Source organism: Pectinophora gossypiella, chromosome 15, assembly GCF_024362695.1.
Source record: "Pectinophora gossypiella chromosome 15, ilPecGoss1.1, whole genome shotgun sequence".
NCBI classification, from domain to species: Eukaryota; Metazoa; Arthropoda; class Insecta; order Lepidoptera; family Gelechiidae; genus Pectinophora; species Pectinophora gossypiella.
Window position 1 is genome coordinate 5816751 of NC_065418.1, and position 576716 is coordinate 6393466.

General features: G+C 37.6%; 15 protein-coding genes, 3 long non-coding RNA genes and 1 other non-coding gene across 35 annotated transcripts; 10 read left to right on the top strand and 9 right to left on the bottom strand.

The window, feature by feature from the left end:
- Positions 1–33500: 33500 nt before the first annotated feature.
- LOC126373263 (uncharacterized) lies at positions 33501–34530 on the bottom strand. Its single transcript, XR_007567298.1, has 3 exons — positions 34295–34530; positions 34105–34148; positions 33501–33926 (listed from the first exon to the last, which is right to left on the bottom strand). It is a non-coding gene; the product is annotated as an uncharacterized LOC126373263 (long non-coding RNA).
- Positions 34531–149078: 114548 nt separating this feature from the next.
- On the top strand, positions 149079–297865 carry LOC126373061 (uncharacterized). Its single transcript, XM_050019022.1, has 18 exons — positions 149079–149116; positions 151433–151641; positions 151884–153293; positions 173165–173253; positions 181032–181218; positions 222128–222277; positions 263738–263996; positions 276273–276453; positions 288206–288350; positions 289786–290043; positions 291196–291325; positions 293268–293431; positions 294120–294351; positions 294905–295063; positions 295389–295540; positions 295970–296082; positions 296413–296595; positions 296724–297865. Exons 1-18 carry the CDS (start codon positions 149079–149081, stop codon positions 297237–297239), a joined length of 4575 nt encoding a protein of 1524 aa, XP_049874979.1. The 3' UTR covers positions 297240–297865.
- On the top strand, positions 255812–258196 carry LOC126373258 (uncharacterized). The gene is made up of 3 exons (XR_007567291.1): positions 255812–256012; positions 256475–256769; positions 256860–258196. It is a non-coding gene; the product is annotated as an uncharacterized LOC126373258 (long non-coding RNA).
- Positions 293656–303452, bottom strand: LOC126373260 (uncharacterized). 3 transcript variants are annotated; one of them, XR_007567295.1, is made up of 5 exons: positions 303244–303452; positions 294884–295105; positions 294105–294229; positions 293916–293983; positions 293656–293799 (listed from the first exon to the last, which is right to left on the bottom strand). It is a non-coding gene; the product is annotated as an uncharacterized LOC126373260 (long non-coding RNA). The 3 variants fall into 3 exon arrangements; XR_007567294.1 differs by having other exon boundaries at positions 294105–294279; XR_007567293.1 differs by having other exon boundaries at positions 294105–294279; positions 294880–295105.
- On the top strand, positions 302985–337012 carry LOC126373082 (alpha-actinin, sarcomeric). Of its 3 annotated transcripts, none has more exons than XM_050019069.1 (18): positions 302985–303228; positions 326703–326907; positions 327282–327416; positions 327666–327896; positions 328135–328220; positions 329144–329236; positions 329763–329993; positions 330390–330537; positions 331123–331273; positions 331616–331801; positions 332028–332250; positions 332478–332666; positions 333082–333209; positions 333462–333640; positions 334107–334229; positions 334622–334728; positions 335361–335519; positions 336048–337012. In XM_050019069.1, the coding sequence occupies exons 1-17, from the start codon at positions 303106–303108 to the stop codon at positions 335517–335519; spliced, it is 2697 nt and encodes an 898-aa protein (XP_049875026.1). In that variant the 5' UTR covers positions 302985–303105; the 3' UTR covers positions 336048–337012. The 3 variants fall into 3 exon arrangements, with proteins under 3 accessions (XP_049875026.1, XP_049875025.1, XP_049875024.1); XM_050019068.1 differs by lacking the exon at positions 328135–328220 and adding an exon at positions 328756–328841 and having other exon boundaries at positions 336042–337012; XM_050019067.1 differs by having other exon boundaries at positions 302986–303228; positions 336042–337012.
- On the bottom strand, positions 337004–338286 carry LOC126373230 (uncharacterized monothiol glutaredoxin ycf64-like). Its single transcript, XM_050019288.1, has 2 exons — positions 337914–338286; positions 337004–337505 (listed from the first exon to the last, which is right to left on the bottom strand). The coding sequence occupies exons 1-2, from the start codon at positions 338167–338169 to the stop codon at positions 337315–337317; spliced, it is 447 nt and encodes a 148-aa protein (XP_049875245.1). The 5' UTR covers positions 338170–338286; the 3' UTR covers positions 337004–337314.
- Positions 338287–340781: 2495 nt separating this feature from the next.
- Positions 340782–342705, top strand: LOC126373135 (serine/threonine-protein phosphatase 4 regulatory subunit 2). Its single transcript, XM_050019156.1, has one exon. It carries the CDS (start codon positions 340848–340850, stop codon positions 342366–342368), a length of 1521 nt encoding a protein of 506 aa, XP_049875113.1. The 5' UTR covers positions 340782–340847; the 3' UTR covers positions 342369–342705.
- A 31-nt stretch (positions 342706–342736) lies between these two features.
- On the bottom strand, positions 342737–354939 carry LOC126373111 (probable 4-coumarate--CoA ligase 1). Its single transcript, XM_050019114.1, has 9 exons — positions 354633–354939; positions 350078–350288; positions 346750–346896; positions 346039–346239; positions 345574–345682; positions 344686–344912; positions 344196–344374; positions 343453–343608; positions 342737–343190 (listed from the first exon to the last, which is right to left on the bottom strand). Exons 1-9 carry the CDS (start codon positions 354876–354878, stop codon positions 342903–342905), a joined length of 1764 nt encoding a protein of 587 aa, XP_049875071.1. The 5' UTR covers positions 354879–354939; the 3' UTR covers positions 342737–342902.
- Positions 354940–355394: 455 nt separating this feature from the next.
- On the bottom strand, positions 355395–374949 carry LOC126373097 (ATP-binding cassette sub-family B member 10, mitochondrial). 2 transcript variants are annotated; one of them, XM_050019097.1, is made up of 10 exons: positions 374837–374949; positions 367020–367226; positions 366106–366308; positions 365671–365805; positions 364359–364505; positions 363434–363665; positions 361544–361821; positions 360299–360382; positions 359355–359522; positions 355395–356766 (listed from the first exon to the last, which is right to left on the bottom strand). In XM_050019097.1, exons 2-10 carry the CDS (start codon positions 367186–367188, stop codon positions 356428–356430), a joined length of 1755 nt encoding a protein of 584 aa, XP_049875054.1. In that variant the 5' UTR covers positions 367189–367226; positions 374837–374949; the 3' UTR covers positions 355395–356427. The 2 variants fall into 2 exon arrangements, with proteins under 2 accessions (XP_049875054.1, XP_049875053.1); XM_050019096.1 differs by lacking the exon at positions 374837–374949 and adding an exon at positions 374099–374548.
- A 2788-nt stretch (positions 374950–377737) lies between these two features.
- LOC126373085 (vam6/Vps39-like protein) lies at positions 377738–393666 on the top strand. Its single transcript, XM_050019073.1, has 13 exons — positions 377738–378054; positions 378155–378304; positions 378997–379124; positions 380386–380589; positions 380870–381056; positions 381382–381499; positions 382044–382170; positions 387408–387794; positions 388330–388552; positions 389211–389666; positions 390161–390387; positions 391190–391324; positions 391981–393666. Exons 1-13 carry the CDS (start codon positions 377985–377987, stop codon positions 392137–392139), a joined length of 2571 nt encoding a protein of 856 aa, XP_049875030.1. The 5' UTR covers positions 377738–377984; the 3' UTR covers positions 392140–393666.
- Positions 393667–397061: 3395 nt separating this feature from the next.
- Positions 397062–397134, top strand: Trnar-ccu (transfer RNA arginine (anticodon CCU)). The gene has a single exon. It is a non-coding gene; the product is annotated as a tRNA-Arg (tRNA).
- Positions 397135–398088: 954 nt separating this feature from the next.
- LOC126373179 (homeobox protein Nkx-2.2) lies at positions 398089–419791 on the top strand. Of its 2 annotated transcripts, none has more exons than XM_050019221.1 (3): positions 398089–398459; positions 411900–412090; positions 417989–419791. In XM_050019221.1, the coding sequence occupies exons 1-3, from the start codon at positions 398311–398313 to the stop codon at positions 418588–418590; spliced, it is 942 nt and encodes a 313-aa protein (XP_049875178.1). In that variant the 5' UTR covers positions 398089–398310; the 3' UTR covers positions 418591–419791. The 2 variants fall into 2 exon arrangements, with proteins under 2 accessions (XP_049875178.1, XP_049875179.1); XM_050019222.1 differs by having other exon boundaries at positions 417992–419791.
- Positions 419792–423210: 3419 nt separating this feature from the next.
- On the bottom strand, positions 423211–436109 carry LOC126373452 (elongation of very long chain fatty acids protein AAEL008004-like). The gene is made up of 6 exons (XM_050019611.1): positions 436046–436109; positions 434142–434332; positions 433580–433654; positions 432348–432510; positions 430972–431108; positions 423211–423440 (listed from the first exon to the last, which is right to left on the bottom strand). Exons 1-6 carry the CDS (start codon positions 436107–436109, stop codon positions 423249–423251), a joined length of 822 nt encoding a protein of 273 aa, XP_049875568.1. The 3' UTR covers positions 423211–423248.
- On the bottom strand, positions 426043–429100 carry LOC126373107 (uncharacterized). The gene is made up of 3 exons (XM_050019109.1): positions 428923–429100; positions 428716–428817; positions 426043–428180 (listed from the first exon to the last, which is right to left on the bottom strand). The coding sequence occupies exons 1-3, from the start codon at positions 429079–429081 to the stop codon at positions 426606–426608; spliced, it is 1836 nt and encodes a 611-aa protein (XP_049875066.1). The 5' UTR covers positions 429082–429100; the 3' UTR covers positions 426043–426605.
- Positions 436110–483725: 47616 nt separating the features above from the next.
- Positions 483726–493469, top strand: LOC126372944 (uncharacterized). 7 transcript variants are annotated; one of them, XM_050018854.1, is made up of 8 exons: positions 483726–483865; positions 486657–486773; positions 486995–487231; positions 489319–489561; positions 490762–490953; positions 491701–491928; positions 492210–492291; positions 493120–493469. In XM_050018854.1, exons 2-7 carry the CDS (start codon positions 486683–486685, stop codon positions 492278–492280), a joined length of 1062 nt encoding a protein of 353 aa, XP_049874811.1. In that variant the 5' UTR covers positions 483726–483865; positions 486657–486682; the 3' UTR covers positions 492281–492291; positions 493120–493469. The 7 variants fall into 7 exon arrangements, with proteins under 7 accessions (XP_049874811.1, XP_049874813.1, XP_049874814.1 ...); XM_050018855.1 differs by lacking the exon at positions 483726–483865 and adding an exon at positions 483951–484093; XM_050018856.1 differs by lacking the exon at positions 492210–492291.
- Positions 493470–497573: 4104 nt separating this feature from the next.
- On the top strand, positions 497574–499759 carry LOC126372951 (uncharacterized). The gene is made up of 3 exons (XM_050018868.1): positions 497574–497781; positions 497922–498128; positions 498246–499759. The coding sequence occupies exons 1-3, from the start codon at positions 497669–497671 to the stop codon at positions 498568–498570; spliced, it is 645 nt and encodes a 214-aa protein (XP_049874825.1). The 5' UTR covers positions 497574–497668; the 3' UTR covers positions 498571–499759.
- LOC126372947 (serine/threonine-protein phosphatase PP1-beta catalytic subunit) lies at positions 498969–504105 on the bottom strand. Its single transcript, XM_050018862.1, has 7 exons — positions 503843–504105; positions 502481–502612; positions 502021–502236; positions 501698–501889; positions 501398–501549; positions 500966–501100; positions 498969–500144 (listed from the first exon to the last, which is right to left on the bottom strand). Exons 1-7 carry the CDS (start codon positions 503889–503891, stop codon positions 500046–500048), a joined length of 975 nt encoding a protein of 324 aa, XP_049874819.1. The 5' UTR covers positions 503892–504105; the 3' UTR covers positions 498969–500045.
- A 276-nt stretch (positions 504106–504381) lies between these two features.
- Positions 504382–523536, top strand: LOC126372934 (nuclear factor related to kappa-B-binding protein). Of its 4 annotated transcripts, none has more exons than XM_050018840.1 (23): positions 504382–505118; positions 505200–505493; positions 505580–505702; positions 505779–506158; positions 506392–506513; positions 506941–507189; positions 507843–507955; positions 508907–509022; positions 509721–509837; positions 510841–511014; positions 511540–511686; positions 512763–512904; positions 513675–514430; positions 514538–514630; positions 514736–514822; positions 514922–515021; positions 515104–515168; positions 515256–516089; positions 516549–516683; positions 517529–517607; positions 517907–517962; positions 518613–518675; positions 521223–523536. In XM_050018840.1, exons 1-23 carry the CDS (start codon positions 504684–504686, stop codon positions 521370–521372), a joined length of 4830 nt encoding a protein of 1609 aa, XP_049874797.1. In that variant the 5' UTR covers positions 504382–504683; the 3' UTR covers positions 521373–523536. The 4 variants fall into 4 exon arrangements, with proteins under 4 accessions (XP_049874797.1, XP_049874799.1, XP_049874798.1 ...); XM_050018842.1 differs by having other exon boundaries at positions 518613–518663; XM_050018841.1 differs by having other exon boundaries at positions 513678–514430.
- A 775-nt stretch (positions 523537–524311) lies between these two features.
- Positions 524312–533962, bottom strand: LOC126372941 (uncharacterized). Of its 2 annotated transcripts, none has more exons than XM_050018850.1 (3): positions 532804–533962; positions 530603–530734; positions 524312–526348 (listed from the first exon to the last, which is right to left on the bottom strand). In XM_050018850.1, the coding sequence occupies exons 1-3, from the start codon at positions 533833–533835 to the stop codon at positions 526274–526276; spliced, it is 1239 nt and encodes a 412-aa protein (XP_049874807.1). In that variant the 5' UTR covers positions 533836–533962; the 3' UTR covers positions 524312–526273. The 2 variants fall into 2 exon arrangements, with proteins under 2 accessions (XP_049874807.1, XP_049874806.1); XM_050018849.1 differs by having other exon boundaries at positions 524312–526351.
- Positions 533963–576716: the final 42754 nt, after the last annotated feature.

A 576716-nucleotide genomic window follows, 5' to 3' on the forward strand; every position in this document is an offset into this window, starting at 1 on the left:
TCTCGAGGCAAACCTATAATATTCTTCTTCTTATCATGTGGGTTGTGAGGTGGAATACTAACCTTATCAACCCTGGTGTCAGGGTTATTACTGAGCAGTCAAAGGCCCCTGATATGGCTCATGTAACGACTACATCAGTAAGTAGTAACCGGGACCAATGACTTAACGTGCCTTCCGAAGCACGGATCATCTTACTTTCGGACAATCAGGTGATCAGCCTGTAATGTCCTAATCAAACTAGGGATCACAAAGTGATATAATATGTACTAGCTACTTGCTCAGCCTGTATCCACCCACTGCTGGGTATAGGCCTCCTTTCTTTCACACCATCCTTTCCAGTCCTATGCAAGTCTCATCCATTGCTTTCCGGCATACTTTACAATGTCCGATCTTCGGGCTGGTGGTCCACCTCGATATCGTATGCTACTCTTTGGTTACCATTTTATAACTGCCTTTGGATATATAACATATCTATGTCTTAATATTTATAGAGTTTTAAAATAAATCACTAGTCATCACCAAAAAATAATAAAAATGTCTGTCCATGGTCCATTCAATGTCCAAGGGTGTTAACAAAGCCACATCGAAGCAATTCATCGGGTGAGAGCCTTCAGCGCTCCCCATTTTTCCGGCCAAGTAGTTAATGCCATCTGCGGCAAATCTACAATAAGTCACGTCAAAAAAAAGCAATTCATCTAAGGAAGAAATATTGCAATATGACGTTTGCGCATATAAAAATAAGTGCGCAATGCCAATAAATGTTAAATACCATAAAATTGCTTTTTTAGATGAATTGCTTTGATGTGGTCTTTTCAACCCCCAGTTCGGGTTAATCTTAAAAACTGTTGAAGGGGGTAAGGTTTTCTATTATGATCTGCATTTCTTCGAAAAGACTGTTGGTATAATTTGTGCTCAGGTGACATACATACCTAGATACATAAACAGACAATTTATACCTAAAGCTGGGGACAGGCCTTCCCTTAATTGCACAAAGGCGTACCCAGAAAATCTCAGCCAGGTGAAGTCGGTTCAAATCGTTAGTTCTCAAGAAATCTACGGCTGAGTATTTTTTTTATTAACTTCATAATATAAGCCGACGACTATATCCCAAAAGGGTAGTCACAGGTGCAACCATCGTAAGATAAGTAACCACACCTCACCAAGCTTTCTGGTTGACCAACGATTATTTTGATTATTTATATTTATTATTGTTCTCGTTAGATACTATTCGTTCAAGATATTAATAATACAAGGTATTTTATGCTACCCTTAGAGACAATACAAAAAGATAACAGTCGATATCCTTGCCACGGTACAAAAGGGAATTAATAAAACCTATGTGGGTGAAACCTTTTAAATTCTTATATTATCTCATCACCAGCCCATTAACGTCCCCACTGCTGGGGCACGGGCCTTCCCTATAGATGGATAGGGAGATCGGGCCTTAAACCACCACGCGGGCCCAGTGCGGATTGGTGGTTATTAACGACTGCTAATGCAGCCAGGACCAACGACTTAACGTGCCTTCCGAAGCACGGAGGAGCTCGAGATGAAAACTTTTTTTTTCTGTCGTCACCCATCCTATGACCGGCCTTTGCGAAAGTCTCTTAACTTCAACAATCGCAGACCGAGCGCGTTTACCGCTGCGCCACCGAGCTCCTCACATAGCAACATTAATATTCTTCACTAAGAATTTTTTACAGTTTCATTAACTGAGCTACAAATAACCTATAAAGATCCTTGACACAAGGTTTCTTTGAGGTTAAGATTATAAATAACTCGTTTATATTCTCAATATCCTTCTTACTAATATAAAGCAAAATTGAAAATTATTACAAATGTACCAGCAACTCGCAATGGTGGAGTATGCTCCATACCCTTTCCGCTTGATTCAGAGTATTATGTGTATGTGTATAATTTTATACATTTTTATGTATGTGACAAAATAATATTGGCATGTTGGACACGGCAATACTAGAAAAAGAAGGCATTTGCAACAGTGTTGAATTATCGGGAGTCTCATATTCCTGAGTAACGCGGTAAGAACCCGGACTGAAAAAGAAACAAAAAAATGACACAATAATATATAAAAAATAACCACTTTACATGAATGTGTGGAGAGCGTTAAATATAAAAGGCCACACTCAGAATAATACCGCAGCACAGGTCACGACGCTGGGTATTATGTGAAACCTATAAGATCTTAAGGCTCCAAGTCCTTTTAACAACCAAACCCCATTGTTTATATGAGGTCTTTAAATATGGCCAGCAGGACACTTTTTGTACCTCCAAAGTAAAACAAAGCGCTGAAAGGCTATAAACGTTTAACAGTATTTAAATGTTCAATCAGAATCCAATAACAATTTAAACTTTGATCGCCTAAGAAAAGCACTGGTTTTATTTTAACGTTTAATTTTGTTACCGTGGTTTTTACGGCTTCCATTTTCAATAATGAATTACTTTGAAGAAAAACGGAGCAATTAAATTACCCTTTGATCGGGGGTGCAACGTCGTATCTATCATTAGCAAAAAAAAAAATGTTTTTGCATTGTTTTCGTTAGAGTGCAAACTTAATACCGTTTCTTGGAAAATAATTATTAAAATATGAGGATGTAGTGATGAACATCTTCGCGTAGACACTTCGTGGGTCGTGAGGTGGATTACCAACCTCATCCATCCTGGTGTCCGGGTTGTTATCAAGCAGCTTGGCCCATGACATGGCTCATGTAAATACATCAGTAAAGTAGTAACCGGGGACACGTATTTAGAAATGCTAGTTCAATAATAGTGGAGGAAGGGAAAAACCAAGAAGAGCTTCCATGGAACAGATCAAAGAGAAGGTAAACCTATATACCTAATACACAAACTCACGCCCGTATTCCCCGAAGAGGTGGGCAGAACTACAAATAATCAAGAAACTATTTGCAGCCACTTTTTATACATAGTCCTAAGGTGGATAATGATAAACCGTATGATGATAGGGGATCAGCCTATCGCTCTTACAGATGATCCATCATGTTCGACAGGACGCTGTCCCTTTGTCGCCTTTTACGACATGCACGGGAAGATAGGCAGCAGGTGAAAGTCGTGTCTTATAAGGAAGTGAAGAAATCGTCCTTTGATAGACAAGAAAGGAGAATGCTACACCGACAAGAGCGTGGCTCTTTAATTAGTGATGTGATGAGTTCAATACGTCTCCGCTGGTCGTGACAAACTGGAGTAGGATTTCCAAGAGATAAACGCCCGTAAACCATACTCTAGTACGTCCCAGACGGTGACGAGCTATAGTATGTTTTCTAGGGTAAAAAGGGTAGAGGGGAGGAGGGGGAGGGTAGGGTAAAGGGGTTTCTAGGGTTTTCTAGGGTAGGGTAGGGTGCGTTAAAATGTGGTAGAAACCCTTACTCGACTCGTCAACCTCGCGTGACATATTAGTGTGGGAATGGAAAGGAAAGATGATGCATGAAAAGGAACGTTTAGAGCGAGAAAGTATGAGAGAGAGAGACGGAAATAGGAAGCGAATTGGATTTGATAGTGACTATTTAATAATTAAGACAGTGTATTTATTGAAGATGAAGAAGTTCCTTTCTACATTAGTATAGGTTGTCAAAGCGCAAAGTAGAGGTTATCCTAATTCTGTTTGTCATCACATCGTGAAACTTTGAAAGTGTGTGCGTGAAGCATGACTTGCCTTCCGAAGCAATCATCTTATTTTTCGGTCAATCAGGAGATTTCAATCTGCAATGATCTGACCAAACCACAGACATTCTTACCTACATAAATGTCTCTATGCCGAGAATCGAACCTAGGACCTCGGGATCGTGAGCCCAACTTTCAACCACGGAGAAGCCCGTTACCGGAGGCGTAGTTTCGGTCGGTTATAGATTTAGCCATTTAGTTCTAATTTAGTAGATTCTTTAATTATCACCCATTGCATAACTGTTACGTATTCCTAATAAAATAAAATATATTTGTAAACATAAAGTTCCACAGTTACAGTTAAATCACTTTGTGATCTTAGTTTGACATTACAGGCTGATCACCTGATTGTCCAAAAAAGTAAAAAGATTCGGAAGGCACGTTAAGGCGTTGGTCCCGGTTATTACTTACTGATGTAAGTACGAAGTCGTTACGAGAGTCATGTCAGGGGCCTATGGCGGCTCATTAATAACCCTGACACCAGGGTTGATGGGGTTGGTAATTCACCTCACAATCCACACGATAGAGAAAGAACAAAAAGTTGTCACTAGCAACTACTCGCTCCATGTAGGAAGAACTTTAATTTAGTAGATACTTTGATTTATTAACCCCCACTGCCTAATTGTTACTTATCCTTCATAAATATAAGATATTATAAACATAAAGTTGTCATTAGCAACTCCTCAGTCCATGTAGGAAGAATGAATTGAAACTTGTTCCACATGCAGCGATCTATCGCAGCAACCTGACGTAAGCAGGATTTCATCCCTTTGTAGTGAATACCTATTCCACAGATTTGCACAAATCGCTTTGCTTTCACCTTTTGATCCGGCAAACAGCAAAATGCTGAAATATCTTTTCACGTTAAATCAGTAAGGTAAATAAGTACTTACTGAAAACTTTTCACCGACGGCTGTAGAAGTACATAAAAATAGCCATACAAGTAGTAAGGGTGTTAGTGACATCGTAACAAATACTGAGGGAGATGATTCAAATCATGATTCTGAGTTGATATCAAGTGGATTGTCCTGTGGGATTTTTGTGTTTTTTAAATTATTTTCCGATCCATACTTTTGCGACGGAAAATTCCACTTGATATCAACTCAGAGTTATAGCTTGAATCATCCCTCAAAGTTTTCGTCACGATGTCATAACACCCTGTATGTAAATTAAATTCGCCCTGTAAAATATATGCTCGTTTGTAAATGAAGCAATTTAGCAAATTTATAACTGCACTCACAACTTCATTTCCATTTGCTTGATTGCACGTGTAATTCAATTAATTCATTTATCACGAAAGTGTGTGTTTCTGTTTGTATGCACAAACCGCAGAAAACGAACGGCATAGAACACGTCAATTATAATTGAAATCCAAAATTAATAAGCTTTTCACTGATGGACGGGATATATCTGTCTCTTTCACTCTTACACGTTTTTCAGTTTATCTTATTATATACATAAGTACCTTGATGCTTGATTCTGGATTTATATCAAGCGAAATTTTCCGTCGCAAAAGTATAGAATTGAAAATAATTAAAAAAAAATACAAAAATTTTTAGGAATTTTCCGACAGGAACGACTTGTTATCAATTCTCAGTTTTCGTTACGGTGTCACTAACATCCAAATGTACTTGTATGGCTACCAGTATGTATTTGTACAGGGTGTAAGTGACATCGCAACGAATACTTAGGGGGATGATTCAACTCATTATTCTGAGTTAATATCAAGTGGAATTTTCCATTGCGAAAGTATAGAATGAAAATCACTCAAAAATACCCATAAAAAAACTTTAATTTTGCGACGGAAAATTCCACTTGATATCAACTCAGAATCATGGTCTGAATCATACCCCTGAGTATTCGTTACGATGTCACTAACACCATGTATATAATTGTCTTGTTTACTCCGTTACTTTAGATGTTATCTTAGCCAATCCCGTACTGATTGCAAACACTTCTACTTTCAAATGAATACTAGTACTTTGAGAGCCACATTAAGCAGTTGCTTTCAGCTACGATTTATCTCAGTAAGTATGTAGTTACATGAGCCATGACAGACTCTTATGGCAGCTCAGCTAACCCTGGCTCCAGGTTTGGTGAGGTCGGTCATAAGTCATTGGAATTGGCTTCTTGACAGTTTTCGAATAAGTATTTTAAAAATTACAAACGCTTATTTTATACCTGTTAAAATATTTTAATTTGTCGAAAAAGCTTTTATATAGGTACTTAATAGAAAAAAGAAAACATTTTTTTTCAATTATTTTAAATTTCGCGCTAAAATGGTTGGTCACATGACATTTTGCCCAGTGACGTTCTGGGTTGTGGCAAATTAGAAGTTAGTTAGGAAGCCCCAGCTTTATTGACTCCATTATCTGGGGAACGCTTATAGTTGTTCAGAATAAGATAACAATTATTGTAGATGAGCGCAGCATTATGATACTTGTATACAAAATGTTACTTTCTATGAGGGACTTTCCAGATTACGTTCCTAAAAATCAATATAGATGGCGCTGTACAGTTTGTTCTGCGTCTTACTTTCTAATTTCATGGATAACAGACATAATATGCATCTTTCATCTTTGTTTTTGGGTACAAATGATTACTCTTTTTATTACACCTAGGCACAATTACGTCTCCCACCCATTATTATTCTGATCAAAATAAAGAGAAGCAATTAAGGTAGCAACATAATTATATACATAACTAGTTATAAACTGGGAGTCTTCAAGGCCACATCGCATCAGGTGGAATTGCGATCAAACGCGAGCCTATATTATTTAAAAAAATATTAGATTCAAATATATTAGCTTCAGATGTTTAGACAATACATGTTTCGGATGGCTCTAATAGTCTCCAAACCCTTTGTGTATCGATTTTAAAAGTTTCCAGCACCCGTAGCATGCTTCCCGCGGCGCGATTTAAGCTTTAGAAAATTTGTCATGCGTTAGTCTCGCAAAACCTTGAAAATGGCTTATCTGATTGTGATATTTTTTTGTGTGTAATTTGAAAACTCTGGATGATTTAAAATCTTAGGTAATTGAACCAGGTAGATGGCACTGAAGTCAGGCGGATCAACGTCTGCCGAATCCACAGCAGACAGTTAGCATATTACACTATATATATATTTATATATAAATGTGATCCAAATATCGAGTAACAATTATCTTTAAATATGCTTTCGCCATTACATTGTAATAATTATGTACCGGAGTAATGAGAAAATAGGTAAATTCCGCATTTAAACTGAACAACGCCATCTATAATTATTGTTTTAGGCGATCGTAGCCTGGAAAGTCTCTAATTTGTGACATATTTCGTGAAAATTTATTGTATTTTACACAATGTGTAAGCAACTGTACCTCTAGTATAGCAAGACATCAGACTGATTAGATGGTATAGTAGTCAGACGTACTTAAATGTAAAATGTAGAACGTATTTTTACATCGAACTTTAACCTTAGAGAGCTTTCAGATCGCAACAAAAGCAATGCTAAGTACGGTTTATTCCAGACGTAATTTAATAAAACAAGAAAATATTCCAGAGAGTATGAAAAAGCTGTCATGCGCCACATCCAATGTAATCCAAAGCAAAGTAAGAGAGGAATTTAATTTTGCAATGCAAATGCCTTCCATAATAAAGACATTGATGTTAAAGGTGAAAAAGTTTATTAAAGAAAATAATATCTGTAATTAAGTAAGTTATTACTTATTATCCGTTCTTTTTCTCTCGTGTGGATTGAGAGGTGAATTACCAACCTCATCAATTCAGAGCTATTATTGAACCGCCAAAGGCCTCTGACATGACTCATGTAACATTAGTAAGTAGCAACCGGGACCAAATAATTTCCAATGGGGTTTCGTTACGTATCAATAAATCCGTCAGGTTGATGAAAAAAAACACCTGGGGCGAATAATCCTTTCAGAGTCATCATTAAGAGGAATAAAAAAACCTGCCATTTTTGTTTAAAACCCGTCGCCATTAGCGTTGTTTTTATGCAGCGCGTGAACAAAGGTATAATGGGTAAATCTGTACATACGAAAATAGAATTGGCCATTTTACGCCCGTTTACCCCGGTCACGTATCGATGGACCCTGAGCGCCGGTTCCCGATTATACATTCTGAGTTTCACCTATATTTGGCCGCGTTTGTCAATATTTGACCAAGAGAAATGTAAGTGGTTTAAAAATCCATGGTTCTTAAGTGGTATTGCAGATAAGCTTCCAAGTTTGAAACAAAATTCATGAAAAGTTTACGTTGTCGAAAAAGTATTTCGGATATCGATGTCTTAAGTTGTGTTCAAGGATCAAGTAAACTTTGTTCAACAGTGCGATCATAACAAAATAGATTAGATAACAACTCACTGTTTTCAACCGATTTCTATTCTTGTTATTAGGTAGCCAACTATTGATGCTGGCCCAATATCGCTAAACACTTAATCAGTAGCCAACATCTGTGTTTACACACATTGGTCTTTATTGGTTTCACAATCTTATTCTTCTCCATTATCCGGCGTGGCTATAGCGATAAACTGTATTTTGTATGTTCATTGATGGACCAGCGCTGGGACAAATAAAATCAGTATCTCAATCCCGTGTTTACCTATGTTGGTCTTTATTGGTCTAGCCATTACCAGCGCGTTAAATCTAGAACTTCTCCATTATTGTGCGTTATTATAATGACTAACTTTGTCGGTTGTTGGCCCAATGTTGGCGCACAAAATCAGTAGCCTACTCCCTATCTATCCACAATGGTCTTTATTGGTCGAGCCATTACAATCCGCGGTAAATCTTGTCCTTCTCCATTATTCGGCATGATTATGGCGGTAAACTGTGTTAGTACCTCTATTAACAATGGTGATTCGAGACACTAATTAATTTAGTTCGCCATTATGGTGATGTGAAACAATGTAACGTAAATGTATTGTCATTAGTTGGGCTGTGCAGAGATATATCATTTGTAATTGCGGTAAACTTGTTACTACTTTGAAGTAGGTATACTTACTTAAGTGTGGAAGCTTAGGGCGTTCCTTGGCCATGATTTATTTAATATAATCAAAAGGTACTTCGTAGTTAAAATGTTTGTTTGTAGCAAGAAATGCGCATCTTACGCGATAGAGTAACCCACGCAGCTTGGACTTAACGCTAAGGGAAAATTCTTAGCAAGACTTAGCAATTTGTACATTAAAGATCACTAGAAAGTTTGAGTTACCCAGTCGCGTTTGGAAGACATTTGCAAAGTACTTATAGAATAATTATATCCACTTACTAAGACTTTCTGAGCCCTCACGAGCTACGAATGTGATATAGAGTTACCTACCTAATTGCGTCTTGAAAACAAGTTGATCCGCTCGTATTAATTATATCTAATTATTAAGTTGCGTGGGCTGGTGTACCTTACCTTCTCAATAATGTTATAACATACACACTGATAGTCAGGTTGCGGCGGTAAATTAATTACAAATTGTTCCGTGTTTTACAAGCTTCCAGCTATTAGCATAAACTTGCAAATACAGAGCTACTCACATATATACGCATAGTTTACACACAGGTACATAATTATCTACCTATAGAGACAACTCCAGACGAAGGTTATCGGGCGAGGAGAAAAAGCTTTTGCGAAGCAACGTCGCGTCGTCGTCTATTGGGGATTATATCGAGACAATCACAGAATAATAATGTCATTTCTAAGTCAAATAGCAAGAAAAATATTAGTGAATATTGATCTCGAGTAAAATACGGTCTTTCTACCATAAATATAAGAACTTAAGTGTTTGGAAATAGAAAATAAGTCACTGTATTTATTTATTATATATTTGTTTTGTTATTTTGTTACACTCTTTATTTTACATACATAAAACTATAATTCCAATTGAGCTAGTCAGAGATATACTGCCACACGCCTAACCTAACCTACCTCATCATATCCCTCGCGTTTATCATATCAAGATTATTCCGAACTTCCTTTATTGAATCTAAAGTTATTGACAGGTTCACGTTTTTGCAGAAGCAACTGCCATCTGACCTTTTAATCCGAAGGGAAATACTCCGAAAATACTCAGGGCAAAGCTCCAAGATTAGAATCAGGAAATAAGTTGCAATCACTTTTGACACGAGGCTTCTTCCCAAGATGGATATGATGAACGATATCTGACAGGTGTTCAACCCACTACCCCGAATTAATAATGGTTCACGAATTAAAAGTATTGTAACAATTGCCGTGCAGAGATCGCTGATGGCTGTATAGCTGTGGTATGCTGTGCCGATGCTAAGCTGAGCTGTGTTGTGCTGATATAGTTTAAGCTGAGCGGAGCTGTTATTTATTATTACGAAATTATTTTACTTAAAATCAGAATAATCTTATTGGTGTATTATAGTTGGAATAATCTAGCAAAGAGGCTCAATATTAAACTGATACAGGCATAATTTAAACTTGTTACGTTCTATACATTTTTAATTTGTGGTTTTATAAAGAAAACATTTTCAGTCATAACGGCAATTGTGAAAAGTTGTTAAATAAATAATAATGCAATTATACACCATAAAAACTATTTCGTATTTAATTCAGCGTCTTCTTTTACAATATTACAATATTCTATTCAATCTTTTACAATATTAACTCTAATCCAATCTTTTACAATATTAACCACACAACCACAAATTAAAAATGTCTAGAACGTAACAAGTTTAAATTATGCCTGTATCAGTTTAATATTGAGCCTCCTTGCTAAATAAGAAAGGATTCTTTGGGTATCTTTACTTCACAAATGTTATAATATCTTCACTTTGAACAAGACTAGTGGCACCACACGTCTGGTTACAATCCATCACTCCAGTCCATTTTATGTTTGCAAAAGCTAATACACGCGAATACGCTATTACCTAGTACGAGTACACCTGCGAGTATACGGCAACAGTGTTTCTACAGTGTTTTGTTTTGTCTGGTTGCAACACTGTGAGGTACACACATTTTACAAGCGTTCGATCATTCTAGGTAAAAATATTTTCCTGCGTTGCTCAAAAAATGTTTTTTTAAAGAGCAGAAACTGAAATTCGTCACTTATATTCAGTTTAAGTTTTTATACCCTTCCTATGTGACTCTACTACACAAACACTACTGAAAGTACTCTGACAAAGTTACCAAAAACATTTGGAAAATAAGTACTAGGTATCTTAAACTTGGGAAGCACTAAGCTATATTAAATGTGTATTATTATTTATGTATTTTTGTGTATGCTTGTACACGCTATCTGCCCTATCCTCGTTAATCTTTGACTCTCACAGGCCTACTGGAAGAAATTTCTGTTAGAAATAAGTTGTGCCTTTTGTCTCACCTCATGCATTGTGTTTCTGTGTTATCCTGTATACAAAAAAAAGGTAAGGATAAAGCTATTCGAACTTAAACCCAGCAGTTTGTCCAGGATAAACTCTAGGTTTAAACATCGCGTGTTGAGTAGGGTCTACTGTAAACAATTTCGTATTTGCTTATTTCCTTTGTAAAATTGATAAATGGTTCGAATGACTCTGCTGGTATTTGTGCACAACAGAACAATAACCAATTATTCATCAACAAATTGTATTTTACGTTCATACTATTCATTTTTCATATCTGACGGGTATGTTTTTGGTATATTTTTATAAGTAATATAAGTAAACCATGCATCCATCCAGTCCATTTTGAAATATATTACTGTAAGTGGTTACCAGTTAGTTCAGTATAATTAGCGACTATAATATAACATAACAAATACTTTATATTATTATCATCATCATTGGCCACAGCATCTATCGTAGATGATTCTTGCAGCACTTGTGAGTCTACGGGTTCCCGCAGCGCCGCCGATGGCTATAGATGACTGGCTGGAAAACCTGAAGCAAAAAAGTCTTCGTCGTGTTTTACCACCTCCTGAGGAGTCGCGTTTTGTGTGCGAGCGATGTGGCAAGAAATAGCGCGCTGCTGTAGGGCTCTATATTATTATAGGAGATACAAAAATACCAAACAAAAGAGAAATAGAAAAGTATATTTTATATTTGTTATATTTCAAATGCAGATATAGTTTTACAATAGCATCGAGTTAGATCTGTCAAAGTGCAGACGCAAGTGTTGTCACGTTCATTAGCATAGTGATATATCAATCGAGGTTAGGCCGATAGATTCTGTTCTGTCTAACGATAGGTGAGTGGCTTGAGAACGATCAATGATAATGCATAAGTTTAGTAGGGCCAGTCTGTACCTAACGAAGACGCCATACATAAGTACGATACAGAACACGGAATGGAAGAAAGAGGTTGGAATTGTAATACGGTACGGTTTCACGCGAACGAAGTCGCGGGTAACACCTAGTTACATAATAACCTTGCTATAACATAACCTTGCCTTATATCCAGTTTTACCACTACTTACACTAAAATTCCCTTCAAGGTCGTAGTTCAACTAAAACCAGTCGTAAAACTGCCAAGTCGCCATTTCCACCACTTCCATACGTGCTTAATCCCACTCTTGGCGATCCGAGAAATCTTAACTGAACAATGCATAGCTTCCGCTGTATAGAAGACGGCAAACATGGTAATCCTCGGTTTTATACCAGCTAAATAGGTATTGTGAGGGGTGGGATTAATATATTATTGAACGGTGTTTCGATATTGCTGGTTCATGAAAGGTTTTGTACGAAGTAGAACCTGGACCAGCGTTATTATTCATGCTTCACTTGGTCAGGTCAGGGCGCTTACTAAACTAATACATTATGTTCATCATCATCCCCTTGCCCTAATCCCGCTGTAAGTAGGGTTGACACAACACGTGTCCTCTTCCATTCATCTCTTTCAATCGTCATCTCAGTACTCACAATCCATCCACACTTTCTTGGCTCGTCCCTTACTTCATACCTGTACCGTCCCGTCTCGTCCCGTCCCGTACCGTTCTCATCCCTTCTCATTACATGCCCGTAAAACAATGCTAATCTGCTGTTCCTCAATTTTTCAGTTGTGGAGATTTGTTCTTCTAGTTTGTAATTTATCGGTACCTATATCTGTGTGTCACCGGCTTGTTTCTCAAACGGGGATCGTCGGTTTGATATCCGGTACTCGACTTGTACTAATGAGAATATTAAGACGACTCGGCTCACCACATTAGTCTAACAGATAGCTCGGAGAATCGTGGTTACCTTGGTCATCTTGCGATGGATGTACCTTTGACTAGACCAATTGGGATATAGTAGTGAACTTATTTTACAGTACTACAATGAGAACTTAATAATATCTTGGTTTGGGGTCAGTCCCTCATATCTGAGGATCGTGATCAGCATCAAGGTTGCATTTGGGGCGGATGGTCTGTCTCCCGTTACCGTCTCCATTCTTGTCCAGCACGTATTTAAACGTCCTAGTAGAATTTAAAGGACGACGTATCTTTCAATTGATCAGGGGGTTTAAAGCACATCCGAGCATTGCGCACTTAGTTTTATATGCGCAAATGTCAAATTGCAATATAGCTTTTTTAGATGAAATGCTTCGATATAGCCTTTATGATACTCCCCCCCTCCACCCATATACACCAGTCCATCTGGTTGGTGAACGTCCGCGCGATCTTTTCTTCAGTGTTTTCCAAACACAACTAGTTTTTCTTTTTCGTCACCTCTGCATACCGTGTCATAATAAATAATAGCAAAATATTAAGAAATCTAAAATTGGGTTTTTATTACTGTATAAGATTTGAGCAAAAGCTCGAGACTTATTTGCAAAGTTAACGAAATTATTTCTTGCTCCCAATTACTGCATACTTCAGATTTGGAAGTTTATGAATCTATTCTTGTTCAAAACAGAAAATGTTCGAACATAATTATTTTATTATGCTCCGTCGACAAAAATAACGAGTGTAGGTATATAAGTATAATACCTACAGATTATAAGTATTCTTAATTTAATATCAAATGTAATTGTAATAGATTTCGTTACGTGTTTTGATTGTGAGTTATGTGTTATTCCGTGTTTTGTTTTATATTTGTTAATGAAAAACAAATTGTGCCGAATTTGTTTTCGAAATCATGAAATGAAATGAAATTTATTCTGTGCATGGTATTTAGGTTACAAACAGCTGTTATTTTTCATTGATTGATTGTTTTTTTTTTTTGTTTTTTTTTTTTTGTTTGGGTAATAAATGATTATCACGTGAAGCAATGAAGGAAAACATCGTGAGGAAACCCACATTTCCGAGAAATGCTTTTACAGAGGTATGTGATAGGTATGTGTATTGGCCTGGTTTTCCCTTCGCAGGCTGAAATGTCGAACAGGTTGTCGCTTCTGTAAAAACCGGACCTGTCAAATCTTCAGGTTAGGTAAGCGGACTCTGTGAGAAACGGGATAATGCGAGGGGCATGATTATTGTGGTGTCCCTATATAATAAACACTTCTTTCTTTCTTCAATTATTTTCATTTATCCACTGCAGTAATTACTTCTCATCGTAGTGACACACCGACTCACTGAATTCTTTATGAATTTGAATTCATATTTGGATCGTAGATTTATATATTTGATATAAGTTTCCAGTATTTATGCCCGGTTAACGGGCAAAGTCGGCCCCCTATTACATGGAACTTAAACATAGCCGAGGAGAAGACTAAGTGTGGGTAATATTACTATACTATGATGTATAACGGATTTCCGAGCTCCTTGACCGTTATTTCATGGTTATGGCACTTCTTGGTCTGATATAATTAATTTTAATATTAAAACTTAGCTAATTTCGTAAAGAATATCGTAATAAAGTTTGGAGCAAATGGTTTTGCAGCGTGCCGCCATATCATGCACTGTGAACTCTTTTGACAGCTACACCAGCGCCACCAACTACTCCATTCGGGATGACCCGGGTCAAATCGATATTAAATACGAGATCAACTCGATTTGCATTCCAAACTCAAAATTTTGAACGCAAACAATCGGAAGTAGTCAACAATTAGTAGTCCATTTGATAATTTGATTTAGACTACATAAAACAGAAATAAAATATATAGGTAGATTAGGCATTCAAAAACGTACCTAAGTATTTCAAAAAGTGTTGTACAACTAGATTGCCGATAGAGTTAGCATTTTGTTTTTTCTATTCAAATAACTATTTTGTACCTTGTACCTATGTATCAAGGAAAAAGCCATCCTATGTTACCTACGCCCAGGGCTAAGCTAACATGGCTGGAAATCCATTGAAATCCCACTTTGTTGTTTTCAATCTATATGAGTAAACAAGACCAACTTCAGTCAAACAGACGGGTAATTCACTGCTTTAACACAACTAAATGTATAAGTGAAATCGTTATAAAAACTATACCTACCTAATGTTATCTACAACATTTTATTAATTTCTTTCACTGTTGCTATATTCTTAACATAACAAATACTTTAATGCACAAACAGTACGGCGCACAAATAGGCGGCCTTATTGTTAAGTAGCAATCTCTTCCAGGCAACCTTTAAGTATAGTTCTTTAAGTGTAGTTTATCCTTCCTAGGCTCCATCGATCTCATGGGACTTACAATATAACAAGCGAGGAGTGGCTGTATATGCGATACACCTCTGCCTACCCCTCCGTGGAAACAGGCGTGTTGCTACGTTACGTTTATTTTACTAAATATTAATAAATAAATAAAATCTTTATTCCAAGTAACCATTGACTCATATGTGTTAGTAAATGATTTCTAGTGTTAGTATAAAATAAAAAGAACAGAACAATATCAAAAGCTTATAATGCATTTGGGCGCGTGTAGCCGACTGCTGTGATGCAAAGGGATTATAAAATTTACTTTATAATTCCTTTTAGAAAACATCTGAAAAGAAACAAACGCAATGAAATGAAGGAAATCGTATTACGTTTTTAGATATTACGTCGTTTTGTTCTTAGCAGCACGAGGTAGGTATTACGAAATACTCCAATTTGTGTAAGTTGTTAACGGTTTTACCTTAACGGTATAAGCTGTGTTGGCAACACCAACACGCGCGCGCATGCGCGATACAAAGGACCAGAGGACAGGAGCGCCGCGCGCGCGGGACCGCCCACTTCTCGACCGACTCCGCCGCCGCCGCACGCGCGCTTGTTTATTAATTCGTCATATAATTATTTCGCTGTAATCTAAAGTAATTAAATACATTTTTATACTTGTATTTAGCGTCGTTTAATTTAACTTCAATACACAGTCTACTTAACATTTTGGTCCTTCTCTAATTTGTATTTACTTCTCTTGTTTCCTAGACTTATAGTATAGAACAAACAGCAAGCGCTCAGTAAAGGAATAAATAAAGATTTTTTTTTATTTATTGACTAATAGGTATTTACTTATAGAACGGACAGTGTCCTCCCCGTACTAAATCTTATCGAACGCCGAGTTGGGTTTACCTCACTTTCTCTATTTTGCCGTAAGTCTCTAATACAAAGGGCGGCGCTTACGTAATATGTTACTAGTATGAAGTGTCAGGGTGAGAATGAGATACATACTCCTTGGATGTAAAAAACTAAATACTGGCAGGTAAAGTTAAGACATGTACTAAATATATTTAAAGAAGACCTAACGAGTCGATATTCAATTGTTCTTTAAAATAGCACTCATTTGTTTCAAATTTATAATACGGAAGACGCATTAAAATATAATTACTTACATAGTTTTATCATAGTCATTCTCATTATTTATTGAACACGCCTCGTACAGACTTATACCACAACCAAAAACAAAATCTTGCGTGCTTGCTCCGTTTTTATTGGTTCTATGTGTAGAAGATATTAATTTAGGTAGGTGTTAAGACACACGACAGCTTTGTGCATAATAAAAAATATATTTTGTTTATAAGAACGGATGCTGATACTTGACACTAAGTTCCCTATGAATATAGGTCTAGCCCATATGCGACGACCAAAAAAAGTTTTAAAAGTTTTTAAACCCATAATGCATGACACCAAGCCCCCAGAGATTACTATAATGACTTCGGCAAATGGAGTAAGTTTAATAACCCTCTTCATTCTTTCAAACTTGTTCCACGGTATTAGGAAAAAAAGTAGCGAAACTGCTTAATTTTCATGTTGGTCTAACAGTAGGCTCGGTGAGGTGTGGGTACATGGTTCATCAAACTCAAAATTCAAATTCAAAAATATATTTATTCATAGGTAACATAGCTATACTTTCAAAGTATAGCTATCGAACGTCTCATCCGCCTAAAACTACTGCAACTTCTCACAACCTGTATAGCCGGGGAAAAGAAGCTGCAAGAAAAATCTCGGCAAAGGAACCTAGACGTTCTTTTAAAAAAAAATACTTGCGATTATCTTGCGATGGATGTGTCTGACTACCTCAATTGGTATAAAGTCGTGAGCTTATTATGTTATGTCATGTTAATTAATTTTCCCTAAGCACGCGTGAATGCTTCAGAAACAAAAAATATAATTTAATAGAATGCAAATTGTTTATTATAAGGACGCCATACACAAAAACAAGACAATAACGTCACCTAAATTTTTCACATAACAATCAAAAAATAGCAAAAATGATGTTCGTCGAAATAATCGTAAGGTGTGGACGTCCTGAAATAAATGACCTCACTTAGCACAAGTCGCGGCGTGAACCACGCTGGTATTATGCGGACTCCAATAGTTTTCAATAATATTCCTAAGTAGCACGTAGTTAAAGCCGCACAAACACAGACTTCAAGGGCAAGAACAGGGGTACATTTAAGCGATTCATCCAAAAGCAATATTGCTATTTGACATTTCTTAATATTGCGCACTTACTTTTATATGCTCAAATGTCAAATTGCAATATTGCTTTTTAGATGGATTGCATCTATGTGGCCTTTTTAACCGCCAGGAAAGACTTAAAACAATTTCTATGGTCCTTTCATCGTATATATGTAACTTATAGAGGTTGTTTGAAGTTGCTCAGCTTAAAAACTTAGTTGCACCGTTGGTTTGTGGAACGAGAATGGCATACACAAGTTTACAACGTAAAGCATTTACTCTTCTATTCCTTTAGTTTTGACTATATCGTACTAAGTAATACTTTCGAATTGAAGTTTGTTATTTAGTTCTCTTTGATGTGATGTCTACAATCTAAAGCTTTATGAAACGACTTTATTTTTAGTCGACTGCGACAGTGAAAGACAGGATTTTTTCGCTTTTTAATGTTCGTCATTTGACCACACCCCGGACCCTTCATACAAACAACCTGGCTTTACACAGACACTACACATTGACATTATCGTACACGAGAATCTGTGTGTGTGACGTCTGACATCATACGATTCAAAATGAGGTAAACCTAGTTCAGACACTGGTCGAGAGTAGAGGTGCCGTTCTATACGTAGTATTATTCCTTATTCTATGGTTTGGCCTCAATATGAGATTTTAGTGAGACAATTATTATTATTAGCCTGTATGATCCCACTGCTGAGCAAAGGCCTCCCCCATGTCTTTCCAAATATCCCGGTTCTGTGTGAGACAATATTAAACTTAAATCCATAAACAATGTTTGAGTTATTTGTTTAGGTAAATGGTTAATGTAAATACTGTAAAGCACACTGTACATATGTATAATATACTATTGAGTATAGTTTCATATTTTTCAACCTCCTCGTAATTTCTAGCCTTTCCTATTAGATGTGACCGGACCTCTAATAAATAATAACCATGAAAGGCAATTTATTAATAATAACCTAATATATATTAGGTTATTTTGCCTCATCTTATAAAAAAAGTATTTCTACTTATCATTTGGAAACATAAATACGATCGTGTGGTATATGCTTTACCTACAGATTCTAAAGAAATGTACTTAACAAAGCTTTCAATATGTTATGTTCCCGAACACCCACATGCACTTGTAAGAGAATAACAGAGTGAAACATTCATCCGCTACTGTATAACTTGGCAACTTCACAGTGAAGAAAATTCCAATAATAAAATTAAAGCTTAAAAAGAAATTATAGAACATATTTTACACACACCTCTGCAAAAAACATCGAGTGCATTCATAAAAATGTTTCCACATTTACAATATTCATTTTGAAACAAACTAAAGTATAAATTAATGAAGTTATATGACAAGATCGAAGATGCTCGTTATGTTTTGAATTTGAATTCTGGTCAACGATGAAAACAATATTTAAAAAAGTTCAAACTCCGTAGAAACACGTAGGAATTGTGTCTACACGGGACTGTAGAGCTCAATAAAGTTTATATTTAAGTTTTTATTTTATTTCTGTCATCATCATCATCTCCCTAGCATTATCCTGTTTTACACAAGGTCCGCTTACCTAACCTGAAGATTTCACAGGTCCGGTTTTTTACAGACGCGACTGCCTGTCTGACCTTCCAACCCGCGAAGGGAAAACCAGCCCAATACAGGTTAGGTCACATACCTCCGAAAATGCATTTCTCGGGAATGTGGGTTTCCTCACGATATTTTCCTTCACCGCTGAGCACGTAATAATAATTTATGATCCAAACATGAACTCGAAAACAAATTCGACAAATTCAAAAATATCTTTATTCAATAGGTAACATAGGTACACTTTGAATCGTAAATTTTTACATGACGAACGTCTTATCCGCCTAAAACTACTGCAGCTTCTCACGACCTGTATAGCCGGGGAAAAGAAGCTGCAAGAAAACCCTCAGCACAGGGCCCTAGACGTTCTTTAAAAAAAAACATAAAATATTGTTATACAATTGAATAATTTAGCTGCCTAATATCAGTTCTCAGACAGTTAATCCCATACATTCATATCTTCTAAATAATCACTTAACTTATAATAACCTTTTTTGCAAAGTTCAAGTATAAATATTTAAAGAGTAGGGAAAGGTTTGCTTTTCTACGACTTGTTGCTCTGCAACCCTTTTTTATTGGCTTGATCTTGATTTATTGTTTAACTTTAGTCGGCATACACAAATTGGCTGGATAGAAATGACCCGTAAACCCTCATTCACTACCCCATCACCACACTTCAGCTCATTTTGTGTATATACGTACGATCATTATCTCCACAGCATTATCCCGTTTTCACGGGGTCCGCTTACCTAACCTGAATTTGTCAGATCCGTTTTTTTACAGAGGCGACCTGACTGACCTTCCAACGAGATGGGTGAACCAGCCCAATACATATTAGGTCATATAGGTAGGGTGTGGGATATCGTCATCTTAACTATACGATGATATAGATTAATTTATTTTTTCGTTTGACGTCAAACAAAAATCTATTCTTCCAGCCCTATTCGGCCATGGTGACATGTTTCCAATCTATGAGCGCCTAAGATGCGCTCTTATATGGCTAACGTAACCGATCTTAACAGTGAATGTACGGCCACATTAACTATTGTACATTTTACTATTTCAATATATACAGGGTGTTATTGACATCGTAACGAAAACTTTGAGGGTTGATTCAGGCCATGATTCTGAGTTGATATCAAGTGGAATTTTCCGTCGTCAAAGTATAAAATGGATTGTTTTTTAAAATACAAAAATTTTCATGAATTTTCCGACAGGAAATTCCACTTAATATCTACTCAGAATTATGGTCTGAATCATCCACCTCAGTATTCGTTACAGTGTCACTAACACCCATACCTACTTGTATGGCTACCTGTATATACTGGTACGGGGTGTAAGTGACATCGTAACGAATACTGAAGAGGGCTGATTTAGCTCATTATTATGAGTTAATATCAAGTGGAATTTTCGATCGCAAAAGTATAGAATTGAAAATAATTAAAAAAATAATAAAAAAGTCATGAATTTTGCGACGGAATATTCCACTTAATTTTAACTCAGAATCATGGTCTGAATCATTCCCCTCAGTAGTCGTTACGATGTCACTAACGCCCAGTATAACGTTACAGTCAAATCCCGCTTTTTGTTGAAGCTTGTTTACCCTAGTTACAACTAGCTTTTGCTAAAGGCCTTTTCTAACAGGAGTAGAACAGTAAAACCGACTGTCGTTAATACAATTTAGCGCCCCTCGTGATTAGCACGCCGTACTCATTGAGTTGGAAAATTAAGGCACATGTGTGTAAACCGTTTTATAAATAAACGCGTCTCGTTAAACTCTAGGATTCTTACAATGATATTACGTTTCAGGGGACTTTATAATTCGATAAATGACGTTAATAAAATAGGAATGTAAATTTTGATTTTTCTAGAAACTGAAATCTCGTACGAGTACATAAAACTGGAAGTTCTGACAGCACGTACAATGCGGCAGAATATTGATTTGCTTTTAGCAATAAAACTTTCAATAATTAATCGAAAAACCCAGACGTGCACGGATATACTTCTTTTAAGCTACAAAAATCTTGTTTTCATTTATCATGCTGAAAACTTTTACTGTAGATACAGAAAGGTTTACCTTAAATAGTCTGTAAATAAATTATTCAAGATACCTAACAAGAAAAAAAAACTAAAAGAGAATGGGCAAGTTGGTCTATGTACTTAATACTTGATGCTAGTTATTAATATCATCATCACCAGCCCATTAACGTCCCCACTGCTGGGGCGCGGGTCTTCCCTATGGATGGATAGGGAGATTGGGCCTTAAACCACCACTCGGGCCCAGTGCGGATTGGTGGTTATTAACGACTGCTAATGCAGCTGGGACCAACGGCTTAACGTGCCATCCGAAGCACGGAGGAGCTTGAGTTGAAAACTTTTTTTTGTGGTCACCCATCCTATGACCCGCCTTTGCGAAAGTTGCTTAACTTCAACAATAACAGACCGAGCGCGTTTACCGCTGCGCCACCGAGCTGCTTCGACCGAGTTATTAATATCGTCACTGGAAAGGCAAAATTACGTAAGCGCCAAAAGGCCATTTCGAGAAAAAGCCGTTTAAAGTTTCATTTTTTCGTTTTTTTATCATAACTTTTTACCCAATTATCCAATTTAGATGATGTCAAAGTAAGGTTACATTGTTTTTTAATTTTCTATGTCCAGCAATACATATTATAACTGTTGGATTGCTATTTTAGGATATAGTGGCGCTTACGTAAAAATGACTTCAGTTTACAGTAAAGCAAATTTACTTAACCGCCATCTGGTTAAAATATTATTTGGAAGCAAAATTACTTACAGCTCTTACGACAATGCATACGAGAACGATAATATTTCTTTAAATATAATAATACTGTAATGTTAGCGGAGTAAAAGTTACTGTAACGACTTTTACACATCTGCTCTCATTATGTAAAAATTGCCTACAAAGTGATCGATTGATTATGTCAGTTCACCAAAAATTCTTTAAAGTAAGTTTTTGTAATATCTTACATGGGTAAAAAGACGTAAGAGACAAATAATTATTCTTAATACCTCTTTAAACTACTTATTACTTCAATTGATTTATAAAAATGGCTATTAAAATACTGAAGTGCCAGAAATAAAGTTTCATAAAATATAAATAATAGCGTACAACCCGTTATCTGTTTGTAAAAGTTTCTTTTTAACACTTTCAAAGACAGAACGTATACGGACGTTCCGATTCCAAGGTGCCATACTACCTATTATGAACCACCAATGACCCATGGTCTCTGTCCGTGAAAGGGTTAAACGGTTTTATTTAGCTAAACCCGTACGGTATATTTGTATCAAAATTAGATATTGCAATTTAAGTACCTTCCTGTTGTCAGGTTGATCTGAAATTTGGTACGCACCTTTAATTCCGATGTCAATACAATATAATAAAATCAATAACATTATAAATCTAAGATGGCAGCCGGTACATAATGGGGGATTACATATTTTTCCACAACCCCCTCAATATGGGTATCAAAGATAGGACTACACTAGTAGAATACTGTCATTATGTCAAAATTTCAAATCCAAGATGGACGATATTACAAAATGCCTGAAAGAAGGATGTTGCCCTTAATTTTGTCATTGTCATCCACCGTCCATATTATGCAGGGCAGCACAGTGGATCGCTGGGTGGGGTCGCTCCGCGAAGCCTGTGAAATCCCCAGGAGGCTTCTGAGCTTCTGGAAGGAGATAGGTTGGCTTACGTAGTCAACAATTACACGCATAATGGGCCACCTTAGAGTCTAAATGCGGAAAACAGAGCCCACTAACATAACATAACATATGCAGGGCAGCACAGTCGACCATGCAGTAGTATATTTGGGCTCAAAATTGTTTGAATTAGGACAAGCATACGTGGCTCTAAGTCGAGTCAAGTCTCTGGAAGGGTCAAGTCTTTTTAATTCCTCAATAATTCCCCTTATTGTTTTTAAGAGTATTTACCACGAAGTTTAATACACTTTTCCATTCGCTCGAACCAGGTATTATTTAACATTTATTCCACTCCAAAGTAGAAGTGTTCAAAATGGCTGACTTGAAAGCGTTGGCCGCTTCTTCACCGCACTGGAACCTTTGACCGCGAAGAGTTTCTTTTTTAATTTTAGGAAATGTAAAGAAATCATTGGAGCTTAGGTCAGGACTGTATGGAGGATGGTCAAGAATTTCTACGTTTTCCTGCTTCAAATAATCGTTTGACGAGCGGTGTGTGAGCTTGCGTTGTCATGGTGCAGCATCCTGCACTCCTGCGCATCATCATGCGTCGCTTTGGGTTACATTTTCGAAGTTCGGCGATGACTTGTGGTAAACAAATTGTGGTATACCAATCTGCATTAACCGTCCTACGATCTTCAAGTGCAATTGTCGCAACATGACCGATTTTCTCCACGAAGGTAGCCACCATCTTCTTTGAAGTGCTTCGAGAGCGAACAACTTTAGTCGGCTTTGACTCGTTTTGGAAGACCCAAACTGTGGATTGTTGTTTGGAATCAGGATAATAGCATAAATCCAAGATTCGTCACCACTGATGATGTCGTACACGTGATTTGACTCTCCTCGGTTGAACCTCTGAAGAGTTTTCTTACACCATCTGACGCGGGCTACCTTATGATCGTCAGAAAATGCGGGATGCAACGGCAAACTAGTTTTCTCACACCAAGTGCCTCATTCAATATCGTTTAAATGGTTGTCCCTGAAATGCCTAATAACGCCTCTATTCTCGGTATGTCACATGACGATTTTTGAGGATTAGTTGTCTCACAGCAACGATATTATCTTCAGTGAAGGCGGATATCCACGCTCGAATTCTAAATACCAGCGTTCGATGGCTCGCAGACATGGCACTTCATCGTGGAATAGAGATTTTAACTGTTTGAAACACTGAAGTCGCAGTAGGCCTCTTCGAAAGTTATAGAAAATTTTTCTTTGTAAGATTCATTTTCGGACATGATCTGACAGATTCAAACCAACGCTGTGACTAAACAATTGCATTAATCCTAATGCTTTCAATTGTTTTGATATTCGAAATTCCAACAAATTTTAATTTAGAGTTCTCAATTCAAAATTGGCGCTAAATATGCAAACGACAGAACTTAAAAAGTATAACAAAGTCGCTTTTTCTGTCCCTATATCCCTATGTACGCTTAAATCTTTAAAATTGCGCAACGGATTTTGATGCAATTTTCTTTAGTAGATAGAGTGATTCAAGAGGAAAGTTTATAGGTATGTATAATAACATCCAATAAATAGTGTAGAAATACTGTTATTTTTGAGGATTTTAATTTGATGTCGTAAATAATTTCATTTTTCCTCAGCATTGCATCCGAGCGAAGCCGGGTCGCTAATAAATTATAAAATCAATTCTAAAATAGTTTTACTTTTAGATCTATTGTTAAAAAATAACTTCCTGGGACACTTACTGCTAGCCCACAAACTTGCTTAATAACAGCATAAAAATGCGAAGGACGTACACGCCTTACTTATTCTAAATACTGTAAGTCAAAATTACTTATTCGCCATTCACTGCATAAACATGCTAGGACATTTTTTTCTTATACGCCTTACTTATTTTAAAAGCTGTAAATAAAAATGACTTATACATAGTCTATTTTTTATTTTCAGTAGTCCAAAATTACTAATAAAATGATACTTTTCAAACTATAGAATGCCAAATTTACTTAAAGTTAATATGTAGTTATTATATAGGACCACAATATTACTTATACACCAGTCACGAAAAAAACACCAAAATCTTGTCGTTTAAGAAACTGGAATTGAAAAAAGTCAACTATTTTCAAATTTACGTAAGCGCCAAAAAAGTGCTCGTATCGCAATGCTACCCAGACAGATCGACGCAGAATGAAACGCTGATTCCGAATATATAAAAAACCCAAAATACCTATTTTGGCGCTTACGTAATTTTGCCTTTCCAGTGACGATATGTAACACCGCAATTCTAAGAGTATTTGTGTGGACATTAAATCAGATTTCTTTTTCTTTTTTTATTCTGACAGCCTTTTCTACCATTCGTTATTCCTTTATTAACATATAAGTTCAGAAGGCGTAAGTATTGAGTACGTAGACCAATCGCTTCACATCGATGCATATTCTCCTTTATTTCAAATACCGTATCAAAGAACACCGATGAATGTAGTGGAAGAAAACTTGATTTGACTCATTGAGTTGGACGTAGTCAACAAGCACTTAGTAGGAGATTAGGATGGAATGACCAGTAAAACTGCCTCGGTGCAAGAACAGCGGGAACATGACCGCAAATCCCTTTAAGAGCATGTCAGCAGGGTTCCCGCGTTCACCCACTTGTACATCATGGCTTAGGGTTGCCATCCTTGTGTTATATTTTTTTACAAAATCTTAGAAATTGCTATAGCTCTTCCCATTTTTTCGGCCAAGTAGTCAGTTAAGGCCATCTCTGGCGCATCTAGGGTTCCCCTTTTTTGACAAATTTTATGCAAAACGGCTCAGCAGAGACAGAGTTACATTCATAATTATTTTGTAGCCGCTAGTCAATACTTTTTTTAATATGATAGCTAATAATTATCTCATAACGATAATAATTATAAAATAAGTATCAAATCCTTGCGATGTTGTTAAATTCCATTATAGTTACCTATATTATTTCGGTAGATGCCGCTTATCAACATTCCATATTTTAGGCAACCCTAGTATAATGTAAAAGGTTCATCGGCCCACCCCACGCAGGCAAAGACCACAATAATTCTGTTAATTTCTGTAATCCTCGCTTTACGAACTTGGTGAATATTCGCCTTTTGAAGCTTTTAGCCCGTCCGCTTACTTAGGCGTAGTGGAAAGCCTATTCACCCTACAGTAATGTCCAGAGTAAGTGACCATTGTTGACAGAGAAATGACGGGATTTTCTAGTAAATTCTGAACTATGTAGATGCGGTCTTCGTCGCGTTTAAACAGTAAGAAGATTTTTTTTTTCAGAAGAATCATTATCTCTATAAAAAGGAGAATAGAGTGCACTACCTAACATACCTTACTATAAAGCTGCAGTGATCTGGATTTACAACTGAGGATAAACATTCTACCATAGTATGTACTATATGTATTATCTACGTTATGGTTAATGTAACAAAATAGGTACGGTTAGTCCTTGAACGGTGAGTCTACACGGAATATTACTTATATATAACCTATTTTCTACTTTCGGTAACTTGTTTTATTATATTTTAATCAACAATTTTTTGAAATACTTATTAATAAAAGTGCCGACAGTCCCGGCTCAACAGATTTAATATCCGACCTACCCACAAGTCGAGTTAATTAAATGCAGCAAATATTAACTTTGAATAAAACAAGCCAGTAAATAATGGTGTAATTATTTTCAACACGGCCGGAACTAATATGGAAAAACCCAGCAAAAATAAAAAATACATTCGCATTATCATGTTTCTTTTAAAGTATCTCTGAATTCGATTTGTGTCCAATTCGACCCCTTCTGGTTGATTATTGAGGCTTTTAGGTGACGGATGGAAGATGTATTTGTTTTATACTTATGGACAACGAATTTGAAATTACAAATGGTTGAAATATTCTGACTTGGACGGTTGTAAACATTATCATTCTTTGTGAGTTTTCTCAGGGAAACTCAAGCACGACAGGTAAGTGATATATGGCTAAATCGTTAATATTGCGTTCCAATTTGATTTTGACATGATTTTTATATCTTTTCCTCGTAATTAAACGTTCAAGAACACCTAGGCTACCGTTGTCTAACTTAATATTGTTTCTAACACAGTTCTGTGATGTGTTTGTGTTCCATTCGGGCTCGGGTTGTTTGCAGAAGTGCCACGCTGCGAAGGGCGAGTATTAGTGGCGGCAACTCAAATGTTGTGGGAGCCGTGTTTGTACAGCCGCGAGATTGACGGAGTATTCCATTTTTTTTTTTTTTTTTTTTTTTTTTTTTTTTTTTTTTTTTTTTTGACGTGACTTATTGTAGATTTGCCGCAGATGGCATTAACTACTTGGCCGAACAAATGGGGAGCGCTGAAGGCTCTCACCCGGTACAACGTTTAAGACAACAGGCCTGAGGGTGCCCAGTTGGGCGCGAACCTCGGCTCAGGGCGTCGTCTGAGAGGAAAAATATTTGAAAGAATTAATCGACCCTAGTGGCTCGATAGCGATAAGCGCTGAATGAAGGAAATCGTCGACCACGCCGGCGGGGTCGGTATCGGGGACCTGAAGTGTTTGGTGTCGCGAGCTGATTGGCTGCCTCTATGGCTAGAGTAATCGGGTCGTCGGGATCGTATATTACGTCCTTCGGACGCCGATACTTTTCAGTACCGTCCCTAAGCGGAATGTACTCGGAAGCCGCAACTACCAGGGGATTTGGGTGGTGCGGAGCAGAATCGAAAAAACGTTTGGAAGCTAATTTGAGCCATTGGGCAATGGTTGGCAGACCTAGGTCAATGTGCAGATTTTCATTGCGAAGGAACCACGGAGCTCCCGTGGCTTTCCGCATGAAACGATTTTGTATTACTTGTAGACGGTGAATTTGAGAGGGGCTCGCGTGAGCGAAAACTACCCCTGCATAGGTCATGATCGGACGGATGCAAGTCGTGTAGATTTTCACCTTATTCCTAAGGGACAATTTACTTCGCTTGTTAAGGAGACAATGAAGACGGCCCATTACAAACGCGGCGCGATCGCGCACTCGTTTGATATGGGCCTTGAAAGTAAGACGTCTATCTAAGACTACGCCGAGATATTTGACTTGCTCCTCCCAAGGGATCGGCTTGCCAAACATCGTGATGACTTTAAGTTGACGGCGTGACCGTGGCGTGTTATAATAGCCCTTTGAAAAGTACACCGCTGCACTTTTCTCCGGGTTTACCTCGATTCTCCATTTGCGAAACCACTTGCCCAAGGCATTGGCCGCGCGTTGGAGGATTCCGGTCATCATAACTCGACCACGGCACGAAGAATAGATGGCTGTATCATCCGCAAATAAAGCTAATTCGGTATTAGGGGATTTGGGAATGTCACTAGTATATAATGAAAATAGTAAAGGGGAGAGGACGGAGCCTTGTGGGACTCCGGCATGTATCGGGTGCGGTGACGAGAGCGTCCCCTCCACGCGGTAGCGAAAGGTTCGATTTGAGAGGAAGTCTCGTATGATGTGCACGAGACGGTCTGGCACTCCCAGTGAATAAAGCTTGTAGATCAAGCCGTTGTGCCAGACTTTGTCGAACGCTTTCGCCACATCGAAGAAGAGCGCTCCCGTAGCGACAGGTTTTTTTAAGTTTAATCTACTAGAGATATGTTCAACAATACGGTGCACTTGTTGAACGCAGGAGTGTTTGGTTCTAAAACCAAACTGCTCTGGTGGAATAAGACTATTGGATTCGGCGTAGTCCCGTAATCTAGCAAATATGAGCCGCTCATAAACCTTCCCCATGGAATTGAGGAGACTTATGGGGCGGTAACTCGAAGGTTCGTTTTTAGGTTTCCCAGGCTTTGGTATACCAATTACAATTGCTTCTTTCCACTGCTGTGGAAAGACGCAGTTGCTCATGGCGACGTTGAATATTGCCGTTAGTAAGCAGATGAGGGGAGCACCGAAGTTTTTAAGGACACGATTCGTGATACCGTCTGAGCCAGGGGCTTTTCGGGTATGAAATCTTTTGATGATACCTAGTACCTCTTCCTCAGTAACCTGTGGAAGAGGAGGATCGGTGGGAGGTACAGAAGCCCTACGCTGAACTTCAGAGTTCACCGTCGAGAGGTGCCTACGATCGATAGGGAGAGTACTGGGCGAACATTGGGCTTCGAGACTGTCGGCAAGGCATTCGGCTTTTTCGTCATCGTCAAAAGCGGGGGGTTGGTTAGGCCTATTGAGAGGGGGAGTAGGAACAACCGTATCCTTTTGAAGAGACCTAGACAGCTGCCAGATGGCCTGGTGGTGGGGCTCAATGCCGCTCAAAAGATTATCCCACCGATTCTGTCGCATATCATTAATACGTTTTCTTACAGTATGCTGCAAGAGACGCAAATGACGGCGACATTCCTCGGTGCGATTGGAATCATATGCGCGGGTGGCTGCGTTTTTCTCCGTTAGCAGATCACGGATGTCGGTAGGCAGTTTCCAGCGATGGTCTTCCATCTCCGGAACCTGTTTTGAACTTTCGTTCAAAACCGACCTCACGTGATCCGTGAGGGAGTTAATAGCTGTCGAGGCCTCCTCTAAGGAGGTTATTTCTACTGGGATACTATCTAAGTACACTGAACTGGAAGACTGGAGGCCTTCGGCCACCTTCTCCCAGTCCAGCACTGTCTTAGGGGGTGCTGGATTATCAGGGGCGTCTAAACGGGAGCCTAGTTTTAATATAACAGGTCGGTGGTCGGATTGTAACTCGTGTAGTACTTCTATAGAACATAAACGTAAGTTTATGTTCTTTAGAAGCGCCAAGTCGAGTATTTCTGGTCTGTGGTTCAAGTCAGGGGGATATCTAGTGGGCTGCAATGGTGTTATTATATCATAATAGAGGGGCTCGGCTAGAGTTTCTAATACCCTGCCTCTTGTGTTTGTTGTTAAGCAACTCCAAGAAAGATGTTTAGCGTTAAGATCGCCTGCAATTATGACTGAATTACTGAGATTAAAGAGGGCTTCGAGGTCACTTCTAAGTAACCTCTTAGAGTTATTAGGAGATAGATAAGCCGACACTAATGTGATCGGCTGATGTCCTGTCATGCCTACTCGACAGATCGAAGCCTCAATGTCAGTGAGGTCAGGTGGGTCTATGGGGATACAGTGAAGTGACTTTTTATAATAAATGAGAGTGCCCCCTTTGGGCGCACAGGTCCTGTCGTTTCGCACTAGATTATAATTTGCCATCTTGGGGTCGCGGTTAGAGGGTTTGAGGAAAGATTCCTGCACTAATAAAATATCTACCTGATGATGTTTTACAAACTCGTGAATCTCTGCACGTTGACCTAAGATGCCATCAGCATTGAAAAAACCTATTGTAAGGGAACGCGGTTTGACTCTACTTTTATTCGTACAATCCATTATTAGGCTTTAAATTGGGACAGGGAGTCTAATAAACTGTCAAGTTGACTAAGGGCCGACTTAAAGAGAATACTAAATTCCCTAAACTGGTTGACAGGAAATGCAGAGGCCTGAGGGGCCATCGCAGGAACCGGACGAGGCGCGAGAGAGGCTGCAGGAATACCTAAATTGCTACTAGGTTGGGCGCGGGGCGGATTTGTGGGTCGGACGATTGCCGGGGGACGAGTCCATGCGGATGGACGCTGCGGCGCGAGTTTGGTCTGCGTGAGTGGCAGAGCCGGGAAATCGCGAGTAGAGTGCGAGGAAGGGGCCATATGGGCTTTAGTGGGACCGGGTTGGGAAGCTGCAGCGCGGGCTGCCCTTCGTTGGGCTACCTTGTGGTGGGTGCGTGGAGCCTTGGTGCATCCGCGATAGTTCGCAGGATGACCTTGCTGACCACACAGCACACAGCTAGGGGGTTCTACCTCGTTTTTGCCTCTAAGGCAATCCGAGGTAGCGTGATCCCCTAGGCACTTTACGCACCTAGGCTTGGCATGGCAATGCCTACTAGAATGCCCGTAAAGTTGGCATCTATGACACTGCGTTGGGGGGCCTCCCTTATGGGGAGTTTCGACTTTAAGGCCAGATAGACCGCAACAAGTCTTCAGGTTGAAGATCTTCTTGCCCTCATCCGTCCTTTCTAATATGACTGTGACCATGTCATACGGGACCTGGCCACGACCGCGATGCATACGGTGCACCTCAAGCACCGGAAAACCGTTGTTAACAAGGTCCTCCTTAACAAGAGTGGTTTCCCACTCCTTAGGGATTCCCTTTATGATGATACGGAGGATACGTTCCTCCGGGAGGGCGTAGGTATGGAATTGTATTCCTCTACCTTTCAGAATTGTAGTGAGCTTTCTATGCTCAGAAGATGACGGGACTTGAATTTTGATCCCATCTTGGGTCGTGCGGGCGCTGGTGATTACGATGTTCTCCTCTTTCGCCCGAAGGGAGACTTCGTTCCACCTATTTTTGTCCCTCATATACAAGGGCGGAGGGGTGGGACCTTTTTGTACTTGAGTGCCGCTGATGGCACTCTTACAATTGAGAGCCTTAGAAGGGCTGGAAGGGGCCTTACGGGCCTCGGGGATGGAAGAGGGAATCGACGTTCCCGAGGACGTCTTCTGGACCTTAGCAGGCTCAGATTCGCGGTGACGGCGGGCTCGTTTTCCCTTACGGCCCTCCACGAGCGTGAATATGTCCTCCGAAGAGGACGACTCCACACACTCCGACGACGAATCGGAATCGGCAACGTCCATAAGAACATCGCACGATTCCTCATCGTCACCGGCGAGGAGGGTAGCAGGGGAAGGGGAAGACGCGCGCGATTGGGACAATGCAAGAGACGCGGCGGGGTGGGCAGACGCAGTAGGCCGGGCTGTGCCGGGAAGCGACGCGAGAGACGCGGCGGGGCCGGGGGTCGCGGGGAGACAGGGTGACGACGCGCGGTCGGCACGAGCACTATCAACGCGGGGCGCGGAAGGCAAGGTTAACTCCGCAACTTGCGGTACTAATCGGCATATCTCAGCGTAAAGCGCGCTGCTTTTATCCGCTAGGATATGCGTCAAAATGATTTTACCGATTTCGGCCCACAGCTCGGAGCTGTCGGCCATTTTTAAGGGACGGCCAATCTGCTATATAATAATTACTACCGCTTCGCAAAAGCGTTCCTCAGAGAATAAGCGGCGCAAGAAACTCTGAGGCGATCGCTCGCTAACTTTCGCAACTCGAGTGGGATTGCTCGAGGGTGTGTAAGAGTGAGTTTTGCCTCTTTGCTTGGGGTTAACAAAGAAGATGTGTGCTTATGGTGTGCCCTAAGCTGGTATCCCTTTGCCGATCTTATTGTGCAAGAGGGTTCCTATGCTCTAAGTGCGGAGGGTTTTTACACCCCGAAACACGAAGAGAAAAATATAAGGGGTAGAGATTGGTCACTCTACCCCGGGTGACAGCTAGGGTCGACTAGGGTAGACCCCAAGGCCGGTGGTTCTAGCCCCGTCCGGGTAATGTGCCTGCCTCAAAGTGAGGCAAGCGGACGCCCCAGGGCCACGTCCCACTCAGCTTAGTTAACACCGCAAGGTATCCACTGAGGACCACGAAACTGTGGTTTTAAAATTAAAATCGATGCAACTGTAAAATAACAGTCGTTATTTTATCCTTGAAACTTAGATAAGCCAGCAAGTTCTGAGAAGAACTATTGTTGACTCAATGAATGGCGGCAGGGTCACGCCAGCAGGTAGCCGGCAGACAATGGCGGCACGGGGCGCGGGGCGCGCGGCGGGGGGCTGCGAGGCGCAGCGCGGGGGGCTGCGGGGCGCAGCGCGGGGAGCTGCGGGGCGCAGCTCGGGACCTCTGAACAAACGACCGTTCGGGACGGCCGCTCGACGCAGAGTGACGGAGTATTCCACAATGTGTGAAAAGGCTACCGGATTTAAAATGATACTTACAAATAAAGCTAGATTAATTTGACAACTGTCAAAACAGTTCATTTTAACCGACATCGTCGCCTTATAGTCTCTTCTTCTATCGTGTGGATTGTGAGGTGGAGTACCAACCTCTTCACCCCTAGTGTCAGGGTTACTATTGAGCCGCCAAAGGCCCCTGATATTGCTCATGGTAACGACTACTTATTTACAACAGTAAGTAGTAACCGGGACCAACGGCTTATAGTGAAACCTCGTTAGCGATCACTGTGAATATTCACAATAGGCTAGTTTTCAACTAGTCGAATCAATCACTTTTTACTAAACGACGAAACACGAAATCACTATGGAATTTGTATGAAAAAGCAACCTGTGACATCATAAACGCAAGCCGCGCGCATTGTTAGTTTTTTTTTTCTTCTTTTGTCGTCATAACATAATTATAACTTGTCGTTATAAAGAAAACCACTTTATTATCTACATTTTTGTATTTTACTTTTGAAATTCCGTAAGAAAAATAATATCCGTAACCGAAATTATGCAAAACGGATAATCCGAAATAATTCATTATCCGTATCCGTAACCGTATCCGGTATAATAATCATTCTTAAATCCGTATCCAATCCGTATCCAAAATTTCATATCTATAACATCCTTGCTGAATACTCTGACGGACACGAAATCGAAAGTTCATTGAAGAATAATGGACGTAAACCGCTAAGGAATAAGGGAGCGCTTACGGACTGTCTGCCTCGATCGCAATTAGGTATTCTGTAAGAATCGCAGTAAGAAAATAGGCATACGGTACGAATTATATTTTTTTTAATAGGTAGTGTCTCGGGACTCTCCGAGTGTGGTATAAAGGTACCCTTCACTATACGTATACCTTGTACCTAGTTTATTTAACAGTTTGTTGTACACATAACAAAATATAAAAACAAAATACACAAACAAAAACAAAATATAAAAACAATAATTAAACTTACACAATACAGATAAACAATTCAACTTATTTCTAGTAGAAATGTCTTCTAGCAAACCGGGAAAGAGATAAACTTAAAACTAAAAGAGGGCAGATAGGCGTACACATCAATAACAAGATTTTAGGTAAAAAAATAAAATAGAATAGGTAGAATATAATTATCGTTACTAGAATAACTAAGTTCATAAAAATACACACGTACACTGCAGGAATATGTTTATGTTTGTAGGTAAAACAATAAAGGTGACGTCTATTTCTGTACCATATACGTTACCTCATATTTTCCTCCCGGGGTGTCACCTTGATCGGAGCTTTACCTCGTCCTCTGCAGACGTCCTGTTTTTACTCCGAAGTCGTTCCCCGGACAAAAACTTCGATCATTTATTAAAGTTTGTAGAGCACAAAGAGTAGATCAAAGCTTTCGTTCTTTGACGCTGGAATACCCAAGGTTTCGATGAGATCTCATTATTTGATTAAGTATTGACCAATTTTATCGTACCCACTTTATAACCCTGTCACATTAACATATTTCACTTTTAGTGAGATTTACAGTTCAATTTATCAATAAAATTAATGTGACATTGTACTAAAGTATTAAAGACTAATACTTACTCGTTATCGTACATTAGTAGGAGTAGGATTCGTAGAAGTTTACTCTGAAAATAATATTAGAGGCTGCATTTTAATGAATGGGACACACTTGCTTTATATTTAATAGACAGACTATATACATATAATATATATAGCAATTAATAATAATAAATTAATATATTTCTTTGTTGAGAAGAAAAATATACAATACCTTCTTAAGGTGTTATTAAGTGTCATCACTAATTAAGTGTGGCTTCAACATAATGGACCAAATACATCTTATACTTATATTGAGATATTTGAATTTAATTAACGGTTAGATTTAGAACAGGACGTTTCATAATCAAATTAGTCAGAAATGATATTAACTACACGCTTTTAACGGGAGTAGGTCGACTTAACCTGTAACCTTCTGTAGAATTCAAAAACAAATTCGACTATCATTGGTTTGGGCCTGTACTAGAATCGAACCTGCGACCTCAAAGTGAGAGACAAGCGTTCTGCCAACTGGGCTACCACGGCTGTGGCTTTTAATACTCATGTACTTATCATAAGTAGAGCGTCATTTTTGTTTTATGGCCAATAAAAAATGACACCTCAGGTGGTCGTAATGTTATAGACCCGACTATAAATCAAACAGTTTCCACGTGGTAACCATTATTGTTCTTATCAACAAGATGGTAGCTGAGTTGGTAACGGAATTGCTTTTCTTTCAAGAGGCCAAAAGTTCGATTCTCGTCTTGTTTTCATGAGTCCTATAAGGAAGGTCAGAATAATAATTGCCGATACATTTGTGATGAAGGAAAATATCGTAAAGAAATATTTTTATTTACGAAAAGGATCTACCCGTATACAATACCAAAGACCACTCAAATTATTCCTCCTTATATACAATCTAACAAGCAATATAATCAATATTTGCTAGGTTTTTCTACCATTTTTTTTTATATGGCGATACAACAACACATTCGTGGGTTGTAACTGCGTCAAATATTATTTTCCATTACGTTACTGCGCTTCGGTGCGTTGTAGCCTTTAGATTCTCTATTAAAATCTGTATATTAACAGGAATATTCTCAAGTTTTAGCTTTTGTTACAATTTGTTTAACGAATAACCTTATTTATGGAACAAATTCCGTAGCATTATTTACTGATCAGTTATTACTGGCCAGTAATAGGCCGTTTATAATCCGTTACTTTACTTTTGCGTACCTACCATCGTAAGAAGATCCATGTTATTTTTACTTTCTTTGAAGTTCTTTCAGAGCTGAACTTGAGTCAAAGGATTTACAGGCTCACGATAAATTGGTCTTATCCTCTGACACAGGTAGGTAGCTAAATTAAGGCTTAATTAATATCGCCTATAATTTAATGGTAAAGTTTCCCGATAAAGATTTAAGTTCGACGTTCGTTCTTATTTGAAAAATGAGTTCGTTTTTTACGGTTAAGCAGCTTTTAGGTTCTAACAGGTAATTAAGTCCGGTGGTTATTGGAAAATGTTTTATTAATGTATTATCAACTTATTTAAAAAAATATAAAAACATTATAAAATTATAAGCCTACCCCTTCGGATATAAACGTGATGTTATGTTAGTCGTGTTATGTTTTTCTAGTATCGTGTGGGTTGTGAGGTGGATTACCAACCTCATCAACCCTGGTGTCAGGGTTATTACTGAGCCACCGTAGGCCCCTAGCATGACTCATGTAACCACTACGTACTTACATCAGTAAGTAATAACCGGGACCAACGGCTTAACGTGCCTTCCGAAGCACGGATCATCTTACTTTTGGACAATCAGGTGATCAGCCTGTAATGTCTTAAACAAACTAGGGTAGGATTTGTCCCCACCAGGATTCGAACCCGGGACTAGCGAGCACAATGATGCAGTAGTTGTACTTGCAGTAGTTTTAGGCGGATGAGACGTTCTTTATGTAAAAATTTACGATTCAAAGTGTAACTATGTTACCTACTGAATAAAGGTATTTTTGAATTTGAATTTTAATGCTCAACCACTGGATCACGGATGCCGTTGTGTTAAGTATTACTGTTTACTGTTGTGTGTGTACTGTTGTTATGTTTTGCAGGGCATTGCTGAAATATATTTTTAGTCATAAAAGTTCTGTCTTAAATAAATAACATCAATAAAGTGTAAAGCAATTAGATACCTACACGTGACATTTTAGATTAACAAAGATGATATACGATTTCGGTCCGTATTAAAACCCTGTAGATCCCCTATGATTAAGGAGGGATATAACTTATGTTAAGAGTACCTGCGTCAAAGTTCTTAACAATGATTGATGAAACTTTATGAATTATTACAAAATATTTTATAACGTAAATAGATAGCCGTGGTAACTCAAAAGACTGACTCTCACTGTGACGTCGCAAGTTTGAGCCTAAACAAATGATTTTCGAATTTGTTTTCGAATTCATGTTTGATTCCTAAAAGTTTAATCACGTGCGGCGAAGGAAAACACCTTGAAGAAAATCACATTCCTAAGAAATGCGTTGTGGAGGAATGTTATCTAACCTGTATTGGGCTGGTTTTCCTTCGTGGGTTGGAAGGTCAAACAGGCAGTCATTTTTGTACAAAATTCTGTGTTTTCATGACTTCGTGAAAACAGGATTAGAACTTTGCAAGTGTGAAAATAGAGAACCCTTTTTTACTTTACAGTCAGTTAAGATTACCATATTAAAAGTTTTAATTACTTTTAATCATAACCTACTCCCAGATTCAATTAAGAAACTTGAGTTTATTTTTTTTCTAAGCCTGAAACCTAATTAAACAACAAGCCAGACAGCATTTTCATTAAAAACTAAATTAGTATTAAAGAAAATGCAAAAGAAGGTTTGGTCTACAAATTCATTGTTAGGTAGATGAGAAAGGAAAGGGTTATAATCTACAGGGTGTAACGGAACGGGGGTATCAACCCGAAGTGTGCCTACTCTGTCACTATCTACAAATCACATGCGAGAGTATTGGCCGCCTAAATTCATATTTGCATTAGTTATGAGCAATTGAATTCCAGGTCTTCATGTAATAAATTCAAATTTGCACAACACTACGTAGCAATCAGCTGTTCAAGGTATTTAACTTTTGAGTGAACAGCTACCACCTCTTTTATTTATGCCTGCCCTAGTAAAGGGTAAACGTGCCAGTGATGGCCATATTAATCAATATTTTTTAAATTGTTTTGTTTCATCCTTGTGAGGCCAAGATTTCCAGACACAATAGTTAAAAAAACAATGGGCATTGGTCCCGGTTACTGCTTACTGATGTAATAAGTAGTCGTTACATGAGCCATGTCAGGGGCATTTGGCGGCTCAATAATAACCCTCGCACCAGGATTGACGAGGTTGGTTATCCACCTCACAACCAATAGGATAGAACAAGATGTGAACATACATAAATCACGGCTTTATCCCTAATGGACCAGACAGAGCTACAAGTAATTACACATATCTAATATCACACTTACTGCGCTACTGAGGTGGGCAGAGTCACTTTGTTGTACAAGTTTTGTCCAAAAATGTAGTCGATTACCTACATTAATAGTTGATAAAGAAATGTACTTTACAATGCATCTCGTCTCCTTGTGTAGTATGCTTTATTTTATGATTACGTAATATCAGGCTCCCTTAACACCGTCATCCAGGTCAAATGGGCATCACACTAGCGGCGAATGCGTTCATGGCTAGCTAGGTACGGGACAGTTTCATTAGAATACTTTCAGAGTTTTGCAGGCCCTAAACAACTACTACTACTCATACACAGTTACCACCAATCACTGACTAAGGTGTGCAAATACTAACACCTCACTTTACAATGGATCAAAGGACACAGTGATTCAAGAGGTAACGACGCGGCGGACGAGTTGGCCAGAAGGGGAACGGGAGGTAACAGCCATCGGTCCGGAACCGATATTGCCGATCTCATTCGGACAGGTCCGCTCGCTGCTACGAACGAGAGCAGCCAACAAACACACCTTTTTTTGACGTGACTTATCGAAGTTTTGCCGCAAATGACATTAACTACTTTGCCGGACAAATGGGGAGCGCTGAAGGCTCTCACCCGGTACAACGTTTAAGACAACAGGCCTGAGGGTGCCCAGTTGGGCGCGAACTCAGGGCGTCGTCTGAGAGGAAAAATATTTGAAAGAATTAAACGACCCTAGTAAGTCGATAGCGATAAGCGCTGATTGAGGGAAGTCGTCGACCACGCCGGCGGTGTCGGTATCGGGGTCCTGAAATGTTTGTTGTCGCGAGCTGATTGGCTGATTCTATGGCTAGAGTAATCGGGTCGTCGGGATCGTATTACATACTTCGGACGCCGATGCTATTCAGTACCGTTCCTAAGCGGGATGTATTCGGAAGCCGCAACTACCAGGGGATTTGGTTGGTGCGGAGCAGAATCGAAAAAACTAATTTGAGCCATTGGGCAATGGTTGGCAGACTTAGGTCAATGTGCAGATTTTCATTGCGATGGAACCACGAACGATTTTGTATTTCCTGTAGACGGTGGATTTGAGAGAGACTCGCGTGAGCGAAAACTACCCCTGCATAGGTCATGATCGGACGGATGCAAGTCGTGTAGATTCCAAAGGGATAATTTACTACGCTTGTTAAGGAGACAATGAACACGGCCCATTACAAACGTGGCGCGATCGCGCACACGTTTGATATGGGCCTTGAAAGTAAGACGTCTATCTAAGACTACGCCGAGATATTTGACTTGCTCCTCCCAAGGGATCGGCTTGCCAGACATCTTGATGACTTAAGTTGACAGCGTGACCGTGACGTATTATAATAGCCCTTTGAAAAGTACACCGCTGCACTTTTCTCCGGGTTTACCTTGATTCTCCATTTGCGAAACTACTTGCCCAAGGCATTGGCGCGTTGGAGAATTCCGGTCATCATAACTCGACCACGGCACGAAGAATAGATGGCTGTATCATCCGCAAATAAAGCTAGTTCGGTATTAGGGTATTTGGGAATGAACAAACACACCAGACTATGAACCACCGTAAATAAATGCAGGCAGGCTAAGATGGCACTACCCGACATCAATAGTTGTCTCTCCAAAAGAATTCTAAATGTGAAGAGGTCTCCACTAATACAGGTAACAGCTGCAGGTAGCAGGTGTAGCTGTGTGGTCACGGTGATATCAACAAACATCTGTTTACACTAGGTGTCACCGACAAGCCCCTGTGCAGAACCTGCATGGACGAGACAGCGGCCCATGTGCTACTGGAGTGTGAAGGAGCCGCCAACTACCGGGTCCGGCACCTTGGCCAGACGGGGTGCCTCCCTGAGGCGACCGGCAACGTCAGAGGCTTCTTAGAATCCCTTGGGGATTTACAACATAGTAAAAGCAAAATAAATTTCTCAAGTACCGTTGTGACTGCCTACCCCTTAGTGATACGGGCGTGATATTATGTTAGTATGTTCTGATTACTTATGGCTCTGCCCACCCCATTAGGGATACGAGCAGCTGCAGGTGATTGTGTATCTTATTAACGAGACATTAATGTTACGTTTACAACATAGTAAAGACAAAATCAATTTCTCAAGTAAAGTACCTACCTAACATAACTTTACTTTTACTATGACATGGTAAAAGTAATCTTAAAATAAGTACTTTCGTACAATACAATAATACTTTATTGCGTACAAGGAATTAAAAACACATAACAGTATTTTTTTAAATCTTTCTATCGTGTGGGTTGTGAGGTGGATTACCAACCTCATCAACCCTGGTGTCAGGGTAACTATTGAGCCGCCAGAGGCCCCTGACATGACTCATGTAATAACTACTTTCTTACATGAGTAAGTAGTCACCGGGACCAACCGTGCCTTCCGAAGCACGGAATTGCAAATTGCATTGGGACAGTTAATGGGATTTATACCCTGTACCAGGATGCCAGGGCTCGCGAATAGAAAAAGGCACGCTAGTGTTTCAAACTATCGATAGTTCAGTATCGATTATCGATCATAATCATTTTCAACTACGATTTTGATTGGTAGAAATAAAAAAATAGCTTTTCAAAAAATCTAAATCCATGGACTTTTGAGTTATTGAAATTCAGTTTAGACAATCAGCCCACTCAAAATAACCATACTATCGGAGTGTAGCAATACTACTGACTGAGGGCAAAATTATCGATAGTTTGTTATTAATCCGCAACGATACTATCGATTGTATTGCACTTAGGTAATAAAATCGAAAATGTTCCCACTTTCCGAGTTATCAATAGTCTTGCTATCGATCGACTCTCGGTCGGGATAGATTATCGATAGACATTTTTTGATCGGCAAGCCCTAGTGCACCCGAAATTCAAAATGGCGGTGCTGTTAAGGGGAAGTTATCATTAACCATGATAAAAAATATTTTTTTTTTTTTGTATTTTTTTTCCTTCCTAAATTGTAGTCGTGTATTATCCAACAGTGAACAATAACATCACGCCTTTTTCCCATTGGAGTAGGCAGAGACTGCGGAATTTCACTTACCACTACACGCTCGTATCGCTACATGCCCGTACCAAACATACATACATAATATCACGCCTTTATCTCTTATGGGGCAGACAGAGCCACAAGTAATCATAACATAGGTACATAAATAATTATCATGCTCGTACCGCTAATGGGATGTTCTTGTGACTCTGCCCACCCCATTAGGGATACGGGCAGAGTGATAGTATGTCTTATTATTGACAGATTAATTTCGCCTTCTGCTATTGCGCGGGATATTTGCGAAGAAACGTGGCAATTCTGTGTTAGTGCCAGAGTGTGAGCGCGGGTGATCCTTATTAGATAAACGACTTTTTTACTTTTCTAGGTTCAAAGTAAAATACGTACCTACTTTCATAAAATACAATACATTCATTCATTCATTCAAACAATACCATAAAAATATTTTATTGCGCACAAAGAAATAACACACCCTTAAGTACCAGGATACTAGCATTCCAAAAGAGATAGAAACATGCACACGAAAGTAAACTGTCAAATTATTTGTCAGTGCTTGTTTACTATCTGTGGAGTGAAGTTCGAAATTTGGATTTGTTGTGATAACTGTGATCAGTGATAGTTCGAGGTGTCTTTGAGTAATGTAGGTTATTATGAAATGATGATGTGTGTGGGTGCCGGCGATGGCAACTTAAGTGAAGCACGGAACTTGTATCAGCGATTCATAGAAGGTAGACCAGCTGATGAAGCCAGGCAACTGCCTTCACTGCATTGCTTCAGGAAAATGGTCAATCGCCTACTGCATTTAACGGGCTCTTTCCACGCGTCATCCGAGACTGGCCGCTCGGCGACCCGTGATCCGGAGTTTGAAGAAGCCGTACTAGCCGTGCAGCCAACCCAAGGACTACCACGCGAACCTTACCACATGCAACGTACGCCCGAGCTAATTCCTGCTGATTATTTACCTCGTGTGGCATTCTGAGAATGGTACCGAGTTCAAGTGGAAAGCTCACCAGACTTTGCTTCGAAAGTGTTGTGGACAGATGAAGCGGCAGGTCTGTGCATCGAACGGGGATGACGACATTTCGAACCTTTCTTGTAAAACGTAAGTCTAATTATTAATTACCTACCTACTTACCCACACTTTCACACTTTTTTTTCCTATTTACTATTAAATTAAATACCTTACCTAAACAAGTAGGTAATTTTAACTTATTTTACACGTCATAAAATAATGTGAGAATAGTTGTCAAAGCAAAATGACTCCAATTATTAGATGCTTTAGTGTCATTCTTGTTTGTTACAGTCGCCGACGTGCCGCCGACTCGGATTGTTCCAATCGACCGCCGACTCCTTTTGACGTTGCCGCCAAAGCCGCCGCCCGCTCGAATTTCGTACCTATCGCGGCCGTGCGAGCGCCGCGAGTACCAGGCGACCAGGACGCGCTAGGAGATTTGTGTAGTGCCAATATTTGAGTGGATTAAGAACAGTGACCTCAATAGTGCTGTGCCGTGTTTTTTACATGCTGGAAATATTAAAATATTTTTTTAACTGAAATTGAAAAAAATATCAAAAGTGTTTTTTTTTAATTGAAATTTTGCAGATAAGATCTACATAAGGTATAGTTTTGTCCCCTTTCGGCTTGATACCCCCCTTCCGTTACACCCTGTATAAGTAACCGACACCTCACAGAGCTTTCTGTTAGAATAGCGTGATAGGTGGTGAACCGTATCGCTGTATTTAATGGTCGAGCCAACTGTGTTACTAAAAAAAAACATTCATTCGCAATACTAACAAGGATGCACTCTACATTTCCGTAGTCAACTACGAAGCTAGTTGAACGCAAATACTCTAACTGAATTGCCGCAGAGCTAACCAGATTAAACGATTGGTTTAGCTAACTTGCTCCTAGTTTGATATTAAGCTGAGTATGAAAATTGGGGCTGATGGCTAGTCAACGAGAGTTTGAGGTGTTGAATGCAAACTATAGGGGTTTTTTGAAAGTTTAGTCGAATCGAAATTCGCGCTCGTCATCACAGGAAAGTATTGTAGAATTCGGAACGCACGTCAAGCCGTTCGGTTACTTCTTACTTATGTAAGAATGTAGTCGTTACATGAGCCATGTTAGGGGCCTTTGGCAGGTCAATAGTAACCATGACACCAGGGTTGATGAGGTTGGTACTACACTATAAGAACGAGATTTTTGTACGGAATGTTCCAGCTGTCGTAGAATTACAGATTAGAAGACTACAGCCACACTTTCTGTTGACGTTCTAAGGGCCATAACTCACCTATACGCCTTAGCCACGTCGCCGGTGACAGTCACGAAACAATTCATATTGCTTTGGCGACGCAGACATTTCAAAATTTTTCTTTGCGCCTCAGTAAATTATGGCCCTAAGATAAATATGATTAGGTTTGCTTTGAAGAAATTTCTATTAAAAATAATCTTTGCCGTCTTCCTATCAACAGTGGCTGCAAGTTGTCTTTGATTACTTGTGGCTCTGCCCACCCCATTTGGGATTACGGGCGTGAGTTTATGTATGTATGTATGTTTGCCGTTGGCACATCCCGGACACTTCATACAGACTTCGTCGTTTTACACAGAGACTACACATTGACATTATTCTACACGCGCATGTGTGTGTGTGTGATGTCTGACACCATACGATTTAAGTCTAAACTATTTTCGAGGGGGGGGTGAGGTGAACCTAGCTCAGATGTTGGTGGAGATCGGAGAGTTGCCTAGTATTATTCCTTATTCAATGCCGTCTTTCTTGTCTGTAATGCATTCATAAACTCACGCCCGTAATACTTAAAGGGGTGGACTATGTAATCAGAAGACAACTTGCAGTCACTTTGGATACGAAGTGATATTGTGGACCGCAAGTTATGAGGTGATCAGTCCAATGCCATACAAAGATCCGTCGTATTAGAAAGGACACAATCCCTCTGCTGGATTTCACGGCATTTATACGCTCCCGGACAAAATATAATAATCATCATCATTTCACAAGCATTATCCCGTTTTGTACAAGGTCCGCTTACCTAATCTGAAGATTTAATAGGTCCGGTTTTTTACAGAAGCGACTGTCTGGAAAACCAGCCTAATACAGTTTAGGTCACATACCTCCGAAAATGTATTTCTCGGGAATGTGGGTTTCCTCACGATGTTTTCCTTCACCGCTGAGCACGTGGTAATCATTTATGATCCCAATATGAATTCGTAAACAAATTTGACAATCATTGTTCTGTGCTGGATTTTGACCCTGTGACCTCAAAGTGAGAGGCAAGCGTTCTACCACGGCTTCCAAAATAGATTCCCAATTAGTAAATAACTACCGTATAGTAGTTATGGGAACGGTGAATTTACAATGAAACCGTGTTAAATTATAACCTATAGTTGTTCTAGGCGATGGAATAGTTTAGCTAGATCGGCAACTATACCACCCTAGGGGCTATTTCTGAACTACCACAGCAAGTAACTGATACAAACTATTGCGGCAATACGGACAACTAATAATTGATAAAGGCAGGAATAATAATATTACTTAGCTTCAATTATAAACTATTATTTCATTGATTTAAGTATTTTATTTTTTAACGGCCTCGGCCAGTGGTTGAGAGTTTTGTTCACGATCCGGAGGTCCCGGGTTCGAATCCCGGTGGGGACAAATCACTTTGTGATCCCTAATTTGGTAAGGACAATCCAGATCACCTGATTGTCCAAAAAGTAAGATGATCCGTGCTTCGGAAGGCACGTTAAGCCGTTGGTCCTGGTTATTATTTACTGATGTAAGTACGTAGTCGTTACATGAGTCATGCCAGGGGCCTACGGTGGCTCAGTAATAACTCTGACACCAGGGTTGATGGGGTTGGTAATGCACCTCACAACCCACACGATAGAAGAGTAAACTACTATTTAATTGATTTAAGTATTTTATCAAAACAGGCTAGTTTTTGACTAGTCAAATCAGTTACTTTTTACTAAACGTCAAAACACGAAATTACTATGGAATTCGTATGAAAAAGCAACCTGTGGCGTCATAGAAACACGCGTCAAAATGTCGCAGTTATTACATTTTCTTTTAAACAGAAAAAGGAAAACGTTTTGTCAGCTTTAGATCTGTCTTTATTTAGTAATCACAATTTCATAATTTATTTTTGATCCAACTGTCATTTCTGGATGATCTACTTCTCGAACCAACGAGTACGAAAAAAACGCTATTTTCTCACATCACTATTATTAAGTCCTTATAATAATAAAATGTCGTGAGCAACGCCGTGTTGTATAATATTCATTCAATCATTCACGACAATAATTATAGGTCCAAACACCAAAACTGAGGGGCAAAGGCAAAACCCAGCCAAACCCTTGACCTAAAAACATGGAAGTCGTGGGACCTACTTACATCTTACTTGAGTATCTACAACAATGCTTCGTCATCAAGAGTCAGATGTTTACCTATAAGAATAATGCTACCTTCAAAGGACGGAAAAGCAATGGAGTCTTCTGAAAAAAAAAAGGTATTGCATTCTAATGATTACTCAAATATGTATAACCATAGAATAAGGTATAATACTACGCATAGAACGGCAACTATCCGCTCCCCACCAGCGACTAATCTAGTTTTACCTCACCCCCTCGGTCGTACTTTAGTCTTGAATCATGGGCGTCAGACGTCACATACGCGAATGCGCGTGAATGGGGAAATGATGACTGAAGTATTACCACGAATTTCATGATAAAGGTCTCAAATATCCATATTCTACTGTCAATTACTTAGGTTCTTATTGTCAAATAAATATTTTTATTATTATTTTTTATTAATTCCGCTACCAAATGTTACAAAAAGCTGTTAATTTTTGCAATGCGGACTGCAATTTTGAAAATTCATAAATAAGTTACTTAAATAGAAAAAAGAAAACGTGTTCAGTAATTCACTTCACAACCCACACGATAGAAGATGTAAGTATATTTTGTTCATATTATCTCCGTTCACTGCGGGTTGGTGCAGCGTGGTGGAGTATGCTCCATACCCCCTCCGGTTGATTGAGGGGAGGCCTGTGCCCAGCAGTGGGACGTATATAGGCTGTTTATGTTATGTTATTATCCCCGTTCATATCATTATTGGCTTTGAAAGTTGTTTGTTATCGTAATGAAAAGAGTCACTGGGATTATAATTAATAACCCAAATAATTTCCGGTTTGATACTCTTCATTATTGTATCAGATAACCAGACTCAATTATAATGAACGAGGAAAACACATGTAAAGTATAAATGCTCTGAAACCGTGACCCAATTCCGTTTATTTCGGGAATACCTCCAATAAGCCTCGTCAAGGATGCAAGGTTATATTTGATCATGATATTATGATACTTGGTAACTGGTAATACCATTTACTTGCGTGTAATTTTAACTTCATCTTATAAACATGCGCCAATGAGTTATTAATTTATCTAAAGTACAGTTTTCACTAACGGTTACTCGACGGCGGCAATACGGCTCACCGCCAATCCTGTTATCTGTCATAATATAAATGTTAAAATATAGTATCATATTAATAAGGTTATATAGAATAGAATAGAATAGAAATAGTTTCTTATAAAAGGGCACCACACGCAAAAAAGACAATAACATCATTTATCAAATTTCCACTAAACAATTACAAAAAAAGCAAGACGATGTTTGTCGAAATGATCATAAAGTGGTGGTGGACGTCCTGAGATAAAAGGGAATAAATAAATAAAATAAAATGAATAAATAAATAAAATGAATAAATAAATCACTAATTGAATAAATAAATAAAATGTCCCACATAGACACGTACGCTCACGACTACATCCCAATTAGGGTAGTCAGAATTACATCCATCGCAAGTTGTACTAAGTACCCCACGATTCAACGAGCTTTCTGTTAGCCCAATGTGATTGGTGTCTTTTTAATATTTTATTTAATAAAGGACTTGGTACCAGAGTAAAGACTCACTCAGTACAGGTCGCGGCGTGAACCACGACTTTGTTATTATGCGGACCCAAAAGTACATCTATAGTATATATACGTATAGAGAAACCGCGAGTTAACCGTGCAGCATACTGCAATGGCCTATGAACATTATGAACTTAACTATTTCTTGGCTACTTAGTAAACTAATTAGAAAACTAATGAGGAAAATCTCAACTTCATGTTGCTTGCATTCATACTACAGCAAAATTAATTTTCTTACAGAACAACGTTTCTCTTTTGTATCTTTATCGCACCTACTAATAAAATGTGTGCAGGTTTTTGTTTAAATTTTAGGACGCATATCAAAATGAACTACAATGTACAGTCATGAGTCATGAGCAATATAATGTACCCACTTTAGGACTCTGTCGCACTAACATATTTGATATTTAGTGAGACTTACAGTTCAATTTGTCAAAAAAGTTAATGTGACATGGTACTAAAGCGTATACATATTAATGCACGTGATCGTACGACGTCCATGTTTTCCCTAAATATTCGAACCGACCGACATGAAAAAACTGTGCAAAGATGAATGGGTATGGGTATGGTAAGGACAGTCGGGTTGCTTTACAAGTACACAATGTTTTTGACATGGGTCTGAATGGACGCTGAAGAGCTTTTAAGACATTTGATTGACTTTTTCATGAAATTACGAGAGAACCCTTTGGAACCAACCACAAGGGTGAGAAAATGATGGTCTCATTTCTTGGCCTTTTGCTACGAACACAAACAAAATAATAAAAGTAAACCTAATAAGAGAATTGCGTAGGAGAAGTATATTTATTCATACACTAAGTTTTCTGCGTATCTACTTCGACGAGGAAAATGAATTTATATACCTTTAATGTCTTAGTACTTAAATTTATACCAACCAACTGATACCAACTGTTAGTTGGGAGGATCGTGCTCGTCTTAGACCGGAATGGCGCCGCATCGTTCACAATAGCGTGAATTTATTTGAAGAAAAGCGTTTACAAGATCTCGACACAAAGCGCCAAATACGGAAGACTCGGCCGAAACCCTCCTATAACTACACACAAAATTCGTTAGGCCAGCTTTATTGTGTGCCGTGTGACCGGACCTTCAAGTCGAAGTTCGGTTTCGTCAGCCACATCAGAGCCCACCACAACAACGACCCGGGATAGATATTTAGGAGTCGCCGTCGCCGGATACGGTTTGGATGACATGATGATGATGATGACTTAAATTTATACATACCTATCATCGACTTGTAGTAAAAACCTCGTAAACAAGCACCTTTTTAAATACCTAATTACATGTTAAAGCGGACAGACCACTTTCATTCCAGGTAATAACTGAGACTACAATCATCCTCCTGCGCCTCTAGGCGGCGTCGGCAGAACATGTATTCCTCTTCCATTTATTTCTATCAGTCGTCATCTCAGTACTCACACCTTTCACACACACATCCTTCTTTACACAATCCATCCACACATTCTTGTATCGACCCCTACCCCATCCATCCACTATAATCTGAGACTACAATATTGTGCTTAAATTTTAATATCGTGTCTGTTGCGAGATTTTGTTAACAAAAATCAGATTAGTAATATTTATTGTTTTGCAAAACGGCCCCTACCATGTTTTCACTCTAAGGCGACGACATATAACACTGTGTGTTCTAAAACCTCGTATGTGGAGACACGGGGCTTTGAGCAGCGGCGGTGCCGGGACTCTATGTAGGTACCCCAAGAACGCTTCGGGGTGAACGATTTCATACATCACCGTATGATTGAATTCACCGCAAAACGCTCCGTGTAACTCGTATTGTACTTAGAACATAATATTCATGTTATTCTTGTAATTGTTTCAGATATTTAACCTATCATAAGAAAATCGTGTTACTACGCTCTTACATATAACATTGGTAAGTGTAGAAGTTATTTTATAATTTACTTTTTTATAGAAGTATCATTTTTAAAAGGAGGTTTATTTCAAACATCCGAGGAATTCTTTTGTAACTCTTCAAAACAACAACAAAATAAGTACTTCAGTAGCTACTTAGTACCATGTTTTTTTCAGAATTTTGACACAATATTGTTGAATAAGCTTTTCTCATAACAGAACCAACTAAGAAAACTTTTTATTTAAGAAACTATCTAAAGTTGTGTTAATATTGGACACTGAAAAGCAAAACTTAGGGCGAGAAGTAAACTTTGGAAAGTGCTCTAAATAAAATAGTAAATTAGTGCTCTACACTGAAATAAAACTTTGGTTATATTTTATAAATCAGAGTGACTACTGAACTTTGTAAGTACTTACTAATGAATATTTCTAAAAAGGTATTCACTGAGTAATACAAAATAATACCATATTTATTATATGTAGTGACTCTGTTTTTTAAGCAATATCCGGTATTTTTTAGCATTTTCTTACTGTCTCATGCTGTTTTTAAATCCTTAATTTCTTACCGAAATCCAAATTATTTTGAATTTCGAATAAGTACTAACTTCTGAGCACGGCAGGGGTAATCCCTTTAGGAGTATTCCTGCATTTATTCGCGGTTAATAGCGTTCAATGTTCATAATAACCAACGAAGATTTCGCCGTCCCTTCAGAACTCTCATTAAGTACCGGAACTGTATTTAGAGCAGTATTAATAATAAATATTATTTATACTAGCCACTTAAGGACGTCGTAGTGACTTTGTCTGAAAACTAAGAAGATTTATATACGTATAAACATACCTAATTGAGTTCCTAGCGTTAAAGTGAAGGACGTAATATACGACCCCGATGACCCGATTATTCTAGCCATAGAGGCGGCCAATCAGCTCGCGACACCAAACACTTCAGAACCCCGATACCGACCTCGCCGGCGTGGTCGACGATTTCTCTCATTCAGCGCTTATTGCTATCGACCCACTAGGGTCGATTAATTATTTCAAATATTCTTCCTCTCAGACGACGCCCTGACTCGAGGTTTGCACCCGACTGGGCACCCTCAGACCTGTTGTCTTAAATTTTATACCGGGTGAGAGTCCTCAGTGCTCCCTATTTTTGCGGCCATGTAGTTAATGCCATCTGCGGCAAATGTACAAAAAGTCACGTCAAAAAAGAAAATTCTTTATAAAAATTAGAAATAGGTTTATAAAGTTTGGTAAAGTACCTTAGGTGAATTACCCAGAAGCCGCAAAGAGTGGTGCGAGGAGGGGTCGACCTAAAACATATTAACTACAACGTACAAAATTCATTCCGAACCACGACACGGCCTTTACCAGTGAAAGACATGAAGGTACCTACTTCAATACAGACCTATGTGTTGGTAATTTGGTATGCTGAATATCAGTAAGTAGTTAGACTCCAGTAACTTTTCATTACCTTCGTGACTTCTATGATCCAGTAGTTGAGCGTTGAGCTCACGATTCGGGGTCTCGAGTTCCAATTCCGGTGGGGACATATCACAAAATCACTTTTTGAGCCTTGGTTTGGTTAGGACACAGGCTGGTCATCCTATTGTTCGAAAGTAAGATAATTCGTGCGGAAGACACGTTAAACCGTTGGTCCCTGTTACTGCTTACTGATGTAAGTAAGTAGTCGTTACGTGAGCCGTGGTCAGAGGCATTTGGCGGCTCAGTAATAACCCTGACACCATTGTTGATGAGGTTGGTAATCCATCTCACGACCCACACGTTAGAAGCTGATTGTTTTCGTACCAAAATTTCCGGCCAAGTAGTCACTAAAAATAAAACTGTACCTTATGACGTTACGTTCGTTCGTTTATGTGATTCAAGTGCAATAAAGAGTTTTTGTATTGTATTGTATTGAATTGTATTGTATTGTTGGTAAAAAAAACGTGAATGTGATCCTTAGATTATCCTTAAGTCGCCGTGTTTAATATTCAGTCTGAATGTATGAAATCGCCAGTCTGAAAAATCCCTTCGAAGTATTGTCGATAATCCCTTTCCACTCCTTAAAGTACCCTCAACTTCGGTATTTCAAAGTCTTCGTGGGATAATACAACTGTTCTCAGTTAATCTTTATTGTAAGTATTTCATATCATTGAAGGTAAAATACTTACCTAATTTACGTTGGCATCTGTATCATGTGAACCTATTTTCTATTTGTTCTGATATACGAAAAATACTTTAATTTAGTTTGACCAAAAACTAACATGAAATTGACGATCACTATCATATTATCAAATTAAAGCAACAACGTTAACAAAATGTACGAAAAAAGACGCTGAAATTGCAAAAAATTACTGATATATTTTATATTTACTATGTGAATATTGGAAAGGGGAAGAAAGTGCGAAATCGGCGGAATAATTTATATTCAAGACAATTCTCGCCTGTTTTATGGCCCCACATAACGAGTTTCAGAGTAGGATGTGATTTACACGACGAAATTTCTTTTATACACGTTTTGAGTTCTAACAAGGTGAGTTTTGTTAGCTAAGTAAATTAACTATAGAAAGAAGGAAGGGAACATTTTTATTTTAGGATGCCAGCAGCGATTTAATAACGTACCTAATGTTTACATTGAAAAATACAGTCATAAATAACGGATTTCATTGTAATTTGGATCTTAAATAGTAGGATCTTACTCAGCATGGGTGATTATACTGATTACCTAACACTCCTGAGACGATGCGGCTCATAATTTTCACTTTATAACTTCATAATTATAAAAATGTCTATACTACCCACGTGTCACTGCACTGCCTGCCTCGGTGTATAGTATAGTATATATGTCGTGGCCAGATCTTAGAATTGATCATTTCATGATGTGCTCGATAATTTCATGAAATAGTCATATTTCATGAAATAGAAAATCATACGTTGGCCACATCATGATATAGTTTAGCCAAATCAATAAATACAAAACGTTTAACGATATGAGCAACTAAATGCATGATTACTCCATGATATGGCCAAACGTTGGCAATCATATCGTAAAATTAGTAACATTACCCACGGTAGTGGCGCTGGTGTCAATTTTATTTAAAACTTGATTGATATTATAATCGATGAAAAATGCATTTGTACAATTTTCCATATCGAATAGGTACACAATTTTGAGCCCGAGGATAATTCCTCGAGTCGATTAATATCGACTATTTGCATTTTTATTACACGACATAGCATGGACACCGCCTACATTAACGATATGGCCAAACGTTGATTGACATCAAACGTTGACGTTTCAACGATATGGTCAACTTAAGTTGGCTATTTCACGAAATATGACCATTTCATAAAATGGTCGAACACATCATGGAATGATCAATTCTACGATCTGGCCACGACATATACACCCATTGCTCGCCAGCTATGTTTAAGTCCCAAGTAATAGGAGTATATTGCCATTATCCGGGCACAAATCCTGAAAACCACGTGATTTCAATGATTTTTGTCTAATGTGTGTGACCCCATTTAGTCAGTGTGTATAATGCATTACAATAAAAAAAGTATAAATAATTTCTTCGTAAATGTAAATATTATGCTCCCTATTCGTTCATAATCGTAGCTTGTGTCTTTCCACGTAATATTTGTCGCATAATTTCCCCTGCCTTTCATAAGTCACACCGTTAAAGAACGTATTCATCTGGTAGCCAATCAAGGACCATTCACTGGAAATATAGTTATAAGTAAGTACCTGCCATTTGTCGAGATTACATGCAGTGAGGCTCGTTAAGACTTGGTTCATATACGTATATTTGCAAAAGCAATTTCGTTTCATAGTAAATACAATGGATTTTGGTACCTGTTACTTGTTATTAATACATTATTATATGAACCTTTATAAAGTCAATAAACTTTATTATTATTAATAATAACATTCACACTAACCTAACAGAAGCACTTTTGGATTTTGAATGATTTAATGAAGACCAGACACTTAAAAAAAAAAGAAAAAATAAAATTACTTACTCCAGGCGTCTTTCACGAAAAGCAAATTAAAAACGTCCACCGATTTACGTTCCACTTCTCTTTAGAGCAAAAACTTGAAGTTTTAAAAATAAATATCAACAAAAACCCTTTGAGTTTTCTTCGTTGCGACGAGAACGGGAGAAGTTTAAAAAATATAATTGCTCATGATATAAATGTAATGACACAGTACATTACAATACAAATACACTTTATTGCACCAAAATAAAAAGAAATAATTACAAAAAGACTCTTAACTAAGACAAACAAAAAAAAACAGATTATAGAGATGGAAAAGCAGTTTCTTACGGACACACGTCATAATAGTCGCCCGTGATTGGTCGGAATCTATCGGAATACGATTTCTCAAAGTGGCTAATATAGACAGAGAATGTAGAACCTGACAAGGCTTGCGAAGAATTTTCCGCATTACGGTGAAAACGTGTCGTGAATAAACGATTTCAGTGAAGATTGTAAGGATCATAGTTCATGTTTAATGGAACACGCTTATACCAATAGGGAAGGAACAAATTGGAGAACAAGAAGGAACTTTGGCCAAAAGTTTGTGCAATTTAGAGACAATTGTTGCTTAATTCTTAGACATGGTACAAGTTTTCGATTTAAATGGAGGGCGTCCCGTAAATAATGGATCAAACAGAAGTGAAAGATAGCTCACCTTATACACCTTTATCAGACACAATTATATAACATTAATTTGATTAGAAACCTTAAACCTTCTTTAGAGTTGCCATTTTTTTTCTAGCACATTTAGTTTTAACAATTGATGAATTGTTTTTGCGTTGTTTTTTTTTTAATTTTCTAGAATAGTGTACGAGCGCATTAAATAAAGAATTTTTTTGCAGTTATAATTTTAACTAACTTTTGAAACGTCAGTTTGTATATAATATTCATTTTTGTCTGTTTATGTAGTCATACATAATGCACAAAATGTGTCTGCAACATGTTTTATGGCTAGTAAGATTAATGTATGTTTGAAACAATGTATAGTATACTACCAAAGTGTATACGATTCGTAATTTGCCGTAAAAGTTAACTGCAAGTAGTTTTCTTACTGTGTGTAGATTATGCCTTACGAGCCTTGCTTTATTTGTAAGGTTCCATTAATTTAGATTTAGATCTGAAATAAAAATAATTCATTCATTCATTCATTCATTAATAATCCTTTATCTATCGAACACAATATGTTTTTTTGCAAATGTCAAAACCGTCACAATGGCGGGATCGCCATTATATGTTAATGTATCTGTTATTTCCTGATGTAATAAATCCCAATCAATCAAATATAATCTGATGGCAGTTTCAGAAGGTACTGTAGAGATATTAAATATGTGTGTAGTAATTATCTAGCTCTGGTTTGCCGTTTTGTCTCGTCTGTGGTCCCGCCATCCATCCAGCCATCTTGACGTCACCGGAACCGCACTTTAACGTGCATATCTTTTCAATGATTAAGATACGATTTTTTTTTTCTTTAGATACCAAATAGTACTGAATTAGTACTATATCTAAAGGAATTTCAACATTAAGGCGTTTGTCCCGTCATTTTGACGCTAATATTTGACCTGCCATTGAAGTGCAAAGGCTGCGTGCAAATGACAGTATTAATTTCCAATACAGCATTAATTATGGTGCACTACAGGTAAATTCGATTAGTTGCTCTATACGTAAGGGCTTTAACTGGTGCAACCTATACTTGCTAGGTATGTTATTCTAATTTGAGTTCTAGGTACAATTACGGTAAGCACACGACAAGATACGCGGGGTTTACATTTTGCTGATTTTTTTGTTGTTTTATTTAAAATCAAAATTTATTTATTCGTACGCGTACGTAATAATGCTTGATTACAACCGTTATTAAAGTAGTATCCATGCAATTCGGCAAAAATAGGCAGTATGTTTTAGTGAAGAATTTAATTTGTTTTGTTTTTGTCTTGTTTGTGTTTTATGTACATTTAATATATTCGATCTAGATAAACATAAGTGGAAAAGTTACTATTCGTCAGGTTGAGTGTTCTATTTCTAGAAGCAATTAAACTTTACATTAGTTCTAGGTAATATAACGTGTTTGTGGACTGAAACTTATCTACTTACCAACATTAATCGAGAAACTCATTACCTCTCAAGTAAAATATTTAACAGTGAGTGCTCTTAGAACTATTTACGCTATCTTTTGGGTATTTCGTTCAGTTCATGAAAAGAAAATCTAGCCACGTCCTATGTTGTTTTTTAACCCATTCGGCGAAGAAAAAATAGGCGAAATAATTCATGTCAAAGCGAATTTTGGCAAAAGACGAGGTGTTTTAACCGTTTACATCAGACTATCTTTAGACTTTTACTTTCAGAAGATATTATGTTTAAAGCACCATACTTCCTAAAACTATGCCAAAATTAGCCACGAGTTATTTCTTCTATTTATTTGTCAGTTTTTGGTCTTCGTTATGTGGGCTATTTCATCCTGGAAGTGTCATAGCAAGTAATACTAATTATTATTTCACAAAACCCAGTTTTAAAGTAAACTGAAGGATGAATGTTAATGTTGTTGTTGTTGATTGGTGGGGTTGATAATCCACCTCACAACCCACATGATAGAAGGAGAGAAGAATTAATATTCAACTTTCACTAGCGCGTGTATATGGGACGCGGTGTGTCGTTCTGATGTATTAATTTGCAGCATTCCGTCCTACATAGCTTCCACTAGACACCGAGCAAAGCGTAATTGAAATGTGTTATAGATTTCATACAACATAAGACTCGTAACAAATGGAATTCCATATTCTCTGCTTACCCTGGTGCTATATACACGGTGTTAGTGACATCGTAACGAATACTGAGGGGGATGATTCAAACAATGATTCTGAGTTAATATTAAGTGGAATTTTCCGTCGCAAAATTCACGAATTTTTGGGTTTTTTTAATTATTTTCAATTTTATACTTTTGCGATGGAAAATTCCACTTGATATTAACTCAGAATAAACAGCTGAATCATCCCCCTCAGTATTCGTTACGATGTCACTTTCACTTACACCCCTTAAAAGTACATACAAGTATGTAAAATGAAGTCGCAAGTAAAAGACGATATCTTGGTGTATTTTATATTAATTTCTGCAAGTATGTTATTCGTACAAGTTCACAACCGACAATCAATCCGAAATACGCAGTAACAGACTTTTATAGCCATCGCAGATGGCGCCACCTACCCTTAACGTAGCAAGATAACTGTTACAAATAATAGTTACAAATAATGGTTATGAATAATAGTTATAAGTAATGACTTAACGTACTATTAATAATTAACGGTTACAGCTCGGCCATCCTTAATCACAACGAGTCCTCTCGTTATGGGAAAAATGCAAAGATACAATTACTGATATAATAAATTTTAAACTTAACATTGCTTTATAAATAAGGTACTTTACATTACATATTATAAGTATTATAAATCTCTTTTGACCAGAGTCATACACGTATTCTTTCACATTTGAATAACTGTGTAAATTATTCACTGACTCTTGCAACTGACTGAATTTTGTAAACGTGTACAACTTAAATGCCATATACACACTTATACATATTGTTACATGGATGTACACCCTGAATCACGTGCACACACAAATGTACCGATACATTATTTATGTGTAACGACTGAGTATACACACCCTGAATTTCATGTGTACACAAACATTACATTAGAAACCAATATAGATATAACGTATTGCCATAATATGCACAACCTGAATCACATGTGCATATAAACATACACAATACATAACTTCGTATGTATGTACATCCTGAATCTTATGTACCCACACACGTACATCATAATGGAACAAGTACAACATCTTGACATCTTATCGTAGTTTCAGAAAGAGTCATACATATAATCATACATAATGTGTAAATAATATTATTGGTATGTATCAATGCTTGCTAGTTTCTATAATTAACCGTAATATTGACAATCTGACAATACTTAAATTTTGTAGTAGTTGCCATTTATCTTATTAACTATTCAGAACTTTCATCATCAGTTTTACCATCATTTTGATTGGAATGATTTGAGTCACTACTGCTGGAGGAATCATCGCAGATATTAGTGTAGTTTAACCAGGGATAAATTTTATCGATAGCGACAATGGCTTCGTAGGTCTTGCCCTTTTTAGTCAATGGGGTATCTTCGATTACATATCTATCATTAGGGAGAACTTGTTTAATTCTATACGGTCCTTTAAGCTTGGCTTCCAGTTTCCTAGATTGGCCATCTTGGCTAGGAATGGCTCTAATTGCCCTTACAAGATCACCTACAGCAAATTGTTTACGACGTATCTTCTGAATGTCATTATTTTCCTTGTCTTTAGCCTGACGTTCATCAATTCTACTTTTAGCCTGTTGCCTAGCTTCATCTAAGTTCGTGATATTAGTCCCGTTACTAATATCGTCAATAACTTCGTTCATTATACTTTCAGTAGGGTTTGTTATTTTGCGTCCAAAAAGCAATTCAGTCGGTGTTTTCTGTGTTGTCGCGTGAACACTGGTATTTATTCCCAACTGAACGTCTGGCAAGTAGTCATCCCAGGCACCTTTGGGTTTGTTGTGCATCAAAGCTCCAAGTGAAGCTAATATTGTGCGGTTATACCGCTCAACTTGCCCATTGGCGCGTGGAGTGGCTACTGCGTTGTAAATATGCTTAATACCCGTGGTTTTGATAAACTCTCTGAATTTCCTGCCAGTAAAACTAGTTCCTTGATCAGTAATAAGCCTGTTGGGAGTACCAAAGTAACTAAAATGCTCTTTAAGTACTCGTATACTCGTTGTTGATTTGGTGTTACGAACCGCCGTGAGGTTAACATATTTGGTAAAAGCGTCAACTATTACCAATATGTAAGTGTTACCTCTGCGGCTCTTGTTAAATGGTCCCAAATGGTCGGCGTGGATAGTATGAAACGGGATCTCAATTTTTGGTATAGGATGTAACGGTACCGTTTTTGCACCACCAGGCATCTTATGATGGGCACACTCCAGGCATGCGCTTACATACTTTTTTATAAAACGACGCATTTTAGGAAACCAGTACGTGGCTCGTATACGATCTAGGGTCTTATCGAATCCGAAGTGTCCCACATTATCGTGATTATTGCGCAAAATCTGCCAGCGGGCAGCTTTTGGTACTACCCATCTTATTTCATCTAAACCGAGAATACGATACACTCTTCCGTTTTTTAGTTTGTAGTTTTTAAGTATATCACAGATTTTCTCAGAATCTGGATCAGCTAGAACACTTTTTATATGGCGGATTTCTTCGTCGTTGTCTTGCACAGTAGAGATCCAGTCTTCTGAACCTATCAACAAAACGTCAAGTACACGACACTCGTTTTCTGGTTCAAAAACGGGGCACCTACTTAGTGCATCGACGTGACTCATTTTCTCACCAGGCCTATATTCGACAGAGCAATCGTATTCTTGGAATTGAATCCACCATCTTGCAATTCTAGGTATTAGATCTCGTTTGGTCAATGTCGTACGTAAAGCATTGCAGTCTGTAAATATTTTAAAATTCAGGCCTAGTAAGTACACTCTAAATTTGTTTAGTGATGCAATGACGGCTAATGTCTCCAATTCGTAAGAATGAAGCCTCTGCTCATCTTTAGTGGTTTGGCGACTATAATAAGCTACTGGTTGAAAGACGCCCACTTCATTCTTTTGAAGAAGAATACCAGCCACTCCCACTTTACTTGCGTCAGTGTGCAATTGAGTTTCAGCATTTGGGTTATACAGAGCAAGAACGGGCCGTTGAATCAGATTAGTTTTAAGGGTATCGAATGAACTCTGTTCTTCACTTGTCCAGCGCCAATGTACGTCCTTTTTCAAAAGTGCCGTCAAGGGCCTAGCGGTTAACGCAAAGTCCTTGACAAAACGTCTGAAAAAGCTAGCTAGGCCTATAAATCGCCGCAGATCATGCACATTCTGAGGTGTAGGAAATTTAGAAACCGCGTTAGTTTTCAATAATCCTGGTCTCACACCATCAGAGCTTATTTCAAATCCAAGGTAGTCAATTTTGTCATAACAAAATTTGCATTTATTTAATTTTAATGTTAGGCCTCCATCCTTTAATAACTTTAATACTTCTTCAAGACGAAAAAGTGCTTCTTCAAAAGATCGCGCTGGAATCAGGACATCATCCATATATACTAGGGCGTATTTGATTCTGGCCTCATTTAGAATTTTGTTCATTGTTCTCTGGAATACTGACGGGGCATTGACTAAACCGAAGGGCATACGGTTGTATTCGTACTGCCCATCAGGAGTAACAAACGCGGTTTTGTCGCGGGACTCCTCGGCTATCGGTATTTGGTAATACCCGGAGGCTAGGTCCAACGTTATAAATATGGTATTACCTGAAAGTAAGTCCAGTTGGTCCTCTATACGCGGTAGAGGGAAGTGCTCTTTGATAGTTTTACAATTTAATGCTCTGTAATCTACGCAGAGCCTTTTCTCTCCGGTTTTTTTTTGGACCAACACGATGGGGCTGGCGTAAGGGGAACTAGATTCTCGTACAATTTTACAATCAAGCATCTCTTGCACCATCCCTTGTACTAATTGTCTATCAGGAAAAGACAATCGGTACGGTCTGTATACCACAGGCACATTGTCATTGAGACGGATTTCCATCTCCGCAGCAGTCGTAAAGCCAAGATCATGCAGTCCTGTTGAAAAACAATGCTGATACTTGGACAACAGGTTTAATAATTCATGCTTTTGACCCGGATTCATATCACCGCAGTTGATCTGCGATTCATCTGTTGATGAATTTTCGAATATAGACATAACACTTTGACTTATGTTGCCACACACATCATCCATTCCATAAGCACGCGTTACTAAAGTGTTTGCTGTTATTGTAATATCTGTATTACACAAATTCTGCACGAGTAATGTTCCCTTCCCATGGGTCAATTCGTATTCACCGGGTAGCAAAAAATGCTCTTGTCCTGCACATCCTCGTATCGTGCCATTGACATATATTTTACCGGTATAGTTTTCCGTAGTGCTTACTGCAACTAGAGTGGTTCCTACTGGTTTGAGGACAGTTTCCTTAAAAGACATTAAAGGATATTTCATTGAAGTAGTCGCTATATGTCTACTAATCATCAAGTCACTGGCAGTTTTTACTATTCTGATAGTAGGTCGTTCGGTGTAAGTATGACCAATAAGAACAGGGTAATTAATCATGTAGTCATCAACGATTAACACCTCAACTTTGTCTTCAGCAACGCCTTGTATATCAATAGAAACGAAGGCAACACCAATCGGGTGATAAGGAATGTTTCCTAATCCCTTAAGTACAGGCGTTTTGTGCGCTTCCCATTTAATATTTAGGCATCGAGCATCCCTCAGACGCATTAAGGTACACTCACTACCTAGATCTATAAGGGATGTTACGGTTTGACCGTTGACCTTTATTGGCATTCTGTATTTCATATTGGTTCTATCAGGGCCTGAATCAGATGCTACCGTGCAACCACCCGGCGTGGTTGGTATCTCATGTTCCATTTTTGTAACGTCGCTTCGATTAACCCTCATAATAGATTGACCCTTATCGGCGGTTTTATTTTTGTTGGGACAATTATCGGCTTCATGACCCCTCCAGTTACAACTTTTACATTTTATAACCGGTTTGGAACATTGGTAAAAAGTGTGGCCAGTCTCTTTACAATTGTAACATGTAACTTTACTAAATGATTTATCTCTTTTGTTCGCATCAACTTGATTTTTGGATATTTTGTCTCTATCGCGAGTCCTAAGTTCGCTTTCTTTATTTTGACCAACCTTAATGGTCTTGAAAAATGTGAGAACCTGTTCGGGTTCCGTAAATTGAGCTGCTTGAGCTCCTAGACGGATACTACGATCATCAATGCCAGAGACAATACAATCTACCGCCTTTTTACCAAATATCTCACACCGGTTAAGAAAGTTAACTTTCGAGTAGTAATACATCTCCAGCGACTCGCCGAAACGAGCCCTTTTATTTAACATTTCGGTCAGTAAATCAGAATAATTTACCCGTGTTGGAAAAGAGTCGATTAATTTAATTTTCCATTCAGACCAGTTATAAAGAACAGATGGTAGACCCCGATACCAGGTATTAGCAACTCCACTAAGTTTAGGTAGAGCGTAATGAGTAATTTGTTTGTCACTCCATCCATATATGTGCGCGCATTCTTCTACCTTGTGTATCCAAGAGTCTATCGTCTGTTCCTTTTTCATCGGGTCGAACTCGGGAACTACATTCATTATCGGAAATTTGTCTTGGTCAGTAAGCTGTTTTTCCTTATCCTTCATAAAATCTAAAAATTTGTCTACTATTGTTGAAAAACTAGCCCTTTTTGACGGCACACGTTCGTCAGAGGACGAACTGCTAGAAGATGCAACTCTCTTACGTTTACGCGAAGAATGTTTATCACGTGACATATGTTGTTCAAAAGACTCACTTGACCCTTGATTGATTCGACGGCGGAATGACCGACCTGTCGACCCCTCTGTTGTACTGCTTCTATCACGTACCGGTGGTGTCATGTCAGTTTGACGCGACGGACTTCGCTTACGCCGATGGCAATCACGCCGACGGCAATCACGCCGACGTCGACTTCGACTGCGCCTTGATCTTGAAGGCGGCTCGTCTTTCTTTTTATTAGGCATCTGAAACTTCCATTGGTGTTAACAAAATATTCTAAGATTAAAACATAATGCGAAGAAATAGGAAAACATCTAGAAAAAAAAAACCTAGCAATGTGTAGTCGTTGCAGAACCTCCAGAGGGTAGCCCTGGCTAGGTTCGGTATATTCAGTAATAGTCACGATCTCCAGAGAGTAGCCCTGGCAAGATCTAGTCATAGTAGAACCTCCAGAGAGTAGCCCTGGCGAGGTTTGGTATATTCGGTAATAGTCATGATCTCCAGAGGGTAGCCCTGGCAAGATCTAGTCATAGTAGAACCTCCAGAGAGTAGCCCTGGCGAAGTTCGGTATATTCGATAATAGTCACGATCTCCAGAGAGTAGCCCTGGCAAGATCTAGTCGTAGTAGAACCTCCAGAGAGTAGCCCTGGCGAGGTTCGGTATATTCGGTAATAGTCATGATCTCCAGAGGGTAGCCCTGGCAAGATCTAGTCGTAGTAGAACCTCCAGAGAGTAGCCCTGGCGAGGTTCGGTATATTCGGTAATAGTCATGATCTCCAGAGGGTAGCCCTGGCAAGATCTAGTCGTAGTAGAACCTCGAGAGAGTAGCCCTGGCGAGGTTTGGTATATTCGGTAACAGTCATAGTCAGTAGTCAGTTGTATAATGTGGGTAGAAAAATTAAACGGAAAATTATTTAAAAAAAAACAAAAACGTTTCGAATAGCAAATTAGTTATTAATCGAGAAAAAAAATAAGTAAAGTACGGCATTAAGAAGATGGTATACTAGTTGTGTAGTCGATTTAACGTACCAAATAATATTAGAACTTATAAATCACTAAGTATTTTCCATTTGTTTGTTTTAAAACAAACAAAACAGAAACATAAGTAAAGTGATTTAAACTACGCATAGAACATGTAAATTATGTGTAATGCCATTGCAACAAAATGGAGACCATAAATCAGTGGTAATCAAATGGATAACTCATATAAAGATATTACATTGAGAATTAGATAAGAAGTATTATAATTCAAAATATATTAAATTTTACTTACGTTTTTTCTGTTGCGTGCGTGCGGAACAAGTTTAACACAATTCGTTCCGTATCCCACTTCTGAGATGTAAAATGAAGTCGCAAGTAAAAGACGATATCTTGGTGTATTTTATATTAATTTCTGCAAGTATGTTATTCGTACAAGTTCACAACCGACAATCAATCCGAAATACGCAGTAACAGACTTTTATAGCCATCGCAGATGGCGCCACCTACCCTTAACGTAGCAAGATAACTGTTACAAATAATAGTTACAAATAATGGTTATGAATAATAGTTATAAGTAATGACTTAACGTACTATTAATAATTAACGGTTACAAGTAGGTATGGGTGTTAGTGACACCGTAACGAATACTGAGGGGGATGATTCAGTCCATGATTCTGAGTTGATATCAAGTGGAATTTCCCGTCGGAAAATTCATGAAAATTTTAGTTTTCTTAATTATTTTCCGTTCCATACTTTTGCGACGGAAAATTCCACTTGATATCAACTCAGGATCATGGTCTGAATCATCCCTCAAAGTTTCCGTTACGATGTCACTAACACCCTGTATGTAAAACTGTTGTTACATACATAAACCGACCGTTTCCCGCAAAACGCATCCTGTAGTTTTCTTATCGTGTGGGTTGTGAGGTGGATTACCAGCCTCATCGATCTTGGCATCAGGGTTATTATTGAGCCGTCAAAGGCCCCTGACGTGACTCATGTAACGAGTACATCAGTAAGTAGTAACTAGATCTAATGGCTTAACGATCGTCTTACTTTCGGACAATTTAGGTGATCAGCCTCTAATGTCATCAAACTAGGGATCACAAAGTGATTTATGTTGTATGTCCCCACCGGGATTAAGTACCTTCGGCCAAAGACAAACCTTCTCTTGACACTTTTGTAATTGTTTTTAGTGTTGTGTTTTAGATGTTCAATAAAGCGTTTAAGCGTTTTTGTATTGTATTGTATTATATTGTAAGTGAAGTCAAAACAAAAAATAATCATCTTAATATACTAAAACTCCTTTGTATGAAAAATGTTCCACCATTATAAATCGCACGTTCAACCATCGATCATGCGCGCGTCGTTTTCTTTCTTTGTGACTGTTATGTCTGTAAAGTGATGAGCGATGAGTAAGTATTTCATTTCTAAAATGCATCGAGGCGCCCGTTTATTGTTTCGCTGGTTATATATACGAAGGCAATAAATTGCCAACGATTCGAATCCAGCACAGGCCTGAACCAATGAATTTGTTTTCGAATTCATGTTTGGATTCATAAATTATTATCACGTGCTCAGCGGTGAAGGAAAACATAGCGAAGAAACCCACTTTCCCGAGAAATGAATTTACGGAGGTATGTGACATAACCTGTTTTGGGCTGGTTTTCCCTTCGCGGATTGGAAGGTCAAACAGGCAGTCGCTTTTGTGAAATACCGGACCTGTCAACTCTTCAGGTAAGCGGACCCTGTGAAAAACGAGATAATGTTAGGGAGATGGTGATGAATTGCCAACGACAATAAAGGACATGATGTTGTAATAAACTGGCGAATCCTGGTTGAAGTCACTTAACAACGCACTCGTGACCCCTCTATGTTGCGGATGTCAATGGCCGAAGGTACTTGCTCACCATCGGGAGATCCATCTACTCGTTTGTTCCGTATATTATAAAAAAAGTAGATACGCAGTAGCGTAATATTACTTCGCAAGACTAATCGTATTTATAACATTATTTCATTCGCAATAGCTTCCCTAAGCCTTTTTACTTTAAAAACAATTTGCCGTTCAATATTGAAGCTGAAACGATTGGAGTTTGTAAATAAGTGAAAGAATTATTTCATATTTCTCTTTCTATACAAAAGGAATATCAACATCTCGAATAGTATTTCCTTTATAAATGATTCAACCGACTTCGACCGTCATATTTTCGAGGAAACAATGGAACTGGTTGTTGTCTGAGAGAGGCCAATTATTTCCGTAGTACTTTGTCAAATTATATTTAACATTGAAGATGTAGGTATTGAAGTATACATACAAGATAATAACAGATATTTCTGCCTTCTTTACGAGTATCTATCTCATCGCTAATTTTAAGGTCCACCCTCTTGTCGGTGAGCATTCTCCATTCTTGTCTATCAAAGACCAATTCCTTCCATATAAGCTCTTTTCGGTCTTCTCCTTCCCCTCTTTCCTTGTAGCTTCCCTTCTATAATGTTTTTAATAAATTCGTCTTCTTTATCTATCTAGTCCATTCAAAAAAGTTTAGAAAGAATTACATTCTAATAAAACGTGATGAAAGTCTAACATAACATACTCGTACATAACGTAAGCTCACGACTACCTCTGTACCTACATACATCGCATAATGAACTAAGTACCCCTCACGGAGTCTATACTAATATACTTATCTAAAAATATTCTCTGTTAGATGTTACCTGTATTTTTTTTCGCAAGCACCGATTCAGTTGTACGAGCGAGTTAAACCGAAAAAAGGTGTTTTCTTCGAGTGTGGCTCGCGTCTAATCTGTGAGAAGGAAGAAGATTTAAAAGCTTAAGCGTTTATGTGGTCTTAATACTAAACGTACTGCGAGAAATCCTTTTAGGAAAAATACACATTTACTCTGTTTATTTATTGTTAGCTACTTATATTCTTTTATTTGTTACCTGAGTTCCAGTTAAGCGGATTTAGCCCTTTGTGCAAATTTATAAGTGACTTATTTACGCAGGTACACACGATTAGGTATTTTATGCCGTCCTAACAGCTAAAAAATTGCATTTCGGCGGATGCTGGAGTCTTAAACAATCTCAACAAAAAATATATTAAATCACTATACCTAAACAGTTTCACTGTAACAGTCAACCAAAAAAAGTGTTTATTTTCTTCGTTTTCGTCACTTGTCACCTTCAACAAGGAAAAAAATCCTTGACTTTTGAAAATAATAAAGGCTTACTCATAAAAAGGACACGTGACAAGTAAAACGTCTTTCTGTACGTATGGACAAAGGCAAGTGTCTAAACGAAGTATTTAGTACAACATCGTAAATAATATATCTATTACACAAGTTAGAAATAAAGACGAGAAAATTGAGAAAATAAAATAGCAAAACGAGAGAAACAAAACGTCTTGTTTTATAAAGTAGTCAAAATGCTACAGCGACAAAAATGCGCAACGTGATGAAAATTTTCCACGGTAACTTTATTGATCCTGACGACATAATTATGTCGTTTTACCATCATCATCATCATTATTGGCCTTATACATCTGTTTCAGACGATTTATGACGTCACTGCCTCGAAGAAATGCACTTTCTTTCATGGCTGTGCAAGCCAATCCTAGAGCGGCAAACTCTACCGCACACTCTGCAGGAGAAGTCTCCAACTGGTGGATTGTTGTCGGTTTGATGGCGTTTCATTCTCCTGCTCGCCAGTGTGTCAAACCAGTATGTCGTTTTACCAACTAGTGCTAATATAATATGAATTAATGTAAATAAGTACGTAATTTTATTACGTTTCAATCAATCAATCAATAATACTTTATTGCACAACGACATATAGAAAGGACATAAACATGCGAATAAAAACATAAGTACAATAGGCGGCCTTATTGCTAAACAGCAATTTCTGCCAGGCAACCTTAGGGTGAAAGAAGTTAATGCATTGGAGCACGGACTGGTGCAATAAATAATATAATATATATAATAATATGCAATAGATACGAACAAAAATAAGAAATAAAAAAATAGTAATAATAAATAATATATTATACATACATACACACACATACATAAACATACATACAACTAGCCTATACAATATAATAATACATATAAGGAGAATAAGAAAAACACTTCCACGTTATGCCTGCAGGAAAAGCGCCTTCTACGTTTCACATGTTAGCCCTGATGGTCTTGGAAAGAAGAAGACGCAGGATCTTTTGTATTTTACTTGTGGCTCTGCCCACCCAATTCTGGATCACGGGTGTGAGAATATGCATGTACACCCATTTGTGGAAAAAATGTGCTTAATCCAGATCGGTATGGTAAACAAGCCATTAGCTAGGCGCGTGGAATGTTCATTTGATGTGAGTTTTCCCGGTCACGTCCAGCAGCTCAATCTTGTTTCACTGTCGCTTTGAGGAGAATAAATAATAATGTAAAATGTATTGCAGCGAATATATTACGTAATGTTTACGCGAGCTTTTCATTTATTTTTAAAATGTGAAATTCTATTATTACGCTATTATATTTTTTACTTTTTTTTCTTTTTTTTTGCCGCTGGATGCGGGCAGCGCAGGACCGATCGTCGTGGAGATCCTTGGGGGAGGCCTATGCCCAGCAGTGGGCGTCATACGGCTGATGATGATAATATACTTTCTCGGATTTCCTATTTCCTCGTGAAGTTTTTCTTAACCGCTGAGCATACAATAATTAGGCATAAGATCGAAACATATATTCAAAAATCATTGGATTAGGCTTATGCTGGATTTAAACCTGCGATTTCACATTGAGAGTCTTGCGTTCTTCCAATTAGTCTACCACAGCTCCATACGCAGTCACATGTAATATGAAATTAATCGTAAAGATCTTTTCCTGATTCTGAGTTTTAAACCTGTGTTCTTCAGCTACAAGGTCTCACTTAGGTATATATTATTATTATTGGAAATAAAGTTTATCTCTTTTATTTGAATATTTCCAATATAAAGTGAAGACCTCGTACTTATTTATAGAATGAGGTCTGTGATAAATCTGCGGAAGGTTATGAGAAAAGGCCAATCTTGTATCAAGGCTGGAAGAAAAATCCTTTGAAATATTAATATCGGTAGTAGGTTCTATGCACTAGAAATATTGTTAACTAGTAGATGCCTCATAGGCGTACATAGGTTATAGTGCATTAGAAGATGATATGAATACTGGGACAAGGGCTATTAAAAACGGCACAAAATCAGAGTAAATTTGATAAATGTATATAGAGAAAATATTATAGTTTATTATTTAGGCAAGTCACTATACTTTATAGTTATTATAATAAAGTGTCTTACTGATTATTTATTATTGATATACTTAGCATTATTTTTCCAAGAAGTGTTGTGTATAATTCTGTTCGCCTTCAAGCGCAGGTGTCCATGCGAATTGCTGGAAAATACAACCTTCATGTTGATAAGCTTTCTGCAACATTGACTTTAGGAATATGCGTTCTATTGCATCCTCAGCTGTTTCCAATAAGCATTTCCAGATACAAAACTATAATAATAAAGCTTAAGCCATATTTTAACACATTTAAGTATTATTCTTAAATATATTCAAAAATACCATTATAGTATGCAAATAAAGAATATTGAATATTGAAATTGCCTGGATTCTCAAAAGGTAAACGGAACTTTACTACAAAAAATAAAAACAATAAACAGACCAATGAGACCGGCAATGAACAGTCAAAAAAAATGTTGTCCGTGGTGATGGCATGAAATAGTTTTTTCACCTTACGCTTATGTGTGGGTAGCGAAATGGTCAAGCTACATATTATTTTACTTAACATTTACAATTTGTAAACTTAGGGTTTCAAGGAAATTAGGGGTAGTTCCGTATATTAGATATTAAAAGTAATAAAGATAACATTTTACAATAGCGGAAATGCGCGGTAAAAATTATACCTGTACATACATACATAAACTCACGCCCGTAATCCCTAATGGGGTGGGCAGAGCCACAAGTAATCAAAGACAACTTGCAGCCACTGTTGATACGAAGTGTTGATGGATATGATGAACCTTATGGTGATAAGGGATCAGCCTATCGCCCATAACATTAGACCATCATGTTAGAGGAGACAATCCCTCTGTCGGTTTTTACGACATGCCCGGGAAGAGAAGCAGCTGAACGTGTTCTATGTTTTTTATTTGCTCCCAGAACAGCATAGAAGAAAACCTATACCTGTAAAAGTACGGAAATTTAGTGTTGTGACGTTCACTAGCATAGTGATGTATCAGTCGGGATTAGGCCGATCTATTCTGTCCTATCTAACAGTAATTATTTCCAAAAGATTTCAAAGGCCATTTCTTGCTTACATTTATAACCGTGGCCCGGGGCCCTGCTCAACCTTGACGGTCATACAAAATTCTACTTAAGCACCAGATTACAGGAGAGGCATTTCTAAATTAAATTTTGTTGCGGAAATAAGAAGATCAATTTACGAAATCCGGTGGGATTAAATCCCGTACAACAATAATTATGTCCTTCCGTTCCGACCCTTTGCGTCACTAATGAATTCCTTGGAATAAAATACTTTGTTGATATTTCTTGATCATGGTCGAAGGAAAAGTCCTATTAGAAAAGTCTCCGTTGAGACGCTTCGTTACTTTGTTTCGATTTGTTTTTATTTCAATCCGTTTGTATTCTTTTAAACCAATAAGTGTATTTAACTAGTCTATTTTGTGAAGATCTGACGGTGATATGGAAACGATAATAATTGTTTACATGTAAGTTACAGTAGTCATTTATTGATTTAGCTTGTACCATGTATTGCGTTTACATGTACCTATATTAATAGTAAACTGTTGATTGTCTGAAGATAAAAAGTGAAAAAGTTTACCTATTTAAGTACTACAAAAAAATAAAAAAAGCAACACCAATCTAACTTACTACATACCTACTAAGTTAGTTTCCAACCAGTTGAATCTGTTTCCAGATACAAAAACAAAAAAAAATCGTTTTTTCTATTTAACTTATCTTTGAATTTTCATCAAGAAAAATGAAATTGTATAACATTTTTCTATGACGTCACGGTTTTTTATAATTTAATATTATAAATTCTATACTTATTTCATGTTTTGACGTTTCGTAATAAGTATCACATTTGACTACGTTGTTAAGTAGCCTATTTAAGTATTCTATACAAAACCAGCCTTGAATCTGTGAGGTAGTTATGAAACCAGAGGCAAATATCTTGTTTGTGTGACAACAGAGCAAGCCCTTAGTAGGTCAAGGTGGATTGCCTGGCGTTCATAAATCAATTATTGTCACTAATGCACAAATGCACTTTCAGTTAGGGCAAACATTGTACACTCGGCGAGGGCCTTTAATAGGCCACGGCCAAGGCAATTACATTTAATTAGAATACCTTGTATGACCACAGCACATATTGGCCCTTTAGATACTAATATCGAGAAACCGCTTTACGAGCGAAATAAAGGGTCAAAGTTAGAACCTACACGAGGCAGCCATGTTTTATTTTATACGTAAATATATAAGATTACGCCTATTTCCCTTTGGGGTAGACAGAGATTACGGAATTGGGTAGTTTCCTATGTCAAAGATAAATTATGAAATTCTGATTTTTACTAAATAAAGACGTAAAGGCGACAAGAAACCTTTTCTTTTTTTCTATTATGAATTTTAATAAAGAAAAATGTAGTAATTAGTGCGACATTTTGTCACGTTTTTCTATGATGTCTGGTTGCTTTTTCATATAAATTCCATAGTAATTTCGTGTTTTTGACGTTTAGTAAAAAGTGACTGATTTGACTAGTTGAAATGTAGTTTGTTCCCTTTACTACTATCCTGACACATCACTTTCGATTCTTCCACTCTTGACATAGAATTCATGTATGCTCGCCGGTTTAGATCTGATTGACTCACGATCTGACTTCCTGGGGCTGGTCGCGGTATGTACACCTTTTTTACGTTTGGAAATGCATTACGTATCCGCCCGGGAGGACGACGTGGTCTTTTGAGACTCTCCGAGTGCCACCCACCCGGTATACGAGTATCAAAAACGGTGGTCCTCCTTGACGCCATATGACGAGAACACGGGGACGCAGTTACAGACTACCGCGACCCCGCCGGCGGTATATACGCCTAGGTATCATAAATCTTTTTCATAAGTCTACCTTCATTAATTCTCATTTATTTCCATATTGTATAGCTAAATTATTACGGGCGAAGATCTCATTTTGTATAAAGTTACTTATTAATATGTACCTACTCAATTCAAATTTTGACTTGAATATTTTGTCACTTTTTTGTCGTCATTTCTTGTAGAGTAGCTTTCCGCCCACAACTCCGCCCGCGTGGATTTCCGTTAAGTTGACTGAAATTTTTCTGTTTTTTTGCGCAATTTTCTTATTATTCTTTTCGTAGAAAACTTCTACAAAGTATTAGATAAAACCTAAAAAAAGATGAATGAAATCGTGTAATTTCCATACCCCCTCCGGTTGATTGAAGGGAGGCCTGTGCACGGCAGCTGGACGTATTTTAAAGGAAACATCGAGAACTAGTATACACTTAGTTTATTTCGAATAACTTGAGAATTCACACAAAACATCAATAGGTCGCAAGGTAGCATCGCTCGGCGTTGCGGAACTGAACACTGTAGGCTGAACCCTGCCGCCCGCGCACCGGGAAGAGACGTACACGCAGGGAAGCAAGGACCTCGTAGGTTAGGACGTACTGTAGTCGCTCTTATAGTATATAAACTGTTTACGTTATGTTATGAAAACGGTAAAGCCGTTCTCAAGTTATAGCATGTGTTGTTCAAATTCAAAAAGTCTCTATTCAGTTGCTAACAAAGTTACGATTTTAATCATCAATTTTTACAATACAATCGTCTCATCCGCCTAAAACTACAGCAGCTTCTCACAACCTATATAGCTCAGGAAAAGTAGCTGCAAGGGAATAGGCGTATAGGTACTTAGGCGTAATAACTTGAGCATACGTAATGTATAATGTAGAACATAATATCTTAAGGTATAATAATAAGTATTTTGATTGTTGAAAATCTAAAATCACGAAAAATCAACCAAACATTTTCACTTTACATCTTCAATTTTGGAAATCATTTTGTTGCGAGAACCATTTTGAAGCTACCTACAAATGCGAACGCATATGCGATATCTGAAACTTGGTTTAACTTCGGTTACACGTGGCGGCTTAAAATTTGATTTTAGCATTCGTACGCGATTCGATACCGTGTATTTTCGGAATATCACTGTGGCCTGTCAAACTCAAATAACCACTAGAGTTTGTGTGTTCTATGGCTTTATCAAGATTGAGGTGGAGAATGTTTGTATTCATCTTATGTCGTGTGGGTTATGACGTGGATTAAACCACTAACCTCAGCAACCCTAGCGTCAGGGTTATAATATTATTGAGCTGCCAAATGTAATTGACATGGCTCATGTAACTATTACTTATTTACATCAATAACCTATTAATAAACAACCATTGAAGTTCAGCTATTTAAAAAAAAATCGGATCATGACATGCTGATAATAGGACCACTTGGGAACCATACTCTTTAGAATAAAAAAAATGGCCTCTGTGGTCCAGAGGTTGAGCGTTCTGCTCACGATCCGGAGGTCCCGGGTTCGAATCCCGTTCCAGTTAGGATATTGCAGGCTGATCACCTGATTGTCCAAAAGTAAGGTGACAAGTGCTTCGGAAGGCACGTTAAGCCGTTGGTCCCGGTTACTACTTACTACATGTAAGTACGTAGTCGTTATTTGGGTCACGTCAGGGGCCTTTGGCGGCTCAATAATAACCCTGACTCCAGGCTTGATGAGGTTGGTCATCCACCTCATTACCCACACGATAGAAGAAGAATAAAAAAAGAATTTTCCAAAGTAATTTCTACGCCGGTTCAGCTAAATAGCTTGATTCAGTCTACTGCGCAGGCCGACTGCAACTAGTTTTTATAGAACTACCTGAACTGAACTACCTCGGGACATTTAGGTATGCAGAGGGGAACGTCTGCGTATGTCTACCCCCATTCCATGTTGCTCTTTGATTTAAACAATACTATTGCACTTACATACTTATCTACCTACACAATATTTAATCAATTCACATGAAAATGCTCTAACGTAGAGTTTAACAAAAATATTCTATTAAAAACGATCGAAATTTCGCTATAACAATAGCTTGAACCCTTTCGGTTTTCAATTAAAAGTTCCTGGAATTTTAATCACGCGGTTATGAACTTATAACATACTGTTATGAGGAGTAGTCTATTTATAATGTTCGGAGAATTTATATATATAAATACATACATAAACAGACTATGGAACTAAACCAAAGAGACTATGGAATTCCATTTGCTTCGATCCTGACACACTTCTCTTGCTTCCTCCACATTCATCAATCGTTTCATACACGCACGCCGGTTCAGAGTAGATCGTACTGAATCTTTAACTTTTTTTCAAACCTATAGATAGTTATTGTAATTTTTACACAATACAATACGATTACGTAAAAAAACTGAAACAAAAAACATCTTTAAAATCGAATTCCGCTTATAAATAATGGTAAAACACATATTACAAACACAAGACTGTAACAGAAAGCTCGATGAAGCGTGGGTTCATCTTGTGATGGAAGTAGGTATACCTTCCTACTCGTTTCTCTATCTCTAGCCCGATTGGGAATCTAGTCGTATAATTAATATAATATTTATACATACTGCATACATAACTCACGGCCGTAATCTCTAACAGGGTGGGCAGAGCCACAAAAAAACAGAAGATAAGTTACAGCCACTTTGGAAATTGATGCGTAGTCTTAAGATATTATATTCAAATTCAAATTCAAAAATATCTTTATTCAATAGGTAACATAGTTACACTTTGCATCGTCAATTATACATAACTAACGTCTCATCCGCCTAAAACTACTGCTACTGCAGCTTGTCACAACCTGTAATATAAAAGTTGGACGATTTGGTGACAGGTGATCACCGATCAATCGCCCATAACAAGGGTCTGACGTGTTAGCAATAACCCCTCTGTCGGTTTTTACGACACGTCCGTTTTATGTTTCGCAGAATATTTACTGAAGTAAAACTAAAAATCGCCCGTGAGTTTGTTCAAAATCCGTTGCAGGTATTCCAAATATTTCAGCAATTCGGGCCGAACCGAGTTTGTCAGATATTCGATCGCTGTTTTACCTTCGCATAACACAACTGCCAAAACAAACTCAAAGGATTCTTCGATTTGTTTTAGGGCCTACGCATGGCGAGCTTTTACTGAAATACCGATCGAGCTGCAGTAGCTATAAAACCTTTTTTTGTACTCTGTCTATCTAGCCTGCTAGGCTAACAGCGGAAAACTGGCTTTACCATAAACAGTTTCCGAACAATGACTTTGCCTTCATTTCTCCACTGCTACTTGAAAATAATCAATTTATTAACTTTAAGATTATAATTCGGTAGTGGTTTTGTTCGACAATTATGTTATACAGTCATGACTTTCAGAAAAAACACATTTCTTACGTTATTAGTCCGTGAAGTTACATAAGTACGGATGAAAATAAAACGTAAATAAAGCATCTTAAAAAAATCGGTAACTTAACATTTTCCCATTTCATTTCCGTTTTATTTTCAACTTGCAAATGTTTCATCGAATTGTAATTTGGTTTGACTCGAGGACGACTGGAGTAGGATTTCTCATAAAAATATTGGAAAACGGTTTCTTAAGAGTAAGAAGGGCTGGAGCCATAAAATAGGGCTTAATATCTAAGGCGGTTTCAAATTAGTTTAATTAATACATACATCCATACATTTTACCATCATTTGTACTTATTACGGTCATATAAGATCAGATAGTAAGTAGGTAGGTAATTAGATACATTTTTTGTTTTTATTTATTTAGTTCCGCATAAATGTTTCTTTTTTATAAACCACCAAACAACAACACAGCATTACACCTGTATCCCCAAAGGGGTAGGCAGAGGTGTATGGTAAAATACAGTCTTTCCTACCTGCCAGCTACCTGTTTTAAGTTCTAATAAAGAGCGAACCTAGCAAACATGAATTCAAACTCATTAATTCATTCATTTTCTTTATTTTATCTAAATCGTAATATATTGTATAGGTACGCATACAAATTATATCGTCGAATATACAGGCTGTTAGTGACATCGTAACGAAAACTTTGAGGGATAATTCTGGCTATAATTCAGAATTGATATCAAGTGTAATTTTCCGTCGCAAAAGTATGGAATATAAAATAATTAAAAAAAAAAACAAAAAAAATCAAGAATTTTCCGACAGAAAATTCCACTTAATATCTACTCTTGAGGAGCTCGGTGGTGCAGCGGTTAACGCAGTCGGTCTGCGATTGTTGAAGTTAAGCAACTTTCGCAAAGGCCGGTCACAGGATGGGTGACCACAAAAACAAAGTTTTCATTTCGAGCTCCTCCATGCTTCGGAAGGCACGTTAAGTCGTTGGTCTCGGTTGCATTAGCAGTCGTTAATAACCATCAATCCGTACTGGGCCCGTGTGATGGTTTAAGGCCCGTTCTCCCTATCCATCCACAGGGAAGGCCCGTGCCCCAGCAGTGGGGACGTTAATGGGCTGATGATGATGATGATGATCTACTCAGAATCATGGTCTGAATCATACCCCTCACTATTCGTTACGATGTCACTAACACCCAGTATAAAGTTTCTATCTACAAAGCTTAGTAACTAAGACGTCCAGTATATCTTACGCACTAAATTCAAATTAACGTGAAACCTACCATATGAGGTCTAAGTTCTCGTAATCGTCAAACACACTCACGGTCCTTCGGAGACTAATCTTGGCGCAAACAATGAGCAGTATACGACCCAAAGCTATGAATTTATAACAGTCGAGAACAACAAATTATTTCATAACACAAGGTCCTTATAAATAATTTGTACACAACATTCCGTAAGTCGAGCGACCCTCATCACATTCACATAAAATAATGCTACGGGTATATTGTGTACAGAATTTCTGAAGACAGTATGCTGGGCTGGGGGTATTATAATTTAAAATAAAACATTATTACGCTTAAGGAGCTCGGTAGCGCAGCGGTAAACGCGCTCGGTCTGCGATTGTTGAAGTTAAGCAACTTTCGCAAAGGCCGGTCACAGGATGGGTGACCACAAAAAAAAGTTTTCATCTCGAGCTCCTCCGTGCTTCGGAAGGCACGTTAAGCCGTTGGTCCCGGCTGCGTTAGCAGTCGTTAATAACCATCAATCCGCACTGGGCCTGCGTGATGGTTAAAGGCCCGTTCTCCCTATCCATCCATAGGGAAGGCCCGTGGCCCAGCAGTGGGGACGTTAATGGGCTGATGATGATGATGATGACGCTTAAGGGAAAACCTTCATACATGATAATGTATGAAGGTTTTCCCTTTTTTTTTGACGATAGTCAAAAAGAAAGTAAAACAGAATATTAATTTTATTACATTATTGAACACTGTCCATCGCTCATCATTTGCACACACATATTTAGTCAGATACATTACACTCCCCGTCACCTGTATGTTATGTCGTTGGCTACGATTTTAATGAACTGAGTCGTCGTAGTCGAAAGTAAGATGATTTCGTGCTTCGGAGCGCACGTAAATCAGTTGGTCCCGGCTATTAGCCGTAAAAACACCTCTACCAACCCGCAATGGAGCAGCGTGGTGGAATATGCTCCATGACCCCTCCGGTTGATTGAGGGGACGCCTGTGTTGTATTGATTACCAACCCCATCAACCCTGGTGTCAGGGTTACTATTGAACCGCCAAAGGCCCCTGACATGGCTTATGTAACGACTACTAACTTGCCTCAGAAAGTATTAACCGGTACCAACGGCTTAACGTGCCTTCCTAAACACGGATCATTTTACTTTCGGACAATCAGGCGATCAGCCTGTAATGTCCAAACCTAACTAGGGATAACAAAGTGATTTTTGTGATATGTCCCCACCGGGATTTGTACCCGGGACCTCCAGATCGCGAGCCGAACGCACAAACCACTGGACCACGGAGGCCGTCCATGTTATGAGTGTCACGGAACGATTCGTAACGCATAGTGGCCTCACTTCACTAGATATTTAATCTACGAACGAAAAAGTGGTCTGATTTTTAAAGTAAGTACAGTTAGAATGTTGCCTGTCTATTTTGTAAAGGATGCAATGACGTGACATGAGTATTTTCCGCTAAGCGCAAAAGCAGAAAATAATAATAATAATCGCAGGTTGGTGTACCATCACCTTTAGATTAAAATGTTTTATACGGCTCTACGTGTTGGCACCGCCCCACGCGCTACTTACAAAAGTCCGGGACTCCATAGTCCCGAGATATGGAGAGAACATTACAAGTAATTATAAAAGATAAAAAATGCGGAAAATTCGCTGCCACTAAGTAATATTGTACACTTTACATGCTATAACTTTACTGAGAAATAAATGGAATGAAGTTTTCTCCACGCCGTTGTAGCGGTAGCTAGATAAATAGGAGAGGATATCGATAAATAATCAATACGTATTGAGAAATATTTTTTCTTTGACCAGGGTGGATATTAGCTGTTCATTAATGTAAAACGAACAAAGGTAGATGTAAAATTATAGTTAGTGTAGAAGCAGATTTTACGTCTAATTTTATGTGCATCTCGTGTTGTTTACGTTATTATTACTTAATTATTTTTTTTTTCTACTAAACTTTTCTGTTGTCAGAAAGAATATTTCAGAATTTTAATTCAGTAGGTAACTAAGTACACTAAGTACACTTTATTTTTTTTTATAACACATATTTTATTCCAATTTAACATCTAAATAGGGTTTTAATATTTTCGTATTTTCTCTCATAATGGAGAAGTTAAAATCAGACCGTCTCCACAGAGGCTTTGTGCCCTGAAAATATTAGGTGGCGGTCATCACAGGGGAGCGTAGCGGTGGTGAGAGCGGAAAAATGACAATAAACATTGATTTCTAAGATAGGCTAACAATTAGGTCTGTTTAACTTATCTGAAATTTGACAGCTCTGGTTTTTTAGGGAAGGCCTGTGCCCAAAAATTGGACGTATAGACGTAAAACTTACGTATTATAGCATAAACGGCCTCTCATTTTCTAACTCAAACTTTATTAAATATAGTAATCGGATATATTTCGAGGAGCTCGGTGGCGCAGCTGTAAACGCGCTCGGTCTGTAACTTTCGCAAAGGCCGGTCATAGGATGGGTGACCAAACAAAAAAAGTTTTCATCTCGAGTTCCTCCGTGCTTCGGAAGGCACGTTAAGCCGTTGGTCCCGGCTGCATTAGCAGTCGTTAATAACCATCAATCCGCACTAGGCCCACGTGATGGTTTAAGGCCCGATCTCTCTATCCATCCATAGGCAAGGCCCGTACCCCAGCAGTGGGGACGTTAATAGGCTGATGATGATGATGATGATATTTCAACAGTACTGGGGACAGCTCACGATTGTTTCATAGTCGTCACTATCTGCTGTCCTGTCGCCCCTAGCAGCCTGTCGCCGAGCCCACTGCCTTACCCCAACGGAAGTACTTGTCAGATTCTTTTTACCTGAAAAGCGTGCCGTTCTCTTGAAATTTCGTCCGTGTAATGTTTTTGAGAAAAAATTTAAGCAAAGAAATGTCATAAACAGCGGGGAGTCGTTTGTACCTTTTCGAATCTCTGAAGGGTTTATGATGTGTCCTGGATTACGAAAGTGATTGTGAATCCTATACTGATTGAAATAAAATTGTAAACAGATGTCATGCAGAATTTCTTAGCCCGATTACCTACGCCTACTATGAAAAAGTCATCTGACAAACACGAATTGCCCGCTGATAAAGGTGCCGAAGAAAATAGATATCATGCCTTTAAATGAGTAGGCAGTTAAATACATTTAAAGCTACGTATATTCTCTCCAGTGAGTGCATAACTCCGAGGTCAACTTTTACAAAATGATTGGGAAAGGTAATAAGTAGTTAAGTATAATTTTTCTTTCGTCAGAACTGAGAAGCTTAGATAGCCGTGGTAGCCCAGTTGGATGAACACTTACTCTCACTGTGAGGTCGCAGGTTCAAATCCCAACATGGGCCTAAACCAATGAATCGAATTCATATTTGGATCACGTGTTCAGTGGTGAAGGAAAACATCGCGTGGAAACCCACGTCCCTGAAAAATGGGTTTCGAAGGTCTGTGACCTAACCTCTATTGGGCTGGTTTTCCCATCGCAGATTGAAAGGTCAGATAGGGAATCGCTTCTGTAAAAAAAAACCGGACCTGTGAATTTAGAACGCTGGGGAGATGAGAACAGAGAGAAGTTTAGTACAAAACGTCTTCATAATGCAAGCCTACAATCGTTTGAAACACGAGTGGGGAAAAGCTGCGCGCATGACGCCACAATGCGTGAAATGCTTATTACAGTAATGACAAAGATAAACGATGACATTTTAATACTCGCCACACAACAGAGATTAAACGTACCCTGTTAGAAGACGGCGAACGAGTTACCAAGTTAATCTGTAAATGGATGCCTGTTCATTTTCTTATGAAATTGACGAGTAGTATAATATATCGATGCGTATTAGTGAAAAGCACGTAAGCGCCTTTTTAGAAAAAAATCAAATGCTGATAGGATTTTCCTCAACAAAACCTCGATTTCTTTCAATTACTTAATTTAATTTAGAATAAAAATAGAGACCACATTTTTTTACCTGTTTTTTTACCTTTGATGGGTTTGCTCTTGGGCCCAGACTTACCCGAAGGCATTGAAACTAGTTTGTCTACTGCGTGGTACTGTTAACAAAAATCACATCTGAATGTGTTTTGTTTTTAAAAGCGCCTACGTGGTTTTCTTAAGGCCGAATATTTGAAGGAATCGAACTTCTAATGTAAAAAAGAAACATTATTTCTTATAAAGGTACTTACATAACACGGTAGCAGGAAAAAAAACTTTCAGAGAAACCGGAACAAATGAAATGAAAATTGACGGAGGCCTACAAACTATGTGTACCTAAGTATTTTACGTATATGCGCGGGAATAATAAGCTACCGAAATAATAATATAATAATGACACTTTCAGGGCTATAGTTAATATGGAGATTCTAATCTATACTTCACTTGCATAAAATGTACTTTTGATGGAGTTACTAACTTCGATTTCTGACGTAATTTAGGGTGATGGCTTTTTGGTCAGGTCAGGAACTCCATTTGAAACAAATCTACAATGAGGGTGGTATTAATAAACTAATCTCAGCTTTCAGACTGCTCTCAAGATCATGTAAATATGAAAGTTCTAACATAAAAACAGATACTTGAGCATGGTCTTGAGGGCAGTCTCAGCTGAGATTAGTTTATTATTACCACCCTTATTGTAGATTTATTTCAAATGGAGTTTCTACTCTGACCAAAAAGCCAAACTACCTACCTATTTATATTTTATTATAAAAAATACCTACATCGTAATAGTAAACGTTAGGTACTCGAAAACACTCACTAATTACTTTTCAGTGGACACATCTGAAACATGACTTCAAAAAGTTTTTTTTCCTGATGGATCGCTAAGGAAGTCGCTTCAAAGTTCATCGAGTCATCTTCGTTAAGGTCGTGTCAATGTCAAGTAACCCGAACGACTAGCTCTGGAGTGGTGAGACAGGCGATCATACAGAACTTGTCAGCGAGAATCCAGCCGATTTCCAACTGCAAAATTCATAGACGCTAATAGGAAAGTCTTTGCCCCTAAATACCCTACGACCTCAGTTTGAAAAGAACAATAAAATATATGTACTTAATTCAGAACTCCAACTCTGGTGCACGATAAATCTTGAACTTGATTGAATTGATGAACCATGGAATTAGAATTCGTTGTGTTTGAATTCGACTTCAAGAGTAAATAAATAAAAAATTATTAATAGAATAAAAGTACTTATATTTTACAAGCAAATCTTCACCAAATGAGAAAATATAAGACTACTTATGAATTTATTCTTCGAAATGGAATTCATTAAAGTAAATAAGAATGACAATTTCGTAAATCTTAAAATGACAGGGCGCCATAAGATAATGAGCAGAAATTTTCGAATAAATAAACAATTTATTTTGTCAAGAACAAACAACCTTCTTCACGAAACAAACAATTTCACTTGAATAAGTAAACGAGTTGTGAGATTATTTAGGACTGATTGAAAAGATCGAATTTCTGCATTTAAAGCTTATACTAAGAAACATTAATCAGCGGTAGTTATTCATAGGTACATAATGATTACAGGGGCCTGTTGTTGTTGTTGTTGTCGTTGTGTTGTAAAGATTACAATTGTAAAATACTACACAGGAATTTAAGCATTATCGTAGAGTGCGCTTAAATACCAACAAAAACCTAATAGTGTGACGTTTAAAACGGTATTTTATACACCCCGGAGAGTTCCTTTTTCTTTTTTTGAAAAGGGGCTGAAAGTGCGTAACTGCTGTCATATAAATAGGCGGGAAGGAAAAGTGTATAAAAAATATAACAATCCAATCCACGCCAATTTTTAAATAATAAAAAATACATGTGACAGACTCGTAGCAAAATGTTACTCTTCTTCTTATCGTGTGGGTTGTGAGGTGGATTACCAACCCCATCAACCCTGGTGTCAGGGTTACTATTGAGCCGCCAAAGGCTCCTGACATGGCTTATGTAACGACTCCTAACTTGCATCAGTAAGTAAAAAACTGTTAATAGAAAAAAATAAAAAAAGTTAATAGAAATGTTACTAGTTGTGTAGTAATCTAGTGTTGTAGTAGTTAGGGGGTCGTGACGTAACGTCGTAAAAAAGAAAAGAACAATAAATATTGCAACTTTGATACGAAATTTTCTATATGAAAATGATGAGGTATAAAACAATTTTATCTACGGGTATTTTTCTTATAGATGTAGGTGCAGGTCAACGTACAAATCCCCTTCATATACTTACTATTCAACGACTATTTATAAAAAAATAATAATACAGAAATGAACTCAATCAGGACAAAATTCGGTTTGAAAGTGGCCAGTTCCATAAACTAACATGGACGTCGTTCAAGCACTCCATGAAGCAATTTAAAAACAGAACGGTGCAAAAAGTGATCCGTTTCTTTGATGTATCGGAGGGCGTGTGCGCTTGTCCTGTCACAGGGCTTCGCATACAAATTTACACTGTCGGCCATTGACATAAAGGTGTAGTGCAAAGCAGGGCAAGAGGCGTTGTTTCAAACTTGGAACACCGTGAAATCGCGAGTGACAGGTCAGTGCTCGCTTTCATTAACATACGGAGCAAACCGCTCTTTTAAAAAAATAATTTTTCAACATTATTACTTTATAATAGGTTACTTTATAAAAGAATATTAAGATACTATAAGATGTAAGAGACTAAAACGTGGGCAAAGTAGTTCATTAAGTAGGGATTATCCAGGTTACGTTCGTCAAAAATAAAATATATGTCGCTGTACAGATTTTCCTTTGTTTAACCTTCTAATTTCATGGATAACAGACATATGCATCTTTTATCTTTGTTTTTGGATATAAACGATGACCCTTTTTATTACAACCAGGCACAATTACATCTTCCATCCATTATTAGTCTGGTCAAAATAAAGACAAGCAATATAGGTAGGTAGCAACATGATTTTATACATAATGATCCAAATATAAAGCAACAATTATTGTTATACATAAATGTTTCTGCCATTACATTGTATTTTGGAAGAACAATGTACCCGAATAATGAGAAAGTAGGTAATACAACGCCATCTATATTGTTTTTGGTGAACGTAGCCTGGAAAGTTCCTCATTAAAACGGTGAGTTTTTCTAGGTAATAGGGTTGGCTGCTTCCTGATAATAGTATAACTTTTCACATATCGTATCGTAAGTTGTTTATCTAAACAGCAGTTACTTTCTCGTATTAATTTATTTAACAGCGGTAGTATTAATTTTATTATTTTTTCTACTCCTCTACTTTAATCTGGCATTTAAATAACCAAAAAGTCTAATATAAGTACATACATAATTAAACTCTTTGAAAAAGTGTACGCTCTATGGCCTATAAAAGCATTGTTTACAAAGTGTAACTGTACTATAATGTCGCCAAAAAAGCATTGTTGTTTTTTTTTTTTTGACCTGGAAACTGGCACCTTTACTTTGTTTGGTGCCATAGATATACTATAAAAAAAAGTATACATTTGCCGCCATTTTCCCGCGCGTTGGAAAATAATTTTTATAAATAAAATTTTTCTTTGTATAATTTTTGTTTCATTTAAAATTACGTCGTCGTAGAAAAAGTATTGTATGCAACGTTGTATAACTAGGTCAAAAAATGCTCGTGGCGTCTCTTATTGCGATGTTCGCCAAGGCTCATATCGCAACTCACGCCACTCGCATTTTTTGACCCTTCTTATACAACTGTTGCATAAAATACTATTATTTTAGTTTATTTGGGACACAAACAGTTGTGTTTTATAACCGCTATGGAATTATACAATTTGTAATATAAAAAAACTAAAAAGAGTTATTTTAAATTTTATCCGTATCGTAATTTTTTTTATTAAATATTAAATAAATACTAAATATAAAATACCACTTAATTTAATGTCATCATCAAATTATTTGAGCTTCCACAGATATATTTCCGGAAGAGGCGTAAATAACAAAACGAATAAAACATAATTTCTTAGTATCGTTTCTTTTTCAAGCGATTAAATTTCAGATTGTTTTAGGAAATTTATATTTTTAATGATTTAATATAAATAAATTATTCAATTTCAAACATTCGAATGGTAGCGCTTGAAATACTTCAATCAAAATGTTTCAAATAGTTAACTATGCAGCCTAAATAAAATGTTATTTGGGAATTCGAAGCTGGAATTCAATTTTGCTGCGATCCTGCGAAACACTCGATCATATTATGTAAAATAGATATTTGTGCCTCAGCCCTTCCCAACCTGCTGTTTGTTATGCAAATTCATCTTTCGGCTTTCTGTTGCGTGTTTTTTATAATGTTTTCCTGAGAAATAACATCTTTGGGAGAGCTTATATAACTTTTTACCGGGCAGTGATTGGAAATATAAGAAAGGGAAAATAAGGTAATCATGTTTATTTGAATAGGATAATAAATTGCTTTTATTTATTATCCAATGTATTACATAGCTTAAAGTTTTGATAAAATAATGAATAAAATTGATTGTAGTGTTGAAATACTATAATGTAAGATATATCATGACAAACAGTTTGGAGACTATAACTAGCCAATCAACTTGTACATATAGGTATGCAGATGACCCATTAATCTAATACAATATAAGTCTAAGTCTTGTATTAATAAGATTAAGACCTATCACATTCTATCTATTCTGTACTTACTCCACATTTTGTGTAGGTATTTACTTCAATTTGGTCAGTATACAGAAAACATTTGAATAAACAAAATATTCTGTTTTCAAAACGTGCAGATAAGTTTTCTATTTGCTATTTCGCGGCATATCTGATTTACTGGAAATATCCTAAAGAGATGTAAATCGTAGGACGTAAATGATAAAATATTTGCGCCGGCAGAAATATGTTTATATTTTCTACTTGTTTAAGGATAAAGCTATGTCTGTAAACGAAGTTATTAATTGGAAATAGATAAATATCATACCTTATTTTGTGGAGAGGTAACAAACATGCAGTCGTATCTGTAATAACCAGGGGTGTTAAAATAGCCTCATCGAAGCAATTCATCTAAGAAAGCAATATTGCAATTTGACATTTGGGCATATAAAAGTAAGTGCGCAATGGAAATAAATGTCAAATAGCAATATTGCTTTCTTAGATGAATTGCTTCGATATGGCCATTTTAACACCCCTGGTCCAAATCTTCAGGTTAGGTAAGCGGACGCAGAGAAAATGGGATAAAGCCAATGAGTTGATAATGAGGACTTCGTATATGTTACGTACTCTTAAAAACGTACTATGCTGGTTTAAGACGGTTTATCATGAATGTCGACTAAGAGTGAGGTTACATGATACCTTGTGAGTGCGTTACGACGTCGTGGCATTTAGTACGTTGAAATCATAAATCCATGACGACGCGAGGGAATAGCAACGTCCATGTACCCGACGGATGGCGGACGGACGGTATGTGTGTGTGCGTGAGTTTGTGTGTGTGTGCGTGTGTATGTGTGTGTCGATGTGTGCGTGTACGTGTGTGTGTGTGTGTCCGAGATTGCTACCCTATCAATAAGGCCGCCTGTTGCATTGTATTGTGTTGTGTGGCTTTTGTCTTAGGATACGACACAATCTCTCTACTCTCTCTCGACTCAACGAGTTCTTTTTTTATTCACTCCCATTAAGCATAGAATAATATTTAGTTGAGTGGTACAGATGTTAGTGGCAGTGATTTGGATTGCATCGCGAATCCTTTTAGCGTCAAATATTATGTTTCAGAGCTTTCCCGGGTACGAATCTGAGTTTCAGTCATACAGTTTCCATTTCATCAAAGTATGATTAACATTAATTTCCGTATCGGGAATGATAGGGAATATCAATTTCTGGAATCTCCCGTCAGATTCCAGTAAGCGATTGGAATATCAGTTTATTAATCACTTTGTTAACTTCCATCAAACGCACGGAATATTGAAAATCCCTTCATATTGCTTCGTTTGGGTTAAACGAGTACCTAATAATTTTATTGCACAAAAAAAATATTTACGTTAAATCACTTACAACTCGAATTATGTGCTCTTACAAACTTATAATATAAAAAAATGGACAGGGGTCCCTAAACTAGGCGGGTGCCTGTATGCTTAGGAACGTAATAAGTAGGTACGTGTTTGAGCGTATGCGAGTAGCACCCCGATACTAACCCCGCCGGCGTGGTCGACGTTTTCCCTCAATCAGCGCTTATCGCTATCGACCCACTAGTCGATTAATTCTTTCAAATATTTTTTCCTCTCAGACGACGCCCTGAGCCGAAGTTCGCGCCCAACTGGGCACGCTCAGGCCAGTTGTCTTAACGTTGTACCGGGTGAGAGCCTTCAGTGCTCCCGATCTGTCCGGCCAAGCAGTAAATGCCATCTGCGGCAAATCTACAATAAGTCACGTCAAAAAATAAAGCGTATGCGAGTACCTATTAATAAGCAATAATGAAGAATTAGTCTTATTTTATAAGGTACGCTTATTTTATGCCGCTTAATATTATTTTATTTTCCCGAACAAACAATATAATATTATAAAAAAATGTATATTTTCTTCATTAATATCAAATTTCGCGCGAAAACGCGCGAAAACGGTTAGTCATGTGACATTTTGCCCAGGGATGTGACATTCAATAAACAAAGAAACTGTCAAACAATATAACTTAACCTGACAGATAGTTTTTGTTTATTTCAAGTTTATTTTGTGAAATGTGACGTCACACGAAGCTCAATCATGGCCGCCTATGTTTCGGGTCTTGTAATACACAGATGAAAAATTTTTATCACATTTTTATTTTGTAAAAATAAAATAATTAAAAATGATTTTAATAAAAAGAAACTATTGGATAATTATCGTTAAATAATAAACTACCATATCCGACATATTTTATTCTTACATATGTCAAGTAACCAATTTCAAACCTGTCCTAACCGACCGTAATAACGCATGACGGAATTAACGTTTGAATTTTGCCGTGTAACAAGTATCGATATCGTCGCACTCGATGGGAAGGGCTCTTAATAGCGTTACTCACAGTGGTAGTGGAGCTATAGTACTTGTGCCGTAGATAAGACGACTAATTACGGTAGGTACTCTGTAACTACAAATTGCAACACGCAGACCGCATCCTCATTTTCTACATACATTTCACGCCTATTTCCCACCGAGGAGGTAAAGAAAGACTCATCATCATCTGACACACTTATCTTGCTTTAACATCATTCATCATTTCCAACATGATGAACTAACTATACTTAACGACTTCAGCACACCAAAAGCAGGTCAAAAGCAGCGCGTTTTGAGTGCAGGTCCATACATGTTGTAATACAAGAAAGTATGCCGGAAGACAAACTGAAGTTTTGTCCCTTCTATGTAAAGCCTTAGACTGCGCCTGGAATCACCTTTTTTAAGTCACTTTGATCGTGTAGTTCAACGACATGCACTAATGAATTCTTATATAATTATATCTTAAGTGTAGTTTTCTATCCATCCATAGGGAAGGTCCGTGCCCCAACAGTGGGGACGTTAATGGGCTGGTGATGATGAAGTGTAGTTTTCACTAACTAGTTGGCTCGACCATCAAATAAGGCGATACGGCTCATCATTTATCACGATGGTCTAACAGAAGACACATTGAAGTATGGATACTATTTCATCTTATGGATGTACCTTTGACTACCCCAATTAGGATTTTTAGTCGTAAGCTTATGTTATGTTATCTATTACTTATTTTATAACGGAGCTACGGAACTTTTTACTAATGATATTAAATGATTTTTCTGACGTCATTACCAATGTTGCTTCTGACAATTTCGATAAATGGCACTTTCTTTTTTATGTTAATTTGACGTGATTATCTTCATACACTCCATCATGTTACGTCAACGAATTTATTTTTTACGTAACATTTTTCCATTTTCATCCCTATCGTGGTAACATGAGACCCATTGTGAACACAGCTTTTGTTATCAGTTGGGTATCGAGTGCCCAGACCGAAAGCTGTCGAAACTTTTCAAAGAGTTTAGAGCTCACACACAACCTGCACATGCTTTACAATGTTGGAAATCTATTCATGTTTGGATTCAAGGGACTGTGTTTTGATTGTTTTGTTCTGCACTAGGATCTCGACCTCGCTTAGTATGGTAATGCTTTAATAGTAAAAAACCGCATTGAAATCCATTCAGCGGTTCTCAAGATTAGCCAGAACTATGACATACTTCCTTTTATAATACACACCTACCTTGTGGCACAGCTCGGACACTTCGTACAAAAATTTCCTTCTTGTCGTGTACCACATAACGTCTGCTTAGCGGCTAACGGCCATTTAAGACTAAAGCATAGAATAAGAATAATAATACTACGTATAGAACGGCAATTCTTCGCTCCCCACCAGCGTTTGAACTAGGTTTACCTCACCCCTCGAATATAGTTTAGACTTGAATCGTAAAGCAGCGCGCGGACCGTTGTTTTTATTTTTTATCAGTTTAGTTTATATGTTCGAATTTTGAAATTGGACGCCGACGTTCCTTCGTCTGATTCGAATATTTCATCTCACAGTAATTGTTTGCGCTGGTACCCCTGCGCGGCGCTTATAAATATTTATTTTTCACGGTGATTGTTCATCAAAACATGCTAATAATTTCCAATAAAATTGAACCCAGGCTTGCTTAAAGTAAAAATATTTAATGTGAATGCAATTAATTAGTTCAGTGATTTTGTAAGTCAATGGAAAGCCTTATTTATATTCCGAACCTTTATTGTTCACAGTTTCTTGTTTGTAAGGTAAATATTGTGTGTCTTCTTTCTTCTTCATATCGTGTCAATGGCAAACTAAATAGTGTGGTATTGCTTTTTATTCTATGCTACTGGTTGATGATGAATTATAACGAACTTGCTAAGAAAGTTTAGCATGTACTTAATCAAAAATATTTAAATTATCTTCCTTTTTCCGCAAGATCAGGTGATTCAACACAAGTCGTAATCAAATAAATAACAGTTTCAAAAAGTGATTAATGACAGTGTCCCATCGGTGATTGAACCCAGGGTAACATTCTGTCTACTAAACCACAGATACTGTTATTTATTCAACAGCTATGCTACTTCCGACCAATATAGATAAAAAATAATCCACGGTTATTCGCGAACATAATACAAAGCCAGTGCATCGCCGAAATAGCCGAGTACATAATCTCGTAGTTCAAATATCAGATTTCCAATTATACGTATATTCGTAGCGCTTCGAAACAAGTTTAAAAATGTTGGAATTTCAGCCCGCCTATTTACGTACTCCACTAAACCGAAGCCTGAAACCTAAATTAAACCCTGTCTGGATTTTATTCTCGGCATTGCTGTGGTGAAGCTCACATAAAGTGGATTAAAATTATAAAACTGTTGTGACCATTATTAAATCCGTTTTAGAATGTGAATAAAAAATGCACAGAGATTGATGTTGTTCAAGAGATTTTTTCTTTCTTCTTCTTATCGTGTGGGTTGTGAGGTGGAATATCAGGGTTATCATTGAGCCGCCAAAGGCCCCTGACATGGCTCATGTAACGACTACATACTTACATCAGTAAGTAGTAACCGGGACCAACGGCTTAACGTGCCTTCCGAAGCACGGATCATCTTACTTTCAGACAATCAGGTGATCAGCCTGTAATGTCCTGACCAAACTAGGGATCACAAAGTGATTTTTGTGATATGTGCCCACCGGTATTCCAACCCGGGGCCTCCGGAGCCCAACGCTCAACCAATGGACCACGGAGGCCGTTTTCTTTCTTGATTTCCCAGATTTCAAACATAAGTTCAGGAGTATAATATTCCCAATTAAGCGAATCAGAGGTACATCCATCGCAAGATGAACTTAGTACCAACGCATCGCAGCTTTCCTTTGAAATATTAACTATCACCGTGGTGAAAAGATTAATGTAAAGATCTGATCCGAAAGTCAGCACGAAGACTGCGTCCGTTGAAATATTTCAATTATTCTTTACATTTTATTTGATGGGGTTTAGAAATGCACCATGCTTCAAATACATTTCAATTAAAACTTATAATACTTATATACATATATACCTCAATCAATATACAAGTCGTAATTTCAAACAAATTTGTTTTCATGCTAATAACATATCTGTTGTAAAGCTATTGTATATTTGCGTTATTAGAATATTTTGTTTAAATCAAACATAATAATGAAAATACGTTGAATAAAACACAATATATAGATATATCTTCTTTAAAAATGCGAAACAAAATTCGAACATAATATTTCAAGCATAAATTCAATATGTATGCAAGCCTTTGGTACCTTTGTTCAGTGTATTCGGTTAAACTGAACTTTGAAATCCGAAGCCAAGTTAAGAAGCGTTCTATTCACAGACAAGCTTAGTGAAGTCGCTTCCACGAATACCGTGTTCGTCCCAGAATGAACGACATAATTCCTACTGCAGATTGAGGCAACGCAACGGTAGAAATAAATCGGGACCATTACAGCCCGGACACTCCGTACAGAAATCCTTATTCCGTGCGACTGAGACAAACAGTTCCGCGCGCTCCCTTATTCCTCAACGACTTAAATACTTTTTACACAACGACAGATCATAAAGCCTCGTCCCCATTAGTCCCCATTATTACTCGTTAACATTTTGTCGAGCGATATCGAACGACGTTGTCAGACATTGCCAGACAACTATTTCTCTCTCCAATCTCCGAGTGGTGAAATCTGGCAATGTCATCAGATATCGCCCAATATCTTCAGGGATATTGCGCCTAATGGCGACGAAGCTTAACAGTAAAAACCTCAGTTTAAATCCATTCGATAGTTGTCGGGATTAATCCAAACGTAGGTGGAAGAGATTTTCTTTTATAGATTCTAACATAATATAGCATCGCACGTATATCCTTAAAGGAGCAGAAAGAGGCATATTAGTGTACAAAATCAGAAATCAGAATCATTTATTCAACGTAATTATCATAGATAAACATTTTTGAACTTACGTCATTTCGCAAGGTGTTATGGCGGAGGAGAAGAAATGACAAGAAACTGCAACAGCAACACATCTTTTAAATCAATGAGGGTATATATTACAAGTTACTTAATAACTAGAGGAACACATTCGATACTGTGGCATGTTATAGGGGGCGAGCCCAAAAGCGGGTGTTGTTGGTGCTATAACGGATCATATTACTCGCTTTATCGTATAGATAGTCTACAGCATCTGTACATATACAGTAAGGCAGCATAATATTCTCTAATTACCATGAAATACGCAGCTGCTGCATATTTCGCTGTATTTTCGCCGAATATTATAGAGGTAATGTGCTCCTTCAGCTGTTCACACTGACTGACTATACAAAGTACATTACGTAAGAGTACTTTACCCAAGCGACTATTCTATTCTGAAAAGAAAGTTATATATTGGCCAAAGGAATAATGATAATAGAATAGTTTCCAATTACTCAAATCAGTTACTTTTTGCTAAACATCAAAACGCGAAATTACAATGGAATTTGTATGAAAAAGTAACCTGTGACGTCATAGGAAAATGTGACAAAATGTCGCTCTTATTATTACATTTCTCTTTATTAAAATTCATAAATAAGTTATATAGAAAAAAGAAAATGTTTTTTGTTAGATCTGTCTTTATTTAGTACTCATAACTTCATAATTTATCTCTGACCAAGGAAACTACCCAATTATTTATGTTATCACATTGGAACTACATTTTATCGAGCAATAAAATGCATTTACTTACTTGGAGAAGTTAGTATAAAGGAATGTAATAATTCTATCGAAAATTACTTAGATTAAATTGCGTGTGGTCATATTTGGATTCTTTTATTCAATGTAACATAATATAACATCACACCTGTATACCCAAAGGGGTAGGCAGAGGTATTTAGTATATAAACACACGGGCTCCTCGCGACCTATGTTTAAGTCCCATGTTATAGGAGGCGAGCCTGTTGCCATTAAGCGAGCACAAATCCTGATTTCCATTATCTATGATCCAAACATGAATTCAAAGTCGAATCCAGTGGTTTAGAGCTCGAGCTAGGATTCAAACCACTGACACTACTACATAACTCACGAGTGCTCCGAACAGAGCTATCACAGATTTTAATGTAATATTTAATGTACAAAAACCTGTCACCGGTACGCCGTTCATCAAATTCAGCTCGATAACACGACAAAGCGAAGCACATGTCAAACAAGCTTTGCGAACAAAGTGAGCTTTATATATCCTCAAATAATGGATATCGACCGTCACCTGCTCCGTAAATGGAAACCTAGACGAGAGTTAATGGGACTGAATTAAACCCGATAGTTAATTAATTCTCTGTAAAGTCCACATTTTGACCTTTGCCGTTAATAACGTTGCCTCTGCGTAGGCCGTAAAATACGTTGATGCAGCTGAATATTCCATATAATAGGTATTATGTAGAGCCGTGGTAGCCCAGTTGGAAGTACTCTTGACTCGTGACTTTAAGGTCGCAGGTTCCTAAGTCAATGATCTTTTGTTTTCGAATTCATGTTTGGATTATAAATTACTATCACATGCTCAGCGGTGAAGGAAAACATCGTGAAGAAATACACACATGTAAGATGCATGCTTTTCGAAAGTATGTAATAGGTTACAGGTTAGGACCTGTATTGGGCTGGGTGTTCCTTCGCGAGTCGGAAGGTCAGACAGGCAGTCGCTTCTGTAAAATCCGGACCTGTCAAATCTTCAGGTTTAGTAAGTGGACCCTGTGAAAACAGGATAACGCAAGGGAGATTATGATAGTTATCTATACTTATAATAAATCTGTAGAGAGGTCAATTCTGTACATTAAATATTTTTTCAAAATAACTATCAGGGGGTGATAAGTGATCGATACTGATGCCAAAAATGCAATCAGTAAAATTTTTGTCTGTCTGTCTGTCTGTCTGTCTGTCTGTCTGTCTGTATGTCTGTCTGTATGTTCCTTATAGAAACAAAAACTACTGGACGGATTTTAATGAAACTTGGTACAATTATTCTTCACACTCCTGGACAGGCTATAGTATACTTTTCATCACGCTGCAATCAATAGGAGCAGAGTAGTGAAGGGAAATCCTTTTGTATGAAAAATCTAAACCACTCAAGTTAGACGTTTGAAATTTGGCATGCAGGTACCATAGGTACCGTAGAGGTGCACTAAGAAAGGAATTCCCAAAATTCTCACGGGAACGGGAATAAGCGGGAAAATCCTTTTGTATGAAAAATCTAAACCACTCAAGTTAGACGTTTGAAATTTGGCATGCAGATACCTTAGGTACCGTGGAGGTGCACTAAGAAAGGAATTCCCGAAATTCCCACGAGAACGGGAATTAGCGGGAAAATCCTTTTGTATGAAAAATCTAAACCACTCAAGTTAGACGTTTGAAATTTGTCATGCAGGTACCTTAGGTACCGTGGAGGTGCACTAAGAAAGGAATTCCCGAAATTCCCACGGGAATGGGAATTAGCGGAAAAATCCTTTTGTATGAAAAATCTAAACCACTCAAGTTAGACGTTTGAAATTTGTCATGCAGGTACCTTAGGTACCGTGGAGGTGCACTAAGAAAGGAATTCCCGAAATTCCCACGGGAATGGGAATTAACGGGAAAATCCTTTTGTATGAAAAATCTAAACCATTCAAGTTAGACGTTTGAAATTTAGCATGCAGGTACTTTAGTAAACTTAAAGCTTAGTTGCAACAGGATATTACAAAATTCCCACGGGATCGGTAGTTAGCGGGAAAAAACATTTGTATGAAAAAATCAAATCTAAATAAAAGGAGAAACTGATTGACTCAGTGACTGACATATCAACGCATAGCCTGAACGGCTAAACGTAGGCATTTGAAATTTGGAAGGGACATAGCTTAAGTACCGTAGAGGTGCACTAAGAAAGGAATTCCCGAAATTCCCACGGGAACGGAAATTAGCGGGAAAATCCTTTTGTATGAAAAATCTAAACCGCTTAAGTTAGATGCTTGAAATTTGGCATGCAGGTACCTTAGTTAACTTAAAGCTTAGTTGCAACAGGATATTGCAAAATTCCCACGGAAACGGGAGTTAGCGGGAAAAAAACATTTGTATGAAAAAATCGAAACCGCGTAAGATAGATGTTTTCAATTCAATTCAATTAAATTATTTATTGCATTCCATGTAGTACAATGGGGTGTTACATAGGCATAGGAACTAAAACATGGACCCTGTAGGGCACAGCAACATTGAAGGGAAGAGAGGAAGTGTGTATTAAAATTAAAACTCAATGAACAATCAATTAAAAAAAATCTATTCAATCAATTGATTCAATTTAGCATGCATGCATACCTTAGTAAATATAAAGTTTATTTTTGGCTGTATTTTGAAAAATGGGAGTTATTGGGAAAAAAATTGTATGAAAAAATCTAAACTGCATAAGTTAGATGCTTGAAATTTGATATGCACCACACACACAAAGATCTCTCTCTTATATAACACACCACGCGGACGAAGTCGCGGGCAAAAGCTAGTATAAAATATATTAAACCCTATTTCACTATGAGGGTAGTTTGTGCCTTTGACAAATTCTGACGACGTCATCAGAAGAATTCGGCACATAATATACATACTGCGGAACGGCATCCGAATTCTTCAAATTAACAAAACAAATATCGACCTTAATGTTCTGTGATGGTGCTTATATTTCAGTACAAAGCTAAAAATTCTGACAGCGCGTACGATGCGGAAGAATTTTGATTTGATTGCACCTTATGAAACTCAATAAATCACTTCGATAGCAATTGAAACGTTGGTAGGAAAGCAATGTTATGTAGGTATACATAGCGTATCTGTGGGCTGACCAGTTTGCAGCAGTACCAAAGTATCGATCCCTGCAACAGGTATCGCTTTACCTTTACAACGCTGTAATATTGTATGTTGGCGAATGAAAGTCCATTTACGAGAGCTACCCTCAATTTATTTTAAAATATTTGAACTATTTACTAGCTGGTATTACGTTTCACAAGTAATGTTTTGTTCTTGCGAATATTAACCCACTCCCGGTCAGCTATGTTTAAATCCCATGTAATAGGGCACAATAATTGGGCACAAACCCGGAAACTACGTGATATCAATATTTATGATCCAAACATAAATCTAAACTCACAAAGTCAAACAGTGGTACCTAATGATGGCTTTTAAAGCATTATAATTTTATTAACAAATATGTTTTTCTTATTACAGATTCTTCCAAAATCAACAATATTTAATATTGGTGAGTTATTTTACTTAAATATTACGATTTATTTACTAAATAAACATAGAACACGTTCAGCTGCTTGTCTGGAAGACAAGCCATATTGTAAAATCGGACAGGAAGGTGAATCCAACATGAAGGATAATTTGTTGACTGTACTCGCCCCAATAGGGATTACGGACATGAGAGTTTATGTGTTTATGTATGTCTTTTTTATTTGACGTTATTATAAATGGTAATTGTTCTACTTTTATTATTATATCTACTTGGTAAATACACGCGTACCCACGAGCGCGCGCGTGTTCGAAGGTCAGACAGGCAGTCGCTTCTGTAAAAAACCGAACCTGTCAAATCTTCAGGTTAGGTAGGTGGACTCTGTGAAAAACGAGATAATGTTTGGGAGATAAAAATAAAATAAAAAAATAAGTTTATTTTTCTCCTGTATTTTACAATATCGAAATTGTGGACCTCCCAGTAAGCAATTTAATATGCTCGTGTCGGGAGTGACTACGCTACTTCCGAGGGTTACAATATATAAATACTTAAACTTTAAATAAAGTGAAAAGAAAAACAAAAAGTGAAATGAAAACAAAAATGTGGATGCATTATCAGCTATTACAAACAGCAGCCTTTTTTATTTCAGCCATTTTACTTTTTGTAAAATTTGGGAGATGATGATCTAAATTAAAACACATAATAACTGATTCTAACCGCGTTTAAATCAGGGATATGAGACTCCCGATATTTCGACACTGTTGCAAGTGCCATGATCACGGGATGACTGATGACATTGGAGTGGAGTAGGTAGACCCATAATGGTGATGATGATGATCTACTTGGTAAATAAGGGTAATTTATAGAGTGGGCGTCGTACGGCTGATGATGATGATAGAGTACATAACATAAGCTCACAACTATATGCCAATGGGGTAGTCAGAGGTATATACATCGTAAGATGAACTAAGTGACCACACCTCACCGAGCTTTTTGTATGATGTGTATGTACAGTGATGTGTATTGTGTGTGTTTATGGAGTAAGCTTTTTCTTAATAAAATTACGAATACTAAATCAAAAAGTTATGGCAGAAGATGTTAATATAATTGTCATAGAAACCTCTGCGCAGTGGGACCGCAGCTTAAATATCTATCGAGATGAACGCACAGGTGTGTCTTCTTACAAATTGGACCCACGATGAGCGGCGCAATATTGTAGCACTACATCAAAATTATTGTTGTATCCTCAAGATTTATACCCTATCTTCTCACCGCTGTTGTTCTCCCACTTAAATTGAAATGAAATGAGGAGTTCTCTTAGGGATTTAGGTAATGTATTTAAAAAGATATAGCTACAAATTAATAATTTCTGAAGTAAGGTAGAAAATCTTGACAAAATGAGTCATTTAAACCGTAAATAATTGCTGAACATAGATCAAATTTTTCGTTTTGAACGTCAACTTTTGGGCCATCGAATATATCAAGAAAAAGATATATTGATATCATGTGGAATTTTCCGTCGTAACGCTACGCAACTGATAATAATTTAAAAAGACACTAAAATTTTCATGAATTTTCTGACAGGAAAATGGTAAATGTGATGAAGATATAGAAAGGAGAGTGAGATTGGGTAATTCAGTGAATGGGGCAATGCACGCAGTTGTTAGTAGCCAATGTATCTCGCAAGATGCGAGGATGGCTGTTCACAATGCAGTGCTTGTCCCTACGCTGAAGTACGGTAGTGAATGTTGGGTATGGCAGAAGAAGCATGAAAGTAGGATCAATGCCGTAGAAATGAGGTCTTTGCGTAGCATCTGCGGTGTGAAGTTGAGTGATAGAGTGAGAAACAGTGTGATAAGACAGAGATGTGGTGTAAAAGACGATATAGTGACTAGGATTGAGAAGGGAATGTTAGGTTGGTTTGGACACGTAGAGCGGATGAAGGATAATAGGATTGCAAAAGCGGTATATAAAGCGAAAGTTGATGGTAGGGCTGGCAGAGGAAGACCGAGAAGGACTTATGATGACCAAATTGGAGATGTCCTTAGAAAAGGTTCAATACGATCTACTCTGAACCGGTGTGCGTGTATGAAGCGATTGATGAATGTGGAGGAAGCAAGAGAAGTGTGTCAGGATCGAAGCAAATGGAATTCTATAGTCTCTGCTTACCCCGGTGGGAAATAGGCGTGAGTTTATGTATGTATGTATGTATGAAAATACACTTGATATCAACTCAGAATCGTGGTCTCAATCATCATCCTCAGCATTAGTTACGATGTCACTCACACCCTATCTACTTGTATGTACGTGTACAGGGTGTAAGTGACATCGTAACAAATACTTAGGGGGATGATTCAACTCATTATGCTGAGTTAATACCAAGTGGAATTTTCCATCGCAAAAGTATAAAAATACATGAATTTCCCGACGGAAAATTCCACTAACTCAGAAGCAATAATCCTCCCCCCCTCAGTATTAGTTACGAGTATGATTAGATTACGAGTGTGTTTTAGCAAAAATGCGTTTGCATTATAATTATGATGATTAAATCATTCCACGCATGTCGTAAATACATATAAAAGTTTGAATGTTAAACTATAGAGTTTACATTCGTATGCGATGCGTACGCAAATGTGGTACTTAAGCCAAAGAATGCTTATGTAAATTTCAAAAAGAAACAGAGGTTTTATTGCGGTAATTACTGTGGTCCTGTAATTAAGATTAGATATTTATTGCACCGGCTTGCTGCTCGGGGGAGTGGCGGTTTGATCCTCAGTACCAGACCTGCATCCATTAGTTATTAATTTATTAAAGTGTAAATTACACTGGCTTAGCTGACTGTAGACCTTTGTAGGTGAAGATATGGTATCACGTTGGTCTAACAAAAATCTTGGTAATGAGTATAATAATATGTTTGTACCTATGACTACTCCACTTAGGAATATAATCGTGAGCTTATTTTTTATTATTAATAAATTAAAGTCCAGTAAAATTTTGTCACGGTTATTTTATCGATTCTGACGATATAATTATGTCGTTTTGTCGATTGGTCTTTTTTCCCTAAAAATGTATTCAAATTCAAAATTCAAATTCAAATTCAAAAATATCTTTATTCAATAGGTAACATAGTTACACTTTGAATCGTCAATTTTACATAACGAACGTCTCATCCGCCTAAAACTACTGCAGCTTCTCACAACCTGTATAGCCGTACTCTCACAACCTGTAGCATGGAAAATGCTGCACCGACAAGAGCGTGGCTCTTAAATTGATGATGATGATGATGTCGATTGGTGCTAACATGTCAATCCAAATAAGTCATGTTGTTCTGTCAAAATACGTTCAAAATCACGTGACACGCATGTTACGGAAAAAAACAAACCTATCGATATCGACAAATCGATAATTTTATCACGTTGCGCATGTTAGCCCTGCTAACCAACTTACCATTTTAAATAATTACAGCCCAACAACAAGCACCTATTATACCTTCAGATTAAAGAAAACTCCTGAGTGATTACGCTACCAAATTGAGTTAGCTCACTTGCTCGTTCCGGCAAAACAAACGGAAGGCAACTTAAATTGTTTGGCTATTTACCAGCATTTCTCTCAGTACGTTGAAATATGGCCTGTAATTATTCCTATTCTTTTCTCAAACAAAATAGACCCAGTAGATTAAAGCAGCCGAAAGTCTTTTAAATTATAATGACGCGATATTTTTTGTACGCCACTTTCATTTATGTTGTCAACTTTGATGTATGCTGAACAACTTTGTTTGTAAACGCGTTCTATTATAAAAAAAATATGGTGTAGTGACTAATTATTATATTATAAATTTTGTTTAAAAGGGTTACCTTCTGAGGTTGCAATTTATATAACATAATGAAAGAAAAAAGATTTATTAACATGTTTGACAAACACACACGAAGATAAAGAAACAAAAAAATAACACAACATTACAAAAAAAAGTAACATGAATTTGTAATGTGTTTATCTTAGTTAGAAGTGCCTGCAGGTTATCTTATTAATGACTTAAATTGTAGCTCTGCTCTCCCCGGGAGTGACTATATGTATGTATGCATGATTACAGTAAGTACCAATATAAAAACCACTTTATGTACACTTTGACTGATAAAGGTCTTAAAGAAGAGTGAAGATTGATCAGATATATCCATCATATAAGTACCTTTTTTTTTGACGTTGGAAAATGCGTTACGCATACCACGCCGCCCGGGGGGACGACGTGGTTATGTGGGACTCCCCGGGTGTCGCCATCCGGTGTTCCTCTTTGCCGCCGGTGTTAAAACCCAACGGTGTTCCTCTTTGCCGCCGTGTGGTGGGGATACGGGAACGCAATTGCACACAACCGCGTCCCCGCCGGCGGATGCCCTTTAGGGCCCAGCGCCCATGGGAGCGCGTCAAGCGCTGCCCACACAATGGTGGCACTCCGCAGTTGGTTCCCTTCTGACCACCCTAAACAGGTACTCACCAAAGCACCCATGCCCGGTGAGGACCTGTGTGAGGTGGTAGGTGGGAGCGCCAGGGCACTCGATCCAGTCCCGAAGGACTGGTCGAATTGCCGCCACCAACTCCCGGCTTGAGTTCGGGGACTCAAGCACCTCGTCCCAATTGCGGAAGAGAGTATTGCGAGCCTCGTTTCGCCACTGACCCACTTCCAGAGGGTGCGGGATCTGTCCGCTCTCTCTGGCCTCCACGCGCCGTCTATAGACCGCCGCGAGAACTCGCGCCTCAAGTTCCCACGGCGGAGTGCCCGCTATTAGACAGGCCTCTGTGTACGACACTGTACGGTACGCCCGGGCCACCCTAAGCGCCATGACCCGCTGCGGTCGTCGCAGCAGGGTCCGATTCCGGACGCTTAGGGACTCCGCCCATATGGGCGCACCGTACAGTGCCATAGAGCGCACCACCCCCATGTACAGATGGCGGCAATCATATAAGTACCTATACTAAGAGATAAATTGCAACGTTCGCTGTTAAAAAAAATAAACAAAGAAATTCACGCAATAGAAAAAGTATAAAGACAGAAATGCGATAACTTGAGGGTAATCAAACTTTTCTGAATAAATTGCTACGCGATTGCTACGGCGTAGGCGTTGCGTAACTAACGCTACGTGTGTGACAATAAAATTGTTGTTAGAAAGTAGCATTATCGATTATGAACCAATTTTATTTTTATTATTCATGTTTTTTTACCTGAATCTAAAATCTGCTAATTAGCAATGAATCAGTAGAACATTATTTTTTATGTGTTCACTACCTTTTTGGTTTAAATACAAATAAATATATTTATTGCGCCTAAACAAGAAAACAGTTATAATAAAATATTGCGACGGGAAATTCCACTTGATATCAACTCAGAATCATGGCCTGAATCATTCCTCAAAGTTTTCGTTACGATGTCACTAACACTCTGTATATATAATGGGCAGACTTATCGCAAATATTTTCAACTTTTGTAAGTTGGTTTTGATACTGATGAACTGGAAACTCGTTACAGAAATGACCGCAAGCTTTTCAATAAAGTTACTTTATATTTGCATTTATACTCGAACCAATATTCTGTCCACTTCAAAGAGAGTATTTTATAATTGTAGCTTGATAAATATTTTATTATTCCACAGTCGCCCTTTTTTTTAATAAAAATAATAATTTTATAATATCCTTATCATATTATGTTGTCTATATATGTCTGTTTTGGGCAAGTACCATTCCTTCCTCTAACCACAAGTGCATGTTATTACATCTATTGCTTATATCAATATAAGCAACTTAAGCTCACAATTGTATTCTCAATTGGAGTAGTTGTTAGTAGAGGTACATTCATCACCCGATGAACTAAGTACCCAACCCTCACTGAGCTTTCTGTTAGACCCACGTGATAGGTGAGCTGTATCACCGTCTAAAATGGTCGAGCCATCGAATGGTGAAAATTGCACGTAAGATAAATTGATAACTCAAATCAGCCTATGATAAAAAAGAACTTGATCGAAAATTCCTTGATATTAAAGATAGAAATCAATTTATGAAATTCAATTCACTTCTTCTTCTATCGTGTTGGTTGTGAGGTAAATTACCAACCTCATCAACCCTAGTGTCAGGGTTATTATTGAGCCGCCAAAGGCCCCTAACATGGCTCATGTAAAGATTATGTACTTACATCAGTAATTACGGCTTAACGTGCTTTCTTTAGCACGGATCATCTTACTTTTTGGACAATCAGGTGATCATCCTGTAATGTCTTAACCAAACTAGGGATCACAAAGTGATTTTTGTCCCCATTCGAATCCGGGACTTCCGGATCGTGAGCCCAACGCTCAACCACTGGACCACGGAGGCCGTTCAATTCACTGTTGCAATGGGTATTGAAACAAAGCTCGTTTAACACAATGTACTGCAATTGTAATACTGAGAGTCGAAGCAAAGGCACGTCGTAGGTTACAACCTTACTGCAACACAATAATCACTTCTTACGCCTCAGAAAATGATATAATAGGCAATGTACTTGGAGCAGGTGCGTACACTCGAATACATAAAACGAGGTTTCCGTACAACCACATCTATACTTATAATAAATCTGTAGAGAGGTCAATTCTGTACATTAAATATATTTTCAAAATAACTATCAGGGGGTGATTAGTGATCGATACTGATGCCAAAAATGCAATCAGTAAAATTTTTGTCTGTCTGTCTGTCTGTCTGTCTGTCTGTCTGTCTGTCTGTATGTTCCTTATAGAAACAAAAACTACTGGACGGATTTTAATGAAACTTGGTACAATTATTCTTCATACTCCTGGGCAGGTTATAGTATACTTTTCATCACGCTACAATCAATAGGAGCAGAGTAGTGAAGGGAAATTTTGGGAAAACGGGAGAAGTTACTCCATTTTTTAAGCTTCCGTCGCGTGAGCAGTCTTAATGGTTAAAGTTACATAGAAATCATGTATGACGGAAATATCTTCTAAATATATAAAAGGAGAAACTGACTGACTGAATGACTGACATATCAACGCATAGCCTAAACGGCTAAACGTAGGCACTTGAAATTAGGAAGGGACGTAGCTTAGATACCGTAGAGGTGCACTAAGAAAGGAATTCTCGAAATTCCCACGGGAACAGGAATTAGCGGGAAAATCCTTTTGTATAAAAATTCTAAACCGCTTAAGTTAGACGCTTGAAATTTGGCATGCAGGTACCATAGTTAACTTAAAGCTTAGTTGCAACTGGATATTGCAAAATTCCCACGGGAACGGGAGTTAGCGGGAAAAAACATTTGTATGATAAAATCTAAACCGCGTAAGATAGATGTTTTCAATCTAGCATATATGCTACGAATAAAAGCATGCATTCATATCTTAGTAAATATAAATTTTAGTTATGGCTGTATTTTGAAAAATGGGAATTGGCGGGTAAAAAAAATTGTATGAAAAAATCTAAACTGCATAAGTTAGATGCTTGAAATTTGACATGCATATATTATATACCTTAGTGAATGCAAAGTTAAAAATTTCCCTGGGAACGGGAAGCAAGTTAGAGGCTTGAAATTTATAGCTCGCGGTAGTGGCAACCAAGAAACGTCGCGGCCGCGGCGATGTTTGTGGGGCGGCGACAGCGGTGGCGAGGCGCGGAGGGGGGGCAGATACCCGAGTGAGCATCCGGAACGCGGCAGACGCGTGAGGGCAGACGTCGTTGATGGTCGTGTCAAATATTGAATTTTGCGGGCGAACTTTTCACTATTCTTGGATGGTTCAAATCTTTCGTAGGTAGTTTTCTGTTGAATTTTCCAGGCGGACGTTTCACGGCGTATTTCTGTTGTAATTTTTAAATTTTGTTTAAGTTTTCGAAACTGATCGTATTTTCCTAAAATATCAAACCAAATCATAAACTTATAATCTAGAAATTAATAACAATTCATTATTTAACTGAGCTACTTATACTGTAACCTCATTTAAAAATAATAAAATTAAGCATTTTTTAACCTTTCTCCCACACACACAAAGATCTTTCTTTTATAACACGCCACGCGGACGGAGTCGCGGGCAAAAGCTAGTTGTGAATATAGTTTTAATTGAAATTGTGTGTCAAGACTCATAAGAAATGAATATAGCCAAAGTTTCATTAAGAAATGAAGATTTTGGGCCAAGCGTAATGATTATTTACCTGTGTAAAAAGTCTAAATGGCATGCAGGGTGTTAGTGACATCGTAACGGAGACTTTGAGGGATGATTCGGGCCATGATTCTGAGTTGATATCAAATATAATTTTCCATCGCAAAAGTATGGAACTGAAATTAATCAAAAAAAAAACGCTAAAATTTTCATGAAGTTTTCGACAGGAAATTCCACTTGATATCAACTCAGAATCACGGTCTGAATCATCCCCCTCAGTATAATACCTACTCGTATGGCTACCTGTATGTACTTGTACGGGGTGTAAGTGACATCGTAACGAATACTGAGAGGGATGATTCACCTCATTATTCTGAATTAATATCGAGTGGAATTTTCCATCGCAAAAGTATAGAATTGAAATTATTGATTGAACTCAGAACTAAATATTTTATTGTTTATTGTATTGAGTTCTGAATTCAAAATATGATACACGAATCTAAATCTAATAATTGATTATCATAAAAATTAGCAATCGTTTGAATATGGAAACTATGAAAACATAAAAGCACTGAACGTGACTTTATTATTTAATAATACATCGAGTAAACAAAGCCTTTGATATAATGTTTCTGTCTATTTTCTGATGAAAATAAATAATGATGATGATGACCTCTTTGATAGGGTTGCCAAAATTGTTAACTTCTACGATGTGATTACATTATCAATTTCATAAAATCGAAAAAAGCCGTTAATATTGTGTTGTGTAAGAGAAGTGTGTCAGGATCGAAGCAAATGGAATTCTATAGTCTCTGCTTACCCCGGTGGGAAATAGGCGTGAGTTTATGTATGTATGTATTGTGTTCCTTTCCATATGGGTCAATTACGAGTATTAGCTGCATACACTCGTAGCAGTTGCGAACTTTGTAGTTTATCTTGAGTTGAAGACGACTTGAAGTAGAAGATATCCGAAAGTTGAAGTCGACTTTAAGTGAAGTTACAAAAAATATTATATATGACATTTTTTTAGTAGTGTTTATTAAGACATTTTGTGACGAAATCTACCTACTTATTAAATATTATGTATTTTAAAACTACTTGTAAACATCACACAGTCGATAGTAAGCCGCCGTCTACTTAAGTAATAACTAGAGTTAATTATGTAGGATATCGTTGTATTGTACACTTTCGTTAATTTAATTGAGTGAGTAAATAGACCTTAGAATTTATACAAGTCAAATAGACTAAGAAAATTAAGTACTGAGAATTTATTTTAAGTTTAAACTAAATAAATAATCTTCAAGCCTGCGAATCATTGTATTTATTTAAAGGGTAAATTAATTTGGGTTAACATCTCAGCTTTAACACATTTTAAATATTAATTAATTAAATTAAATAAAGGTTATTTTTTTATATTTCTCAATTCATTTCACAGAAACGAATAAATTAAAAGTCTGACATCTAGTCGTAGAACGACGTTTCATAAAATATATTTCATAACATAAACTCACGACCACACCTCATCAGGTTCTGACTCCCCGAATTGGGAAGTGAAAGTTCACTTCCCCGGTTCGGTTAAGTAACCGATCTATCTAAAAAAATAAATAAGATGTGCAATGTGAAAAACTAATCATCACGACTGTATCTTCAAAGGGAGAGGAAAAGGTGTATACACACCCACTCCTTGCTATGTAAGCCCCATATTATAGACAGCGAGCCTATATTGCCATTAGCCGGGCACAAAGTGAACAAAATCTATTCTAGTAGCTAGTTAGCTCAGTTCCATTTGTGCATTTAAAAATTGATGAAGATCATAACACATAAGCTCACGACCCCAATAGGGGTAGTCAGAGGTACATCCATCGCAAGATGAACTAAGTACCCACACCTCACCGAGGTTTCTGTTAGACCAACGTGATAGCCGAGCCGTATCGTGATCGAGCCAACTTGTTATTGAAAACTGAACTTAAGATAAATGGTGGAAGTCCGGTACCTACCGAAGTTCGAACCGGCGGTCCCCGTCTGAGAAGCCTGCCGCTCAACCAGTGACCTCAGTGATTGATGATTGATCCTATAATTATATCTCTTCAACCAATCTCTTCTCCTATTCTCCTGGTGTCCCCCCTAAAGGCCCCCCTCACGTGACTCAAGTTTTTTTTTTACTTGACTTATTGTAGATTTGCCGCAGATGGCATTATCTACTTGGCCGGACAAAAGTGACTCAAGTAACGACTACGTACTTATACGAAAACCAATAATACCATCCCTGTTATGAAAACACAATTTACTTACCTACATTTCGAGCGCAGAAATTCGTACATGGAATGTGCGGTGTAAACTTACCCGTTCAGTTAATTAGTTCTACGAGTATCTTGAACGAGCTGCGAACGATATGTTCAATGAATTTGACGTGTATTGTACAGGCTTCAATGTAACAAATGACATGCCGAGATATCCTGAGTTGGTTTGCTTCAAAATGTATCGTAGTATAATATTTTGTTATGTGCGTGTGTAAAAGTGGACACTTAAAAGTTATAGTCAGATTATGATGGGCCCTCAATCGAGCGTGGTATTGCTATTGCTGGTATTGATTTTTTTACAAATTCTTACTAAGATTAGTCGAGGCTTGGTAGCCCACGCTTGCCTCTCACTTTCAGGTCACAGGCTCAAATCCAGCACAGGCCTGAACCAATAATTGTTGAATTTTTTTAATAGAAAATATAGAAACAGACTTTTGATCATCATCAATCTTTGACATAGTCAGTCGAGTACTCTATTGCAAACAATTCCGCGCTTCACAAATGGCGTAGGTGAAACATCATAACAACACTGAAACCAATATTAGCGAATTTATTACAAAAGCAATGAATACTGAATACGGTATTGTTTTTTTACAAATTCTTACTAAGATTAGTCGAGGCTTGGTAGCCCACGCTTGCCTCTCACTTTCAGGTCACAGGCTCAGCACAGGCCTGAACCAATAATTGTCGATTTTTTTTTCGAATTCATGTTTGGATCATAAATGATTATCACGTGCTCAACAGTGAAGGAAAATATCGTGAGGAAACCCACATTCCCGAGAAATGCATTTTCGGAGGTATGTGACCTAACCTGTATTGGGCTGGTTTTTCCTTCGCAGGTTGGAAGGTCACACAGGCAGTCGCTTTGGACCTGTCAAATCTTCATGTTAGGTAAGCAAACCCTGTGAAAAACGGGATAATGCTAGGGGGATGATGATGATGAGTAATCAAGATCGAAAATTATGTTTTTTTTTTAAAGAATTGGTGATCATTATTAGCTGACCTTTTATGATATATTTTTCCTAACTTTTTTTTGTTTCATAACAAAAGCTCATTAATGAAAACCGTTGTGACGAAATGGCTATCGATTTGTGACTTACGTAATAGGCTACTTGACAAGATACTCAAATGAGATATTTTTTAGAAAATTTCAAAACGAAAGGTTTCTTTGGAGTTTATATGAAAATACTGGGCAGTATTTTCGACAACGTCATCAATAAAAGTGGTCAAACGTCGTAAATAAAATTAAATTTATAATAAAATACGAAAATAAGTCGAAAAGTAAAATGAAATTGATTTTTGAACATCTTACACTGAATTTAGTTCCAGGTTTTATAATTCATACCCTATTTTATTAGGGAAGATGGGTACTTATGGTACGTCAGCGTGACTTTCGCTTTGCGGTGCAGTATCGTTGAGATCCGGACAGACGTTTAAATACGTACGTAAATCAATAGTATGCCATCGTTAAATAATATATTTTTTTTAAGAACGTCGAGGGCCCTGTGCCGAGGTTTTTCTTGCAGCTTCTTTTCCCCGGCCATACAGATTGTGAGAAACTGCAGTAGTTTTAGGCGGATGAGACGTAAAAATTGACGATTCAAAGTGTAACTATGTTACCTACTGAATAAAGATATTTTTGAATTTGAATTTGAATAGGTATATGTAACGATGGCATACTAAGGCAAACCCTAGATGATTTATAATGGTGTATTTAAAACGTAGTTTAGAATTTCTTTAATGAATACAATTTAAAATAATAATAAAAAACCTTGTGAAATGAGATACTATTTACGAAATGTCAAAATGAAACTTCTTTACCATTTTATGTTAATTTATTTTATTTTTATTATAACATAACATAAACTGCCTATATACGTCCCACTGCTGGGCACAGGCCTCCCCTCAATCAACCGGAGGGGGTATGGAGCATACTCCACCACGCTGCTCCACTGCGGGTTGGTGAAGGTGTTTTTACGGCTAATAGCCGGGACCGACGGCTTAACGTGCCCTCCGAAGCACGGAATCATCTTACTTTTTCGGACAATCAGGTGATTCAAGCCTGAAAAGTCCTTACCAAACAAAGGACAGTCTCACAAAGTGATTTCGACAATGTCCCCATCGGGAATCGAACCCGGACCTCCAGATCGTGAGCCTAACGCTCTAACCACTAGACCATGGAGGCTGTATTATTATTGGCTGTGTGTGTGGATTATATTTTATTTAATGTAATATAATGCAATGTGTGGACCTAGTTGCCTGAATAAAGAATTTGGTTTGATTTGATTTTGATTTTACCCTCTTATCTGCCGAGATACCAGACACAATATTTTTTTATTGCGTCTGGTTGAGATGTACGTTCCGGCATTCGAAAGGTTAATGAAGTTTATAAAGCGTGTGACGTCATTGTCTAGTTCAAAAACAGACAGAAAAGATTGTTACAGACTTTTGATCTCTCTATTTCGAACAATTCCGCGCTTCACAAATGGCGTATGTGAAACATCATAACAACACTGAAACCAATATTAGCGAATTCATTACAAAAGCAATGAATACTGAATACGATATTGTAACTCAAACAATAAAAGTGTGTAAACAAGAGTCTGTCAATAGTACGTCATAAAACAAACAAACTGATATTGATTGGTAACCTCAACGAGCCCGCACTTATTTGATTACAGTAGCCATTATTCAAGTATTTAGCTGTTACTTACGTATAAACATTATATAACATCATCATCATCATCACCAGCCCATTAACGTCCCCACTGCAGGGGCACGGGCCTTCCCTATGGATGGATAGGGAGATCGAGCCTTAAACCACCACGCGGGCCCAGTGCGGATTGGTGGTTATTAACGACTGCTAATGCAACCGGGACCAACGGCTTAACGTGCCTTCCGAAGCACGGAGGAGCTCGAGATGAAAACTTTTTTTTTGTGGTCACCCATCCTATGACCGGCCTTTGCGAAAGTTGCTTAACTTAAACAGTCGCAGACCGAGCGCGATTACCGCTGCGCCACCGAGCTTAACATAATGTTTATTAATAGCCTATATTATAAGTCCCACTGCTGAGCACAGGTCTCCCCCCCAATCAACCGGAAAGGGTATGGAGCTTACTCCACTGCGGGTTGTTAGAGGTGTTTTTATGGCCAATAGCCGGGACCAACTATCATCTTACTTCTTCAGACAATCAGGTAATTGAAGTCCTTACTAAACAAAGGACAGTCTCACAAAATGATTTCGACAATATCCCCATCTAACCACTAGGCCACGGAGGTTGTTACTTGTATCAGAGTACAAAGTTACAATATATGTCATTTGTATGATCCTTCTTAAAGTTTTTGTAGCTCTATAAAAGAAGACCCCGGTACCGGAGTTCTACCACGACCCCGATATCGACCCCGCCGGCGTGGTCGACGATTTCCTTCATTCAGCGCTTATCGCTATCGACACTAGGGTCGATTAATTCTTTCAAATATTTTTCCTCTCAGACGACGCCCCGAGCCGAGGTTCGCGCCCAACTGGGCACCCTCGGGCCTGTTGTCTTAAACGTTGTACCGGGTGAGAGCCTTCAGCGCTCCCAATTTGTCCGGCCAAGTAGTTAATGCCATCTGCGGCAAATCTACAATAAGTCACGTCAAAAAAAAAGGAGAAAGGACCCATAAGTGCAGTTTCACAGTTAGCTCGACCATTATAGATGGGGATGCAGTTCACTACCGATCACGTAGCTCTAACAGAAGGCTCGGTGAGATGCGGGGACTCAATTAATCTTGCGACTGATGTATCTCTGACTACCCCAATTGGGATATAAACGTGAGCTTATAATATGTTTTCGTCACAATAAAGTTGTAAAAGTAACGACATCCATCATTCGGATGATCCTTCTTATATTTTAGCTCTATAAAAGTAGGAATTGTATTTTTAAATTAATAATAATATAATGATGGATTTATTATCAATTCAAGCAAAATAACTTGACTATATTACACATAGGGAATTAGAAAAAAATGTCTTTATCTAAATAGGTACAATTCCTTTATACCTCTTAGGACGATGGTACCGTTAGTGGCTGCAAGTTGACGTTAAACCTGTCAATACTTCTTCCCAAAAATTGTGAATGCTTATCCCAATCGGACTTTGGGACTTTGTCGCATTAACGTATGTAACAAATTGAAATTAAGTTTCACTAAAATGTCAACTATCTTTATGTGACAAGGTTACAATTCAAAGTGACCAATATTATTAGACGCAAAGTAACATAATTATTTTTCATGATGATAAATGCTACATTTTACAACTAAATATTGGTGCACAAAAGAGTGCGTCGGAGCACAATATTTGTTACCAAAACCTATTGACCTGTAGTGCGTAATAGCTCTCCAACTTGTCCGATTGCCAGTGATTCATCAGGTAATTACTACAGTTTTCCTCTTTTCCCTCTCGGGGCCTCGAGAGGGAAGGAAAACGTTTACGCACTAATGACTCCCTTTATAGGTGACATCTTGGGAATAACACTTACAAGGTATCCGCATTTTTGCACCAGAGGCTATAAATACATTCCTGTTTTGTGTTTATTTCGTTCCTTTTGTTGCTTGCTTGTATTATAACGATATGGTGTTCCAATTAAGAATATTATTACAATAGAATCACTACTTATTTCGCAGCATTATGTGCAGAGGAATAAATATGTTGTACAGGTTGTTAGTGATATCGCATCGCGCAAAATTTAATGCATGTTCCCTTTTGTGTCTTGAAATTATTTGTAATTCTATAATTTTGCAATGGAAAATTCCACTTGATATTAACTCAGGATTATAATTATCCACCTTAGTATTTGTTACAATGTCACACCTCGCACATATGAGTGTAAGTGACATCGTAACGAAAACTTTGAGGGACGATTCAGACCACGATTCTGAGTTGATATCAAGTGGAATTTCCTGTCGGAAAATTGATGTTAATTTTAGTGTTTCTTTTACTTATGCGATGGAAAAATTAATTAATATCAGAATAATATCATCTCAGAATATAATTATGGTCGGAATCATCCCTCAAACCAATTTATTTTATTTAAAGTAAGTAATTTATATAATTACAATGAATTGGTTTTCGTTTTTCATAAGAGGATGTTTACACCAAACTCTTTATGGATTTGGTTCTTACTAGATTGATCTGACCAGAACAATGAATTGATACAATATTGAAATTTAATTTTCATTCTAATAAGGTTTAAGCAATAAGAATATTACCGTAATTGCACGCAGCTCCTAGTAATTAATTAGGAAAAAAGAATAAAATAGAAAAGCCAAGTTCTCATCAATCGTTAAAAGACACTTTATATGCAACGGTGGTTATGTCTATCTGTCTCTATCTCTCTCCCTATTGGTCTAAATGGAAAATCATTTTGTCCTTTATTTTTGTCTTTTGAGGCAACAGGAGGAATTCCGAAATAGAACGACGTTGATTGATTTGAATTCAGACAAAAAAACTGAATACTTACGAGTATTTTTACGGACATTTCTTGACTCGCCAAGTCATTCTTATTATTTCCACATAAGTAAGTGTTTTCAGTACAAGTAGGTTTATTTGATAACTATTTTTAAACTTAACGACCTCAGAGGTCCAGTGATTGAGCGTTGGGCTCACGATCCGGAGACATATCACTGGACGTCTAATTTCATGGATAACTGACATATGCATCTTGTATCTTTGTTTTTGAGTATAAATGATGATCCTTGTAATTACACCCAGGCACAACACACCTCATCACAAAATAAAAAGAAGCAATATAGGTAAAAACATAATTCTTATCTGATCCAGATATGAAACGACAACTATTTTTATATAATTCATCATCATCAGCCCATTAACGTCCCCACTGCTGGGGCACGGGCCTTCCCTAAGGATGGATAGGGAGATCGGGCCATAAACCATCACGCGGGCTCAGTGCGGATTGATGGTTATTAACGACTGCTAATGCAGCCGGGACCAACGGCTTAACGTGCCATCCGAAGCACGGAAGAGCTCGAGATGAAAACTATTTTGTTTTTTGTGGTCACCCATCCTATGACCGGTCTTTGCCTTTTATATAATTCTCTGCTTTTTATATAATTATGCCTCTTACTTTTGAATAAGTAATTATGTTTGGATTTTTATTGTATCTAGGTTGTAAACTACGATACGATAAATAAACATATTCAATTCTATTCTTTATCGACAATAAGGTCGATATCACAATTGCGTCGTAATGTAAAAAAGGTCACTGGTGTGCATGTTGCTTTCTGGTGATGTTCCTCTGCTCGATCCGATGGGAATTACTGCAGTCAAAAGACGCAAACGTTATGATAAAGAGATCTTTATTACCTGACCTTTAGGCAGATAGTATAACAGTGAAAAATGGAACAATTAAAAAAAAACAGGGATTCTTTTAAAATGCAGAAATGGTTTTGTCATAATTTTAATTATCATAATCCTTTTCGCATAACGTTTTAAGCATAATAGTACTTTCCCATAATAACATCTAAGAATACTGGTTTGTTACGTACTTATAACTTATTTTTGGACTAATATTTGTAGGTATAAATTTGATTCGCATATAAATAGGTATCCATATTTTTTTTTTAGAATAATAGTGTTTTGTCATAATTTTTACAAGGCATAACAGTAGGTTAGGGTGCGGCGGGGGTGGTCCTCGGGCCACCCCTACGCCGCCAGTATGTTTATCTTACACACGAAAAGTATACTGAATGATCACCAACAGCATAAAATAGAGTCAAAAAATATAAAAAGTCACAATCATGAACCAAATGCAACCAAGGAAAAAGTAAGTTTCGGAAATGTTCAAAGTTGTGCCAAAACTTTTCTTATTCAGAGTATAGTTTTTATGCTTATAATACTTATGCTTATATCTCATTATTGTCATTAATTATTATGCTTATGGTAGTTATGAGTTTCAAAATTATGCTTAAAAAGTTATGACAAATTAATACTATGCGTAACTAATAATAGGACAAGTAACATTATGCCATGGTAAATTATTACATAAAATATTGTGCGTAAAAATAGAGAACCAAAAAAACAGCCAGTGCCCTTATTAATAAAGAGTTTTTATAACAATCACGACGGTGAGTTATTATTATCCGACTGTTATAATAATAACAATTACTTATAAATTTCCCGCGGATTACGTCCAATTAATTTTACGCCAATGAATGGTAAAATTCAGTTGAATAATAATTCCATTTAAATATCTTGTTGTATTCACTTCACTTCTATGTTCCCCGATGCTCTGTGAAAATGGAACAAAATTAATACTTACATCAATTCGATGAATAAGATTATTTTACGGAAATGGAAACTGTATTCATTAAAATTACAATAGCTTTCCACAGTGAGTGTTTTGGAATCAATAAAATTTCTGGTTATTACTTGTTCAGTTATAATAACACGTTATAATGACAATAAAATTATTTTGTTATTCTTTTAATTAAAAGAATTGATGAATGAATAATGATGGTAGCACAACCTCGGAAGGTTACCAACAAAATGTATGCAATTGACATATGGGGGTTAAAAAGGCCACATCAAAACAATTCATGTTAAAAAGCAATATTGCTGTTTGGCATTTGTGGACATTGCGCACTTAATTTTATATGCACAAATAACAAATTACAATATTGCTTTTTAGATGAATTGCTTCGACATGTGTGTGCGAAGAAGAGCTTACGTGGAACAGGTTAAAGAGAAGGTGAACGTCGTGTTTTATAAGGAAGTGAAAGAATTGGCAATTTGATAGCCTTTTATAGGCAATAATGGAGAATGATACACCGAATAAAGCGGGGCTCTTAAATTAATGATGATAATGCTTCGATGGGGCCTTTTTAACCCCCCTGGTGTATAGTTGGTTGTTAATGACATAGGGCTCTTAAACAGCAAATAAAGGTCCCGCAATTTAGGCAACGAAATGGAATTGACTGGAATCAGGGTATATTTTGTCGCCAGTTCGCATTAATTAACTTTTATCGATCATCAAGAAACATATACATACATACATAAACTCACGCCTTTGCTTCGACCCTGATACACTCTTCCTCCACATTACACAGTCAAAGAACATTATTTTAGTTCTCAAAAGGTTTACAGAGACAGCCCGAGTTACATTTGCATTTATAATATAAATACCGTAAAATAAAGTATTAGTTACTTTCGTGTTTTTCTTAAAGAGCTTCTGCGGCACGTAGAGAAATTTTACTGCGCAAATCGCCTCATTCAAAATACTTACTGGAAAACAAAAGTTATTAACAAACTGCCGACACCATTTCCATTATAATCAAAAGTTTTACAAATATAATTTGCAAGTGCCGTATCACTTCGATATTGCGTGGGTTTACTTCAATCGAACTTTTGTGAGTCCATCAGACGTTTTGTTGCGAATCTCGACTAGTTGCGAACGTTTGCATCATAAAGTCCAATCAATCATTATTAAATAAACTTTGCATATTTACCTTATGGTTGTTTAAAAAAGTACCATGGAGAATGCCTTGCCGACAAGAGCGTGGCTCTTAAATTCATGATGATGATGATATTGATTGACTGGAAAAATCGCTTTAAGCGATAAGGCGGCCATTTGCCAGTTATATGTCTTTTTTAACTAATTTCTTTTATTTTGGTGCAGTAAAGTATAATTGAATTTAATCGATATTTGTCTCGTAAGGTTGATGAAAGAGAAACTAAAAATATATTACCGTCTCGGCATTTAATACCATGGCATTGTTATCTGCCTACCCAGGAAGAGCTTAGGGCGTGATCACGGATAAAATATTCTCTCTAACTGGGAATATTTTGTTAAGCAGAAAATATTTCCAATAATCCATTAAAAGCTTACGATTCAAATTTGAAAATTATTTTCCACTTCCATTAACACAATCCGACTTTATGGCTTTGAACGCCAATTTTGCCACATGCACTTTTATAATAATGATCCTAAGAACCTTATACACTGCTATTTTTTGAAGCGAAGCAAGCGTGCGTTTGACAGCAAATAGACGATGCAGCATGATATTCAAGCGAATAACTAATTTTAACAATATTTTTTTCTCTATTTTTAATTGCTTGAAAATGAATGTTGTTTTGTTTCATTTGTTTTTGCTTTTAAGTGTACTTCTGGTGAGTAGTGAATCTGGTTAGTTGAGAATCTGGTGAGTTGCGAAACTGGTGAATTGAGAATCTGGTAAACTGCTCCGAAAGGTTGTATCACGTTTGCATCGATACAGGTCATATACAAAAATCCATGGACGCGGAGATGATGTGATCGAACACGCATGGGATAAAGCAGCGCGATCCTGTATCGCTATTGCGACAACATCGCTGCTTTTATCATCACGGGTGTGTAAAAGATAACGCTCTGCTACTTGCATCCATGCTGCAACGCAACTGAATCGCAACAGTATAGCTGCAAGAAGGGGCAGTGTGTAAAAGTCCTAAGACGGTAATAGTCTCGTACCCACCATTCTTCATATAAATGCAAGCCATCCATAAACACAGCTCATGAACTTATAGTAAAACTAAATAAACCCTCTATTCCTATTGAGAAAAGATGGTGGAAATACTTTACCTATATGCTGTACAGAGTGTTAGTGACATCGTAACGAAAACTTCTTCAAATTAACAAAACGAAAATTCTATGTTCTAGTTGATGTTTATAATTTCGTAAAAAACAAAAATTTTTGACAGCGCGTACGATACGAAAGAATTTTGATTTGATTGCAAGGTCAGTCAGGCTTACGTAAAAAACCGGTCAAATCTTTAGGTTAGGTAAGCGGACCTTGTAAAAACGGGATAACGTTAGCGGAGACAATGATGACAGACGAAACATTACAGTAATCCGCATACACGGTGCATTTGTTGATGAATTTGTCTTTGTCTGCCATTCGCCTCGGGCGGCCAGCCCAACCAAATTACAATGCTGCACTCAGCTAAATAATTCCCTGCATTTTGGTGATCAAAACGAAACTTTTCATTACGATGCCTTTGTAGGGAACTTAATTAAATTCAGTGTTTGGAAAATGCTCTTTTCGTTGAAGAGATGTTCAAGCAACGATGTTCAGGTTATTTTAGTTATGATTCTCTTTGTGGTTGGATGATTTTTTTGGAATTACTGAGTACATATTTTGCATGTTTTTTCTAAAGTGTTGGCTACAAATAAGGCTCCTCATAGACCTTTCGATTCAATTGAAAAGAAGATATTCTAATGCACAATTACTCTGGCTTTATCGTTAAAAAGTTGAATTACTAGAAACTTAAAATAATAGGTAAGTATAGGAAAAGCTTATTTAGATGATTTACAAACACAATAGCGTCTCACGGCACGATGGTTTGCCACTTCGCAACGGCCGATGATCAAACTACCGTTAGTAATAATAACAGTAAAAAAAGGTAAAGTTCCATTTTATAAACTTTTTTGATCCCTATTAGGTAATTGGGTGTCAAAACTCAAGAGGCGACCGCGAAAATAAAGATGGTATGAGGAGTTGGATCCATACTTGTCATCTTGGAAAGAGAAATCCCAAAAACGGAAGGAGTGGAAGAAAGGGAGAAAATATGTGCCCTGTAGTATGTAGGTAATACCTTAAACCAAAAAGAAAAATAAATAAACATGTTCATGTGTGTAATAAAGGAACATGTTCCATCCACGTGTAATTTTGTGCAAAACAAATTGAGTAATTCAAAACATCCAATGACGTAAAAACGAGACGTCACACGCGACATCTACGAGTATCAAGGTACGTGCAAAAAGCTTCCACGACACAGTTTAAAAGGAAATTGAAAACCGTTCCGATTGTTCCGTCAGCTATGCGCGTGTCACTCGACGACATTCGCGACAGGGGCGACACATGGACGACACGGACAACGTACGGGCGACAAGTAGCGACACTCACGGTGAAAAGGTGCTTAAAAATAGGTAATTTATTAATTAGAACATTTTGGAAATGTTACTAAAATTATATCACACAAAATTATTAATTTAATCATGTAAGCAATGATTATTCAACCCCGTAAGTTGACATTAGCTAACTTATCGATGGACATCCATAATATCATATATTTATTCTTAATTAGGTACACAATTTATTCTTAAAATGTTAAAGGATATCTATTACTAGCGCTTCTCTTGTAATCACAGATCAATCGTAACACTTCGTACATTGACGATTCACCTCTAGCTACAAAAAGAGAACTCGCTTATTTTAAATTTTAGGTCTTCTTCTATTTTGTTGATTGAGAGGTGAATTTACCAACTCCATCAATCCTGGTGTCAGGGTTATTACTGAGCCGCCATAGGCCAACCGGGACCAACAGCTTAATGTGTCTTCCGAAGCACGGATCTTTTTACTTTTTGGACAATCAGGTGATCAGCCTGTAATGTCCTAACCAAACTAGGGATCACAAGGGAATTTTAGGTTTAATAGCGCGTGACGTTTTATTTGCCAGATTAATATAACTACTGATGATAATTTCTTATAACAATAAAAACGTTTATTTCTGACGAACCACGACACGATCAACGATATTATCAGCATCGTCTTCGCGTGAGGATAAAAACTTAATATTTCTCCCATCACGTGTCGCTACTGCTGAATGTTCTTAAATTTTGACAGTTCCCGCACTATTTAAGTAAACAAACATATTTTTTATTATATTTTTACACTATAAGCATTTGCGCAGCGTTTAACTACAAAATCATAATGTTATAGACGATCTTATTTTTCAATCAAAACTGCCTTTTTCCAACTGGCTGCTTTTCTTTTTTGTAACTCATCCTTCAGAAGGGATACACTCCACGTTGCTCCACATTTTATAGCAGATTATCACGATTTTTAGCTGGACAGTATGGAGAACTGACAGAATTTAGGACCACTCAACAGTGCTGCCGCCCACACGAGCTTCTAGTTTTTATCCTCAAATTAGCAGCTTAAGGATATCTATACGTACACTTAGTTGTGTGAGAAAACGAACAGGAAAATTAATGTTTAAAAAGTATAAGAATGCAGATTTTTTAAATTCGAACTGAAAACTAGAGCCGCATAATAGCATCAATGCTGCAATAGCATAAAATACTCTCAATACTCATAAAAAACGCATTTCGATTTTCAAATTTAATTAGAAAATTCTTCCAATTTTAAAATTTTTACCCACTGGAACAAATATTCAATTCCCTTTTGACAATAAATAATTCGAATATTTTGCAATTTCCATTCAGAGGGAGTTTCACGTCGAAACAAGGAGTTTCGTGTGTCCTTTGTTCTTTTAGTTCCCGTTAGGCAAAATCCCATTTCACGGATTTTCCTACGTCAGATCTTTTGGGATTTTTATGAGTTATAGCAATGTGATAAAATTAATCGTACTTTCTCCCAATTTAAGGGGCCATTCGCTGGCCTATTATATTTCTGTTCCAGGAAAGTACATAGGAGAGTAGTGGGATACTTATAAAAAGACAAAGTGAATTCCTTCGGAATGTTCCATCATCAAGTTTGATGTGAGTCCACAAGCACACCCCAACACACACACATAAAAACACACACGCGCACACACACCATATAAAAGCCTCATTTCTACCGTGTGTCACCTAAGTACGAGCGAAACACACTCCGCATTCTGAGACCCTTACTCCTTAGCGGCTTCTTCTTCTTCTTCTTCTTCTTCTATCGTGTGGGTTGTGAGGTGGAGTACCAGCCTCATCAACCCTGGTCTCAGTGTTACTACTGACCCGCCAAGGGCCCCTAACATGACTCATGTAACGACTACGTACTTACATCAGTAAGTAGTAACCGGGACCAACGGCTTAACGTGCCTTCCGAAGCACGGATCATCTTACTGTCGGATAATCTGGTGATCAGCTAGTAATGTCCTAACCAAACTAGGGAACACAAAGTAACTTTTGTGATATGTCCCCACCGGGAATCGAACCCTCCGGATCGTGAACCCAACACTCAACCACTGGACCACGGAGGTCGTTGCCTTAGCGGCTTACGTCCTTAGACCCAGAGTGGGCGAAGTCAGCGCCCGTTATAAATAGGTGCGGTGCGGCGAATTAGGTACCGTTGATTTTTTAATCTATGCTACAAGCTTCACTGCGCCGTCGTCCTATCGTTGTGGCTGAGAAGCTCAAAATCTTATTATCTGCAACAAGTTATATAATTATATTTATCACATCCCTAACCTTCCTACACGTTTGTAAATATTTTATTTCCAGACATCGTATTTGTACAGTTGTAGATTAATCGACTCTTAGAACTAAACAATGTTTGCTTTGAAACTTTCCATTAGAGTCAACCTTTTCATTTTTATTGACATAAACAAAAATAAACATTAATTACATTTACAATTTGTCGTCGAGTTCGTATCAAAGTAAGTTACTCAGGCGAGGAATGATATTAAAGTTCGTAATACAGCTTTGAGTGCGCCTTGTACTTTACAGTGTACACGGAGGATAGAGAGTAACTTGGTTGGTACTTCAATTTCCGTCTTTCATTCAACATATACCAAACAACGGTGCATTTCTCGCATATATATTTACATATGTATTTATTTATATCATCATCATCAATTTAAGAGCTACGCTCTTGTCGGTGCAGCATTTTCCATGCTACTTTTTAGGGAAAAATAGGGCAGTGGTTTTCCTCTTGCTTTCCGCCCCGCAGTACTCTTTCTGAAGTGGGATGGCGCCCAGAGTAGTCTATTACAAAACTATACTAGGACTCCTGTCCTCCGCCTCTGAATAGTACTGACAGTTACTGCTGCTCTCTGTCAGGTTCCAAGTTACAGTCTCTGTGATTTGCCCCTTCCGTCCTGCAATTATATTATATACATTATATGCATATTACACACATTTACATTACATGCTTATTGTATGCATTTATTTATATATACATTATATTTTCTCCTTGCTTGCTCGTTTAAGATATAGTTAAGTATATAAAAAAAGGCTTAAAACATAGAATTTACTTAGAACTACGTACAGAAGGGTCTCTCATCACCCCGTACTGCTACGGTCTCTTTAACTTTTGGATGTCTTGCGAATATTTATAAATAATTATTTTAATTTTGTTTAAGTACCTATTATTGAGTGTTTAAACTTTATTTAAGTAAGATGAGATATATTTTTGGGGGACTTTGCCAGAGTACGCACAGGACCGTGAAAAATGGAAAGAGGAAGGGGAGGCCTTTGCCCAGCACTGGGATCTTGTAGGCTATACTAGACTAGAAATATATTTTTATTGTGTTACGTTATACAAAAAGTAGTAATTATATCTCAATATGAACATTATAAAGACATAACTAGACAAAAAATTTAAAAAAACGCAGCAGACGATTTTTTGATATTCCTGCTTTCTTTGACATTATTTATTGACTACATAGATAAATATAGATACACATTTTGCGTCGAACCTGGTTAGGTCACACACGCGCGTGTAAAACACAAGTGGAAACGATTATATGGAGTGGACTTATACCTTAATTGTTAAAGTCAAAAGACCGTTTTTTTGAATAATAGAGCTGCAACAGCATGGATGTCTCAGTCTCGAGTAGGTGCAGGTTACCTTATAACATCATAATCTTATTTAACGGTGCACTCAACGGTAACAAGATGTATATTTCTCAGGAAGCTCATATTTATATTATGTCCATAATTAGGTTTTCAATATTTTCTTGTTGGGTCTCTCTCTTATCGGTGTAGCATTATCCGTCTATCCTGATCTTCTTTATAAGTAACGACCATCGTCTTCTCTTTATTTTTTTCATAAAAATAATAAAGACTTTATTGCTCATACAAACAGAACATATTCAAGGAAAGACTAAAAGTCGACAAAGGCTGTCTTTTCTATAAAAGCGATTTCTTTTGGACTTCTCTGTACCAACGGCGTTTCATCCTATTTTTAGAATATTCACGGGAGATACCTTGGTGAATAACTATAACCTAATGAAGCGACAACCGAAAAGAAAATTCAAACAAAATGTTTCTTAATTATCCTGTGTTTTTACTGGCTCCTAATCCACCATAAAAGCTCAAAAGAAGGTAATATGTAACGAACCTAACACGGATTTATTTCTATAGGTAATTCAGTAAGGTTTAAAATTACCTTAAGCCGTACAACTTTTTAGAACTTTATCGAAATACAGTGGTAATATAATATAATTGAAACGGGGACGATATTTTCTTTGACTTTTGCATGGAACTGTGCATCTACCAATATACAGGGTGTTAGCGACATCGTAACGAAAACTTTGAGCAAGTGGAATTTTAGTTTTTATGAATTATTTTCAATTCTATACTTTTGCGACAGAAAATTCCACTTGATACTAACTCAGAATCATCCCCCTTAGTATTCGTTACGATGTCACTAACACCCTGTATGTATGATGAAGCTCTTTTAGTTACCAAGAAATTGTCGGTGGTACCTAAAGGCTTTAGCTCAACTTTACTCGTAAGCTCATACGTACATTCATGCTGCATTACTTACTTAGTGGTACTCTGCAAGCAAAGGTCTTTGACATATGTGAGCCGTGTAAGTTATAGTAAATGTTTGACTTACTTCAAAGAATATTTGTTCATTCATTTCTATGCTATTTGTATAAGTGGTAACTGAATATAATTACTTACGTGTACTTAGTTCTTCTTATTGCTGACTAGTGGCTGAACCCGTTAGATGGGTTCATATAAGATTTCCAGGGAAGAAAGCACTCCTGTAATAAATGCCCGCCCTTAATTCCTAATTGAGTAGGTAAAAAAACTCCCTTTACTGGTATTGCCTTGGTGCTTTCAAGGCCAGAGTGAACAGGCACCTTCTGGGCGAGCTCCATCTTAAGCCTCATCAATGCCTTCGGGCAAGTCTGGGGCCGAGAGCAAACCCATCAAAGGTAAAAAAAAAAATATTACTTATGGCTCTGCCTACTCAATTAGGAATTACGGGCGTAAATTTATGTTAGAAAAATGGGATGAAATCATACAACACGTTCAGCTGCTTGTCTTCTCAGGCATGTCGTAAAATCCGACAGAGGGATTGTGTCCTTTCTAACGTAATTAACATTGTTATGGATGATAGGCTGATTCCTTGTTACCATAAGGTTCGTCAATCTATTATTTTCGGTGTCATCATTAATTTAAGAACCGCGCTCTTGTCGGTGTAGCATTCTCCATGCTACTTTATTTAGGGGAAAATAGAGTAGTGGTTTCCCTCTTGCCTTCCTTTCGGAGTAAGTAGTAGCTAGATTATCTTGTAGTCAATTCAATACAATGTTTTCAGAATCAGTTGTCTTTAGATGGTGATGCGTTCCAGTCAGCTAGGTAACGTTACGTCAACTGTAGTATTGCATCAACTTTTGTATCAAAAGCGGATCACCTTAATCAAAACTCATCATCATCACTAATTTAAGAGCCGCGCTCTTCTCGGTGTAGCATTCCTCTCCGTGCTACTTTTGAGGGAAAACTAGGGCAGTGGTTTCCCTCTTGCCTTCTTGCCCAATCTTTTCCCTTCTGTAAAATCAAAACTACTCTAAAAATTTTCTATCTTCTCTCTGATATTTTCAGTCTCAATTCAATTGACTTAGCGAACCACAGTCTACGTTTATGTACGTCTCGGATCGTATTCGGCCAATTTGGTATCAGAGCAGCTTCTGCAAATTGTATAGGTAGGTAGCTACGAAGGTAAATCTGTTTAGGTATCAAGCTTCAAGGCAAACGTCTGGAGCTATCTAAAGAAGATTAACAGACTGATAGATATACGATAAGATATATGTGTATGTACACACTGATAAAAGCTATTGCAGTCCGTGTTTAATATTATTTTTGTAATTGTAATATATTTTTGGAGACTGGAATATTATGTTTTTGGTTATTTTTTAAGAACGTCTAGGGTGCTGTGCCGAGGTTTTTCTTGGTACTATCTTTCCTTAGCTATACAGGTTGTTATTTTTTTTTAAATTTGACGTGATTTATTGTAGGTTTGCCGCAAATGGCACTAACTACTTGACCGCAGTAATAGGCTGAGTTTATATAAAGTATGTATGTATGTACAGGTTGTGAGAAGCTGTAGTAGTTTTAGGCAGATGAGATGTTCGACAATAAATATACAGGGTGTTAGTGACATCGTAACGAATACTGAGGGGGATGATTTAGACCATGATTCTGAGTTAATATCAGGTCGAATTTTTCGTCGCAAAATTCATGATTCTTTTTAGTTTTTTTAAAATTATTTTCAATTCTATACTTTTGCGATGGAAAACTCCACTTGATATTAACTCAGAATAATCAGCTGATTCATCCCCCTCAGTATTCGTTACGATGTCACTTACACCCCACACAAGTACATACAGTAGCCATACAAGTAGGTATGGGTATTAGTGACAACGTAACGAATACTGAGGGGGATGGTTCAGACCATGATTCTGAGTTGATATCAAGTGAATTACACATACATTGGTATATTCTCTGGTATACATTCACTCCCCCCCTCCCTCCCATTTTCCAGCATAAAAGCAAACAACACATTTATTATTCTATCTTTTGTTATTTACTGGCTTATAGGTACAGACGTCTGCAACATTGCGACGCCATCTGACGGGTCCAATCGTGAATCTTAACCGTTCACACAAAAAATTTACATATCGCGATTTTTATAATTCAACGCACGGCAAGTGATTTTAATTGGAATTACAAAGAAAAAAGTATATAAAAGGCCTAAAATCTAAACGAATCTTCAGGCTACAGAGAGTTCTAATTTTGAAATTCCCTAAAAGATTTGATAAAGGCCTAGATGAATTTTGCAGGGTTGTTGTAATTTCGCCGGAGGAGCCCTCAAATTATTGCAGATCTTATTTTGTAAGACGACCCGCCTTCAAACAGACTGCGACGACCGAGAACCAATTTAACCGACACTCAAATAACTTTCAAAGTAATTTGTATTTGTAAATGTTAATTCGATGCTCGGGAGTTTTAGTTTTATAAATATGCCTGATACTATTCAGGCCTGATACTGCTCACTGATTGTTTTTTAAAGACACGATTGGGCATGACAAAAAATTGAAGTCATTCGTAATTTAAAAGATTAAGTTCTATGCTTTTTTATGTAACTTAATACGTTTTCTGTATATGAACCACATATGAGGCACAACATATGTGGGGCACATTTTTGCTTGCCACAGTGTGTCTATGTACATAAATTTCAATGTGTTTATCAAAAAATAATATTGTAAGTACGTGAAGGGTTGATATCGAATTTTCACCCCACGCTTCTCCAAGCATTCTATTGTTTTGGGAGGGTGTGTGCGTGTGAAATATACCTGGGTAGAATATGTTATAATATTAGAAATTATTTTAAAATTACAACGAGAAATACACATATTTTTTAATATTAAAACCTTATTCTAGTACATGGTCTGAATGATGCCGTTAAACCACAGAGGTTTGCAACGACACCCATGCATTTAAAATAATTAGTACCTCATCATCTCCCTTGCATTATCCCGTTTTTCACAGGGTCCGTTTACCTAACCTGAAGGTTTGACAGGTTAGGTTTCTTACAGAAGCGACTGCCTGTCTGACCTTCCAACCCGCGAAGGGAAAACCAACTCAATACAGGCTAGGCCACATACCTCCGGAAATGCATTTCTCGGGAATTAGGGTTTCCGCACAATACTTGTTGTTTGTTTGATGTTGTTTTCTTATGTTTATAAATAATGAGTACTTACCGTAAATTCAGGCTAGCGTTACATCCCTCATAAAATTCATAAGCGTTACAGAATTTCCAAACGCTTCAGGGAAACCAGAAAACAAAGAACATTTTCTCCCACACCAAGAAATAAATAACCTACTTTACTGTTAATTGATCCTAAGCAAAACAAAGCTGATTGCTGCCATTAGTATCACTCCCAGCCTATTACATGGAGGAAACAATCTCACTAACTAACAACAAGTTCTGTGTTGAGGTAAATATATCGTTGCTCCACGCTAGCCAAGTTTGGGACATGAAATGATTACCAATAAAATATATAACTAATCATTTATTATTAATAACTTGTAATAATAATTTATTTTTACTCGTAAGCCTATGTCATGAGTTATGTTAATTTTTACCTAAGGAGTATTTAATCATAATTTTATGGACTTAATATTGTACGCCCCGATCTTGTAGGTTTAAGTAATAAAGTTAACGGATGCAGACAATGTAAAACCGCAAATTCAGTTCGACTTTAGTGAGGACAAAGGAACTGCAAAACCTTATTTTTTATTTTCTTATTATTACATCACTGGTTTCACGGCAGGATTCCATCCTTTTGTTGTCAGCATTTACCGATTCGAATAAAGCGCTTTCATTCACAACACACACATCAAGAATTCCGAATCTGTATCTGCATTTTCTAAAAACTAACAATAGGAACTCATATTTACTTATGTGTTCTTGTTGTTTTTTTTTTCCATTTTATTTTAGGATTTGATTACAAAATTCTCGCTTCAGATTTATGTTATTCTGAACTCTTGAGGTCCCCGTTTATTGAAAAGTAACGGAAGAACGAACTACATATAAGTAGGTGAACATTATAATTAAACCTTACCTCAAAAACGGATCAGCTCAGCAAAATGTTGTGAAATACTAAAACAACTGCACGATCAAAGTAACTAACGGCAGTCCTTAGCTAATAAACATTACTTACCAAGACACGAGTAAGTCAGCTTGATTGAAATAGAAGTAAATAAAACCACGAGAATATTTCTACGTTTCGAATGAAGGTACCAAACACATTTCTTTTGATCTCGCCAATTTGTTCACGGTAAAAGACGACTAGGAATCAACTTGCTTTTTCTGCGGAATACGTTTGGTGATGTTATTTTTTTTTATTTCCTTTACGTAAGTATGCATTTATATCGTTCTATGTTTCGTCAAAGATGAAAAAGTTACGGTAACCACTCAACTCGACTGCTCATCATCTCCCTAGCATTAACCCGTTTTTCACAGGGTCTGTTTACCTAACCTGAAGATTTGACAAGTTCTGTTTTTACAGAAGCCACTGCCTGTCTGACCTTTCAACCTGCGAAGGGAAAAGCAGCCCAATAAGGGTTAGGTCACATACCTCCGAAAATGCATTTCTTCGGAATATGGGTTTCCTCACGGTGTTTTCGTTCACCGCTGAGCACGTGATAATCATTTATGATCCAAAAATGAATTTGAAAAATAAATTCGACAATCAAAGGTTTAGGCCTGTGCTGGATTCGAACCTGCATCTCGAGTCAACTCGACTGTTAACTAAATAAAAAATAAATATTAATACTATTAATAAGTAATTAATATTATTTACTTATTTATTATTTGATGGATCACTTACGTTACAGCTAAGCACATTATAACATTAGTTAAAGACAATTACAGTAAGTAGAGACAGACTAATGTGTAAAACAATTATTATTATTAGTAAATTTTATCATAAAAAGCAACAAATAACAACAAAATTCAAACAGAAATGAAACAGAAATTGTATATAAAAAAAAATATAATATATATATTTTAATATTATGTCAAGACTTTCGCATGGACAGGAGGACCCGATGGTATTGTAGTTAACACGCACGTCCCGGGTTCAAGTCCCGTACGAGTGAATGTTTTTTTCGATTTAAATTTTCTCTTTGTAAAAAATAATCTATTCTAAGAGAAATACTCTCAGCATTTATAACAGAAATATTACAGGACTTACTATTTTTGCATCGTTAGCATACAACACTATAGAGTTCTTAAAGAAAGTAAGGTTATATTTCAGTTTTATTTGGGAAGCTCTGTCATGATCATGACATTTAAGAACTGAAAGACATGTTACGAGTATTCTCTGGCGATGCGTTTTTTTATTCCGAGAAACACACACTACACACACACACACATACACGTACACTTAAACTTGCTTAAAGTACGAACTGCAGAATGTGATACTTTTGCTTGTATGCAATGTACAAAATTAACTTAGGTAAAGCTATCTAAAGTCGGTCAAGGACCTAACATGCGTAGGTACCTCTGACAACAACTGACAAACTATTAAAAGTTTCCATACATTTATTACCGTCTGTCAGAGGCAATACTTACTAAACTCTGGGACTTATGTTTGTTTAGCGTTCTTGGGAGCGAAATACTTTGTAAGTCGTGAAACGCATTCATAATTTTCAATATTCATAACTTTTTCTCCTCGTTTTGTTACAGATGCTGTTTCAGACAATACACTCGAAGAAAGGAGGGATCGTAGTGGTATTTTATAAGAAAAATGTAAGTAGAAACTCCTTTTTATATTTCTTTTATTAATATAAAACTTCCCCAATTTATACCTAGGATTTAAAGATGTGGAACCTCTTAAGCAATTAGTTTGAAATTAAATTATCTACAGCCTACTTCTTGAGAAGTTTGAATGTAAGATTAAAGTCGTTAAAAAAATAATCTCTCAAGCAAAAGATTATTTTTAATTATGATAATGTCTATAGCTATTTAAAACCCTTTAGCTATAATACTTACATCCATTATGCATTACACAGACAGTTTCAAATTCCGCCAATACCTACTCAGCTAATACTATTTACTTTGAGTACATACTTCACTACTCTCATTACACTATACATACATGAATAGAGTAGCTATGATTTTAAACACTTAATTATAAGCCCTTTAATAATTTAACCTTTAGTAACATAATTCGCGTCGCAAAATTCACGTTTTTTTTTTTTGTATTTGAGTAATAACTCTAACAAAAGGGTTGGTTTAATCGGTCATCGACCTTCAACCCACACAATAGAAGAATTTTCTTTCGCGAGCTATATTTTAAACCTATTTATCTTTTGTCTTTGTTTTGTAATGCCGCGGAATTCCGCGGTAACCGTAATAAAATATTAAACTTGTGTAATTACTAACATTTCAATTAGTGTTTAGTACCTACAAACGGTTATAAACTTACCGTACCTACCCTCAAGTGAAAGCAAACAAAGGCTCAAGAAGGTAGTTGTGGGGGGCTCTAATTAAGTAGATCGTAAGTAAACATAATATCCTTTAACTACTAACAGCTAAGATATTTGAGATGACTCACCTTAGTGGTACTAGAGTGGTATATGTCAGTATTAGTTTGAATTTTATGTCAAATAAGCTACATTATACTTAATGTATCTTCACTTTACTGTGAGGTCGTAAGTTCGAAGTCAGCACAGGCCTAGAGCTATGATTGTCGAAATTGTTTTCGAATTCATGGTTGGATTGTAAGTAATGATTATGAAAGCGGTGAAGGAATTTTCCGTCGCAAAAGTATGGAACGGAAAATAATTTAAAAGAACATAAAATATATTTTCCGTTCCATAGTGTGTTAGTGACATCGTAACGAAAACTTTTTGATTATATGTGTGTGTATATATATAATGCGCGCGTATCCCCCCGCCGCCCGCTCGTGGGACTGCTTTCACTTGAAGTTAGGTTCAGTAAGTTTAAAACCCTTTATATATAATTATACATTTAGCTAGTTCATAGTTAGCTATACAGAATAAAAGCGATGCCACACTATGCGCCATGGGCCATGGCTCCTTTGCGATAAATTAATAACTCATTTGTGCAAGTCCAATACCGAGGATCGAACCGGCGCTTCTCGTTTGAGATGCAATTATGTGACATACAGGACCATTTTGACTATGACGTCATAATATCGAGTAAAATACGATCCCGTTGGGGAAGTGGAATAGGAAACCGAAACTTAAGTTTATATCGGATAAGTTTTAACAAGGGAGTGTTTGCCTAACTCAAATTGGAAACTATCCACAATCCACATTATTATAGAGAAGGCGCAATAACTCATACATACATCTTCTTCTTATCGTGTGGGTTGTGAGGTGGAATTGCAAGCTCATCAACCCTGGTACCAGGGTTATTATTGAGACGCGAAAGGCCACTGACATGGCTCATGTAACGACTACATACTTACGTCAGTAAGAAGTAACCGGGACCAACGGCTTAACATTCCTTCCGAAGCACGGATCATCTTAATACACATATATAAACAGCCCATATACAGCTCACAGGGAGTATGGAGCATACTCCACAACGCTGCTCCACTGCGGGTTGGTGGAGATATTTTACGGTTTGCCGGGACCAACAGCTTAATGTGCCCTCCGAAGCATGGAATCATCTTATTTTTTTCAGACAATCAGGTGATTCAAACCTGTAAAGTCTTTACCAAACAAAGGACAGTCTCACAAAGTGATTTCGACAATGTCCCCATCGGGAATCGAACGCGGACCTAAGCCTAACGCTCTAACCACTAGTGGTTAGGTTAGGTTAGTGGTCTAGACCACGGAGGCTGTAAATACCTCATTGTTTATAATGTTTCAGGCATTTTACTACGGGACCTAATCTTGGAGACCCACCCAAAACGTTTTCTGGGAGCCATGAGAACTATAAGATAAGGTTGATAAACCAACTTATTTTCCCGAATGGGCAGATTTTTTTGTTTTATTCGCAGCCATTGCCTACTCTATATAAAGAAGTTACAACAAATATACGTTTTGTACGCAAGTATTCCTCTAACTGTAGCGCGAGGAACGGAACATACTACCGGACGACGCGAGCGCCGCCTATCGGCCCGCTTCCATAGTTATGTCACAGATCATAATTATAATACGTTACGTTCTCGAGTAAAGTCAGTTGATGCGGAATTCCCACCCCGCGCGCCGCGAAAAACTTGTGTTTTCTAATTATAAATAACCTACACTGTGATTAAAACGTTAATTTCTCTAGGACTGGTTTAATTACGAAAACTAAATAACATTTAATCATAAGTATATTAGAGCAATATGGACCAACTTAAGGAAATAAACTACGTTTTTGCTTACGCGGCTGTACGGTCACGAGCTTTAATATGAATACACTTTGGTACCATGTCACATTAACTTTTTTGACAAATTGAACTGTGAGTCTCACTAAATGTCAAATATGTTAGTGCGACAGAGTCCTAAAGTGAGTACTTTATATTGCTCATGACTGTACTCGTTTAGAAATCATAATGCCACAATACCTTAGTACGTTGAAGTCACAGCGTTGCGACGACGCAGCCGGGTAGCAACGCCATTGTGGCCTCTCTATTACTGGTATAAGAGCCAATATTTTTCGCATTAAATAAACGGTAACGTACCTATCAATATTTATAAAACGTTCGAAAGGTAAAATACAAAAACGGCCACGTCATCTAAGCATCCGTTTTCCCTGAGCCGAATTATTTAGAAATATGACTGGCGAATTCGAACAAAGGAAATAATGTTGGGCCATTATTCAATTCGATGTTGACCTTGCCGGCCCGTCCTAACCAACGCTCAATCTTGGATTAGAATATAAACCGACCAACGCCGAGTCGAATCCAGGATTTTTTATTTATAATGTACTTTATGTATTTTCTATTTAAGTACCTATGTAACACATCATTTAGTCAATGTACAAAGTGATATACGAGTCTTTTTTTATTAAATATTGAGTGCGTTTGACCACGATTCAGACGTCTGGTCTTAAGCAGCCTTAAGGTCTGCACGCAAACTAAAATATAATAATAGCTTTTGACTGCGTTGACTTCGAAGTTTGATGGTTTTATACATACAACCACATCTTTCGTGTCATTGTAGATTAAACAGAAAACCAAGTGACTGGAAAAAAACATTTTCATGTAAAATTATCTTCTTCTATCGTGGGGGTTGTGAGGAGGAGTACCAACCTCATACACCGTGGTGTTATGTAACGACTGCGTACTTACATCACTAAGTAGTAACCGGGACCAACGGCTTAACGTGCCTTCCGAAGCTAGGCTCATCTTACTTTCGGACAATCTGGTGATCAGTCAATAATGTTCTAACCAAACTAGGGACCACAAAGTAATTTTTGTGAAATGTCCCCACCGGGAATCGAACCCGAGACCTCCAGATCGTGAGCCGACCGCTCAACCGCTGGACCACGGAGGTCGTTATGTGAGGTGAAATGATGCCAAGACGAGGTCATATCCATCACAGTTAGTTATCAGATCTCATGTAGAGCCAAGCTTATAATTCTATACGCTCTAACTGTACAAACCCTAAGTTCTCAAACTCTACATACCTACACGTTAGGCAAAATATGTGGCTTGGCCGTTTTGCTACCTTTTTTTTTTTTGACGTGACTTATTGTAGATTTGCCGCAGATGGCATTAACTACTTGGCCGGACAAATGGGGAGCGCTGAAGGCTCTCACCCGGTACAACGTTTAAGACAACAGGCCTGAGGGTGCCCAGTTGGGCGCGAACCTCGGGTCAGGGCGTCGTCTGAGAGGAAAAATATTTGAAAGAATTAATCGACCTTAGTGGGTCGATAGCGATAAGCGCTGAATGAGGGAAATCGTCGACCACGCCGGCGGGGTCGGTATCGGGGACCTCGTTTTGCTACCATCACATGAGCATAAGGTGAAAAAATATCCTATGTGGGTTCCAGTTTTTCCATTTGAAGTTCGGAACCCTAAATACTGTATTAAAATACTGTTTACTCTAAGGATTTGTTTGCTCATCGCCTTTACTGTACTAGAACTAAAGCTTTTAATCTTATTGCTCTTTGTGTCCTAATTAGAAAGAATGCCTCTAATGAAACGTATAAAAGTAAAGTATCTTTCAGGTATTTTTTGATGTGGAAAGATAATTTTCTGTTATTTTTAAACAACAATGTTTCCACTAATACGGCGATACGGCTACCTATCACGTTAGTCTAACAGAAAGCTCAGTAAGTTGTGCGTACTTAGTTCATCTTGCAATGGATGTACCTCTGACTACCCCGATTGGGATTTAGTCGTGAGCTTATGTTATGATACTTTTAAACAAAAGCGACGTAGATCAGATTTAAATTATATGTTGTTTGTTTCATACAAAACACCTTGCTTTACACAGACACTGCGTTATCGTACATGCGCATCTGTGTGTGCGTGTGTGTGTGTGTGTGTGTGTGTGTGCGTGTGTGACGTCTAACGCCATACTTTTGAAGACTAAAGTAAGACCGAGAGGGGTAAGGTAAACCTAGCTCAACCGCTGGTGAGGAGCGGAGAGTTACCGTTCTATACGCAGTATTCCTTATGCTATGCCTTTGTGCTATGCCTTTATATATTAAGTTTTAATAGTGTAATAAGTTCAATCAATATAATTGTAACTTATTTATACTAAAGCATAATATAAACAAATACTTATAAGTTCACAGGAGTAATAGACATCGTTTCTTTCAAAAGCAACAGTTGTTACGTCGCTATTTGTCCAAAGTTATAATACCGTTACTGGCACGCTGCCTTCTTATTGTCACATAAATAAGTTGTGCATGAAAAAAGGCCATTGTAACGTTCCTCATTTGTCTGAGGGTTACAAGACCCCTGATCCTAGGGTCGTTGAGGTCGGTCGTTGATCTCATAACCCACACTAGAGAAGAGAGAGAAGAATATAATTTTACAGGCCTCCTTATCCTAATAAGCCTGTAAAATTATATTCTTCTCTCTCATGCTTTGCCCTAGCAAAGCATGTTAGGGTATCGACGACCGCCTCCTAGCTATACGTTAATTCCTGTTTGCAAACCTTTATATCATTAGCAAAACATTAAGCTGTCTAAACCTAATGTAATTTGCTCAACAAAACCTTTTATCTCGTACTCCAATTACTCACTAATTCTTTTTCTAATTACACAAGGATTAACGGAGACATTTCTTTCTTAACAAGTAGGTATTAATTAGATAATGTAGAACTAATGTTGAACGATAGATTAGATTAGAAAAAGTTTAGTACGTCGTACTCTGAACCGGCGTGCGTGTAAGAACCGATCGATGAATGTGGAGGAAGCAAGAGAAGTGTGTCAGGATAGAATCAAATGGAATTCCAGTCTCTGCTTCGGGTGGTCGGAAAAACGGGCGAGTTTATCTATATATTTATTTATTTACTTATTTTTTACATGTCACATGGTAAGTATTATAGTTCTTAAATGTAAATATGCATAAATATACACCATATAAGGGCACCGCAAAAGTATGCATTAGGTGGGATAGCGCTATCTCGGTATACAAACAATACTTAACAATAACTTAAAACTAAATTATATTAATGTATAGATAAGATTTGCATTTGATCAGAATTTTGTCTATTAATATCTGAAAATATACAGGTGTTAGTAACATCGTAACGAAATCTTTGAGGGATGGTTTAGACCATGATTCTGAGTTGATTTCTAAACTAGCGGCTCGCTATGATGGCCATCATTTGTCCCACTCATCAAGTTTCGTATTAATTAATGACTACGTTAAAGGAGCAAATATCCGTACTAATACACTAAGGACATACATATTACTTATTAAGACCATTGTACTGTGTTCATGCAAATAAACGATCTATCTATCTATCTTAATTATGTTCGTTTCGTATTAATTTATAACTATACAGTATTTTTTGACGTGACTTATTGTAGATTTGCCGCAGATGGCATTAACTACAATACAATACAATACAATACAAATACACTTTATTGCACCAAAATAAAAAGAAATAATTACAAAAAGTCTCTTAACTAAGTACATGGCAAATGGCGGCCTTATCGCTTAAAGCGATTTCTTCCAGACAACTATAAGGGAGGAAAAATCTAAAAAAAATATTGAAAGATTGCGGGTACAACTTACCAATAAATACATGCAAATAACTAGCATACATACATGTAAATAACTACTTGGCCGGACAAATGGGGAGCGCTGAAGGCTCTCACCCGGTCGACTATACAGGGTGTTAGTGACACCGTACCGAACACCGAGGGAGATGATTCTTCGTGATTCTTAGTTAATATCTATTCGTTATCTATTGTCATTAACTTTTCGAGCGCCGGAACACAGATCGCATCTAGACACAACTTAAAGTCTATTGTTTCTGGTATCTCGGCAGATAAGAGGTGAACCTGGCACAAATACTGGAAACTTGATAATATCAATTATCTATGAATCAAACATGAACACATACTCAGAAAGGGAGCCACTATTAGGATCACTTATCGACGGCGAGGTAACTATAGCTTGAGTCGTAACTAGCCACAATCGAAGCCTATCAGCGGTGAAAGTGCCCCTCGATAATATACCAAAGTGCCGTCAGATACTACAGTAAAGTGCCAATTTCAGAGTTCGGCACCAAATCGTATGAGAGCCCGATTGTTATCTTTCGAATTCAAATATCAGAAATACCTTTACACCACCGTATCAGTTTCAAAGAATTCAATGAGACCAAAAAAGTGTAATTTACTTATTTAGTACCTAAAGTTTTTTCTGTACTATCAAATTATATATAAACGTCCCACTGCACTGTGCCCAATAGTGTAGTGGGACGTTTATAGGCTATTTATGTTGTGTTAGAAAAAGACATAATAACAAAGACATGTAAATAAGAGACAGAAATGAGTATTATCATTTGTCGCGCATTTTTCCTGTTCCTATTTATGAGAATTACATAAATACTTTAGCTTTTACATTTGCGGGAAATTGAAATGGGTACAAAGGTTAAACAAATGCTAAATGCTAAACGTTTATATTGGAGCGACCAAGTTGAATTGCATTCGGTTGCTAATCGAGTGTTTTAGACAGAATGTTGAACATCAAATAGCACTGGAAAGTTGGAAATTGAAATCCCTGCTATTGTAGTTTCAGAATATCTAAATTAAACATAGCAACGCTAATACTCGTTGTAGCGTTCAGCAGATTTCTAGCGAACTTCCAATTAGTGCATCGTTCTCAAGTGGATTTTCTACGTACAACGTTAGTATTATTTTGTTTTCCAGTTACATCGTAAGCTGCTTTGCTTTGTCTCCGTATATTACTGGGTTTTAACGTATCGTATTAATAAGCATACATTAAACCTCATTTCTAACCACATAAGTACTAAATACAATGTTACCAATATTTATATCCTAAAATGTAATAATCACAAATGTTTCATTGTTCCATTTTTATTTATTGTTTACCTATTGAACCAATTATGCAAATAGGACAACATCATCATCCTCCTTCCCTTATCCTACTCAAGGTAGGTATCTGCCTTCATTATCACTCAGGACAGGAGGCGGCACTCCGCCAATTATTCAAGAAGGCGATGGTGTGATTATCTGCGACCATAATCTGCCTCGGGGTTCGTGGCCGAAAGGTCGTATTACTAAGCTGTACCCAGGCAGAGATGGTATTGTTCGCGTTGCAGATGTCTGCACCGGAGCTGGAAACTTGCGATGTGCTATCTTGCACAGTAGGGTCGGCTTAACAAGTATTCCTTTTTCATTCATTTCTGTCAGTCGTCATCTCAGTACTCACACCTTTCACACGCATATACTTCTTTACACAATCCTTCCACACTTTCTTGGGTTGTCCCCTACCTCTATATCCATCCACATTCATACTCATAACTTTCTTCGTCATATGCCCATACCATGCTAACCTGTTGATCCCCAATATCTCACTAACCGGCGCTTCTTTCAACAAATAGGAAAACACAAGAAGAGAGAACAACTTATTTCTAACATACATCTTCTGTCTGATAGACTACTGATTATTTTGGAATGAACGAACAGATTTTAGATAGTTTTTTCTATAATTTAACATAGTCCAACAGCATTTTAAGGTCATTGACAGAAACAATACGTTTATAATATTCCAATAAATATTAACAAATTCAATTTATTAAAGGGCCTTATTCCTTTGAAAATTTTGAATCAAATTAACAAAGGCTCAATGAAGTTGACAGGTGACAGGCAATATTATCGGAAAGCAAAGCAAATCAACTGTCAATAATGTACTGTAGCTAATAAATCCGCGAGTTCATTTTTTCCAAGTCCACGAACAAACTGGAGTGTTCAATTTAGATTGGTTTTTGATTGATGGGCATGGGTAAAGTTTTAAATGAAATTCGGGGAGTTTGGACGTAACCCTCGCTGTCCCTTTGCTGAGTCTACAGTTGGTAGCTCGGTGCGCTCAGCCCGTAGAGTTCTGTTCACATTAAATTAAACACATTGTTTATTTTATGTATAATTTGTCCTTTGTCTAATTCTTTGGGGATACAGGCTGTTACTCAATGTTACACTATATGCAATACTATTGGACTATTGTTTTATACTAGTAACAGTTGATCACATTATGCCGCTGCTTTTTTCTGCCGCGCGGCGAAAAACTCGTAATGCGCGCCTGGCCTAAGACTTCGTATCAAAATGTAATCAAATAAAGTTAGAGGAAGTGAAAGTGGTGTGTAACGATCGTAGTAAGTGGAATTCCGTGGTGTTTGCCTATCTCAACAGGAAGTAGGCGTCATATTATATATGTGTAATTAAATTGCGACTCCGCACATCAAATTAGGGATTGCTAAGTACGTGAGTTTATGTATTCATGCATTATGTCCCACTGTCGGTACTCTTTCGTAATATACGATCCCGACAACGTGATTACTATAGCCATGGAGACGGCCAATCAGCTCGCAACAACAGAACCCCGATACTGACCCAGCCGACGTGGTCGACGATTTCCCTCATTCAGCGCTTATCGCTATTGACCCACTAGGCTCGATTAAATCTCTCAAATATAATCTTCTCAGACGACGCCCTGAGCCGAAGTTCGCGCCCAACTGTGCACCCTAGGCCTGTACAGCCTCTGTGGTCTAGTGATTAGAGCGTTAGACTCACGATCTGAAGGTCCGTGTTCGAATCCCGATGGAGACATTGTCGAAACCACTTTGTGAGACTGTCATATGTTTGGTAAGGACTTTGAAGACTTGAATCAGTTGCTTGTCTGAAAAAAAAATAAGTTGAATTTTGTACCGGGTGAGAGAGCTCAGCGCTCCCCATTTGTCCGGCCATGTAAGTAGTTAATGCCATTTGCGGTAAATCTAAGTCACGTCAAAAAAAAATATCGGTGCACAGCAATATAGCCTCTTTCCGAAACCACCACGACTCTACGTATACCAAGTGCATATTCCTTTTCAGAATGCAGATTTCATTGCATCATCTCCGAATCAGAATTATTTATTCAACCTAATTATCATTGATAAACTCGTTGAAGGTCAATTTAACAGTTTTGAATCTATGTCGTTTCGCAAAGTGTTATTTATGGCTGAGAAGAAGAAATGACAAGAAATTCCAACAGCATTACATGTTTTAAATTAATGTGGGTATACATTACAGATTGTTTAATAAGTAGAACATTTAATACTTGTAAATCACTCCCTCGCTCAATCTTAATAAGATATCTAATCTGCCCACAAAAAGCCAGAGTTTTAAGAAAATTAAAGAAATGGGCATAAAAAGTCCTTTCCAAATAATTTTAAGGAAATCGGTGCAGCTAAATAGAAAGACATTATGCGTTGGCGTATTCCAATTCAAAAGAAAGATAGAAAATAAAACCGTTTGTACGCTTGACTCCATTTTTTAAAACCTTTTTAATATTTGTTCTTTACACCATAACATAAGCTCACGACTATACCAATAGGGGTAGTCAGAAGTACATCCATCGCTAAATGAACTAAGTACCCACACCACAACGAGTTTTCTGTTAGACCAAGCTGTCTATTATGGTCGAGCCAACTGTGTTAGTGAAAACTGCACTTAAGATAAATTATTAACTCATTGTACGGTTCATCATTATCCATCTTAGGACTATGTATCAAAAGTGGCTGCAAATAGTCTTCTGATTATTTGTGGCTCTGCCCACCCCTTCGGGGAACATGGGCGTGAGTTTATGTATGTGTATATTATGTATTAACTCATTGTCTGGAACAGGGATACGAACCGCGCGCTCCTCGTTTGAGAAGCAAGCCCGTGTACTATATTGACTTCAGTCGCTGTTACCGTAAGGTTCATCTTATTCATATTAGGATTTCGTATCAACAGTGGCTGCAAGTTGTCTTTAATTACTTTACTTATGAGCGTGATTTTGTGTATGTATATGTACATTATTTCACAAAACACAACACACACCTTTTACCCGTATACCTAAATAAAAAGTGTATTGAAGATTTTTTATTTCTGAATGTCAACGGTATCAATTTGATTATCTAGAAGTACCTTATATGATGATGATATTAGGCCATATATTTAAAGTAATGGATATTACACAGCCATGATTTTGAGTTTAGTCAGGTTAATGTACGTAGGTATACAACTATTATCGCTTTTCATCCCTTCAGCGTTATCTCGTTTTTTATGTAAGCGGTTACGTAACCCGAAGATTTGACAGGTCCGATTTTTTACAAAAGCGAATGCCTATTTGAACTTCTAATCTATGTCGGAAAACCAGCCCAATACATGTTCAGTCATACTTCCGAAACGTATTTCGCGAGAATGTGGCTTTCCTTACGACGTTTTCCGTTATCGATGATCATTTGCACGTGATAATAATTTATGATCCAAACATGATTTCGAAAATAAGACTAGGCTACCAAAGCTCTTGATTTAACTATAGTTATACATATAACTATTATCTTTATTACTATCTCATCTGTGATTATTTGTGAGATTTTTATAATACCTATAGGTATTACAGTTTATATAATATTGAAATAATTAGCTTACACAAAATAATTTAGTCGGTGTCTCAAATTCTCTAAGGTTGTACCAATTATTCCAATCCGGAATTCGACCTCCAATATGAAATCGGAGAATATTGAATTTACCGGATATACAGAGCAAAGCATATTGTAAGCAGATAGGTAATTAAAATACATATATAGGTCGGTCGTTTTTCTTTATACACTTACACCCGGGATTCCTAAAGGTGTTCCCCCACCGCGAGCATAATCCTGTAATATAACAGATTTGTGTTATTATAGCACTCACACGCGCTTAAGGGTTTGTGAGTTTTCACAAAGTGAAAATTATATCGTAAAATATTCTGACTCGGACGGCACAAAAAGGAACGTCGGCTTAATGACGATACATAGATCGAAAGAATTTCGCATGGACAGGAGGAGGACCCGGTGGTGTGATGGTTAACACGCTCGTTCCGGCTTGACAAGAGCTGCGGGTTCAAGTCCCATCGGAGTCAGTATTTTTTTTTTTCGATTTAATTTTCTCTCTATCTATAACGTTACATTACAACGTTATAGATCCACCCTTTCCTATATCAGTGGGGGAGAAGAATCCCTTCTAAATATCTAACTAGTTTTGTACCATAATGCTGATTATTTTAGTTAAACATTGCAGTCTCACCCGATTGGCCGAAAGTAAGATCAGTGTTTCGAAAGGCACGATAATCCGTTAGTCCTGGTTACTACTTTCTGATATATGTACTTAGTCGTTATTGACTGAAACTAAGATCTGTGCTTCGGAAGGCACGTTAAGTCGTTAGTCCCGGTTACTACTTACTGGGGGGTTAAAATGGCCACATCGAAGCAGTTCATCTAAGAAAGCAATATTGCTCTCCTTCCTGATATATGTACGTAGGGGCCAGATTAAGGGCCTTTGGCGACTCAATAACAACCCTGACACCAAGATTTATGAGGTTGGTAATCCACCTGACCACCCACATGGTGGGAAAAAAAAGACGAAGAAAACATATTGTGTACTTAGTAAGATTATCACCATTGGCCTTATACGTCTGTTTCAGACGATTTATGACGTCATTGCCTCGAAGAATTCATATCATATTCATTTATTTCTTATAACAACTTTAAATTGTTTTGGAAATTGTAAGATACGCTAAGTAATATATATTGTACATATATTTTTTTGACTACGAAATTCCATTTACTTCCTGACACACTTTTGAAACAAATATTTCCTTTATATAAAAATTAAAACATACGAGGCAAAAACCATACAATCACTCTTACTATGCGGACTAATTTCTTTAGATTCCCCCATACTTCCTCCTTCTTTCCTTCAAACAAGCTCGTCGCTTTAGAGGACCCTTGACTTAACCTTTCCTTAAAATATCCTCAATGTGATTAAGGTATGTACACTCAGGCCTTCCTTTTCCAACTTTCCTATTTAGATCTGTTTCGTTGAACAACCTCCGTGACCTAGTGGTTAAGAGCGCTGGGCTTATCATTTTATTCCAGGTTAATTTCCCGTTAGGGATATTGCTGAAATCACTTTATATGGCTGTCCTTTGTTTCGAGACATTGCAGGCTGAATAACCTGATTGACCGAATAATAAAGATGATTAAGTGCTTCGGACAGCACGTTAAGCCCCGCCTAATACCTCTACCAACCCTCACTGAAGCAGTGTGATGAAGTATGCTCCTTCCGCTCCGGTTGATTGAGGAGAAAAAAATATGTACAGTAAAGGGACGTAGGTATACAAAGTGTAGGTATGCAGGTATTTCTATTTTAAAATCATTTAAAATACTAAAACTAAAAGACTAGTTAGTCTATGAAACAGAAACTAAAATGAAAACGTAATTTTATTCTAAAAATACTTCCTAACTTCACACTTAATCCATTGATTAACTTTTCATTGTACTCCACAAACTAGTTTTCGCTTTATATGCGACGAACAAAGGATTTACCCGATCAATAGGATCACTTCGCTTTTACTATTAATATAGTAATAAACTCATTAGGTTTAAACTTATTATAATCAACTTTTTATAGTGAGAATAAGTTCTACTATTTATAATTAATTTATACAATAACTTTCCTATAAAGCAATTAAAATCAAAGTCCACATTGCCTTTCTAGAATTCTACAAGAAACAGAAATATCAATCCAAATTAATTGCTACGACGTAGCCCGTAGCACGACTACGCTGATCCGTTTAGGCAAGAAACTTATAAAATAATAAAATTATTTGTGATAAAATTATCGATCGATTCAATAATTTTTGTCAAAAGCGATAAGCTTGTTTTTTCTCCAACTATTTTGACAGAACGACTTGACTTATTTGAGTTCACACATTAGCACCAATCGACAAAACGATATAATTATATCGTCAGATTCATTAGCCCTTCTGGTCTGTCTCCCCAAATAGCTATTACGGGTGTGATTTACGGTATCTGTTACATATGTTTCAAAACATATAGTAAATATATTCACCAAATATACACAAAAAGCTTTCATACAGTTGCCCGGAGCGCACAATCCAAACGTTTTTATTTGATCTGGTTTCATTTTTATTGAGCCTTTTTACACCTTTCACGTGATAAAAGACACATCTAACACCAAATAAATGTATAAAAGGTAATGTCACGCAATGCATTACAAACCGTTTTTTAAAAGCTTGTACATAAAAATAACAGGTATATCGTTTTACGTTAAATTCAGTTGGGAAACATGTTTTTAACATAACATCTCAATTAAAATACATAATAGCGGGTTCTTACCGCGTTTAAATCAGGGAAATATGAGACTCCCGATATAGCGTGATCATGGCACTTGCAACAGTGTCGAAATATCGTGAGTCTCATATTTCCCTGATTTAAACGCGGTCAGAACCCGTTATTATGTGTTTTAATTATGATGATAACCGCATAAACTTAAAACAATGTATAATACATCTCATCTCACCAAGGTACTGGAGTCAGACTGGATATCCACGCCGCGTAAAAGATTATAAACGTGTTAAATATAAAACTTTCCTAGTTGAATCCAAAGTAGTCGAACTATTGCTTTATTTTCCTTCGGCTAAAACTGGGGAAATGCCCTGCGAAGTCCTATTTTTAACTTTCTTCGTAAACCAGTTATTGTTAGGTGAAAGGTTATGTTGGAATATAAAAGAAAAATCTTTGCTTGGAAGTAAAGAAAAAGTTAGAATGTAACAAATTCAGCTACCTCTACACTCCACCACGCTGCTCCACTGCGGGCTATTAAACAACTCGTTTCTAAAGAAAGAAAAAAAGAAAGAAACATTTATTATTTAGCACACCACAGACACGGATCCGGGACGACGGAGACACGGAGACGGGTTTTCTATACTATAAACACAAATATCGTTTTTGTTTTTGACGTGATTTATTGTAGATTTGACGCTGATGGCATTAACTACTTGGCCGGACAAATGGGAAGCGTTGCAGGCTTTCACCCGGTACAACGTTTAAGACAACAGAACTTTGAAAGAATTAGTCGACCCTAGTGGGTCGATAGCGATAAGCGCTGATTGAGGGAAATCGTCGACCACGCCGGCGGGATCGGTATCGGGCTCCTGAAGTGTTCGCGAGCAATCGGGTGGTCGGGAGCAAATATCGTTGCCTATAAAGCAAGAACCCGTTTTTATACTGTAAACAAAAATATATTTGCCTATAAGGGAACAACCCGTTTTTATACTATAAACACAAAATATCGTTCTTATTTATATTGATTTTTTACATTTATTTATATTTCACGACTATCGTTGCCTTATAGTGAAAACTTTGTAAGCGCCATTTTGAAATTCACACTGATGTATTTTTTGTTAACTAAACCTGGCAACAGGCTCGCTAGTTTCAATACAGGTAAAAAATTGTAGGCTCAGTTTTTACCTGGAATGAAAATAGCACGTCCGTTTCGAGGTTTTGTGGACAATGACATCCCTCAATCAAAATGTGATTTTTCAAAAAACTGCTAGCAATTTTTTTCCGCGACGATATTTTGTATTCTACTTTCTCGAGATTAGGCACTTAGGCACTCATTCTGTAAGGTAGGTAGGTATATAATCTGTACTTACCCTTTGTCCAACTTCAGTCCTACATAAGTACCTATATACAAAGGTAGAATCAAAGACTTGCACTGTATAAAAAAAAACATGGTAAAATTTGCAACAAGTAACCAACAAGCGACGTCCCCGAATACAAAATACAGATTGCGCTGTACAGTTTTGCCTTCGTTTAACTTTCTAATTTCATGGATAACAGACATTATACATCTTTTATCCTTGTTTTTGGGTATTAATGGCGACCCCTTGTGATTATACCCAGGCACAACACATCTACTCACCCATTATTATTGTGACCAAAATAAAAAGAAGTAAGTACCTAATATAGGTAGGAACATAATTCTATACGTATCTGATCCAAATATCACGACAATTATTTTCATACTGGGTGTTAGTGACATCGTAACGAATACTGAGGGGAATGATTCAGACCATGATTCTGAGTTAAAATCCAGTGGAATTTTCCGTCACAAAATTTATGATTTTTATTATTATTTTTTTATTATTATCAATTCTATACTTTTGCGATCGAAAATTCCACTTGATATTAACTCAGAATAATGAGCTAAATGAGCCCCCTCAGTATTCGTTACGATGTCACTTACACCCCGTACCAGTACATACAGGTAGCCATACAGGTATGGTTGTTAGTGACACAGTAACGAATACTGAGGGGGATGTTTCAGACCATGATTCTGAGTTGATATTAAGTGGAATTTCCTGTCGGAAAATTCATGTTTTTTTTGTGTTTTTTTAAATTAGTTACCATTCCATGCTATTGCGACGGAAAATTCCGCTTGATATCAACTCAGAATCATTGCCTGAATCATACCTCAAAGTTTTCACCAACACTCTGTATACAGGGTGTAACGGAAGGGGGGTATCAAGCCGAAAGGGGACAAAACTATACCTTATGTAGATCTTATCTGCAAAATTTCAATTAAAAAAAAACACTTTTGATATTTTTTTCAATTTCAGTTAAAAAAATATTTTAATATTTCCAGCATGTAAAAAACACGGCACAGCACTATTGAGGTCACTGTTCTTAATCCACTCAAATATTGGCACTACACAAATCTCCTAGCGCGTCCTGGTCGCCTGGTACTCGCGGCGCTCGCACGGCCGCGATAGGTACGAAATTCGAGCGGGCGGCGGCTTTGGCGGCAACGTCAAAAGGAGTCGGCGGTCGATTGGAACAATCCGAGTCGGCGGCACGTCGGCGACTGTAACAAACAAGAATGACACTAAAGCATCTAATAATTGGAGTCATTTTGCTTTGACAACTATTCTCACATTATTTTATGACGTGTAAAATAAGTTAAAATTACCTACTTGTTTAGGTAAGGTATTTAATTTAATAGTAAATAGGAAAAAAAGTGTGAAAGTGTGGGTAAGTAGGTAGGTAATTAATAATTAGACTTACGTTTTACAAGAAAGGTTCGAAATGTCGTCATCCCCGTTCGATGCACAGACCTGCCGCTTCATCTGTCCACAACACTTTCGAAGCAAAGTCTGGTGAGCTTTCCACTTGAACTCGGTACCATTCTCAGAATGCCACACGAGGTAAATAATCAGCAGGAATTAGCTCGGGCGTACGTTGCATGTGGTAAGGTTCGCGTGGTAGTCCTTGGGTTGGCTGCACGGCTAGTACGGCTTCTTCAAACTCCGGATCACGGGTCGCCGAGCGGCCAGTCTCGGATGACGCGTGGAAAGAGCCCGTTAAATGCAGTAGGCGATTGACCATTTTCCTGAAGCAATGCAGTGAAGGCAGTTGCCTGGCTTCATCAGCTGGTCTACCTTCTATGAATCGCTGATACAAGTTCCGTGCTTCACTTAAGTTGCCATCGCCGGCACCCACACACATCATCATTTCATAATAACCTACATTACTCAAAGACACCTCGAACTATCACTGATCACAGTTATCACAACAAATCCAAATTTCGAACTTCACTCCACAGATAGTAAACAAGCACTGACAAATAATTTGACAGTTTACTTTCGTGTGCATGTTTCTATCTCTTTCGAATGCTAGTATCCTGGTACTTAAGGGTGTGTTATTTCTTTGTGCGCAATAAAATATTTTTATGGTATTGTTTGAATGAATGAATGTATTGTATTTTATGAAAGTAGGTACGTATTTTACTTTGAACCTAGAAAAGTAAAAAAGTCGTTTATCTAATAAGGATCACCCGCGCTCACACTCTGGCACTAACACAGAATTGCCACGTTTCTTCGCAAATATCCCGCGCAATAGCAGAAGGCGAAATTAATCTGTCAATAATAAGACATACTATCACTCTGCCCGTATCCCTAATGGGGTGGGCAGAGTCACAAGAACATCCCATTAGCGGTACGAGCATGATAATTATTTATGTACCTATGTTATGATTACTTGTGGCTCTGTCTGCCCCATAAGAGATAAAGGCGTGATATTATGTATGTATGTTTGGTACGGGCATGTAGCGATACGAGCGTGTAGTGGTAAGTGAAATTCCGCAGTCTCTGCCTACTCCAATGGGAAAAAGGCGTGATGTTATTGTTCACTGTTGGATAATACACGACTACAATTTAGGAAGGAAAAAAAATACAAAAAAAAAAAATATTTTTTATCATGGTTAATGATAACTTTCCCTTAACAGCACCGCCATTTTGAATTTCGGGTGCACTAGGGCTTGCCGATCAAAAAATGTCTATCGATAATCTATCCCGACCGAGAGTCGATCGATAGCAAGACTATTGATAACTCGGAAAGTGGGAACATTTTCGATTTTATTACCTAAGTGCAATACAATCGATAGTATCGTTGCGGATTAATAACAAACTATCGATAATTTTGCCCTCAGTCAGTAGTATTGCTACACTCCGATAGTATGGTTATTTTGAGTGGGCTGATTGTCTAAACTGAATTTCAATAACTCAAAAGTCCATGGATTTAGATTTTTTGAAAAGCTATTTTTTTATTTCTACCAATCAAAATCGTAGTTGAAAATGATTATGATCGATAATCGATACTGAACTATCGATAGTTTGAAACACTAGCGTGCCTTTTTCTATTCGCGAGCCCTGGCATCCTGGTACAGGGTATAAATCCCATTAACTGTCCCAATGCAATTTGCAATTCCGTGCTTCGGAAGGCACGGTTGGTCCCGGTGACTACTTACTCATGTAAGAAAGTAGTTATTACATGAGTCATGTCAGGGGCCTCTGGCGGCTCAATAGTTACCCTGACACCAGGGTTGATGAGGTTGGTAATCCACCTCACAACCCACACGATAGAAAGATTTAAAAAAATACTGTTATGTGTTTTTAATTCCTTGTACGCAATAAAGTATTATTGTATTGTACGAAAGTACTTATTTTAAGATTACTTTTACCATGTCATAGTAAAAGTAAAGTTATGTTAGGTAGGTACTTTACTTGAGAAATTGATTTTGTCTTTACTATGTTGTAAACGTAACATTAATGTCTCGTTAATAAGATACACAATCACTTGCAGCTGCTCGTATCCCTAATGGGGTGGGCAGAGCCATAAGTAATCAGAACATACTAACATATCACGCCCGTATCACTAAGGGGTAGGCAGTCACAACGGTACTTGAGAAATTTATTTTGCTTTTACTATGTTGTAAATCCCCAAGGAATTCTAAGAAGCCTCTGACGTTGCCGGTCGCCTCAGGGAGGCACCCCGTCTGGCCAAGGTGCCGGACCCGGTAGTTGGCGGCTCCTTCACACTCCAGTAGCACATGGGCCGCTGTCTCGTCCATGCAGGTTCTGCACAGGGGCTTGTCGGTGACAGCTAGTGTAAACAGATGTTTGTTGATATCACCGTGACCACACAGCTACACCTGCTACCTGCAGCTGTTACCTGTATTAGTGGAGACCTCTTCACATTTAGAATTCTTTTGGAGAGACAACTATTGATGTTGGGTAGTGCCATCTTAGCCTGCCTGCATTTATTTACGGTGGTTCATAGTCTGGTGTGTTTGTTCATTCCCAAATACCCTAATACCGAACTAGCTTTATTTGCGGATGATACAGCCATCTATTCTTCGTGCCGTGGTCGAGTTATGATGACCGGAATTCTCCAACGCGCCAATGCCTTGGGCAAGTAGTTTCGCAAATGGAGAATCAAGGTAAACCCGGAGAAAAGTGCAGCGGTGTACTTTTCAAAGGGCTATTATAATACGTCACGGTCACGCTGTCAACTTAAGTCATCAAGATGTCTGGCAAGCCGATCCCTTGGGAGGAGCAAGTCAAATATCTCGGCGTAGTCTTAGATAGACGTCTTACTTTCAAGGCCCATATCAAACGTGTGCGCGATCGCGCCACGTTTGTAATGGGCCGTGTTCATTGTCTCCTTAACAAGCGTAGTAAATTATCCCTTTGGAATCCACACGACTTGCATCCGTCCGATCATGACCTATGCAGGGGTAGTTTTCGCTCACGCGAGTCTCTCTCAAATCCACCGTCTACAGGAAATACAAAATCGTTCGTGGTTCCATCGCAATGAAAATCTGCACATTGACCTAAGTCTGCCAACCATTGCCCAATGGCTCAAATTAGTTTTTTTGATTCTGCTCCGCACCAACCAAATCCCCTGGTAGTTGCGGCTTCCGAATACATCCCGCTTAGGAACGGTACTGAATAACATCGGCGTCCGAAGTATGTAATACGATCCCGACGACCCGATTACTCTAGCCATAGAATCAGCCAATCAGCTCGCGACAACAAACATTTCAGGACCCCGATACCGACACCGCCGGCGTGGTCGACGACTTCCCTCAATCAGCGCTTATCGCTATCGACTTACTAGGGTCGTTTAATTCTTTCAAATATTTTTCCTCTCAGACGACGCCCTGAGCCGAGGTTCGCGCCCAACTGGGCACCCTCAGGCCTGTTGTCTTAAACGTTGTACCGGGTGAGAGCCTTCAGCGCTCCCCATTTGTCCGGCCAAGTAGTTAATGTCATTTGCGGCAAAACTTCGATAAGTCACGTCAAAAAAAGGTGTGTTTGTTGGCTGCTCTCGTTCGTAGCAGCGAGCGGACCTGTCCGAATGAGATCGGCAATATCGGTTCCGGACCGATGGCTGTTACCTCCCGTTCCCCTTCTGGCCAACTCGTCCGCCGCGTCGTTACCTCTTGAATCACTGTGTCCTTTGATCCATTGTAAAGTGAGGTGTTAGTATTTGCACACCTTAGTCAGTGATTGGTGGTAACTGTGTATGAGTAGTAGTAGTTGTTTAGGGCCTGCAAAACTCTGAAAGTATTCTAATGAAACTGTCCCGTACCTAGCTAGCCATGAACGCATTCGCCGCTAGTGTGATGCCCATTTGACCTGGATGACGGTGTTAAGGGAGCCTGATATTACGTAATCATAAAATAAAGCATACTACACAAGGAGACGAGATGCATTGTAAAGTACATTTCTTTATCAACTATTAATGTAGGTAATCGACTACATTTTTGGACAAAACTTGTACAACAAAGTGACTCTGCCCATCTCAGTAGCGCAGTAAGTGTGATATTAGATATGTGTAATTACTTGTAGCTCTGTCTGGTCCATTAGGGATAAAGCCGTGATTTATGTATGTTCACATCTTGTTCTATCCTATTGGTTGTGAGGTGGATAACCAACCTCGTCAATCCTGGTGCGAGGGTTATTATTGAGCCGCCAAATGCCCCTGACATGGCTCATGTAACGACTACTTATTACATCAGTAAGCAGTAACCGGGACCAATGCCCATTGTTTTTTTAACTATTGTGTCTGGAAATCTTGGCCTCACAAGGATGAAACAAAACAATTTAAAAAATATTGATTAATATGGCCATCACTGGCACGTTTACCCTTTACTAGGGCAGGCATAAATAAAAGAGGTGGTAGCTGTTCACTCAAAAGTTAAATACCTTGAACAGCTGATTGCTACGTAGTGTTGTGCAAATTTGAATTTATTACATGAAGACCTGGAATTCAATTGCTCATAACTAATGCAAATATGAATTTAGGCGGCCAATACTCTCGCATGTGATTTGTAGATAGTGACAGAGTAGGCACACTTCGGGTTGATACCCCCGTTCCGTTACACCCTGTATATGCCTCTGACATTAGATTATATTTTTGAATAATTACTTACCCCGAGCAATGAGAAAATAGGAAATTATCATGTTAAATCTGGACAGCGCCATCTATATAGTTTTTTGGGGAACGTAGCCTAGAAAGTCCCTCATTAAAATGTAACTAACAGCGCCCTCTGTACGCCGAACAAGTAACTGAGTAAACCACTGATAAACGACGGGCTTCAAGTTTGTGCTGCCATCTACCGTACTACAGCGGAACCTATTGGTGGCGAGGGCAAGTTTCAGTTGAAATATGAAAATAATACGCTGCGTGTCGCTAGGGGTAACTTTTCAGGGTAACTTCAGCACAACTTGCGAGATTGAATGGAAACTTTTATTTATGACATATCATAGATTTTTTTCTAAAACACGAATATGACGAAAGATGTTATAGATAAATTTAAATTACGTGGTTTCTAGGATTAGTGCGCGATCGACGACAATAGACCTGCCCCTGTCACATAGGGCTTAATAAACATAGCTGGCAAAGAGTGATAAACTATATGGGCGATATATATTTTATCTGCCTTGGACTTTATTAGTACGTAATCTCATGCTCACCCATATAGAAATTAACGACGTGAGTAGAGACAGAATAAACAGTCCTTCCGTAGGTAAGCACATTCTTCTTCTACTTCCGTGAGGTTCGTAAGTTCGATGACCTATTCCACAAACCGCCGCCAAAGGCCCCGAAGATCAATCAGTTTAGCAACTAAACCACAAAAGTCACTTACTTTCCACTTTATGAATTGGTAATCACCAACCATTACAATATCCCAAAGGTCATTTACCCCGGGTCAATTTAAATTCCATCTCGGACATAATATCACGTCCGACGAAGTCAATAACCTTAGGGGGTGAACACCCCAGACTTAACACCTGGGATAAGATAGCACTGCACTTTATTCCCTTGTTTGTTTTATTTAAACAGAGCTAAAATATTTAGAACGTGAAAAACGTTTGTTCTCGTTTTATTAAAGTACAAAGGTACGGTGCACAATGGCCTTTATAAGACTTCAGGCGTACATCACGATATGTCTAGTATTTTTAATTATTGTTCTTTTAAAAATGGAACTAACTAAGTACAAGTTGGAAATAAAAGCTTGGATGTAAACTTCAAAGTGTCCCTGTTAGAGAACAAACATAAATGACACGTAGTTCCTGAAGGACTGCGCCAAGCGTATTTTATTTTTCAAACTAGCCTTTTGTAAATGCAAGAAAAAAGAACTCAATAACGAATTGTAACTATCGTAACACCGGGTGAGAGCCTACAGCGCTCCCCATTTGTCCGGCCAAGTAGTTAATGCCATCTGCGGCAAATTTACAATAAGTCACGTCAAATAAAAAAAAAATAAAAAAACTAACTACAACTAACTAACTACTACTAAAATCGAAAGCCTTAACAATGTATATTAATAGAGGTTTTAGTGACATCGTAACGAATACTGAGCGGGATGATTCAGACCATGATTCTTAGTTGATATCAAGTGGAATTTTCCTGTTTATGAAAATTTTAGTGATTTTTTTTATATAATTTTATCCTCCATACTTTTGCGACGGAAAATCCCACTCGATATGCACTCAGAATCATGGCCTGAATCATCCCTCAAAGTTTTCCTGTATACAATATACAGCTATGATAAGGTAATACTGAAAAAACTGTCTGATAGCTATCAGATAAGCTTATATGCCGGATAAGTTCTGGACGCTATCAAATAGTTATCAGCAAGTGGTGAAAGGACCTCAGTAATACAATGTACACATTGACACTACACAAAATATACACACCATAATTATATGACACAATGACACAATACCAACGACAACAAAGATACACAACAACTTATTTACAACTTATTAAACAACTTATTTACAACTTTTTTTCACGATAAATTCTTACGAGTATCTCCCCGTTGTTTCAGATGTACAAAATATTTGATGTGATATTCTGTGGATCCCTGAGTTAGCGTTACCCAAATGACCCGCCATGGGCAACATTTCGACATGCCCCAGTCCCCTTCACCTCGTCTCCGCCACTACAGGTCCCTGACAATTCCAAGCATGCTGCATGACACCTAAGAAACCTACAAGTATACCCTGGCTTCTAAAAGCATTTCCGCCTTGTCACAACTGATAAAACATCAAATCAGAAAATCTAATTTGATGCTAAAATTTTTCTAGATTTAGTCTACGGTCAGAAGAAAAGCAACTTTTATAAAATAGGCACATTTGAATTGTTGGTATGAAACCATAACATAGAATAAAGTTTTTAATGGTATTTGGTAATAATTTCTCTCTTATTGTAGACAAAATCTCTCCTGTTCCGTCGATTTATGAGACAGGGTATAACATTTAATAATGCTTTGGTAACTTCTTTTCAAATCTTAGTTATTAGCCCCATTTGCATCCCTCTTATGTTTCAATTTTTTAAACTGTACCTGCAAATATAACCCAATCTGGCATGAGCACGTTATTTTCATTTTTTATAACACTAACACTATCTCTCTTCTAAATTTATTTTTAAAAAAGAACATACTTACGTAAATAATTCATCAACATGTCACAAATTCACACATAGAAAGTCACAACTATTCAATTATGCAGTAAAAGTAGTAAGTATTAAGTAGGTACTTAGCCTAAGTGATAAGTTGTTTTAGAATCAAAATTATCTCATAAAACTGAACTTATTATATTTCATAACTTTTTAATGTTCACAAGACTGTCTTCATAATATAATAAATAAGTGAAGTTCAGTTTTATGAGGGTACCCAAAGTAATAGGTACTTTTAAAACACAAATTAAATTAGTTATATACTTATTATATTGGCACATGATATGATTGGCACTGTAAACGTAAAATTAAATACATAAAATAGTTATTTAAGTAGGTCCATTAATTACAGAGCACAAAACTAAAGTAGTATTGCATCAAAATTGATCATATTAAAAAAGCATTTGCATATTTTAAAAGTTGATTCCGTCTTTAGAGGATACGAATGTGGACTCCCATAAATCTCCAAAATTTCATTAGACGAGAATGGACCAAGTCAATGTTTCCGTATAATGCTGAAAGCATTATAGGGATTCTTCAGAATCATACGCGCTGCAAGTATTTTTAATTTTATATGGAATGAATATATGTATAATCACTATTGCAGAATAGAGTCGGTCGATTTTTGTTTATTTTGAATAATTCGGATGCCATCCATGACATGGTGGCATTACGTGACAAAGGCAATTGACAGCGAGTATGATGCGGAAGAGTTTCGATCTGCTTTCAGGTTAATTCTCAAGTCAAATTTCATATCCTCTACAGACGAGTAGAATATTATAAATTCAGATTGGCAATAAATTTCTTCCATTTCCATTATGATACGGAACAGTTGGTTAATACATATTATGTTGCTAGAAGATGATTCAATTGAGCACATCCTTGGATTCTATTCCGGCGGATAACAGACGTCTTTGTATGTGAAATCGTCCTCGCATGGAACAAGGGTGTTAGAAGCGTTCATCCGCGCATCCTCCCGATATGAGCTATCTACGAAACACACGCTGACTGACAGCACAATGCCATCGGCTTTGTAACAAAATTATTCACCAATTGTACATGGAATGTTGCTTTCAAAGCAATAAGCCCTTTTGTATAATTCAAAAGTAAACAGGACTTCTTCAAGGAGATCAATTATTAGTTAGAAAACTGAAAAATACAACGTTTGTCAATTTCTAGATTATATTTATTATTATCAAATTTATTCTCAGAACCATACGAAATATTCATATTCAAATAATAATTATTAATGATGTTTCGTATTACAATTAAATTTTCTCGTATTTTTTGATGACAGAAATACAACCGACATTCGGTCCCACAACTTCTTTATATCTGTCGATATCAATCACCATAATGTGTACTTATATGAACATTATTACCATGCCAATTGAATAAAGATAATGTGTTACATATTGGCTTCAAGTGTGGGAGCGGTTATTAGGTAATATCATGGTTATCAGCCCAGTGATGCGAACACAAGAGGGCGATATGAAGGTTTCAGTCATTCAGTGTTTGACGGGTATACTGCTACAATGTACGAATACACGCGTTTTCGAAATAACAAAGCGTGAGTTAATGTGTATCTACTTGAAACCCGATAGCTCCAGTAATTTGAGCTTTAGAAATGTGAACTGGGTATTGTTTAAACCGTAGTTAAGTTATACTGAACCAAGGATGTTGTTTTCTATATAAATTTATATGACAGGCGTTCATATTTATGAATCACTCCGCTACGCCATAAATACCATTAAACTGAAATTAAACATTTATAACCAAAAGTCTAATTTAATATTTTTCTCGGCAGGACTATGACGGCAATATGTTTCGTTTGCAATTTGCCGATACTGTCACATCAAGTGGGGTTGGTGTGGGCGGGGGGGAATGGCTGGGACGAATTGACGAGGTCGACACTCGAGGAAAACACCTTGAGACAGCGGCTCGGCAGCAGACGAGACTCGGCTGCTCAGGTGTCTTGCCTCTCTCCACCAGAACCCGACCCAAGCGAACAAAGAGGTACACAATTTTATGACATATCCTATAGTTTTGATAGCTCGTAAATTTAGAGGTCCATCATCATAAAAGCCCGTTCGTCTGATAAATTTAAGGTCTTATCTAGTAACAACAAAGTTTTCCAATAATGATTTAATTATTCTAATTGTGTTGAATCACAATCCAGACATTAAATTCGACAGGTAGGTAAACTGATCGTAAACTGGGTTAATTGATCGTAAAATGTTGTTTCCACTGTTGTTTAGGGGCTCCTCGCCGGCGCCGCTCGTCTTTGGCTCAGCTGACAGACATCCTGCGCGAGTGGGGGGGCGGTGGCAGCAGTGCGCCACGCCGCCAGCGCGCTCCGCTCTCTCGCCGCGAGACCCTCGCAGACCTGGCCCGATCATTGCCCTGGGCGCGTCACGACACCGCTCCACGAAGACGCCGCGACTCCTCCGCTGACTCCGGCATTAAATCAATGGCCTCCAAGCGACGCGACTCCAAAGCCGCTCCTCAAGATTTCCGCGCAGATTTTCCCAATTACTGGGATCGGCGAGACTCAACCACCGTTATGACAGCAAAAGAACGGCGCGTTAAAAGGCGTGCCTCCAGAGAAGACACTAAAGACCGTAGAGATTCAGTTGACGGACACCGTCATCGACGCGATTCAGTCGCAACACCGGCCCCGAGGATAGTCGGAACGCAAAGGAAACGTCGCGCTTCTCCACCAGCGCCTGCTGCACCATCATTTGTTGATGCATCTTCAGATCCTGGACCTTCGACACACGCACCATCGGTGACTATAGTGACAGTACATGAACCAAGTCGTTCGGATGGTGAATGTCAGCCAATGACGATGCCTACCATCATAACATCTGCAGTCACACCTTCACCGACGTCTCCAACAATACCGGATACAATAACTAGTAGTGGGGGAACTCAAACTGCTCAAGCATGCCAAGCGTCTCCGGCCACACAAGGTACCCAAGCTACTCCAAGTGGTCGAACACCTCCTAATTTAGGTGGTCGTCGAGATTCAACAACGCAGTGTGGCCGAACAAGACGAGATTCTCGAGCCGCTGCAAGTCCTGAAAGGCGATTAGGCCGGTTGCAGCGACAGGCTACCGCTTACGATGATCCAAATGGTCCTCCAGGAACGCGACGCAGAGATTCTGGACCTTCCTTAGGCCCCGATGATGAGGGACGAGCGAGGAGGGATTCTCTGAGCCCTGACTCTGCAGCACGACCAAGAAGAGATCGGTCACAGTTAAGCCCCGATAGAGCTGGTGGTGGTGAGCTAAGTCCTTCAGCTGCTAGACGGAGGAGTAGACTGAGGAGACAGGCATCATGTGCGAGAATGGGCCGTGCTCGCAGTCCGGAATCAAGTTCCTGTTCAAGCCGAGATCCCAGCCCGTGTGCTCGACCACCGGAGAGAACAATGATACGACGACAATCTACAACAGAAGAAATTCTGATAGCACGAGGCTTTCGCAGGCAATCCACCACCGAAGAAATGATACGCTGCCGGAACTTCAGGCGGCAAAGCTCGCAAAGTGATGACGCGTGCATGCGTGCGCGCGGACGTCGAGATTCCTCAACTCAAATCCTAGATGGTACTATTGGTACCATGACTGTCGAGACTACGAGCACATTTTTCGATTCAAGCACACAGACAGGTGAGCAAAATTTTTTATTATACTTGTCTTTAATATTATTATTACACCCAACGTGTAATTCAGGCAGTGCCTGCGCTGAAACAAAAATAATTTCAGTAAACAAACAAAACATTTATTATATTACGCGCCTTCAACCTCCCAAGGATTTGCTAACGAATATTTAAAAGATTGAAAGTTACGGCGGCGATGAACTTTCAGCCGAACGCGTCGCAGAGCTTTTCGCGGAACGTGAGCTGCATATCGCGAGCCCTAGCTGTTCCGCCACTACGAGACAAAAGCCTGCCACGTGCTTGGCCCCCGCCCCTTTTGAACAACCAATCGATTGTCGCGCAGCTTTTTCGTCTCTCTCTAATCGTGCAAGTTCGATGCTGTTTTACCGACGGAAGGGAGATGTCGCGATGGAAAGGATAGTGAGGCCGCTACAGTAGCGCCTCCGGTGGCAGGTTAGGGAGGCCACTGGTGGGAGGCAGTGCTCGGGCTAGACATGAGATGAACCGAGCGCCCGGCCACCGGCGCACCTCGCGCTCGCACCTCATCTGTTACGAACGCTGCCATGTTTACCCCCCGAACGTGTCGCGCAGTACACAACGAATAACCTCCACCTGTCATCCTTGAATTGCGAATCAAACAACCATTGTGACTGTTATATCGAAGACAATTATAATTACAACGAATGTTTTGAAAATTGAGTTTCGAATCGAAATCCGCCGCGCTTTTTATTGTTTAAATTGGACGTTGTATTTATTTTTAAAATAATATTATTGACATTAGTTTGGTTTTAGGTTACAACAGAAGTGTGATATTTTTTTAAGGCAGTGAACAAGTGATATTTAAAAACAAACGAACGAAAACGCTTTAACCGTCTTATCGTAGATAACCTGTAATAAGAAGTAAACAAAACACCAATTTACAGAACAGTTTAAGTAATATTAATATTGTTTTGTAAGATATTTTTTTGTAAATAAATACGTGAAGAAGGAATAAACGGACTGTCGCGAAAATTTTGAAGTGAATTTAATAAAATAATATATCATTGATATAGATACGATATGGTGAGTTTTAGATGTAGTTTATATATTTTTATTTAGATATTAGGCATTGTTGGCAAATACTAAATTTAATGTGATTCATTGCAATCAAAGAGACGACAAATATACTTTATTACAACAAAGAAATAAGAGATTACAACTGAACTTTATGAAGTAATTTAAAAATACTTCTACCAGACATTTAACTTAAAGAAATGATTGTTTTAACTGAACTAATTAAATTATAAGTAAATTAAAACAATAAGTACTCCTATTCCATTTGAAAAAGTTTTTAATTTAGTAGAGAAAATCTGAAAAGAACGTACCTAACTCCGCTAAAACGTTTACCTACACTGTAAGGTAATAAATTTAGAAAACACGAACAGTAGCTTAGTGCTTTTTTCTCAAATTATTCTTTTAATTCTCATATTATCTGTTTTAAAATTGTGTGCTATTTAAAATGGAAAATTGTGTCTATAAAACTGAAATTGGCATAATTTGCTTCGATCATATTATCAATAGTATAAAATGTAAACACAGAGTTCATCTCCTATCCGTTGGTAAGTGGGGTTTCCAGATTTATGTCCATCCTATTCTAGTGTACCAATCTATTCGACCAAAGAACACAAGATACTAACTGAACGGTCTCTATGATCCAGTGGTTGAGCGTTGGGCTCACAATCTGGAGGCCACTGGTGTGAATCCCGGTAAAAGAGAATCCCGGTAGTTGGGTAAGCACATTACAGGCTGACCACCTAAATTGTCCGAAAGTAAGACCATAGTAAAGCCATAGGTTCCGATTACTACTTACTAATATAAGTAAGTAGTCGTTACATGACACACATCAGGGGCTGTGACGGCTCAATAATAACCCGACACCAGGGTTAAGAAGGTTGAAAAGGTGGATTACCACTTCACAACCCACATGATAATAAGAAGAAGACTTACTTACGATCCCGGCAACCTAATCACTCTACTCGTAGCTCGCCAGTACCGACCTTGTCGCCAAGGTAGACAATTTCATTTCTTCAGCGCTTATCACTATCAATCGATCAATCAATCTATTCAGTACCACAGTTTGCTCGACCATTATAGACGGCGATACGGCTCACCACCTATCACGTTGGTCTAACAGAAAGCTCGGTGAGGTGTGGGTACTTAGTTCACATTGCGATACATATGCCTATTACCCCAATTAGGATATATTATCACTATAATTAAAACACACAATAACGGGTTCTTACCGCGTTTAAGGCAGGGATATGAGACATGACATGTGTCATGACCATGGGATGACTGATGATCACGATCATGGCACATGCAACAGTGTCGAAATATCAGGAGTCTTATATCCCGGTAAGAACCCGTTATTGGTGCTAATTCCTGTAAATACCATCTAATTTTATTTTAAGTTATATCTGTCATTTTCTTATCCGCTGAAAAGGAAAGGGACGGGTAATCGACAAGCATAAAATTTATGGAACACACGTCAATTTTAAGCACAAATCTAAACCAACCGTCTAAAAATTTTACATCCGTCAATAACCCGACACAGTTAAGTAGACAGCACGTCAAACGGATTGCATACCAGCGACGTACCTTTTGAATCGCCCGGGTTATTCATTAATTTACTCATTCTTCCTAAAATTAAGAGCTGTGAATCATCCGTCCCTTTCCTTTTCGACGGATATGAAAATGACGGATATAACTTAAAATAAAATTAGGCGGTGTCTGCAAGAATCGGGGCCATTATGTGTTTTAATTATGATAATAACCGCGGTAACTTAAAACAATGTATATTATCACTATCAGAATACCTACATCGGACCACGTTTCTCTTGTTTTATTCAAATAAATATGTTTTTTGTGTATATGTACAAAATTACATATTTGTCGAATCCAAACCGGACCCTATGTCAAACTCTACCTATGCGCCAGAGCTCGCGGCTTAGGTCACAATCAGACATGTTTTCAATGAGGGACTTTTCAGGCTACATTCCTCAAAAACAATATTGATGGCGCTGCCAAGGTTTTTTTTTTTAAATTAAAATGGATTTGCTCTTGACTTCGTTCTTCCACGAGGAGAAGAAGAGATCGATCCTTCGTTTAACCTCTAATTTTATGGATAACAGATATATCATGCATCTTTTAATTTTGTTTTTGAGTATAAATGATGACCCTTTTTATTACACACAGGTACAATTTCATCAACTGCCCATTATTATTCTGGTCAAAATGAAAAGAAGCATTATAGGTAGCAACATAATTCTGTACATAATGTGATCCAAATATCAATTAACAATTTTTTATTGTATATGCTTCTGCCATTACTTACATTGTATTTTTGAATAATTATGTACTCGAGTAATGAGAAAATAGGTAATTATCACGTTAAATCTCGACAACGCCATCTGTATAATTTTTAGGGAAGGTACCATGGAAAGTCCCTCATTGCTTTCATTGTCCTACGAACTAGGACGCACTTCCCGTAAAATATTGGATCCAGGTGAAGCCCTAAGCGCCCGGCATTTGTCCTGTCAAGTTGGTAGTATACGGTGAATCAAAAATATGTCACTTGATAAATTTAATAAAAGTAAAACAAAAACATAAGAAATAATTCAAATTCAAAAGGAGCCAAGTCACTAACCGTCAATACTCTACAAATTATTTCATCTAACCATTTATTGCACCTCGGCAAACCTCAACCTTCTTACCCCCTAACCCCAAGTTTTCGAACTGAATGGCGAAGATGACATTCCTTTCATATTCATTCCAGCAGAAAAACGAATAAGACATCCCTTTGATAATTTAAGACTGACGGAAGCCCAACAGAAATTTTACTTCTCGATTTCAATTTTGATGAGGTCACGACGGGTCAAGTGAATTGCCAGATTATATTTGAGGCGCCATCAATTTATTGTAAGTACTGTGCTGTCTTTGATATTTTTGCTGTCGATCGTGGATTTAGTTCTTCCTTATAATGTCTTATTATACTAACCATGAGATACTTTCTGACTCATCAAAATATATAATGATCCGCAACCGCAACTAATATGGACAGTATTCTGACAGTATACTGTTCTGGACATAAGCATGAATAGAGTTCCAGGCTTAAGAAAACAAATGAAAATCTGTTTGACTATTTGGAAGTCACTTTTCTCCTGTGGTACATCGGCTTACTTTCAAACGAAAACAAATGAAAATCTATTTGAGTATTTGGAAGTCACTTTGCTCCTGTGGTACATCGGCTTACTTTCAAACGAAAACAAATGAAAATCTATTTGACTATTTGGAAGTCACTTTGCTCCTGTGGTACATCGGCTTTCTTTCAAACGAAAAATAAACAAATGAAAATCTATTTGACTATTTGGAAGTCACTTTGCTCCTGTGGTACATCGGCTTACTTTCAAACGAAAACAAAATGAAAATCTTTTTGATTATTTGGAAGTCACTTTGCTCCTGTGGTACATCGGCTTTCTTTCAAACGAAAAAAAAAAAAACAAATGAAAATCTATTTGACTATTTGGAAGTCACTTTGTTCCTGTGGTACATCGGCTTACTTTTCAAACGGGGAGCGCCACTTGCACCAATGAGTTATTAATTTAATTTAAGTGCAGTTTTCACTAACACAGTTGGCTCGGCCATTGTTAAAAGGCTACGTGATAACAGAACGCTCTGTGAGGCGTTGATACTTAGTTCATCTTTCGATGAATGTACCTCTGACTACTCGTGAGCTGATGTTGTATTATATTTTTCTACTATTGTATAAATTTTCAAGGGCTTGACCAATGAGTTGATTTCTCTTGAGTGTAGTTTGCACTAATACAGTTGTCTCGACCCTTAATAAACGGCAATGGCTCACCACCTATCACGTTGGTCTAGAGAAAGCTCGGTGAAGCGTGCATACTCAGTTCATCTTGCGATAGTCATACATAGTTTTTAGAGTCTATTAGCAATGGATATGCTGAACTGGATGGTAACACGTCCAACCCGTTGTTGATAGGCAAACCATGCAGTATTGTATTGATACAGTCATACATTAAGTCCCATTGCTAGACACAGGTCTTTAATCAATCAACAAGGGTAGTGATATAATGATGTTTTATTTTTAATGATGTTTAATGATGTTTTATAATGATGTTTTATTTTTTAAAGTAAAGAGACGACAAGATTCCTTTGACGATGTAAACAACGCCATTTCAGAGGTAGTGGATTGGTTTACTGTAAACAACCTGCTACTTAATGAAAATAAAACAAAATATGTTTATTTTACGTTATCGAATACGTTATCGAATAGGCCCCTCGATTCTATTATTGTAAAAAATAAGGAATTGGACCCCACGGATACTGCTGTATTTTTGGGAATTACTTTGGACGCTAAGTTGCAATGGAGTCCTCATATTGATAAGTTGTCCAAAAGGCTCAGCTCAGCAGCATTCGCGGTCAAAAAAATTCGTTTAATAACCGATGTAGAAACCGCGCGATTAGTTTATTTTGCCTACTTCCACAGTCTAATGTCGTACGGCATCTTGCTGTGGGGTCATGCTGCAGATGTCAACAGCATTTTTGTTCTGCAAAAGCGAGCCATTCGGGCGATTTACAAATTGGGACCCAAGATGTCACTTAGAAATAAATTTAAAGAAATTAATATTTTAACTTTGGCATCACAATATATCTTTGAAAACTTAATATATGTAAAAAAACATATAGGATTATTTGCAAAAAATAGCGATCGGCACATTGTTAATACCAGGAATAAAAATAAACTTGCTTTACAAGTCAGTCGATTACATAAGATTACTAAATCTTTTAAGGGGCAATGTATACGTTTTTACAATAAAATTCCCATTGACATTCAGAATTTGCCTTTCAACTGTTTTAAGACAGTAGTTAAACAAAAACTTTACAAAAAAGCTTATTATAAAGTTAGTGATTATTTAGAAGATATGAATGCATGGGATTAACTGTCTGAGAACTGATATTAGGCAGCTAAATTACTCAATTGTATACCAATATTTTATGTTTATTTTTATTTTTTTAAAGAACGTCTAGGGCCCTGTGCCGAGGTTTTTCTTGCAGCTTCTTTTCCCCGGCTATACAGGTTGTGAGAAGCTGCAGTAGTTTTAGGCGGATGAGACGTTCGTTATGTAAAATTGACGATTCAAAGTGTAACTATGTTACCTACTGAATAAAGATATTTTTGAATTTGAATTTGAATTTTAATAGGCTGCATGACAACCTCGTGAAATGAAATGTTTTTTTACGAAACGTCAAAATGAAAGTTTTCTTTGGAGCTTGTATGGGAATACTATTCATTGACGTCATCAATAGTTACTTAATTCATAAATACAATTCTTATTAAGCCAAAATCTAAAACGAGAATGATTTTTGATCATCTTAGACTGGCTTCTATTTTTAAATTAGCATTTTCTGTCAGTCAAATAGCATATTATTCTAAATGTAATCTTGTGTAATACAATACTTTCTTGTTTTATAAACATGGCGGACAAAAGGTAGCGTAAAATAAATAGATTATACCTTCGTGCGTTCACCTACATTTTTAGTACAACGCTCACGTTTCTTTAGGACGTTGTTTCGGCGCTAGCGTAGTAGCCTAATACTACTAAAATCCTTCTCTCTCTCTATTTAAAAGCTGCGCTCTAGTCGGTGGAGTAATCGCCATTCCTCTCTTCTTCCCGCCAAAACCTTCACCTCCCGATACGACACGACCTGCACCTTCTCTTTTATTTGTTTCATAAATGTTATCCTAGGTCTACCCCTTCCTCTCTTTGTCGTATCAGGTGGCCAATCATATTTCCTCATTCATTCGTTTTTTCATTTACTTTTTATTTTTTTTACTAAAATCCTTATTGGAAGGAAATAAAATCATCACGCCTGTACCCCGCAAGAGGTAGGCAGAGGTGTACACAACCACTCCTCGCCAGCTATGTTTAAGACTCATGTAATAGGAGACACCGGGCGACCCTATTGCCATTAACCGGGCACAAATCCCGGAAATTACGTGATAGCAATCGATGATGATGATCTCCGACCGATTTCGGCCATGGCGACCACTTCGACTCCTAGTCGGCACGACGCTGATGCGCCCGAAGATGGCATATGTAGCTTATCTTTACAGTGAACTCCCGCGCACAGTGAGGGCACTTGAACACACCGTTATATATCAATTATCTATAATCCAAACATTAATTCAAACTCGTAAAGTCAAATTCAGTAAGAAAAAATGATTTATTATTATGAAAGTTCCACTCTAATAGTATAAACATAAACAGCAAACACATACATACATACATAAACTCACACCTATTTCCCACCGGGGTAAGCAGAGACTATAGAATTCCATTTGCTTCGATCCTGACACACTTCTCACACAAACAGCAAAACTTTTTGAAATCGAGAACTCACTTTGCTGTAAGGAGCTGTTAAACAACCAAAAATATATTAAGAAGAATCGTAAAATGCGGTGCAAAGCAATAAGGTTTTTGGTTACGACGTCATCTTTACGAAAAATTTCATTTCCATCGTAAAGGAGGCGTAAACATCATTACCGCTATCTGAAAATGAATTCTGTGTAAATTGATATTTTGTTAGGGTATGGTGTTCAGCTATAGAAGTGAGGATTCAATGCCCATTTTAATGACTCAGTTAATTTAGTTTTGTTCCCAAAACAGATTTAATGAAATAGTAATATTTTACTTTTTGTAATGTACTTCCAATCCATAAAAAAAATAATTACATCATTTTGTTAGAACACTATTTTAATGCAGATATAAAGGAAAGGATTGTACAAAAGAAATGGACCAGATCTGTCGATATGAATAAGTTAAGGGTACCTCGTTACCTTAATTTTTACGGACAACGTACTAGTAAATACATTATATCGAAGATTTGGAATTGTTTACCACTGCTTTTAAATAATCTGAAAAAAAATAGCTCCGTTAAAACTAAAATAAAAAAGTTTTATATGAAAAACATAAAACATGAGGTATAAGTTTTGCTCATCAGTCGAGTTGTGTACTCCAACATACTTGAACTGTTTTCTCCTAGAGGTATATTAGGTATGCGATGTTGCAGATACCCGTTTGCAAGTTTGAATTGTATTGTATTGTAGGTTATTGTAAGTTATATCGGTGTGTGTGTGTGTGTGTGACGAGATGTGCTCACGCTGCGTACCTACACTCAACTAATTGTTTATTTTGGTTAATAATACTTCTTTGTACGTCACGCCAGTGATGATGGCTAGTCCACGTTCAAATGGCCCTCCATTTTGGTGGTCAGTAAATTGTATTAGATTTAAGGTTGTTATTTTTATTTAATAAAAAAAAAAGTCACTATCATCCTGTGGTACATCATCATCATCATCTGTGTGAATTTGTTTTGTATGTTGTGTGCAATAAAGTATATTTGATTTGATTTGATTTTGGTACACCGGCTTGTTTCTCAAGCACGTAATTTCCAGGATTTGTGTCCGGTTAATGGCAATATGGTCGCCTGGTGCTGGACTTGCACCAATGAGTTATTAATTTATCTTAAGTTCACTAACCCAGTTAGCTCGATCATTATAGATGGCGATACGCAAAAAGCTCGGTGAGATGTGGGTACTTAGTTCATTTTACCATGAATGTACCTCTGGATACCCCAATTGGGACGTTGCCGTGAACTTATATTTAATGGTGATGTTGGATTTTTAAACGCTGATATTTTTATTTTCACAGACGATTTTCTCTGATTTGACGAAAGAAAAAACCTACGATAATGACTCAATTAACACCACATGATTTATGTTTGAAGCCTAATTCAAATTCAAATCAAATATACTTACTTTATTACATCAAAATAAGATAATTTAATTTTAAATTTGCAATATCTAGCGACCCGCCCCGGCTTCGCTCGGGTGCAATGGATGTTATAATTCATATAAACCTTCCTCTTGAATCACTCTATGTATTAAAAAAACCGCATCTAAATCCGTTGCGCAGTTTTAAAGATTTAAGCGTACGAGTACATTGGGATATAGGGACAGAAAAAGCGACTTTATTTTATACTATGTAGTGATAACACAGTCGTACGTAATAACTAAGTTTATAAAAATTTCACTCTATAATTTGTTCTTCATCACATAAGCTCAAAGGCCTGAATACGACAACTCGTGACCGGAATTTGTAATTATTTTCCATATAAGCCTCGAGCCTGCATAAGCCGTGTTTCACGGAATATTATATTGCTGTGGGTGTTACTAAACACAAACCGCCCGGTTCGTTTGACAAATTTTCGCACCGCTGCATCCAATAGTTGGGAATGGTGACGAATATCGAAACGCATCAATTGGTGTCACGGTCGTCTGCTTTGACAACATTGCTTACATAGCCAATATCCGGATATATGTGTAGCAGAGTACAAACTCTGCACATACTGGCCTTTTGTTCGGACCGTCATCATTTTAAATTACGAAATTCTCATTCCATTCCATTCGCATTTCCTTTCATTTTACTCACTTTTGACTCACTGCATCCCTGACCTTCACATAAACAACAAGTGTATTATACTGTTTAGGGCCGTGCCCTCTGAAACCCTCCTTAGTGCCCTCCTTTTGTGAAATGTGTATATTGTGAACTATTATTTTTGTGACTATGTTACTAAGTTTGTGAAGTGTTTTTAATAAACTATACTACTACTGCTTGCTGTTGCTTCTACTTTATCACCAATCATTCCCCTACTCTGCCGGCACGTCGGGATACCATATCCTCACCTCTCAGCGTGCCGCATATGTTTTTATACAACTAAACAAAATGTTCACATATTAAACAAAAAGATTCGATACAAACAGCAAATCAGCAGAGATTTGAGCTGCAGCAGCAGCGAAAACAATCACAGATCGGCGCAATTTTTTGCTCTCACTAACAAAACACCAATAAACAAAACACGTACATCAATAAGATCTTTTTTTGACGTGACTTATTGTAGATTTGCCGCAGATGGCATTAACTACTTGGCCGGACAAATGGGGAGCGCTGAAGGCTCTCACCCGGTACACCGTTTAAGACAACAGGCCTGAGGGTGCCCAGTTGGGCTCGAACCTCGGCTCAGGGCGTCGTCTGAGAGGAAAAATATTTGAAAGAGTTAATCGACCCTAGTGGGTCGATAGCGATAAGCGCTGATTGAGGGAAGTCGTCGACCACGCTGGCGGGGTCGGTATCCTGAAGTGTTTGGTATCGCGAGCTGATTGACTGCCTCTATGGCTAAAATCAATAAGATCACGGCTATTTCCCGTTGGGGTAGGCAGAGACCACGGAGTTCCACTTACTAGGATACTGACACCACTTCAGTTTCTTCCACTCTCATCAAAGACTTCATGCATCGCAGGCTTACGGTAAACAACAAAAACACAACTAGTAGAGTATACTGAAGAGTAACAGATACGCGTTACACACAGGCACGATTGAATATAATTATAAACTGAATCCTTAACCTTTGCTAAAACAGTACTGAAATATAACAATGATGACAAAATGCAAATCAACTTCATTACGTCTAACAGTAAACAGAGCAATTCCTTTAGAAATAGTATTATACGGATTGATAATATTCAAACCTTTACAAGGGCGACAAGGGCGACTACGGAACAGCGGACCTTGTCCTGACTGGAATCACAGGTGGATTATTTGTCTTCAATCTTTGCCTAACCTACGTGTATAACGGTACAAAGTAGACACATCGAAAGGGCAGGGAGTGCGCTGTGACGGGACGCTTGCTCAAAGACAATCAAAACGAACGCGCATGATCCGATAAATACCATAAACTCCCATCAATCTCTTTCATTTCACTTCGTCCAAATAAAATCGACATCTAAAAATACCTCAAGCGAAAGAATGAACGCGTTTCACCCAATATCGGAATAAAAATCGACTTTATTTAAGTTCAACCAGACCCACGATTCAAGAAAGTTACCCCAACGCGGCAGTTAGCAGACAAAATTATTACTCACTTATAAATTCATAATCAATATTAACTTTAAGTACTTACCGCTAAAGTTCTAAACTTTTTGCATTTATTAGGATCCGAATAGAGTTCTTTGTGTAACAATCAAGAACAACAATTAACGGGTACCTTAGTTATTGTTTGGTTTTCAATTTCTAAGGTTTATTTTTAGTGGTTCTGAGTATATTACCATGTCTTTCAACTACTTATATGTAGTATTAAATTCAAATTAGCCCACAAATATTATGCTAGAATAAAATAAACCAGCACAGAGCACAATAACAACAAATAAATATCAGTTTTCCGATACGTACGATTTCGATCAAACCCAAGGCCTTAAGCGCGAACTCCATTAAAGCGTGGATGTGCTATGTGGAAATGATGTGTTTTAAATAACCAATTATTAGAATTTAGTTATTGACACTTGTTACGTAAATAAAGAAATTCTATTAGTACCCATCATACGTTCGCATTGGTGAAGTTCAGACCTAGAAACTAATAAGATACTTAACTTAGTATCTACTTAAGTACCCAACAGACGGGACGAGAGTGATCTTAAAAGGGTTCCGATTTTCCTTTTAAAGTACGCCAGGTACCGTAACCAGCAGAATTGACACAATGAGAAATTCCTAATGAAACTAAGGTTCCGAAGGTATATTGGCAACTTTCCACTATCCCCTCTGGCGTAATGCCAAAAGAAATTTGAACATTCACTCTTTTTAACAAATGGGCATTGGGAATGCACAGTCGGGCAATAATGTTCCAATGTTTACGAACGTATTCTGAATGAATTTTTTACACTTGACTTTAAGTATAACTGATACGCATTTTCGTTCTCTTTCGTAAATGTTATTTTTGCATAATATTGGGTAGAGGTATCATTTGGAAACGCTCGTTGCTTATCAATTCGAAACGATCAACAAACAAATCAACTTTCGATGCGATAGTACAACAGAATAGGGTAAATAAAAAATTTTTCTTGTTCTTCTTTTGTCGAGAAATCGAACCTTCTTTGCGCGAAATATGTACAGTCATGCATGAGCAATAATTATTATGTACCTAGTTCAGAACCGTGTCACGTCAAAGTGAACCTTTGGGTTCAATTTGTCAAAAATATGTCTATTCATTTAGTAACAAAGTTATATTGAATCGATAGTTTTTTTTTTGCCGAACGTCTCACCGGCCTAATACTACTGCAGTTTCTCAAGAAAAGAGGCTGCAAGAAAAACGTTCTTAAAAAAGTTGTTACATTAGGTAATTTGGCTGCCTAATACTGGTTCCTAGACGGTTATTCCCTTATTCAGACAGGAATTCTCAATACCAAATAAGACAAGTTCTGGTAAATTGTCTTCTGGAGATTCGCGGTTTTGTCTGTGTCTATCTGTATTGATTCACGTGATATTGAAACATGATGGCAATACTTGAAAACACCCGTAACTTAATGTCCTCCAGCACTTACATTCCAGCTCCAGAAATTACATAGTGTTCATTGCGTCGTCATAAATATATTCCTACTCGTATATGTCTTAAAATAAATGCCTGCCAAAGAAAAATGGTTGCCTGGAAGAGATTGCTACTTAGCAATAAGGCCGCCTATTGTACTCATTCTATTTTATTTTTTTTTGTTTTTTTTTTCCCTGTTTGTGAAATAAAGTATTTGTTATTTTATAAATGGTGATAACTTTCAACTCGTAAAATAGACCAGGAAAGAAGATTATTTCCATTTCGTCATTATTCTGCATATTAGGTCTTGTACTATAAGTACCTAATAATGCCTATTTTCACGATAAAGAATATTTTCGCAAAAAATATCTAAATAGGGATGATACATATTATTATAATACTGCGTATAGAATGGCTTGTACAGTCATGAGCACTATCATGTACCCACTTTAGAACCCTGTCGCACTATCATATTTGACATTTAATGAAACTTACGGTTTAATTTGCCAAATAAGTTAATGTGACGTGGTTTCAAAGTGTATACATATTAGTACTCGTGACCGTATATTGGTCTAAATCGCCGTAAGTCGTTAAGGAGTAAGGGAGCGCGTTCGAATTGTCTGTCTCGCTCACACTTTCGCGGTAAGACGGCATTGGGTACGAACGAGATTGTGAGCTACGGTGGTAGCTGATGAATATGAAGTGGACTGTATAACTAAATGAAATGAAGGAATAACAGATACTTAGCTTTGAGAATTTTTTAATATATTTTCACCAGTCTCCAAAAAAGCAAACGACACGAAGAAAAACAAAATCAACATACAAAATGTCAAAAGAGAATAAATATAAAAAACATAATAATATAAAAAGATTACAAAACCTACGAAGAGTTTGCAACATCCTCCCCCTCGTGCAGCATTGCACCAATTTTCACAATCTTTCTGAGGGGGCGGCGCAGCGTGCCCGCAGCTGTGTCCACGTCCACCACCCTGCAGACTCCGTCTCGCCCGGGGTGAAGCCGAGTGATCCGTCCAAGTGGACACAATCCTCTGGGCAGTGTCTCGTCGCAGATTATGACTGTATCGCCAACTCGAACCGTTGCGTGACTCCTGGTAGACTGTCTAGGCTGTAATGTCGGGAGCACCTCGCGCACCTAGCGTTTCCAGTACAGGTCGGCGAGGCGTAAAGCTTTCCTCCACTCTGCTCGGCCAAAAAGGTTGCAGTCTGCGGCGTAGACGCCGGAAACCGCAAAGTATCTATACTTGAGCTGGCAACCCTCCAAGTAAAACATGAAACGGCGTGATGGTCGTCGGGTCATCAGGCTCCACGGAGACGTGCGTGAGAGGTCGCGAATTGGCGATCGCCTCAGCCTCCGCCAAAAGCGTCGCTAAGGTCTCCTCTTTGGGCGACCTTTCCTTCAGAGTCGCTCCCAGGGCCACCTTCACGGTTTTCACCATCCTCTCCCACGCACCTCCAAAAGTGGGAGCCGCCGGGGGTATAAACTTCCAGCGGATCGCCTTGGTAGCCACGAAGTCTCGTACATTTTCGTTGAAAAATTCTCGAAGAATCCGATTTGCTCCCACAAACGCCGTGCCATTATCGGAGAAAATGGTATCTGGTTGTCCTCTTCTGGCTATGAAGCGGCGAAGACTCATAATCGCCGAATCAGCGGACAGGCTATGCACCAATTCCAGATGTAGAGCCCTCGTCGTGAGACATGTGTAGAGCGCTACGTATCGTTTCTCGTGGCGGCGGCCGACAGTCACGTTTACGGGGCCAAAATAATCGAGGCCAGTGTAAGTGAACGGCCGCTGATGGTGTGCCAATCTCTGTGGCGGCAGGTCTCCTGTCGGTGGATTCAACGGTGCGGCTTTTCGTATTCTGCATTGTAGGCATCGGTTCGCGACGGTTCTGACGGTGTTTCTGAGTCTGAGAAGCCAAAACCTTTGTCTAATTTCATTGATGACTGCTTCATGGTTGGCATGGCCAGCTCGCCGATGGTAATGTTCGACCAATAATCGGGCAGCTGGGTGACGACCATCGAGTAAGATCGGAGAGCGTACGTTGGGGTCCACGTTTTCGACTGCTTTAATTCGCCCAGCCAAGTGCAGGAGCTTGTCTTCTCCCAGTGAGGGCGACAGTTTGGAAATGCGGCTGCTCGAGGGGATTGGCTTCGAGTTGACGATAAGATGGATTTCGTTCTGCAATGACTCGAGTTGGATCCGTCGTAAAACATGCCTTTCTGCGGCTTTCATGAGATCGGCATCGAGTGGCGGCAGCGTGGCGGGCGTGGACAAGCGGCGGAGACGTTGATGAGCGGTAGCCAAACAGTTTTTAAACAAAGCCGCGGCTTGATGCGTTCGTGCTGTGGCACGCAACAAGCGCACCCAGTCACTAAAACGGTCCAAAGGAGGTGTGACTGGGTCGGGAATGACCGCGCCTATCGTGAGTAATCCCACCAATTCGTTTCGCGGACATTTCAACTCGTCTCGAACTGGTGGGACATTCAAAAGGCTCTGAGGGCCAGTCCTCCGGAGATTTCAAAAGAAATGAGGGACCGCTAAACCACCTATGGGTAGCGTCCAAATTTATAGGGCGCAACCTCGTTGCATCATCGGCCACGTTCAAATCTGTCGGTACCCATCGCCAATTTTCGACTGACGAATTTTCTAATATCTCTCCAAGCCGATGGGCAACGAAAGGTTTAAAGGCTCGTGTGTCGTTACGTAACCACTGAAGGACAGTCATCGAGTCAGTCCAAAAATAAGTACGGATAGATTTTTTGCGATGACTGTCCTTGATGGTGACCCCAAGCCGTGAGGCTATCAAAGCGGCCTGCAGTTCCAAGCGTGGAATCGAAATCGGTCTTAATGGGGAAACTCTGGCTTTGCTCGCTATGAGAGCGACCTTGATGCTTCCGTCGGGGTAAAGTAAGCGCCAGTAAGCAACACAGGCATAGGCGAGCGAGCTCGCGTCGGAAAAAACATGCAGCTCTCTAAAAGAGGGTTCAGATCCCTTCGCTCCCGAGTACCACCGCGGAATCTTTAACGCCGTAACTTTAGACAGGTCTCGGAACCAATCGGACCACTTTGATGCCTCAGTTTGTGGAAGGTCGGTGTCCCAACCGACGTTAGTCCGCCAAGTTTGTTGAAAAAGTATTCGCCCTTGTACAACAATGGGCCCTAACAAACCTAAAGGGTCATAAACGCGCATTATGTGAGACAAAACCTTCCTCTTAGTCAATTTGACTGGCGCCGTTTCAGTCAAACCCGTGCGAAACCCTATAAAATCTGTGCTGGGGTACCACACTATGCCTAAAGCTCGTATGAAAGTAGCTGACTCACCAAGATCAACCTCCACTTGTTGGACAGCTCTCAAGTCCTCGGGGACAAGCTTAAGTGCCTCTGACTTATTGGAGATCCATCCCCGCATCTCGAAACAGGCTGCACCATGCACCTTGACTATGTCCGCAGCTAAATGGGCGGCCTCGTTTACGTCATCTTGAGAATCGATGTAATCGTCCATATAATGACTGAACAAGATGGCGTCTACGGCTTTAGGGAACTGGTGAGCATGTTCGCGAGCATTTTTGTTTTTTATAAACTGTACTACAAAGGGGCTACAGCACGCACCGAATATGACCGATGTCATCCTAAACTCTTTAAGGGGTTGTGATTTGTCTGACCTCCACAAGTATCGAAGAGCGTCTCTGTCCTGTTCCCTTATCCGAACTTGAGGAAACATTTCCTTAATGTCGGCTGTCATCGCGATGAGACCCTCCCGAAACCGAAATAAAATTTTGAGAAGAGGTTGTAGTAGATCAGGACCAGGGATCAGCAGGGAATTTAAACTTATACCCTCGTTTCTAGCTGCTGCGTCGTGCACAACCCTAACCTTTTGTTTTTGAGGATGGTATACGCCAAAATGTGGGAGATAAAGCCGCAAGTTGTCACAGTCTTTTTTATGAAAAACGTGGTAAGACTCTGGAGAACACTCCTCTGCGTAACCCTTGTCAATCATGTTATTCATGAACTCGGTGTATGCCTTAGCGAACTCAGGCTCTTTGGACATACGACGCTCCAAACTTAAAAAACGAGACAACGCTTGGGGGTGACTGTCAGGGTCGTCGCGCCAAGGCATACCTACTTCAAAACGACCAGAGGGTAGCCGCCTAGCAGTCGCCTCTAAAATGTCGACTGCGCGTTGATCCTGTTTGTTGAGCGATGTGTCTGTATGTTTTATACCTATGGAGTCAAGTTTATATTGTTCCTTTAATAGAGTTTCAATACTGTCGTCATCGTACCTCACAAAGGTGTGGTTTACAAATTCAATGAGTTTTGTTCGGGAGGAAGCAACACCATACAGTGTCCAGCCAAGCGCTGTCAGGCAAGCGACGGGATCATTTTTCCCTCCGGTCCGAACCTCTCGGTTTATTGAGAGATGCCAGTGTTCCGCTCCTATGAGTACGCTTGGAGTGGCATTCTCGTACGTGACAAAATCAATTAAATCACTTAAATGCGAGTATGAATTTATCTTATCGCGACTTATAGATTGTGGCCGTAGACCTAAGTCATCCATTGCGCGGGCGTTCTTAATTTTGAAAGTCTCTTGCGAGTACCTACCCTTGATGCTGAACTCTACGTAGGAGACGGTAGTTTTTCTTACGAGACCGCCTACCCCGTTGACCGTTATCGTCTGTCGCGGTCCCGTCGCTCCAATACGCGTGGCGATGCTAGAATCTGTAAGTGTAGCGGTACTTCCGTTGTCGAGGAGTGCGTACACGTTACAGGTTCCAGTAGGGCCGGAGACTGTAACAGGAACGATTTTAAGATAAGCACGAGGTCGGGTGGCAAGGGTGGTGCTCGTAGTAGTAGATACTATCAACTCTTCGGGATCTACGTGTTCACTTGAGATCGACTGAGTGTTATCTGTGTTTGTAAGCTCTGTGTGGATTGCGTTAACGAGAGGAGATGGTTGTTGTTGATGTAAAAGCGAGCTATGACGAAAAGCGTAGCCGTCCACCCCGCACGGGTTAACTCTGCATGTTTTCCATTGATGAGAACCTGCCTTTAAGCATCGATAACAGACTTTCGCCTCACGCAGCCACCGCCAACGTCCTTCAATTGATAACGCTTTAAATTCAGTGCAATCCCGGATGTTGTGGTTATTTTTGCAAAATACACACTTAGGCTCTGTATTTTCTGTTTTAATTGAACACCCTGTATTTTGCGATTTAGGTTTATGTGTAACAACGTGTACATTTTCGCGTTTAATAGGTTTTAATGTAGAGACCGGAATGTTGTTTGATTGAAACGAGCCCAATTCGGGCGAAAGACCGAAACGAATATGTTGGTCTAACTCGCGTTTCAAAAAATCGGACAAAATCTCAAGTTTAGGACGGCCGGTATTATCCTGGACCGCGAAATCCGTCCATCTGGTTTTAGTGGTAGGATTAAGTTTGCCTAACACTGTGTGAAAAAGCTCAGGCGAACTTATATATTCAAGTTGGTTTAATAATTTCATAGTAGAAATGGAGTTGCGTACCTTGTTTGTGAAGATTCCTAGCTCACGTAATTCATTACCTAGTTTGGGCAATGTTTTCAGGCTGTTCACCTCCCTGAATACGATGAGTTCGGGGCGCGCAAAGTTTTCCTCGAGAGCGCGCATGACCTCGTCGGGGTCCTCCGTCGACATCAACAGCGCCGCTACGGCCTCACGTGCAGGCCCACGAAGTGCGTTGTCTAGTCGCGTTATGTTGTCTAAAGCTGAAAAATGTATCTTTGTATAATCGAAAATACGTTCCAATTGCAACCATTGCATCGCGTTGCCGAAAAATTGTGGCAACTCTAGCTTTTTAACGCCGGCGGCAGAGGCCAGAGCCTTTGCGGCTGCCGCTGTGTCGGCTACAGCTTGAAGAAGAACGGTTGGTGGGTCAGGTTCCGTTGGGACGAGCGGGGTCGTATGACCGACCGTCTCGGACGCGTTGACCTTTAATTGTTGCTCTTTGAGACTCGTTGGTGGAAATAAAGTTGCCCTCGTGGCTGCCGGTGGCGGTACCGAACAGCCGGGTTCTCTAAGCTTTTGGTTTTCAACCCATTGCCTTGTTCGTTCTACGCTTTCTTTACCACTTAAAAAGCTGCCCGCACGGCTACTAGCTGCCTCGGCATCGATAGCTGCAAGTTCCGCCTGCAGTTCGCAGTCCTCGACCTGCTGTTGTAAAGTAGCAAGCTCGCGCTGACGCGCCAGCTCACGTGAGGCAAGCTCTTGTTCACGCTCGAGTCGGCGACGGAGAGCGAGCGCCTCAGCTGCAGCCTTCTGTGCCTTGATGGTGGCAGACGACCGTGACGACCCACTACGAGCGCTACGAGCGCGGTCATCGTCGGCTGCCGATGAAGGTTCGGCGTGCTGCGAAGCTGGGGCGGGGGCGTGCTCAACCGCCTGCGTGAGTTTGCTCTTGCTACGGGTAAACATGGGTGAAAAAAAAAAATCGAAGCGTAAAGTAAAGAAAATGCGTTAAAATGAGTGTAGATAATGTGTTTCCTTTACCAACAAATAATCGAAATGAGAGAAAACCGAAATGTCAAATAAATGAAATTGAGAAAATAGGGATGATTACTACCGGAGAAGGACCAAAATGTGAGCTACGGTGGTAGCTGATGAATATGAAGTGGACTGTATAACTAAATGAAATGAAGGAATAACAGATACTTAGCTTTGAGAATTATTTAATATATTTTCACCAGTCTCCAAAAAAGCAAACGACACGAAGAAAAACAAAATCAACATACAAAATGTCAAAAGAGAATAAATATAAAAAACATAATAATATAAAAAGATTACAAAACCTACGAAGAGTTCGCAACAGAGATTTTTGTATGAAGTGTCTGGGCTGTGCCATAACGGAAAACTGTTTAAATCACCTGCGTTAGTCTTATGAACCGATTATTAGCGACAGATAAAATGTCTTGAATGACGAAAGCTCGGTGAGGTCCTTAATTCATTTTGCGACCTCTGACTATCCCAGTCATGAGCTTATGTTTTGTTGTTCTGTCTCTCTCTTTATTTAAGAGCTGCGCTCTTGTCGGTGAAGTAATCGCCATTCCTCTCTTCTTCCAACCAAAACCTTCACCTCCTGATACGACACGACCTGCACCTTCTCTTTTATTTGTTTCATAAATGTTCTCCTAGGTCTACCCCTTCCTCTCTTCCCTTAAATTTTTCCTTCTATAATGTTTGTTATAAATGAATCGTGTGGTATCAGGTGGCCAATCATATTTCCTCTCCGGTTCTCTATAGGCTTCAATATGGTTCTCTTTTCTTCAACTCTTTCCAGCACTTTTTGCTCTTTTTGATGTTTTGTTGTTATGTCTTAAAATTACTAACGTGTATATTCTATTGCAGAACCATCTCCGTTGTACGATAACAACCACTACCACGAGGAATGTCTCCGCTGCAACTCCTGCGGGTTGAACCTCACTGGACCCAACCAGGTCAGTATTTTACTCGACCACCGCTATATGATGGTAGTTCCCACACAATAGGCCAACTCAAATGTCAAATTAGATAGAAACTTTTTGTTGACAATTGCAACATAAAAATACCTTTAGAAAAAAGGTTTTAAATATATTAATTCTGTCTCTTATTGGCGGACGTATAACCTTTGTAATTACTTAAAGAAAGTGGCAAAACAATCAGTGTTTTTTTACTGCAGTTTGCGAATGGTGAAACTAATTAAACCACGCACATATTACCACTTTTATCAAAACGTCAAAATGACTATCATCTTACGGCGCAGATTTCTAGACACAATATTAGGTTACGACTCTGATATAGATTAGGAATATGAAAATACAAAATCACGACATATTCGATAAACATACAATGTCTTAAGTACTCATTAGTTACGTTATCTATTCTTAATTTAAATTTGTAAATACATGATGACATAAATGGTTCTTTCTAGCTTGGTTCTACATGAAGATTAACAGACATTATTTAATTTACAGTTCTAGGCACTTACTCTATTAGTTGTGCACAATTTTAAACGCCTCTGTATCGTGAACGTCGCGTCGCGTCGTAGACAACCTCCCGTAGAGGAAAGAATGACGAAGCAAATTAAATAAATAATAATAACAAAGTTATATTAAAAATAATAACCATATTAATCTATTTTATTAAATCTTTGTGAGACTGTCCTTTATTTGGTAAGGACATTGCAGGCTTGAATCACCTGATTGTCCGAAAAAGTAAGATGATTCTGTGCTTCGAAAGGCACGCTAAGCCGCTACTAGCCCAAACACGTCCACCAACCCACAGTGAAGCAGCGTGGTGGAGTATGCTCCATACCCCCTCCGGTTGATTGAGGGTAGGCCTGTGCCCAGTGGGACTTATATAGGCTGTTTATGTACGTGTTATTAATCTAAGCACTTATTATGGTATTTCGCTAATTTTATTTTAGAGATAGGTCTTAAAGTCTGTTTCTAGGGAGAAACCTAGACTTACTCGTGTATTCTTCAAGTCTATCCTTTACAGTTTTCACAATACGTGTTCCGTGTAATTGATCACTAGTGTGGGTTTTCCTGGAACTGAAGAATTGTATCTGTGGAAAATTGAAACATACCGTCGGCTTGACAACCGGCGTTCAGACACCTAGTATTTTTGAGGAACATTATACGATAATAGTATTATATTTGTATAGACAAAGTCTAGAGCCGTAGTAGCCCAGTTGGTAGAACACTTGCCTGTCATTTTGAGGTCGCAGGTTCGAATCCAGCACAGGCCTAAACCAATGATTGTCGAATTTGTTTTCGGATTCATTTTTGGATCATAAATGAATCACATGCTCAGCGGTGAAGGATAACATCGTGAGGAAACCCACATTTCCGAGAAATGCATTTTCGGAGGTATGTGACCTAACCTATATTGGGCTGGTTTTCCCTTCGCGGGTTGGAAGGTCAGACAGGCAGTCGCTTCTGTAAAAAAACCGGACTTGTCAAATCTTCAGGTTAGGTAAGCGGACCATGTGAAAATCGGGATAATGCTAGGGATGGATTTGTATAGACAGAAGTTGGTAAATACTATTGGACAGAACAATTATTTTACTGTTTTTCAATAGCTTCAATGGGTGATACGAGTTAGATCTGTTAATGTACAGAAGTCAGTGCTGTGACGTTCATTAGGGTAATGTATCAGTCGAGATTAGACCGATCGATGCTTTTCTATCTAACAGTACTTTAAGTTACGAGGTCATAAAACATCACGTTAAGGATAAAGAGAGCACATTAGGTTGCCCAGTCTTAGAGTATTAGCTATTTATAAAATGATTAAACTAAAATAAAGATACAGCCAAGATAAGAGGAGCTCGGTGGCGCAGCGGTAAACGCGCTCGGTTTGCGATTGTTGAAGTTAAGCAACTTTCGCAAAGGCCGGTCATAGGATGGGTGACCACAAAAAAAAAGTTTTCATCTTGAGCTCCTCCGTGCTTCGGAGCAGTCGTTAATAACCACCAATCCGCACTGGGCCCACGTGGTGGTTTAAGGCCCGATCTCCCTATCCATCCATAGGGAAGGCCCGTGCCCCAGCAGTGGGGACGTTAATGGGCTGGTGATGATGAAAGATACAGCCGATAATAACTCGTGTTATATAAAAGCGCACTCAATTTCCAATATTGATAACAACCGTTAACTAACGAAACGAGTAAACTTTCAAAGTCATCCCAAGTTTTTCATTGGCTCTACCCCTCTCCCTTTATTGAGTTATAAAATATTGTCACTTCAAGCAATTCTTTTATATAAACTTCTTTTTTATTAACGAACTCGTTTACTTGTTTTGAAACAGTGAATAAGTACAGATACAAACACAAATATACTTTATTGCACAAAACATACAAAACAAGTTAGTAAAGAAGGTACATTAACATATTAATACGTAGAGTAGGTATCGGGATTTTGGGACTGATTATACATTTTTAATAGGTAGAAACGGCCTCGGTGGTCCAGTGGTTGAGTTTTGGGCCCACGATCCGGAGGTCCCAGGTTCGAATCCCCGTGAGGACATATCACGAAAATCACTTTAACAGAAGCGACTGCCTCTCTGACCTTCCAACCCGCGAAGGAAAAACCAGCCCTATACAGGTTAGGTCACATACCTCCGAAACTGCATTAAAAACTGTAAGAAAGTAGGTTAAATAATTTTAGCATTCTTCTCTTCTCTTCTATCGTGTGGGTTGTGAGGTATGTTACCGTCGTCATCAACCCTGGTGTTAGGCCCCTGGCATAGAACGACTACTAACTTACACACTAGGTAGTAACCGGGACCAACGGCTTAACGTGCCTTCCGAAGCACGGATCACCTTACTTTCGGACAATCAGGTGATCAGCCTGTAATGTCCTAACCAAACTAGGGATGACAAAGTAATTTTTGTGGTATGTCCCCACCGGGATTCGAACCCGGGACCTCCGGATCGTGAGCCCAACGCTCAACTACTGGACCACGGAGGTAGTTATTTTAGCATTAGTTTTTTCGAAATAGAATCCACACCATTTTCTCGCCAAAGGTGTGCTTAATAAACAAATAAGGTAAATTAACCATATCCCTGTTTTTTCCTGGTCTACTGCTAAATGGCCCACCCTTATTGAGTGAGAATCAATATTAGGATGAGGTCGGTACCGGTACAGTAATGGCCTATTTTCATTGTGTAAACTAATCAATGTTTCATTACGCTGCGCCTGATGACCCATTGCCGTGTATCGTCCAAAAAGTGATGTGTGAAACTATAAATGAAAGATAAATACAATAAAGTAACATAAAATTCTTTGTTCTTCTTGTTTGAATTGGGTAGTTTCCTATATCAAAGATAAATTATGACATTCTGATAACTTACTAAATAAAGACAGATCAACACGTGACAAAAACTTATAAATTTTTATAAAGATAAATATAATAATTAGTGCGACATTTTGTCACGTATTTTTATGACGACACGGCTTGCTTCCTACATATATAGTAAGTAATTTCGTGTTTTAACGTTTAAAAGTAACTGATTTGACTATCGGTTTTTAAGTTAAGTATTTTAGTGTTAATTTCAGTATACTGAATGGATTCTTATCATAATGATTCTTATAGTAGCATAATTCTTAAATACTTATTATAGTCTCTAAAAAAATTTAGTTCAAATTACGAATCCCTAAAATCTCGATTAGCTGAACGACTAAAGCATTTTAAATATTTAAAAGTTGTCAGCTCTCAGACAGGTCGTAGAGTTTTCGGCAAAATAAACATTGACTCAGCATCGCATAGCGTTTAATATCCGGAGTTTCACGGATCCAGTACCAATTTACCTGGCGATGAATATTCCTAATTCAAATGCATAGTATAACCAAAATGGGGAACGTTTTTCAGTTGTTTATGAGTTGTTCAGGTGTTGGTTGTAGTAGATATAAGTACTTAGTTGTACATGTTGTTGTATTCGCACGCTGTATGGTTGAGTGATGGACTTTTTTTGATATAATGTATATTTAAGATCTGTTGTACCACTCTTGAGCGAATAAATTTAATTTAATTTTATTTCATTTTAAGGTTCTTGGACTTTTGTTTTGATGCATGCATGGTTGAAGGTAATTTGAGAATAATGCCGCAGAAACGAGGGTGCAGATTTACTCTCCCACTTTTATTGCTATATTAACACAAAGATGATACAAAAATCAAAATTATATAGTCAATTATACTTACTTTAATATGAACTGGTTCATCACATCACTAATTTAAGAGCCAAGCTCTTGTCGGTGTAGCATTCTCTATTATTGTCTATCACAAACCAATTCCTTCACTCCCTTATAAGACACGACGTTCGCCTTCTCTTGAATCTGTTCCATGTAAGCTCTTCTTGGTCTTCCCCTTCCTCTCTTTCCTTGTAGCTTCATTTCTATTATGTTTTTAGACTACTGTTTATGAACTGGTTATTTTCACAAAAACAAGTCTTCAAAAATAAGATAAAATTATTATGGTTGTTCAATCAAAAAAAATGCCGTTTTGAAAGCATTCTCAGAAAACGCCAGTCGGAAATTTGATCCAGTGCAATGAAGCCGCCATCGCTATTGTGATGGGAGCTTTGAGAGTAAATGCAGGGAAACAAAGGAGAAGAGAGCATATTAATGCAAGCATCCCGGCTTCACTCATTCAGGTACCGGATTGCATTCGCTCGACACTCAAAGGATTTTCGGAAAACGGGAAATTTATCAATCCCTCCATATCAGTGAGCGCTTGCTCAATGGAACGCTTCACAAAGGATTTATTGGAATTATGCTTGTAGGAATTATGTAACTGACTTTTGTATTTTTATTATGTAACCTTGAGCATTTGAGGTATTTATTTGAAGAGTTTAGTTACAATTCCTCTGAATATATTTCATTAATACATGTGCTACTATATGAGCGATTCTGATGTCCACTAATTTCCTTATGAGTTGCTAAAAATGAGAATATACCTTCGAAGCCTTATAAGATCGAAGATAGGTAATCTAGACACGCGGTAGCGTGTCAAGCCAAGTTCAAGAAACAGAACTGGCGAGCCGCACCGTGTGTAATATTACACGAACCATTTGGAGCCACTTTTGACCCCCTCATAAATCAAAAACTATTTTACATAAACGTATGAAATTTGGCTTATATATTGAGACTAACGAGATACATAAGTGTTCTAAATTTCATAATATGTAATTACGAAAATCAAAGCCATTTCATCGTAGGCGCTTGGCGTCTTCTATAATTAAAACTTGGTGAGATACCTGCATAGTTATGCAATTGCATATGAAGTAAACGCGCGTGACACTGTTTCTGGGTGAAAGCTCTTCTACCTATATTGTCATTTAAGTTTGAGTTTACCGCGTGTCGCGACACGTGCCACTCAAAGCTATGCTCCACGCTGCCATGTCTCTACGAGTATTACTCTAGCCGTAAATGTGACCAATCAGGTCGCGATTTTAAACACTTCAGGACCCCGATACTGACCCCGTCCGCGTAGTTGACGATTTAGACGATAGAGTCGATTAATTCTTTGGAATATAATCCAAAGTCCCGAGCCGAGGTTCGCATCCCACTGGGCACCCTCAGGCCTGTTGTCTTAAATTTTATACCGATGCCCTCAGCGCTTTCCAACTGTCACAACATTAAGCTGTCGCGTCTAAACAAGGTCTAAGCAGAACCTGCTGACAGCATAAACTTGCTGCCTCATTTAATATTTAGTGTATCTGTATAAATAATTGCTGTATTGTGACAAAGTTTCCAGACAATCGCCGGTGCATTAGTGATAACTTAATCCTTTTAAAAACCAGGCAGCGGGTTCTGTTTTGTAAAAATTGTTCCAACTTTCCATTGTGATTTGATTAATTAATCATATTTCAATCACGAATGCATCCGATTGATATTTCAGTGTTTAAGTCCGTTAGAAACGCAGAATTTATTAAGCTATTTTTTGAGACGTGGCGAAATTTCTTCCTTTTTTCTGGTCCCCTCACTACAAATGTAAGTAATCCCTTCGATAAAATCTGCCACCTTTAAGGAGTTATCCAACTACTGGTTATAAGCGCGGGATGATACAGCCTTTTACGCGAGCTCCATCCATGATATCGAATGGAGCTTGTAGACTTTCTTCTATACAGAAATGACTTGTATTAGATAATCTTGTCAGATATAGACACTTAGATATAGATATAGACTACGCAACACAATCTCAGGATGACGCAACGTTTTCATTCACACAATAAGTTGGATTGATCATCCCTGCTGAGAAAGAAAAACATCTTCATTCATGTTTTTTTACCACATATTGAGCACCAAGAACAGTCTATATGTAGTTCCCACCCACATACGACGACCGGTAGACTCTCTGCTTACCCCGATGGGAAATAGGCGTGAGTTTATGTATGTATGTACGTATTGAGCATCAAACAGTCCGCTAACGACCTCCGTGGTCCAGTGGTTGAGCCTTAGGATCACAATCCGGAGGTCCCGGGTTCGATTCCCGGTCAGGACATATCACAAAAAAATACTTTGCGGTCCCTAGTTTGGTCAGGACATTACAGGCTGATCACCTGATTGTCCGACGGTAAAATGATCCGTGCTTCGGAAGGCATGTTAAGCCGTTGGTCCCGGTTACTACTTACTGATGTAGGTAAGTACTCGTTACATGAGCCATGTCAGGGGCCTTTGGCGGCTCAACAGTGACCAGGATTGATGAGGTTAGTACTCCACCTCACAACCCACATGATAGAAGAAGAGTCCGTCAGTTATTGCGCACACTACACACGTAAGAGAGGTTACTTTACTACGTATATATGCACCGCAATGCACCAGCCATTTTAAGCGAACGATTCGTTTTTTAATAAGGAACTTTCTAGGCTACGTTCGACAAAAAAATATATAGATGGCGCTGTACGGATTTTTCTTCGTTTAACATTTTAATTTGATGGATAACAGACATATGCATCTTTTATCTTTGGTTATGGGTATAAATCATGACCCATGTTATTACACCCAGGCACAATACCTCTTCCACCTATTACTATTCTGATCAAAATAAAGAGAAGAAATATAAGTAGCCACATAGTGAGGTCTCAGGTTGTGAGAAGCTGCAGTAGTTTTAGGCGGATGAGACGTTCGTTATGTAAAAATTGACGATTCAAAGTGTAACTATGTTACCTACTGAATAAAGATATTTTTGAATTTGAAATTTGAATAATTCTATACGTATCTGATCCATCAAGCAACAATTATTTTTATATGTGCCTTTGCCATTCCGTTATATTGTATAATTATGTACCCCGAGCAATGAGAAAATAGGTAATTATCACGTTAAATGTGAATAGCACCTATTGTTTGAGTAACGTAGTCTGAAAAGTCCCTCATACAGCGTTGTCCTAATCAAACTAGGCACACCTAGTTTGATTAGGACAACGCTGAATCACCTTTGCACATTTTTCGTACACGTGGTAGAAGGAAACTTGTATACGACGTCTGCCCTTTCTTTGTTAATCTATCTCTCTCAGGCCTAGAAAACAATAAGTTGTATTATTTGTCTTGTAATCAAATTATAGTTTATAGTCTTGATTTTTAGTAACTCACCTAAAAACCAATATTGCTAATTGAGATTTGTTGACATCGCACACTTATTTTTACATCCGCAAATGTCGAATAGCAATATTGCTTTTCAAATGAATTGTTTCTACGTGAGACCTTTTTAAATTATTTTGAACCTAAATTGTTCTGTCTAGAAACGTGCCCGGCGCTTCAAGAACCAAATCCTGTGCGACTTGCACTTTGCGGACGTGGCGCTGATGGAGTGCAGCGACTTCATGCAGCAACTGCGCAGCTTCAAACCGCAGTCCCTCGGCTGCGCAGTCGCCAGGCGCAAGTCTTCCACAACGCTCATCTTCCCGCTGCCACCGCAAGCTTGTTCAGGTAAGCAAGCACCCAATCAGCCTATACAGGGTGTTAGTGACATCGTAACGAACACTGAGGGGGATAATAACCATGATTCTTAGTTAATATCAAGTGAAATTTTCCCTCAAAGTTTTCGTTCCGATGTCATTAACACCTTGTATAGACCATACCTCCCGCTACTGGGCACTACCGTCCCTCAGTCAATCGAAAGGCACAGAGTATACTTCACAGCTGTGGAGGTATTTGGGCTAGTAGCCCAGACCGACGGCTTAACGTGCCTTTCAAAATACGGAATCATCTCAGGTAAAACTTTTAAACCCTTGGTTTTGTTCATCGTATCGATGGTATAAAGTTACCACCGCGTAGTGAAAGGGTTTGCCAATCTTGGTAGGTTTTCACTGGGTATACCGAAGCTTATGTTTCGGCTAAGTATGTATAAAAACACAGACCCTAAGAATCCCACTTTTGACGACAAAATCCGATCTCGACCGTATAATCTCCAAAAGGCTTTATACCAATTGGAACATTGGTTATAAAAGAGGTAAAAAAATATAGGAAAAATAAAATCAAAAGAGCTTTGAAACCATTCAGGTGAAGTGCTCAGAAAGAGCGAAGTCATTTGTTACCGCCGGCCGATCTCTCAATCGTTTGAAATCTCCCCAATGCACTTTATTTAAGAGCCTTAGGGCTAAGTAGGATAAATAGTTGAGTTTTTATAAACACCCATGTATAAAATAATTTATGTTGGCTTTATTATTTCAAAAGCTGAATTGTTGAGTGAAAATCTGAGCTTTGAGTTGATCTTCTTCTTTGCGAGTCGATGGCGATCGAAGCTACATTTGATCGCCATCGTGGTGAAAGGATCGGCCAGTCTGCGTTACCGACTAAACCGTCCGCAGACTGTTACCAGTGAGTGACTGTTTGAGTTGATGGACGTTTACGATTCCAAAATGTTCAAAAGTATGACCTATTTTTGTTATTTTGGTAAGTTTCATACACAAGATGTAGGTAAATACAGACCATGACAATAATACTAAAAACAATCTCATTCAAAGTTCTCGTGTATTTTTAATTAATACGAAAAAAAAGGCGTACCTATATTGCCCCTATTATTCTACAGATTCAAAGATAATTCATACCTGAACAATTCTGACTAAATTGGGAGAATAAAATAATAACTTGCGTAAAATTTTCCTCTCATTTAATTCGAATGAAAATTCTATTGAACTTTGGCCTGGAGGTAGTGTGACTTAATAGAGTTATTCTGAAATAATTGGCCCTTGAATATTGCAATTCAGCTTTAATAAGAGTTAGCTTCTAATTTCAGAGGATTCCTTACTTGGGAATCTCATTTGTTATTTTAGTATCCAGTGAAAATGTTACTGCCCGAGTAATAGTTATAATTGGCCGACGCCATCTTATTTAATTAGCGAACTGGCGTGTTTTAGTAGCTGGAAATTTCTAATTCAAAATTCTAAATTGTAAAACTAGACTACCAAATTTGAAATCATAGACTTTTTGACCTTTATTTAAAAAAATCAAACATAGAATCTTATCTAGCAAAAAAATATCCCACCAAGTGTGTGTGTGTGTGTGTGTGAGAGAGAGAGAGAGAGAGAGTGAGTGGAAGAAATGGAGGGCAGCCTTCTCCCAGCAGTGGGACAAACTAAGAATAATTTTGGCAAAAACATTCCTCAAAGGCTGTTTACAAAAACGTCTAAACACAGCACATGAAATTATAGATAAGTTTGGCACGTAAATCCTAACTACATATTACATAGGTACCTAATTATTCTAATTACCCGGAAAAAAACGTACAAGTACATACAAATACCGTACCTCATTTACAATATTGACGACTGGTTTTAATATTGCCTATAAACCAAACAAGTGCCAATACCCACCAACATCGTGTAGTTTTCTGACCTGTGGACGAGGATGCTATGATTAGAGTAAAAATATACCGATGCGGATACAATGGCTGTGTTTAGTGCCACTGTGTATGAACAATAGATCCACATTTACAGCGGACGTGAGAAAATCTCACAAGCGCTGCCTTTACTGCACGTGTCACGCTGTCGCACGCGACACGACAAATGTTGATTTTTTTTCAGCGAATAGTGTAACATAACATAAGCTCAAGACTAAATTCCAATTAGGGTAGTCAGAGGTACATCCATCGCAATATGAACTAAGTACCCACACCTCACCGAGCTTTCTGTTAGACCAACGTGATAGGTGACGAACCATATCGCCGCCGCCATGGTTTCAACGATCTATTCGGTTACAACATTTAGGTAGGTATCTACGAAGAATAGACATTATTCGTCGTGCGAATGTCATGTTGTAGGGACTAAGAACTCCCGAACACAGCGTCTCTATAAAGGACGCCTCACTCAAATGGCGAACAAAAATAATAGTTTTATTTAGTAACCGATCCGTTATTTTCGCACGTTGATTTTCCCCCGCCCACGCTTTCTCGGCAACGTGAATGGGGCCATACAACCTGTATCGAACTGATATTTCCGTCCGACTTCGATGCTGTCAATAAATGCCACAGAAATGGAGGAAACATGTTCATTACAATATAAGTACCCACTGGTGAATATGTCTGTCTTCTATGGTTAGATTGACTTCCGGGGGGTCAAAAAGGGCACATCGAAGCAATTCATCTAAACAAGTAATATTACATTTTCGAATATAAAAGTAAGTGCAAAATCTACACAGATGACAAAATGGCAATGTTGCTTTTTTAAAAGAATTTTTACGTGGCCTTTTTAACCCCCCTGATCTTGAAATTTTAAAATGGGATTAATTTTCTTTCAAAGGGCTCAAAACACAGCATAATCGTTGACTATTTCCAGTCTCTTTGTTTACTTTTTCATGCTTCCTCATTTTTTTATTACATACATACATACATAAACTCACGCCTATTTCCCACCGGCGAAGCACTCGTATAATTACGATAGAACTTCACTTACAGGTAAGTTCGTTTAACCGTTAATTATACTTCGTGCTTCATTCTCGAGATTAGTAACCTGTAAGATGATAAGCTTGAACACAATGTAGATGTTGAGAGCAGGTTCGGAAAATATCGCAGTAAAGAAAACTATAACGAAATGTAGATGAAATGTATAATTGTCTAGTACTTATTATTATAATGTGTCTAGATGATTACAAACTAAATAAAATTACAAATTATTATTTAATATAGCACGAGCCAACTCTGCCTCGTTTGTGGTCATGATGGTTCTATTGTAGAATTTTCCAAACGTGGTGGAGTTTTGACTCCAACTAGCAGTTTTTCGAATCTGGTCAATGCTAACCCCTGCGCTGTATGCCTGGGATGTGGCAGCGTGGCGCGTGCTATGTGCTGAAAAGATTGACACATCCACACCAGAATCTTTCAGTGTAGACTTAATCCAACGACTGAGTGTTTGTGTGGTGACGGCTTTATGAGGCCGCTTAAAACTGATAAAAAGGTAATCTGACTCTCTAATTGAGGCCGTTCTATTTATGTAGCTAATTAATGACTTGGCTGGGCAAATCCCAGGTTTTTGCAGAAAGAAAGGTAAGGTAAGGACTGGATTATTCGTACCGACTTTCGAAGTTTTGATGAGATCTAAAATTTTGATAACAATCTTATCTGGAAACATCTTTCGACAGGGTTTGTACCCTATGGGCGGTAACCAGTGCCAGTAATGTTACACATTTTTTTTTTTTGCAAGTTTTTCCATTGATATGGCCTCGTTAGGGTACAAGAGAGCCAGGTAATCTAGCACGCACCCAGTGTCCCAAGTGATATCGTACTTGGGAATAGTAGGTCTTAGCCTAAACACACCTTTGAAGAACCTTTGAATACGATAATCCGTCGATATATTGGGTCCTAAAATTAAGGACAAGGCTGCTCTACAGCAATTTAACGAACCATATTGATTGCCACTATTATATAAATCAGTAAGGAACTCCATGACTTTAAATATTGATGCATCGTATAAAGGTGTGTTATTTTGTTTACAAAAATCATACCATTTATTAATATAGGTGTTGTACTGTTTAAAAGATGAATCAGCTAAAGAACTAATCATTATAATTATCTACTGCCGAGGCTGGTACGCACCGTCGCAATAGTGCTGCCCGGATTATATTCCGGCAGCCAGGGTAAGGTTCGAGTGAATGTTCCTCCTGCTCGAATGAGAAACGATTACATGGTCATTTGAACTGAACTCAAAAATATGGGACGTCAAAAGACTGCGGAAAATTGGGTACCAAGGTTGTGTGGGCCACAACGGGACGATCATGATACCGGTCGCTTTGTCGGCGATAATCTTGCGCAGTGTTTTAAGTATCTTCGAAACCGGTGGGAAGGCATAAAAATATAGATTCTTCCAGCTTATCGTATATGCATCGATAGCGAAGGCGTCAGGGTTCCTGTGCCAAGATATGTATTTTTCACATTTCTTATTCAGTCTACTGGCGAACAGGTCAATGTCTGGGGAACCAAACTGTGAAACTAACTGGTCAAAAGTAGAATTTTCTACCTCCCATTCTATGTCTGGATGTGAACGTCGGGATTCAGTGTCAGCTACGATGTTTTCTTTAGATGGGACATATGAAGCCTTTATAAAGATTTTCCTATGTTCACACCATTGCCAGATCTGTCTAGCAATGTCAGTGAGATGTGGGAATTGAATCCCGCCCATGCGGTTAATGTAGGATAGCGCAGTAGCGTTGTCTATGCGAATTTAAACTAGACAATTTTTTAAATGTTTTGCAAAAATTTTAATCGCAAAGTAAGCAGATAAGCACTTCGAGATAGTTAATGTGCATCCCGCGCTCCGACTGTGACCAAGGCCCATTCGCGGTGTCACCCCCGCAGGCCGCGCCCCACCCCGTAGTTGAGGCGTCAGAAAATATTTCAACCGCGTAACAGTCGTCTCGAATACGATGCGCAGGGCTCTCTATAGCACGTAGCCACCATTGAAAGTCCGAGAGTAAGTTTTCCTGGATTTTCATATACCTGTCATAGTCATCATGAGGTTGTAAGTTTAAATACTTACACCGTTCTAACTGTTTTGTATATAACATTCCATATTCCACTGCGGGACACGCAGACACAAGAAGTCCTATAAGTTGAGCAAATTTTCTAATTTTACACCTAGTAATGTTTATGATATTTTGTAACTCTGCTTTGATATGTGTTTTCTTTTCGGGGGGCAAAGTTATTTGCATAGTATGTGAATCCTAGATGAAGCCTATAAATTTACATGATTTTGAAGGGGTCAACTGACTTTTTTCCCTATTGATTATAAAACCAAGAGCGGTAAGTAGATTAATAGTTGAGTTCACGTTGTAAGAGCATTCAAGATATGATCTTCCTAACAATTGAATATCGTCAAGGTATATTGTGGAAATATGTCCAGCTGCTCTAAGTAGACTGATTACAGGCTTCATTAACTTAGTACATTAAACTCATAAGGTTTATTGTTCCACATAAATCTCAAGTATTTACAAGAATCTTCGTGAATTTTTATTAAGAAATAGGCGTCCTTTAGGTCGACAGTGGCCATAAAACAGTCCTGTGACATTATTTTAATTGATGTACGAATATCCTCTAGCTTAAAGTGACTTGTGTCAATAAACTTATTGAAGTTAAGTTTAATATAAAGCGCATTTGACCATTAGGTTTTGGGCGCAGGAAAACACTAGATATAAATTGTCCTTCGCAGTGTTCGCATGCTGAAATGGCGCCGATACCTAGTAGGCTATTAATAGCCTCTTCAAAGCATTGCATTTCACTGCTAGAGTAGTTTGGGATCGGTTGTACATAATGTTGCACGACTGGTCGGGCAAAGATAATTTTATAACCTTGAATTGTATTCAAAATATTATGGTCGGAAGTGATAAGTGACCACTGCGAGTAAAACTGTGCTAGTTGTCCAGCGTACAGTACCGGGTCTAGCGGCGGCGGCGCGGCGGCGACGACGGCCTGGAGGCGGCGGCGCGCGTGCGGTTCGCCCACGTCGTCGTGGCAGGCTCGCGGTTCTTCTGAGCCCCGGCACCCGTCGGCCTGCGCTGCTGCTGCGGTGCTGGAGCTTTCCAGTTTAAACCTTTGTTTCCCTGAGGTTTCTGCGTTTGAACAGCAGATTTTTTCCCCACCTTGTTTATCACCTTAAGCTCGGCGCCCGATTTGTTTACTGTCTTAGCCGCTTTCAAGGTATCGGTTAAGTTTTCTCCGAAGAGATATTTATCTACTTTGGAAGTACTTGAGTTTTCTTTTAGATCCTTTTTAAGGGAAAACATTGCGAAGTTTCGTCTAGTGATGGATTCTGCATATTGGATGTCGCATAATAGGCGAGCAGTGTCCATCAATTTCTTAATGAGTTCGTGATCCTTATTTTTGACACTACTTATGTGGTCAGTCATTGCGGCCCCAAGGACTGTAATAGCCGTGGCGAGTTGTTTCTGCCGGGATTCAATAGCCTTATCCCTCTTGTACATACTATCGGGCAGAGCAGCTTTGATTTCGGCGTTGAGTATAGGCGCGCCGATGAGGCCGCAGTTACCCGGAATAGGATGTTTGTCGACCAGTTCCTTCCGAACATTTTTATCTAACCCATTTGTCGCAAGGTGTTCGAAACGGGATGCTAGGTCCTTATGTATATCCGGTCCATATTGTATGGTTGCCGAGGGGTCATCGCCGAGAATCTCTAACAATGCGCTGTCGAGGACGTTCTCTGCAGCAGGTGGGGTACTCGTGGTAGCCCGAGCTTCATCCACGGCGGCGGCGACGGCAGTGGCGGTCGCAGTCCTCTCAGCCACCGCGTAGGACGGTCCCGGTTCGACATCAGAGTTGGGTCCGTGTAGAGTGACGATCAACGCCGTCCGGTCGCGCCGATTTTCTTCGCCTAGATCACAAAATTATACACGTATAAAGATACGCGTCGTAACTAGGGGGTGGTATGACTCCCACAGAATCATACGTCAGCAAAATCCGAGATTACGAGATAGTCCCACAGACGTCTCTGTACCCGAAAATTAATGTAAGGTGTATTTCCCATAGAAAAACACGCAAACATATTTTAATTCCCGAGGAATTATTCGTGTGAACAAAAAAGGTGCCTAAATATCTATACCTATACCGTACTCGTGGAGGACTCCCAGAGAGTCAACCGATTGAGCATAGTAGGTATGTGGTTATAAGTATCTAGGTACTTATATAATATATAATTATATATTTGAATCTGAGCACGTTGTGGAGGTGGAAAAACTCCCAAAGAGTTATCCGATTGCCGATTGTGCCGTAACGAAATTTGAATTTAGAACAGGCAGATTGTTGGTCATGTTTTGACCTTGACCTTGTTTTATGCAGTGGCGAGATAAACACCTAAAGTGTCTGACGAAGCCGTACATAATAAAAAAATAAATATCGAACTTGACGAAAATTATGAAAGTTTGTACTACTTAAATACCTTGTGGGTTCTTCGAAGTAGGCGATGGTTCCCGTGACGACGCTTCCGACGATGATGATTCAATAACTCGAGAGCGAGGTCTTCGTGAACGCATTATCATGCGTTCTAATGTTTTTAGACGTTTGTTAATGTGATTCACGTCACCAATATCCTCACTGTATCTTTTGGACATTATTAGCTAGTAAAACTATTGTATTCTAAGAGTTTTTTCTCGAATTATAGGTCAATTATTTGAACCGTGCAGAATGGCGGAGCACACAAAAGCGAATGAAGCGCGCGGAGACTATCCGAGTGGGGCAGACAATATAAGACTACCCTTTAAAAAAAAAAAAAGAAATACTTTTGTTATTTTTTTTTTCTATATGCTTTCAACTATGTGTGCAATGAATGGTGTCACTATGCGTTACTACATTGTGTTCAAGCTTATCATCTTACAGGTTACTAATCTCGAGAACGAAGCACGAAGTATAATAAGAGTTAATTAGTATTAATGCATACATGTAAACCATGTGGCAGTACTAATAAAATAAATAAACATCCTGTATATCATATTATACAACTCTGCCTACCCCATTCGTAGTTACAGGCGTGATGTTATGTGTGGATAGAAATAAATATACCTACCTTAACTGTTTTTACACGACATCTGATCGGCTAACCTTCCCAAGAAACTATCCTTATCAATGTCGCGACAACAAGTAAAATCCATTTCCCTGAGTGAGTGGGCGGGTGATACTTGTATTTATTAGCGATTCGAAACGTCAGTCAACGTCGGAACGGTACGCGGGTACGGTGAACCGCCAACCGTGAAATCAAATGCAAAGGACGTATTTATAACAAAAAACCGACTTTAAACGCAAAACTAAAAAGCAACAAATAAATTTACTTACCACAAAGTAATAAGTCCGTATTTTCAATTAATTAATTTTATAATTTTGAAGTCGGTGCCAAGTAAATGCTACAACGAGGTACCGATTCGTATATTTTTCAAATACTTACCGATTGTTTTGTGATTTTTTGTTTGACATTGTTTTGTAATTGCTTGCTCCTCCTTTTTTGAAGTCGGTAAAAAGGGATTGAAGTAGCGTTTTCAACTGTTTACAATGTTCGTCTCTTTAGTTCTTGAATACGTATAATGTAATATGAAAACAACTTTGTGACACAACGTCAAAAGTGTCTTTTTGAATATCACATTCTGATGATTGATGATGAGTTTCTTCAACAACAGCGATTAATTAGATTTCGAGGAAGAATTAAGACCATCATTTTTACCAGGATTGTAACTACGCAGTCTATTGCAAATAAACAGTAACGCGTTAAGCGATGCAATAAGTCTTAAATGTTTTACATTTTGGTACCGATGGAACCTTTTGTACTACGTGACTTATTCTCACTCTTACTGCCCAGTTTTACATGTCATCTTGGTCTGTGCCGATTGTCATTATCATTTACAACTTGGCTATGGCTTTTGCAGTATTAAAATCACTTATCACGAAAGAACATAATTACTCATGCTTTTTCGAGTTAAAGGTCATAATTATGCCAAAATTGCGGAGTAGTAGGTTGTAAAAAAGCTTTTTTGTAGACTCAGTTACCTAAATGCATATTTCAGTTTATCTCCTGGTATTATAAACAGAATACACGTGTAATTCAACATATCTATAAATTTATCTGCCATGGCTTTTTCGTCCCTACAGGGAGCAATCCTTTTCGTTTTGCTAACTTAAAGTTGACCCCACGTAAATCCGACACTATTCTACGCAAATTCACCTCTGCCCATCACTGCGCCTGCTAGAAACTCAATTTCCGTTGCTCTGTAAGCGTATACATCACAATCTGGCCGCATAAAGGTGAAAACTTTTCTAATACAAGGTCCCAAAAGCCGAAATACCCTCAGCGCCGGAAAGGCCGTCATAAACGGACATATCTATAAAATATTTAGGCCGCATTATTTTCACGGATGAGCTTTGTCCATATGTAATAGGGTGGGTTTTCAGAACTCCTAAAATAGTATGGTAAGATGCGAATATTAACGAAAACTGTTTTAGAATTCTGACCCTACGAATAATGTAATTTGGAATAATTATAGGCGGTAAAGTGAAAATTCTATCGTCGTGTAGGCTGTACTACTACTAAAAGTACACAATCGTTGAACAACTTAGGTCTTCTTTACTACTTACCCCAAAAATTTTAAGAAGGTTAGGTTAGGGCTAAGAATAATATTAAGAATATTGAATTTAAATAAATAAAATCATACTTCTTCTTCAGCGTTCTTCGGTTGCGTTGTTATGCAGCGCAGTTTCTATTGGAATAAAAGAGTCCTTAATCATACATAATTATCGGATATAATGTTTATCTTTGACGCAGTAGTACCCATTTCATTTTAGGACATATTTATCATGCTGCAACATATTTACGATGTCTGAGGAATCACCTAGAAAAAACGAGAATATCCCGAAATTTCATTTTCGTTATTTGTGTAAACAAAATACTTCTCGTTGTTCAATAATATAAATATGATACTGATTATAAATATTATATTTTCTACTTTTAATATAGTTCTGGAATAAATTAATATTTTCGACAAGCAAAATGACAGAACAATTTATTTTATGCTGTCCCAAAGTAGGTATATAATAATGTTACTGATAGGTTTCTGAAATAAAAACTACTCTAATACTTTTTAGCAAGGTTGACTCTAGTTGCATTAGATGATGTAGATTTTAATATAGGTGTGATGCGTACTTACCTAATATAATTTATCATCATCATTATCACCCTAGCGTTATCCCGTTTTGACGGTCTCCTTACCTAACTTGCTCGTTGCTTGATGTAAGATGCTGGTCTTCGTAGTCCAGTGCTTTAAGCTTTGAGCGGAGGTTTAGAGCCCAGGTTCTGGGTTTGATTATCAGAGGGGACACGCCACGCAGGCAGAAATCACCTGAAAATAAAATTATTCCGTTGCTCTGAAAGCATTGGTATCGGTTAATACTTACTGATGTAAGTACGTAGTCGTTACTTGAGTTATGTCACGTGCCTTTGGCGCCCCATCAATAACCCGGACACCAAGGTTACTGAAGTTATTCAACCACCCCACAATCCACCCGATAGAATAAGACTGGTGGTTGTGCTTCACCGGTGTTATGTGAATAAAAACACATGCTTGAAATTAGAAATTGACTGTAATATTTTTAAATTATTTAAGTTGACAAAAGGAGAAAAAGCAGCACCCCGTCGCCATGATGTTAAAGGGGAGAAGAAAACGGCGGTGTTGCCATAATAGAAAACATAAATAGTATGAATTACACAGTGGTTATACTTATTATACGTAATAATTAGGTACCAAATTATATCCTAAGTTACAATCAGTTATTATAAGTTTTACAAGAATCCTATACACTACGAGTTATGCCCTATTGATAAACACGATGAAGTAGGGAATAATTAGCAGGAAATCCGACCCTAGGGCGCCGTTTATTGCCCCGTTTGTGAGTCCGTTTCGCATTTTACCCAGCATTCGGGTTGCCAGTTATATAACACTACTGTTAATCTGTATGAAGGTTTTCGTAAGAGTGGAAGAAATAGAAGTGGGGTGCCAGGACCGTAAGAAGTGGAATTCGATGTCTGGGATCATTGGGAAATACGCATGATTTTATGTATGAATATCAGGCGGCCCAAAACGAGATTCATCGGGGAAGGAAAACATTGTGAGGAAACCCACATTCCCGAGAAATGCATTTTCGGAGGTATGTGACTTAACCTGTATTGGGCTGGATTTCCTTTCGCGGATTGGAAGGCCAGACAAGCAGTCGCTTCTGTAAAAAACCGGACCTGTCAAATCTTCGGGTTGGGTAAGACTCTGTGAAAAGCGAGATAATGCTATGGAGATAGTTATGATGATATCATCAATCCGCTGCTGGTTAATGGGCCTTCTTCATTTCTCCTCAACATTTCCCGCCGGTTCAGCAATGGCCGCTGGTCTGCCCATTGAGCTTTTCCCTTTTTATGACAGCCTTTGTCCGTCAAACCATCAAGAAATATGATATCGGATATTATTTCATCGTTGTTCTCAAAGAAAATCTGCCATAACACAACTCGTTATTGATACTGTCTATTCACATCCTAGAAGGGAATGGGGAAACTTAAAACAAGAAAGAAAATATATAGTCTGAAAGAAGTGAACCTAAGGAAAATAGTAAGAAAAATACGCTACAAGCTAAGCAACGAGTAAATCGAATTAGGACTGCCTGAGGTAGAAAATAAACTTATAAATTAGACATTTAATAGCTTTTAAAAAGCCTTACAGGAAAACTCACGTAAGCAAGCAAACATAAATTTATTAAATACTACATGGACAAATGGTAGCTTCAGCTCTCATTTTTACCCGCCTACGGTGAAGCAAAAAGGAGAGTTATAAATAATTTCTCTTCGACCAGACTCCACAGTACCTTCACTTATCCCGGTTGTTCGGAAGTAAAACAATCCGTTTCGGACAGCGGGTTAGCAGTCGATCCCGGTTACTCAAATTCAAATTCAAAAATATATTTATTCGGTAGATGACATAGTTACACTTTCAATCGTCATTTAAAACTACTGCAGCTTCTCTCAACTTGTATTACTAACTCAACTATTTATTTAAGTAAGTAGTAGTCTTTACATGAGTCATGTCAGGGGCCTATGGCAGCATAAAGGCGGCCTATGGCGGCCAGGGTTGATGATGTCTCTTCTTGATGACACAGCCGAAAAAATAAGGTAGTAGCTTCAAAAATAAGACCTTTTTATGATCAAAATAAAGAACGTAATTTTATTTTAGTAAGTACATATATGCGGGTCATATTTTTACAATAGCAAAATATATTTTATAGTAACAATGACACGCCTGACATTAAAGGCAAACCAGCGACGATGGGCTCAAATTGTGTTTGCAGGGGACCTTTCCAGGCTCGATATATTTGCAAACTTCTAACCCTCTTTGCTCTTCCCTAGTGAATATATTGAGGTGGGGAATAAGCCTTTACAGTAAATTGAAAGGCTTAACTACAGATTATCTTCAGACGACAGTCGCGAGTCGCGTTTTTGATCTCGCACTGATATAAATTTTTAATTAACATTGTTACTTAAATGCATTATTGGACTGACGTTTCTTGTATAAGTATGGTACATGTTAAATTCAAATGCAAAAATATATTTATTCAGTAGGTAACATAGTTCCACGTTGAATCGTCAATTTTTACATAACGAACGTCTCATCCGCCTAAAACTACTGCAGCTTCTCACAACCTGTATAGCCGGCGATTTACAAATTGGGACCCAAGATGTCACTTAGAAATAAAAAAGAAATTAATATTTTAACTTTGGCATCACAATATATCTTTGAAAACTTAATATATGTGTAAAAAAACATATAGGATTATTTGCAAAAAATAGCGATCGGCACATTGTTAATACCAGGAATAAAAATAAACTTGCTTTACAAGTCAGTCGATTACATAAGATTACTAAATCTTTTAAGGGGCAATGTATACGTTTTTACAATAAGATTCCCATTGACATTCAGAATTTGCCTTTCAACTGTTTTAAGACAGTAGTTAAACAAAAACTTTACAAAAAAGGTTATTATAAAGTTTGTGATTATTTAGAAGATATGAATGCATGGGATTAACTGTCTGAGAACTGATATTAGGCAGCTAAATTACTCAATTGTATACCAATATTTTATGTTTATTTTTATTTTTTTAAAGAACGTCTAGGGCCCTGTGCCGAGGTTTTTCTTGCAGGGTCTTTTCCCCGGCTATACAGGTTGTGAGAAGCTGCAGTAGTTTTAGGCGGATGAGACGTTCGTTATGTAAAATTAACGATTCAAAGTGTAACTATGTTACCTACTGAATAAAGATATTTTTGAATTTGAATTTGAAAAAGAAGCTGCAAGAAAAACCTCGGAATAAGGCCCTAGACGTTCTTTAAAAAAATATATACATATAAGATCACCCCTATTTCCCGTTGGGGTATGCAAAGACCACGAAATTCTTACTAGGATCCCAGACACACCACTTTCGCTTCTTCCACTCTCATGAAAGGCTTCATGCATCCTCGCCGGTTTAGAATACTCTTGACCTGGCCTTTCTCTAAAACATATTGGATCTCATCTCGATATAATAAATAAATAAAATAAAATTGTTTATTTCGGATCAAAAAATTACATCCATATTATGTTAGTAAGAAGTGACTTATGCGACTATTGTTAGTAATGAAATTATATTTTGCACGCATTCATGGCCATCACGAGAACGGGTAAGTTCCCGTGATCGTCACCCTACGCACTAAACATCTCCAAAGCGGCGATGTGTATCGATCAGCTAATGTCTTCAGGATGCTGTTGGGGCTGTTTCTCAACCTGGTGAGCAGGGAGCCAGTTTTTTTTAAACCATCGGTCTGATACTCCGCAAAAATCGCCGAAGCGCTACAAAAACGCAACAGATGAATGAACATAGTTTTTAATAGGGTGGGCAGATCCTCAAGTAACCAGCAGACAACACACTGCCAAGTCCCAAGATGGATAATAATATGATGAATCGTATGGTGAGTCGTGAGTAGCCCATCGTTCATGTTAGAAAGAATATACGATACATCTGTCGGTTTTTACGACATGCGTAAAACGCGTTTTATCTTGTACATTTGCCCACAGTTCTGTATAGAGGCGTTCTCCATACACAAGCACAGTTGGGCATACACTGCTCTGATAAGCCAATGTGTGTGCTGAAAATCGGCCTATCGCTTCGGAAGTGGGTGGATACGACATTGGCGACCTAGTAACCCTTGTTAGATTTCAACCTTACATTTCATGTAAAAGCAAAAGGTCACTGACTGATTGACTGACAAGTGCAAGTAGTCGCATGGGGTTTCCTTTTAGGACTTAAGTGCTCACTAAGATGGGACTTTGAGAAATTCATCCCCTAAGAGGGTAAGACGAGGTGGAAAAGTTTGTGTGAAACTTTCTTAGTTTTAAAGGCTTCACACGAACGAAGTCGCGGGTACCAGCTACTTGTTTTTATATAAAGAAGTTATATAAGCATCGTCGCATATCTGAAAAAAGATTTCATCTATCCATGAAATTACTAAACAGATCACTTCGTTTTGGTCCCCGTAGCCCGCTACTCCTCTAATTTATTTGAATTGGAAGAAAACTGTTGATGCGGTATCTATTAAGGATAATCTGTGCGCCTAGCCATCCGTCCTCGCCACTCAAATTTATAATAGCAACTTGGAGTTGTATGAATCCCAAAATTAATCAAATCGTCGAACTGAGTGGATTGCGTTCAGCTTCGTATCTTGAGGGCTCCGTCTTTTGAATGAGTCCTTATTGAATCGTGGGCGAATGCTTGGTAAAATATTTAAGTTTACAATCTATTTATTTACCTTATTAACAAATTTACTGTACACAGAAACAAAGACTTCCCAAGTAGCAACCGATTGTCTTAAAAGAGAATTGTAGATATCTTGAAGGCAAGTAGACTAAATCAAGCCCTTGTCTTGGATAAGTCTTATATGTCTCCAAGATATCCCTCAAGATATCTTGAAGACACAGTTTAGTAAAAGTGGGCACATACTTTAACTCTTATACAAGACAGACTTAAGACAACGCTAAGTCAGACTTAAACCCTACTTTAGACAATGTTCTTGCGTATTCTAAACTTAGAATTCTTGTAGTATCACTTAATACCAAGAATGTATACTTGAAGATATCTACAATACTTAGTTAAGACTATAGGATTGAATTGCACTGAGTCAATTGTAACTTAACGAAGTAAAACTTCAGGTCATACTTAAAACGATTTTTACTTCACGCGTCTTTATTTTAGAATATAATGGCGAACATTTACATTAACACAAGAAATGAAGTCTGTAAGAAAATGGCGACTAAAATACTAGTTGTTATTTTAACAAAAGGTTATTCCGCCGTGTCACATACAGGAAATTATAAACGCATGATTGTTTCTCGTGTAAAATCGATAGAAAGTGTTAAAAAACAGAAGGGCCTTGAATATACCAGAAAAATAATAATAAAATTTGTATTGATTATTCAGCAAATAAAAAAAATGGTGACATATGGTACAGATAAATTCATTTTCTATTAATATGTGACAGCTGAACGCAGTAATTGTTACTACAACAGAAATATTATATTAATTTACTTCAGTTTTTGACGATAATATTGTCAAAAAAAATTACTTGTTTTCGTCCCGTAAGTGCAAAATGGCGTTAAGTAATATTTTTCTAAATGAAGTAAGACTTTAGAAACAATTGATTTCGTAAGAATCAGTTTAGAAAAGTAAAGTCAAGTTGCACTTCATCAAGTACTAGTTAAGATAAATTTTACTTCAATTGTCTAGGAGTATACCCACTTAAGACAAAAAGTATTTAGTGAATTCCTACTTAAAACTCTTATATCTAAAGTTATCCTCTATTTTGATTTAGTGAAGTATTGTCGTAAAATCATGATTGTTTATTTTGTGCCAGAATTAGCTATGTAACAAGTAACAATTAAAATCGAACGAGCTTTTAAACGTATGGAAAGTATGTTTGTTTAAGAGGTAAGTTTTTCGACTCGTGGAAGATAAACAATATTGTTATGCTAAGTTCTTACTTGGATAGGAATGTGATTTACTTAATTGTTTAATATTTATCAGAAATGGAACTAACAAACATAAACTCAATTTGCTAATGAGTCTCCGCGCATACATTCTCATAGGTTACCTACATGGTTCGCTGACGCAAAGTAGGTACGATCACCGCGCTTCTAATTGCCAACGGAAACAATGTGATTATTGTAAAAATTTACGAGTATCCGTTGAATATTGTATATACGAAGAACCCTTGCAATTTGATTAACGTCGTGTGTGTGCGCGGTAGTTTCTAATCCCACCAAAAACATTATTGTTAATAAAGGCGGCCAAATTCCCGATGACTTTTATCAAGCTAAAAACATATTGGAATCGAATCTAATGCTCACTTTAAATGCATTTAACCATACACAAAACTTAAAATATATTTATGATTGTGAATAAAGCTTAGTTAAAAATAGGTACATTTTTAAAATTATTAAAAGGAATAATGAAATGAAAGAAGAAAGAAAAGTATATAGACACGCGGTAGCGTGTCAAGCCAAGTTCAAGAAATAGAACTGGCGAGCCGCACCGTGTGTAATATTACACGAACCATCTGGAGCCACTTTTGACCCCCTCATAAATCAAAAACTATATCACATAAACGTATCAAATTTGGCTCATATATTGAGACTTGCAACATACATATGTGTTCTAAATTTCATAAGCTTATCTCAAACGGTTATTTAGATATTAATATCCAAAAATCCTCATTTTTATCATTGACTGACTGACCTATAGATCAAAACTCTAACCCAGTTGCAGATGACCTAGAAAGTTAAAATTTGGTATGCAGATAGGTAATTAGATGAATACAAAGGAAGAAAAAACTAGCAACTTTTAAATAATTAGATTCTATTATGAACGCTTAACATAAATACCTAATTAGTGCCTGTACCTAACTATAGATGTAAGAATCAGTAAGTAATCAAAACTCATGACAGCCGGTCTTTTTGTGGTAGGTATGTAGATTAACTTAACATAACATATCACGCCTATATGCCCTATCGGGGTAGGCAGAGCACTAAGTGATCATGGAACCACTTGATGCCACATTCGACAAGTACTATGAGGGTAGGTAAGCAAGTTGGAACATGTGTTTAGCGGTGATAAGTTGTCAGCTTTTCGCCCATGATACAACACAACTCTCATCCATTTTACTGGCATATATTTTTTTTAACTTAACGTGAATCTTAAACAAGTTTAATAGGTATTCAAATGTTTTATTTTTATAAAGTCGACTTTTAGTTGACTTGAATTTGTCCTTTTAAAAGGACCCACGCGTTACGAGGATATGTACTTACCTACAAAAAGTAATGATATCCAATCAAAAACATAAATGTGAAATGAGAGCCAAGTTCAATATTATCGTTAGCAAAGTTTTTTAGTTACAAACAAACTCAATTTGCTAACGAGTCACCGCGCATACATTCTCATAGGTACATGGTTCGCTGACGCAAAGTTGGTACGATCACCGCGCTTCTAATTGCCAACGGATACAATGTGATTTTTGTAAAAATTAACGAGTATCCGTTGAATATTGTATACACGAAGAACCCTTATTGCAATTTGATTAACGACGTGCGTGTGCACGGTAGTTTCTAATTCCACCAAAAACATTATTGTTAAAAATGGCGACCAAGTTCCCGATGACTTTATCAAGCTAAAAAAATATTGGAAGCGAATCTAATGCCCACTTTAAATGCATTTTACCATATACAAAACTTAAAATAGATATGTTTATGATTGTCAATGAAACTTTGTTAAAAATAGGTACATTTTTAAAATTATTAAAAGAAAGAATGAAAGAAGAAAGAAAAGTATTTATTTATTATTAGACTAATAGGTACCTACTTTTAAATTTGAACTTAGCAGGTTTTTAATATAAAACTCGATTTTTCATGGTGTAGTGTTGCCGTGCGCTTAGACTAGGTTAGACTAGTTTAATCATTTTTGAGAAGATTTGTGCGAGACGTAGGTACCTGGGCCGCCATACGCTGGTTCGGAATTGAAAAACAGGAACTTACGATTTTTTTGACAAAATTGAATGATTGTGTTATACTAATCGATAGAAAAAATTGATAGCAATGAAGAAGATATCGCATCGCTAACAAAAACAGTAGGATGTGCATTATCACAGGTTAATTTTCTGTATTTAATTTTCTGCATTCGAAAACCACCAGATCTTTTTATTTTTGAACTTCGTCCATCTTTCTGCTTGCTTCTATTTCGATTTTATCGTCCAGTGAATAGACTTTTCTTATGTTTTACTTATTGTAGTCAAAAACGAATAAAACAGTCTTGTATAAGAGCAACAAATAATCTTAACTAATCTAATCTCAAAGCTTAGTATTAAAATTGCCTTAAGTATATCTAGGCAATTCATTTTTTACTTTACAAGACTAAACTGATACTTCAGTAAATCAATTTAGTATTAAGTGAGCCTTCAAATAATCTGAGTAAAGTAAAAATATACTTTTAGACTTAACAGTAGGCTGAGATAAGACTAAATAGATTTGAGAATACTTAACTTGGTTTTGTGTATTCTAAATTATCTAAAGTAGGATTTGTTGAAAACTATATAGTATTAAAGAAGGAAAAGAATTTATGAAGTCCTAATAAGTCCTATTTGATTTGGATAAATCTCACTTTAGCTAAAGTTTAGACATATATGACTTAATCACAATTCTTGTTTGCTACTTGGGAATTAGCAAATGGAATTCCATAGCCTCTGCTTACTGATTGCTTTATTTTCAGTTCTGAGTACCTAACAAATGGGCTAAAAAAGCTAAACAGTTTTGGTTAGTTTTTGAATTATATAGTTTTAAAACTAGGAAATTCTAGTCTTAGCAAAGGCCCTTAGCATAATCTAGTTTTTGTTGAAATGCAATCTGCACCTTCAGTGGTGACAGCTGGCTGGCAACTTGTCGGTGGATTTAATTAAAAGAAAAACTGTCAAGCTGCAGTCACCTGGTTAAGACGTCATATTTTGAGACAAAGAAAGTAAAAAAGTAAATCACATTTGAGAGTCCACACAGTGAATGAGGAACTTTGCAGGCTACGTTCATCAAAAACTATATAGATGACATTGTATAGCTTAAAGATAATTACCTATTTTCTCATTACTTTGGTACATCATTATTCCAAAATATAATGTAGTGAAAATAGAAAAATATTTATTTCAAAAAAAGAGATTTACAAAAGTAATCTGTTACAAAAAACTGGTTTTATGAGGTAGTTTCAGAAAATCTACATATAGACAGATAAAACAGCGGACCCTACACTAAGCATAAGCCTGTATCACAGGGACCCGAAAAAAAACGATTTAACATTGTTTGGTTTTGTTCGGACTTATCCAGAAGCAACAGATGAAACATTTTAAAGGTACAAAAGAAACTGGTATGTGCAAAAATATAATAATGTATATAATATACAGGGTGTTAGTGACATCGTAACGAAAACTTTGAGGGATGATTCAGGCCATAATTCTGAGTTGATATCAAGTGGAATTTTCCGTCGCAAAAGTATGGAACGGAAAATAATTTAAATAAGCTTTAAAATTTTCATGGCTTCTCCGACAGGAAATTCCACTTGATATCGACTCAGAATCATGGTCTGAATCATCCCTTTCAGTATTCGTTACAGTGTCACTAACACCCATACCTACTTGTATGGCTACTGTATGTACTTGTATGGGGTGTAAGTGAAATCGTAACGAATACTGAGAGGGGTGATTCAGCTGATTAATCTGAGTTAATATCAAGTGGAATTTTCCATCGCAAAAGTATAGAATTGAAAATAATTTAAAAAAACTAAAAAAATAACATGAATTTTGCGACGGAAAATTCCACTCGATTTTAACTCAGAATCATGGTCTGAATCATCCCCCTCAGTATTCGTTACGATGTCACTAACACCCAGTATAGTATTGTGTGTGTGTGTGTGTTTGTGTGTGTGTGTGTATGAGTGTGTATTTCTGTGTGATCCCGTAATTATGAATTTGGCATCAGTGGCAAAAGCATATATATAAAAATAATGGTTGATTGATATTTGGATCACTTTATGTATAGAATTATGTTGCTATCTGTATTGCTTCTCTATTTTGAACTAAAGTGTACCTATAAAATGCTCGTAATCGTACAAGTAGGTACCAAAAACTGCGTACAAAATCTTGCGTATAAGCAACGAATTTTATGTTTATGATATTTTCTCGTGTTTTTATAATAATTATTTATTATTCTAACAACACAGTACAGTCAAAAAGGGCACTTGTGTATCAGTGATAAGGACCTCTAACTACTTATACTCAAACAAATTACCATTTGTTAGCTGTTGATATCTTTTGTAATCGAGTTGCTCCTTCAGCCATGTAATTGGAAGCTGAAACGACCTTGGCATCAATGTAACTTTAAGTAATAATGTACGCAAGGTATTTCTATGCACAAAGACATGGAATAATACTACGTATAGAACGGTAACCCTCTGCCCCGTACCAAGTCCTATCCCACTCAAATTCAAATTCAAATCATTTATTGTGACACATAGGTACAGTGGGTAGATGTTACAAAGATAATAATAAGACCGCTGTGATCTTCCGGTAGGCGTACAATTAAATTTGGTGAGACGACACGTTACAGTGCCACTGGGTCTTAGGCCGGGTTTCCACTGACGCGGAGATGGTCGGAGAAGAGCGGAGATGTGCGAATTTGACCAATCACAGCGTTCGAGTGGGCCAAAAACGAAGACACTCTGTCATTCTCTCCCCCACGCTGATTAGAATAGAATAGAAAAAGTTTATTATAAAAGGACGCCACAAACAAAAAAAAGACAACAACATTATAATTATCTTTCCACTCAAACAATTGCAAAAAAGCAAGACGGATGTTTGTCGAAATGATCATAAGGTGGTGGTGGACGTCCTGAGATAAAAGGTCGATTCCTGCACATCTCCGCTCGTCTCCGCACAGCTCCGCGTCAATGGAAACGCAGCCTTACACTTAAATCTAAATGACTGTAAGTCGCTAAGAAGTAAAGGGGAGTGCGTGAGGACTATTTGTCTCGCTCGCACTTACATGGTAAGAATGAGATTTTTTCGGAGAGTCCGGAGTGTGATAAAAAAAAAAAGAATAAGCGGGGCAAAGGGGACGGGGCGCAGGGTATTGTTTTCCGTTTCATGCAAAATCTCGGTTCGGATTGTCTACCTGCGTAAAATTAAATTAATACATTAATTATTAGTTAACGTAACGTCTTAAACCTAAATATATATATTTTTTTTCTATCTAAGTATAAGATCAACACAAGCCTAAAACCAATGTATGTCGAATTTATTTTCGAATTCATGTTTGGATCATAAATTATTATCACGTGCTCAGCGGTAAAGGAAAAAATCGTGAAGAAACCCTCATTCCCGGGATTGAGCTGGTTTTCCCTTCGCGGGTTGGAAGGTAAGACAGGCAGTCACTTCTGTAAAAAGTCGGCCCAGTCAAATCTTCAGATTAGGTAAGCGGACCCGGTGAAAAACGGGACAATGCTAGGGACATCTCCCTGATCTGAGTATAAGACCTTGTTTACAGACGCGACGTGTACGTCAACCAAAAATACGTGCGCTCTTACACATCCCTATATTTACCTATGTTTGAATATTCCGCGCGACGCTCCATCCAAGTCACCCATTGCTTTTCGCAACTTGCCTATCGACAAACGACGCCTTACAATAGAAGTTATGGCATGCAGTAAAGGTGGCGTGAAAATCGCCTTAATGTCTCATCTGTGTACAATAGATTTTACATTGTGCCTGGTTGAGGTGAGCGTTCCAACAGACGAGGTTAAGAAAATAATAAGACACGAATAAGAGACATTCCAAGGCTACGTTCCCAAATATAAAATAGATGGCGCTGTTCAGATTTAACGCGATAATCACCTACTTTCTGATTACTCGAGTACATACATAAGTATTCAAAAATGCAATATAATGGCAGAAGCATATGTAAAAATAATTGTTGCTTGATAATTGGATCATATTGTGTATAGAATTATGTAAAAGGTAATAACGGGTGGAAGATGTAATTGTACCTGTGTCTAATAAAAAGGTACCATTTGTACCTAAAAACAAAGATAAAAGATGAATATGTCTGTTTTCCATGAAATTAAAAGGTTAAACGAAGAAAAATCTTTACAGCGCCATCTAAGATATTGTTTTAGTGGAACGTAGCCTGGAAAATCTCTCATTGAAGGTAATGATATCCAGTAAATACGTACTCGTAACTAGCTGTAAGTACCTTTTCTTATGGCGATTTTCACGCCACCTTTTTTATATGCAATAACTTATATTGTACGGCGAATTTCATGCTGCTTATAATTCTAAGCATGTTGTAGAATTCGCTTAAACACGACGTCTAGCATGATGGATGTATAGGATATGACCTGGTATTCTACCTAGACCCTTATGGCCCGTGATCTAACCGCGATAGCCACCCTAGGCGGACCCGGGGGAAAATTGCTTTCTCATGCTAAAAGATAGAGGAAAACATATCTTCCGCAATAGATGTTTATTTTACACAGGAGATCGCCACTCCCGTCCCATATCATCTTCTAGTCGTGTTTTATGATATCCGTATGGAGAACTAGAGTGCTTCATACATAAATACTTGAAAACTCAAGCTCGCAAACCTGGCAACCTAATGGTTAGTCAGAGCCAAAAATGATCGGAAGACAACTTGCAGCCACTCTTGACACAAAGTCCTAGAAGTCAACTTCGTGTTTTCGTTCGAATATTAAGACAATTTTCAGGCTATCTTAGCCATGTGACCTACAGAGATATGGCATATCTAGGGATGAATAGAAACGTGAAACTAACAGTGATCAGCCATACCAAAATTCGTTTCACCCTTTAGCTCTTAACTCCACTATTTACAGCAGTTTTAGATTTTCTATTCCATCGATATATAACTAAAATTGTTGCAGACCAGCTATTCTATATATATTCAATTTACTTTAAACTAAATGCATGTAAGTAAACACAAAAAACGTAAAAACTAATAGGTGGCTTTAAAAACGCAAACACAATATGAAAATTGAAAACTGGGGATTAGCTTTCGAGCTCCAGTTTGTACAGTCTGAATAAACAAGGAATTAATTAAATCCCACACAGATAGGATGATAAAGCACACACACAGTGAGCTTATAAAAAAACTTTCTCGGTACACTGGCCTCAGCTCAAAGGTTACAGCTTATGTAGATATTTTGTTGGGTATTAAAATTTACTGTAAGTATTTTATTAGCGGGTGTGTTTGGTTGGCTTCACACTTCCCTCTCGACCGTCTAGAGGGCAATTTTAACATTGTATACTTTAAATAACGAAACAAGACCGTTGCCAACAATTCTTGAAGATTTTATAAAGAAATAATTATTTGTCTTCTTTTAATTTAATTAGACCACCTGGGACTTTATGATCTGTTAGGAAAAACGACAAAATACACCCCTACAATATTTTAGTGATGAAAAAGGTAGTTTTGTACATACCAAATCTCAGATATGATTAACCGAAAATATACTATTATATCATACAAATGGGGTAAGTATGTACTTACATTATGTATTAGCACATACATACAATACATTCGTTAATCGAATAATTTCGATGATTTTCCTGATAACACCCGTGCGAAATTTTCCATTAATTCGCTCAACCGATAATTAAATTTCATCAATTTAACGGGTCTTTATTCTATTTTTCGAATACCTATGGCTGGGAATTCTTCACAAATTACTTAAATGTAAAAAAGCAATATGGTGTCCGGTCTTTGTAATCCGATAGCTGATCGTTTAAGAACGTTCAGAGAGCGACCTTAAATAAAGTCTCTACGGCCCCAGCGGACCCAATCTAAAAGATCAACAAACAAATACAATTCACTTATATCTTTTTGCCTTAGATTTCCTTCTTATCTTCTTGTTTTATAAAGGAACTTGGTTATCCTTTCTTAAATCCCTATGGTCCTGCTAGACATCGGCTTGCTTCTCAAACTGGGAGCACCAGTTCGAGCAATACCGGGCTTTTAACAATATGATAGGTACTTATATCACATCCCGGACACTTCGTTCCAAAAACCTCGAGTTACAGAGTCACTACACATTGACGTTATCATACACGTGCATCTGTAAGTGTGACGTCTGACGCCCGTACGATGGCAGACTAAAGTAAGACCGAGGGGGGTAAGGTAAACCTAACGCAGCCGCTGGTAGGGAGCGGAGAGTTGCCGTTCTTCATGCTATGCTTATTCTTAATTGCAATTTTTGACACAGTTAACTCGCTTATTACAGAGGCGATACGGCTCACCACCTAAGTATCACGTTGGATAAGCGGAATGCTCACGTAAAGCGTCGATGCTCAGTTCATCTCGCGCTCTGACTAACCCAATTAGGAATATACTTGTGAGCTTTTGTTATGTTATCCTGGTATAAAAGAAATGTTGTCGGGTAATACATCTCTATATGAGTCTAACTTACAATTTAATTTTTAAGTATGTTTGACTTAGAGTTAAAAAGTTGAGGTGTTTGCCTGTTCCGAATACACGTGTGAAAGTTAGCTTACACGTGCAAGGCTATGCCTTCTGAATTTCCATTTTCAACAATTGAAATTCACTTAAGGCCGCTTACAAACCAACGACGTTGGTTATTACGGTGTAGTTATACATACATAAAGGCCTTCAGTCCATATTTATATTAGGATCATATTCCGATTGAGTTTACGTAGGACATTCTCTGCCCCGCACCAAGTCATATCCGTGTATTTACCTCACCCCCTTGCTGAGTCTTATTTTATTTTGAATAGCAATAAGGAGTAAGGTAGCGCGCGCGGATTGTCTGTTTCGTTCGCGCTTACGCATTAGGCGCAACGGTAAAAACTATTTTTTTTTTTTATATGGAGTGTCCAGGCTATGGTCACAGAACACCCCATTCAAAATTTTTCGGAAAAAAAAACGCCACTTGCGCTTAAAGAAAACTGAAATCTCATTCGCATGAAGTGTTGACTCACTCCTTTAATAATTCGATTATTTTAACGATAGTCCATTATTTAAACATTTTGTAAAACACTTAAATGTTACTCCGGGCAATAACGATAAATTATGTTATGAAGTTAATGGACCACCATTAAGGTTCCCGGCTTATTCAAGTTACTTACAAATTCTTAATACTTTAACCAAATTACTGAAATATGATACTACTAAGATTAGTCATTATAATTAAACGATTTATCCTTTTTTATGGTCCTTCTGTTCACGTAATTGCTTAGAATTATGTAGGTAACTCACTTAAAATAATATGTACAATGTTAATTAAGTTTAAGTATATAAAAATAACAGTTTAATTCATAGTATTTATTTCTAAAATGCAAGTAATATTTCTATATATTCAAAGGCTCCCTTTACATCGTAATGAACGAACTATTTACACACAAGTTTGTACGGAGCGCGAGTCAGACACGCACTTGACTGGCTTTTAATGTTTACTGTTGTTGGCGCCTATAGCTGCTCAATAATAACCCTGACACCAGGGTTGGTGAGGTTGGTAGGTAGTCCACCTCACAACCCACACGATAAGAGAAGATTGTTTACTCCCAATCTAGTAATGGAAGTCTTATTATCTTATCTGGCAATAACAAGCTTAAACCAAGCCACCTTTAGTGACTCAGCTGTTCATTAACAAGCCGAACCGACCTCACCCTCTTTGCCAACGGAGCCATTTGCCATAGCAAACAACTCAATTCGCGCTGATTTTAAACGGAGGAAAACTACACGCAACTTACCTAAATTCTTGCTAATATCCGAAAGCAACACTGTTTGTTTGGGTAAGAACCTTCAGCGCTCGCTATTTATCAGGCCAAGTAGTAAATATCATCCGAGACAAATCTATAATGAGTCACGTAAAAAACTGTCTGTTTCCTTTTCACGGCTAAACCATCTTTAAGTAGATAAGCTTGCCTGTACTATCTGTTTTCTTTGTATGTTTCTTGTGTCTGTTTCATTGTGTACAAATAAATAAATAAATAATAAATAAAATAGTAAGTAATAACGTTATCACAGTTTCTATCCGTTATTCTGATCTCATCATCTCCCTAGCGTTATCCTGATTTCACTGGTCCGCTTACCTAAGTTGAAGATTTGACAGCTTTTCCTTATTCTAATCAATAATGAAAGGCAAAAACTACGCACTGAGTCGTAGAATCAAGAAAAAACTCAAAGTCAAATCTACAAATTTGTATGGCACATATTCTTCTCGAGATCTAAACACATTTTCAGTTTTTTTTAACTAAATTTAATTGCCTAGCGGTAGGAAGAGGGTGACGATAGTTGTGTATGAAAATAAACCGAAATAACCGATCGACACGGGGTATAACGGTTTGCAAGGTGTGGGGTGGTCGTTTACCACTGCGCCTATTTTTGACGCGGGCAAAGTTATAAGTAAACCTCAAGTGACCTTAACGCACACAGAGGCAATAAGTGCTTACGGTGAAGTGTTCCCAGGCGGGAAACTGGTGTAGTCTGAATGATTTCTTTGTAATCGGCTGTTTGACACTCAAATATTACCTACAAAATTCCGGCCTATTTCTGGCATAGAATAAAGAATAATGCTTACTACGAATAGGACGGTAACGGACGGTTTATTTACGGTATTTTTTAGCTATGTTCGTATCATTGTATGTTTATCGCACCATCCCGAGCTCCAATGCATAAACTTCTTTCACCCTAGGTTGCCTGGCAGAAATTGCTGTTTAGCAATAAGGCCGCCTATTGTTCTTATTTTTATTCGTATTTTTATGTCCTGTGTATATGTCGTTGTACAATAAAGTGTCAATGATTGATTGATTGATTGACGGTAACCTCCGCCCCGCACTAATTCGTAACGGGCGCTGACCTCCCCCCTCGGAGTCTTATTCCAGTCTTAAATAGCCGTAAACCATTTTATGTAAGTGGGGAAAAACGCGCGAACTGTGTCCCGCTCGCGCTTGCGCGTTAGGAAGCACACCACGGTAAGAAGGGTGTGCTTCTGGTATCGTAAAAAGCATGGAGTTTAATCGCTAAAAGAGGAGGTCAGCAGTCTTCGAAGGTTCACGACTCCGCAGGACTAATGACCCGAGTCAATAGCCGGAACCGACAGTTTAACAATCCATTAACTAAGTGATTCCTCTTATTTTTCTTTGTGGTGAACCTACTAAGTAATAAATCCGGTCAGCTGGAACCGAATTCAAGACAAAGGAAATAACTAAACGTCAATTCTGACCCTAGTTGCTGCACTGAAAGAAATATACTTACCTGTCTTCTTGTTTCATACTTTTAGAGCAAAATTTTTCCGTAGTCGGGTTTTACTTTTTAAACTTACGTTTTTAATTAGGTATATTAATTTTGGGGTCTTATTTATAAATGAAGATACTTTCGATTAGTGTGTTTAGCAAGATTTGGAGATAAAATCTACGCGGAACATACCTGAACAGTCATGTTATCAATTCAACATAATTATCAAGTAAATACAAGTAAACCTGCAAGTAAAAGCTAATAATATGTAAGTACCTACATAAGAAATGTTTAAATTAAGCCCTTTCATTTGATACCAAACACAATACCATTGGAAAAAGTTTTTTCTTTCATCCTCAGCTAATGTCCTCTAGAGGGTGCCACATTGAATTTAGCGTGACACGTCACATAGCCTATAACCACCAGACATTCAAGACGCTTCTAGTGACACCTCATTTGATAAACTCTCACAGGTGGTTTAGAAGTTTGGAACAGACGTGCATACATAAATACATACATACATATCGGTCAAACACATAACCCTCCTTTTTGGTTCGCCGCGGTCGGGTTATGAACATAACATCAAACATCGTTTAAAATAGAAGTGTGTAGTTAAAAGCGAACCCTTTCGTCGAGAACCGGCGGAAATTAATACGTCTTTGTATGCTTTGTGTGAAGGAATACTACATATAAATGTGAGCTGGTTTCTATACCGAAATTAATATGCCTACCCTTACCAATGTTTTGTGTTGTTGTCATAGTCATTATAAATTGTACGTGGCCGTGATAAGTTTTATAAGCGTAAATGTTTAATGTTACCGTATACATTTTAATTTACATTGAATTGTAACTTCGAATATACCCGTGGTCGTATGCCAATTTGTCTTAGGAGTTCACTGACCAGAGCTATTTTGTGAACACCACTATTAGGAAGAATTTCAAAGAAATACCTATACCTATTCTCTTATTTCATACTTTTTAGAGCGTGATTTTTCCGTAGTCGTGTTTTAGCTTTATTAATGTCACTAACTTTAATATTTACGTATTGCTGGTTATTTTAATTAAAACAAACCCTTTTATAAAGTTTCCATTAATTGTATTTATTATTATAACACACTTTTCAAATAAACTTCAGATAACTTTATCAGCTTGAACTTGTTCGGGTATTACCAATTATGATTAAAATGTCCAAAATTCCATAAGCCCGAACTCTCGATCCCGCAAAGACCCTATTAAAACTATACCGTTGAGCTTCGGTTCTCAAAGTAAGAGTGGCTTGTTTGTTAACATTTCTGGGGTTCTAAAAAGGCGACGCCAACAAACTACGGTTGTAGTTTGGCGATAGTATTAAAATGTATATGTATGTGATTTTGTTTATAAATAAATTAAAAAAAAGGCCACATTGGCGCAATTCATGTGAAAGGCAATATTGCAATTAGACATAAGCGCTAAAAGTAAGCGCGCAGTGTCAACAAAGGAAAATGGCAAAATTGCTTTTAAGATAAATAAATTAAAACACATAACAACGGGTTCTTACCGCGTTTAATACAAGGATATGAGACTCCCGAATAAAGATGAAGAAGATGAATTGCTTCGATGTGACCGTAATTGATAAAACAGTATGCATTTTAGTCATGTTAACTATAATCTGTGTAGAATACGGTATGTAAACGAAAAAAAAAACGTTACGCTAATTCTAAAACTATTTCGAGATTTCGTCCTAATTAGTTTTATTCCTTTATTTTGAGCTATCAAATCAGCTGAATGGTGTTTATTTTAGGAATAATCGTGTATTAATTGCACCTTCATGTGACCTTTAAAGGTAGTCTGTTTACCCAAATTGTTGTTATCAAATGTCAATTATAAAAAATAAAATTTTACGAGCTTAATGAAATAATTTCAATAAAAATGAGGATGATACCCATCATTCAAACTTAATTAAAGAAATGAAAAATTTTATTTATATAATATTATTAGGCCCTTACTCTTACGAACCGCACAGTTTGCGAACATTACCCTAACAAAATGTCTTTGTTAAAATTTAAATACAAACTAAGCAATGACAAAGAAATAAATGCCATTCAGCCGACTTTAGGAGATTTTTTTTTAAATTGTAAACAAACACATGCAAAGCATATTTAAATTAGTGAAATGAATATTCCAATTCGTTTTTTTTAAATAGCATAACGCGTCATTTAAAAATATATACAATAGTATCAAAAGTACCTAGCATACCCAATTGTTCAACTAAATTACACGTTGTAAAGTGGTTCTCCAAACACCGGAAGTCAATAGGTATTATCATTACCGTAAACCCAAAAATATCCTACAATTTTTTGTCGTTTGCAAATATCCATTAGAACTTATGTATATCGCCAACTTACGCAAGTTCTAACTGGATATTTGCAAAAACACTAAGTACTCTAGTACATTTTTGCTTTAACTTAATTGACTTCCGGTGTACAAGGAACCACCCTGTAACCAGGTTACCTAGAAATCTAAGCACCCTACTCAAAGTAAGTAGTAAGTATTGATCTAAAGATACATGTATGTGAAAGTTGGTAAACATAAATACTTCTTTAGAGACTGTTTTAGGTTCAGATATTTTTGTAACCGTCGTAACCATTGAATTTGAATTCGAATTTCTTTCTTTCTTTCTTTCTGTCTTTCTTTCTTTCTTTCCTTCTTTCTTGCTTTCTTGCTTTCTTTCTTTCTTTTTCTTTCTTTCTTTTAATAGACTGGCCTCCAGTTACACGGCACTTAAACATAGCTGGCGAAGACTATAATGTTATACACCCTCTGCCTTTGGGGATATAGGCGTGTAGGTATGTTATGTTACTGAGCGGAAAGCAGGAGTAGCTTGTACCGTACCGCATTACTCTTGGATTTTTGTGAAGAAGTGCATACAAATTCGACCATTACATAAATTCCCGCCCTCGGTAGTGTCATCGTGTGCAATGAGCATACAGTAACAACACAGTTGTAATATGTGTAACATAACACAGAAAGTAATTTTCAAGAGATATATTTACTTCCCTGGCAGCTACAAGTCAGCCGGCAGTGCCTGGGCAAGCTAGATTTATTCTCAGTGTTTGCAGCAATTTTATAAAGCCTGAACAAATTGCTAGACGGTGTAGTACGTAGTATAAATAAATTAAGTATATACATAATAATAATGAGAATCTCAGCTGTTTTACTTAAATTTTAGCGTTGTATATGACTGTGATGTTGGTCATTGAAAATTGCTTTTTTTACTCGAGTGGTTTACATTTACAACTAACCTTTGTGGTGATTCTATACTGCTTCACTTATTCTACTTCACAATATCGGTCGGTCTATTTTCTCATTACTCGGGTACTTACTTTCATCATCATCATCATCAGCCCATTAACGTCCCCACTGCTGGGGCACGGGCCTTCCCTATGGATGGATAGGGAGATCGGGCCTTAAACCACCACGCGGGCCCAGTGCGGATTGGTGGTTATTAACGACTGCTAATGCAGCCGGGACCAACGGCTTAACGTGTCTTCCGAAGCACGGAGGAGCTCGAGATGAAAACTTTTTTTTTGTGGTCACTCATCCTATGACCGGCCTCTGCGAAAGTTGCTTTACTTCAACAATCGCAGACCGAGCGCGTTTACCGCTGCGCCACCGAGCTCCTCCTTACTTACTTTCATAATTATTCAAAAATATAATCTAATGGTAGAAACATATATATAAAATATTTTTGGTTAATATTTGGATTACATTATATAAAATATGTATAGATTTACATTGCTACCCATATTGCTTTTCTTAATTTTGATCAGAATAAAAATGAGTGGCAAGATGTAATTTTGCCTAAGTTTAATAAAAAGGGTCATTTATACCCTCCGGTCAAGTAGTAAAAAAAATGCAAAAAGTGCATTATCTCTGTTATCTATGAAATTAGAACATTAAACGAAGGAAAATCTTTACAACGCCAACTATGTTGTTTTTGGAGAACGTAGCCTGGAAAGTCCGTCATTCACTTGGTTGACCTTAGTAAAGACTGTAAACACAATAATAGTATTTTATGCAACAGTTGTATAAGAAGGGTCAAAAAATGCGAGTGGCGTGAGTTGCGATGTGAGCCTTGGCGAACATCGCAATAAGAGACGCCACGAGCATTTTTTGACCTAGTTATACAACGTTGCATACAATACTTTTTCTACGACGACGTAATTTTAAATGAAACAAAAATTATACAAAGAAAAATTTTATTTATAAAAATTATTTTCCAACGCGCGGGAAAATGGCGGCAAATGTATACTTTTTTTTTATAGTATATCTATGGCACCAAACAAAGTAAAGGTGCCAGTTTCCAGGTCAAAAAAAAAAACAACAACAATGCTTTTTTGGCGACATTATAGTACAGTTACACTTTGTAAACAATGCTTTTATAGGCCATAGAGCGTACACTTTTTCAAAGAGTTTAATTATGTATGTACTTATATTAGACTTTTTGGTTATTTAAATGCCAGATTAAAGTAGAGGAGTAGAAAAAAGCTTTAACTTGTCACCCACAAAGGGTAAAACGGCTACGCTATATAAGGATATATATAACATGATTAAGTTGATGTTATAATTATTATCTATATTTTTAATATGTCGCCATAATAATATCTAATGTAATTTAGATTGATAAGGACGATGCACGTGTAACTATAATCTTAATCTATACGCCATGAGAGAGATAGAGTGTCTATTGCTTTTTATTTTTATACTTTTAATTATAGTATACTTTCGATATGTATCACTGATGTATAGCTTTGTCAAAATATAATTATTGTCAAGGTATCGGCACGCATTTGGTTCTTCAAATATAGTTATAATTTATATGAAACTTCATGAGTGGACAAACGGAGAATAAACTATCTTGTAAATAGCTGAAAAAAATAAGTGAAGAATGAAACACTATGAAAATAAGAAGACCAAATACTTGTAGTGATATTTCCTGGCCACGCCACAAACGCAATTTGATTGGGATTTTGCGGAGCAAATATCCGTACTGATTCGGTTTTTGTTGATAGTTTTGAAAAAAAATAGTCGTGTGAACGTTTAAAACGAATTGGGTCGAGTTAGTGGTGTGTCCTGGTAGTGTGGCTTGTGGCCCGGTCACCCGGTAAACTGCAATAAACGCTGTAGATATGTCCTGATTTATTCTTAGACAAATATCTGGTTATTGATTGTTTTTATACTAGTACAAATACAACCCAAAACGTATCTTATAACTAACAATATTGAAGGTATTTATGCGTTTATTGCAGTTTACAGGGTGACCGTATCTCAACCCACACTACCTAGCCACGCCACCAACTCGGTTCAACTCCTTTTAAACTTTTTTACGGCTTGTTTTTTCAGCACTATCTACAAAAACCGACTCATTACGTACATTTGTTCTGCTAAATCGCATTCAAATTGCTTTTGTGGCGTGGCCAGGAAGCATCGCACAATCAACAGTGAAGAAGGAAGCTTTAGTGGAGTAAAGTGCAGTAAAGAAAGAAGATCCAGCATGAAGTTCGACACACTCTAAGTATGAACGCCAAGCATATTGCATAAAGTTTGGTGTTCTACCTTACAGTGAATCGAGCCATGCTAACATCACCAAACGAAGAAATATGAAGACAAATCTTTGCTCCCGGAAAGCTATGCTAAATTAAGTCGCGGCTCGGTAAAATCTGGCCATATTAGGTGAGATTTGAGCAAGGCCGTTAATCTGGGTCAATGGGTGTAATAAATTATAATTTAAGTTCAATTTACAATGTTGTTCTATGACATTTTTATTTGTGGCATTTTTTGGAAATTGTACTACATTCTGCTGGGTCTGGGGCTGGAAGTATGTCATGTGAATTACACCATTATAATACGATATTAATAAGAGGTAACTATTATACCTACTTACTGTACCCCGTACATGTAAAAATAAAATACAATATACATATTTATAATAAATCTTGCGATTGATGTACCTTTGACTAGCCCAATAGGAAATATAGTAGTGAGCTTATGTTTCCAATTTTATAATTAAAATATTATAATTTATAATAGTAATTACATGTTGGAGAAAATGCATACATGCATAAACTCACGCCTATTTCCCACCGGGGCAAGCAGAGACTATGTAATAAATTTGCTTCGATCCTGACATAATTCTCTTGCTTCCACCACATATAGGATTTTTTTTTTTTATTAATAGGATATACTTACCTACTACTGATTGTTGTTACTGCTTACTTACTGTTTTTTATTGTAACGTAATGTTTCATGTTGTGTTTAATGTTATATGTGACGTCCCTCAATAATAACTGTTTCTTTTCTTCCATACTTGTAAGCTTCTACGTATATTTACTAGAATAATGTTACGGAAAGAGGAAATTTAAATCGAAAAAAAAATAGACTTGGACGGTACTTGAACCCGGAGCTCTTTTCAAGCCGGGTTCAAGTCCCGTCCGAGTCAGAAATTTTTAAGGAACTTCAATAAAATAAAAATCATAATGTGACGGGTTTTCACCCAGCTTTAGTGGCGCACTGTAGTGAAGTGTATCGAAAAATGTGGTCCTTAAAAGGGTAGGCAAATCCACAAGTAATAATTAAAATAACTAGCACCACATTGATACGATTTAATGACTCATCATGTTTATTTAAAATGTGTTTCTGCCCTTAAGGTTAGTTAGTGAGTGGACACCTGAGTCCGTGTTTATAGACGCTAATGCATCTATTTTATATGCATCTATTCTCTTGTAATAAAACTCTCCTAAATAAAAATATTGTCTTGTTCAGATCACAAGTACATTAACTTCGTAAAAAAATAAAAACTTAACTAAAACGAATAAGTAAAATATTTTGTCTATAAATGTGTTATAAGTAAAATAAAAAAGAAACTAAAGTGCCAGTCTAAATATACCAGTTGGCGAACTATAGCTAAGTGTTACTCAACACAGCTGTCAAAACTTTAACATAGCCTGAGGCTTTTGCTAGCCTAGAGTAAGGCGAGTCAAATGTACTGTTTTCGACTTACTCTCGATTTTACACGAAGTTTGCGCTTTATAAAATATTCAGTAAAGGTCGGCAAAGTTTAGGGTCAGCGCACACTTATAGAGCGACGCGGCTTACTAGGTAATAATTTAAAATCAACGTTAATCCCTTAGACTTACGGTTGTAAATAGCATACAAACGGAAGTTGTGAAAGCGCAGCTTTTCCTCCTTTATTTTTGAAGAGGGTTCCTTTACAGATAATGCCACGCTGATGTTTGTTGGAAGTATACTATTTTGAACGGTGTTTTAGTAAAGTTATATTTCTATTTTCATTGTCATCGAATTGAACAATTGAATTTCACTCCTCAGATTTTCCTTTAAAGGCACAGTCACAATACAGTTGCTAAAATTATTTTGTAAAACCGAAACTAAATTGCCGGCAAAATTCACAATACATTGCTAACTGTTCTAACTCTGACCGAACCGGAAGACAAATTCAAAACTAATGTTTAGGTGGTATTTAGATATAATACTCTACCATTTTACCGAGGACACTGTTTCAATAGTCAAAATGGAGACTGTTTCCAACTTTAATATTTACTAGATAGAAATATACATTATTACAATATAAGTAGATCCCAAATAATCCTGACTTATATATTATACATACGAAAGTGAATTTGTTTGAGTGTTTGTTTGTTAAGCTTTCACGTCTAACTGAGTAACTGATACTCATGATATTTTGCATGCACAGTCAGACGTGGGTACAGAAAACTATAATTACGTACACTTAGGGCATTTTCCAGAGGTAGACTTGTTTTTACTATTTATTATGCCTCAACAAACATAACAGACTCCGTGATCTAGTGGTAGAGCGCGGCTCACAATCTGGACGTCTGGGTTCGATTTCCGATGGGGACATTGTCGAAATTACTTTGTGAGACTTGTTTGATAAGGACTTTTCAGGCTTGAATCACTTGATTGTCTGCAAAAATAAGATGATTCCGTGCTTCGGAGGGCACGTTAAGCCGTTGTTCCCGGCTATTAGCCGTAAAAAGCACCTTTACTAACGCGCAATGGAGCAGCGTGGTAGAGTATGCTCCATAGCTCCTCCGGTTGATTGAGGGAGGCATGTGCCCAGCAGCAGGACGTATACAGGCTGTTTATGTTTTTATGGTCTTTCTTGTGTTCACTGTCTCATACAAACGGGAGGATAAAAAATATTTCTTCACTAGCTAGGGATAGGGCATGAAGGAAACGATTATTAAATCTTTAACTTTGTTTATTTAAAAACGTTTTAGTCTTCTACGTTTTCCTCTTTAAAAACAACCGTCCGCCATTTCCCTGTCATTCCGCAATCCTCTCCTCTATCTCGCTCACTCGTCGCTCTCTCTTTCACACACCTTTGCGTTACGTTTCATTCAGCCTACATTCTATGTTCGTTGAGTGGTGGGGTTCCGTCGAAAAGCTTTTATAAAAATGTCTTTAGCAGACCACAGTTCTCTGCAGTGTAATATTTATTTAATTTTGAAGCAGACGTACAGTCTCTTATTATAAATGGCCTTCTGGCGCGCCAGTACATATGAATACATAGTGAGTACAAAATTACTCCGGCCACATAGTATACTATACGGATGAATAGTCGGATGTGGGTTCCACTTCGCCCGTATCTGTGTAAATATTTTATACAACTTCAGACCTGAGTAATGGTATCACTGGAATCAGATTTCTCCCAGAATACCTACAATATCTAAGTTCTTTTTAATACTATGATGTGCATTATATAACAAATTATATTATATAATAAAGTGTTACAAATATGTACTGTATATAGTATAAGTTCCTTCACTCAAATTAAGATGTTAAAATAAATCAATATCGGTTGTACAGTGTCGTCATTACGCCCTTAGCGGCTTAATTCGATCTTGACACGCCGTCGCTTAGTGACAAGATACGCCGCGGACGTTTTTTTTACGGATTGGTAGTCTATCTGTGTGTCGTAGATTTTACCTAAATAAACTTTTTATTATTATTATTATTTATTTGTTTATATAGGAGGTCAATGATGTAAAAGTATAAAAAACGGCAACTTCAGATTCTTCGTTCATTTATTTTCCGTAAATATTTTATGTGCCGCGCACAACTCTACCATGAGGCCAGTTGGGACTATGTCAAGGAGTCTCGTAAGTTTTTTTTTTATAGGTATTTTATAGTAGAACTCTGTGTATTTTATTTATTTATTTAGTAACTGACACAAAAACATAAAAACATGTTGGTTACACACAAACGGTTCAACTTATCTTCTATATCAAAAAAGAAATCAAAAATTATTTATTTACCAAAACTCAATACGAGTACAATCCTTGTGTTTGGGACTACTTTTAAGCAAATATTACTTGTGTTGGTAGCCCCGCTCTTCTATGTGTGATAAATTGGTATTGGTAATAAAGTAAACGTTTTTAAACGAAAATGAAAATAAAAATGATTGCTGTTCGTTATTCTCTCTAAAACTAGAACGGCTGGGCCCATTTGGATGATTTTGATCTTTAAAAGTTTGTCAAGGAAACTTGATATTAACTCAGAATCATGGTCTGAATCATCTCCCTTAGTATCCTTTACGATGTCACTAACACCCTGAATTTATAAAAATATAATATCGGACAGCCTCTGTGGTCTAGTGCGAGCGTAGGGCTTACGATCTGGAGGTCCGGGTTCAATTCCTGATAGGGTCGAAATCACTTTGTGAAACTGTCCTTTGTTTGGACTTTGCAGGCTTGAATTACCTGATCATCCGAAAAAGCAAAATTCCGTGCTTCGGAGGGCACGTTAAGCCGTTGGTTTCGGCTACCTATCCGCAGTGGAGCAGCGTGGTGGAGTATGCTCCATACCCCCTCCGGTTGATTGCGGTGACGCCTATGTCCAGCAGTGGGACGTATATAAGCTATTTATGTTATGTTATTTATAGAAATAGTCAATACATACATTATTATAAATTATTATGTTTTTACTATAGACACTTCTTATGTTGCGTTGTAACTTGTAGCCAAAACAGGTAATGACCTTGTGTTTTGTATCATATAACTAAATCTAGAACAATCTTTTGTGCTATATACATCCACGATCAATCAAAGGTTATTTGTTTATTATTATTACGACTATGCTCACGTTTTCATTTTTGAACAAATTATGATCGTAAGGCCCAGATGCCTTTTAAAATCCAAATCCCATTGTTTAACTATTGTGTCTGGAAATCCGGGCCTTACGAGGATAATGATTTAGATACATTATTACTAAAGGTAATTAATGTATGTGATTCGGCAGTTGCTTTCGTGAGAACTAGCACATACGTATAACTTACGTACGTACAAAGTCGTAAAAGTGAATTTAAAGGGCAATTACTTCCTTATTACTTTGAATTGCCTTAGAATAAATTACTTTTTAGTTTTAATGGGTCTTATATACCTCCTTTTTGTGATAAAAGTACGAAAGGTTGTTAGAACACGTGTTAGAGCTGTTATATATCATCATCCCTCTAGCATTATCCCGTTTTTTCACAGGGTTCGCTTACCTAACCTGAAGATTTGACAGGTCTGGCTTTTTTAAAAGCGACTGCCTGTCTGACCTTCCAATACAGGTTAGGTTACATACCTCCGAAACTGCATTTCTCAGGAATGTGGGTTTCACCAACCCGCATTGGAGCAGCGTGGTGGAGTATGCTCCATACCCCCTCCGGTTGATTGGGGGGAGGCCTGTGCCCAGCAGTGGGACGTATATAGGCTGGTTATGTATGTATGTATGTGGGTTTCACGATGTTTTCATTCACCGCTGAGCACGTGATAATCATTTTGAACTGTTACATATGATTTTGGTAATCGAAAATAAAGATGGCTACTTTACATAAATATAAACAGCCTTTACGTTCCGCTAATAGGCAAAACGCTTTCCGTCATTATTGGAGGGCTACGGAGTATACTCTAATATTTATTTAATTGAGATAATAAGTACCAATAATCAGAACAATTTATCACTTCAACAAATAGTATTCTAGAATCTACTGTGGTGATATTTACGAATAATATTAGTTATAAAATGCTGCTGATGCCAGCACACGCCATCTAATTTTATTTTAATTTATACCTGTCATTTTCTTATCCGCTGAAAAAGAAAGGAACGGGTAATCGACAGGCATAAAATTTATGGAACACACGTCAGTTTTAGGGAGAAATTTAAAAATCCCACCCAAAATTTTACATTGGCCAACAACTCGACAATAAATAACGGGTAGTTATAACTTAATATTAATTCTATTCTAAGTTATTCCCGTCATTTTCTTATCCACCGAAAAAGAAAGGGCCAGATGATTGACAATTGTTAATTTTAAAATGAATGAATAACCTGGGCGAATAAGATAGGCATCCCGCTTATATGTCCTTTTGATGTATGCAGTCAACTTAATTCTGTCGGGTTATTGGCCAATATAACATTTTGGAAGGGTTTTTTAAACTTCTGCTTAACACTGACATTTGTTCCTTAAATTGTATGCCTTTTCCTTTTCGGCGGATAAGAAAATGATAGATAACACACATACACACATAAACAGCCTATATACGTACCACTGCTAGGCAAAGGACTCCCCTCAATCAACCGGTGAGTGTATGGAGCATACTACACCACGCTGCTCCACTACGGGTTGGTGGAGGTGTTTTTACGGCTAATAGCCGGGACCAACGGCTTAACGTGCCCTCCGAAGCACGGAATCAGCTATATATATGACATTAAATAAAATTAGATGATTTGTATTGAATCACTCCATGATGCGTCCCTTGGAAGCCAGCTCCAACAGCATCCTGGGTATCTGGGTGGACCGCTGGGAGTCGCCATTGATGGCGCGATGGTTGCGACTACACGCACACATACCTCCTCCCGCTAGACGACTCTAATTTTCATAATTTGTTTTCATAAACAAATATTAGTCTACTAACATTAGGATTAAGTACTATGTTACTAACATCTATGGACAATAGTCTGAAAATAAAGATTTTGAATTGAATTGGAATTAGCACCATCTTACGACTACTGCTTGCGTCTTGGTTAGATTATCAATAAACCTTTTCATTTCATCCCTTATCACACAATTGGTGTTATTTTACGGAAAGGTACTTATTTAACCTACTTAATCCGCTAATGTCTCATCCATTATAATCCCGGTTCTTTGCTCAATCTGTCACTACAAAATCTAGTTCATTCCAAGCTTAACACTCTCAACAATGGCTCTTAAAATCCTTTTACTAAACTCAATTCCCGGTATCACTCGAACCCACTCATTTCCCGGGATCACGATGTGTCTCACCTTGTTTGTGGTAATCCATTTTGTGACACTGTCCGGAACAATTATTTAGTGTCGCGTTGATTTCGGCGAATCTGAACTGTATTGGAATTCTATTAGAGGATGTTACTGACATACAACTGGCGACTTAGGGGACATCTCGTCCCAGTCTTAAACTGGGCCCAGGGGCGAGTCTGCCCTTTTCTAATTTGATAATGGGTAACTGGGCCCACTATGATTCAGTTGTTGGGACGATTACACCATTGATTACTTTCTAGGGGTTAGCAGCAAACCCAGCAACCCAGGGGACATCTCGGCCCAGTTTAAGACTGCGACGAGATGTCCCCTAAGTCCAACTGGCAACCGTAGTGGGATAGAATGTGACAGGACAATGTTGTTTCCATTTCGAATTGCTTCACGTACTTTAAAATTTTAAATTGGTTTTGTTTAGGTTTTTGGCGATAGTGAAATAGTCTGTTGTTTTTTCGGAGTTTCTGTAAACGGTACAGAAATGGTTAACTTACATATGAATATTATTATGAATTAATCTCATGTTATACTAGTTAACGCTATCAGCAGGAAATCTACAATAAGTTACAACAAATTACACAAAAAAGAAAGATGTAAACAGCATAATACTTTTGTGTATCTCTGGCCAATCTCTCCATACGCGTTGAGGTCATCACACAATCTTTTAAGAGGTCTGCCTTGATTTTTATACCCATCTTGAGGTACTCAGTAATGTCTTGTGACGTGTGCACACGATGCTGTATTTATATTTATACCCGTCCTAAATGGAAATAGGCGTGATCTTTAGACCACTCATCATCACCAGCCCATTAACGTCCCCACTGCTGGGGCACGAGCCTTCCCTATGGATGGATAGGGAGATCGGGCTTTAAACCACCACGCGGGCCCAGTGCGGATTGGTGGTTATTAACGACTGCTGATGCAGCCGGGACCAATGGCTTAACCTGCCTTCCGAAGCACGGAGGAGCTCGAGATGAAAACTTTTTTTTGTGGTCACCCATCCTATGACCGGCCTTTGGGAAAGTTGCTTAACTTCAACAATCGCAGACCAAGCGCGTTTAGACCACTAATCAAAAGATATTCGCCTACACCTACCTCTTCCGAGTCTCCCGTCCACATTCGTTCATTAACATATTGTTATATTTCCAGACGAGTTCTGCGAGGAGTATCCTCACAACCTGATCCCGACGCCCGGCTACTGGATAGAGTGCTCGCGGCAGAAGATCACCACCGACACCATCTGGGACGAATCCGAGTCCGAACACGACAGCGGGCCCGACCGGGACAACGCCGATAATGGTTAGTCACTTCTTTATATATATTTATGACGGCCTCTGTGGTCCAATGGTTTGAGCGTTGAGCTCACGATCCGGAGGTCCCGGGTTCAAATCCCGGTGGGGAAATATCACAAAAATCACTTTTTGATTCCTAGGTTGATTAGGACATTACAGGCTGATCACCTGATTGTCCGAATGTAAGATGATCCGTGCTTCGGAAGGCACGTTAAGCCGTTGGTCCCGGTTACTACTTACTGATGTAGCCATCTTATTAAACCTGGCAGGGTCTTTTAGCGGCTCAATAGTAACCCTGATACCTGCCAGGGTTGATGGGGTTGGTAATCCACCTCACAACCCACACGATTGAAGAAGATTTATTCAATGAGGACTTTCCAAGCTATGTTCCTCAGAAACAATATAGATGATACTGTAAAGATTTTCCTTCGTTTAAACTTGTTATTTCATTTAATAACAGACATATGCATCTTTTATCGTTATAAATGATGACCCTTTTTATTACACCCAGGTACTATTACATCTTCCACCTATTATTATTATTATTCTGATCAAAATGAAGAGAAGCAATATAGTTAGCAACATAATTCCATACATAATCTGATCCCAATATCAAGTGAGATTTTTTTTTATATATGCTTGTGCCCATTACTTTGTAATTTTGAATAATTATGTACCCGAGTAATGAGAAAATAGGTAATTATCACGTTAAATCTCGACAACGCTATCTATACAGGGCGTTAGTAACATCGTAACGAAAACTTTGAGAGACGATTCCAACCATGATTCTGAGTTGATAACAGTGGAATTTTCCAGCGCAAAAGTATGGAACGGAAAAAAAATAAAAAATTACATTAAAATATTCATGAATTTTCTGAACGGAAAATCCACTTGATATCAACTCAGAATCATGGTCTGAATCATCTCCCTCAGTATTTGTTACGGTGACAGTAACACCCTGTATATCTTTTGGGGAACGCAGCCTGAATAGTCCCTCGTTAATGGATCACTTACTTAAGACATAATTAAACAAAGTAAAAAAGTAGTAATGTGTGAGCCAATTACAAGTGAACACAACATACACCACAGAGAAAAAAAATGTAGTCTCTTGAGACTAACTTCTCAGCGGCTAAAATCGAATTTATACCACGATATATAGTTTAGGCACCAGCCTCTTCTCAAAAATTGTATGCACAAACCAAATGTCTTTTGTTATGGATTCTTTTTGTAGAGGAAATAAACTTTTTACTTACTTACTTACTTACTATATACCGAATTGGGTAATTTCCTAGGTCAAAAACTAAGTAACGAAATGTTAATTACTAAATAATTACAAGTCAAAAACTAATACAAAACATTTACTTTTTTCCTTTTAACTTATTTTCTATTTTAATTATGAATAACCCATCAATACGTTCGATAAATTAACACGTTTTTCTGTGACGTCAAGGTGAACGTTTTCATACAAATTCCACAGTAATTGCTTGTTTTTACGTTTAGTAAAAAGTGATTGATTTGACTAAATAGTAACTATCCAATTATTATCACCGTAATTATAGAAGTAGCCACATAGATTGAAAAGATAAAGATAAAGATTTTCATTGTGTATAAATTTAGGTTCAGTTATAAATAAATGTTGCAGCTATAGTTGCAAAGTACGTCATCCCAGAAGTTTGCCCACGACACCATCTGGGACGAGTCCCCGAGAAGAACATTTCGTAACTAATCTACAACCGCCCTAATACTTTGAAAAATAATTAATATAGAAAACTTAATGTGAAATGTATAGTTGTTACTCATAATGGTGGCGCTGATATTTTTGTCGATTACTGTTATTATTATATTCAACGATTCTTCAGCAATAACTTCATATAAATGTTATTAGCATCGTGTTCTCTTTGTTCGTCGTAGCAAATCGTAGCATTGCTACGGCGTAGATACTAGCTACACGTGTAAAAGTGAATATAATTATTATCATTATTTATTATGCTGCATCACGCTATCACTAGATATGAAAATTTATGATCACAAAAGCCATGTCATGGTACTGATGAAAGTTGGGATGTGAAAAATATATGTGAATAAATTAAATAGACGATTTGGACGCGTCTAAATCAAACTATTTTACATTTTATGACATAATTAATTAATTTAATTAGGAAGATTTTTTCCACATATTTAGTGTTAATTGATTGATTCAGAAATATAATTTACTTACATTTTATACTTCATGGTTAGTAAAGTGATTTATTCTCTTTGATGGTTATCACTTAGATATTTTTCTCATTGGCGTATAGTAATATGTTATTACAGAAAATTTTACTAGTTTCTGACATAATGTATATCTACTGCCATTAATGTATATATTATGTCTGGAAAAAACCAGAGAAAAATCTCGGCTGCAAATAACGAAAGCGTTCCCACTTTAATACGAAAAGGGATAACAAGAACAAAATTGTCATTCTCTCTGTCTTTGAAGAGTTATGTTTACCGCGATGAAACCACTCGGCGTCCTCAAAGGAATAGTATATTTAGAGGTTACTTTAAAATAACAAAGTGTTAATTTATGTATGTGAAAAAAAACCGTAAAGAGATTTTCTAAGTGGGATATTGACTAAGCCTATTATGAGAATGAGGTTCAAGGCAAACGAGCCACCGACGACATTATAAGTCTGTCGCGTGTTTTTGCCACTACATCATCATCATCCCCCTAGCGTTATCCCGTTTTTCAACAGGGTTTGCTTACCTAACCTGAATATTAGTCAGTTCCGGTTTTTTACAGAAGCGACTGCCTGTCTGACCTTCTAACCCGCGAAGGGATAACCAGCCCAATACAGGTTAGGTCACATACCTCAGAAACGCATTTCACTGATGTTTTTCTTCACCACTGTGCACGTGGTAATAATTTATGATTCAAACATGAATTCTGAAACAAATTCGACAGTCATTGGTTTAGGCCTGTGCTGGATTCGAACCTGCGACCTCAGAGTGAGAGGCAAGCGTTCTACCAACTGGGCTACCATGGCTATAGCGACACGTATGCGGGGAGTTTTATCAAAATATATGAAAAAGGGTGTCAACTGCTTGTCACTGGCCACCAGTGGCTGTGGTCAGTCCCGTTTGCGCCGACGCTAAGATTTTTAATACTCCTAGTTTCAAGTATCTACAAAGTTCTTGAAGACAGAACTCTTCAGGTTCTGTTTCTCTTGGTTCTCTTGAGGGTAGATTAAATATTATTAGAGTGGTTTCAAAAGTACTCGGTGAAGTGAAGAATACTTATAACGGATTTATAAGGAAGAAGAACTTACATAACATAAGCTCACGAATGCCCAATTGGGGTAGTCAAAGGTGCATACATTGCATAATGAAGTACTGTTGACGACAGGTCGACATGGCAATCGGGGCATGAGGTGAGCCGCGGAGGCGGGGTCGCCCCGCACACCCGCACAGTCCCCGCGGCGTCTTAGTCTTAGTGTCGCACGAGTCCGTATCGACCGCGTTTATCGATTATAATCTCGCTCACATAATTTATTACTATTGTGTTTTAAAAATGGCTACGGTTGCATCTTCGTCGCGTGTTCAAGCAAAAAAAACAATAATTCACTCTCAAGCTCGAGAACTACCTAGAAGTGGTAGAAAATTGTGACATTGAACGGAAAAATAATTGTTTTTGTAGCGATACGTTAGATGATTCAGATGAATAAATATTAACTTAAATGAAAACGTGGTATTATTTTATTCACATTTTGTTACATACATAATAAAAATATATCGATATTGAAAACGTCACGTCACTAGAGAATTGCCATGTCGACCTGTCGTCTACATTAAGTACCCACGTCTCATTGAGTTTTCTGACTAACGTCATAGTTGGTGAGCCCTATGGCCGTCTATAATGGGTAAGCCAATTGTGTTAGTGAAATACACGTAAGATAAAATAACTCATTGGTGCAAGTCCGGTACTGGAGATTAAACCGACACTGCCCGCTTGAGAAGCAATCCGGTGACACATAGGACTCACACTCTATCAGAAAAACATCTCAGTTTTTATGAATAAAAACCATTTTGGGATATTAAGTGTAAATAAAATTAGGAATCTCTGAAAGCAATGTACGTTGCCCCGGTCGCATAATTAAGATATTCAACGAAGAAATTATTTAACATCCAGTCAAACTCGTCAAGAGGAAACCCGGACTCATTATTATGTCTTTATTTATAAGAGGAAAATTATGAAGTAAATAATAAATGTTGTGGCTAAGGTCTTCGTTATTACTTTTTGTGTGAACACACCCCGGACAATCCATACATAAAAACCTCGTTTTACACTTGCACTTCACGTTGACGTTATCGTACACGCGCATCTGTGTGAGTGGCGTCGGACGCCCGGGCGCACATACGATTGAAAAATAAAATAAGACGGGGGTGGGGGGGGTTCGAAAGCCCAGCTGCCATTCCATGCGTAGTATTATTCTATACACATAATGTAATAGACAAATGTATTATATTCCTTACTCAAAATAGACTTTTGTGATAAGTTTTAATATGTTCTAAATTTAGAATTATATATAAGTATTATGATTTATTATTAGAAGGAAAAATTGAAGGGAAGAGTTGAACGGGTAGACCTAGGATAACATTTATGAAACAAATAAAAGAGAAGGTGCAGGTCGTGTCGTATCGGGAGGTGAAGGTTTTGGCGGGAAGAAGAGAGGAATGGCGATTACTTCACCGACAAGAGCGCAGCTCTTAAATAGAGAGAAATATTATGATAATATATATAATATGACTAACTCTACATGTGTGTACAACCCAAACTACTTAGATAGTAGGAGTAATATGATCCTAAATACGTTGTCCGGTTAATAAAAGCTACTCAAACCCAATAAAAACTGAAATAAAAGAAAAAATAAAGTAACTTTATTGGTTTCATTTCACTGGGTTTTATAAGTGTTGTGTAAAACAGAATCTTTTGATCTTAGTTATTTGAAACATAAGTCTTTAGCTCTTAGGAACGTTTTTAAAAAGTGAAACATGTTTTGGGACTCGCAAGGTCTAAAAGTCACTTAATAGAAAGCAATTTATAAATAAACAAACATTTATTTAGTCTTCTTCTTCTTCTATCGTGTGGGTTGTGAGGTGAATTACCAACCTCATCAACCCTGGTGTCAGGGTTACTATTGAGCCGCCAAAGGCCCCTGACATGACTCATATAACGACTTCGTACTTATAACAGTAAGTAGTAACCGGGACCAACGGCTTACGGCTTATTTAGTCGTCTGTTTAAAATAAATAAATTTAGAAATACGTCTGGACTATTTCCTTCGCTTGTGTTTTATAATTTCACGTCTGTAATACATGTTCATAATAGTGGTTCCATTATGTTAGAAAAGACACACTCCTCGTGTCGGGTTCTACGACATACCTGGGAAGATAAGAAGAAGGCATTCTATTTCTCGGGATTCCAGCCCAAAATACTCGTGAACATTTCCTGTTCATAATTGTCTCTTATTAATCTACCGAACAGTTGCAACAACATAGACCGTACTTCTATTCCTTCCTCAGCAATGTATAATAATAATTATGTATAATTTATGACGCCAATAAATAGCTTGTCTAATTAAAAACAAAAAACAGAGACAACAAACAGAGTGAGTGCGGTTTGTCGTAGTGAGTTTGGTGCGAATTCAGATGGTTCCGAACATTCCGATATCAAATACATAAACAAGCGGCAAAGAAAGATGATAGACAGATATGTCTGCCCGTAGAAAAGAAAATTAAAGATCTACCTACTCCACTCCAATCTCTAAGTCATCCCGTGATCATAGCACTTGCAACAGTGTCGAAATATCGGGAGTCTCATATCCTGCTTTAAACGCGGTAAGAACCCGTTATTATGTGTTTTAATTAACAAACAGAGAGTGCAGTAAATAGCACAGTGTCATGTAAATTTATTGTGCAAATTGTTTATAAGTATATTGTATTGTTCACTTTTTTTATTACTTAACCAGCGGCCGCCCGAGACTTCGTCGGCGTGGATATCGGTTTCCGCGGTAAGAATCTTCTTCTATCGTGCGGGTTGTGAGGTGGAGGGCCAACCTCATCAACCGTGGTGTCAGGGTTACTATTGAGCCACCAAAGGCCCCTGACATGGCTCATGTAGCGACTACTTACTTACATCAGTAAGTAGTAACCGGGACCAACGACTTAACGTGCCTTCCGAAGCACGGATCATCTTACTTTCGGACAATCTGGCGATCAGCCAGTAATGTCCTAACCAAACTAGGGACCACAAAGTAATTTTTGTGATATGTCCCCACCGGGAATCGAACCCAGAACCTCCGGATGGTGAGCCTAACGCTCAACCACTGGACTACGGAGGTCGGCGCGGTAAGAATTTCCGTTTTTTTTTTTTTTATTGTTAAAGACTATGTGTTATTCTGATGTATAAGTTACATTATTGTAAAGTTTTAATCCATTCAGTAGTTTTTGCGTGAAGGAGTAACAAACATCCATAGTCACAAACTTTCGTATTTTATAATATTAGTAAGATAAATTCCACTAAATAATTAAAAACAAACCTTTCACGTGCAAACGTGTCACATTGTGCGCAGCAGCGGTATATCGATACTGGGACTGACACCGGGGATGATAGATACCCGCTCGGTGGCCATCCGTCACCGGAGCAATATTTACACACAGACAGAATAACCTGCCAACACACACCCCGGACCTAATAGAAATAAATTGGTTCACTTTTTTATTACCCTACTACGGCAAAGCAAAAATGGTTACCTATGTGTGTTCTATGGGTTGAAAGATCAGACAGGCAGTCGCTTCTGTAAAAAGCAAACCTGTAAACGGACCTGTAAGACGCGGTATGATTATGATGACCAATGTGTTTGACCGCTAAGTAAGTATGTTAGTCTGTTTGTACGTCTGTTCCCTCCTAACTCCTAAACCGCTTATTAGAATTTGAACAAATTACGTGTCTACTAGAAACATCTTGATGGCCAGAAAATAGCCATGGTATTCCAATCTGTATTAAGAGATCGATACTACGGCATACAGCTATCTTCACTTCACTAGAGGTATATCTGATATCCATAAAAAGTTGTCTTTTTATTAAAAATGATTTATATTTTTGTTTCTAGCCCTCAAATTTGGAGAAATATTTAAATTTTGCATATTTTTTTAGAGCGCGGAATTTTCCCATAAGCAGTTCTTAACTTTAAACTTATTTTTTGTTATTGATCACCAAGGTCGTCCGCGGCTTTGATTCCTGATTGAGTTAGGATTTAAACTTTTGAAATTGTTTCGTGTTTGGACTGGATGTTGTCTCGTGGCTGGTAACAATGACAACATACTAAAATGGTCGGAAAACCTACTCGTTTATTTTCTTTTTATTTTATTTATTTATAGGAAAACCAACAGCTACATCAAATAGTATAAACATAAATATAAATCACAAAAGAGCCAATTATAGGTTTCCACAGATAGACTTCGGTATATGTTGGTCATACAGAAACAATAGATAGTAAAATAAACTAAGTGCCTATACAAACATAACAAACACATTTCACGAAAAAGTCAACTAGTCGCCCACAATGTCCGGGATAGAAATCTGCAAGCAGAAAAATGCCTGCGATCACGTGATTACAACGCATGATACTCCAAACCAACTAATATCTTTTTGCCAATTTCCGCTTCACTGATGGTATACTACAGTTGAAGATATCAATATCAAGATCTTTTATTATGCCATTAAGGTTTCTGCCTTCTCTTAAAGATAGAGTGATATTTCAAATGTAAAACATAACATAAGATCACGCTTATATCCCACTTGGAGTAGTCAGAAGTACATCCATCGCAAGACGAATTAAGTATCCATACCTCAGCGAACTTTCTGTTACTGTCACTGTGTGTGTATCAAGTCACTATCATGGTATAAAAACACCAGGTATGCTCAAAACTGACAGCTAACATTTCAAGGTTAGCCCAGCTGACGTCATCCCACCCTGCGTATCCATTTCTTAAAAAAATAAATTACCCACGCCCATTGTTTTTATATTTACTTTTCAAGGAAATATTAATTCTTTTAATAAAAGAGTTACTTACAGTTTCTTAACTTTCGTATATTTGACAACTAATAGTAAGTAATTAAATACATTAATCAGTAATTCACTTAATTTTCAATAATAAAATAATGGCGGCTTGTCATTGGATTGAGCGTACCTGGTTTTCTTATACCATGCTCACTATGGTCCTGTGGTACACTGGGTTGCTTCTCAAAAGGGGAGCGCGGGTTCGAATCCCGGTGCCGGACTTGCACTACTAACTAATGAGTTATTAATTTAAGTGTAAATGTAAAAAAAAAACCATTTTAAAATTTAGCATAACAGTGCCTTCAGTGGCCTGTTAGCTATGCTTCTTTAATAAGTATTAAAGAAGCAATTTAAGGTGAAGTCACCTTAAAACCAAATGAGCGTGAACTAAAATCACTTACAAGTTTGGACACTTATCTGACAACGGACAAGGACCTGGACACTATAAGTTATCTACTTATAATGGTTCTCCTGATTCATCGGGGGGAATCGTTCCATTTTACCGGTCTCTCACAACAAAGTAAATAATATAATATATAACATAAACTGCCTATATACGTCCCACTGCTGGGCACAGGCCTCCCCTCAATCAACCGGAGGGGGTATGGAGCATACTCCACCACGCTGCTCCACTGCGGGTTGGTGGAGGTGTTTTTACGGCTAATAGCCGGGACCAACGACTTAACGTGCCCTCCGAAGCACGGAATCATCTTACTTTTTCGGACAATCAGGTGATTCAAGCCTGAAAAGTCCTTACCAAACAAAGGACAGTCTCACAAAGTGATTTCGACAATGTCCCCATCGGGAATCGAACCCGGACCTCCAGATCGTGAGGCTAACGCTCTAACCACTAGACCACGGAGGCTGTTATAATGTAAACAACCTAAATACTTCGCACTGCTGGGCACAGGCCTCCCCTCAATCAACCGGACCGAACTCCGAACTGGTTATTGTACAGTCATGAGCAATATAATGTACCCACTTTAGGACTCTGTCGCACTAACATATTTGACATTTAGTGAGACTTACAGTTCAATTTGTCAAAAAAGTTAATGTGACATAGTACCAAAGTGTATACATATTAATGCTCGTGACCGTACAACATAGCCTCTATATCCCAATTGCAATAGTACACCAATCGCAAGATGAACTAAGTAATCACACCTCACCAGGCCTGTTGGACCAACATGATAGGTAGTGAGTTGGTGAGCCGTAAGGCCGTCAACTGTCAGTGCACTTAAGACAAATTAATGTCATGCAAGTCCGCTACTGGGGTTAGAACAGATGCTCCCTGATTGAGAAGCAAGCCGGTATACAAAATCACAGTAACTAATTTATTGATGGAATAAAATAATATAATAGGAAGTTACATTACTATAAGATCTTCTATCGTGTGGGTTGTGAGGTGGATTACCAACCTCAGTCAGGGTTACTATAGAGCCGCCAAAGGCTCCTGACATGACTCATGTAACGACTACGTACTTACATCAAACTACAAGCCTACTATAAGACTATTCAGTATAAGATTATGCACTACTAATTATTGGAAAAATTAACCGACATTAACTTTTTCGAAAAAGCTAGTACTCATCGCTTTTATTCATCATTTGCAATATAAATTTAAGTACAGCCATAAAGGAGTTATAAGTATAAAAAGCTGTTCTCGTAAAGTGAAAGGTACGAGTACCTAGTCTAGTAACAGGAACGAATGCGAAGGAGCCATTACGTCTTGCAATCGCCTGAAACGACAGACATAAAGCCAACTTTTTCAAATTCTGACACTTTATTGCCGAACAGTTGAGATTTTCTTTTTAAAATCGCACTCACCTTGCCTAAATGAGATTTTTCTAAAGGTCATTCGGGGTTATTAGTAAGAGGAGTCAACGGGATGCTCGTTGATTGTAGAGGGTTGTTAGCTGCGTTTGTTTGTTTGTATACTCTTTAATGCTTTAAAATACAAAGGAAAACATATAATTTATCGTTAGATAAAACATAGGCCTATTTGGGATTTCTTCCAGCTAACCTTGGACTGCCTGGAAGAAACTCAGTGGGCCGGTGTTAACACGCAATAAATGAGTTGATAACTATGAGTTACAAGTAAAATAAACTCCTGTTCCACTAACTCAACACGTCCATAGACTACTTATAATTTATTACATAAATAAGTGATAGTGCTGTTAAGATTAAAAAAAATCTATATAAGTCATCTGACTACGTTGTGTTTGGGAAAACTGTGAATATCTCTGCAATGGATATGATTATATTATTACTTTACTAAACAAAAGGTGAATAACATATTCGGAAGATCATAATTGAAGAGTATTCGGTTTCACGCTCGAAGCCGTATTGGTCAAACATTATGAAAAACGCTACTGTTATTTGTAGAAATGTTGTTTTTTTTATGTAGAGTCGTAATTGATTGTTTTATATGAATCCTATACGAAAAGGCACACAGGAGCGGAGAGTTACCGTTCTATGCATTCATCTGTTCGTTTATTCCTTATTCTATGTTAGCAGCCACTTTTGGTACGAAGTCCTAAGATGGATGTAATGAACGTACGGTGATTAGTGGTCTGTCCATCCGGCCATAAACGTAACATAAACAGCCTATATAAGTCCCACTGCTGGGCACAGCTCTCATTCAACCGGAGGAGGTATGGAGCTTACTCCACCACGCTGCTCCACTGCGGGTTGGTGGAGGTGTTTTACGGCTAAGAGCCGGGACCGACGGCTTAAGATGCAATATAAATGAATTGTCATCTTATTTTGTCGGATCAAGTGATTCAACCCTACAAAGTGCTTACCAAACAAAGGACAGTCTCACGAAGTGATTTCGACAATGTCCCCATCGGGAATCGAACCCGGACCAGATCGTGAGTCTAGCGCTCTAAGCACTAGACCACCGAGGCTGTTAAACCGCCGCCGGCCACAAAGTAGTAGTATTTTGAAGAAAAAACAACTTCTCCATAGGCTTTTATGTCAATATTTTTTAAAGGCTTTCTTTGTTTTTTATTCACCCCAACATTAACATACTAAGTATACATTAAAACAGTACAATAATGAATCACTGGGCAGTTTAAGCGGCGGCATGACGGTTCGTGCCTCATTGACTTGAATTTATAGCTGGATATTTAAAATTACTGCAACTTAACATGACATTTGTATAAAACTATCACTGATATACACTGGTGGACGAAAAAATCGACTCAAATTTTGTTTCCCGGTCTACAAAATACGACATTGTAATTTATCTACCTATTAAGTTTTTTTTTTTTATTTGCAACTATTAATCTTCTTATTGTCTATGTTGAAAGATTTTATTTTTCCTCTCAGAGCCGAGGTTCGTGCCCTACTGGGCTGAGGGAACCTATCCTCTGGGCGGCGTCCTCTGAGAGGATTACATTTGAAACAATTGCCTTTAACTTAAATTTTTGTACCGAGTGAGACGCTCCCCATTTAATTTTGTCCGGCAAAGTAGTTAATGCCATCTGAGGCAAACCTATAATAAATAAGTCATGTCAAAAAAAAAACGTAAAAAGTGTTTATTTTCTTTAAAAATTTTTATAATTGACAAGATGCCGATGTCCCAAAATGTATACGTAAAGTATAAATACTTGTTTTTTGATTACCTTTTTGGTAAATAGTTACATTTACGATGTTCGTTCCAAAAGCTAATACGGTTTCATTTTCTCGCATGAATGAGCTACCTACAAATATTGACGATATTACTCGTAGTATTAACTTCGTATCTGCTTTGTCGTGTTATTGCAATTATGTATTTATTTTAAAAAAAACTGTTACACTATTTCTACCTTCTATTTCTTAAAATATGGATAACATTTACCTTACCTATTTACCTACCAGTTTGCCTATCATTTTACTTTTTTCGTCTGTTTCGCCTGAGTGTGTTATTTATTATCATCTCAATCGTACTTTCAAAGGACATGTTTAAAGAATTACAACAGGTAAGAGACTGCATGCTTCAAAGGCAAAGTAAATAAACTTACGAACCGCTAAGACTGCTCTGTACAACGTGTCTAGTGATGTGAAATGTCCCGACTTGCGCGAGACGTCCCGATTTTCAAAGGTGCTAAGATGCTTTCCGTAAATGTTGCGCAAGACCATAGAATAGAATTCCTCGTACACTGCTTTTCAGGTGGCATATCGAGGGATTTTCCAGATAAAGTTCCCCAAAAATAATGTGATAATTACCTAATTAAAGCACATAATAACGGGTTCTTACCGCGTTAATGATAATTACCTATTTTTTCATTACACGGGTACATAATTATTCAAAAATATAATGTGATCGAAGAAACATATTTATATAAAAATATTTGTTGCTTGATATTTGGATCAGAATATGTATGGAATTATGTTGCTAACTATATTGCTTCTCTTTATTTGGATCAGACTAATAATGGGTGGAAGTTGTAATAAAAACGGTCAACATTTGTACCCAAAACACAGATAAAAGATGCATATGACCGTTAGCCCTTTTTATTCATTGTTGTCCAATTTTTACAGCGCCATCTACATATTTTTTTGTGGAACGTAGCCTGGAAAGTCCCTTACTGAGCTACATTGTCTTACGGATACGACAGAGACTTGGTTGAGGGAACTCTAAGTGAACATAATAATATGATAAAACAATATACAGGGTGGCCCAGAAGTTCACGTTCAAAATGAAAAAATAGATAGAGGGACTCATTAGCTACCAGAAACACCCTCATGTATGTTCAGCGATTATTTACGGTTTAGGAGATATGACCCATTTTGTACCTTTTTCTAGATTTACGGTGCTACGGTGGCCACTTTAGTGTATTTAAGTTAAGGAGTAAAGAAGCGCGGAGACTGCCTGTGCCCCTCGCACGTACAGCGTAAAGCGGCAGTCGGTAAAATCGACACTTTTGTATGAAGTGTCCTGCCAGGCTGTGGCAGGACAGTAAATGTCAATCACGCTCTTTTTAAAGCATCTTTCAATATTGGTAACAATGTAAGTCTATTTATGTCTTTATTCAATATTACGCTATTTCACACATTATTTGAATAAGTTTAAAGTTTTTATTATTTTACAAAAAAAGTGGGAGCAATTTGGTTTTTTTTTAATAATATAGGCTCGCGTTTGACCGCAATCTCACCTGATGGTAAGTGACGAGTGAATTACTCATAGCACCTAATTCGTTTTCAGCGTTATAAATTAACAGCCCAATTCCCGGTCTTTTTCTTTGTCCCGCCTTTTGCCATATCGCATCGGCCTTCACAACACTAATCGCGTCGTAAGAGACTTCAAAGTTTGCTCAAGAATATTAGTTATGCAAAGAGGATTATATGACGAGAGACGACGCTGTTTCGTAGGTCGAATGAACTTTTCTCAGCTTAGACATCGAGTAAATGGGTGGTGACATGAAAGTTTAAACAGCCCTTTGCGGTGTTGGTTATTGAAATATTAGTATTTTAAATATAACAATAGATATCACCTTGCACGATAAACATAGCATCACAATATACATAGACATAGCCATACCAAACACATACAACATCCAATCAACAATTGCTGACAAACTCACAAAGCACGGGGACTCAGCAATAGAAATAAAAATACAGTGGCGAGTAAATACAGTACATATTGTCCCAATTGTAATATCCTCAACTGGTGTCATCTCCAAAAGCCTAATAACAGCCTAAAAACCCTTAATATACCATCCTATATAATTACCACCGTACAAAAAGCTACAATATTAAATACCTGTCGCAAACCCAAAAGTTCTTTACTTCGCCTACCATTTCATCGAATCACGTTGACCCCACTACACTTGGTTAAGGCCCTTGTGGTGGGTATAAACTACCCCTTAAAAGAGAGAATAGGAAATATAACTATAATAATAATAATTCTTTATTAAAGGCAATAAACTCAATACAACAGAACACAGAAAACAAATTGTAAAACATAAAGTGCATAAAATAAAATGGAACAAATACAATTCCATTAAGCATAATAAATAAAGCTTTATTTTTCTTTTGTTACCCGTAGGCTCTGCACGGTAACCGCGCCGTGCACGGCGCGAATTATATCGAGGCCTTCGACCAATAGCCGTTTGACGTCCATCTACGTAGATAGCATTCGTATCGTTTATTGGTCGAAGCGCTCAAAATATAATTCGCGCCGTGCGCGGCGCGGTTGTCATGCAGACCCGGCTGGCTGAATAATACTGAGTTTAGTTAGAACCGCCGCATGTTAGGTTAAATTAGCTTCTGTGTTCTTAATATAACTTAAACATAGCATCACCCTATATCCTCTTTCCAGTTTTATTTAAGTCCCATGTAATAGAGGGCGAGCCTATTGCCATTAATTGGGCACAAATCCAGGTTTCCAGGAACCATGTGATATAAATTTTATCTATGTTCCAAATATGAATTCAACCTCGTAAACTTCTGTGTTCTATTAACTAATTGGCTTTTATCTGAAACCAGTCTTAGGTACATAAAAATTCAAGCAATGTTCAGTTTTGTCACAGACATAAAAATCTAACAAATCATCCCTTTAAAAGGAATTTTACATAAAATTATGCATAAATACAATGGAATCGCACAAAAGATCTCACACAGAATTTATCACTGTTTTGAATTTAATTTACTTACCTTAAGAAAAGCGTAGTCTTAAGTGAGGCTTAAACGTTGAAAATGTAGATTAGTCACTGAGTAACGTGTGGAAATGAATCCCAAATTAGGTTTTGAGGCACATATACTGTGTAATTGATTTGCATCTCAAAAAAAGTACCTAAGTATATTAATATACATAACGTAAACACAAACAGCCTCTTTATAAGGAAAAGCTATATATAATATAACATTTTATATCAATTTTATTATTGCATAATTGTTTGTCTTTTGACGTTTTGTCAACATGAAAGGATCAAGGATGCGAGAATACATACATTAATTTCTATTCATTTTCCCTCTTGTTATTTAGCGAGAATAATTACTTATCTCTCCTGCTTATTTCTATGACAGTAATGTCGTACTTTCTGTCCCCTTTTCAAAAAAGAAAGAAGACACTTTCCGCGTACTTAGTATAAAAAATATGATTCGATTTCAAGAATAAAATGACCCACGAAACTTTATAACCCTTTTCAATTTCCACGTTTTTTCCGCCGCTGTGTCAATCCAAGTTATTCCACGTAAGTGTGCTCATGAAAATAAAACGCCACCTTATATAAATTCCGGGGACGTCCTGCGGTTTCCGCGAAACGTCCTATAACGTCCTACCTGACCGATTGAAGTACTGAGCACAATGGTGAAGGTAGAACGACGTTTTCTGTACAATAAAAACCTCCACAGATCGAAGATATTATGTTACCCCGCGATAGAAAAGTATTTTTCGGTTTTCTGGTTATAATTTGACGTCGACTCATCATTTGAAGGCCTAGAAGGGGATATATAGAAACAAAAATACACTGAAATAAACAATGTGTACGGTATATTTTTCTAATGTCATTTTAATTCTTCTTGTTGTCGTGTGGGTTATGAGGTTACAATACCAGCCTCATCAACCCTAGTGTCAGGGTTATTATTGAGCCGCCAAAGGCCCCTGACATAGCTCATGTAACGACTACATACTTACATCAGTAAGTAGTAACCGGGACCAACGGCTTAACATGCCTTCCAAAGCACGGATCATCTTACTTTCGGACAATCACGTGATTCATCGTCAGGTCATTTTAATTGTAAATATTTTTGGTTATGTACGCAGAAATCGTTCCGTAAATTCCCCCAAATATGATGCACCTCTACTAAATACTAACTCTACATATGAATGAAAACTTTTGTTATTAAACAATAATTTTAGCAATAACATAAATAGAAAGTTGCAGAAAGACCCGGGCACCTGGCTCCGCCTACGCTTCGTCTCTACAAGTTTTAACTCTACAATAATGTTGCGTAGGCATCACATTTCAATCACCATTATTAGCGATTAAGCGATTAATATATATTTTAATATCATTTTACTAAAAGTCTTGGTAACACAGTGACAGGTGTCTGGGTAACAGTGACTAAGATTGTAATGATCGTCATCATTTAGGGCTGATACAAAGCATAAAGTATGTACGTTCAGCGGGTTATCTTCCCGAACATTTCGTAGAACCCGACAGATAGGCGGGACATTATAATATAAGCAGTGGGCTAGTAGTAATCGTGTCATCAGAAGTTATAGCTATCTCCTCAGACGAGTCTTAGGCCGAAGTTCGCGTCCAACTGGGCACTGTCAGACCTGTTGCCTTAATTTTTTATTGGGTGAGAGCCCTCATCGCTCGCCAATTGTCCGGCCATCGGAGAAAAAAAATACAATAAGTCACATCAAAAAAATTACACTTTACAGTTCATCATTAAGCATATTCATCTTACTTGGAGCTTCACGTCAAAAGTGGTTATGTAAGTTGTCTACTTACTGATTGACTTGTGGTTCTGTCCACCTCATTTGGGGCGTGGGATTTTCATTACAGCTCCGTGGACTATATAAAAGCCAGTTTTAAATATGGGTGGAAGTTTTTGTTCGGCTCGGGACTTTTTTATTTTACAAACTTTACCTCTTTAAAATATTAGTGTAAATCTGTAAATATCCTCCTCCTCAAAAACTCACAACTCGGTGACAGTGATACAGCCATCTGAGTGAGAAGCAGCCATGCCTATTCGGCACACGTTTTCAATTTATCGAGTGACGTCAGAGGCGCCGACCGTCTCTTATCAGCACCATTCAAAAGTCACGCCATGTTGAAATGTATGCGGCACACTGACCGGGTCGCCACCACAATGGCTTCTTCATGCGAATGACAACATCACTGCCTATTTGATGTAGCGAGACGGAGTTTGATAGGGCATTTCTAAGATAGGAAGTGATATAAGACGAGGGTATCATTTAAATTTGAATTCGGAGAGGTAGGTATTTTGTTAGGGTTCGTAATGTTTATTTTATTATTTAATTATGATTAGATGTTATAGCTTAATAACAAACGGAATAAAGACGTGAATCTGTCACGACTTTAATATTTTTAATTTGAAACTGGCATGTTATTTCTTTTGTTTTTAACTTTGATTTCTTCTTTTTCGAACGAAAACTTTTTCGCGCCTTTTTGAAAAGCGGTGGCGGGAATTTTGTTCGGTAGCGAAATCTGCTATGAAGAGTTAGAGAGTTAAGATTGTTTACGAAAATATAACATTATTCAAGAGAATTGCTGAATTTTTTGATTACGACGAGCATCTCCACCACCTGAGAGCAGTAGTATTATCACAATTGAATGATAATGCAAGCTTAAGGTGATGCATTGTTCAGATGAATTTTTGAAGATATAAATATATATACACTTCTCATCAAAAAAATCGAAACACCTTGCAAGTTTACGTTTTGTCAGGATTATCAGAAAAATGTGTACATTTAGGAATAAATGTTAAATGTCGTTTAATAGTGAGTAATATGAGCTTATCAAATCTTAATGTTAATGTTCTAAATTTAAATGAATTTTTCATAGGTTTCGTATTTTGTTAAATGAGTCATTTTTATTCCGTATGGAGTATAAAGGAAATGGATAAAACAACACACGTAAATGAAAAAAAAAGCTAAAAAACGTTTATTTAATAACTTGTATTCCCTCCCCGAGCTCTAATTACTGCTTCCATACGGTTCTTCATCGATCGGATGAGAGTCACGATCACATGATGTGGTATATTGTCCCATTCCTCTTGGATTGCATCTTGCAGCTGGCTAAGTGTTTCTGGGGCAGGATCTCTTGCTCGAATTCGTCTCTTTAATTCATCCCACAGATGTTCAATGGGATTCATGTCCGGGCTTCTTGCTGGCCATTCCATAATAGAGATATCGACTTCGTTAAGATAATCTCGTACGACGCCCGCGGTGTGAGCCCTAGCATTGTCGTGCATGAATATGAAGCCGTTGCCAATAAAATGTGCATAGGGCATCACATGAGGCTCGAGACACTCTTCGACGTACCGATGACAGTTTAGTGCAGGCAGACGTGGCCCAGACACGAAAGCAAGCTCTGTCTTACCGTCGGCGCTGATTCCTCCCCAAACCGTCCACGAACCGCCACCATAGCTGACCTTTTCTTCAATGCAGCATTGTGCATAGCGTTCTCCGTCTCTTCTATAGACCTTGTTCCTTCCGTCGTTACCATACAGCATAATTTTACACTCATCAGAAAAGAGAACTTTGCTCCACTGTAGGTATGACCAATTTAGGTGCTCACGTGCAAAGTTAAGGCGCGCTCTTCGATGGTCTGCAGTTAATTTCGGCCCATTTGCTGGCTTATGCGGTACCAGTCCACGATCCTTCAACCTTCTTCTAATTGTAGAGTCACTTATAGCCACCCTTCGTACAACACGAAGCCGCTGCTGCAGTTGAAAAGCGTTAAGGCGTCGATTTCTTAAAGAAGTTGTTACAATAAATCGATCATCTCGCTCAGAAGTGACCCGATTCCTGCCAGATCCTGAACGGCGCGTGAACAAACCAGTCTCCCGATAACGTTTATAGACTCTATGAACAGATGACAGGCTTAGATGCAGTCTTGCAGCCACAACACGCTGACTAAGGCCAGAATCCAGCAATGCCACAACTTGGGCGGCTTCTGTGGGCGAAGTATCCATACGTTTTAGAAAAAAAACCTTTTTTCAGACGTCCCAAAGTCACAGTATTGAAATAAAAAACAAAACGTTTAAGGATAGGCGCCAATTTTTAGTTTTTAAACGCTAAATGTACTCCAACCCTAAACACACATTTGTCTCAAAACAGTGATTCATTTCGTTTATAAGATAAACAAATGAAATTCTAATTTTGAATTTAGAATTTTCGCTTATTACTGTAATGGCCAAACTGCCAGCTATACATTTATGTATTTTTTTTCATCGTATGAATTCTTTTTTGTGTTAAATTCGGACAGAAACAATGAAAACGGAAGTGTTTCGATTTTTTTGATGAGAAGTGTATTTTTCTTGCCAATAAAATCAAAAATGTCCTATGATGCCTTTGCGCCACTGAAATTACGTATGTTAAGATTCACTTTCAAAAATTATCAACATCATTCAACACTTAGGAAACCATGGAAAAATTGAGCTACTGAAAATACTTTTATTTACAGGCACTTTAAAAAAATACTGACTTTTTGTGTAGTAAGTAATGTGAACCAAGCAAATTCGGTACGTAGGGTATATTTTATAATATTTTTAAATGAAATCTGTTATAAAAAACTAATTTGAATATTTTTACCTTACACGTGGTTGTTATCTTTTTACAATTTTAAACAAATATCTTATACAGTAGGCTGAATGACGTATTTATTTATACCTTTGCCTTATATATTGTCATTTTGTGGGTGGTCCCTAAGAGAACTCAGGCTCAATAAGATAATACAAATAAGATTTTGTTGATTTCTCATGTCTGTAATTAAACATTATTGGGATTAGTGATCCTCATTATTATCTTATTAAGTAAGACACCTTACCCTAGCGATGACCGACCACAATTATAAACGGCATTTGGCAACGACAATTAGAGTTCACCTTTAGAGGTCACACAGAGGTCAAATAAATACAGTATTGTTGATTTGAGGGCTAAAAATAAAGAAATAAAACTAATTAGGACGAAATCTCGAAATGGTTTTAGAATTAGTGTAACTTTTTTCCCTTACATACCGAATTACATCAAGTAACGTATTGTCACGATTACATAGAAAAATACTGTGACTAAAAAGAAAAAACAAAACACGTGTAAGTATTTTAAAAATAAAAGAGAATCGTTATTATCTTGAATTTACAAGCCACGCTCTTGTCGGTGTAGAGTTCTCAAAAGTAAATAATATTTAAAGCTAAATGATGAAATGTGTTCAAAAGTGTTGATCACAACAAAAGCCTGCTTTAAACTAATGAAAATTCACCTGAGATAAAACTTTCTGCAAGTATTTCGAGATAATAACACGAGAAATGAAGTTTCATACTCAGCTTCTAAATCGTTTATCTGCTCGAGTCTAGACTAATTCATAATAAAATTTGCGTGAATATTTTAATTTAGTACGAGCTCATTTATAAGATTAAGACAAAGGTGAATCGTTAAGGCAACAAAAGGCTAATTTTCAATAAAGTTAAATAGAAATTAAAGTTTTCGTCTCTTCGTTTGCCGTTTGTTATAAATTTTGTCTTTGCACTGAAGATTGTTTTCAAAACAATATACATGTAAGTAAGTAAATATATACTTTTTTACGTCAAACATAATGTAACTAACTGTACATTGACTGTTGTCGTTGTGTTACGTAATTTACAATTATATTAAGGCAGATGGGGTGATCATCATAGTCATTATTAGGATTAGTTACATATGGCTCTACCAAACCTAATTTTATTTTAAGTTATATCCGTCATTTTCATATCCGCAAAAGGAATCCGAAAAAGAAAAGGAAAGGGACGGATGATTCACAGCTCTTAATTTTAGGAAGAATGAGTAAATGAATGAATAACCCGGGCGAATCAAAAAGGTACGTCGCTGGTATGCAATCCGTTTGACGTGCTGTCTACTTAACTGTGTCGGGTTATTGACTGATGTAAAATTTTTAGACGATTGTTTTAGATTTGTGCTTAAAATTGACGCGTGTTCCATAAATTTTATGCTTGTCGATTACCCGTTCCTTTCCTTTTCGGCGGATAAGAAAATGACAGATATAACTTAAAATAAAATTAGATGGTATTTACAGGAATTAGCACCAGTATGTAGCAGCAGCTGTAGAAATTTAGATAGAGCATTTTGTACCCTTGTTCCACTAACGTCAAAAAGGAATCGACTTCAACAATTCACATTTACAGCATTGGCTTACGTTTTATTTGCACCGAAGCATTCGCGTCGATTCTATACGTATTGCCACTATTGAGTTTCGGAATTTCTCGTCAGCGTTCTTGCGCAATTCTTTGTGAAAATCTCATGTTAAACATTCCGTTGTCGGGGCTCCAGTGGAAGGCTAAATCTTACAACCAGAAGACGTCTTAAGACGTCTAGATCTTGCCGCAGTATGACAGGCGCGACGCGATATATAACGCGGACGGGCTTCGATCAACAGATACAGTGTTTTGTTTATTTTTATTTTTATGACGTGACTTATCGTAGATTTGCTTGCATTAACTACTTGGCCTTAAGGAGCTCGGTGGCGCAGCGGTAAACGCGCTCAGTCTGCGATTGTTGAAGTTAAGCAACTTTCGCAAAGGCCGGTCATAGGTGACCACAAAAAAAAAGTTTTCATCTCGAGCTCCTCCGTGCTTCGGAAGGCACGTTAAGCCGTTGGTCCCGGCTGCATTAGCAGTCGTTAATAACCGTCAATCTGCACTGGGCCCGCGTGATGGTTTAAGGCCCGTTCTCCCTATCCATCCATAGGGAAGGCCCGTGCCCCAGCAGTGGGGACGTTAATGGGCTGGTGATGATGAGTAAATGAGTACTTTGGTATTTTATATTATCATTCCTTAAATCATCACCATAATATTGATGTGTGCTAAGTGTACATAAGTTTTTATCGACTTCATAGTGTTTATCTATTCATGCATCCTTTGCATTTCAAACCTTTTTTGTAAGCATGGAATAAAATCTCGTTTGAAATATTCCGCTGCCAATATTTCTAAGCGAGGATGAACGTAACAATCCATGTCTGATTTCTGCAACCCTGGTACGTGAAGTTGCATGTCAAGATGTTAGCAGGAATTTAAAGTCAGCTTCGAAGCGCGTGAACATTTTTACGCTTCCGTACACATAAAGAGAAGCTTGCTTCATGGTAGGTATTTGAATAAAAATATTTCCGTTAGCATATTTTCTGTTTTTAAAATAATCAGTTTCGTTTTATAATATTTAACGCCTAAGGGCGCTTACAAACCAGTCACAATCGGTCGATAACGTCGTCGAACATTGTGTATAACGCACTAATATTCAGATGTCAGTATTAAGTCAATGGTTTATTTACAAGTCACTTCTGGCAGCACAAACTTAATTTCAACTTAGTATGACAGTTCTAAAACTAACTTCATCTCTGTCTTGCACTCGTCGTAAGTGAAGGACGGCACTATTTTTAGAATAAAGTTTTGTTCGCCAAAATCGGCACCACTTAAGTTTTAATTAAACAATTTGGGCTACAGATTGGTCAATCCAAATGGGGTGGGCAGAGCCACAAGTAATTATAAAACAATTTGTATTCACTTGATTCACTGGTGATCTTCTGATCATCCATGAAATGGTCCATCATATTGGAAAGGACACAATAGGTAAGTGCCTGTCTTTGTTGATCTTCTCTCTCTCTTTATTTAAGAGCTGCGCTCTTGTCGGTGGAGTAATCGCCATTCCTCTCTTCTTCTCGCCAAATCGTTCACCTCCTGATACGACACGATCTTATCCTTGTTGATCTTATCATAACAATATCACCTCTGTATCATATATTATTATTTATATCCGTATTACACTTGGTCACCTATCACGTTGGTCTAACAAAAGCTCGGTGAGGTGTGGGTACTTACTTCATCTTACGATGGATGTACCTCTTTCTACCGCAATCAGGATATTTATTTATTTACTTTTAGGCAGATTAACAGGTGAATAGTACATTAGTATCTATATGCTAATTACAAATCTCCACCTATACGAATATAGTCGTATCCTTATGTATAACACTTTCATTAGGTATACAATTCACATATTTGACCTGAAACATAGACACTGTTCTGTAGTTATATGCCTCTCACAGTTATACAACACAAATTACAATACATCAACAAAAATGTTTAATGTATAGTAAAAAAGTAAATCTCCGGATTTTTCGTAACAATGGAGTAGTATCGAAATGTATCCCTAAAGGTATTCGTTCAACCATGTCGGAGTATCCCTCGGGACCCCAGTATGATGTAGTACCCGAATACAATTTCGATATAGTTCGTTTCGTCTTAGAACTTCGACCGGCATTCTACGAACTAGTGATGTATTGTAGACGTGGCAAAATAGTTTATTCGTGTTATGATTGATATAGATTAGGTGTTTTTTGACCTGACGTTATTTTGATTACCGCATAAACATAAAAAAATAAATTGTTTTGTGAAAAATTTTAATATGTTATGGTCTTGGCTTTGTGTGTGGCGTCCTTTATATAAACAATTTATTTTAATATTCTATTTATAACATAAGCTCACCATTACATCCCAATTGGGGTCTCTACCCCAATTGGGATGTAATGGTGAGCTTATGTTGATGTACCTCTGTACATCCATCGCCTCACCGAGTTTTACCTCAAAAACACAATATATACAGAGTTCCGCTGGCGAGATTTATTCTTTTTTACATCCGTTCACACAGTAACTGTGTTCTAAGCAGCATGGTCTCATGATCTTAGTCTAGCCCTTAAATGGGCGAAGGAAAAATACCGTGAGATACCTATATGGTTTGCGCTCCCCGCACCGCGTTGCTCCCAATACCGTCAATGCATTGTGTGCATTGCTTTATTATTTCACTGTAAATTTTAATATAATTTATTTATATGAGTTGAGTTTATGGTGCCGATTCCGGTAAACACCATCTAAGTGTATTTTAATTTATACCTGTCATTTTCGTATCCGCCGAAAAAGAAAGGGACGAACGGGTAATCGATAGGCTTACGGAGCACACGTCAACTTTGGGTAGAATTTTAAAAAACCTTTCCAAAGTTCTATATTGGTAATAACCCGACAAAATTAAGTTGACAGCACACGTCAAACGAATTGCATATAAGCGAGATGCCTATTTAATTCGCCCGGGTTATTCTTTCATTTTAAAATTAACAGTTGTCAATCATACTGTGTCTGTGTGTCTGCAGGAATCAGAGGCTATATATATTTTGATAGAATTTTGTTAATTTTGTTTTCTTAAACATGATCAAATATAAATATAATGTATTAAGATTATTTCATTCTGAACAGAGGGTTTACCCCAAACCCTCAGTATTTTGCATAATGACACGATGAATAAGATATGAGGCTGTAATAAGCAGCAGAATAAAAAATCCCCGATTTCTCTTTTGCAGTTTCTCCGAAGGGTTTCTCTTTAATATGCAAACAAAAATAGTCGTTACGAGTCTGTTTTGCACTAGCGAACCGACCCGGTTGGCACTTGGGCACAACTTTTATACTACAGTCTTCTTCGAGAAAAGCAGCATGCAAATCGATTCAATGGTTCGATTAGCCCGAACATAATTATAAGTATAGTACAGGACAGCCGTCCTTTTATACGTAGGTATTGATTTTAACCAACTATTGTTATTAATTGCTAGTAAAGATACTATAATATATACTTACACACAGAAAATTAAATCCAATAAGTCTAACTGAGACGGGATTTAAACTCACAACTATTGGCAAGCCGGGACAAGCGTGTTTAACCATTACACCACCACCGGGTCCTCTTCCTGTCCATGCGAATTTGTCGATTTATAACTTTGTGCCGAAGAGCATCATTCTTATCTGTGCCAACTTCCCAAGCACGGGAATTATTTATACTTACTATAAGTCTATTGTAATTTATTTATACTATTATAATCCTTACTACACACCTCGGATACTCCATAGCGGGCATTTAAGACTATAGTAAGACACAGAGGGGTGAGGTGGGCGCTTGTCGCTTGATACGAATTAGTGCAGGCGGATAGTTACCGTTCTATATGTAGAATTTATTATGCATTTTCTATGCCATTGGTAATACTTTATCTTGAGAAACGCACGTAGGGTTAGTAAAGTCGGTAACAGAAGTTGTTCAACATTAAATTTCATTTGCGAAACGGTCAAAACGCATAAGGGCCAAACATGTTTAGCGATTTGGGTTGCTGTCTGTACTTGTTAATAGTAAATAAAGTTATGAAGCGTAAATGATGTACAATAAACCTCCCAATATAAGATTCTTATCGCTTCAAACATAAATTGTATATGCCTAATGCCTTTCTACATACATACATACATAAACTCACGCCTATCATAAACTCCCACCAGGGTAAGCAGAGATTATGGAATTCCATTTGCTTCGAGCCTGACATACTTCTCTTGCTTCCTCCCCATTCATCAATCGTTTCATACACTCACGCCGACTCAAAGTAGATCGTACTGAACCTTTTCTAAGGACATCTCCAATTTGGTCAATGTACTTCCTTCTAGGTCTTTCTCTGCCAGCCCTACCACCTACCTTCGCATTATAATACTGCTTTCGTAATCCTATAGTTCAAACCAACTTAAGCCGTTGGTCCCGGTTACTATTTACTGATGTAAGTAATCGTTACATGAGCCATGTCATGTTGGCGGCTCAATCATAACCCTGACACCAGGGTTGATGAGGTTGGTATTCCACCTCACAACCCACACGATAAGAAGAAGAAGAACCAACTTAACATTCCCTTCTCAATCTTAGTCACTATATCGTCTTTTACACCACATCTCTGTCTTATCACACTGTTTCTAACTCTATCACTCAACACCGCAGATGCTATGCAACGACCTCATTTCTACGGCATTAATCCTACTGTCATGCTTCTTCTGCCATACCCAACATTCACTACCGTACTTCAGCGAAGTGTAATGTCTTTCTGTAAATAAAATGTAATAACACAACAAAAACTTGTATCCATTCAACTTACATATAAAACTTAAACATATATGATTATAACAGAAATACTTTTAGTGCATAGGCGGGTGCGCAACCGCAGATGCTCTCTTTCGTCCTTACCCTGAACGGAAACCGATGCGACTGGCGGAGGGTTCAGGTGACCTTATGTTGTGTATAAATAATAAAAATAATAAAGATTTACTTTCAGACATTACAATCCAATCTTATTCTGTTGTTAGTAAACATACAACATTTTAAGATACAATTTAAAAAAACATGCTGCTACTACCACCTGTGTGCGACCGCATCCATAGGGGCATCTCACCTGCCGACCAGCACACTCAGGTTAGGGTTCGAATTCATGCGCATTCGATTTAGTATTAAGGCGCATCTGTTCCTTATTATTGCGAATAAACAGTTTATTTTCGCTTCGGCAAACATTAGAGAGGCGCAAAGAAAAACGCAAAACAAAAACTCAAAAAAAGATACATTAAAATATTTACTTCTTTACTTGATTTAAGTATTTAAATATTCTTGCATTATTTCGAGTTTTATGTTGACCTCTAAAGATAAGATGGCCCGTAGTGCACTAAATTGTGCTATTCACTGACCAATGCCGACCAATCATCTCCAATGCGTCAAGTCCAACCATCTGCCATACAATGCTCCAATTGCTACGACCGTCTACGCGTAGGTGCTACGCCGGATATTCGATATCGTAGCAATTTGTAGCCAATAGATAATTGATATCACGTGGTTTCCAGGATTTGTACCCGGTCGCCCCCTATTACTTGAGACTTAAAAGTAGCTGGCAAGGAGTGGGTGTAATACTATACACCGCCTACCCCTTCCGGGATACAGGCGTGATGCTATGCTATGTTACATTCGATTCCGATGCATTTGTCGTTTTCCTGTACTACTAAATACATAATCACGCCTGTAATCCCTGATAGAGTGGGCTGAAGCAAAAGTAATCAGAAGACAACTTGCAGTTGCTTTAGAAACACACCTATTAACCCTTTCAACGCCAAGAGTTTTGATCAAAATCGTTCACCACACGCCACGTCATTAAACTTGGTTGATTTACTAGTGCTGGCAATATTGAATATCGATGTTTTAATTTGTAGTAAATAAATCATTTCAAAAATATGTATATATAGTTATTTTTAAGTTTTAAATGTTTTATTTTATTTTTATATACTCCTTGAAACATTTTAAAATGTATTAAAATCTCAGTAGCCTATAAATACAGTGAACAATCACACAAGTAATTATGATATTAGTTGCATCACTACGTGTCTGATATATCAGACATTGGCGTACACATACTATGAGTTTTTAGAGAGTCTTAGTGATGTAGCAACTTCCGGTCATAAACTTCGATACCTTACGAAAGAGTTAAAAAATGCTACATCTCCTACGTGCCTACTTGACTATCTTGAATCATCTGGGAGTTGTCTGGAAGTGTAATTTTTCGTTTTCGTCGCTTCATTTTTGTTTTTCGTTTAATTGCCATGGCTAAAGGTAAGTTTTTCTTTGTAATTTGATGAGTTATGATTTTCAATCATTTTTGTAGTGAAAGAATGTAAAATAAAATCCCGTAACAGATTTCATTCGCGCAGGCGCGGTCAAGGTCATGTGTGTGTACATCGGAATTTCTAGGAACATGGACATCACAGGCTGATCACTTGATTGTCCAAGAAGTAAGATTATCCGTGCATCGGAAGGCACGTTAAGCCGTTGGTCCCAGTTACTATATACTGATGAAAGTACGTAAGATTATTTTTGCACTGAAGGTCCTGGAAATATATCAGGAAGACATAACGTACATTTGATCATAATTTATCGATACATCTTACCCTCATTATACAGCACTAAATAAACAGTTCTAGAAACATCCATCGCTACTGACGTCACTTCCGTGTCTTACATATCAGACGTTGGCGTACGAGACTGATGCATGATGGTGTCGCTGTAGTGTTGTGCCATACCGTGCAATTTAGTAGATACGATGCAAAACATAATCCAAAAATAAATGAATTTTCTGTGGCGAAACTTGATAAAATTAATTCACACTGCAAAGTTTTATGCCCAAAACAAAAAACCGTATAAGTTTTACTTTCTTAGATGTTCCTTTGTTGTTGGTACTTATAGTACCAGATTTCTGGTTGTGATCAACATGGTTATGTAAGTAACATCACTACGTGTCTGACATATCAGAAATTGGCGCTGAGGATTCAAGTAAAAAAATCGTCGGAAATAGCTTATAAACATGGTTTGTTTTTAGTGATTTATTATTTAAATAACATTATAATACATTGTGAAATTGATATTTTTCAAATAACAAAACTATAAACTGTTTGAAAAACGAATGCATGTGTCCTTAGATATTATAACGATAAGGAAAAATACAGTTAAATTGGTAAAAAATATTTGTCTGATATATCAGACTTTGGCGGTGAAAGGGTTAATGTGTTTAACCCATCGTCCATTACAGTGGTCCTTTATGTCAGAAAGGACACAATCCCTCTGTCGATATTTCCGACATGCCCGGGAAGATCCTTCTTGCCTACCCGAATAAGAGTTATTATCATGACTTGCTACTTATGTGTTTTACAGCAGATCATATTGACATAACAAACATAAGCTCAAGTAGACGTGAGCTTATTCCAATTAGGGTAGTCAGAGTACATCAATCGAAAGATTAACAAAGTACCCACACCTCACCGAGCTTTCTATTAGACCAACGTGATAGGTGGTGAGGAGCTCGGTGGCGCAGCGGTAAACGCGCACGGTCTGCGATTGTTGAAGTTAAGCAACTTTCGCAAAGGCCGGTCATAGGATGGGTGACCACAAAAAAAAAGTTTTCATCTTGAGCTCCTCCGTGCTTCGGAAGGCACGTTAAGCCGTTGGTCCCGGCTGCATTAGCAGTCGTTAATAACCACCAATCCGCACTGGGCCCGCGTGGTGGTTTAAGGCCCAATCTCCCTATCCATCCATAGGGAAGGCCCGTGCCCCAGCAGTGTGGACGTTAATGGGCTGGTGATGATGATGATAGGTGGTGCGCCGTATCGCCGTCTATAACGATCGAGCCAACTGTGTTAGTAAAAACTGCACTTAAAATAAATTAATAACTCATTGGTGCAAGTCTCGTACCGGTGTTCGAAAAATATCGATAAATCAATTATTGTCGAATTAAAACATAACTAAGGTAGTACTTATCAAATGTTTTATTATTCTACGTGATCATGCGGCGTTTGGCGTTCCAGTAGCTTCAGAGCTAGCTAAATCCCAACTGAACCCGATGTCATAGAATATTCATGTTTCATCTCAACGAAAAATAATCGTGTTTGAAGGAAACTCTGAAGTTTTCTTGTGACATTCCATTATTAATGCAGAGTTTACCTTCGCCTTTTTCCACTCAGCTTAATTCCCTTAACATTCATTCACACTTGCTGTATAATCAAACTTTCGCCTATATTTCTTCGAATTCACTTACTCGTGGACTCAATGAAGGGTTTCACTAAAGCAAAACGAAGCCACGCTCACTAAGAAATATACTTTACTAGTTACTCGCAAAACACACTATTGATAGAATATATAAACCGAATGCCCAGCCCAGCCTGTGCCCAGCAGTGGGACGTATATAGGCTGTTTATGTTTATGTTTTATGTTATATAAACCGAATGCTAAAAGGTGATCAACCTATCGCCCGTTTGATGACATCATGTCAAAAAGTGTAAAATCTATTAATTGAATCTTAAAACACATTCGGGAGAAAAAACAGTGTCATAGAATACATAATGATACATAAATAGAACGGTAACTCTCCGCTCCGCACCTATTCTTATCGGGCTCACGTGGGTCTTGTCTAAATGGTCGTAAGTCGCTAAAGAATAAAAAGAACGCACGCACAGTCTGTCTCGCTCGCGCGGTAAGGCGGCACAAGGTACAGTCATGAGCAATATAATGTACCCACTTTAGGAATCTGTCGCACTAACATATTTGACATTTAGTGAGACTTACAGTTCAATTTGTCAAAAAAGTTAATGTGACATGGTACGAAAGTATACATGTTAATGCTCGAGACCGTACGCATGATATTTTTAATAAATAAATAAATATTTATTGTCCGAAAGTGACAGTATTTCATTCGGTAACAGTATTCATTTCAGGCACAGCCTTAAATGTCTTATGCATAAATCGACAGATTTTCAACGTAAAAAAATAATAATTTGTTAAGTGTGTAATCAGAGAAGACGTTTTGCTAAATGAAGTGCCAACGGAAAGTGACATGGAAATTATTTGTGAGTGAGGTAGAGAAAATATTCTTATAATTTATTCCGACACCCTGACAGCCCCCGAGCCGACACTTCGAAAGTAATAAATGTCTTTGAAACGCGAGTTTTTCGATCAACAATTTTCGTAATTAGGAAATGAGCAAGCTTCTCACAATTTTCTGTAACTGTCGAGACGTTACAAAGTTGAAATATATTACCGTAATTGAAATAAAGGATTCTTATAACTGGCTGCTTATTATAAAACGTAATATATTACACTTGCAATATGTGAAATGAATATTATAGATATGTAAATCGCGCCCTTATCCTCCTTTTGTGGAAATTCGTCCCAAGATGACGAAATAAAATGAAAAATATAATACGTTCTAAAGTGGTTTTTGATGGTGGTGGTGGATTATCACCACCATGGTGACAAATTATCAACTAAGCGCGCAAAGAGATAGTCCAATAATTACTTTTTTTAATCATACATTTTATTTACGCACAAGTACAGTCATTAGAAAAGAGAAGGTGCAGGTCGTGTCGTATCGGGAGGTGAAGGTTTTGGCGGGAAGAAGAGAGGAATTGCGGTTACTCCGCCGACAAGAGCTCAGCTCTTAAATAGAGGGAGAGAGACAGTCATGAGCAATATCATGTACCCACTTTAGAACCCTGTCGCACTATCTTATTGACATTTAATGAGACTTACGGTTTTATTTGTCAAAACTTTTTGGGAATTGAATTCTTTATTATTGTGTGCTAACTTTACATTGTACGGATTTCTCCCTGTGTTATTTTATTGTCGGTAATTATATATTTTTCTACCCCTTTCTGCAGGAAAAATATATCTATAGAATGAGCATTTAATAATGCTATAAAGTGAAACTGTGACAAGGAAAAGGTGTAAGTATAAGGATTAGTTCATTTTGTAGTTCTATTATTAGACGTTTCGCTAAAATAATGTTTAACATGGGTACATCTGTTTTTCTTTACATAAAGTGTCCGATTCCTTTCTGTCCCGAGCGATCTCTCTCCACTCTTTATCAAAAGAATCTAGACAGGCGTTCAAGTAAATCAGTTTCTATCTTGACATACAGAATTCCTGTACTGTGATTAGCTAAAACATCAACAAGCTGACAGGAGTTCTCATTGTAAACCAATCACAAGATAGGAATTTAATCTGTCAAGCCTGCAAACTGAGTTACAGAATAACCCGTCTGGCCAACGCTCCAATACTCCCTAGGCCTGCCTCTACCTCTGCATCCAAGAGGTGTCCATTTTGTGGCTGATTTATATGTTTATAGGTAATGTAGGTAAATAATTTTAAATATATTCACTCACTATATTATACTTAATTGATTACAAAACAATGTCTCCAAAATTTCATAATACGAAGCAAATGCTTAATTAAATTACAATATCTTCCTGAAATGGAATTTCAGTTACCGGAACGTGGTAATCCCGAGTTGGCAGGCGACCGTCACACGGGCTCGATAACGCGCATACCTACCTCGCTATTTTAAGCATTTCTGCACTGTCAGCTTAAAGCGGATAGCGACTTGGCTATGTGCGAAGCGGATTGGCATATAAAGAAGATAATGTATTTTTTAAGAGGTTTTCGTTATGTAAAAATTTACTTTGTGTATGTAATTATTTTACCTTCGGAATAATTTTGAATTTAAAATAAGTGTAAGTACTGATGTCTTTTTTACATAATGTAAATTGATACTGTAACAATAGTGGCATCATAAAAGGACATCTGAGATGTTAACAAAATGTCACCTACGATAAGTCACGTAAAAAAAGATACAGACCTCGCCGATGGTGTTAGCGTTACAGATCATTCAGCGCTTATTGCTATCGGTCCACTCAGGTTGTTTCTTTCTGACTCCTTATTCAACCGGCCATGTAGAGACTATTAAAAGTGGCAAAACTACTAAAAGACTTAAATGTGCTTTTAGAACTGGCAGTGCCGTTCATTGCTTACAATTACTACTTGCAAAGTTATATAACTATTGCGAAACTTGATTAAATAATGACTAGTCACCCCTCGCTGACAGTGGAACAAATCCTTCGTATCGTATGTTTATACGCGTGAGACGCAACGTAACTGGAATTTCATTTGAAAGCGCTTTATTTTAACGAACATTCCGTCATTGGTGTTCCATTCATTTTGTGATGAAAATAGAAAATTGCAACCCGCATGAATGTAATGTGTTTCATCATCATCAGCCGTATGACGCCCACTGCTGGGCATAGGCCTCCCCCAAGGATCTCCACGACGATCGGTCCTGCGCTGCCCGCATCCAGCGGCTTCCCGCGACCTTCACCAGATCGTCGGTCCACCTGGTAGCGGGCCTACCCACTGAGCGTAATGTGTTTACCAAGTCGATTATATTCGGAACCTTTAGGTACATAATATATTCACATCTAAACGTGTTTACTACCAATTGATAAAATTAATTGCAGTGGTAAACATCAAAGTTAGAAATGTCTTATAACGGTGATCACCGAATTACATAACATTAATCAACTTTCTTACTTTATTACATTATAACTTGATTTTCTTTATTGTTTTAATCCCAGAAGTAGGTCTTATAATGTAATATTTGCTTTTCTATTAAAACTTGTAAGAGTTATAATAATTATGTTTGTTGTTTACAAATTATCCTCAAGTAGGTAAGTAGTGAATACGATCCCAGGCAAATCAGCTAAAACAAAAAGACAATACAATTTAATAATGAATTAATTACAACATACATACGTACATAAACTCACGCCTATTTCCCACCGGGGTAAGCAGAGACTATAGAATTCCATTTGCTTTGATCCTGACACACTTTTCAAATAAAAAAAAGAATACTTAAATGAAAAATGAAATGAACAATGAATGAATGACAAAATGAACTAATTATAAAGTAATATAGATGTATACCATACATATTAATATATGTAAAACATTTGTAGCAAATAAAAACCGCACACACCTATGTATTCCCTGAAGATTTCATATCACGAGCAACACGCCATAAAGCAAAGGTAGAAGCTGCAAATCTTCGTAATCCTACCGAATTCGCTGCCGACGTGACAACGGATTTATCTCCCTCACATATTGTTTACATTTGTAATAAGATTTAATATCATTTTCAATTCCCGGGGCTTTTACACGCGTATGTAACACAATTGTATTCCATACTCGCAAAATTCTAGTCTAAATAATCTTGAGGAAGGCAACGTGTACGTCAGTCACAGTTTAAGGAAAATGAGTGAGTAATGCTAAAATATAGGACGAAAATATGAAAAAAGAATGTCAAATAACGTTTCTACATGTTGTATACTCACACATATTATATAATGAGGAATAATACTACGTATTGTAACGAAGCATTTCGGACCAACGAGCCTTGTAGCGACATCTAGTGGTTACTGACGTTAACAACGTAATTTTATGATAACACAGATGGCGCTGCAGGGTTATCGATGGGCCCGAACATTTTAATAATTTTCTTTTGTTCTAAATTATTATATTAAAATTATCTGCAACATTTATTTTTGATATATTATAATTATATTGTTTAAATTTTGGGATCAAACAAGTCGATCGATTGTTGTCGTTGATTCGGCGAATTTATGGTTTGGTAGATTTTTTCTAGTTTGGCAACTTTGTTCGTGGTTCTTGTGTCAGACTGACAGCTGGCTGAGCTGAGAGACAGGTTATGGAAAAAAAGAAAAAAAAAAAAAAGAAAAAAAAAAAAAAAGGCTTTTCGGCGGGAAACGGGAACGGGACAGTTGCTTTCTTCATTGAGTAATCTAAATAATTAATACGAAGTGGTGTTTTGTGGTTAATGATCGCATTAAGTTAGTCAGAAGACATTCGCGAGTGTTATTATATTGGAGTATTCAATGAACAAAGTGTATCTGCCTATTTTCGCTTCGTGCTGGGAAGCCGCTTCATAGCTCAAAAGTTTATGCGGACTTTTGAGTTAATTCGTTTGGGGTTCGGAGTAGGAGTCTACTCCGAGGGTGGGGGCTTAGGTTTCATCATCATCATTCATCACCTTTCATCATTTCATTAATCATCAAGAAAAAAAAATACGTAAGACATGGCTGTATGGGCATAGTTCCCTTTGCCTTACCCTTCGGGGAAAACCAAAACAAAAAAAAAAAAAAAAAAGGTTATGGAAAGTGGGGACGTCGCGAGAGCGCCGGAGACTCCACTGCCATAACAATAATGTGGGCAAATTAAAAGCCACGATTTATCGGCGACATCAAGAGCCGATGTCTCGATTTAAATAAACAACTTAACCGAGATGGTGAGTCCTCGTAATTCTTCGTGCATATTTTTGCACCAACTTTGTGATAACCTCGAGGTCCTTGTTTTCAGCAACATCACTGAAATCCCATCGCCTAAGGTCCAGTGGGTGGGTTTAGGTTTCATCCGAGCGATGCCCAACTATCCCGGATGAACCTGTAAGTTATTTTCTTTGTTTTACACTCGTGAGTTGCCTTGCCACGCTGTCAGCTGAACCACATGCTAATCATTGCCATTCCTTGTTGCAGATGGGGTTTTGTTTGTTTTCTTTAAGTTTTTAACGTTTTAACGTTTTTGCAAGTTTTTAACGTCTAACGTTTTGCAAGTTCTATGAAGAAGTTTATGATTGGATCAGACTATTTCAACAAATTTTGTGAATGAAGATTGCTACTGTTTTCTTCTGCGTTTGCAAGTTATTCCAAGCTTCATTACGGCGGAGCTTGCCTTGGTTGTTTGCACGTCGAAGCTTTCCTTTGTGCGGCGCGCATGTGGATGTGCCGCGCCTCTCCTTTTGTCAACACTCCGGATAAGGCCCGGTGAAGGACTGCGAGGTTGACCGGTGGACGTGCAGCCCGCCAGCTGCGTAACAGTTGGCCCGCTGCGCCGCCATCGTCCAGCACGCCCTGGCCTGAGCCGGCCTCAACTCATCACCTGTACGGTATTCCGGAACGCCTCAGGTAGGCCTGATAGTCGGAGGTCCTCGAGTAAGTGAGGTGCCCACAGGTGTACGGACAGTAGTTTTAAATATAGTGCTAGCACATGGTATGTTGCAGAGAGATACTTTACCTAACGGCCCATTTCTTTTTTATGGAATACCATTAAAGCAAAGTGTTTCAGTGGCGCCCTTCTTGGTGAAATTGTCGCTCTGTACAACCATTTAGAATATAAGTGGTGTTGGCATAAACTTTAAGAATTTTTTTTTGTGAAAACAGTGTATTTTTTAATAAAAAAAGTGATGGGATTTTGTGTGAATTGTTTGTGTTTTGTTTGCATCTTAGGTTAAGTTGTGTTTTGTCTTAGCATAAGTAAGGTTCTAGGCCTCATACAGAGACCTAACTTAAATATTTTTTTTTGTACAAAAAGTTAAAACCCAATTTTATGACCAAACTGGTCTAGGGCTTATTGTCATTTTTAGTATTACATTTGTGTTTTCTTTTAACCTTTATAGGTATAAACTACAGGTTGAACCAAATTTTTAATGCTTACTAGCAATTATTTTTTACCAGGATTGAGTACCTATTTTTTTTAAGTAAAATTTGGACAAAAAATATCTATATTAAATGAGTTTTGTAAACATATAGATTTAATTAACAAAACAATTTCACATTTAAAAACAATTATAATTTATTACTTTCTAGTTTTTTTTTAACATTTATAACAGGACATTAGTTAGAAATAGAAATTTAGTAACTTTGTTTCATCATCATTATAGACTGTTGTGTGCCGCTGATGGCAAACATTTTGCTTATTTGTTTTTATTGAAATAATTATAGAACTGTCTTCCAATAACATCTTTATTGAGTAATATTTAGTAGTCAACTTGCTTTACAATCTTAATTTATTCACAACATATTACAACTTACAAATAAACATTTACTTAAAAGTAAACATAACCTTAAACAAAATTTATATAAAACACTGTTGTTTTTTTTATTGTTTTGAAAATTATTTACAGGGATAGACTGAGAATTGATGTTGTGTGATAATTACACTTATTTGGTTTATATTATATGAAAATTTTGTACATATTTTAGAAATTAAGTTTTGGAGGCAGACGGGTACATTTTGAAACATAAATTTACTTCAGTTTACTTCAAACCACTTTTCAATCTTAAAATTATAACTCTGAAACACAACCATGGATATCCAAACTGTTTATTTACATTCACTGCTCCGTGATGAATTAATATATGAAGTGAGTATTCGTGCAGAAGCACCGGCTGATACTGTTCTCAATTTGAAGAAACAGCTTAGGGAGTTGATCACTGGTTTCTCTCCGGATGAAATAATGGACGGTGAACGAAACCACTGGGTTTAGTCCATTCTTTTTGGTCCATGGCCGGGAACCAATCATTAACGGTTCTTTTTATAAAGATGACAATAGGGAATATGAGGTCTCTATGCCAAGGGACGAGTATGCGGGTGAATTTGGGGTCCTTCGGGATATTTTTCAAAAGGTTCGGGATAATATCGAGAAGGCTCACACGACGAACGCGAAGTACTACAATCTGCGACGCCGTAATGTTAATACTTTGCGCGAGGGTCAAGTAGTGTGGCGGAAGACGTACGTACAGAGTGACGCCGCAAATTTTAAAGCCTCGAAACTTGCCCCAAAATACGAACAGTGCGTGATTAAAAAGGTATTGTCACCCTTAGTATACGAATTGGTTTCATTTGGTGGCAAGAACTTAGGTTCTTGGCATATAAAGGATTTAAAAATTTAATTTACAAATTGCCCCGTGTTCCCCTAGTCATATTTCTTTTAAAACAAATTTTTCCGGTTTGGATCGTTGTATTTGGCTCAATTTCAAAATTTACGTTTATGAAGAAAGTTACATTATTTTTCTTTTCATTGGTTAGCTTTCATAACATTTTATAAAAAAAAAATTAAAACTTTGGTGTTTACTTGTGTCGCTAGTAAGGACCTAGTAGGTGACAACCTATTTATACTGTCACGTTTTTTTTAGTAGTCTTTTTGATTTAAAATCACTAGATTTACTAAGATTTTATAAATGTTTTATGTTTAATGTTTTTTGATTTTAGTGTGTTTATGTGTGCGCTGATAAAGGCCCATGCACACTAGCGTCTGCAACGCAGCGTTTTTATGAACGCCCACTTTAGCGTTTCATATTTTTATGTTTTTTTTGTATAGGCGATTATAGCCAACTATTTAAAATAGTTTTTACGTTGCTCGTGTCAACATTTTTTTTTTAGGCATTATAGTAGCCATTTGTTAGGAATTAATTTTTAGATAGGGAACCTTATTAGGTTACTCTTTGTTTTTTTTTCCCTTTTCGACGGAGCGGGTAGTGACTCCTTAAATAAGCCTCTAACAACTGTTGTTTTGTTTTTTGTCTTTGTCTTTAGAATTGGGGTATCGAGTGACACTATGAGAGTCGTCAGCTCAACAGGGGTATGAATGTGGGTGACACCCAGTGAAATGGATACTGGGTGCTACTATATGAAAGAAGTGAAAGGTGATTAATGAATGGCGAAGAATAACAGGTCGGGGTAATTGTTGTGCTTAGGGTTGTGCTGTTTATATGTTGGTTTGTGCTTCGTTACGTTTTTTTTTTATAAATTGTTTAGTTGTCTTGTCTTTTGTGGCAGATTTTTTTTTAAATCGTTAAAATTTAGACTGGTTGTGCGCTCCAGGCTCTATGGCTGAGGGCAGCCGTGTTTCTCACCCAGTTCGAAACCTCTCGTGGGTAGGGGGGTATTGTAACGAAGCATTTCGGACCAACGAGCCTTGTAGCGACATCTAGTGGTTACTGACGTTAACAACGTAATTTTATGATAACACAGATGGCGCTGCAGGGTTATCGATGGGCCCGAACATTTTAATAATTTTCTTTTGTTCTAAATTATTATATTAAAATTATCTGCAACATTTATTTTTGATATATTATAATTATATTGTTTAAATTTTGGGATCAAACAAGTCGATCGATTGTTGTCGTTGATTCGGCGAATTTATGGTTTGGTAGATTTTTTCTAGTTTGGCAACTTTGTTCGTGGTTCTTGTGTCAGACTGACAGCTGGCTGAGCTGTGAGACAGGTTATGGAAAAAAATAAAAAAAAAAAAAAGAAAAAAAAAAAAAAAGGCTTTTCGGCGGGAAACGGGAACGGGACAGTTGCTTTCTTCATTGAGTAATCTAAATAATTAATACGAAGTGGTGTTTTGTGGTTAATGATCGCATTAAGTTAGTCAGAAGACATTCGCGAGTGTTATTATATTGGAGTATTCAATGAACAAAGTGTATCTGCCTATTTTCGCTTCGTGCTGGGAAGCCGCTTCATAGCTCAAAAGTTTATGCGGACTTTTGAGTTAATTCGTTTGGGGTTCGGAGTAGGAGTCTACTCCGAGGGTGGGGGCTTAGGTTTCATCATCATCATTCATCACCTTTCATCATTTCATTAATCATCAAGAAAAAAAAATACGTAAGACATGGCTGTATGGGCATAGTTCCCTTTGCCTTACCCTTCGGGGAAAACCAAAACAAAAAAAAAAAAAAAAAAGGTTATGGAAAGTGGGGACGTCGCGAGAGCGCCGGAGACTCCACTGCCATAACAATAATGTGGGCAAATTAAAAGCCACGATTTATCGGCGACATCAAGAGCCGATGTCTCGATTTAAATAAACAACTTAACCGAGATGGTGAGTCCTCGTAATTCTTCGTGCATATTTTTGCACCAACTTTGTGATAACCTCGAGGTCCTTGTTTTCAGCAACATCACTGAAATCCCATCGCCTAAGGTCCAGTGGGTGGGTTTAGGTTTCATCCGAGCGATGCCCAACTATCCCGGATGAACCTGTAAGTTATTTTCTTTGTTTTACACTCGTGAGTTGCCTTGCCACGCTGTCAGCTGAACCACATGCTAATCATTGCCATTCCTTGTTGCAGATGGGGTTTTGTTTGTTTTCTTTAAGTTTTTAACGTTTTAACGTTTTTGCAAGTTTTTAACGTCTAACGTTTTGCAAGTTCTATGAAGAAGTTTATGATTGGATCAGACTATTTCAACAAATTTTGTGAATGAAGATTGCTACTGTTTTCTTCTGCGTTTGCAAGTTATTCCAAGCTTCATTACGGCGGAGCTTGCCTTGGTTGTTTGCACGTCGAAGCTTTCCTTTGTGCGGCGCGCATGTGGATGTGCCGCGCCTCTCCTTTTGTCAACACTCCGGATAAGGCCCGGTGAAGGACTGCGAGGTTGACCGGTGGACGTGCAGCCCGCCAGCTGCGTAACAGTTGGCCCGCTGCGCCGCCATCGTCCAGCACGCCCTGGCCTGAGCCGGCCTCAACTCATCACCTGTACGGTATTCCGGAACGCCTCAGGTAGGCCTGATAGTCGGAGGTCCTCGAGTAAGTGAGGTGCCCACAGGTGTACGGACAGTGTTTTAAACATAGTGATATCCCATGGTTGTTACGGAGTGACAATTAACCTGACGGACCAAAGCGCGACCTGTCTCCCTCCATAGGGTTTCTACCTACCTATGGATAATTAAATTTGTATATTTAAAATATACATTGTACAAATTCAAGGGAGTTTTCTTTGTCTCATGCTCACCGGTCTATAACATCTAGCTGTGCCCTTCAGGTAAACACCACTTTATAAATTTCTGAAACATATATGTAACTTTCATCATACCATTTCCTATTACACCTGCCTTGCATAGGTAGTCAAAAATCTAGTGTTTCAGTATGGAACGGCAACTCTCCGCTCTCCACCGGCGGCTGAGCTAGCTGTACCTCACCCCTCCTTGGTCGTACTTTATTCTACAATCGTATAGGCGTCAGACGTCACACTGATGAGCGAGTACGGTAACGTCAATGTGTAGTGTCCGTATAAAACGAGACTTTTTTGTATGAAATAATAATAATAAAAATATTTATTTGACCATAAGAACAAGTTTAGGATAATAGATTAAAACTAAAACATAAGCTTCAAAACATGAACCCTGCTCCTTAAATTAAGTTAGCCTGTATCTTAAGGAGCAGTGGTCAGTGCATGCGAGATAACAGTACAATACCAGTGTTATAACAGCTTGTGCGGGTTTAAAATACACAATTAATACTTAATAAAATAAATAAAAAAAAATAAAATTAAAAATTCTTAATATTAGTATTCATATTTGTTAGAGTGTATGTGTGTGTGAGTGTGAGTGTGTGTGTTTGTGGGGTCTGGGGTCTGCTTCAACATGAATGGCGAGAAGTGGGTGTTCGTTTTATACAACTTTGCCGACGTATTCGGGGATCTAGGCGTGATACTATGTTATATTTTTTATTCTTGTTATTTTGCCTCGTCACAGTCATTCCTTTAGGTGGCAGAATTATTTGAAAACTTATTACACTCTCTTCAGATAGGTATAATAATATATTGCTTGATGTTTAGGCAGTTATTATCATAATTAAAACACATTATACCGGGTTCTCACAGCGTTAAAATCAGGGATATGAGACGTCATCCCGTGATCATGGCACTTGCAAACTATTGCAGTCGGTTTACACTATATTATTAGAATAATTATTATAAAAAACACATAATACCGGGTTCTTACCGCGTTAAAACCAGGGATTTGAGAATCCCGATATTCGAACTAGTGTTCAAATATCGGGAACGTATTTTGTGTTTTAATAATAATTATTCTAATAATATAGTTTACACCGATTATCTATACCTATATTATATAACGACATGGAAGGCAGGGTTGCCTTTGCAGTATGTGCTAGGTACATAAGTCGGATATACTTACAGAGTATACAGATACTACGTAACATATCTCATGTCAGTTATAATAAACGAATTGCGTGCCTTTCGGATTAAACCTGGTTAATACATAATCCTCTTTTCAGAGACAAAATTTGTGCATTGTTTATAATAAACATTTATATCTATCTAATATAGTAAGTTTAATTAACCTACCGACTCCATTATCCCTTTTTCACGGGGTCCCCTTACCTAACCAGAAGATTTGACAGGACCGATTTTTTGCAGAAGCGACTGCCTGTCTAACCTTCCAGCCAGCGAAGGGAAAACCAGCCCAATGCTGAAAAATGCATTTCTCGGGAATGTGGGTTTCCTCACCATGTTTTCCTTCACCACTGAGCACGTGATAATCATTTATGATCCAAACATGAATTCGAAAACAAATTCTACATACATTGGTTGGTTTAGGCCTGTTCTGGGATTTAAACCTGCGACCCCAAAGTGAGAGGCAAGCGTTCTACCAACTAGTTTAAAAGATAACCATATTATATTGTTGCTCCTATGATAGAGCTTGTAGTATGTAAAAAAAACTTTTTAATTTAAGCACAACAGATACTTAACCGACAACATTCTCCGAAAATATTACATCAGACTTTCTTATACCACGATTTGTATTTCATGTTCTTATTTTCTATTACAGAACGCAACAAGTCAGGATCGTTGGATGAAGCCGAAGAAGACAGCAGTGACAACGGCGGTAGCACTCCCAAGAAGAAAACGGTCATTGAAGAACAATGGGAGAGGTCAGGCGGCTTCGAACTCACGTCTGTGGAACAAGAGACTTATGAGAAGTACTTCTATGGCACTGAACATTGGAACTACTTTACCAACGACGAAGACCTTGGCCCTGTTATCCTGTCGATAAAACAGGAAACGCTCAACGGTAGAGATCAGTTTAGGTAAGTACAGTAACATAACTAATAAAAAAATAATAATGAATTAAAATGTTTTAAAGGGCCTCTACGTGTTGGCTTCGGCTCCACACTCGCCTTCCAAAAGTCAGGGACTTCATAGTCCCGAGATACAGAAAGAACATTAAAAATAATAATGACATTCCACCAAAGTCTAACATGCATCAAACCACCCACACTAAGGTTGCTTCAATAAGCAGTAATTCTCAATACATGCCGCATCGTCAGGAAGTTCCTACCCCTGAGACAATAAAACCGCTTGGCTACGTGACTATTGATACTACTACCGTAATACTAGTAGTATATCTATGCCCGTGGCGCTTGAAAGTTGAACCTCTTCTGAGAGAATTATAAATATATACATGAAAATAATCATAATATTTCACACCACATTTAGAGTACGTGTTGGCTTAGGCCCCACGCACGCCTTCCAAGAGCTACATAGACAAATACATAGACAAAAATACATTTAATGTAATATCCGTGATGGCGTGAACCGTGGTAGCCCATGGTAGAACGCTTGCCTCTCACTAGAGGTCGCAGGTTGGAATCCAGCACAGGCCTAAACCAATGATTGTCAAATTTGCTTTCGAATTCATGTTTGGATCATTAATGATTATCACGTGCTCAGCGGTGAAGGAAAACATAGAGAGGAAACCCGCATTCCTGAGAAATGCATTTTTCGAAGGTATGTGATGATGTGATCTGTATTGGACTGATTTTCCCTTCGCGGGTTGGAAGGTGAGACAGGCAGTCGCTTCTGTAAATAAAAAACCGGATCTGTCAAATCTTCAGGTTAGGTAAGCGGACCCCGTTAAAAAAACGGGATAACGCTAGGGAAATGATGAATATGCGTGATAGCCATCTTCGGAGAACTCGTGGCATGCACCGTAGTATCACTCGTAGTCAGTCGTAGTCAGTCGTAGTCAGTCGTAGTCAGTCGTAGTCAGTCGTAGTCAGTCGTAGTCAGTCGTAGTGAGTCGTAGGCAGTCGTAGTCGTGGGTTCAGTCCTGGCTCGACCTCTAAACCACTGAATTCGACTTTATGAGTTTGGATTCATGTTTGGATCATAGATAATTAATATCACGTGATTTCCAGGATTTGTTTTCGGTTAATGGCAATAGACTCTCCCCCTATTACATAGGACTTAAACATAGCTGGCGAGAGTTGGGTGTATAAAATGTACTACGTCTCTGCCTGTTACTTCGGGGGTACAGGTGTGATGCTAATTGTATCGTATCTAGCCTACTCGATCCCACTGCTAGGCAAAGGCCTCCCCTCGCTTTATCCACTCCTCTTGACAAATGCTATGCTAACATAAAAACAAAATGAGGCAATTCGTCAAAAAGTATCTGCAAGGTACATAAACAAAAATGTCGCGTCGGGGACAATTTCAACGTGAGATCGATAAGATAGGTATTTAGATATTTAGATCCGTTGCGACTCAGTATCGAGTCCGGAATTTGGGCTCGCCACAGAAGGAATTCGCTTTACACCAAGTTAATTATATTACGCGGAATTAAATGAAGCTGCCTGTCGGTTTACGGTGAAACGAATATGTGTACGTGGTTAGACTACAAGTTATTTATCACGACCTATTTTCACGTGTTATTTACCAACGTACCACGACAAAGTTGGTTTAACAGAAAGGTGCGGTGTGGGTACTTAGTTCATCTTGCGATGGATGTGCTTCTGACTACCCCAATTAGGGATTTAGTTGTGATTATATGTTGTGTTACGTGTGTTAAATTTATTCAAAAACGACATTGGTATAGGTCTATTTCCCATTGGGGGAGGTAGAGGCCAGGGAATTTCACTCACGTACTACAATCCTGACACACCGCTTTCGCTCCTTCGAAACTCATCATCACATGTTTGGCTGCAGGAATTATCGTATCTCGTTCAAATGAAAGATAGTTTTTATTTGAATTTCCAAATGTATACACATCTATTTACTTCATTTTGGCCCCGGGTTCGAATCCCGGTGGGGACAAATCACAAAAATCACTTTGTGATCCCTAGTTTGTTTTGGACATTACAGACTGATCACCTGATTTTCCAAAAAGTAGGGTGATCCGTGCTTCGGAAGGCACGTTAAGCCGTTGGTCCCAGCTACTTACTGATGTAAGTACGTAGTCGTTACATGAGTCATGTCAGGTGCCTATGGCGGCTCAGTAATAACCCTCGGTAATAAGGGTTGATGGGGTTGGTAATCCATCACAATCCATACGATAGAAGAAGTAGTTTCACAAATGGACAGACGACAACAGGCACATTTAATATCGATATCCAAATGGTGATCCACTATAATAGATAGATACAGGGAGTTAAAAAGGCCACATCGAAGCAATTCATCTAAAAAATTCAATATTGCAATTTGACATTTGCGCATATTAAAGTAAGTGCGCAATGCAACCAAATGTCAAATAGCAATAATGCTTTTTTAGATGAATTGCTTCGATGTGGCCATTTTAACCCTCAGGTAAAACGCTCATCATTTGTAAATACACCCATGACATTAGACAAAACGTTACCCTTTAGAAAAAAGCAGGATTAAATAGATGGAATAAACTTGGTTTACTTCGCTTGCAAGTGTATAAATTCCTACCTACATGTTCTTTATTTATTGTATTTGTTCGAGCATGATATTATGTTGCAAATTGGAAGCAACGATGGTGAATGCCGGTGTACAGACAAACCAAAGTTGGTTTTTGTTGCACCGTCATCTGTAAACCATCCACCACCACTCCACCACATCCATCCACTGTGTTTCCATCTTGGAACTTCGTATCAACAGTGGCTGCAAGTTGTCTTTGATTACTTGTGGCTCTGCTCACCCCATTTGGGATTACGGGCGTGAGTTTATGTATGTATGTATGTATGTCAACTGTAAAAAATTGTATAAATAAATAAACTAATTTTTCGGATATTTGTCAACCCAAGTGCGAGAAACAACCTCATAAGTTACTCATAATGAGCACATTATAAGGGCAAACATTTGACGAGGGACTGGTGGACGCTAACGGTGCTTTGTGCCTGTCTCTGGCAAAACCTAGTTAGTGTAAGGGCCTGCGGTACATTGCACAGACCTAAACACACATTATAAAAGAGACAACAGTAACTGTCGTAACTATAAACGTTTGCTTGGAGTTTTATTATGGATATGTATGTGTCTGTGTGTGTGCGGAGGGAAAACCAGTCCAATACAGGTTAGGTCACATACCTCCGAAAAATGCATTTCTAGGGAATGCGGGTTTCCTCACGATGTTTTCCTTGACCCCTTTTATTATTATGGGTATCTGTGTGACGATAAGAATTGTGTAAGTACTATTTCTTTATTGCCCAGTCATACATACAGTCATACATTAACTCACGTCCGTTATCCCAAATGGAATGGGCAGAGCCACAAGTAGCCAATATCGATTAGAACTCCTTAGATGGATATGATGGACCTTTTGGTGAGAAAGGATCAGTCTATCACCCAAAACAATTGTTACAAAAAATAACAAAAAAATATTTTTTCTAACATGATAAATTGATCACATGATTTATCCCCTTCTCATCGTAATCATCTTATCACCGTGATAACCAATTCCAAACTAAAATATTTTTATGTTTATAAACATTTTCCTGTACAGACCTTGACAATAAGAAAATCAACCGTTACTAGAATAGCCACAATATACTAATAGTACTACCAGAAATAGTTTAGGTTAGTTGGACCATGTTATTTCATATGCCATAACAAACTTTCAAAAATATATACTCATAATTTTTTATAATATAATTCTGGACTGTTGGCATATCAGCGTTTCCGTAATTCACCACACTCGACCTTGAAGCTTCGGTGTCAGGGTTAACGATGGCTTGGCACGCAACTCTTAAGAAGAGTTATACATACTTCACTAAGGTTTATTCATAGTTTTAGAATTATTGAGCACAATTAATACGTGTCCGTTCGTCTCTGAAGAGTTCTTTTGTGTATCTTCGAAGCCCGTGGTCCAATTCTGATATAATTATGGGACCGTCTGAAATCAGTCCACAATTAACAAAGACATCAACAATCATACGTCATCCCTATCATATTCATCGGGAAAATTTAACAAGACCGTTTTTTACAGAAGCGGCTGCCTGGTTGAAAGTGCAGCCCGCGCAGGGAAAACCAGCCCAATATAAAATAACTATTACAACTATTTTTATTTTATGTATATGTTACGGCTAATACCCGAAGTGCGGCTACACCTAGTTATAGCCGGTTAGAACTACCCACCCACTAGCCACTACTAGCCACTACCACTAGCCACTAGGTGTAGCCACTTACTGGGTTTAACCAAGAGTAAGTGGCTACACTTAGTTCTAACGGGCTAAAACTAGGTGTAGCCACACTTCGAGTATTAATCGTAACATATACATAAAATAAAAAATGCATACTGCCAAACATACTCTTATTTTTGAAGCAGATAAATAAAGTTTTAACTCGCAGTTCAGCCAACAATGTGTCTGTTTCCCGTGTAAATGGCCCCGTAGTTCGTTTCCCGTTAGGGCTAAGTGTTGATCTTTGTTTTAACGTGTTTACTCCTAGATTTGTGTTTGTGTTCATTTGCTTGTGGACCTACGATGGAATCCCTACTAAAGTACGCCGTCTCATTATTTAACTATTCACACATTTATTATGCAAACTATTTATATTAATCCTTGAAAGTTTCTACATTCAGTCACAGAAACGACCCATTCAAAAAGATCAGTAATCCATTCGCATCGCGGTCCGAACCGTTTGCGGTCCGAAACTACTATAACTCAAAAAATATATACTTATTCAGTGAGTAACATAGTTATGTTTTCAATCGATCATTTTTACAGAATTCTTTTTATTCATTTTTTGCAAGAGAAGTGAATGAGTGAGTGAAGGGAATTGCATAGTCTCTGTTTACCCCGAAATAGGCATGAGTTTATGTAAGTATGTATATTTTTTATCGAACGTCTCAGGCGCCTAAAGCTAATGCCGCTTCTCACAACCTGTAAGGCCGATGAAAAGTTAAGACCCCAGAAAGTCAGGTTTACAAAGAACTATGAAGGAAAACAGTTGCAGCTTTGCAAAAAATCTTCTTTACATTTACGTCATAGTTTAAGTTTATGCAAGATATTTTAATTAAGACTAATTTACTTGGCTATTCCCCGAGGATTTGTAAAGGAAGTTTTGAACGTTGAAGATGCAATGCTGTTTACTTCCCGGGCGGTCTTCCTAGACATAATTAAAATATTAAACATGACTCTGTAGAATGATAGAGAATTATACTTTATTTTAAGCAAAAGCTTTCTGTCGCACACAGATGTTGATATGCTCTGCGTGGTGTGTAGAATAGAGGATGGTAAAGAATACAGCTTCTTTGAGTTGACCACGTTATTATTATTAATTAAGCGCGCACAATTATACGTTTCTTGCAGTTGATCGTAGAAGAAAGAAAAGATATTGCCATGTTATGCATTAAAAAGTAAAAAAATATAATTGGTTGATTGTTGCCAACACTTTCCATACTTTAATTTGGCTTAAATTTGATACAAACCTAAACTCATCATCATCATCATCAGCCCATTAACGTCCCCACTGCTGGGGCACGGGCCTAATCCTAAACTCACGAACGTAAAATCTTATCTTATCTGGGGTGGGCAGAGCCACAAATAATCAGCTACTTTTGACTTGTTAGTATACTAACTTTGCATGCTTATGTTATGGCCAAATAAATATGCTGTACTTACTTAAATATTATGTATTGTTACCACCTAAAATACCATACTTGTGCAATAAATGAATTGATTGATTGATTACTTATAATAATTTAAACTCATTAAGTCGAATTCAGTGGGTTATAGCCCGAACCGGGATCGAACCCGAAACTTAGATGTAATTCACGAGCTCTCTAAACAGGGCTATCACGGATTAAAATAATATTATAACTTTAATTTAATTTAATATTGAAGGAAACGAATAACGAAGGTAGCAGACGTATACAATAACTTTGAGAGTGAACATGATATTAAAAATACTCACGAAAGCGAAAAATACTTTTCATATTTAAGCTGTTTTGAGATTCCTGTTTGTTTGCAACACCTTTAAGGCACTATTCTAATTGAATTCTTACAGTTTACGATGGTGAGGTCATAGCTCTAGCCTGTTAATTATGGCTGGCAAACATTTTACAAAGGCCTATTCCGTTTTACACCTCAATGTTCTTAATTAAACTGCACCCTTGAATGGCGTTTCTATTTACATTACCTAGAAGGTATTTCGAACTGACGAATCCCACGGACATAGACGTTTTGGACAATGGATAAGTGTACTTAGAGTGAAACAGTTGGTAGATTGTTAGTTAAAGACCGTGGTGATCGTGTTGAATTATTAACTATCTCATCATACTTCATTACGTAGTCTATCGTACTTATTATATTAAAAAGTTTAATGCATAGCTCGTACAAAGCTGGGAAATGATTTTAGAAATTGTTTTCGAAGCAATAATAAAATATAAATATAGAAATATAAATAATTTATTGCGACCATGTTTGTGTTCGTACAAATTGTGGTGTTATTATAAAAATACAGTAGAAAGTATTATAGTATCAACAGAATAGATATACCTATCGACAGCATCGATACTATCGATATTGAAACTTCTTCAAATATAATATTGATTTTAGTCTAATAATAATTATTACATATAATTGATAATATCGATTCTGTCGATTGTAAAATAATTGCAATTTAAATCGATTATATTGCAATAATCGATTATAGCGAGGTATTAGTTAAAATACTATTGTTGCATACACCTTTGAGCAACAAAACAATACAATACAAAAACTCTTTATTGCACTTAAATCATATTAAATCATCAACAATTAACAATCATCATCAATCAACAGGCGGCCTTATTGCTAAGGTAGCAATCTCTAACTATCCTTCAGTTTATTTAATTAGATCTGTTTTTAACACTCATGAACGAATAAATATATTTATTTTCATAGAAAATAATCGATTATTAATCGATATACAGTCGATTACCGGGCAACACTAGTTCCCAGAAATTATCAATCTTTATTTTTACAAATAGAAAATAAAAATATACTTTATTGCATACACAAAAAAAAAACTTACGTCTATTTACTAATGTAATAAAATGTAAAATAATAATACCTAGTATAAAAATCTGTTAACTACATTGCCAACATTGAAATATTGGCTCGGTGAAAAACGTCACATCGCATGCCACCAATTTAGATTTGACATGAAACCTGGCAGATATTTAGCGAAACGGATTACTCTAGTCGCTCAAAATGGCAACGCTATCAGGCTTTTGGACACTTTCCTGCGGTGTGATAGAATTATTTAACATCAGGGAGGTTAAAATGGCCGCATCGAAGCAATTCATTTAAGAAAGCAATATTGCAATTTGACATTTGCGCATATAAAAGTAAGCGCGCAATGCAAACAACTGTCAAATAGTAATTGCTTTCTTAAATGAATTGCTTCGATGTGGCCATTTTAACCCCTCTGGTTATATTGGTAGTCTCTTCTTCTTATCGTGTGGGTTAACCCTAGTGTCTGGGTTATGATTGAGCTGACAAAGGCCCCTGACATGGCTCATGTAACGATTACTCACTTACATCAATAGTAACAGGGACCAACGGCTTAACGTCCCACTAGGGTCGACTAATTCTATCAAATATTTTTTCCTCTCAGACGACGCCCTGAGCCGAGGTGCCCAACTGGCCACCCTCAGGCCTGTTGTCTTAAACTTTGTACCGGGTAAGGGGCCTTCAGCGCTCCCAAGCAAGCAAGTAGATAATGCCATCTGGGGCAAATCTACAATAAGTCACATCAAAAAAAAACTTTAAGTTAGATATGCATAAGGTAGGTAGGTATTTTGTACAAATGAAAGTTGTAACAATAGAGTAAACTATAATACCCAGCGTAAGTGATGTACAATACAAGTTTGATTCCAAAACTACTTAGCTATTCTATTTGAATTGTATTGTTAAAGGGATTAAATAATAACCTGTTATTACTACATAAGAAACACATAGAACTTATCTAGTTAGATTATTGTCTTAATATTTAGAATGTTAATACCTCTTTCTTGAGTTTTATTTTCCTACTGAAACGGTAAGTAAGTGATTCATAAAACTTCCACGTTTTGATATCAAACTTTAACTTTAGAACACGTATTGAAAAATTGCAGTTTGTGAAACTTATCCCTATATTTCTCATAGGTACAGCGATAAAGATCGTGACTTCGTACAACGGGATTACAAGCTTCCAACTTTAACAAGGCTTGAGGCGAGAGTATCCGACGCATCATACAAAATTATTTCACCTACGTGTTTTATACTAATGTACCTTATAAACGGTGCTCTCACGCGCCGCACATTAAACATGATGAATAAATAATAAGATCTCACGGTCGGAAACTGAAATAGAATCCAACTTATTACACTGAACCATACAACGCGCAAGTTATGCGCGCAATTTTACCTTGGTTATCATTCTTAGTAAATATTCTAAAAATTTGAGAAGACAGAGGCTTTTGTGACGTGCCGTCAAAATCGAGACACAGTACAAAAATGTCTCTGTTCACATCGCAATAGGGGGGAGATTGCAGGCACCGCGAATGCCGACGTTTTCATTATTCTCCGCTATGAGAAAACTGAAACGGCCGAGACAGCCGGAATTTAATTAAAAATGCTGTGATGTTCATATTTTTAGCATTTGGTAGGTACTAGTCCGCAAACGGCGCTGAATAAAGCTCGTCACTAGATGAAGTTAACTTGGGAATGGAACAATGGACGTGTTCACTGTAAAACCGAATTGGAAAACAGTGATATTGAAGCCAGAAAAAGGGTAAAGATTGGATAGTTTTAGATTTCAACAAAACCTGCATTTAGCAAATAGTATATTTATTACTGAACTGGGATAATGCTATTAAACATCTAGTCAGAAGACAAGTTTAGTTACTTATCTTGCAATTGCAGCTACTCTTCGCTCCTACATTAAGTAAGTAGACGTTATTCATTACATGAATAGAACAAAATAAATCAGATGATTTCTGACATAATTTACGGTCACGAGTACTAATGTATACACTTTGAAACCATATCACATTAACTTTTTTGACAAATTAAACCGTAAGTCTTATTAAATGTCAAATATGATATTGCGACAGGGTTCTAAAGTGGGTACATGATATTGCTCATGACTGTACTCCTACATTAATATTATAATATACCACTACAGAATGTTCGATATATTGAAAATTATCTCGTAAAAGGCAGAAATTAAAATTCCAATATATGATTGAATGCATTTATTCGTTGCAAAGTATTCTTATATTACTTATATATTATTTTCATTTTAATAAGTAACTTCAAAAACTACATGAAAATTCTTCACAAATAAATTGCAGATCTGTAAAAATTCGAGCCGATTCTATATTAAGAGACTGGGTCAGCGAAATGAATTTACCCTTGTCTGTGTGTTGACATTCCTCTGTGTGCTTGCAGGCCTTTTTACACAGAAACCTTAAACAGCCTTTGTTCGACGGTAAATTTTAATTTCGCATGATAACGCTGTCGGACAAATAGTTCACAGTACATCTGATCTGAATGGTATCTAACAAAGTGTAGTGGTTTGAATCTTGCACCGCAGTAGTAACATTTGGTTTTAAAATGGCGGGTTGGTTTTCTTAAACGGCCAATTCTCTCGGTGTCTGGCTTTCACTACCGTACTTGTTCTAAGCTGAATTTATAGCCAGCGACAAAAGTTTGAATTTTCTATTCAACTTATAACCCCGGACAATGTCTTATTGTAAATTCTTGGAAGAAGATACCTACCTACTCGTATATTAAAGAGACATCCTGTCTTGATAGAACTGGTATTGATGATGTGGTGATATCGATCTTCTTCAACGTAAATAACCAACCAAGAGCGGCTGATAGCTATGTCTCACTGATTCTCTGCTCCTTTTCTTCCGTTGTGTTGGTTATGAGGTTGATTACCAACCTCATCAACCCTGCCCTGCTGTGGGCTATCTGTTTATTTATTCAGTTTATCCCCGATTGTGTCCACAGTTACACTGATATGTCACTCACTAAGAGCCACGCTCTTGTCGGTGTAGCATTCTCCATGCTTCTTTTTTTAGGGAAAAATAGGGCAGTGGTTTCCCTTTTGCCTTCCACCCTGCCTTCCTGACGCGAGTGGGATATCGCCCAGAGTAGTCTATTTCAAAGCCGTACTAGGACTCCTCTCCTCCGCCTCTGAATAGTACTGACTGTTACCCTCTGCCCCCTCTCACACACACTTACTGTCTGCTCTGTGTTTGCTCTGTGTGTCTCACTGAGTTGCCCTCTGTCAGGTTCCAGGTTACAATCCCTGTAACTTGCCCCTTCCGTCCGGTATTGTCATACCGATGGCTCCCATCTACGCCTCTGCAACCGATGAGGTCATCACCCGTATCCCTGGGCAAGGGACACTCATACGTACACAGTATAAATTTACATAACATTTAAACCAACCACTATCCAGTTTATTAATACAAGGGGACGTAAGCTTAAATTATCCGTTACCACTCTCAAGCCCGACCATTTACATACATATCTGACCATTGTACATCGACCTAATGCCGAGATAAGCCGCAGTCGCGTAAATACTCGTATTCCATATAACAGTATTGACATAAACCTATCTAGAGACCTTTTACATTTAGAATAGGGTTTCCATAAGTTTCAAAATTGGGGACAAGTTTTAAAATAAAACTGCATTGGAGCTGAAAATATGCAAGGAATAAACTGCAGCGTGGAGTAAACAGTAACCATACAATATATACAAAGTTAGCTAAAAAAATTTTTGGGGGATTGGCGGGTAACATAAGTTGTATTTTGTCTTGTTTTCTCTCCACGTTGGGATAGACAGCAGTCGCTTCGCTAAAAAATATGTCCGTTAATTTCTAAGATTAAAAGCCACAGATATTCCAACCAGTCTTGATATTAGAGTCTAAGACGCCGAAGACGGATATTGCTCCATAGATAATCCAATATACTGGAAAGGATGAAATCCCTAGGCAGTTTTTAGGTAGACATAATACAGAGGGTTTGTGACTCCGTACCGAATAGGCACGTAGGTAGGATGATTCTAAGTTAATATCAAGTGGAATTTTCCGTCCCTAAATTCTTGTTTGTTTTTAATTATTTTCAAGTATAAACTCAGAGTCGTGATCTGAATCATCCCTGAATATTTTCGTTACGCTGTCACTAGCGCATTGCATTATAATGCTATGCCTATAATGAGCTACCGAACGCATTTTTTTTTTCTCCGCTCTCAACCCATTAGCTACTTCCCTGCAAAAGAGACCCTAAAATAAACCAGATAAACGTTAAGGCGGCGATAATGGGACGACAGCCCCGTACTGAGAGCAAATAATGTAACACTGTTTCGGACTTACATAGTGAAAGCGTAAAAGCCACTCCGTCCAAATTCACGGCGGGAGCTTATTCAAATCCTAATGTTATTTCGTCAAGAGTTTCCACGGTAAAGGCCATGTTTCTACATCTTTTAGTAGGGTTTCCATAAATATTAAATAGAATTAGATGTGCAATTTATTTATGTTGTGGATAGTGTGTTACTCACTGGCTTCAGTTACCATTAGTTTTGGTACATTTACAGTACAGTATTTTATGATTTTTGTGTTCATAACACTCACAAAACTCACAAAATGACGACAAATTAGATCGAAAAATTTCGCATGGACAGGAGGAGGACTCGGTGGTGTAATGGTTAATACGCTCGTCCCGGCTTGACAAGAGCTGCGAGTTCAAGCCCCGTCCGAGTCAGAATTATAATATTGCCACCAGGCACAAATCCTGGAAACCATGTTTACCTACCACCCTACGAAACCAGTTGAATTTCTATATGATACTTAGAATATAAATAGTGCATATGTATATTAATGATACCAAAACTAAGACTGTAAATACACCAACACGGATATAGACACATACTTAGACCATCTCACCAGAGGCCCTGGATGTCTGGCCGTAATTACTAGTTTAGGAAAGAACTACTTATTCTAATGTCGGGCAGGTACTTAGTTCACCTTACTTGGGATATGGTCGTGAGCTTATGTTATGTTATGTTAAATTCTTCTCTACAAACACTGGCATTCTCTCAGTCGGTTCTTTTTTTTTCTAGAAGCATAATTTATATCTTATTTGTTCCAGAATCCTCGTTCGAGCGATCAGCTATACAGTGCACGGTCTGATCCCAGCATCATGCGTGTTTGCGGACAGATACAACCGGGAGGAAGTGGTCAGGTCCCTCGGGAAAGAGGTCAACATCAACCCTCCTCTCATGTTAGGTCAACTGCCCGACACTCCCGAGGAACTGCTCAAGTTGGATCAGGTCAGTTCGGTTCTGATTCTTAATAGATTTTTACAATATTCTGTGTCCGTCCTATCCTGTAAAATATAGCTATATCTATGCTCTACACAGTAAAGCTTCAATCTGATATCAAGGTAATCCTTTTGCTTAACAGAGCAGCTAGAGACTAGAAAAAAAAACAAATATCTATTCGGCCAAGTACGAGGCAAACCCTACAAGAAAAAAAAATAAGAATTTTACCTATATTTAACGAGATTCTGTAATACGGGTAGATACGTCATACATTGTGTACACTAACAAGTTTTACATAACCCTCTCTCATACATAACTCACAATACATTTCAAATAAATGTTGCATAAACACAAATGAAAAGATACGAAACCTATTGAATCCATTAGGCATTTCCCCCGAACGGTTAGGCAAATACGGGTTGGATTTTATCAGCTTCAGACACGCTACATTATACATAACCTAGCCTACATGTCGGAGAAAGACGAAGGCACTCCTTACAAAATAAAATAATACCTCCGATACACCGAAAAGCCTCTTATCTCATTTGGCATTCGTTCGTTAAAATTAGCGAAAATCTTTTTCAGACTGTTTTTCTGATTGTTAATTCGAATGAGGTCATAAAGGGAAGTAGAAGGAACAGTGAATATTGTAACTAAAATCGCAGACAAAAAGCTTTTGAGTTTTTCTATTCCCTTTCAAGCACGTCGGCTTTTTGATGAGTCTTTAAATGAACTTTAATAAGCCTTAATCGGTGGTTCTCTCTTCCTAAAAGGAATTACTTTATCTCATTAAAACGATGTTTTGCGCTCAATTTAGAATCAAATCTGTTTATATTTAGTGTTAAACAATTAAATATTTCATTTATTAACAGCCTCCGTGGTCTAGTGGTTAGAGCGTTAGGCTCACGATCTGGAGGTCCGGGTTCGATTCCCGATGGGGACACTGTCGAAATCACTTTGTGAGAATGCCCTTTGTTTGGTAAGGACTTTTCAGGCTTGAATCACCTGATTGCCCGAAAAAGTAAGATGATTCCGTGCTTCGGAGGGCACGTTAAGCCGTTGGTCCCGGCTATTAGCCGTAAAAACGCCTCCACCAACCCGCATTGGAGCAGCGTGGTGGAGTATGCTCCATACCCCCTCCGGTTGATTGAGGGGGGGCCTGTGCCCAGCAATGGAACGTATATAGGCTGTTTATGTGTATGTATGTGTTATGTATTAATAGCTTCAGAATACGTTTTGTTATCACTACCTATTGTAAATAATTGTATCTTATGCGTCTAATATCTCATAGATCAGTATGTGGTGCTAGTGTTACGTAGTTATTATTTTACCTAGTTAAAGGATGAGTCCAAAATGTCGTAGTTCTTTTGACGATTAATATAATTGGGCATCTATAGACTTAGAAGAAATTTTTAAAGCTAACGGTTTCACAATATCTATAATAAAAATCTGAAATACAAGAACGGCTCGAAGCTGTATTAAAAAACCCTACCTTCGCTTACAGGCGTAAAACATTAATGAGCCCTGTTAGTCGCCTCCGAACCCCGAAGAGGGGTCTTGGAGGGGTCTTGAGGGGGTCAGGGAGCCTGTCCCCCTTTCAACTAACATGCAACTAATCACGGTAATGGACTAATGACAACTAACACAAACTACCCGGAGCCACATACGGTTCACTCATCTAAATGTATGCCGAGATTGAATTAAGAATACCTACTCTCTCTGACCTTCATAGCTTTTTCATGGCGTTATTAAGATAACCTATAAGTATAGATTGTTCTTTATACGATTATACCCTCTGATTTTAGCTCAGGTGCAGTGCAGACCGAATATGTATTTACCGTCCATTAGTGACTACAGATGAATAACAGTTTTCTATTTTCCCTATCCACAGTTTTACTCACTTCTTTCATCATTCACGTTCATAGCATGAGCATATTTTTGTAATAAATAAATATGCTTCAAATACAACGTGAGACGCCGTTTATTCACGTTCAAAATTCAATTAAAATTTTCGATATCAATCCCCTGAATAAGTTTTAATAATCGCAAGTCCCTCGGGGTCGTATCCCGGCGATAACTTAGCGTTATTAATATATGAGTTATTTGGTAGCGGCGGAGAGGTAAGTTGGAGTCGGGAGGGCTGAGGGCTGCCAATACTCATTAAGCCCTGCGTGGCAACGGTGAAATCGCGAACTTTTTCATGCCTCGTGTCTACCCGTTGAATTTTAGATGGACCGTCATTCTGTGAAGTATTCCCGCCCGTAAATACGCAGTGAAATATAGGCTCTGGAATGACTTAGGATCTGCTTTTGTAAAGTAATGTATAGAATAATAATAATAATAATAAACGTTTATTGCATGAAATCAGGTTAGGTACATTGCAGATTACAGTGCATAAAAATAGTATCACCAAATTCTACTTTTTCAAGCATACACAATGAAAGAACGGAACAAGTTACATTACGTTAACTACTGCCTATATAATAAATAACAATTAATAAAATATCTTAAGCTAACCATATTCATAAAATATTAAAACTAAAATAACAAAACACCAAAATAAAAAAATCTAAATTAAACATCAAAATTTACAATCTAAATATTCTTTGACGCTGTAAAAGCATTTCTCCACAAGCCAGTCTTTTAACTTAATTGTAAAATCTTTAAATTTTAAACTTTTTAAATGTTCTTAGACGCAATCATAATTCTGATGGTCTACATTTTTTGGCCTTGATAGACACTGATACCTAATGTAAATATGTATGTCAAATGTAGTTTCATACTAGCTTTATTATTTGTCAAGCGAAAGAGAAGGACGTAGGTACCTATCCAATTGTTGTTCTTGCCCTAGATTCATTTCTCAGAAGGTTCTCACTCAATCTCACTTCCGTACTATATCTAGAGTTAATATCGTTATGTCGGGGTACGCTATATTGAAATATAACTTTTGCCTTTTGTATAACTAACCTAACAGTTTCTCAACGACATTAGACTTGTAATTTTACACAATGATCAAATCAAATATACTTTATTGCACACAACATACAAAACAACAAATCAACCATGAAAAATTGACCAACAGATTACAACTGAACAAAAGCCTTCTCTTTTTCTTCCTACTACTTATGAGTACGCTACTACATTGCAGGGATGGTAGTGGTGATTGCCAGTACAATACAATATAATATACTTGATGGCACCAAAACCGGAAACATTTTTTTGACATGACTTATTGTAGCTTTGCCGCAGATGGCATTAACTACTTGGCCGGACAAACGGGGAGCGCTGAGGGCTCTCACCCGGTACAAAATTTAAGACAACAGGCCTGAGGGTGCCCAGTTGGGCGCAAACCTCGGCTCAGGGCGTCGTCTGAGAGGAAGAATGATTGAAAGAATAAATCGACCCTAGTAGGCGCTGAATAAGGGAAACCACGCCGGCGGGGTCGGTATCGGGGTTCTGAAGTGTTTGGTGTCGCGAGCTGATTGGCCTCTATGGCTAGAGTAATCGGGTCGTCGGGATCGTGTATTACGTCCTTCGGACGCCGATATTTGTCAGTACCGTCCCTGAGAGGGATGTATTCGGAAGCCGCAACTACCAGGGGATTTGGGTGGTGCGGAGCAAAACAAGGAAACAGTTAAAATAAACCAACATACAGTTCATACAGTCCGGATTGCCGCGACCACGCCGCGACCACGCCGCGACAGAGAAAGAAAGAAAGAAACGTTTATTACTTCTAGACACCACAAACACAGACAGACAGGTACATTACACGACAGTGACTTGTTTAGATGCTGACAGTGACAGCTTTTACTGTTGTTTCATTTTTTATTTGTGTTTTAGTAACTTATAACTATGTTCTAAATCGTCTTTTTTGTTAAAATGTGTGTGGATTGATTAGTTTCACGACTCGTAGACTCTAGTAAAAAACGGTGATTAAAAACAATCAGCGTTTTCAACCACTTCGCATATAATTCACTTTAAATAATTACAAAGGTTACAAACACGTCCGACAATAAGAGATAAATCGATAAATATAAAATTAATTAAAAAGTAATGAGTTCGTATTTTTTATAACCTTTTTAAAGGGTATATTTATGTTGCAAATGTCAACATTTTTGTGAGTTGTTGCTTGAAAAAACAAATTATAATTAATAAATAAATAACAAAAAGAAGTCAACAAAAACACAAACAAAAGCACATAACATAATGCAGGTCTAGAATAGAATCAGTGCAGTCTCAAGGCTATAATCCGATTAGCTGTAATTCTCCCAACTGTAATGAGTGGGCTAATTCGATTCTGTATAGAATTGGCTTTGCTAACATCACACATGGTACTTACTTGGTTACTTGGTTATACTTGGTTACCGGACACGATGTGGGGCTGCTCTTAAAGTAATTAGGCTCGGTTTGACCTTGCGGCATGCAGGGGTATAAACGCATTTTATGCCCCAGCAGTAGATAAGCCCGTAAAGAAAAGAAAGATATTCTTTTTTGTACTACTTAGTTAAGGCGTACTTAGAAACACTTAGGGGAGTTTTGAAATAAATACACAGATAGGTACTACTTAGATATAGGTTAAGTTTAACAACTTATTCTCTAAAGTAGAATGTCAAACTTTAAACTATTTCATTGAACAATAGGATTAACTTTGGTAAACTTCTTAAGGATTTTTCTTGGAGTCAGAAATATTATTGAGCGTGAATAAATTCTAACAATTGCACTTAACAATCTATGATGAATTTTATTATACATTAATTTCAAAAGACTCCAACCTCAAGTACATAATTTCAATGTGTGGGACTTATTTACCCTTCATTCTCTATTTTTTTATTGATTCCAATTACGTAATAGTTTATACAAAGACATGACATATACAGTGCTGAGCGCAGGCCTCTCAATCAATCGGAGGGAGTATAGAATATTCACGCTGCCATTGTCCGTTTCACTGTTTCGTTATAAATAAAGGCACCATAAATCAAACTATTCGCTAGTTATTTCCATTGACAGGCTGTCAGGAAATATGCCAAACACTCCACGCTTTTGTGCCAATATCCGCCGAGTTGCAGACTTTATTACTCTTGACTGAAAACTTAGTGAATAAAGTTACAATCTCACAGTGAAGGTATGTGAAGTATATAATTACCCAAATTAATTTAAGAAGGTCTTACTCACACTTCATTATAAGCTCATTTTAAGCTTGGTTGACATTATAAAGATAACAGCATAAAACTAATTTCAAGTAAGAACTAAAAAAAGCAATGCAATTACTTAAGTAAAAAGGATTTCCAATTCACACTACGAGTACTATTTTCTTACATCATCTTGTTTCCCTCTTTTTAATTAACTTTTTACGTAGTCGGATTTTATTTTTTAAACGTGTGCTAATAATGTAGAGTATTTTGCCACCTGGCAGAGTCTGTTATAACACCTTTCAAAACTTCATTGAATCTAGGCTTGAAAGCAGTTTCGATTTAGAATAGAAATGTTTTCGTACAAAATGTGGTGTTATAAAAATACAAAAGTATTATAGTATCAACATGGACCCGGTCGGGCATTGCAACTGGTAGAGAGGACAACATTATTAGTCAATGATATTTTTTTTGTCATACTATATTTTCAAAATATAAATTTTAATGCACTTCTTTTTTAAGTATTGTTTTATATGATTACTATGATTGTATTAATAAAATATTATTAAAAATATGTATATTCATTTATCATGTATATATTAATTAATTAACTTTTTAATTTATAAGCTTTTAGTGATAAGTAGCTTTAGTAGTTTTATAAAAAGAAATCCGTTGGTATCCGCGTTGCCTTTACCGGTATAATAACTTTAACCGCTTGTATACTTAAACGCTTTTCAAGCCCTTTTTGATCATTAAAACAATTTATATCATAAAAAAAAATGTGTCTTAAGTTTAGGTTAGAGGTTACGACAAATAGGTAATTTGGAGTTTCAGATTGAAATTCTACAAATTCATCTAATATTAGGTATGTTCTTGCGTGAAGATCAAAGACGAAAACAATTAACTAAGTTACAAACGTACTTAGAAACTCTAAAGCTCCACACACAGAAAATATATCAAACCTAGAAGGTTCTAGGTTTGTTTCTTGCTAAATTAATTGAAAACATAATTATACCGTTACTTCGTTAGTCACGAGATTACCATTAGTGATGGGCCTAGTGTTTTGATCAACTTTTTTGAGCGTAGGTATGCTCTTAACAATAATATTAAAACCTAATTTTAAAATCTAAAAACAGTAGGTAATAAAAAACTTGACTTCAGAAAGAATCATATTTTTACAGTAATTCTACAATAAATATCACTTGTATAAAAATGTTAAATGAAAACTAAAGATTAATTTAACGTAATATAATATATAAAGATGCAACTGACTCATATAATTTTAAAAAACTGCGTCACTAAGTAGACGAGCCACATCCCATCTCTAGTACAATTTAATTTCGTCACAGGGCGTCATCTTCACACACTCACTTTGATTGAAATCCTGAACGAAAATGAACTGAGTGACATCATATCATTAGATACACATAGTTCATTTAAACTGATTGCTTCTTGTTATATATATAATATATATTTACGGAAATACATTTGTATAATCTCGCGAGTGTTTTCCTTATTGAAATGATCCAAATAGAACAAGTGATAGGAAAATAAATCGTTTTCTTTTTCTGTCACACATTAAATATGGCAATGTTTATCACATTACTGCTTATTAACTCAAAAAAATAATTGATGAAATTGTCAGGCACTGGTGCTATATACAGCGACAACTTCTGAATTTTCAATCCAAATAAATGGATCGATGACTTTTTCCTTTTTGTCGATATATTAAGTTAACATAAGATCACGACGATATCCCAATTGGGGTAGTCACTAACTGTCGAGCCTGTGTTAGTGAAAAACTACACTTAAATTATTAACTCATAGGTGCAAGTCCAATACCGGAGTTCGAACAGGCGCTCCCCGATATATTACAGATATATTTATTTGCTCGAACATGGTGTACTTATACATTTATTTCTTACCGGATCTATTTCCGTTAAAATGATTACGTCATTCTAGTTTCGCGATATCACGCAAAAGGAATTTGGCAGAAAAGCGATACTATCAAAGCGGTCTCTTCAGAGATCTGTTTTTCGATTTTTCCTTGATTCACTATTAAGGAATGACGTTGCTTTTTCCATCGTACGTATTTTATCAAGATTAAAGGCGCCAATGGGCTCGCCTCCTATTACACGGGACTTGAATATAGCCGGTGAGGAGGGTGTTGTTGCTTTTTTGAAAAAGGCACTTAAAGTACATTACTGTCATTCATATAACCGGGACGGAAAAAAATATGAAAATTCATTATTCCTACCTCCAAAATTTTAATTTTTTGACAACATGTCAAAAGACGTTAGACAAGTAAGAGTTTATATCCTATAAGTGTGTAATAAATAAAGCTCTCGGACACACCTCGGGCCTCAAACTACTCTCGTCGATAATCGGTAACTTTCTTCCCTTGGTGAACTGTATACTAGGTAAGTATAACCTGTCCTTTTCCTACATTACCCTCCCTTAAAGCTATTGATAGAGAAAATATAACAAATTGGTAGTACACATCAATAAACAAATGTCTCATCCCTTTATGCGTGCAAAAACGTAACATATTTTTTAAGAACTTATATGACCTAGTAACTAACATATTATTATTATACATCAATGTACCTACATGCTTTAACACGTAAGCAATACCAAAAATATATTAAATTTAAAAATGAGCATGTTTTTTCATAGTAGATCTAATTATTTCATATCAAAGATACAACACTTATTTATATCTTAAATAACAAAATAATATATGTAAAATAATAATAATAATAAAAAAAAAGAAAATATTTACTTAAATAAACATGTACTTACCTACATGATTTTAAAAGTTCGAGTAAGTACGTATTAAGTACTTATTATTTTTTCTATGATTTGAGTATTTATTATATAAAATAGAATTATACAATGTACCATCTGCTTATTATTGATATTATGTGGTAGAAAAATAACTAATTACCTCTCTTACATAATGATCTGTTTATATGAGCTATCGAGGGAAATTGAAAAAGAATAAAACAAAATTAAAAACAAAAGAATAAACAGCCAGTGTCAAATTTTAAAAATAATTAAGTATAAAGTCATGACTCAGATTCAAGTCATTATTCCGCGTGTTATTAATTATTGGTAACCTTCATCATCATCATCATCAGCCCATAACGTCCCCACTGCTGGGGCACGGGCCTTCCCTATGGATGGATAGGGAGATCGGGCCTTAAACCATCACGCGGGCCCAGTGCGGATTGATGGATATTAACGACTGCTAATGCAGCCGGGACCAACGGCTTAACGTGCCTTCCGAAGCACGGAGGAGCTCGAGATGAAAACTTTTTTTGTGGTCACCCATCCTATGACCGGCCTTTGCGAAAGTTGCTTAACTTCAACAATCGCAGACCGAGCGCGTTTACCGCTGCGCCACCGAGCTCCTCAATTGGTAACCTTACATTCTACTTATTATGACTTTCTTTCTTTCTTTCTTTGCCCAGCATGAAACGTGAGAGATAACGAACGTCTTATATTTCTATTAGGTACTACTTACTATTCTTGCCTGCTCTACTTCAACACTTTATAGGCAGACGATAGTATCATTGTTAATAAAGCAATAAAGGAGACATGAAAGTATCCCTCTAGCAGGGCAGAGGCACATTTTATGAACACTTTATTAGATAGTAGGACGGCCGTAAACTTTGTTCTCATCACACGAAATGTCTGCCTACTGTTGTTTCGTAACTTGACATAAAACTTGAGGAATACTATACGCACACTCTATCTTTGAGGTAATTTCAGTAACTGAAACTTTTGCCCATCAACGGGTTATATAGCTTAGATAAATTCAAAAACTAAAACTGCCCTGACTACCTACGCACATTACCGCGAAAAGTAGATATCAGAATTTCCCTTTTGACTCCATTACTGGCGGAGGCCTGTTATAGAATCTTATGACTATTTCACTTAAATTTATTTTAAGTTATACCCGTAATTTTCTTATCCGCCGAAAAGGAAAGAGACGGGAAATCGACAGGCATAAAAATTATGGAATATACGTTAATTTTATACAGAAAATTAGACTTCTTGACTAGACTTTGTAGACTTTAAATCCAATGACTGTATTTTGCGCGATGCGCGTACAAAGGAACAAACATATTTGAAATAATACAAACAAGTCTTTCTACGTTTTTTATTGTTTTTCTACGTTTCTCTCCTGACAATTAGTTGAGTTTGCTAACTAAGAATATTCAATTAACACAATAAACTATTATGCTATAAACAACTCACTTACTTATAGGTAAGTACAAACTTTTACCCGTTTCGTTGTAAAGATAGCTAGCTACAACTCTGGGAGATGGGAAAGATAATCAGCCTAGTCTCTTAAGAGACGTCCATGCGATCGATAGGTACGTACGTTTGTCCATCAGCCGCTACTAAGGTTTTAGTGATGCGAGGTAAGAAAGATATACACCTAATTAATAATAACTTTACAATAAGCAGGTAATTGTATAGTTACAACAGATAGGGATAAAAATGCCACTCATCTAAAAAAGCAATATTTGCTATTTGACATTTGCGCAATTTCATCTAAAAAGCAATATTGCTGTTTGACATTTGCGCAATTTCAACAAATATCAAATAGCAATATTGCTTTTTAGATGAATTGCTTTGATACAGTTCTCTCAGTGTATTTTTATAGGCTTGTCTTAAATGGCTTTCACTGCCCTATACTTGTTCTAAGGTGAATTTCTAGCCAGTGACAAAAGTTTGAATTTTCAGTTACAGTTTGAATATGCAGGGTCGGGTATAGGTACAATATATGAATGGGTACGCACGGTCACCAGGTTACGTATTGCTTGAGATCATTATAGGCATTTTTGTCGTTACGTTTTGAGAATGATAATGAATGAACAACTAAACATGCCTAAATAAATACCTAACCTAGGATATACGTCCCACAGCTGGGCACAGACCTGCTCTCAATCACCACGAAGAAGTATGGAACATACTCCACAACGCTGTTGTATTACGGGTTGATGAATGTTTGGGCTCGTACTTACCATACTCTACTCGCCAGTAAATACTCCTTTCGCCAGAGTTTTCCAGCCGCACAAAGACCTTCTACTAGACGACTAAGTATTAACTATACAACACTGAGTAGTATCTCCAGTTGTCGATTGACTCTTGAACGGTGCTTCTAATATATTTATTTTTATTTCTATTATTTCTAATCTGTCAAAATTATTGATAATAGGTAAATAAAGACAGTACACACAGTATTTAGATTTTTTTTATTTTGGTGTTTTGTTATTTTAGTTTTAATATTTTATGAATATGGTTAGCTTAAGATATTTTATTAATTGTTATTTATTATATAGGCAGTAGTTAACGTAATGTAACTTGTTCCGTTCTTTCATTGTGTATGCTTGAAAAAGTAGAATTTGGTGATACTATTTTTATGCACTGTAATCTGCAATGTACCTAACCTGATTTCATGCAATAAACGTTTATTATTATTATTATTATTATTTGTACAATAATGAATCATCTCCTTAGCGTTATCCCGTTTTTCACGGGGTCTGCTTACCTAACCTGAAGATTTGCCAGGTCCGTTTAACAGAAGCGACTGCCTGTCTGACCTTCCAACCTGCGAAGGGAAAACCAGCCCAATACAGGTTAGGTCACATACCTCCGAAATGTATTTCTCGAGAATGTGGGTGTCCTCACGACGGTTGGGTTCACCGCTGAGCACGTGATAATCATTTATGATCCAAATATGAATTCGAAAACAAAATCGAAAATCATCCGTTGAGGCCTTTGCTGGGTTTAGAACAAACGATCTACCAATTGGCCAAAACAGGCTACAATTGATAAATTAAAATCAAAATAAAAAATTAAATGTTAATTTTGTTGATGGAAGATATCAACCAATAAGGTTGCCGCCGCTACGATACCTAAACTAACTACCTAGTATAAATTCTTTCTCAGGCTACTCGATACTCGATAAGGTTGCATCCCTACGTGATAATAGATTGCTTTCTCCCTACTGTGATTCACCGATAAATTGCGTAGCTGGCTGCATGTTTATTATGTCATTATTTAAGGAAATAGCAAGAAAGATTATGCTCACCCTAAATCATCCCTTATTTCGGGCGCCAAGTAATTTCGTTTTTGATTAACTGTTCGGACACTTTTGGTTACTTCTTATATTATTTATTCTTGAATAAGTAAATAAATAATGTTATGACTTATCTCTTTTAGGGTCTAATCTCAATTATATGTTATTTTAAATTATTTTCCGTTCCATACTTTTGCGAACATTTGTAAGTTTCCACTTGATATCAACTCACAATCATGGCCTGAATCATTTCTCAAAGTTTTCGTTACGATGTCACTAACACCCTGTATAAGACGGCAGGTTTGTGGCATACAATAATCCATTCATTTTAAAGTCTAGTGAAATGTATACATATATTTATTATTAAAAAGGCCAAACCACATTATTTTGACCCCCCTTTTTAAACACAAATATCTTGTTAGTTCAAATCTGTTTCTTAGTTGAATACGTCAATAATTTTGAGTTTGAGTTGCCGTTGTAGTAAAGGCAATCGCCAACAAATATGCAGATATTAAACCTAGCTTTTCAATCTTTACAGGTATTCATAAAATCAGAACTCAAAGTCGGTGTGATATACGTTAAAGAGAACCAATATACTGAAGAAGAGATTCTGGACAATAACGAAAATTCACCGCTATTTGAAGAGTTCCTGCAAGTTATGGGAGACAAAGTTCGACTGAAAGGTAAATTTCCATATTTTTGTTACTTACTGACTTATAACTAGCTTTTTGGCTCGATGAAGCATTTGAAAGTTTAGGTGGCGGATACTTTACTCAATTTTATTAAATGGAAACTTGGAAAATATAAAATTTATTGTTGGAACAGAATTTCAATTAACTAACTTAAGTATGTATATTAGTCTTTAGTACTAGGTACTAATAGTTTTAAGTGAAGCAATTTTTGACGAAGCTGGTGGTGGATAGACTACTTGTATTGTTTCTTTTTTAATATATGAAAGTAATATATAAAACTAAAAATATATTTCTATAATATTGAAGCAATAATAAGCATATAAACTGACGATAAACCTTAAGCCATAACTTATGATGCCAACGATAACTTTAACATCTATAACCTGTATAATGGCATCATAAACGAACCATAAACAAGTCCTGATAATGATGATCCTGTTTCAATCACTCCCTTATAAATGATGGTCATATTCCCCATGATTAATGATAGCGCAATTTGCCTCTATCGATTTTTGTCCATTGCTTTACTATTTTCTTATAAATTTTCCTGTCCAAAGGTTGCCAGGAAAAAATGCTGCATAAGGAATAAGGTCGCCTGTTGTGCCTTTCCGTATCTGTTGTTCTTATTTCTCTATCTTGTGTCGATTGTGCTCAACAAAGTATTTTATCTGTCGTCTTCTTCTATCGTGTGGGTGGTGAGGTGACCAGTCGTATACTCTGATGTCAGGGTTATTATTGAACCGCCAAAGGCCACCGACATGGCTCATGTGACTACATAATTACATGAGTAAGTAGTAACCGGGACAAGCGGTTTAACATGCCATCCGAAGCACGGATCATCTTATTTTCGGACATTCTGGTGATCAACCTGGCCAAAGTATGGATCAGAGATTATTTTTTGTATCGTTTTTGTGTTTGTATACGTATTTGTATGACTAAATCAAATCAAATATACTTTATTGCACAGAACTAAATTTCAACAATCAGACATAACACATGAATGTACTGTATTCAATTTAAGCGGCTGTATTGCTCTAGAGCAATTTCTTCCAGGCAACCACTACCAGGAAACAAACATTTACCAAACTTGGATGCGGGATGGTCCAACAAGAAATAATTACCTAAAAGTAAACTAAAGTTAATACAATAAATACTCAATAAGTATAATATAATACATATTTACTAAAAATATACCTAACCATAATATAAAGAAACAATAATAATAAATAATAGACTGTACTAATTATAGACTAAGGGTGTTATTAATGAACTAATCTGAGCTTCGAGACTGCCCTCAAGATCATGTCAATGTAACAGTTCTTATATAAAAATAGAGACTTGAGCATGATCTCGAGGGCAGTCTCAGCTGAAATTCATTTATTAATACCACCCTAAGTAAGTAGTGTAATGGTTACTCCTATTTCAGGGTTCGACAAATACAAAGGTGGGCTGGATACGGTGCACGACCTCACTGGTCTTTACTCCGTCTACACAAACTGGCGCGGTATTGAAATAATGTTTCATGTATCAACACTGCTGCCGTATGAGAGACACGATCCGCAGAAATTACAAAGAAAAAGACACATAGGCAACGATATTGTGTGTGTCGTGTTCTTAGAAGCAGACAACACCGCTTTTTCACCAGCTTGCATCAAAAGCCATTTCTTACACACGTTCATTTTAGGTAAGTTTAAAATTGCATTGGCTAATGAGAAATAATTTATATATATTGTAAAAATAGTGATAGCAAGAGAGAGAGGACGATTTATGAATTAGGGTCTTGGTTACAATAGATCTCAGAAGGTCACAGTGGCCATTCGGGCTGCATCAGCTTGAGACCTTTCTGTTTCATACAAACAACAAGAGAAGAAAATTAAATTCATATGCTTACCCCGGTGGGTAATAAGCGTGAGTTTATATATGTATTGTAGAAATAGGTAGATAAAAATGTAATTAAGTGTCATTTTTATTTCAAAAAATAATGCGAAAACAGCTTCAAACGTTTTCTATCACGCTACAGTCTCTTACGAGAAAACAATTACTATAAGTATAAGTACCTCAAAAGATACAATTGTTTGTATGTACAAAGATGTATAGATGTTTGAGACATATTAACATTAATATGCTCAGTACAAACATCTTTATTATGAATTTGTACGTATCGTTATTCAAGAAGAAATTGATCCGTTTATTAAGACTGACACATTCTTCTTCTTCAGTCATTATTTATGTAGGTACGATCTCGAGATTTGTTGCTTCAATGTGAGCACCATACAACTTTACTCCCGTCACATTTAAGTAAAGAATCAATTTTTAATTCATGAGTTGGAAATATTCTTATTGTGACTTGCTGCATTATTTGCTAATGTCTTGGGTCCTGTCTATCGGCAAGTCTTAGCGCCGTAACTTAAGAGCTTTCGAATGCCCTCACCGAGCACTCTTCGACCCCGAGTCAAGTGTCGTCGTGCCAATTAAACGATAATATTACTCCTGTAGATGCCTTCACTAACTGAGTACTTGATGTAGGAACCCCAGTAGATGAGAGATAGCTTTATCATGTTTAGAATCTATTGGATACTGATAGTTGATAGGTTAATTTCATACAATTACTCTCAGAACCAAGATAAATGTGTTTGTACTACAAGCAATTTTCTATAGATACTTATATACGTAAGATACACACAATGGCATTTGTTTATATCAAGACAATCGTAACAGAAAATGGAAACAAATGCAAGATCACAGTTCGATTTATTTCATTTAAATTTATAAAGAAATGACATTTCCAAGATTATTGTATAAAATTGTTCATAATATTATGTTCATTCGTTTCCAGTAAGAGTATCAGCAAAAATCAAACGGCGTCCAACACGTTATGAAGTGTCAGTGGTGACGCGAGATGAAGTGGGTGCCTACAAGCCCTACCTCTGGGAGCAGAGTGTCTTCGACAAAGGACCTATGTTTAGGTGAGCCATAGAAATCAACTTGAATGTACTTAGAATTTACTCAGTAATAGACTTCATTGTTTACGTCGCTGTCATCATTGTTCGCATCTTCATTATTATCACCACTAATTACATCATTCTTATTAATACCGCCATCAATATTATAATTTTCCTTTTTCCTAAAACTTAACAGATAATTACGCCGTCTTGTCTTATTTGCTAATTGTAATACCTCAGTCTTTCGATAAAACAGTTTAAAAGTTTCAATCATTTCAAATTTCAATCATAAGGCCTCCGTGCTCCAGTGGTTGAGCGTTGGGCTCACGATCCGGAGGTGCCGGGTTCGAATCCCGGCGAGGACATATCACAAAAAGCACTTTGTCATCCCTAGTTTGGTTAGGACATTACAGGCTGATCAGGTGATCAGCCTGAACAATCAGGTGATTGTCCAAAAATTCGGAATGCACGTTAAGCCGTTGGTCCCGGTTACTACTTACTGATGTAAGTAAGTAGTCGTTACATGAGCCATGTCAGGGGCCTTTAGCGGCTCGGGGTTGATGAGATTGGTAATTCACCACACGACAGAATAAGAATCATGTCTCCATACGAAAAACGTAAAACTTTGTGGTATTTGAAGAATATCTATTAGGTTTATTATTCTCAACAACTTGTCAATGAAACAACTTGTCACTGAAAAACTTTGATCAAATAATACCAAGAACAAGCTAAGCTTGCTCAACTAATTTTGTGGCCTAAATTCTTCGTTCGTATAAACTTTATCCGAACTACTAATTTATCTTACATTAACTTAGATTGCCAACTAGTTGGCTATTTTGAACCGATGTAATAACAGTGTTGAAACGATAGTGAATTTCAAAGTTCAAAGTTACTATGACTATATTAGAAATTATACTTTGGTCAATACCAAAAGAAAATTGATAATGTACCGATGTACATTATCAATTTTCTTGAATGAAAATAAATTAGATTTTCCGTTGTCTCCCAACATGTCACGTTAAGGAATTAAGTAAAAAGGTACCTATAATACGTAAAGAACGTAAGTACGTTATTTACTTAATTTATTAATATGACGTGTTGGGAGAAAATGGAAAATATATTAAAGCAAAAAACTTTATGACTAGTCCTAACTTGAACTATAAAAAAATTACTCAACCACTACTTAATAAATATTACATTATATACATTAATATAAGTAAGTACCTTACATTTGATACTGTAGTTGTAGTATCGATCTAGCTTTTGCCAGTATTATCTGCTCCAATACATTTGTATGAGTGGTACAGACGACCGAACGCCTCATAGTCTACGTATGTATTCAATTATCAAATGGTTGCTTCGAGAATATCGGATTCACTGCTTCAAATACGATACTGAAATTAAAATTGATGTCAAGTTATTTGAGCTTAATATCTATGCAGATTCAACAAGTTCGAAAGCACTAAAACTACTTAAACTTTGTAATAGCTGACCTAATAGATAATTTCTCAGCACAGAAGGCTGGCTTTACCTGTGGATCCCAAAGCCACAAAGTCTTTCCTTACAAATTCAGCGAGTAATATTATTAAAAGGACCCTCTTAATATACGAAATAAGCTCTCCAGTAAATACTTGTTTGTTGTTCATAAAGCCAGGTAAAGACAAAATAATACCCAATTGCGAAAACAAAAGATATTAGCTTTTTGAAAACAGAATAACGTAATGGAAGTCGAACAATTACTTGTTTTATTTGTTTAGACCGAGAGACATGTAAGTATTTGATTAAAACAACACAGAATTAAATAAATTATTACTGAACCATCGAATATGGCAAAATTCCAACGTAAAAAATAAGTACTTACTTATATAAAATATACACATCAACATTCTTGGTTCTGCGCTCTTACTCGTGCCATTTATAGCTCGATCATTACTAATAAGTAAATATTAAAACTTTTATTCCTCAGAGAATGGCTGTTAACGAAAATAGTAAATGGGGAACGAGCTTCATATTCAGCGCCGAAATTCGCGAGAATGCAAGAAAGAACTCGAAGTCAAATGCTAGAGGATATAGTAGCGAATCTGCAGAATCATGCTGAGACCGGACAAATACCCAAGCCTTACAGAAGAGGTACTTCTATGAATATTTCATTTGATTTCCTTCATTATACGGTCGTACCGTAGGTACCTTAATCGACATTGACGGTTGATCGACGTAACGTACCGTTTGCAAGGTCTTTGGAAAAGAACGTGAAATGAAAATCTTTTAATCATTTGTTTGGCATATCTAGTGTATTCTTAAAAGGAAAAAATATGTTACTTAATACTTACGAATATTTATTCGTAGGTTAATACCTAAAAGAAAAGAGATGGCTTCTTTTGTTTCATTCTTGTTGCCATCTGTAGAGTACGTTCATCATAGCTATTAACCTAAACGTAGGCACCTACATTAATTTGCGTTGTTAGTCATAATAGTATAGAATCCAACCAATGACCCAACTGGAACAATGTAATATTTCTCTAATAAATTAACATTTATGAGAAAAAGGAAACTTCTGTGTTTATATAATATCTATAATCATTAGGTTAAAATTGAATTCGGTCAATCGACTTACGTTTCTTCTAATGTAAGCTGTGTTGATGTTGCTGTATCTTGTCATTTCTTCACGTCAGCCATAACACCCTGCGAAATGACGTAGATTCAAAAATATTAAATTGACGTTCAAAAAGTTTAAGTTTAAAAATTACGTTAAATAAATAATTCTGATTTCTGAATACATAAAATGAAAGATTACCTCACTTACTTCTATTATCTTCAGGATCATGGCGACCAATCGGCCACATGCGCCCATCATCTCCACTTCTGGACTCGGTGAGAGACCAGTTTGAAGATTACGATCAGCTAGCCAAGGACTTCACCCGAGTGTTCCTAAACAGTGAACTGAATTGCGCCCAGAACGCCCAGCTGTTTGACGTCGTCTTCATGGTGGGACAGTCCAAACAGAAGACCAAGTTTATTGGAGTCCGAGCGATATTGGGAGTCAGGAGCAGGTAAGGAATTACAATGATCTTAAGAGAGTTAGATACTTATCGTTTTTTTTTTGTTACCTTCCTATAAAAATAGAAACTTAATGTGGAAGAGTATAATCTGTTGTGTGTGGATAATCTCAAATCAAATCTATCTTTCGGACGAAACGTTTTGGTGATTAAAATTATTATTAAAATATTAAGGGTGGTATTTATAAACGAATCTCAGCTGAGACTGCCCTCAAGATCATGCTCAAGTCTCTGTTTTTATATGAGAACTGTCACATTGACATGGTCTTGAGGGCAGTCTCGAAGCTGAGATTAGTTTATTAATACCACCCTAAGAGTCAAAAATCTTTATTCTTTTTTACCTCTGATGGGTTTGCTCTTGGCCCCAGATTTGCCCAAAGGCATTGACGATGCCTAAGATGGAGCGAGCTCGCCCAGAAAGTGCCTGATCACTCTGGCGTTGAAAGCGCCCGGGTTATATGCAATACAATACGTTTCTTTTACAGTAGCTTTTATTATGGAAAAGGATGATTAGATACTTACTTACCAGTACATTTGCATCATACAGAGTATTCCAAGAAATGCTGTACGGAATCCAGACGGGTTTCGGATCACCTCAAGTACCAGTAGCGGAGTTGTTAGCGCGACCAGCACCAACTTTACTCTCTCCCACACCAAAACAGAAGAGCAGTAACTTCCTACAAGTGCCGGATATCGAATCTCCAAGGTGAGTTACAAACAAAAAACCCGACTACAGAAAAATCGCGCTCTGAAACAAGAAATTATATATGAATAATATTTTTGTTTTTTCAAACTAATTTTCTCTTTGTGACTTTCCCTAACCACGGGTGAATGCTAGAAAAAAAAATCTTTTAAGAAAATATTTCTCTGAAATTCTACCCAATAGTGATGTTTAGCCGTGGTCATATGCCGTAAGCAAATTCTTAGCACAGATTGCCATGCGACCACTATTACTATGCTTTCAACATTTCAAACTTTTGTCAAAGACCCGTGGCCTTTCAGTATGCAAACGAACGGATTTTTAATTTCAGGCCAAAAAGTGTTCCGAGCTCTCCAATGGTGAAGCGTGCATTCTCCCGATTAGGCACGATCACCGCTGGTTGGGGACGGTCCATTCGAAAGCAACACTCGCAACTGAATGCTGAAGACAAGAAGAAGTGGGCGAGTTCACAGGACTGTTCTAGTAAGTTTTTTCACCGTCATTTTTAACCTGTATCTAGTCTAGTAGTCCCTTTTTGATCATAGGTCTGCTTCAAATCTGGCCAACATGCTAAAGATGTAATTTTCTTATCTACATTAATAATATTAATCCACTAAGTTTTACTATTACAACTAACAACCAACTCAAACTTGTTATTTTGTAAGTTATCAAAGTCTTTTATGAAAGTCTGTACAGACTTTTTTCTACCAACAATTCGAATTTCTTCGACCTTACTTATATTTCTTATGGAATTACAGTTTTTACTTTAGTTATCAATTTCATTACATTTTCAGTAATCTGCGACTATTAAGTTTCGAATTTACTTTATAGAGTACTTCCTTCTTTTTGAAATCGGTTGTTTATTCATTTTAATATAAAAAAAGATAACCGAATCGACATTATTCATTACAGATAAAGAAGGTAAAGACAAGGATAAAGACAAGAATCAAGCTTTAGCAGTACCAAGGCTCTCGGTTTGCGCTGATGCACAAAAAGTCGACAGAGCCAAACTTGCACAAACTGAGGTAAGTATCTTGCTCGCTTTTCTTGGAATACTGTACACGTGATAAATACAGGAATACGCAAAATTATACGAATGGCGTTTTGTAAGGATTCTCCGTCAATTACTTCCTACAACTGGGTCAAGGTCACGAAAGAATAAATTACCTACTTTAAAGATCTGCGAAGTTGGTATTCTTTGTTGACGCAAGTTATTCTTTGGTTAAAATAAAACTTACTTAATGCGTCCTGTCATTAAGTGTTCTTATTATAAACACAATCGTCACAGTCAGTTCATTTCAGAAGTCGTAAATAATTTTTGAATCTTATTAATTATGGTGTCTGAATTTCTGCAGTTCTCGATAATCGAGTTTGATCCGGATACGTTCCGGATTCTCCTGGACTACCTTCACACCGGCAGTTGTCCGTTGACATGCGCCTCCATCCCCGGCCTGATCTGCGCAGCTGAGCACTATGACTTACCAGAACTACTGCAAGCCTGCTTCCATCACGCCAAACAGTTCCTTAGGATAGATGTCGTACGTATATATTTTTTTTTTCATGTGAAACAGATCATAAGGGACGTCAGGTAATGCGACTCCTATTTTAGATCTCTTATTACTTGGCAGTGGAAGAAATATTTATTTATGTAAGCTATTTATTTCAGGTGTGCACGATGCTGATATCTTTAGAAAACTATTACTGGAGATATACTTCAGCGTCAGAGCTGGTGAATATGATCCTTGCCTTCACCGAGCAACGGGCGTACGCTCTCTTCCAGACGCCGGAATTCCTCAACCTGTCTGAGTCCGTGGTGCAGATGATCATGTGCCGGAACCTTGAAGTACCAGAAGTAAGAAAATTCGAGGCCATGCTCAGCTGGGCTAAAAACAAAATCAAAGCCAAGTCCGCCAATAAGACTGATGCCAAAAATGAATTTAAATGCATTATGGAGAGGCTAGCTAGGGATCTGAAACTTTATAGGATCTCACCCCAGGAATTGATCAAAGTGGTTCTCCCGTCGAAGGCAATCAAGAATGAACGTATACTGGAGACACTGATGTACCAGGCTAACTCAGGAATGTACAGGATTCAAGACAGTTACATAGAAGCGTGCCAACAACGTCTGCAGAAACAGGACTCGAGATTTTCCGAATTCGAGAGCTTCGACTACGGTATATAAATTTGAGAGCTGTGAGGAGATCAGTGTATTAGATAGATATGAAGAGTGAATGGGCTGGGTGGGTCCCTCCTATATTGTGGTATGTTGACGCCTTCTAAAAGTATTATTGTTATAAATGTACTCAAGTAGGGACGGGAAGCATGTGTACACTTCTCGGACACCTAAACCCTTGTTGTTGTTCATTGATACCTATATTTTTTACATCTAGCTAGACGTGTTCAGCGTAATCATCTCTATTTTTGGTACCAAATTAGATAAATGTATCTTATTCAGATGAATAATCAAAACTGGTACAAATTGATATTTTTTTATTTATTTGTCGTACAGAAAGTATCTAAGATACGTATATAAATATGTTATAGTCAAAGCCCGAAGCTCCGTCGCCTCTTCCTAGGTTTGACTAATCAATGCCCAGGTCTGGTCACAAGTCAGCCAAAGTTAAAACTTACTCCGCCATATTAGGAAATAAAGACAAAAGATAATACCAGGTTTAAAATACAGTCCGCGCCTCAAAAGAATTCCACGGATTTTAATGGAACTAGGTAATTTGCGGGGTTTGCCGAAAAGCGTCAGTCAAACCTGAGAGGCTTCCTTTGGCTATAATAATAATTTTGCAAATATATAAATTATTTTTTCTACTCCTCTACTTTAATCTGGCATTTAAATAACCAAAAAGTCTAATATAAGTACATACATAATTAAACTCTTTGAAAAAGTTTACGCTCTATGGCCTATAAAAGCATTGTTTACAAAGTGTAACTGTACTATAATGTCGCCAAAAAAGCATTGTTGTTGTTTTTTTTTTTTTTTGACCTGGAAACTGGCACCTTTACTTTGTTTGGTGCCATAGATATACTATAAAAAAAAAGTATACATTTGCCGCCATTTTCCCGCGCGTTGGAAAATAAATTGGAAATTTTTTGTTTCGTTTAAAATTACGTCGTCGTAGAAAAAGTATTGTATGCAACGTTGTATAACTAGGTCAAAAAATGCTCGTGGCGTCTCTTATTGCGATGTTCGCCAAGGCTCACATCGCAACTCACGCCACTCGCATTTTTTGACCCTTCTTATACAACTGTTGCATAAAATACTATAAATAAAATTACCTATGTATAGATTATCGTGCCAATCTTCCCCACAATGTAGAAGATTGTAAAGTTCTTATATCAGTACCACACTAAGTACCTAATAATATATTGTAGAAATGTTTGTTTTTCCATGTTCGGGACCGTAGTATGCTCTGAATATCATGATACTTTACAAAATGTTTATGCAAAAGTAAAGCTAAATGAATATTATGAATGTAAAACTAGGATACTGACATATTGATCTCAGGAAATTGCACAAAAAGTGCAAATTACCTTGAATATATAAAAAAATAAATGCATTTAATGTAGAAATTATAAAAAGTGTATAGATAATATATTTCTTGTTGTATCTTCTAAGGCATTGTATACCTATACATTATTTTATTTTCCTAAGAAATGTATTATAGAAATCTATGACAGTTTGTTAGCTGCTCTAACGCACAAAATTTTCCTGAAAACCGCACAATATTCTATTCTTACTTAATAAGCGTCACATATAAAATATATATGCCCTTGGCACAAATGCAGTATGAAATAATAGTACAATTAACGTATCTTCTGCGACGTATCATATGCTTCTGCATTTCTGCGATAAATCTGGATGTGCTCTTACTTTGCTTTCATTGTTCTCTTTTACATGACTTCACATATCTTAGTAACTACCACCACATAACATACTTATAGGGTGCATCTTTCACTGCAAGTTCGGATCAGCAGTTGTACCATTTATATATTGTAAAGTTTAGTAGAGTGATTGGAATGAATTTCAGGAACTAAACTTGCTATGGCAGATATAACCGTACGCTACCACTGGTTCATCAACATCGTGGACCAGAATTACACATTACATGTTGAGTATACATTACGCGGCACGAAACAAGTCATACAAAGTCACAATAATTGTAAGCAGATTTGGCAAATATTGCGACGCCAGCGGCCACCCACGCTGTATTTAGGTGTGCGTGCATACGTCACGGATATGTCTATGGGAAGATATACCCTTACAATTTTCCACAGAAAGATCTAAGTAGGTAAATGTAAATCCAAGTTTTAAACACAATAATTGTCTGTAAAGGAAACTGAATCGTGCAGTCTGTGATTAGTTATGTACTAAATTATGATGGATGAACAGACTGCATAGCTGATAGTAAAATAATGAATAGACGTAGGATTATTTCGGCTCAATAGATCTGTGAAATACCACGGCCCATAGACAAAATCAAGCCCGTATTTATAATGTCTACAAAGTCTTAAGTTGCCTGTTCACTGGTGTGATGCGAGGCAGCGCAGCGGAGCGGAGAAATGGAGAAATATTAACCAATACAGGGAGTTGTTAACTTCGCCCTGAGCCGAGGTTCGCGCCCAACTAGGCACCCTCAGGCCTGTTGTCTTAAATTTTGTACCGGGTGAGAACCCTCAACTCTCCCCGTTTGTCCGGCCAAGTAGTTAATGCCATCTGCAGCAAATCTACAATAAGTCACAACAAAAAAAACGAGTTGTTAACTAGTTTGTGCAATTCTATTGGTTAATATTTCTCTGTTTCTCCGCTCCGCTGCCGCGCTCCGGTGACAGACAGCCTTAATCGGCGTTTTAATTTCTGATGAAAATTTTAACCTGCATCAGCTGATTGCTGTAAACATACCAAATTGAATTGGGTAGTTTCCTAGGTCAAAGATAATTATGAAATTCTGATTAAGTACTAAATAAAGACAGAGATAAAAGTGACAAAAAACGTTTACTTTTTTCTATTAATTTTATTTATGAATTTTAATAAAGAAAAATGTAAAAGTGCAACACTTTGTCACGTTTTTCTATGATGCGTTTTCATACAAACGCCATAGCAATTTCTTGTTTTTACGTTCAGTAAAAAGTAACTGATTTGACTAGTTGGAAACTACCCTGTTGTAGAGCTATTTTATAATAAGTGTATTGTCTATCTATAACGACTTTGGTAGCAGATTGTATATTGCCTATAAATGGACGATCTATCCGGGTATAAACCCCGTGCATTGGTAATAACCGGGGGAACACCCGAAAAACCCACCCACCCACTGCTTTTTTTTTGAGTGTTTGTCAGGTAATAAGTACCCAAGCAAGTGGATTGCATTTTTATATTAGGACTGTAAGAGATAAATAAAGGTAATTTTTACAGTGATCAGTTTAGTTCAGATAGGTATCAATAGTTTATTGGACACAGTCGCAAACCGCGAATATCTCTATGACACTTGCTTTATCTATCTCTTTTGTTCAATATAGATACCACTTTATGAATCGCGGTTCGCGGCAAACTTTTCTATCTACAACTCGATCTCTTATAAATAAGGATGTATTTTATGTAAATTGTTAACGTGGAATCTTCTGAACCAAATGTTATAACGTTTTATATCTCTATTAAATACTTACTGTGTAAATCTTTCAGACCCGTTTCCTTTAGAAGTTGCAAAGTGAAATAGCAATCTTAAACATTAGCTATTGCAATGAACTTTTAAGATAGCACAGCTAAAAGCTGATAGTTCGTATTATTTAGACCCGTTTTTGTTAAAAAATAAGAAGAGGAAGTTTGAAACAAGGACTAATGTGATGTTCATGACACCAAAGAGAGAAAATATATTTTTGTCCAATTTCAAACGATGTCTTCATTAAATTTCATTTATTTTAAGATTATTTAAAACATTTTCGTCAAGTAGATATACCATCACAAATATCACGAAACGGGTCTTACATCTTAAAAATGTAATTGTTTAAAAACATAGGTGTTAATATATTATATGTAGCCTAAAATTATGAAATTTTCTAAAGTTCTGGAAGATAACGTGGAATCCAGTTGAGTCGTCGGTAAAATTTTTATACTCGTGAAAAATTTACAAAATTGATCATAAATATATTGTTGCGAATGGTTTAAAAAGTTTAAGTTTCAAAAAGTTGCTCAAAGCTTAAATTGTATAGATACGCTGTTAACCGTTTAAGTGCATTTGGACATGGTGTTTATAAATAGATTATTTTTCCGTAATCAATAACACTGTGTAAAAGATGAGAGTAATATATGTATGCATATAATATATGTATGTATAATTCTAAGATATCTTTTCTCAATGGTAGATACCTATACGTTTCCCGTAAGTAGAGGTCCTTATTTTGGCAAACTAATACTCATCCATACGAGTACATGTTCTTCTATTAGGTTTAATTTGTAGAAACACCAATGTTAGACGTGTCGAGCTCTTCGATGGATATATTTAAGTTTTCTATTCCAACATTTTTACCTTCCTGTGATCGTGTATGTTGCTAAGTATATTAATATGTGGGATCTTCAAAAATATTATAAATTACAATTATAATGAAATGTTATTTTGCATGAGCAAGATTATTGTTCAATGAAATTTTATGTGGTGAATAAATTTTTTTGTGTATTAATATTCGTGTTTATTAATCAAACCAGTCTCCGTAATCGGTTCCTATTTCCATATAAAAAAAAACAATGAGATATTAATAGTCATTAAAATTTGATACCAAATAGGTAATTCATTATGTTAGTAGGATGGAATTGCTACCGGGGAAATACAACAATTAAATTAGAACTATGCAGGTACTACTAGATGGCGCTGCTGAACAATTTTTTTTTTTTTTTTGGTTTGGTTTTCCCCGAAGGGTAAGGCAAAGGGAACTATGCCCATACAGCCATGTCTGACGTATTTTTTTTTCTTGATGATTAATGAAATGGTGAAAGGTGATGAATGATGATGATGAAACCTAAGCCCCCACCCTCGGAGTAGACTCCTACTCCGAACCCCAAACGAATTAACTCAAAAGTCCGCATAAACTTTTGAGCTATGAAGCGGCTTCCTAGCACGAAGCGAAAATAGGCAGATACACTTTGTTTATTGAATACTCCAATGTAATAACACTCGCGAATGTCTTCCGACTAACTTAATGCGATCATTAACCACAAAACACCACTTCGTATTAATTATTTAGATTATTCAATGAAGAAAGCAACTGTCCCGTTCCCGTTTCCCGCTAAAAAGCCGCTGCTGAACAATTCATCTTTGATTCATCTATTTACAAGCAACGTTCCTTTTTAGGCAACTTATTTGATTAAATTATTAATAAAGAATCTTAAGGTATGTAAGGGCAGTAATTTTGCTATAAGTTTATCAGTAAGTACACATCATTTATTTTAAGTTATTCCTGACATTTTCTTTTCGACAGATAAGAAAATTAAAGGTATAGCTTAAAATAACATTGGGTGTCTGCAGGAATCGGGCCATTGTGTATCCAACATTTAAAAGCATCCCACGTATTTTAATAACTACTTAGAATGTATCATCGGCTATGCTATATTAGCAGTCAGTAATGACGACTCACGCAGTCAATATTTACGAACTAGAGTACAATAAAAGGCGCTTTTATTGTCAAAAAATATTGACTTTGCCTTTCATTACTAAAACAGTTGTAGTCGAGAATAATAATCCCCTAAGAGAAGTGGATATAATTTACTTTAAATCAAAACATTGACACTCGCATACTGAGTCCCTGGTGTTTTCTATAGCAGACAGTTATAGCGTTGTCGCGTCAATGCATTTAGCAAAACTGACAGTTGCACGCGTGAAACGGAACGTCGCGCGGAAGTTCCTAACGCCGCCGCTGGCAGCGCTCGCGCGCCAGTCTTCTTGCAGCAGGCGCGCGGCCGGCTGCTTGTTGGTGCGCGGAGCGAACAACACACGAGTTCGCGGTCATAGGCTCGAACGAACATCGAATCGACGGTCAGTGCGGTGACCATGATGATGGACAACGGGGTGATGAATAACTATGATGGGTACCCAGACGGGTACATGGAACAGGAGGAGGAGTGGGAGCGGGAGGGTCTCCTAGACCCGGCTTGGGAGAAGCAACAGAAAAAGGTCAGTTCCACTCACCTATGTTGACAGACCGGCTAGGTGTAGGTAACGTAATACAAACTCGCGACAAACAACACTAAGCGAATACCCTACCTAGTCAAGTATCGACAAAACGGCGTTATCTCGCTTGTGAAATCGTGAATCATGTTTGTATATTTACGTTTTTTTTTTTCATTTTTATCAATTACCGCGTCCGATAAAGGTCCTTTCTGTCCAACAACGTTTCAGTACGCTCGTACTACATCTGATCGGACCGACCCGTCTATAAATTGCTAGTGCAGATATAAATTCAACAGATTATGAATCTATTTTTAGTGCACAGCTGTGTACAACAGATCATCGAGCTAGACAAATTAACAAGTTTAAATTAAACCGTCAAACAAGAGATCAATTTCATTTAACAAATTATTTTACTGATATAACAAGCAAAAATACGCGGTTATTCATCCCGTATATTCATTGTTTTTTTTAATTTAATTTAATGTAAAATATTTAATTAAATATAAATATTTGAAAACAATCAATAAATGGGGTACTTTATAATTTGTTGCGGAGCGCGCGAATTTTAAAAATTCATAGTAAAATCTTGCACATTTCCCGCCGCAAGTTGAAAGTAGATCGCGGCCGTGGACACTATTAAAAGATTTCTTGGAGCTTTTAGTGTGAGCGAGACGCGCGCACGCCGCATCCCACGGGAGGGAGCGGGTCAGAACGAGAGGAGTCGAATTTCCGTTAGTCATGTCCTAAAATGGGTCCAGCGCAGGCGCCGCTGAAAGCGCGGGCGTCCGACTTTGCGTCACCATGAATCCCGTATTTCAGGAAATCGGTGTGCTGTTGTCTACGTAAAATGCATCTTGAATGTTGCTATTTACGCGATGCCCTGCAGGTCCGTGACGAATGCTCTGACGCACCCCGTGAGCTCAACCCGAGAGGAATGTCATTAACGAGTTACGAAAGCACCTCTCTCTCTTGGCCGTGCGAACACTTTTATTTGGACTCTGCTACTGTTCACAATCAACACTTAACTAGAATGTCATCCCTAAAAAAATATACAATGCGTATTCTTTCTTGTGAGAATTAAGCAAGTTACGTTGCTATTACATGAGAACGTCGATCTGTTATTCTCAGTATACACGTAAAAGGAATTGAAAACAAATGTTTTGCATTCGTAAACATGTGAAAATGAAACCTTTACGATCATTCATAAATACGATTATTTACGCAAAGAACTTGGTAACCGAAACCAAAATAAATGCAGTTTACGAAGCTATTACGCTACGTAGAAGCTATTATATCCATTGAACAATGAACGGCGTGGCTCGTATGGCAAGCCTGGTAGGATATAAACAAAGAGCCTGCGACACCGGTGCATTGCCCGCCGTGTATGGCGGGTCAATGTCGCGGCCGACCAACTTGAGATGCGTCTGCGCGGAAGAAAAGTCGCCCAACCAGTCGCACAGCCATCTTCCGCAACCGGGTCACTAGAACACACGTCCCAATAATTTAAAATACACTTTGGGACATCACACCGTGGAAAATATGAAATTCCACCAAAATCGATGTCGGCTTTCCACTCATAAATATTCTGGAGCAATATATAAAAACAAGCAATGGCATGCACCACGGAAGGCTTCATGCATCGCAAATTAAGATTAGAATGTGTACGAGTAACATTTTATCAAATATCAAATCCGCTTGCGTCATCTAGAACTAGAAACCTATCGTGAAAGTGATGAAGACGAACATCTAGTTAAACTCTAGTTCTAGTTCTTTTCTGAAGCTGTTTTTAGTGAGCTCCAAAGAAATAACAAGCTTGAAATCCTTACCTATGCTTAAATTTAAAATATGGTGATATATTGCCACAGTTTTATCAGATACTAAGCGAATGTGATGAGTTACATATTTATCTCGTAGTGGCAAACTTAGAGCAACATAAGATCAGTTCAATGTACAGCCATCTCAGAAACCCAGAATAACTTATCAGGACTGACAAAACAACAATATCTCACAATTGTTAATGTTGCGTTAATCCCTTTTCAACGACTGTTCTCTTCCCAGTGTGAGCTCCATAAGTATTTTCTGTCATTAAGCCGAAGAATTATCACCTTGGCATACCTTTCGCATAATTCCCGTGAACTCGAGGTTATTGACTCTCGATAAGCCATAACGTGGCATTCTTATATCGACTACACTTCTGTATTTTTCTCATTGCAGTTTAGAAGTCAACTATGATGCAGGACGCTCATCAAAATTTTTGAACTTGGTTGAAATATGACGTAGTGCCATATCAGTTACTTACATAACGTTTGACAGGGCTATTTTTTCCTTGTCGTTGTTAGCTCGCCATTGGCACGCGTTCAAAAACCGTTCGTGTGAATGTCGGTGATTTGCTTCCCCAAATTCTCTGGAAATTCTACAAAAATATGTTTTTTCTTACATCTATGCGTCCGTGAAGTATGCTGTTACGTCTGCACTGAAATTGTTTTCGTACACAACTTTTGCATTATGTAAAATCTAATTTGCCGAGCTTTGAGATGCTATCAGTTTCAAATGTTTTTTTATCTATTTCTGTATTATGATTATCAGAATTTAGAACTTTCGTTTATAAAGTTTTCATTACGGCTGTAATAATTGAAGAGTCATTGAAGTTTAGATGCTACTTAACACCACTGCCATAACTGCATACAATGTTGTTTCTTCACTTGAATCCTTCGTAACTCACTGTTGTCCTTGTTCTACGTTCAATGGGTTCCCCACACGGGTTTGTCTATTTTTTTAGTATCGTTAGAACAACAACCACATCCGTGGTGTCAAATGTTTGCCAGTCATGGTAGAGGTGAGATCCTTTTCATCCTTGTTTTTACTTCCTCTGATCAAGTTTACGTGAAGTATGGAAAATGAAACCATTCGGTTTGAGTTTTAGAGCAAAACTATATTGTCAAAACCGTAGAAAAACAAAATAATATCAAAATTCAAATATATATATAAAAGAATAGAAAAGAAGTAAAAAGTAAAACTAACATATTAAAAGCAGTATTAGTTTCGATCGCCATCGACTCGCAAAGAAGAAGAAGATTAAGAAAATAAAATTAGGTAGGGTACCTGTAGCAATTTATATAATATGTAGATAGACTGGTTTTGATAATTTAGCAAGTAGGTCTTAAAACAAAGTAACTTAATAATGAAATAAAAATATAATTAAAGCACATAATAACGGGTTCTTACCCGGGTTCGGGAGTCTCATATCCCCATTTAAACGCGGTCTTGTTGATGATGGTGTTGATGTGCTTTAATTATGATAATAACCGCGTAAACTTAAAACAATGTATAAAAATATAAGTTTACAAAAGAAGAAAATCTACCTATTTCTTTCCGAAAAAATCTAATACTTTTTAAAGCGTGATTTTTCCGTAGTCGGATTTTAGTTTTTAAATTTATATTTTTATTTATATTATTTTGAGGTCTTATTTATTAAGACAACATGCTTCCGACACGTATTTTATGCAAGATTTGGAGATAAAACCCGGAACATGTTTGAGCAGTCATGTTTAGTTTCCTTCTATTAAAAATCCGCAAGTAAAAGCAAGTAACGTGTATAAATTAAGCCCTTTCATTTGACACCCAACACACTACCATTCGAAAAATAATGTTTCGTTCTCACTTAATGTCCTCTGGAGCGCGCCATTGAATTTGGCGTCACATCACATAGTCTATAACCATCGGACAGTCAAGACGCTACTAGTGACACCTCATTTGTTAAATACTGACAGGTGGTTTAGAAGCAAGGTTAGAACAGACGTGCATACACACATATTACATATATACATAACGGTCAAACACATAACCCTCCGTTTTGTGTCGCCGTAGTTGGGTAAAAACGAAGTGAATCAAACTAAATGAAGTTAAGTAAAATGAAGCACAACATAGTCTACAGGAAATGTTATTTCACAAAATAAACTTTTCCAAGTAAAAATAAGTTCCGAGAATGCAAATAGTCACCTTACAACGCGTGACAAGTACAACATATTGATTTAACAAACACATTGATCCGAAACAAACACCAACGGCCTTGAATGTGAACTACGACACCATGATTTTAGAATAAATTTACATTAACTTTAATGGTAGGAGAAATGGAACTTTCTAAGCGGGCGTTATCGAAGTGCGCCCGAGTCGACGAGCTACATTCAAAACGGCTTTCCAGTTCATAGACTAGACGAACCGATGCGTATAATCTACCGAACATTACCTAGACGCCATAAATAAGTAATATCTTTCGCAACTAAGAACTTATTGAAAGGAATTAAAACGCGCATTAGGTTTAACGATCGACTTTTCCATCGTTATCGCTGAACATATAAAACTGGTTATGCATACCGATATAGAAGAATTTACCTATGCTAAAAAAACTGTACTGCATTTTTCATAGTGACTTAATTCATACTTGTTAGTACAGTAGACATGACACATATATGAGTCAAAGATCAAAGTGTGAAACGCTAACAACATAATGTTTATAAACAACCTCGACGGTGTCCACCAAAACCTGTATCAGAAGTGAAAGTTTTGGGTGTTTCCAAGCTTATTTACAATGAGCTAGCGATGTTACTCATGCATTTTCTTCTTAAAACCACAGGATTTGTGTGTCCACAGGAATGACAGTGTTCGAAATCACGTACGATACCGAACACAATCACGCTGGGCGAACACTCTAGCCCACGTCAATAATATCATTTTAAGTGGACCGGTTCTCTGCGGACAATCTAAGTGAACGTGTAGACGCAACAAATTATAGACCCTTCGCGTTATGTGGGCACTTAATTAAAACTAGCTCGTTTTTTATTAGAGTAAAATACCTTGAACTAATGCCGATCACTTTTTATTGACAGTTCACCGATTATGCTCTGCTAAGTTTAATACATTTCTTTAAACTTAGCAGAGCATAATCGGTGAACTGTCTCCTGGATATTCACAAATTGCTGATCTTTATTAATACAGCGTGTTAACGTGATGTTAATAAACTAACAACTGATAAAAACAGTAATTCGATTCTAGAAAAAAGCATGTCCATAAAATTAGGAGGAATAGCGCTGGAGTTTCGAAAGTAAAAAGGCGTTCCCTTTCATTCTACCAGGCTATGATGTCTTACTCAACAGCAGCATAGAGTCGTGTCTCATTATTTCTTGGTTCTGTGTTTCAAAACGTGGAGATAGCGCGGCCCGCCCACTCGCTGCACCCAGGTGCGATGCCTCGAGCCCGATGTCAACCAGCAACCTTGTACTCGTATACGACACACTACTCATTTGTTTTCGAATTTTCGAACACAATTATACGAACCGAACCTCTTTTTGATTCTCCCATTGATCTTATCTCTGTTTAGTCTATGTATAAACTAGCCAAGTGACGCACGGAATTACGAAAACCACAGATATTGTGACGAAAACGAATACAAAATCATTGATAGACCTGATATTAGAAACCTATAGAAATATAATATGACCACTGGAGAGTCAAAGAACGTCAAGCATAGACTTGGAGAAAGATGATATGAGACTGAGACAACAGTATATTTAAACGGAAAATTATAATGATTTTAGAGAGCCTTTCATTAAGATAGACAGAGACAGACATCATATCCGCCGCCCCCGTACCGGCCTGCAACCGATGCCAAGATGGTCTATTTTCGGGCCAACTGCCACCTACGCAAAATGCTTACACTCACTTGCTAGTATAATTAGAAAATCGTAATACTAAATTTATTCCAGACTATGATTATCGTCACCACATTCCTGACGATAAGTTAATTTTTTCCTTCCCATTCGAAAGCGGCAAATAGAGCATTGCAACACAATAGCATGTATAGCCGTCCTTATCGTACCCACGTGTCGGATATGCTATCGCAGCGATTATCTGTTAGATAAACCAGCAGCCGGCTGCGGGCTACAGGGGTCTGACCAGTTATTATACATTTGAACCCCTCCCGGGTTAATAGAATAGAGGGACCGGTGCTGCTTCAATAACAACCGCTACTTTTACTGCAAATCAGCTCAGTAAATTATCAAACATACCATAGGAAATTAATGCGTCAGTTTGTATGTCACTAATTTGGAAAGTCTATTCATAAGAAGGTCAATTTAATTCGATGACTAATCACGACCACAGATTAATTGGCAAGAAATGAATATCACGGATTTGTATCAGTTATACCAAGTGTCAAATTCCGAACGATGTCAATAAACAGATACCTTTGCGTAGGAGGCTTCCGGTTACCGTGATGCATCAACGTATATGTATATCTGCCATTTATAGTAGGTATACATAGATATGGTAATAACGGTAGTTACGTCAAACGAGTTGATACAGCAGCGGATAAGCCTGTTGACACAAGCACTATTGTAGAACGTACTGATAAAAAATAAATGAAGCGTCATTCTCCAAAGTTGCTTCTTTTGAACCAAACGGTAGATCATTTCTTTAGAAACGATTTCTGAACCTACTTGGAGGCTTCTTAGAAACTTCCATTCCTAACCCGTCGAGCGCAGTCAGATTACCACCTAATGTGGAAGTGATAGATCAGTCGGTTTCAACTATTCATTGTGTTACGAATATGGGTCTCGTTGCGAATTCAAATTTATCAGTGCCAACAGGATGTCTGGATTGCCAGAGTTCATCCGCTATAAATCTTTTTGTTACCGCGTGTTACAGAAGCGTAAAAATCGCTCAAAATAAACTTTGCATCTGATAAAATACTTCTGTTTTTAAACTGTTATCATATATCTCCTTCACGAACAATCTATTTGGCGTGTTGTATAGCTTATCTAATCTTTTAATTTCCTTTCTAATAATAACAATTAGGTATTATTATTATTATGCTATATTAAACGATTTGGTTATCTATTCGATCAACTAAACGGTTTAATGACTATCAAGTTACTAAATCACGCTGTTCAAAACATAACATTTGCAAGCTATAATCAGGACTCGTAGTATTTATTATACTTGGTATTCAAATTGAATCATTAGTCTATAAAATGATTCTAATTGCGTATTTTGAGCTTGCCTCGGTAAAATGTTGTTACCTTTAAGTTATATTATATGTCTGTTTTCCTCATCAGTTTCTACGAATCTCGGCACGATTCCCTTCTCTACTTAAACATGTTTTTACGGTACATCAAGCAAAGCTATACTTTGAAGTCTACTCTGCCAAACACGACACGAATTTCGTGCTTCAGTTGTTACAGAACCTGGATTTTACTGCCTTGCTAATGGACAGTCGTCGACAACGTTTCAACGTGAAAATATTAATACTAACAAACAATACAACTTTTATACGATGTGGCGAGAGTCCAAACGGTCGTTGAGTAGGTGTGCCTGGAGCGTTGGCTAATGATTTTGTTGTTTACTTAACTAAATACATCGATTTTCCGAAACGTGCCATGTTTTCTTGGACGTGTGGGTTTCTTATTTTCCGGCCAAAGTCAACTTCACCTTCACTCAAGAACCCTTCTGGCTCAGTTTTTTTAATCTCCCGTCCAAAAGTTTTTCTACTCGCTGTTTTTGTAGCATCGTGTTCTCCAGTTTCTGTAATTATATATATTTGCTTTAAAAAACTCAGTCCATTTTATAAACCTGGTTGCGTCTAGTATGAAGGTATTCAACAACCAGAAACAAACCCCTTGGTCCCTTGTCGGAACGAAAACAATGATGTTCTTTTTAAACACGTTGTGTTATATGAGGTAAGTTAGTTAGGCGTCGCACGTAGCTTTACCTGTACTATTATTGTGTTGGAACGTGCCTCCACGCCTTATTGTTGTCGACGTGAATAGCTGACCGTTCTTTTTTATTTGGCGTGTTTAAAATATAGGCAACTTTGTTTATAAAAGGTGTAAAGTATGTCTTGTTACGACGCGACGCTGCACTTTATTTTGTTTTAAAATAAAATGAAACGCAACCTTCACGGGACGGAATTTAAATTTTTTTTCGAATTGGCAAACAATTAGACATCATAATAATAAACATCATATTATTATTATTGTCATACAATTAAAGCTGTTTGTGATTGAACCAAAATAAAATAAAGTAAGTACTCGTAATTTAGAGGGTCAGCGTTATGTTATAAACGTATTTATGAATGAACCGACTCAAAGTTGGAATTCGCAAGTGTAGCTGAATGAGGCTAGTGTAAACTTGGAGTTGGAATGATCAATATTATAACATTCAATTACGATAAAAGCAGACATGCACAGTTATGCATGACAAAGGTACAACATCTTAGTCATACTTATAATTGCAATATGCTAATGTGGAACATGCTTGCCGATGAAAGGTCAAAAATGCAAACAATGGAAGCAAATCTTATTGTATACGCCCAGAGGGTCAACGGCACTAAAACAAGGACGAATGTTAGAATACCTTCATGTGGGCAGGACCATTCACTTTTCAAAATACTAGCACAGACACACTTGGTCCCATAAATAATTATTTGCATACCTGTGTAGCCTACATTCGTATCTGGTACTGGATTTCAAACTCGCATTGCGTTTATATGTATTTTAATGAGGTTTCAATCGAGGCAGTCTGTAGTGAAGGTTCTCCACTACAAAAAAAAATGAACTTTCTGAACTTGAAGGTTTATGAGGCAAAAAGCAGTGGGTTATGAAAGCCCTGTATTAAAAAAAAAACATAAACAGCCCATATGGGACGTACCTATATGGACTGGCCCTCAATCATCCTGAGGGAGTAAGGAGCATCTTTCATTTGTTGACTTCTCTTTTGTAGCGATAGCATCTCAATCAAAACAATCAAACAATCATCAATGTCCAATTGGGAATGGCTAGTCAACAAACAATACAACAAAAGTATGCTAACCGTACAGAATCTATCTTTTTAGCTGTTTGTTTGTAGCTGGCTTTACAATTCAAACTGGCTTTACAAATTATGTAAACTAATGTTCTAAAGTAAATCCTTCAATACCGTAATCACATCAATAATCGTATTCCAATACCTGCCAAATTGCAAATTCATCATTTTACAAATCCCACACATTAATTTACATCTTTGCGTGTGAACTTACTCATTGATTTACTCATTGAGTCATTGCGCTAAGTTTTATAAGTAATAAACTGACATGACATCAATGTTTGTTATTAGAATAAACACAGACTAAACTAAACGGCTGGTCATCGATAAACAATCCACAAATAATTATGGCAATAAAAAAACCGATAAACGGAAAGAAGGCAGTTACATTCCGAGCGAGTTTATGTGCCTATATGACTGGTAAGAATTTAAGAGAAGTAGATATACAAAGATATATAGGACGCAAAACAGTTAAAGCAAAAGAAAAAAAAACCATAACAATCCAAAAGAAACAAAAGAAGTAACAGCATAGAATTCCGATTTTGGTAAAAAAGTCGTTAATGAAACTGAAGATTAAATTTTATTTGAAGTAGATACTCGTGCTAAGAATGGACGTAAATGTAAGTATAGATGCTCACATAACCTAAAATCTAAACTCACGCATATTGCTGGGTGGGGCATTGCTCATTCACCTTTAAAATAATACATTTTGAAAGTAATAAAAATAAACATTGAGAGATATATGCGACAAGGAACTGGAAACGCGTATAAACAGTGGCATGTCATTGTGCCAACCGACCGGAACCCATGTCCTCCAAACAAACCTTGTTGATAGGCAAAACTTTTACGATACAATAAGGTTACACTCATTAGTAAGTACAGATAATGAAACAAAGGACGAAAGCAACACACTGGGTGCGGTAAATGGGTAGGTAAATTGTAATTGCCATTGGCTTATCGGTGATGGAAAAGTGAGAGAGGAACTAGCTTCATCAGTATATTCTTAAAGGTAGATAGATAGACGAAATAAGAATGACAACAGAATTAGTCTTTATTTGCCTTTGAAAAGGGTACCTTGTCGACTAACAATAGCATGCATCTAATAATAACAACAAATAACTTGTTTTTAAAGTAGATTCACCACTAGTATCTACGAATTAATAGATACAATATTTTGCTAATTTTGTTATAGATACATAAACTTCATATAAAGAAAAGCTTTATACAGAAGCTTTAGAAATTCTATGGCTTTAGTCTGCTTTTGCAGACTAGAGGTTCTGTAACAGAAGATTCGCTGAAGAGTTTGTTTAAGAAATACTTATTCCTAAGAACGTTGTAGGTACCCATGTATTTTCTCCATCACCATGTTTTTGGACTTTACAGCCATTTTAAACGCTGCCACAGAAAAGCTGTTTGAATCATCTGATAATAAAATTAAGCAAAATTAAAAATTTTGAAAAAACCCACGACGGTAAAAATCTCATCGAAAAAGAATAAAATAACTCAAAACCCCCGACTTAACCCAATTATTATGTAACGAAATATTATATTAGACTTAAAAATACTTCCAAAAAGAGTTATTATCTCGAGACATCGGTAATAGATATACTTAAGTACCTAAACAATGAATATGGATGTTTACAGTTTTTTCCTAACGTGTCTGTTTCTCGAAAATATACTTAAATGTAGCGATAATAATTTTACCATAATACATAACCGAGGAATATCCGTCGGGGGCTGCCATTAACCCAGCTAAAGTTTTTCTAGTGACGTGAATACAATTATTGAAGAATTGTAGATGTTTAACGACGACATAAAATACACTTATGAGTATGATTAAATTTTTGTTGAAATTTCATATAGAAAAGGCAGCCCCCGACGGATATTCCTCGGTTATGTATTATGGTAAAATTATTATCGCTACATTTAAGTATATTTTCGAGAAACAGACACGTTAGGAAAAAACTGTAAACATCCATATTCATTGTTTAGGTACTTAAGTATATCTATTACCGATGTCTCGAGATAATAACTCTTTTTGGAAGTATTTTTAAGTCTAATATAATATTTCGTTACATAATAATTGGGTTAAGTCGGGGGTTTTGAGTTATTTTATTCTTTTTCGATGAGATTTTTACCGTCGTGGGTTTTTTCAAAATTTTTAATTTTGCTTAATTTTATTTCAGACTTTTTAGAGAGCATATACGAATCATAATCTATATAATGTGTAGGTAAGATCTCGCAAAACAATAAGTGTGATTCATCCTACCACATAATATTAAGTCCCTTATTATATATTATACAGTTGCTTTCTGTTTAAAGTTACCTCTATAACACTCATCTGAAAACATGCACCAATCACCCACGAACTCATTCCTGTAATCCGCATTGAAATCAGACAATACGTTTTAATTTTAATAATATTGCAATATAAACGTTTCACACTAATATAGCAGCGCCTCCTAGTGAGTTAATATCATAAGACTTATCTTAGACCATGCACCATTCAACTACGAACCCATTGCTGAAAACCGCATTGAAATCGGACAATTCGTTTTAATATTATTGCAATACTATTTTTCACTAATATTGTAGCACCCTCTAGTGAGTTAAAGACGTAATTTTTATTATTTGGGAACATGCAATAAGCTACCACGTACACATTGCCGAAAACAGAATTGTAATCGGACATTTCGTTTTGATTATATTGCAACATTGTTTTGCACTAATATTGTGGCGCCCCTAGTGAGTTACAGCCATGACACCTGTCTAAGAACATGAATTCATCAAACACAAACCCGCTATTGAAAACCGCCTCAAAATCGGATCATTAGTTTAAAAGATAGGTGGTAACATTACTTTGCACAAACGCACACACAAACATCTCTCACCCTAAACGCATATAAATGCTCCGTTCCGTCGTGGGTAATAAATGTAATTAAAATTATACTAACCGTAATTAACAACACTTTGCTTTACTTAATACATAACATACATAAACTGCCTACATATGTCCCACTGCTGGGCACAGGCCTCCCCTCAATCAACCGGAGGGGGTATGGAGCATACTCCATCACGCTGCTCCACTGCGGGTTGGTGGAGGTGTTTTTACGGCTAATAGCCGGGACCAACGGCTTAACGTGCCCTCCGAAGCACAGAATCATCTTACTTTTTCGGACAATCAGGTGATTCAAGCCTGAAAAGTCCTTACCAAACAAAGGACAGTCTCACAAAGTGATTTCGACAATGTCCCCATCGGGAATCGAATCCGGAACACCAGATCGTGAGCCTAACGGTCTAACCACTAGACCACGGAGGCTGTTTACTTAATACTACCTGATTATTGAGTGATGGGTTCAACTTTATGAATTAAATGAGGATTAATTGGATGAATTTGATTCACTTGACCACACAATCCACGTGCCGCTTATAGTCGATCTTGATTTTTCTTTAATCTTTGCCAATCACTTCGTATTAATTTATCTACAATTTATTGATTGTGAAAAGGCATATCAATGCCTTTTTACTGATTTTTAAGGGATTTAGGTAGCAATGAAACAGCACCGTGTTCGACGTAATTACGTGTAATCAATGGAACCGAAAAAAAAAACGCCTGTCAAAAACAATTAACTAATAAAAACTACCCCCCCCCCCCCTACCCCCTCCGGTTGATTGAAGGGAGGCCTGTGCCCAGCAGTGGGACGTATATAGGCAGTTTATGTTATGTTAATAAAAACTATTGCAAATAAATTGCTATTATAAATTGAAGAGGCGTTTCGGATAATATTTATTCTAAACACTAATATTGTGGCGTCCCCTAGTGAGTTACAGACATGACACTTGTCTAATAACATGAACTCATCAAACACAAACCCGTTATTGAAAACCGCATCAAAATCGGATTATTAGTTTAGAAGATAATTAATAACATTTCTTTGCACAAACGCACACACAAACATCTCTCACCCTAAACGCATATACCTGCTCCGTTCCGTCGTGGGTAAAAATGTAAAGGCCTGAGATGATGTTTTCCGGTAAATTATTTAAATAATTCTTCACGAAATAATTTCAATCATCTGCTTGTCTGTTTCAATTTAATCACAGCCGCATTCTTCCAGATGTTTCCTATATTTTCCATGAGAATGCAGTCACGAATAAAAATTTACTATAAATTATTTTTGTACTCTTTAATGAAATGAAATAAAAGTTATTGTAGTATATATGATCATATATTGGGATGGAAATAAGTAGGTATTATAAAATATAACTTTTCTTGTAATTTCAAAGTAGACTTTGGTGTTCATTCTTGAAATTTAAAAACGTAGTCTAAATTCTACTTTAATTTGATAGTTTTATACTAACCCTATCTCTTTTATGAACTAATCAGGACAGCAGTCGAACAAAAATAAATTGTAGTTTATGTTTGCTACAATCAGCATCAGTTTACGAATAACTTGAGACTATGACAACGAAAATATATGAGATTTCCGCAAAAAGTGAAATATCAATTTACAAAAACAGGAAATCTAACTACTTACATAACATTCAACCACAAAATCTCTAATCATGTTAAACTTTTTAACGTATCTAATACCTAATATACAAATTTATATTGTAAAATATTTTAATATGAATACAATTAATACAAAATTATTAATCACACAATCTTCTTTTTCTATCGTGTAAGTTATAATTGTTAGGTGGATTGCTCAACAACCCTGGTGTCAGGGTTATTATTGAGCCGTCAAAAGCCCCTGACACTGCTGTTCCCGCGAACTCCAGAGGCCTAATCGTGTAACTCAGTTCAAATATTAACATAATCCTAATCTGTGATTGGTTGAAACTACTTGAAACTGACGACTCTTGTAGATTCATTGATATTTTAGCAAATCATTGAATAAGATTCTATCTGCCAAGATAGAAATTACGCGTGTGTTGAGGTATGTACGCATGTATCATGACATAGACAGGTAGTAAAGGTATAAGCTGGCAAAAGTGAAACGCAAGTAACATAACCCAGTGACTTTCCATCAGTCAACGTGTGAAAATTTATAAAAGCGAAGCCACAATAGACGACAATGGTTTACTAGGAGTAAAAACATGTTATACCTAACAGTAACGTCGTGCGAGCAACATAATTATATTGAAAACCAGACATGTTTGCTTTGTTAATAAGATCTCGATAAACATGCAAAGAATTCAGTTATAAATGTCACTGTGAATCGTAGGCATAGGTTTGTGTTCATAATTTATTCTTCTTAAATTAAGTTATTCTTCTTTTTTTGGGAGTATGAGATCAATGACCGATCTCATCAACTCTCGTGTCAGGGTTACTGTTGAGACACCAAACGCCCTTTGACAAGACTCATCTAGTGACTACACCTATATTTGCTTAAGTCAATAGTACCGACCTTATGAATCACGGATAATCTTACTTCCGAAAAACCGAGTGATCAGCATGCAATGCCCTAATCAACCTAGGGATCACAAAAAACGCTAGTAACAAAAAAATACTTCACTAATCCCAAAACAAATTATAAAATGTATCGCCTTAATGAAAACTGATAAGGACACTTCAAAACCCATAAACTGGTTAAAAGGATAGCCTTTTTGAAGTCTGTTAAAAGCTAAACATAGAGACACGGAAGCAGAGGCTGTCACTACTGATCTATATTTACACGACGTTGAAGCAAGCAGGTCAGAGTGATTGGTGTCAAATATTTCAGGCTGGATATAGCTTGTGTACACTGGATAGTTGACTATAGTTAGATCATAGTACAAAGCAATGGAAGCTTTAATCATAATTCTGTCTGAATATAGCAATATTCATTGTCAGCACCCTCACTTCAAGCTTTTTGTAGGCAACTTTTGGATTGTAACTGGTGTCCTTAACTCAGTTTTCAACCTTTTAGGGATACTCATAATAATTACGTCACAGCCTGTAACTCCATACTTGTAAATGTGAACTAATATTGTCAAACATTTAAGGCTTTTTGAGTATAAATAAAGATATTATTATTTGTTTGTTATTATAATTACTTTACTCGACGGGATATGTATGTGTGCGACTGTGCGTATCCAACGCATCGCACTCAAAGGCAAGAATTCGGTCAACAGCCCTGTCAGTTGGTTAATTTAGCATTATGTGTATGTAACATACATTACACAAGAACAAGTAGCGTTCGGTACTGTTCTTTCGACATGGTTTACTCTTCAAATTGTAGTACCTATAATTCTCTGAAAAGCTGTATGATGGAACATCGTACGCAAGTGAGCTCATTTCCAATGCATTATCCTCGTGTATTATTAAATTAGCAGAAATAAAAGTTTCATTATGTTATAGTCATTGCAAATATTTAATAATAATATAAAGAATAAAGATAGATTTGCCTCTGACTAGCTCAATTTGGTGTAAATATAGTCATGATCTTGCGTTATATTACCAGATTCTTTCGTTTTTCTTTTAAAATGATCAAATGTCAGTATTCTTACAAGACTTACATGTTGTTTACATTTAAATTATACAATCCGATTGGTTATCCGATCGTTATGACAAGATAACTAAGCAATGTAAGCTATCAAATTAATATTGTACGTAATCAGGTACAAATATAAAGTGCATATGGTAACGCCGCTTTCTATGACTAAACCACAAACCACGATGACGAATGCACCTATATTAAGGAGTATCCAGTCAATCTTACCCACTGATGCCATCATCATTATTTACACTAGGAAGTGTTACTGGATTCCAATTCTGTAAGCTTGCGGAAGTCCGTCTTACTTGTAGCAATATTTATAGCAAGGCACGCGTAACTAGGTTTATTACGGATGATATTTTTATAAAGCGTTGTGTTGCCTTGGTGGGAACAAATTATTTCCTGATAGGCCGATGGTTGCTTAGATACGAAGAATACCAAGAATAAAAACTGCAAAAACCAAAGAGTATTTCAATAAAATTAAAAAGACTCAGGAGTAATAAACAATCTCCAAAATTAAATGGCTTCCAGATTTACTTCACTGGTAATTACACCCCAATTACCCGCCTCTGAAAGACTAGAATATCTTAACGTTATTAAAGACGCCTACGCAAGTAAATAGACGCGTATCTAGACAAATTCACAGCTCCGAATAGATCGGCCATCTGTTCCCATGGAGATTTTATTCCTCGGTATTTCGAGGTTTGTCGTCACAGCTTTATTGCCGCCAGTGTATCATTGACATCGTTAAATATAATCCCAGAAATGAAAGCGTCAGAGATGCCTTCCAAATATTCCGTCTCTTCAATTTACTTATGCACGCTTTTCTTTTTTGCAGGTACATAATCGTGACATGACATAGCTGTTTTATTAGCTGTCGACAAAATTCTGACGCGGTAATACACGTAAGTGCCACTTCTCTGTATTGAATCAACGTCGATACCAAAATTTTGCGTTGAAATGATTCATATTTGTTTTCCTTCAATAACGGGGACGGTAATATAATAACTCAAATAAGCACTTATGAAGCGTGAGTTCGGCATCTGAGACATTGTCCGGGTTTGTACGGACTTGAATGTTTGATCTGAGGATTCTTGGGACATTCCATGCATTGTCTGAAGGCAAATTTACGTCTCCAAGCTATCCATCTTCAGTTGCTAGTCAAGAGTTCCTCGCTCATTGAACTGTCGTTTCACGCATTTCAATGACTACTATACGTTTACTTCAGCTAGTTACTTTTAAGTCGTTTTAGCATTCCACTTGTTACTTCTTCTGTTTACAGATTTAGTCTTGCGTAGGTGTCAAATACAAAGTCATAGTCGTAATTATGACCAATGTCTTATTAGACCTCAATGTGTCTTTATAGTCTTGATGAATATTGTAGGAAAATGTTATAACACGTTTAATTAGGTATGTTTAAAAGCCAGTCAACGGTTTTTAATATTGTTATTCAAAAAATCCTTAGTGGGCGAATTGGCTCTGGTCCCATCGACAGGTGTGTCAATTAGTACTCTGTTAGCATTCATGTATTGTCTTGAGCTCGTCATATGCCTATTAAACTCATATGCGTGTTAATTGAACAAACATTGGCTGTTTGGCATCGCTCATTAACCGGTATTCGAATAATGAACTGCTAATATCGATATGTCTGGCAAGCAGCACAGATATGTGGAGCGTAAGAAAAAAATGTATTTGTTTTCGGCGCTAAGAACTTTTGTTTAAATCTTCTGGTGCGTCTGATGCTTTTTTTGGACACCTACGTAAAAATACATTTTCTTTCTTCTATGATTTCCTCTGACTTTAATTAAACCATCCACACAAAACAATAAATCAAATAATCTTCACAAATTCCGTAGGCGTAGCAAGCGCGGTGTGATTCGTAAAAAGTAAACCTGACTTTAATGTCTTCTATAACTCGAGATAATCCACGCATACCGTTATAACACCCACGATTTGCAACCGCCATTCATCAAAATAATCACTTATTGTTTCACCAGGGTCCTTTAATATTTTGACTCATAATAACTGTTCTCATGAACTATGTCGATTGGATTTTAAATCAGTATGGCTACCTGCTTTGCATACAAAACAAAGCAAATACAAAAAGAGACATTGCTACTAATAATTCACTCACTAGTAATGTTGTTCAATTAGGTGTACAATTACCTATTCAAATGACAAATTAAAAAGTATATTAGTTTGAGTGCATATTATATGTTTAGTCTCCAGTTTTCGCTAATCATAATGTCACTAATCAACAGTAACTAGACAGGACAGGCGCACTTGGTAATTTAGACTTCAATTAACTAGGTACAGCTAATTTAGAATGACATTAGCATAGTGTTTTGGCACTATAATGCAGACATAGTGTAGATTTTATCACAATAAATTAGCTTGCAGCAGTAAATACGAAGATTAGGTAGCATCAACCTTTTTCACTTTTACTCGGAGTATTCTATATCATTTATTAAGCCACGTTGAGTAATATACACTAAAATCTTCAAATCAAGAAACTTGTTCAACCACTTGAAGATCAAGTCGTAACGGAATTTACGTATTTACCAAATGTTTCACTTTTAAATAATTTATCGAAACGTGTTGTTATCCTAGCAAAGATCTTCCAATAACACTGAATATTCATAAAGAGCAATTTGTTTTTTTAAACTTTCTAAATTGAATATTTTAAATTCACTTTCATATGGGAGGTTATCTAATAGTATTTATGAGTTTCGTAATCCAAATCAATTAAACTTTGAGCTATATTTTGATGATGCAACGGATATTGGCTGAGGCGTAACATCGGGACAGAATCTTGCCAAAATGCATTTGCCTCGCACCAATGGTCCCTTTACCTGTCCGTTGTTGGCACTGAATGAAACACGCGTAAATCATAACAGTGGCATTATTAAATTAGACAAATACAAGCAGTTACTGTCATTCTGTTCCTACCATATAGTAGAAACAAATGGCATAGCTTATGCCAAGAACACTTCACTCCAAGTTTATGTTCATTACTTCTTGTAGCCCTGATATGAATTATGGTAAATGTCATAACGTCCTCAGAATCTCTGTAGAGAATAAAACATTGGTACTGTGACTGACTCAGATGACTGTTTCATATTTTCTTGGCAGCTATAAGTTCTAAACCTTGAATATTATTCCGGAATTCTTTTAACGATGTGGCTTGACTGTACCGATCGTATCGTATTTATTGCTTATGACCTCTGGACATTTCACGATGTAATTTCTGAAGGTACCGATATTACGTAATATTGTATCTTGTGATGCTAATACAGTCGGCGAAATTAGTTTGAGAACTGACGATAGGCGGCCGTCAACAAGATGATTGTGCTGATCTGTCTCAATGGACTGAATGACTTCCCTCCGTGACTGCCATGCTCGTTTATTTCTTTTAAATGTACGAGTATTCGTGACATTATGATTGTATGTTTGCTTGGTTATAAAGCCTGAACTTTCACTAGCCTTAGCCAAGTAATAAACGACTACGAAACGCAACAGCGTAATCGAATAAAATTTATGGGATTAACATACCACCTTATGTTAATCCCATTTGTCGTTTGTCGTAATCGTTTGCAACTTGGATAAGCCATGTAGTAAATATTGTAGGTAACGTCACTAACCTAGCCTAACCGACCAGACTTCTTGTAGTAACGGTAACAATAAGTTATTCAATGTCAAAAGAAAGTTCTCGTGCAGTTTAGAGGTTGTTATTTGTCTGACTGTCCGGCTAAACAATAATAGAATAGGCGACCCAGAACGCCACGTTCGCCTTGAAGCAACCTCTCATTCTTCACACTAGCTATGTGTTGACATACCTATTGCCCACATATCCTAGTGGAATAGAGCCAACGACAAAGTCTGAAATACTCAAAATCAGCTAACCCTCCCTTTGTCGATGACAGATTCGCCTATATTGCAGCAGTAAACGGCTTTGTTTGGTAATGACAATTTAGTATCAATAATTTACTTTCAATTGCAGATTATCGCACAAAATATTGTAAATATATTTTCTTTTTAATTTAGTCATTTTATTCTCGTAAGAAATTACGTTTCTTTATGTAAAAGCCAAGTCAAGGTGTATAAAATATAATTAATGTTTCCATAATAACAGAAATACCCAGTATTGTAAATTCGCATGTTTATTTATGCTAGCTAAGCTCTTCCTGTAACTGTCCATGAATTCCTATTCGCTTCTGCATACAATTTTGATCTCAAGCTCTGTGCGCTCTAAACTGCAAACACTATCTAAACTTGACCTGAACTTCGCTACAAACATAACTACTTCGTCGTCTTCCCACTGCTGCTCCAGTTCTTTGGTAGCAAGGACGTCTACATCTCAAATGCAGGCCGCTCGGTATTATTCTATGTGCGCACTGCAGATGCTAGTTCGTATCTCATTCTAAATGGCACGCGCACTACACCTGGTACCTTATTTTAGATCGCCCGTCCGAGTGGCCGTTGCAAGGTGACGCTGGATTATTTTCACATTCTAGGTCACAAAGCGTGTTTTGTCTCAGGGACGTCCTCCATGCACTAAGGCCACCGTTGAATATCTAGATGACACGTTTATTCTGAACGTGCTGCGTGTTGTTCGTGTGCTGTTCTGTCTTTGCAAGCTCTAATCGTTAGATCGTCATTCCTTATCTTCTTCAAATTGTTATTTGAAAGTATAACATAAATTTCATCCGCATCAAGATTTATTTTGTTATTTAAAAATAAATATTCAGTCAATATTGATTTATATCCTTTTAAAATATCGCGAACCATATATTGTTTGTTACACATTTAAAAAACTCGTTACATCTTTTAAAACGTGTGCGAATAATTTTACAACCGTAACGTAACATGTCAGCCACAGACCGTTAAAAGCGCAGAAAGTGATGGCCGCACACGTCCCTGAGGTTATGTCTCATAAATATGCCTTCACCTGCGCGCTCTAGGTCATGTTATGATGGTATTATTAATGTCAGTCCCGTGCCAAAAAGCAGCTGCAACATACCCCAACGATGATTCACACATTACCGTCGCTCATGCAGTTTGGTCAGTTTTAATGATCCCAAGTGCTACCCGCATATCTTCCTAACAAAACGTCGCTTCTATTCAAAGAAAAGTGAATTTAATTACATTGTCAGTAGTATTGAAATACCGTAACGCAATCAGATTAGATGGAGGCAGGTAGAATTTTTTGCCCGTGGCTCACCTCACGTGCCTTTATTTATACGTACTGTCTGCGAAACCTCTACAACAATGGACCCAGTTTCCATATTCCAAGAGATACTAGAGCAGATATCTATTGAGTTCACGGTAATCACTACATTGCTTTCATCTTTGAATCCTACATTTTAAAGTTACTGGCGGTTTCTTGACCTAAATACCAGGCGTCTCTAAACTAATAAGTATACCCACGTATTTTAATCTTCGCGATGACGATGACATACGATTTAACTAAATGTCCCTGTTTTTTAAATCTTGATAAATGTAAGCAAATATTCTGCTTAACGTTTGAAGATATGGAACTTTGCAATGATTGTAATAAAAAAAATAACTCTAATGACTATTTAGCAGCACGAGATCAATTGTAGCGAGGACTTCTTTGAATTAATTGTCACGTCAATAGCGTCGGCGCACGCTGCGAACATTGTGAATGATTTCCATTTATCTGTAACCTTGAGACCTCCGGAACAAATCACTGCAGTTCACGGGAGGGGCAACTAGACCAATGTACATAAAGTACATGGCTTCATAGACACTGTTGATATAATGTAGGCAATAGATGATGCCATGCTCATTGTGGATATCAACACAATGTGTTTATTGTCACCGTTTGAATCAGTCATCCTTAATTTGATTGCATTGTTGGTCAATTTTCCCGTGAATTTGCGAAACGAAAAATCTACAGATTTTAAAACAAACATCTGTGGAACTTTCGTTAGGCCAGATCAGGACGGCCTCCACATTCCAAGATTTTATTATTGGCGAGTTGCTAGAGTAACAAAAATTGAATGTTTATTCTACTGAATCATCGTAGGAACGATGTGGTTCGGATAAGCTGACCCAAGGTTTTCTGACTCTAGTCTAATTTTTGAATTATCAACTTATCATCAAAGTACGTACTGTGCTCTAGTAAATGTCTGTCTAAAACAACCAGAAGGCCGTTGCTAAATCTGTAACTACTAAAATAAAATACTCATATTCTTGCAAACAACAAATACATCTCAGACACGTAATACCTACCTTGGCTTTAGAAAATAAAAACTATGTTAACTTGCTTACTTTTGGAAATGCTTACATACACACAATCAACACCTGTTTATTTTTTTATTGGTAGGCCGTAGATAAAATAAATGTATGAAATAAATGTGTGACTGTTTAGAACGAAAACCTAGAATTTGATTGTTGGGGTCACTAGATTACCTGTAATTCCTATGGAACATTTTAAAATTATAAATACGATACAGCAGCGTAGTAAAATATGAAGTATGTTGTAAATCTAAACGCATTGTTTTTACTTACATATAATTTTATTCGTTCACATGACATTTATATGGAATAAACAATATGACATGCAGAAGCTGTATTTGTTACGTAGAGATAATATTATTTTTGAAATAGGTACCTTTTTGTTTATAGGTAGTTTAAGGAATAATGTAAAAATGTTGAAGTTTACGTACAATCCTGCCATGCTTTTGGTGTCTATCTACTTATAAAAGAAACTACTTATTCAATTATTTATTTTTATAATTTGTCTGAAACACGATATTGTTCCTGCAGCTGTGAATGACTCAACTAGTTATAATTAAGATATGCAAGTAGGTGGTAGATATCTACTAATAACGATTCTTCAAATTAAAAGGTTTGACGTTTACAAGAATATTTGTTTTAGGTAGTTCAAACACGATGAGATAAATATAAAGCAAGAATTACAAATTCTTATTCCTATCATAATACTACGAGACAAATGTTTTCGACTTTTTGTTTACTTCCCTTCTTTCAATCCGTCTACATACTCGTCATACTCGTAAAGATAATAAACATGAACTGGACGTATATTATTCCCCAATTTGCACAAAGCACCGTTTCTAACTAAGTTTACAGCTGTATAGGTCTACAGTATGCGAGTGCTAATAGCGACAGACTGATTCCGAGGGTCGAACCCCTCGCGTCTCCCCTACCTGAATGCAATTGCAGTATTGATCTACGGAGACCATTTGGCGAATACACACAAATTTATGCCACTTACACATCCGGCATTTTGAGTTTCCATATATCTAATTTAAATAAACGAAACTGGATCGAAAGCGACATTTTGAAGATGCTAACGACATTTAAATTTTAATTTGATTATGCAATCGTTTAACAGGTGGACGTAATTTTTACGATGATCGTTATAAATGATGGAATATCCATCACAAATGAATCTATTTTAAATATCATTATAATACGTTCAATAAGTACTATTAATAATATTATATTTATTTAAGGACTATGTCCTTAGAAAACAACAAGTACCTACTTACAATTATTACGATAAAAGAGATATGTAATAGTAGAAAGTCACAAGTACCACAGACGATTAAGTAAGCTTTCTCGAGGTCCATAAATGATAAGCAAAAATATGTCTTTTATATGACGCTCGTAAAAGATTCCATTAAAATTTTCTTTGAGTCCCATTTGATGACATAGAAGGTCGTAGAAACTTACCGGCCTCTACGTATATACTCGTCCATATTTTTATTTAAAAAAAAACGACACCATGCTACTCTACAAGTGCAAAGCAAACGCGCAATAATATATTTATATTTGGAACTTTAAGTACCTCATCATATCGGGTGTCTACAATAAGCGTTTAGGTACATTTAAAATTAGTAGCAACCTAAGTGTTTTAAATGTTAACAATAATATATACATCCTAATTCAGAAAATACACACAGAAGCCAACCCTTTCGCATATAAATACAGAAATATTCTCTCAAGAAGCTAAAGGCATCGACTAGTTTTGAAAACCAAACTAGCAATTTATTCACCATCAACTTAATAAATTACAGAAGATTCTCCGTCACACTTTTCCACTACGGCACAACAGACACCAAAACTAACATTCTCTTTTCAAATTTCCAGACCTTCACAGCATGGTGCAACAGCCACCTGAGGAAAGCCGGCACCGGCATCGAGAACATCGAGGAAGACTTCAGAAATGGCTTGAAGCTGATGCTGTTGCTGGAGGTAATCTCCGGAGAGACCCTGCCGAAACCCGACCGCGGCAAGATGCGCTTCCACAAGATCGCCAACGTCAACAAGGCCCTCGACTTTATCGCATCCAAAGGTGATATTTTTGTAATAATACTATTAACATAGATTTCATTTAGGTATATTGCGATATACAAGTTCGTCTCTAAAAAGTAAAGTAATTATGTTCGAATCTAAATCAGCCTAGCGACCTAAGCGTGAAAAGGTAACGGACAGACAAAGTTTGGTACTTTCGCATTCAATGTTAATATTGATTTGGATAAAAATACAAGCAAGATAAATAGTTTCAATTAGGTTCAGTCAATGTTGTTACATAAAAATAGGTTAAGGAAAATAAGAATTAAGGAAAACAAATAAACACAACCACAATACCTACTTTTATGATAACTGTAACAAAAAACAAAACTGATTTTTTGTTCACATTCAACATAAAATAACTATAATTTCCAGGCGTCAAGTTGGTGTCCATCGGTGCTGAAGAAATCGTCGATGGCAACCTCAAAATGACCTTGGGTATGATCTGGACTATCATCCTGCGATTCGCCATCCAGGATATCTCAGTCGAGGAGATGACCGCCAAGGCAAGTGTTTTTACTGTCACAGACATCAATCTAACAAGACAAGAATTTTGAAAAACAAAAGAGAAGTAGAAGCAAATAACCAAATGTTATTTTAAAACTGGGAATAAAATTGCCCGTCTTCATATCTTTCGAGTAATAAATATTCATACTAATCCATTTATTAAAGAGAAGGTCAGATAAAGTAAAGAAAACCCAAAGCTTAACAAGAGACTAGAAATCCAAACCGACATTTCTTTTTTTAAATTACAGGAAGGTCTGCTCCTCTGGTGCCAACGCAAGACGGCTCCTTACAAGAACGTGAACGTTCAGAACTTCCACCTCTCCTTCAAGGACGGTCTCGCATTCTGTGCACTCATCCACAGACACAGACCAGACCTCATCGACTACAGCAAACTCTCCAAGGACAACCCCCTGGAGAACCTCAACACCGCTTTCGATGTGGCTGAAAAGTATCTGGATATCCCCAGAATGTTGGACCCCGACGGTAAGTTGCTTACAAGCTTGTGTTACCCTATAACATCGATTGACTATGTTTGACCGTTGGCCTTTAAATATAAAACGAGAAAATAAGAGAGAGACATTAAGAATTACTTCAACATTCATCGTTTGAATCATGTTGACCTCTAATATAATAATCACCTTTTCTGAAACCAATTGTGAAACAAAAGCCGAACTTCTACAACCATAGTCGTGTACAATAACTTATAACGTGAATATTGCAGACCTTATAAACACCCCCAAGCCGGATGAGCGCGCCATTATGACCTATGTGTCATGTTACTACCACGCCTTCCAAGGCGCGCAGCAGGTATAGACGGTCCCAGCTATAGCCAAACTCCCGATTTTGAAAGACCCCTAATGCCAGGCCTTTGTGTGTCACTTATAGCATGATGCCTCAAGCTCTTACGAAGACCTCGCTTCTTCTAAAGTACAGGAAACTTCAGAAGACGCAGCGTTAATGTCGCCAGAGCAGTGTTAACAATTGTCCCAGAAACAAATTCCAAAGAGACGAGAACGGGAAATTGTTTGATTTCCTAATACCATTGATGTTGAAATTGAAACCTAATCTTGATATTGTTTAGTGATATTTTAGCTTTATGTCATTAACAACTACCTACATTTATTGATTTACGAATAAAATGCTTGAGTATGTTGGAGAACAGCAAGTCTTTTGAAATTTAATGTTTGTCGAAGCAGTATTCCCTAATGCATCGATGAGAGGTTAAGACCAGTCAAATTTTCACAGTTTTTCTTAGTTCTCCCAACATATGCAAGTATTCTAGTATATTCGATGAGAACCACCGCATGAGACTAACCCGTGTCGCTTGCGTGCCGCTTGTCAGATCTGCAGAACACGGCGATGCCTGACGAACGGGCAGTCATGACGTACGTGTCTTCCTACTATCATTGCTTCTCTGGCGCGCAGAAGGTTTGTATCGCTGTGATTTACAAACAAAAATATGTCAAAATACAAAGGAACTTTACCTACAATACAAGAATTTGTTTTTATTTAGACACTAACAATATCTTAATAAATTGTACTTTTTATAATTTATATCCATAACTTTGGATAAATATTATCTATTAATATCATAAATTAAAAATGGAAAAATTGTAATTTCCAACCTTGACCCTTTTTGGATAATTCTCAGTAATGAGGCTTTGAGAAGATCCAAAATGTTCACATACTAATAGGATCATTTGTAACAATATTCTTCAATATATTTGTAGGCTGAAACGGCCGCGAACCGCATCTGCAAAGTTCTCAAAGTCAACCAGGAGAACGAACGCCTGATGGAAGAGTACGAGCGTCTTGCCAGCGATGTAAGTAAAACTCAATGCAATATATATGTATACCCTTAAGTTTATCTTCCAAATATTAAATGGCACTGATTCACCAAGGATCCCAATAGGCTTTCATATTATATATAATCAAAAACTCAAACCCTTCTCGTAATAATTGTCAAAAAATAGAACACCTGCATCCAACTTTTTGATGCTGTCTCCATTTTAACCTTAGTAACCAGTAACGACTATACGGAAGACTAGGGAGTCTTAACTTAGGCTTAGCTCTACCATAAACGCATTCTTTCTCTTTCATGTAGGCTATAATATCAATTAAAACACATAATAACGGGTTCTTACCGCGTTTAAATATCGGGAGTCTCATATCCCCATTTAAACGCGGTAAGAACCCGTTATTATGTGTTTTAATTATGATAATAACCGCGTAAACTTAAAACAATGTATAATATCAATTGTCAATGACCAGCTTCGCCTACCCTGATGTCAGAGTTATTATTGAATCAATAGATAGGCACATTAGAAATCATAAACCTAATAATTGCAGCTCCTCGATTGGATCCGTCGCACGATGCCCTGGCTGAACAGCCGCCAGACTGACAACTCGCTCGCGGGTTGCCAGAAGAAGCTGGAAGACTACCGAACTTACAGGCGTAAGCACAAGCCGCCCCGCGTAGAACAGAAGGCCAAACTGGAGACCAACTTCAACACCCTGCAAACCAAGCTGCGCCTCAGCAACCGTCCCGCGTACATGCCCACTGAGGGCAAGATGGTCTCTGTGAGTATCCAAGACATTAACACAAGATCATATTAGACATCGCCAACCCTGTTAAAAATTATTATCGAACTGCTAAATTTAATGGCCCAAGACACGACACGTGTTACATGGTTCATGATAACTGCGGACTAAAGTATAACTTAAGAATCTAAATCAATTCTATACATTTTAGCCGATTACACTGTCGCGTTTTTACAACTTGACAACGGCAGCTGGTGGCCAAGGCGCATCCAAATCATCTGTCTCAGACTTAGACGTAGAGAAAGACTTTCAAAGATATATTGTTACACATACATTATTTATAAGAACAATATCCAGTATTAAAGGAATCTTCACTTTCAATAGATTTTTTTTATTTTGAACGACTTTTATATGAGTCTTTATTCACAATTTCAGGACATCTCCAACGCATGGAAGGGCCTAGAAATCGCCGAGAAGGCGTTCGAAGAATGGCTGTTGAGCGAGATGATGCGCCTCGAGCGTCTCGAATACCTTGCCCAGAAGTTCAAGCACAAGGCCGACATCCACGAGGACTGGACCAGGGGTGAGTTAAAAGCACTTTTCAGTTTGTAGTAGTAGGTAATTTATCCGTAATAGGAGAGGTGGCAAAATATAAAATTGAAAGGATCGATGGGAGACTTTTGCCAGGCAGTGACACCAATTAGGCTAAATAAGAACCTAATTCATCTTTTATAAACAGGACTACCCTAACATTCATCAATAATACAGGTGGTTTTATCTGACGATTTATTTGATACTAAATGCAACTTTTCCCACACGTAAACATCGTATAGAATACATACCTAACTATAAAGGAATTATTTTGTTCAATATCACTTTCTACCTTCATTAAATTTTAACTAAGAAGTTCAAGGTCCTCATTTCCTTACATAACTACGTAACTGCTTGTTCACGATATCATTGACTATAATTCACTCACGAGTTCACGACTGCTACTCTCGATCTCCATGCCTTTGACAGTGAAGTTGAATGCTATCGCCAAAAAAGGCGTTTCAACATTCCACATTACACAGCAGCTAAAGGATAGCCAGAGGAACCAGAATGCTAGCGAAAAGTGCGAAAACATTAAAGAAAATCAAAATATACTTACAGTCAAATGCTTTTCCAGGCAAGGAAGAGATGCTCCAGTCGCAGGACTTCCGTCAATGCAAGCTGAACGAGATCAAGGCTCTGAAGAAAAAGCACGAAGCCTTCGAGTCTGACCTCGCCGCGCACCAGGACCGCGTCGAACAGATCGCCGCCATCGCACAGGAGCTCAAGTATGTCGACAATCATGATATTTGTATATAGACCATAGAACTGGTATTCTGCCAGCTGCTAGTGTATGGCCTTCTACAGAATCATCTAGAAGAGTTTGATGCTAAACGCGACGAGATCAAAGCTCGACCACCTACAATTAGTGCTAGGTTACGAGTGTATAGTACCAGTCATATGAGAGCGCATATTTGGTGCGTCACCATTATGATTTGGCTGCAATCGAAATATGGCCGTATGGTCGAAATGATGCACAATTTAAGCGATGAAATTACCATAGGGTTCAATATTCATCGTAGGACGCTGATCAATTGCAAATCTTTTCTTATCCCTCCTTTTCTCCTTAGCTCCCTGGAGTACCACGACGTGGCGAGCGTGAACGCGCGTTGCCAGCGCATCTGCTCGCAGTGGGACCGCCTGGGTGCGCTGACACAGCGCCGCCGCCTCGCCCTCGACGATGCCGAACGCGTGCTCGAGCAGATTGATCTGCTGCACCTCGAGTTCGCCAAGCGCGCTGCGCCTTTCAACAACTGGTATGTATATCATATAATTCAACTAACAGCATTATACACGCATCTTTCTTGTGGGTGCGATGAATGTAGATTTCCGAATCTATCTAGTTTTGATCTAGACACAGATCTTGATACACGAACCAAAGCTGAACTTAAATAAGACGATAATAATTCGTATGTGTCTGAATAAAGGATATCTTTAACTCGGAATCAGATCATTTCTGTAAATTCTTCTTGCCTTCTTCAGGTTGGACGGTACCCGCGAGGACTTGGTAGACATGTTCATCGTGCACACCATCGAAGAGATCTCCGGTCTCATGGACGCGCATGCACGCTTCAAGGCCACTCTGGGCGAGGCCGACAAGGAGTACCAGGCTATCGTCAACCTGGTGCACCAGGTGGAGTCTATCGTCAAGCAGCACCAGATCCCTGGTGGTCTTGAGAACCCCTACACTACACTGACTGCTCACGTAAGTATCGCGATAAATATTTTTTATTGAAGATTACTTATTGAGGTAATTCCAAAATTCAACAAACAACTATTACTGTTATTTGAAACGACTAGGAACTAATATTATCGCTATGATATCTTCTTCAAGACTTTGTGCCATGAAGGTGCTGAAGGAAAAAAGGGACTATCCTTTTAACCGTTGATTCAAGACGCATTCAACAAGCCAACTAACCTTCCCTCTTTCAGGAGCTGAACCGCAAGTGGTCGGACGTGAGGCAACTGGTGCCCCAACGCGACGGCACCCTGGCCGCCGAGCTCCGCAAGCAGCAAAACAACGAGACCCTTCGTCGCCAGTTCGCCGAGAAGGCCAACGCCGTCGGACCCTGGATCGAGAGGCAGATGGACGCTGTCACAGCTATCGGCATGGGTCTTCAAGTAAGTCCAGATTTATCTTGTTCATGAAGTCCCTAAAGCCTTGCGACGATGAACCCTTTCTATTATCTATTTCAACTACTTAGTTACAATTCTTACTCTGCTGGTCTATCAAAGACGACAACTTAAAAAATCATCCCTTTTTAACCCACTAGTGGGTCAATGTGATAGATCTTTGGTTAAAACATGGCATTGTACCTGTACCCTGCAACCTATTGCACACCTAACTCGCCAGACTTCTTCAGATGGCACGATTTACGTGGATATCGACGCGCATCTCCGCGTCATCTAATCCATAAAATATTATAATTACTCCTTGATATAAAAAGCGCAAATCACACAAAAGATGTAATCTGTAAATATCATTGCCTTCACACAATTCCCCAAGCTTCCATTTCTAACAAAATATCCTCTGCAGGGCTCCCTGGAAGACCAGCTGCACCGACTCAAGGAATACGAGGCGGGTGTCTACGCGTATAAACCGCACATCGAGGAGTTGGAGCGCATCCACCAGGCCGTGCAAGAGGGCATGATCTTCGAGAACAGGTAAGGGAACTTACCCTCACGTTAAACCCTAACCAACAAAAGCCAAATCTTCGCTGTGGTCATTCAGTAGACCATTATTAGGAAGATGGGCAAATCGCATATCACACAAGGGATAATTTTGAATCAAAAATAACCGCAAGTTATCTTATAGCTCTAAAGGACGTGTGTTATGTGTGATCGCTATTTTGCGGCTAAAACTATTCTCTTCCATAAACAACAACTATTACAAAAACCAAAATACCCTCATTCCAGATATTCACAATACACAATGGAAACCCTGCGTGTGGGCTGGGAACAGCTATTGACCTCCATCAACCGCACCATCAACGAGGTGGAGAACCAGATCCTGACTCGCGACTCCAAGGGCATCACCCAGGAACAACTCACCGAGTTCCGTGCCTCCTTCAACCACTTCGACAAGAACCGCACCGGTGAGTAACGTAACATTTATTTAGTAATAATAAGACAGTTCGCAACGATCATCTCACGGCCTACTCTCGTCGCAGTGAACATTTTCATGACCAATTTTTGCCGGAATTGATTAAAAAACATTCGAATAAAGTAACTTGCGAAAGGAAACAATAATGCACTCATCAATGGCGCTCATGAATGAAAACATTGCCACAAAAAAATTGAATACTAAATGATATCTAATTATCATTTATTTCACACCGTAGTAATACACCAAGTGAATAAGTGATTTCGTTTTTTATTATTTTGACACCTACTTCCGGCCTAGTCCTAGTGAGCAAATCTATACCTAATAAGATATTTCACTTTATAAGTTTACTTGTCTAAAATATTATATTCTTGGGTCAATGGGGTTCGAAGCTTTATGAAAACTGACTTAAGAGTAAACGACTGACAATTACAAAAAGGCTGCTTATCAATTCGCAGGCCGCCTGGCACCTGAGGAGCTCAAGTCGTGCCTAGTGTCGGTGGGCTACAGCATCGGCAAGGACAGGCAAGGAGAACTCGACTTCCAGCGCATCTTGGCTGTCGTCGACCCCAACAACACAGGTATTATAAAAATACTTTATACTAGTTACTTTATAGTTATTCGAATAACACTAAGTCAGGGGTACTTAACACATCGCTTGATAAACTAAGTACCTGCGTTTCACCGATGGAGTAAGTCGGAACAAATCTTTTGTTGTGGAAGTAGGGAGAGATGGTCTTATTTCTTTAGGTCTTGTAGATAATCTTATTTCCTCTTTTCTTATAAAACTGAAGACTTCTTAATTAGAGCCATTAGTCAAAACCGACAAGGAAATTACCTTGAAAGTGATTTAAATAGAAGAAAGAGTAAAAAACGAAAATGGAAGTATTAATTAATAAAATCAAGAATAAAGAACAGCTACTCTCAAGAAATGATGACTGACCGTAATTAATAACAAAATTTATCTTTGCAGGCTACGTATCGTTCGATGCGTTCTTGGACTTCATGACGAGGGAATCTACAGACACAGACACCGCTGAACAAGTCATCGACAGCTTCAGGATCTTAGCTGGTGACAAGGTAACACAGATATTCAAGCTCTTCTGTAACTCCACAACCCTCATTTCTGATATGCAAAATACAACCTTATTCTGACCGACTATAAAGTCTAAAAGAAAAGATATGGCTATACATTATTTCTATGCAATATGTAAGCTACTGATCAGTGCCCGACAGCTTTTTATCCATTTACAAAAGCAGGACGAATCTGACTATTAAATACTTCTAACTTGTGCTCTTACTGGATCTTTTTAACCTACCGATATCAGTAGGCTCTGCACGGCAACCGCGCCGATCGGCGCGAATTATATCGAAGCCTTCGACCAATAGCCGTTTGACGTCCATCTACGTAGATCGCATTCGTATCGTTCATTGGTCGAAGCGCTTGAATTCGCGAAATTCGCGCCGCGCGCGGCGACCCGACCGAACAGGGTTATTGAATTTGTTCCTATCAACGGAGTGGAGCGGAGACCAATCACAGCGTGCGTACAAAGAACTCGCTCTCTCACTCACAGACTGATTGATTCCTGCACATCTCTGCTCCGCTTCAGTAGAAACGCACTGTAAGAAGTTCTATCGGAAGGCAATTCACTAGTTTTTGGACCATAATCGAAGGATTTATCCACCATCTAATGTTTGTGCAATCCCCGCAGCCCTACATCACAGCAGACGAGCTGCGTCGCGAGCTGCCTCCGGACCAGGCGGAGTACTGCGTCGCTCGCATGCCGCCGTACCGCGGGCCTGGCGCGCCGCCCGGCGCCCTGGACTACATGGCCTTCTCCACCGCGCTCTATGGCGAAACTGACCTTTAGGTAACTATAATTTATTCTATGGAAGTCAGCCAGTACAGCACCACACCACAGATACCACAGATACTCGTATTTTCCCATTTTTTAGGACGGTGGTACACCGGCTAGGATCTGATGACGGTATTTATTAGCTAATTGGGAAAGTTGAGTGTGATATTTATAATGTATTTTTTAATGTTAAAATTATATGGGTATTGAAGTTTTAGTAATGTTGTTAGATGAAATTTTCAGTTAAAATTTAGATTTAAAACAAAAGCTGACAACTTCCTATGGTTACTTTGTAAGTATAATTGAAAGATAATTCGGTCCAAAATATTCGCCTTAAGCATTGAAAGCAGTGCTTATAAAAGAATTACATAATATTCGTTTGTTTATTCAAAAGAACAGTCTCCACCTCCAGAATATGCAAGTGTCTAAAAAATTTGGCATCCTTCCAATAGAGTTGGACTGATGCCTAAATTTCTGTCCATCCACAAGTGAGCGGACTCATTCATACTGCAGGGTATTAAATTGCATTATACTTAGACACAGGTCCCACATCGCTGGTCATCATCACGACATCAACTCTCTCGGAGAAGGTATCGAAGCTACATAGGAGAACAAGAAGATTCACGGCCGTCACCGCTCAACTAACACCAGGGCCCAGACACTGCGGTGTCGCCGCCACGACGCACAAAAATTATTTCCCACACATTGACCCCAACCGCACCCTCGCCCTAAACACTGGTCAATGTATCGCAAACAATTTTTGTGACATTTATAGTCTTAAAACAGTTCTATTATAAAATATGTGCAATGTTCAAACCAAAAATGCCATTAACTTTCATACCGTAAAACTCTTCTCCCTAATGTTTCCTGTAACCTTTTGGCTCAAATCAGAGAATCATTTATGTTTACAACAAACTATTTATACATTAGTATTAGGTATTTTTAACTTTTATATAAAATTCTCAGGGAAGTCACAAAACATTTATTTGTAAGATAAAATGGTGCTAATGTTAGGCTTGACTAATGTGTGACACCAAAATAAGACTCATTCACATTGTGAGAATGTTTTTGTTATATTTTTTTTTATTTTTAAGCAAACATTATTTATATGAAAGTTTAAATCTTTAATTACTGCCATTAGTAATTATAGTACTTGGATGGTAGGTACGTAACATATTTTAAGTTCTCTAAATTTATAAATGTTGCAGGGAAGTGTCACACAAATTTATTTATATCATGTATTGCCATAACTTGCCTGCATCTATTTATTTATCATTTGAATATCATTTTTATATAAAATTATATCGTTTGTGAGAGTATTTTGGAATGAGTACTCAAAATAAATGATCTGCCATATTTTGTCTTTTAATGACTACGTTGATTATCCATCAAGTGTATTATGATGAGGAGACAGTGGTACGTAGAGTAAGAACAAATCATGTGCCCAAAAAGTAAAAGTATACTAACTCGAATGTACAGCTAATTTAAATAAAGAGCTCTTAAACACATTTCCATTTTTATTTCATAATAATAAACTTAGAAACCTAAGTAAACATTTGTCACAGACTTTTCATAATATTAAAACTAATAAAACAACTTGAGACAATTGACTAAAAGGAACGTGAGGTCACGAATATTGAAAACCATAAGTGTTGTCTACAAAATAACAGAGTTGTTCGAAATATATGCTTTTGAACTAGAAGCACCAACACAAAACCTATGTTGAAATAATCACAATTCAATAAATAGTTAATATTTCATAGCCCTTATAAGTCAATATTTTTTTACTATACTAACCAATGGAAGCCCGCTACTTAGTTTCGCTTTGTTTCTCTTTCTCTTCTTCAGCGGTGAGGAGGGCACTCTTGATACCAACTTTCTTCAGCTCCTCTACTAGTTCCCCGGACTGATGCATCTGCAGCATGATGTCGCAGCCACCAACAAACTCCCCGTTAATGAAAACTTGGGGAATTGTTGGCCAATTCGAGTAATCTTTGATACCTGTAAATTATAACCAAAAAATTAAATAGACCATTCAACAATTATTTTAATCATAAACGTAAAGAGGATGTTACTTGAGATTGAGAATATTATATCATTAGTATTATGTGTCTGCATGTAAAATGTATTTGATGCAATATTTATATGCTCCTACATAACATCAACCTTGTAATCCTAATGGTATAACAATAATGAATTTGTTAAGTAACATTCTGTTCATATCATTATATAAATTAAGTGAACACTATGATGAGATATTAGATTAAAATCTGTAAATATCAACAGGTTAGCAATAATATCTTATGTACAGCAAATTTCTCAAAATATAAAAGTAAAAAGCTGCAATACAACATATTATAATATGGCATGTCAGGTTATAACTAGCGTCTAATACCTAAATTAACTAACCTTGCCGTAGGTTTTCATCAGACAGTACGTCGTGACTATCGTAGTTAACAGCGTGCATTCTCATTATCTGAACAACTGCATTGCTAAACCCACATCTCGGTGCATCAGGAACTCCTTTCATAAACACCACTACTTTGTTATTCTTCACAATTTTGTCAATTTTTTCTTTCGTAGCAGCATCGGCAAATGATCGACACGTTATCTTCATAGCATTGTTATAAGCAGAAAAAATATTTCTCCTCAGTAAGTTATTCATTTTATTTGATATGCAATATCACGCAGTATTAATTATTATAAAAAAAATCACCCAGACAAGTCAATTGGAAATTTCGTAAAAAACATTCCAAAAATGACACTTCACATTCGTTCTCTTGTCATTGTCAAAATTGTCAAAATTTCTTTTTTCTGAGGTTTTGGCATCGGAGTATTATAAATATTAACCGGAAGCAGTTGAATCAGAATCGAATACTCGGTTTTGTATATATCCGTTTCGTATTTTTATTTTTGTATTGTTTGTTATTGCTATAATTTGCCTAATAAAACATCAATGTGCTAGTGGTGAGATAAATAAAATATTACTAAAAAGCAAGGACCAAGGATCAAATCAAAGACCAAATACTTGGTTCTTGGATCAAATAAATATCCTAAAAGTAACACAGTGTCTATGGTAAGCTCAATGTTGCTGATTGTGAATAAATTGTAGAGATGTTCGATCAGGGTGCCTTGTATCGATAATCCGGACCGACGTGGATCGTATAATATTTTTAAAAATGAAAGTGTGATTGACAAAACATCCATTTAAAAAATTAACCATCCTTATTTCCAATTTGGCAACCATGGGCGGTTATCTTCATACATATCATTCTCGCATTACGTCTATGGTGCGCTCATATTGAAGATGACAGTTCCACCCCGCCCCTCCTTCATACTTCTGTCCTATTTCGCCTACCATGCCAGAGTGCAAAGACCAGTCGCTAGGGATGTTCGATCCGGTAGCGTTGTATCGATATTCCGGATCGCAATGGATCGTAATGTACTGTATCGATCCTAGTATCGATCCTATTGACTCGATACGATTTTTTGGATCGATCCAGTATCGAATCAAATATTTAGAAAAATAAAAGATGTTGTGTTTTTGCTGACTTTCTGACACAAATTCCGTGTTTTTATGATGCCTTTTTATGTGCTTTGCCAAATTGGTGGTGTTTCCTTTAGTTTTCACCTCGATATGACATAATTTGCACTTTCCTCCAGTATCCGTTTTCACAAACAACGACCAAACATTGGATTTTTAGGCGGAGCCATAGCAAAATTACAATTGGTTTATATAAACAAAATAAGTTGTTGGTTGTCCAAGCGACTAAAAAGTACTACTTACATAAAAATAAAATGTCGGTAACAAATGCCGAAATTGACGGTACTTTTAAATATAATAATACATCTCATTTCGATCCGATCCACCGTGCTTCTGTATCGATCCGCCTACGGATCGAATGACATTGTATCGATACAAAAATCGAGTGGATCGTATTACATTGTATCGATCCACATAAGTATCGGATCGGATCGAACATCCCTACCAGTCGCCATCTTGTTCGACTTGTCATTTTCAAAGTTCCTCCACAACATTTAATTCTGTAACTTATCCTCTCAATTTTTGTAGCTGTATTATCTAACTTTCACCATGTACCATGTGTGTAGTGTTGTGAGTTGTGATAGTAGACGAAAGGACGTATTTTTTATAGATTTCCGAAATCTGAGATAGAACTCCAAAAATGGACAGAGTGCGCATTGGTTCTGAAAGATTGCGAAGTGTCCTGAACTTACGAAAGCAGAAAAGGTTTTTCTCATCGCCACGCGTAAGATCTTGCCACCGCGTCGATGCCTATCCAACATTATTTAGTGCTGATGAGATCACTACTGATATGCCCCAAGGCTTACGCCACGACGCCGATGGAACCAGTAAGTATCCTCAGAGTTATTTAAAATAATGACATTATTTATTATTAAGTGGCTATTCTCTTTGTTGTTGTTCTGTTTGTTGTTCTGCTTAGATAAGTTGGTCTATTTGGGGCAGTTGGTAGTGAAAAGAACAGTGGCAAAAGTCTGAGAATGCAACTCACTGAAACATTTATTACTTTTCAGAATATGTCTCTCATAAGCACAATTTTTGCAAGAGGAGACTGCATGAAGACCATTCCTACAGCAAAGTTCCAGAGAAACGTACAAGAGTCGAAAGTGGTAAGTTTTACACATCTTGGATCAATGATTAATATGTATGATATACACAAATATTCAGTTACGGGCAATTATTTTGATATTGTTTTACTTTTCATATTTATCTACAGATAGAACACAAAAAAAATGACCTCGACAGAATGGACTAGGTATGGGTGTGGCGTAGTGGGATGTTTATTTGTTTCTGTCGATTTAGAGCTGTTGTGAGGTTATTATTATTTTTATTTTGTGTTTCTTATTTCAGATGCACCCATTTACTCCACCCCTCGACGCCCTAGACGAAGAAGGCGTGTAATTGTTACGAAAAAATCTCTGATATCAATTTGTGCAAGAATTTACTCTGAGTACATGAGATCCAGAAAACATAACCATCAAAAAATAAAATAATTAATAAATAGCACTACCTATTTCATTTCAAATTCCCATTCCAATCGATCACGAGGATGAAAAGGGGATGCGATTTAGGCTTTAAAAGGCTAAAATTGTTACCAACCTAAGCTACTAACTTCCAAGGCAAATAATTCAATTAAAAAAAAGAGCTGTCATGTTCTATAAGAGCAGTTTCCATAGAGCAATTTTTTTACTATGGATATCATGGATATGGAACATTTCCGTCTGATGCGTAGCATCTCTAATTGGTCTGTGGTCTGATCTGAATGAAGTGGTGATTTATATTTTTGTAGTGTATCGCTTTTCATGTTAACATTTCAAGCACATTTTTTGAATAATATGGAAAACGCAGAGGAAATATTCCATTTCTTAGAAGATTTCTCAAAACGTAAACCAAAAGTAATTCCTCAAGAACTCAACGATTACTTAGCGTACGTAGCGCGGACCGGCGATCCAGTATACCAGTGGTCCCTTGTGAAGAGTTTATTCAAAGAAAAGCTTCTAAATGTTATCACCGACTTCTACGAAACCACGCCGAGTATCGAAATCCCGCCTTACCCCAACGTGGATCCCTTTAACTATGACGCTATGAAGAACAGTTTGTTAGAACGATTGGACTCATTTTCGTCAGCTCCATTCACCGTTCAAAGGATCTGCGAATTACTCACATATCCTCGTAAACAGTATAATCGTGTGGACAAGTTTATGCGAGCCGTGGAGAAGAACATCCTAGTAGTAAGCACCAGGGAGCCAGGAACACAACGCCATGTGGAGCCTGAGAATGGAGAGCCTGTTGAAGCCATAGTCAATGGTTCAGACAATAACTCTGAATACAATGTTGATGTTGAAATGGAAGACATGTCATGGAAAGACAATCCAGAACAGCAACAAAATGCTACACCACAGCCACAGCCTTGTTCCTCGGAGACCCACATATCAGTTGATGACATTGAAGCTCGCTTGCAAGCCAAAGAAGAGTCTCCGATGCAATCTCAGGAAAAAACTGTCACCCAGTATGAGTCTGTAACTCCTCCTGAACCTAATGTGACTACAGAGGAACAAGAAATGAAGTCAACTACTGATCCTGTTTCTGCTGTACAAGTTGATGTGGGTCAGAGTAATGAGAAACCTGAGGCAGAAAATGTGCCTCCAGTAGCTGAAGAACCTAAGCTCGATGTGGAAATGACACCAGTTGAAACAGAAGAGCAAGATCCTCTTATTATACCAGAAATAAAAGTTGATGATGCAGAGATGACAGAGCAGAGACTTGCTGAAGAGTCAAACAATGCAGTAGACAAAGATAAAGATCCAATAGTTGAAAAGGAAGAGCAGCAATCTACCACTGAAGATGAGAGCAATGAGAAACCTGCAGCTACAGAAGATAGCACAAGTTCAGATACAAATACAAAGGATGAAGTTGATTCCAAAGCTACATCTGAAGTATTGACATCAAGTGAAGAGAGCTCTTCGTCTAGCGACAATACAAATAGTAATAGTAATTCTCCAAAACCTTCAGAATCTAATATTGACTCTTTAGAAGAATCGAATTCAGATTCAAGTCAAGCAGAAAGCAATGTAGACTCTGAGACGAAATCAGAATCTTCACAAGAACCTAAGCCTATAGGAGATACTGTGGTAGAGGCTCCACAAATCCAATCTGACAACTATTCCATCTCTGATGTCAAGTCAGAATTACCCGAGCCCGTAAGTGAAGGCCCTAAGGAACCAGAAGAGCCTAAAGAAGAAACTAAAGAAGCCGAATCAGTAGAAGAAAAGGAGAAAAAACCAGAAAAGACTGAAAGTCCTGAAGTGAGCAGTGAGAACTGAAGTAGTATCTATAAGTAAGACAAATGAACTGAATTTAGATTTTTTCAGTGATATCTTTTTATTGAATTAACTTAATATAATTGTGTAGACAAGTGAATGAATGATAAAGGAAATTAATTTTAAAGTCTGTAATCACAACTCATTGTTCATCCAACGTCTAACACATTATTTTTGAACTCGTATACATATCTGTATTACATTACGACACATTTTCCAATTTGTATATTTAATCTCGAAATTGTTATGACTCATCCATAATGTGGTAGACTTCAGAAAGTGATTCAATTGGTGTAGAATTTTTAAGTGAAATAAATAGGGTATTTCTTACGACATTAAATTTATTGTTTTATTACAAAAAGAAACCATCATTGTAACAGTTCACTATATTTTTTAATAATCACTATAAAAATCAACAATTGTAATCTTAACTACCTATTTACAAACAAATGTGCACAACCTATAATACAAGTAAACTTATACAAATCTTACTATTTACAGTTACTATTACTATACTATTTTAAATACGAGAGATATTTAATGTTTTTTGCCGCCTAGAACTTTCAATTCGTTTCGCATGATCTTTCCGGCGGCGTTTCTAGGGATGGCGTCTAGGAAGGCAACTCCACCTTCAAGGTGCTTGTATTTGGTCAATTTGGAGGCTACCAGGTCGTAGACTTGTTTCTCGGTGAGTTTGTGGTTGGGTTTGAGCACAACGAAAGCTTTGGGCAGCTCGCCCGCTAGCGCGTCTGTTATGCCCACCACGGCAACGTCAGCTACTTCGGGTTGCTCCATAATCACACTTTCGATTTCAGTTGGAGATACCTGTGAATTAAAATAATTATTATCAGATTATCACAGAATTCACAGACCTTGAAATGTGTGTTAAGAACCCAGAACGAAAGATATAATTTGAATATAAAACTATATTCAAATTATATCTTTCGTTCGAGAAGATATAATTTGAAATTTTGAGATCGAAAGTGAATCTTCTGGGGAAAAGTCACCAAATTTCGACTACTAAACACAGGGTTTTATTTTCTTTCAGTTTTTTTGTAAGAACCACCAAGATAATTTCTGCCCTCACCTGGTTTCCTTTAACCTTGATGAGTTCTTTAGTGCGGTCAACGACGTAGAAGTAATGGTCTTCATCATAATACGCGACGTCGCCGGTTCGCAACCAGCCATCGCTGTCGATCGTCTCCCGTGTCGCCTTCTCGTTATTCCAATAGCCTTTCATCATCTGGAAATATTCATGTTGTATTTAAAAATTGTTTTACTTTAGTCGAATTATGCCACGTGGACTATTTATTTAGTGATAGTCTCGCAGATATTAAAAGCGGGTGGTATGCGCGCACCGCGCAGCGGTTTTAATGAACCGTGCTGATAATTAACTCGATAGGCCTCGTTCTGGAGCACGCGGGTCAACCATGCAAAAACGCTTCTGCGTGAACGCTTCATACACCGTCATACGTTTTCCGGCGGCCCCCTCCGAGCACCGCGTCGCTTGACGCCCCGCGAGTCTCAACGCAGCCTTACACGGTCGAAGTCATCAATTAGAGTATTATTCCTTATTCTATGCTATCAGTGTGAGAAAAATAACCAGCCTGACACCCGACAATAAGGACATACAACGAGCGTGTCCTTTTTCGCTCTCTGTGATTGGTCAACTAAGTACCTACGCGAAAAGGACAATTTACCTGAGGAAGTACATCTCAAATGCAAGTTTGAATCATAAATCATAATACAAGTTTGAAAATATATCATGACAGCACAGTGTAAAATATTTTTTTATTACCAAAACCTAGTAAGTACAAAAAGATTGTATACCTGAGGTCCCTTAACAAGTAGTTCGCCAGACTTATGCGGGCCTAGATTTTCGCCCGTGGTGAGCGACACAATGCGAGCTAATGTGCTCGGCACCAGCTGACCCGCCGCACCAACTTTGCCGTAAGGATACTCGTACGGCGTCATTATAGTCACTGGTGAACTCTCCGTCATTCCATAGCCTGTAATTATCATCACAACTTGAAATAATCATAAACCTCAGTCACGCGTGTAAGTAGTCGATAAACTAAGTCGGAGGCTTTCCGGTGTTTCTCGATAATCGACTGTATATCGATTAATGATCGATCATTTCCAAAGCTCTAAATAATCTCAATATCGACATTGATGACTCAACAATTACGTATATCAATCCTATCGATTGTACCGCGTATGTGTAGTATAAAAGTCCTTTCCCCTAAAAATAGCATAGAAAAATGCTATACTGATGAGAGCGTTAACGATGATGACTATTTAAGACAATCTCTGAACATACCTTGGAGAAGTTTAATCTGGTCCTTGGTCTTCTCACACTTAAGTAAGAACTTCTCAAGCATACTGTCGGTGGTGGGGGCGGCTCCAACCATAATAGTCTCGACACACTGCAAGTGTTCTTTCTTCACTTGAGGATGCGTGGCAAGGAACGCAAGTAGGGACGGCACCACGAACAAAGTCGTAGGCTGGTACTCCACTAGGCATCTGATGTAGTCGTCGGGGGTAAATCTGTGAATTATATATTTTATTAAGTAGGTAACACACGGACTCACGATCCGGAGGTCCTGGGCTCGATTCCCGGTGGGGACATATCACAAAAATTACTTTGTGGTCCCTAGTTTGGTTAGGACATTACAGGCTGATCACCTGATTGTCCAAAAGTAAGATGATCTATGCTTCGGAAGGCACGTTAAGCCGTTGGTCCCGGTTACTACTTATTGATGTAAATAAGTAGTCGATCATGAGCTTGTCAGGGACCTTTGGCGGCTCAATAGTAACCCTGACACCAGGGTTGATAAGGTTGGTACTCCGCCTCACAACCCACACGATAAAAGAAGAAGACATGAACACACGTCCGCAACCCATAATGGGTAGAACCATGAACCGTATGGTGACATTTTTTTTGACGTGACTTATTGTAAATTTGCCGCAGATGGCATTAACTACTTGGCCGGAAGTATGGCAGGAGAACAGCCCATCGCCAACATAATGATCGTGTCGGTTTTAACGACATCCTGGGAGGATAACCAGTTGAACGTGTTCCATGTGTTTTGTTCGCGCCAGTATATTTAAAGCTAGTTAGTACCTTTCTTCTTTTAAGTACTTATACTTAAAATGGGATTTATCACTGAAAAAAATGGGGTGTGAAAAACAGCACATTCGTTCTTACTTAGGCATGGTAACGACATGGTATCCAAGAGTGAGGTTGTAGTTGAGGATTCCGTTGAAGCCGTATATGTGGAAGAACGGCGGGACTGTCAGTACGACGTCACACTTGCCTGGAAAAAAGAAAATATGCTTTGAAGTTTGTGTGGAAATACTGACTTGTGACGTCATCGATAGAAACGGTCAAACGTACGTTTTGTTTTAATAGCACAAACCCGTGCTTAGGCCGTGAGCTGAGGGTTGAAATTCCAAACGGCTCGGACTTTTTCGAATTAATTTTCATGATTAAAATTCGAAAATAAATCTAAAAGAAAAATATAATTGAATTTTGATCAACTTAAACTGGCTTCTATTTCAAGATTATTAAATTTTTCTTTGACCCAGTCACATATCCTATCGCACGTAATTACAATGCAAAGAAAATTTAAAAAAAAGAAGAAATAATTGATACGAATGCAGAATACCTCACCTTTCTCTCCTTCATACTTCATCATCTTAGGGGTCTGCGCTTGCTTCAGATTCGTGACTAAATTCTTATGAGTGAGCATCACTCCTTTAGGCATGCCAGTAGTGCCACTAGAGTAGGGGATCAGGCTGACGTCATCAGCGTTCAGATCCGGGAGATCAGCCTTGTGGTCGGCCATCAGCAAGGCGCGGAGGCCGTGGATACCTGGAGGAAAAGAAGGTAAGTTTAGCTCAGAAAATCCGATCCGGAGGTCCCGGTTTCAAATCCCGGTGGGGGACACATCACGAAAATCACTTTGTGATCCCTAGTTTTGTTATAGGACATTACAGGCTGATCACCTGATTGTCCGAAAGAAAGATGATCCGTGCTTCGGCAGGCACGTTAAGCTGTTGGTCCCAGTTACTAGCTACTTACTGATGTAAGTTAGTAGTCGTTACATGAACCATGTCAGGGGCCTTTGGCGGGTTAATAGTAACTCTGACACCAGGGTTGATGGGGTTGGTAATCCACCTCACAACCCACACAATAGAAGAAGAAGATGCTCAGAAAATGTATTAGGAAATAGATAGATACTCTGCTTCTTATGTACATAAAATGTAGATATGCAAGAAAAATGTAAATTCGTCGACGTAAGTAAGCAACAAATCATCTGCTTACTTACCATGATGGTCATGGTCAGGACTGTAACCTGTAACTAAAGTTTACTGAACTTACCGTTAGCCTTATCATCTTCACCACCAACCCAAATGGTGCCCTTATAGTCTTTCAGGTGCTTGCAGACTTCTTTGGCCACCGGCATAAACATCTCGATGGTCGCGATGCATTTCACACCGCAGTCCATGAACTGACGGCGAACCTCATCTATAAAAAAGATAAAACAATTAATTTCACAAACGTACCCAACATAATAACAACTGTGCTAATTTTTAGGCCTGCTGGAAGAAATTTCTTTTAGAAATAGGTGGTGTTTTGTGTATTCGACGATTTATCTCATTCAACGCTTATCGCTCGACAGAAATACCCGATGGGTCGATTAATTCTTTCAAATTTAACACTCTCAGACGACGTCCTGAACCGAGGTTGCGCTATCCAGCTTTATCATGATAATTACCTATTTTCTCATTACTCAGGTACATAATTGTTCAAAAATAAAATGTAATGTCGGGTGCATATATAAAAATATTTGTTGTTTGATATTTGGATCAGATACGTATAGAATTATGTTGCTATCTATATTGCTTCTCTTTATTTTGATCAGAATAATAATGGGTGCAAGATGTGTTGTTTTATGCCTGGGTGTAATAACAAGGGTCATCATTTATACCCAAAAACAAAGAATATGTCTGTTATCCATGAAAGTAGAAGGTTAAACGAAAATATGGGCAGCGCCACCTATATTTTTTTTGAGAACGTAGCCTGGAAATTCCTTCATTCTTGATACTACAAAAGGCTTTACCAATACCTACCTATGGCTACGGTGTTATTACAAGTACTCCTAACATAAACTAGGCCTTATTTGTACTCGGAGCGAAAGCCGTTATTAGTGTGACATTAAAATTCAATGGCCTGTCTAGTAAAAACATGTTGGGCACGATTGGACGCAATACTTCCAAGTCGAACTAGTCTCCCACAGTCCAAAGTACACTTTCGTACCACCACCTATCGCACTAATTTGAAAGATAAATAAAATCTTACACAACTTCTGCCTAGACACAATTGAGTTACCTAGATGGTTTTGAAAATATCCTGCAATTCTTAATTTTATATAAAGTTATATTTTTTTATTTAAAAACAGAGACGAGTTATTATAAAACAGTGGACTTGGAAAGATTAATTGATCGATATTGTTATGATCGATTATCTTTCAGTTTGAAAGTAAGCTGAAGAGACTCTTCTCCTAGACATGGGGTTTAAACAAACCTCGTATAACTTATAAGTAACTAGATATACCTACCTATTCGAAAGACCGCGGCCTGCCAGATCCGCATTCTGTGTCTTGTGTGCTTACTTATGAACACTTGTATTATATTTCAGTAATTTGATGCAACTTATCTAACAAATTAATAAATATGCAAGACGATGTCCGAGCCTCATTCGGCTGGGCTCGCCGATACCGACCCCGCCGGCGTGGTCGACGATATCCCTCTATCAGCGCTTATCGCTATCGACCCCCTAGGGTCGATTAATTCTTTCAAATATTTTTCCTCTTAGACGACGCCCTGAGCCGAGGTTCGCGCCCAACTGGGCACCCTCAGGTCTGCCTTGTCTTAAACGTTGTACTGGGTGAGAGCCTTCAGCGCTCCCCATTTGTCCGGCCAAGTAGTTAATGCCATCTGTGGCAAATCTACAATAAGTCACGTCAAAAAACAACTCGGCTGGGCCTGCAGTTACCCAGCGCCGTGGCTCACGCCGCGGCTAATGCTGAGCGGGGTCCATTAATTGAGGAGGTTCACCACCGCGACATGACTGTTACGACCAACATTTTGTATTTTATTATTATTATTCAGTTCTTTAAAAAAAAATAGGCTTTATTCACTGACTTACATTACTTTCTATTAATATTAACTTAAATCTAATAATTAGCGGACATCAACGACATCGACACCCTCCTTGTCAGGCTGTCCTAGGACATATCTAGGCCTCCTCTAGGCTTCTCCAAATGTAATATGTAATTTTGTGTAAGTATTTTTTTCCCTACTGTTTTTGTATTGTTACCGTAGCGTCCTCTAATAATAATAAATGCTTTCTTTCTTAATAATATTTATTAATATTAGATTGTCATAGACTAGAACATGTAGTAAAATCCGACAGAGGGATAAGGGTCGTTATGGGCGATAGGCTGATCCCTTGTCACCGCGAAATAGAAGGTTCTTCTAATCCGTGCTTGTCACCATAAGGTTCATCATACCCATCTTAGGACTTCGTATCAACCGTGGCTGCATGTTGTCTTTAATTTTGTGTGGTACTGCTCACTCTATTACAGATTACGGCCGTGAGTTTATATATGCATGTATCTAACTAGACTGTCACGGTTTGTAAGTTAATATTTCATTCATTGTTATCGCCTTTAAAAAAAGATAAATTCGTCTGATAAATGGCTGCAACCAATATAAAAGTGAGACACCTAACATTCGACTTTAGACCACCGAGCAAGCGTAATCATCATATCATACGGTATCAAATTTATACGTTTATGACTCTAGTGACAAGTTAATCCGTGTTTGTAATCTATTATATCTGTTTTACATATTGGTGGGCTTACGTAGTTACGGACCTACGGACCGGACCTAAAATTATCATTTAATACCGATTCTTTTTAATTCAAAGAATCTCATCTGACCTTCAAATTGCCATCTAAATTGTTTTTGGTGAACGTAGCCTGTCCCTCACTAAATTATACCGTTTATTTTAACCAATTTAATCATCTGGGATGACACAAAATACTTCGTAAGTAAATAAGTATTCAGTTTTGTACCTACCTAACGAGTCTTTGTGTAAGATAATTATTCATATTTTATGTATTTTAATTTTCTGCACTTTGTTTGGTAAGGAAGGACAATGCAGGCTTGAGTGCTTTACCGTCAACTTTTAGATGCTGATTCGAATTAAATAGTCGTAACAAGTACAAAATTCGTCACCCGTTGTAAGGCCCGTGGCTATGTTCCCTAGCAAATAGCGCCTAGGCACGAACATTTTCGCGTCGTTCAACTGTCTTAAGCAGCATCTGATGAGGAGCTCGGTGGCGCAGCGGTAAACGCGCTCGGTCTGCGATTGTTGAAGTTAAGCAACTTTCGCAAAGGCCGGTCATAGGATGGGTGACCACATGAAAAAAAGTATTTATCTCGAGCTCGTCCGTGCTTCGGAAGGCACGTTAAGTCGTTGGTCCCGGCTGCATTAGCAGTCGTTAATAACCATCAATCCACACTGGGCCCGCGTGATGGTTTAAGGCCCGATCTCCCTATCTATCCATAGGGAAGGCCCGTGCCCCAGCAGTGGGGACGTTAATGGGCTGATGATGAAGCAGCATCTACGAGGTGATTACCTGCAGTATAAAGCGGGTTGGCGAACGTGACGACGAGTCCAGCATGCATGGCGCCGTGGATGAGGGAGACAAACTCTGGCAGGTTCGGCAGGATCAGGCCGATCCTGTCGCCAGGCGCCATCTTCAGCTCAGCTATCAACGCCTTGGCGCAGCGGTCGACCATCAGCCGCATCATCTGGTAGTCGTAGCCGCGCCCCGACACGCCGCATGTCTGAAGTGTTTAGATATATTAATATCCAGAAAACTGTACGATATATAAGCACGCCTATATTGTCTGTAGACATAGGCAGAGGTGTTAAGTATAAACACTCCTCGTCATACTATGTTTAAGTTCAATGTAATTCCTATGTGTATAATTCCTCCGTGCTTCGGAGGGCACGTTAAGCCTTTGGTCCCGGCTATTAGCCGTAAAAACACCTCCACCAACCCGCATTGGGGCAGCGTGGTGGAGTATGGTCCATACCCCCTCCGGTTGATTGAGGGGGGGCCTGTGCCCACCCAGCAGTGGGACGTATATACGCTGTTTATGTTATGTATGTATGAAATTCCTATTACATAGAGCCTATTGCTCCACAAATACACCTATTCACCCACACACACAAACCACACACAACACACCTATTATCTACACATCTATTGCACCGGGCACAAATCCATATGACATCAATTAATAAACCAAACATGTATTTAAAGTATTCAAAGACATAATTCACGCGTTTACCGAACAGGATCATCACGCATTAAAAAAGCAGTGAAAAACCTATCTATTAAAGTGATTGGTACAGGTGGGTTTGGTTGAACCAGCACTTCCGTGCGATCATCTTTTAGTTTTGAACATGTCCGTTTAGGGGTGGGTAAAATTGACAAACACCACAAGACAATGTTGGAGAAAACATAATTCCTTTTAGATACCAATATCTATCTACATTTCACAACGCAGACTTAATACTACTTTGATGCAGACTGACTACGCCCCCAAATAATCTTTTTGTGACAGATAAGTAAGCGTATTATTTGATTATCTGTTTGGGTATACATAACTTATTAACTATAACTACTTATACATATTTGCAATTTTCCACTTATTTATAGTAATTATTAATTATTATAGTAATTATTACGTCCACCTCATTTACTACATGGAAAATGATTTACCCAAGATTTTTTATGTCTTGGGCGAGATGTCGTGTTGTGGTAAGGTCGTAAACTTTGATACCATGTCATATTAACTTTTTTGACAAATTGAATCGTAAGTCTCACTAAATGACAAAATGTTAGTGCGACAGGGTTCTAAACTGGGTATCATGTAGGTACATGATATTGCTCATGAGACAGCACGTTCATGTGCTAGTATAAAGCTCGTGTCGTAATATCAGTGGACCTATTTCACTCTACGTGGAGCTAATTAGGTCGCTGCTATTGTAATAGGTATGTCACCTGTTCATAGTGTTCATATCGGTTACCTGTGTCGAAAGAATTAGATACCAAAGCTGCCTAGCATTTATTTAAATAAATACATACACACACACACATATTTATACACTATTATTATTTTTTAAATTATTTATTAGTATTTTATTTTTGTTACATATTTATTTCTATGGTGAAAATATTACCTAAACCTGCGAAAGTTCATTATGGCATAAGCCCAGTTTAATAGGACGATCCTACCTATAAATTTCGATCACATAAATAGGTACCTAAGCTCAGTACCAGTACCTAACGAGACTACAAGTGCGTTAGAAAAATTCCGTAATACATTTTTGGAAATAAGAACCTTCCTATCTATATTTATGTTCATTTTTGTATCTGTGTCTTTGAAACTTTTACAACAGTATCACTGCATGTCTGGATGAATGAATCTAGGTAGTCGTTACATACAATATATTTCTCGTTGCTATTATTGAAATAATCTTCAACCAAAATAATGAGTGTCTTGAACTCGCATTTTTTCCAGCTTTTTGTTGCCAAAAAACTGACGTTGATGAACTTACTGAGACTCAATAAGATAAGTACGTACCTAACTAACTTGTTGAAAAGAAAAAAACAAATGCTGGCAACATGTAGATACCAGTCTATCAAACTAATCGTGTAGTAGGTATTTGCCATCCAAGGTTGGAACAAAGTTCAATATTCGAAAAGATGTTTATATGCGTATTATTGGGAAGACAGATAAATTCTATGCAAGAATATTTGGCACGCGTGGACTCATAGCCCATTTGACGCGTCTTGGCTCGTATTTATAGGATTATCCATTGAACTTTGGTAAACCTGCACTCTCACTATCACCGTAGCGACTTGGAAATAATATAACGAATTCTTTCAAAACTTTTCTTCTTTAAGAAGCGCTAAAATACAGTTCGAAGTAGTCTCTACTCTACATTTTAAATACGATCTTCACAGCTCTTTATATACCTACTTTATTTTATTTACTTATGTGCCTGTTATTATAACAGGTCTATCAATATATTATATTTACTATTATGTAATGTGTATTTTTTAATAACATTATTTATTTAATAAAATTATTTTGGTACCAAAATTATAATTAATTGTCTATTTATTTCTTATTGTTTTATTTTTAAAAGGCGCCACAGTCGCCGGTGTAATCTTGATCTAATCAGTTAAACTTTTTGAATGAGTCACAATCAAATGTGTGTGCTGATTTTATATCCGGGAAGTAAAAGTAACTATTATTACTTTTTTTATAATTTTGTCACCTTTGAATAAAATATTCAAGGAGCAATAAAACGATACATTTTAATATCGGTCGTAGGCCTATGTAAAGGTCGAATACAGCTTCTTTCAAGGTGAAATTTCGTAATGCACATAGTATATGAGTTGTTAACTCATATTGCGTAAAAAACATTTATCTATTTGTGACAAGACCCTAATATAGGGCAACGAGATTCTAAATTGTACGTAATTACTGACGGGAAACCAAGGTCGCGAGGAAACACGCCTTCCTCTGATTCTAGTTACCTACAATCGTAATAATACACAAGTAATCTTACACGGTACTTGGCTGGCTATAAATATAAATTACTTACTATCTGCATGTGGTTTTGTCTCTTAAATAATAAGTAATAAGTACTTGCAAATACCATTTGTCAAGAAGTTTTATTATTTGCAAGTAAATATCTCAATATCTAACATGAATATTAACGTCCCAGCAAATGGGCCTAAAATTTTATTTTAGAGAATTAAATTATTATTAAAAAGAAAGAAATAAACTATTTATAATTGTTATACAACTTATTAATAAATTAAAAAAGTAAGTAACAGAAAAGGCGGGAACGGAAGAATTACGCGGCGAACGAAAAAAGAACGGGACATTTGACTTGTTTCCGACTTTTCTAGAAGATGTTGCTTGTGCAAATAAATACCATGAAAATTAATAAATAGTCGACGACTGTCAGTCAATTAGTGTTTTCTTAAAATATTTATTTATTACAAATTCGACGTGTCAACACGCGCCAAATCTAAAGTTTTAGAAACTATATTTAACCGACTTAAAAATGAAGGAGTTATTACCTAGTTATTAGCATGTTTGGTTTACACGTCTACTCAGACGTGTCTATTGAACCAACGTCTCATTTTTATTCTTATCGTTTCGACGGCATGAAAGATTATAAAATAAACAAACTTATCATTCGAAAAAAAACAGTTCTCAATGCCAAAATATCTATCATTGTTGTTTACGAAAAATATCTAAAATCTCCAGTATGACGTTCCCTACTTCCCCATTTTTGCCACGACCGCATGTTGCCAAACATCACCGACCTTTACCTTCGGTCGAGCTCTATTTATAATGGCGTATCACATATACTTATACTAGACAGTGTAGGCAGCTATAACACGTGCTATACTACACCTATTGTAACCTACGATGCAACAAATGAACTTTGTACTAGGGAAACTGCAATTGTTCCGCCGCATTTCATTATTAGCTACCTAATTGATACTGATGGGAATTGCCGCGATTGCTCTTATATAACAATCTGTGTGAATTAATAAAATATCAAAGTTTAAAGCAACATTATATAAAGTAAGTATTCAATAAAATAAAAGTTAACCACATTTTCTGAACGCAAATTATTTTATAATTATTCCAAATTCAAAAATTACACAAGCAGATTTTTATGACTTTACGTATATTATGTACATCGATTCCAATTTCGAAAATTATACGATATTAGATTTTTGTGATTTAACGTAACTATACTTATCTGAACAAAAATACACATCACAAAAAACTACTGTAAGTTAATTTGATTTTAATGACAAAAGTATTTCGAAACGTAAAATAATTTTAGATTAATCAATCACACTAATATTAGGTAGTCTTTATTACTTTATAATTTACTTAGGTACTTATATGTCTAAAGTAGATAAGTACGTAGAGAAAATAAAAAATATAGTTATTTTCTATGAATTTAAGCGGATTTTATAGTTTTGTATGCACATAATTGACCTTTGAACTCGAACACAGATGCCTAATAAAGAAAAAAAAATACTTCTAAGAAAACAAAAAGAAAATAAAAAATTCACTTACCACACACGGTTTGTCGGCCCATAGCTCGATGTCCCGGTACACGAATTCAGTTACGGATTCACTTCCAACTTGGACTTCACCGTAAGGGGACGTCAGGTACTTTGTGTCCACCGCTGGGGCAGGTTGAGTCGCGAAAGTTCTCACTAACACCCGAGGGGCAAGGTTGCTTTTAGATTTGGCATTTTGAGCTGGAAGTTCAAAGAGTTTCCGCGCAAGACTCCCGCGCAAAATTTTCATATGAGACATGTTTACGCGCAATGTTTAGCGACGGGAGACTGCGCGAGAATGCGCGCGCGACTCGCCTCCCGCGCGTTTTGGCTCGCTACAACGCACGCTGTAGGGCAAGGTCCACGTACAAATCCCGCTGTAAACTTTTATCTATAACAAACAATGTTTACAACGAAAAAATTTAAGTGAAAATAAACCAGCGATAAAGATTTGATGGATACGCGATGAACTTTGAAAACTAGCGATAACGAAACTAACTTTTAATTTGTTATCGTTATCAAAATGTACAGCGCCCGATTAAACATGTAGTTAAGTACTTGCTGTCGAAGTCTAAGTTCCGTTACCTGTGTAAGATTGATTGGTTTTGTTGTTATAATCTGCATTACATAGAAAAGGTCCCACGATCAAATCCGGCTAAGCAAATACTACTAAACGTGCTCGCGTTCTACTTTAAGTTTCCGGAAATATGACAAAGTGAATAACAGTGTGACTAATATTATTATCATATTTTACAAAAGTACAAGAAAACGGCAATTTAAAATAACAACAACCATTTTATTTATTTCATAAAGTCAAAAATATATTACCCGTCATGTACAACTGTTGTAAACTTTCGTTTACCAAAATAAATAATTAACCTCTTTATATACAAATATATCGACATCGATGATGTAGGTAGTGTGTTAAGGAATTTTTATCTACGTAAAAACTATAAAATTATAATACCTAACTATCACAAAAATATTTAGAGACACGTAAATAGCGTAGTCGATAAATAATTGCGTTTTTGGTTTTACGATACCTCGAACGCGTGCGTTGTATAAGATAACAATTTTAGGCTTGGTTCTTATTATTTTAGTCCTCAGAAATTATCTCTTTTAGAACTATACAACTACCTGCATAAAGTTATTACTAACTAGTTTTTACTCAGTAGTCAGTGCCTACTTATTATTTTTTTTAGTCTTTCCAGAAAGCAGCTTTGTTTATTTCATCTGGTGGTATACCATACCAAAATTACAACTATTAAGCGCTCCCTGAACTTAATCGTTAAATTATTTATCAAATGTTGCAGGTCGTCATAGAAAAAAAAAACCAAGAACAAACTAAATAAACCAACGCCACGCTTCCTTATCGAATAAACGAATTAATAATTTTACTTTAAAACAGTAAACAAAACATAATTATTTTTAGACCACTCTATAACAATTACTAGCATAATAATTAGATCTACCCGGAAATAAATTAAAAAACTCTATCTGTCATTAACAACAACAAACAAATTATCATCGTTCCCACAATGGCAGTGTTTATATCATTCAAAATTCAACAATTTGTGCACAGAAAATAAAAATAAATCCGACCCACAACACGCCGCGAAAATGGCCTTCGAAAAACGTTCCGAATCGTTAAATTTTCGCGGTATCATGGAGTTATAATTCCAGATAAACCACACAACAAAACTCACATCACAATCGTCGCGTACCCTGAGACATTCACATACATTTATCTGTAGTGTTCATAAAATATATGCACTATGAAATTTTTGTTGCGTACTCGTTACTTAGAATTACACTTTTGCGTTCGGCTCTGGTGTAAATATGTTTATCTCTGTCGTACTTTCCTCTGCTTCCGTTTGCGCTCTCGCTTTAGCGTTGAACGATTGATGCGTGATGAGTTCTTTGAAGAATCCGTCTCTCATCATGAGGTCCGCATATGGTCCCTGTTCGACTATCACTCCATTTTCTAACACTGCTACTTCATCCGCGGCTTGTATTGTACTCAACCTGTGGGCTATAGTAAGGACCGTTCGGTCCCTGCTGATCTCTTTCAATGCCTTATCGACTAGGAATTCGGAGTAAGAGTCTAATGCTGAGGTAGCTTCATCTAATATGAGGATTTTCGGGTTCTGTAACAAATTATCATGTATTAAAATCTCAACCTTAACAAATAAGTAAGAAAATACTATTTGCTTTGCTAAAATTCAACCCACAACATTCAAAAGTATACAAACATACATAAACTCATGCATATTTCCTTCCAGTGTAAGCAGAGACTGGTATTCAATTTGCTTCGATCCTAACTTCTCTTGCTTCCTCCACATTCGTAAATAGTTTCATACATGCACTCTCGTTTAAAGTAGATTATACTAATGCTTTTCTAAGAACATCTCCAATTTGGTTAATGTACGTCCTTCTAAGTCCTCTGCCAGCCCTACCAACAACTTTCGCCGTATATACCGCTTTGGTAATCATGAGGTTCAAAAGTATCCTTAAGGACTATTACAATACAATTTACAGTCAAAACAACCAAACCATCACGATTGCGGACATTGTACCGTCAATATTTTTTCTTGTAACTAACAAAGTTTAGTGTATAAAAAAATTGAGCCCGAGACGATAAGCGGATACTAAGGTCAATGTATTATCTAACTTTAGTCATAATTTTCCTTTATTAATTTCGATAATGTTCATTGTCCTGTACTTTCTAATAGGTACAATTGCTGTGACTATTCAATTTATAATCATTTATCGCGATATTTTAGTTACTAATTCAGATAACCATATTTATCAACCACTTAGCATTATTCGGTATTCACGATCATGGACTTTGGAATTTCGATGACTGTCAGTGCAAAGGTTGACTTTCAATTAGTACTTTGACCGCTTTGGCCAAGTCAATTAAAAAAGGCCACATCAAAGCAATTCACCTAAAAAGCTATAGGTATTGCAATTTAACATTTGCACATATAAAAGTAAATGTGCAATAGGGCTTTTTGGCGGGAGACGGGAATGGGACAGTTGCTTTCTTCATTGAATAATCTAAATAATTAATACGAAGTGGTGTTTTGTGGTTAATGATCGCATTAAGTTAGTCGGAAGACATTCGCGAGTGTTATATATCGGAGTATTCAATAAACAAAGTGTATCTACCTATTTTCGCTTCGTGACAGGAAGCCGCTTCATAACTCGAAAGTTTATGCGGACTTTTGAGTTAATTCGTTTGGGGTTCGGAGTAGGAGTCTATTCCGAGGGTGGGGGCTTAGGTTTCATCATCATCATCTTTCATCATTTCATCAATCATCAAAAAAAATACTTAAGACATGGCTGTATGGGCATAGTTTCCTTTGCCTTACCCTTCGGGGAAAACCAAAACAAAAAAAAGTAAATGTGCAATGTCAGCATCATCATCATCATCTCCCTAGCATTATCCCGTTTTTCACATGGTCCGCTTACCTAACCTGAAGATTTGACAGGTCCGGTTTTTTACAGAAGCGACTGCCTGTCTGACCTACCAACCCGGGAAGGGAAAACCAGCCCAATGCGCAATGTCAACAAATTTAAACATAGAGAAGGGAGGAGGCCTGTCAGCCACTTACTCTGTGCTCAAATCGTCATTTGTTCGATAATCGCATGAATGAGGAAGTTTCCAATAGACGTGCCCCAAACACACGATAGATGGCGTTGTTCACTTTTAACGTGATAATAACCTATTTTCTCAGGTACATATTATTCAAAAATGTAATGTAACGGCAGAAGCATATATAAAACTAATTGTTGCTTGATATTTGGATCACATTATTTATAGATTAATGTTGCTATCTATATTACTTCTCTTTATTTTGATCACAATAATAATGGGTGGAAGTTGTAATTGTACCTTGATGTAATAAAAAGGGTCATCATTTATACCCACAATTTTTTTTTTAATATTTATTTATTTATTTTGAGAAAGACTTACGGCCATATACATTTTCTAAAATAATAACCAGACAATAACTAAAGGCTAATTACAAGTCTCCATCTAATAGTGGCTAAGTTATTTACCCTTTTACAATCATAAAAATCAAGAATTAAGTAAAGTAGGTTAAGTAAAGTAGGTACAAACATTTGACGTTCCCAAACTAGGGCTAATATGTCACTTAATGATAAAAGATGCATTATGTCTGTTAAACTTAACAACGCCATCTATCGTGTTTTTGAGGAACGCCGATTGGAAAGTCCCTCACTGCGTAGCGTCATGACTACATAAACAGCCTATATACGTCCCACTGCTGGGCACAGGCCTCCTCTCAATCAACCGGAGAGGGTATGGAGCATACTCCACCACGCTGCTCCACTGCGGGTTGGTGGAGGTGTTTTTACGGCTAATAGCCGGGACCAACGGCTTAACGTGCCCTCCGAAGCACGGAATCAACTTACTTTTTCGGACAATCAGGTGATTCAAGCCTGAAAAGTCCTTACCAAACAAAGGACAGTCTCACAAAGTGATTTCGACAATGTCCCCATCGGGAATCGAACCCGGACCTCCAGATCGTGAGCCTAACGCTCTTACCACTAGACCACGGAGGCTGTTCGACGACTACTGCTGACGGCTGTTCGAGGAGCGTCATGACTATCATGACGAAACTCCCTTAGTAAATTTCTACGATATACTACAAATTATAACCTACAAAGACCATATATTGGGCTATTTAAAGTATAGTGTATGACATGCCTTGACAATAGCACGTGCGATGGCTACACGTTGCTTCTGTCCGCCGCTGAGCTGCTCTCCTCTGGCGCCCACCTGCCGCTCCCAGCCACTGCCGTCTCGCACAATCTCGTGGAGATGTGCCGTCCGAGCCGCCGCCAGCCAGTCTGCTTCGCCCTTATCTGACTTTACCTGTGAACAAAGTATTTATTTATTTTTTGCATGTCACATGATAAGTATAGCATTATCCCGTTTTTCACAGGGTCCGCTTACCTAACCTTAAGATTTGACAGGTCCGGTTTATACAGAAACGACTGCCTGTCTGATCTTCCAACCCGCGAAGGGAAAACCAGCCCAATACAGGTTAGGTCACATACCTCCTAAAATGCATTTCTCGGGAATGTGGGTTTCCTCACCCGCTGAAGCACGTGATAATTATATAATCCAAACATGAATTCGAAAACAAATTCGACAATCATTGGTTTAGGCCTGTGCTGGGAACCTGCGACCTCAAAGTGAGAGGCAAACGTTCTACTAACTGGGCTACCATGGCTCGATGCATGTGTGCATAACACAAACAACCTATACACGCCCCACTGCTGGGCACAGGCCCTCAATCAACCGGAAGGAATATGGAGCATACTCCACCACGTTGCTCCAATGCGGGTTGGTGGAGGTGTTTTTACGGCTAATAGCCGGGACCAACAGCTTAACGTGCCCTTCGAAGCACGGAATCATCTTACTTTTTCGGACAATCGGGTGATTCAAGCCTGAAAAGTCCTTACCAAACAAAGGGCAGTCTCACAAAGTGATTTCGACAATGTCCCCATCGGGAATCGAACCCGGACCTCCAGATCGTGAGCCTAACGCTCTAACCACTAGACCACGGAGGCTGCATGCGTGCATGGCAAGATAATATTCTCGATATTTGTTCTGAAGAATGTTTACATTTATTTATAACAACTCACCTCATCACTATCCATATAATCTTTATCCTCTAAAGCACCATATAAAATATTTTCCTTGATACTTCCGCTGAAAAGCACCGGTTCCTGTAAGTAATATTGTGTATAAAAAAGACGTAGTCCTGAAAATAGCGAAAGTAGCAGGTTTTCACCCCTGGCGGGCTTATATTTCTGAATGAATTATAATGTTTGATAATTTTTGTCCGAGAAGTAAGAAGATTCATTGCTTTGAAGCCACTTTATGTAATTGTTAGTCGTTGCATAAGCCATGTCAGGACCTCTGACGGCTCAATTATAAAATAACCCTGACTATCTACATAATTATCAAAATAACCTGGTTATAACCCTGGTTATAGACCCCACAACTCACACGACAGAAGAAGTTTTGAGATCTTATGCGTGGATTATACATATTTTATATCTATTTAAATTGACAAGGTCGCAATATGCTCATTTCATTATTAGATGAATGAACAGCACAAACAAGTTGTTATATAACTATAATTACTATCAATGAAGGAGACTAGTTGCATAAATAATCACTTTTAATAGTATAACAACTGGTGATGGAGCAATTTGCAGTGGACTTTGATCTTATTCTACAGGCTCAGAGTTCAACATCGACTTGTATGTAAGCATAGAGTAAGCAATACTACGTATAGAATGGCAATTCTCCGCTCCCCACCAGCGGCTGAGCTAGGTTTACCTCACCCCCTCGGACTTACTTTAGTCTACAATCGTATGGGCGTCAGACGTCACACGCACAGATGCGCGTGTAGGATAATGTCCGAGATGTGGTAGAGCTAAGGTGTGAGATGTAAAGAAATCGATATTTGATTCCTGAATAAAAAGGATGTGCACAATTTGGACCGTGCCTCTTGTTATTTCAGAAATATAAAACCTATATTTTAAAATAATGTTTTATTCCTAATACTTTGCTCGTATTTCATATTTTTATGGTAATCCTTACAAAATATAAACGACTCCGCTACTGAATTTCGAATTACGAAATAACGTAGTATGTTGCTTCAAGAGTACGTACCCACTTTAGAACCCTGTCGCACTATCATATTTGACATTTAATGAGACTTACGGTTCAATTCGTCAAAGAAGTAAATCTGAGGTGGTTTTAAAGTGTATGTTATTAGTACTCGTGGCCGTACAGAATTACGACAGACGTTAGTTCAAAAGAGTTCGAGCTTTTTGATGAGAAGTTTAAATTAATTATAATACATATCACATACATACCTGACTAACATAACCAATGTGGCTCCTCAGCCACACGGGGTCTAAATCTCTGATGTCTACATTATCCAATAATATTCTGCCTTTGACAGGATTGTATAGTCTCAGTATAAGAGCTGCTACGGTACTCTTGCCACAGCCTGACCGCCCTACTAGGGCGAGAGACCTTCCAGGAAGCAGGTGTAGGTTCAATCCTTTGATCAGTGGAGCACCTTGGTACGTATAGTGGACGTCTTCTAGTACAATTTCACCATTTGGCCTGTTTTTTGGTCTAAGACCGCCTGTGAAGTAAACGGGATTTAAAGACAGGAAACTTACTTTTTTATGAAGGAAACTTTATGAAACACAACTGAGGGGTTAAAATGGCCACATCCAAGCAATTCATCTAAGAAAGAAATATTGCTATTTGACATTTGCTTGCATTGCGCACTTAATTTTATATATGCGCAAATGTCAAATTGCAATATTTGCTTCTCTATGTGGCCATTTTGTTTCCCAAATAAACTAATATAAAATAAAATAAATCTGTCAATCTTTGTCAATACGAATGTTCGGAAACTATTTTTTTTACCTCTTAGAGCTTTCAAAGTTTAAACAATTATAGTTTATACATACAGAAACTCACGCCCGTATTCTGTAAAGGGATGGACAGAGCCACAAGTAATCACAAGACCTTAAAACCAATTTTAATACGAAATCCTAAGATAGATATAATGAAACGGTGGTGGTGTTGGTCTAACAGAAAGCGTAGGTACTCAGTACGGTCACGAGCATTAATATGTATACACTTTGGTACCATGTCACATTAACTTTTTTGACAATTTGAACTGTAAGTCTCACTAAATGTCAAATATGATAGTGCGACAGAGTCCTAAAGTGGGTACATTATATTGCTCATGACTGTACATCTTGCGATGGATGTTTCTCTGATCAGCTCAATGAGGGATTTTCCAGGCTACGTTCCCCTAAAAATAATATAGATGGCGCTGTGTCGAGATTTAACACGACAATCACCTATTTCTTCATTACTCGGGTAAATAATTATCCAAAAATACAACGTATAGGCAGAAGCATGTATCTTCATCTATCGAGTGGGTTGTGAGGTGGATGACCAACCTCATCAACCCTGGTGTCAGGGTTATTATTGAGCCGCAAAAGGCTCCTGAAGGCTTCTGACTCAAAAAAAGAAGCATGTATAAAAATAATTGTTGCTTGATATTTGGATCACATTATGTATATAATTATGTTGCTACCTATATTGCTTCTCTTTATTTTGATCAGAATAATTTAATCAAAATAAATAATAATGTGGGGAAGATGTAATTGTGCCTGGGTGTAATAAAAAGGATCATCATTTATAACCAAAAACAAAGATACAAAATGCATATGTCTGTTTTACACGAAATTAGAAGGTTAAACGAAGGAAAATCCTTACAACGCGAACTATTTTTTTTTTGAGGAACAGCTTGGATATTTCCTCATTGGGAATATGGTTGTGAGCTTGTGTTCTGTATGGTGGGGTCACTCTGTCGGATTTCCCAGCATGCCCGGGAAGATAAGCATATCACTAAACGCGTTCTATGTTTTGGTCGTTCCCAGCGGGCCTAGCACCGTAAGCACGCGACTCTTTCTAGCCGCGACAGAGATCGTCTGTCTCTTTCTGTGCAGTACTGTGAGAGAGTGATGGGTGACGTATGTCGAGGGGAAAGAGTCGCGCGCTTACGGTGCTAAGCCAACAGCATAGAAGAAACCACTGTGTTCCTTAGTTACAAACATTGACAAAAGGCTTCCAAAACAAGCTGCGGGTATCAAATCCCATCCGCATATCTCTCTAGCGTTACCCCTTTTTCACAGACTCCGCTTACCTATAATATTGCCAAACTAGGTACTAACCGGCCACAGGAATAGTGGGTGTTCTATCAATAATCTCCCACAGCCGCGTGGCAGCACCTATTCCCTTATTAAGCTCAGTGTAGAAACTACTGAGCCCGCCGATGCTTATGCCGACGTACGCGGCGTACAACAGGAACGACGTAAGATTCCCAACGGTCAGCTGTTCAGTAGCCACCATACCGCCGCCATAGTACAAGACTAGAATCATTATTGTGTTCCCCGCGAGGCCAGTCTGAAAAAAGAAACAAATCTTTCGTATAAGGGTTGGAGGTGGAGATCCTCGAGCCGTTTTTTCCTAGCGCAGCGTATTTCACTTGCGGTCCAGAGAGGCAACGCTGCAAGCTTAATGGGTACGTTCGAGCGGGGCTCGCTTTCTGGATGGCTTTTTGACGCCTGATATGGTTTTTTTTATATATTTGTGTATTTTGACGTGTTTTAGTGTAGGTTTTTAATTTGACTTTGTTATAAGTGAGTATGTAACAATTTGATGAATAAATCTTATTTATTACCCTAAATATCGTTAACTATCAGTAAATAACAAATCTTTCATATTGCAACTTAACTTTATTTAGTCTGACAGCTCTACATACGGCGATACGGCTTGTGCGCAATGTCAAACAGCATTTCCGCAAACAGATGATGTTGTACTCTGGCTAGTTTGTATAGGATGATAAAGAATACGGCGACTTTTGGTTGACCACGTTATAATTTCAAATAAAGGCACACAAAATTACATGTTACGTGGCAGTCTATCGTAGAAGAAGAAGAGAGAAAAAGTATTGCCATTTTCTACATAAAAAATAAAGAAATATAGTTGGATGTTGCCAACAAGCATTAATTAATGCTTTTTAAGATAAAATGCTCAATTTAGCCTTTTCAGATCCCCTAATCTTTATAAAATAGTAAAAGTAACATGAATACTTACCATACCATAGAAACTGCCGACGGCTAAAGACTCTTTGTATGCCAATTTCAAAAGGTTCTCGATTCTATTAGCATATATTCTGCACTCAAGCTCCTCCTTGCTAAATGCTTTCACAGTCTTTATGTTTGAAATCCTCTCTTCTGCTAACTGGAAATGTTAATATTCAGTCAGTAACAGCTTATCATATCACCATGCTATCTTTTTGATCCTAGACCTGTCAAATCATTGGCTTAGGTAAGCGAACCCCAATACAGGTTAGGTCACATAGGTACCACAGAACATACATTTCTTGGGAACGTGGGTTTCCTCACGATGTTCTCCTTCACCGCTGAGCACGTGATAAGCATTTGTAATCTAAACATGAATTCGAAAACAAATTCGACAGTCACTGGTTTAGGCCTGTGCAGGGCTCGAACCTGCGACCTCAAAGCGAGAGGCAAGCGTTCTAACAATTGCGCTACCACGGCTCCAAGGCCGGTTATCAAGTGAAATATCGGTTTAAAATAATTGGTTTACATTGTATTGTACAAAAGCCATTCTAACAGGCAACGTGTGATAATAATATTTGATAAAAACTAAGATAAGATTATCTGTTTACGATGCATTTACCAATAGAGAGACGTTAAAGATTTTTAACGGCTTTTGTTACGGTTACCTAAGTTTTACGGCAGCAATAATATCTGCAATTAGGTAGTATCCTAGGTGAAAGATAAGTTATGAAAGTCTGTTTACTAAATAAAGACTCATCTAACACTGACGAAAAACATATCCTTTTCCTAAACTTATTTATTAATCGTAATCAAGAAAAACGTAACAATTTGTTCGACATTTTATCGCGTTTTCTATGACGTCACAGTGTGCTTTTTCATACAAATTTCATGGTTTGACGTTTAATAAAAAGTAACTGATTTGACTAGTTGGAAACTACTTCTTTTGCTTTTTAGAGTACCTAGGTTTATAGTACGTTCTCATTTTCAATGCGTTTTCGTACGAATTCCTTTCAGCATGTACACAGTCCGCACGACAACAAAATTATACAAGTACTGTAGGAGCGCGCACGCTGGGTGCGACTTGGTCGTCATAAGACCAGTGCTCTTACATCTAGACGCGAGTTTTGTTTTTCTAACTTTTTAACGAGGCTTTAAACAGCCTCGGTGATCATGCCAGGCTTATACTTATAGGCGCTTTCGCGTATCCGTTAGACAAAGCACTGGTCAAACAGCTGATATTAAACTAAAGCTTTACTTCTTTACGTGAGCTAAATTCGTACGAAAACGCGTCTAAAGTGCGTCTGTTCTTAAGATAGACGTACCTCACTACTTTCAGCCAAGCTGTCTTGCAATTGCCTTGTTATGCCGCGTACAAATCGTCCATATAACACAGCTAGAACTGATACCGGGGGTACGACGCACAGTCCGATCAACGCCAGTGAAGGAGACATGTAGAACTGTTGGACAAATCATATGGAATAAAGAGGCAGTAATTGTGTTTAAGAGTGGGTTTCCATCAAAGAGGAGAGAACCGAAGAGTAGAGAAGCGGAGAGTTGAGAAGCGGAGAGTTGAGAAGCGGAGAGTAGAGAAGCGGAGAGTTGAGAAGCGGAGAGTTGAGAAGCGGAGAGTAGAGAACCGGAGAGAAGAGATGCGGAGAGTTGAGAAGTGGAGACGTGCGAAATTGACGTACGACTTGGGATGGTATACACTACTTAGCCAAACAGAGTCAAATAGAACGCAACGTGAAAGAACTCACCATCATTCCCGTTCCAGCCCCAACCATGACCAGCGATCGTAGACCGTCGCTGACGTTCTGACTCAGATTTCGCCCAACTAGTTGTGTATCAGCTGATAATCTATTCACTAGTTCACCCGTAGAGTTCTTCCCGAACCACGCAGGCTCCTGGCGCATTATTGCGCGGTATACCTGTCGACGTAACGCTTGCGTCATCCTTTGACCTGGAGGGCAGTTACGAAAAAAAAAATGTATTTTCTGCTTATTTATCGATTAACGACATCCGTGGTCCAGTGGTTGAGCACTGAGTTCACGATCCGGAGGTCCCGGGTTCGAAACCCGGTGGGGACATACCACGAAAAATACTTTGTGATCCCTAGTTTGGTTAGAACATTATTTATTGCAGAAGCGCCAATGCGCCGTGAAACTTTCAATATAAACAATAATATAATTAGACATTGATTATAGACTGATCACTTGATTGTCCGAAAGTCAGATGGTCTACTAATAACCCTGACATCAGGATTGATAAGGTTGGTAATTCACCTCACAACCCACACGAGAAGAAGAAGAAGAAGAGAAGAAGATCTATCACTAATGGCAACGGCAATTTCTATTATTGCCCAGCAATGGGGAATGTATCTATAGACTGTTTATGTAATGGCAAAGGGGAGGGTGGGTAGAAAAAGTGTTGGAGATAAATTACAGTTTATCATACATAATGCCTGACTGTCTAGTGCGATTAGCCACTAACTGGCGCCGACGCGACGCCGCCGCGTAAGAAACAATTAAAAGTTAAGATTTAAGCCAAGGGATATTTCACTTATCTTATGAAAGGATATCTGAAAAGTTGCTCAAAGATAAAAAGAAAATATGAATATATATCTAGAGATCATAAATTAAATATTATTCTAAGACAATTTTAATAATATTACCTGATATAGACATTAAGTAAACCCGCCCAAAGTTGCATAGGCCTCCAATGAGGAATACTCCACACAGCATCAAGCAGAGAGAGTCAAGTTTTTCTCGTGCAGCACCCAGATCAGCAGTGCTACTATAGATTATGTCTAGCACTTTCCCCAGAGAGAATGGCACTGCCATAGTCACCCCAGAGGAAACCAGAAGGAAGCCAATAGCACCTGAAACATTATGATTCTATTATGAGATTGCTACTTAGCAATAAGGCCACCTATTGCACTCTTTCTATTTCTCTTTTGTTTTATATTTTCTATTTGTGCAATAAAGTATAGGTCATGTTATATTTTTATATTAGACATTATACAGTATACAATATACAAGGAATATTAGACAGTATACAAGGAAGTCAATATGTAATGTTTCTTTTGATTTTTGTGCAGTGTTTGCATTGTACTCTTGTGTTACCTACATACAATTGTCATCTTATAAGAATTATATCAGTTTAATAACACTAGCCTGCATAGATTTTGTATGCTGTTTACAGAGATAAATTTTGTATGTCTACTGGTCTAATATTGTATTATATCACTAAACATTATGTCGGGTCCTTCGCAATACGTAAACCTAGCTGCAGAGGCTGATATATTCAATCAGTGTTTATTATGATCAATAAGCATAAACTATAAATAATGATCAGAATGAATTGATAATGTAAAGTACTATCAATGCTTATCAAAATTCGATTATTTCTCTATGTTGTCATATAGACTATTATATGATACATTGTATTATACAATAACAATCGTATTGTACTTAATTATTGTACAGTTACATTGAAAGCAAATGAATACAGATGATCTCTTGTAGTAAGACCACGGTAACATGATCATTAACTAACATACGGATACCTGGATATACATAAAGCTGCCTCAGGTACATGCTCTATAAATAAAACAACCATTGGAATAATAAATAATAAGTATATTGGTTACTTACTCTAAATTTCCAAAACGCACGCGTGCTCAAACACAAGTGTACACGTGTTCAAAATGGTACGTCTGCCTTCGATGCGTGTTCGAATCAAAAGAACCCCAATGAAAGACAAACACGCCTTTTTATACCCTTTCTCCTAGTGTTGCCATATGAAGGCAACACAAATTCGCACAAAATTACAGAAAACCTAACATTCGACCATCCTGACGTCGTGCATGTCCTCATGCACGTAGACAAAACGTCTAATGTTCAAACCTAACATTCGGCGGGCCAAGTGATTCCACACTCATCGAGAACAGTTACAAAGCTTCACTTAAAATCTAAAAGTACAACGACATATAATCACATTTACGGGGTGAAACATCAGCTCTTCTTTCTAATCATAATATAAAGCTATTCAAGTTGTCAATAGTTCGCAAACCCTTCCTTCTCACGAACTATTGCAAAGCAATTGAGTGTGAACCTTCTTTCTCACACTTGTAATTATCGTATACAAACCTTCCTTCTTATATACGATAATTAAAATAATCATAATATAAAGCTACTCAAGTTGTCAATAGTTCGCAAACCCTTCCTTCTCACGAACCATTGCAAAGCAATTGAGTGTGAACCTTCTTTCTCACACTTGTAACTATCGTATACAAACCTTTCCTTCTTATATACGATAATTAAAATAATCATAATATTACAAAGCTATTCAAGTTGGCAATAGTTCGCAAACCTTTCTTTCTCACACTTCTAACTATCGTATACAAACCCTTCCTTCTTATATACGATAATTAAAATAATCATAATATTATAAAGCTATTCAAGTTGGCAATAGTTCGCAAACCCTTCTTTCTCACGAACTATTGCAAAGCAATTGAGTGTGAACCTTCTTTCTCACACTTGTAACTATCGTATACAAACCCTTCCTTCTTATATACGATAATTAAAATAATTTTGAACCCTCCTCACAAAATTAAAAGTCACCTTAACTAAATAGCTATGAGCCCTCCTTCTCAAGCTATTACTAAATACACATCTTACAGTTTCATCCAACAAACAGTACCTCTACTTACTTTCTCTTGATTGTATATAATAATGACACAATCAGTCATCTTCATCACTACTTTCTTTATCATCATTAACGTGAATCCAGGGTGACATTCGATTTGTTAAATGAAGTAGTCATCAATCCCAACAAATTCAAACTCAAAAATATGTTTATTCAGTAGGTAACATTGTTACACTTTGAATCGTCAATTTTTACATCTTTAAGGGATTCCCGAACTGACAATAAAGTATAATTTTGCGTTTCGCATACTATTTCGTTCAACATAGGATTAATTTCCGCATCCATCTGAAGTCCAAACATTACCTCAGTCCGTCCCGTTGTCTTCCGACGGGTGTTGTTCATGCCCCATTGGACTCTACCTATCTTGTCATCCCAGACGTTCTTGTCAAAATTAAGATTTTGCGCAGTTAACGACCCTAACATCGTGCGATTACACTGCTCTACTTGTCCATTGGACCTAGGACTTGCAACTGCGTTCAACACGTGTCTAATACCTTTATCCGAGCAAAACGTTTGAACACGTACGAGGTGAAGAAAGTACCGCGGTCGCTAATAATTCGATCTGGGTTTCTGAACGTATAGAAAATATCTTCTAATTCTCGCGTTGTTGTAACTGTTTTTGGTATTTCTGACTGGCCTGATAAATTTAAATTTCGTAAAGGCATCTACGACTACCAATAGGTAAGAGTTTTCCTCTCTTTGATCGCACAAAAAGGTCCAAGGTGATTGATGTACAGGGTGTGAAAAGGCACCTCGACTTTTCGTTTACGTGGAATAGGCCCTCATTTGAATTAGTTTTCTGTTATGTACTTTAACCCATCTGCATCAATATCAGTGGTAAGAAATTCCCGAATGCGACCCAGTTCACTATCACCTAATTGAAGAGTCTACAACCTGTCCCCCTCATTGATTGACATAACCGTCGGGTAAAGACCAGCGTCAATTTCCATTGAACTAAGATCCTCAATTGGGTTCCGAAATAGAAGGTCCACGTGCGTCATTTTCGTGCCAGCACGATATTCAAAAAGCAAAAACAGCCACCAGCGGGCAATACATCTAACCAAATCGCGTTTGGAAAGCATGGAGCGCAACGCACTACAATCAGTCATGATTTTGAAATTCTGACCCAGAAGATACACCCGAAACTTTTGAGCGAACTTACTATAGCAAGAGTCTCAAGTTTATAAACCTTTTCTCTTCTGGAGATGTCTGGCGACTATAGTACGCTACGGGATGGTAGGTGTCGTTTCCATTACGTCGCTGCATCAATATTCCACTGACGCCCACTTCACTGGCGTCAGTGTGCAACTGTGTTTCGGCGGTCGGGTCGTAAATGGCTAAGATTGGCCTATCTATCAGACTACTCTTGAGATCAACAAATGCGGCTTCTTGTTCCTCAGTCCAACACCATTCCACATCCTTCTTGAGCAACTTATTCAACGGATGTGATAAAGACGCGTAATTCCTTATAAATTTTCCGAAAATATCCTACTAGTCCCAGAAATTGTCGGACGGAATGTGGACTGGTGGGACGAGGAACATCAAACACTGACTGTGTCTTTTTGTCAGCCGGCCGCACCCCAGCAGCGCTAATATCATAACCCAAATAGTTAATAATTCTGCTGTAAGAAATTACATTTTGCCAAATTCAGAGTTAGGCTTGCCTTTTCTATCAACTGTAAAGCCCTTTCTTACCTATCCAAACACTCTTCTACATCCTTTTCGTAAGTTAATACGTCATCGATGTAAGCAGTAGCTTCTGAGAACCTAGCGGAAAAAGAATACCTTATTCATCAGCCTTTGAAATACAGCTGGTTCGTTAGCCAACCCAAACGGCATACGATTAAATTCATATTGGTCGTCTGGGGTGATAAAGGGAGTTAAGGGTTTCGATTCTTCTGCAATAGGCACCTGGTAGTATCCAGATGCCAGATCCAAAGTTATAAAGTAGGCCTGCCCCACTAATCGAGCAATCTCGTCTTCAATCACTGCCATCAGGTACCTTATCTTAACTGTCATTGAATTCAGAAACCTATAATCAACACAGAGCCTTTGTTTACCGTCCTTCTTACGAACCAACATAATTGGACTCGCATATTCCGATACAATTTCTCGTACAATCCCCGCATTCATCATCTCACCAACCATTTCTCTTACTTGTTGTCGTTCCTTGTGCGACAATATGTAAGGCCGGTAAACCACAGGACGCTCAATATTCAATTCAATTTTCATTTCAGTCATATTTGTACATCCCAACTCCTCTAATGATTGCGCGAAGCAATGCTTGTATTCGTTCAAAATGTTAAAATAGACGTCGTTTATGTGGCTCTTCAAGCGTTTTTGCTAAAGTTAACATCTTTAGGCTCTATACCTAAATGCTCGCCAACGAGGTCTGTGGGTGATGTACAAATATGACTGACAATCTGAACTCTATTTCATCCACCCATAATATCACCTTCATCAATATAACAAAAGCTGACAATGGGGTAATATGAACAAAGAGCTGACCTTCCTTTACTTTGTATAACCCGCCGGCTATCATGAATTCTCGGTTTGGCTTCCCCACGACTCTTCCGCTAAGCCTAACATATCAATTAATCACAACATCAGTACGAGCTCTGATAATCGCCTCTCCACTCAATCTTGCGCATGAAGCGGAGACGACCTTTACACTCGCAGTATCACCACTACCACCGTTAGCAAAAGGGAATTCATCATCATAATAAAACCTCAATTCGTTGGCATTCTTGAATACCAGCACCTGATTCTGTTCGGTGAAGGACTGTCCTACTAATATCGGACAATTGAGCAGATTACTGTCAACCACGTGACACAAAACATCCGCACTAACACCGTCGATGCATAAATTAACCTGTGTCCTGCCCATGGACAAAATAAAATCACTACCAAAACTTTTAGTGGAGTCGGGGATTGATCACAAGTCTACCCCAAAATCAGTGTCGTTGTTTGTTTTATGAGCGAAACTTCGCTACCGAAATCTATAAACGATATCCTAGAGGTGTCATTTACCCTAACTGTCTTGAAATATTTTAAGTTTGACTTAGAGGTAAGTATGCGCATGGTTTTAGGAATGTTACCTAGATTATCACGGTTTTCAAAAAGGGACTCTGCAAGTTTCCATTTTATGACCGAACCTACGACATCCTGGACATTGGACCAGAGGTTTGGGGCATTTAAGATACGGGTAACCTTTTTCTATACAGTTAAAACAAAATAATTCGTAACTTGAATTTTTTTTTTTTTTTTTAAATCTTAACTGATTTATCCCTATTGTCATTATTACTTCCCGCTGTGGATTCAGTCGACTACTTTGCTTTATTAAAATGAAAGCGGTCCACTGAAACTCGTTTCCCTTCGATGTCACACCGGTTCACGATGGCTAATTCTTCATAATAATAAACCTCTAGCGGTTCACCAAACCTACTCTTTCGCCTAAGCGTATCCTCCAGGGATTGGCCATAATCATGTTCAAAAGGAAATGCGTCTAACCACTTTTGCTGCCATTCTGCCCAGCTGTACAAAATAGAATTGAAGCTTTCATACCAAACTTTGGCCAACTCCTGCAGTTTCTGCATTGCGAAGTGGATAACGGTTGTTCTCATCCCATCCGTAAACAGTGGCACACTCATTAACTTTCTTTAACCAAGTATCAATCTTTTGACTTTTCGATGAGGGTCCAAATTCGGGTAACATGGTTCATAATACTACTGGAAGGATGTGATGTGGCGACTGCTGTCGGATTAGGTTAAGATCTTAAGTTAACTAATGATTCAACAATATTAAGAACATCTTTAGATGAAAATGTAGGGCTATCTGACCTTTCTATTCCCTTAGCTGCCGACGAACGTCGCACCTCCTGCCCTTCGCCGCGACGTCGTTGGCTGTGTCGCTCGTTGTGCCGACGCGTGAAGCGACGTCTCTCTCCGGCTGCACTCCCGGCTCTCTCTCCGGCTGCGCTCCCGGCTTGTATCAGCTCGGCTCGGCTGCGCTCCCGGCTTGTATCGGCTCGGCTCGGCTGCGCTCCCGGCTTGTATCGGCTCGGCTCAGCTCGGCTCGGCTCGGCTCGGCTCGTCTCGGCTCGTTTCGGCTCGTCTCGGCTCGGCTCGGCTCGTCTCGGCTCGTCTCGGCTCATCTCGGCTCGTCTCGGCTCGTCTCGGCTCGGCTCGGCTCGTCTCGGCTCGTCTCGGCTCGTCTCGGCTCGGCTCGGCTCGGCTCGGCTGCGCTCCCGGCTTGTATCGGCTCGGCTCGGCTCGGCTCGTCTCGGCTCGTTTCGGCTCGTCTCGGCTCGTCTCGGCTCGGCTCGGCTCGTCTCGGCTCGTCTCGGCTCATCTCGGCTCGTCTCGGCTCGTCTCGGCTCGGCTCGGCTCGTCTCGGCTCGTCTCGGCTCGTCTCGGCTCGTCTCGGCTCGGCTCGGCTCGGCTCGGCTCGTCTGTCGTCTTCGTGGAACGATCTCGTCTTCAAGAGGCATAATCTGGAACTCGAAAACATTGGAACATGTAAATATTCTTCAGATAACCCTATAATATTTTGGAATGTGATGAATATATATATATGTATATATTTATACAGATATATTTCCAAAGTAAAATATCTCAAAAACGGTGTATCCTGATTAACACATATGGATACGATCCCACTTCTGAAATGTAGTAAGACCACGGTAACATGATCATTAACTAACATACGGATACCTGGATATACATAAAGCTGCCTCAGGTACATGCTCTATAAATAAAACAACCATTGGAATAATAAATAATAAGTATATTGGTTACTTACTCTAAATTTCCAAAACGCACGCGTGCTCAAACACAAGTGTACACGTGTTCAAAATGGTACGTCTGCCTTCGATGCGTGTTCGAATCAAAAGAACCCCAATGAAAGACAAACACGCCTTTTTATACCCTTTCTCCTAGTGTTGCCATATGAAGGCAACACAAATTCGCACAAAATTACAGAAAACCTAACACTCTGACTTGCATGGAATATTAGATAGTCTTATCTCTATCTCTTTTCTCTTACCAGTAAGTTTCCATTTCTCAGGAGCAGCTAAACTAAACAACCTTTTCAACTCTGAACTCTTTAATTTGACATTAATTTTCTTAGTCGCATCCAGAGCCGCCTTATCCTTAATAGCTTCAATATCTACGTCACTTTTCTGCGTATCTACTTGACTACTGTAATATCTGGCTTTCATACAGGATATCCCATTCCTCGAGTACACAGCTCTTTCGTAATTGTACAACGAAGATAGCACTCTTTGATTCGAATATAACCTTACACATTGACATGACTGACTTTGAATTGGAATGCTAAAGAATAATTTTGAATGCCTGCTAGATATTTTTGCGTCAAATCTGACCTGAAGTAATTTTTGCAACATTGTTTGTAAAATTTATAACTTTTTACACAAAAAATGAAAATATTAACACTGTCATCTGATTTTACTATTATGTCTGTCAAAAATCTTAAATGTCAAAAACCAACAGTGTGTCAAAACCTGTCAAAACTTTTACGTTGCCAGGCCAAAAATTTGAATAAGGCTGCTTACAAAATTAGGCACGCCATAAAAGTTCATGGATTTGGCAATACAAGCCTCTGTAAGACAATGAAAGCTATGGAATTTAGTACTTATTATTTCTATGTTGTAGGCAAGCAGAACAGGTGACTCAGGCGGATGACGAATGTCGATGGACTCAGAGCTTGGCGTGGTATCAATTGATATGGATATTGTGTACTTAATTCTTAAGATACACGTACCTCACTACTTTCAGCCAAGCTGTCTTGCAATTGCCTTGTTATGCCGCGTACAAATCGTCCATACAACACAGCTAGAACTGATACCGGGGGTACGACGCACAGTCCGATCAACGCCAGTGAAGGAGACATGTAGAACTGTTGGACAAATCATATGGAATAAAGAGGCAGTAATTGTGTTTAAGAGTGGGTTTCCATCAAAGAGGAGAGAACCGAAGAGTAGAGAAGCGGAGAGTTGAGAAGCGGAGAGTTGAGAAGCGGAGAGTAGAGAAGCGGAGAGTTGAGAAGCGGAGAGTAGAGAACCGGAGAGAAGAGATGCGGAGAGTAGAGAAGTGGAGACGTGCGAAATCGACTTGGGATGGTATACACTACTTAGCCAAACAGAGTCAAATAGAACGCAACGTGAAAGAACTCACCATCATTCCCGTTCCAGCCCCAACCATGACCAGCGATCGTAGACCGTCGCTGACGTTCTGACTCAGATTTCGCCCAACTAGTTGTGTATCAGCTGATAATCTATTCACTAGTTCACCCGTAGAGTTCTTCCCGAACCACGCAGGCTCCTGGCGCATTATTGCGCGGTATACCTGTCGACGTAACGCTTGCGTCATCCTTTGACCTGGAGGGCAGTTACGAAAAAAAAAATGTATTTTCTGCTTATTTATCGATTAACGACATCCGTGGTCCAGTGGTTGAGCACTGAGTTCACGATCCGGAGGTCCCGGGTTCGAAACCCGGTGGGGACATACCACGAAAAATACTTTGTGATCCCTAGTTCGCCAATGCGCCGTGAACAAAGACCTTGTATAGAATAGACGGAGCATATTTAAGACGAAAGAAAAACATAGGTTTTGTCTTTCGCACTCATGTGAGCCGTCATAAGTTAAAAAGAGATAAATATACTATCGTCGTAACGTCTTTTGTACTCGTGTAGCGGGTTTGTTATAGAAACGTACCTATAGTATATGTTTTTGTATCAGAACCACTAGTGCCGTTCCATGTCTTTATCGACATTATTATTGGCTAAATATTTCATGTTAGTCCAAGATCTAAAAAAATATACATTACAAATTGAATGATTAATTAAATACAGAAATAACGACCTAGTATCCATACCTGGGTGGGTAGAACCACAAGTAAATTAGTTAAAACGATACCTATTTGTACCCTGATAGAAAGATACCTAAGAAGAACCGTACGTTGCGGTGACAGATTCAGAACCACTTATTCAACGTAATTATCATGGACAAACTTGTTAAAGGTCAATTTATCATTTTTGAATCTATGTCATTTCGCAAGGTGTTATGGCCGAGGAGGTCGAGGACGGTCCATCTAGTCCACATATACTATAGTATCATTTTAATACGACATTGCGGCCACCCTTTGGTTGCTATAAATCACATACCTACCCTTTTATAAAAATTAAATACACGTTTTTCATTGACTTGACCGGAAATCGAATCGGCTCTCGATACAAGAAGTAGACGACCTTCTAGTATATTTCGGGGATTATCTCAATGCGATTAAAGAATAAAAGCAAATACTTCTTTATAAGATTTTTATTCAATATAGTTAGAATACAATGACTACGAAGCACTGAACAATTCCGACTTTTGGTGATAAAAAAAAATATTTCCTCTTGTTCACTTTCTTTAGAAGTGTATAGTGTCGGCTCTGGTCGTTATAACTTTACCTGCAAGAATGGCACATATTAACGTGGAGCACACAAATACACAAGCATTGCATGTTTACACATTGCACATAGAAGGAATAATCACAGGTAATTACCAAAATAGTTATTCATACTAATTATTTTGTGCAATAGAGAATATTTGTATTGTATTGAAATATTTTTTCCATGCTAATGTAGAATACAAAAACGAAATAGCTGCAAATTTATCTATAAACTTATAACTAAACTTAAACTCACCTTATGTGAGATATGTGAGTGAATATTGTTGGTACTGCATCTCTATGTAATATTTTTGTTTGGTATCCTGCTCGATAGAAAGCAAGATACATCGAAATGTAATTAGCACAGGCTTAAATAAGGAGAAGGCGTCCTTCAGAAGAGAGAATTATCTCGTTTCATGGTCTGAATCTAATTGTTTCTTAATTTCTTGTTTCGTAAATTAGGATATTTAGGAAATCTGGAAAATACAATATCTTTATGTAATCTTCATCCAAATCGGAAACAGGTCGAAAAATAAATTAAACGTGAATAGAATAACGCAACATGTAGATGTTACATTCAAACATAATATTATGTTATCGATATCAAAGGACAACACTACTTATAATACTTTGGGTACATGATCTGTCAAAGCTGATTAACGTAAAATGTGAAATCAATTATTTGTACAAATGTGACGGCTTTGCTGAAAATATGCGTCTGCATCGTGTTTAGGGCTCAATAAACTTTACAAAAACCAGACCAGGTAATGTATTTCTTGCACACAAACATGTATTATGTGGTCGATAACTTACCCATGGTGAGACATTGTTTGATCGTTCTCCATTATAACACACATTCTACTCTCACAACCAATAGCTACGCAAGCCATGGTTCATAATGAATAACTATTTCACAGATTGTTTATATAAAAAGTTAAAATAATGTCCCAAAACACCAAAAAACTAACGGCAGGTTTGGTATCCAGCTGACTACCACAACATCTCAAAACGGTAAACACTGACGTTCTAGACAGCGGTGTTTGTCTATATTTGTTTCTTTTTTCCACAGAGATTGTTGTCATAGGGAAGAAAGAGAGCTGTGATAGTTTGATCGTCACTCTAAAATATTATCCGTCTATTCTATACAAGGTCTTTGGCCGTGAAACTTTTAATGTAGCTCATTTTTACAATAGCAATACTGATATGTCATTGTCACTGACAACTCACTTGTCATAGTAGTTGTCATTTTTTCTGTCAAAATTGCGCGATTTATCATGGGTTTATTGATGAAATAAACACGAAATTAGTGTTTATTGTGTAAAAATAAATACGGCTATAAAATATCAATAATCGCTGCTATTTCAAGAGATAATATAAGCGTGTTTTTTATACCTCCAAAGAGTGCTACTGTATATCATTTAATTACCAAACAAATTATTCGTTTGATACCCGTAAATATTTATCACCGCCTACAATCATGCATGAAGCTTACGAAGTATCACATTTGCTCACTGTTAGTATGCAAATAGAAGCAATCGCTGCCTACGGTGAGTGTTCGGGTTAATACTAAAGTTGCCTATCATTAGAGTATGCAAGTACCTGTAAGGTATACACAAAACCAGTCAACAAGTACAAATCCTGTTTCAGATGATCATTTGCTATTGGGCACGAGACAGGGTCATTTGCTTATGTATTCTGTAACCCTGAGCAATGGAGAACAGAAGTATGATGTACAATTGCTTCGACTGCAGAAAAACTTCAGTAAAAAGCCAATACAACAGATAGAAGTTATACCAGGTAAGTTTAGTATATATTAAACAGTCTTAATTGTTTGTTAAGGCTGATTTATTAGTAGAACAACTAAATGAAGATATTGAAAGCAGGTGATGTATTGGTTTCGTCTGCATGTTATAACAGTTGTTTGAAATAGTTCTTGGGTGTTGGAGTCTGGTACAGGACCATCCAGGCAAGTCCGCTATGGATTCCTTGGTTTGAGAATGCCAACCTCAATAGGAAGCTATTGATCTCAGCTCTCAGGCTGTGTTCCGGACACATCCCAACAAATAAGTTTTATCATTTAATGGGTATTAAACCTTCACCTCTGTGCCATGACTGTCATATGGTCGATGACCTTTACCATATTTTGTTGGAATGTGCCTGGAATATAGACGTGCGAAGAAAGGTTTTTCGCTCTCACGGTGTGATTTCTCTTGGCAACGGAGAAGTCAATTGCTGGTTGGCAGAGCCACTATCAAGTAAGGCTTTTAGTTTATATTATTTGGTTGACCAATCCCTTGTCTAAGGGATATGTACACGAAAGCACCTATGAGGCTGGCATGATCACACAGGGTGTTCAAAGCCTCGTTAAAAATAAGAAAAAAAAAAAATAGTTCTTCTGGGTGTGGCGATATAGTTGTGTGTAGACATTTCATTAAGTTTTTGGTATGCCTGTTCTTATGATCTTAATTATGTATTTTTTGTAATTTCAGAAAAGAATTTGCTGTTGTGTCTTACAGACAACCAATTATCAACTTATGACTTGAATGGTATCAATTATCCACTGGTCACAACCTTCCCACAAACTAAAGGTGCTTCACTTTTTGCCTTAGACAACACGGTATGTTCATATATTTTTGAAAAAACATATTTTTTTCTTTTTTATGTTTGCTATATTGTAAATATTATAGACATAATATGGAATTAGAGTTCAACAAACCATCAGAAGTCTATAAGCTATACATAATAATAATAATAATAATAATAATAAAGATCTTTTTATTTGTTCTCCACAATGTACATAAATGGGTTTCACAAAATAATGCACAATTGAAGGGTATGTACGAGTGGAGACTGGCGCCCGAGATAAGCCAGAGCCTGTGTTTCGGGATCACCAGTGCTCCAGATGTACTTCCCGGATGTCTTAACATTAGTTACCTATATGTATACATGTTTAAGTTTTAAACTAAGAAATTTAATTGGTGTGTGTGTGTGTGTGTGTGTGTGTGTGTGTGTGTGTGTGTGTGTGTGTGTGTGCGCGCGTGCGTGAGTGCATGCGTGCGTACGTGTGTGTGTTTGTGTGTATAACTCCAGACTAACCTGGTGGTGTTAAGAGGTCTTCAGTGGCATTGTAGTTCATCCCTTTGAGCCATGAGATTAGTTTTGTTTTGCAGTAGTATTTGTTATCAGGGAAGATAAGAAGTTGTTTGTTTGCCAAGTTATAGATGAAAGGGCCAAGGAAGAAGAAAAATAAATAAAGATATATCATTAAACTATTATTAAACATTGACTTAGGGTTTTGTTTTCCTTTTCCTTATTAGCTATTATCTTTATGTATCATTCTAGCCACTTTTCTTATTTTAATTTCTCTCCTACCTTTTCATTTATTGGCAGGAACTTGTTATTAGCATTGTCTCATGTATATTTAGTTCATTTAATGTATAATTAGTCTGTAAGTTCTCCAAATTATATATAAATAAATATAAAAAAAAAACAATATTAAAATTGGGTTAGAGTGCAATGTTTGAAAAGATTGAGCATTTAACTAGTTTCCACCTGAAAACACTTATAAAGTGTTTTATAAAACAAAAAGTAACATACATATTAAAAAATATATGTTGTGGTATATATTAATAAATGTTATATTCTGTGTTGTGTGTAGTGTTATATATACTATATTGTTCAAATTATCATATAATAGTGTGGCTTTTTGCTTAGCAGTGAATTTGAGGTGGTTAGTGACACTAACCACCAAGACTGAAAGAGTTAAATAGAATAGGGTAACAAGATAAATTGTTTTAATATTCTGATAGGTGTAAATGTGGGTATTCTTGTGTAATTAAGTTTTAAATTCTTTGTCATTAATTTTATTCATGTTACAGAGCACTACTTCAATGACAGGAGAGTCAAACTCCATAGTTCGTCTATGTGTGGCTGTACGGAGGAAGTTGCAGCTCTATTATGGAAAGAACGGAGAATTCAAGCAACACTTATTTGAGTTCACAATACCTGACGTGCCAAAAGTCATGGCGTGGGGTCAAGAGTATTTATGTGTCGGGTTCAAGACTGAATACACACTTTATGATGTATGTTTCTATTATTTTATTTTGATAACCGTTATACATTTCACCTTTTTCTAAAATAAAAACCGTTTGACATAGCCGGTGAACATTCAACTGTCTTTTTCTGATTTTAATTGAGTATCTATCCAATGTTTTTAATTGCTTAAAGAGTTATTTACTAAAAATATTTAATTTGTCAATTTCATTATACATTACATATTCTTGTCTCATATAATCTGAATTTCCTTTCTACTCTAGAACTTTAAATTTTAATTAGAATGCTTATAAATGAAGCCTTTTTCAGCTTTCTTCGGGCAATCCAAAGGAGCTGTTTCCTATAAGCAGTTCAAAGTCAGTAGAACCAACTATAACCAAACATTCGGAGACTTGTTTCGTGCTTGGGAGGGACAACACATCCGTCCTAGTGGAGGAGGCCAAAGATATTACCATCAAGAAGACTATCAAGTGGAAAGATGCCCCTATTGCTATTGGTAAAAATGACTTAAAATAAATTGTAAAGTTACAATTCAATAATCTTGAATGGAAATTTTGAACTTTTAGTAAAAGATTTAGTTACAGTTTTAATATTTTTTTATATATGTGACTAGTAATAGTAATTAAATACATACAGTAGTCAGTAATTTCAATAATAAAATTTACGTCCTTGGAATGTTGGAGATACCAATTTAATGGTGACACTTACGTCATCAAAGGGCTAACAATGGCGACTTGTCATAGACTTATCTTCTTATACCATGATAGAACTTATGTTCTGAAAATTCATTTTTAATGTTGGAATGTCGTTATTGTTTCCAGTTTGGGATGAACCATACATGCTGGGTCTACTTCAAGACCAGGTGATTGTTCAAACTGTGGAACCAGCACTCTTCATACAGACTTTACTTGAACTGAATAAAGCGAGACTGATGTATAGGTAAGACTTATAGCTATTGTTATTTATTACTATACTATACTTTGATTGATTTAAGTTTATTTTATGTTACACCTATTTATCATTTTCTTCTATAATCGACAAGCATAAAATGAAATTTATGGTAAACAATTTAAAAAAATATATATTGACCGACCCGAAACAATTAAGTTGACAGCACACGTCAAACGGATTGCATATGAGCGAGATGCTTATTTTATTACAAATATACCCTATTATAACAGCATGGTCTTATGATCTTAGCCTGACCCTCAAAAGGCAAAAGCAAAAGGAAAAAAGAAGCCCTATTATTACATACCTAATAAATAATTCTGTGTATAAATGACCATGAAATTGTATTTGAAATTATTTTCATCATTATTTTTGTACGTGCATACACAAACATAAGATCACGCCTATTTCCTGTTGGGCTAGGCAGACAAAGACCACGGAATTCCACTAACTGCGATCCTGACACACCATTTTCGCTTCTAAGTCATATTAGTTTTGTAGCAGTTTACAAAGGCAGTTATAATTCGAATTTCAGATGTAAACGTGGTTTAATATTCGTGGCGTCGATGGGCCAAGTGTGGTGTCTCAGCGCAGTCGACATAGCGAAACAAAGACAGAAACTATTGCAGGATAAACAGTTTCAAATAGCTGTAGATTTGATGGTGCGTATGACGTTATATGCTTCCTTCATTTATACTAAAGTTCGTGTACAGTCAGAGGTACATCCATCGCAAGTTTAACTAAATACCCTTTACATAAGTGGTGAGCCGACGATGATCTTAAGATCCGGTAAGTGTAAATCCGGTACCGGTGTTCAAACTGCAACTGCAGTAGTTTTAGGTGGATGATACGTTCGTTATGTAAAAATTTACGATCCAAAGTGTAACTATGTTACCTACTGAATAAAGATATATTTGAATTAGAACCAAGCACTCCGTTTGAAAAGCAAGCTGGTGTAACACATGACCACATTGACTATACAGGGTGTTAGTGACATCGTAACGGAAAAAAAAATGGAACGCCTATTTTATTGTACTAAAAACGATGGTGGGTGTTTTTCTTGTCGCAAATGTTTAATTAAGATTTTCAATTTTTACTGTGCCGCAATGTAAGTCGAACAACGCGCCACACAGACGCTAAACTTACGCGCGGCTACGTTACGCGTGCGTGATACGATGTTGATATCTAGGTAGGAGTTTTCATTCTCTTGTATTTAGATGCTTAGTGGTTCAACGTTTAAAAATGTTGTTTGTTAAAGTAGAACACCTACTGCCACGATTTTTCACGCACGGTACCTACCTACCAGTTATTAAAACGTTCCTAACTTATTAACAATAAAAACCCTACCCTTGCCTTACCTTAATTGTTATTCCTTCGGATGAAGTACCTAGGTAGGTACCCTAGAACATGTCACGTCACGTAGGTATGCAACATCGCGTTTCCTCCGCGGTAGGTAGGTATCACACGCACTCACAAACACAACACCTTGCTGCTTTAATAAACATATAAATAAACATACATAAATAAACATCAACAATCTTCCATACTTTTGCGCAGTAAATGGTCTATGATCTATCATCATAGTCGACACTACTCATTTACAGAATGAAACAAACACTCACAAACACGAAAAAAATATCCTCGAAAAACATCACGCGATTCGGGTCAAGCTTAGTATAGTATTCGACTGAGCGGAAGCGCGCGGCGGCGGCGTTAGCGCAAAGCATCAAAGGCGCCGACTAAGGGCGCCGACGACGCACCGGCCGCGGCCGAGTCGAGCCGACGACTAGAGAGAGAGAGAGAAGTATGTTTATGGTGCAAGTGACAGAGAAAGAAATAGTATCTGTTCGTATGCCTACTTTATTGGCGAGCGTTGCCCTTGACCCGTGCGCCGGCTATTCACCTGCGCATAGCTGAAGTTGTAGATACGTTATTATTATTATTGATGACATTGATAAAATTTAATAATTAGTAATTTTTATTTGTTTATTTTAAATGTGCGTTCTATGCAGCTTAAAACACAATATGGGACTGAAAAAAATCTATTTTTTTATGAATTTGGCGACAGGAAACTTCACTTGATACCTATCAACTCAAAGAAATACCTAGTATCTGTTCGTAATGCCTACTTTATTGGCGCGCGTTGCCCTTGATCCGTGAGGCTATTCACGTCCGAGTATCCATCAAGACAGATCAAACAAGCCCTAACTCGGAGGTCTTGCGTCCCAGGATCCTTTAATTATGTCTTAGAACCTTCTTGGCCTATGTGGTCCAGTGGTTGAGCGATGGGATGCGGAGGGTCCGGGTTCGTATTCCGGTGGGGACATATCACAAAAATCTGTTTATAAGGCCTTTGGTTGGGACGTTACAGGCTGATCACCTGATTGTCCGAAAGTAAAATGATCCGTGCTTCGGAAGGTACGTTAAGTCGTTGCTCCCGTCTACTAGGTACTTATGTAAGCACGTAGCCGTTACATGAATATTGTACACAGAACAGGATAGGTTTAATTAGTTCTTTACTGATGATTTAACAATGAGATTTAAAACCACGAATAACTTAGTACATAATACCTCGGTACGGTACCAACATGTAACAAGAAAAATAAGATCACTCCTCTCGGATAATTTTTTTCTTTGAACATGCCGACATTGCCTACGCGGCGGAGTTGCCGAACTATCGATAGGTAGATTATCAATTGTTGAACTTGAAAATTGTCTAAACTATCGAAAGTAGTGATAGTACATTTACATCGATACTAGCGATAGTACCGATAGGTCTTGCTTTGTAACAATAATGGGTATTGATCTAAAAGATCTATCGATAGGTACCTACTATTGGTTTTTTTTTAACTAGGTATCGATAGAATATCGATAGGCAACACTCTGGCGGAGTGTCCGCCCAATTCTAGACGCGATCTCGCTCGATTTTTGTGTAGCGAGGTTTTGCGTAGGTACTTACATACTAAGTTGGTGGATGGTTGACATAGTAGGTAACTAATTACCTAATCTGTGGTGGTTGTGTTAGTTGGTTGTTAGTTATTCTAATGACAACAAAGAATACAATTATTTACTGCTTCAACTGTTTTAGGTAGATAATGGCCCCGATTCCTATGAGTAAATGAATGAATAACCCGGTCGAATCAAAAAGGTATCTCGCTGGTAACTTAATTCTGTCGGTTGTTTTAGATTTCTGCTTAAAATTGACGTGTATTCCATAAATTTTATGCCTGTTGATTATCCGTCCATTTAAGAATAAGAATAAAATAAATTTATAATTTACGATAGACAGAGAAAGAAATAGGATCGGTTCGTAGTGCCTACTTTGTAGGCCGCGCCGCCGGCGTGCGGCGCCGGGCGCGCGGAGCGGGGCGTGCGGAGCGGGGCGCGCGGCTCGGTGCGTGTGGCCGTTGACCCGTTCGAGCAGCTGTTGTCTCCATTACATCGAAAATTTTCGATAATTTGTCATTATTGTTTTTTTTATTGAAATTTGGGTTCTATGCAGCTAAAAGCACAATATGGAATTGAAAATAATTAAAAACAAAACTCAAAATTTCATGAATTTTGCGACGGAAAATTCCACTAGATATTAACTCAGAATCATGGTCTGAATCATCCCTCTCAGTATTCGTTACGATGTCACTAACACCCAGTATACCTCTATAATATACATATGTATTTAAGTTTTAGCAGGAATATGTTAATTCATCCGAAATATTACAAGATACATTTTTCATTCATCGCTGATCTTGCTAACTAATGTATCTATTGTTGTATATTTACAATTGTTGAAGGTGCAAATCAGTTTCGCCAAAAATGCAACTATGTGAGCGAAATTTTACTACTTGTGTACTTGTTAAAAGAGATACGATTTTTCCGTAAAAGGCATTTAATAAACACACTGCTTACTTGCAAACTTCAACTCTATGGCTCATAGAAATAACTGACTATTGTATTTAAAAATGAAACATTTTGAACATTTCTGTTATTCTAAATACGTTACAAAATGATTAAGCTTTTAGTATGTATGTATGATTATGTTTTTCCTCATAGTAATGCATTATCCTCCTTAGTTATTTAGTTTGTCTGTAACATACTACACTAGTATGTTATGTTTCTGTATTTCATTTTACATCTGTCATGAAAAGTTTTAGAGATAGGAAAGTTATATATATTAATTATGTGCAGTGCTGTGTTAGTGCTTGTGATTATTGTGTTTTGAAATTTGTCTGTTTTGTGGACACTTCACTGCACCGCCAAATCGGGATACTGTTATCCCTCAATCTTAGTGATTGAAATCTAGAAAACGCCAGCATATTTTTAAACAATATTTCTTTTTTCGAAAGCTTTCGCATACTGTATAGCATTACCATTTAATCAATAATCTGTTTATGATAATATTCGTTAATTTGATAAAGATTACGTAACGGGGAACATAAAACTTGGATATTATCGATTATACCATCGAATATTATTTGAACCAGTTTGTTTTGTATTGTCGGAAGTAGCTAACATTTTGTGAAAGTTTCTATAGAAAAATATAAAATGTTTCACGGTAAAATAAAGAGGCGGCAAGCGGAGATTATTTGTCTCCTCAATGTAAGTAAAAAATGGTATAAATTGTCGATATATTCGTATAAAATGCTGACGTTTCTACATTTCTATTGCTATGTACTGTGTTCTTATTGAGGATGGAGGCGTGAGCACATCGTTCAAAAGTATCAGAGAACTCAAAGATACTATGAGATTGCTGCTTAATGTAAGTTTTATATACTCATTCGTATTTGATATTACATACATACATATACATACATACATAAACTCACGCCCGTAATCCCAAATGGGGTGGGCAGAGCCACAAGTAATCAAAGACAACTTGCAGCCACTGTTGATACGAAGTCCTAAGATGTATATGATGAACCTGATGGTGATAAGGGATCAGCCTATCGCCCATAACATTAGTCCATCATGTTAGAGGACGCAATCCCTCTGTCGGTTTTTACGACATGCCCGGGAAGACAAGCAGCTGAACGTGTTCTATGTTTTTTATTTGCTCCCAGAACAGCATAGAAGCTTAGTATTTGATATTAATTCATATAATTCTATTTCTCACTCAGGATTTCACATATTTGTCATAATATGATTTAAGCAGAGTTCTTGTGACGGGTTTAAAAGTGGTACGCGGCAGGCATTGTGCGCAATCTTAACAAATGTCTAATAGCAATATTGCCTTTTTAGATGAATTGCTTCAATGTGACTTTTTTAGCCCCCAGAACTGCAAATTCTAAACCTAAAGGATAAAAGGATCTACATAATTAAATCTTCTTATCGTGTGGGTTGTGAGGTGGAATACCGACCTCATCAACCCTAGGGTCAGGGTTATTACTGAGCCGCCAAAGACCCCTAACATGGCTCATAATTAAATGACGCACACATTGTTGGTTAACCGCGATAAATACGTAGTATCGAAAATAACTCGCAGTACTTACCTACGAATTGTAATACTGAACTCATCATCATCTCCCTACCATTATCCCGTATTTCACAGGGTCCGCTTACTTAACCTGAAAATTTGACAGGTCCGGTTTTATACAGAAACGACTGCCTGTCTGACCTTGACCCGCGACGGAAAAACCAGCCCAATACAGGTTAGGTCCAATTACTCCGAAAATGCATTTCTCGGGAATGTGGGTCTCCTCACGATGTTTTCCTTCACTGCTGAGCACGTGATAAAAACATGAATTCTACATATGACTTATGATCCAAACATGAATTCGAAAACAAATTTGTCAATCATTGGGTTAGGCCTGTGCTGGATTCATCATTTATGCAAAATATCCCTAAAATGGTAGGTAGCTGATAGAGTGATAGTTTTCGTGTTGACCTTACCTTCTCTCCCCAGACTCTATCGGACTGTTCACCAGAAGAAAAGAAACAGAAGATACATTCCATACAACTGCTGTACGCCAACGAGTTATTCGCTACCAAAGAGTTCTCTTTATCCATGAAGGAGTTTCAGAAGCTGAACACAGATCCGTCTGTGGTCATTGCCCTCTTTCCCGAGCTAGAAAACAAGCCAGGGTCAGATCCTACGAAGAAGAAACTTAAAGGGAAGGACCTTGAAAATGCTCTGAATGCTTTGATAGAGTATTTGGTGGAGCTGAGGCTAAAGATCGGTCAGGGTCAATACCCTGAGGCTGGAAGCAGTAACGATGAAGCTGGTAGCCAAAGAAATGTTCAACAGCAGCTAGAGCTGATTGATACGACGTTGCTGAAGTGCTATTTGCAGGTAAGAAGCTCTTGTACAGTAAATAGCTTCGTTTATTTCGTATTTAATGGTAAAAAGCGGAAGGAAACTAAATCAATCTACTGTCGGTGTCATGTTGTGGCGTTTTCAATCCTTACTTTTTTCGCATTTAATCAAAATCAGAATTACAGTCCATGTAAACATTTTATTCTTACCGCGTGCTGTATAGCCCGTAAGTGCAAGCGAGACACCATCCATGCGCTCTACCCTTTACTCCTTAGCGGCTTACGGCAATTTAAGATTAAAGTATGACCCAGAGGTGAGACCAGCACCCGATATACGAATTGGTGCGGGGCCAATTACCATTCTATACATGGTGTTAGTGGCATCGTAAAGAAAGGGTGATTCAGACCATGATTCTGAGTTCCACTTGATATTAACTCAGAATCATGGTCTGAATCATCCCCCTTAGTATTCGGTATGATGTCACTAACACCCTGTATGTATGATTTTTTATTATAGGTATGTTTATGGTAAGCGAATCATGAATAATATTTGATATATTTTTTCTTTCTAGACAAATGATGCATTCGTCGCGCCACTTCTACGACTGAACAACTGTCGCTTAGACGAAGCTGAGAAGACACTACTACAGCACGGGAAGCACAGTGAACTGATCATATTGTACCAAACAAAGGGGCAGCACACTAAAGCACTTCAATTGCTTAGAGAACAGGCCAAACAGCCAGACTCGAGTCTCAAAGGATACCATACAACGAAGAACTATTTGCAACATCTTGGTAAGTCTTGTCCGTTGCCATAGGTACGGTCACGAGTACACTAATACGTATACACTTTGAAACCATGTCACATTAACTTTTTTGCAAATGAAACCGTAAGTCTCATTAAATGTCAAATATGATAGTGCGACAAGGTTCTAAAGTGGGTACATGATATTGCTCATGAGCATGACTGTACATAACCATAAATTTGGTAACCATTTAAACAACGTAAATAACCATTTGCCCCGCATAGAATAAAGAATAATACAGCGTATAGAATAATTCTGCCCCGCACCAACTCGTGTCGGGCGCCGTGATCCCTCACCCCCTCTGGGTCTTACTTTAGTGTAAATGGCCGTAAGCCGCTAAGGAGTAAGGGGGAGCGTGCGCAGATTGTCCATCTCGCTCGCACTTACGCGTTATACGGTAAGAATGAGAATTTAGTATACAGTATCCGGGTGTGCCAAGAGTAAGATGATGCGTGTTTCGGACAGCACGTTAAGCAGGGTGGTCCCGGCTACTATTTACTTAAGTATGTAGTCGTTACATGAATCATGTCACCGGCCTTTCGCGGTTCAATGGCCCTGACACCAGGCTTGATGAGGTCGATCATTGACATCCAATTTGTTATCGTATTTTCCATAACTTATACACAATTTTAAAATATCAATTTCAGGTGCTGAACACATAAATCTAATATTCAAATTCTCCGATTGGATATTGAAGGAGCATCCTGAGGAAGGCCTCAAGATATTCACCGAAGACATTTCTGAAGTAGAGAACCTACCCCGTCCAAAGATATTAGACTTCCTCCTAAGAGAACATGAGCCTCTAGTAATACCTTACCTGGAACATGTAATTCATACGTGGAATGAAACGAATCCGCTATTCCATGACGCTTTGATAACGTGTTATAGAGAAAAGATCACACTTAAGAGAGGAACTATCACAGAAGAAGAATTGCATCATTTGAAGGCGAAGTTAATAGCGTTTTTAGAAAAATCTACTCTTTATACTCCAGAACGAGTTATATTACACTTTCCGAATGACAGCCTGTTTGAAGAAAGAGCGATTATATTGGGAAAGCTTGGGAGACATGAACAGGCTTTAGCTATCTATGTGCAGATTCTAGGTATGTACTTTTTTTAAGTGGTTATTTCTTGTAAAATCTCAGTAATTGGGTGGAATCGAAGAGTTGAGAGCTTATCGACCAACATTATCGACCATCGGCATTAACGAATTGCTGTGAGTTGTCATAGCAACGTCTGGCGCGGAGTTGCCGGTCATAAGAAAAAGTAATAATATAAGTTATACAGGAATCAAATACGATTTGAATTCGTACGAAAACGTAGTAGTAATAGATCCAAAAATTGACAATCGAATTATTGGAATGATTCCATACATGGTATTCGAAAGATCATTCGTCATTCGAATGTATTTTCAGTGAAATATCTCATTCCAATGATTTTCTGTTTATCTGGCGTGTGCATTATAACATTGTCCCCTATGATTTTATTTTTATTTAAAAAGTGTAAATATTCGAATTTTTATTTATGGAATTCGAATGAAACATTCATATATTGTACTCTTTTTACTTCGGAATGTTAGATATAATGTTATTTTCAGGTGACGTCGACAGAGCAATAAGGTACTGTGAAAACGTCAGTCAAATTCCCGACGAAAAGAACCAAGACGTATACGTTATTCTGATGCGGATACTAATGAACCCCGACCAGAGTTCCCTGCCCGGTCCACTAGCTAACGTACCGAGACACCCCAAGACGGCAATTCTAGATTTGGAGACAGCTCTCAGTATACTGGAGAGGTATGCTGATAAAATTTCGCCGATGAAGGTTAGTTGACTATATACAACATACACAAACAAAAACAGCCCATACATGTCCCACTGCTGGGCACATCGAAGAAATTAATCTTAAAAGCAATATTACCATTTGATATTTGTTGACGTTTTGCACTTACTATTATATGCGCAAATGTCAAATTGCAATATTGCTTATTAGATGAATTGCTGCAATGTGGCCTTTTTAATCTCCCCGATGATTTATTTATTTGTACACAATAGAACAGACAAAATAAATATACAAAGAAAACAGGCAGTACAGGTAAGCACTGTATAATACTATAGATAAGCATACCTACATACGCGTACATTTTATCAAATTACATGAACTTCTATACCTACTAATATAAGACAAAAAAGAAAAAAATATAAAATAAAATAAAATTATCATTTTCTTATCCGTTGAAAAAGAAAGGGACGGGTAATCGACAGGCATAAAATTTATGGAATCAATCAATTCATCGTCAATTTTAAGCAGAAATCTAAAACAACCGTCTAAAAATTTTACATCGGCCAACAGAGTTAAGCAGATAGCACGTCAAAAGGATTACATACCAGCGAGATGCCTATTTTATTCGCCCGGGTTATTCATTCGTTTTAAAATTAACTTTTGACAATCATCCCTTTCCTTTTCGACGGATAAGAAAAGACTGATATAACTTAAAATAAAATTAGGCGGTGTCTGCAGGAATCGGGGCCAATATATGCATAAATACATACATACAACTAATGTAACTCAGATCAGACTTATGTAATGATGATGAGACTATAATAACGAGTTTTTCTCCTTCCAGGCATTGACGGTGCTACCAGACTCAGTGCCCCTCGGAAGATTGAAACATTTCCTGGAGAGCGCACTCGACAGCCAGCTGACTCTCAAGCGGCGCACGCAGATCCTTAAGGGATTGTTGTACGCTGAACATTTACAGGTAACTAAAATTAAGTTGGTGTCTGCCAGAATTGGCATCTAAATTTAATGAATCATCACATCACAATCAATCATCACGCTCTTGTCGATGTAGCATTCTCCATGCTATTCTTTTTGAGAAAAAAATAGGACAGTGGTTACCCTCTTGCCTTCCACCCCGCAGTACTATAGTATTAATAGTAGTAGTATGCCCTAACACCTGCACTATTAAATACCTTCACTAAGCCACTAACAATGCCGTAAGCGTGGCCAATTACTGGTCAGCAAAAATTTAATATCGATCGCCATCGACTCGCAAAGAAGAAGAATAGTAGTGTAGTATTTAATTAATGCGATAACAAAAATGCATTGGTGTTAGTAACAATAGGTCTTGTAGCTATGTTAGTAAAGACAATGCACTCATAATGAAAATAAAATCCATTTTTTTTTAAATGTTAGCTCATGTTAAAGGCTATAGAAACATAGCAGCCGAGGAGTGGGTGTATATACCATACACCTTTGCCTACCCGTTGATGCTGTCTATGTTCAAAGCAATATGCCCAACCCACGTATTATAAACTGGCTAGTGTGCGCTAGTCGAAACTGAAAAAAATACATTAGGAGTATCGATGAGGCTTTGGGAGGATTGTTTAATTGTATTATTTGTATCCCCAACAGGTACAAGAACTGAAACAGTTCCACGAATCAAAGAGCGTGGTGATAAACGACTACAACGTGTGTCCAGTGTGCAAGAAACGCTTCGGCAACCAGAGCGCATTCGTGCGGTACCCCAACGGCGATATCGTCCATTATTCTTGTAGATTCGACAAGATCTAGAACCTTCTAGATAGTTCTAGAAAAATCTAGAATTGTAGTGCATTATATACGTAGTTTTTCACGCATATAATTTCGATCTTTAGAAACTCCCCTAGAACATCATAGAAGCTTCTAGAATTCGAGTAAGTTGTGTATGTAATTGGTTTCTTAGCTCGGGCTAGCTAGAACGATAATTCCTGTAGATACATCCTAAATTGATTGTAAGTTATACCTGATATTTTCTTATCCGCCGTAAAGGAAAGGGGCGGATGATTGATAGCTGTTAATTTTAAAATTATTATAGAATTAATGACCCGGGAAAATCAAATAATTGTCAACTTATTTCGGTCGAGTTATTGGTTAATGTAAAATTTTGAGAGGGTTCTTTAAGATTTCTGCCTAAAATTGACGTGTGATAAATTTTAAGCCCGTCGATTACCTGTCCCATTCCTTTTCGGCGGAGAAGAAAATGCCAAGTATAACCTAATATAAAATTAGATGCTGTCTGCAGGAATCGGCACCAATGTATTATAATTTATTTATTAATATTATAATTTTGGTAGTAGCTTCTCTTTGGTAAGAAATTTGTGTAATTGTAGGTTTGCCGCTTATGGCTACTTGGCCGAGCAAACGGGAAGCCCTGAGGGCCCTTATTCGGCCCAAAGGGGCAGAAGGTGCTCAGTTGGGCAGGAACCTCTGCTCAAGGCATCGTTTGAGAGGTTTATATTCGAAAGAATTAATCTAATCTAGTGGGCCGATATGTGGGTAACTACCGACAAGAGCGTGGCTCTTAAATTAATGATGACGAATGGGTGTTAAACGCTGAATGAGGGAAATCGTCGAGCACACCGGCGGGAAGTGTTTGTTGTCGCGAGCTGATTGGCCGCCGAAATATTGAATAACTTATAGGTAAATAAGAAAAAAGATCTTTGTTTTTTTGAACCATCACTGTACATGTATAAAGGCTGTATGTCAGATTAGCTTGTATGATACCTCTATACATAGGGACATTTTGTGTAGCTAAATATTTAGTTATTGTATGCTTGTATTAAGTATGTGTAGTCTATCACATGGTATGACAAAACCAGGTATGCTCAATCCTATGAAAAGCCGCCATTGCTAGCTGTTTGATGACGTGTTACATGAGTGTTACCATTAAATTGATATCTCCAACATTCCAAGGACGTAAATTTTATTATTGAAAATTAAGCGAATTACCGACTAACGTACTTAATTACTACTAAGTATTTTTTTTACTAAAAGTTCAAAATTGTCTTGCAAAGTAAATTACAAACATATGTCGTGGGTAATTTATGTTTTTTCAAAATGGCAACAGAGGGTGTTAGCAAATGTTAGCTGTCACTTTTGAGCATACCTGGTTTTGTTATACCATTGTCTGTTATATATAGCTACTGTATAAAGTTCCATGCAATATTTTAAATGTACTATTTACTAAACATAAATGAAATTATAATGTATCTATAACCATGTATAAATCAAATTAAGTACCTAAGTTATGTATTATGTAGTAAATTTTCTATGGCAGAACTTATACGATTTTTATTAATCTTTCCTATGTTTATATGTGCCAGAGCCTTTGCTCTGGCCTTTGCACAGTAAAAGCTCTCCAGCATACCTCTATCAAGATGCTCTGATGTAAGTAAGTAGTCGTTACGTGAGCCATGTCAGGGGCCTTTGGCGGCTCAATAGTAACCCTGAAACCAGGGTTGATGAGGTTGGTACTCCACCTCATAACCCACACGATAGAAGAAGATAGCTCTGGCAAGTATAGAATAAAGAATAAATACAACGTATACAACAGTAACTCTCCTCATCCTGTCTGGGTCTTACTTTAGTCTTAGATGGCCGTACGGTCACGAGTACTAACATGTATACACTTTAAAACCGTGTCACATTAACTTTTTTGACAAATGAAACCGTAAGTCTCATTAAATGTCAAATATGATCGTGCGACAGGGTTCTAAAGTGGGTACATGTTATTGCTCATGACTGTACGTCGCTGAGGAGTAAGGGGGATGCGCGGGCTCTCTGTCTCGCTTGCTCTTACGGGTAAGGCGACACTGTAAGAAAATTTTTATATGGAGTGTCGAGGATGTGGCTCTAGTAAATTAAAGTTGGATTTCGAATCTTCAGAAATCGATATTTCTACAAATACCTAAATGGGAAAACTCAGCTAAAACTACACGTATGGTCACGAGTACTAATATGTATACACTTTGATACCACGTCACATTAACTTTTTTGACAAATTAAACCGTAAGTCTAATTTAATGTCAAATATGACAGTGCGACAGGGTTCTAAAGTGGGTACATGATGTTACTCATGTCTACACCTATTCTCATTAATAAATTCGTCTTTAGTTTACTAAAACTATGGGTAGGTAATCCATAGTCGTTGCGCAGAGACCACCGACTCAGCAACAGTCTAGTAACTCTTATACAGGATGTTAGTGACATCGTAACGAAAACTTTGAGGGATGATTCACACCATGATTCTGAGTTGATAACAAATGGAATTTTCCATCGCAAAAGTGTGAAATTGAAAATAATTTAAAAAACTAAAAAAAACAATAATTTTGCGATGTAAAATTCCACTACATTATTAACTCAGAATCATGGTGTGAATCATCCCTCAAAGTTTTCATTACGATGTCACTAACATCCTGTATAATTACATTATTATTATTATTTCTTGTTTACCTATTTTGTAAGTGCTCTTTATAGCATTTTTCTTTTTAGTCAAGTTGTGTCTATTGGTGAGGACCTGTAAATGGCTGTTTGTTTTTTAGTATGAACTATTATTTTGTAATATTAGCTGTGGGTCTTCCAATAAAATAAATAAATAAATAAATAAGAGTTACTAGACTGTTGCTGAATCGGTGGTCTCCCCATACTGGATTACCTACCCATAGTTTTTAGTATTCGTTACGATGTCACTAACACCCTGTATGTGGCCCCATTGGTGTCGATAGAGCACACCCTAATAGGTAAATAATTGCAACATTGATTAGCCAATTGGAGTGTTACTAGAAGAGCGATATATTACACAAGGCCAACTTGTCTAGCTACATAGACTGCGCTAAAGTGAGAAAGTAAATAGATGCTAGTAGGGTGCCCGTTTAAATACATTTTGTCCTATTATTGTAGTTTATAACACCTTGCTCATAAAACTATTCATAAAGCAATTACGAGCACGCGGAGACAGTCCGCGGTAAGGAGGCACACAGTACCAATGAGATTTTGTCCGAAGTCACCCCTGGATGACTTAAACCTTTATCTTAGGACTTCAATTGCAATGGCAACCCGACTACGATGTCTTCTGCTGACTTCTGTTCTTTCATGTTCAAGTCACGTAATACATATAGGTAAGTACCTACTTAACGGAAGTTGTGTTATAAACCTATCTTCATTAATAGAGACAAATTGGCTCGTTAAAGCGGACAATAACAAGAGACCGCCGTATGCTAATTCATAAAGAAAATATAAAAGAAATATTTTTACTTTTTTTACAACTAATACTTTTCCTATCAACTGTACCTAGTAGCGGCCCCGGGCGGTGCGAGTGGTGCCTTCGCACCGGGGGCCAAAAGTTCGCGGGTTTTGGGGGGAGGGGCTAAAAGTTCGCGGGTTTTGAGGGGCGGGGGGGCAAAATCAACCAAGACGGGATCACCGTGCCTGGCAGCCCCGGATCTACAGGGGAGTAACTGGATTGGGCACATCGGCCCTGTTAATTTCATCGGGTTAGATTGCCGCCCCATAAAATGTTTTAAACGATATTTTTATAAGATTTATTTTAAAAAAATCTGCATTTTGAGGGGCGCCTCTGTGAGGACTAGTACCATCTAAATATTTTACTAGGGCCGCCACTGTCTACCTACTCAAAAGACTGTCCTCTAGTAAATTTAGATGCGTGAGCTGATCTATAAATAAACTTTTGGTGACGATAATGCTGGCTCTGACGCCTACGCCACTATTTATCTATAATACGTCGTTTACATACACATTAACATATAAATTGATCTCTTCATTACACATGGATTGATGAAAAAAAGGTCAAGGTATGATCTAAATCAGTCAAGGGCAAGAAATAAGTAATAGGCCGATTTTACAAAAAAAGCTATATACTTACTGTGCTTTTTAATTAGCATGTACCTATTTGCATACTAATTTATTTGAAAAAAGAGAGAATTCAAGAAATATTCAAATAATAAGAAACCGACAGCTGACACTCCCGCGCATCAATACAATACGAGTATGTTACAGCTTGTCTGTTATTTGAAGAATAGAAAACGCCTCACTGAATTAATAATTCATTGAATGCGTAATTAATTGGCTCGCTAACAGTATTATATATTGTAAGGTAGCGTTTATAAGCGTCATTCTAATAAAAAAATTTATTGTTATTGTTAACTGTTGAATGACGTTGAAAAACATTGACAATGATTGATTGGGGAACAAAAACGTAATTGTTTTAGGTGCGAAGATAAAAATACAAGTAGATTAAAATACTATCTAATTATAAATACCTAGGAATCGATACATAAAATCGAGCCAATGAATATTTATGCTAAATGAGTTTATTTACAAAATCATTATCACTCAGGTAAGATAAAATAATGACAAGTTAAAGGCGTGGCTTCAAAGTCGTACCTACCTATCTATTACTATTAAATAATTTGAACGCTCGCTTGACGATGACGTTTTCAAATTAATACCCGGTCACGGCCTTGGCCATGGCGAGGCCGAGGTAATGACCATTGGTTACTATAGTTTACCTACTACTTATCGGTTTTCCGTAAGTGTTGACTTGTTGAGTAGGTATTCCGCGTGTGTGAACACAGCCGCAAGAGTTTGCGATGACGTGGTGTGACGCAACGCACGCGCCGCCGAACCAGAGTCGACTTACGCGCTGCTCCGCCGCCGCCTCTGTGGCCCAATGGATAAGGCATCGGCCTCCTAAGCCGAGGATTGTGGGTTCGAGTCCCACCAGAGGTACACCGATTGGTCTTTTTGGAGGAAAGCGCGTAACGAATTGTCACGGTATCTGATTAAGATGCCCGGTGATTAGCTAATTAGATTTGGAAAAAAGTTTGTAAGATATTTTTGAATCAATGCTTTTTTTTACATAAAATCATCTGTTTAAATAATTGTTTGGGCCAAATATTTATCTCATAATAATATTTGGCGCCAAATTTTGTAAACGCCTGCTAATTATTATCTAGCAAGTTGCTGTTACACGTCAGAGAAGAAAAGCTCAATTAAATATATCAGTAATTTTAATCTTTATAATCTTCAAAGAGTTTGTTTATGTAAAATGTGACACTAAAAAGCTAAATAATGGTTATTAGAACACTTATTCCAATGGGTTTCTCTATGTTAACAGATTGATTTAGAGCACATGGAGTACGCTCCTTGTCCTTTTCGGTTTAGTCGGACGGCGGTACTTAAAACTTATTTCTATGCTATGTGGGTCCGCTGTGCGTATGTGTTATTTCAGTATGTTATACCCAAACTCTAATAAGACCGGTATGAAACAAATAAGTACCTATTTATGCGTTTCTTGCATAATAATTAGGTCATCACTAATTTAAGAGCCACGCTCTTGTAGATATAGCATTGTCCATTCTTGTCTATCAAAGGCCAATTCCTTCACTTCCTTATAATAAGTCACGACGTTCACCTTTTCTTTGATCTGTAATAAGTAGGTAGGTTACTACTACCTACATTTACTTTCGGATGACATATATCAAGACTGCACCTGTCACCCCTGGATTTCGCCATCACTGACAATGCCTCGTTTCATACATCTGATAAAGCTATCTTTACAATATTGCCGTCGGCACTAGTCCCGTGTAAAAACTCCCTATCGCGGGGGAAAGCTGTAGATATGATAACGGCACAATTTATTGATAAGGCCCCGCGACGCATCGATCAGTCGATACCATCGTCCTCCGTGGACACTGCTTCCATAACATATTATCTGGCAAATAATTAATCCGGCACTCGGTTTGAGTAGCTAAATCTTATCGATGGAGATTTGATTTGCGGTAATAAACGATTAAATTGACAGTAAACTTATCAATGCAAAAGTGATTGCTAGAGACATCTTTTTATTCTATAGGATTAGTCATCGGTTAAGTGTATGGTGAAGAGTGACTGAGGTGGTTAGTGATGATAATGATGGGTGAAAGCGATATGGGCTACGGAGAATACTACGGATACGACGCGTGGTCGACCGTGCCCCCGGACTACGTCGTGGACCCCAATTACCAGGTCCGGCAGCCGCAGTATGAGGAGGAGTACCGCTACAACTCTTATGCGTGAGTATTCTTTTATTTTTTTTAGAAGATATGAATGCATGGGATTAACTGTCTGAGAACTGATATTTGATATTAGGCAGCTAAATTACTCAATTGTATAACAATATTTTTTTTAATTTTTTTTAAGAACGTCTAGGGCCCTGTGCCGAGGTTTTTCTTGCAGGTACTTTTCCCCGGCTATATAGATTGTGAGAAGCTACAGTAGTTTTAGGCGGATGTGACGTTCGATATGTAAAAATTGACGATTCAAAGTGGAACTATGTTACCTACTGAATAAAGATATTTTTGAATTTGAATTTGAATCTGTTATAAGTATATTTTTTTTTTGACGTGATTTATTGTAGGTGTACAATCAAAGAGCAAAAGTGCAGTCAGGAGCCCAGTAAATTATTTGTAAACAGTGGTAAAATTAAGAACCATAAGTTGTCATAATTATAAAATTTATGTTTTTGGTCTATCACAGAAACGATAGTAACAAGGAGGTCTTAATTGCCACCAGTTAATTTATTACTTTGCAAGAAACTGATTGGACTTTTGCACCTTATGTATCTAAAGCACTGGCTATTTGAATTAAAACTGTATTAGTAACTGTATTACTTTCTATAATTAATAAATTTAAAGATACAAACGCTGAGATGCTCGTTTACTAGTAATAGGTAATACATTTTAGGTATCTCTCATTCAGTAGGTTTTATTAACTACTTAACGGCCTCTGTGGTCCAGCGGTTGAGCGTTGGGCTCACGATCTGGAGGTCCCAGGTTCGAACCCCGGTGGGGACATATCACAAAAATCATTATGTGTTTTCTAGTTCAGTTAGGAAATTACAGGCTGAACACCTGATTTTTTAAAATGAAGATGATCCGCGCTTCAGAAGGCACGTTAACCCGTTTTGGTCCCCGTTACTACTTTCTGATGTAAATTAGTAGTCGTTACATGAGCCTTTGGCGGGTCAATAGTATTCTCCCTGACACCAGGGTTGTTGAGGATGTTGAGGCTCACAACCCACACGATAGAAAAATAACTGCTTAGCCGGACAAAATAGTTACAATAACACCTTCACCTATACATTTATAAACTTAGAAACTCACGTATATTTCTTACCGGGGCAAGCAGAGGCTATGGAATATCATTTGCTGCGATCCTAACACTCTTTCTCTTAGTTCCTCCACATTCATCGATCGATTCAAACAAACGCCGGTTCAAAGTACACTACACAGTACTTAATTTATAAATCAAAAGTAAATAAAACTAGGTAGGTACTTATTATGAAAAGGAGAAAATAAAAACTTATAAAACAGCGCCGACGGTACCTAAGTTAATAGCACGAATTCACTGCCAGCTGATTGTTTCCAAGCTTTTCAGGTTTCCCTTCTAGTGTACACAAATACAGGTAGATTAAATAATACGAATGTCATACTGCAAGCACGCGATGCAGGTATTGTCATAAAAATGGCTGCTTGGCGAATTTAGCTAAGTGCACCGAAATTGACTAGGAGCGCCGGAACAACTTTATATTACCCACACAATCCAACCTGCCATTTCACTTTATTTTTCTTTTATTGAAACGTGTTTTTTCTTCAAAATGTATTCGAGACTTACAACTTGGTTCAATCCAATTTTGGAAAGTAGCAAGCAGATCGGAAATTGGTTTTCAACATTTTGTGCGTAGCGACTTTATAAAGTAGTTACTTATTGACATGCTTCCTATGGCTAAAGTAGATAAGTAGTTTCAACTAACAAGGTGTGTTTACTGTCTACGGTCATTATTAGTACGAAATTCGCCTGATTCATAATATAGCTTTATAGTTCATAATAAAATATAGATAGGTAGGCTTATGATAGCGGTGGATTTAAGCGTATATGAATGAATGAATATTCTTACAAGCTATCTATTACAAATCTTATTGGTTTTGTTTCAATCTGATCGAAATGGAGTAGCGAATACTAGTTGGTATATGGTTTGTGGAAGCGTTGCGTGTCCCATCCCGAGTACCATCGAGCTCGTAACGCCAGCTGCGCTCTCTCCCATGCCTTCGTGGAGCCCTTAATTGGTTTGGAAACCCTCTTCGCAGGTTGGCGTGCTTCCACCCATTTAGGCCCACTGCGCCTAACCAGATTGCCATAACGAAATATTCGTGAAAACCCATCGACTTCGACTCTCGTCGCTCGCAAACGCGTTCAAACTTGGTGAAGTCTTAAAATTGGAGTTTCTTTTTTTAAGTGCCCATCTAAGGTGCTAACGTGTGTGGTCGTAGTGTTGTTTATTGCAGAAGTTTGTCACGAATGCGGCAGGCTGGTTCGAATGACTCGTGCCTGCGGAATGAAGCATAGCAATTGCCCTTGAACTCCCGCTTTAATTGCGTGGCATTTATCAGTTCGTAAATTGGACATTATGCAAAAGTTGTCGTGTAATTTCATGTTATAGCAGTACCGTTGGGGTAATGTTAGCAAGTTTGGCCATAGGGTAGTTTTTTCTGGCGACCGTCGGGGCATGGTACGAATCGCGCGGTTCATCTGTGCTATAGGTACCTACTTGTGTTTATATTCAACTTTTACACAAATTACTTTCCTATCGTGCCTAATATCAGACCCATTATTTTATCATTAGCTATTGCAAATACGAAAGGTCGTCTTTTTAAATTCGGCGCCTAATGATACGACATTCATCGTAAATTAAACGGTACCAATTTCGATTTGAGTAATGATAGCGGAGATTTGTCAACCTTGTAGGTACTTTCAGTTTAAAAATGGTATGTAGGACCTATTCTGAAAAAACAAAAAGTATAAAATATAACCTATATTCGCCCCACTACTCGGCACAGGCCTCTCCTCAGTCAACCGGAGGGGGTATGGAACATACTGCTGTTAGTAGCCGGTACCAACGGCTTGACGTTCTTCCGAAGCACGGAATCATCTTACATTTTCCGACAACCAGGTGATTTAACCTGCCTTTTAGTTTGGCGGGAATCATTCTTATATAAGATTTTTTTATTCAGATAATTTTCTGCTTAAAAAAATATCTAAATGCGCGTTTTTATGGGCCTTACGTTTGGGCTTTAAAGGTACTTACGTACAATGACAGAGACAGTGTCGCCACGCGCAGTAGAAACAAATTCGCATACACATTAGATAAAGACTAGATATTAGACCTTACTACACTATCTGATCCATCGACCCCGATGCGTTGGGTGTACGAATACAATGAACGACGATATCGTGGTCTACATGATGTGCATATTACACTGCCCGATCCTGACGCATCGGGCCCGACGGATTGGGTAGTGTGATAAGGCCTATCGAAGTGTCTAGGGCTGTCGCCAAATATACCTTCCTGCTTCTAAATCTGCATAGTGCCCCTTTGACCGAAGGTGTGTCCTTCAAATTACAGCATATTGACGTGGGTTTATAGAGAGGGTTGTGTCCAATGAGCCGTTCCCGGGAATTTTCCCAAATTGGGAATGGTCCCGTTGTAAAAACTCTTTAATAGTAAGGATACTGGTTGTTTGTCTTTTTCAAATTGTTCTTTCTTATACTTTGGTCTTACCTGCCTAAAGGTTAGCTAATAAAGCTCTTTATATATAGGTACCAATGTGACGTGTTGCGAGGAGCAGGCATCGAGACAAACTTTTGTGGGTTTACCGATGTCTGTATGCCAGTGTTTGTAACATTGTTTTTATAAGAAAATAAGTAAATAAAATATGAGTTTTAACAATTTTTTGTTAAACAATAATTACCAGTTTTTAAAGTCCGCTGGTCGTTTTATTATAACACCAGAGTAGAAATCCCTTCTAAGTGATAGGGCTCTAGTCTCCAATTCATTTACGCCTTTTTACTGCCGGGAACGTAAAGTGGGAACATTCCTAAGAACAGCACATCAAGGGTTGTCGATAAGTGAGCGAGCATAACAAGCGATAATTCATTACGACCTCACCCTTACTCGTCTTTGAATCGCCGGACACCTGGCTCGACCCAACACACTGTTATGAATTGTTTTGAATAATGTAAGTAATGAGTTCATTCGATAACTAAGGTAAAAGGTGGTAAGAAATACAAATTATTACCTTTTTATTATATAGGTAGGTACGTAAGCTATTTTGTAGTTTCATTTCTTGTAAGTAGGTATAAAATGTTCTAATCCGCTGTAATATGTTATCGTTATCTTCCCATATGTCAGCATGGCGGCGGATAGTTGAAATAAAATAAATCCTACATTATGTAAAGTATTCTTGAATTACCTACTAACATAAAACAGTACTTATCATTCGCTTCTACCTAGGTATACGCAATATGTTTGTTCATAACAAAAGGGTTCCGTTAGTTCCTTTTCAGGAACGAAAAAAAAACCTGTTGCAACATTTCTGTTAGTATTATTGCTTTCGTCTTTTTCTCTTAATATTATCCTTACCATATATTTTTTTTATTTTATTTTGGAATTTTTATCAGCTATTAGCATTGTATTTATTTGATTTCTTTCTTTTCTTCCATGGTCCAGTGGTTGAGCGTTGTGCTCACGATCCGGAGGTCCCGTGTACGAATCCCGGTGGGTAATCACAAAAATCACTTTGTGATCCCTAGTTTGGTTAGGACATTACAGTAAGATGATCCGTGCTTCGGAAGACCCGTTAAGCCGTTGGTCCCGGTTACTACTTACTGATGTAAGTAAGTAGTCGTTACATGAGTCATGTCAGGGGCCTTTGGCGGCTCAATAGTAACCCTGACACCAGGATTGATGACCCATACGAGAGAATATTTATTTCTTTCTTGGGGTAAATTATGTATGTGGGATATATATAACACGGGATATATTTTAAATGTCTTTACTCCTTATATTTTACCCAAATCAATGCACCATCGACTCGCCTCTCTTACTTTTTAAAAACTGCCTTGCGTCCCATTCATTAACCATCCTCCTTTCATACCATAAACAATAAAATTCCCATTCATTATCCTTCCATAGTATTCTCACTTTCCTACATGTATATAATATTCTTACAGACCTACTCTTATGGATTAGTTCCGAAAAAATAGTAGGTATCAATTATTGGTAGGTACAATATTGATGTTGGTACAACGTTTATCACGAGGTCGAGCGCAGTGGTCCGTAGCGAGGGCGCGAGCACCTGCCGACCCTACAAATCTGAACCAGCTTGTTGTGGGCAACGCCGGATTTTCACATAAAACTTTTTTTTGTTCTACTTGTGAAGTGAAGAAATGAGAGACTTTCTAGGCTACTTTCTCAAAAACAATATAGATGGAGCTGTAGGTATTCATTTTCCTTCTTGGGGAGCTCGGTGGCGCAGCGGTTAATGCGCTCGGTCTGCGATTGTTGAAGTTAAGCAACTTTCGCAAAGGCCCGTCATAGGATGGGTGACCACAAAAAAAAAGTTTTCATCTCGAGCTCCTCCGTGCTTCGGAAGGCACGTTAAGCCGTTGGTCCCGGCTGCATTAGCAGTCGTTAATAACCATCAATCCGCACTGGGCCCGCGTGATGGGTTAAGGCCCGATCTCCCTATCCATCCATAGGGAAGCCCCGTGCCCCAGCAGTGGAGACGTTGATGGGCTGATGATGATGATACATTTTCCTTCGTATAGCCTTCTAATTTCATGTATAACAGATACATGCATATTTTATCATGTTTATGGGTATAAATAATTGCAAAGTTTTGGGCCGATACTATTTAGTTTGCCATCGACACGATAAGAAGAATGATGATTAAAGATAATTATTACACTCACGCTCAATTATATCTTCCACCCATTATTATTCTGATCAAAATAAAGAGAAGCAATATATGTAGCGACATAATATGATCCAAATATCAAGCTACAATTATTTTTATATATGCTTCTGCCATTACATTGTATTTTGGTATAATTATGTACCTATCCGAGTAATGACAAAATAGGTAATTATCACGGGAAAACTGTACAACGCCATCTACATATATTGATTTTGGTGAAAGTGCTGTTGTAAGTTGTCATCTGGTCGGTGAGTTGCCCACTATGTTACCCGTTCTGCTTTAAAAAAACAATTTGTATATACAGGGTGTTAGTGACATCGTAACGAAAACTTTGAGGGGTGATTGAGGCCATGATTCTGAGATGATATCAAGTGGAATTTTCCGTCGCAAAAGTATGGAATTGAAAATAATTAAAAAAAAAACACAAAAATTTTCAGGAATATTCAGACTGAAAATTCCACTTGATATCTACTCAGAATCATGGTCTGAACCATCCCCCTCAGTATTCGTTACGGTGTCACTAACACCCATACCTACTTGTATGGCTACCGTATGTACTAGTGTGGGGTGTAAGTGACATCGTAACGAATAATGAGGGGGATGATTCAGCTGATTATTGTGAGTTAATATCAAGTGGAATTTTTCATCGCAAAAGTATAAAATTGAAAATAATAAAAAAAAACATGAATTTTGCGACGAAAAATTCCACTTGATATTAACTCAGAATCATGGCCTGAATCATCCCCTTGAGTATTCGTTACGATGTCACTAACACCCTGTATAATATACTTAACATAGAATTACTTAAGTAAATATAAATTATACAACATAAATATGTAAGTAACAACACATGTATGTGTTTACTTAAGTAAGTACTAGAATAATTTTTTAGGTAGGTATGTAGGCAACCATGCAAGCTTATTGTATGCCTGACACAAGCTTTTTTTTTGTTAAACTGATTTTTGCGTACTTAATTTATTTATAAACTACACATATACTGCACCGAAACATTATGACCGATGAGCAAGCGATGGTTGCAATAGATATTAAAATATAAAAAAAACTCATTCTCAATAAGTCAATTAAAGTATTCGTGCGCGCACGCCACTTAGGGGATCGATCCCATAACAAACGATTGCCCTTTGTTACAGCCATTTGGTGGGAAAACGGGGTATACGCAATGTGTTTTATGCCTATTAAACATCCTTGCTTAGTTTTGGGTTCACTTAGTTTTGTCAGTAATACTTAGAACCTACTTACTAGCTAGTTACGCTTAGCTTATTCATTTTTTGTCGTGACTTATTGTTTATTTATTATTATTTTTTTATCGTTGTTACTATTTAATGTTACATTTTAAATAAGTTAACATCGGAAAACCCTAAAAGGGTTTGTCTCGACATTAATCCCACATATTATACTATTATTTTTTTATTACTTATTGTATAACATTGTAGGTAGGTATCTGAACCGATAACATACTACTTTAAATCACACGAGACAGTTCAAAACAAAGGACACAGCTGCGCTAGTCATCATATTAAAGAAGAAAATATTATATTGAAATTATATTGAAGTAGCTAACTAGCAACTACCATCTATTTGTTATCTGTCTATACTGTTTGTGCGAAAGCGTATTGTTTTTGTTAATCCCTCAATGCACACCTGCAAGTCATAAAATACTTAAGTTTTCTAACAATGGAACTTTTTTATATGAAAGTTGTTTGGTCGTTCAATTTCCACGTTATTTGATTACTTATCCAAAGAAATGTGCGAAAGCGCCTAACTATATAGTAAACGTTTTTTTTTTGACGTGACTTATTGTAGATTTGCCGCAGATGGCATTAACTACTTGGCCGGACCAATGGGGAGCGCTGAAGGCTCTCACCCGGTACAAAGTTTAAGACAACAGGCCTGAGGGTGCCCAGTTGGGCGCGAACCTCGGCTCGGGGCGTTGTCTGAGAGGAAAAATATTTGAAAGAATTAATCAACCCTAGTGGGTCGATAGCGATAAACGCTGATTGAGGGAAATCGTCGACCACGCCGGCGGGGTCGGTATCGGGGTCCTGAAGTGTTTGGTGTGGCGAGCTGATTGGCTGCCTCTATGGCTAGAGTAATCGGGTCGTCGGGATCGTATAATGAACGTAACATAAGCCAACGACTATCTATTGTATGATGAACAAAGTACACACGCTTCACCGAGATTTTTATTAGACCAATGTGATAAGTGATGATGAGTATCACCGAAGCATAAGTTACAGTGAAGCTAGATTATTTTTTGTGCTTAAAATAATGGCTTGTTATTTATAATAATTCATACATACATTACATACACACATTAAGATCACGTCTATTTTCCGTTGGAGTAGGCAGAGACGGAATTCCACTACTTAACTACTATTTTAACACACTACTTTCGCTTCTTCCTCTCTGAACAGTCTTCAAGCATGCTCGCCGGTTTATACGGTAGCATAGAATAAGGAATAATACTACGTACAGTCTCCCTATCCATCCATAGGGAAGGCCCGTGCCCCAGCAGTGGGGACATATAGCAGCCTCCGTGGTCTAGTGGTTAGAGCGTTAGGCTCATGATCTGGAGGCCGGGTTCGATTCCCGATGGGGACATTGTCGAAATCACTTTGTAAGACTGTCCTTTGTTTGGTAAGGACTTTTCAGGCTTGAATCATCTGATTGTCCGAAAAAGTAAGATGATTTCGTGCTTCGGAGGGCACGTTAAGCCGTTGGTCCCGGCTATTAGCCGTAAAAATCACCTCCACTAACCCGCAGTGGAGCAGCGTGGTGGAGTATGTTCCATACCTCCTCCGGTTGATTGAGGGGAGGCCTGTGCCCAGCTGTGGGACGTATATAGGTTGTTTACGTACTACGTATAGAACGGCAACTCTCCGGCTCCCACCAGCGTCTGAGCTAGGTTTACCTCACCCGCCCCTCGAACACAGTTTAACTTGAATCGTTTGGCGTCATACGACACACACACGGACGCGCGTGTACGATAACGTCAATGTGTTGTGTCTGTGTAAAACGAGATTGTTTGTATGAAGTGTCCGGGGTGTACGGTCATGAGCATTAATATGTATACACTTTGGTACCATGTCACATTAACTTTTTTGACAAATTGAACTGTAAGTCTCACTAAATGTCAAATATGTTAGTGCGACTGAGTCCTAAAGTGGGTACATTATATTGCTCATGACTGTACCGGTACCTACCCAAGAGTACCTGACCCTTAACCCTTTCTTTTTCTTTTTGAATTTATCAACTTATATAAAATCAACAAAGTTGTATTAAATAAACTTAATTACAGAAGCATAAAATATTTTTTTCACCTTCGCGTTTTGTAAATCTTCCTCCGATGGCATTTACCACTTTAGAGGGCTTTCCAGATTCTTGGGAATTTTAAAAGTATCTAAACAATTACTTAAAACGTTTAATATTATATTGCTATTGTAAGTACAATTGGTCTTCCCATTCAACTGTGAGGCACATGTTTCGCTGATGTTTCTGTACAAATTACCAAGGTATTTTTTTGTCACGTCAAAAGAAAAAGGTATTTTTCAAAATTTCTTTCAAATATCTTCAATAGTTCAAAAGCCAATGTAGCTACGCAGTGAAACAATACAGAAGTGCACACGTGTTCGCCATAAAGTCATCTTTTATCTTGTTCGAAGAAGATCCCCGATTTCGGCCATTGTCTACGCTTATTTCTATTGTTTTCCTTCGTCCGGTAATGCTAAGTGCTTGCACATGTGCTACGGTTTATTGAACGAGCATTTTGAGGGTCTGCCACCAAGGTCTACCTGCGAATATGCCCTTTTGACTGTAGTTTTAAACATCTTACTTATAATGATAAGTTTTCAACAATTCCTGTATATCGAGTTTTTGGTTCTAGTAGTAGAAGTGCTTTTAAATGTTAGAAAGTACCTATGACTTGTCCGAGAATGTTTTTGGCCAATAAGCCCAATTTATCCTAATGTTTACTTAATAATATTTTAGAAAGAGATAAGTTCAACTGAGTATTTTTCTAGGCAGGTAACCTACCTAAGTAATAGGTTTCGTTTTGGTGTGATAATGATCTCACAATAAAAAGTTTTAAATACAATTCATAGGAGTAATATTGTCCCGAATATCATTGTCCAAGGATCGATTTTGTATCAAAATTAGGGATTAATGGAAAAAAATACCGGTTTGTCAATAAAGCTGGACAGCTTTTATACAGATAAATACAGTGAAAAAAAAACGTTTCAATTATGTCCCAAACATGGGTTTACATGGACTTACTAAAAGCACTCTAGAACTGAAAATCGTTATCCGGGGCATTTAGAGCGTCCATAACGAACTCGGCCTCAACAATGGGCTTAACGCGCGCACTCATTACAAAAAGCGACATAACATAACGCTACGTCGAAAGCTTCTCAAAGTATACTCCAATTTTTTGTCGGGAAGGCTTCGAGAGGCGCACGATTGGTTAGTAGAGGCCCCGCCCAGCCGGCGGCGGGCTGTGATTGGCTGAGGTCAGTGGAGCACCCTCGAGTGCACCCGCTGAGTAGGCTGTCGAGGCACGAGGGCGGCGCGGGGTGTGCTTCACCCCGAGGGCCACTCGAGGGTTGTTTAGTGCAGGCGCGGCGTCGCAAGGCGCAGCACGTGTCCCGCGGAGTGTCCACAGCCGTCACCATTATCCCGAAGGCGAGTTCTCCCGGCCGGGAGATGAAGTGCGAGGAGGGCGAAGGCGCGCGCTCGCCGCCGCCGCTACTGCCGCCGGCGTCGCTGCTGGCCTGGAGCCCTATCCTGCTGCCGCCGTGGGGCCCGGCCTTCTTACCAGCGCTCTACCCCGCGGCCTTCCGCTCTGCGTTCCCAGGGTGAGCGACGGCATCTTTAGCATTAAGTTGTCAGTGATTTGAGTGATCATGGAAAAATATTTTTCTTAAAAGACGTTTCATAAAAGATGCATAACATGTGATTTTTATTGAAAATGGTTTTGGTTTGTTTTTTTTGGTTTCGATAATATTGATTTTGTTCGGTGAGTTTCGAATCCGATCGTTTAAATTGCCTGGATTGTTGAACTTCTCTTCTTAGTTTAATTTGACATAAGTAACTTTTCTGTATGGTCTTCTTATTTTTTTTTACGATAATATCTGGGTCTCTTAGATGCGTAAAATTAAATCATGTCTTATAAATTTTTCTCCAAAATGTCCAAAACTTTTTTGTCAACAAACGTGTTATCCTTCAATGGGACACGTCTAATCCTCTGAGAGTGCGTGACACTCGACGTGACAGTTTTTGCACCTCTCAGAAACATGTTAACAGGGTGTTTACAACTTGCGTTCCTCTCTTGACTTGTACCGCTCATTCATAACGTCACGTCCGGGGCATGGTCACTTCTTCACACATCTTGATACTTTTACACATTTTATTAGACACGCTTAGTTTCTTTTATATAGGTCACGTATTTTCGAGAGGTGCTCAGTTTGACAATCAAGTTTCAATTGAAGGAATGTTGTTCTCGATATTTAAGGACGTGCTTCAGATATTTGTTGTACTTACTAGCTTTTGAAATCCCGTCGCCCCGCCGGTTTGGTCTATCTGAATTTTATTTGGTGAGCGAAGTTACGGTTGATTAAGCGTTTATTTTATATTTAATAGGAAATATTAGTAACTTATTGATAAGAATCTACTTATTTTATGTCATGCCTACTATATATTCTGGGGAACTACTCATAAATCTATGTAAGTAATATAAATATTTAACGTGATTCAAACGAGCGCGTTTATGTCTTTTCCAAAGACAATTTACTTTCTTTCAAAGTTTTTAATTTTCAAGTTCTTTCTGAGTATCAAAACGTCTTCATCTCATTTTATATTTTAAACGCTGATTTCATTTCTTGGCCGAATGTTTACAAGTATATTATACCAGGGATCATGTTTGACTTTTTTCTTAGTAACAAGGGTCATGGTCGTGTAACCTGACCACTCCTCGAGTGGCAAGCAACGGCATGCCATTTGACCGCCACTGTTTATGCTCCATGTTTTGCGTTTCCGCATGAACACACGTTAAACAAACACTTGACTTTATCAGCTATTTGGAAATAACGACGCCATTGTGTTTTTTTGCAAATTCAAAGTCGAGTTGCAATTAAAATTGGAGATTATTTTGAGGGTTAGGTGACTAGGTTACTAGACATGGTTGTATAGGTAATAATATTTTTGACTTTCATTTATTTGTCGTAAGAACTTAAGTAAAAAATACTGATTGTGACTTACGTCGATGGCAAAAATAAGGGTTTTTCGCTGCAGTATGTCGCCTCAATCTTATATGAATAGGTAGAACTCACCATTGTAGACCACCCATATCTTACATGATCATCACGCGAAATGTCACACTGTATAGATTCTAGATATATATTTTTATGTAACATTTGTTTATATAACAAACAATTTATCTGCAAATCGCCTGTCACGTGTTGTATATCAGTTGATCGTTGTAAATGATAATAGTCCAGCAGGTAAATAATATGGATTTTTAAGTGGTTCATCCCACGGTTTGTTATATGTATTTATAATCTGCATTGTCGAGAGTCTCTAAGGGAGTTGTTTAAAGAAATAAATATAGTGACGGTTGTATTAGTATATTTATGAAAACATTATCTGTGTACGTAAAAATGTATCTCACATTCCGAGACAATGTGAAAGGCATACTTACAATAGGTACCTATACTACTACTATACCAATACTACTTATTCAAAATTCTATATTAACAAGTAAATTAAATTCTTTGTTTTTGGGGTTATATACCTATACGTAAAATACCAAATAATATTTTGAATTTGTCAGAAAATAATTTAAAGCTCATGCGAAGCTTACTTTATGTAAAAAAGCTTATTATAAGATTAATGATTACATGTGTTCCTCTAGTTATTAAACAACTTGTAATGTATACCTACTTGATTTAAAAGATGTGTTGCTGTTGCAATTTCTTGCTTTGCTTCAGCCATAACACCTTAAGAAATGACGTAGGTTCAAAAATGTTAAATTGACCTTCAACAAGTTTATCCAATACCATTGACTACACGATTATAGTTTATTTCTTTATTTTGAGGAAGACTTACGGCCATATACATACATACATACATAAACTCACGCCTATTTCCCACCGGGGTAAGCAGAGACTATAGAATCCCATTTGCTTCGATCCTGACACACTTCCACCACGCCATACATACGGCCATATGACATTTTCTAAAAATAATTACCAGACAATAACGAAAGGCTAATTACAAGTCTCCACCTAATAGAAGTTGATAGTAGTCATCATCATCAGCCCATTAACGTCCCCACTGCTGGGGCACGGGCCTTCCCTATGGATGGATAGGGAGATCGGGCCCAGTGCGGATTGATGGTTATTAACGACTGCTAATGCAGCCGGGACCAACGGCTTAACGTGCCTTCCGAAGCACGGAGGAGCTCGAGATGAAAACTAGTAGTAATAGTAGTTTATATTACTTATATACCTCTGCCTATATTAGGGGATAGAGATGTGATGCTATGTTTTGTTTTGTTAATTTTTTTCTTTTTTCTTTCTCTGTTTTCTTAGATTCATAATAATGTACTTTCAGAACGTACTTTCGAACAGAAGAAGTTTTGAAATCCCATGCGTAGTTTTCCTAATATAGTCTTTTTTGTTCCAGCCTGCTAGATAGTATGAAGATGCCAGGTCAGCGAGGCGGCTTCCAGATATCGGATATCCTGGGGCTGAACGAGGGGAAAGGCCTGGAGACGGCCGCGGCTCCAACGTTGGACCTGCCCCCCTATCCCCACCACTCGTATCCCCACGACTTGCTGCGTCATCAGCCCTGGCTTGACCATCATGACGCTAGTGGTAAGTTACGGTAAAAGTTATACTACCTAACATATTTTTTATGCTCTCTCAACAAATCAACTCGACTTAGTGTTCTACGGTTTGAACTACTACTTATTTTTCTAGACAATGTATTTACATTTTGATCGATGCTTGAATAAAAATAGCTCGGTTGTCAATATGATGTAATGATTTAGAATAAATTTAAATACTGAAACGACCTGAATGTAAAACGAGTAGTGTAATTCATTTATTTATTTATTTTTATTTTTTTAAAGAACGTCTAGGGCCCTGTGCCGAGGTTTTTCTTGCAGCTTCTTTTCCCCGGCTATACAGGTTGTGAGTAGCTGCAGTCAGTAGTTTTAGGCGGATGAGACGTTCGTTATGTAAAAATTGACGATTCAAAGTGTAACTATGTTACCTACTGAATAAAGATATTTTTGAATTTGAATTTAAATTTAAATTAAAACTAACTTGCAATATGTAGGGTCAGTACACCGGTAGGCGACCTCCCACCGGTTTGCGGCCTTTTGAAGGACGTACAGAAGAAAAACTTAAATTATAGGCTTTCTACCACACTCTTACACACGAAAGTTATGACTATTAAAAGTGGCAGGATAATACCAATCTCTCTCTCTCTCTCTATTTAACTGCGCTCTTGTCGGTGGAGTAACCACCAATCATATGACTATAAACTTTTGTTAAATTAAAACTAACTAGCAATAGGTAGGTACCTACCTGCTTCAACGGTGCAATGCCCTTGGTCTAGAAAAGATATCTAGGTCTTTTTAGAATCTATATCTTAAGATAATCATTTTAAAATTGCATTTGCATTTTCATTTAATACCTACTTTATTCTTTGATGTCTTTTAACGCAATTACACCGCGCCGCCGGCAAATGAAAAAAAAATAATTCTTATACTTATCAGCATTAACATAAAGTATTATCCAAACCAATGTTAAGATAATTTCCACCGCTTTGAGTAATAGATAATTCTTACATGTTTCGAAAAATCTATCCGTCGGTATACCTACCTAAACCCTTCTGCGGTCTAGATTTCCAGACACAATGGTGTCTGTGTAATCAATGAGGTTCTCGATTTTAAAAGGATTTTGGGTATTAAGACCATGTATGTAAGCCGTCGGGATATTGAAAGTCAGACTATTGCAAAATCTATGTCATGAGCGTTTGGACTTGTGGGTTATCTGAACGCGAGTGATACGGTTATCGAACCTCACCTGTGGTGTAAGTTTCCATCTGACTCCGTATTGACGTCCGTACCATAGATAACATGATAACACTCCTGTAATATTTCTGAGAATTACCGCCAAGTCTTATTTTGGAGGTGTTTCTAGGGGACCACTATATACCTACTCATAGCATATTATATACAAAGTCGCTTTTTCTGTCCCTATATCCCTATGTTCGCTTAAATCTTTCAAACTACGCAACGGATTTTGATGCGGTTTTTTTAATAGATAGAGTGATTCAAGAGGAAGGTTTATATGTATAATAACATCCATTCAATAGTGGAGAAATGCTGTTATTTTTTGAGGTTTTTAATGTGATGTCGGAAATAATTTCATTTTTTCCTCAGCATTGCTACCCGAGCGAACCCGGGGCGGGTCGCTAGTTTTGTTATTAAAGTATATAAATCAGCGTAGTATCCAATATTTTATTCTGCGAGTAATTCTCGTCAACTTCTTTGTAATTCAGCGAAATATATGTGTCGTGTCCAGATCTTAGAATTGATAATTTCATTATGAGTTCGATAATGCCATGAAATGTTGAAACGTCTACGTTTAATGATATTTCAATCAACGTTTGGCTATGTGGTGTAATAAAAATGCGAATAGTGTTACCCGATAGTCGATTAATTTCTTAGGTTAAAAATTAATTACCTAATCGATACTGTCGATATGCAAAATTGTACAATTACATCGATTATAATATCAATCAATTCTTAAATTAAATTTAAACTCGACCAAAATCGACTAAATTAAAAAGAAATCAAATAAAATCACCTGGAACCGATTGGATTCGACTGAATTTGACAGAGTCGTCTGTAATGGACTAAATCCGTCAGGAATAGAATAAAAAAGTTTTGAATAATGAAACAAAGTATCATCTTGAGTAGCTTAGGCTATAAATTTCACCTTTGTACCCACCGATATGTTTGCGCATAATAACTCATACTTATAACACAAGATCACGATTGTAGCTAGGTACTTACCTGTATTTTTACTTGTCTGTATTAAGCATTCCAAATTAGAACTGATTTTAATATATTTATGCGCATATGTCGTGGTCAGATCATCAAGATATGCATGTAAATACATTAATAATTCAACTTTTATTACACTTTTTGTTTATATGTATATTATTTTGTGTTAAGAAGTTATATAAGTACTTATAGTTTAGTTTGGGAGTAGTAATCGTCTAGTAGTAAAGTTTGTTACCGTGGAACACCTACTTATTATTTTCTATATTTTGGTCCCAATCAACCTTGATATCATCGATTAGGCGCCATTTTTTCGAGTGCTTAAATAACGTTAGTCAAATACATGAAGTACTCTGTTGTCGAATTATCATACTCAAATATGTGGACACTCGAAATAATGGACATTCGGTAGTCGCTTCAAGAGCAGAGATTATTTTGTGAAATGCTCCTCCAGTGGAGTGCCTTGCAGCTAATCTGATGTCGGCACTAATTATTTTTATCGTTATCGACACTGTTGACAAACACTGTAAGTATTTAAATAAAGCATTTGAATCTTTGACGAGCCGGCATGCCGGAGTCCGTAAAAAACAAAAGACTCGAGCATTTTATTAAAACCGCTTTCATAAAACCACACATATAATCCCTAGTGGAGAAGGCAAAGACAAGTAATCAGAAGATAAGTTACAGTCACTTTATGTACTTACAACGTTATTTATGAAACAGCCAATCTTTTATAGACAACATTCTTTATTGCATACCTATTCAACAGTCAAAAAAAATATACATAAATTGAAATTGGTAATTAACTATTTACAATTATGTATTTGACTATGATGTGGATCCTCTGATTATTTATTGCGTTTTTGATGGTCATTCTGAGAAAATTAACATGCGTTTGGATAAATTAAAATTTTAATTAAGTTATTTACTTATGCACACAAGACATAATAGCCAGAATTGCAATAGCCAAACAAGCATTTAGGAAAAAATACATTTTGAAAACCAAAAACATATCATTAAAAATAAGGAAACGGTTTATTAAATCATATATTTGGAGCATTGCACTCTATGGAAGTGAAACGTGGACTATGACACAGAGAGACAGAGAGAGATTGGAAGCGTTTGAGATGTGGTGTTGGCGAAGGATGGAGGGTATAAGCTGGACTGAAATGGTGTCAAATGAAAAAGTTGCTGGAAAGAGTTGAAGAAAAGAGAACCATATTGAAGACTATAGAGAACCGGAGAGGAAATATGATTGGCCAGGGCCACCTGATACGACACGATTCATTTATAACAAACATTATAGAAGGAAAAATTGAAGGGAAGAGAGGAAGGGGTAGACCTAGGATAACATTTATGAAACAAATAAAAGAGAAGGTGCAGGTCGTGTCGTATCGGGAGGTGAAGGTTTTGGCGGGAAGAAGAGAGGAATGGCGGTTACTCCACCGACAAGAGCGCAGCTCTTAAATAGAGAGAGAGAGATTTACTTTTAACGTAGATAGGTAACGTAGATAACTATTCATCAACTGTTGTTTGTGCCTATTAAAATAACTGTCCTTGAACAGTAATTAAGTACCTGCGATATAAAGAAAAATCCGTACCGTTTTGCTTTCAAATATACCTACTCGTTCAGTACACGGATGTGCCGTTCCTACTTTGGGAACATTCCCGTTTAAAAGGCGCAAAAGTGATGTAAAAAGAGTTTTATTACCTGCCATTTAAGCAAATAGGATCAATGTACAAGAAAGAACAGTTTAAAAATAAAGCAGCCAGTGTCCTTGCTATTAAAGAGGTTTTATACTTTTAACGTAGATAGGTACCTATTCATCAACTGTTGTTTGTGCCTATTAAAATAACTGTCCTTGAACAGTAATTAAGTACTTGCGATATAAAGAAAAATCCGTACCGTTTTGCTTTCAAACATACCTACTCGTTCAGTACACGGATGTGCCGTTCCTACTTTGGGAACATTCCCGTTTAAAAGGCGCAAAAGTGATGTAAAAAGAGTTTTATTACCTGCCATTTAAGCAAATAAGATCAATGTACAAGAAAGAACAGTTTAAAAATAAAGCAGCCAGTGTCTTACTGTTTTACTACAGTAAAAATCCCGGGAACGGAACGTCACTGGTTCAGTAGCCCTTGCAATTGTTGGCAAATTTGATTGGGATTGATTACATCGAGTTGTGGATAGTTCACGCCCTAAACGACAATTTGGGGTTGTAAGGAGGGTGCGCCGTGACGAATGTGTCACCAATGCCAGCTGGCATGTAGCTGGTAGGATAGGGCAGAGGGACCATTTGATTCTTATTATACTACAGTTATCAGTGTAATTGTATCGCTACGATCGCTACACTCTGGGAATGGTTTGGGAATTCGCGCGAGATTTTGGAATAGGTGTATCTACAATCGGCATTTTTTTGGGGTTTGGAATATAATATTGTTGTGTATCCTCCTTACTATTAATCATATTTAGAAAAAAAATACGATTTTATAATTCGATTTTTGAAATTTCGAATTTAATATTGATGTTAATATTTTGAAAATTAAATTCACATGAAAGCTATTTTCGGAACTCTAGGTACTGTGGTGTCAGTAGATTATGTTAAAATTACATTGTGATGCATAATGTGCCTACTTATTTAAATAATTAGGCCTTTTAAAAATAAATGCGTTTGTGTTTTCGCTGTAATTGGTACCTTCATTGTTCAATCAAACATCATTGTGTAAATTTAATTAATCAGTCGTTTACTTTGTTATTCGTTAATGAATACTTTATAAATTGATAATGATTCTCATCTGAATAGGCTTTTGACGGCGCTCTGAGTTTTATAGCTGTGAGACGCTTTTGAAAGCAACGAGGCCATTGTTATTGTAATAAGCCCTAACCAGCTTCCTAAATATAAACCGAGCGAGATAAACTGTCGACGTGACGCGATACTTTTATTAAACCTGGCTCGCTTATTGAGGTGGGACAATAGAGCTAGCAGCTGCCGGGGGGTGGGTGTGGCCCCCGTGGCCCCCGGGGGGTCAGACCCTCGGGCCCTCCCCTCGCTGCCACCACGCCTACCCGACAACGCTCTCCGTCGCGCCTGCATTTATCACACCCGTGTGAAACGCGACAATCGAGGGGTGAACTATGAACCATCAACCAACAATGTTACATTTGCCACGATTTTTTTCCACACCCATTATTTATTTGACTCCATACGTTGCATTTAAACGGCTACCCCAAGAGATTAAGTGGAGATTTACCGTGAGTGTTTAGTGCTACAGGCGAATTACAATTTTTGTGTAGTGGTTTTATTACTACTTGTTTTATAATGCAGCTCGTTTTACCCTCAAATCAAACTATTAAGTATGTCTGTCATTAGGTGAATATTTGAAAAAAATATAGAATAGAAAAAGTTTATTATAAAAGGACGCCACACACAAAAAAAAGACAACAACATCATATCAAATTTCCACTAAACAATTACAAAAAAGCAAGACGGATGTTTGTCGAAATGACCATAAGGTGGTGGTGGACGTCCTGAGATAAAAGGGCCTCACTCAGCACAAGTCGCGGCGTGAACCACGACCCTGGTATATCGTTGTCATATTTTTGTTATATTTTCGAAATTAATTTATTTTAGGTTCCTGTTCCCATATATTGTTTTCCCATATTTCTATGTCATTCTAACTCTATTAATTTCTTCAGCAGGTGTGTTGGGCCAACAAGCAAGTCCGGACAGCACGTCCCGAGCGTCTGAACTGTCGTACGTGGGCGCTTCAGCTTCCTCCCCACCAGTCACCGACCACCGCACTGAGCACGACCACGACCCAGACCACGACCACGACATCGACCACGATGACGACAACGACGACCACCCGCCGTCCAATAACTCCGACCCCAGTATGGCGCACAAGAAGCGCAAGCGACGAGTACTCTTCTCAAAAGCGCAGACTTACGAGCTTGAAAGGCGGTTCCGTCAGCAAAGGTACCTGTCAGCTCCAGAGAGAGAGCACCTAGCGAGTCTGATCAGGTTGACACCCACCCAGGTCAAGATCTGGTTCCAGAACCACAGGTATAAGACGAAGCGCGCTGTGCAAGAGAAAGGTGCACATCACGAGATGGGCGTCGGAGGCTTGAACTCTCCGAGACGCGTCGCGGTACCGGTTCTGGTTAAGGATGGCCGGCCGTGTCTAGGGAAGCCTGATGGGCTGCCTCCTCTGGGCATGACGTTGCCGCCCTACCAGCACATGCACCATCAACCACCAGTGTCGGGCCACGCGCCGCAACCCAGCGGCTGTTGGTGGTGAACCGTTCCAACCAACTCATAGTCTACATCATACCATGGTAGCGTCAAACAAGGGTACCAACATCCACATGTTAATTGACATTCAAATGAGGCAGTGCACCTGCTTAATTTAATAGTTGTTACGTGTGAGGAGGTGAGTGTACCTGTGATGGAGGATACCTTGTCATATTTACCATGAATTATACTAGTCGATTTGTCGCAGTTTTATATTGCAATCCTATAAAAATTCTGCAAATAAATTGCGACGTTATAAAGGAAACATTCCTTTGTTAATTATGGAATTGGTAAAATCAAATGTAACTCGAATAATAAATTATGATCGTAGGTAGGTGTCAGTACTGGGGTCTAAAAAGGCGACAATGAATCGATTCATCTAAAAAAGCAATATTGCAATTTGACATTTGCGCAGATTAAAAGTAAGTGCGCAATGTCAAAAAAAGTTAAATAGCAATATTGCTTTTCTTATAACAAGTGCTTGAATGTGACCTTTTCAACCCCCCTGGAAGTTTAAGGTATCTGAAGTTCCTACTATTTTGTATTATATTCGCGAGTAATATATAAATTATAGCGACGGATTTTAAAGTCGAATAAAAAGTTAGTTGAAACATAAATATGTCTCTTATAGGCATTGATTAGCAGTAGAATTGACGCATTCCATAATATTTCGAGTTTGTATATTTGTGTAAAAAGTCTTCGGCGAGTATTAGTTACTTAATTAATATTATGAGAAATGACCAGATTTTATCAAATGCAATATTTAGATGTAAGGCCCAGTATTATCATAGTCGAATATAAACTAGTGGATAATATTATTTATGTATATTCCAAATAGAATTTTATATAATATTTACGTTAGATTAGTTAAATACAAGTGATTACCATCGGTGTATATTATGTAAATAATGCGATCTGTGTGGCTGAGTTACCGATTTTAAAGGAAACAGACAAACTTTTGAATTTCTAGAATATTTACTTACTTCACTAAATATGTGTTTGCCATACTATACACATTCCTATACACAGTGTTTTATATAGAATATTTTACCATAAGCTTATCTTACAATAATATGTTCCAATTTTAGCATTCCTACAAACAATTTCACACAAAATGAAATACTTACTTACAATAAGCTACATTCTATTGTAATATTGTAAAAAAAGTGTTAAAAATAAATTATTATCAGAAAATTAAATGAACTGAATGCGTTTCTTTTGTTTTCCTATATCCTAAAGATTGGAGATTGCCAATATTACCTATGCAGTTTGAAAAAGACCTTACTTACCAATCGAAAGGAGTGAATTGAGCATATCCACCTTCGTTGATCTTCACTCAATTGGTTTGAGTGAGAAGCAAAGGAGAGCTCACTCAACTTGGTTTCATGAACCGCTGTACGAGGATATGGTAGGAGAATGAAGACTATAATATCCTCGTTCTCCTACCAGTAGGAGCGCCCAGTAGGAGTAGACGGAAACGGGGCTCTATTATATACCTATCTCATCCTATTTCCCACCGGGGTAAGCTGCGGCTATGAAATTCCCTTTGCTTCGATTCTGACACTCTGTTCTCATGATGAATGCTAATGCAACTCTAAAAGCGTGTTATATTTCTTACAAACATGGATAATGCTACCTAAATGAGCAATTTACGAAAGCGATATAGATAGGTTACTAACTATGTGTATGTTATGTATGCACTGAGGGTTCTCACCTGTGGGGTTAAAAAGGCCATATTCAATCAATTCATCTCAAAAAGCAATTTTGCTATTTGACATTTGTTTGCATTGCGCACTTACTTTTATATGCGCAAATGTCAAATTGCAATGTTGCTTTTTTAGATGTATTTGCTTCGATATGGCGTTTTTAGCTCCCGTGGTAAATCAGTTTTGCTCTAATTTGAAGGCGGCCTAAGGAAACTCGAAGAGAAGTAACTAAGTACCTAATATTATTATTTTCCAGGCTCGTATACTATAGTCGGTGGATGTATCATAACCGATACGTGATACGTACCAGTTAAATATTTACCGCTGTTTATCTAATCGGCTGATAACAGCGACCTGATTACTGAACTATCTACCTATAGACGTTTTCTCAACACCTGTGCTATTTAATGCTGCACCTATGTACTAACACGACTCTATTAGTGACTAGAAAATAGAAAACATAATTTTCAATAGGTATGCTACAATGTTTAGTACATAACATAGACGTAGGTACATAACATAACACAAAGTATAAGCTTACGACACTTTAACGGCCTCTGTGGTCCAGTGGTTGAGCGTTGGACTCACGATCCGGAGGCCCCGGGTTCGAATCACGGTGGGGATATAACACAAAAATAATTTTGTGATCCCTAGTTTGGTTAGGACATTACAGGCTGATCACCTGATTGTCCGAAAGTAAGATGATCCGTGCTTCGGCCGTTGGTCCCGGTTACTATTTACTGATGTAAGTGAGTAATCGTTACATGAGCCATGTTAGGGTTCTTTGGCGGCCCAATCATAACCCTGACACCAGGGTTGATGAGGCTGGTATTCAAAATCACAACCCACACGCTGAGAAGAAGAAAGCTCACGACTATATCCCAATTGGGGCAGTCAGTGGTACATCCATCGCAAGAAGAACTGTACACGCCCTACATAAAACATGAGATAAAATGGTACCTATGTCATTCAAATGTTTATCTACATTCTTTCCTGCAAAATAACTCCTTTTATTGCTGACTAAGCTTTGCAAGTTCGCAGTGATTGGAAACATTTGACAAAGAAGTTTTTCGTTATTAAATAAATAATAACACTCGTCACAAAGGCCGGGGTCCGTCGGTAGCTGAATGGCACAACAATGTGTGAATTAAACTTGGATGCCGATTCCTTCGATTCTTGAAAGGCATTGGAGGCGGGAGAATTGAGCCATAATCCGATTAGCAATACAAATACACCATTCGATTACTGACATGTGGGATAACTAGTTTGTTTTTCTAAACATTCCGGTTGAGTACGTCGATTAGGGGGTACATTATCAAGGTGAAACTGCATCTAAAGTCGGACACAAACCTTGTCTTTATATACGTGGCGGGCTAGGCATATGCTACGCACAAACTTCACATAGCAAGGCATGCGGCGTACAGCGTGCGGGCCATATGCCTTGCATATGCAATTTTTGAATTTTTGTATCTACCTTAATTTGATGATTAATAAAATGTAATTTTAATAAGTAAGATTTATTTTAGGAATCAGATTAATTATGATAATTATTTTCATCGAATTAAATTGATAGGGTTTCATCTTTCTCCCATGTCCCCGGGAATTTATAAGAAACAGATCTTGGAAACGAAACCCTCCACCCACTATACAATAGCTAAATGATATTTTCTTGTTGTACAAGTTAAATGAGTTGTGGTCAAATAAAACTGTCAAAAAAGTTTGTAAATAGTAGCGATAGAAAATAAATCTCTCATCATTGGCTACAACATCTTGGCAGATGATAGTAACAGTGGCCGTGTAGCTGCCACGTTTTGCTGTAGGTTTTGTTTTGTGTTAATCTATCTTAAATATAATTAACGCTCTAAAATCTCAAATAGCTTACGTGGGCAAAAAAACTGCAAAGATGAGGTGGGATTTGGCTGGTTTTCGCTGAATGCATCCATCGGCGAGAGTCGCTAGAGATAGAGTGAGAGAGAAGAGTGGAAACGTAGGAGAGGGTGGTTTTATGCAGCCAGGAAAAAATGTTTTATTTGTAGTATTTATTAATCAATTGTATGTTCTAAGAGTTCCTACTTGTGGTTTCTAAGTAATCAACCATCTGTAGTCCATCAAACATGAACGCTTCATTTCGAGCGTTATCTTACATCGCTGATGGATTTGAAAGCTCACAAAGTGCTTCATGTTATGACGAAGCAAATTATAGCCGAGACTCGGACACTAAAACACCAAACACCATACGTTCGTCTACTCTCTTGTATGACTGTAACAGAGTTCAAAATTAACTGTAGCTAGTTTGTAAGTTTGGGGGGTGTATTGATTTTGTGCGGATAGTTTTGTAATTGTGACTCTAAGGTTGGTCGGTAAGGCGGGTTATTGTGTGCGGGGTGGGTATGAAACACAATATTGTCGATGTAGCAATATCGTTATGATGGACGAGCGGTGCGGTCAACGCGCAGTCGAGCTGAAACACAGATAACACTCGTAACGCGCGCGCCGCACCGTCCTGTGACGCACACCTGAACTGTTAGCACCTCATTTGTTTAGGTCTGCGACAGGAAATGATAATTGTTCTGTTTTTGAATAATTCACTTACTTACACAGAAGTAGCACAAATACAAACATGTTTTTTTTTAAATATACTTTAACTCGCAACTATATTCCACATATTATATCTTTTTTTTTTCATATCATATTATTTTGTTTACTACTCACTTTATGTTATTTATATAAGTACATTAAGATAATCCATTATTTTAATTTCTACTTATATAGCACATACTTAAGTTATAGCAAAATAAGTAAAGTAAATAATGAGGTTTGGAATTTGAAAAGACTTTTGGCCTTAAGACCTTAAACATGCTGTGTTTTATTTCTGCATGTATAATGAATAAAATAAAAATAACTTAAAACCTATTTAAGTACCTAATGTTAATAAAAATACATATGAAAATTTAGTAACTTAATGTAGCTTGTTCTTTCCATTAGAATTTTCTGTTTTAGTTTTCTTGAGATAGGATTGGACGTAGAAGTTGCCGAACATATAGATAAAGGTGGAAGAGAATATCAGAATCGGAGCATGTAGGAATTTCTTATACCCGCAGTCAGTAAACAATGGGATAATATTGTGAAGGAAGATTATCACGAACTGAACCTGTGGACAGACAACATTATAACATTAGTTAGGTATCGATATACTTATGTAAGTATTTTCTTACAAAAGAAGAGGAGGGAACATATCGTCACTGGAAATTTCAATTGCTGTAAGGGACATTTGGCCAAATTTTTTTTATTGCATTATTCGATAGAGCTTGTTTTTCTCCATCGATTGATACATTTGAAATACCAATAGCTCTCATATTTTTTATTTTATTAACGATTGAATTTTCTGATATTTTTGAATAAAACGTCGTAAAGGACCCAAGATTTTGAAAGTATGACGTATATCACAATTTTTTTTTACTTAAGTGATGTAAGGGTCTTGATTTATAAAAAAGTTATTTAAATTATGACAATGTCTTTTACGACACTAAAGCTAACATGAAATTATAACAAATAATATTGATATAGGGACGTAAGTAACTGTGGTTATTTATTTTGTCATTTATGTCTACACGTATTAACACGACGTAACTAGCAATGAGTCCGCTGTCTTAAAAATCTTGTAGTTTTATATTTACCATACAACCTAAACTGGTATACTAATTATTATTCTTTCATTTAGAAATAAACAAAGATAGAACTTCGCTTAAGACCTTATTACACTACTCAACTCTTTCGCCGTACATTTTATGCCTACGCCCACGTGTACGTGCACCGAATCCCCTCCACACCCTTTTTTTGACGTGACTTATGTTGATTTGCCGCAGATGGCATTAACTACTTGGCCGGAAAAATGGCGAGCGCTGAAGGCTCTCACCCGGTACAACGTTTAAGAGAACAGGTCTGAGGGTGCCCAGTTGGGCGCGAAACCTCGGCTCAGGGCTGAGGTCAGGTCTGAGAGGAAAAATATTTGAAGAAATTAATCGACTCTAGTGGGTCGATAGCGATTAAGCGCTGCTTGAGGGAAGTCGTCGACCACGCCGGTGGGGTCGGTATCGGGGTCCTGAAGTGTTTGGAGTCGCGAGCTGATTGGCTGCAACTATGACTAGAGTAATCGTGTCGTCGGGATCGTATACGTCCTTCGGACGCCGATACTTTTCAGTACCGTCCCTAAGCTGGATGTATTCAGAAGCCGCAACTACCAAAGGATTTGGGTGGTGCGGAGCAGAATCGAAAAAAGTTTTGAAGCTAATTTGAGCCATTCGGCAATGGTTGGCAGACCTAGGTCAATGTGCAGATTTTCATTTCGAAGGAACCACGGAGCTCCCGTGGCTTTCCGCATGAAACGATTTTGTATTACCTGTAGGCAGTGGATTTGAGAGGGTCTCGCGTGAGCAAAAACTACCCCTGCATAGGTCATGATCGGAAGGATGCAATTTACTACGCTTGTTAAGGAGACAATGAAGACGGCCCATTACACACGCGGCGCGATCGCGCACACGTTTGATATGGGCCTTGAAAGGAAGACGTCTATCTAAGACTACGCCGAGATGTTTGACTTGCTTCTCCCAAGGGATCGGCTTGCCAAACATCTTGATGACTTTAAGTTAACGGCGTGACCGTGGCGTGTTATAATAGCCCTTTGAAAAGTACACCGCTGCACTTTTTTCCGGTTTTACCTCGATTCTCCATTTGCGAAACGTCATCATAACTCGACCACAGCACGAAGAATAGATGGCTGTATCATCCGCAAATAAAGCTAGTTCGGTCTTAGGGGATTTGGGAATGTCACTAGTATACCATGAAAATAGTAAAGGAGAGGACGGAGCCTTGTGGCCCTCCCTACCCGTACCCGCTCGCGGGTTCGCGACCCACGGTAATGGCTCGGCTCCTCAGTTGCGTTCACAGTGGTTGTGTTCAAGCGCCATCAGAGTAGGACACGTTTTGTTTAGAATTCAAATCGAAGGGGCGATACTTTTTAATGATGCCGAAAGCTAAAAAGAAAAATGTGTCTGTGAAGTGCGATTCTGTCAATTCTGTTGTATGTTGTTCTCAATCTGATAACCTAAGACTATAGGTAATTTACCTGCATTTCAACAAAACTAGATACAATAAGTTTAAAATGACACAAATGTTTAATAAGTATGTGTTTTTTAATTTGCCTATTATTAAAAGTCGGCAAACATATTCAAGCACATGGTGTTTAGATGTCTCAAAGTAAAATTCAACTATAATTTCAATAAATATAAGTGATTTTAACCAATTGTTGTGAATTTTTACAGACCTTTACTTCAATATTTTACCAAAATATTTAAAAAACTGACCTTTACAACCCAAAAATACACAAAATATTAAAAAATCTGACTTTTACAACCCAAAAATGCAAAAAAAAATGTTTACCTAATAGTTGTAAGGGAAGTTTTTTAAATAACACAAGGGCGTAAGGGTTAGTAACTTTCTTATTTTGCTAGTTATTAACACGTTCATGCAAGCATCCCACTAAGTCCGTCAGATGAGGCGTTGCGCATGGTCTTTCCATACAAAATTAAACGACGTTCATACACGTCCCGAGAAATATAAAATAATTATCATACATACATCTTCACACTAACGTTGTATAACGTCAACGTATACATACGTTTTGTCATACAAAATAAAGATTGCACCCTGAATTACAAAAAGAACGTAATTATACGTCAACTTATATATACGTTCCGGCATAGTTCATAAACATTTTGCTTGTCTATTAAAGACCTAACGTCATAACACGTCAACGTTTATAGGCGTTGTGCCACTAAACATGTATTTTATCTATTGAATAAGTAGCCACGTCTTATCACGGTACCGTGAATATACGTTGTGCTTTCTAGTTTAGTTAATACACTAGCCAGAAATACTAGAACGTGTATAAACGTTAACGTTTATAACCGTTGTGTCACAAAAAGGTTTTTTAAATTTTGTGCTTATGTAACAACGTTTTATCACGGTAACGTTGGTGTACGCTGTGTTTCAGAGCATAGTTTTCATATTAGCTAGTAATACCGAAACGCACGTGTACGTTAACGTATGTTTACGTTCTGCTGTAAGAAATTGCTAATACACGTTTTTAATACAAAGGGACGCTTATGTACGTTGACGGTTATTCATGTAGTGCTACAAAACATTGCATCAAGTTTATTTTTTTAATGAACAAGGACGTACATAATATACGTTTCGTTATTTTTCAGTACTTAAGCATTGTTATGTAGTTTTTAGGTATTATTCAGTCAATAAAACACTAAAGGTTATGTTTGTTTTTATTATTTTTCTCCTTTTGTCCTTTGAGCAAATATGGTTTCATGAGATGAAGCACAAGCTTTTCGGTTTTTTTTTCTTTCTGAACCTCGTTTTCAGCGTCTTTTCCGGCATACATCATTAAATTTAGAACATAACCATCTGATGATGTCAGTTCGTAGAATTTTATGCCATAACGGGCTTTTTTGCTTTTTATGTATTGCCGGAATGATAGTCGACCCCGGAATAAGAGCAGAGATTCATCCAAACTGAGATCTCTGTATGGCTTATAACAATCTATGAAGTTCTTACATAGCATTTCAATAAAATTCAAAATTTTTTCTTTTCCTTTTGCTGTTAAATCTGATGCACATAGGCATCTTAGAATTTGTTCGAATCTTCTTGCTGACATTATAAAAGAAAATATTGGGTGGTAATACAGTGGATCACTGTATGTAAAATGCTTTCGTTTTTGGGGAATTTTTATTTGACCCATAAGCAAACACAAACCGAGAAACTTACGGACTTCTTCTTGGTTTGTGTCTTTAAAATTGTAATGACGTGTATTCCTGGTTGCTGGTCTTTTTGACAAACAAAGTGCTTTTCCATAGGCGTTAGTGCATGTTACAATATAGTCAATAATATTAGGTGGGAACGTTTTATGAAAAACATCTAAGACCGTCGTACCTGGACCGACATTAAATTGAGCACCCGCAGAAAGGGCATCAAATTCAAATAACGGTATATCCGCTTTTGTAGTTTCCCAGTCATTTGGAGCTTCAATGTCGTTACCAGACTGTCTAACATTACCCTCTTCCGGGATTCCGGTCGGATTATTTCTTTGGGCATCTTCAGATCTTGATGGCATTAGTGACGCACGGGGCGAGTTATTTCTTTCAGCTTCAACCGGATTCGGTGGCGGCGGCGACGCAGGTGAGTCATTTCTTTCAGCTTCAACCGGATCCGGTGGCGGCGGCGATGCAGGTGAGTCATTTCTTTCAGCTTCAACCGGATCCGGTGGCGGCGGCGACGCAGGTGAGTCATTTCTCGTACAAATTGACATATTTTCTATTTCTGTCGGGTCAGGAAGCAAAGATGAGATTTCTAAAACTTTTATATCACCCAAGTTGTTCCTTAAAGTTTCTGAATGCAAAGAAATGGTGTCTGCACTGTCATCAGCATGTTTAACTTTCGCCTGTTTTGTTTTAGGTTTGTTTGTGCCATTGTTTGAAGTGGTTGAATGGGAACGTTTAAGAGCTAAACGGTGGCGGCGATGAGAGTCAAAAATACTGCTATTACTTGAAGCTTCCGAAAACGAATCGGTTTCGTTATCATCGTCATTATCTGTACCAGCTTCAGACTCAGACCTGCTCCCCAACGATGGTTTAGTGCGTCTGCAACAAAATTCCAAATCACTAACAACACTGCTGTCTGAATCGTCAGAGGCAGGATCATATTCTTCATCGGAGCCATACTCTCCATCGTCGCTAAATGGGTCTGGTGTACTTTGCCGTGACGAGACATTATCTTCAAACATTTTCATTGAAGCTTTGTTCGTCCGTTGTGGTCGTTTCTCCTCCTGCAGAAAGTAAAATTATTTGAAACTATAGCTTCTGCCCCGCGACTACGTTCGCTCACATCGGAATCCCGCGAGAACCTTATTGTTTCCCGAGATAAAAAGTATACTATGTTCTTCTTCAAAACATTACCAATTTATGTTCAAAATTTCATTCAAATCCGTTAAGCCGTTTAGGCATGAAAGAATAACAAACAAAGAAACAAATAAACTTTCAATAATAGTAGGATTAGCTATTACCCCGCTATAACGTTCGCCCATGTCGAATTCCTGCCTTGCCTTTAGTTTCCCGGGATAAAAAGTATCCTATGTTTTTTTCGGGATATGGTCTATCTATGTGCAAAATTTCATGGAATTCCATGAAATTTTGCACCAGCGGTTTAGGCGTAAAAACGTAGCAAACAAATTTTCAGATTTATAATATTAGTAGGATTTATCAGCTCACAAGAACCCAATAACTGACACCTAAATTGTTTATCACAAAATTGTATATTTAGATAGTTACCTGCCTAGTTCTTATAAATAAAAAATAACTTACCGTGTCCATTTCAATAGATTTCGTCGTATTTTTTCTATTGCAGGTCTCATTTTTGTCTTTTCCTTTGGGTCGTCTTTTTTTAGATTTCCTCTTACTTTCCATCTAAAACAATAAAATTAATGAAAATTATATGATAGTAGATCAAAATTATTACCGCAATATAACTTACAATACACAAAAACATCGAGAAAATTTATGTTTACTTACGACGGTGATTTCGCGCGTAATTGGTTTGCGTCGTGTTCCCGCTGCGAGCGCAACAGCCTTACTGACAGTATGGCGGCGCGTACAAAGGTCACCGTGTGATGACGTTGTGCGTTTGTGGTGTGGGTACTTGTAACTGTGTGAGTGACTGGGAATCATCATGAAATAAAACACATTTCCAGTGGCGCACTATGGATCGAAAAATGGCTTTCATAGACATAGGGATTTAAAATTTTAAGTGGCGGTTTTTTTGCTGGATATAGCTTCTATTACCTATTACTATATAGGAAAATGATACCCGAGTTGATTCTGTGCAAAAGCGGATGAAGCGGATGAAGCTTGGGTATACTTAACCTCTGCCTACTCCATCAGGAATACAGGCGTGATGCCATTATGTCTTATAATATTGTTAAATACCTGTGTTACTTGAAAGAAACAGTTTTTAATAAAAAAAAATAATATTTTTTATGTTGACGATTTAAAAAAAAAATGGCATCTCAAACCGTTTTATGAGTTATGTCAAAAAATCATAAATAATTAGTACGATAACTAGCTGTCAGGATATTACGGTTTCTTTTGCCGTTTTCGAGATAATCGGATTTTTCATAGTAGCTCCATACAAATTTTTCGTAAAAAAATTATAATTCATTCGCTTTTGCACAGAATCAACTCGGGTATCATTTTCCTATATAGTAATAGGTAATAGAAGCTATATCCAGCAACAAAACCCGCCACTTAAAATTTGAAATCCCTATGTCTATGAAAGCCATTTTTATACTTACTTGGGTATACTTAACCCCTGCCTACTCCATCAGGAATACAGGCGTGATGCCATTATGTCTTATAATGTTGTTAAATACCTGTGTTACTTGAAAGAAACCGTTTCTAAACAAAAAATAAATATTTTTTATTTTGAAGATTTTTAAAAAAAAAACGGCATCTCAAACCGTTATATGAGTTATGTCAAAAAATCGTAAATAATTAGTACGATAACCATCTGTCAGGATATTACGGTTTTTTTTGCCGTTTTCGAGATAATCGGATTTTTCATAGTAGCTCCATACAAATTTTTCATAAAAAAATTATAATTCATCCGCTTTTGCACAGAATCAACTCGGGTATCATTTTCCTATATAGTAATAGGTAATAGAAGCTATATCCAGCAAAAAAACCACCACTTAAAATTTTAAATCCCTATGTCTATGAAAGCCATTTTTCGATCCATAGTGTGGCGCTAGAAGTCCGAGATTTAGATATGGTGTGGCGCTAGTACGTAGTTTTATGATTTTTATACGGATATCCAACGTTCTTGTACGTTCTACGCTTTACTCATGTTTTTATTTCGGCGTGATAAAACGATGTGCTACATCACTTAGATTGATTTCCGACGTATACCTACGTTGTTAGCATGAATGTGTTAAAGTAATTCTATTTTTAAGTGGTAGACAAGAAAATTCTAAGAATTATGGTATTTAACGTCTTTCAATACGTTTAGAATGACGAAAGTTATGAGACTTTAAGTATCAAGAAATGTTTTTTGTTTCTCCTGAAAACCTGTCATTTGTCCCTTACGTCAATTGAAATTTCCAGCGACGATATGCCCACTGCGCAGTGGTTAAGCTCAGCTCAGTGTCCGGCTCACGATCCCGGGTTCGAATCCCGGTGGGGTCATATCACAAAAATCACTTTGTGATCCCTAGTTTAGTAAGCATAGCAGTTGATTACCCGATTTTCCGAGGGTAAGATGATCCGTGCTTTGGAGGGCACGTTAAGGCGACCTAAATTAAAAAGTTATGTCTATTGACAGGGTATTAGTGAAATTGTAACGAGAGTATGGAGATGAAAATAAGTAAAGAAAACTAAAAAAGAAACATAAATTTTGCGTCGGAAAATACCACTTGAAATTAACTCAGAATCATGGTCTGAATCATCCTCCTTAGTATTTGTTACGATGTCACTAACATCCTGTATAGTATACTTATGTATTTTCTTCATAAGGGAGGCTCTATGTTGCAGCGAAAAAAAAAACATCCGAGTATTCCAAGTACTTACCAGTTGTAAGCCAGTTAGGTGTTTCTTCCACCACAAATACTTCTGGTACTCAGGCCCCAAGCCCGCGACCAGGTAGTAAGAGTACATAATGACATGCACGAACGAGTTGATCAATCCGAATAATGTGCCGTGGCCAGCTGGGGAGGGAAAAAAACATCGATTATTGAAGTCAGCGAACACCATACCGAATACATAGCACATCATAAACAGCCTATATTATGTCCCACTGCTGGGCACAGGGGGATTAAAATGGCCACATCGAAGCAATTCATCTAAGAAAGCAATATTGTAATTTGCGTATATAAAAGTAAGTGCGCAATGCAAACAAATGTCAAATAGCAATATTGCTTTCTTAGATGAATTGCTTCGATGTGGCCATTTTAACCCCCCATGTCACCCTTCAATCAACCGGAGGGGGTATGGAGCACGCTGCTCCACTGCGGGTAAGTAGAGATGTCAGGCTAATTGCCGGGACCTACGGCTTAACGTGCTCTCCGAAGCACGGAATCATCTTACTTTTTCAGACAACAGGTGATTCAAGCTTGGAAAGTCCTTACCAAACAGACGACAGTCTTACAAAGTGATTTCGACAATGTCCCCATTGGGAATCGAACCCGACGTCCCGGATCGTGAGCCTAACGCTCTAACCTCTATACCACGGAGGTTGTTAACCATACAGAATAATTAAATCTTTTTCATTTGGGTTATTTTGAAATAAGTTGCCTGGAATGGGAAGTAAACATAACATAATACATATAACATCACGCCTGTATACGTGAAGGGGTGGGTAGAGGTATAAACAATTACTCCTCACCAGTCCAGGTATATTTAAATCCCAGTAAGCAACGGAACTGAGGATTGGTGGCACAGCCGTCAACGCGCTCAGTCTGCGATTGTTGAAGTTAAGCAACTTTCGCAAAGGCCGGTGACCACAAAAAAAATTTTCATCTCGAGTTCCTCCGTGTTTCGGAAGGCACGTTAAGCCGTTGGTCCCGGCTGCATTAGCAGTCGTTAATAACCATTAATCCGCACTGGGCCCACGTGATTTTTTAAGGCCCGATCTCCCTATCCATTCATAGGAAAGGCCCGTGCGCCAGCAGTGGGGACGTTAATGGGCTGGTGATAATGAAGAAGCAACGGAAGATTATGAGTATATTTAAGTATATTATACTATTGTAGAAACATAAATCTGTGTCCGTTAATAAGATAATGTAATAAGTTTATAACATGCACTGTAAATCAAATCAAATCAAATATACTTTATTGCACACAACATACAAAACAAATTCACACAGATGATGATAGATACAGTACAATCTGGCGGCCTTATTGCTAAGCAGCAATTTTTAAATATGTTACATGATTCAAATACTTACTTGGGACGTATCTCAACCCGAAAAAGGTGACTGTAGGCATTAAAGTATGATGGAACAAATGTAGGACAGTTATTTGGTTGTCTTTTTTCCGTAATACAAAGAACACTGTATCTAACAGTTCAGTTATTTTCGCCATGTAGTATACCCAACATATGTTATTCATCTGTAACAAAACATCAAAATTCATACATAATATTTTGCTTTAAGTAGATACTTACTTACATAATAATAGATATAGAGATGCACCAAATAGTGATTTCACCGAATAAGCAAATATTATTCTGTTATTTACCGAACTGATTATTCGGCTTGGCGCTACGTCATTTAAAAAAAAAGATTTGTGTTTGATCACAATCTCACCAGGTGGTAAGTGAAGGAATGGCCTAAAGTAGCAGGTACAAAAAATTTTTCAGATCAATTAATTTATTTGGTTATTATAAATGCATCTACATTCATATATTGTTGATTTCTGTAAAAAAAACTTTAATTTTATACATTGTTTTAATTTTACGCGGTTTTTATCATAATTAAAACAGAAATACAAAAAATATACGAAAATTAAAAAATAATCCGTAGAAAATTATGGATCTACTCCACTCCAATCTCAACAGTCATCCCGTGATCATGGCATTTGCAACAGTGTCGAAATATCGGTAGTCTCATATTTTCCATGATATAAACGCGATAAGAACCCGTTATTATGTGTTTTAACTTTTATTTTCTTTACATTCTCACATGAACAGATAATAAGTATAGTACACTAACATATTTGCATGCCTGTGTTATGGCCAAATATGCTGTAAGTACTTAAATATTATTGTTACCACCTAAAATACCATATTTGTGCAATAAATTATTTGAATTAGATTTTTTATTCGGCACCATATCCAAATAAGAATATTTAGCCGAATAGGAATAATCGGTTTTCCTTCCGCATATAATATGCAGAATACCGAATACCAACCGAATATTCGGCTTATCTCTAATAACTAAAATTATGTACAAAACGCATGTTGATGATGCTAATCCTTTCAGGCCAAGTTAATGCCTTCTGCGGCAAATCTACACTAAGTAACATCAAAAAAAGATCTGTCGGAGTCAATAGAATGAGACGCAATTCTTCTGAAGACAACTCAATGAACTTAAGAAAGATAAACTTTATCGTCATAGATGACCAACCGCATAAAAGGTAATAATAGTTATTACTAATTACCTAATAGGTAAATACTTACTCTTAATGTTACAGGATTCTGAGAGTAGTCCAGAGGCTCACAATACCAATTGTAAGTAGACCACACCGCACAACCCTGTGAAAACACGCAAAGGTTTTATATAGGGCGTTAGTGACTTCGTAACGAAAACTTTGAGGGATGATTCAGTGGAATTTTCCGTCGCAAAAGTATGGGACGGAAAATAATTAAGAAAAAACACATGAATTAAGCGACGGATAGTTCACTTAACTCTTCATGATTTTTCATGGTCTGAATCATAACCCAAATGTGTTTATAAATACTTTGATGGCAGGAGTACAACTGAAAGTGGCTTTATTGACATTACCATAACTAAGTGTAAGTATATACCAATCTGAGTAGGTAATATTTTGTAGGCCACGATTATGCTCTTGCTTTGCAAAATTTATTGGAACCTCTTTTAAAGATTAATTTTTTATAATAAGTAATATATAACTTCTGAGCACTTAGGTGCCTACATAATTTAGGTAGGTACTACGTCAATCCAAGCCTCGGATAGAGTTCAGAGGACTGCCACAAGTTATTTTATCAACAAATATTTTACCTCCCAAACCATATATGCGCTAAGGATCACTTGTGCTGCATTATATACGATGAGTAGGTTCTTCAGTTCGTAAGGTTTTCTACTCTCCATATACCGGGGTCCAATCTGTGTGCAGAAGTACAGATAACTCGCTAAAATGACGAATAGAGGGACAGGACTAGATACGAGGAACCAGTCTTTCGTGCGGGGATCTGAAAATTAAAACCGAAATCCATTAGTACGCGTAGTACACGTAACATAACCTTAAACCGCATAGACTCTTAGTTTAATAAAGGATAAGAAGCTTTCTTTTATATTAAACTGGCAGAGATAGATGGAAGAGGAATGGATGTTGTGCCGACCCCACTTAGAGTGGGATAAGGGCAGGAGGATGATGAAGTTTTCTATCCACAGAGGTGGAACCGCGACCATTGCAGGACGAGAGAGACGGACGAGGCAGACAAGAGGGTCGTTGTAGGACGAGAGTTCCGTTATAGGACGAGAGATCCGTTGTAGGACGAGAGGGCTGCCGTAGGACGAGAGAGCTGTTTGTAGAACGAGAGATCCGTTATAGGAGGAGAGATACGTTGTAGGACGAGAGGGCTGCCGTAGGACGAGAGAGCTGTTTGTAGAACGAGAGATCCGTTATAGGAGGAGAGATACGTTGTAGGACGAGAGAGCTGCCGTAGGACGAGAGAGCTGTTTGTAGAACGAGAGATCCGTTATAGGAGAAGAGATACAGTGTAGGACGAGAGAGCTGCCGTAGGACGAGAGAGCTGATTATAGAACAAGAGTGCCGTTGTATCATGAGAGATACGGACGAAGCAGACGAGAGAGACTTTTCCCTAGTCCCTAGAGAGCAAGTTAAAAGTTATTAATGCAAGAAATAACATTTTTTTTAGTATCTAATTGTAGTAAGTCCGAGGAAAACATGTAGGTAGCAAGAGCCGCAATACATACCTAATAATGATCTTGACGCCTCCGATGCTAATTACTTAAATAAAATGGATTTCCATTACACACTCTACCACTTTCCTACGTCATCTTAACATAAACATAACATAACAAAAATACTTTATTGCACAAACAGGAAAAAAGAACATTAAAAACAAATGAGAAATAAAATGAGTACAATAGGCGGCCTTATTGCTAAGTAGCAACCTCTTCCAGGCAACCTTTAAGTATAGGAGATATTTAATATTATGTAATATAGCGGGATAGTGCAGCATGGAAATACTTGTACGTATAAAAATAAATAAAAGATAAATACACTTACGAGTACGGTCACGAGCATTAATACACACACGCAGGGGCAGGGGGATGATTAAGTTTTCCATCTGCCCTATATACACTTTGGTACCATGTCACATTAACTTTTTTGACAATTGAACTGTAAGTCTCACTAAATGCCAAATATGTTGGTGCTACAGAGTCCTAAAGTGGGTACATTATATTGCTTATGACTGTACATAAACTACATAATAATAATACACATATAATTGTTATAATAAATAAATATCAATACGTAAACTACTACATAAACTATGGAAGAAAAGGAGTAAGTAAGGAAATGTGCCTTGACTTGCCATTTAAAGGACTCCAATGACGAAGCTCTCCTAATGCTTTCAGGCAGAGAATTCCACAAACGGACAGCATGCACCGTGAAAGACTTGGAGTATAGAAAATTGAGGAATGGGAAGGAATATCTTCATCTTGTTTCTCTTTATAGTTCGCTTTTGACGCAGTCGGGATTTTTTAAATGTACTTTATGGTTGCAGATGTGTCTTCTGGAAACTTTCTGACGTGGATTATATAAATAGGGATTGTGGGATGAGTGTATGTCTAAACTAAATTTGTGAATAACAATATAAAATCTAACACAACCAAACTTTCTAATAATACATATTTCGATGTTGCCAACTTACCAGCATATTCATCTGCTAACAAGATCCTGTATCCTTTCAATATGCTCTGACTGAAAGATGTCATTTTCGTTGATATTTATAAATTGTAACTAAAATAATAAATAAATGTATTTTTTGGGTTTTACGATAGCAGTGTTGCTTAGTTCCCTACCACACAGTCATACTGACAAAAAACTCTACGGAGCGTAGTTTTAAAAAATAAACAAAATTCATGTCATTGTTAATTTAAATTGAAAATTCATTAAATCGTCTGACCGCAATTATACAATATACATAGTAAAAACACAATCTAGTATGTATTTAAATTAGAAACGATCAGGTAAGGATCAAAATCAGTTTTTTAAGCAATATTTGATTAGGACGACTCTACACATTCGGTTTGGGAATTCTCCCTAACGCACTCTCCTAATAATGGTGCCAGAATAATGAAGATAAAAAGAAATGAACCAAAAAAAAGAAAGAAGAAGAAGAGGGTTTACCTAAATAAACTTTTTTATTATTATTATTATTTAAGATAGTACTTAAAGTCATTGACGGATGTATGAGGGCTTACAATCTTCCTTACAATAAACAATATCGTCAGTGAAAACCACCTGTTTGAGAAATCACATTATAGTGTGATTTTCATCAACAAAATCTCGATTTCTTTTAATTAATGTCATTCAAAAATTGAGACCATTTTTACCGGAGTTGAAACTTGTCTATTTCGAGGTTTTGTTAACAAACTGAATGTGAATTTTCAAAATGCCGCTTACGTGGTTTTGTCTATAAGGGGACGATATGAGGATTTTTTTTACCTTTGATGGGTTTGCTCTTGGCCCCAGACTTGCCCGAAGGCATTGACGAGGCCTAAGATGGAGCCCAGAAGGTGCCTGTTCAGTCTGGCCTTGAAAGCACTCGGGTTATATGAATTCTGAAATACAGAAGACGGCAAAGAATTCCACTCCGTAGCAGTGCGCATAATGAAGGACGATGCGAAGCGCGAAGGATTTGAAGAACAACTTACTTCTAAGCTTAGAGGCACGTGTTGTAGCGTGGGTTGTGGCTTAGCACCCTTGGTTTGATGCCACCACGCCTTAATAAACACGTTATGTAGGTACCTAAAACCTAACGAATATTAATAACCCAAAACTGATTTTCATTTCTGTTATTGGATGTCGTTGCGTAAGTAATAAATAGTTAACAGCATTTAGGGGCTGTTCGAACAGTGTAGGTAAGTTGATTTTAGTATCATAAGTTTGTATCCTATACCAAAATGCAATTTCTTCAGTTGTTTTGACCTTCCTTAAAGATTTCGTTGTAACCTACAAGTATTTGACGTATTTTGCTAGTCACCGTGTGATTTGAATTTTATTTTTCAGTGTTTTACATATATCCTTAAAACAGCTGAATCAATTAGTGAAACGTAAGTGACTTACATGAAGTTGTATGTATATTTATGAACGAATACGCAGGTAAATAAAAGTTAATTTAGAAGCAATTGTTTGCTTTTCTTATAAGTATAATCTGCAAATACGTATATTATTAGCAATTGAAATTAACTTCAAAATAGCCAGTACTGTTTATGGAATCGACTTTCTTTCAAGGTTTCTTTAATCTAATCAAATATTTTAAATAATTATTTTAAATTCTTACGTGGGTAAGTATTTTTGTACTTACTTATGCAAACCTGCCTACTTACACACTTTACCGTAATTCATTTACCCAGACTGTTAGGGAATACAAAATATTTCGTTCATTCGCAATACATTTTAATTACGCATAAGTACTTCTATTTTTTAAAAATTACGCAAACTGTATTGTATATTAAGTACTTAAAATTAGTTTACGTATATTTAAAATTAAAAAAAAAATACATATATATATATATATATTTTAAATCTAAAATACTTAAAAAGTTACCAATTTTTCAATTCGTTAAATCTACGAGATGGGAAGTTTATTACAATATTAATAAGCAAAAATAATTATAAAAAAATACAATTTGTCTAATAATCAGAAATATACGTAATTTCGTCACATCCGACTAGCCGCTTAAGCGTTCTGAATCCTTATGCCTATTTTTTTATACTTAAAATTATTTAAAGAAAATGTCTTCGAACTTCAAACCGTGTAAGAGTGGACCACTAAGGAAGTCTAGCTAGACGTCCGCAAAATATTTCACTTCTTCTAATATTGCTAGTCCCATTTTTCACGTGCCAACTACAACGCACAGACATAAAGGTTTACGACAGGCCGTCATATTTATGACTTGGGTATTGTGATATATTTTTTGTTGTGCACATTAGGTTTTATCTGACTTTCCGCTAAATCAAGTAGCTACTGGCCGGTGTCAGGAAACTCGGCGTATATCATCTGTGTCGTTTTGGGGTTACGAACTGAACCCGTGGGGCGGGCGATCATTTGTCTTATCGATTCGGCTAACCGGTAATTTTCTTATTTGCTCACAATGTGTAGCTTATGAGTAAATGTAGCGGCTGTGGTATACGGATAACAATAAATAGTTCTTATTTTGCTGTATTTTTCTTTACTTATGAATATTCATATGAATAAGTAAAGAAAAATACGTAATATTATACTTAAATGCTACATGTTTGTTTATCATAGAGTAAAATTAATTTTCTTTCTTTCTTTAAAAATGGTACTTAGATATGGTACAGTCATGAGCAATATAATATACTCACTTTAGGACTCTGTCGCACTAACATATTTGACATTTAGTGAGACTTACAGTTCAATTTGTCAAAAAAGTTATTGTGACATGGTACTAAAGCGTATACATATGAATGCTCGTGACCGTACATCAATGCATATCATATAATATCTAAATAGCCCACATTATCGTCAATGATGTGATTTAAAAAAATCTATACCTACTTAAGTACCTATACATAATATAATATAAACAGCCTATACGTCCTACTGTTGGTCACATTCCTCCCCTCAATCAACCGAAGGGGGAATGGAGTATACTCTACCACGCAACCTTCACTGCGGATTGTTGGGACCAACGGCTTAATGTGCCCTCCGAAGCACGGAATCATCTTAATTTTTCAGACAACCAGGTTATTCAAACCTGCAAAGTCCATATCAAATAAAGGACAGTCTCACAAACTGATTTCAACAATGTCCCCACCGGGAATCGAACCCGGACCTACAGATCTTACTTACTTACCTAAAATCAAATATTTTTCTGATAAACTTTTCCTTAGCAAGTAGTTGTAAAACTCGATAACCCCAGCGTGACTAATTCGCAGACAAAGCTTGGATAAAGTAAAGTTAGTAAAACATCTCTGACAATCCCCTGCTGTGACTACTGCATTCTCATACGTTACCTACCCTCATTCAGTGCCACAGCCTACGCAACATCCGTACTAATTTGTTACATACTTCATGACCCGAGCACAAAATGTAGAGCGAAAAGTTAGTCTGTAAGCCGGTGTGGCTTTTTTAGACGCACACTTCGATTAAGACGTCTCGCGCCCTTTTTTCTGTAAAAAAGGGAAAATGAATAGTGTAGGGCGGAAATATTACCGATAGTAACGGCATTTCCGCGCAATAAATTGCCGTCCAATCAAAGGGAGCTGCGTCGTATTTCTCTATTAGTGCCACACTCTATTTTATTGGTCTTTTTTAACTGCCCCTTTGTTGTGTTTAGTCTGATTGATAACGTCTTTAGTTGAGCCAGCATCTGCAGGACAGTTGAAAGGCGTCTACAGAAATCTTGAAGATTATTATTTCTTCAATAGTTTTATATTTTAGGTCTTTTGATCCCACTTCAAAGGTCTTTTGTTATTTATAACACTTGACACAAGCATCACTTCTTCAAGCTCTGTCCTAGAAATATACTTCAGTATAAAAATGTGGGAATGTATACCCAAGAACTAGGCTAAGTTTTCAATCCACGACATAAGTTGCGTGAGCTGGTTATCCCATATTCACGGATTCCCATATTCTGCCTATCTAACTTGAAGATTTGACAGGTCAGGATTTTTATAGAGGTGCTTCTACCTGCTGACCTTCCAACTCGAAAGGAAAACCAGCCCAATAAAGATTACTGTATTAGGCTGGTTTTGCTGGTGTTGCTAGAATATGGGATAACCAAAGTCCACGCAAATTAAGTCGTGTGACCTAATGATCACATACCTCCGAAACGCATTTCTCGTGAATGTGGGTTTCCTCACGATGTTTTCCTTCACCGCTGAGCACGTGATAATCATTTATGATCCACACATGAATTGGGAAATAAATTTAAAAATAATTGGTTTGGGTCCGTGTTCGAATTTGAACGTGCGACCTCACTGCAAGAATCAAGCGTTCTTGCGACTGGGCTACCACAGCTTCACAGACAGGTGTTGCTTAGATGAAAGACAGAGATTATCCACGTATCTACAGAGCACATTAAAGTACAAGCGTCGTTGCAGGTACATTATCAGGGGGACGTTAACCAGGTAATCAATACGGGGCGTGCACTCTGTCCGAACAGTACTGTTCCCAACTTTATTTCACTGCTGGTGTTGCTAACATTAATAAAATGTTCTTCCCTCACTAACATTTTTATACTTTATAGCTTCGGTTAGGGTTACTAGTTTGTTGCTTTATCGAGAAAATTTTAAACTAAAACTTAATGTTACTAGCTCTATAAAACACTTATTACAAAAGCAAACTGAACTTTCCTATGCAGTTACAAAAATATTTTATTGATAAGTTTATTTGATTATGTTTTTATGGTCATGGATTATCAACTTTCACAGTATTAAGTAGTATTAACACAATTATATAGGTACTATACTGACTCTTACATCCTATAGCGCTAATAAGTAACTCACCTCCATAACTCCACTCACACATCAACATAGGAAACAGCGTGATTGAGACGTCAATATGTCCAATATGGACGCACTTCCGGCGACCGCAAAATGGCGCCCCGCGGCTTGTTGTGAAAGAGACGTCAAAATGTGGATTAATGACAGCCCGCGGAACGACCACCAACTTCGAACAATGATAATTTATCGCCCTTAATGAAATGAGAACAGGATTCAAGCGTTGCCAATATCGCGCACGCGTCCATTAAAAAACTGGCAGATGCGCGAAGACAGCTCAATTCTAAATAGTTGGACATTCGTAAAATGTAATTTGACAAAGGACTTCTGCTAATTGAGGTTGAGAATGCCTCATATATCACTCACGCACACGCAGAGCCACATATTGTAGAAAAGAAACTATGATGACTATTGCAGTTAACCAGCATTACCTCTACCACGCTGCGTGGTGGATTTTAAAGAACGTCTAAGCCCTGTGCCGACGTTTTTCTTGCAGCTTATTTTCCCTGGCTATACAGGTTGTGAAAAGCTGCAGTAGTTTTAGGCATATCAGACGTTCATTTTGTAAAAAAAATACGACTCAAAGTGTAACTATGTTACCTACTGAATAAAGACATTTGAATTGAATTTTGATGTTCTACATCCCCGTTAAGTTTTGACGCTTTTTGCTTGTAGGTATTACACACATCGTAGAAGTTTTAGTTTTAAACTACCTCTTCTAAAGAAATTAAGATACAATTTTGTTGTAAGGTAAGTAAATTTTACATATTACTCCTCTCTTTTATCCTGTAAATGTTTTGTGAATTTGTGTGCAATAAAGTGTTTTTATTATTATTATTTATTATTATTACTCCATTTAATACCTTAGATAGAACGTGAGAGACAATGGCGGAATTCTATTTGAATAATGCCATTCCCAATCCAAGCTAATCAACTAAACTAATAAATTGACGACATTAAAAGACGAATTATACCCCGATTTAAAATCGCCTAAAGCCTCATTGCTCAAACCGTCTTCCTTTCTACATTCACAACAGCATTAATACTCTCCACACAAGCGTCGAACAAGTGCGGTAAGGCCGCTCTATCTCCGGTGGATGAGTCAGCGAAGCCTAATGGTCATCCTGATGATTAATTACTCTTATCACGGCCACCCGCGCACCATCACGTTATGAGATTTCATATTTTATGTCTTGATTGTGAAGACCTTAGGACTAATACCTAATCCGTTTAGAAGTGGCTTGAGTTTGCTTTAAAAAATATAGGAATCATTTCAATATTTCAAGACATGGAGTCATGTTAGTAAATGAATCATGTCTGGATATGAGTATTGTAAATTCGACCAAATTACAATAAAGCAGGGTAGTAGAATATTCTACTTACCCCGAATATTCTCCTATGTGCGACCTATATTGTTTTTTGATGTACTTACTTATAGAATTATAATGTCTGTTTAAGCCAGAATGTCAGAAAACCAGAATGTAATCGTAATCATAAACATTAAGGGCCCTATCTCATAAGGACACCATGGTGGCTCTACCACTGTCGCACCACCTACAAAATTTATGCATTCGTAAAACGCCACCTCATCTGGTGTCTTGTTGGTGACGCGACTTGGCTTGCGCTACCGTGATGTCCTAATGAGATATGACCCTTATAAATTATACATGATTTCATTCATACCCTATTTAGTACGAATCACTAATGATTGTCCATACAAGGGCTTATTAGACTGACCACCCTACCCATCTATCAGTCGAATCATTAGACGCATTGCTACTGATTTGATCCAAAAATAATATCATCAAATGTTCTTCAAACGTTTAGTAAAAAGTTTAGAGCATTACTCAACTTATTCAACAGAGTTTAGGAGTGACCGTGATAGATATATTGAAGGGAAATTAAATGACAGCGGGGGGTCCAATTCGTCCTCTGACAAAACCATTCACTGGACTTGGACAAAAGTTTCGCCTCTACAAATTGCAGCGGAGACAGGCGAATCCAAAATAAATTGCGTCGTCAAACACTTTTAACGCTTTTAAATTTTTTAAACTCGCATTCGGACTTTTCATTATCATTATTTTATGTGTGAATTACGCTAATCCTTATCCTTTTACGCGTTTCTATGAAATTCGGAAGCTTCTTTAAGAGGACATCTATGCGTAATTCTAATAATTGGTTCCTTTATGCGACCGGAAAGACCCACGTCTGCGCGTTGCGCCTTAAAAGGATTTGTATGGCCAAAATAAGCGCGACTATAGACGACTGCGACTATTATTGGAGGGCCATTCACGGCAGACAGGGCGACGCCGCCGTTGTCTGAACAAAATATTGGATGTTTGGAGATCGTCTGCAGTCGTTGGAGGTCTAATGTGGATTAGCTGATAGAAAATGCACGCGATTCCCTGGCAAATGTTACGGTCTCTGAAATACATTTGCATTTGAAAATTGGTTACCAAGAATATGAACACACAATTTATAACACAGCAAGATTGAACAACAATTGAATTAGGAATACTTATATAAGTACAGATCCATTATTTAGGTGCGTGTGGAGTAGGTATAGCTGTAACGAATCCTTAAGGAGACATGTGTCGATACCATGCCGATAAGAAAAACTGATATTATCGGAACTTTCAAGTACTTTTACAATATTTAAAGATAATAAACAATAGTGATAACATTAATTTAATATCTATCTATCCGTATTGTTTGATAACGTTTATCGCAATTATTGCTAATAGGTAATTGTTGAGTGTGGACTGTGATTACCTAAAGCTGTTTGCTACCTAAATGACGTCACGCCCGTGTTCCCTTCGAGAATGTGAAACGTTGGTTGAATGGAACATGCATTATTTGACGTCAATTGAAATTAAATGGCCATATTACATGTTGGGGGCAACAACAACAATGCAGTTGTTCGTTCTATAATCCCAAATGACAGTTTATTCGGTTAAATAGAGTCGGCGATCAGCCGCGTACCGGATTCACATTCTCCGGAGGTGTTCACTCATACAATTCCCTGTTTCGAGTAAATCGGGATAAGGTACGTGTGATTCTACCGAATTTTATCCACAGAGGGGTATTTTATTTTCACGGGTGTTGTTTGTGTTCGAATTTAAGTTTTATGCAACGTACCAGGCGCGTGAAATTGATTCGAGCCGTATTGAGGGAAGGCTTCGACTATTTCATTCATAAACTTTGGCCGTTCACAAAAAATTACAACTCCGATACTACAGGCGCAGGTAGGCATATTTTATGAATGAGTCTTCGGTTTAATATTTTATAAGCATTGACCATTTGAAGTTGGGCGTACTTGTGTGTAATGACTAGTATTTTTTTCGGAACTAATAGAATGTTTTGGTTGCTATAATTATGTTCAAAGAATGTAAGATTTTTTAAAAATTATACCTTAATAATAGGTATTAGGTAGATACCTATGTATGTTCCAGCGAATGTTTGGATGCTTTTTAATAGGCAATTAATAGGAAGTAACAATGATTTAGGTAGGAACTTAATTTATACTTTTCTCTCTTATATAGTTCTTAATTTAAACATAGCTAGTAACAATAATCTTCACGTTTCTAATGTGCTCGACAGGAGTGATCTCAAGAACAACAGCACCCAATTACATTCAAGTAAAATTGTTTGACGCCTGCAATAAAACTTGGATTTGTTGTTACTTCAATACAAGTGTCTTTGAGGGGCACTCGGCAATGAGTAAGCGAGGATTTCATTCATACAGATCAAAAGGCGGATACTCAAACACTGGCTGAAAGGACACCCATATTTTGCTGCAAGTGTTTTAAAGAGCGCAAAAAATTTAAGGTACAATCCGGATGCGAATGGCTCGGACGCGGCGTTCCCACGCTGGACACACAGTTATGTCCCGAGCTGGTAATAGATTTGAAGAGAGCGCTTTATTTATAATTATTAATTAATGTTAGTAGACACAAGTCTTCTTCTATCGTGTGGGTTGTGACGTGAATTACCATCCTCATCAACCCTGGTGTCAGGGTTATTATTGAGCCGTCAAAGGCCCCTGACATGGTTTATGTAACGACTGTACAAAAACCTACAACGCACGCTTAAATCTTTAAAACCACGTAATGGATTTTGATGCGGTATATGCCTTATAGGAACAGAAAAAGCGACTTTGTTATATACTATGTAGTGATTAGTGATTGTAGACGAAAAAACAAAACAAGCCTACACAGCTCTAAAGAAACATAAAGCGCACTCCTCTAATCCCATGCCGGTTCCTTCGTCTACGTTTTACAATAGTTTTATGAAGTAACGACTTCGGCACTGCTTTTGTTTTCTTTAAGTTTGTCTCAACCAAGATTGCTAGGACAAAGGCCCACATGTGGCCCAATACAATACAATACAATAATTTGCCTAACAGATGCCCGAGTTGGTCCGTTTGTTTTGACACGTTTGTTATCTTCAGGTGTTTCTTTCGTTGTTTAAAAGGTAATTTAGAAAGATATTACTTAGGTAAATGGTAACATCTGGTTTCTGGAGTTACCTGCTTACATAAATGTCAAATCCTTAATATAATAAGGCAGAAACCCTCGTTTACTTACGCACATTTTTTCAGACTTTTAAGTAAGTACGTATTGGTAAGAAAATACTGCATTTACAAAAACAATTTATTTCCTAGGCCCACCTCTTCACCTAATTATTACCTATCTATTCATCATCATCTCCCTAGCATTATCCCGTTTTTCACAAGGTCCGCTTACCTAACCTGAAAATTTGACAGGTCCGGTTTCTTACAGAAGCGACTGCCTGTCTGACCTTCCAACCCGCGAAGGGAAAACCAGCCCAATACAGGTTAGGTCACATACCTCCGAAAATGCATTTTTCGGAAATGTGGGTTGGAATTATTACTTATCTATTAGTCTACCTATTTCACTTTTTTATATTATAATATTGAACTAAGTGAGCCAAAAATATATTTTCATATAATAATACTCGAATGCTCATGTATTGTGTGCTGGATATTTGATCCACGCAGGATATTTTATTTTTGTCTGCCATACGCAATAATAATAATGCTCATGTATTCGTAATTGTTATAATATCCAAATGCGTTAATGGATTGTATTGTCATGATTTACGAGAATGAGCAAGTCTACATGTGACGTGGGTTAACCCAATTCTGAACGATAAATGCGTATCAAGAATTTAGTCTGTGACCTAAATGTGCCTGTCTAGGCTGTAGGTATCATGGAATGTCGTAAATACGTCTAGCACTTTCCTGTGTTAATTTTTAAATGCCTTTACTATTTGAGAATGTCTAGGTAGTTAGGTATGTACTTACTTACAATTATTTATTTTATTAGACTGGTAAAAATATTATTTGTATAGGTAATTTACATTCGTGTAGAGTGGGCTCTTCTTACTTTATATGTACTTTATACATTAGTCGTATAGATTGTTTATTTAGGAATTATTATTACTAGCCCACTTGATCCTACTGCTGGGCAAAGGCTTCCCCCGTGTATTTTTACAACTCGTGGTCCCGTGCCAGCTCTGTCCAGTCTCTACGATAACTAACCGTCAAGAATATCTGTTCCGGGTAGAAACCACGCGCACCCAAAGTGAAATTGGTACTCAGTGCCTGCAATTTAGGTACTTATAATACATATTAAAATATTGCTTGAATCCCTTTAAAATCAGTGTGGTTACTTTCAGTCCAAAAAGACCAAAAATTAATCTTAGCTCGAAAGAACTAAGTACTTATCCTTTTTTACCGTAGACACTTCTGCGTGGCACTAATACTAGTGTCATGGGGAAAAAAAAAACTTTCCCGTGCGCGACACAACTGGTCCTATAAGCTAATAAATAAATACCCAATAAAGTAACATACATCAATATAAATACGAGACATTATCTAAGTACCTATTATTTTCTACATTGACTTCGTTGGCCAATTTGCCAATATTAAAGATGCGTCACTCGGCATAATTTTTAATGAAACTTATTGTGATAATTCATAGCGACTTCCGTGCGGAAGTTAGCAGACACAAAGGATGATCTCAACCGCAGCGGTGTGGTGAGGTATTTGCGTTGTGGTCAGTCACCATTGATGAATGACGACCACCCAGAGTGGACGCTAGTAACCACTCGCGGGTTGACAATTGTCGGTGGAAAAGTCCCGGTTTTTTTTGTGGGTTAGGTTAAATGTTTTAGCAAGGATTCGCAAAATGGGCCGATAAGTATTAAATGTATTTTTACGTCTAGAAAAGTATAAAATATAATAGGTCGTTTTCTAAAATTCGTGGAAGTGGAAGAAGCGAAAGTCTTCTTCTTCTATCGGGTTGTGAGGTGGAGTACCAACCTCATCAACCCTGATGTCAGGGTTACTATTGAGCAGCCAAAGGCAAAGCGAAAATCGTGTGTTAGGATTGTAGTACATAAGTGGAATTCCACGGTCCAGACATTATACTTTATCTATTTCATGCGTTCAGTTCTGATAGCGATTTCTTAAATACTTATATACAAGCGCATAATTCACGCCTATTACTCCCGTAGACGTAGACAGATATTAGACACATCTCTCTTTTTATTTCAGCCCCAAACCTAGCTCTTCCTTCGCCCTTATTTAATATAATTATTAAACACTACACGTGCACGGGATAGTGTGTCATTTGTAATCAATACAGTTTACTACCTAAATAATGAGAAAACATAGTAAATGCTATAAATAAATGTCAAATTCTGGCGTGTTAACAAAGCCAATACGTAACTCATCAATTTCTGCGTATAATTGATAGTTTTAATGACGGAAACACGTTTGAGGTGTATATTTGCGGACTCAATGACACCAGTGGAGCGTGCCAACATTTCTTCGACCTTTACTGTAATATACACTGTTCCCAATATTTGACGGTCAAATGTATTTTTACATCACATCGGATATTACACTGATAGTTTTAGGCTGTCGATAAATGAGTAGATATTCGCTCAATCGCAGTGGAATTGTTTGAAAATTTCAATTTGGTGAGGATGACAGAGTCCACATTAAAAATAATTGTTATCATATTATTAAGAATCTAGTATTCTATATCATGTACATGATAGGTCGATTAAAGAATTATAAAAAACGAGATGTCTAAATGATCAAATTTTTCTAAGCTGTAACTGCAATCAAATGTCACGTTTTGTAATATTATTCTGTGTGTATACTTATTATTCCCCATTTGTCCGGCCAAGTAGTTAATGCCATCTGCGGAAAATCTACAATAAGTCAAAAAAATGTATATTACAGTCAAAAAAAAACATCAAAAAAAATAATTATTATTTTTACTTCATCATAAAAAGTAACGAATCATAATTATGTATTTAGTGAAAGAATGCACTATTAGGTATCTAGTCATTCTGATATATTTTATATCAATCTGTAGAGTCGGGACTTTTCCTCCACCCCGCAATAGTAGGCACCGCAGTGTCCATTCACGACACCTTTAATTCCAGCCCACATCACGGCATTGTAAACAGGCGTTATTCTGTAAACGCTCCTCATTATAAAGCGTACTTTGTATAAAAATATATCCTCGAGTATAAAGGTAAACATTGATTTTTTTTCTAGCGCAGAGAGAATGCTTGTTTGGGCCGCCACTGACGGACGGACAAAGGGACAATGAGGAATGATAGTGAATGGACCGCACGCATACCTCTCGTAGTAAGTGCGTGAATCAACATTTTGCAACTATTGAACCGTAATTTTTGTACGGATGAAATTTCAAACGTCTATGACGTCATAAGTTCTACTTGAAAAGCAATATTTAACGAACAAACTGTTGTATTGAAAATGGATTATGTATACCTACGATATTTTATTGTACCTATACAAAATAAAAACCCCGTGTAATGTGATTACTTATGCCTAAAACAAATAAAGTAGATATCCTACTTACTATTTGCACTCACTTACACTTTTTCGACAACCAGACAAAAAAAGAATTATAAGTACTTAAGTACATACTTACTTAACACATGTATCTATCTACTATCATACACATTTTTTTTTCTTAAATCGCGAATGTTTACGGAAGACGAGATTCACGCAATAACAACGTTATAAATGTTTCACTTACATAATTATCAAGGTTACGGAAGGAACTGTGTTATGCTCATTATTTATTTGTCCGAAGTTCAGAGTCAGAATTTCAGACACATAGATTACACTATACAAATGTATGATTGTATTTTTTGATATCTAATAAGGGACTTTGCACGCTACGTTCACCAAAAATAAAATAGATGGCGTTGTACAGTTTTAACGTGATAATTACCTATTTTCTCATTACTCGGGTACATAATTATTCCAAAACACGATGCAATGGCAGTAGCATAATATGAAATAATTGTTGCTTGATATTTCGACAACATTATGTATAGAAATATGGTGCTTCCTATATGGTTGCTTCTCTTTATTTTAATTAGAATTCAAATGGGTGGAAGATGTAATTGTGCCTGGGTGTAATAAAAAGGGTCATCTGGGGGCACGGCAGTGCCCCCGTCAAGACGAACAAAGTGAAGCGCAAGGGCAGGCACTATCTACCTTTTCTCGAAACGTTTCGCCGATTTTTTGAACCCTCATAACTCAGGTTTGGATTACAGTAGATAAACTAAACTCTCAGGATATGTTGCCAGCAGTGGACTTATTGAACCTATAAATCATTTATACCCAAAAACAAAGATAAAAGATGCATATTATGTATGTATGTTATCTATGAAATTAGAAGGTTAAACGCACAAGCACAAGCACAAGCTGAGCCATTTCCTTTTGCCCGTATTCGTAATGTTCTTAATTACCTAGTTCTTATAGCAAATGTAAATTGTTACTGGCAATAAATTTATTTTATTCTTTATTCTTCTTCATTAAACGAAGGAAAATGTGTACAGCGCCATCTATATTATTTTTGGGGAACTTAGCCTGGAAAGTCCCTCATTGTCCGCATACTTCGCACTGCGTGTTTATTTCGGATTTCGTGTAAAAATACGTCATTATATTGTACGTGAATACTAATAATAAACCGTTCTTTTCAAATGGAAGTCATCCGGAATAAAATACGCGTAAGTATATAAGGGTAATCAGGTTATTTAGGTTACCTTGATGTATTTTCGAACAAAAGATATACTTATACGTAAATACCTAATTGATAGGCCAAATTTTAATGTGACTGATATTTATGTTTTCTAATTTAAAACTAAACTTTATTAGTTTTACATTTTGGCAAACAGTAAATTCATTTATATATATCGTAACTTCAGATTTTCTGCAATAAAACTAAGTAAACGTAAATCCACGACTATGCCCCTATTGGGGTACTCAGAGGTACGGTCACGAGCATTAATATGTATACACTTTGGTACCATGTCACATTAACTTTTTTGACAAATTGAACTGTAAGTCTCACTAAATGTCAAATATGTTAGTGCGACAGAGTCCTAAAGTGGGTACATTATATTGCTCATGACTGTACATCCTTCGCAAGATGAACTAACTACCCAGACCTCACTGAGCTTTCTGTTAGAGCAACGTGATAGTTGGTGAGCTGTCTATAATGGTCGACCCAACTGCGTTAGCGAATACTGCACTTAAAACAAATGAAATACTGAAGGATTTTCCAGGCTTCGTTCCAAAAAACCAATATAGATTGCGCTGTATAGATTTTTCTTTGTTTAACCTTCTAATTTCATGGATAACAGACGTATGCATCTTTATCTTTGTTTTTGGATATAAATGATGACCTTTTTATTACACCCAGGTACAATTATATCTTCTACCCATTATTATTCTGATCAAAATAAAGAGAAGCAATATAGGTAGCAACAATGCTATACAGCCATGAGCAATATAATGTACCCACTTTAGGACTCTGTCGCACTAACATATTTGACATTCAGTGAGACTTATAGTTCAATTGTCAAAAATGACAAAAAAGTTAATGTGACATGGTACCAAAGTGTATACATATTAATGCTCGTGACCGCAAATAATGTGATCCAAATATCAAGCGACAATTATTTTTTTCTACTCCTCTACTTTAATCTGGCATTTAAATAACCAAAAAGTCTAATATAAGTACATACATAATTAAACTCTTTGAAAAAGTGTACGCTCTATGGCCTATAAAAGCATTGTTTACAAAGTGTAACTGTACTATAATGTCGCCAAAAAAGCATTGTTGTTGTTTTTTTTTTTTGACCTGGAAACTGGCACCTTTACTTTGTTTGGTGCCATAGATATACTATAAAAAAAAAGTATACATTTGCCGCCATTTTCCCGCGCGTTGGAAAATAAATTGGAAAATTTTTGTGTTTCGTTTAAAATTACGTCGTCGTAGAAAAAGTATTGTATGCAACGTTGTATAACTAGGTCAAAAAATGCTCGTGGCGTCTCTTATTGCGATGTTCGCCAAGGCTCACATCGCAACTCACGCCACTCGCATTTTTTGACCCTTCTTATACAACTGTTGCATAAAATACTATTATATATGCTTTGGCCATGTATTTTTTAATAATTATGTACCCGAGTAATGAAAGAATAGGTAAATATCATGTTAAAGCTGTAGAACGCCATCTATATTGTTTTTGGTGAACGCAGGCTGGAACGTCCTTCCTTATAATGTTTCTTCACAATAATACGATCGGTGACCGACAATCTGTAGCATAGAATACCGACAAACAATCGATCGGCTACCACAGAGGATCACACCCACTTCTGGCAACGACTTCCCCGCCCATCTTACACCATCCTCCTCATAGCATCTACTGTTATCAAAGGAGACATCGTTCTATTGTCCGGCCTTGATTAATTGTGCGCGTGACCCATTATTGAAACCGATATCAAAAGCTTTGTATGTTTTATGCAAGGATTCCGGAGTAAAAATAGATAGAATATTTATATTGTAGATTTATATCTACGCCGTTATTTTTATGGATCTGAAAGGTGAGTAACAGTTGTCGCGTTAAATTAGCAGATGTATTTTGTGCACCGAATTTGTCGATGTTGATAAAGTTACAGAAAAAGAAAACATGAAGTTTGTAGTGGATAAATAAAAGTGAGTATTTAACGATAACAATACAAGACAATAATATGTACCTACTAATGACTATCTCCTATTTTATTTTAAGCCAAAAAGGAAAGGGACGGGTGATCGACAAGCTAAAATAATATGGAACACGCGTCAATTGTAGGTAGAAATCTTAAACAACCCTTTTAGGCATAGAATAATATTATCACTACATAGTATAAAACAAAGTACGCTTAAATCTTTAAAACTACGCAACGGATTTTGATGAGTTTTTTTTAATAGATAGAGTGATTCAAGGGAAAGGTTTATAAGTATAATAACATCCATTAAATAGTGGAGAAATACTGTTATTTGTGAGGTTTTTAATGTGATGTCGTAAATAATTTCATTTTTTCCTCAGCATTGCACCCGAGCGAAGCCGGGGCGGGTCGCTAGTTCCTTATAAAGAACGCCAACTCTCCGCTCCCCACCAGCGTCTGAGTCCTCACTTCCTCTCAAACATAGTTTAGTCATTATTATATTATTATGATTTAGTCATGAATGATATGGTGTCAGACGTCACACACACAGATGCATGTATACGATAATGTCAATGCGTAGTGTCTGTGTAAAACGACGTTCTTTGTATGAAGTGTCCGGAGTGTAGTTTGGATGTCTGCTGAATCCAGCGCCATTGTTTCCATTAAATTATAATTCTTTTCATATTTTTCTTCCACTATCAGATGAACAAAACAAAATCTTGGATATATTAAATCAAGACTTCTCATTCCATTTTCTTCAGCATTCCATTCCCAAACAGCTAAGTATATTACTTTCAGAAATCGTTATTTCCTTTCTTATGTTTCGGTCGTTTGTTTCATAAAGTGATATAAGTGGGTAAACGGGTGTGAGAGGGACAACCGACCTCTCTAACGAGAACGGAAGGCTGTCGTCTGTATTGCGTACCTCGCGATCACAAAATCACATTGCATACTAGTATATGGAAAAGGTTTACAGTACGCATTGCAAAGTCTAGAAGAGGGTAGAAGAATCTTTCAGAGGTTATTTATGAAAGCTGATGCCTGATAATTTCAAGAAAAATACAAAGACTTAAGTGTCTGTCATAAAATATTAAAGTTTACAAGTAGAGTCACATAATTATTACTAAATATTTACTATGTGTGCGTAGAGTTTTTCTTAGCGCTATCTTATCAAGTAAGTATCTGTTCTAATACTTATAAGTAAAATTATATCCTTGGGCATATAATTTTACTTATAAGTATCAATAAAATTGTTCCTTACATTAAATAAGGTTATTGATAATTGCAGGATCGGTTTCCTCATTTCCAAGTGGAGTGGATATTTTATATTTAGGTAGTAAAAGCTTTATTTGAATGTGTCGAGTTTCATGAAAAATTACGTTGAAATATATACAAAAAAGGGGAAATAAATACATACATAAATAAACCTCTGTTACAAAATACATGTTAGATATTATCTGATGTTACTCCATATACTACAATAAGCGATCCTATAAACCCTGAAAATCCGTCTCGAGTAAATTGAAATTGGAGGGAGACGGCAAGCTCGCCGGTTGTTTCAGGAGGTAGTACGTGCGAAAGGGACGGAGACAATGGGTGTGAGAGCTTAATAACGAGGTAGCCAAGGGTTGGCTGTTTCTCTTACGGCGCGATACTCCTCGGCAGGCAATATGCGAAGATTTATGCTCCTCCCGGAACCGTGCCTTCGAGCGTACTTACGACCCGGTGTTACGAGCCAACTTGTTTCCATCGCAACCTCCATTTTCTAGATGCTCATACGTAGTTATTGCTTTTGTTTTATATTGTTCGTATATGTCTGATTTCTTTGTTGAAGCTTGTGAAGAAACTTCGTTGGGTATAAAACACATCTTAATAAAAGCGCCGAGAGAAGACTAGGGACAAGCAAGTTTGTAGTGTGTTTGTGTCTGACGAGACTTCATGTCAGGCATGAAATAGTTTAACAAAGTAGATTAGATAAGTACCTACCTTATCTACTTGTTTATAGGTGCATACCTAAATTTATTTTCTCGTCTCTTTCATTGTCCTATTTGGCCCCATCATATAAATAGTACAATGTTAAATGTCTTCTCTACCTTTGATTGGGCGTATTGGGCGGAAGGCAAGAGGGAAACCACTGCCCTATTTTTCCCTAAAAAAGTAGCATGGAGAGTATTTTAAATGCTACACCGACAAGAGCGTGGCTCTTAAATTCATGATGATAATGATGACTTTTGATTAAAGATTGTTATTGAATTTATTTTTTACGGGCTTCTTCACAAAGTATAATATCATTGAGGTGTTTTCACAGCGCTATTATAAAGTCGATGTCAGTTGGCTTAGTGCGGGCAGGCGGGGCGTCGTGTCGCTCTAATGAGGATGGATGTTACGGGATATTGCATGCCGATAATCCGCAGACGATTCTCTTGTACCCCTACTATGATTTCGCCCAAGTAGCGAATCCTGTTCGAAGAATATTTGCAATACGTCACGTCAGTTTAAAAAAAAAAAAACAATTTTTATGTTCATGTATCTTTTGGGGAGATCCGTGACCAGCAGTGGGACGTTATTGATATTTATTTTAAGTGCAATAAAGAGTTTTTGTATTGCATTGTATAGGGGTTATTTATATTTTATGATTAAATTTGGGTTCGTTGGGTTTATTAGGGGTTTGTGTTGGGTTCAGGTTAGGTAAGCGGACCCTGTGAAAAACGGGATAATGCTAGGGAGATGATGATGATGATGAAAGGATTCGTAGCTATATTTGGCTTTGGGTAGAGAGATGACTGGAAAATGTGACAACGACAAGAGTATGGCTCTTAGTTGAAGAAGATAGGTAAGTACTCAACGAACGATGATATATGTACCTACATAAATTCAACGTTCGATCCGTAATGTATGATATATCCTCCTAAGACCGAATGTTCTTTATAAATCCAAACCCCATTGTTTAACTATTGTGTCTGGAAATCTCGGTCTTAAGAGGTTATGTACATGTCTACATCTCCCAGAGGAAGCGACGTCCAGTTGTATCACTAGCAGAAAGAACTCGTGCAAAAGGGCTTGTGGAAAAAAGGCTAAACTCGTGGACTCGTGGTAAGGGCGGATCTACGTAAAACGTGATTAATCTACCAACCATCCGTTTATATTGAAATAAGGCTCGCTCAAGGCTTTGAAGCTGAAATGGAGTAGGTAGTTCAAGGTTATTTATGGGATGTGACACTATTTATGCTACTAACGACTGTGATAAGGTTGAAAAATTTTGTTAAAGCGATTTGCATCCAACGCAGCTTGGGAAATGTCCAATGTGAATAGAGTAGCTTATAATTATAACCAACAATATAATAAGTATTCGACAACACAAGGTATTTGGGAACTAGAAATCCAAAGAACAACTAGATGACGATACTTCTCTCATCCAAAGAAAACGGTAATATCTAGCCCGCACATAATCTGTATGAATGACCAAGTAAAGTAATTTCAAAAAAGTTTCATAATAATTTATGACCATAACATTAAAATTACTAAGTGAATTTCAAAACTTGACTCTTCCGTAAATTGGACGATACTAGATGATCAAACGAACTTCTAAGTGAAGTTTGATCATTATTATATGAGGACTTTATTCGAAGATATAATAATTTACGAATGTTGCCATGCAATTTAAAGAAATATTATTAACACAATAAAACTAAATACTTACTGTAATACGATTTGTAGTTTCTGAGAAATGCGTGGTCACACGTAGTTAGAAGCTCTCGTAGACTAACATATACGAATATTATGCAATTCTAACAATATTACATGCATGGTACGGGTCAAATGGCGTTACTCTAAAGAATTTATTTACACCATAAACAAAACAGTTACATAACAAAAATATTAGAAAAATATGAAAGAAAACAGAAATAAAATTAAAATAAAACTAAAACAAATAAACAGAACTCAAAATAAAATAAATTATGTACAATTAACACTTAAACTAGACTATATTAATTAAGAAGCCCGCCTCGAATCGTACCTGGTGCAAATGTACCCATAATGCTAGCTGCGTTTCCGCGTTGAACAGCCAGCGATATGCGTTGCACCAGATACGATTCTGAGTGGGAATCCGCTCCACTATTCAAAAAACAACGGGTCAAATTGATAACCTCCTTTTTTGAAGTCGGTTAAAAATCGATAAGGTACTTGTACGGCCAGGTAGTAAAATCTTCAATACGTCACTTGAAATAGTACCAAGATATATTATATTTTATGATCATAGATTTTGCATACGATTTCCCCAATGTATTGAATACAAATTCCATCGGTTCCGGGTACCATAAACAAGCTGTACATCCCAGGGGTCCTCCGACCCTCCCATTTAATCTGTGCTATCGTTAACAAATTTAATATTTGCCGCCGACTTATCCTTATAAATCGACGACAATATTAAAACCGCTAGTTCGTTTTGATTGTTGGCGCGGCTACCCTAGTACTATCTTGTGGTACAAGTAAGGAAAAGTGCGGAATATCTGTTGTACGGACTTTTAACATTATATATAGGAAAGTGCGACTCATGTAAGATTTCTGCTTTTACTATTTCTTTACTAAAACCTCTTAGGTCACCACACTAATATTTTTTTTCAAAGTGAATGTCTTTTGAACTGCATATTAGACTTAATAAGATCTAACAAAACATGCACAAAGAATATTCAGTAAGTAGGTATTTATTACTATGGTTATTTTCTTTCTCTAGCCTATCGTGTCCCACTGCTGAGCAAAGGCTTCCCCTATCCTCTTCCACAATACCTTTTCCAGGCACTGTACAGTTACTTTACAATCTAGAAATTTATTTTTCATCACGTTAGTAAGTAAGTACCTTCTTTTCTATGAGAATCATACCATAAACAGCCTATATAATATATAAGTCCCACTGCTCGGCAAAGGCCTCCATCCAACCGGAGGGGGTATGGAGCATACTACACCACGCTTCTCTACTGCGGGTCGATGCAGATGTTTTTACTTTTTCAGACAATCAGGTGAAGGGCATGAAGTATTAGAATCATGTTTAAAAACAAATTAATTTGCGTAACTAGTAAAAACGTATGTAAAATCTTTATCTTTCTCACGCTATTCATTTCAATCAGCTGCTTCTTTCTCGCTGAAGCGTATAACTTGCGCCAGACATCAGACTAGTACCCTTCCATGCATGCCCACGCGCGGATTACCAGTAATCCGAGAGTGACTGTCGCCAGTACTCTCTCACCACTTGCTAACTTTATTAAAATGTTCATTAACACCCATACATCACACCCCAAACGCTGGTTGAAAATTTACGTAGATAAACGCAAAGTAACGTCATATATTTTAATAGGTATTCATTTTGGCAACGGTTTAAAGTTGTTTTTAACGATTATAAGATTGATTTATTGTTTATTTTTTTAATATTTACGATTAATATATCGGGAATAAATACTCCGGCCAAGAAGTTACTTAATACCAACTGAACAAACAGTATTTAAAAATCACGTAAAAAAGTGTAAGTAGTGGGTAGGCCCGCTACAAGGTGGACCGACGATCTGGTGAAGGTCGCGGGAAGCCGCTGGATGCGGGCAGCGCAGGATCGATCGTCGTGGAGATCCTTGGGGGAGGCCTATGCCCAGCAGTGGGCGTCATACGGCTGATGATGATGAAGTGATTAAGAGTTCAAATATCGAAGGCAAAGAATTTCTATGCACTGAATTTCTATGACTTGCTATGAAAATTATTCAATGTAGAATGATTGAAATGTAAATCAAATTGAATCCATATCTTCAATAATTTCTGCTATTAACTAGCTTAGAATCACTTGACAGTTCTAACAATAAAATATGAAATAAGTACGTCGGATATCATTTAACGAAAATTATACGAAGGTTCCTTTTTATTTAGATAATTTTTAAATATTTTATTTTTACACACGGACGGCCATATTTGAGCTTCGTGTGACGTCACATACTTGTCATAAAATAAAAAAAACTATCTGTCAGGTTTTTTGTTTATTAAAATGTCACACCAATCGTTTTCGCGCGAAATTTGAAATTAATTAAAAAGATACCTATGTTTTTTTTTTACTAGGTATATAAAACTTTTTCGAGAAAATGTTATAATTATTTGAAGAGGTATAAAATAAGCATTTGTTATTTTAAAAAACTTAAATCCGAAAACCAATTACCGCATTGTCATTACCTCTTAATTCACCCGGTAGAAAATTTAGGACAACAGGCCTAAGGGTGCCTGTTGAGGCAACAAACCTGAGCATATAATTAATATCTAAGTACAACAACGTCAAGCCCCAATACAAAACCCATTTACCGACTATCCATCGTTTAGTTCCAAGTTAATTATCTTTCAGGCGAGTAATTTGCAGGCTGAAGTCAGCGAAGATTTAATCAAGTCGTTGGTTAATCAAACAGCCATCACGGTAACGATGTCGTTACATCGTAACGAGTTGCCTACAACGACACAACGATGTAAACACTGCATTATTGGAAAATTAGAGCGTTTATTACAGACTATTTTATTAAATTTTCCAATGTAAAGTAAAAACAAAACAATGAAAATGTAAACAGAAGTGGGCTTGTCTCTAATGGAGATCTCTTTCAGCGTACCTGTGTGTTTTAGACGTATTATAATTAAATTGTAAAATACGTTAATTTCTTTTTGTATTTCTATATTAAGTATCCTTTTGTAGGTTGCCTGGAAGTGATCGTTACTTAGTAATGAAGCCATCTATTATAGTGTTTATTTCTCTTTTGTTTCTGTAAGTATCTTATGTTTCCTGTATGTACAATAAAATAAAGTATTTGTAATCATCATCTAGCATTATCTCGCTTTTCACAAGGTCCGCTAACCTAACCTGAAGATTTGACAGGTCCGGTTTTCTACAGACGCGACTGCCTGTCTGACCTTCCAACCCGTGAAGGGAAATCCAGCCCAATACAAGTTACTTCACATACCTCCGAAAATGCATTTCTAGGGAATGTGGCTTTCCTCACGATTTTTTCCTTCACCGCTGAGCACGTGATAATCATTTATGATCCATACATGAATCCGAAAAACAAATTCGACAATCATTAGTTTAGGCCTGTGTTAAATTCGAACCTGCGACCTCAAAGTGAGAGGCAAGCGTTCTGCCAACTGGGCTACCACGGCAAATAAACGAAGAATTTGTAATGATATGGAAGTATTTTCTTCTGATCCTATGACTTGCATTATGTTGTTAGTTATTATATTGCTTATACATCTATATTCTACTCGTATATGACAGCTAACGGCAAGGCACAAACACCTATATACCCATATCCATTTCAGCGACATATTTTGTTTACAGCTCAAACTAAACTTTTAATACAATATAGAACAATAGATCTATAAAACATTAACAGTTGTGTTGAAAGGCAAAGAACTAAAGAGAATCCACCCTAGGGTGACAATGGTTGTCTAATTAACTGAATAAGGGGTGACACCACAAATCTGTCGTGATGGATACGTTTAATATTGCTCTGATACTATCAATCAGGGGAGAAAGTTTAAACTTTAGGCTTTAAATTGATCGTTTTAATATGGTTTTGTATTTTTAAAATTCGAATTCTAGTCAAGCGAGTTAAAATTTATTTAAGTAGGCATAAATAGTTGTAGTTGGTTACATTACTATTTGTACTTAATATACTGTACACATAACACAATATAAATTCAAGACTATATACTTATCCTATTGGGGTAGTCAGAGGTGGGGGTCATTCATCGCAAGATGAACTAAGGGTGGTATTAATAAACCAATCTCAGCTTTGAGACGGCCCTGAAGATCATGTCAATGTGACAGTTTTTATATAAAAACAGGGACTTGAGCATTATCTTGAGGGCAGTCTCAACTGAGATTAGTTTATAAATACCACCTTTAGTACCCATACTTTACTGAGCTTTCTGTTACCGTGTTTCTTTTTTGTAGATTTGCCACATATGGCATTACTTACTTGGCCGGACAAATGAGGAGCGCTGAGACCTGTGACCGATGTCTGTGTTGCGTTACCTTAATATACTTTAGAAGTAATGAATAACTGTAAACTACAATTATACGTAATTCATTAAAATAATTAAATACAGTTTGACGCTCATGAATATTGTGGAAGGCAAATAGTGTTTATATCAGTTCCTGGGACAGTACCTAACCTTTTACAAGATTACCTCCGACATGGAAAGTTAATATCGCAAAGCGTATTCAAAATCACATGTCCGATCAACCGGCCTGCAGTGAGTAAGACGTAACAGCTTTAGAGATGGGATAAGTAGAATATTTGAGTAGCAATGAGTACCTACATGTTATCGAATCTATACAATTTTCAAATGGACATTTATGAAATGGTTATTTCTTTCCAGTTTTCTCTCTCATTTTTGTTATTTTACAAATCCTAAGTTAACCGTTTGGGAAGTAGCCAGTCATTCCCAACATAAGTGTTATATCACTACTCGTACTTACTCGAAAGACTATCACATGTTTGTAAGATTTTAACCTTTTTATTTTTTTTATTAAAGATACCTAACTTAACCTAACCTAACCTGGTGTAAAGGTATATAGGTGATAGTACTTACTACTGTCACATATAGGTTTAGCTATAGAGTGATAGCAACCCTGTGAATACCGGGTTGGACACTCTACATACACTCTACATTGAAAATTTTGCCAACATAAACCTACCCTATCTACGTAGAGCACGCATTAAACTATTCGCCGCAGTGTTATCTTCGCTATAAGTAGAGGAAATTATTTTTCTACTTCTTTTTTTAAACTTCTTCATATCGATTAGCGGTTGCGTACTTTAAAATTATACCAATTCAATTCAAAAATTCTAAAGTACACGTCACTCACAAAGTCGCTTCTTTTTGTGGTTGATGAACACGTACACGAAGCCAGTTCATGTGTCAGATAGCATTATTTATTTGTAAGACGTTCCACCAATACCTATTACTCGCCACACATCCCTAGCGCCCAGCGGGGCTCGCAGGCGCGGCTGGGGTGCGGATATTGCCTAATCATCCTCGCGCCTAACTGCCAGTTGTTTTAGCATTCATCGCTTCACCCTACTCCTGCGCCGGATTGATTCCCCATTGTAAAGCCAAAGGGAATGTTCCACTAAAAGGGATTTGCCCATGTTTACTGTTTAATAAAAGGCGTGTTGTTTAAAGCGTAATAAATGGTTTTAGTCTGTGAGTTTTTCGCTTATATTTGGAGCGGATTTCAAGTTAATAATGAATAAGTAGTAAGTATTTTTATTTACTTCTTCAATATAAATAAAAGCCGCTAAGCTGTTGGTCCCAGCTACTATCCGTAAAAACACCTCCACCAATTCGCAGTGGAGCAGCGTGGTGGAGTATGCTCCATACCCCCTCCTGTTGATTCAGGAGAGGCCTGTGCTAATATAAATTGTAAAAAGTAGCTAAGTAAGTGTTGTAAAAATATCTCTTTGATACTACCTTTACATAATATTATACTTTGTAAGTCCATTTTATTTTCATATTGAGCATTACCAATTCAGTAGGCTGGTCGTATGTAGGTAAATAATAATTACCTTTTATGAATATTTAGTCGTTTTTATTACAGTATCTACTTTTCAATCTTATTTACGTAATTAGATTGTCAGGTTAATAATGCGGAAAACAATCGGAGAATACGAAAACTCGTGCGCCGTGAAACCCCGGAGTTTTCGGGCTATTAATTCTGATAAAGTACCTACACTGGAACGAAAGGGTTGCGGCGCAAGTTAAAATATTGTGTCAGTTTCTACCTCCCGCACAATTTTTGTTTCGCGTATAAATTAATTCAGTGAAACTATCTAGATTGATTATAAGTATGACTGATTGAAAATACACGCCTACAAAATAGGGTCGTGTACTAGATAAATTATAAAATTCTGATTACTAAATCTCTTCTATCGTGTGGGTTGTGAGGAATACCAGCCTCTGCAACCCTGGTGGTATTACTAAATAAAGACAGATCTAACACTAACGAAAAACATTTTCTTTTTTCAATTATAGTTTTTATGAATTTTAATCAAGAAAAACGCAATAATAAGTCCGACATTTTATCACGTTTTTCTATGACGTCACAGTGTGCTTTTTTCATACAGATTCCATATTAATTTCATGTTTTGACGTTTAGTAAAAAGTAAGTGATTTGATTAGTTGGGAACTAGCCTATTCAGCAATTATTTTTTTGAATTCAAACTTTAAAGTTGTCGCCATATTGAGAAAATCATGTACTTAAGCGCCTTTTTGAAAAACCACATTCTAGTGTGATTTTTTTAACAAGACTTCTTCCAATTAATTTCAATTCGGGTAAAAATTGAGACCATAAGTTTTTATCTGGATTGAAACTAGCGTGTCCCTATCACATTCGAATGTGATTTTTAAATTACGTGGTTTTCACTATCGTAAGGTGATGATATAAGTATAGATAGGTAGTTTCATAAATGGTATGCGGCAAAAAATACTTACTTAAAAACGTATTCGAAATTTATTCAATAATTACACACAATTAATTATTGACAAACAGTAATTTTCATTATAATTTCGACTCTGTTATTATTATTAATGAAAAGAGATTAGTATTAGCAAATCAAACATGCCTGTTATACTATAAGTTACATACTAACATCGATACCAATAAACTCGGATCGTGTCCTATAAGTTTTATTATACTTTTATGTCGGCATTCACCTCGAATACCCTTAGCAATAGATAGTCACTAATGTTCAGCAAATAACAGCGTTGTACAATACACAATAACATTACCAAGCCAAATGAGATCGGAAGGCACAGCGACAATCGGCAACCATACATCATTCCCTCAATGAGGCTGTAACAATCGGACAACAAGCATAGCGTTGTATTGTCCTGTAATTTTATCAAAAATATCGGCCCCGACAATGGACAGTCTTCCGACTTTCCGAGCGGATGCGATTCGCGACGTCTCGCCGACAAACGTAGTGAGTATTTTTTTGCCCAACTTGTACAATAGTTGAGAATGTCGTGAGGATGTTTCCACCCACAACTCATCGGTCATTACGGACAATCGGAAACGATCGGGACTTTTGAGACACTCGTGTTGTGATAAAAGCTGTTATTGATGTTGATCGTGTTGCGTGGACACAGGTGTGCCGACGGTGAGTCCGTAAGCGAACTGGCTGTTTACGTCATTTAAAACGATTCTTTTAATTCTAAAATTAAATTGATTTTATTGTGTTTTGTTTCTGAAATTAAAAAGAGGATTACTTACTTAAATCTATTCTTCACGAGTACAATAAGTCACGTCAGAAAAAAAAGAAAAAAATATACTTACTACTTACTGCGTCTTTATTTTTAGAAATGACATACCTTTGCCATAGTCCATAGACCAAAGTTTTAGCTTTTTGTTTAACTATATAGTGCGATGAAATACAATTGGGTTGTGTACCAGGTTCAAGATTAATTATGAAATTCTGGTTACTTACTAAAAAAAGACGGATCTAAAACGATTTAACTTAAGTATTTATTTATTGTAATCAAGAAAAACGTAATAATAAGTCCGACGTTTTATCACGTTTTTCTATTACGTTACAGTGTGTTTTTTCATACAAATTCCATAGTAATTTCATGTTTTGACGTTTAGTTAAAAGTAACCTGATTTGACTAGTTAGAAACTAGCCTATTATTTCCTTACGTAGGTTTCCTACCTATGTGGTTGGTAAGTATATAAAGGTCTAACACGTTAAAAATATAAACCCTTTCTGTCATAGATGGCTTAACATAAAATCGCCGCTTAAATTGGTCCAATTAATCTTACTGACGCCATTAAGAACTGACAGAGCTGATACAATCGTCGCGACCATTATGTGACTTTTACTGTTATCGCGTTTCGCCCATCGTACACCGTGTAATTAGTCCACAGTGGGTAACTTCCCCCACACAGCGACTCCAAAATGCACAAAAACTTCAAAAACTACCATTGCTCGCTGCGTTCTGCTAGTATCTTTACCAACGCGAATGCAAGCGGTAATGGAGACGGTCCAAATAAGTTAATTCGCATTGTCGTCGATGCATTAGACCCTAATAGTACGGTGGGTCAGAAAGCGTTACAGTTATTGCAACAATGCGATGGGCATGTCATGATACAATTGATTTCTCGGCTCACATTAACTGACGGATCTCTAGGTTCGGAGGGTAAAGTGTCAAATTTGTCAGTCAAAGTGGATGGTATAAAAACTGTCGCAAAACTGTAGTTAAATAGATACTGCTTCTATTTTAACGTGTATATAATGACAGCCTCAATGGTCCAGTGGTCAGGTTATCTATCCCCTTAGGCATAGGTTATAAGATTCCCATTGATATTCAGAATTTACCATTGAACACTTTTAAGACAGTAATTAAACAGAAACTTTGTAAAAAAAGGTTATTATAAATGTTGGTGATGATTTAGAACATATGAAGCTAAATAACTAAAGTGTATAAAAATATTTTAATGTTTTTTTTTTTAAAGAATGTCTAGGGCCCTGCGCCGAAGTTTTTCTTGAAGCTTCTTTTCCCCGGCTATCTGGTTGTGAGAAGCTGCTGTAGTTTTAGGAGAATTTTGTATGAAGACGTTCGTTACGTAAAAAAATACGATTCAAGGTGTAAGAACTTCGTTAAGTACCTAATGAATAAAGATATATTTGAATTTGGTATAAGTATGTACATACAATATCTATGGGCTTGAATGATAAACGTTACTAATACCTATACACCTACTCTTACTACTTACTACCTAATATACTCCTACTCTAGCTATGTTTAAGTCTCATTTACAAATTCTGGGAACCACATGACATATCTAGCACCTATAGATACTTCCTACTACAAGTCATCAATTATTTAGAGCTCAAGAGTCATGAAAGAAGGTTCATAAAAACGAATAAAAAGTGATTGAATACAGTACAATAGTGCACATCATTTGACTCTACACAAGGAACATCTTCTCAACGCCCTCGCCCTGACCGGACCGCATGCAGCAAAGCAGATACATCAGACAATAGAGTTCCTTCTCTGAGGAAGGAAGCACGCGATCTTTATTCGATTAGCTTCGGCGGCGCGACACAAAGAAACAGAATAATAGAACACGCTACTGTTGCGTAAAACGAAACGAAAAGTTCTAAACACAATACCGAGTGACTTGACGTTTACTGGAGAATACGGTAGAAACGTTGAGGTTACTAATTGCTTGTCATAAACGAAAGTTAGGTACTTATATCTAACGACATGTATGAAAATTCAAGTCCACAGTCCATATCGGGGTGGGAAAACCTGCAAGACATTACATTAACCAATATAAATACCTAATGTCACCATAACTCTCTCTAACTAGTAGTGACATACTTTTATTTTTCATGTAAACTTTTCCTAATTTTCCATCACATGTAGTTAACGATTTCAGACTTTTCCGTTCAGTATCTTCGGACTTGTGGAGGGCGCTTTTTGACTGGACATGCTTACTCTTACTATTAGGGTTTACCGTTTTGTTACGGAATCCTGAAAATAGCAAGCACAAATCTACAAACACACTGATTCAATTGTATACTTACATACGTTGATTCGAAGCAAGAAGCGGTCCGCAACCCTCACAACCATAATATCCAAGTAAACAGGAATCTATTAATACCCGTTTCATTTGCCGCAACCGCAGTCAAATCGCGATGTCTTCGCGAAGATTACGTACGTCAAAACCATTACCACTGGCTTGCCAACCTGCCGGGGAAACACAATTTAAAAGGAATTAACTCCGACGTAACACGGGAATCAGAGGAATCAGCCCACGTCAAATTGTGAAATACCTGAAATGTTCTGACCGCCGAAATTAGTCTCGCGTACCGCAAATTTATAAGCGAAAATTGACGAAGCAATGAGCTGTGAGCTGAAATGAAAGCCAATTTTCAAATGAAAGGTTTATTTACCTTCGTCATAAGTAAAGCAATTAACATACTTATTATAGATACATTAATTAACTAAAATAAGTAGATGTCTTAATAATTATTTGTTTCAGACATTTAAGTTTTGCTTACTAAAGCTTGCTTGGCACAAAATATCAGGAAAGCTTGAAAAGCGGGCGTTTTAAAAAAAACGTGATTTAGGTATGGCCGAAAAGAAAAGCGAGCCGAGGGTAGGATTTTGTATGAAGCCGCAAAAAATCTCGCGCCGCGATCCTGCATCATACCTTAAAAAAGAAAACTAGGCACAAAGAGACCGTCAAGTATGTTTATTTTAAATATCAAACACGTTTATGGTAAGTAAACCCTTTAAAAGACCTTTTATCCGTTACATTTCAGAACATTGAATATGCATCAGTTGCCCTACTAAGATCCTACCATTTAGATGCGGTCGGTTTAATTGTTTGTAAGTAACACGCTAATAGGCCCGTCAAGCCGAGCCATCAAGCCGTCAGCCTGACTCAAGCCAACCTCTGTGTGAAGGCTTCGGGACAACAATTAGTCCGCTGCGATGTTAATGGCTATTGAAAGCTAAAATGAACACAACTGAAGTTGGAAATTCAATTTACGTTTACGTTTCCGACATTGTCTTATTGTGGGTTTTTACCTACTTATACAAAACGTAAAGAATTAATTTTGAAACAAAAAGTTATATCCAAGAGTAACGAAGTACTTACATTACAATAAGTTATCTATAATGTATGTATTACAAAGGACAAAGTTACTTTTTAACAAACGAATGTGACTTTAAATAGTTCTAGTTTTAAGTTTTTTTAACAGTAATAGTTATCAGCACAATAGTCAAACGCCTATGCTTGTAAAAAGTGCCATCATTTTATATCTATTGTTGTCATACTCGAATGTAAAATCCAGGCTCTTTGAAGAACACAATGATAATTTGTCATCGAACTGACTCCTGCACCTGGCCACACGCGACCCCTAAAGAGAATTATGTACTACCTTCATTCGCAACGCTCGCTCCTTTGTCAATATGATTGTTTAATTTATATTATGTGATCTTCAAATGTTATTTAAGTAGTTCTCCAAACATGTGCAGATGCAGGGAGGCGGGTTGAACGAATGGCAGATGTTCAGTCCCCTTGCGGTTATGTATTTTGATGACACAACCAAAAAAAGAAGAAGTTTTGTTGTACGAGAAAAGTTTACGACTCTACCGGTTTCTATGCATATTTGGCGAAGGCGTTACTGTTAAAATAAAAAAACTGAACTCAAAAATATAATATGATAAATGCAGTCGTTATCATAAATGGGTGAAAAAGAAAATTTGAAAACGGCAACCCGGTCGACAGTGGCGCCGCCAACATTCGCGGTCGGCGAATCGACTTCCTGCGCACCGTTTCCCGCCAAAATGGATCGCTTCCGGTGCGTATTTGTCATCTCCAAATCACAACATGCTATGGAGTTACCATTGAACAAAAAAAGAGTGGACTCATAAATTTTAGATGCGCAGTGGACCAATTTATACAGTCATTTCATTTGATTTAATCAACATTTTCTCCAAAGGTTTGTTATTTGAAAAACCTTTGTTAGCTGAAAAATGGATTGCATAAATATGAACTAATTCCTTCCACAAAATAAAATATTCATCAGTATTCTTACTATCACACAAAAGCGGAATATCTCGAAACAAAATATCAAAATATTTCCCATTTTGGGACTTCAAATATTTGTCATTATTTTTGTCTTTACAATGTGAAAGAGAACATCTCCACTGACTTCTGATCCCGATTGTGATCTTAGTGCGGTAATCCGTTTGGCAGAGACACGTCGTTACGGGTGCTCTGCGATTAACATCCACCGAGGGCCGCACCCTCAGTGCACCACTGTGGAATTAACGAGCCTTGTCTACAAACATGCTTGCAAATTATTTTCAAATCTGCTAGGGAAATATTAACTTCTTATCCCCTTTATATCAACTTATGGTGAACTATCATGACGGTGTACTTGTCTGATAGATATGTCGTCGATACAAGTCCAATCCAATAGGTAGTCGAATTATGGGACACCAATAATTTGAACCATTACCTATACTTTAATACCAAACATATAAGATAATTTTTAGTAAGGGATTTTGGCAGAATGTATCTAGTACCTGTCTTAAGTCAACGCCTTTAGGTACATATTCCTATTACACGTTGAGTTTACATAGTTTTACGCCACACCTAAAATACTTAACACGATGACAAAGGAACAAAGTATGAGCGTCAGGACGGAAATATAGACCCCTTAAAATAGCAACTGACTGTTTGTTATTGTAGGCAATCACAGTCACACCTATCCTCCGTCACAGGTCGGTGGGGCGGCGGTGTCACGTAATTGTGAGAACTGATCGAGTAATTAGCGCTTCCACGCGTAGAGGGCGCGGGAAACACTCCCCCACTGCCCTGGCTGTTGTTTTTTATCGTCAACCCGTGGGAGTTTTAATTACGCTGTTTATTTTGACGCCACTTTGCGGTTATTGTGTTACTGTTCTGGAGTTTGAGAGTGATGTAGAGTTGTAGAGTGGAGAAATCTGTTAGGTAACGTATTAAACCTGGTTGTAATTAACAGCAAAGTTTACTTACACTAAAATATATTTACCTAACGTTTATTTCTCGTAACAAGAGAGGATTATCGTCGGAAGTCTCTGTTTCAAAGGCTCTTTGTACAAAGTTTTCGATTCAGCACTTAAAGCTGTGAGGATGACCCGTGAAAGTTATTGTGTAACAAAACAATGTGAGTGCGTCAATTTATTTCAATTTACACAGCCGTATTGTTTCGCCGCGAGGGCGGCCCGGCTTCCGGCGGCGCTTCCCGCCACGCGCGCGGCACACGCCGCGCCATCTTTGTATTGCACCCTACAACAATTGCCCAATGTTGCCAGCGAGAAAAATATGCCCCATTCCAGAGTAACATTCAAATTGTATTCTACCCACACACATACGACTCAAGAACCATTTTCAAACACAATTTTTAGTGAGTTCTGTCGTTTTTGAAGCAACTCAAATCCTTTGATTGTTTTATCTGCTCCGCTAATGTTGTTTAATAATTATCTGGAACATGTTTCGTGTAGAAAATGTATTATTACGATCGTCACTTCCAGGATGGGTGTAATTTTAAGTAAAAAGTCATGTCAGCGCCCTTGTGTCGCATCGCAAATAGAGGTGTGGCTGTAATTTACGGTTTGTTAATTTACCATTTTCGTTTTAGAGGAAATGTATTATAGGTATCCAAAAGAAAAAAAAATTTACATCACCCAGAGGGCTGTGAGAGAGAGTGAGCAGAGCAGAGGTAGTAAGTAGAGGTACCTACCTACTACCCCACTCTCAATCACTTTCTCAGGTCAGTTGAATAAAAAATATTCTTTCGAAGTAAGCTGCAGCACATCACACTACGCCTATATTTCCTAACATATTGACAGTCAGAGTAACACATACAGCCTTCCTAGCATCTTATCACTTTAACAACGTAGCAGTGTCTAGTTTTCTTTAATAATAATTAACCAAAAATCACCTTCTCGTTTATGTACCACAATATATTGTCCAGCCAGCAATTAGAACAACCGTTAGAGTAACAAATATATGACAAACACACGTGAGAACAGGGGTAGCGACGTGTGTTGTATTGCAAACACTGCGTCCGTTCGCGCTGTTTGACTGCTAACTGTTGTATAACCAGTCAACTCACTGCAGACACATTTAATACAGTAATTACTTATAAGTACTGATTACTGAATAAATACGTATACTATAAAGATGCAAGGATTTTATATAAGTACATATGGCTATGTGTCTTCCCTCGTACTCTACAACTCAGACAACGTTGTACTTGAACGGACAAACAAAAATCGGGCAATATTAAAGAAATATATGAATATTTAAAATTAAGTACTTAGATTCATATATTAGATAAATCTCAAATAACTTAAAAGTAAACGTATTAAAATTAGTATGAGACTTACAAAAGAAAGCTTAGCTTTTAGGGCAATGATACTTTACCGTCTTTTTCAGAACAAAGTAAGAACGTTAGTAAGTATAATGAGTTAGTAAATAAGTATATTTATTTAAAAATTTCACCTTATAACTTTTTAAAAGACGTTTGATAGATGTTACACTCTACAGTCTATCTAACACGATCCTTGATGAACTTAATCTAATCGACGAATCGCTAGGTATTCCATTTATAGAGTTTGAAATTAGGCGATATTTTGGAATATATACATAATATCTATAACAGGTAAATCAAATTATCCCGATCCGTGCTTCGGAAGGCACGTTAAGCCATTGGTCCCGGTTACTACTTGCTGATGTAAGTACGTAGTCGTTACATGAGTCATGTCAGGGGCCTTTGGCGGCAATAGTAATCCTGACACCAGGGTTGATGAAGTTGGTAATCTATCTCACAACTCACACGATAGAATAATACAGGTTAGTTGATTACATTCAGTTTATCGTGAATTGTAAAGTAAATAGTACATATTATTATATTACTTACGGTTCTAATATATACGTCCACATCTTACTTCTGACTGTCTTACATGTCCAACATTCATAACTTCTGAGGTACCAATAAATCTTGGAATTTATCATAATGTTTCAGTCTCTTACAATTTGTCTCTCGTCAGAAAGCGTGCCATGTCTATTTGTATTGTTTACAGCCCTATAATTACTGGACATTATAGCTTTTGTCAAAACGCCAACGAGCTGGATTATCTTATTACATCAAAGTAGATTACAGTCATAATGTAAGAATAGAATGCTGAAGATCACTCCTTTCTTGAATTTCACATAGTGTAAAATTTACGGCGTCTAAAATACGTTTATTGGGTATTGAAAGTAAATAAAAATATGATAATCACACTTACACTTACGTATCACAGTTTCTATGAATCTCTTATTTGTATCTGGGAGGTTAAAATGGCCACATCGAAGCAATTCATCTAAGAAAGCAATATTGCTATTAGACTGTTTTTTGTTTGTTTGTATTGCGCACTTACTTTTATATGCACAAATGTCAAATTGCAATATTGCTTTCTTAGATGAATTGCTTCGGTGTGGCCATTTTAACCTATTACGCTACGATGCTACGACGACGCGTCTAGCTAGATACAATGAATACTGCACTTCACCCCTAAACCTACACCTCCTCCTCCTTACCTACACCTCCCCCTCCTTACCTACACGACATTTTGAAGTTACGGAAATCTAAAATTTTCACTACAAACCTACTTAGTTATTTCCACCTCAATCACGTCCGAGTCAGCATAAGTAAAAACCACCCCCTGTTAGAGTAGAGAGCATTACTCCAAGAAACTTTTGTGTAACAATACGTAATGTTGCCATTTCTATGCGCAGAACGTCCGCCGGAAGCCATGGGGAGTTCACGTCTTCCCGTCGGTCAGTGTTGCCAACTGAAATGCTGTTAAATATATTCGAATTTTTATTAAAAATATATCAATTGTGGACAGTTCTTTGACCTACCTTCCTGCCTGGGCAATGTCTTAAATCAAACTTAAATTTGTTATCTTAGAACTTCGAACTTATTGACAGTGTTTATTGGCAGTTTATTTTCTTCCTTACAAACTTAATTCTATCTACAGAGTTATTTAACACCGACACCAAAAGGACAAGACAGGTTATTCATAAAGTTCTGGTATAGGTAAGCTATGCGTAGGAACTTGAAAAAGAAAATTATTAACAAAATTGAAAAACTTTTCCTATACAGCAACACAGTTTCCCGGTGATCCCGCCAGCGCTGCTAGTGGCGCCATCTGCGTTGTCCGCGTCACTGACAACTTCCGTTTCTCAAAGCTCGAAGCTGTCAACTGAATGAGGGACTCAGAAAGACTCAGAGGGACTCGGACTCTCGAGGGGCTGCTTATTCATGCTATTCTTGTTGAGAGATTTATACGCTGTTTCGTAAACAAGTTCAACAACATGTTTATTTCGACGTCAGACTGCGTCTGGAAAATAACTTTATTAGCTACTCGAATTTGTGTCTTTTTGGGGAAAACGATTTATGTCGAACCTATATTTTTTCTCACCGATACATACCTGGATTGCTAGTAGATAAGTACCTATTACCGGGAGGTATAAAAGCCACTTGGAATGCTATGTATGACGGACTTTCCAAGCTACGTACCTACCTTAAAATCAATATAGATGGCACTGTACACATTTTCTTTCTAATTTCATGGATAACAGACATATTTATGAATCTTTTATATCTTTGTTTTAGGATATAAATGATGACCCTTTTTACTACACCCAGGCGTAATTACATCTTCCACCCATTATTATTCTGATCAAAATAAAGAGAAGCAATACAGGTAGCAACATAATTCTACACATAATGTGATCCAATTATCAAGCAACAATTATTTTTATGTATGCTTCTGCCAATAAGTACATTGTATTTTTGAATAAGTAATTATGTAAATATCACGTTAAATCTCGATAACGCAATCTAATATTATTTTTAGCGAAATTAGCCTTTAAAGCAACTCATTATTGAATGCTTTTTTAGATGAATTGCTTCGATGTGGCCTTTTTCAAAAATCAAATCAAATTCTTTAAACCCCCTGTAGTTATTTGCACCCACCACATGATTTGCAGTTTTAAACCGACACATGCATATCGTTATCATATCTGTAGTGGGGATACGTGCATACCTGGTTATCGTATCATATAGCTTCATCAGGGCCGCTATCAGGAATGCAGCAAATGAAATAATATTAGATGAACCTCATGAGTTGATGGATTTTTATTCCTTGTACCCCTGTCGTACAAGATGGCCAGGGACCTTATATGAGTATATCAGACATACACCTCTCTACGCTCAATACTTTCCCTTTGAGTTGATGGATTACGTACTAATAAAATTCTACAGGTGCTCAACTTTAAAAAATACTCTTATCAATATGTTTTTTTTTGTACCTTCTGGATTTGGCGACGTTTATGGAAGGATCTGTTCCAAAGACTACAACGGCAAGAACATTGATTTCCAGCGTAATTATTACTTACTGATCCAAAAACGATAGTTAGGTAATTGATTTTTTTATTTATTTAAATGCCGAAACATAACTTCACTTCACTTCGTGGCTGACTTTGTAAACTGACGTATCTGCAATTTTTTGCTAAAATAATTTATGTCTTTTAAAGAATAGTAAAAGGTGCAAATCAGATTCGGTACAAATTTAAGATAAGTACGTCAGTTAGCGACGTCAGTGACGACTTGGTCTTAACATAAGATCTACTCGTATAGATCACGGGTATACCTAGATAAAAGCTTAGCAGGGAACTTTTGACACAAGTGATTTCTTATATAAGGGCCTTACTGGTTGAAGGTACCTCACTAACTTCCTTAGTTCACACGCCTTTTACCTTCAAAAAATGGCGAGAAACATAACTCAATCCAGTGGGCGGCAAATGTAGGTTTACGCGACGTCCAGATTTCTAACTGCGGCCCTGCGCTTCACCTAGTTACTGCACAGAGCAAAGATAAAATCATGACGTCGAAACACGTTGTATAGCAAACACTTGATCCGGCCAGGCCAGGGTCGGATTGTCCGCCTGACCTAATTCACTGACGCACTGATTCATAATAATGTCACAATTCATGTGAAATTCTTTGCGAAAATTCGAATAATTTATTGTAACGGGAATTCCTAGGAATTAAATATTTATTTTTCGTTTGATTTAAATTGAGTTACTTACCTTTTTGATTCTTATAAGGGTTTAAGTATATTCTCAATCTACTACAAAATTGGTGTTTTAAGTATTTCTCATCTAACCCAAACATCATGCAATATTGTATTTCCCACGTAGGTATGATTAGGCTCCGCGTCCACATTTCAGCGTCTTCTTAATGAAATATGACGTTAATAAATGATATCTGAAACATTTTGAGTAACGTGTTATAGCAGCCGTTATGAATCATCATGTCAAGTGTTATGAAAACACGACGTCATTCTGCACGCCATGGCCCGAAAAATATATAAACATCATAAGGACGTCACTGGTGGATACCAATTCTGTACATCGCTATTTCAGGCATTCAAATACGCGAATACGCGGACGAAGACGGACACGCGTAGAGCGGATGAAGGATAATAGAATTGCAAAAGCGGTATATAAAGCGTAAGTTGATGGTAGGGCTGGCAGAGGAAGACCGAGAAGGACTTACGATGACCAAATTGGAGATGTCTTTAGAAAAGGTTTAATACGATCTACTCTGAACCGGCGTGCGTGTATGAAGCGTTTGATGAATGTGGAGGAAGCAAGAGAAGTGTGTCAGGATCGAAGCAAACGGAATTCTATAGTCTCTGCTTACCCCGGTGGGAAATAGGCGTGAGTTTATGTATGTATGTAAATACGCAAATATAAAAGTATCGGGATGAGAATAAATGATGATCAAAAAGATTTTGTAAGTAAGTGTAGGTTAAAGAGGCACACTGCGCTTTTAGTAAACACACTTCTCAATTGAGAGTCGTAGGCGGGTACTATTCGTAGCAAGGTCAACTCATATTGTATTACAGTGACCAACCAACTTTATCTGATCTTTTTAGAGCAAGACACAGCTTTATACCTGGGTAGTTGTAATGTGTCTTTAATAACTGGTGATTTAACAAACAGAGAATTACCGATGTTTATCAATACCCTTCAATCGTTTTCTTATTTTCGTTCGTATATTTCAATTTACGTCTTCGTTTCTGAAATCATTTCTTAGTTTATATTAAATCAACGGGATATTCTTTGTTTCTTTTATTTTCTTTGCTTATTTTAGTATCAGCTGTATAATACCCACGTACGTATAGAATTCAATGGCGAAGCTAAAATAGGCGAGGCCCTGAGTGAGATCGCACGCAAGGTGACCAGTCGACGCTGCTGTAACCAAATCCAGATTTTAAAACCAAGTTATGACATTTAATTAAAATGATAGGTATTCTTAATCACTTTACTGCACATTTTATATAGATATTCATAGTGTCAACGAAACCCTTCAAAACCCATTAGAAAAACCTTTCAACAGATATACTTATCTAAAATTTTAATTATTATTACATTACGGTAAAAAATAATTTACTTTTTATTTTTGTTCCCATTCCCATTGAAGTTGTCTTTACAGTTTTTTAAAAGGAGAGACACATAATATTATGAACATGCGTATTTTTTTCAAATATGTACTTATATTGTAACTTTTTTTTTAACTTATTGTAGATTTGCCGCGGATGGCATTAACTACTTGCCCGGACAAACTTATATTATAACATGTTTGTTAAAAACCTCTCCGAAAATGTAGACAAGGTACTTATATTGTAAAATGTTTAGAATATTATCTAAATACCTATTTAATTTACTATGTGGAACAATCCCAAAATATAAAAATCCTAAAAATAAACATTCTCGAACATTCACGATTCCCTATAATCTGTTTACATTAATATTTGCCGCACGAGAATTGTGGACAAACTTAAAAATTCGTCATGTTTGTAACGTAGAGCACGTAAATCATGGAAGGGCCAACATCGCCATGGATGGATAACGTCATGGCTATTCCCGGTCACACGTGACTACACCCATAACTACTGCTGCCAACTGGACGCCACACCAACTTTCATTGATGACTTTACATTGAGACTAAAATAAATATGTACGTATCAATTATTTGTACTTACGTACTTTTGCTGTTGCTCACATAACGAAAGCAACATTTCTATCTATGGAAAAGTTGTGTCATGTTTTCATAATATGGACTAGTGGTATATTGTACATGTACAGTCATGAGCTATATAATGTACCCACTTTAGGACTCTGTCGCACTAACATACATATTAATGCTCGTGACCGTACCTTCAAGAGGTAACCTTACCTTTTATGATCTGATGCATTTTTGCCTAAGATGGGATTGACTACATTGGGAATTACTGAAAGCTCTCAGAAAAAGTAAATTGCCAAGTGAATCAGCGATAAGCACTGAAGTTTAGAAATCCTATTATATCGGCAGACATTTTTAAAAACACGCGTCTAAATTGTGTCATGTTTAACTGTTGTACTTATATTGTCAAATGGCAACACTAGAGTCTCGTCTGCCCGCCAAGATAAAAAGTGTAAGTAGTAAATTGTCTAATATAAAACGAGTGTTTTCTTGAAAGTCCTGTCGCCAGCACATACTCCAAATGTACCTATACTATAGATAGTGTCAGAACTAGTTTTATTAGAGAAAACATCGAAAATGTAAAAAAGAATATTTTGTTTAATAGCGTGAAGCCGCTGAAGCTTGCAAATGGCGGAATACAAATCGACATCGGAAAGAATTTAGAAAAACGGCGAGTTTGGAAAAAAGATTTTTAATTTACACAGACGCAAAAGCTACAAAGCATACTCAAGATACCAATTTGAATGTCTGACAGAGAAGTAGGTAATTAATTTATGTTTACACATGCAAACTTTACAAACATTGTAACAACAATGTTTTTCATTTCAAGCAATTTCTGGCTCATGTAAAATATTTTCCAGGAAGTAGGTCACAAATTATTACTTATAACAACGAATAAGACATTTATTGATTGTAAAACAAAACTCGTATCTCTTGGTCGTATTTTACACAGAAATTAGCAACATTGATAAAATTCTGTGCTAGTTCGCGAACTCGTAAAGTTGGTTTGTTGTAAGGAATTACATACATACATAAACGCACGCCTATTTCCCACCGGGGTAAGCAGAGACTATATAATTCCATTTGTTTCGATCCTGACACACTTCTATTGCTTCCTCCACATTCATCAATCGCTTCATACACTCACGCCGGTTCAGAGTAGATCGTATTAAACCTTTTCTAAGGACATCTCCAATTTGTAAGGAATTAAAATGTAGGTAATAAAATGCTATTTAAAAAAGTATAATTATTCTTTACAGTCTTAATCTCCCAACTCTTACAAAGTGATTTTTGTTATGTTCCTAATGCTAATCTGAAATCGAACCGACCGTGAGGACTAACTATAACACTTAAAAGATCATCAGAAGTAGGCTGCTAAATCCTACAAAATTAAATTAATGAATCGGTAGGTACCATGAATGAGTGGGTTATCAATTAGTGGGTCTACGGGAATTAACTCTCCCTCGTGGTCCCACCAGTGGGTCAAATTAGTGAGTCCATGAGAAAACATACTCTACATACACTTAGTTTGCTTCTGTAGAATACGCATTTTTTCAATATTGTGAAAAGTTGTTTTGCCTTCGATCACTGAAGACAAAATCACTCACATTTGTACTTTTTTCTTTATTTTTGCTTTATTTATACAGCCAACTTAGTATTTCTGAACACGTGATTACAAACAATTGATATAGCTTATCTTTTCATCGATGGGAGTTCCACTGACGAGCTACTCATGTCCTTTAGATAAAATTACCCACGTAAGTATCTATGTTTCAGTGTTTATCAATTTATTATTGTTTATTAGTTCTAATAATCTTACTTACTCACCTAAATATTGCATGTTGCAAAAATAAGAAATAATAGTCACGATGCTTTTACAAACCAGGTCTTTAAAAGTATCCAATTTGTATTTAATTTATCTATGCTAGATTATTTTTCTTGTCTAAGATCTCCATCATTGACTTATAATTTCTATCAATCATTACAAACATTCAAAAGACGTGACAATGGTGATAATTAGAGCGTGAACAATAATTTATTTATTGTCATTCGGCCAATAAACACCGAATGTAGTGAGAGCAAAGACAAATAGCAACATTGATATGGGCAGATGCTTTGTTTTGGCAGAGCGTTTGGCTAGTCGTCATAGCCTGTTAATAACAATAATAAAGGCTATTAATAATTCCTACTGTCAACAAAACGGTACACGTGCGAGTTATGTAGTTGTAGTGGTTTGATATGACGTCAGAATGGCGTGGCTTCCAGATTTCCAGTTTACAAGGCAATAAACACTACTGAAAATTGCTACAGCAAATATTTTTTATGAATGGATAATAATAAGTGCTATAATATTTTACACTAGCAACAATATTTATTTCAAGAATGAATGTGCACTTTTATAATTTTACTGGTTGAATTTGTCGAAAAATAATCTATGACCGCCTTTTAATAAAAATAAACAAACATGTATTTACTTTTAATTTATTTAAATGGCAATTTAAATTTTATTTTCTTGAATACTTGCTAGTTCTCGTACACAATCAAACCAATATAAAATTCCCATCGAAAAGATTTTATAATATAAGTACAATTAAATAAAATTTTATTTTTCACTTTTTACTTCGTCATTGAACTCTATTGTTTTAAAAAGATATCCATAAAAAAGATTGTATCTTTTTGTTAAGCTATTTTCCTAAACAGTGTTGTATTAAATCATAATTATGTATTGAGTTAAGTATAAGTAACATTTTTTCATAAAAAAAATACTTACTAAGATAAAGGTTACGGAAATAGAATTTGTATCATTCGCACTCGTTAGTCTGAGCTTCTAGGGCTATTTTCGGTTATTGATAACGAGCCAAAATTCGATAAAACGTGATTTTTTTCAGGGTGAAACACGTGGGCTGCTGACGGCAATGCCAGACACGCATACCTACTGAGGTTGAATAAATAACGCGTTACCTCATGAAAACAAAACATCGATACATACTTCATTCCGAGCTTTTAGGGTTCTGCGCTCAACTAGGAACCCTTATTAGCTTTCTCCAGCCTTTCCACGGCTGTATCTTTCCGGTATTACTCGATATTCTTTTTATTCATGTATTCTTTTATTTATTCTATAATCTATGGTCATAAATTTTTGTGAAGCCGCCTAAGGAAAAGCTTATTTAATAACCAGAACTTACTTAATAGATACCTACGTAGCGATGAGACTTTTGAGCTTATGCTTAGAAGTACAAACACGTAATATTTTATATAAAAAAAAATCATTTTTTAGATGTTTTATAATTACCAAAATAAGTACAAGTACCTATTTGAGCCGAAAACTGATAGACGCGGAACCGAACCATGGACGTGATAGTCGAGACGCTTTTGTCTAGTTTTTTACTAGAGCGTTAGATTTTTAAGAGCGTGGTATTCAAACTGTTGTCGATAGGTGAATTTGTAGAAAAATAAACTGCGTGGATATAGGAACTACCTACTTATCAGTCTGTACTGATCTGATCTGTATCCACTTAGATTTCGATGTAAGAAACGAAGCCTGGTCGAGTCTTGTAAGTTCCGTACTATCCGTAGGATAGCTAACAATATGTCCCACAATATATGTGTATGTTTCTTGTGTCCCACGTATTGCGATGCATATACTGGGAAAATGAAACCGGACCTGTCAAATGTTCAGGTTAGGTAAGCGGACCCTGTGAAAAACGGGATAATACTAGGGGGACGATGATACTGGGAAAATTATCTTCTACGAGTAAGATAGGTATATTATGCCGATCTCACACAAAAGCACAAAGTCCAATGATTCGGATTACTGCGGAGATAATAAAGAGACGTTTTTTGTCTGTCTACGTCAAGATCACATTCGACCTTGCTTAGTTCTTTAATAAAAATAATGTAAAATGTATCAAAAAACTTTTTAAAACAGCGTTGTAAATTACGGGTAATAACTGAAAACATTCGGTGATAAATTGTAAATGACGATGTAGATAGACCTACAAGATTGATAATGAACTGGAATTAGCATGGCGTGGGGTACAGTCATGAGCAATATAATGTACCCACTTTAGGACTCTGTCACACTAACATATTTTTGACATTTAGTGAGACTTACAGTTCAATTTGCCAAAAAAGTTAATGTGACATGGTAACATAATGTATACATATTAATGCTCGTGACCGTACACATGTCATAATACACTTCTCATCAAAAAAATCGAAACACCTTGCAAGTTTACGTTTTGTCAGGATTATCAGAAAAATGTGTACATTTAGGAATAAATGTTAAATGTCGTTTAATAGTGAGTAATATGAGCTTATCAAATCTTAATGTTAATGTTCTAAATTTAAATGAATTTTTCATAGGTTTCGTATTTTGTTAAATGAGTCATTTTTATTCCGTATGGAGTATAAAGGAAATGGATAAAACAACACACGTAAATGAAAAAAAAAAGCTAAAAAACGTTTATTTAATAACTTGTATTCCCTCCCCGAGCTCTAATTACTGCTTCCATACGGTTCTTCATCGATCGGATGAGAGTCACGATCACATGCTGTGGTATATTGTCCCATTCCTCTTGGATTGCATCTTGCAGCTGGCTAAGTGTTTCTGGGGCAGGATCTCTTGCTCGAATTCGTCTCTTTAATTCATCCCACAGATGTTCAATGGGATTCATGTCCGGGCTTCTTGCTGGCCATTCCATAATAGAGATATCGACTTCGTTAAGATAATCTCGTACGACGCCCGCGGTGTGAGCCCTAGCATTGTCGTGCATGAATATGAAGCCGTTGCCAATAAAATGTGCATATGGCATCACATGAGGCTCGAGACACTCTTCGACGTACCGATGACAGTTTAGTGCAGGCAGACGTGACCCAAACACGAAAGCAAGCTCTGTCTTACCGTCGGCGCTGATTCCTCCCCAAACCGTCCACGAACCGCCACCATAGCTGACCTTTTCTTCAATGCAGCATTGTGCATAGCGTTCTCCGTCTCTTCTGTAGACCTTGTTCCTTCCGTCGTTACCATACAGCATAATTTTACACTCATCAGAAAAGAGAACTTTGCTCCACTGTAGGTATGACCAATTTAGGTGCTCACGTGCAAAGTTAAGGCGCGCTCTTCGATGGTCTGCAGTTAATTTCGGCCCATTTGCTGGCTTATGCGGTACCAGTCCACGATCCTTCAACCTTCTTCTAATTGTAGAGTCACTTACAGCCACCCTTCGTACAACACGAAGCCGCTGCTGCAGTTGAAAAGCGTTAAGGCGTCGATTTCTTAAAGAAGTTGTTACAATAAATCGATCATCTCGCTCAGAAGTGACCCGATTCCTGCCAGATCCTGAACGGCGCGTGAACAAACCAGTCTCCCGATAACGTTTATAGACTCTATGAACAGATGACAGGCTTAGATGCAGTCTTGCAGCCACAACACGCTGACTAAGGCCAGAATCCAGCAATGCCACAACTTGGGCGGCTTCTGTGGGCGAAGTATCCATACGTTTTAGAAAAAAAACCTTTTTTCAGACGTCCCAAAGTCACAGTATTGAAATAAAAAACAAAAAGTTTAAGGATAGGCGCCAATTTTTAGTTTTTAAACGCTAAATGTACTCCAACCCTAAACACACATTTGTCTCAAAACAGTGATTCATTTCGTTTATAAGATAAACAAATGAAATTCTAATTTTGAATTTAGAATTTTCGCTTATTACTGTAATGGCCAAACTGCCAGCTATACATTTATGTATTTTTTTTCATCGTATGAATTCTTTTTTGTGTTAAATTCGGACAGAAACAATGAAAACGGAAGTGTTTCGATTTTTTTGATGAGAAGTGTATATTATTATTTACTTGCAAGATTTTGTAAGGAATTTTACCCATATATCTTTTTTCGTGTAAGTAACTATTTAAAAACCATCTGTTTGATTGTTGTCAAATATGAACCTACTTATTTAGAATAAAGATATCCTAATAGCTGTCAAAGCAATTCTTATGAGAATTTGAAAACACATTTGTTTTTAACAGCAAGCTCGAAGAGGCGTACCTAGTAGAGTGGATTCTTAGTTCATCTTGCAATGCATGTACCTCTGCCTACCCCAATTGGAATATAGTCGTGAGCTGATGTTGTGTTATTTGTTTTAAGCTCAAGCGTATTAGGTACTTATTATTGTTTGAGGACAATCATACAAGCATAATATACTTTGGTATAAAGATGATAATGAACAAACGAAAACAGGTAGGTCGTCTGACACACTACCTACAACAAGAGAAAATACGTGCCTACTGCGTCCCTGTGGGAAACAGGCATGACCTTATCTATTTATATATGTACGTCAAAAAAAAAATCAAAAGTGTTTTATACGTGTGTTGTACGTGCTATGTACTTTTAGAATTTTTATTACCTATTTAAAGTATATTTTGTATCCCCATAAAAATAAGTAGTTATACCTGATAATGATTGTATATGTACGTGTGTGTATGTATGTACGTGTATATATATGTATGTATATTTATATAGGTATTTATTTACGATATTTTTAGTTATGTTGGTATTATTATATGTTTATTGCACCATGCCGTGCTCCAATGCATAAACTTCTTTCACCCTAAGGTTGCCTGGCGGAAATTGCTGTTCAGCAATAAGGCCGCCTATTGTGCTTATTTTTGTTCGTATGTTTATGTCCTTTGTATATGTCGTTGTGCAATTAAGTATTATTGATTAATTGAATGATTATAAAAATGATGTTACTACATGAGTACCTAATAGTACAACTAGAAAGAATCCAATCGAAAAACTCCTGCTATATTCCAATTGGATAAATATCAATATCAAGTATGAACTTGATTGGAATTCCTCACTTTAACCAATATATTCCAATTGGATAAATGTCAATATCAAGTTATCAAATTGGAATATATTGGTTAATGACATGTATTCATCGTAGAGGACCAGAAATTCCTCACGTACTTACCTAATGTAATAAACATGCAAGAGTGGTGAGTCACCCGTGAACTTGCGCTCGCCAGGTGAGTTGCGGTAGGCGTAGGTACGGCGATTACAGCTGCACTATTTCAGTGCCCACTCGGTCTAGAGACCGTTCAGCTAAACGTATCACGTTCGATCGACTAGCGTGATGAAAACGAGAGTTTGTGTTACCTATGTGTGCAATTCCAAGGTTTAATAGTTGTATCTTAGTACGAGGGATAAGATTGTCTTTCGACAGTTTGTAGGTATACCTACGTAACAAAACTCACGACCGTTATCAATAAAGGGAAAGCATATAAAAACTAACGATCGAACTTATTAGAAAATTTGGTATATTTTTAATAACATGTTTTTATGAAGAACACGCGTTTTTTGAAGGAGCCTTTTCCAAACAAAACTTTGATAAGACAACTTGATATAAATAGGTATCTATACAATAAAATTTATCTAAAACGAAAGTTTATGATTAGTTAGTTAGTTTTTGATTATTCAACTTCTCATGTAGGTAGATATCTTATTAGCAAAGATAACGTAATTTACAACCACGATACATTGTACTCGGTGGCTTGGGTTGAATAGGTACATTTAACAGAATCGCTGTTCGAATGCAGGTGTATTCGCGTAGGAGGGTTTAATAGTAAACGCCACATCTCGCGGCTTATTTTACCTCAGATGCTCATTTTAGATACGATCAGATTCAATTTCAAGTTAGTCCCTATCCTTATCATAGAGAGTTCTAGTTAGAATCGAAGTTCCCTTCATAGTATGGACATGTTTGTAGAAAGTGGGTAGAGCACTCGATTTCAATATGATCAGATGATACGTAAGACATGGGGTAATTACGTCCATGACTTCAAATATGAATGATCTATAGAGTAAACACTGTTTTAACGACGAAGTTCCTATGTTGTTTAGTAAGTAATGTGTGCAAAAACTGGATCCGGGTGCGTGGGCACGTGAAATAGTAAAAACATGAAAAAGGAATTACACGGCTGTTTCACAAAGGACTGCGACAGTTTCTGCTTTCTGAGACAAGAGGAGCAAATGTATTGGATAAATGGGAGGAAGTTGTGATGTCGGGGGTCAGGTAATAGTAGTGGCAATGTATAAAGGTTTGGTGAATGCTCTGGGCGGCGCTGCGGCGCTGGCGGGGCGGGCGGTACGAGCGCGCGCCGCCGCGGGCAGTGCGCGCCCGCCCAGGTCCGACACTCGACGTCGGCTCGTCAACGAAACAACACTACCACTATTATTATTCGACCATTATTTTAATCGGTAAGAAATACCGAGTGCTATATTCTTTAAGGGCTGTGCCAAAAGTGACAACGAAGGGCTTTCGGTTCTCGCGGCAGTGTATAGCGGCGTCTTTCTCTAAAGTTGCGCAACTGTCTCGCTATCTCGCTCGGGTAGCTTCTAGGCTACGACTCGATATCTAGTTCGCATTTCGCGTGTGATTAGTCGAGATAAGCAACATCTCAACCACGTTACATTGGTCAGCAGCACGTAAGTTTTTACACATCGGACGTGACCAAGACAAGTGAAATTAAGTGATATGTCCTGAAATTAATATACATTTTACGATCATTCAAAAGTTTGCAATATTTTTATGTGAAGTTCACAAAGTTTTATATTTTATGATCCTTATTCCATATCAAACGAAACTATCGTTACCTACATAACTGATAAGTTTATATAAACTTTTGCTTTTGTGATATATTATTTGAACTTTCATTATCGTAATTTTTTGTAGACTTTGGAAAAATATAATGTTTCCTACATAGTGCATTTCAGCGTTATCATAATTGGTTTTTAGAAAAAATCTGTGAGTGAGAAGAATGCGGGTAGTTTGAGAGAAGCTTGCATGAGCGTTGCAGGTGGGTTGCGGTTGCGCGCGACAATGCGCGGATGCGGGAATGCCGTGAATCTGATCCGGCGCGCGCAGCTATTTCGGGCGCACTCATCGCGCGCCAAATTTGCGATCCCGCCAAATCGACGCGCCTTCATATATTTTTGTAACAGTTTCACAATCACGTAATTTTTAACCGCTAACCTGCCTCAGTCCGTTAGGTAAATATCGACGTTTGCAGAAACAATATACGTAGATAGAGGAGCCTTTTTATAAATAAATACGTCTTCTATCTTATAAGACGCTTTGGTATCTAATTAATTACAAAAAATAATAAACCATTCATTAATCACGTATAACTGTCATCGTTTCGACGTATGAATTCAATCAAATATTTAAAAGGCTACAATTTAGGTGCGAAAAAAATATAGGTCACCTCATCGTGATAAATTAGGCAAAACACTTTTGACATTGGCCTTCACACTTGAACTCTTGGCCGAATTCATCTTTCTTTCGAATTATGGCAAACATACCTAAAGTAATAAGTACCTAATTTAACCGTATTAATAAAATATTGTCCTTTATTTTTGAAGATCAAGCGAGCTTTATTGTTCATCAAGTGAACTTACCATAGTTTCTGATAATTTGAAAGTACCAAGCCATATTTTCATGATCCTTCGGTCTAATTATTACAAAAGGGATATCTAGTTTAGCTGCATTGACATTAAATCAAAGATTATAAAATGTTCATGTCATATTACTTCACTGCCAAATCCCTTTCGCTTTTTACTAAAAGCTCTCGACGTTGCAATCCCTGGCATGCGTTCCTAATGAATTACCTCACGATTAAATTCCTAGGCAAATGCTAACATTATGAGTCCGGGATAGTAAATATCAACGAATATAGAAGCGGACTATTCAGTATAAAGTAAAACAACCTGTATTTATTTTACGAAACGAGTATATATCAGAATGACTGGGAAAACAACATAGTTACCAGAAATATAACACAAAGTAGGCTACCTACTTTGAAAATGCAAAATAATTGTAAGGGAACAACATAAATGATAAACATGTTAAATTCTCCAAGTGTATGCATTTGATAAACTACCTACAACACGCAATATTTCCTCTTCTTGTTTCTGTATAGCCAGGCTCAAGTGCAGATGCATTCCTCGGTTTTGAAGTGGTCTCGTATCTATGAAACGTCGATCTTAACTGGAAAAGCTGATGAATAGCTTTACGCTGCTCCAAATATAATCCATGACGCTGGCCAATGAATGCACTGTACAAAATTCACGATTTGTGTACTCGAAACAAGCCAGTTGCGTCATTTCTGAAGAACAGAATGTAGACAGTAAAAGGTGTATCGAATGTGAACAGGAATTTGGTACTTTATAAATGTTCTGCAATTACAAACAGTAAAAGTACTTACGTCAAACACTATAAACAGGAAAGATTCCACTGAAAATAATAGTCGTACTGCGTATTAACGTGGTTCTCATCATGACAAATAAAAAATAGTTTCAAATTCTTCATTTTATTGCTAAATGTAGGAAGGAGCATATCACAGATAAGAATAATAAACATATTTCTCATACAAATTAATTGCAAATTAATATTATCATAATTCTCTTCAATGTCCTTGGTACAAAAGACTACATCGCGTAGCCTTGCTGCAAGGCTCTATATCAAGTGAGTCACTGCGGACTATACGCTGACATTGTATAGATTAGCTGTCGACCAGCTCCTGAAATATACCGAGGTCGAAGCCCATTCGTTTGTCTTCGCAAGCTCAACACTCCAGCTTACATAATTATAGAAATTGCGGCAGGCCGCTGACTTATCCTACGCTGAAACTGTCGGCAAGGTCGCGTGAATCTCTAAAATAGCTGAGCAGCGAGCAGACATTCGTAAAAACGGTCGTTTTCAAGTTTCCCCTCGACAGCGGCGTGTTGGCAGCCCGCCAAAACACTGGCCATTCGACACGAGCCAGCCAGAGACGGCTATTTGCGGCCCTGCTGCTAACGCTGCATACGTCATTGCTCTATTTACGAGATCCGAACCCGTTATTGTATTCAATTATGTCACCTGGATATTGTTATGTACAGGTACTTTACCACAAATTCAAGGTTATTTTTCCACAAAGAACGACCAACTCCACAGATGTGACTTTGTGACGCTTTCAATATACCACTTATTATACTTTCCTTTTTACAGAAACGAGCACGACATAAGCTGCCAAAATGTTTAAAAATCATTTAGAAATGATTGGCAGAAATGAGACGGCATCGAAGAAAGCCAGATTTTGGCAATCCTTCGTGCGGTCTCTAAAAGGTAAGAAACTTAAAAACTTGTAGTGTATGAAAACCATAATCATCAAACTTTTCTATATTTACTTATGTGTAGAGTACCTAAAAGAAATATTCATAATAAAGTACCTACATACTTAATATCTTTGCAAACAAACCGTACTGACGGTAATAAAATAGAAGCAGACGGTCACACGAAACAATACATCGCAACATACAAACATAAACACAACTATCTTTCCCCAGGATCGGAAGACATCAGGGCAGAGGAAAGGTACAGGCCGACCCGCCGCAGCGTGTTCCCCGAGCTGTCATCCACGTACCCGTACACCAAGTCCATCTACGACGACCCCGTGGTCGCGGCCGAGAGGATCACCGTCCCCGGCTACCGCTACCTGCCGGTCCACCGCGAAGTATACGGCTACTCCCCGCGCGCCATCTACGCTCACAACTACCCCCGTTCTCTTGACCGGTACAGGCCAGGTTAGTACCCATATCGTGTAAAAGATTCATGTGTCTGTATTGCATCAACAATGCTATTGTATCAGTAGGTACTTAATAATTCAATACGTAGGTACGACTCTCTATTACAAGGGGTTTATACTTATCTCGCGAAGATTGGGTGTACTCATACACCTCTGAGACAGATCAGCACTGCCTTCTCCATCGGGGATACAGGCGTGATGCTGTTATTTTGATAACTCTTTATAAAATGGTAGTCTTTTTGATCTCCTCCTTTTGGGTCGGACGTCAAGATTTTTATCTCGTAGTGTCCAATGTGAAATACGTCCATGTAAATATAAATAAACATCTTCAATAATACATCTAGAAGACACTGCAATGATCTTTAAAATCAGGAGTGACGAAAAACTCACACTTCCGTAAAGATCAACTAAATAAATATCTTTTAGACGTTAATAGAATGCCCTCAATGCTTTGGCCTTTAATAGACGGGACATGTCCAAATAAAAATAGGTCAATGTGTTGATAGATTACTATTGGAAGCAAATCCGCTATCAATTGGCAGTTTATGATTATTATTTTGGCAATTGTCTAGCGAATAACATTGGCCATTTAGGTACTAACCTAGTATCTGCTATAGGTACCTACGTAAATTAGGGGGTCAAAGAGTTGTATATAAAGTACGTAACTCTACCACTAACTCATGTCTGTTAGATGCTCTTGTAGATATCTCGATTAAAACATAAAATATATTGTACAGAGAGCTTCATATTTAACATATTCGCATTTTGCTTTCTGCTCATGTGATCACTAAATATTACAGCAAACACACGTCATCATTATATCGTAGATTATGATTATTGGCAATGTATTTTAATTGTTTCAGCGTCAAAGGGCTCCGGAGGAGTTTAAATTAATATATTAAACAGTTTTTTTAAACTTTTATCGCTCTAACAAAACAATTGAAACTTTCTACAACTTTATCGATATAGAGTTTTTATTATAACATTCAGTACCATTGGTTTCATTATTCATGACGGAGACCAAGAAACAAGTGTAAAAAAATCATCTACATAGCAAATTCGCTATGCATCTTATATTTGTATTTAATTTTTGTAATAAATAAATTTTTAGAAAATAATTTTCTGTTGTGAATCCTGTCAAAGGCTCGGAGATGAATGGATTTAACATTACATGGAACCATACATACACACACACCACATGGTTTCATTTAGTTTTGTGATATACAAAAAAAAATATGACGTTCATTATTTTGTGGTTATATACCTACTTCTATATTGTTCGTGTAGGTACCACATGCATATTATTGGTATTTTTGTTTGTTACATGATGTTTAGTCTTAGTGTTTCGTTTTATATGAATAAAAATCGAATAATTATCGACACGACGATAACGAATCGTAGTTATCGGATGGCTGGCATTTCGATGTTTGCTTGCAAGTTGCGTCTCATATTTTATAAATAATCACACCTAATTGCATGTCTCATTTGATAGAAATCACCTCTTATACATAACATCGCACTCCACACTTGTAAATCCATGGATGTTATATCGTATTATATGTAAATGGCCCAGTCTTCTAGCATTTGTCAGGAGAAACACTTTTCATTCATTACCTACCTGAAATAATTTCCCTGTAACACATTATTTAATATAATATGCATTATCGGACCCATACTTTATTTCATCAAGTATCCCAGGAAAAATTATAGTAAGAGAGGTGAGTTCTATAAAATATTATCTATTAAGTATCTTGAAAACCATTATCATATTTAATAAGCTTTGCTCTGCGAGCCTTACTAACAACTAATACACAATGTATCCCCCTGTTTTACCCACAATTTTGTGACGTGACATATCAAATCCATATACAAATGGTTTCTTCTTCCTTATCTTCTATAACTGAAAATTACTTTGATACAAACTTTTCAGGCCTTCAACAAAATCCTATTTAAAGGACAAGTTCAAGTGTTCGAAGTTTATCCTGAATTCCTTCTATTATGTTGCTGTGAGGTCTACGTGGGGTTTTGTCTTCTTGTTTTAGACTTAGTTTAGCGCGTGCCATAAAGTGTTGTTTCTGTCGGCAGTATACCACGTACCGAGGCGCATCCGACGAGGCGTGGACCCCTTCGACGCCCACAAGGCATGGCAGGACCATCTTGACAGGCTCGCCGCCATCGACCGCCTGTACCCATCCCGCTACGGTCTCTACCTCAAGGACCGCGCGTACCCCATCACCGACCTGAGCGCCCCCATCATCGACCCCCTGCAGCCCAAGAGCCTTAAAGGCATTGAATATGAGCCTGACAACAAACCCCACTGGGGAACAGGTAAATACTAAATTATCTAATTTGTGCACGAAATCATCGCAGCTTCTTTGTCCATGAGCAAATATTCCTGAAACATGATCCAAGACTGTTGGTAATCACCTAAAAGACCGTTTGAAATATTAAACAAAAAAGTCATATTTATTACTGCCTGTTCTTAAAACCGAAGTTTGCTCATGAACACAGAACTTTAGACTAAGTTTAGGTTAAGTTACCGTGATTGGTCTGTTCGATCTTTACACGGACAAATTGTGTACAGTAGTCTTCTTTGGTGTCTCAAGATAGACTGATTGTTTTTGTAAATTGCGAATAGGCAAACCACGGTTCCTCTCTGATCCACGGAAGCGACTAAGTTCGAAATTTAATCAGTTCAATATGTTTATATTTTTTATAACAATTATAATATTTTTTTCGAACCGGGAACCTACCGTGGAATCAAGAAACTGTATATTTTTTGGACTCAAATCACCTGTCAGATTTAACTCTTATTTGAATCTGATTTGTGTGATTTGTATAAGTCCTGTATCAACTTTTAAGGTTTTATTATTTTATACCATTTTGTAAAGATTAGAGCAAAATCAAAATTCAAAATTTTTGTTTTTGTAAATACAGTAAATTACCTACTCATCATAACATTGATTTGGTTACTTGTTAACAGAAATAGCTTCTAGTCATAAATTAATAATTGTAAATGAAAAGAGACACCATAGAATAGAAAAGTATTTGTATTTATATGATTAAAAGTACACTATTTTATACATTTAATTTATTAAATTAGTACAAACTTTTTACAAACAACTAACCCGGTACACTTTTTATATTAAATTTTAAAAGACCAATACGTGTTTTGATTTAGTAGTTAGTACCTTTCTATAGTAAGTTCTTTATATAATTTAAAGAATCAATATAGGTATCTGATTTCACAAATGCCCTACGCCCTAGATACCCTAGATACGTGTATGCACCCATAACTCTAGCACATGTGCATGATGCCGCATTGTATATAAGCGAGGCAGCATTCACGCCGGAATGTAAACGCATTCATATTCAGAAGAACACTACACTCTACAAGATATATTTGGAATAGGTATTAAAGAATTAAAGTGACGAGGTATATCTTAATACTTTTTACGGGATGCAGCTGTTCCGTGTATGCGTATATGTTATATGAGATTGGTATTGACTGTGAGACTTGCCATGAAGGAGCGTTGCCGGAGCGGATATCGAACGCGTTCAAAAAGGATCCCTTTTTCGCTGAAGCCGAAAAATGGGCAGACTTTGACCGGTCAATGAGAGAGCTCTCCCCTGCTCGGTCGCTGCGAGGGATGTCCCCTACACCGGTGAAGCCGAGGATAAGTCCGCCGCGCGACTGCGAAGTTGCTTACGATGCCGATGGTAAGGGCAACAGACCCCTCTATACCCTGTACCTTCGTCTCAATCCTAAGTGAAAAACCAAAAAAAATCAGGACGTTTTTACTAAAATCTTCTACTTCCAAATTGAAATCCTGAGTCAGTTCAGTATAGCTCAATCAAATCTTTGTTTTTTATTGTTCAGAACAAGCATTTCCAATCTAATATTTAGTAGTTAGAGCATCCTGTTTCTAATAAATTTCCTTTTACCCATCTCTTCGACTTAAACCATTTCCAGTGAATAAGAAGTAAAGACATCTTGTTTCACGGAATCTTTTTTTTTCATTTGTAGATAGTTATCGCAGTATTGTTCCTATCGAGTGTATGTGTTCTTTTATCATCATAGTGACATTAAAACGACATTGGATCACTATAAATGAGCATGAGGAATGACTCTCTTATTTATTAACGTATTTCATAAGAATTTATAAATAATTGCTGTTACATAATAATAATTCTAATTTATTGAAATTATTCATGATATTGCTGTCACGAATTCATTTCAATAAAGTAGTTCCGATCGTAAGTCACGCATTTCAGCTAATCGACGCAGATGTAACAATAACTGCTTTTCTTGTCATGTTGCAATAGCTTTCGGTCATTTTTCAGTGTGATTCATTTACATCGTGTTATGTGTTACATTGGCTGTACTGAACGCTTGGCTTCTTGGTCGATGACGAAGTACGTACAGTGGAGAGTATCTGTTGTCCTACTAATGGTTGTGGCGTGTAGGTGCGCCGATATACACCCCCAGCCGCCGCAGGCCCTGCTGGGCTGATATTTTCAACCCGAGCCCTTCTCTACCGATCTCGGCGATCACGCGGGACCCCTTCTGGTACGACTGGCCCGAGCTGAAGCCCCTCGCTAGATGGGACCGCAGCCCGTCCTACATCCGGGACTCGTACCTGTCGCCCGTCAAACGCACCTACCTCTGGGACAAGCATCCGATTAGGCCCTTAGGTTAGTGAGTCGCTGTAAATATGCAAACAATCACTCCACAGACAGCTTTACTTGGTGTCCGGCAGTGCCGTAACTAATACGTTTTTAGTGCGCAACATTTTCGGTGAGCTTTCGAGATCTTTCTTCATACAATCTGAAATATTCTTAGTTTCGGCACTGTGCTCAAGCTGTATAAAAGTGGCCTGCAATCATTACGATAACGTTACTGATAAGAAATATCTTCTTAACGCAGCAGTGTTATAAAACTATTGTTACTTTAATTGTATCTCTGATTATGGCAGATTTAATGTTAGCTGACGCCTTCACCGTGGATGATCTAAGCAAGACATTACCGTTCATGCGTAGTCTATAAAATGCGAAAAGGTATCTGAACAAAATTGAAATTATGTTCATCGTAGAATGAGTCCTGTTGTTATGAGTTTTATTATTCATTCATAGTCAGTAGTTAATTGCATTATAGATACCTGCCATATTACAACATAGAATTTTCAACATTTCACTAGAATAGAATGCTAATTCTTACTGTTCCAGTGAAAAGGTACCTACAGTATTGAAACTTTTGCCTGAAAATCATTGTTTATACTTCCTTAGTCCCCCCAAAGTAAACTTTCAAAATCCTTAATTTATGTGACTAACACATTCACCTTTATACCTCCATACATTTTAATGGTCAGTAACTGATCTTATTAATGCAACTTTATGCACTAAATTGAAGTTTTGTATTCACATAAAATATGGCGTCGGTCATGTACACCACTCACCCACCATAACAAGTTCTTCAAAAAGAGTTCTTCATGCCAATAAAATATAGTTCTCTTATCAATAGTCATATTGATAAGAAAAACGCAAGACACATTATTCCCATCTATCCATTGATGTACATACATTATCATAAATTTGTATCGTTGTTTTGAAGAGTTTTTTATACTTGTTATTTAATTTAAGTATAAAATATGAAACAAATCTTAAATAGATATGAATTGAAAATATATATATCGGCCTACGGCCTACCTCATTTGCTACAATAAAAACGATTCTAGGTACTTGTTTAAACTTACAACTTTACGAGTCAATTTTATCATTTATGTTTCTATGTATAATTTATTTAAGTGGGAAAATGTTATTGGTACAATATTTATGTCTCCAAGACAATAATAATTATTGTTACACAATGAATGTTTTCTTTTTCAGCTGCTGCTTTCTAAGGGGAGTCACATCGAGCCCACTGTAATTTAAGTAATATTTATACTTCTACAATTTCATATTTAATTTATTACACAATATATCTTATTATACTGACTGACTATGTTATCAAAATTAACAAAAAATATGCTAAAGATCAAATAAATTCGATTAATAAAACTCTAAATCAAAAATATTTCACTAAGATCTCAAAGACTGCAATAACATAGTCACTGCCACAGAAATGAAAATTTGTTATACTTACTTACTTAACTACGATTTTTGTTTTTATTATTACGAAACATTTTTATGTACACCAAAAATAAAAAAAAGTAATAAAATTTCGAAAAACGCAACGATTTTGTTGTTTCATTCCGTGTTTGGTATTTGTGGAAAAGTTAGTTAGACAACATGCTCGTTTTTTAACTGAAAACCTGGTCATATGAAAGGTGCAAAAACTAAAAGAAAGCCTAACGACTGATAATAAGGGATGGAATAGTAGGTAAGGTTCGTATAGTTAGTAAGGTGTCTGTCGGAGTATGGGGGAGACAAAAATTAAAAGATGGAGTTGAGTCATTATTATTAAGCATGTTATTTATAGACGTGGCCCGTATCTACTCACCTACAGTATACTAGTGTTACCGCACTGTTAGATAGGCGACCTTGAAGATCTTCTATATTGGATGATTCTTCGAGTAGGTACCGAAAGTCAGCCGCTGGTGGGGAGCGAAGAGTTTCCATTCTATATGTATTATTATTCCTTATTCAATGCTATAGGTACCTAAGGTAGGTAGGTATGTATGTAGGTAGGTAGGTGGTATAGGTAGGTAGGTATGAACTTCTACATGACACTGGGAGAGAATCTACTCGGATTTGTCGTGAAAATGGACAAAGAGATCGACCTCTGGGTCAAACCTATGGGCGATGGGCTGATCACCTGTTACAATCATAGGACCTCGACCTACTACAACCTTATTAAAAGTGGCTGCAAGCTGTTTTTTAATTATTTGTGACTCTTCCCAACCCTATAGGGACCATGGGTGTGACTATATTATACTTAATACCTAATAATAATAATACCGAATCAAATTTATTTATTGACATAAACTCATAACGGTGTAAAAGACACGTAAAAAGAAAAAAAAACACGTACAATACACAAGTGTAGAATCTTTAAAAAATAAACTATAATAAAATAAAATATATATAGGTATCTATCCAACCACCGACTCCCCACATAGAAAACCAATTTATGACGATGAAGGCAAAGCTTTATTAAAAATCTATATTAGAAAAATATACCACGTAATTCAAATTTTCAGTGACTTAAATTTAGGCGGCTATTGGATTTTATTGCACAATTTCTGGGAAGTCGGAACACCGTTGACGCTAGACATCAATGGTATAATAATTATAATCGCATTATAAGTATGACGTCCACCAAAAATAGTATAGTGGTGCCATCTGTTATATAATTACTGAAACATATCTAACAGCCTCAGTGATCCAGTGGTTGAGCGTTCGGCTCACGATCCGGAGGTCCCGGGTTCGAATCCCGGTGGGGAAATATAACAAAAATTACTTTTTGATCCCTAATTTGTTTAGGACATTACAAGCTTATAACCTGAATGGCCGAAAGTAAGATGAATCGTGTTTCGGAAGGCACGTTAGGCCGTTGGTTGCCAGGTTACACGCGGCTCAATAGTAACCCTGACACCAGGGTTGATGAGGTTGGTAGTCCACCTCATAACCCACAGGAGAGAAGAAGACTGAAACATAATTGTTTCTAAAGTATTATGTATATATAACATGCATGACATCGCATCACGCCTGTATCCCCGAAGTGTAAGCAGAAGAATATACACCCACCCCGCCAGCTATGTTTAAGTCCCATGTACCTAATAGGGGGCGACCTTATTGCCCGACCTGAACCTAAACCTGACACAAATTCAACCAATTCAGTGGTTTAGATTAGAGCCAGTGCTGGGATTCGATATAAATCGCGCCTCAGGCTAAAGTAATATTAGTAGGTACCTACAGAATTTATCATACTACGTGTAATAAAGTGTGCACTGTACAGTACACACACGTTAGCCGAGCCTTCACGGATCACGGTCAATGCAATGAAACACACCAACGTGTGAACAGAACAGCGTAATTTGTCGGCCAATCTGTACTACATCTTAGGTAACGTAACGGAGGTACATAACATACGTAATCATTATGTACCTACGTAATCATTATGTTATTTTTGATACAAAGACTATAAAATTGCATTCGGGTAAAACACTAAATCAGGTCTTACCCACATTATTGCTGCCGCTGTGATATTGATGCGTTATTTTTTACGCGATTAATATAACTCACGTAACTAAGGATTATCCATAGATGAGATTATCTTGATGAATTTATCACAACGTTTAGGAATCAATGCTTCTGAATTGTTCTGAAATTCTAATTTCGCGCTCTTTCAATAAAAATGTGTGGTTTTCGATTTTTCTGCCAAATTCTCCTCGTCTCTAGATTTAAAAAATAAAAATTAAATAAAATAAACTTTATTTAGGACAAATTTACATCCATATCTACTAACCTAAAATACAAAAAAGTACCGTAAAACGGGGTAAATTGGTCCAATCTTCACTTTCAATTGGAATTTTGACCTACTTCCGTAAGTCATAGGCTATGCAACTCTTTATCTTAAAGATGTGTCATAAGCTCTTCTTGATGATAAATAGCTTTAAATTCCCAAACTAACGTCATATTTTAAGAAAATCAATAAAAAGTCGCTTGGATTCCAATTTACCCCACACGGGGTTAATAGGTCCTACAGAGAGGTTAATTGGAATTTTCAATAGGGTTGAAACAATTAGTTTTAGTTCTTACTAGCGGCGTCTCGCGACTTTGTCTGCACTGTATCTCAATATATTATAGCCAATACCCAATGGATGTCGCCGTTCGATAGGGTCAAGGTGTCAACTTTGACAACCAAATTCTTCCTCTTTAATAACTTTTTTACGCATAACTTGCGCATTTATAGAATAGATTTAAAAATGTCGTCTGCGCGCATGGTTTCTCGTTCACACTATTTAGCTATCTACAGTGTGTGAGCGAAACAACATGCGATCGGACGCCAATTTCAAATCTATTCTTTAAATGAGTTGTATTAACTTTTTTACTCGGAGTAGGAATTATTCTCTTTTTGAATGTCATTACCGCACTAGTGCGTAATGGGACACATGCTTTTTCGAGAAATTAAATTTTAAAAATACTACACCAAAATCGGTATTATTATGGATCAATTATGAGCAATTGTGTTCAAAAAATAATAAAAAGAAAATAAGAAAATGTAAAAAAAAGGTATAAGAGGTTTTCTTGTTTACGACTGCAACATGGTATTTATAACTGTTTACCTATAGGTATAAACGTGTATATTACATCATATATAACATAGATTACCTACATTTTACTCACGAATTAGGTGGATTCGATTTTTGACAACCCTATTTAGAGATTCCAATTTACCCCTTAGTCAAACCAAGTAACCCCTACTTCGTTCCAATTATACCTGTACATGTGCCTATTTCCCCCCGTTGCGTTCCAATTATTCCTAAAAAAATCTAAAAACGAGTGCCTGACTAAAAACTAATATTATCAGTGAAATTTAGCAATTATTTACTTAGTTTTACGTTTTTTTAAACCACAATCCACTATTATAAATAATAACAAGTCTATTTCAACCCTTTTTTAAATAAAACATAGCAAAAACCTGAAGTTAAAAAGTACAATTTTTACGGGGCTAGGAAGACCTCACTTTGAAACGGTTTTTTTAGGTGAATCCTGATTATTTCGATTAAATTCACAGTGTAGCCAATAGCAAAAAATGTAGGTTCGTTCAAAAATACAAAAAGTATTGACCTATCAAAAATAGTATGACAGTAACAGAGCGGTTTAGAAAAAGCAGAGTTTTATTCCAATTTACCCCGCCATTCCTATTTACCCCGTTTTACGGTACTTAAAAATACTTGGTCCCTCCTTGAGCTCCTTGACGATAAAACACCATAATGGCACACGCTTAACACAAGATTAAAAAAATAATAATAGGCCGCTGTCACACGGGCTAGCCATGTGATAGTGATAGTAGCCGTGCGTGGCTGCGTGCCACGGACACCGAGCATGTTGGATAGGTATCTATTGTCTATGGTATCATTTTCGGAATAGCTTGACCGACACCAAAATGATAATCAAATATAATATGTGTGTTATAATCGCGTTATGTTTAGTGTATTTTTGCAAAGATAAAATATATTAGAATTATCGCACGCAACTGCAGGCACAATGCAGGCAGAACTTTTAATTGTACAACGGAAACAAAGACGCTTGTCGTGCTGTCCTGCGTGACGTCACAAAGATACACGCTTTCTATTGGTTATTAACTTATCAACGAGAATATTTTTTTCTGACATTGACAGACGGTTTTATTTTGAAAATTGAATATCCAAGCGTTCAATTTCGGTGTTGTATTCGTAGTGTTCGAATTTTATAGAAATTAGAACTGAATATGGGTGAACAAGTGGAAGATAAAAGTGGTGAAGTAAATATGAGTAACCGAGAAATGGTTTTTGACAATCTAACTATATTGAAGGAACTTGATAATATTGCAAATCTTGTGAAGTAAGTTTTTCATTATGTTTTTATTGGTCTTTCTATTATTATGATCCTGAATTAACTATAATTATGGATAATAAGGGATTTTACCAACATCAGCCTTTTGATGAGTCGTAATATTTGTAGCGTATTTCCAATATTTTCAGATGTGAAGACTTTCTTGAAACTGTACCTAAAGCCAAACTGAGACGAGTAAAATGGGTACCAATGTTCAACTGTTTGAAGCAAGGTATTTTCGATGAAATGGTTCAAGAGTTAAGTTCAATGTGGACATATGAAAACATGGCGCTAAAACAACAAATACTTGAAAAACAAAAGGAAAAATTTGAGACAAATGCTGGTAAAATCCAATGGTATGTTCCAGTTATATCAACTAAGAATTAGTTGAAATTAATGCTTGTTATTTGACTTGTTCATTGTCATAATACTAGATTTATATTGACATGCTACCTATGTAATGTTATTTTTAGGAGGCCACAGCTTGGTGATGTTAAAGCACAACTAAAAGCCAGTGATGTTGCGAATTTGCGTAAACAGAAAGTTCTACTGGAATCATTGGCTAAGGAATATGAGAGCAGAGTTAACAGACTGAAAAATACCCTCTCTGCAAAAAGAGGATATTTGAAAGTTTTACAAATGGATATCCAAAAATACCAAAAGAAAAATGAAGATTTTGTATCCCAAATCAATGGAAAACTTGAGAATCATGAGCACCTAGTATCAACTATTGTGCCGCCCAGAATAGATGTTGAGGAAATTAAATGGAATGAGACAGATTTGGAAATTGATGAATAAAATTTAGAACAATTATTGAATAAAATTTATATTTCAGAAAATTGTACACACTTGAGAAAAAGTACAACAAAAAGAATAACTCAATTTTAGATATCAGTAAAATACTAGTGTAGATGTAAATAGAGAATAAATAAAGTGTAATTTAAAGTGATACTGACAGTAGTAAATCACTAAATCTAATATTGCTGCATACAATTATCTAATTTATACAATTAAAATTGAAGAAAGATCAAGTTTAGTTCTATGTAATTGAAAAAATAGTTGTTTACAATACATAATTAAATCACAAGAATATGATATAAGTAATTATTTTGTTTAGCATTAATGACAAAAAATAGAAGATAAAAACATTCATTTTTCTGTAAATGCATACCCAAACGAAAATAAAACAAAAATAATTCTCTTACATTAAATAGTAATATTTATTCAATGAAAATTATTTGACATTTATTTGTTAACATAGCTAAAAAAATTAAAATTGTACAATGCAAAACTTGCATATTTTATATAATAATTTATAATAATAGCAATTGCACTATTGTTGCGAGGACTACACTGCTTCTAACGCCTTTTTAAATTATCATTCCATTCAGACTTCTAGAATTAATGTGAAGAAAAAGCCTCAATATGGAGATCATGCCAATCTTCTGGTGGTGTATTTAATACTGAGTGCATAATTATTTTAATTTCACTGGGGAATCCACTCCCAAGTTAACTGGATTAATGATTATTAGAACCAAAATAAACACTAAATATTTTACATCTAGGTGAAAGTAATAATAATCATGTCTTAGGCCACTCCACAAAAGAATTAAATTCATAAAGGTTGAAAGAAATAAAATCTAATCATCATCAAGTTTTTGACGATTATTTCAATTTTGAAAACAATCTCGACATAGGTACTAATTCAAAATAAACTTCAATAACCAATTACTGTCACTTATACCGACCTATACATACTTAACATTTATAGGCACATTAGTTACAGAATAAAGCGAATGTGCTTCCGATCCACTACAACTAAATAAATAGTAGTATGAAAACGTATCGACGCTCTGTGTCCAATGCCCGCATCTCTGCTTGCCACCTCAAACTCTTCAAAATAACAAAACAATTTGACTACAACTTCAACAGGTCACAATAACGTAACAGGGTCAATCCGTACTAAAGGCTGCGTTGGTTATTATATCAGGGATCGAAAAAGCAATGAGTCATGAGACGTCGCCGAACATGTCTTGGTCCTAATCCGATTTTTATTATCTTTAGAACTAAACTCATAAATTAATATCACTCACATTAATCATAAAGTATAAATAAGAAGGCACAAGCAATTGATAAATAATTTCAACAGTTACGGCTCTGAGTACGGCTCTGCCTCACGACCATATTAAACACATAATAATTATAATACACAATATAATTAATTATTTGTAGCATTCCTCTCACTGTGCAGCACACTGGATCCCAAACGCCAGTTATTTTTTTTTAGGTGGTGTCCGCTGTGGTGTGGCAGGCCTCCCACTATTTATGCCGTTGTATTGATATTTAGCTTTCTTTTCAGATGGCTTTAAAATCTGTAAAAAATTAATACTTTACTAGCATTTGAACACTAATTGAATATAATTTGGCCTACCTACACGTAATTCTGAAGCAAAATAAAAAGAAAATGTAATTACTTTCAAACAAAACCAAGGAATCCCACTTTCGGCTCATTAACAATCGTAAATCATTATTAATTATATTTCGTAAGTAATATTGATTAAAGTAATAAATAGATAGAATTAAAAATAAATAGTTTATTTGCCAGTTTACTAAAAAACGTTTGATATAAGAACCACAAAGTTCTAAAAAAGTATTTTTTATTGGAACATTTAATAACTGGAGAAAAGTTCAACTCAAAGAAAATGCATAACTTCACATCTTGCTACTGTTTATGCCATTGTGCTGATGTTTGGTCTTTTTTTCAGACGGTTTTAGTATCTGTAAATAAAATAGCTTTGTTACTCTTTAATGTTAATCTTTAGGCTGTAATGCCAAGTTAGTTTGCACTAATGGAATCTCCAATTACCATACTTACAATGATACACTAAAACTTCAATACAAATAGAAATCTACGTTACTATTTTAAACAGCGCAATATGTGAAAATATGCTAGTAGCAAATACAAAATACTACTTGTATCAACTTTATTACAAAAACATAGGTAGACACTGGCAATAATAATTCCTATTTTATTGTACAAAAACAACCCTGTAAATCTTCTGGCCCCATTTACATGTTTCTAACAAATACAAACTTCTTACGTTTTGAAATTCTAATGAATCAAAATAGCACAGAGTAGTACTTTAGTGAGATGTAATATATAAGTCCAATGGATTGTGGCCGGTGAACCTACCTGGAACGAGCACATTAGTGTTTCGTCGACAGACATCATGCCGCCAGCGTTGTCAAACTCGCCGCAATAGTTGGGTGCCGAGAATAATGTCACCAGCTGACGCTTTGCGAAGAATTCGTATCCGTCCTCTACAACCTGTGTAAATACATATATATTTTTTATATCAGAATAAGAGAAAACACACCAATAAAACACCAATTACATGCTCGATTTTCTCTATGTTATGTACAGTATGTAAGATGCCAGATAATGTGTGTAACTGATGTGGATAAGATCACTAGATAATAAGTAGTCTGAGATACAAGATACTAAACAATATAGTATATTAAACCCATGTAAGTTTCCTCAACTGTGTGTGATTGATGTATTGCATACAGGAAAACCAGGTGCGATAATTCTCATATCGCACAAGTCAATAATAAATTAAACTACCTGATGGGCCCTGCAAATCAAATCCAAGTCATGTCGATTGAGGAATTTGCTGACGACATCAGGACCAAACGTAAACGACACTCCGCGGTCGTTCTCGCCCCATCCCTGGACATCTTTGTCTGGATCAGACCACAGCAGGTCACAAAGCAAACCTGTAATTATAACAATATGTTAGTTGCGTACTGATGATTGTACAAATTTATAATTACAATAAAATATTTGTGCACACACAATTTATTGGTAAAACTTGACCAATAAACAGGTACTGTATTTTAGAGTTTTATAGTGTGTGTAACTCACCTGTATCAGGGACATCAGTCGGTCTCATTATCCGTCTGATCTGCTCCATGCCCTGCAAGTCCGGCGAGAGGCCACCGTGGCAGCAGAATATCTTCTCGTCAATGATGGCGGCAATAGGCAGGCAATTGAAGCAGTCAGTAAAGGTTTTCCACAATTTTATGTTGTACCGGCGTTTGCACTCGTCGTAAAATCCTGTTCACATTATTTTATGTAACTGAAGCCATACAAGTACAATAACAAACATAATATCTTCAGACACAGCTGTGCTAATTGAAAAGGTCAATCAGATCTGATTGTAATCAATACCGCTGTTGTAAACTTACCATAAATGCGATTAATACTGGCACACTCATGATTGCCTCGTAGGAGGAAGAAGTTTTCAGGATATTTGATTTTATAAGCCAGCAGTAGACAAATGGTTTCCAAGGATTGCTTGCCACGGTCTACATAATCGCCGAGGAAGAGATAATTGGCTTCAGGTGGAAAGCCACCATATTCAAAGAGACGTAGTAAGTCTGTGTATTGCCCATGTATATCACCTGTAAATACAGCATAATTTGTTTTAAAAGCAAAATAGTAAATACTTATATTTACAAACAGAAATATGTAACCAACTCTAATGAATCACAAGGATAAAATAAAGAAGTTTTTAAATATGTGTTAAATGAATTAGCAGACCAGAAGCCATAATTTGAAAAGTTGAAGAGGATTAATATTTTTTAATGTTTCATGTTTTGTTGTGTCTGTAATGTATGTGTAGTCTGTTTCAAAATATTTTCTTACCACAAATTTTGAGTGGCGCTTCCAATTCCAGCAGTATTGGCTGTTGTAAGAAAATTTCCCTGGACTTAGTGCAGAGGCCCCGCACCTCTGACTCTGACATCTGCACCGTTTTGCCAGGCCTACATCCTCGGACTGCATAAGTTAATAAACAAACAATTTACCAACCATCCACAAAAGGAATACAGACATAATATAAAAGAGTATTTATTACAGAGGCAGCATAATTGCACAAAAACAATATATAACAAAATCATAAAAGTATGAGTGGAAACAGAAGAATATTGTCTAGTAAAGACATGCTAAAGTAATGAAATAACAATGCCTAGCATACATCATTTATTATAGTTAATTAATCTTATAATGACTCTAACAACCAAAGCAAACAAATAGAGAAAAAGTCAAGATCAAAGTTTTCAAAGGTTTAATTACATGCTGGGTGATGCAATTGTAAGAACAATAGGGGTAAATAATGTTTATACAACTGAATAGATATTTTTCCAACATTTATAACAGTGATATAAATATTTCACTACTGTTGATACAGTTTTGTACACTGTTATAATTAGGCATGTAATTATCCTACTTAGTAATGACACTTTTTTTTTCTCAATGCCAATTTCATTCCTGTATGGCACACATTTTGCATGAAAAATGTGTCTAGTACCTATAACAAAACGGAGGACATGGCCCTAAGACCATTTTTATTGCAATTGGAATAAGAGTAAGGATATTAACCTTAAATGTATTAAGTGTTCTTAGGATTCAATGGCAGTGAACCATGGATGTGGGCATTCAATAAAGGCAAAATAAAATAGACAAGAATCTAGCTCGATACTCTGGCAATAATTTTGGGAGGTAACCATACATTCTCCAGAAAAGATGTCTTTCAATTTCCCTTTCCGCCTTGCTGTTTCCTGCTGCAGCCTGTATACTGATGTAACCCATCAAAAAGCAGCACAATAAAGTGAAATAAACATGTTTTAAACTAAATCAAGTACTATAGAATGCGAACAAAACATAATGTAGCCCATGGAATCTGCCATGGAATATGATCTGACATCATTGTTGCTCAACCATCGCGTTGGTCGGCTAATACGAGCACGAGAGAATATGAAGCGCATTCCAATCAGATGACGAAAATAGTCATCTGCAATTCTTCTAAACAGTGTAGGTACATCAAAGTGGAATCAGATAAGAATTGAGGATAATCGATTTATTTATGAGTTTGACGTTTCGATTCCTACACAAGTGATAATTACGCAACTAGAAACGTAGTATACATATATACATTAGTTCATAGTATTGATCATGGGATTGAAAATAGAAATTGCACCAGATAATAAGTATAAAATTGATCTTTACCTTCTAAAAGCCTGTGAATTAGACTGTCAACATTGAGTTCGTCAGCCATATTTACTACACGAATAATTTACGTCAAAAACTTCATGGATCTTCACTATACATGCACTATACCACACTCTATAGAGCTTTTTCTAGTTTCTGCTATATTTCTTGAACTAGTTGTCGAAAAAAATAACAATATAACTTCACACGCAAAATAAATCGTATGGACTGAAGTAATAATGATTCCTGATGATGAGCAAAGAGAATATTACCACTCTATGATGATTCTTTTTTCTTTTTTCTCAAACAAGTAAAGGTGTAAACACACGACGGGTACAGTATATCATACAGGCCAAATTTAACGTCCAGCAGACTGTACCGGTTGGACGGTTGGGTTGGTAGGATAGACATGGCAATGCATGCCGACTGCTATAAATTGTAACCGGAAACAGCATTTCATAAACAATTTTGTTGTTTTCATTTTCAGTGTTGCCATAATTGTAACGTGTCATAATAAGAAATCATAGACAACATTTTCATTTGGGCAAAATGTCGAGGCTGTTTCTGATTGTCAAGCTATTTTCTCATCGTAATGTGGCGTTCTGGCGCATAGTATGTATGAAACACAGAGGTCTGGCGTGTGCGTTCTATTTTATTTTAGACAAGACTTGACGGCTATTTGACAAAACTTCATGGCTTTGTATTCGACTTAAGTATACTATTGCCTCGGTTTTTCGTAAACAACACGAACAAAACATCGCGAAAATTCAATGCAGTGGGTGGAAAATAGATTTTGTCGCCAGTGAAAATCGCACAGATTGAATCTCGTACGGGCACTTGTGTTCCTGACTGCTACACGATGGCAGACAAGGCGGAAAGTGAACACAGTGATAGTAGCGAAAGCAGTAGTAGCTCGTCTGAGAGCGCCGGTGGGAGTTCTGAAGGAGAGGAGGAGGTGATGGAGCCAGTGACCATCCTGGGTCATACCCTTGAGTTGCCGCAAGAGCTTTGTGAGGACTACGGAGTCTTCAAAGAATTTTTTTCGATGAAGACTTGGGATTCACTAAGTGATGAACACAAGGAGCACTTGAAACAATTTCTTCCATCATTTCCTGAAAATGACGATGAGGAAAAAGAGAAAACAGTCAAAATGCTGTTTAACTTTGAACCTTTTCATTTTACTTCCCCTTTAGATGATTTCTTTAGTAACCTGAGGCAAGGAAACTACAGACCAGATATTGCTAAAATGCGAAAGTTTTTGATGAAAGCAAGAGCTAAACAGCAGAAGCATAAGGTAGTAAATATGTGTTGACATGCATTTGGAGTTGAGTATAGAACATAGGGAGTATGTATTTACAGTAACATTTATTTACAGATTAAGGCCTACTATGCCAAATTATTGCCAGAAGTATTGCTCTCTCGTGAGCGTTTGTTGGCTGCAGCTAAAGCTGCCCCGCCAGGGCCTGTTCCAGCGCTGCAGCTGCTGCCTCCTAAACCATCCTCTAAAAGCAACTACAAGCCCCTCTACATGCGAGCTAGACAGAGATATTTTGAAGAGTTGTCTGCCATTCGGAGTGAAGTTGGTGGTGAAGAATCTGAGGATGATAATTATCCTGAAGGGCCACCTGAACAGTATATTAGGAAAAGGAGACATTTGGCAGCTGGTCAGGTATCTGAAACCTTTATATTAAGAAATATTTTAAGCTTAATAATTAAGACACAGTATTTTTATGTGATGTCTCTTCTGGTTTACAGAGCTCTTCAGTTGATGGTAGTATATCTGGTACTCTAGGTGCAATAGATGCTTCCAACCCTACATCACTAGAGTGTCTTAAGAATGTTCTTGCAGCTCATAGGTCTCGAAGGCAGTTTAGAGAGGTAAGGTGTGAACGGAAATTAATTTATTTGGTCAGGAGTTATAGATATAAGGTTAAGTTGACATTTCATGTTTTAGAACCACCCTGAATTAAGTACAACTGGGATAACTTTGGATGATATAAAGCAGAGGGTAGCACTTGTGAATGGTGCAAAGAAACTTATGTTTGGAGGGGCAAAGAATGATGCTCCAGTACAAAAGAAGAGGGGTCCAAAGAAAGACCCTAGTCAGAAACAACTGAAACAGGCTGAAGCTAAAGGTGGTAAGAAAAAAGAGGAACCAGAGACTGTTGAAAACAAACCTCTTTTACCAAACATTAAGATCAAATGTGAACAAGAAGAATCGGACTCTGAGAGTTCTTCGTTTGTTGATCCGGTTGCTAGTCCCAAGGGAAAGAGACCATTTGATCAAGTAGAAATCAAACAAGAAATTGTTGACAATAAATATCCTGTACCTAAGTAAGTACTTTATACTTTCTTATAAGCTGCACCATGTTTTTCAGAGTTATCATTTTAATCTTATCATAATAATGGTATTCTACTGTTAGGTTTTGTTTCATGTATCTTGAATAATGGTCTCAAAAGTGAATTATTCTATACAATGTTGGTTTAATATAAAAAAAAAAATAGTCTATCTAACCTCTCAAAATTTCCATCTTTATAAAACAAAATGTTTGCCATTACATTTCCAGCATTAACTACAATGAGCCCAATTTAGAGAGTATGATAAAACAAGAGCCACCAGACTTACCAATGCAAAACTCAAGAGGAGTACAACCTGTACCTATCAAATTGGAGGACTTAGATGGAATTGGTAAGATTTTTTGTGTAATTTTGAAGCTGTGCATTCAAAGAAGTTTTAGGGCTCACCACTGAAGTTTAAGTTTTTTAATTTTGGTTTTGTCTTAAATTCTTTTTTGATTATTGAACTTTCTATAACAGATTGTGGTTTTTAATTATTTTTACATGTTTTTTAAATTTCAGTTTTTTTGTGCTATATGATTGTAGGAGAGATAGGAAAAAGGGCTACAATGAAATGAAACTTTATAGAGATTCAAGTTCCCAATTTATTTATTTCTTTTTGTTTCTGTATGTTTGTTATGTTATGTCCCACTGCTGTGCACAAGTGTCCCCTCAATCAACCGAACTGGTATTTAGCATACTCTGCCAGTCTGCTTCACTCCGACTTGGCTTAACAGCTCCTAAGAAAGCAACTCATGAAACCCAATACAACATGATAGATATGATGGCGTTACCAGTGGAGATAGCGGACGACACGGGCGACGTGATGCAGGTGGACTCCAACGACGCGGACGAGCTGCTGGACCCGGACGAGGCCCTCACGGAGACCACGCACGCCAGCTTCCTGTCGCTGGTGCGCGCGCTGTTCCCGGCCCGCGCCGCGCACCGCGCCTCCAAGCACCACCTGCACGCCCGCTGCGCCGCCGTCATGCGCAGCCCCATCGCCCCTCTCAATACCTGGTATAACTGTAAGTACTTTGTGTTATTTGCTTGACCAATTTTTTGTCTAAGAGATAGGTCAAAAATTGTGGGATATAGAAATAACACAGGATATATTTTACTCCTTTTATTTTACACACTCCTTTTTTTTTTTTAACAAAATCCTGTCACCCGACCGACGTCGCACCAAAGACTCCCTCTTTTACTTCTTAAAACTGCCTTACGTCCCATTCATTAACCATCCTCCTTTCACACCATAGACAATCAAATTCCCATTCATTATTCTTACATAGCATTCTCACTTTCCTACAGCTGGAAGCACCTATGTAAGTGGCTTCATACTTAGGGTGTTCAAACCTCATTCAAAATTAGAAAAAGAAAACTAAGTATTGTGGTTGGTATACTGATATCTTCTGCAAGTTTTTTTGAGTTGAGATTTTACTTTATATTTTTGCACAACAAAAGCTAGTTTTTTTTTCAAAATCCGAAGTATAGTTAAATATGCAATAACTTGGACAGGCAAATATTTATCTTGAGTTATTTTAATTTAAAGAGATACATAAATAATGAAGAGGAGTATTAAAAGGGTATTTTTCATGTGCTTAATGATTTTTTACTAGATTGATCAGTATTTCCGTGTCATTTTTTAACTTATTCCCTTCAATGATCATCTTTCCTACAGTATCGGATGATTGGTGCGCGGAGCTTGACTCTGCTCTAAGCTTCCTAGCTGGCGAGCGAGGGCCACATCCCGATGACTTTGTACCTTACCTGCAGTTCATGCCTGAATCTCAGGTAAGAGAAAGAAACCTATCTACAAAAGTATCCTACAATATGCCTTATGGCATAATGCAAAACAGAAAAAAGCGGTAGGAAAGGTAGTGCAACACTTTCTGTTTGGGAACTATTTATTATTAATTATTGGTAAGCTTATATTAAAAACATTGGTTCGTAATAAAAGCATATCGCAGTAATATGCAGAATCGGTATGGCAGATGAGGAAAGAAAGAGAGAATTTAGAATTGTATTATGGTTTGAATTGAGAATGAACTGCAAATTTTAATCAGCCAGGTATGATGAAGGGAAGACCAATAAGATTGACACCGTTAGGGAGATTTCGCACTACATCTGATTCTTATCCGATCCGTCGGAGAATAAGGGATAGTAGAAAATGACTTAGAAATATCGGATGACGGGTGTAATAGGTAAGCTACTATACAAATAGTTCTAAGTGTCGGATTCATTCGGATAAGAACTCATCTCTCATCTCTTTGAACTCGGATCGAATAAGAACCGGAGTAGTACGAAAACACCCTAACACACTTATATTTGGTGAACGGAAATTAACATTGGAAGCAGCCTCTTCATACTCGCTGCAGTTGATTATTGACGTCAAAACTTACTCAAAACAAAACACACCCTCAGTAGCAAAATGATCGTTTAATAAAAAAAACACTTTTGATTTTATATCGCTTCTTATTTGTCTGTAATTAGCCAATTACGCCGTTTTGTAAATAGTAAACTGTCATACTGGTAAGTGACAAAAGGCGCGTGCTGATTTATACCTTTATACCACAGCAATACAGGCCGTGACTAAATAGGTATGTATGACGGTATGAGTTTGAGGCCCCGCCCCCCGCGGTACGATTTTCGTTGCGTCATTTTTGAGCCACAAGAATGTTTCCATATTTATTTCTGTTCACCGCCTTTATTATCATGTTGTTCAGCATGTTATTCCGTCGTCAGGTGTACCAGTGGATAGGCGCGGGCCGCGACTGCGACGCCCTGCTAGGCCGCCTGTGCGAGCGCTGGCTGCACGCGGCCGAGCCGCCGCCGCCGCCCGCGGAGCCTCCGCCCCCCAAGTTAGTACTCTCTTCTATCGTATGGGTTGTGAGTACTAGGACTATGTGACTTTCTAAAATACACTTGTGTTGAGAAGAAAAAGCGGTTGTAAATGCGTGGACCGAATCCATCGTGTATAGTCAGTATTCCGAGTAGAATAATTCTTGCTGTTTTGCTGAACAGCATTAATTTTTACTGGTATTATCTCACGGAAATCGGCATGATCTCCGTAAGCACATACAGGCAATGGCCAACTGTTACTGCAGTGGGTATCAATCCAATCACACGACAGTTCATCATGATTATTGTCTGGATACAATTAGCAATCTTCTGGTCTCTCTCCATCTCCATCGCATTATTCCCACATGCTGGTGGGGTCAACTTTTCGCGTCTTTTCTTTCCCCTTAGCTCTGTCTGACGTGTCGTGTGCGGAAACTGCAGTAACTCAGGTCTTTTTGTTTGTGTCCGTGTCCATCTCGTTCTTGGTGTTCCTCGTCTTCTGGACCTGGGCATATTCAGATGAATTACCGTGTTCCTAATGTCTCATGTATCCAAACCACCGCAGCCGTTTCTTGAAGTTTGTCGCGATGCGTTTGCGATGTCGCGTACGCCAAGACTTCCACGAACGTATTCATAGCTATGTCTAAAACCCAAATATGTGTTTCGATGGTAAGTACGCAGCATATGAATGGTGAATTAACAATGTTTTGTATGGCAGATATCCAACGTCATGGGTGGTGCGGACGCCGACGAACGCAGAGATAGCGGAATTCCGCGCGCAGGAGAGAAAGCGGTTCGCTTCTGCTGCCAAGCCGTTCACTTACGTTCAGTTCGGGTATGTTACATTAATATGTTATTTCAATCAAATACACGTCGTTAAAAAGCCTTGCATAAGTATTTAATCATACATACATACATAACCAATCTGTGTGCTTTCGGGCAAAGGCCTATAAATAAATAAAACTAAACATACATAAACAGCCTATATACGTCCCACTCCTGGGCTCAGGCCTCCCCTCAATCAACTGGAGGGGGTATGGAGCATACTCCACCAGTTTGCTCCACACACACACATTATGCACATTTAATCATACTTTTTTTAAAGAAAATCATTTTCAACATGAGCCTGGTTGCTGTAATCATATGGTTCACTGGCTTGCTTCTCAAACGAGGAGCACTGGTTCGAACCTCGGTATCGGACCTGCACCAACGAGTAATTAATTTATCTTATGTGCAGTTTTCACTAACACAGTTGGTTCGACCGTTATAGACGGCAATACGGCTCACTATGTAGCACGTTGGTGTAACAGATTCAGCTCGGTGGGAAGTGTGTACTTAGTTCTTCTTGCTATGTATATACGATAAGCTGCAAAAGTCCAATCAGTTTCTTGTAAAGTAATAAATTAATTGGTTGCACTTAAGACCTCCTGGTTACACGTCGTTTCTGTAATAGACCAAAAACACCTACAAAAACATAATTTTTATAAATATGAACCATTAGTTGTCATAATTATACCACTGTTAATAAATAATTCGTTGGGTTCAGTGACTGCACTTATGCTCTTTGATTGTCTCTGACTACCCTAATTGGGATTAGGTCGTGAGTCTATGTATGTTATATTATGCCTTTTGCAATTTGTATGCGTTTTATACGAATTTACATCGCACGTAAAGGTACGTATGACTTTTAATTTTATTTATAAACAAAATTACATACATTATACACTTTAATACTATCGCCAAACTACAACCGTAGTTTGTTGACTCGTCTCCAGGTTCAGACCCCCGACCATAGAGTAAACAACTCACACGTGTCTTTATTTCTTTCATGCTCGCAGGTACCGTTCCGTAGTGGGCCCCCTAGCCCGCACGTCAGGCGCGGGCGGCGCAGGCGCGGCCTTACTGCTGACGTCACGTCCGCGTCACGCCAGCTTCCCCGCACTACTGCGAGACGCTGTAGCGCGCTTGCCCAACGGAGAGGGCACGCGCCATGACGTCGTCACGCTCATGAAGTATGGGAACAAATACATAATTGTTCGTCAATACTCTTCCTGGGTTCGATTCCCGGTGGAAGTGGAGTCACGTGTCAAAAATGACTTATTCTATTCTATAATATCAGTAGTTAACTTACAGCCATTTTGTTACATTTTGATATTTTGATGGAAGTGTTGAGTTCATCATATCCATCAGCCCGTGAGTATTGACATTAAAATAAAACGGCCTCTGCGGTCCAATGCTTGAGCGTTGGGCTCACGATTCCGAGGTCCCAGGTTCGAATCCCGATGGGGACATATAACAAAAATCACTTTGTGATCCCTAGTTTGGTTAGGACATTACAGAATGATCGCCCGATTGTCCGAAAGTAAGATGATCCGTACTCCGGATTACTATTTACTGATGTAAGTAGTCGTTACATTAGCCATGTCAGGGGCCTATGGCGGCTCTAATATTAACTGACACCAGAGTTGATGAAGTCGATAATCCATCTAACAATCCACACGATAAAAGAAGATTAAAATAAATACTTTTTTGTCCAGGATGTCTCAGTGGATAGCGCCGTGCACAGACCAGTCGATGCTAAGCGCCGTATCGTCGGGTTTGGACCGTATGCACTCCGCTAAACGAGACCCCATCGTCAAATACGACCAGAGAACCGCTATATGGACCTACTTACATCGACATAGGTAAGTGTCATTATTTAAAAACAAAAAAATCACCATCCTTTGGCCTTTAACCTCGTAAGGCCGAGATTTCCAGACATAATAGTTAAACAATGTGGTTTGGATTTTAAAAAAACATTCGGTCTTCCGACTTTAACAATATTTTGCTGGTTTGAAGGTTCATTTAGAAAGTTTTATGATATTTAGTGTCTGTGGTTGTTCAGAAATATTGGCAAATTGATAAGTATATGAGCGGTCACACATTTGTACGCGTTTTCGTGCGAATTCGACCCGAACCTTCGAAGTGCTATGGAAACGCATACACTGGGTGCGCATTGATCGTTGAAGATGCGTATTCATATGTTTACGTTCGATGTAAATCCATACGAAACATGCGCGATCGTTTCAGAGCGGACCGTACGCAACGTAGGACTTTGCGAATGATTATTTTATTACGTCCGGCAGGAATTTGCCTATCAAAACTAATATAGCTACCTATATTAGTTGTGATATGTAATATGCCTTTCTGCTGTCGTCACGTCCACGTCAGGCAAGCTTCACCGCGCGTTTTTTTTTTTTAATTCTAACGTAGCATCACTCTTGTATCCCCGAAAGTGTAGGTAGAGGTGTATAGTATATAACCTACTCCTCGCCAACTATGTTTAAGTCCCATGTATACTTTTTCGCGAGCTTATTGCCATTAACCGATCACAAATTCCATCTATCGATATCAATTATCTATGACCCAAACATGAACTCATAAAGTCGAATTCATTGGTTTAGAGTCCGAGCCTAAAGCACCGAGGATTCTGTTGGCAACCCCAACATTAAATTTTTATTTTCATTACTGTGACAACATTTTTGTCTCTTCACTTCCGTTCTTGCTCTCCATTTAACTACTGTAATGTAAACATACTTTTTGTACGAATTTTAATTAAATTCAGTGAGTTTTGCAATTCTCTGGACGTTTTCATCTCAGCCTTAGCCTCAGATAACCAGCCCTCACAGCCATTAGGAATCTTACACCCCATTCCTAACAGATTCCGACGGAGATCGAAAATTCTGTATGAATAAAAGCAACCGTGTATGTTTGAATCCAGGAGCGAGGAGGATTGGGTGAAGTCAGGCAGTGGTCGGGGGCGCGGCGGCCGGATGGTGACTCCGGGACTACCGCCGCCACAGCCGCTACCGCAGCCGCCGCCGCCGCCGCAGCGAGCCGTCTACCATACTCCGCCCCATGCTGTAAGTATCACAAGTTATCTGAGGCTTGTTTATTCATCATCGACTGCCTGCGCCATTTCTGTTCTGGGCAATTTTGAGTGGCTACAGCTTTGATATCCGCTTGCTTCAGGTCTTTTTGGACCGTCGTCGTTTGGCAGGTGTTTGCTGGCTTTGCTTGTTTTGTGCTTTGTATATTATGCATACTATAAACACGTCAATCCATCAGAAACGTATCAGGCCTTTTTTACCTGAGTGCCCTAGCAGTTAGGTTTTGTTAGGTCATAGAATTTCTTCGATACATTCCTGACAATTACATTACCCTACCCTACCTTTAAAAGCGACACCACTTTAGTTTCCTAATACAGTCGTGGTTTTCATGGGCTATCACTTCGAGTCGCTTCACTTAAAAGTAGTTTTCCATCTACGGACAACTAGGCTTCGGCGGGTATTTCATCCTTATTCTGAGGATATAAACATTTTGCCTCTTCCTTTTTGATACGAACAGCGAAGGATTGGAAATGCCGTCGTCTGTTTTTCCAACTCCTTGTAATCTGGGAGTCTTCAAGGCTAGAGAGAATAGGCATTTGCTAGGTAAGCGTGACCACCTAAACCAAATCGTCACTTACTATCAGGTGAGATTGTGGTGAAACGCGAGCCTATATTATTAAAAAATAAAAAAGTAGTCTGTACTCACCAAAAAAAAACTAAGGATAATCAAATCACACAACGAACAAACGAACTAGATTACATAAAACTTACAAATTCGCTGCATATTTGATTATATTCCTCAGCAGATGGAAATGGAAGTGGCAAGCATTGAGGAGGTGGTGGACAACGGTTCGGACACGGACGTGGATGTAGACGACAGCTCAGCCCCGGCCTCCGCCCCGCGGCTCTCCTCCGCACAGCTGCTCATGCAACAAGCCCAGGCGCAACCAACCCCCCCGCCCGCCAAACACAAGAGCAAACTCGTCGCGGTCTCCCCCAAACCCAAACCGACCAAACCGGAACCCAAACCACCCCCAATAACCCAACCTAAACCAGTAACACAACCGCCGAAACCAGCACTCCCTGGCCCTTCGAAATCAAACCTAATCGCCGCTCCTAAACCCTCGACGTCTGCTAAACAAGCTCCTCCTCAAAAACCGATAATATCCATGAGTTTAGCATCACTATCGCCGAAGCAGAGTCATCTAGTAGCGAAGCAAGCTAGCTTGATGGCGCAGTCGGCGAAACAGGCGAATGTCATGGCTCAACTGACGAAACAAGTGGTCGCTAAACAGGCAAACGTGATTCAGTCTAAACAAGTAAATGTAGTCAAACAGACGGCTCAATCGCCTAAACAAACTGCGATTAAACCCCCAGTGGTTCAGCAGCCGAAGCATGCGTTGCCAGTGAAGGCTACCACTCCAAGCCAAGTTCTGAGACAGGAAACTCCGAAACAGGTCCAAGCACTCAAAGCGCCGCCACCGATTGTCGCAGCGCCGCAGAAATCACCTTTGATCAAACAGAGACCTTTGCAGAAGCAAGTCGAAACTGTAGCTCCGGTTAGTATACATTTTATTTTATTGTAAGTTCCGAGTAATAACCAAAAGACACAACTTATTGTGACAATATTGACACCAGAAGATGTTAACAGTATTCTATTTGTCAGGTGTCTGCACCGAGTATCCTCGCTCCACAAGCGGTACTGACGCCAAGTGTGATGGCATCAGTGGCTACGGTAGCGCCACCTAATCCAGCTAAGGTAATTATCGCTGGTAGCTTTTTTGTTATGATATGCCGGAAAAATGACACGTACTACGTTGAAATAACGCTTACTTTAAAAAAATAATGAGGATTTATTCCACAGTTAGTGCAAGGTACGAGATCTCTGCTGATCAGAGCGCCCCCAGCTCAAACCACTGTAACAGCTGCTGTGTCTACTCCAACATCGCAGGTATATGTTGTTACCTCATAATATATTATGTTGTGATTCGCTTTAGACTCTTTAAAATGTCTTTAAGTGCTAGCAATTTCATTTTTTTTTAATATGCAGGTGACTCCAACACAACGGAGAGGTATCGTGAGGGTACTCAGTCCGGCGACACCTTCCGGGGGAAAATCCCTTATATCACCGCGTGCATTGATGCAACAAGGTTTGTTTTGTGTGGATGGCGTATACGGACTGTCTTCTCCGACTTGGATAAATTACTTACATGAGCGATGATTTTCTTCTAGGTGCTGCAGCTGCAAAGAAACGGTCGCTCCCACAGGAGGCCACTTCTGTTACTACTGTTGCACAAGTAAGAAATATTCGTAAAGTCTCACTTTTATTCGCCTGCATTTTGTTTCCATTTGACGTGACTTTATACGTACGTGTTTATTTCCAGAGTGCAGCTAGCGTGACGACGGTAGTGAGCAGCGTGCCCACGGCGGTGTCGTCGTCGCTGTCCACCCGCACGGTGCAGCTGGCGGGCGGCCGCACCGTGCAGCTGGCAGCGGCGCCGCACGCCGGGGCCCTCCCCGCCTCACACGTGCAGCTGGCCGGACACACGCTGCAACTATCCTCGCTACAGCTACCGACCCACAGCGTCCGCCTCCCCAGCGGCCAAACCGTCCAACTCGCCTCCCCCCAAACCATCCGCGCCGTCTCCACCGCTACCGTCAAAACCTCCAGCCCCCGCACCCAACCCTCCTCCCCGACCGTCAAACCGACCCAAACCTCCGTTCAAATACCAATATCCTCCGTCCAACTCGCCGGACAAACCGTGCAGATCGGCGGTCAAACCGTGCAACTAGCCGGGCAAAGCGTCCAACTTACCGGGCACACGGTGAAATTGCCGAGCGGTCAAAGCGTTCAAGTCGCGAGTCAAAGCGTGCAGTTGCCGAGCGGGCAAACTGTGCAATTAGCCGGCGGAAGCGTTCAGACCGTTCAATTGGGACAGAATGTTTTAACAAACCAAGTCGCGAGTGGGGTTCAGCTGTCCGGACAAACGGTCCAACTGGCTGGAGGTCAGACCGTGCAGCTACCCAGCGGTCAGACTGTGCAGCTGCCGAGCGGTCAGACCCTGCAGCTGTCTGGCACTCACGCGGTGCAGCTGGCGGGCGCGCAGGCGGCGCAGCTGGCCGCGCAGCAGCGGGCGGCGCAGCTCGCGCGCAGCCAGCAGCCGTCCACTGACAAGGCCGCGCAACCTATCGTCGCGAAACTGCTTACTAATGCACAGGTAAGCTGTTTTACTGAACATTTCAGTAGAGACACTTTTTTGTATACTTTTGTTTTAATATAACATGTTTGGGTATGTGGAGGACTAGCTAGTTCCGCCCGTAAAACATAGATAGCGCTTATCAATGCCCTATAACGCGCTAACGAAGTTTCACAGCGCGATGCATATGTCGTGAATTGACTAGTCATGGTCAAGCCGAAATCCAGAGATCCGTATGACTCGTTTTGGTTTCGGTCATTCAGAAACTATTCTTTTGGAAGTGGTCTACTAGTAAATTTTTTAATAGGCCTAAATATCATATCTCTTAAACGGCAAATATTCACCGAACATACATATATGGGGTGATTCGACTGCTCTGTCTTTGGACTTTGGCTTGAAAGACCGATTTGATATTATTTGTTAAAATTTACCATCTAGTTGGTTCCATGTCCATTATTTTCCTAATGATGTTTCCCTTAGGGTCAGATGATATCGCTGGAGGGCGGCGGCGGCGGTCGCGCGCTGCAGGTGTCGGGGGTCCGCGTGGTGGGCCCGGCGAGGCCGCGGCCGTTGTTACTAGCGGCCGGCAAGCCGCTGCACAACGTCATACTGCAGGTATTACACCATTATTTATTGTTCTTCTGAATTACTTAACTCTGTCTCTAAAGTGCTCAAGCCGCGAGTTAAAGCGTGCAGTTGCCGAGCGGGCAAACTGTGCAATTGGCCGGTGGGAGCGTTCAGACCGTTCTTCTGAATTACTTAACTTTGTCTCTAAAGCAGGCGAAAAAATCCCTAATATTTTGGTCTATATCCATTTTACATCTACGATTTTGATTTGTTGATTATGATAACTCCTGTCAATGGAGTTGATAAGTGTCGAACAATATATTTATGTTTTTCATTTTTGTTCTAAAATAGACATGGATTAATGTGAAAACAGAATGGAAATTCGTTACGTTTTTTTTTATACAATCATCTGAAAACATGGATGTAGAAAGAAATGGCAATAGGAACGCGTGACGTCACATGTTCCTAGTATCATTCAAATGTACTACACTCCCATCTGAGTTATTTAAGAGCTATTTCTGAGTGGTGGAGACCAGCTAGGTGTCCCAAAACACAGGTCCTTCCTAGTTTGGGTTCCTGCCTTACTCATAAGTCCGTACATACACAATGTAAGTTAATGTAAACTGTTCTAAGAGGGGAAAATATTTTTTTTTATACAAGCTACAAACATACAACTGGCGTTTTACTAGAACGGGACGGAGGATTATTCCACCACTGACTTTCAACAGTAATATCTCTGGCGAAGGATGAGATATTGAAAAACATTTCAAATTAATCCTTAGATTGTTCACGTGGGTAGATCTATGAGAAGAAAAAGTTTCGAACATCATCGAGTTTTATAAACCTATACACCTATTTGCACTTTCCTGATGATACATTTCTTATTCTTCCAGCAAGGTGATGGTAGTACAATCCGCGTGACATCTACTGGAGGGGCAGCCACTTCACAGACCATTGTTTTAAGCAGTTTGGGTATGTGAAATATGTTTCTGCATCTACCTACTGAATTAGATGAGATGAAATGAGTGAATGAACACCCGGGCGAATCAAATAGGCATCTTACTGGTATGCAACCCATTTGACGTGTGCTGGGTAGTTGTGTTGTTTGAGAATTCTGCCTAAAATCGACTTAAACCCGATGTTCCATATTAGCCGTCCCTTTCCTTTTAGACGACTAAAAAAATTACGAACCAAGAATCAAATTAGGATCTGTCGATGTCGACGAGATTGGATCGATGATGGTAAGATGTAACTGTTTTGTCTTTGTACAGGTGGTCAAACTTCGACTACGTCCACCGCATCCCCGCCAGTACTGAAACTGCAACAGGTATAATATATATTTTTTCTTTCAAATGCTTATTCAGTGGACTTGGTGTTTCTGAACGCAGGAAATGTTTCATATAATATCATTGGAAAGGATTAGACAACATCATGTATTTACGGGACATATTTATAAATCAGCAAGTGTATTTTGGGAGCTGTGATAGCCCACTTGGTAGAATGCTTGACTCTCAATTTGAGGTCGCAGGTTTGAATCTCAGCTTAGGCGTAAAACAATGATTTTCGAATTTCTTTTTGCTTCATGTCTGGATCATAAATGATTATCACATGCTCAGCGGTGAAGGAAAACACCGTGAGACCCACATTCTCGATAAATGCATTTCGGAGATATGTGACCTAACCTATATTGGGCTGGTTTTCCCTTCGCGGGTTGGAAGGTCAGACAGATAGTCGCTTCTGTTAAAAACCGGACCTGTCAAATCTTTAGGTTAGGCAAGCGAACCCTGTGAAAACGGGATGACGTTAGGGAGATGATGAAGTGTATTTTGGGAAAATTTTACCTTGAAAACTTTGTCAGATTGCGTTCACTTCGTTCAGAAACAGCCGTGTCCAACCTAAAGAATTTGTCAATGAAACTTGTGATCGTTTAAATGTACTAGATAATTGTAATAACGTATCAATAATTACACTTTGTAGGTGAACCCATTACAACAAGTAAAACTCCCGCACGGGATAAAGTTACACCAGGTGAATTACAATGCGAGTATTGTGCATGTTTTGACAACATTATATTCGAGAGTGGTAGTATAAGGGTTAAGGCCTTTGATGCATGAAGGTTTGACTTTTAAGTCTACAGAGAATAAAAAATAATTTAAACAATGTAGCTTCAAATGTAGCGGAATAGAACATAATTTTTACTTACAATAATATTAAAACCCACGGAATGACATGACATTAATATGTCTGCCATCTCAGAGATGCACCAATTTGGGTCACTAAAGCAATCTAAGCTCAGATTAATGTTGCCACTGTCATTTTACATAATATATGGGCTTCGGGCATGTCTTACATTAATTTGGGGATGTTTTCAAATTTTTTAGTGGGTTCCCATAATGTTGAGAAATATTAAAGGAAGCATCTGTTCTATTAACATGATTTCAACTTCGGCGGCTTAAGCTTAGAGTAGATTTTGGTCTTGTGTCTTTACCTATGATATTCTTCTAATATCCACGGTCGTCAGCGGGAATTGAAAGCGGTTAGGGTATACAAGCGGTTAAGGTTATGCTACCGTTTTACAAACCAATAGGCAATCGGTACCGTAATGAGGGACTTTTCAGGCGACGTTCCCCAAAAAAAAAATAGATGGCGCTGTTCAGATTTAACGTGTGAATTACCTATTCTCGTATTTGGATCAGACGCATAGAATTATGTTGCTACGAGTACGGTCACAAGCATTAATATGTATACACTTTGGTACCATGTCACATTAACTTTTTTGATAAATTGAACTGTAAGTCTCACTAAATGTCAAATATGTTAGTGCGACAGAGTCCTAAAGTGGGTACATTATATTGCTCATGACTGTACCTATATTGCTTCTCTTTATTTTGATCAGAATTATAATGGGTGGGAGATGTGTTGTGCCTGGGTATAATAAAAAGGGTCATCATTTATACCCAAAAACAAAGGTAAAAGATGCTATGTCTGTTATCCATGAAATTAGAAGGTTTGACAAAGGCAAATCTGTACAAAGCCTGCATTTTTTTTTGGAACGTCACCTGGATAATTCCTCATTGTATAACGGTAGCGAACTTTAACCGCTTTCAAGCTGCAGTCGTCAATTCAAACAAATTTAAACTTTTTAAATATTCTCTGTTGACTTACACTGCACTATTTGAGTGAAAACAAATGGTTTGTCACAATTTACTCACATTTAACACAAGTAGTAGTTAGTATGGTTTATGAGGAGGATATCTAATTTTCAACTAACATCTTGAAGTCTGTTCTGTAATACCTGGGTATGTTAATAATTTTTGTATTGAATTCAACATTCCCAAGATGTAAATTTGCTTTTAATTATAATGTTACTAGGATATCAATAAATTAAAATTATTTACCTATTTACATCGCAACCAACCTCTATTACCTAACTCAAAGGGAACATCATGAATAGCCTAATACACGTCGCGCTCCTGGGCACAGGCCTCCCCTTTATCACTCGGAGGAGGTATTGTGCGTACTCCACCTCGCTGCTCCAGTGTGCCTTGGTGGAGGTGTTTAGGCAAGTAGCCCGGGACTTAACGTGTCTTCCCAAGCAAGGAATCATCTTACTTTTTCGGACAATCAGGTGATTCAGCCTGCAGTGTCATGGCCAAACAAAAGAGTCACAAAGTGACTGCGACAGTGTTCCCATTGGGAATCAAAGCTGGACCTCTAAATCGTGAGTCCAACGCTCCACCACTAGACCATCTTAATGAAAAACTTTCCAAAAATGCATTGTAACATCATAATCTTTTAAAAGATAAATACAGTTTTATTTAGTTTTAATGTGTGATAAATGCTTTATTATGTGGATTTAGACTTGCCCTCATATCTGCTCCACGTTAGTACCTATGGCACGCAAACACTGACATTCGTGCACGTTTTGATCAGCTTTTACACGATATTCTCGATATACACGAAAGCATATGAAGCAGATCCACAGGTCTAAAGCCGCATCATGGATATAAACCTTAACATATCGCACATCAAAATCCAATATTGTGTTTTGAGTTCTGAACTTGATCTTGTCCTTTTAAAACCCCTGTTTAACTATTGCGTCTGGAAATCTGGACCACAAGAGGATAATTATACAAAATGACGAGTAATATTCTACCAAATATTAATACCAAATAGTAAAATTAGGAGCATTATAGAAATAGTTACGCGCTTATATAAGCCTCTTTAGGCTCCCTAATATGCTATGAAATAGCTTTTTCTCGAAACTACGTTTTTTGAGTTGTTACAGCTTTTGATCATATAGAGGCTTTTAGCGACACCATAACGAATACTGACAGGGATGATTCAGCTCATGATTCTGAGTTAAATAACATCAATTGGGATTTTCCATCGCAAAAGTATGGAATTGAGAACACAAAAATATCGTGAATGTTCCGACGGAAAATTCCATTTGATATTAACTCACAATTATGAGCTGAATCATCTCCTTCAGTTTTCGGTACGGTGTCGCTAATATCCTGCATATGGTCGAAGTATTACAGTATTGGATTTCTTGTGCGATGTATCTGAACGCCAACGTGTGTACAGGCGGTGTCAAGCGCGGGTGTGACGGGCGCGGGGGGAGTGCGCGGCGTGGTTATGGAGGCGCAGCAGCTGAAGCTGGTGGGCGGCCGCCACGTGCTGGCGCGGATACTGCGGCCCGCGCAGCCGCACCAGCAACATCAACCGCCGCAGTAAAGGAACAAAAACATTTGATAACATTTCGTGGCTGACTTTCGTGGCAAACTGACTGAATGACAATGTCTTATTGACAATAGCAAAACGTGAAGGTCAGATTCGCCAAAAATTCCAAATACGTCAGTCAGCGGCGTCAGCGACGACTTGTCATTCGTCGCGACGACCATTTTCAATTGCGTCCAAATCAGACCATGAAAACCAGATAGGCAATAGGGATGTTAAAAAGACCTCCAAATTTCTTAAAGCCCCTATTTGAATGATATTTTATTTCTCAGGTAGCAAAGTCGTGTCAGTGGACTATGGCTTTTAGGTCGGTCGCACTTTGGACACGCCCCAGACACTCGATACAAAAATCTTATTGTTACCGTGTACCGCCTATTGCGTCAGTGAGGCAGTAAGTAAGATAGTCCGCGCGCTCTAAAATAAGACCCAGAGGGGGTGAGGTCGCGCCCGATACGATTTGAGTCGTGTACGGTCACGAGCATTAATATGTATACACTTTGGTACCATGTCACATTAACTTTTTTGACAAATTGAACTGTAAGTCTCACTAAATGTCAAATATGTTAGTGCGACAGAGTCCTAAAGTGGGTACATTATATTGCTCATAACTGTACTAGGTTCAAGATAAATTATGAAATTCTGTTTACTAAATAAAGACAGATCTAAAAGTAACGAAAAACATTTTCTGTTTTCGATTTAACTTATTTATGAATTTTAATCAAGAAAAACGTAATAATAAGTCCGACATTTTATCACGTTTTTTGATGACGTCTCAGTGTGCTTTTTCATACAAATTCCATAATAATTTCATGTTTTGACGTTTAGAAAATAGTAACTGATTTGACTAGTTGGAAACTAGCCTATTGATGAGGAGCGGTGAGTTACGGTTCTACACGTGGTATTATTCTTTTTCTATGCTTTAGTTACGAATTTCCATAGTACGCAAACGTACGAATACTGGTTTATGACGACAAACTCGCACCCAGTGTGCGTGCTTCCAAGGTATTTGGAAGTTTGGGGATTGTTCCTGTGCATGTAAAGTGCGGCCGATCTTAGGTTGAAACGTCGTAGTATAATTGCAAAGTGCAATAATTTAAGTAATAGTGTAAGTTAGGACGTCATGTCCTAGGACAGGTCCAAGTTCTATCAGGACTTGACAGAAAAGATGAATCAAATTGTTTGTGCTTTTTCAAAAGCTGCTGATTTCATTGGCTTTCTGAAAAAGTGAATCTCAGAGTCTTTGAATGTAAAGTAAAAAAAAATTAAAAATACTTGAATAAATTCTAAAAAAGTACTTTCTTTCTTTTTTTTCTTTCTAAAGTTGGTAGAAATGTTCGGGTGTAATAAAAAACGTTGTACAACAATGTATGGAAAAAAATATATTTAAAAGACTTTGTTTAGATGGGACTCTTAATCATATTAATGTAGAACTGTACTCTCAATATTTCTTTCAATCGTTTGTAAATTTTCTCAAAACGCAAAAGGAAAGCGTAGTAAATGACTAACAGTCCGCCTTCAAAACACAATGTTCAAATTCAATGTCGTTGCAGATTATCTATAATTATAACTTGGTATCGCCGGCGTAGGGACGCGAATATTTGCGATACCTTTAACGTACTGTAATTTTTATAAACACCTATTTTATAACTATGTCGAGAATAAGGATATTTAGTTTTACCTTAATTTAAGGTACCAAGAGGTCGCGGCTCTTATTAAGTTGAAACTGTAAAAAAGCATAAGTATTACCAGTGATGCGAATGCGAATATGAATATGCAGTTTTTACATCTGGTGCCACATATTTATGTTCCGAGCACCACGTAGTTAGCAAAGGTACGAGTGTATCGTAGCTGCAGACTTGGTTTTTGAACTATCGTTATCCATCCAAAACACAACATAAACATCACATCTTAGAGGTGTTGTTTATTTGTCTTAAAATGGTAAAACCTAAAATAATTTCCAATACCTACTATTTAGCGTATTTTTTCTGACGTTGATATCCCATGAGATTCGCGAAAGCAAATGCTAATGTCCAGAAAAGTATGAATATTCGCATCCGCGTTACATCACTAGTACATACGATAACGTTGTTTGATACACTTGTATTTCTTAAAAAAAAAAACATCACCATATTTGGTCTCCAGATACCGCACAGTATAAACATATTAAGTTGAATGTAAATACAATTTGATTAAACAACCAGCGATGAGGTATCGCACAAGCCTCCCTGTACAAAGCTTATTATGTGCCAATTCAAATTACTGTAAAATACAGGAATAAATATATTTTCACATGACAAGTTGTTAAACTTTTTAGCTATTCTGGTGTTATTTATGTGCATAATAGAACAGTATTTTGTTTTATGAATTAAACAATATAATTATTTATGACAAGAAATGTATTTTACTAACTGTAATATATAAGAAATATAAGTTATGTTTAGTTCTTTACAATGAATGTATTTAAAGTTTAACTTGATGATCTTGCGTTATACTTTTATTGAATTTTTATTTATGTAATGTAAGGAATAATATAAATGTTACGTTAGCCTGAAGCTCACGGTATTTGTTCATAATGTAGGCGTGTAAAATATAGATAGTTTGTAATTTAATATAAGTGTTTGGAATATACATGATTAATTGTATGTTCGGATTTCTTTATTTTAGCTTATAATAATCAGAACGTTTAACAAAAGTCTAACATAATAATTATTAAACAGAACGACCAGTTTAGTACAATTATTAATTATTTTCCAATAAGATAACCTTTCACAATCGACTCAATGCGCGGTATGAATTAGATCTGTCAAAATACGTAAGCTAGTGTTGTGACGTTTATGAGCATAATGAAGTATCAGTCGATATTAGGTAGATCGATTCTTTTCTAACATTATGAAGTCAGGTCACGTGTTATGAAACAAGAGAATTCGGTGGGAAAACATAATTTATTTCATTATTTATGTACATGGTGGTGTTGCGAATACAAAATGGCCGAGCCTGCTGAATGCATCACAAAACTATTCCGACAAAAGCTATATCAAACTTAACTTCTAAGATACATTAGTGTGCGAGTCCGCATGATACAAAATGTTCCTAGCATGACGCTACTGTGACGTTCTCGGGGCGCTACCGTTTTATACATACATCCAAACAGTTTAGTAAACAATGGTTATTTACACTAAACTATATTCGCATAGAATGACTTAATATGCTTAGCCAGTGGATTTATTGAGTAAACTGCATCTCTTTTCGATATTCTTGTTTTAGAATGATACAAGTATGTAGCGTATTACAAATAAACAACCTGTATGCGAATATATTTAGTATGTTATATAAACCAGCACAACACTTACAAATCCGTCTACAGGGAAACGTTAACTCGATACTACAAAGGTATCACATTCGAATTTAACTAACGCTACCTCCACACCCTTATCTGTCGAATCACATTTCATAATGTAATGCCAAAGCAATACTTTCCATGACAGATATATCAAGTATATATGTGTATATTACAATAATTTTATAATTAAATAATGGCTATACTAACATTTAAATATGACATGGTATAAAACACAAAAATACTGGACACAATATTAATAAATTAAATGACTAGTGCCGTTCTAAAAATAGATTTAATACGGTACAAATGACTACTTAATGAAATAAACAACACAATCCTACATCAGTCTTATATCTATATAACGAATCATATCCATAACTGAGACGTATATGGGAGCAAGAAAATACATGCTTTGAAATGTAGATAAAGTGTGACATTGAAACACAGAGTATAATAATATTACACCAAGATTGATATTGACCTTATCCTATCGACAGACTACATGAAAGTAAATACGCTTATAATGTAGATTTGTTTATACCACAGAGTTAATACTGAGAAGACACTGTCGAACCTTCAGAGATATGATATACATAGCACGATGATGCTACAGAATACTGATCCACGCTCGAGCAGCCGTGTGATAACGAAAGTCATGCTCGGATATAAGATAACTAGCAAGCTCATGATTATACTATTCTAATTATGTTCCAACGATTGCGATGATCTCAATAAATACATTGTAGATTATAATTATTTTGTAACAAAAATATTTTTAGCGACTTTGGCATTCGACTAGTACGTCATCTAATATTACAATCGAATATCTATAGTGGTTACAAAATATACTTAGATATTATATCGTATCTCTGAACTTAGAAACGGCCTCTAGGCCCGCGGTAAGAATGCACTGGCCCGGCAACTGGCAACCGTACATTATATACAAACAATAGGCACTGAAGTCTGAAATATGATCTGTTAGAAAGTGAACAGGTCTCTAATAGGACCGTGTTCTAGAATACTACGTGGCGGCTAGCTCATTACAGGGTGCGTCCAATGCCCGGTGTACTATCGCGGCGACTGTGCTACATTGTTTTCGCAGATAGTTTATTTACAACGATCTTAGGGTCCGTTTATACAAGCGTCAAAACATTACGTTTTGAAATCACGCTTCAATGTGCTTCAACTCTACCCTAGTACAAACTGACTCTTAGGGTTGTATTAATAAATAAACAAACCTCAGCTTCGAGACTGCTCTCAAGATCGTGTCAATGTGACAGTTCTCATATAAAAACAGGGACTTGAGCATGGTCTTGAGGGCAGTCTCAGCTGAGATTAGTTTATTAATACCACCCTTAGTGCTTGTTCGGTTGTTATTGTTACTCAATTTGTGAGTCTAGGATTTTCGTACAAAAAATATCTTCTTTGACATCCCATCGTTGTCCTCCCACAGTCATATCACACGTACTATGGCCGTTATGCTTACCATACGATGCTAGTAATGCTACGATATGTGCACTAGGCATGTGCAGTCCGGGTGAAGCGAAGCTGTGTGCGGTTACTCCTCGCCGTCCTCTGGGTTCTCGGCGGTCAACAGGTTGGTGTTGTCGTCCGCTTGCAAGTCGGCGGTCAGCTTCTGGAACAAGGGTTCCTTTAAAAATCTTCTCACAAATATTGTTTTAATAAATTATCACATATTTTTTACACATCACAGCGATAGAACTAATCTTACAACTTCTATATGACATAGTGATTTCATTACTAAATATCTAATGCTAAAATGGAAGGGAGAACCCAACTGTTGGGGTCGTATTAACTTGGTTAATACATTAATTGCTTACATTTCTATCAGTGGAGCACTTATGTCATTACGTTTATAATCCCCCTAATTCAGGATGAAATATTAGACTTATACTGTGCTCGCAGCATTTGATTAAGCCGTATTATCTCTCCACCACATGAAGGAACTAGTGTAAAAGTAAGTTAAATTGTTAGTTATCTGTACCTATAATAGACAGATTTCTAATTTATTTTCACAGTATATTAACAGACCACCCCACTTACCTCAGCCTACCCTTTCGGGGATACAGCGTGATTCTGTGTGTAGTTTTATATTAACAGTAGGTATAGAAGAAACGTCTTTAACACTGAAACGAACATCTTAGTAAGTTTGCAAGTCGTAATAACTAAGCTAATTAAAAAGGGTAGGTAGGTACCTCCTAAAAGGAGAAAGCCGTGTTAATTATGTTTTTCCAAATAATGAAGTTGTTAACGAAATTTAATTAAACTGACGGTTTCCGATGAAAGCGTCCAATCATTACCTAATTTACCGGACAGGTAGTCAACTTCCGTTTACAAAAGCCAATCATGCTAACTCATAGCGCCTAATAGTACGTAATAGTCCGCCTAAGAGTTGAATTCCAGAAATTAATTGAATTGTAGGTACTTTACCTAACTTATAACTAGTTGTATAACTAATAAACTTGTATACGGCTTATGAAGACTGTCAGTCTCTGTCAGTAAATGATCCAGCTAAATATAACAAGCTTATGTACAACTAATTAACTCCGCGTAAGCGCGAAAAAATAAGTCTATAACGAGGGACTTTTCAGGCTATGTTTCTCAAAAACAATATAGAAAAAATCAGAAGGTACAGCGCCAGTACATTTTTTTCATCGTTTATCCTTCTAATTTCTTGGATAGCAGACATATACATCTTTTATTTATCTTTGTTTTTTGGGTACCTATAAATGATTTTATGGCACAATTACATCTTTCACCCATTATTATTCTGATAAAAATAAGTATAGATAAAAACGTAATGTGATCCAAAAATTAAGCAACAATTATTTTTATATACTTCTTCTTATCGGCATATAGAGGTGGAATACCAGGCTCATCAACCCTGTTGTCAGGGTTATCGTTGAGCCGCCAAAGGCCCCTGACATGGCTCATGTAACGATTACTCACCTACATCAGTAAATAGTAACCGGGACCAACGGCTTAACGTGCCTTCCGAAGCACGGATCATCTTACTTTCGGACAATCAGGTGATCAGCCTGTAATGTGCTAACCAAACTAGGGATCACAAAGTGTTTTTTGTGATATGTCCCCACCGGGATCACCACCACCACCGGGATCACTGGACCACGAAGGCCGTGATGATTCTGCGATTACATTGTATTTTGGAATAATTATGTACCCGAGTAATGAGAAAATAGGTAATTATCGCGTTAAATCTGTACAACGCCATCTATATTGTTTTTGGTGAACGTAGCCTGGAAACTCTTTGGGATATAGTTGTGAGCTTATGTTATGTTGGGCTCTTTCAATTGATCGGGTTTGTAAATTGTAAAACTTTCAAAGTCGAGGCTTGGGTAGGTTAATAGCGTTCATTAAGAATGTATACTGCGAGTACCTACTTCAGCCCGCAGAAGGCGTAAGCAGAGAGAATCAATCGATTGCCTACCGACGCTCATATTACGTATAAGTACATTTCCTCCCTTACAAGGTACGAAAATACTAATCCACTTATTGAAAGTAACTCGGTAGTATATTATTTACTTTAAATGGTGATGATTCCGGTCCACACCGTCTTAAGTTTATTTTAAGTTATACCTAGATACCTGTCACTAATTACTTATCCGCCGAAAAGGAAAGGGACGTCGTCTCTCTCGTGTGGGTTGAGAGATGGATTACCAACCTCAACAACCCTGGTGTCAGGGGTTACTATTGAGCCGTCAAAGGTCCCTGACATGTAATAACTGACGACTACTTACATCAGCAAGTAGTAACCGGGACCAACGGCTTCACGTGCCTTCCAAAGCACGGATCATCTTACTTTCGTACAAACAGGTGATCAGCCATTAATGTCCTAACCAAACTAGGGATCACAGTAATTTTTGTGATATTTCCCCACCGAGATTCGAACCCGGGACCTCCAGATCGTAAGCCTAACTCAACTCAACCAACCACAGGACCACGGAGGCCGTTAGGAAAGGGACGAGTAATCGAAATACATACAATTTATGGAATACACGTCAATTTTAGGCAGAAATTTAAAAAAACCCTTCCAAAATTGTATATTGGCCATAACCCGACAGAATTAAGTTGACACCACACGTCAAACGGGTTGCATATGACCGAGATGCCTATTTTATTCGCCCGAGTTACTCTTTCATTTTAAAAATTAACAGTTGTCAATCATCGCTCCCGATCCTTTTCGGCGAATAAGAAATTGACAGGTATAACTTAAATAAAATTAGGAAGTGTCTGCAGGAATCGGGGTAGTAACAGGTAACAGTCATTGCTAAAAAGTATCACTTTGAAGTAAAATTTAGTGACGAAGCAATCACATTACACTTACATTTGAGTCTTTGTAATCATTCCTAATGGGGTGGGCAGAGCCACAAGTAAGTTTTTAATGAAAGACTACTAGCAGACACTGTTAATATGAAGTCCTAAAATGGCTATGATGAACCTTATGGTGATAAAAGGGATCAACCTATTTAGTAACAATATCCATCATGTTGGAAAGGACACAATCCCTCTGTCGGATTTTACGACCGTGTTCTATGTTTTTTATTCGCTCCTTCGTTGATCAAAAGAAGAAAATCAATAGAAAAAGAGGGTATTAAGTATAAGCGTGGGTACTCAGTTCATCTTGTCATGTATGTACAGTCATGAGCAATATAATGTACCCACTTAAGGACTCTGTCGCACTAACATATTTGACATTTAGTGAGACTTACAGTTCAATTTGTCAAAAAAGTTAATGTGACATGGTACCAAAGTGCATACATTAATGCTCGTGACCGTACGATAAGCTGCTCCAATTAGTTTCTTGCAAAGTAATAAATTAAGTGGTTGCACTTAAGACCTCCTGGTTACATGTCGTTTCTGGAATAGACCAAAACACCTACAAAAACATAGAAATCAGAATCATATATTCAATGTAACTATCATGGATAAACTTGTTGAAGGTCAATGTAACATTTTCGAATTTACATCATTTCGCAAGGTGTTATGGATGAGGAGAAGAAATGACAAGTAACTGCAACAGCAACACATCTTGTAAATCAATGAGGGTACATTACAAGTTATTTAATAACTAGAGGAACACATTAAATACCAGACATTTTTATCATTAATCTTTTCTAAGCTTTTTTACATAAAGTAAACATAAATTTCATAATTATGTATGACAACTAATGGTTCATAAGTTCATCACTGTTTACAAATAATTCGCTGGGCTCACTGACTGAACTTTTGCTCTTTGATTGTACCTCTGACAAGCTCAATTGGGAATATAGTCATGAACTTACGTGTTATGTTATTAAGTATGAGTTTCCTACTCTTTACAGAACCGTTCATACAAAGGTCACTAACCTAACACATAGCATTTCATCACGCCTGTACCCCCGAAGTGGTACGTTGGGGTGTGTGTAACTACATACATACATACATAAACTCACGCCCGTAATCCCTAATGGGGTGGGCAGAGCCACAAGTAATCAAAGACAACTTGCAGTCACTGTTGATACGTTGTCGCAAGCTGGATATGATAAACCTTATGGTGATAAGGGATCAGCCCATCGTCCATAACATTAGTCCATCATGTTAGAGGACACAATCCCTCTGTCGGATTTTACGACATGCCCGGGAAGACAAGCAGCTGAACGTGTTCTATGTTTTTTATTTGCTCCCAGAACAGCATAGAAGCAATAACTACATAATCCTATCACCCTAATCTAACAAAGCGCGGTGAGGCGTGGGTACTTACCTACTTAGTTCATCTTGTGATGGATGTACCTCTGACTACCCCAATTAGGACATAGTCGTGAGGTAATATTATATGTTATAGTACATAGGTTATGTAAGTATTCACCCCAATCTGCTGCGAGACGGTGAGTGACCGCTTGCGCCTGCGCACGGCGAGCGCCAGCAGCAGCACCAGCGCGATGGACGACAGCGCCGCCACCAGCAGCGGTAGCAGCAGATTGTCTCCCGGAGAATAGCCCTGTAGGTGAGATAATTATTATCATAAACTTTTTGGATTAGAGTGAACAGGCACCCTATTACGTTGCTCTAACAGACAGCTCGGTGAGATGTGGTATAGTTAGGATGAGCAATATAATGTACCTACCCACTTTAGGACTCTGTCGCACTAAAATATTTTACATTTAGTGAGACTTAGGCCCTGCGCAGACGACAGACAATGCAATTATATGCAGTAACGCACACGACGCGCAAAAAGTCCGGCGCGTTACTGCATATAATTGCATATTATTATGTTATATTTTCACAGACTAAAAAGTGCGTCATGGATAGTCTGTCGTCTGCGCAGGGCCTAACAGTTCAATTTATGGTGTAACTAGTTTAATAGAAAAAAAAATAGTAGTTTTTTCTTGTACCTATTCTTCTTTTTTTTGTTGTAGTGTTGACTGGCTGTAACTTACCTTTTGTTATTCCGTTCTTTTTTTAAAAACAATTTCTACATAAGTACCTACATGTTAATTACATAAGTGGTGCACGTCTGTGCAAAAACTAGTACTAGCCTTAAAAAAGTTATATTAATTGTTGTGTGTTTGTACTGTTGATGTGCCTAATAAATAAATAAAAATAAAAAAAATGTCAAAAAAGTTAGTGTGACACGGTACCACAGTGTATACATATTAATGCTCGTGACCGTACTTAGTCCAGTCCATCTTGCGATGGAGTACCTCTGTCTGTCCCAATTAGGATATAGTCGTGAGCTTCAGTTATGTTTTAAACACGAACAGGCATCTTCTGGGCGAGCTCGCTACAACGTAGGCTTCATCGTTTCCATTGGCGGTAGAATTAAAAAAAAACTACGTACAGAACGGTGACTCTTCACCCCTCCCCGATTCGCATCGGTTACCAAGCTGTATTTACCTCACCCTTCTGGGTCTGGGTATCTCTAAGACTTTGAATGAGAGGATGAAAGTGAATGAATGAATGAGAAGAATGGATAAAACGTAGTTAGTATAGAAATACCGTACAAGGCCGCCTGTTGTACTATCTAACTAATTGTTTATGTTTATTATTTATTTTAAGGCAATTGTAACCCTGACACCAGGGTTGATGGGGTTGGTAATCCACCTCACAACCCACACGATATAATTGTACTGTATTGTACACAATACAATACAATAAAAAAACACTTAATTTTGATTGCTTTTTAATATTTTCGCCACACAGCGTATTGGGTAAAACTGTAAATAAATGCTGTGTATGCCACGTGGAAAGCCATGATGAGATTTTTATTTGGAGTATTCGGGGTGTGTGGCTTTGTACCTACTTGTTTGTAAGCTATTATTATGTATTGTATGGATGAAGTCAAAGCGTACAAAAATAGAAAGTAGATACTTAAAGTTTCAATTATCATTATAAGCTCAAATGTTGACTGACACCGAAATGAAACTGGGACAATCCACATCTAATTTACGAGTTTGTGCATAGGTATATTACCTATATTACTTAAATCGTAGGTAAGTACCTAACAAAATGTAACTTTGCTGCTCGAGCAAGTTACGAGAAAATTATTATATATTTTGCCTAAAAGAGCCTACATTAACTCCATGTAAACGTTCCCTATTATGCTTACTTCAGTTAGAATCAGGTCACGTATAAATAAGTAAAGGATTTCCCAGTAAGCAGAAACTGATACCGTAATCAGATGAATATATTACCTCTATAGGTTACAATACTTAATCTAATTGTTGTTTGTTTCGCAATAAACAAGTCTTCGAGACTGTATGTTCCGGGTTAAGATATACCACTACACTGTACAATGCAGTGGTGGCAAAATACAGCAGTTGCGTAAAACATTTAAGCAAGCCCCAAGGAAAGTGATTTACTATCACTATTGCGCAAGTACACTACCTATTAGAATGTATTTCGTAAGGAAAAGATTATTTTACTATCAGTTTTCATAATTTGCGTACTCGTTAGTAGCATTACGACGTTGCCAACAAGCCGCGATCACGCAATTGCCCGCGTTGCCACTTGGTATACAGGCAGCGTTCGAGTGCATTGTATAAGTTAGATAACGTTGCAGTCGCTCACCGTCCATTGGAAGTACGAGGAGATATCGACGAACGGCCACCGCGCGCCGTACCGCCCTCCGTCCGTGGCCTTCGACACCGTCACCTCGTCACTCTCACTCCCAGCAGCCGCCGAGTCTGGCTTTAGCGGCGGCAGAGAGAACACCTCGTCTACTTCCAAAGACTCCTTGAATTCATCATCATCATCCACCGATAGTATAGCGTCCTTCAAATCTCTCATTTTGGAATTCTCGCTGGTCGTCTCAGACGTCACTGGAATGCGAACCGTAGTGGATTTCGTCGTTATCAATACATCTTCAAATACTTTTGGATTAGTCGTTACAGGTTTCTCCGATGGAACGTACGATTTGGAGTAATACTTGAATACATTACGAATCGTGATCGGTTCTGATGTGACGGTGGGTTTGATTATAATGTCCTCCCAGGGCTTGGCGGACATGTAGCGGTCTAGCAGGCGGATGCTGCCCGAGGGAGTGCCGACGAGAGGAATCTTGTCGATGTCCTCGGTCGGGATGGTCCGTATCGTGGTTGAGGACGTGGAGCTCTTCCACGACCGGATGGCGGGCATCGTCCACGGTGGCGTCGTGGCGCGATCGCTGCTCGTCGGGGGAGTCGCCGTCGTCGTCGACGTCGTACTCGTTGTTGTTGATGTACTCGTCGTTGGTTCAGCTGTTGACACCACCTCCAAAATCATCTTAAGCTCCTTTTTTCGCGACTTAACAATTTCCCGTCCCGTCGGCGTAAGGGGAGAATTAGTTATAATTTCATGACTGTCTTGGTGATTCCTGCGGGCATACAACGCTCCGTTCATCACATACAGCGGTACAGACGCCAGAGCCAACGCTATGACTACGCCAAATAAAATCAGTAAAACATATTTGACAGTGGATTTCCTCCGCGAACGACGCACATGGATGGAGGGGCTGTAATCCCGTCCTTTGCCTTTCAGTCCACTGTTATTGAGCACTTCCTCTGTTTGCGGAAGAATTGTGTATTGGAGACTGTTCTCGCCGTGGCGCACCGTCTTGTACATGATGGCAGTTGATGTATCACGGTTTAAAAACACTACTTTGTATCACTGGGATTCGTATCACATAGTCGCGATTGCGCTCAGCTGAGGTGGCTGTCGCGATTGGGGGCGCGCGGTGCGGGTGCGTGGAGGCGCGATGCGCGGCGCTTTGTGCAGCAGCGGCGGCGTGATGCCGGCCGCGCGGCCGGGCCGTTCGCGCAGGCGCCACAACATTGAGCGGCGCAGCTCCCCTACAATACCACTGTCGTTCCACCTTTGAGGTTATGACTTGAAGCCGGCTTCTTTCCATCACACGGCACGACAATAACAATAACATTACACAGACTCGTTAAGTAACCTCACCTCGTTAGTGAGATAGCGCTCCACCTGCCCTATTATGAGCCACGGGAAATTATCTTCTTTTGCGAAGTTGAATATTGCGGAGTAAAGCGGAAAATTATTTGGGTCCGGTGCAATAAATAATCCATGGCCACCCGATAGAGATCGGCCGGGCAATCTGGCGTGAACGTAATGTTGTTACTTAACGATTTCGAATTTTGTCCGGCGGTTTATCGGAGGTTTCGATCGGTCTATCGTAAGACAGTCCTCGTATAACCCGTACCTACTAGTCTATGTGTACATTGAAGCAGTATTATGTCGCCGTTTAGTCATCTTGAAGTAGAGTTCAAGTGAATATGACTGGAGAGTAGTGATTCACTTGTCTTTACGTAAGGTTTCTATAGTATGAGTCACTCGCCGCCTCTTCGATATATTTTTTGTCGTCTGGTCGACTGCAATGATGGTCAATTTATCATTTTAACTAAACGCGAATATAATAATGCCTACGCGTTATTGCAAAGTGTACCTGTGCAACATTGTATTGCTTTTATTAACAGGATGAAATCTTGAAGGGGCTAAATAAACAAAATTAATCCTGACAAATATTTTGAAATGTAAACAAAAATACAATCTTAGCTCGTTTTACGAAATCACATAATATACCAAAAAGAATAGCCCTTTAAGTATAATTTCGCAATCATATATTTATTATTGGTGTTTGAAGAATAATACACCTGTCCTTGTTATAAAGTGATTTAGGCATTTCGGTTGTTAGCTTGCAGGAGATTAATGTGGACCATTTGTTACGATGCCTATCTCAGAATATAATGTTCCTTTGGCTGAGTCCTTACTACATTAATAAATAATATACTAGGTTTTCTTTCACACCCTTTAGAGGCCTCCCGCGACTTGGCTTCGAAAAAACATTTGTTATATCAGACCCCTTGTCCGAGAGTAAAACCTTCCTTATTTTCGCTTGGGGATTCCCACTGTAAGAATATTCTTTGTAGTTTTTATGGCTACACAAACTGTAGCTTATACACCAAAAATATAACTTTTAAAATATATTCCATTCCTTCTTCTTCTTCTATCGTGTGGGTTTTGAGGTTAATTACCAAACTAATCAACCCTGGTGTCAGGGTTATTACATTCCTTTAAAATTATTGATTTGACATGATATTACATATTTACCATACTAGGAAGGAAAAGAAAACACTTTGAATATATCGCGCTGTTTATCATTCTCGTCATAATGTGAGTCAGGACGTGATCTCGACTTCTACAATATGCCCGGGATAAGCCTCACGGAAGATTACTACAATATTTTCCTTTTTGTCCTTGGCGATGGATCAGAGATGTAGGACGTAAACTGTAGCTCTTAACGCCAATGGGCCATATGGATACATATAATCCCACTAATGTCCCTTTTACAATCAGGTTCATGGCACATAACAATTTCAGCCGTTTGGGATTGTAAAACTTAAAGCTCTTCTGTGAAACAGTCTTAAAAGTCAAATTCCTCGAACCTAGTGAAGTCTTTCTAATTGCATAAGTTGTGTAACTATTTGTATTAGCTGTGAGTATCAGCCGAGACGCAACACCGCGGGCAATTCTAATCAAGTTTAGAAAAAAAGTCGACAAGGAGCATATTAACGAATTTTTGCGTCCGGTCAAACAGAACACTCCACACGAATACTAATTCGCCTGACCTTGGAACGGAATCACGTTTCCTTTCGAAATTGGTTCGTGAATGCGATATTTTTAGAATAAAAGTAAAAAGAGAACGGCCAAACAAAATAAAAGGGTTGGCCGAACGAATCGTCTCGCTTTTTGTTGGCCGGCCGTCTTTCCACCTTCCAATTTAGAGCGTCTCAACTCGAGTTAGATAAAAGATTCGGTTTGTTCCGCGTCCTTCCAGCGCAGCGGTCTAAAGCTTTTTTATTGGAATCTGCCTAGGAATGAGAATCCGACTTGTAATTCTGCCCCGCCCGTCACAACTGATTGTAATTTATATGTTTACTTCTACAAAGCTTATAATTAATTGTTATTTATAGACTTGCGTGTTGTATTATTGAGAGTAGAGATTAATTATTATTGCTGAAGTTCAATGTAGTTATTTAAAACTGCACGAAGTAAGTTACGTATGAGCTTATCTAAATGTTTAAACATAATTATTATATCTACGTTTGAAAGTCCTGATTTAACTTGTAGAGGACTTATACCATCTGAATTTGGATGATTTAGGAGGTATTATTGTGACAGTAAGTATGTATTGCATAATGTATCCTCAATATTTTTTCACAAGACTCACATAATAACAAAAGACTACTAGACTAGGCTATAGTTACCTGTCGTTATATGTGAGACACCAGCTGGGGCTAGACGGTAGACGGATGATATTACCTCTTGAAAACTAGTGAAAACTTTCCCTGTACATGGAAAAGGGTGTTGTGTGGGTGTGGTGCGGGAGGGCGTTTGCTCTAGTACAATGACATCGACAAGGTGCTATTTCGGTAAGTGCTGGAAAGCAGCCAGCGCGGGCATCGTGTAAATAAACGCACATGACACCGCTCACACAGCTCTCTTTGGAGTGATTTCGACAAATTTAGTACAACCCTACGGTAGGAAGCCACACAAAATATTGCCATCCAAACATAAGTAACGACTGATAAAACGGACGCACCCGGACCTTAGGGACCCTACGAGGTTGGGTATTATTACTACTGTACACACTGGTAGCGTATTACACATACCGACGATACGACGATGTTATTTAGTGGGAACTATTACACAACATACGTCAAATAATCTACTACATTTACAAATTCGACATAGATAATCAAGACTACGCCACATTTGGCAGAGTTAGCACGTGAACTTTTTTATCGGCTGTTCAACCAGCGGCGCTAATTTTGTTAAACTGCGACAACGTTTGGCAAAAATATTGTGTTTAATACATTTGAAATAACCTTGAGGGTTCAGAGCACATCCTGTCAGCGCGTTTTACGAGTGCCTAAATAAACATTCACGGACACGTGTGCGGTGTGGCCAACGGCGAGCTATGGCCGCCCTCGCCGAACGACGTCTTTGTAATAAAACACCATTTACAGCCAGCGAATATTCCGCTTTCGTTTACTTACAATACAATTTAACTGAGAACCATAAGCGTTTACCTGCTACGTTGTAAAAGGCACCAAAGGTTTTTATTACTGTTTTTTTCAAGTTAACGCTTTCTAAATATTGTGTCGCTCGATCCCTAGGGACTTTAGATAAGGGTGCTTCGTTTATCTTATCGGCACAGGACTCGCCAAGCTTAAGATAATGATGCTCGAGTGCATGTCAACCTTGATAAGTTTTTCAAGTATTTGTAAAAGTATAACTTGAAAGAAAAATAATGAATATTGTAGGTTTTGCATATTTAGTTCTGTTTTAGCTGCGGTAGTATGAACTCGATTTCTAGTTGCGCTATCTTCATTGAGAGGTGTCACAGAAACTGCTCCAACTGCTATCAAGAGTCCTTGATTCCGCCTTTTAAGAAAGTTTGCCTTATCAACTTTATCACGACCACGAACGAACAATTTCCTTCCTCTAGTTCTGTTTAGTCGCCCCGTCGATTTAATCTTAATGTTACTTTCTATCCTAATTGCCTTTATCTAATCTAGTGTTGCCATGTGTTTGTGTTCAGTAATTATGTACCTAGTAAATACGCAACTCGACCTGGATTTGTAGAAATTGATGTTATTTACGCGGTATTAAGAAATTACGAGAAAACCGCAGTCTTTTTTTATCTCGCACTGCGTTAAAGCGTGATATTTGCGAGCCGTACACGTGTTTGGTTCACAAATCACAATCAAACAATGCTTCATGACCGTTAATAAAACATTACGCCGATGACTAGGCGACCAATATTTATGATAATAAATGAACGGCGGGTACATAGGTTGTTCCAGCGTTGTAGAAAGCGAAATTCTTAGGGTTTGCAGAGTTAATTGAATGAGTGTCGGGAGCATCGTCCGCTCGTGACCCTGGCTGGCCCAATGCCACCAGTCCATCACGGGCACGGAGCCAGGCTTGTCCTTCCGCCACCGCTGCCGGCCCGCCGGTAGGGCTACACGTTCCTCATTCAAAGCTATTTTCAGATTTCGCTTTTCCGCGATTGTCTGTTCCGCAGAAATTTTGCGAGTCATCTCTCAGCGTATTCCGCGCGTCATACATATTTTCAGTGCTCATTAGACCACAGGAAGTCTTAACACAACATTTTCCAGCAAAGTTATGGAGTAACAACACAATGCGTATTCTAGTTACGACAACTACTTAAACACATTTGAACGCTCAACAAACTGAGGGTATGTGACTAATATTAAGTGCGAATGTTGAAACCATTACGCCCATCTGTTTCAAATTATCCTTCATTTGGAACACGACTTTTAATTGACCTGAATTCGTCGTCTGACGAAATTTGACGCAGAACAAAATTACCATTGTAATCAATCGAACATACCTACTTACATAGTACCTACAACTATTAACATGCGTTAAAAAGTACATTCTCGAATTATCGGTAGATAATTTCAATTAATGTCTTGTCTCCGTGTTATTCTACTGTAGTTAAACAAGATACTCACTTCTTTTTTAATTTTAACATTTTTTATCTAGAAAGTACATTATCATATTTCACTTTATGAAGAAATCGTCAAATTATTTAGCCTTGTAAGATACAAAACACATACGAGAAAATTCTCTTATGAACCTATGTACTTAGTCTTATTCACACCTTAGTAAAAAATTGTAGTCTTCTTATTCTTCTTCTTCAGAAGAAGAGTACTAATAGTAATTCAAATATACCTAGTAAGTAAGCGCCAAAATCATTAATTATTGCCAACCTGACGAAACAAACCCCTCACTTACCTGAGCTTACATTTGCGGCCAGTTGCGTCAAGAGTGAGAGCCCTATTTGCCGGGCAGTATCGAAGTTTCCTCATACATTGTTTACACTGCGTTGGGCAATTAATAGCCCGTTATTGGCGGGCCGGCTGGCATTGGCATAGGTTCGGGACGTTGAACTCATCACGTGCGTGCAGCCAACGACTATGCACCGGCTAAATATTGCACTAAGTATACTATTTGTGCTCTAGGTGCGTATGACGACAGGACAGAAATATAGACTACAGCTTAGTACGAAAGAGATCCAATATTTTGACAGCTGTATTCGGCACCAGTCTTCAGATCTGAGTTTGTCAAACGACGGGCGGGTCCGAAGAGGCCTCAAACTGTTTGTATGGTAGGTCGCACCACATCCATCCATGATCCATCTTGTCGGATGGATGGTCTCATAGTATTTTCTACCGTCCGTCATTCTTAGACTCGGATCGGATAAGAATCGGATGTACACGCGCCTATAGTGCATCAAACGTCACGTTTTTGTAGGATATTGTTTTACAAGAAGCCTTTAAATCAAAACGAGAGTTGCGTGTACTGGATATGTTAGGTGTGAAGGCATAAAAAGTTATTGAGCAAAAACGTAAATATGTTCAATAGAGGCGGTACTGTACCTATTTGTTGCTCTTGTTTTGGTATATGGTTCTACATGTTTCTGCTTATCCACGAAACAAAGATAAACATTAGGCAAGTAGTAGGTCAGTTGACTCAGTTGCTACATTAATCTGAGCAGTAAATTAAAATCAAATTGATTTCGGAATACCTTTATTTAGCTATATCGTAATATCTAAGATAGGTATTAACAAGGAATATTCGCATAGTCATCAAAAAATGCCTCCTAGACACTGTATAAATCATATGGAAAAGATTTACGAAGCCTGATGATAATGAAGAAGGAAATCTACAAAATAATTAAAATACTACTGTTTTAATTTTAACCAGTAAGGTTGTAAATATGCAGGTTGTAGAGAATGTGGCTAATCTTCGCATCTTGTGACCCTATCTGGTGTCAACATTGTTGCAAAATGAAGTAATTAGTATGCAAGCCGCGTGGAATTTTTACTATGCAATGTCTGCAGACATAACAGTAAGGGTTGGTACAGCCACAAGTTTAAGCGTAGTATGTTGACAAACTTGCAACCAGTTTTGTTCCGAGTTACTTATTCTGATGCATAATAGTAGGGAATTTAATCCCGACTCGAGATCGCTAATTGGAGATGCCGCGGGATTGGAAATATCAATCCCGCGAGATCCCGAAAGTTTCGGGATCTAAAAGAAATTTCTCGTCTAGTTCATAAAAACAATATAGTTAGGATGTATGAAAACGATGAAAACTGCTTGGTTGTGATAGTGAGGTTGATTAAAACAAAATATTTTTTGAATGAAAATTAATGAGATTCTTCCAATCCCGTCAATCTCGAATGCGATCACGTCATGGCTTCGCGATTGATCCCGAAAAATTAAACGAGATCTCCCGAGATCATTCCCTAATAACCATTCCCTAATAAATAGTACCTAATAGGTAACCTAAATTACGACAGAATAGGTCTGTACCAAATTTTTTTGTTTGAAATGTTTTATCTGAACGGGCTTGTAAGTCATCAATTACAAAAACGTGGTACCATTGGTGCAACCACGAGGCATGAGTGTAAATAGTTTTATACGCTTTTATGTGTAAAAGTTTAAACGAAATTGCGTTTCATTTTTCATTCTTCTGTAAAAAAGCGGAATTCGGTCACATTGTTTAAAGCGAACAAACATTTTATAATAGAATAACTTTTTCAAAGTCGTAAAACTATTCCGTCAGGCGTAAAGTTGTATGTTCTTGTAAATTCACAATGTTCCAGCTAAACAACGAACCGTGAAACAAACGAGACTCTAAAATGCAAGCAAAATGGATAATTTTCTCACTTTCCGCAGAAGGAGTTGGATGACATGCTTATTTCTTACAACCAAGTCCATTTCATAAAGAACCCCGACTTTCTTTACTGAAGCTTCCAAACAGATGCTAAAAGTATAGATAACACGGCTCTTCATAAACTAGTTGCGTGAACACGTTGTAAGTCTGAGTGCATCCACAGAGTAAAAAGAGCCTTCGTCAAACCTCAAAGGCTTTTATCTCTGCTTGTACCACTCCAGTCTGTCTATACTCTATCGTGTAGTTTGCGACACTTTTCTTTTTAAAGGCAATATGGTCAAGGACCGTATTTTGAGTCATGTTTTTCAGTTTTAATTATATCTTAGAAAAATATATATCGCGCAATGTTTTCGTGAAGTCATGTTAGACATACAAAACAGTTACGTCATTTTACTCTAAGCGCCCTACGCGCCCATCTAAATGCGCCCTCACATCTTATCGGTAGTTAATAACGTATCAAACGAAATCTAATATGGTTCTTCGATCTACAATCATCACATCGCTAACTTAAGAGTAGAGTAGCATTCTTCATTTTTGTCTATCAAAGACCAATTCCTTCGCTTCCTTATAAGACACGACGTACATACAATATGCATGATGTTACAATATGCATGCATTATTGTAATTTGTTTTATTTGAGCTACCACTAAATGTACCTACACCGTAGGGCACAGTAGCACCCATACGTTCCGACATTGCAACCACAACGCAACTGTTATTCTGCACAGACCTGAAGATTTAAAAAAACATAAAAAGAACGGTTTACATAATTTTCAAATCACTGTTTTAAATAGGTCACATTAAGTATATAAGAAGCAAAAGTCAAGAGGGAAACCACTGCCCTATCTTTCTCTAAAAAGTAACATGGAGAGGAAAGCTACACCGACAAGAGCGTGGCTCTTAAATTAATGATGATGACATACGTATATAGGTATCTTCAGCTTTTGAAATTAAAATGTAGATCATAATATGATACTCTTGTAACTCCAGCGGCCTACATGTCGTACATACTTAAGATCACGCCTTTAGTTCCCATTGGGGTGGGAATTCCACTTTTACGATTACGACACACTTTCGCATCTTCTGCTCTTCAAAATCATCGTAGGTACTTGCCGACTTGAAGTACTTGACCCGTTTATGTGTCGCTACATAGCATAAAACAAAGTCGCTTTTTCTGTCCCTACATCCGTATGTACGCTTAAATCTTTAAAACTACGCAACGGATTTTGATGAGTTTTTTTTTAAATACTCTAATCGTTTCATGCGGAAAGCCACGGGAGCTCCGTGGTTCCTTCGCAATGAAAATCTGCACATTGACCTAGGTCTGCTAACCATTACCCAATGGCTCAAATTAGCTTCAAAACGTTTTTTCGATTCTGCTCCGCACCACCCAAATCCTCTTGTAGTTGCGGCTTCCGAATACATTCCGCTTAGGGACGGTACTGAAAAGTATCGGCGTCCGAAGGACGTAATATACGATCCCGACGACCCGATTACTCTAGCCATAGAGGCAGCCAAGCAGCTCGCGACACCAAACATTTCAGGACCCCGATACCGACCCCGCCGGCGTGGTCGACGATTTCCCTTATTCAGCGCTTATCGCTATCGACCCACTAGGGTCGATTTATTATTTATTTATTTATTTGTACACAATAGAACACAGAAAGAAACACACAAAGAAATCAGACAGTACAGGTAAGCTCAAATAAAAAATAAATTCAAATATTTTTAAATAAATTCTTTCAAATATTTTTCCTCTCAGACGACGCCCTGAGCCGAGGTTCGCGCCCAACTGCGTACCCTCAGTCTGTTGTCTTAAACGTTGTACCGGGTGAGAGCCTTCAGCGCTCCCCATTTGTCCGGCCAAGTAGTTAATGCCATCTGCGGCAAATCTACAATAAGTCACGTCAAAAAAAATATATACTCCGAATTTGATCGCGATACTTTCGCCATTCATTAACCCTCATTTGGCTTAGTACATGCGGTGTAACTTTTGCGTTAGGGCGCCGCATCGCCTCAATGCGTTGCCGCCCATAGCCCCTTTCCTTTCATCCACTTTCAGCCGTCAATGTTAACGTCAGGTCAACCACACGTAGTAAAATTCCGAATAGTTTTGGACTCGAGCCAGTTCGGTGTAATCATTTAAAATATTCTACCTTGGACTTGACTTTGGTTGCGTTTGATGGCTCGCTGGCATGTCCAACTATGAAAAATTATGTTCCGACAATCTGTTTTCCTCGGATGATTCTTGGAAGTCGCGATGAATAGTCCAGGTAATTGACATTAGCAAACTATTCTGTCAGTTTATGTTAAAAAAAGCTGGCTTGTAATATGAAGCGACAATGTAGTGCCCCAAATAACTCGGCGAAACCTCAAGGAAATTACGAGATCGTAACCTAAATTTAAATTAGTTATTAGGTGATTTGTGGTTTCAGATTGTATAGGAAATAGTTAAACAACTAGGGCACGACAGGCTTGCTTCGAACTTGCTGATGTATTCAACCGGCCGCTATTTGCTGGAGAATTGCTAAGCATCCATTGTAGGACCGCGGCTATCATAACTGCTTGTAAACACAACCGCTAACGACGGAGTTTATAACATAATCTCAATGTTGGTGATTACGAAGCGGCGTGGATTGTGTTAACTAAACTATATTATTATTATCCACGTCGCGTAATGCATGAGATAAAGCTGCAGTCCACATGTGCGCAGGAGTTGTTCCCACGCGCCCCGCTCCCCGTCCCGCGCCGCGCCACCATGTGGCTTCAACCGCCGTAACCAGACCTTCATGACACCCCATACTTTTATAACCTATTATAGATTCCTTTGGGTCTTTGTAAGTTGGTTGATGTTTACCTCCCGGGCTTTCGCGTCGCGTCGCATGTTGACTAGGGCTTCAGGAGGCCGCGCGATAATTGATGGACACGTAAGTTAATGAAATAAAAACTAGAGAAATAGTGTGAAGTAATGCACTGTCATAAGTGTTGGCGTCGTCACGTGCGCTGCAAGGCGTCGTATCGCCGTAATCCATGATTGGGAAATAATGAATGACGGAACGTTGATAGATTGCCCGGGAGCATGTGGGTTAATGTTCAATTATGAAAATGGCCTTAGACGGGTTTTTTGTGTTCGATATAAAAGAGTTTAATAAGTAAGTATATCATTTTATATGGAAAAAAAACTTTTGTAGGTATGTTTACGTCATCACGATGCAAGCAAATCGCAGTCGTCATTGTACGACTATCATATAGTTATCAACAATCATAATAATATCCACTTACCTCTTTTTTAGGTTACATATTACAACATCGAAACTTAAAATACCTATGCTTAAAAATTGTAGATGCTCAAAAGTCAAAACGTCGAAATTCAAAATATCTAACGATTATAACATCGCATTTTAGAACATCGAAAGCTTATATTGCCGATTGTTTTTAACCATCCCTTTCTTAGCTATCAACAACGTCTCCCTGCGCCATCTTGCAAATAGACCTGCTTAGTATAAAAACAGTTTTTTGTCAAGTCATGGGATGAGATGGCCAATCAATCGAGCGATGCATTCCATCGTCAATCCAGATGGTGTTCCCTCAAATCACGACCCATAATGTAACTTGTAAGACTTCAAATGATTACATACGAACCTACTTTTAATATTTGCGTTGTAGCGTAGTGCGTACAACAGCTGTCAGAATTCTTGGTATGTCTCTTTCGCACTAGACTGTACTCTATATTTCTGTCCTGTTGTCACCGTGCTGGAGTCCAAATTAATATTTGCTCCCTGTTTGAGTTCAAACTTCTATGCCCGCATTCAATGTAGGTAGCTGGTAGGTATATATTGACATTGTTAATTGCCGAAGTTTCATCAAACAAATAAACAACTGGTTTATGTTAATTTGCTTTTAAGTGTGGATTTTGTAGTTTATAACAGGATTAGCTTAGAATTTCGCTTGTGTTCGAATTTGTAGAAGGAAATTCGATCCTAACTAGTGGTTTGAAATAAGTACCCTTGTGTAATAGTCATTGTTTCGGTTTGAGACTTATCTATCACAATTCTAAATTATTATAGGGTTTGGCGGTAAAATGTAAGGCAAAACAAATAAAAATAAACACACTAAGCTCACGATGCAGATTTGGGTGTTACAAAAACATATACCTACCTGAGTTATACACGAAATATCTAAAAGTTAAATTTCAAGTAGGTAACCCTATAATAAGGGCGGAAGGCAAGAGGGAAACCACTGCCCTATTTTTCCCTAAAAAGTAGCATGGAGAGAAAATGCTACACCGACAAGAGCGTGGCTCTTAAATTGATGATGATGATGAACCCTTTAATATTCTGTATCATCCTTAAAAAGAGGCGACACAAAGAATATTTAGTTTCCACCACAAACAATCTGTTCTAACACACATACCTACTTACCAATTCGTGACGCGGCGTTATTTGCATAGGTGTTCCGACTGTTTCGTACAAAAATGTGACAGAGTTATTGTATAGAGGTTATGGTGCACAAAAAAATGCGGTGGCAGGTTGGTTGCAGTGGTTGGTCGCATGTGCAGTGTAGTGTCACCTGACCTAACCCAACCCTGCACTTGTAACGCAGGGACTAGAGATGTACCGTGCCTGGCACAGGTCGATAATGTCAAGTTTAAAATAGTGTATTATGTATTTGTCTAAAAACACACAACGTCGATATGAAGATTGTTTTGTGAACTTACCCTTTACTCCCGCTATGTTGGTACTATTTACCTGCTTGTCACCTGCTAGGGCAACACTTTCATAAATTTTGAAAGTGTGGTAGCACTGCAATTCTGTCATCTTTTCATAGCGTTTTGTGATTCCCGCTTATACGGTTTATAACTTTTCTCGAGATCGTAAAAAGTTTAAAATCACAAGTTAAATAGCCGTAAAATAGTATATTTTCGTGCCAAATTTGTGTTGTGCCGTAATATGAGTGAGGAAAGTGTGTGTAATACCTCGCCTACTGCGGAAAACGAGGTTCAAGAACCTCCACAATATTCTCGCGAAGAAAATGTAAGTTCTTCCAGTAACGACTGTGGGGACACTGAATCGGATTCAGAGGGTCAATCCTCACGTCGTCCAAACAAGAGATCCAAGCGTAAATCACAATACTGAGGGTTACGATCCACGCATTGATACCCTCATCACTCAAGTAAGTCAACTTACAAATTATGTACAAAACTTTTTGCCGACGTCATTACCCGGCTCATCTGTAGCTAATTCAGTTAGCTCATCCTCTTCTAACAATTTTTTAACCGAACCCGATGCTGTACAACTTAATTTGGGGGAAATCCAGACTGTTACAGACACCACAAAGGTCATTAAAAATGCATCTCAAAAGCGTGTGGACGAATTAATCGATTACAACACTTTAATAGTGATGGTTAGAAAGAGGTGAAGTACTCTAAAGTCTTCAAACCCTTTTAGCCAAGCCGGGCTTTGTGGAGCAAAAACTTAATACTGAATTTTGCCATCTAAATAAAGGCAAAGATTATCTTGCAACAACTGAAAGGGCTATGGCAAGGCTTACTAATGGCTTACTAGAACAGAAAGAAATAATCTGTGACAATTTACAAGAAATTGTTAATTGGGCTAACAACTCATCGGCTGAGTTGAACCCAACTAATTTGTATGAAAAGATAATAATTTCTATTCTATTTTATTTTCTTTGTTTGTGGCTGCATCGTCCAGAAACGATGATTCTGCCAACATCAAGGTTCAACAGAAAATACTTAACTTTAAAATATAATTTTGATCGGTTAAGTCCTGTATTTGGTCCGGCTCCTGCTCATTACAAAAATATGGAACAGATGTTACAGGTAGTTTGTGAGAGGGCCGAATGCCTATAAATTAGAGGGGAAGGGGATTATCTCTGAAGTAGGTAATAAAAACCTTCAGAACACATTGAGGAGATTACCTCCAAGTGCCGAACATTTATACAATACAAATACACTTTATTGCACCAAAATAAAAAGAAATTACAAAAAGACTCCTAACTAAGTAAATGGCAAATGGCGGCCTTATCGCTTAAAGCGATTTCTTCCAGACAACCATAAGGTTCCATCTATTTGACCAGAACACCCTCACGCCGGTCATACAGTCACGGAGAGGCACAAATTCCTGGTTAAACGTTCCATCTTACCTGAAAGAATATAAACCATTCGCTAAGAAGAGACCATCTGAAACTTTTGTGTCAATCTCATGATTCACACCAGGACATGAGTCAATAGGGCTCCGCCTAATACTTCAACGCATATTTACACATACCAATAGCCAAACCGTAGTGTACAATAGAGAGCCCCCTATCTATCCCCTAGCTACCCTTCTGTGTAGCATCCGCACCTCGCACATTTTTAATATTGACGAACTGGATCGCGGAGATCCTACGTTCGAGAGGAATTCGAGTTCTAGTCTACCTAGACAATTTCCTCCGGGACAATCAAGACTAGACCAAGTTGATTACTCAAACTGCGGAAGTTGTAAGTCTCTTGGAATCCTTGGGATGGCAGATAAATTATCTAAAATCTATACTGAAATTGATTTCAGTATACACACAGTTGACACAGGAGTATTTAGGGATCACTGGGAATACAAAGTTGAACAGAATGTTTCTATTAAAAAAAAATAAAAAAATAAGAAAGTTAGAACAGTCCATAGCAAACATAAAACAACACATTGCAAAAAAAAAAAAAAAAAAAAAAGTACTAGGTCAGTCAAACTTCGCCAACTTTGTTATTCCAAAGATCCGCCTCCATTGTTCTTACCTTCAAATTTTTCTGAAATATTTTAAATTCAATAAAAAATTGTTACTGGTGTTATCCCCACAAGTACGGAACGACATGAAGTGGTGGAGCAAGTCAACTCCCCATACACCCACTCACTGACTACTGATTCGGTGGACTCGGGTTGGGAACTTGGGAAGCTCAGTTGGACGAGACCCTCTTATCGGAATCTTGGTCGAAAGAACAGAGGAGGAAGCACTCGATCTGGAAAGAGCTTTTCACAGTATATGCATTACATACATAAACAGCCTATATACGTCCTACTGCTGGGCACAGGCCTCCCCTCAATCAACCGGAGGGGGTATGGAGCATACTCCACCACGCTGCTCCAATGCGGGTTGGTGGAGGTGTTTTTACGGATAATAGCCGGGACCATCGGCTTAACGTGCACTCCGAAGCACGGAACCATCTTACTTTTTCGGACAATCAGGTGATTCAAGCCTGAAAAGTCCTTACCAAACAAAGGACAGTCTCACAAAATGATTTCGACAATGTCCCCATCGGGAGTCGAACCCGGACCTCCAGATCGTGGGCCTAACGCTCTAACCACTAGACCACGGAGGCTGTTGTTGCTGTTGGAGATGTGTATTGATTCGGGATCAATTCCATCGTCTGCAGAATTGCCCATATTCTAGTCCAGTTCGACAACCGAACATTGGTCTCCTACATTCGGAAGGAAGGGGGAACGCGCTCTTTCAACTTATTCAATTTGACATGCAAGTTGTTGAAGCTGACAGACAGGCTGAACATAACCCTGTCAGCACACTACCTCCCGGGGAGGTACAACTGCACTGCCGATCGCCTCTCACGGGCACGGCAGATATCGGAATGGCACCTGTTGCCCACTACAACAAACCGATTATTTCATCGTTGGGGCACACCAGACGTCGATCTGTTCGCGTCTGCCGAAAGAGCCGTGGTCAACATGTACGTCTCATTAGACTGCAAAGATTGCTCAGCACTCTTCTCAAATGCTTTCATTCAAGTGTGGGAACTTCAACTGGGCTGGACTTTCCCTCCACCCAACCTCATCCCTCGAGTTCTGGCCCATATGAACAGCGCCAAGGGTCTGTATATTGTAATACCTCCACTTCGGAAAAAAATATATTGGCTGGAAGACTTTAGGTCTTGGGCCTTACAGGTCATGGGCTCCCCCTATTACGATAGAGAAGCTCGCGGAGTGCCTAGTGGACACTGCCACGAACCGTTCACCCTTACAAATCGACCAAGTGAACCTACAGGCTTGGTTACTTAAAGCTGGGGGCAACAAACTAGTAACTGGTCAGAACCCGAAAAGCAATTATTATATAACAGTAATTATTATGTAACAGTTGTTGGCAATCCACAACGAGTACCTATTTTCCTGCAATTAAGGGGTGGTTCAAGTGGTGTGACGAAAATCGTGTTAGTAGCACAAGTCCAGAAAATCACATAAATGCAGATTTTTAGCCTACATACACTTGGTGGAGAAACTTGCATACAGTTCGATTCTAGTCCATAAATCTGCAATATTTACATTTTGAATAATTAGACGTGACCGTAAGTCTCATTACCAATTATTACTATGACAGATTTCAACATCATTCAGAGCAATTTCAGCATCCAACAAGTCAAAGCAAAAAAAAAAAAAAAAAAGAAATCTGCCTGTTTGGGATGTCCAGATTGTTCATTATTTGATTGGTTAGTTGTCCCATATCCAAAAATACTTTATTTCAAATCTCTTTGGTTCAAAGACAGACACTGCTATCCATAGGCAGTCAGGATGGCAGCTCTTAAAACACCCTAGCTAGCAAGCAAATGTGCCCAGTTACTTGAGTAAGACGTCTTATTGAAGTTTCTCAAAACAGAGGGAATGAGGTTGATAAACTGAAGCACCTATTTATCACTATAACAAGACAACCATAACCAGCTTCTAGGACTGTTATTGGCAGATCAGCTGTGGCCTCAGCAAGCTGGGTTGAAAATCATCCCATTGATGACATACTATCATGAGGCAACTTGAAGAATCAAGATACCTACTTTTAAAAAATATCTATAGTATTTCTTTACAAGAAATACAAAAGAAGAGTAATACATCTCATTTACTGTTTAATAATGTTGTGCCTGAATAATAATTTTATAAGTTTGAATATTATTATGTGTTGATTGTTTCATAAAAGTTTTTAAGAAACAATAAATATTATAATTTTCACATAGCGTTTTGTGTTTGTCACCAGCAGATATCAAACAGGTCTTCATATCGACGTTGTGTGTTTTTAGACAAATACATAATATAATATTTTGAATTACAACAAAATAATTATTATGTATTGAAAGAAAAACACACAACGTCGCAGGAATATCTTCCTGGTGAAGGACTATAAAAAGATGACAGAATTGCAGTGCTACCACACTTTCAAAATTTATGAAAGTGTTGCCCTAGCAGGTGACAAGCAGGTAAATAGTACCAACATAGCGGGAGTAAAGGGTAAGTTCACAAAACAATCTTCATATCGACGTTGTGTGTTTTTCTTTCAATACATAATAATTATTTTGTTGTAATTCAAAATATTATATTATGAAAACTTGGAAGAGAAGAAAATATGATAATATTAATGATGATCTTCTTCTTCTTCTATCGTGTGGGTTGTGAGGTGAATTACCAACCTCATCAACCCTAGTGTCAGGGTTATTATTGAGCCGTCAAAGGCATAATATGGCTCATGTAACGATTACTCACTTAAATCAGTAAGGGACCACAAAGTGATTTTTGAGATATGTCCTCACCGGGATTCGAACCCGGTACCTCCGGATCGTTAGCCCAACGCTCAACCACTAGACGTTTGGACATTTTGACAGTTTCATTAAAAAGCTATTAAAACGACTAAAAACATGTTTATATCAATAACCAATCAAATTCATTTTAGATATATCATTCTTGGAACATTCATAACACATTTTAATTGTTTAAAAATAAAATGGCCTTTTCTGGCAAATGGTCATCATTTTATCATAATACTCATTTATTAAGTAATTGCAAACTGGAATGCCCTTACCGATTGAAAACAATTTACAAAGTTACTTAAATCACATTAATTGTTTTGAAGATAGGTACTCTATATTTCTTTAAATACTTTGGAAGGCATCCGTTTCTGCTGTAGCTAGGTTAGAAGTAATTAATCCCAGATCCACGCTTAAGAACTCTTTCAATAAAGTTGTTTGTACAAGGCCAAACAGTTCCAGTAATAATGCAGTAGAGCAAAATATATTTTGCTTTATCCACTTCAAAAATAAGGGGTGAACAACACATACAGTACTAGAAGATAGGTATTATACCTATCGGCTGTTATGTAGATATCTAAAAGGATAGTAAATTATGGAATCTCACAATACAATATTAGACAACACATTACCATAGTGGAACAACCCTAGACTGTTTTGTTTTTTAAGTGAGTAGGGTCGACAGGCTCGACAAAAAATAAAGCTTGTCGCGACGAGAGAGAAATTTCGAGACCCTCTTAAGAGAGTCTACTTTCAAAAAACTCCGTTATTGAATTTGTCGCACATTTGAGCATTTCCTAATGGCTCATAAATACTGTGCTGTGGTCTCAGATAAATAACAACTTGACAACCAAAATGAGTATATTCATTGGAGTTATTTTTAGAAGTGGTTTCTTGTATTTGCAGTTACGGCTAATATACTAACCATATTTTGCTACAACAATATGATGCGATACATCTCATCATGGTTTTGTATTTTGTTTTGTCATTTTAGTTTCGCTATGTGTTTAGTTACCTTGATAACCTAATTTTTCACACTAGCAAAATTCTTTTGACACTGAGGCATAATATGTAAAGAGCGAATCGTCGGTCGCAGATTTCATGCTCTACGGTACTTAGACAATATAACCCTTTTCTATTATATTATAGCGATGATCATTGATATATAATATGTTACTATAGCAACCGTGTGATATAAACGTTATATAAAATAATTCTAATGTCATGTATAGATACGTATATCTATTTAGATTATAAACGAAGATAATATAATTCACTACGCTTATAAAAGCAACTTTAGTTTATTTTTATTTACGTGTATGGTACGTGTATTTGATTCAATAATGCTGTTTGACGATACTATTTTCGTCACATTTCTATCAAGATACTTTTATTGCGACGCACAAAGGGTCCTTATTTTGAGACCTGATACTAAAGAGTTACAAAGGCGTGGACAAACACAATCTTAGCTTTATGAACGACGATCACGTAAGTTTGCAAACGGATCTGATCAAAGTACGTGTCTTGGCTGGCATGTGGCGTGCAATGAGCCAAACTCCTTTAATGGAACTTATTTTGGCACATTCAAGCCTTTAAACTGAGAATGTACACAATTTCTCGCTATTCAACATAAGTATCGACGTAATGGAAATGTGTGAGGAAAATAGAAAGAGAAATCAATTTAATTATATATATACGTGCTCTGAAAAATATACGTGTTTTAATGCTCATTGGCGTAAATATTTTACCTATTACCATAGCCCGGACAGTCCATACAAAAATCTCGTTCTCATCCACCTTATCGAGTATAAGTGCGAACGAGACAGACTAATATATAGGCTCAAGGGAGGGGGGATAAATCAAGCTCGCTCCAAGCTCGTTTTGTTCTAAACATATAAGTAAGTAGTTTGTTTATTCTATGCTGTTACACCAAACCTCTGCGCTGACCATAATCTGTAGTACAGTACCTACGTAGGTAAATGTTACTTATATTTCGTAATCTTCTTCAATTTTCTGAGTGTATAATAATAATATTTTGTTATAATTGTTTTTTCTTTTCTTTCTTTTATTTGTTTGTTTCTATTTTTAATTGGATATTAATTAAAATCATACTTACAATTAGCTTACTTACTGTTCTACGTTCCGTTAACAATTTGACATTTAAATCATAGACTAAACATCTAAAATGTTTAGGTATAACTAAACTACGCGTACTCCTATAAAATATTTTCGTTGTTCCTTTGTTTCGATTCGGGGAAACGCTAGCTTTCGTCGTGAATGCAAAAAGAACTCACTTGAAACACCGGTCGAGAGTTTAGATTTAAAACACCTCGAAAATAAAATTATTTTTGTTTCGTTCCACATTTCCTAGTAAACACGACGTCTCGGCACATGTGCATGTGTGTCGTTGTACAGTGTCTAGGAATTTGTTAATAACAAAATCCTTGTCTCTTCTTCCGCAAAAGCTCGTTTTCGATTGTCTCTGTATTTCATGGACGTTTGGCGATTCCGCATTTTATAAATAACTGTACAGAAATGCCGATAGAATGACCAATGATTGTATTGTATTTCATTTTAATGTGACTCCAAAGGTTCTAGTCCTTAGTAGCATTTACTTTAGGTCAGTAGGTAGGTTACTTTAAGGAAACAGCGTATCATCAATAAAAAAAACTTGAGTTATTGCATTAAATAACGACATTATTAACTCTAAATACACAAACAGAATATTATTTCAACTTCAACTCTAGCTGATGGTACAAGGATGTAAATTATATATTTAAAATTACTTAATAATCTATTTTTACATGATTATCGACCTTTTAAAAATAGTTTCATCATCACTAATTCAAGAGCCACGCTCTTGTCTGTGTAGCATTCTCTATGCTACTTTTTAGGGAAAAATAGGGCAGTGGTTTCCCTCTTCCCTTCCACCCCAATAAAATATAAAATAGTCTATGTATAAAATGCGTGAATCTTTTAAAGTGTATATTTAATTTTAAGCTTTTTCACATACACGAGTAGGGGTAAATATACTCAATATGTTCGGGTATACAAGACTGGAAAATAAATATTCGTAATATGCACGTAGTTGCCCGCCAGATGACGTAGGATGATTTCCAAGAGGTTTAACTACAATGCACTTTTATAGTATGCCAGCCGCGTGAAGCTTACCGCAATAGGGTTGGGAAAAAGTCGATAATTAGTATCGATTTAGGAAAGCTCTGTGTGGAGTTAGATAATTTCAAACCTAGTTTTTGGATAATTATAATATTGTACTTTGCAAGAAAATAAATAACCTTGTCACCGCATTTGGAATTTGTGTCATAAAATATTTGTGCGCTGTACAATTCTGAAGATGTTATAAATACTATATTATATTTCCCTCTACTAAGAATTCTAACGACTTCGACTCTTTGAACAATTTTTCGATGAAACGTTAGTATTTCAGTCACGTAACTCGACCGTCTCAATTACGTTCCTGCTGTCTTTTACAAATGCTACGATAGGTATATTTCCTACTGGGTATCATATGGATCATGTAGTATCTATTGATCTGTAGCCGTGTACGTGTGGCGATAAATGAACGAGCTCTATCGTCTATTAACTAGGTAACTCAGTTTAGTTGTTAATATTCTAATTCAATTGCTTCAGTTGTCGCGTTGCGCGCAATTTGCGGGTCCCATGTTACTGACACATGATGTACAAAAATACTTATCGTTACATTATCGATGATGTGGGCATCCCTAGCTGACCGCAAGTTACGAGGCTTGTCACGCACTTCCCTAAACGCGTCCCGTCGTATTGTCTCGCCGACGGCCACACCACTGAATGTGTCTTCTGTTTATTTCTTGTTTCCACGCGTTATTCACTGCGTATGCCGTATCAATATTCATAAACTGATTTTTACTATGGCTATTGTACAGGTAGGTATGACTATAAAATAACGGAAAAGTACCATGGTAAAATATTTCCATTCACACGTATGAGTTATTGATCAGTATTTACACGGAACATATATCGAGTTATATATACTTTTTATTAGTAATCTCTAACAATTAACTGGCAACATTTATTTTGTTTCTGTGTGCTAACTTTTCCCTAATACGTCCGATCCCAAAAGGGATAATCAGGACAGGGAGAGCCCAAGCTCCTAAGACAAGAAAAGCTTAATGTTCCATCCTTGATGCTTATCAGCACGGACATTTCGTAAAAGTAGACTTTAGGAACGACGTTCTGTCTAATACGACGGATTTATTAGGTTAGGCTGTTATACTTTGTGGCTGTATCTACGTTTACGTGCATAAGTACATGTTTTTTTTTGGTAAATCAGCTGTAGGTACTTAAGTAAGTATTGTAGGTAGTAAGTATGCGCTTGCTAATTAATAAGGACTTGTTTTCTCCCAATTGTCTTCATATTAAAATTGGGATATTGCTCCCATACCGTGCGTTAGCCTGTTTTAAATATTAGCATTAAAATACATTATTATAACGAAGAAATTCGACACTCACCATATCTCTCTAGCGTTATTTTAGTTTAATTTTACAGAGTCTGCTAATCTACAGTTAAATGACAGATCCCGTATTTTACAGAAGCGACTGCCTGTCTTGACCTTCCAACCCACGAAGGGAAAAGGAGAACCAGCCCAATACAGGAGAGTTCATACATACTCCCGAAGTGCATTTCTTGAGGTTGTGGTCTCAACTGACGAAGGAAAATATTGTGTTTAGACATGTGATAATCATTTATGATCCATACGTACATAAATAAGTTGGAAAATCGTTGATTTGGGCGAGTTGGATCGAACCTGGGACCTCATAGTGAAAGTCAAGCGTTCTTCCAACCGGGCTACCACGGCTGTTACGACTTACGACGCGACGTAGAAATTCGACACTACATTTAAACAAATATACGCGTGTAACGAAGTTACCTACACACCTAATGCTCGTGTATTATTTTTTGCGTAACTTTTTGTCTCGAAGTAGTAGACTACATTGTTCAGGATGGCGGTAATTACTGTTGCTAATTAGTTTAGGATATCATTAAGTCACCTTGGTGACTAACTAGGAAATACGTTGGGGTTAGAACTTTATGATTATTATGCAGGAAGTGGCCTTGAGGTGTACTCCACATGAGGAAGCGTCACAATGTTCCCCGCGCACGCGCACGGTCTTCATATTGTGCCAAAATAAATATCGTTTACAACCACATTAATATCTAATGTTACGACCAAGGAAATTGTGAGTAATTAAGGTTGTTGTGTTAGTAACATCTTGTTAACACTTCAGACCATTTAAATTATGTTTTTCATAAATGCCACCAGTACAGTTTAAAACGATTTGTTGCTGTCAAGTTTCTTGTTATTCTCCCCTTCAGACATAGCTCCTTGCAAAATTAAATATCTTTTCAAAATATAACTTTTTGTTAAGTTTATCAATGAATTATCATTGATATTATTTACATTTCGAGGAGTGGGTGTATATACCTACTATACACCTCTGCCGCTGCCTACCTCTTTTGGGGATACTGGCGTGATACTTTGGTAATAATAATAATAATTTATTGCCAAAAAAGTGGGTACAAATCTTTCCTTAACATAGCTTAGTCTTAGACACAGATATAAATAGGTAGGTACCATAGCTGACTAAGTATAAGAATACTTGTATTACAGCCTATGATGCCTCTCTCCTGGATATTTATGTTACTTAAGCTAGCTAGTATACATACTTATGTTACCAAAACAAAGAAATACAGAAGATTTTAATGAATGGCTTATCAAAACAAAAAGAAAAAAGAACATACATACATACATACATAAACTCACGCCCGCAATCCCCAATGGGGTGGGCAGAGCCACAAGCAATCAAAGACAACTTGCAGCCACTGTTGATACGAAGTCCAAAGATGGATATGATGAACCTTATGGTGATAAGGGATCAGCCTATCGCCCATAACATTAGTCCATCATGTTAGAGGATACAATCCCTCTGTCGGTTTTTACGACATGCCCGGGAAGAGAAGCAGCTGAACGTGTTCTATGTTTTTTATATGCTCCCAGAACAGCATAGAAGCAAAAAGAAACTGACGCAAAATATAATAATACGATTACATTTTGATAAAAACATCTCGCCTTCAAAACTTTGTATCTACCTCAACAAGAACCATCAGATCTGCCTGAATAGCCTTCTAGTTAAAACGTCTATTTTTTATATAAAACGCCTTGGGCGGCGTAATTTAAATCAAAGGGGGCCTAAAAACTGGTCCTCCAGCCCGCGGCATTCTTTGAGACCTCCTCAGAAGTGTTGCGGATCGAAATATGACACAACGCATTTATCCAGCTCGCAATTTAGGCAGTACTATGTTAGACGTGCAATGTATCTTTATTATGCTAAAGGTTTGCTAACATATTCCAACGTAGGCACAGAATTGTGGAAAAAGTTAGTTGTTGAAGTTTGATGGGAGTGGAGGGGGTGTGTCACGATCGTAGTAAGTAATAAGTAATAGTAAGTAATAGCAGTAAGTAATAGTAAGTAATTCCGTGGTCTCTGCCTACCCCAACGGGAAATAGGCGTGGTCTTATGTGTGTATGTTAGTTATTTTCTTGGTCAATAATTGTGCCCATTCTGGCCGATACATACGTAATCTAGTTCTAGTTTGACAGCTCGGAAGCTAGTGCCGTCCTTCACTTACAATAAGTGCAAGAAAGAGATACTTGAAGCCTGTTTAGTGCTCATAAACAGCCTATATACGTCCCACTGTTGGGCACAGGCCTCCCCTCAATCAACCGGAGGGGATATGGAGCATATTCCACCACGCTGCTCCAATGCGGGTTGGTGGAGCTGCTTTTACGGCTAATAGCCGGGACCAACGGCTTAACGTGCCTTCCGAAGCACGGAATCATCTTACTTTTTCGGACAATTAGGTGATTCAAGCCTGAAAAGTCCTTACCAAACAAAGGACAGTCTCACAGAGTGATTTCGACAATGTCCCCCTCGGGAATCGAACCCGGACCTTCAGATCGTGAGTCTAACGCTCTAACCACTAGACCACGGAGGCTGCTGTTTAGTGCTCAAATGAAGTTTTTTTCCGTTTGACCACAATCTCACCTGATGGTAAGTGACGATGTGGTCTAGAGTGGATCACGCTTACCTAGAAAATGCCTGTTTATTGGAGTTTATGTACATAGAGATTAGAGACACTATGGCAAGAAAAAACAATTTCAAAAGCCTAACGTCGAATTTTCCCGTTCTCCCTATCTACCCAAATGTGCCCCACATATGGGAGTTTCAAATTTATTGCCCCATATGTGGTTCATACATAGTGAACGTGTTAAAATAGCCTTGAAGACGCAGAATTAGGTAGGTGGTTCCCCAAATCAGCACCATTACCTACCTAGGCGTTGGTCTTCTTATTTGGACCAGTCTTCCTCAATAGATCTCAAACGTATCTTTAAGGCAAAAGAACATCGGCACCTCGCAATACAATATATACAAATTGTATAACCCTCTTTTTTGCTTCGCCGCAGTTGGGTGATAAACAAAGATATACTTACTTTTTTTTAAATTAAAATGGGTTTGCTCTTGACTTCGTTCTTCCACGAGAAGAATAAGAGATCGACGTATATAAAGGTATAAAACAAAGTACAGTCTTACAATACAAACTTCATGCGAAGATTGGAGTGCTAATAGATAATGCATCTGTTAATTGTAATTGCAAACTATGAGATGTAAATCCATCTCCTGTGTATAAACAAAAACATCGTATTTACTTACACTTTGTTAATTCAATGTGTACTTGAAGAAAATATTAAATAAACGATCGTAGCGCACAAAAACTGAAGTAGACTTGAACGGTTTGTATTTGTAGTGTCTTGTATGTGTATTGTATGGTAATATCGAGGCTTTGTTTTATTTCGAATGCCACGTAAGGCATCTACTAAACAAGCAAGGTCTAACAACGATAATTGATCGGGGAACTAATAGCAGACCACGGACACTTCATACAAAATACCTCGTTTTGCACAGACACTACAAATTGGCGATATCGTACACGCGCATCTATCTGTATGACGCCCATACGATTGAAGACTAAAGTAAGACCGAGGGGGAGGGGTGGATCAGGTTTACCTTGATTAGCCGGTGGTGGGGAGCGGAGAGTTGCCGTTCTAAACGTAGTATTATTCCTTGTTATAGAACAAGGCTAATAGCTAATGTAATAGCTAATAGGTTGACGGGACTAAAGTGTCTTCTGTACTTGGTAAGAAGTTTACGCCCGTTCAAAACCCCGCATCCGTGACGTTATCTGATGGCCAGAAATGGCTGAAACGTGCCAAATTTTGTCGGCACATAAAGCGTCGCTGTTCGCTACCCGTCTCTTCAAATTAATTGGCATTTGGGCATTCTGCGAACGATATAAAAGTGCTATAAATACACACAAAGAATTTGTTTTGTTCAAATTAACTGGAGCAACGGCTCGCTCTCGTTTTAAGTTTTATTATCTATTGTATTATCTACACATACTTATTTAATACTTTCCATAACCAGTTGTCCCAATAAGTATATAATTAGATGCCAAAACCTCAATTCTTAGAAGTTCGACCTCTTTTGTTTTAAGCCGCATGTCGTAATAATGAGAATGGATTTTAAAGGGAATTTTACAGTTGACTAGTTGGAGGATTAGCGGCCTGTTTCATCACGCTATACGTCAAAAGTGCTGAGCAGCAGTCAAGCTACTCCGTGTAGTGGTCGAAAAACCGATCATGTGTGTGTTAATTTACGTATGTTAGGATTCCGTAGGTTTGTGTTCTTATATGCGACTATATTTTATTTTGAAATTAATAGCATTTTACAACTCACATAGAATAATTTAGTTAGGTAAAACTATGTGACTTCTGTTACCACATCGACGTAGTTATCGACATAAAACACCTACGCTCTTGTGAAACGTCACAAACGGAAGTAAATCAATGGGGTTGGTATCGTACCCATATAGGAACGGACAGTATAGACATGACGCAATGACAAACGTCATGGCTACAGGCCACGGAACCCTAAAATTATTCACAGTGTGATTACGAGTGTCTATTATGGTTTTAAGATCCGGTTGATGAAACAGCTCGACGTCAGAAGTAATCGCCTTAGCACGTTATAACAATTATAAGAGAAGCCAATCATCGCAACAACTTGCCATATCTAGAGTGTGGTGCAGCTAGCCAGTTTCCTTCCTCAATTCAACACCTTATGCGAACATGTATGCTTATGCGAGGCCTGGAGCACAAAGGAGCCTTGTTCGTGAACCGCTGAAGGCCGCCCGCTTGCGACAACGAGTTCCTACATACCCGAGTAATGTACCCGCACTACATAAGTTCATGGCTACTTTTATTTTGAAGACAAACTCACGAAGGTCAAGGATTATATTTTTGGCGGATGCGGCGCACAGCCGCGTGCGCTGGTGCGCGCTGCCAACGCTTTTAACTCAAGTGATATTTTATCTACGTCTCGGTATTAGTAGATCTAGCAACATACGTAGGATTCATTCAATAAGTAATAGTAAACAGTCTATCTTTATTATAAGAGAATATCAGACGCAAAACAAAGTCAAACAATGCAGAACAGTCGCGTAATAGACTTTAGTTACTTATGTTATGAATATCCTTCTTATCGCGCACTGTCAGACAAAACTTGCTAATAATTAAACAAAGATAGAATTCGCAGATTAAACTGCTCTATAGTAATGATGGAATCGTGTCGTCGGAACCAGTCAGCTGTACAAATACATCGCCGACATTAATTAGACGTCCTGAGACTTTAAGTGTTCGTGTTTATCTCGGCATTTTCCTTTCGCAGTCAAGTTATGTTGCAGTAGTACATAGTAGTAGGTACGGCAGTTTTTTAAGTTGGTTCACATAAGGTATTCACTGAGGCGTTCGAATTAGCATTTCGTTGGCGATTCGTCGACGAACCGCCCGTCCTTGGAATAAGGATGTGGCAAATGGGTGCTTATCTGACCGTTTGGTTGCCAATAGTCGCGGCGTGATCGTGGCTTATTAAAATACAGCCTGGAGCCGAGAGGGAACCGCTTAGAATAATGAGGAGTCGCTATCGAGATGGCAACTAAATTAAAAAGGATGACAGTGGCTTATTTGATAGCAAAACCGATTGGCCTTTAAGACTTCCGCACTGTTGTTGTGTTTGAAGCTTAAGACTTTTGTAATTAGTTGTGTAGTTTCCAAGTTCGTATAGCTACAGGTAGTTTTCATAGCAAATAGGTTGTATTTCAGCGTTACGGGCTGGATTTCACGGCCCGTGTGTGCGTCATCGCGAGCGAGGGTCGCGTCACGTTGCATTTGATTTCCCACAGCGATGCTTATCGGCGACGTAATCATAGGTGTAGTGTTTGTCCATGTCAACATTATCTATTAGAGCCGCTGTAACATCAACCTGTAATGCGAGCTAGTGTAATACTATGGAAATTTCTAGGAGTAACGGCCTTTTCGATATATGTCTATTTAGTACTAAAATGGTCGAAATTCGAAATTGTTTTCTTTCGATTTTCTAAAATAGGTACTTACTTACTTACTTATTATCGGAATTTTTGATCAGAAAAACCGGGACATAAAAGTTATGACAATCTATAGTGTACCTAGTGAGTGGTTAATTATTCGGATTTCCAGGGTTTCTATAACAAATGATTTAAAAACAACTTTTCTTAATTGTCTCGCAACTCGGTAAATTCGCTATGGAATATCATAAGTAGTAGGTATATGTATTGATATTAACTTCTAGTAAAGTTACATGTACTTACTTACCTAAATATGTATTAATAATATAATGGAAGCTATTTATATACGTATATGTACTATTACTTACATACTTGTAGTATATAGCTTAAAACGATTTTCCCGAAACTGCACGAATGTACTTGCTTATACTTACCAACTGTGACGCAGCGTTGTTTACTATTTTTACAAACACGATGTGATGTGCTATTCGTGGAAGACTCGTTGACCGCTGGCCCAATGATATCACGATTGAAATAGTTCCACAGTTCACACTGGAAGTTCAGTGAACTTGTCGATGCGATGATTGCGCCGTGATGCGCAAATTACCCAAAATATCTGATAAATATTTGCGCGCTGCGCAGACGTACGAACATGACGCGGTTCGTTAGCACTACGATAAACAAAACTGTATGAAAATCGCAACGTTCCGTTCCAAAGGGTCAAGTCAGGACGCATCCTTGTGTCAAGATGTAAACTACGCATGACTTCATTCATCGCATGTGGGAGGTTCAAATGTTTTGGCTAGCGAATTTATGACGATGACTTCAATTGGTCAATTTACTACGAACCTCGGTGAAGTCATATTATTTGTCACAATTTGCTTTTGTGTTTCATTATGTTTTGTAAATAATTACATGTAGAATTTTACAGCGAGTATTTTAAAATGCTTCGTCTCCTTCAAAAGTTTATTTGAATCACGAGGATTTACTTATTCTCGTCTTTATTATTAGTTCAGAGCTTTTTTTATTTATTATTTATTTAAAACAATTGCAAAGTACATTTTTAAATTTAATACAGTAAGTACATCACAAACTTAAAAAGTTTTAGCGTGCACTGCAGATTCGTCGATTATCATAGGTAACAGATTAACAATTATAGCAATAACAAGATGATGCACTGGCTTTTCATGTCCGTCTGTTGTAACTGCCTGTCAAATGCCTGGATGTTTAACAAATGTAACAAGTGTTGTGCACCTATAAATAAGTAGTTGGGTGACCTCACTTGTGCTCCGGAAGCGGATGTTTCCGCGCGGAAGTACGGAAGACATCGCTTCCGTCTACACCCAGCCTTACCGTACATGGTTGTCAATCCGAAATATATCTCCTTTAATTGCATATATCAACTACAGGAACACTACGCCTTGCGGATGCAGTTCATAGTGCGGAAGTAAGAAAAAAATATATAAAAAATATCGTTCAAGAGATCGATCCACCTCAAGAAAAGTTGAAGGTAGTTTTTTTGAACGGAAATGATAGTACTGTGAAAATCGGTTCTTTTCTTTTTTTTATAACTAGTTTTTATGCAGTCTTTTTGCTGATTGAAATGATTCGCTTTTTTGCTTTTTATCATACTTTTGTCCGCTGGTTTTTATCCGGTTATGTTTAGCAGCTTGCATTATAATTTCTACTCGTACATTACACGGTTAAAATTACTAGCTCTATCTCGGGTGACACCGTTAAATTCCCTCGCTAGGCGGTTTAAAATATAAAGTAGCGTTAAGGCCCGGGCACTTCAAGGAAAAACACCGTCATGAGATGCAAATAGTTCAGTAAGTAATTCGCGGTTATTAGCTGCCCGCTCGAGAACCGCGCTTTTATAAAATAAATTAAAATGCAGATTCTTGAACGCTGCGAGACGAGAATTCATATTTTTGCGTCGTTGCGTAGTTTCTTCGAAGGGTCTTTAACCTGCCGAGTGTGAGACCGTCAATGTATGCGGTGTGGGAGGTTATATGAGTAGTATTTGGTAGTGTGGTGGTGGCAGTAAGGCTGGGCAGTGCGTGGGCTCAGAACGAGTGCGACCGGTCCCCAGGTGTCAACTTCGCAGCCACAGGGACCGAGTCAGAAGGCTTCACAGTTTTAAAAGCGACATATCTGAGCTAAAGTATTTTTTAGCAGTCAAATCGAGGTGTACCTGATTTCAGAATTTTATTTTTTGTGTATGCCGTACCTATTTAACATGACATAACAACATAACATAAGGTCATGCCTATATCCCAATAACTACCCCAGTAGTTACATCCATCGCAAGATTAAGTATCCATATCTCACTGCATGGCGTATTTCTAGTTTGGAGTTTTGGATGGCTTGTGGGTCAAACGTCTATAAAACACAAATGCTAAATGTATGGTGGCGGAAGTCGATTTTATAGTACCTAAGTAGGTACAGAAAACTCAAATCAATCTACTTCATACAAAATCTCATCATCAGTTTCTCTATATAATTGTAGGTTACGTAAGTTTCAAAACAGCCTCCGTGGTCTAGTAGTTAGAGCGTTGGGCTCACGATTTGGAAGTACGGGTTCGATTCCCGATGGGGACATCACCTTTTGAGACTGTCCTTTGTTTGGTAAGGACATTATTGCAGGCTTGAATCACCTGATTGTCCGAAAAAGTAAGATGATTCCGTACTTCGGAAGGCAAGCTAAGCCGTTGGTCCTGAGCTACTAGCCCAAACACCTCCACCAACCCGCAGTAGAGCAGCGTGGTGGAGTATGCTCCATACCCCCTCCGATTAATTGAGGGAAGGCCTGTGCCCAGCAGTGGGACGTATATAGGCTGTTTATGTTAGGTTACGTAAGCTTCAATCAATATTCTAACAATATCTACTTATAAAAAAAAAACCAAAAGCTTTATGGATGAAAGATAGGTAAATAAGTACTTACTTACTAAATTCTTAATTTAAATATTATGTCCGCGTTAACCAACACAGCCACAGGTTAATTAACCTGACATGTCGTTATCAAAGAATGCACAGATACCAAATGCGTGCCTGCAAGTAATCTTGTAGAGTTGCTAAGCAGGAAAGGCACGGTTGTTTGCGTAAACACGACATCAGCTGGCTTCAAGCCTCATACCTCATCCATATCAACAACTTAGGTCGCAGCAAACAACCCTCTTGATGGATTCTGCTGTCTTCTCATAAATAGTTATACACATAACCCCGGGTAGACATATCCACAAGCAATCAGGGGTCTTAGTCAAGTTGCAAACGATTATGACAATCGACAGTGACAATGAGGGACTTTCCAGGCTGCGTTCCCTAAAAATAATATAGATGGCGCTGTCCAGATTTTACGTGTTATTAATTACCTATTTTCCCATTACTCGGGTACATAATTTTTCAAAAATACAATCTAATGTCAGAAGCCTCTAAAAATAATTGTCTTTTGATATATGGATCACATTATGTATAGAATTATGTTGCTACCTATATGAAAATAACCTCTTCTGGAAGAAAGTAGCCTCTTTATTGAATAGAGTGATGTCTAGCCACAATGGCATCCTGAGGGGTATTGGTGACAGGTATGAGTGTCCTATAATTAGGCAATGGCTGGTTGGACCTAATAAGGATTCAACTAGAATAAACCATAAATATGTATACTTTTAATAATTTAATTTAAATAGAATTGCTTAATTTGATACTAACTTACTTTTAAGGTTTTCTACTAACACATGTATGGATGAAAGTCTGAAATAAAAATGTTTTATTTTATTTTTTTATTATTTTTTTTTATATGGCTTCTATTTATTTTGATCAGAATAATAACGGGTGGAATAAAAGGGTCATGATTTTTACCCAAAAACTAAGACAAAAGATACCGGGACGAACGGCTTAACGTGCCTTCCGAAGCACGGATCATCTTACTTTCGGACAATCAGGTGTATAGCCTTTAATGTCCTAACCAAACTAGGGATCACAAAGTGATTTTTGTGATATATCCCCACCGGGATTCGAAACTGGGATCTCCGGATCGTGAGCCCAACGCTCAACCACTGGACCACAGCGACCGCGGGTATACATTACGTGTGTGGTGGTATATATGTATATATATATATATATATATACTTAACGTGATGCTATGTATATATATGTATGTTACTTTTAGCGGATGAAAATGAATGGAAATGGATTTAGATATGTTTATAGTTTTGCTGAAACGAACCATTATAATTATATTCTATTGTTTTAGCGTGAAATTCAATCATATCCGTAAATAATAACAATGAACAACATGTTTACGTATTTGTCTTCACTCGTAGATATTGACGTCGATTTTCGTATCACAACAGGGAAAGGATTGCCAATCTGTAGATTTCCCAAGGTACTCACAGCTTCTACTTTGTTTGTAACCTATGTTACACGGTAGGCACAACTTGTACTTTATGATGATAATATATTTTGTAAATTATATAATATTTCAAACTGCATTACGAAATTGTGTAGTTTCCTAATACAAAGACAAATTATAAAATTATCATTACTAAATAAAGATAGATTTAAAACTTGACGAAAAACGTTTTCTTTTTCTATATAAATAATTAATGAATTTTAATAAAGAAAAACGTAATAATAAGTAAGACTGTTCATCAAGTTTTTCTATGACGTCACAGGTTGCTTTTTCATACAAATTCCTTAGTAATTTCGTGTATTAATTAACGTTTAGTAAAAAGTAACTGATTTGTCTAGTTGGAACCTATCGCCGCCATTTTTATAATGTCTGACGAATCTTACTGACTCAGACCGGGTGAGAGGCCTCAGCGCTCCCTATTATGTCCGGAAAGTTAACCAATGGGGTTTGGATTTATAAAGAACATTCGGTCTTAGGAGGTTAATGCCAATTGCGGCAAATCACGAAAAAAACTAAGTCACGTCAAAAACGGACTCAGATGATAAGGCAATGAAGATAACGTCATTAGGCAAAACTCCAAGAATAAGTAAACATACTTTGATAAATTATTTACATTTATTTTTTATTTCTTGCTAATATTGGTAGGCTTTATTATATTTTTACTATTTCATTGGTTAATCTCCCGTAGTGGTATTTGCAGACGAGCAAACTCTAGAAGAAGGAAAAAAACATTCAAAAATAAATAAGACCTAAACATTGTGCGCAGTTAATAAATTGACTCAAACACTTGATTGAAGCCACAGAATAATAAAGAATATTTATTTGTTTAATGTCAATGTACTTGTTTCTCGAATTACGTTTGATACCTACTCGCTTTTCCTTATTATGATTCTATATAATAATAAACCGATTGAGAAGGGAATGTTAGGTTGGTTTGGACACGTAGAGCGGATGAAGGATAATAGAATTGCAAAAGCGGTATATAAAGCGAAAGTTGATGGTAGGGCAGAGGAAAACCGAGAAGGACTTACGATGACCAAATTGGAGATGTCCTTAGAAAAGGTTCAATACGATCTACTCTGAACCTGCGTGCGTGTATGAAGCGATTGATGAATGTGGAGGCAGCAAGAGAAATGTGTCAGGATCGAAGCAAATGGAATTCTATAGTCTCTGCTTACCCCGGTGGGAAATAGGCGTGAGTTTATGTATGTATGTATCTATAATAATAAACAGTTTAGTTTTAATTTTATAAGTGCTCAGTCACATTATTGTTTTATGGTGGTCTTGACCTATTGACACCAGTAAACAGTAGCATGAGATATTTATTACAGTATAAATCTTCTTCTTCTATCGTGTGGGTTGTGAGGTGGAGTACCAACCTCATCAACCCTGGTATCAGGGTTACTATTGAGCCGCTAAAGGCCCCTGACATGACTCATGTAACGACTACTTACTTACATCAGTAAGTAGTAACCGGGACCAACTGCTTAACGTGCCTTCCGAAACACGGATCATCTTACTTTTGGACAATCTGGTGATCAGCCAGTAATGTCCTAACCAAAGTAGGGACCACAAAGTAATTTTTGTGATCTGTCCCCACCGGGAATCGAACCCGGGACCTCCGGATCGTGAGCCCAACGCTCAACCACTGGACCACGGAGGTCGTTACAGTGTAAATAAGACGTTTGGTTAGGTTACCTAAATGTGTTTTTAAAGAGTAAGAATGCAGATGAGACTAAGTAAAAATTTTAAGCATTATTCACCGAAAAAATGTGATGTAAGGAACGAACTAGTATGGATACCAACTCACGCTAATTAGTAATTAATATTATGAGTGTTGATTTGCCTAGTAGGTCGGTCAGTTCAATAAGTATAGGTATCGATATTTACAAAATATTGTAGTCGATATGTACTTACTTAAATAGGTAGGTAATAAATACAATATAGCAACTGTATCAGTAGGTTTGACTATGCAATCTATTTTCGATTTAATTGGTAATTTATTTATATTCAACAACTTTTATTTTAATGTTCATCATTTATAAGTATCACCCTTTTTATCAATGCTCCAAATATGATTTCTTGGTCGTTTATTTAAATTAGAATAACATGTTTATTTATGGGAAGAATGGAAAAACAACAAATTTTATGTTCGGTTTATCACAGTTTAAAATTAACTTAGGTAAGCCGGTTGATGACATTGGGTTATCGCTTCATTGCTTCGTGCACTATCTACAGTGATACCTAGCTACTGGATAGGATATTTATACATCAATTTTGTAGCATGTAACATAGGTATCCGTCTTAGCACTACGATCAAAAGTGACTGCATTATATCTTTTAGTATCTACTTGTGACTTTGCCCACCCAATTTTCTATTTATTTATTTATTTGTACAGTCATGAGCAATATCATGTACCCACTTTAGAACCCTGTCGCACTATCATATTTGACATTTAATGAGGCTTATGGTTTAATTTGTCAGAAAAGTTTATGTGACATGGTTGCAAAATGTATAGATATTAGTACTCGTGACCGTTTACAATATAACAAACACAAGGAACATACTTACAAAGAAAACAGACAGTACAGGTAAGGCTATCTCTAAAACAAGAGATCTTGCAAAGATTTTGATTTTTTTTAATACTTGGTAGGTATATGTTGTAATATTATATGATAGGTATTTTTATTTCAATTTTATTGTGTATGTGTGTGTATTGTGCTTCTATGTAATACTAATATTAGTGAGTAAGAAATCATTGTTACTAACAACCTGGGTCCAAGTTACCCGTAATATACAGGGTGGCCCAGAAGTGCAGGTTCAAAATGAAAAATTAGATAGAGGGGCTCATTAGCTACCAGAAACACCCCCATGTATGTTCGTTCAGCAATTATTTACGGTTTAGGAGATATGACCCATTTTGTACCTTTTTCTAGATTTTCTACCTTACTTCAGAAATAATCATTTTGTCGCTATCCCTTTCTTAATAATTATTTTATTTTACTTCACAACTATGCCTAAGGCTGTGTACCGTTCAATCAAAGATAAATCAAAGTCAAATCAAGTATAAAAAAAAAGTTATCGTAAGTCAAAGTGAGAATTCGACCAAAATTGTTACAGTTGTTAAAACTTCGCCGAAGAATAATAAACACATGAGATTGTCATGGACCCTGAAAGTATTTCTGAAAACTGCTCCATTTAATAGGCTTTTAGAAACATCCAAAAAAAGTACCCTTAATACAGGCAAAAAACTAAGTAATTTGATCTCAAATATTGCAAGACAGACAGATTTGAAGGAAAATTTGACATTCTCATACAATGTAGCTGCTTCTTTCTAACGTTGTTAAAGGTGCTCAAAGACACATTTTCAGATAAAAGTAACTAAAAATCACGCTTATAATCGCTAACAGGGTAGACATAGCAACAATCCGAAGTATTCGTATTTTAATGAAGGTACATAGATTTCAAGGAAAAAGTTATCCCCAAACACTGTTGGTGATGCATACTATTGGATACTAAAATAAAATCTGTCTTTGAGCACCTTTAACAACGTTAGAAAGAAGCAGCTACATTGTATGAGAATGTCAAATTTTCCTTCAAATCTGTCTGTCTTGCAATCTTTGAGGGCTAATTACTTAGTTTTATGCCCTTATTAAGGGTACTTTTTTTGGATGTTTCTAAAAGCCTATTAAATGGAGCAGTTTTCAGAAATACTTTTCGGGTCCATGACAATCTCATGTGTTTATTATTCTTCGGCGAAGTTTAAACAACTGTAACAATTTTGGTCGAATTCTCACTTTGACTTCTGATAACTTTTTTTATACTTGATTTGACTTTGATTTATCTTTGATTGAGCGGTACACAGCCTTAGGCATAGTTGTGAAGTAAAATAAAATAATTATTAAGAAAGGGATAGCGACAAAATGATTATTTCTGAAGTAAGGTAGAAAATCTAGAAAAAGGTACAAAATGGGTCATATCTCCTAAACCGTAAATAATTGCTGAACATACATGGGGGTGTTTCTGGTAGCTAATGAGCCCCTTTATCTAATTTTTCATTTTGAACCTGAACTTCTGGGCCACCCTGTATATATATTTTTTTTATATGTTATTATTTATTTACCGAACATAATCCCCTTGCAATGTTTCTGGTATACTAGCAGTCAATTCATAAACACAGAAGACTTCAGTCTCTAGCCGTTAGAATCCGTTTAATTATAGTTAAGATTCGATTTTCACATTCCAAAAATATTACGTGCAAAAGTCGAATTGTACTCAAAGTTATTTTTATTTATACTTACTAACTTATATTTTCTCTGTATCTTTACTATATACATACAATTTTAATATCTATGGGCTATCCAACAGTATACGGTGTGTCTACTATCACAGAATGTGTTTAATCTGTTCCTTCACAGATAGCAAGAGTTGAATGACATCACTTTGTGAAATGCTCTCTAATCAGTAGCAATAACAGTTTAACTCTATTTATATCTAATTCATCATCATCAGCCGTACGACGCCCACTGCTGGGCATAGGCCTCCCCCAAGGATCTCCACGACGATCGGTCCCGCGCTACCCGCATCCAACGGCTTCCCGCGACCTTTACCAGATCGTCGGTCCACCTTGTAGCGGGCTTACCCACTGAGCGTCGTCCGACACGTGGTCGCCATTCCAGAACCCTTCCGCCCCAGCGGCCATCGGTTCTCCTCGCTATGTGTCCTGCCCACTGCCACTTCAGCTTTGCAATTCTCCGAGCTATGTCGGTGACTTTAGTTCTCCTGCGGATCTCCTCATTTCTGATTCGATCCAGCAGGGAAATACCGAGCATAGCTCTCTCCATTGCCCGCTGAGCGACACCGAGCCTCCTCACGAGACCCATAGTAAGCGGCCACGTCTCACTATCGTAGGTCATCACTGGCAACACGCACTGGTCAAAGACTTTCGTCTTGAGACACTGAGGTATTTATATCTAATTATTGACTAGATAAACAGCTAAACTGTCATCTAATCGTTTGCAGAGATAGTCCTCTATTTTCTTAGACTAGAACAATAGATAGGTGTGTCTAAGTTCTTCGAATCATGCATGGATCTAAAACAACAATCATACCCTCAATTATCAGTAAAACACACCAGGCAGACCGTGACGTTCCGTGCTTCGGAAGGCACGTTAAGCCATTGGTTCGGGTTATTGCTTACTGATATAAGTACGTGGTCGTTTCGTGAGCCATATCAGGAGCCCTTGGCGGCTCAATAATACCCCTGACACTAAGGTTGCTGATTTTGATAATCCACCTCTTAACCCAAACGATAGAAGAAGAGAGAATAGGGTATTTGACCTGGTCAAAGATAAATGATAAAATTCAACTCTACAAATAGAAGCGAGTCTGACATGATAAAAAATCAATCTCATTTTACTTATCGACTTAGGGTGGCTTGCGTAAGGGTCTTTAAACATGTTTAGTGGCCCACTAAACATGTTTAAAGACCCTTACGCAAGCCACCCTTAGTTTTAAAAATATTTTTTAATTAAGTAGCAATAAGTACGACGTTTGATCGCTTTATTGATGACGTCACAGGACAGTATTTCCACATAAACTCTAAAGAAAACTTTCGTTTTGACTTTTCGTAAAATGTAACTCATTTGACTAGGTTGTCAAATAGCCTATCATGAAGACAAAAACGGAAAACATCTGAGAGGTTTACTAATAATTATATTCTATTATACTATACCTAAATAAAAAAAAAGAAGACACTCTTGAAAGTTTCCGTATAGATACATTTATTTATACACATACGATGTCTCCATGAGAACAATCGCTTTACTAGTGTATCTGTATTCTGTCCTCGTTACCTATATATGAAGATACTATTTTAGTTTAGACAAAATACGAGTAAAGTAATTCGCCATAAGGTCGTAACTTAAATATCTATAGTCAATATCGAGAGCCAGTCTTCTCGGGGAACTCCGTCCACTATCAAATGACATCGAAACATCGAATTTTTAAGAACATCGTAACTTTGGTACGCTTTATTGGGTGTTCTTCGTATTGACTTACCTTCAGTAAATTTACAGACTATTAACATATCGACTTGATGATACAGGTGATGATGATATTATAAATATAATATACTTACTTACTTACTTACCTAATATTTTACGATAAGCCCGTGATGATAAACACAACGGAACATTCAAACATTTCTTCTTCTCCCTAATTACCGCGATCATTTCACTTTTACATTACACTACATTTTCATATTATGCATCCTATTTTTTTTTTTGACATGGCTTATTGTAGATTTACCGCAGATGGCATTAACTACTTGGCCGGACAAATGGGGAGCGCTGAAGGCTCTCACCCGATACAACGTTTAAGACAAAAGGCCTGAGGGTGCCCAGTTGGGCGCGAACCTCGGCTCAGGGCGTCGTCTGAGAGGAAAAATATTTGAAAGAATGAATCGACCCTAGTGGGTCGGTAGCGATAAGCGCTGAATGAGGGAAATCGTCGACCACGCCGGCGGGGTCGATATCGGGGTCCTGAAGTGTTTGGTGTCGCGGGCTGATTGGCTACCTCTATGGCTAGAGTAATAGGGTCGTCGGAATCGTATATTACGTCTTTCGTTGCATCCTAATAAGGGCGTGGTTTCACAAGAAAGGAGATCATCGGCTCTCCATACTTTCGCCGGCCCAAATTTGAAAGTGCCGGCCAGAGAATAAAAATGTGTCGAACCTTTCAAGTAGATTGCTCTGAACATTTTTTACTATGACACCAAACGTGTATGACCATTAGTTTGACTTTAATTGGATTTAAAAAATCTCGATTTTTCATACATTTTGTAAAAAAAAAATATTATGTCCGTTGGGAAAAAGATGTATACAGCTGTATTACAAAGAAGCGTTAGAACATTTATTAGTATGGCGCCAAACTTCTATGACCATTATTTTGACATTTATTGGACTTTCCGTTTTGGTTAATATGTTAAAATGCCGGCCATCGAAAAAAATACGTCAAATCTGTCTAATAGTTGCTTCTCAATATTTTTTAATATGACACCAAACATCTGTGACCATTATTTTGAATTTTATTGGAATTTAAGTTTTAGTTCAAATGTGAAAAGTGCCGACCAGCAAAAATACCATGTTGAGAGTATCGAGTAGATGCCTGTTAACAATTTTTTATATAGCGCCAAACGTGCATGACTATTAGTTTGCCTTTTATTGTATTTTAAAAATCTTGATTTCTTATTTATTTTGTTTAAAAATAATGTGCTTTGGGCAAAAATTATTATTATGACTTTTATTCGTCTCTCTTTCCGTTTTGGTTCAAGTGGGAAAATGTCAGCCAGCGAAACAAAATAAGTCAAATCTTTTGGTAAACGACTTGAAAACGTTGTTGAAAAGTTTACTATACTTATTACCAAATGTCGACTTTAGCGTTTATTGAACTTTTAAAAAAAACTTTTTTTATATAAGTACATTTTAACAATGAAAACAAGCAGAGCTTTCCCAATGACTAGTTATCAGTCAGATAAATACTTTGTGTTTTTGTTTTGTGTGTTGTTAGGTGAACTTCTATATTAATACTAAGTATCTGATTTTAGATACGTCGTTGGCTGTAGTTTTTGCATTCGACTCAACGTTACGGCCTAAGTTTAGGTTGAATTATGGTATTGATTCATCTTAACCGTAGATGGTTACCACCCTCCAAAGATAGGCTTGCCATCTAGTGACGAAACTCGTATTTTGACATGACGTCTGAAGTAGCTGTTAGGGAAGACAGGAGTTGGGTAGTTGTACTTTGCATGTATGCCGATCACAATGTCCTGGTGCTACTCGGCCGATATAGCATAGTACCTCAGTTTTCTTAAAAAAATAAGCTTCTAAAGCGTGTATCACCATCAGGTGAGATAGTGGTCAAACAAAAACCTATTTTTGATTTATAAAAATGTGTCCAAAGACGACCACGATATTACGCCTTTACCTGCATTATCGCCAGACAAAACTTTTTTCGCCAAAGTGTAGGTATGTATGAAAACTCCAGATTTTTGAGAAATCTAATTGAGTTCAAAATAGTGGTCATAGACGTTTAATGTCATAATAATAAACATTCTGACGATCCTTTAAATAACGCGCCTGTCATATTTTATTTTGTAACAAAATAAATCAAAAATCGAGATTTTAAAAATCCAACAACAGCCAAACTAATGGTCATAAACGATTATTGTCATAGTGAATAATGTTTACAGGTATCTTCTCGAGAGTTTTGACATGTGTTTTTTGCTGACCGGCACTTTTCACATAGAAACTAAAACGTAAAGTCCAATAAAAGCCAAAGTAATGGTCATAGACGTTTGGTGCCATAATAATAAATGATCAAATGGATAAGTTTTAACGGAGTATACCAATATTGTTTCTTGGCCGGCACTTCACATTTTCACCAAAATGTATGAAAAATACAAGTTTTTTTTTAATTCGAATAAAACCGAAAATATTGACGCTACAGCTTTGGTGCCATAGTAATAAATGCTCAGACGGATAAGTTCTAAGGATATATACCATTTTTGTTACTTGGCCGGCACTTTACATTTTCACCAAAAATGTATGAAAAATACAGTTCTTTTAATTCGAATAAAACCGAAGATATTGACCCTACAGCTTTGGTGTCATAGTAATAAATATTCAGACGGATAAGATCTAACGGAATATAGCAAAATTATTTTTTGGCCGGCACTTTGACTTCTGGGCCGAAATCCGATGATCTCCTTTGTATAAAATATTTTTTTATTACATTTCCAAGCCATCATTAAAGAAATAATAAAGTTGTTTTATAGTGGCGTTGTAATATTTCTTCATACGATCGACCTTCTGTCGGCACTGAACAATTTACTACACTATCAGTTGGAATGGCAATAGATAAATCTATATTACAAAAACAATGAAATATACGTATCTACTTAACCGTAAATTCAAATGTTTACGTATTTACACCATTTGCATTGTGGTTGAGACTTCAGACAACTACTTAAGACGAATAGAGAAAACAAGATAAAACCTTTTTATCTTAATATCTTATCGTATTTTAAGATAGTTGTAATTATGATGTACTACAACATATTGACGAGACTAGCACGCTAATAACGCATTATTCATCGCAATTATAAGAGACAGACAACAAACAAAATCACGTGAATTAATAAAGTAAGCATGTGTTTATAGAACTATCAGAACATGCCTACATAGATTCACACTATTCACCTCTACTTCTCCTTAGTTCCTCGGACAGATTTGGTTCAGAATAGATTTCTAACAATACCAACGCTGCAACAAGAGGAAATCTTGGAACAAACAACGATCATGAAAACATTCAAGGGCGTGGGATATCGCATATCACAAAACATGAACAACAAACAAAACAAACAAAACATAATTACATTTTTAAAAGAAATAAAAATCTTAATTAGTTATACATCGTAAAAAATCCTTACCCAATTTGCTTACTACTTCCCCGGACATATTAAATCAAAATGAATTCGGTAAAACGCTTGAAGCGGGATTGAAAATAAATATTCACTTTAGAATAAGGGTTCCAGTTTAGTATTCATTGCAAGTTCGTAGACTTCTGTCCGTGCATTGGAATAGTTATTATGGAATTACCTTCCGTCCATTGCTTACTTACTTAGAGTATGTAGTCAGATGCTTCAACAAAACCAGTAATGGATAATAGAAGTTTTAGATACTGAGTGATACAATGTTGCTTGGTTTGAATTAGTGTGCGATGCACGTCTGCGTCGCCAAGTGAGGGGTAGCCATAGTTTTGTAAGCCTGCAATGTGTAAGTCGATGTAATCTTCTGTTGAAACAAACAAAAGTCAAGGTCTCCTTCTGATTTCACTTTATATATTCACATTAATATATACATACCTATATATTAATATATTTATATATAACTGAACGGGACTAACGGGACTGACAGCAGACCCAGAAATATTACAGCCTAGTGCGAAAGGTGATGTCTAGGAAAATAAATTTATAAGCTGTTAAATTAATTATAATTATATACTTATTCATATAAAATATTATATTAAATATATATAACGGAGTATACGGGTAATATCAAACCGATACTACGTCGATAAGATTTACTTATGTAAAAAATAAATCCCACAACATTAACAATATTGTCAGACACGTTTTAGTACTTACGCAAATGTAGAACATCCTATTTCCCTAACTTATTTTTGAACGTAAAGTCCAAATATACTTTAGACGTCGAAAAACCAGTCGTGCGTGTTCTAAGTAAAACAAAATTAACAAAACAACCTCAGGCTCGCACGTGACGTCGGACTAAAATAAGATAAGTAGGTATTACTATCAATAAAACTTCGTATTTTTAGCGTATGGGACCTCCCTGGTAAAACATGTTTATGGCTACGGGGTGTCCCAACTATCATTTTTACCGACTGCGGCGAACCAAAAAAGAGGGTTATCACTTATTCAGCCTAGGTCGCTTGCAGCGAACCTTGACAACTAGCTCAAAAGTTTGCAATTACACGTAAGAGTAGAGTAGAATAGGTTCCCTATGCTGCTATCTGGTACGCATTATGGAGATAATGCTTTTATGCCACTGTATACTATTATTTACCCAACTGCGTTTGACCGCTATGTATGCACGTCTGTTCCCACGTAACTTCTAAACTACCCGTCAGAATTTAACAAATCAGATGTCACTATAAGCGTCTTGATTTCCCAGTAGTTTTAAGCTATGTGACGTTACGCTAAACTTAATACGGCGCCCTCTAGAGGACATAACCTGGAACGAAAAAGTATTTTTCCAATGGTATTCAAATTCAAATTCAAATTCAAAAATATCTTTATTCAGTAGGTAACATAGTTACACTTTGAATCGTCAATTTTACATAACGAACGTCTCGTCCGCCTAAAACTACTGCAGCTTCTCACAACCTGTATAGCCGGGGAAAAGAAGCTGCAAGAAAAACCTCGGCACAGGGCCCTAGACGTTCTTTAAAAAAATAAAAATAAACATAAAATATTGGTATACAATTGAGTAATTTAGCTGCCTAATATCAGTTCTCAGACAGTTAATCCCATGCATTCATATCTTCTAAATAATCACTAACTTTATAATAACCTTTTTTGTAAAGTTTTTGTTTAACTACTGTCTTAAAACAGTTGAAAGGCAAATTCTGAATGTCAATGGGAATCTTATTGTAAAA

What these genes read in the sequence shown, in the direction of transcription:
- LOC126373061 (XM_050019022.1), top strand. Translation starts at nt 149,079, where the DNA reads ATGCCCCAGTCCCCTTCACCTCGTCTCCGCCACTACAG. An exon ending in CCGGATATCGAATCTCCAAG is followed by an intron (nt 295,064 to 295,388) that starts GTGAGTTACAAA and finishes TTTTAATTTCAG; the next exon opens with GCCAAAAAGTGTTCCGAGCT. An exon ending in CCAAACTTGCACAAACTGAG is followed by an intron (nt 296,083 to 296,412) that starts GTAAGTATCTTG and finishes GAATTTCTGCAG; the next exon opens with TTCTCGATAATCGAGTTTGA.
- LOC126373082 (XM_050019069.1), top strand. Translation starts at nt 303,106, where the DNA reads ATGATGATGGACAACGGGGTGATGAATAACTATGATGGGTACCCAGAC. An exon ending in GGGAGAAGCAACAGAAAAAG is followed by an intron (nt 303,229 to 326,702) that starts GTCAGTTCCACT and finishes TCAAATTTCCAG; the next exon opens with ACCTTCACAGCATGGTGCAA. An exon ending in CAGAATGTTGGACCCCGACG is followed by an intron (nt 327,897 to 328,134) that starts GTAAGTTGCTTA and finishes TGAATATTGCAG; the next exon opens with ACCTTATAAACACCCCCAAG.
- LOC126373230 (XM_050019288.1), bottom strand. Translation starts at nt 338,169, where the DNA reads ATGAATAACTTACTGAGGAGAAATATTTTTTCTGCTTATAACAATGCT. An exon ending in TGATGAAAACCTACGGCAAG is followed by an intron (nt 337,506 to 337,913) that starts GTTAGTTAATTT and finishes TATAATTTACAG; the next exon opens with GTATCAAAGATTACTCGAAT.
- LOC126373135 (XM_050019156.1), top strand. Translation starts at nt 340,848, where the DNA reads ATGTTAACATTTCAAGCACATTTTTTGAATAATATGGAAAACGCAGAG.
- LOC126373111 (XM_050019114.1), bottom strand. Translation starts at nt 354,878, where the DNA reads ATGTCTCATATGAAAATTTTGCGCGGGAGTCTTGCGCGGAAACTCTTT. An exon ending in GGGCCGACAAACCGTGTGTG is followed by an intron (nt 350,289 to 354,632) that starts GTAAGTGAATTT and finishes TAAACACTTCAG; the next exon opens with ACATGCGGCGTGTCGGGGCG. An exon ending in GAAGTATGAAGGAGAGAAAG is followed by an intron (nt 345,683 to 346,038) that starts GTGAGGTATTCT and finishes TCTTTTTTCCAG; the next exon opens with GCAAGTGTGACGTCGTACTG.
- LOC126373097 (XM_050019096.1), bottom strand. Translation starts at nt 374,459, where the DNA reads ATGTTGCAAAAATTACTTCAGGTCAGATTTGACGCAAAAATATCTAGC. An exon ending in TCGGCAGTTTCTATGGTATG is followed by an intron (nt 363,666 to 364,358) that starts GTAAGTATTCAT and finishes TTCTTTTTTCAG; the next exon opens with ACTGGCCTCGCGGGGAACAC. An exon ending in ACATTGGTTATGTTAGTCAG is followed by an intron (nt 360,383 to 361,543) that starts GTATGTATGTGA and finishes TATTACTTACAG; the next exon opens with GAACCGGTGCTTTTCAGCGG.
- LOC126373085 (XM_050019073.1), top strand. Translation starts at nt 377,985, where the DNA reads ATGCATGAAGCTTACGAAGTATCACATTTGCTCACTGTTAGTATGCAA. An exon ending in AAAGCGAGACTGATGTATAG is followed by an intron (nt 381,500 to 382,043) that starts GTAAGACTTATA and finishes TTCGAATTTCAG; the next exon opens with ATGTAAACGTGGTTTAATAT. An exon ending in TATCTATGTGCAGATTCTAG is followed by an intron (nt 389,667 to 390,160) that starts GTATGTACTTTT and finishes TGTTATTTTCAG; the next exon opens with GTGACGTCGACAGAGCAATA.
- LOC126373179 (XM_050019221.1), top strand. Translation starts at nt 398,311, where the DNA reads ATGATAATGATGGGTGAAAGCGATATGGGCTACGGAGAATACTACGGA. An exon ending in TACCGCTACAACTCTTATGC is followed by an intron (nt 398,460 to 411,899) that starts GTGAGTATTCTT and finishes TTTTTGTTCCAG; the next exon opens with CCTGCTAGATAGTATGAAGA. An exon ending in TGACCATCATGACGCTAGTG is followed by an intron (nt 412,091 to 417,988) that starts GTAAGTTACGGT and finishes TAATTTCTTCAG; the next exon opens with CAGGTGTGTTGGGCCAACAA.
- LOC126373107 (XM_050019109.1), bottom strand. Translation starts at nt 429,081, where the DNA reads ATGATGATTCCCAGTCACTCACACAGTTACAAGTACCCACACCACAAA. An exon ending in TTACGCGCGAAATCACCGTC is followed by an intron (nt 428,818 to 428,922) that starts GTAAGTAAACAT and finishes TTATTGTTTTAG; the next exon opens with ATGGAAAGTAAGAGGAAATC. An exon ending in AATCTATTGAAATGGACACG is followed by an intron (nt 428,181 to 428,715) that starts GTAAGTTATTTT and finishes TACTTTCTGCAG; the next exon opens with GAGGAGAAACGACCACAACG.
- LOC126373452 (XM_050019611.1), bottom strand. Translation starts at nt 436,109, where the DNA reads ATGACATCTTTCAGTCAGAGCATATTGAAAGGATACAGGATCTTGTTA. An exon ending in GTTAGCAGATGAATATGCTG is followed by an intron (nt 434,333 to 436,045) that starts GTAAGTTGGCAA and finishes TTTAATTTTCAG; the next exon opens with ATCCCCGCACGAAAGACTGG. An exon ending in ACCTAACTGGCTTACAACTG is followed by an intron (nt 423,441 to 430,971) that starts GTAAGTACTTGG and finishes GTCTGTCCACAG; the next exon opens with GTTCAGTTCGTGATAATCTT.
- LOC126372944 (XM_050018854.1), top strand. Translation starts at nt 486,683, where the DNA reads ATGTTTAAAAATCATTTAGAAATGATTGGCAGAAATGAGACGGCATCG. An exon ending in AGTTGCTTACGATGCCGATG is followed by an intron (nt 490,954 to 491,700) that starts GTAAGGGCAACA and finishes TGTGGCGTGTAG; the next exon opens with GTGCGCCGATATACACCCCC. An exon ending in GCATCCGATTAGGCCCTTAG is followed by an intron (nt 491,929 to 492,209) that starts GTTAGTGAGTCG and finishes TGATTATGGCAG; the next exon opens with ATTTAATGTTAGCTGACGCC.
- LOC126372951 (XM_050018868.1), top strand. Translation starts at nt 497,669, where the DNA reads ATGGGTGAACAAGTGGAAGATAAAAGTGGTGAAGTAAATATGAGTAAC. An exon ending in AATATTGCAAATCTTGTGAA is followed by an intron (nt 497,782 to 497,921) that starts GTAAGTTTTTCA and finishes CAATATTTTCAG; the next exon opens with ATGTGAAGACTTTCTTGAAA. An exon ending in AATGCTGGTAAAATCCAATG is followed by an intron (nt 498,129 to 498,245) that starts GTATGTTCCAGT and finishes TGTTATTTTTAG; the next exon opens with GAGGCCACAGCTTGGTGATG.
- LOC126372947 (XM_050018862.1), bottom strand. Translation starts at nt 503,891, where the DNA reads ATGGCTGACGAACTCAATGTTGACAGTCTAATTCACAGGCTTTTAGAA. An exon ending in AATTCACAGGCTTTTAGAAG is followed by an intron (nt 502,613 to 503,842) that starts GTAAAGATCAAT and finishes TAACTTATGCAG; the next exon opens with TCCGAGGATGTAGGCCTGGC. An exon ending in AGCGCCACTCAAAATTTGTG is followed by an intron (nt 502,237 to 502,480) that starts GTAAGAAAATAT and finishes CTGTATTTACAG; the next exon opens with GTGATATACATGGGCAATAC.
- LOC126372934 (XM_050018840.1), top strand. Translation starts at nt 504,684, where the DNA reads ATGGCAGACAAGGCGGAAAGTGAACACAGTGATAGTAGCGAAAGCAGT. An exon ending in AACTGCTTACTAATGCACAG is followed by an intron (nt 516,090 to 516,548) that starts GTAAGCTGTTTT and finishes TGTTTCCCTTAG; the next exon opens with GGTCAGATGATATCGCTGGA. An exon ending in TGCACAACGTCATACTGCAG is followed by an intron (nt 516,684 to 517,528) that starts GTATTACACCAT and finishes TTATTCTTCCAG; the next exon opens with CAAGGTGATGGTAGTACAAT.
- LOC126372941 (XM_050018849.1), bottom strand. Translation starts at nt 533,835, where the DNA reads ATGTACAAGACGGTGCGCCACGGCGAGAACAGTCTCCAATACACAATT. An exon ending in CCTCGTACTTCCAATGGACG is followed by an intron (nt 530,735 to 532,803) that starts GTGAGCGACTGC and finishes TCTCACCTACAG; the next exon opens with GGCTATTCTCCGGGAGACAA. An exon ending in CCGTCTCGCAGCAGATTGGG is followed by an intron (nt 526,352 to 530,602) that starts GTGAATACTTAC and finishes CCCTTGTTCCAG; the next exon opens with AAGCTGACCGCCGACTTGCA.